This window comes from Athalia rosae, chromosome 6 (genome assembly GCF_917208135.1).
Source record: "Athalia rosae chromosome 6, iyAthRosa1.1, whole genome shotgun sequence".
NCBI classification, from domain to species: domain Eukaryota; kingdom Metazoa; phylum Arthropoda; class Insecta; order Hymenoptera; family Athaliidae; genus Athalia; species Athalia rosae.
Window position 1 is genome coordinate 8389365 of NC_064031.1, and position 553755 is coordinate 8943119.

Genomic DNA, 553755 nt, shown 5'->3' on the forward strand with positions numbered 1-553755 from the left:
GCAGCTTACGGGCAAACCACCGGATACACGAACCGGAGATGCCACGCTGGAAGACCAGGAAACTGAGGGTTTGGATGAAACCATAATCAGACGAACACCGACGGTCGCGCCACAAACGATCGCGCTCTCTACGCCGTACCCTATAAAGCAGGCAGGGACGAATACTCCTAAGGAGGGAGGAAGCAAAATACCTGTGATCAACGATCGAATAGGGCAACCAAGACGTCTAAAGGAAAGAATAGTCCCTGGCGAAGAACGGACAAAACTTCTAGGAATGAACATAACCGAAGGAATACCACCGGACGTAGAGCCAACCTCACCTTTAAATCTTCCAGGAGCCCGAGACATGAAGTCGGCAAAGATTACCACCACCAGGAAACGACTGACGTATGCGAGAGACAACTACGTGCACTTCACATCTGCAGATTCAGAATTATCTACACCGATAATCAGAATACTGGCAGATCTAGACGCGATAAACCTAGAAACCCAACGCACCGTGAATGCAAAAATTGGCCAAGTACTTATTACCCCGCGCGGAAAATACCGCGTGTTTAGCGTAGTAGTCGAGGAAAGGTATTTCGACAGAATCACGGTCCAAAACGTAAAAGCCGGTCTCGAAAATCTAAGGAAAACCCCAGCCAGGTATAACATCCAAACGTTCAGAATTTCTATTCGGGAGATTTTTCTGATGAGCTCGCGCCAAATACCTGGTCGGATTTGATAGAAGGAGCTTTCGAATATGAAGCCATAAAAATAACGATATGTCGAGGAAAGGTGCAGGTCCCACCCTCAGAGTTAAGATTAGAAATTATAACGGAATTACATAACAGTCTCGTTGTCGGGTACAAGGGCGTAAATAAAACAAACAAGAGAATTCGTGAGAGATTCGACTGGCCCAAAATGCGGGATCAGGTTGCAGATTTCGTGCGGAAATGTAACAGCTGCCAAGAGCAGAAACTTGTTCGAATTAAAACGCGCGAACCGATGCTCATAACGGACACCCCATCCGAACCGTTCGAGAAAATATCACTGGACACCGTTGGTCCCCTCCCGCCCACCCCTAATGGAAACCGGCATATTTTAACAATACAAGATAATCTCACAAAATTTTGCATGGCCTACCGATACCTGACATCAAGGTAGCCGATGCGTTAGTGACCCATCTCATTCAACAGCACGGGTCCCTGCGAGTTATTCTAACCGATTGCGGAACTAGCTTCGTGAACAGACTCTTCAAAGAATTAGCTAACTTGCTAGGAGTTAAACACGTAACGACCTCAAGTTATAGGCCCCAATCCAACGGTGCACTCGAAAGAAGTCACATAGTCCTGATCGAATATATAAAACATTATCTGGATACGGTTGACGATTGGGACAGACTAGTGCCATTCGCCATGTTTTCCTACAATACATCCGTGCATGAGACGACGAATTTAATACCATATGAACTGGCGTTTGGGAGGATTCCTCGAAGTCCTAGCTCTTTTCCCACGGACGATGAGTTAGCCACATACCCCTCATATCTAGAAAACCTTGTGACTCGAATTGCAGACTCGAATCGCATAGGTGCCGAAAATTTAGTGCAGGCGGAGACGCGATCAAAAGAATATTATGATTCGAAAATGAATCCTTTCGAGGGAAAGGAGGGTGACATGGCACGCGTCCTAATAGAGATAAGAAAAGGCGAATTCGGCAAGCGTTATTAGGGCCCATACAAAATCGTTGAGATTCTTGAAAATAATAATGTGATTTTGGAAGGAGAGGATGGTAAGAGATTTGCAAAGCATGCTGATGAACTTGAGCTAGCATTCTAATTCACAACAACGAGAATGTGTTGGACTGCAGGGGGTTCAGAAAAATGATGGTTACCTGTTTGCTGATATTGCTGGCGATGATACGCGTAATAAAGAGGACCAGTGACACCGAGAGATATGCCATAACGCCAATACATGCAAGCCCTGGCTTTCACTATGGAAGGCTGCACAGCATCCGGTTCAAAAGGGCAGAGTAGAGAGTGACGCTTTTCATCGACGCAGGAAAACTACAACGACAGTTTCCAGAAAAGCCGCCCAGATACTTGGAGGCCTATGAGGATTGCAGAAAACAAGCGATGATGGCAGGGGATTGTAAGCGCACGATTCGGAAGGAGTACATCACATCCAAATTGGAAAGGGCCAACGCGCTGAGGAAAAAGCTTCAGAAGATAGTGTCAGATATATCAGCACCAGACATAGATAATTCACCACTTACTATTAAACGACGAAGCGCACCCTTCGGATTCATCGGCTCTGCGAGTGGATACCTATTTGGAAGGCTGACTTCCGAAGATGCTGACGCGATGAATGCAGAGATCGACATGATGCACGAGGATCAGAAGCAGCTGGTTGGTATAATGAAGAACTAGACACATATAGTAGCTGGAAAATTAAGCGCCTTGCATCACACCGTGGACCGACTCCAGGCGGCTGTAGCTCGGAACCAGGAAAAAATAATGAAGTAATCAAAACTGCCCATGGAATGCTCAAGGTGGAAAGTATCCGCAATTACACGCTCGCGGGACTAAACTACGCGGACGCAATGGAGGAATCGCTGGGCCACTACATAGAAATGACAGAGAAATTCATCGACGCAATGATATCGGCGCGTGAGGAAAGAATTCATCTGGCGCTTATCGAGAGAAGACAGCTAGCCCAAATCATACAGGAGATCAAACGGGACGTAGCTGGTTACGAACTACCCGTACCTAGAACACATCATCACGTGGAGCAAATATCAAAGGTAGCCAGCGTAAACATAGGACACCGGGACGGTAGAATACTCGTGATACTGGATCTTCCTCTAGCCGAGAGGACAAGGTACCATCTCTACCAGCTCCACACTTGGCCTATGCCACAACAGATTAACAACAAGGAAATCAATTGAACGATATCAGCAAGAGTGGTTTCACGGTCAGACTTCATGGGATTAAGCAACGACCATCGGAGCTATTTCTTTACGGAATATCACTACCTAGACCGGTGCATAAAAACCTGGTACTGTCACCTGTGCCCAGTCAAGGTACCACTATACGAAGCATCGGTGGACACCACCTGTGAAATATAGCTCTCACTAAACTCAGAAGAAACGGCGTTAAGGAACTGTGACGTCGTGCTGAAGACAACACACGACTCTTACCGGGTGAAGCTGACGTCAATCGGAGGCTGGTTATTCTCACTGACCGTTAAATAGCGGCCGAAAAGGACAACCGCGACGGCAAGCCACCACGGAAGCCTTGCAGCGAGGCAGATCCGCGGGAGGCCAAGGCACGGGAGCGAGCACGGATCCGGTTATTACCTTCACCTCGCCCAGGCGCGGCACGTCAGCCAAACCCGCTTCCCGACCAAGCCCGACACGCCCCGATCCTCAGAGCCAATCCTTATTCCGAAGTTACGAATCCAATTTGCCGACTTCCCTTACCTACATTAGTCTATCGACTAGAGGCTCTTCACCTTGGAGACCTGCTGCGGATATGGGTACGAACCGGCGCGACACCTCCACGTGGCCCTCTCCTGGATTTTCAAAATCCGAGGGGAAGATCCGGGCACCGCCGCAACTGCGGTGCTCTTCGCGTTCCAAACCCTATCTCCCTGCTAGAGGATTCCAGGGAACTCGAAAGCTTATACAGAAAAGAAAACTCTTTTCGGATCTCCCGACGGCGTTTCCAGGTCTTTTTGGGTTACCCTAACGAGCTCTCTTGCGAGGGCCCGACTTGTAAACGGTTCCGCTGCCGGGTTCCGGAAAAGGAACCGGATTCCCTTTCACCCGACGGGTGTGTTTCGATTCGAGCCGCGCGCACGCACGCGAACAGATCCGTTTTTTCTTCTAGGCGACAACGCTTTCGCGAAGGCCCGCAAGGTAGAACAAGAACCGTTTACCCCCCGATCGACAGGGAGCTTACAGCGTGCGTAATGCGTTCAATGGCATAAAAACACACCGTCATTAACATTCGATTTCTCCTAGGGCTTAGGATCGACTAACTCGTGTGCAACGGCTGTTCACACGAAACCCTTTTCCACGTCAGTCCTCCAGGGCCTCGCTGGAGTATTCGCTACTACCACCAAGATCTGCACCGACGGTGGCTCCAGGCAGGCTCACGCCCAGACACTTCTGCGCACACCGCCGCGACCCTTCTACTCGTCAGGGCTTCATGACGGCCGAAGCCGCCTCTCTTGCCACTGACGGCCGAGTATAGGCGCGACGCTTCAGCGCCATCCATTTTCAGGGCTAGTTGCTTCGGCAGATGAGTTGTTACACACTCCTTAGCGGATGCTGACTTCCATAGCCACGTTCCTGCTGTCTTAAGCAACCAACGCCTTTCATGGTATCCCATAAGCGTCGACTTTGGCTCCTCAACTCGGCGTTTGGTTCATCCCACAGCGCCAGTTCTGCTCACCAAAAGTGGCCCACTTGGCACTCTGATCCGAGATCTCGTGGCTTCATAGTTCAAGCAAGCCAGAAATCTCACCCATTCAAAGTTTGAGAATAGGTTGAGGTCGTTTCGGCCCCAAGGCCTCTAATCATTCGCTTTACCGGATGAGACTCGTGTACATTTTGTACGCGAGTGCCAGCTATCCTGAGGGAAACTTTGAAGGGAACCAGTTACTAGATGGTTCGATTAGTCTTTCGCCCCTATACCCAGTTCCGACGATCGATTTGCACGTCAGAATCGCTACGGACCTCCATCAGGGTTTCCCCTGACTTCGTCCTGACCAGGCATATTTCACCATCTTTCGGGTCCCAACGTGTACGCTCTGGGTGCGCCTCTTCTCAAAATGAGAACGAGACGCCCCGGGAGTGCGGGGCCGCATCGTGACGCAACCCATCCTCCCTCGGTCAGCGCTAGGCTGACCTTTACTTTCATTGCGCCTTTAGGTTTGAGTCTCCCAATGACTCGCGCACATGTTAGACTCCTTGGTCCGTGTTTCAAGACGGGTCCTGAAAGTACCTAAAGCAATAGCGTCGCCGACCGGTAACAATATAAAATTTGAATGAGCCGGTCAGAGAACACCGCCGACCAACAGCTGGCCAGGCCCGGTGACAGCGCTAGGTCTGAACCACCGGGAATTGCTGACCGCGCTTGCGGCGGGTCTTGACGCAGTCGAATGCGGCTCTATACCGTGCGAGTACCGCCGGGCAGTCGGACGGCGCACTGGGGGTCTGACACGACGCGAACGACGTGACAGGCTTCCACCCAGGCCTTAGACCGACACCCAACGGGTCACGACGTCCTACTAGGGGAGAAGTGCACGCCGGCGTCACCGGACATGAACACCGCGGACGAGTGCCGTGGACGCGAGGTCCCAGCATCACGAGCCACGGCGAAGCCGGTTTCGCTGACGATGAATCTCCCTGGTACTTGTTCGCTATCGGTCTCGTGGTCGTATTTAGCCTTAGATGGAGTTTACCACCAACTTAGAGCTGCACTCTCAAGCAACCCGACTCTGAGGAGAGATTCTCCCGTCGCGCGTCCCGGTCACTACGGGCCTGGCACCCTCTACGGGTAAGTGGCCCCATTCAAGATAGACTTGGACTCGGATCGACGCCCTGGGATAAGTGAATCCTCCCAAACACTACATTTCCCAGCGGCAGAACGGCGGGATTCAGTGCTGGGCTATTTCCTGTTCGCTCGCCGCTACTAAGGAAATCCTGGTTAGTTTTCTTTCCTCCGCTTATTAATATGCTTAAATTCAACGGGTAGTCTCGCCTGCTCTGAGGTCGTCAAAGAATCGTTCGAACAACACATATAGTGGTGTGTTTTTCAACGGAGACGACTAAGGTGTGATCGAGAGGGGGAGTGCAAAATAAAAAAAAAAAAACCACGGACAATCATCGAAAATCTGACTCCGCGGATATTTTTTTTTTTACAACACCTTCTCTCGTCAACCCGACAAACCACACGCGCGCGCCACACAACCGTCATCAATTCGACGATGAGGCGTTTGGCACGCGGGTCTTTGCTCTTACCGAAATTTTTGCTTACGGCAACCCGTTCATCAAAATAGGCGGCAACGCAGGTATTGCGCGGCTCGGATCGACGTTCCTCTCGACTATTATACTAGCGCTGGGACGCGACGACCGGCCACACGAGCGCGATGCACCAACACGCCGACTTTTGCGCGGTTGACGCGAGTCGTACCGTGTCAGTCTCTCAAAATCGTTTGAGGCGATGCCGCTGGCTCGCGCGCGACTCGCGCGCGGACCACAGCAGTAAACGCCCAATTCTTGCGCACGCGACCCTCGCTCCTCTTGCGAGGTAGAGCCACGTGCAGTGGTTTGTTTTGTAACGACCCTCAGCCAGACGTGGTCCGGGATATGTATCCGTGGACCGCAATGTGCGTTCGAAATGTCAATGTTCATGTGTCCTGCAGTTCACAAGTAGACGCTCAATTAGCTGCGTTCTTCATCGACCCACGAGCCAAGTGATCCACCGTTCAGGGTAATCGTTTTTTCACTTTGCATCGTGTTCTCGGCCGCACCTCGAGTCAAAACGGAGGGCAGAGAAGACACTTTGACAATTGTTCGGTTGTTACGCCGGCTGGTCGTAACGCGAAGAATCTTGCGATCATTTGTGCACCTCGCTTTAAGCGTTTCTCTGTACGATCAGTTCGAATGTGATTCCAATATCAAGCGCGTGACGCGCAAAACCCCTCCGAAAGGCTCGAGCGCGCTTGTACTCTACAACACTTCACGTGCGAGGAGGAAGCCGCGTATAATTCGATCGAGCCATATTTGTTGTGTCTGGGGGGAACCACGGCACGTGGACTTTGGTAATGTTACGCAAAAGAAATGAGATCTCAATTGCATTTCACGGGGCGAAACTACGTCGCCAACCTTCCGCCGCGGAGAACGCGACGTCACCCCGGTAGAGCCAAACTCGAGACGGAGCAGGTTACCCCGTAAAAGTATAGTAACTTTTCTTCATGTGTATCTTTGAAAAGAAACAATTTGAAAAAAAAGCATAAAAAAAACCGTTCGATTAATCGCGCACCACGCCTCGTACAAAGCGGGGAGATCGATCGAACGGTTGATTCAAACGCACACCAAGCGTCCCGTTCAACAGACGCGGGCACTTGGTCGCCTCAGCAACGCGCACAATGTCGCTACCTCACACAAATCTGATCGACGAATGGCATCACGATCCGCATCGCTATCGTCCAGAATGGAAAGAGAGTTTTCGTTCCTGCGCCCCCGTAGGTAGGCGTAGTAGCAATGTTCTTTCATTTTTCTAGGGTTTTTCCCATAGCCATTTTTGCCTTAGTTTGTTTTTGGCTGCTGCACACGATATATTTTACCGTGATACACTAGTTGTAATGTCATTTTTATAATATTTTCTCTCTCTTCCAACGGACATAGCAAGATCGTTCGTCGTCGACGTGTGTGAGTGCGATATGAGCTGTTTCGGCCGTTACGTAGTTCGATTTTCGTGACACGCGTAAAATGTACGCCGCCTCTTGTGCCATGTGTGTGTTTTGACTGGATTATAATTGCGTGAGATTCACGGTGGAATCTACTAAAATAATCATCGATTCGCTGCTTTTTTTCGCAGTAACGAAACGTTAATGATCCTTCCGCAGGTTCACTCACGGAAACCTTGTTACGACTTTTACTTCCTCTAAATGATCGAGTTTGGTCATCTTCCCGGCAACATCGGCAATGCCGAGACATTGCCGCGTACCAGTCCGAAGACCTCACTGAATCATTCAATCGGTAGTAGCGACGGGCGGTGTGTACAAAGGGCAGGGACGTAATCAACGCGAGCTTATGACTCGCGCTTACTGGGAATTCCTCGTTCATGGGGAATAATTGCAAACCCCGATCTCTAGCACGAAGGAGGTTCGAAATACCGTGAGAAGAATTTTTGTAAAAGGTTTTGTTTATAACTTTTGGATGCGACATTTAAATTATTTGAAATTCGAAAGGCAAATGGGAACCGATAATACGGAGATACCCTGTGAATTTTAACCTTTTTTGTACATTAGTTTATGAGATACCCTGAACAGAAAAAATTCAATGAATTGTTTATAACTTTTGTATGCGACATCTTAATTGAATAAAATTCAAAAGACAAGCGGAGACCGATAATATATAGAAATATTCCGTGAATTTCGAACTTTTTTGTACATTAGGTGTTGAGATATCGTGAACAGAAAAAATTCAATAAATTGTTCATAACTTTCAAATGCGACATTCAAAATAATTGAAATTTGGAATGCAAACGGCGACTGATAATACAGCGATACCCTGTGAATTTTAACCTGTTTTGTAGATTAGTTTCTGAGATACCGTGAACAGAAAAATTTTCTAAAAAAATGGTCTGCAAAGAAGAATAAGAAGTTTTGATTTTCATCAATTTTGAACCCTTATAACTCTGAAACTGCTGGACCGATTTCGTTCCGGTTTTCCGTGGATTTTTGTTCCGTGATAACAAATGATTTTAGAACGAACTTTTTCATGGAATTTTCAGTCGTTCGCGAAAAAAAACACCCTCATTCAAAGTATAACGAGTTGGCTCGTGAAAAAATTGCTTGCTAGCGCTCGCCCGCTTACGGTACTTGGCGGCGATTCGCTGCCGCGAGTCTTGAAACATCGCCCAAAAATATTGGCTTGAAAGGGCAGAACTTAATGGAGAATCAAAGAGTGTGGGTCTCAATTTCCAAGCAGTTCTGATTCACACTTTGAAGTGCAGAGACACATCAGTCCGATGCACACATTCTATCACAAATTCAAAGTCCAAACGAAGATTTTACAAGGTGTTGTTTCACTTTTAACTTTTACTAAAAACTAACTTTTCCTACTACTCACAAGTTTACCAACTCGCTAACTTGTGCTGTAGTTTTGTCTCTTCTCGACTTCTTCCTCTTAATCATACGACCGTCGACGAACTCGCTAACCTGTGCTGCAGTTCTTTCGATGATCAAGTGATTTCTACGAGTCATTCATTTTTCAAATTTCATTTTGTTCAAGGACCTAAACTGTAATGAGAAAGAGAGCAGGACGCAAGGTCCAGCTTCGCCGTTTGCAGAATCAACTTCAACAAACCATTACGAATCGCGAAAACGAAATTCCCCAATTTATTTTGGATAGCTGTTTTGATACAAACGATTTACCTTCCACTTCTGACACTCCCGCTATTTCTAATCCTTCTAACTCATCCCCAAACGATGATTCTTACCCTCGACTCATACCTATAAAAGTCAAACCCAAATAACCCAATTATGAATCGATAAATGAATCAGATCCTAGGAGACAAACGAATGAAATAAAATCCATTTTCGAATGGAGAGTCCTGCTTACTCTCCCCCTCAACATCCTGCGCTATTAGTAACCACATCTATTTTCCACCTTCGTATTGGTCTCGAGTCCCAGGAAAAAAGTTTTTGCACTTGGACCCGAAAATCGAGACCACCCCCCTGTTCGCGTGGAATCCTCTCCAAACTAATCCCACGTAACACTCTTTTCCCTTTTTCTTTTTTTCTCCTTTTCTGCCTTCTCTTCATTATTCTTCTTTTTCTCCTTTTCCTTCTACTTCTTCTTCTGCTTCTTCTCCTAATTCTTTATTACCTGTTCATTCTTCTTTTTTTTCCCTTTTTCCTTCTCCGTCTTGTTTCCGTTCTTCTCCTCCTCCTCCGTCTTTTTCACCTACTTCTTTCCGCTTTTTTTTCTACTCCACGTCTTTTTTCTTCTTCCTTCTGTTCTCCCCCTTTCTCCCTTTTCCTTCTCGTTTTTTTTTCCTCCTTTCTTTCCTTTCCCTTCTCCTTTCTTCTCTTCTTCCACTTCGTTATCACTTTTCGTTTTTCCTTCTTCTCCTCCTTCGTTTTCATCTATTGTTCCTTCTCCTCTTCCTCCTCCTTATGCTGTACTCCTTTTTCTTCCTTCCTTTCTCCTACTTTGTCTTCTTCTTTTTTCCTCTCTCCGCCTCCGTTTCCTTTTCCTTCCACTGTTTCTTTTCTTTCTCCTTCTTCTTTTCCCTCTTCTTTTTCTTCTTCTTTTCATGTATTCTCTTCTTTTTCAGCTCCTTCTTTTTCTTGTCCTTCTCCTTTTTTTTTTCTTTTTCCTTTTTCCGTTCCTTTCACTTTTTTTTCTCCTTGCTCTTGTTCTTCCCCTCGTCCTCCTCCTCCCTTTCCCCCTACTTCTTTTCCTTCAGCCTTTTCTCCTTCCGCTCCTTTTCCTTCCCCTTCTTCCTTCACTTCTCCATCTCCTCGTTCTTCTTCTTCTCCTTCTTCTTCTTTTTCTTTCCCTTTTTCTTCCTTTGTGTCTCCTCCTTCTTCCGCCTTTGCTTCTCCTTCTCCCTCTCTTTTTTCTCCCTCTTGTCTTTTTCTTCCTTCTCCTTTTTCTTTGTTTTTCCCACTTTTACATCTCCTTCCTCTCTGCCTTTGTTCTTATCTCTTTCTCGTGCTTTCCCATTTTCATTTTCTCCTTCTCCCTCTCCTCCTGCTTTCTCTGCTTCTGCTTCTTCCATTTCTTCTTCTCCGACTTTGTCTCTTTTTCCTCCGCCTTTTTCTTCGTTCTTTTTCTCTATTTTTTCTTTCTTTCCTTTATTTTGTTCCTACTACTTCTTTATTCCCTTTTTTTTCTCATCCTCCTTTTGCTTCTCATCCCTCTCATTCTCCTTCTTCTTTTTTTTTTTTTTTTTTATTTCCCTATTTCTTGAGATTGCCTTTCTCTTTTTATCTTTCGTTATTCTTCTCCTTTTTCTCCTACTTTCCTCCTTCTTACTTTTCTTTTTCGCCTTCCCTTTCTATCTCTCATTCCGATTTTTGTCGTTCTTTCTTTTTCTTTCTTCTCCTTCTCTTTCCTCTATTCATTCTACTTCTTTTTCTCTTCCTTCTTCTTTTCCTTCTTCCTCTCTACCTTTTTTTGCTCCTCCTTTTTCTCTTTTTTTTCTACTGCTTCTTGTCTTTCTTCTTCTCTCTCTTTTTTCGATTTTTTGTCTTTTTCTTCTTCTACTTGACCTTCTCGTTCTCCCTGTCTGGTTACTTTCACTTTACCATCTTTTTTTTCTCCTCCTTCATCCACTTTTTCTTCTCCTTCTCCCTCTCCTTCTCTGTCTTGTTCTCTTGTTTCTTCTACTTCTCCATTTTCTTTCTCTCCTTCTTCTCCGTCTCCTTGTCGCTTTCCTTCTTCTTCTTTTTTCCCCTTGCCCGCTTCCCCTTCCTCTTTTCACCTTTTCTATCTCTTCTCTCTGCTTCTTCTGTTTTTCCCACGCCATCTCCTTCTTTCTGTCCTCCTCGATTCGCCTCATCTCTTCCTTCTCCTTCCCCTTCTTTTGTTCCTTATACTTCTCCATCTTTCTTTGTTTCTCCTCCTTTTTCTCCTCTTAATTTTTCTTTTTCTTCTCCTTTTCCCACTCCTTCTTCTTCTCCTCGTTCTTTTCCCCCCGCTTCTCCTCTTTCTCTTTCTCTTGCTCTTTTACTCTTCTCGTTTTCCTTTTTCTCTCTCTCTTTTCCTCTTTCTGATTATTTGACTTTTTCTTCCATTTCTTCTCCTTGTCCTCTTCCTTTCCTCTTGCCTTTCTTTTTCACGTCTCCCTCTCATTCTCCTCCGCAAACGGCTTCTTCTTTTCCTTCTCTTTTCCCTTTTTCTTATGCTCCTTCTGCACCTTCTCCTTCTCCTCTTCCGTCTCCTCATCCTTTTTCTCTTTCTTTTTCCGCTTCTTCTTTTTTTTCGTCCATTTTTTTTCCTCTTCCCCCCATTTTCTCTTTCCACCTCATACTTTCTCTTCCTCTCCTTCTACTCCTCCGTCTCTTTTTTTTTCTTCTCCCCTCACCTCTTTCTTCCATTTTCCCTGCTTGTGCTTCTTCCACTCCTCTATCTTCTCCTTTCTGTCCTCCTTTTTCCCCTTTTCCTTGTTTCTCTATTTCGTTTTTCCCTTTTTCTTGCTGTCTCCTTCACCTTCTTCTTCTCCATCTCCGCCTTCTCCTTTTTTTCTTCTTTTTCTCCTCCTTCTCCACCTCCTCCGCCCCCCTCTTTTTTCCCTTTCTCTTCTTCTTCTTTTCCCTCACCTTCTCCTCCTTCTTCTTTTTCTGTTTTTTTCTCCACTGTTTCCCTCTCTGTCTTTGTCTTCATCTCCATTACCTCTTTTATCTTTTTCTGTCGTCTCGTTCTTCTTCTCCTCATCTCCTATCTCCGTCTTCTTCTTTACCGCCCTCTCATTCTTCTTCATTCTTTTTTTTTTCTCATATTCTTGCTCTTTTTTCTGCTTCTTTTTCTTCTTCTTCTTCTTTTTTTTCTCCCTCTCTTCTCCGTCCCCTTTTTTTCCTCCTTTGTCACGTCCAGACCTCGATCCAAACGTCTCGCCCAACCATTCTAACAAATTCCCAATACACATCAATTATTACCATCAATTCTACTGGATGCAACCCGATATCCTTTTTTCTGCCTTACTATTTCAGTTGCCATCAGTCATTGCTCGACCTTGCATCAGCATAACATGCAAATGCAATGACTTCCCGATTTTCACCCTATCAGCTACACGTGCACTCCCACTCCACCTATCCCCTCCTTCAAAAAACCGAGTTTACCTTATTCCTAATCTTTATATCTAAATTATTCCTGAACTCAGAACCAAATAGTACGGTTTTCCAGGACATAGTTCCTTAGTCAAACACCAAAATTCTGGATCGGTCACTCTACAAATATTTATTAAACACAACTGTAAGCCTCACCGAGCCTGGTTAATAATAATCATTACTTTTTGAGACTTAACCACGTATGATTACGCCTATAAGCCTCCCTGAGCTTGGCGAATATATATATTTCGCATCATAATCATCCACAAACTCGCAATCACCTTCATCACTTCGAATCCTTTCCTGCAGTTGCATTTAGTTGCATAAAACGAGAAGGAACCTAAATAATAACGCCGGTAAACCTTTTACCCACGTGACATTGATGGCAGCGTTTACCGACGTAACACCTTCCTTCTTTCATTCACCTCTCTCCTTTTTTTTTATTTCACTTTTTCATCTCTATCTTTTTCTTCTTTTTTTCTCTCTTCCTCCTTTTTCTCTTCTTTTTCCTACTTTCTCTTTTTTCCCTTCACCTTCTTCTTTTCATTCTCCTCCTCCATGACCGTCGCCGTCTCTGTGCACACGTGTAGATAACCGAACAATTAATGACTTCGATATCTGTGGCTTGGTTAATCTCTTGTACTTTTCCGTAAAAAACCTGAGGGGTCTTGACCTTCAGGGGAGAGTCTTCTACTTTGAGAAAACAAGCCATCTGGTGGCAGAATAGTGAATTAAAAACCGCTCACCACTCGAGCTGCAGGAAACTATCATCTCATGAGCAGCAGCTCGAACCTAGGCCAGGTCAAAGCAGTCAGCATTTTTTGCAGCGTCAGAGGTACTTCGTCGATGAGTCTCAGTTTGAGGATTCGGTCTCCGTATTAATACTCAAAAATGACCGGCTGCCTCTCCACAGGTACCCCTGTTCTGACTGAGTACCTGATCATAAGAAATCGCTTTGCACCTCAACTATCATCATACCAACATACGTCTGAAATTTGAGAAGATGTCATCCAAATATTCTACTACTCATACTGATTAGGGGACAATGAAATCAATTCATTCCCAACCTATATCCCAATAAGTTCCCTTCTGAATATAAAACATTATTATTCCACGAATTATACTATTGGGATATACCAACTGATATAAACCCGAAAATCAATTTTCAGATCAAACGAATAATACACGACTCACGGAATTGACGGTCGAACTGTATGATAGTCATTTCAGTTCATTACACATCAATACCCTTGATGATGATGCTTAAATCAACAATATCAATGTAGGCCTTTCGCGATTGAACAGATGAATGAATTATCAACACGTCAGAATATGGATCACAGCATATCTCGACCACTTATTCAAATACCTTTTCCACACCAACGAATGCTATTATACAGAGAGGACAACGTGAAATTGCACACCCGATTTGCACATGCGCGATCGTCGGCATTTGTTTCACAGAATGTCCAACAACACTCCGATTTCAAATTTAGCTGTCAAATACAAGGACCTGACCTGAACTTTTCGAGAAGTATATTTCTGTGTACATTCAATTAATCTCTCATCCGATTGATCAATTTTATTCCATGTTATGCCACCTTACTTATCTGTATCTGGTTTTGTGCCGCATTATTCACCTGACACAACATACCTCAGTCACATTTAAATACCGTGATCTCAGCTGTATTGGCGATCGACAATTTGACAGCTCAAGTTAAAATCTAAGGAAGTTGGTACACAAACCGTGACCATGAGTAGAGCATGTAAACATTGCGCGATTTGATTTGGGTTCGCGTAAAATATCCCCTGTCGAATTTACAGCAGCGCCACAGCAGAGGTCGGGGGATCTGGCGCCGCTCGACTCACATCGACCGGCCACGATCTGTTATGATCTACGGCGTGTTAACCTCACGAAACTGATACAGCTATTCAACGATGATTCAACGATGAACGAGACGCGTGAGCAGTCTGAAGCAGTTAGCAGTTAGAAGTTAGCATGCAATTATCCTCAATACATCTCGTTTATTGTCCGTTTCTTACAACACTCATTTCGAATGCATCAGTGGCAAATGTTTACTCTGTCATTAACGGAGATCATCCTATCCTATCTAATTCACCATATCATTTTCCTGACAAAAATAACAACATCGGTCGTGTCTTCTACGATATTATGGACAGATAGATTCTAATATTTTCGGTAAACACGCCGTGGATCATAACAGATCGTGGCCGGTCGATGCGATCCCTCCACCTGTTCTGTGGCGCTGCTGTAAATTCGACTAGGGATATTTTGCAAGAACCTAAATCAAATCGCGAAAGGTTTACATGCTCCACTTATGTTCACGGTTTGTGTACAACACGCTAGCAGCTGATAAATTCGACTGTCGTTTTGATTCGCGCTTGCGCACAAGAATTGAGTGCGCCATTACACGTTGTCCTCTCTGTATCATAGACATGTCACTTGCAACCGGAATTATGTATCTCGAGTCTAACAATAATATGTATGCTTGATCTACCCAACTCATCGCACAATATCGATTGAGCATTTCCCAGAGTGATTAATACTCGTCGGATCATTGGTAACAAGCGAATAATATGTATTCCAGTCAACATGTACCATTTTTACGATTTTCTGTTCACCTTTTCCGAAAATTATCATCCAGCTGTCATTCGATTCGGAATGACACCTAGAAACTTTTTGATAAATTTCAAGTGTAAATTATTAGGGTACAGCTTTGGCTGAAAGCTCATTTACGAAGAATGATGAAGACTGGAAGTGTTGTAGTCGTATGTTGAATGGTTTATAACTTATTTGAAGAAAAATGATGGGAGACTCGAGAGAAATACAGACTTGGACGTAAGAAAACATTCAAAATGTCATAAAGAATGTGCAAAAATTTCTCGGATCAGCTAACAATGCATGGCTGGTTTTGTTCAATTTCATCATATTCAGAAAAAAATATAACACGGAATTATATTTGTTTATAACACATTGTTTATCAGATAAACAATTGAAAAATGAACCGACAAACTTTTTCACCTTTTTTATCGAAGTACGTTGAAAACCATGATTTTTAAAACCGAAACGGTTCCGCAATATTGATATTTGACGTGAAAAAACATTGTTAATCAACAAATGCGATTTTCAGGAATAAATAATTTTTTTCAAGGAATGATTTTCTACTCATGAATCATTTCTTTTATTGATGATTCGATGGAACGAAAAAAATTTCAAATATCATCTTGACAATACATTTGTTCATAACAATTTTTTGAACAACGATAGTGAAAAATTAGAAGTGAGAAATTAGATTTGGGTGATAACAATACGGAGCAGTCGTAATATCTCACAAAAAAATTCGTTATTTGTTTTATCTCTAATAAGGATTTTTTCATGCTGTAACGTGCGACTTTAGGCGCGTCAACAATTATAAAGGGTTCGCCCCTTGCTGGAAAGGTTTGAAGTGATAAAAGTTCGACGATTGGTGTTCTCGTGATTACTCATCTTATCAATACGTGAGGAGCCCTTTTTGATAAAGAAGATTGTTGTTGCTCAGCCGGTTGATAGTGGAGAGTCTGAGTTTTGAAGCAATAGCGAGAAGAAGGAAGGCTCAGAATTAGGTGGGGTTTTTAGCTGAGTTTGCATGCCGTTGCAGCTAGCAACAGTCTGCGGAGTGATGCGGTGAAGAAATAGGAGAAGAGGATGTAGAGGGTCGGGTTGATCGTGGTAGAGTTCAATTGTAAGAGGAGAAAAAGAAGAAGAAGAAAAAGAAGGAAAGGAGGCGTAAGACGTAACTCCCCCCCCCCCCCCCCCCGTTAGAGGGAACATAGGTTTTGGAACAAAGGATATGTTCCTGATACAAAGGTGTAGTTAGGGTGTAGGTATTGATATACATGAATGCGTTTTTACAAAATTCTTAGTGCTAATTAGTTGATATCGATACAAATGGTAAATGTCAAATTCTGAATGTGTATACGATATTTAATACTGGATATACTGTGCTCTTAGGTTGTATGATAGGTGGACCAAGTAAGCATGGGATAATTCTTTATTAGGTCCAAAAGTACATTTGTTTAACTAATGTATGTAAACATGTTATTCTATTACTCATAAACTAATCTTCAAACTTGTAAATATGGAAGAAAAAGAATTCGATCTTAATCGATATTTCAGCAACTATATATGTAATCATAGTTGATGTTCACATAGATGAAGGACAATACATCCATGATATTCATGAGCTCATGACTATCTCAATCTCTAAGGCGATACCATTGATTTTTACATGAATGTATTCAATAATCTGCCGTGATTTCCCAGAGTTCTAGAGGGTGTTTTCTGACTCTAGTTAAGGTTGGTGATTGGTATTCAGTCCGTATATGAGCTAATTTTAGTTTATTTAAGTGTACCTATCGAATTCGCTGGTGCTGGATGTGTCTTCATTCTTTGTAGTCGCAGTGCTATTGGTATCGTACGGAGACATTGTGTCTTGCATAGGTTCTGGTAACTTGATTCTTGCGCGCATACGCTCCGAAGTCGTTTTCAAGTCAGTAGTACTATTCCGATTGCCCGCTTTGGTGTTGGTAGATGAAAATTTTTTTTGTTTCTGTGAGACGTAAGGACGCTTGAATTCTTGAATTGGTGTGTTGGAATCGTCATCTGATGACGTGAGGACGGCTGAGGGATTATCTGACATCGCCTATGGAGGGGGTACGGTAGGTGTGCGGCTGTGGGTTTTCGTATCTGGTTTCTCCTGTCTCAATTCAGGAGTATGCTAGCAAATTGTAATTCTGATGTCTGTATCTTCAAATATATAGTGGATCATACGGTTAACCATGTTCCAATCAAGTTTGTCCAGTCCGCAGCCTAACTTTGGTATTGATAATGATTTTACCCCGTCTTTGATTAATGCCATTTTTAATTTGGATGAGGTGTTATACATAACCTCGTTTGTTGGTTTATCAGAATGCCAGTTTTTAGTTATTAGGTTATATATTGCACGTCGAACGTATTGGACTTTGATAATATCCGTTACTTCGTGGTTCATTGACCGTAATCTTTTTCGTTGTATAAGTCTGCGTTTTACCATTTGGTCTGCAACACCTTGTGATGCCTTGCAATCGGCTGAAATGCATTGGGCTATATTATCTTTTTGTTTCAATAAGTTCGCATGTATTTCTTTGATGTATTTACTCTCAGTTAGTGGAAGGAAATCTCAATCTATGAGGAATTGAGTGTACGGGAGTGTGGATCCTGGATTCTCATTTCGAGATGTGCCTGCTTGAGGTCCGCGGCTTGAGGTGGACAATTTTCTGTATGTAATTTTTCGCGTGTACATCGAAATTGATGAGGTATTGTCAGAATAATCTTTGGTGTGCTCGTTGTTCCTGTTTATTGGTTTCATTCGTTCGGTTGCGAGCGGTTTTTATGAATTATTCGAGGGTTTTATACAGGGTGGCTAGTTTGAGTGAAACATCTCAATATCTAGAAAACTTTGCGGGATACGGAAAAATATTTTTCACAAAAATTGTAGGGTTTAAAAGGGGGAAAGACCTAGTGTTTCTTTCAAAATCTTCCAAAATGACCTTGTTAAGGTCAAATCAAGATCAACATGGTTTTTTCAATCTTAATGCTATATTTTTGTTCCGCGAATCAGATAGTGTGGAAAATTTCGCGTAAAACATACATGAAACTCTTTTCTATTGGATCAAAACCTGCGGAGATAATGGCGGATTAAGGTGGAAATGTCAGCGCGTCTACGACTATCGCTTTGGTGCATGCCAAGGTCGGCGGATTTAACTGCACCAGTTTCTTTCTGTGGGGATACCTGGAAGGTATACTTGATGCAATGAAGCCTACAACCGGAGAAAACCTAAGAGAAAGAATTGTTATTGCGTGTGCCGAAATCGCACACGAAGTATTGAGGAAAACCATTGATTCCTTCAAACGCAGATTGCAATCTTGCATTGAATCAGGTGAAGGCATCTTCGAAGACTAGTTGATTAAGCACAAGCGTCACGACAAAAACATAAAGCCGTTGGGAAGTTCATCGGGAACCGAGAGTTGATCAAATTCAAATTTCATACCAAGTCTGAAAAAATGAGCAACTATCATACCTATCAGGCTAATTATTATCGGATAATAAAGAAACTTTTCGTTGCCATAATTATGATTACTCTTGTTGTTGTTGTCGTTCTTATAGAACAGCAAAATTTCAACACCAATCAAAGGAGAGGAAAGTCCATGCACCAAAGCGATAGTCGTGGATGCGCTGACTTTTCCACCTTAATCAGCCATTATCTCCGCAGGTTTTGATCCAATAAGAAAAAAGTTTCATGTATGTTTTACGCGAAATTTGCCACCCTATCTGAATCGCGAAACGAAAATATAGCATTAAGATTGAAAAAACCATGTTGACCTTGATTTGACCTTGACAAGGTCGTTTTGGAAAATTTAGAAAAACCTTTAGTCCTTTCTCCCTTTGAACCCTACAACTTTTGCGCAAAATACTTTTTCGTATCCCGCAAAGTTTTCTAGATATTGAGGTGTTTTACTCAAAACCAGCCACCCTGTATATCGTTTTCGTTTAAGGGGTGCTGTTTTAACTGGAAACATTTTTGAGTCGGAGTCGTTTGCAGTGTCGGCAATATCTCGTGGACTCACATTTTTCTCTCGCGGTTTCGGATTATTCAATGATTCCGTATCTCGGAAGCGCTTATAATATCTGGTGGTTGTTAGAGCCGAAACCGTTTCAGACTCGTCCGTTCAGTCCGAAGAGTGTAGTAACTTTGTCAATTTCTTTTTCGGAACTAGGCTATTTGACGATTCTGTGTTTCGAGAGCGTTTTGAAGGTTTGGTTATTGTCGGAAATGCATTTCGCGGGTTTGAATTGCTTGAGAGTTGTGTCGTATGAGGTTTCGGAAAGCGCTTGATTGTTTCATAGTATTTATCGACGTTAGGATGTTTCGCGGGTATTTCGATATTTGAATTATCTGATGCGAAAGATTCTAAGCTTATTACATTTGATGGCAAAGAGTTGGCGGACTTGTTTTCTACTCTTGGCTGTTTAAATGGTACTGGATTTGTAGAGTCGTCAGAGTTCTGTCGAGGATGAAGCGGATATTGTAGTGATATTTTTCGTTGCTTATTTCTTTCATCTGCCACAATGCTTGTTTCTGACCGGAGACGTTTACCGTTCATAGGAAAAATTTAGGTGGAGTCTTGCGAAAGATTTCAAGAGAGTGCATCTGCATCCAAGTTTGCCGTGCCCTTTTTGTATACTATATTGTAAGTGTATTCATCAAGTGTCACGCGCCAGCGCAATAACCGGGAGGTGGGGTCTTCAACGTTATTCAGCCAGACAAATGGTCTATGATCGGTAACTAAGGGAAATGCCGTCCGTACAAGTACGGCCTAAAATGTGTCACTGCAAAAATAATTGCAAGAAGTTCCTTGTCTGTTGTTGAGTAATTGATCTCTGCGGGTTGTAACGCGCTGGATGCGGAAGCTATTGGTGAATCTCCTCCGATTTTCCCTTGACTAAGTACAGCGCCTATTGCATAGTTTGAAGCATCAGTTGTTAATACGAAATGCTTATCAAAGTTTGGGTTTATAATATGGGTCCGGTGCATAATGAATCACGTAGTTTTTCAAAGGCTCGTTGATGCTCTGAGGTCCAGAGGAATGGGATATTCTTTTTTAGAAGGTTGGTAATGGGTCTTGCTATTTCGGACATATCAGGGATGAATCTACGGTAGTAGCCGATCAGGCCTAAAAATTGCTTGATTTGTTTGGGGTTCTTAGGAGTTGGGTAATGTTTTACTGCCACTATCTTATCTGGATTGGATTCGACACCGTCTTCTGTTATTATGTGCCCTAAATACGCGACTTCTTCTCGCAAAAACTCGCACTCGTCGGGTTGTAGAGTAAGTTCAGCTTTTTCTAGTCGGCTCATCAATTTTTTGAATTTGATTCCATGTTCCTCTATTGATCTGGCATAAATAACGATATCGTCTGAATAAACAAACATTTCATTTCCTTGTAATCCTAGAAGGACTTGGTCCATTAGTCTTGAGAAGGTCAGGGGCGCGTTTTTTAGCCCAAATAGCATTCGGTTATATTCATAATGACCATGGGGTGAAGAGAAGGTGGTTTTTGCACTGTTAGTAGGGTGCATGGAGATTTGGTGAAAACCCGATGCCAGATCGAATGTAGAGAAGTACTTTGCCGAACCTAACTGGTCTAAAATGTCGACGATGTTTGGAAGTGGGTACGCATCGCCGATTGTTTTCTCGTTGAGCTTACAAAAATCTATTACTATTTGCCATTCCTTTTCGCCACTTGCGTCGGCTTTTTCAGAGACTACTGTTATAATCCCACCTATTCTATCTGCTTATTATTTCTTTATCTTATGTCGCCACAGAGTGATATTGAATATGGCTGATTGTACAGGATGTTCAGTCTTCAGGTTTGATTCGCCGAAGTATTTACCGGCTAAAATTCACAGTAAATTCAGTTGCCATATTGGTTTTATCACTTCGGAACAGCCACTTTCAACTCACTCTCAATTCTCTCTTCGAACCAGCAACTTCACTTTGATTTCATCGGTTCACAAATAAAGTATAACCATTCTTAGATCTTGAATTTTAAATCCTTTACCAGTCAACGGATCCCAACCCAACGGAAGTTAGTGCTCCCTCATAAGGGGATCACAACAAAATTGGTGGCAGCGTCGGGATAGACTGGAGATCGAAAGACTGGTGAATTAAGTGAAAAAGGTGAAATAGCGAAAAGTGTTTGAAGTAAAAACGAGGCCGTTGTAGAAATCAACGTCATCAAAACCCGCAAGAATCAGTGAATTGGATTTCACCGTTGTAGATATCAACGTTAACAAAACCCGTAAAACCTATAGTGTCTTAAAATTCACCGAGGTGGAAGATTGAAAGAGTGAAAAATTGAAAGATTGGAAGATTGATAGGTTGAAGAAGTGTGAAATTTCGAACGAACCTACTGTTACGTCCAGATCCTGTACTCTACAACGCTTTCCTATCTCCCTCGCAACCTGACCGCTAGTCCCTCCGACTCCTATTACTACTTTGTTCCCACGTAAAACTGCAGCGTAAGGTGCACTTGCCCCTACCCCGGGACGTCCATCCTCCAAGAGTCTCACCCTGATGCGGGGACTCTCGACTCCTCTGCCAGACTGGCAAGAGCGGAGGTCGATTCAATCGTTCTTTTCCGAACCCATTCAAGCCCAACGGAAATTAGTGCTTCCTCAAAAGGGGATCACAACAGTACCTACACGAGTGTGTTATAAGGCGAAGATGAGTGCTCAATTTTATCTTGCTCTATGAGTTTGGTTATTTGTTTATCGATTTCAGCTTTGTGTTGTTTGGCGTAACGGTACTGTTTCGTGTTTATGGGTATGTTGTCAGTTGTGGTATGGTGTGTTGAACGAGCCTCGTCGAGCCTAGCTTATCGCCCGGCGAAGAAAACAGATGATTATATTCGGAAGTAAGATCAATTACAGACTGCCTTCCTTCCTCATTCAGGCGATCCATTCTGAGATTTTGCTTGAGGATGTCGAAACGCTTTGCATCATAGTTAAATGCGAATCAGAGTATATGGGGTTTGTCAGTGTGCATGCGAACGCGATTTTGTGTCGGTGAGTTGCTTGTGTTGCGTTCGTGTAGCTCTTCTAAAGTTACCGTAGGCCTCCTTATATCAACAGCTATTCTGCTCGAGTTCATCGCATCAGCGTACGCAAAACCTTGCCTACTTAATAAGATTGCATATCAGGGCCCTAGTCTAATGTGTGAATGATTTCTGTTTTTAGTGATGATTTTGCCACTTTCAACGGTATCACAATCGCGGATCGTGGGGGAATCGATATAGTTTCTTCGTTTAAAATTTTGAGTGTCTTATTGTTGTCTAATGTTAACTTGTGCATCGGGAACGAGATTGCGGTGTTAGGGTCCCGTAAAAATTTCATGCTCAGTATACCCGCTTTTCTGATTGAAAAGGAGTCATTCACTAAATGGAACTCATATGTTGATTTACCGACTTGGATATCCAAAGTTCCCAACCTGTGTATGGTTTCGGGTGTTATACCTGTTATTGTCACCGTATCTGGTCGCATATATGCGTGAGGATTCACCATACCGAGCTTGATGACGTTTATGTCGGCTCCTGTATCGAGTAAGAGTGTATTGGTATCGTTCTTGAGCTGCGATGCTGCTATCTGAACCTTTGAAGTATATATTGAGGATGTTGTTAAAATGCGATGAGTATTGATATTGCAGTGATATTGACATGCAAATATCAATGGTATGGCCTAATTTCTTACAATAGTTACAGTGAAGTCTGTTTTCAGCCTCGGGTCCACGATTATTTTTAGGGTAGCTCCTATTTCTATTGTCAGTTATGGTATCATGATTGGTATGCCTAGCTAGTATTTGACTCGTCAAGGTGTCCTTACGAAATGGCCTCAAAATCTTCCTTTCGTTTAAGAATTTCTCGACTTTGATCGTTAGATCTATTGCATCGCGTAAGGTTCGCGGTTCCTCAGTGGATACTCTTATTCGAATTTTATCCCTTCGACCTCTTATAAATGACCGGCCAGCTAAATCTTTTATAAATCTGTTGGTCATTGTTTTTTGTTCCGAATTGGTCAGATTGTCGGTAGTTTCCGATGCCATGTCGACAAGTTTTTCTATTCTCAAACCGTATTCTAAAACACTTTCATCCCGGTTCTGCACTGCTCGCGTAATTTGGGCTTGTATGTCCGGTAAAAGCTCTTTGGGCTTGTACGCACGTCTCAAGTCCCCTAATATGCTTTCCAATGTGTGAGAATGACTTTGTTGAACATATTTCTCTGCGATACCTTCGATTTCTACTGATACAAGGTTTATGAAAAGTGTCAATTCGGGTGGGTGAATGATATCTGTTATGTTCTCTATTTTTTGAATGAATGAGTTTACTGGTATATTGGTGCTGTTGAAAGTTAGTATTAAATTTATTGCTGCTTGCAGTGGCAGATACGGATGGGGTTGACTATCGTGGCAATTTCTTCTTCACCTTGGATTTTGTCGGTTCTAATTTTGAGTTTGTACAATATGATATCTCAAGACTTACTGTGCGGTGAAAGTTACAATTATCGCTGACATGAGCTGGATTCCTTTGAGTAGATCCGTTGAAGTTCTAGCCGGGTTGATTCGGTAGTTTGTGTAGGGAAGTAGAAGTGTCTCGGCTGGCAAATAAGGGCCTCGTAGCAGCAGGAAAGCTGATCGTTGGACTCAGCTGAGTCTTTGTGGGGCAAGGTGCCTTTGAGGATCGTGGATGTATCTTCTGTATTGGGTATTTTCTTGGCGTTTGTCCCAAGGAAAGCAGATTTGATTGTCGATTGGTGAAAATTCTTACCCAAGAATTTATCGGGTTTCGTGGATTGGTTGCTCGATACTTCGTCAATTAGTTGTAGACTTGTTGTAGGACTATTTTGTAGATTTGTTGCCGAATGATTTCGTAGATTTTTTTTGTTGTTGATGATTTTCGTCACACTTATTCGTCACTTCAACTTTGCACGACAATTTCACTAACGGAGATTCCATTTCCACGAAACTAGCTGTTTGTATGTACGAGGTGCTATCTATGACGGTTGGCAAGTATTGCGACCGGTAAAAGTTTATGCAGAGTTATTTTTTCACAATTAACCTTTCAAACTCACTATGAAATAACACTCCCTAGCAAGAGTACCGCTGCCACCAGATGTCACGTGCGACTTTAGGCGCGTCAACAATTATGAAGGGTTCGCCCCTTGCTGGAAAGGTTTGAAGTGATAAAAGTTCGACGATTGGTGTTCTCGTGATTACTTATTTCATTAATACGTAAGAAGCCCTTTTTGATGGAGAGGATTGTTGTTGCTCAGCCGGTTGGTAGTGGAGAGTCTAAGTTCTTGAAGAAAAAGCGAGAAGAAGGAAGGCTCGGAATTAGGTGGGGTTCTTAGCTGAGTTTGCATGCCGTTGCAGCTAGCAACAGTCTGCAGAGTGATGCGGTGGAGAAATAGGAGAAGAGGATGTAGAAGGTCGGGTTCATCGTGAGATAGTTCAATTGTAAGAGAAGAAAAAAATGAAGAAGAAGAAGAAGAAGAGGAGGCATTAGACGTAACATACTTATCACAAAAAGAGGTACCTTCACTCCTCTCGAGTATAGTTGTACACAAAAGTTTTTTTTTAATTCAGTAGTCAAGAATCCACCCTATACATATTTGGTGACATTCAACATTTTCAGATTCTCAAATCAATACCTGATAATATTTTGATCGATACTCTGTATAAGTATGAACATGATAAATCGAGCAACTGATAATCGCTTAGTTACACTTCTCTCCTTTTTCCATGATATAGTTGATGAAAATTGTCCACAAGCAACGAAGATTAGTTTCTTGATTATGTCTTCTGAACTGTTTACATTTAGCAGTTTTCTAATAACTTACGACAAACGAGATGAATTTACCTGTAATAATATATATTATTCAATAATTGATAAATTGTCGAGAAATAAAGGCAAGCATAACATTAAATTTATTTTCTTATCAAATTATTGTTGAAAACATAGTATAATAATTTGGCTTGAAAATACTAAATATAACTGAGGTAACAAAAAAAAATTAGTCACAAACATAAAAATCACAAACCTTTTGTATATAAACTTCAATATACTTTTGTCAGCTATTGAGAAAGGTAGAGCAATTTTGAGTATAAAGTCAAATTAATCACAGACAAATAATAACTATCACATTCGCTCAACTTCTTAAATCTAGCCTATTTTACACATCGCTTGGATGTATTTGAGAAAAATCTTCTGATCCTGACTAAAGTAGAGATGTTTGATATCGTTTAGGCCAGTGTAATGCTCTGATGTGAATTACAAAAGCCTATCTTCTTCAGAAAATTGTACAACATGCATGTGATCATAGAGTGTGAACATCTGATTACGCCTAAAGTTGTTGATACTATTCTCAAAAAACTCTATTGATAAATCTGTTATTTTCTAAGCTTCTAGTAAAATCATATACTGCCCCACAAATATGTTTACGATGTGATCATTACCAACTATTAATATGAGTAATTTCAACACAACTGCAGTTAATTGCTCTATAGTCAAATTTTGAAACCCTAATTTTTTTTCTATTCACTTTATATTGTTTTTATTTATCAATTGGTTTTTTGCAACAGTTTGAATGTAGATTTAACCAAAAAAAAAAAATAAATATAAATAAAATTTAAACCGAAAGTTCTACAATGAGCTGCAAGGTAAGAGTCCGTACTATAGGGGGATTTTGTTGGTATATACTCGTGTGAACGATGGCTCGTCAAGTGTGATTCCTATGAACCGGCTCTAATTTTATGACGTTGTTAAGCGCAGACGTGGATCTCTAGCTACGTCTGCGGGACTCTCTTCTTTACTGGGCCCCTCCGAGCGGTAAGAGGAAACCAGCACTGGGGATTCGTTGCTTGAATAAAATGCTAATGCAGTGATTATAACCGTGGGTAGGAACCCGTGTATTAGGGATGACTATTTATTGATACGGGGGAAACCCCAAACTAGGATAATTTACACGAATTCTATACTAGATTACTATGTCTATACGTAAGACTAATACCGGATATGATTGAGGGAGATTGACTATCAGGAATACAAAATAACGTGGGGAAAAGGTAAGAATGGAAGGAAAAATAGAAAAAAACTGATTAATTATGAGCCAGGGGACTATGACCGTAGGAAGGAGGACCGTGACTTAAGAGCCTACCCCCAGGAGTTGCCAAACTGCGAAGAGTCCGCCGTTGCCCCGTTCCGTTTCGGGAGATGGTGCCGGTGTGCCACAAAACCGGGGCTAGGTCAGTTTAAACCGTTGATTTGCCTGGTGTGGTTCCTTCCCTTCTCCTCCAGCCCGTTGGGGTGTCGATGCAGACGTCGTCAGTGGGATCTCTTCCTGGGTAGTAAGGCGCACTGCCGTCTTTCCCTTCTCGGTGTGTAGCCGCGATGGTGCACTTGTCCCCTTGAAGATTTTTTGACTGGTTACCGAGGGTTCCGTTGTTCTTAACGAAACCTCGGTTTGCTGTTGATGTGGGGGTCGATTGCCCAATTTTGATGGATTTTTGCAACCCGCTGATGTTGTATTTTCCGCCTGGCTCGCAGTGGCCGCGCGAGGAATGCGCTGACTCTGACTTTGCCCTCATTGGGACCGCCGACTGCGGGCGTCAGCGGTCCGCGGAAGGTCCGATCATAACAACGTCATCATAGTCTTATGGTGGCTATTCAAATGGTAATTTGTAATTTCAATCAATTACACATAAATAAAAGCTATTGCTGAATGAAATTGACTAATGTCAAAAGAACTAATCGGGAGCAATTTATTGAGTTGATAAAATATAGAAAAAAAAAAAAATTTGCTGAAATATAGGTAAAACTATTTTTGTAATTTTTATTGCAAATAATGAATTAAATAATTATCTAATCACTGGAGTGATGACGGATTTTAAAAGAGCATATGAGGAGCAATTTTTTCATATTTGGTTTGAAAAATTTCATTGAATTTCCACGTTAACTTAATTGCGGTCACTACTCGGCACTGTCTCCGATTTCACTTGTCGCTGTTTTTGTTCACTTGTGAAGCGACGAACGCACACTCGCAAGGGTTTCCACCGGCGCTGTCTCTGTCCCTTTTCTTTTTCCGGCGTTCGCGCGCATAATGTCCATTTTTTTACAATAGAAACACTCGACAACCGTACTTCTACTTTCGTCTCACTGTTATTGTTTTGATTCGCGGCAAACTTTTTCTTTTTGTTCCCGCCAAGACTAACAGCAGCTAACGCTTGAGTGACGTCATCGTCATCTTCTTTCTTTCTTTAATAATCGTTCTAATAGATAATCAAGGGTTTGTCTTTCTTCGGGTACACTGTCCTATGCTGTCTAGAAAGCGTTATACTTTGCCAGTAGGCTGCCAAGATCCTTCGCCGTAAGGGCCGTGTCCGAAATCGCTTCTCCCAGATCCTTCAGTTGAGACGCCATGTTTTGTACCCGGGAAACGTGTTGTAAAACTGGTTTGTTTGATTCCATGCGATGTCCGTGGAACTTTTGTAGTAAGAGTATCTTGTTCGACACTGATTTCTGCTCGTGAATTCTCAGCAATTTGTCCCATATTTGCTTTGCTGTGGTGCAGTTGGGCGGGCAGTTGAGCTGGGAATCCTCTATCGACGAGGAAACTATGGAAATCGCTGTCGCGTTGTCTTTCACCCACTTTTTTCCATCGGCTGAAGCTGCGTCTGCCAGCATCACTCGCACGCCCGTTACGACGTCTTGAATCGCGTTCGCGATAAGTATCGAGGTCATTCGAAATTTGCACGCTTGAAAATTCGAGCCATTGAATTTATTGATGTTCTTTATCAGAGTTGATTCCGCCGTTTTCGTTCGATTATTTTCCGTACGCGTTTACCAGTACACTACAATAGAGACCACGTATCGACTACAAAGAAAGAAAAATCAGAATAACCGTTTTCTCTCTATCGTTCTCTGACTTTGATGATCTAGTGTTACGCAGGCTGCTTGCCTGGGGCCCATAACCTGTTGAGATTAACGAAAGAAAGATGACGATGAGGTTGAGAGAAAGATAACTTTTCAAGAATCTAAGTACGCGTTATTAGGTTTCTTGCGCAACAGTCACGGACCAACTAACAGATGAATTACTGGAACACAAGTAGTGCGCTCCAGCGCCTCAACACTAAGTTTTTGTTCTGTTGAGCAGTGAGCTTATCGACGCACGATAACTTTACATCTCAACAGATAAAAACGATAAAAGTCGTAAAATCCACGAAATTGATGAAAACGATCAAAATGGCGGAAGTGACGAGAATCATGGAATTGACCGAAATGACGGAAACATCGAGCATGATGTTAAAGATAGATATCGTGGAATCAACGCAATTGGCGGAAACGATGGAAATGTCGAAATTGATAGAAATCGTGAAATCGACGGCAACAACGATAACAAAAAAGATGATCAAAACGATGAAGATAGTGGGATTGATGAAAGTCGCAATAACGATGGAAACGGTGGAGACGATAAAAATTATGAAAACGATGGCAATCGTCAAATCGATGAGAATCGCACAATCGAAAAAATGACGAAAACGATAGAATTCACGAAATTGCTGAGAAAGGAGGGAGTTACTCGATTGGTGAAAACGATGAAAATGACGGAATTAATGGAAATCGTAGAATTTACGAAGATGCCGAAACCTATGGAAATGATGTACACGATGCAAAACGTGGAACTGACGATAATGGTGTAAGTGACAAGATTGGTAAGTACGATAAAAATGGCAAAATTGATAGGAGTCGGAAAAATTGACAAAAATGACAAAAACTTGAAATCGTAGAATTGACAAAATCAATAAAAATGGATGAAAATCGTAAAATTGACGGAAATGACAAAAACGATGAAAATAATGAAAACGATGGGAATGATGAAAAAGGATGAAAATTGCAAAACTAACAAAAATTACAGAAATTACGGAAATCGCGGAATTTGTCAAAATGGCAGAAAGGCCAAAATTGGTGAAATTGATAAAAATTGTGGAACCGACACAAATGATCCAAATGATGAAAATCGTAAAATTGAAAGAATAGGTAAAAACTATTGAAATGATGGAAGCGATGAAAATTGCGAAAGGAACGAAAACAGTAAAAACGATAAAGATGATGATTCCGGTGAAAATCGTGGAATTGACGAGATAAGTGAGAACAATGGAAATTGCAAAACTGACAGAAATAGCAGAGGTGACGGAAATAGTCAAAATAATTGAGATGCCAAAGTTGGTAGAAATCGTGGAATTGACGGAAATGGTGAGAGTGATAAACATGGCAAAATTGATGAAAATCGTGAAATCGACTGAAACAGTAGAGAATATGTGAATGGTAAATTCAATAAAAATTGAACGATTGAAAAAAATGAAAGTAACGATAGAATTCGCGAAACTGACGGAAAAAATTAAAACGATGGAAATTGTTCAATCAACGAAATCGGTAGAAACAATGAAAATAGCGGAATTGATAAGAATCGTAGAATTGACGAAAGAGACGAAAACCGCGGTAGTCGTAAAGACACCCGAAATAGAAAAAACGATGAAAATCGTGAAATCGTCAGAAATGACAGACGCGATGGAAATGGTAGAATGATGGAGAAGGTGAAATTGATGAAAATTGTGTCATTCAAGCGAATGACGGAAACGATCAGAATGGCAATATCAATGAAAATCGTCAAGTTGACGGAAATGACGAGTGCGATAGAAATGATGAAAACGATGAAAATAGCGTCATTGATGAAAATTGAAGAAAATGACAACAACGATGAAAATTTCTGGACGATGAAAATTAAGAAAACGATGGCACTAACGAGAACAATGAGTACCGCACAATTGAAGTAAATGAAAAAAAAGGATGGAGAACGCAAAACTGACGAGGATGGCGGATGTGACGAAATAAGTGAAACCGATGAGAATGGCGGATTCGATGAAAATCGTGAAATCGACAAAAAATACAGAATCTATAAAAATTATGATGACGTTAGAAATCGAAGAATCCGCAAGATCAATAAAAACAATAGAAATCGCAAACCTTTCGAAAACAGCAGTGGTGACGAGATTGGTGAAAATGATAAAGATGATGATCCTGATGAAAATCGTGGAATTGACGAGATTGGTGAAAACAATGAAAATCGCAAAATTTACAGGAATAGCAGAGGTGACGGGAATAGTAAAAACAATTGGGATGCAAAAATTGATAGAAATCGTGGAATTGACGAAAACGGTAATGGTCATCAAATTTCTCCGGCCAAACTTTTGTCGATCAACATGATTTGCTATTGACTTTCAAATACGTTCGCTTACAGTAGTTTTATCCGGTCCATACTTTAACGATATATATCTGTTCGTTCATTTTGTCTTTTAGAGAGTCGCAATGCTGATGCCAATGGGGCCATGGAGGTGGTGGACATGGATTCGCCACCTCAAAACGCCGTAGCGGTGGTCGATTAGCGTCCACCACCTCCGGAAAATGCGGCGGCCGCGCCCGACCCCCAAAATATCGTACGTATATTTTATGAAGTGTGCACATATATCGTAAGAATCTCAGGAAAGTGAACAACATAGGGAACTCATGAGCGCGAGAGAGAGCTTATGGAAGTTCCGTGAGTGCGAGACAGACAGACTGCCTGCCCCTCCGTTGCCTTCGAGTCCCCACTCCGCCAAATTGTAAACAGACCATCGCTAGAGCTGTGATCTAAGTAAGCGCGTTCGGGTTGAGAGTGTTTTTCTCTCACAATTGATAAAACAAAAACCATTAGCATCAATATGATTGACTTTGTTCCTTTGAATATTAAAAAATTTTCAAAAAAGTTCCCAATTCAAAATGAAGGTTTTCTCATGAAGATATAATTTTTTTTTTGTTAATGTAAATGTATTTAAATCTTTAATGATTCTAATTACAATTATTAATACTTATTATTCTTGATATCACAGACTTTTTTTTACTGATTTTCTTTAAACAGGCTATCACAGCTCTAGCGATAGTCTGTTTACAATTTGGCGGAGTGGGGACTCAAAGGCAACGGAGGGGCAGGCAGTCTGTCTGTCTCGCACTCACGGATCTTCCATAAGCTCTCTCTCGCGCTCATGAGTTCCCTATGTTGTTCACTTTCCTGAGATTCTTACGGTATACGTATATGTTTACTGTGTATACCGAGACCAATCTATGACACGATATGTTTCAAAATAATCTAAAAAATTATTTCGTTTTTTATAATAGTAAGAGATAATCGAGCCTCCGGCGATTGCTCGCGGAGCAAGACGTTTCGGCTCGGGGGCAGCGCGGCGGCCGATATCGTCGGGGTGTCCGAGGCCGGCCGTGTAGACGCCGGGGCTCGGGCATCCAGGTCTATTTTGATTATAAATAAAAAAAGACAAAAACCGATATCAAATTTTGAGCGTCTTGTCATTTTCGTCCGTAGTTTGGGTTAAACCTTGAAAAATCCGTACGTACATTTTCAAAATTAATCTCTTTCTCGATTATTATGTTCTTTAACTTACCGAATATTGTTGATTTTACTTCCGTTGTGATCCCTTGGGATAGAAAAATTTTGATATCAACGTAAAAAATTTATTTCATAAGGTTTGTAGAGGTTCAAATTTATTTCTCAATATTTTTTTTTTATTCAATGTTGATAATTGTTCCGAAAAAGAGTGAAACTTCTAGAACAGAAATCAATATTTATTCTCTTCCAATAACGGTTGCAATTATCAAGAACATAGAAGAGTCTGATATTATTCGGAATCGATTGGATACTCAAGAAGCACACATCGTGTTATTATTGAACTTCCATTTTTTCGGTCAGGAATGCATGGGTTGCACTTGAAAATTCGTTTTTGTATTTCTTTACCACCAGGAAAAGATACTGCGACTGATTCATATCTTCAGTTAGCACGTTGATATAACTTCGAATTAATTGTACAGCTCAATCTGCCACATCATGGACCACATTTATATTTCCAACAATTTCCAATCCTTCTGAATAATCAAAAGTTATTTAACGTTGAACTTGTGCTCATGGTCAATTTTATAACATTCTCAATTTCGTTTTCATTTCCATTTTCCCTAACTGTAAAATCGTCGCATAAAAAAAGAACATCGCACCTGTTACGTCGGTAAACGCTGCCACCAATGTTACATAGGTAGAAGGTTTACCGGCGTTATTATTAAGGTTCGTTCTCGTTTCATGCAACTAAATGCAACTGCAGAAAAGGATTCGAAGTGATTGAGGTGATTGAGAGTTTGTAGATGATTATGATGCAAAATATATTTATTTGCCAAGCTCGGGGTGGCTTACAGACGTAATCAGACGTGTTTGAGTCTCGAAGAGTAATGATTATCATTGATCAGGCTCGCTGAGGCTTACAGGTGTGTTTGATAAATATTTGTAAAGTGACCGATCCGGGATTTCGGTGTTTGACTGAGGAGATATGTCCTGGAAAACCGTACTATTTGGTTCTAAGTTTAGAAGTAATTTTGATATAAAGATTAGGAATAAGGTAAACTCGGTTTTTTGAAGGAGGGGATAGGTGGAGTGGGAGTGCACGTGTAGCTGATAGGGTGAAAATTGGGAAGTCATTGCACTTGCATGTCATGCTGATGCGAGGTCGAGCAATGACCGATGGCAATTGCAATAGTCAGTTGGGAAGAAAAATATCGGGTTGCATCCGGTAGAATTGGTGGTAATACTTGATATGTATTGGGAATTGGTAAGAATGGTTGGACAAAACGTTTGAACCGAGGTCCGGACGTAACACCCCCCCCCCCCCTTCCCCCTCCCCCTCGTTAGAAAAAGCATACCGTCGTGAAGCAGTGGTATGGTTCTGTAGGCGAAGTGTAAAAAAATTCAATGAAGGAGTGTCTGATTACGCCTATCCGTAATAATTGTTTACTTCGGAGAGAAAATACAATTTTTCTTAATGATAGCTTATCTTGTAGTTCATAATTATTCGTATGGCGTAATGCTATCTGACGGTAAATACAATCTTCTTGATATTAGTGTATAGTTTGATATAATTTTTGGAAATGCTTTATTCACTTTCATAGGCTTCCTAAATATCTGTGTAGTTGCAAGAAGTTCTGTAGTTACTTATGTTATCTCACGTACTTTTATCTGATGCATAATCATCTTTCCACTCGAATAATGATGATTTTTATTACAAATGTGTTGACAATGTTTGATATTCCTATGCTATGTGAGTTTCCTATGGGCCTAACTTACAGGTGTTTATACAGCTATATTTTTGTTTTCGGCTACGCGCTATTTCCCAATTGATTGCCAGATTATTGCTCAGGGTAATACAATGAATCCGTGGATCCGCGTACGTACGGTGGTGTGTATCCTGTGTTCATGCTACTTAGAGATTTTTGTGAGGCGAGTCTGAGTTCGTATGTGCGTGTTTTAATTTATCTAAGTGAACGATTTTTGTCTTGCAAGGGGTCAGGTATATTTCCTCATCTATTTCGTTAATTACTCTCTCAATGACATATGGACCTTTATAATGATCGTCGAGTTTCATGCGTCCCTTGTTTAACAAAAATACGCGTTGACCTAATTTGAAATGCTGTGTTACGTCCCGGCATACCAAAAATTTAACTGCTGTAAAAACCATTGTTATTATATCATTATAATGGCTTGCTTCATTTCAATTACTGCTTTATTCGATTATTATATTTTGATTTCGCTTACGCCTCCTTGGAATCGTCAAGTCGCGCAGAATTAAAGGCGATTCTGCATAAAAATAATATGCGACGGAAGGAATAGCTGACAGAAATCCTAAACCCTGCAGCTGCACTGTAGAGTTAGTATATAGTAGATCACGTAGACAAACGACATGATATTTGTATAAGAAAACGGCTACCGGAGTGAAGGGGAACAGGATGATGCACCGCTTGCACCTCTCCTTTTGTTTTCCGAATATGGGAGCCCTGAACCAAAAATCATTACCATTCGCTGTTTTCAAGTGACGAGGTGCGCCTGTGTTTTGGTCTGATCGGAGTAACGTCCAAAGTTGGAGTCCGGAAATCTGCGAAGTGACGGCCCAAAGTGATTTCTGATCGTTAAAAGTTTAAAAATATCAACGTAGTGCCGCTCAGAGGACACAAAATCAATCGTTATCAATTTTCCGTTTTCTTTCCGTTTTTTATTTTTTTCTCCTTCTAATTCCGAACATTGAGAGTTAGTGAGAGCAAGTGGGGCGGTCTCCCGTCAGCCGAATTCAGTAAGGGTTGCAGTGACGCCGTTCATCAGCTCGCCTTTCTACGAACGGTATCGTTACAACAGAATTGGTTACTTTTTCTCTCTCCTGACGTATGTGTTGTCGCCACCGTTTTTCCAAATTTCTTACTCCAGCTCAAGGTTGCTTATAGATTAGTCGCAAAAGAGAGATAATTGGTTCTTGAGTCAAAATATTTGGTTCCTCATTTCTTCGTCGCATATTAAGTTAGTGCCTACTGAGATTTAGTAATCGGAATTAGCTGTAATAATCAGTGTAATCATTAAATAACATCGGGGTATTAGTCAAACGATACGATTCTTTAGTTTATTTATCCTAACCCCGAACATTCCCGATTGAAAGTAGCAGACGCCTCCATAAGAAGATATCGTGCGGTCCTGTACAGGACCAATCTTTGCCTGCGCTAGTGAAACGTTTAATATATTCTGTCGAAACTATATGGGTGCGTTCCAGTGATCCGTTGGATTGCGGGCGGTAAGGGGTCGTGCGAATTTGTTTACCTTCAAATAGTCGGCAGATTTGTTTCATTACCGTGCTCATGAAATTACGTCCCTGATCCGTCAATATCGTTTCTGGTGTCCCGTATCGCGTGAGTTATTCTTTCGTGAAGGCCGATCCTATCGACTGCGTAGTTGCATCTCTCAGCGGGATCGCGTCAAGGAATTTCGTGAGGTTGCATTGAATCGTTAATAAATACTAATTATTTGCTTTAGTGATAGGGAGTGGTCCTACGATGTTTCAAGCTACTTTTTTGAAAGCGATGGCTGGTGAGTCAGTAGTGATCATGGGTAGTCTTGTTTTTACTCTGAATAATTTTTTTCTTCGGCAGCTGTCGCAGGTTTCGATATACTCCCGGATCGGTGCTTTTATGTGTGGCCAAAAATAATTTTGTCTAATGCGGTTATAGGTTTTTGGAACGTCCTGATGCCCGCCAAGAAGAGAATCGTGATATTCTATGATGATATTCGGTCGTAAGCTTTTTTTCGGTATTGTTGTTGGGTTTAGACATATCTTGATTTGCGTGTTGGTTGTGCCAAAAACGTAATACATCATCCTCATGATTGTTATTCGTCTAGAATCGTCTAGTCTCATTCCTGTGACAGGGATGGCCAAAGATTTCATTCTGAGTTTTCGTAATAGGGCCGATAAGTTAACCAAAGCATGAAATACGTCGTATAATCTGTTTGCATCAGATTCTCGTGATTTTACTTCTATGGTGAAGATGTGTTTCAATTTTGCGCGTGTTGTGAATATTTCGAGCTTGCGTGGTCTTTGGTTCGCGAATTTTTCCTTGTTTATGTAGCCTTTGTTCATCAATCGCTGATCTAGTTTTTCCGTCCAGTTGCTATTTGCCGCTATAAAGTGCGCGTAAATATCCTCCAGCATCAATAGTCCGTCATTGGATACCGCTAAGTTTTCAGGTGGAATAATGGTCCCTATTGTTCGCATGAAGTTTTTGTAACTGCGTTTGTTATCACTATTCGCTTCATATTGCTCCAGTGGATCAGGTAGGTCATGGACGTGTGTACTACCCATGCTCATTTCGTCGGCCTCGACGTCATCGTCACCTGTCATCTGCACGTCTGCTGAAAGTGGTGGGGGTACCGGAGGAGTCGAAGGAGAAGTCCGAAGTGGTGAACGGCGAGGTAGACGACGGGGTGGTGGAGTTTTAGGTTTCAAAAAAATTGCTCAACGACTCTTGGTTGATTTGAATGTGGGTCTTGTTGCGTTTGCTATAGCCGCGTTTGGTGTAGGAAGGCCTTCCGATTCTATGTACTGAATTGATTGCTCATTGTTTCCGAAATTGCAAACCTTGATTCTCAAATCCAAATCCTTGAAGATGTACGAGATCATCTGTTTACCTCTGTACCACTGTAATTTGTCAAACCCGCATCCTAGTTTTGGTATTGATAAGGTCTTGATCCTGTCCTTGAGTATGTCTTTTTTCAGGGTAGTGAGTGCGTCGTATGAAGATTTATATGTCGATTTTTCGAAATGCCTTGATTTTGTGACTAGATTGTAGATTGTGCATCGCGGATATGTTGTTGATATCACGTCGGTAATCTCTGGGTGTACCGATTGTAGCATTTTCCTGCGTATAAGTCCTTTTTTCACCATTTGATCCGCGATGCCTTCGGATGCTTCACAGTCAGCTGAGATGCAGTGTGCTATGTTGTTTTTTTGTTTCGATAAATCTGCCTTTATCTCCGTCATAGGTTTCAGAATAGTTAATGGTAGAATTTGTTTCGGCCTTCTGAATTGTTCTCAATGCATATGCTATGAAAAGGTCCTCGCCTATCTTGCCCCAACTCAGTACCACGCCTATCGCGTAATTCGATGCGTCCGTTGTTATGACGAAAGGTTTTTTGAAGTCTGGGTACTGCAAAATCGGTTCGGCACAGATGGTGTCGCGCAACAGTTCGAATGCTGATTGATGCTCGGATGTCCAAAGAAATGCTGTGTTCTTCTTTAGTAGGTCTTTAATTGGCTCGGCGATTTTGGCGAAATCAAGAATAAATTTGCGGTAGTATCCGATCAATCCCAGAAATTGTTTGATCTGTTTTGGGTTCTTTGGTGGTGGATATCCTCTTACGGCTGCCGTTTTATCCGGATTCGGTTTTACTCCGTCGCGTGTAATCATGTGTCCCAAGTATGCTTCTTCTGTTCGTGAGAATTCGCATTTGTCCGGTTGCAACGTTAAACCTGCGTCAGCTAATCTCGTCATAAGTTTTCTGAATTCAACGCGTGTTCTTCCAGTGACCTTGCGTGAATTACTATGTCATCCAAATATACGAAAACCTCGTTACCTCGAAGTACCGAAAGTACTTGGTCTATTAGACGTTCGAATGTTGACGGTGCGTTTTCAAGACTGAATGGCATTCTTTTATATTCATAGTGCCCGTGAGGAGTTGAAAAAGCTGTTTTTGGCGCGTGGTCTGGATGCATTGGGATTTGATGAAAACCGGAGGCTGGATCGGATGTCGAAAAATATTTTGCTGAGCCTAGCTGGTCTAAGATATCAGTAATATTCGGCAAGGGGTATGCGTCGCCTACTGTTTTGTCATTAAGCTTTCTGAAATCTATTCCCAAACGCCACTTTCTATTTCCACTAGCTTCTGCCTCTTTAGAAACAATTCACACAGGAGAATTGAACGGAGACGTTGAGTGTCTGATGACGTCTTTTTCTAGCAATTCCGTAACTTGTTTATTTATTTCATCCTTTTGTGAGTCGGGATGTCTGTATTGTCTGGCGTGTATAGGAATTTCGTCCGTTGTGGGAATTGTGTGACTGACCAGATGGGTGTGGCCTAATTGATGACTAGGTAAGGAAAATGAGTGATTGTATCCGATTGCGAGGTCTGTGATTGATTGTTTTTCCTCGTCATTAAGGTGGACCAACCTCAAATTTTCCGTTAAAACTTTTAAACGATTGAAATCATGTGTTACGTCCCACGGGACTCCTAAATTCAAAATTTTTAATATCCCCTAGGTTTTAACTAAACAAAGGTCCCAGAGATGACCATTTGAACCTGAGATCTTGCAGATGTGGAATCTGGAGAGTCGGTCGTAAAACCCTAGAATAGTCTAAACAAATCCCTGGTCCGCACGCACATTTTCAGGCCAAGACCCTTTTCTTCATATTGTAAACCACTCCGAGTTCGAAATATTCCATTAGCTTCATATATTGCTTCAATTATTAAGAACCAATTTTTAACATTTACTAATGAACAATTTTAAACCGTCTCCGCGTTAATAAAACATTATCAGACACTCATTACCCTTGTTAAATTGAAAGAATTCAGTCAAATTTCAATCTTATAATATAAAATCCGTAAAAAACATGATAGAAGGTTCGTTCAAAACACAAATAAATGATTCAAATTTACTAAGAATTTTCCATTCCGGAGTTGGTAAAAATCCAGTTTGTTCATTAAATAATAGTAAACTTTCAAAAACCGAACAATTTCCCGAGGATAGTAATAAAACTCAAGTGTTTGTACCCCAGAAAACTACCCCAGCATAACCAGGCCCAAGTGGGAGAAAAACTCAACCAATGGGATATTTTACACATTTTGAACAAAATAGATAAACACACACGATTGGAAGAACCCCCAAAAGAAAATTCCAACCAATTGTAGAAATTTACAAAACACCGCCCTCAAAATCTTGGTATAAAAACTGGAACTCAACTAAAAAATCCCAGTTCAGTTATAGTCACACAGTTCCAGTCTCAGTACCAGTCTCAGTTCCAGTCTCACAATCAGTAATACAGTTGCAGTCACAGACTAAAAAGTATCAGACAAAACTCACTCACTTAACTCATCCACCAAAAACTTAACTTCAGTCCAGTTTTCTAAAAGTTGAATCGGAAGTCCACCAGTGCAGTTCGCACCATCTTCTCCAATTCCAAACCAATTCGAGCAAGGTGTTATTCTCATACATTCTCCACTCTTTCCAAAATTCTTACTTCCCCAATTCATTCCACTCCCGATTCTAACTTGAGTTTTTTCCTTTTGATCAACTGTTAGTTAGTATTTTTAGATTATAAATTTTGTATTTTATATTTTATTCTGGAAATATAACCACGTATTCATTCAAAATTCACCCTTGTTTCCAATAACTAATTCTTCAATTTTACCAATTTCAAATTTATTCAAAAGGAAAAGTCTGTGTCAAAACGGACTCGCTTTAACCGGCTGATGTTCGTTTTCCTCTAGATTTTCCTTATGAATCAGGCGGCTATTGAGAAACTCGCTTAACCCGGCTGTAGTTATCTCAAGAACCAAGTGATTCTTACGAGTAAATTCGATTTTTATATAAAATTCCATGAGAAGGAAAGCTGGACGCAGGGTCCAGTTACGTCGCCTTCAGAACCAACTTACACAATCTATTGCAGTTCCCCAAAACGAAATTCCTCAGTTTATTTTGGATAGTTATTTTAATACGGAAAACTTACCTTCAACCTCTGATACCCCCGAAATCCCCAACCCTTCTACCTCTGCATCAGCCAATAATTCTTATCCCCGACAAATTCCAGTAGAGTTTGAACCTAATTTTCCCGATTATAAGCAAGTCAATAAATCAGATCCGAGGAGACAAGCATATAAAACCAAATCCCTCTTCGAGTAAAACATCATCCTCAAATTTCCCGTGTTATTATTAACCACCGCTATTTCCAACTTTGCACTGGTCTCGAGTCCCAGGTGAAAAGTGCTAGCACTTGGACCCAAAAAATCGAGACACACACTCTCCTGTTCACGTAAGATCCATCCCAAACAAAACTAAACCGGTCGGACGTAACACATGATTTGAGTGTATGTTAAGTTCTCGTTGTCCCCTCGGTTTTTGCCTCATTGTTGCGAGAGGTCCGTGTGAGTTGTTGGTTGGTGGCTGTAGTGTCATATCAGCTTCAGGTCTGTGTATGATGGTGTCAACTTCTTCTAGAGTAACCGTTGGCTGTTTTACTTCTACCGGTGTTTCGTTCGAATTTATGGCGCATGCATATGTAAAGCCTCTATTATTGCTGACTAATGCTTTTCTTCAATAGATATTTTTTCCTAACTTGATTTCGTCGATGGCCCCTGATTTAACTCATGAATTGGCTACCTTTAAGCGAATGATCTGCGGGTCACGCGGTGGTATGGTTATCGTTCATTATTTTCAGAGGTTCGCAGTCGTCCGTAATTATGCAATCGTTCTCAAAAGATATTGTCGCATTCTGTTGTTCCGAAAATTCAATGCCAATGATTCCTTCTTCTCTTATTGGAAATGAGTTCTCGACTATGTGCAATTCGTGGGGCTTGTTACCGATTTGAACTTTCAGCGATCCGATGGTTCGCATTCGTCCCTGTGTTATGCCCGTCAGCGTAGTTATATCTTTAGCTGTGCATAGCGCGTCCAAGCTAAGTGCGTGAAGTTTGATAATGTTGACGTTAGCACCTGTGTCTACCAAGAGCGGTGTCTCAGGATTGAAGAATTCTGGAGCGCGTATATGTACACTAGGAGGGTGATTCTGCTGATTCGTCAAAACTTGTGTGAGGTCGCGCGTGTGCGTGTGATTCAAATGAAGCGGTATAGTGCCGGTATGACGAGTATGTAGGATATTATTTTCGAAACAAATCGTTGCATTTTCTGTTTGGAAAAAATCTGCACTAAGGATCCCGTCTCCCTTGACTGCAAATGAATCATGCACCAAATGAAATTCGTGTCGCGTGTTAGCGAATTCAAGGTCAATGCTGCACATTGTTTTTAATTGTGTACCCGTTATCCCAGAGAAATATCGTTTGTCGGTTGGCGTACAAAGTGTGCGTCGATCTATGCACCCAATTTTCATCGAATTTAGGTCAGCACCTGTATCTGTTATGAGGGTAGTGTATCTTTGGACTGTTTGCGGTGATTGTATTATTATGTGAGGAGCTGTCGAATCTAGCGATTCTTTTACTTGTAATACGTTGCTGCTATTGGCGTGGGACGCTGGTCCTGATCTTGGAATATCGACGCGTCCACTCGATCGTCCCGGTTCTCGTTTGAATGACTGCTTTTCGAGTCGTTGCTAAAGTTTGCTTCGCGTTGTTAATTGTAATCATCGCGAGGATCATCGCGTTCATAAGGATCCCTCTGTGTGAAATTAACGCGGTGCTGGGCATGTGGACGGTTTTGTTCGCCTGGTACATTTCTGCTTTGATTGTTTTCTCTTTGATAGTTGAACTGTCTGTCGTACCAATCATTTGCTTCTTGTTAATTGAACTGTCTGCCGTTGTACCGATTATTTGCTTCTTGATAATCCCGTGTTGCTCTGGCGTGACCTGGTGGTTTGGGTGCCCTGTAGTTATTATTCCCGCATCCTTGATAATGATTTCGCAGATTTTGGTAGTTCTGGTGGTTTTCGCGCGTCCGCGTTCGACATTCCTAAAATGCGTGTCCTTCGCGTTTGTAATACGTGCAGGTGATCATTGTTTTTTGCGGTCTCGCTTGATAATTACCGTAAGTTTGACTCGTACGCGTGTAATATTCTCGTCTATTTCTTTCTGCGTCTCGTTGCTTCGTCCTGCATTCCCTAATTGAGTGACCTGGGTGTCCGCAGTATGCGCACCGAACTGTGTTTTCGCGTCTATTACTAATGTCTCTCCAGCTGTTTTCTGTGGATTTTCTGAGGGTGTGGAATCTGGTTCTGTTGGCTACCACTCTTTGTATTGCTATGGCTTCATTCATTGCGTCTGCGAATGTAGTTCGTTTTTCCGCGGTGATTCTACTTTCTAAAGAACGCGTAGCCGAAAGTCCAACCTGGTCTAATACATACCTAACAGCTTCGTTTGGGATAGTAGCTTCAGCTACCTCCTCAGCTTTCCTGACGAATCCAGTTACCCTATCACAATACGCAATGACTATTCCACTTCGTTCCGTCACGCATAGGCCAATGTCCTTTTGAATTTCGTCCATGGTTCGTTTGGATCTATATGCGCGCTTAAGGTCTCTAAGTGTATCGGCGAGGGCTACCGACTCTGGCTTCATGCGCCTAACTGCTCTGCCCTCTAATTTGAGTCGCACTAACAACGCGAATTGAGAGTGATCTCGCGGATTTATTGAATTTGATTTACTCGGGTTACGAGTTTCCGGTACGACATATTTTTTTCATCGAATGTCGGAAGAACGGCTGATGCGTGTTTGATCGACATGGAAGAGAAACTATTATCTTCCTGATGGTTCATTTCGATTTGCTAAGTTCAGATCTATTTCATAGCTGTAGAACACTTATTGTTGGATGGATGATTCGAACGACTTACAGGAGTGCAGCTACAATGATAAGGATGCGAGAGATTTGTATTTTCTGAGATGTGTAGATGTGCTGCGTAGTGTTGCGATGACCTTGTCCCAGCTGTTGGATCAGCTGGGCTCTATGATGTGTTGTCAGCGTTTTCTCCGGTGTCCGGGTGCTGACGGAATTGTAGGTTCTCTCTGTTACTGGTAACTGCTTCACAAAGCTATTACTGTTGCTGTTTTTCGGTTATTGTCCAGTAGTTATCGATATATTTTTTACTTTTTTGATGCTTGGTAGTAAAATTACTGACTGATCGAAGAATAACGTGGGAGGCTATAAAATGGACACAGCACTGTTTGAAAATTTCAGGAGTCGGTGAAGATTATTAAGTTTTTTGGTCACTATTATCACGGTGAGCTCTTATGTTCTCACGTCGCGATTTTTAGTCACCGAATGTCCGTAAAATCAGATACTACTCGTCCGTTGTTGCTGATTTTGAGATTTTTCGTCGTTTTGTCGCGGATTGCTTTTATACGTCGCTCTGTGGCGGCTTGAAGAAATTGTCATCGCGTTTTTTGCGGATTGCTTCAATAGGTCGCTCTGTGGCGAAATGAGGAAATTTTCGTCGCATTTTCCTCGAATATGATTTGATACGTCGCGCTGTGGCAGATTGAAGAAATTTTCTTGACATTTTTCGCGGATATGATTCAATACGTCGCTCTGTAATGGATCAAAGAAATTTTCATCGCGTTTTTCTTTCGCGGATTGTATCGATGCGTTGCTCTGTGGCGGATTAGTTTGGCTTTCACTCATGATGAAATTATATGTTTATTTAACTTCGATGTTTCGCGCAGAAATGAGAAGTTCACCGCTGCCACCAATTTGTTACGAAATTGGTGTGTTTAGAAGATGTTGGTTGATTTGACCAATCAGCTCCGATATTCCCCACAGAAACGAGAAGTACACCGCTGCTACGTCGGTGAACGCTGCCACCAATGTTACGTAGGTAAAAGGTTCACCAGCGTTATGATTCAGGTTCGTTCTCGTTTTATGCATTTAAATGCAACTGCAAGAAAGGATTCGAAGTGATTAAGGTGATTGAGAGTTTGTAGATGATCATCATGCGAAGTATATTCATCTGCCGAGCTCGGGGAGGCTTACAGGCGTAATCAGACGTGTTTGAGTCTCGAAGAGTAATGAGTTTTATTGACCAGGCTCGGTGAGGCTTACAGGTGTGTCCGATAAATATTTGTAGAGTGACCGATCCAGGATTTCGGTGTGTGACTAAGGAACTATGTCTTGGAAAACCGTACTGTTTGGTTCTCAGTTTGGAAGTGATTTTGATATAAAGATTAGGAATAAGGTCAATTTGGTTCATTGAAAGAGGGGGTAGGTGGAGTGGGAGTGCACGTGTAGCTGACAGGGTGCAAATCGGGAAGTCATCGCACTTGCATGTCATGCTGATGCAAGGTCTAGCAACGACCGATGGCAATTGAAATAGTCAGGCAGAAAAAAGGATATCGGGTTGCATCCGGTAGAATTGTTGGTATTCATTGATATGTATTGGGAATTAGTAAGAATAGTTGGGCGAGACGTTTGGACCGAGGTCCGGACGTAACAGTTGTGTTACGTCCAGACCCTGTACTCTACAACGCTTTCCTATCTCCCTCGCAACCTGACCGCTAGTCCCTCCGACTCCTATTACTACTTTGTTCCCACGTAAAACTGCAGCGTAGGGTGCACTTGCCCCTACCCCGGGACGTCCTTTCCTCCAAGAGTCTCACCCTGATGCGGGGACTCTCGACTCCTCTTCCAGACCGGCAAGATCGGACGTCACAATTCAATCGTTCTTTTCCGAACCCATTCAAGCTCATTCTATCAAGTATTCAATAAAAGTACTTTCAGTTTTCAAAATCATCCATTTCATTTTTCCTAACCTTCACCACACTATTTAAGTGCCACAAGCACCGCGAACGGGAGGAACCTTTTCGACGTCTCTACTGTTGGGACGTAACATTTGGTGGCAGCGGTGGATCCCGTTTTAAAAGTGTGTGAATAAGCGAAGAGTTCAAATAAGTGGATCAGTGACAGTGATTACGATAAGCATCAAGAATTCTATCCTCTTGCTACAACGCCGAGAGACGAAACATCTAAAATCCCATCCGCTTGCTACAACGCCAAGAGACGAATCATCTAAAATCTCATCCTCTTGCTACAACGCCAAGAGACGAATCATCTAAAATCTCATCCTCTTGCTACAACGCCAAGAGACGAATCATCTCAAATGTCATCCTCTTGCTACAACGCCAAGAGACGAATCATCTAAAATTTCATCCTCTTGCTACAACGCCAAGAGACGAATCATCAAAATCTCATCCTCTTGCTACAACGCTGTTATAATCCCACCTATTCTATTTGCTTATTATTTCTTTATCTTATGTCGCCACAGAGTGATATTGAATATGGCTGATTGCGGCAGGATGTTTAGTCTTCAGGTTTGATTCGCCGAAGTATTTACCGGCTAAAATTCACAGTAAATTCAGTTGCCATATTGGTTTGATCACCTCGGAACAGCCACTTTCAACTCACTCTCAATTCTCTCTTCGAACCAGCAACTTCACTTTAATTTCATCGGTTCACAAATAAAGTATAACCACTCTTAGATCTTGAATTCAAATCCTTTACCAGTCAACGGATCCCAATCCAACGGAAGGTAGTGCTCCCTCAAAAAAGGATCACAACAAAATTGGTGGCAGCGGTGGAATAGACTGGAGATCGAAAGACTGGTGAATTAAGTGAAAAAGGTGAGATAGCGAAAAGTGTTCGAAGTGAAAACGAGTCCGTTGTAAAAATCAACGTCATCAAAACCCGCAAGAATCAGTGAATTGAATTTCACCGTTGTAGAAATCAACGTCATCAAAACCCGTAAGAATCAGTGAATTGAATTTCACCGTGGTAGAAATCAACGTCATCAAAACCCGCAAGAATCGGTGAATTGAATTTCACCGTTGTAGAAATCAACGTCATCAAAACCCGCAAGAATCGGTGAATTGAATTTCACCGTTGTAGATATCAACGTTAACAAAACCCGTAAAACCTAAAGTGTCTTAAAATTCACCGAGGTGGAAGATTGAAAGAGTGAAAAATTGAAAGATTGGAAGATTGATAGGTTGAAGAAGTGTAAAATTTCGAACGAACCTACTCAAATAAAAAAAAAAAAAAAAAAAAGACCCCACAGTTGTGCATTATCCACGAAATCATTTGTGTCACAACTTTTGCAATAACCGTGCCCCAAGCACAGAAGATACGTGCCCTACATGAAGAGGCGCTGAAGAAACCTCAAGATCGTCAAGACATAAGCGCAAGGGGAAAATTTCGGTGACAGATCCCCGACATTTCGCCGACGGATACCATACGGATGTGCTGAAGTCAACTGGACGAACACGACGGAACAATTGCATTATGTTTATGGTCATTTCACTCGTACTGTAAGTCTCGTTAAATAATTTAAATCAACAAACGTTATTCAATTAACTTTGGATCAGTAGCTTCAACTAGAATTTTAGAAAATGGCACCCATCGCGAAAGATCTTGCTAAACTTCTTCCAACGTTTAATGGATTGCAAGGCGTCCCCATTCGTGAATTCATTGATAAATGTGACCGCGCCTTTAAACGATGTCCAGACTCCGAGAAGGAGGAGCTCTATGAGCACGTATACAGCAAGATCACTGGTAGTGCGTATAGGAGAATTCAGGGTAGAGTTATAGAGGACTATCAAGACCTCAAAAATGAATTATTGACAATATACGAGGAAAAGGGTACAAATAGGCGATGGGAACTAGAGCTAAGCATTTGCAGGCAACGTGCTGGAGAATCAATCGATTCTTTTTACCAGAGAATCGAACGTTTATGCATAAAAATTATAGAATCAGGCCCTGCTAAAACTAAGTCAGATAAAGAATTCTACCATAATCTGATCACTACAAAAGCTAAAGATTGTTTTATAGCCGGTTTGAATGAAAAAATGCGCGATATGTTAAGGATAAGGAACCCCAAAGATTTGATAAAAGCATACCAAATAGCTTCAGACGAAGAAAGACTGAAGATAACTGAAGATCGAATAAGCCAATTTTCCAAATCAGTTACTTTGGATAGAAGTAAAATTACTTGTCAACACTGTGATAAGACAGGACATTAAATGAAAAATTGTTTCAAATTAGGAAAAAACCAAAAACCAGAGGCTATTAATGCATGTACAAATGACGAATGCGATGAATATGAAGAACCATTCGAACCTGATTCCCAAGAAATAAATTACTGCTCTCAAAATTGTTCAGAACTAATAAACGAGTGCTGCATTACAGAAGAAATTACTTGCGATGAATGTCATCGAGTTTATCCAGTAGACAGTAACAGATTAGCATGTTTCTTTTGCAAAAAGCCAGGACACGTGCAAGCTAATTGCTTCAAAAGAAGAGCCATGCTAGCCTCTAAGCCTACTCCAAATAATGCCAATCAACAACCAAATTTTGTAAATCGGACAGCGTTAGTGAGCGGAACGAGGTCCATGGTAGGAGAAACCCGCTCAACCCAAACAATTATTAGAAATGATAGAGCATAAGATCAGCCTTTTAGGATCACCTAACAATGTAATTCTTTCCGTACCCGAGTTGAACCAATCTCAAAATTTGTTTATGGTAGACACTGGAGCTGACCCAAATTCATCTCGCAACAATCTGATATAAATCTTGATGAAAAAATTAAACTAAAGGGATTAGCTAGTGATTCACAAGCGTTCACAATCGGAACCATCGAACTTACTTTTAATTGCGGAGAGGAAATAAGACCAATTAAATTTCATGTTGTAGATGATACGTTAGGCTTTGCTCAAGATGGCCTCATTGGAAATTACCTCCTAACAAAATTCAATAACGCTGCAATAAATTACAAACATCGAGGTACAGAAAAATCAGAATTACTTTTGGGCAGTCGTAGGTACAAATTGATTCAGCAGAGGAAGTTATTGATTCTCGCCAGAACCGAAATTTTAGCTGACATCCCCGTTGTCAGTGAAATGTCAATGTCCGATGGCAGATTAGGAAAAACAGAAATAAGACCGGGAATCTTTATTGGTGAAAGCTTCGTGAAAATTCTACCGAATATGACGGCAATTACGAGTCTAATCAATTTTACTGAAAAGGACTGTATTGTTGAAATCGATCCTCAACGAGCCTTTGAAATATGCGATAATACTGCGAGTGGCACGCAAACGATTAATGTCATTAATGAAAATCATTCGGCTAATAGAATAGACAAGTTGAAAAATGCCTTAAGATTAGATCATCTCAACCCGGAAGAGAAAGAAAGTATATTGGAATGTTGTACCAAATTTAATGACCTTTTCTACTTATTGTTAGAAGGAGATATCTTACCAGGAACCAACGCGTGTTCTCACAAAATAAAACTTACGGACGAAACGCCTGTCCATATTAGACAATACAGATATCCGGAAATTCATAAAACGGAAGTAGACAGACAAATGACAGATCTTTTGGAAAAGGGGATAATTAGGGATTCCGAATCACCTTGGAATTCGCCTATTTGGATAGTACCTAAAAAGTTGGATGCATCGGGAAAAAGGAAATGGAGAATAGTGGTGGATTACCGTAAATTAAACGAAAAGACGATCGGTGACTCCTATCCTCTTCCGAACATAGTTGACATTCTCGATCAGCTGGGCAACTCAAAATATTTTACCGTACTTGATATGGCCAGTGGCTTTCATCAGATACCAATGGATCCTTCTGACACTAGGGAAACCGCTCTTTCAACTTCTAGCGGACACTTTGAATATATCCGCATGCCCTTCGGATTAAAAAATGCGCCTTCCACTTTCCAAAGGTTAACTAATACCGTTCTGTCAGGCTTACAAGGATTGAAATGTTTAGTATATTTGGATGACATTATAATCTATGCAAACTCACTCCAAAACCATAATGAAGAATTTTAAGCTATATTACGAAAATTAAGAAAATATAATTTACGACTACAGCCGGATAAGTGTGAATTCCTTCGGAAGGAAGTAACTTATTTAGGACATCTCATATCTGAGGACGGGATAAAACCTGACCCAAATAAAATCAAGGCGGTTAAAGAATTCCCTACGCCAAAAACTCCAACCAACATAAAATCTTTCCCTGGATTAGTAGGTTACTACCGACGGTTTATCAATAATTTCTCATTAATTGCGAAACCAATGACAGAATTATTACGAAAGGATAAACCATTCGAGTGGACATCTCTGCAACAGAAATCGTTTGAGGAATTTAAAAATGCATTGGTATCTGATTCTATCCTGATATACCCAGATTATGCACAGACTTTCAATCTAACTACAGACGCCAGCAGCACAGCAATGCAATCTTATCGCAAGGCGCACCAGGCGACGATAGACCCATAGCGTACGCGTCACGAACCTTGAACACAGCTGAAACAAACTACTCGACGATCGAGCGCGAACTTCTTGCAATAGTATGGGCCGTACAGCACTTCAGACCCTACCTTTTCGGTAGAAAATTCAAAATATTCACAGACCATAGACCTCTGACTTGGCTTTTCAACGCCAAAAATCCAAATAGTAAATTGGTTCGATGGCAAATTAAACTCTCGGAATACGAGTTCGAAATTCATTATAAACCAGGAAAGAAGAACCAAAATGCAGATGCATTGAGTAGAAACCCAATAGAACCACACGCAGACATAAGCCAGGTTTACGTGACAAATTCAGAACATTCCTTTCCAAGGTACCCAGACTATTTGAACATTGTAAAAACAACGATAATACAAAATCCAAACATCGTAGAGGTTCATGATGACCTTTTTAATCGAAATGACAATTATGCACACACTGTCTCTACGGACTTCGAAATGAATAAAGGGATAGCTCTAGAATTCAAAACTAGATACGGTCATGTCGAGCAACTCAAGGACCAATCCGATCTTTATTCGACCGCGAAACTACAACTGTCAGACCGTAATATATATTACCTAATGACCAAGCAAAATTATTGGGATAAGCCAACCTATGAGGATATTTACATTAGTTTGATAACTTTCAGGAAAATGTTAGAATTAGATTCCATTAAATCCGTTTCTATGCCAAGAATAGCTTGCGGACTTGATCGTCTAGCTTGGCATAAGATTCGTACTATGCTGCGATACGTATTTCAAGGATCTGGTATTAAAATTTCAATTTGTACAAACCTTGAAACAAATCTGACACCACATCAAACTCAAGATATTATCAAAGAATACCACAACAGTCCTTCACGCTCAAACCTTAAAACAAATCTGACACCACATCAAACTCAAGATATTATCAAAGAATACCACAACAGTCCTTCAGGTGGACACCAAGGTGTAAGCCGAACTATAAATCGAATCAAAGAAAGGTATCATTGGGATACGATGAAACATGACGTGAAGAACTACGTGCGAAATTGTATAACCTGTCAAAAATCTAAAACCGATCGACGAAAGACCAAAATGCCCATGAAAATTACGACAAGCAGTAGTAAGCCATTTGAGAAGGTTTTCTTAGACATAGTGGGACCACTTCCTACTACTAAATCCGGACATAGTTACATACTCACTTTACAGGATGACCTCACTAAATTCTCGCAAGCCTATCCTTTAAGAGCGGCTACAGCTGAACACACAGCCGAGGCTTTTATTCGAAATTTCATTTCCAATTACGGAGTTCCACAATCTATTCTGACTGACCAAGGTACTAACTTCATGAGCGAGCTTTTCACTCAAGTTACGAAAATACTGAAAATCAAAAAATTAAACTGTACCGCATACCATCCGCAGACTAACGGTGCTCTTGAACGGAGTCATGGTACCCTCAAGGACTATTTAAGATGTATGTCAGCCATCGATAATTGGAACGAATCTCTACCCATGTATATTCTCGCTTACAACACAACCCCGCATACAATAACCAAAATCTCACCTTATGAACTCATATATGGACAGATAGCTAGAATTCCTTGCAGAGTAGCGCACGACCCAGAGGAAGAAACATATAAAGATTACGCTCGACGACTTTCTGAAAAATTAAGCGATAGCCAGAAAATCGCGAAAGAAAACATCATCAGTTCTAAAGAGAAATCAAAATTAAATTATGATCAGGTAATAAGACCCCAAACCTTCAAACCAAGGGATCTAGTTTTGGCAGCCAACGAGACCGCAGGACCATTAGATCCGAAATTTCATGGACCTTATCTAATTACCAAACAGATTAATGAATTAAATTTTGAGTTAAAGATTGAAGGCAAATTAAAAATTTTACATGCAAACAAACTGAAATTATATCACGAGACTGTTGTCTGACTGCTTTCAGGCTTCTCGGAACCGTCCAGGGAAATTATAAAGACATACCATACGAAAATTCAGCTGGACTTTACTATGAAGAGGTTGGAACAGTTAAGTTATATTCAACTGAGTGGCGAATAGTAACTTCTCTTGATTGAACTTGAGTCATTTTTTCGACCAATTAGACAGAATAGCGATACTCTCGGAAAAGGTTAAAGCAGCGTGCAGGACGGATGGTAGTAGAATGATAACATGCAGAAAGTATTCAGACTCATTAGATCATGTAGTGATAGGACTCAAAGAAAAACAAACTGGTTTGCAAGATTTTCTTGGCTTTTACGACGCATCCGAACCTAAGAGCAATAGAAATAAGAGAGGGTGGTTCGACGGAATAGGACATGTTTTCAAAGAAATTTTTGGTTTGGTTGATAACGAAGACGGGGAAAGGTTTGATGCGGAAATTGAAAAGCTAACCAAAGGAGAAAGAGAAACCCTCGAATTGGTTAAAGAACAAGCAACAATAGTATCAAGCACGATCCAAAATTTCAATGACACGGTCCAACATCTTAATAAGAACGAGGCGATGATTAACAAAAATCTGAAGGATATTGGTAGAGATATAAATATAATATTCAACAATACCCATACCACACACGTAACTCAGCTGATAGACGAAAATTTTATGGTGCTTAATGTAATGATAGAGACGTTCTTGATCGATCTCAGCAATATTATGGACGCAATTCTCTTCAGCCAACAAAGCATCGTACACCCAGTCATTATGAGACCTGGTCAACTCGTAATTGAACTACGATCTATAATCAATAATATACCCACCGATCTACATTTTGCTTTAACACCGAACCTCCAAAACATCCACGATTTAATGAAGGGAATCTCTGTAGAGAGCTCAAAAACCGAATCAAAATTAGTTTTCATTATTCGGATCCCCCTGATCCATGATAAGGAATACAAAATGTATCAGGTCAACCCGTTGCCAACCAAACACGAAAGCAATAAATTCTTGTTTATCAAACCAAAAATAAAAAAATTTGGTATTACAGCTACCAGACAAAATTATGTCATTTTAGATGATTCAATGACGATGTGTAAACTGATCAAGAACGACTATTGGATCTGCAGACAAACGCAACCAGTATTCCTAACTCACACTAGCAGTAGCTGCGAAGTCTCATTGTTCCTCAATGCAAGTCCAATTTCAGAAACATGCGATATCAGACTGGCAGAATTAACAAATCCATTATGGATTCAAATTCAGAAACAAAACAAATGGTTATACGTCCTACCGAAACCCGAATTACTTACAGTAAGTTGTTCCGTGAACGACCACATACAAGACAGTAGAATGCAGAGGACAGGAATTTTAGAATTAGATGCGAATTGCAAAGGCTATACAAACTCAGCAATGTTAATACCAAACAGAATCTACAATAAGACTGTCAATAGAATATTTATGCCAACAGTGAACATAAGGTCAGACGACTGTTGTGAAGATCTATCAGAGGTTTTGAATATCGCTCAGCTCAATTTCGACGATTCCAATTTTGTAAAGGAATTCAATTTAGAAGACCTGACTATTGCTAGTCATAAGTTAAAAGTGATAAAAGAATCTGCCGATGAAATCCTAAAACAACAAGATAAAGAAACGACTTCCCGCAGAGTCAGTTACTTAGCTTATTTTGTAACTTCAATCATCAATATTTATATTATATACAAATTATTGAGTTGGTGCAAAACGTACCAAAATCCAACTCTGGGTAACTCAACTGGACTCGGAGGAATGATTCAAAATGTTATTGTAAACTGCTGTAAACCTCAAGGAAATCGTGCTCCAGTAGCCGTCGTCATGCCGGAAACAACGGATGACGAGGAGAAACCTGTTACCGAATCACTTAGATTGAGATGTCGTGATGGCCGAGATCTTAGAGCGTAACCATTTTTATAAACGAAAATTATATCTAATATCTTTGTATACACTGTTATATGTATATATCACTCAATATGGCCGGTGAGGAAATTATTGTAATCCTCATCTGGAGTAACCATAATAATATTAACCGATGAATATGTTCGCTTCGCTATTATATTCATTCTAAAGGGGAAGGTGTTATAATCCCACCTATTCTATTTGCTTATTATTTCTTTATCTTATGTCGCCACAGAGTGATATTGAATATGGCTGATTGCGGCAGGATGTTTAGTCTTCAGGTTTGATTCGCCGAAGTATTTACCGGCTAAAATTCACAGTAAATTCAGTTGCCATATTGGTTTGATCACCTCGGAACAGCCACTTTCAACTCACTCTCAATTCTCTCTTCGAACCAGCAACTTCACTTTAATTTCATCGGTTCACAAATAAAGTATAACCATTCTTAGATCTTGAATTCAAATCCTTTACCAGTCAACGGATCCCAATCCAACGGAAGGTAGTGCTCCCTCAAAAAAGGATCACAACAACACCAAGAGACGAATCATCTAAAATCTCATCCTCTTGCTACAACGCCAAGAGACGAATCATCAAAATCTCATCCTCTTGCTACAACGCCAAGAGACGAATCATCTAAAATCTCATCCTCTTGCTACAACGCCAAGAGACTAACCTGCAGAACAAGGAACAGCAACCGAATACCGGCGTTGAACCCCGAGGAAATAAAAACCACTCCCCTGCGTACAACACGAATAGAGAAATCTACAGATCCACTCATCCCAGGACGAACTCCTCTGACAACAATAGCCGCTCCATGGAACTCACCTATATTAGTATCCTAGCATTCGCAATATTGTAAGTCACTCATTTCACTATTTACTCGCACAAGTTACCGTAAGCTCAACTAAGATGGCGACCCCACCCGGCGCGGGCATAACGTATCTACCAGTCAAAACTGCCGTAGACATCATTCCAAACTTCGATGGCAGAGATATAATGATCAGGAACTTTATAGACAGCGTTGAGAACGCGAAACGACTGATAAGCCCTCCAGACTTATCACTCTTTGTAGCGATAGTGCGATTTAAAGTCAAATACCTGCCCAAGAACTTCAGTTCCAGATTAAGAGAAATTTTTGAGGGCCTGAAACGCGCCTACCAGCCGAAAATTCGATTACCCGAGCTGCAAACCTCTATAGCCAATGCATGGCAGGGGCGACGCGAAAACGCGCTAGATTACGGAACCCGTGTAGAAGAACTAGTATCCTTAGCTATCGAAGTAATAAAGGATACTCACACAGCTGTTGAGGCCAAGGTATTGATAGCAAACATTAGGGACAATGCTTTAAATTCGTACATTAAAGGCCCCAGAGGCCAAACAGAAATGAGAGTGTTAAACACGAATCCCAGCACGCTAACTGACGCCATTGATACAGCAATCAGGGCAGAAAAGTTAATAGCAGATAGGAATTTACGAGATGACCGCACTGACGACTTGACACACCACACAGTCGATCGCGTGCCGAGATACAACTCCGATGTAACCCCATACAATTCGCAAATTAAGTGCGACTATTGCCATAAAATAGGTCACACAAGTAAAATTTGTAGAACAAAAGAACGCAATAACAAATTCTGCTCGTTTTGCAAGCGACAAGGCCATAAATACAAGGAATGCCGTACACGTACATACCATCTTAGGCAAAATCCAGTGCAATGCTCGTACTGCCTCAGGGCAGGCCACACCATAGGAGATTACCGAACGAAGCTGCGTGATGCAAAAAATACGTACACTCCCCCCGCAAATTATGCGCTGGTCGGTCAACCAACCCAACACACCTCGCGACAACCCTACCAAGAAAACCGTCCCAAGCCTCCAACAAAAACCAATAACTCAGCTCGCACTTTTCCCAACCGCGACCGCGTATACCACGTGGTGAATGACTCGCCGTATGACGATCAATCAGACGACGAGCAATCAAGCAAGGGCCCTAGACAACAATACCATGACCACCTTACCGCTAATTTAAACGAGGAGCGGGATGGCCACACGGATGCGTAGGTATCCCTAAACACAGAAAGACGTCCCTTCCGAGTAAGCGAACCCAACGAACGCGAAAGGCATTCAAAACTAAAAAACCGCCACGGATCAGCATCAAATCGCCACAACTATTAAATAAAAGCGTGACTCTCATGATAGACACGGGCGCGTGCCTCAATCTTCTCAAAATCGGCAACATTCCGCACACCACGCATTACGACATAACACATAGACGGCAGATTCTCGGTATAACAGACGAACACGAAGAAACACTTGGCAGCTTCGAGCTCGAATTCTCGAACACAAAACATCGTTTCCACTTGGTCAATAACTCTTTCCCAATAAATGAAGATGGAATACTAGGCATAGATTTCTTGCGCGCGGAAGCTGCCTCAATCTGTTTAAAAAACAATCAATTGATAGGCCGCAACGCGAGTATCATTCCGTTTCTATACACCCAACCGTCTAACTGCCGAGATTACATCTTTAGTATGACACAAATGCACACACCCAAAGTATGCATACAGGCGCCCGAGCTCGTCGAACACGACACCGCACTGTTAGTCGACACCGGAGCTACAATAAACATAATAAAGAATAGCGCAGTGAACCCGCAAACACTCTACACACCGTCAGACACGTCGCGAATATCAGGTATAACGGGCGGATACATCCAAACCATAGGGACTATCGACTTAACGATCGACAACAAATCGCACGAATTCCACCTAGTCGAGAATTCGTTCCCTATCGAACAAGACGGAATTCTGGGTATGGACTTCCTTCAGGACGTTCAGGCAACAATATCCTTCAAAACGAATGCTTTACACACGAGCGCCGACAAACCGCTCAAATTCATTAATGAGGAATTACTAACTATCCCTCCGAGAACTGCACAAGTAGTCTCCCTGAATGTTAACAACCCAAATGTAAAAACGGGCGTAATAGATACCCTCGATCTCGGACCTCAAATCTACCTAGGCAAAGCACGAATAAAAACGGCCGTGCGTACGCTTACATAATAAACTGCAACGATTCAACGGTCAAGGTTGAATGTCCGTCAGTAACCCTAGAAGAAGTAGAGATACACGGAAACGCAACGTCGGATCCGATACGACAGGACGCGTCGTCGAAACGACAACAGTCGGGTCAGCATATACTAGCCATCTACTCGGAACGCAATAATACAAACGCCGATACCACCTCATGCACAACTTTGAACTTCGAATCCAACCGCCTTGATATCTTGAAACAAAACTTAAGGTTAGACCACCTCAATGACGAGGAGAAGCAATCAATCATCGACCTCACGACCGAGTATAACCATCTGTTCTTTCTCCCTGGTGATAAACTAGGCTCGACAAACCTCGTGCAGCATACTATCCCAACGAACGATGACATACCTATACACACAAAACAATATCGCTATCCTAAGCAACACAAAGAAGAAATCAACACACAAATAACAAAACTCATGGACCAAGGTATAATCAGACACTCGTCATCACCCTACAACTCACTTGTATGGGTAGTTCCTAAGAAAGCTGACGCGAGCGGCGCTAAGAAATGGCGAATAGTCATAGACTTCCGCAAACTGAACGAAAAAACGGTGGGAGATGCGTACCCGCTCCCGAACATCATAGACATCCTGGACCAGTTGGGATCAGCGAAATATTTCTCGACGTTCGACTTGGCTTCGGGTTTTCACCAGATACCCATGCACCCTAACGACAGCCTAAAAACCGCATTCTCTACTCCACACGGACACTACCAATACAACCGCATGCCGTTCGGCCTCAAAAACGCCCCATCAACCTTTCAGCGCCTCATGGACCAAATTCTTGCGGGATTACAGGGTAATGAAATCTTCGTCTACTTAGACGACATCGTGATTTATGCTAGGTCGATAGAGGAACACACGATTAAATTTAAAAAACTCATGAACAGACTGAGCAAGGCAGGCCTCACCCTACAACCCAACATTTTTGCGGACAGAAGTGGCATACCTAGGCCACATAATTACACAGGACGGTGTGCGACCCAACCCGGACAAGATAACAGCCGTGAAAAATTACCCTACACCAAAAAACCCTAAACAAATAAAACAGTTCTTGGGTCTGATAGGGTATTACCGGAGGTTCATCCCCGACATGTCAAAAATTGCGAAACCAATCAATAACCTTCTGAAAAAAAATACTCCATTCGTATGGACATCGGAGCACCAACGAGCGTTTGAATCGCTACGCGACATACTGTGCACTGAACCAATACTGCAGTATCCCGATTCCAGCAAACCCTTCGTATTAACGACCGATGCCTCGAACTACGCGATAGGCGCGGTCTTGAGCCAAGGCAAGATCGAAGAGGACCTACCAATAGCGTATACATCAAGAGCGTTGCAACAAGCAGAAGTGAACTACTCGACCACGGACAAGGAACTTCTCGCAATTATTTTCGCGGTCAAGCATTTTAGACCGTATCTATACGGACGACAATTCACCCTAGTGACCGACCATAGGCCACTTATCTGGCTGAATAATGTTAAAGACCCCACCTCGCGGCTGCTGCGCTGGCGCTTGACGCTAGATGAATATTCTTATGACATCGTATACAAGAAAGGAACGACAAACTTGAATGCTGATGCACTTTCTCGGAATCTTCCACTCCAGGGCCCTACCCAGATCTTTCCCATCGACTCCAAGCGCCCGAGATCCGAAACTGAATCTTCACCCCCTAACACACACAAACAAAGTAAAAACACCCACCAATTCCCGACAAGACGCCGGGATACGACCGACGAACCTACTGATGTAAACCCTCCAAAACGGCCAAAATTTGAATCCACTAGCGACATCTCGCGCGTATCAAATCGCCCTAACCCCCCAACTAGCATACATCAACCACTGTCGGTCAAGCGCCCATACAGCACCGACTCCTCAGGAAACCCAAGACCACGCAAGAAACCGGAGCTACCACCGTACTACGATACGGACACAACATACACGTCGGAGCACGAAGTGGAAGAAATCAGGGTAAACACAAAACGACCTAGACCCTCAACATCATCGTCCGATGCAGCACTCGGTAAAAGACATAGAGTGTTAAAACCCGAACTGGATGCCGCGTCAACAGCTGACCAACCCGGAAGCTCTTATGGCACACGCCCCGGGCAGACGCCCCCGTACAAAGAATTCCTCGCAGATCTCGACTTTCTACCATTGACTCACAGCAAATTCATCAAGGAGATACCGGCTAACCTAATCGACAGACCAGATCATATAGCTCATTGCATCTCAGCAGATTGCAAAACGTCGCGTGGCATAGCACTACAACTAGCAGATCGGAAAATGATCGACAGATCGGAATTAAAAAGCCACAGACCAGGGATCGCAGACGTCATCGTAACGCCTCACAATAACCGTAACATATACAACCTAGTCACAAAAAGATTCTGCTCTGAACGACCCACTGGGGAAACCTTCTATAATACCCTTGTTAATTTGAAAAATCAACTCCATAGAGACCGCATAACGACTCTATCCATACCCCGACTAGGCTGTGGACTAGACAGACTGAATTGGAATATAGTAAGAAGAATGATACACTACGTATTCAAAGACTCGAATATTACGATCGCGATTCGCAACCCTGAAAATCCACCAATTGACACCTCAGTATCTGACAGCGTTACACGACCACGCACTCCGCTCACCCTGCAGCGCATACCCCCTTCAACAACTACAGCCAGCCCAAAGTTTAAAATGCCCGAATCTCGACCACCTCGCCGTCCGAGACCGACTTCAGCCGCCTCGCCTCGACCTCCCGTTATCTCACCCCCCACTAGTCCACCTGCGATCCGCTCAACTTACACGACGTCGAGTGACGAAGGCTCATCCGATATGGACTCAGCTGTTACAGATAGCGACAGCGATAGCGATGACTACCCTGCAACACCAATCATCCGATCGAGGGCACCACGCTCTGGAAACCCGGCGCACCTTCCCCGCGGAAGTCCCAGAAAATCTCCATTGCAAGATAATAACGATAACCAAGCATGCGAATTCGAAGACTTTATGAATACCATAGATGACATAACATCCGTACCTAATGTCACCGAAACTAACGACGGGTTATTGATGATAAACGACAATTACGCACACTTTATATCGGCCGATTGCACGTGGATTAACACTCTGGAGAAACAATTAGTGGAGGAGAACCTCGTAAGTAAAGATATTGTCGAGAACCATAGTTATTCCAAGTTCCAAATACTAACAACAATATCAAAACACAAATACGTATACACCCTGGTAGTAAAATCCCTCGCTCGTGACAAAGGAAACCTAGATGACTTATTCCGTGCATTGGTAAACCTAAAACAGACCTTGCACAAACATAACACCCTATCTGTCGCACTCCCCATCGCAGGCACAACTATTGACGAATTTAGACCAACAGTGGTAAAGAAAATGATCCATTACATTTTCCATAACTCACCCATCCGGATCACTTACATACTACTATCATACCCGAGGAAGGAATCCGTAAAGACATCATTAGGGAGAATCACGAATCCCTGGTGGGTGGACATCAAGGGATTACGAAGGTTTACAGACGCACGTGAGAAAAATATTTTTGGCCTCACATGAAAGAACAAATCCGAAACTTCGTCAAGAGTTGCGAAAGTTGCCAACGAAAAAAACTAATCAGAATCAAGACAAAACTACCAATGGTCATTACAGACACGCCGACGGACATATTTCACAAAGTCGCTATGGACATAATAGGGCCTCTGCCCATAACAAAAAGTGATAATCGTTACCTCCTGACAATCCAGTGCAATCTGACGAAATTTATAGACGCCATCCCAATCGTAGACGCAACAGCCCAATCCATCGGGACAGCCTTCGCCACGGAATTCATCACGCGCTACGGCGCACCATACACGATACTCACGGATCAAGGACAAAATTTTATGAGCAAAACGATGCGGCAAATCTGCAGGCTATTCAACATTAAACAAATTCGAACAACCCCTTACCGACCGCAATCGAATGGATCTTTGGAACGTGCCCACATAATGCTAACCGAATATATCAAGCATTACACCAACGCTGCTAAAGATTGGGACAAATATATACGATTCGCCGTATTCGCCTATAACACAGCGGTTCACGAAGCCTCAAATTTCACCCCACACCGGCTTACCTTCGGCAAAGAAGCACGACTACCATCAGATAAAACCCCAGCCTATGCGCTAACTAATACATACGATACTCTAGTCTTGGACTTACTAACAAACTTACAAGATATCCGTAGATGTGCGGTACAAAACTTGAAAAACGCAAAACACAGATCCAAAACACTCTACGACAGAACGACCAATAGCCAATCTTTCGAAGCAGGACAAGAGGTGTTTCTCCTCAATGAAACCCGCGACAAGTTTGAAGACCACTATAAAGGCCCATACGTTATCAAACAAATAATAAATAACATCAATGCCGAAATATACCTCACACCAACTAAAACAAAAATCGTCCACCTTAACAAACTGAAGCATGCCATAAAACGGGATAAGACAGTCGCTACGGACGAATAATCAATCTTTCGAAACTCACAACAACTCAAACACACAAACCTTACACAGCCGCCAGCTCGCCTTACTACCCCCAATACCTCGGCAATCTTCGAAACTAGAGACCACCTCTCGAATAAAACAATACTATTGAGTTGAGCCGCGATGCGAGTTGAGCAGCAGATATTGTTATTGCGTGGTCAACAAGAAAAAACCTGTAACCATACGTTAGAAATAAAAATAGAATAGTACACTATACAAGCTTAAGAAAACTACTTTTATACACATATTCACCATAGAATGGAAAAATACGACCTAATGTATGGATATGTACTAGATTTGAGACAGCACAAGAACATTAAGAATATAAACCTAGCACATAAGGACACACCACCAGAACACACACACATATACAGCATATGTAATCAGACCCAATAAAGCTTATTGAAAAAGGGTTCACCCAATACACAAAAACACCCACACAAACACGATGCACGATGTTCTGTAAACTAGCTACTAAGTATCAATATGTAAAAACCAATTGTCAAACACCTTTAACCTTATCGACATATCCTCCGTATCCGCACGATATGCCTTCTCTAACAGGGGGGGTGTTACGTCCAGACCCTGTACTCTACAACGCTTTCCTATCTCCCTCGCAACCTGACCGCTAGTCCCTCCGACTCCTATTACTACTTTGTTCCCACGTAAAACTGCAGCGTAAGGTGCACTTGCCCCTACCCCGGGACGTCCTTTCCTCTAAGAGTCTCACCCTGATGCGGGGACTCTCGACTCCTCTTCCAGACCGGCAAGATCGGACGTCACAATTCAATCGTTTTTTTCCGAACCCATTCAAGCTCATTCTATCAAGTATTCAATAAAAGTACTTTAAGTTGTTAAAAATCATCTATTTCATTTTTCCTAACCTTCACCACACTCTTTAAGTGCCACAAGCACCGCGAACGGGAGGAACCTTTTCGACGTCTCTACTGTTGGTACGTAACAGTTGTTTCCAGAAAAATTTTTTTTTTTTTTTCTTTGATGGCGTCGGAATGTTGAAAGTACATTTCAGAATCGGAATTTCTACTTTTATTAGAGATGTTACGGTTTGCCTTAATGCATTCGTAATTTTTCCATTTAAATAACACAGGAAATTTTTTTTTCTCCCATTTTTGAATTTCAATTACTTTGGAATGGCTTGTTTCTACAACATTCTAGTCCGATGTTTCATAGAAAATTTCGCGCTCTACAAAAAACGTTACGCGGTCGAAATTTCAAAGATATGTGCGATTATATGTAACATCAATCAAAAATTCCAAATGTTTTCTAATAAAATTGCGAAAAAAATCCTAATTCTTATTCATTTCGTTCTTCGTTATAAAGATTTGAATGTTCAATGAAATCTATCGGTATTTGATAGAAAATGAAATAAAATTGATATGAAAAAGACCCAAAAATCATTTGTTAGATATTTTTAACTTTGATATTTATGTATTTGTGCTTCTTGTGAATTACGTATGGAGTTAATAAGCAAAAAAAAAGTTTCAAATCTCAGATTGACAGAATTCAATCGATTTTACAAGTATCGCTTTAGCGATAATCGGGTTGATTTTTCCAACCTACCGCTTTTCGCTATTTAGTACAATTCTCAAACTCTGCCTCTACAACCGTAACAGAGGTACGTGACAGAACGCCCGATTAGGACACAAAGCCTACGTGAAACCTACCGAACTCAGCGTTTGATATTTTTAACTTTCATATTTATGTATTCGTGCTTTTTGTAAATAACGTATGGAGTAAAGAAGCAAAAAAAAGTTAAAAATTTTAGATTAAAAGCATCCAATTGATTTCACCAAATATCAATAGGTTTTTTTTGAACATTCAAATGTTGATAACAAAAAGCAATATCAATATAAGGTATGATTTTTTTTCGCAATTTTATTGGAAAATATTTGAAATTTTTGAATGATGTTACTTTTGAACAGTGGAACGTGAAATTTCCTATGAAACCTTTCACTGGGATATTGCGGAAACAAGCCATTCCGAAGTATTTGAAATTCAAGAATGAACAAAAAAATTTTTCCCGTGTTATTTCAATGGAAAAATTACAAATGGATCGAAACAAACCTCAACATCAACATTTTGGGCTCTAATAGGGGTGAAAATTCTTGTTTCCAAATGTACTTTCAACTTTTTGACACTATCAAGAAATAAAAAAAAAATTTTTTTTTTTCAAACATCCCAATATATATATATATGCACGTATGAGATGCGTTTGCTTCCCTTATTTCAACGATAATGGAAACGGTTATTGTATTTAGAAGTTATAAATAATTTATCCAATTTTTTCTGTTCACCCTAACCTACCCTACCCATTCAACCAAACGAAGAATCGTGAGATTTTTAGCCAACCAGCCTAAGAATTGCCAAAAGGCCGACCAATCAACAAGAAAGCTGTAGTGTTTTGATTTTCGAATTTTCTGAACAACCACACGCATGATTATTATATTCATCTTGTTTCGGAAGTCCTATCGATCACTCAATAGACAGGTTTGCAAATCCTTTCCAATTGTGACGGTAAATCTGCGTCAATGGATTAGTGCGTGAATTAATGCTTTGACCCTCAAGTGTTCGTTTAATCCATGAAAATATCAGAAAATCTATTGTGTGGGAGAAACAAAAAGCGTCCTCAATACCAAGCGTGTCCAAGAACAAGAGCGATAGTGAGTTGTATTGTAATTAAACGCACTAGTGATATGAATATGAGATGTGTGACATTGAGACTTTACGCGGGGGGGGAGGGGGGATCGTGCGGGGTGAAGGAGGTGAGGGATAATGATTTTATGTTCTGTTGCCGAAATTCATTATTCGTTCTTAAGCTGTAAAACAGAGAAGATGGGGAAAGTCACCAAGAACAACGGTGAGTGAATTTCTTATTCGAACTTCCTGATCAGGTTTTCTTATCGGGATGTTTATTTCTATCAAATCTCAAAAGCCCACATTGATTTTGAGTGAATACCAATCATTATTCTTGTACACTGTGACGTTTTTTTTGTGCCAAAGTGTATCGAAATTGATGTTTTCCGGAAAATCAGTTTTTTTATTTCGACTGCCGAAATCGAATCCTGATGGTCTCACCCCTCAAATTGGTTCGAAATAATATAGAAATGGTGCCCAATTTTTTTAGATTTGTTCCCCCATAATTACGCACCCCTCAAACTCCCTCCACTTTTTCTCATAAGAAAAAGTATTGGTTTTTTGTGGTTTTTAAACGTTCCTTCACCGTTGGTCCAATTGCCAGTTGAAAAATCTGCAACTTGCAATAACTGTTTGCAGTCATGATACGATACCTTCTGGCCGGTTTTTTTTTTTAATTTTCCAGAAAAAATTATGGGCTCGATTGAGTTTCAATTTTTGGTGGTTTTCGCAACAAACAGAGGGTGATTGAAGCCCATGACAAAATGTTCTCGTAAGTGTCTCTTCTATGTCAACCTCAATTTTTACCGAAAAAATCGGAAATTCATGTCTTCTTGGGAAACGTATACATTGAGTACGATTTTTGACCATTTTTTGGAATTTTTATTGCAATGAAAAAATAGTTACAATGAAGATATTGTTTAGAATTGAGGTTTACACAGAGCATATATATACGAAGAAAATATGTATCAAGTTCGAAAACTATCTTATTGTTTCAAATCGTTTCCGTTTTCAATCGTATTTCGCAAAGAACGCAGATCTTCGTGAAGGACACGTAGAGGATTCAGATGGACAACCTATCTACTTATTTGTATGACTATTTTATATTTCTCATCGGCAAAAACTATGTTCTGACCGGGACAATATTCGAAAAGAATCAAGATGCTGGACGGACAAACTTGAGACTTCAACGCATGAATAGTTATCGGAGCTTGAAAATATACTTCATCGACAAGTACGTCGAATCTTTAGTTCTTACGATATACTTAATTCATACGACCAATACCGACTAGCCGAACTGCATAGTCATGATAATGTACGGAGTAGATAGATAACAGCAGTCATCGGAGTGGAACCGATGTGGGAAAGCATACTTTTTCCACAAGCGAACCAAACCATGGCTTATTACAATCATTGTTTGTTAAGAAATTTGCAGAAAATATATTCGGTTAGTATTTGAGAGAATCAGACGGACAAACCATCTATCTACATATGTTAGTATCCAACTTTGCTTGTGGGCATGAACTACATAACTATGACCACACTCGGAAAAAATCGAGATGCCGAACTGACGCGCTTGACACTTTATTGCATAAATAGTAATTGAAAATGTAGAACATACTTCATTGGAAAGTACGTCAAATCATGATGGGTCGCTATTACCTTCCACTCAACTGATCGGACCATTATACTCTCGAAAGAAGCAACGTCTACTCGCGAGAACATCCCTACTGAAATTCCATCCCACTTGAGACGCCCCTAGATTGAGGTGTTACAAAGCAGTCACTCGAAAAGACTTGCTCGCTGTCAAGTATTGAGGTCGTAATAAGTATTTTTTTCAGTGGTGAGTTACCATGAATCAGTTTTAGCGTAGAAATACACTCATGATAATTGTTTTATCAACAAAATCAATGTAATTACTGTGATTAAGTGACTTCCGTTTCTGGTGTGGCAAGGAAAAGTTGTGTGAGAGCGTGAAGTAAGAAAGAAAGTGGATGAAGTGCGGTGAGATTGAGAGGCAAGGGCGAGAGGGTATAGTGAATAGAGCCAGGAGGTGGGTAACGGGGAAGAAAGGAAAAGTGAAGAGAAGTAGAAAGAAGGGAAAGGAAAAACGAGTGGAGGAAAACGGCGAGGTTGGCGGTTAGGGGAGCGAGAAGGAAAAGGGCGGTGATAATAGAGGTGTATAGAGAGGGCAGAGGCGCCCAGGTGGCAGGGCTGGAAAGAGGTTACCGGTATCTATAGAGGAAAGTTGCGGAAGGTAAGGTAGGGAGCGGGAGAAAAACAAAGGCGATGAGCGACGTGAGGAAAACAGGTGTGGAGGCGGCGCACGGGAAGGGGAATGAGGGGAAAAGGAGGGGAAGGCCAAGTAAGGTAGTGCAGCTGGGCAGAGAGAGAAGTAACAGCATGGGCCCGGTGATAGAGATGTAGAAAAGGAAAAGAGAGGAGCAAGCGAGGGAGGGTGAGGGGGTAGGGGAAGATTTGGAAGTGAAGGAACGCGTATTTGCCAAAAGCAAGAAGCTGGCGAGGTCGCCGCAAGAGAAAAGTAGTGGGGATGAGCAATGGAAAAAAAAAGTGAGGGAATGGGCGAGGAAGGGCGTCGAGGATGAGATGAGGAAGGTTAAAAGAAAGGAAGAGTCAATGCAAAGGGAAATGAGAGAAATAAAAGAAGAAATGGACAGGAGAGAGAGAAGATGGGGGGAAGAGAGGAGGGAATTGAAAAAAGAATAAGAGAAATAGGAGAACAGATTGGAGTGATAGGAAAGAGCGAAGGAGGAAAGGAAGAAATAGTTAAGTTAGCCGAGAGACTGGAAAAAGTGGAAAAAGGGGAGGCGGGAGAAGGTGCGGCGAGAGAAGAAGGCAGAAAGAAGGGCGAGGGGCCGGAGAGGGAAGTAGCAGAAAGATTGAAAGGGATGGCAAAGATAATAGATAGAAAAGAAAGGAAGGAAAGAAGGGTAAACATCATACTGAAGGGAAGCAGGGTAGAAAAAGGCGAAGGCAAGGAGAAGGTATAGGAGGTGATGAGGTTGATCGGGGCGGAAGTGGGAATAAAGGAAGTAAGGGAAATGGGAGTGCGGCAGGGGGGCAGAAGGGCAGAGGAGGCATGGTGTTAGCCAGACTGGGAAGCTGGGAGCAGAAAAGGAAGGTGATGGAAAAGAAGAGAGCACTGTGGGGTAGGCAGAAACGGATAGAGGATGATCTGCCCTGGGCGGAGAGGAAAATGCGGTGGGGATTGAGAGAGATAGCAGATGGAAAGGGGAAAAGGAGAGAGGGTATGGATGAGGAAGGAGTGGAGAGAGGAGCAGGAGGGGGGAGACAGAGGGGGAAGTGAGGCAGGGGGAAAGATCGGGAAACGGACAGGGGTGGCAGGTAATAAGCGGTGGGGGAGAGGGAGGGGAAGGGGATGGGGAAGAGAGTAGGTAGAGAAGAGAAGGTGAAAAAAGTAAGGGAAAAGGAGGAAACAGAGGGAAAAGAAGATGGAAAGAGGAGAGGCATAAACGTAGCGTTCTGGAATGTAGCTGGGCTAGCAGGAAAGGATGAGGAGTTTTGGAAGGGAATAGAGGAGTGGGATATTATAGTCATGAACGAAACATGGGTGGAGGAAAAGGGATGAAAAAGAATTGAGGAAAAGCTGGCAAAAGGATACATCTCGAGAGCGCAGCATGCAAAAAGGGAGAATAGGAAAGGAAGAGCGATAGGAGAAATGATATCGGGGGTGAGGACAGAGCTAGAGGGTAGAAGGGAGGAGCGAGGGTGGGATGAGGAAAAAGAAGAGGGGGAAGGGATAGTACAGAGAAGGATCGAGGTAGGAACGGAAAAATGGACAGTAGTCGGGGTGTATGTGTACAAAGACAGGGAGGAAAAGATGAAGCGGCTGAGAGAAATAGTGGAGAAGAAGGGGATGGAGGAAAAGATGATGAAGGGGGGGATTTCAATGCTAGAACAGGGGTCCGGGAAGGAGGACACGAAGGGATACAGAGTGGAATAAGGGGGGAAGGGGAGAAGAGAAAGTCAAAAGATGAAAGGGTGAATAAAGAAGGCAGGGAGTTGCTGGAGTTCATAGAAGATATGGGTTGGTCGATATAGAATGGGGAAACAAAAGGGGATGAAGAGGGCGAGCTTACGTACACGGAGGGCGAGGAGAATCGGTAATAGATTATGTGATAGGGAATAGCGAGGCGAAGGAAAGGGTCGAAAGCCTAATGGTGGGGTATAGAATTGACTCAGACCATCGCCCGTTGGTGTTGAAGGTAAGAGGATCATGGGAAAAGAAAAGGCCGAGGAGGAAAAGAGGAGAGGGGAGAGGGGTCTGGACCGCAGAGGGGAGGGAGAGGTTCCGAGAACAGATGAGATGGACAGAGAGGGACAGAGGAGAGGTAGGAAAGGAAATAAAGTGGGTAACAGAGGAAATAAAAAGAGTAATTAGGGAAAACGAGGGAGGTGAGCGGAAAGGGGAAAAGAGAAAAAGAGGATTGTGGGACGAGGAATGCGCGGAGAAAATGAAGAAAGTAAGAAAGGATCTGAGGTAATGCAGAAAAGGGAAAGGGGAGGGGGACGAGTAAAGAAGGAAAAGAGGAATACAATAAGATGTGTGAAAGGAAAAAGGAAGAGGAGAATGAAAAATTCATAAAAGCGGCGGCAGAAGCAAGAACGGAAGGAGAGGTCTGTGGAGGTGGTGAACAGGGAAAGAAAGAAGAGGTGAAAAATATGGGAATGGATAAGAATAGAGGAATAGAGAAAGCATTTTATGAGGGTTTTAGGGGGAGCGGAGGAGAGAGTGGTAGGGATATGGCCAGAAAGAGCGGAGAGGGGCAGGGAGGAAGAGGAAGAAGACGAAATGAGCAGGGAGGAAATAAGAAATGCGATTAGAAAAATGAACGATAGAAAGGCGCCAGGATGGGATCGAATGACAAGTGAGGTGTGGAGATACGGAGGGAGGGAGATAGAGGAATGGGTATGGGAGATATATAATAGAGTATGGAGGGAGGAACACTGGCTGGAAGAATGGAAAGAAGGGTTAGTGGTGCCGATACTGAAGAGAGGACAGAGGGACAGGGTGGAAGAGTATAGGGGAATCACTATGATGACAACACTCTATAAAATATACGCGACGGTGTTGGCGGAAAGACTATGGGGAAATGGAAAGGGGGGAAATGGTGCCGCAAAATCAGACAGGATTAAGGAGAGGGATGGGCACGGTAGACAACATATATGTGTTGAACTATCTGATAAACAGACACATCGGGAGGTAGCAGCATTTATAGACCTGAAGGCGGCATTCGACTCGGTGAATAGGGAGGTACTGTGGGAAACGATGAGGGAAAGAGGAGTTAGTAAAGGGTTGAGGGAAAGGATAGAGGAGGTATATAAAGAGACAAAAAGCAGGGTGAAGATAGGGGAGGAGGTAGGAGAAGAGTTTTGGACGGAGCGAGAGGTAAAGCAGGGGTGCCCGCCCGTACCTGTTTAACCTGCTGACGGCAGATATGGAGGAGAAAATACGAAAGATATGGGACGGGGGGGGGGGGGGGGGGGGGTGAAGCTGGGAGAGAACAGGGTATACACATTGACGTATGCAGATGATGTGGTGCTAGAAAACGAGATGGGAATGAGGAAGATGCTGTTAAGAATGGAGGGCTATCCGGAGGAAAAGAGACTGGAATTGAATGTGGGAAAGACGAAGGTGATGAGATTCAGGGCGAGGGGTGGAAGAAAGCAAAAGGGAATTTGGAGATGGAAGGAAGAGAAGCTAGAGGAGGTGAAAGTTTGTTATCCGGGATATGTGGTAGCTAGGGGGGGAGGACAGGAAGCTCATGTTAAGGAAAAGGTAAGGAAAGCGAGTGTGGTAATGAGGCAGGTGTGGTGAGTAGAAAAACGAAGATTTAGAAGGGATTGGAGAAGAAGAATATGGTTGTTTGACGGATTGGTGTGGACAGTGGAAGAATATGCAGGGGAGATATGAGGGTGGAGGGAATGGAAGAGAGTAGAGGCAATGCTGGAGAGATATTTGAGATGGGTGCTACGGGTAGATTGGAGGATACCAGAGTATATGGTAAGGGAAGAGCTACAGAGAGAAAAGCTGAGAACAAGGGCGGGGAAAAGAGCGTGGAGCTATGAGAAGAGGCTAGAGGAAGGCAGAGGGATTGGGCTAGCATGGATATGCTGAAAGGAGGTAAGGGAAAGAGAAAGAGGGGAAGAAAGGCGAACAAAATAAGAAGAGAGGAGAAGAGAATTCATGAGAGAAAGGGGGCTGGACGCAGAGGAAGTGACGAGGAGGAGAGACGGAGTGTGAGGAGATAGCAAAGGAAGATAGGGATAGGTAAGAAGTGGAAAGATGGGCGAAGATAAGGGAGTGAAGATACAATAAGTGGTATGCAGGGATAAAACGGGCAGGAGTGCCAGATTATCTATGCAAGGGATGGGGGGAAAGTAGGTGGAGGAGAATGGCAAGGTTCAGATTAAGAAGCGAAATGAGAGAGGCAAGATATTGAGAGGAAGAGGGAAAGAAAAAGTGTAGGATATGTGAGGTAGGGGTAGAATCATGGGAACATGTATGGAAAGAGTAAAGAGAGGCGGTGGAAGGAAGAAGCAGATGGATAGAGGAAATAGGAGTGGTGTTGGGGGGGATGGAAAGGAAGAGAGGTGGCCGAGAGAGAGAGCGAAAGGATGAGGGAAACGGAAGTCGGAACAGGACAGGCATGAAGAAAAAGGATGAATGGGAAAGAATGAGAGGAAGGAAGGATGGGAGAAGTGATGTGAGTGAAAGAGGAGAGTGAAAGAAAGAGAGTGCAAGAGGAGGACAAGGGGTAGGATGAGGAAGAGAGAAAAGAAAAAAAAAAAGGGTATAGGGGAAAGGATCGAATAAGAGTAGGTTAAGGACAGTAGGTACAGATAAGTATAGGATAAGGCCACGAATAAGTGCGAGCGGAGAGGATAAGATCAAGAGGGAGGAGAGAGAAGAGAAAGATGAAAAAAAAAGAAAAAGGCAAAAACAAAAGGGTATAAGGGGAAAGGATAGAACAAGAGTACGTTAAGAGCAGTGGGTACAGATAAGATGGGATAGGGCTAGTAATAAGTATTGGTAGAATTATGAGTAGGATAAGTTGAGAATGTAAGAATTGGAACTCCTTGTAACCCCGAGGGGAACAATAAATATACATTGACATTGACATGCTGTAATCAAGTTTTTCATAAATCACGTACCTCGCGTATCAGATAAATGATAATCATGTATTCACATGTCTCAAATGACATTAAAACTCGTTGTTATTAAATATTATAGCTGATAATTGCCTATACAGGGAACGGAGACTTTAATTGGCACTTGCAGTTCATTGCAATCACAAGAGTAATGAGGATCACAAGAATGCAGAAAGTCTATCAACGATAAATAACGATATACTTCAGTCGCCAGACCAAGAACAGAAGGTCAACCTGTGAAAAATTAGAGGGTGTGTTACGCCCGAACCTCGGTCCAAACGTCTTGCCCAACCATTCTTACCAATTCCCAATACATATCAAGTATTACCACCAATTCTACCAGATGCAACCCGATATCTTTCTTTCTGCCTTCCTATTTCAACTGTCATCGGTCATTGCTCGACCTTGCATCAGCATGACATGCAAGTGCAATGACTTCCCGATTTTCACCTTATCAGCTACACGTGCACTCCCATTCCACCTACCCCCTCTTTCAAAAACCCGAGTTTACCTTATTCCTAATCTTTATATCGAAATCACTTCAAAACTTAGAATTAGAACCGAACAGTACGGTTTCCCAGAACATAGTTCCTTAGTCACACACCGAAATCCTGGATCGGTCACTCTAGAAATATTCATCGAACACACCTGTAAGCCTCACCGAGCCTGGTCAATAATAATTATTACTTTTTGAGACCTTAACACGTCTAATTACGCCTGTAAGCCTTCCCGAGCTTGGCAAATAAATATACTTCGCATCATAATCATCTACAAACTCTCAATCACCTTAATCACTTCGAATCTTTTCCTGCAGTTGCATTGAGTTGCATGAAACGAGAACGAACCTAAATAATAACGCTGGTGAACCCTTTACCTACGTAACATTGGTGGCAGCGTTTACCGACGTAACACACCCTTATATATTGTAACGGGATTTTTCTAATTAAGTCAGAATCTTCTAATCCGTTACCCTACGGCGTCCCCGCGGTCCTTCTCCGACGAACGGATTGTTGGGCGCCAGACGCGAATGCGTCGTTTCTAAGGAATTCTCACTCACGAAAAAAAACTCAAGATATCGATTGAACTTTCTTTCAATCGTGACAAACAAAATCAACTAAATCGCAGATAACCGAATAACTCAGAGATAGGAGAACCGAGGGACGACGGACACAAACTCGGCTAGCTCAGTTGAACCGAGGAAATGGTAGAGGGGCTGGGCTGTAGGGTGCTAAATTTCAAGGTTCTTATGCGGGCGAAAATGACTAACTCCAAATACAAGAAAACTCCTTCGATGAGATTCCTCCCGTGTATTCCAAAAGCGGTAGATAAATTTTACAGCGGGAGCGACAACAATTAGAGATCAAGCAGTACAATTATTAGCAAACATTACAGTCATGAATAGCGGTAAGCGGTAACAAATTTTGCGATAACTAAAGCGGTAATGCAACGCAACCGGTATTCTCAGCAGAGGGCTGAGATGCGTAACGGACGGCGATATTCGTCGCCAAATTTACAGCGGTACTCAAAGATATTGCGGAATTTACAGCGGTAATCGAATATAGTGCAAAATCTACAGCGGTAATCAAAGATATTGCGGTAACCTAGAGATATTGTAATTCTAACTTATTTTAATGCAACTGCGTTCAGCCAAAACGGTTTTAACCCCTGGGTGTTCAAACGTGACACTTTCTAGGATATGCTATTCTACCATGCACAGCGGTACAGTTAATGAATTCGTTTAAGAATCAGTGCATCATTCGATACGAAACTACTGTGACATGCGGTAAGGGTCTGATCAATTCAGCGAAACGGTACAAAAATAGCAAAGATAAGCAAAGATATTCACATGATATTAGCGAAAATAGATCAGAAACAAAGAAATTATCATAAAATCACGAAGTCGCTCCTCAGAATCGAAGATAAATGAACCAAATCACGGGCCGTTAATAGATCACAAAGATAGAATGTAAGCGATAGCGGTAATTGAGCGGTAACAGAGCGGTAACAGAAAACAATGTCCGATGGTAATTGTAGCTGAACACAGAAGAAGGAATCGATCTTGATCTTGATCCTCGTAGCCGGTGGTTCTTCTCTTCCTTGTCCTCCGGTATGGTGGGGAAGAACAATTAGGCAATACCATTGGTCATCTATCACACGTGATTTTGGCGATAAGATTCGGGGCGACTCGTCAGTCGTCGGGAACTTAGGTGTTGGCGGAGAGTAGCGAGACGTAAGCAGTATGTTGCTCTCTCTCTTCCTCTCACGTAGCAAATGTGAAACTCAGTATGGTAATTGTAAGATTTGCAGGCGAGAACTTGCTGCGTATGTCATGCGTTGCTACCCTTGGATGCTACCCTTGGATGCTTTTGCAACGTAGCAATCCGGAGCTGAACATCCGTGAGGTTCGCCATAGCGGTAGATATCAGCGGCATAAAACATAGCAGGAAGTCATGGTGCAGTGCTGAGAGAATCACGGGTGCGGTAGAGATGCCTTCATGGTGCGGTAGAGATGTCTTCGGGATGCGATAAAGATGTCTTCGTTCAGTCGTAGTTACCGAGTTATGCAAACATAAATTACAAAGCGCGTTAAAACTACGTTAACCTGCCTAATGAGTGTCACTTTGATTTCTCCCAGGGTTTTGTCGGTATATCGGGCGTTCTTTCTGCCATAATTTCGTTATCTGCTTCAGTTTGATGGCTACTGGGACGTTGACTCTCAAATGCAACGTCACTATATATACACACACACGCGCATGGACATGCATCTGTAGGTTCAAAATACCGTGAATAAAATTCTTGTAAAAAGTATTGTTTATAACTTTCGAATGTGACATTCAAATTAATTAAAATTGAAAAGGCAAACGGAGATCGATGTTAAGAAGATGCCCTGTGAATTTTGACCTTCTTTGTACATTAGTTTGTGAGATACCGTGAACAAAACAAATTTTTGAAGAAATCATCTGCGAAAAAGAAGAAGAGGATCAAGGTTTTCATCAACTTTGAGACCGTATAACTCCAGAACCGCTGAACCGATTTTGTTCAAGTTTTTTGTGGATTCATGAAACGTGATGACGAATACTTTTTTTCAAAGTTTCACGCAAAATTTCCAGCTCCTCGCAAAAAAAAAAACACCCCTGTTCCAAGTATAACGAGTTGGCTCGTGAAAAGATTGCTAGCTGGCGATCGCCTGCCTAAGGCACTTGACAGCGATTCGCTGCGGCGAATCTTGATTCATGAATTCGTGTTTCTGGGGTTAGAATACATCGAAATAGCATATGGAACAATATTTATTTTTCGGTCAAGATTTGAGAACAATCTAAGGGAGGACCCAAGGAAAATTTCCAATTTTAAAGCAAAAATTTTTATATTTTTGAATCGATCGATTGACGCATTTATCGAGTATTTCAACCTCAGAAACAGGAATTTATTGAGCCAATTGTACTACGAATTTCTTTCACCAAGATATCCTTGATGTTTCACGTTTGGGATCGATCGATTGGCGATAACTCGATCAATTTTATGAATAGACTGATTGTGAATTCGTGTTTTTGAAGTCAGAATACTTGAGGATTGTATATAAAATGAAATATTATTGTTCGGCCGAAAATCAAGAGAAATCTGAAGGGGGGACCCTAGTGTAACGTGCGACTTTTGGCGCGTCAACAATTATGAAGGGTTCGCCCCTTGCCGAAAAGGTTTGAAGTGATAAAGGTTCGAAGATTGGTGTTCTCGTGATTACTCATTTTATCAATACGTAAGAAGCCCATTTTGATAAAGAGGATTGTTGTTGCTCGTCCGGTTGGTAGTGGAGAATCTGAGTTTTGAAGGAATAGCGAGAAGAAGGAAGGTTCGGAATTAGGTAGGGTTGTAAGCTGAGTTTGCAAGCGTTACAGCTAGCAACAGTCTACAGAGTGATGCGGTGAAGAAATAGGAAGAAAGGATGTAGAGGGTCGGGTTGATCGTGGGATAGTTTAATTAGAAGAGAAAAAAGAGAAGAAAAAGAAGAAGAAGAAGAAGAAGAGGAGGCATCAGACGTAACACTAGGATAATATTCGATTCATGAGCAAAAATTTATTCTCTTTAAATCACTCGCATGACTTTCTTCTCACGTATTTGGGCCTAAGGAAACACGAATTCACAAGTCAAAATAGTACACCTATAGAATTGATCGAGTATTCACCAATTTATCGACCCCAAAAATGAAAAATCAAGGATATCTTGAAGGGAAAAATTCGTAGCCGAATTTCCTTGAAAAATTAGTATCCGGAAGTCCAATTACGTAGGTGAAGTGTTATACGATTGATTTCGGGAGATCAAAATTTTTTTCCTAAATCGAAAATTCCCCTTGGGTCTCCTCTCGAATTGGTTCCGATTCTAGGCCGAGAAGAAAAATTACATTTTGAATGCTATTTTCTTTTGATCCGACTTTAGGAACATGAACTCACAGGGCAAATCAGTACACCTCTAAGATTGATCGAGTATTCGCCAATTCATCGATCTCAAAAGTGAAAAATCGAGAATATCTCGGTAGAAAAAATTCGAAGCTCAATTTTATTAACAATTTCAAGTCGCAATTCTCTGTGATCTCACCATTTTCGTCAATTTCACGATTTTCGTCGAATTTGCGGTTTCCATCATCCTTATCATTCTCGTCAATTTGACGAGTTGTATAAATTTTACTATTTTCGTTGATTTCGAAATCTTTATCGTTTTCGTCAATTTCGTCAATCTCGGGGTTTTCATTAATTTTGCCGGTCTTGTCGATTTCGAAATCTTGATTAAGGTGACGATCTCCGTTAATTTCACCATTCCCGTCAATTTCGCCGTGGAATTGCAAATAAGACGAATACGATGAAAGACGAAGAATTGACAAAAATCGTAGAATCAATAGTGACAAAAAAAGCGATGAAACTCGTGAAATTGACGGAAATGATGAAAACAATAGGAATTGCGAATTTAACAAGAATGCTGAAATCCATACAACTCGTGAAATCGACGGAAATTGAAAGATTGATGGGAACCGAAAAATCGACGAAAATCGTGAAATTGACGAAAATGACAAAAACGATAAAGATCGCAAAATTAACGATGTAGTAAAATTCATACAACCCGTGGAATCGACGGACATTTGAAGATGAATAGGAGCCACAGAATTAATGAGAATCGTGAAATCAAGAAAAATGTTGGGATTGACGGAGATAGCAAGATCGATGTGAATCAAAGAATTGACAAAAATCGTAGAATCAATCGTAACGATAAAAACGATAGAACTCGTGAAATTGACGAAAAAGATGGAAACAATGAGAATCGCGAAATCAACAAGAACAATAAAATTCATACAACTTGTGAAATCGACAGGAATTGAAAGATTGAAAAAAATCATAAAATCGACGGAAATAGTCAAATTGACGAGAATGACAAAGAACGTGATATTCATACAACTCGTAGAATCGTCAAAAATCACTAGGATGATGAAGACCACGAAATTGACGAAAATCGTGGAATTGACGAAAATGACAAAAACGATGAAAATCGCAAAGTGAACGAAAATAGTGAAATTCATACAACTCGTAGAATCGATGGTGATTTGGAGATTGATCAAAACCGCCGGATTGACAAAAATAGTGGAATTGACGGAAATGGTAGAATAGACGAAGATGACAAGAACGATGAGATTCGGAAAATCGATACGAGTTGAAGATTTTACAAGAGCGATGAAAACGATAGAAATCGCAAGAAAAAACGAAAATGGTCAAATCGACGAGAATGACCGAAATAATGAAAACCGCGAAATTGACGAAAATCGTGAAATTGATTTGAATCGGGATCCCGACGGGAGTGGGAAAATTAATGAAAATCGTCAACCCTATCAAGATTCCGGAATTGACAAAAATAGTAAGATCAATGAGAACTTGAAGATTGACGAAAATGACGAAAACGATGAGAATTGCGAAAACGATAGAAATCGCGAAATTAACGGAAATGGTGGAATTCATACAACTCGTGAAATCGACAGGAATTACAAGAATGATGTGAACCGCAGAATTGACGAAAATCATGAAATCGACGAAAATGACGAAGACGATGAAAATTGCGAAATTGACGGAAAAAGTGATATTCATACAACTCGTAGAATCGACGGAAATTCAAAGATTGATTAGAACCGCCGAATTAACGGGAATAGTGCAATTGACGAGAATAGTAGGAAAGACGAAGTTGACAAGAACGATGAAATTCAAAAAATCGATGAGAGTCATAGATTCGACAAATACGATAAGAACGATGGAACTCGTGGAATTGACAAAAATTACAAAAATGATGAAAATCGCATAATTGACGGAAAGCGTGGAATTGATCAGAATCATGAAATCGACGGAAATAATGCAATATCGGAGATCGTCAACTCAATCAAGATTCGAGTATCGACCAATGGCAGAATTGATGAAATCTTCGAGATCGACGAAAATGACGAAAACGATAGGAATCACAGAAATAACGGGAATGGTCAAATTGACGAAAATGACCGAAACAATAAAAACCGCAAAATTGATGGAAATCGCGGAATTGATTCGCATCGTGATTCCGAAGAAAATGAAAAAATTAATGAAGATCGTCAACCTAATCAAGATTCCGAAATAGACAAAAATGGCAAGATCAATGAGAACTTCGAGATCGACAAAAATGACGAAAACGATAAAAATTGCGAAATTGACGAGAATAGTAAAATCGATGAAATTCGTGATTTCGACGGAAATACTAAAGTAGACGATGAGAACGAAAACTATGAGAATCGCTAGATTGACGGAAATAGTGAAATTGACGAAAATGGTGAAATTTACAAACATCGTGAACCTGTTCAGGAACGTGAATTGTGAATGACAAGAACGATGAGAGTCGCAGGTTCGACGAGAATAGTGAAATTGATCAATATCGTGTAATCAACAAGAATTCTGAACTTGAGCAAAATCGTGGAATGAACGAAAATAGTAAAATTGACGAAAACTTTGATATCGACGAAAATGTCGGAAACGATGGGAATCGCAGACATGAAAAAACAATGTAGAAAATGAGAATCACGAAAATAATGGAAATCGTCAGATTGACGGAAATGTCCGGAACGATGGAAATCGCGAGATTGACGAGGATGGTGGAATTGACAGACTTGACGAAAGCGATCAAAATTGGAGAATTGACATGAATCGTAGAATGAACTAAAACTTCCGAAATGATGAAAATCGCAGAATCGACAAAAATCATGGAATCGACGAAAACGACGAAAACGATGACGATCGCAAAATCGACGAATATGGTGAAATTGATGAAACGGGCTGGATTGTGGGAAATCAATGGGAAAATAGGATTCGCGAAATCGAGAAAAATCGTCGAATCAACGAAAATTGTAAGGTTGACAAAAAGTACGGGATCAACGCTAATCTTGAAATTGACAAAAAAAGTAAGATTGATGAAAATCGCTATATTCACGGAAAGGATACAGCAGAGGAAAAGGACAAAAACGATGAAAATCGCAAGATTGACGGGAAAAGTGAAATTGACGGCAATGCTGGAAATGATAAAAATCGCGCAACTGACGAGACTAGTGAAATTAACCAAAATCACAAAAATGATAAAAATCGCAAAATTAACGAAAAAAAAGAACTTGATGAAACTTGTGAATTTGACGTGGATGACAAGCATAATGAAAATCTCGAAATTGACGAAAATCGTGGAATTGATCATAATTAGAAAAATTGAAAAATTATTGGAAATGGAGAAATTCATACAATTGTTACGTCGGTAAACGCTGCCACCAATGTTACGTAGGTAGAAGGTTCACCGGCGTTATTATTTAGGTTCATTCTCGTTTTATGCAACTGAATGCAACTGCAGGAAAAGATTCGAAGTGATTAAGGTAATTGAGAGTTTGTAGATGATTATGATGCTAAGTATATTCATTTGCCAAGCTCGGGGAGGCTTACAGGCGTAATAAGACGTGTTCAAGTCTCGAAGAGTAATGATTATCATTGATCAGGCTCGCTGAGGCTTACAGGTGTGTTTGATAAATATTTGTAAAGTGACCGATCCGGGATTTCGGTGTTTGACTGAGGAGATATGTCCTGGAAAACCGTACTATTTGGTTCTAAGTTTAGAAGTAATTTTGATATAAAGATTAGGAATAAGGTAAACTCGGTTTTTTGAAGGAGGGGATAGGTGGAGTGGGAGTGCACGTGTAGCTGATAGGGTGAAAATTGGGAAGTCATTGCACTTGCATGTCATGCTGATGCGAGGTCGAGCAATGACCGATGGCAATTGCAATAGTCAGTTGGGAAGAAAAATATCGGGTTGCATCCGGTAGAATTGGTGGTAATACTTGATATGTATTGGGAATTGGTAAGAATGGTTGGACAAAACGTTTGAACCGAGGTCCGGACGTAACACCCCCCCCCCTTCCCCCTCCCCCTCGTTAGAAAAAGCATACCGTCGTGAAGCAGTGGTATGGTTCTGTAGGCGAAGTGTAAAAAAATTCAATGAAGGAGTGTCTGATTACGCCTATCCGTAATAATTGTTTACTTCGGAGAGAAAATACAATTTTTCTTAATGATAGCTTATCTTGTAGTTCATAATTATTCGTATGGCGTAATGCTATCTGACGGTAAATACAATCTTCTCAATATTAGTGTATTGTTTTATATAATTTTCGATAATGCTTTATTTACTTTCACAGGCTTCCTAAATATCTGTGTAGTCGCAAGAAGTTCTGTCGTCACTTGTGTTATCTCACGAGCTTTGATCTGGAGCTGACTCATCTTTTTACTCAAATAATGGTGATTGTTCTTACGAATATGTTGACAATGTTTGATTTTTCTATGCTATGTTAATTTTCTATGGGCCTAACTAACAGGTGTTTAAACAGCTAAACTTTTTGTTTTCGGCTACGCTCTATTTTCCAATTGATTGCCAGATTATTGATTAGGACAATGGAATGAGTCCGAGGTTTCGCGTACGTACGGTGGTGTGTATCCTGCGTTCATGCTACCTAGAGATTTTCGTAAGGCGAGTCTGAGTTTGTATGTGCGTGTTTTGATTTATCCAAGTGAACGATTTTTGTCTTGCGCGAGGTCAGGTATATTTCCGCATTTATTTTGTAATTTACCCTTTTAATGACGAATAGACCTTTATAATGATCGTCAAGTTTCGTGCGTCCCTCGTTTAACAAAAATACGCGTTGACCGACTTCGAAATGCTGTATGTTGAGATTTTATCGTGTATTGTTTTAGATTTGAGTTTCACATTTTTCAGATTTTGTTCGGCGTGTTTGCATGCGTCCGAGATGTTGTTCATCAGGTCGAGAACGAATGTGTCGTACGTTAGGGTAGTAGCTGAGGGTGGTGTCAGATTTGTCGGGAGTTGTGCTTCTTTTCCATAGATTAAACGGTGAGGTGTGTATCTGGTGCCCTCGTGGCTAGCGGTGTTGTAACTAAATATCACGAATCTGATATATTCGTCCCAATCTTTGCCTGCGCTAGTGAAACGTTTAATATATTCTGTCGAAACTATATGGGTGCGTTCCAGTGATCCGTTGGATTGCGGGCGGTAAGGGGTCGTGCGAATTTGTTTACCTTTAAATAGTCGGCAGATTTGTTTCATTACCGTGCTCATGAAATTTCGTCCCTGATCCGTCAATATCGTTTCTGGTGTCCCGTATCGCGTGAGTTATTCTTTCGTGAAGGCCGATCCTATCGACTGCGTAGTTGCATCTCTCAGCGGGATCGAGTCAAGGAATTTCGTGAGGTTGCATTGAATCGTTAATAAATACTAATTATTTGCTTTAGTGATAGGGAGTGGTCCTACGATGTCTCAAGCTATTTTCTCGAAAGCGATGGCTGGTGAGTCTGTAATGATCGTGGGTAGTCTTGTTTTTACCCTGAATCATTTTTTTCTTCGGCAGCTGTCGCAGGTTTCGATATACTTCCGGATGGGTGCTTTTATGTGTGGCCAAAAATAATTTTGTCTAATGCGGTTATAGGTTTTTGGAACGTCCTGATGCCCGCCAAGAAGAGAATCGTGATATTCTATGATGATATTCGGTCGTAAGCTTTTTTTCGGTATTGTTGTTGGGTTTAGACATATCTTGATTTGCGTGTTGGTTGTGCCAAAAACGTAATACATCATCCTCATGATTGTTGTTCGTCTAGAATCGTCTAGTCTCATTCCTGTGACAGGGATGGTCAAAGATTTCATTCTGAGTTTTCGTAATAGAGCCGATAAGTTAACCAAAGCATGAAATACGTCGTATAATCTGTTTGCATCAGATTCCCGTGATTTTACTTCTATGGTGAAGATGTGTTTCGATTTTTGCTTCGAAATAACTATTTAGAGTTTTTTTGGACTTTGGTTTGCAAAGCTTTTCCTGTTTACGTAGCCCTCATCTGTCAGCTGTCTTTCGAGGTTGGTTGCCCATGTACAATCTGCCGCTACAAAGTGCGCGTAGTTATCGTTCAGCATTAATAGCCCGTCATTGGAAACTGCTATATTTTCGGGTGGACTGATTGACTCTATTGTGTGGATCAAGTTTCCATAATTATTTTCGTTATCATTGTTCGCTTTGTGTTGCACTGGTGGATCGGGTAGGTCATGGTCTTGTGTACTACCTATGCTCATTTCGTTGGCCGAGAGATATCAGTTGTCATCTGATCGTTTGGGGAGCATGTTGGAGGTTTCGGAGGCGTCGTAAAAGGAGTTCGATGAGGTGGACGACGAGGTGGACAAAAAGGTGGTGGGGTTCTAGGCTTCAAAAAGATCGGTCTATGGCTCTCTGTCGATACGAGTGTGTATTTTGCTGATTTTGCCGTAGCCGCATTTGCTAGAGAGGAGATGACCGATGCTGTATCTTGTTCTGATTGTTCATCGTGTACGGGATTTTCGACTTTACAAACCGTGATTTCCAAGTCTTTGTCTTTGAAGATGTACAAAATTATCTGCCTGACTCTGTACCATTGTAATCCGTCTAATCCGAATCCTAGCTTTGGTATTGATAAGGTTTTCACCTTGTCCTTCGGTATGACCTTCTTCAGGGTGGTAAGTGTATCGTACAGCGACTGGTATGTTGGTTGTTCGTGATGCTTCGCCTTTGTTATCAGGTTATAAATTATACGTCACCGATACGTGGTTGATATTATGTCAGTAATCTCGGGGTGTACCGATTACATTACATTACATGTACATTTTTCTGCGTATCAGTTCCCTCTTCATCATTTGGTCCGCCATTTCAGCAGATGCTTTGCAGACAGCTGAGATGCAGTGTGCCGAGTTATCTCTTTGGTTTAGCAAGTCCGCATTTATTTCCCTTATGAGTCTTGAGTTTGCCAGTATTAGTGTGTCCGCGTCGCGTAAGAATTGTGTGTAAGAAGGTGTGTAACCGGGTGCGCTCGTGGAGCTACCTGCTACGTCACTGTCCGGTGTCGCGTTGCAATCAGATGGGTCCGTGTTTCTGGCTCCAGGTGTAGGTGTGTATTCCACACGTATGTTTCCGGAACGATGTGTGCTCGCGCTGTCGTCACTAGATTCTCGTTGTTTCAAAGTTTTGTGTATGTATTTTTGTTGCGCGGGTCTTTCTCGAGATGTTGAAGTGTTTCCATCCGTGTCTCTCGTGTGATTTTGAGGTTTTATTCGCCGCGTCATCGGTTGATGGTTCTGCATTGGCGCTTGTATCTTTCGCTTGGTTATTGTTGTATCTGTCGTGCATGTATCGGAATCTATCGTTAGGTGGTCGTTTCTGTTTCGTCTTCTACGCGGTGCTGGATTGCTGAAGGTTTCTGTTGGTCGCCCTCGTTTGTTCATTTGTGGTATTATAGAAATATTCGTATAGTCATCTGGGGACAGCTACTGGTTGTATTATAGCTATGGTCCGTCAACTGAGGTTCTTCTATCAGTCGTTCAGGGTCTAGTAGGGAACTTATGCGCTTCTTTTACACGTTTCGGTGATTCTGATTCCGATGTTTCCGTTTCCGGTCTCGGTCTCTTGGCCCTAATGGGAAGAATTTGGATCGGATTAGGTGGTGGGTTTTTCGAGAGCGAGTCGGCGTTAGAGTTAGCCTTGCCCTTTTTATACACGATGTGGTACGAACATTCGTCTACCGTGAGCCTCCAACGTAAGATTTGAGATGTTGGGTCTTTTACGCTATTGATCCAAATAAGTGGCTTATGATCCGTCAATCTCGCGATCGTCATCGTTTTCGTCCTCTTCCTCTACTTTATTATTCCCGTCAATATAACGATTTTCATTAATCTTACTTTTTTCGTGAATTTTGAGATTAGCGTTGATCCCGTATTTCTTGTCAATCTTACAATTTTCGTTGATTTTACAATTTTCGTCGATTTCGCAATTCCTATCCTTTCAGTGATTTTCCAGAATCTAGCCAGTCATATCAATTTCACCATTTCCGTTGATTTTGCGATTGTCATCGTTTTCGTCATTTTCGTCGATTTCATGATTTTTGTCGATTCAGCGATTTTCATCATTTCGAAAGTTTTTGTTCATTCCAGGATTCATGTCAATTTTTCAATTGTGATCGTTCTCGTCAACTTTGTCAATTTCGCGATTTCCGTTGATTTTGCGATTGTCATCGTTTTCGTCATTTTCGTCGATTTCATGATTTTTGTCGATTCAGCGATTTTCATCATTTCGAAAATTTTTGATCATCCCAGGATTCATGTCAATTCTTCAATTGTGATCGTTCTCGTCAACTTTGTCAATTCCACCATTCTCGTCAATTTCGCGATTTCCATCGTTTCGGTCATTTCCGTCATTCCCATCATCTCCGTCAATTTTATCATTACTGTCAATTCGACGATTTCCATCATTTTCGCAATTTTCATCTTTTGCATTGTTCCTTCATGTCTGCGATTTCCATCGTTTCCGACATTTCCGTCGATATCGAAGTTTTCGTCAATTTCACCATTTTCGTTCATTTCACGATTCTAATCAAGTTCGGAATTCTTGTAGATTACACGATATTGATCCATTCCACCATTTCTGTCGAACCTGCGACTCTTATCGTTTTTGTCATTCTCGTCAATTCACGATTCTGTTCAGGTTTACGATGTTTGTGAATCCCACTATTTCCGTCAATTTCACTATTTCCGTCGATCTCGCGATTCTTATTGTTCTTGTTTTTTCCGTCTACTTTCTCATTTTCGTCAATATAAAGAATTCATTCAAACTCACCATTTTCGTTAATTTTGCAATTTTTATCTTTTTCTTCATTTTCGTCGATTTCGCGGTTTTTATTGTTTCGGTCATTTTCGTCGATTTGACCATTTTCGTTATTTTTACGATTTCCATCGTTCTTATCGTTTTTGTCAAATCTACGACTCTCGTCGATTCTCCAAACCTCATCGTTTTCGTCATCTCCGTCGATTCTACCATTTTCGTCAATTCCACAACTTTCGTCAATTTTGCGGTCTTCATCATCCTTGTAATTTTGTTCGATTACACGAGTTGTCTCACGTCCGGATCTCGGTCCAAACGTCTTGCCCAACCATTCTCACCAATTCCCAATACTTATCAATTATTACCACCAATTCTACCGGATTCAACCCGATATCCTTTTTCTTGCCTGACTATTGCAATTGCCATCGGTCGTTGCTAGACCTTGCATCAGCATGACATGCAAGTGCGATGACTTCCCGATTTGCACCCTGTCAGCTACACGTGCACTCCCACTCCACCTACCCCCTCTTTCAATGAACCAAGTTGACCTTATTCCTAATCTTTATATCAAAATCACTTCCAAACTGAGAAACAAACAGTACGGTTTTCCAAAACATAGTTCCTTAGTCACACACCGAAATCCTGGATCGGTCACTTTACAAATATTTATCAAACACACCTGTAAGCCTCAGCGAGCCTGATCAATGATAATCATTACTCTTCGAGACTTGAACACGTCTTATTACGCCTGTAAGCCTCCCCGAGCTTGGCAAATGAATATACTTAGCATCATAATCATCTACAAACTCTCAATTACCTTAATCACTTCGAATCTTTTCCTGCAGTTGCATTCAGTTGCATAAAACGAGAATGAACCTAAATAATAACGCCGGTGAACCTTCTACCTACGTAACATTGGTGGCAGCGTTTACCGACGTAACAATTCGTGGCATCAGTGAACTTCTCGTATCTGTGAGGATCATCGAACCTAATTAATTGAACACGCCAATTTCATAACAAATTCATGGCAGCGGTGTACTTCTCGTTTCTGTAGGAAACATCAAACCTAATTAATTAAATTGACCGACATTTTTTGAACCACACCAATTTTGTAACAAATTCGTGGCAGCGGTGTACTTCTCGTTTCTGCGAGAAACATCGAAGTTAAATAAACATATAATTTTATCAAAAGTAAAAATCAAATTCATCCGCCACAGAGCGACGTTTCAAATCATATCTGCGAGAAACGTGACGAAAATATCTTCAATCCGCCACAGAGCGACGTATCCAAGCAATCTGTGACGAAGCGACGGAAAATCTCAAAATTAGCAACAACGGACAGGTAGTATCTGATTTTACGGACATTCGGTGACTACAAATCGCGACGTAAAAACATGAGAGCTCACCGTGATAATAGCTACCAAAAAACTCAGTAATCTTCACCGACTCCTGAAATTTTCGAACAGTGCTGTGTTCATCTCATAGCCTCCTACGTTATTCTTTGATGAGTAAGTAATTTCATGACTCAGCATTGAAAAAGAGATAAATATATCGATCACTACTGGACAATAACCGAAAATCAGCAGCAGAAATAGCTTCGTGCAGCAGTTACCAGTAGCAGAGAGAACCTACAATTCCGTCAGCACCTGGACACCCGAGAAAACGCTGACAACACATCATAGAGCCCAACTGATCCGACAACTGGGGTGGGTCATCGCAACACTACGGAGCACATTTACACATTTCAGAAAATGCAAATCCCTTGCATTTTTATCATTGTAGCTGCACTCCTGTAAGTCGTTCGAATCATCCATCTAAAAATAAGCGTTCTATAGCTATAAAATAGATCTGAAGTGAGCAAACCAAAATAAACCAACAGAAAGATAATAGTTTCTCTTTCATGTTGATCCAACACGCATCAGCCAAACTTCCGACATTCAACGGAAAAAATATGTCGTACTGGGAATTCGTGACCCGAGTGAATAAAATTCAGAATTTAATAAATTCACGAGATTACTCTCAATTCGCGTTGTTAGTGCAACTCAAATTAGAGGGCAGAGCAGCTAGGCGCATGAAGCCAGAGTCCGTAACCCTCGCCGATACACTCAAAGACCTTAAGCGCGCATATAGATCCAAACGAATCTTGGACGAAATTCAGGCGGACATTCGCCGATGCGTGATGGTACGAAACGAAACAGTCATTGGGTATTGTGATAGGGTAACTGAATTCGTCAGGGAAGCTGAGGAGATAGCTGAAGCTTGTATCCTAAACGAAGCTGTTAGGTTGGTATTTGACCAAGTTAGACTATCGGCTATGCGTTCTTTTATCAAAGGATTACCAGACGATATAGAAAGTAGAGTCGCCGCGGAAAAACCAAATACACTCGCAAAAGCAATGGATAAAGCCATAGCAATACAAAGAGTGGTAGCCAACAGGACAAAATTCCATACTCTCAGAATATCCACAGAGAACCGCGAAATTGACGGAAATAGTGGAATTGATCAGAATAGTAAAATCGACGGAAATAGTGAAAATAACAGAGATCGTCAACTCAATCAAGATTCCAAAATTGAGGAAAATGGCAAATTCGGATTAAACTTCGAGATCGACGAAAATGACGGAAACGATAAAATCTGCAAAATTATTGAAAATAGTGGAATTCATAAAACTTTCGAAATCGACAGAAATCAAGATATCGATGGGAACCGGCAAATTAACAAATTTCGACAAATTGACGAAGATGGTGGGATTGACGAAAATGACGAGGACGATTAAAATCGAAGGATTGACAAAGGTCGTGGAATTAATAGTAACGATGAGAACGATAGAACTCGTAAAATTGACGGAAATAATGGAAACAATAATAATCGCAAATCCAACGGAAATAGTCAAATTCATACAACTTGTAAAATCGACGAAAATTCGAAGATTAATGAATACCGCGAAATTACCGAAAATAGTGAAATTGACGGAAATGTCCCAAAAGATGAGAAACGCGAAATTGACGAAAATTGTGGAACGACTTCTTTCTGCCCCTCCTGAACCCCCTGACCCCCTCTGCCCCCTCCTTCACTCCGCTTCCTCCTCGCTAACTCATCTCTGACCCCCTTCTGCCCCCCCGCAGTCTCATCACTGACCCTTTTCCGCCCCGCCTGATCCTCTTCACCCCCCCTGACTGTCTTTCGCCCCCCCCTGACCCCTTTTTGCCACCCCAACCCCTCCCTGTTCCCTCCTGCTGATCTTTGCCCACCCTTCACCACCCCCTGGCCCCTTCTGCCCCCCTGACCCTCTTTCGCCCCTCCTTCGCCCCTGTGCCATCCCTCCTATCCCCGCCACACCCCCTCAACCCCTCCTGCGCCTCACTGCTCGCCCCCCTGACCTCCTCTGCTCTCTACCCAACCCCCCTCTGCTTTCCCCTGCTGTTCCTCCTGACCCCCTCTACTACCTGCCCAAATCCATCCTGCCTTCCCTAGACCCTGTTTCGCCCCTCACCTGCCCCCCCCCCCCCTCAACCCCCGTCGGACCACCCCCGGACGACCTTCTGCCTTCCCTGACCCCTTCCTAGCCCCTTTCTGCTTCTCCCTGCCGCCCCCTGCCTCATCTCTTGCCCCTTCCTGCCCCCCCTGGCCCCTTTAGACCTTTTTTTGTACCCCCTGACCCCCCTTTGCCCCCCCTGCGCCACCACGCAACCCCGCAACCAACCCCCCGACACCCCTGACCGCCTCTAAACCCACCTGACTTTCTTCCGACGCCCCCTGCCGCATCCTGATCGCCGCTGTTTCCCCCCTGCCCCCCCCCCTGCCCCTTTACCCCCCATCTGACCCCCTCTGACCACCTTCGACCTTTTCCCGACTCCCATGACTCATCCCTGACCCCCTTCTGCCACCCTTTGAAACTTTGCACTGCCCCTGACCCCCGATGACTTCCTTTCGAACCCCCCGACGCCTCTTTGCCACTCTGACGCTCTCTGTCCCTTCAAAATCATTACTGGCCCATTTCTGCCCCCATGACCCTCCTTGCACTCCACTCACCCCCCCTGACCGCTACTAAACTTCTCCTGACCCTTCCTGACCCACCTACGCCCCTCTGACCCCGTCTGCACGCCCTCACTCATCCCAGCCCCCTTCCTGCCCCCTCCCTGACCCTTTCAGCTCCCTCTGAACCCACCCGACCCCTCCGCCCCCCTAATTGCCCTCCTTCGTCCCCCCTTGACCTCCTTCCAACCCCCCTGATCGCCCTTCACCCCGCTGACCCCCTTCACCCCCCCTGACTCATCTCTGACCCTCTCCCGCCCCCCGTGACCCTCTTTGCCCCACGTGACCCCTATTGTCCCCCCTGTTTCATCCCTGACCCCTTCCTACCCCTTTCTGCCCCCTTCCAAACCTTCCTGCCCCTCTTTAACCCATCTTGACCCACGCTGACTTTCTACTAAACCCCCCTGGACCCTCTTCAGCCCTTTGACCGAGTTTTGCCCCCCTCCGCCCCACTTCACCCCTCTTGACCTTCCCTGACCCCTCTGACTCCCTTCCGACCCCTCCTGCCCCCCATGACCCTCCTTGCCCCCCCCTGACCCCCCCTGTACTCCTCCCGACCCCCCCTGAGCCGCCTTCGCCCTTCAGATCAGGGGTCAGGAGGGGGTCAGGGGTGGTCAGAGGTTTTCAGGGGGGGTCAGGAATGGTCAGGGGCGGTTAAGAAAGTCAGAAGGGGTGAAGGAGGGCAGAGAGGGGTCAGAAGGGTGCAGGGGAGCGAAGAGGGTCTGGTGGGGGCAGAGAGGGGTCAGAAGGGTGCAGGGGAGCGAAGAGGGTCTGGTGGGGGCAGAAAGGGGTGATGAGGGGGGCAGGAGGTCGGAGAGGGTCTGGGGCGGTTAGGGAGGAGCAAAGGGGGACAGTAGAAAGCAGTGGGGGGCAAGGTGGTATCAGAGGGGTCAAATAAGGTCGAGAGGGGTCAGGGGAGGCAGAGAGGGTTCGGGGGGGTCAGATGGGGTCAGGGGGGGCTGAGGGGGCAGGGGAAGGGCAGGAGGTGGTCGGAGGGGGCAAAGGGGTTTAGAACGGCGAGGGGGAGGTCGGGGGGAGTCGAGAGGAGGTTAGGGGGGGTCAAAGGGGGTCAAAGAGGGCAGAGGGGGGCAGGGGGGAACAGGGGGGGCCAGGGATGAGCAGAAACGGAACAGGGGCGGCGAAGGGGGGCAGTGGAAGCAGAGGGGGTCAGGGGGGTTCGGGAGGGGCAAAGGAGGGGGGGTGGGGGGGCCGGAGGGGCCGGAGGGGCTGGAGGGGTATAGGGAAGAGCGGGAATAGAACGGGGGGGGGGGGCAGGAGGGGCGATGGGGGACAGAAATAAGTCGGAAAGGGTCAAGGGGGGGCACAAAGGAGTCAGGGATGAGTCCTGGGGGGGCGGAGAGGGTCAGAAGGGCGAAGAAGGGTCAGGGGGGTCGGGAGGAAATTAGGGGAAATCAGGTAGGGTCAAGAAGGGCAAAAAAAATCAGGGGGCAGCAGAAAGGGGTCTTGAGGGGTCAGGGAGGGCAAGGACGGTCAGGGCGGCCAAGTGGGGCGGGGGGGGGGGGGGGGCAGAAGGGGCGGAGATAGGCAGGGGGGGTCAAAGGGAGTCAGAGATTAATTAAGGAGAACAGGCGCGTTCAGGGGGGGCAAAGAGGGTCGAAGCGGCAAAGGGGGGACAGAGGGGGGGTTGGAGGTTTTGGGGGGAGAATGCATGAAGGGGTCAGGTGGGGCGTAGAGATTCTGGGGGGGTCAGGAAGGGGTCAGGGATGAGTCAGGGGTAACAGGGGCGGTCGGAGAGGGGCAGAGGGAGGGAGGAGGGGGTCAGAAGGGGTTAGCCATGGTCAGGGAGGGGCTGAGAGAGGCAGGGGCGGGGAGGGGGGGGCCAGGTGGGGTTCTAGGGGGTCAGGAGGAAGTCATGAGGGGCAAAAGAGGGTCATGGGTGGCAGGAAGGGGTCATGAGGGGTCAGAAGAGGGTCAGAAGGGGGTAGGGGGGGTCATAGGGCGGTCAGAGGTGGTAAGGAGGGGTCAGAGGGGGTCAGAAGGGGCGATGGGGGCCAGGAGGGGTCAGGGGTGGTGGAAAAGGAGTCAGGGATTGTTCGGGCCTGGCAGGGGGGTCAAGGAGGGGACAGAGGTTTTTAGGGCCGGTCAGAGGTAGTCAGGGAGAGGGCGAAAGGTAGTCAGGGGGAGGGCAGGGCGGGGCGGGAGGGGTCAGGGGGAGTCAGGAGGGGTCATGGCGGGCGGGAGGGGGTCAGGGGGGGTCTGGAGGGGATCAGGGGTGGTCAGGGCCGGTCAAATCACACTATTGACATCGTTCTTGTCTTTTTCGTCAATTTCATTATTTCCATAGATTTTACGATTTTGTTCAAGTCCACGATTTTTGTCAACTTTAAGGTTTTTGTCAATTGCAATATTTTGGTCGATTTGACGATTTGATCACGTCTACGATTTTTGTCAACCTCAAGGTTCTTGTAAATTCCACTTATTTTGTCGATTTAACGATTCTGATCAAGTTCGCGATTCCCGTCAATCTCACCACTTCCGTCAATATTACGATTCTTGTTGATTTCGTAATCTTCGTCAATTTAGCGTTTCCATCATTTTCATAATTTCTGTTGATTTCACGAGTTACATTAATTTCACCATCACATGCGGCTCCGCAATATTCATTGTTTTACTATTCCAAGATTCCCGTCGATTTCAAGGTTTCCGTCGTATTCACCTTTGTGTCGTGTTTACGATTCTGATAAACTTCACGATTCCCATCAATTCTACTGTTTTCGTCGATTCTACCATTTTGATCGAGTCCACGATTTTTGTCAATCATACAGTTCTCATCAATGTGACAATTCTCATCATTATTGTCATTTTTACTGATCACGCTATTCTTATCGTATTCGTCTTTCCGCCAATTTAACAAGTTCCGTCGATTTGACGATTCTGATTAATTTCACGATTCGCGTCAATCATACAGTTCTTATCAATTCGACGATTTTCATCATGCTTTCTATTCTCTCCAACGACACCATTTTCATCGTTTCTGTCATTCTCGTCAATTTTATCATTTGCATAGATTTTACGATTCTGTTTGAGTCGTCAATCTTACAGTTTTCGTTAATTGCACTATTTAGGTCGATTTTACGACTTTGATTGCGTCCACGATCTTTGTTTATGTCACCATCTCTTTCATTTCGCGACTTTCGTTAATTTCGCGATTCCCATAATTTTTGTGATTTTTGTCAATTTGACGAGTTTCATCAATTCCACTACTCTGGAAAATTGAGCGATTTCCAAAGCTCATGTCATTTTTATTGTTTCTGCAATTCCCATCGTTTCCATGATTCTCGTCTTCCTTATTATTTCCTCTGTTTTTGTCATCGTCTGTCATTGAATGATTTTCACTCCTCATGATGTTCGTTACTTCAACGATTCTCGTATATCATGAAATTTCTATTCATGTGACGATTCTTATCGTTCTTGTTATCTTCTCCAATCAAACCAGTTTCATCATTTCCGTCATTCTCGTCGATTCCACTATTTTCGGAAATCATTCGAACTCCATAGCTCTTGTCATTTTGATTCTCTGCACGGATTCCATAGTTTTTATCATTTTCGTCTTTTCTGATATTTTCTCTGTATTTATCCCTCTTGTCGATTGAATGATTTTCATTTCTTATTATGTTTGTCAATTTCACGATTAACGTCAATTCTATGAATTTTATCAATTTGACGATCTTCATAATTCTTGTCGTCTCCTCCGATCACTTTTTTTCCATCGGTTCCGTCATTTCCGTTTATTTCACTTTTCCCATTACACATAACTCGTAGGACCAAAAAAATTCCAAAGTCCAAAAAATTCGCGCATCACTCGTTGAATCGGAGAATTTCCAAAGTCCGAAGGGGTCGCGAATCACTCGTTAGTTCAAAAAATTTTCGAAGTCTGGAAGGATCGCGCTTCACTCGTTGAATCGGAAAACTTCTAAAATTACGGAAAAATCGCATGTCACTTGTTGAGTCGCGAGATCTTCAGAGTCCGGAAAAGTGACGCATCACTCGTTGGACCAAAAAATTTTCGAAGTCCCGGAGGATCAAGCAACACTCGTTAGGATCGGAAAATTTCCAAAATGACGGAAAGTTCACGCATCACTCGTTGAGTCGCAAGATCTCCAGAGTCCGGAGAAGTCGCGCATCTTTCGTTGAATCAAAAAATTTTCAAATTGACGAAACAAATCGAGCATCACTTGTTGGATCGGAGAATTTTTGAAGTCCGAGAGGGTCGCACATCTTGCGTTAAATGAGAAAATTTTCGGAGTCCGGAAAGATCGCGCATCACTCGTTGAATCGGAAAATTCTCAGAGTCCGAGGAAGTCGCGCAACACTCGTTAGATCAAATAATTGACAAAGTCCGGAAAAGTCGCGCATCACTCGTTGGATCGAAAAATTTTCGAATTTCGGAAGAGTCGCGCATCACTCGTTGAATCGGAAAATTTCCAAAGTCCGAAAGGGTAGCGCATCACTCGTTAAAACGAAAAATTTCCAAAATTACGGAAAAATCACGCATCACTTGCTGAGTCGCAAGATGTTCAGAGTCTGAAAAAGTCGCGCATCACTTGTGGGATCAAAGAATTTCCAATATTACGAAAAATTCGCGCGTCACTCGTTGAGTCGCAAAATCTTCAGAGTTCGAAGAAGTCGCGCATCACTCGTATCAAAAAATCTTCAAAATTACAAGAGAATCGCGAATCACTCTTCGGACTAAATATTCTTCAAGACCGAAAGGGTCGCGCATCACTCGTCGGATCGAGAACATTTCAAAATTAGAAGAAAATCGCGCATCACTCGTTGGATCAAAGAATTTACGGGGTTCAAGGAAGTCGCGCATCACTCGTTGGATCGCAGAATTTCCAAAGTCCTGAAGGGTTGCAAATTGATCTTCGGATCAAGAAATTTTTGAATTTCGAAAGAGTTGCGCATCCCTCGTTGGATCGCAGAATTTCCAGAATCCTAAAGGGTTGCGGATTACTCGTTGGATCAAAAAATATCTCAAGTCTAAAAGGGTCGCGCATCACTCGTTGGATTGGGAAATTACCAAAATCACAAGAGAATCGCGCATCAATCAATGAATCAAGAAATTTTCGAATTTCGAAAGAGTCTCGCATCACTCGTTAGATGGCGGAATTTCCAGAGTCCGAAAGGGTCGCGCAAAACTCGTAGAATCGAAAAATTCTCCTAATCTGAAAGGGTCGCGCGTCACTCGTTAGATCAAAAAAGTGTTAAAGTCCGAGGGGGTCGTGCATCATTTGTTGAATCAAAGAAATTTCGAAGTCCGGAAGAGTTACGCATCACTCGTTGACTCGAAAAAATTTCAAAATCACAAGAGAATCGCGCATCAATCAATGAATCAAGAAATTTTCGAATTTCGAAAGAGTCTCGCATCACTCGTTAGATGGCGGAATTTCCAGAGTCCGAAAGGGTCGCGCATAACTCGTAGAATCGAAAAATTCTCCTAATCTGAAAGGGTCGCGCGTCACTCGTTAGATCAAAAAAGTGTTAAAGTCCGAGAGGGTCGCGCATAACTCTTCGGAATGAGAATTTTCCAAAATTACGAGAAAATCGCGCATTACTCGTCGAATCAAAAAGTTTTTGAAGTCCATAAGGATCGTGCATTACACGATGGATCGAAAGATTTTCAAAATCTCGGGAAATCGCGCATCACTCGTTGGTTCGAAGAATTTTCGAAGTCCGCGAGAGTCGCTCATCTTGCGTTGGATCGAAATATTTTCGGAGTCGAAAAAGTCGCGCATCACTCGTGGGATCGAAAGATTCTCCGAATCCGAAAGGTTCGCGCATCACTCGTGGATTCGAAAAATTTCCAAATTCCGGGAGAGTCGCGCATTGCTCATTGGATTGAGAACTTTTCAAAGTTTAAAACAGTCGCGCATCACTCGTTGGTTCGGAAAACTTCGAAATCCGAAGGAGTCACGGATCACTTGTTGGATCAAAGAATTTTCGATATTACGGAGGAATCGCGCATCACTCGTTGGGTCACAAAATCTTCAGAGTCTGAAAGAGTCGCGAATCACTCTTTGGATCGAAAAATTCTTCAAGTCCTAGGGGGTCGTACATCATTTGTTGAATCAAAGAAATTTCGAATTTCGAGATCGTCGCTTATCACTCGTTGAATCGAAAAAATTTCGAAATTACAAGAAAATCGCGCATCAATCAATAAATTGAGAAATTTTTGGATTGCGGAAGAGTCTCGCATTACTTGTTAGATGGCAGAATTTCCAAAGTCCGAAAGGGTCGCGTATAACTCGTGGAATCGAAAAATTCTCCGAGTCCGAAAGGGTTGCCCGTCACTCGTTGGATCGAAAAAGTTTCAAAGTCCGAAAGGGTCGCGCATTACTCTTTGGATCAAGAATTTTTCCGAGATTACAAGAAGATCGCGCATCACTCGATGGATCGAAGAATTTTCGGAATTACGGAAAAATCGCGCATCACCCGTTGAGTCGCGAGATGTTCAGAGTCTAAGAAAGTCGCGCATCACTCGTCGGATCAAAAAATTTTCGAAATACGGAAAGGTCGCGCATCGCTCTTCAGATCGAAAAATTCTCACGGTCCGAGAGGGTCACGCATTACTTGATGGATCGAAAAATTTCCAAAGTCCGAAAGGGTCGCGCCACTCGTTGGATCGGATAATTTTCAAAATTACAGAGAAATCTCGCGTCACCCGTCGAGTCGCAAGATCTTCAGAGTCCGAAAAAGTCGCGTATCACTCGTTGGATCAGAAAACTTCGGATTCCGAAAAAGTCGTGCATCACTTGTGGGATCAGAGAAATTCCAATATTACGAAAGAATCGCGCATCACTCGTTGCGTCGAAAAATTTTCAAAATTACGAAAAAATCACGCATCACTCTTCGGACTAAAATATTCTTCAAGACCAAAAGGGTCGCGCATCACTCGTCGGATCGAGAAAATTTCAAAATTAGAAGAAAATCGCGCATCACTCGTTGAGTCGCAAGATGTTCAGAGTCTAAAGAAGTCACGCATCACTCGTCGAATCAGAAAATTGTCGGAATACGGAAGATTCGCGCATCACTCGTTGAATCGACAAATTTCCAAAGTCCAAGAGAGTCTTCATCACTCGTTAGATCAAAAAATTTCAGAAGTCCGGCAGGATCGCGCATCACGCGTTGGATCAAAAAACCTTCAAAATTACGGGAAAATCGCGCATCACTCTTCGGACTAAAATATTCTTCAAGACCAAAAGGGTCGCGCATCACTCGTCGGATCGAGAAAATTTCAAAATTAGAAGAAAATCGCGCATCACTCGTTGAGTCGCAAGATGTTCAGAGTCTAAAGAAGTCACGCATCACTCGTCGAATCAGAAAATTGTCGGAATACGGAAGATTCGCGCATCACTCGTTGAATCGACAAATTTCCAAAGTCCAAGAGAGTCTTCATCACTCGTTAGATCAAAAAATTTCAGAAGTCCGGCAGGATCGCGCATCACGCGTTGGATCAAAAAACCTTCAAAATTACGGGAAAATCGCGCATCACTCTTCGGACTAAAATATTCTTCAAGACCAAAAGGGTCGCGCATCACTCGTCGAATCGAGAAAATTTCAAAATTAGAAGAAAATCGCGCATCACTCGTTGAGTCGCAAGATGTTCAGAGTCTAAAGAAGTCACGCATCACTCGTCGAATCAGAAAATTGTCGGAATACGGAAGATTCGCGCATCACTCGTTGAATCGACAAATTTCCAAAGTCCAAGAGAGTCTTCATCACTCGTTAGATCAAAAAATTTCAGAAGTCCGGCAGGATCGCGCATCACGCGTTGGATCAAAAAACCTTCAAAATTACGGGAAAATCGCGCATCACTCTTCGGACTAAAATATTCTTCAAGACCAAAAGGGTCGCGCATCACTCGTCGAATCGAGAAAATTTCAAAATTAGAAGAAAATCGCGCATCACTTGTGGGATCAAAGAATTTCCAATATTACGAAAAAATCGCGCATCACTCGTTGGGTCGCAACATCTTCAGAGTCTGAAAGAGTCGCGAATCAGTCTTCGGATTGGAAAATTCTTCAAGACCGAGAGGGTCGCGCATCACTCGTCGGATCAAAAAAATCTCAGAATAAGAAGAAAGTCGAGCATCGCTCGTCGGATCAAAAAATGTTCGTATTTCTGAAGAGTCGTGCATCACTCGTTGGATCGAAAAATGTCCAAAGTCCGAGAGGGTCGTGCAACACTCGTGGGATCGGAAAATTCTCAAATTTACGAAAAAATTGCGCATCACCCGTCGATTGGAGAATGCTCGAAGTCCGGGAGGGTCGCGCATCACTCGTCGGATCAGAGAATTTTCGAAGTCTGAGAGGATCGCACATCACTTAGTAGATCGGAAAACCTTCAAAGTCCAAAAGAGTCGCGCTTCGATCGTTAGATCGAGAAATTCTCAAGTTTCGGGAGAGTTGCACATCACGCGTTGAATGGCAGAATTCCCGTAGTCCGAGAGGGTTGCGCATGACTCGTTGGATCGGAAAGTTCCAAAAGTCTGAAAGGGTCACGCATCACTTGTTGATCTGAGAATTCTCGAGGTCCGGAAAGTTTGCGCATCAGTCGTTGAGTTGCATGATCTTTAGAGTCCGAAAGAGTCGCGTATCACTCGTTAGATCGGAAAACTTCAAAATCCGGAAAAGTCAAGGATCACTCGTTGGATTGAAAAATTTTCAAAATGACGAAAATACTGCTTATCACTTGTTCGGTCGAAAGATCTGCAGAGTCCAAAGAAATCACGCATCACTTGTGGGATTGAAAAATTTTCGATGCCCGGAGGTCCGGCGCATCACTTGTTGGATCAGAGAATTTTTAATATTACGGGAAATTCTCGCATCACTCGTTGGGTCGCAAGATCTTTAGATACCGAAGAAGTCGCGCATCACTCGTAGATTCGAAAAACCTCCGAAGTCCGAGAGGGTCGCGCATCTCTCTTCAGATCGACGAATTTGGAAAATCACGGAAAAATTGCGCATCACTCGTCGGTTGAAAGAATTTCCAAAGTCCGAAAGGGTCGCGCATCTCGCGTTGTATCAGGGAATTTCCGAAGTTCGAAAGGATCGCGCATCACTTGTTGGGTCGCAAGATCTTCAGAGTCCGAAAGGGTCGCGCATCAATCGTTGGATCAAAAAATTTTCATATTCCGAAGGAGTCGCGCATCACTTTTCGAATCGAAGGATGTCCAAAGTCCTGAAGGGTCACGCATTTCTCGTGAAATTAGAAAATTCTCGAAGTCTGAAAGAGTCGCGCATCACTTGTTGAATCGGAAAATTTTTGAAGTCCCGAAGGATCACGCATCATTTGTTAGATCGAGAAATCTTTTAAATGACGGAAAAATGGCGCATCACTCGTTGGTTCGCAAGATCTTCAGAGTCCAGAAAGGTCGCGCATCACGCGTGGAATCGAGAAATTCTTCAAGTCCGCAAGGGTCGCAAATAACTCGTGGAATCGATAAATTCTTCAAGTCCGAGAGGGTCGCGGATCACGTGTTAGATTGAGAAATTTTCAAAATGACGAGAAAATCGCGCATCACTTGTTGGATCGAAGAAACTTCCAAATTACGGAAGAATGGCGCATCACTCGTTGGGTCGCAAGATCTTCAGAGTCCGAAAGGGTCGCGCATTACTCGTGAAATCGAGAAATTCTTCAAGTCCGAAAGCGTCGCGCGTCACTCGTTGGTTAGAAAATTCACAAGGTCCGAAAGATTTGCGCATCACTCGTAGGATCAAAAGATTTTTCAAGTCCGGAAGGATCGCGCATAACTCGTGGAATCAAGAAATTCTCCAGGTCCGAAAGGGTCGCGTGTCACTCGTTAGATCGAAAAATTTTCAAAATCCAAAAGGGTTGCGCATCTCGCGTTGGATCGAAAAGTTTTCGGGGTCCGAAGAAGTCGCGCATGTTTCGTTGGATCGGAAGATTTTCGAAGTCTGAAAGGGTCGCGCATTGCTTGTTGGATCGAGAAATTTTCGAATCTCGAAAAAGTCGCGCATCACTCGTTGGATCGCGGAATTTCTAAAGTCCCACAGAGTTGCACATGACTCGTTGGATCGAAGAATTCTTCAAATCTGAGAGGGTCGCGCATCACTTGTCGGTTGGAAAATTCTCAAGGTCCGGAAGATTCGCGCATCACTCGTAAGATCAGAAAATATCGAAAGTCCGAGAGAGTCGCGCATCACTTGTTGGATCAAAAAATTTTAGAAATGACGGAAAAATCGCGCATTTCTCGTTGGTCCGAAGAATTTCCAAAGTCCGAGAGGGTTGCGCATGACTCGTTGGATGTAGAAATTTTTGAAGTCTGAGAGGGTCACGTGTCGCTTGTTTGTAGGAGAATTCTCAAGGTCCGAAAGATTCGCGCCTCACTCGTAGGATCAAAAGATTTTCCAAGTCCGAAAGGGTCGCGCAAGACTCGTTGGATCAAAAAATTTTCAATGTCTGAGAGAGTCGCGCATCTTTCGTTGGTTCGGAGAATTTTTAAAATTACGAAGTAATCGCGGATCACTTGTTGGATCAAAGAATTTTAAAAATTACGGAAAAATCGTGCCTCACTCGTTGGGTCACAAGATCTTCAAAGTCCAAGAAGTTGCGCATCACTTGTGGAATCAAAGAATTTTCGAAGTCCGGAAGGATCGCGCATCACTTGTTAGATCGAAAATTTTCAGAATTCACAGAAAACCTGCGCATCGCTCGTTGGATCGAAAAAATTTCAAAATTACAAGGAAATCTCGCATCACTCGTTGGATCGAAGAATTTTCGGGGTCCGAAAAAGTCGTGCATCACCCGTTTGATCGGAGTATTTTCAAATTCCGAAAGAGTCGCGCATCTCGCGTTGGATTGAAAAATTTGCAAAAACCGAAAGGATTGTGCATTACTTGTTGGATCGCAAAATCTTCATGATCCTGAAAGGTCACGCAATACTCGTGGAATTGAAAAATTCTCGAAGTTCGAGAGGGTCGCGCATCTCGCGTTGGATCGGAAAATTTTCCAAGCCCGAAAGGATTGCGCATCACTTGTTGGATCGCAAAATCTTCAGAGTCCTAAAGGGTCACGGATAACTCGTGAAATGAAAAAATTTTTGAAGTTCGAGAGGGTCGCGCATCTCGCGTTGGATCGGAAAATTTTCCAAGCCCGAAAGGATTGCGCATCACTTGTTGGATCGCAAAATCTTCAGAGTCCTAAAGGGTCACGGATAACTCGTGAAATGAAAAAATTTTTGAAGTTCGAGAGGGTCGCGCATCTCCCGTTGGATCGAAAAATTTTCAAATTCCAAAAGGGTCGCGCATTGCTCGTTAGATCAAGAAATTTTCGAATTTCGAAAGAGTCGCGCATCACTCGTTGGATCGCAGAATTTCCAAAGTCCCAGAGGGTCGCGCATCACTTGTTAGTTAGAGAATTCCTAAGGTCCGAGAGATTCGCGCATCACTCGTAGGATCAAAAGATCTTCCAAGTCCGAGAGGGTCGCGCATCACTCGTTGGATCGAAGATTTTCGCAAGCTTCTTATGATCAACCACTAGCGATGGCCACGTCCAAATTCACTTCACCAATGGGCAACGCCAGTAGGATATTTAGAACATTTGCCAGGACACTGAAGAAATCTGGAAAAAAAAATCATCTCCTATCGACTACGTACGGGCTCAACAGCTCCTTCACGGATAAACTGAAATTTATACGACTTCTGAGATCGACGGGAATTCAAAAATCAAAGAAAACCGCAAAATAACCGAAAATAGTGAAATGGTAGGATTGACGCAGATTACGAAAACGATAAAAATTAATAAATCACCAAAAATCGTAGAATTAATATCAACGACAAAGACGATGAAACTCGTGGAATTGACATAAATCACAAGAATAAAGGGAATCACGAAATCGACGATGATCGTGGAATTGATCAGAATCGTGGAATCGACGAAACTAGTGAAATTATCGGAGATCGTCAACTCAATCAAGATTCTAAATTTACAAAAATGGCAAAATTGATGGAACTTTTGAAATCGACGAAAATAACGAAAATGATGAAAATTTCGAAATTCACGAAGACAGTGAAATTCATACAACACGTGGAATCGACGAAAATTCAAAGATTGATGGAATCCGCAAAATCAAAGGAAATGGCAGCATTGACGATAATGTTGAAATTGCGAAATTAACGGAAAAAGTAGGATTCATGCGACTAATGAAATCGCAAGAAATTTGGAGAATGATGGTCACCGCGAAATTGACGGAAATCGTAAAATTAACGAAAATCACAGAAACGATGAAAATCGCTGAGTAAACGAAAAAAGTGAAATCCATACGACTCGTGGAATCGACGGTGATCCAAAGATTGTTGGAATTCGCAAAATCAACGAAAATAGTGATATTGACGAACATGACTTAGTTCGCAAAATTAACGGGAAGAGTGGAATTCATGCAACTCGTCAAATCGAAAGAAATTGAAAGGATGATAGAACCCGCAAAATTTTCGGAAATCGTGAAATCAACGGATATGGCAAATACGATAAAAATCGCGAATTTACAGAAAAAAGTAAAATACATGAAACTCGTGATATCGACGGAAATTCGAAGATTGATGGAATCCGCAGAATGAACGAAAAAAGTGGAATTGACGAAAATAGTAGGATTGACGCAGATGACGAGAACGATAAAAATTCTAAAATTGACAAAAATCGTCGAATTAATAATAATGTTACGATCGGACCTTCCGTGGACCGCTGACGTCCGCAGTCGGCGGTCCCAATGAGGGCAAAGTCAGAGTCAGCGCATTCCTTGCGCGGCCACCGCGAGCCAGGCGGAAAATACAACATCAGCGGGTTGCAAAAATCCATCAAAATTGGGCAACCGACCCCCCACATCAACAGCAAACCGAGGTTCCGTTAAGAACAACGGAACCCTCGGTAGTTAATCGAAAAATCTTCAAGGGGACAAGTGCACCATCGCGGCTACACACCGAGGAGGGAACGACGGCAGTGCGCCGTACTACCCAGGAAGAGATCCTACTGACGACGTCTGCACCGACACCCCAACGGGCTGGAGGAGAAAGAAAGGAACCACACCAGACACAATCAACGGTTTAAACTGACCTAGCCCCGGTTTTTGTGACACACTGGCACCATCTCCCGAAACGGAACGGGGCAACGGCAGACTCTTCGCAGTTTGGCAACTCCTGGGGGTAGGCTCTTAAAGTCACGGTCCTTCCTCCTACGGTCATAGTCCCCTGGCTCATAATTAATCAGATTTTTTTTATTTTTCCTTCCATTCTTACCTTTTCCCCACGTTATTTTGTATTCCTGATAGTTAATCTCCCTCAATTATATCTGGTATTAGTCTTACGTATAAACATAGCAATTTAGTATAGAATTCGTGTAAATTATCTTAGTTTGGGGTTTTCCCCGTATCAATAAATAGTCATCCCTAATACACGGGTTCCTACCCACGGTTATAATCACTGCATTAGCATTTTATTCAAGCAACGAATCCCCAGTGCTGGTTTCCTCTTACCGCTCGGAGGGGCCCAGTAAAGAAGAGAGTCCCGCAGACGTAGCTAGAGATCCACGTCTGCGCTTAACAATAACGATAAAAACGATGAAACTCGTGAAATTGACCAAAATCACGAAAATGATGAAAACCACAAAATCGACGATAATCGTGGAATTGATTAAAGTCCTGAAATTGACGAAAATAGTCGAATCATCGAAGATCGTCAACTAATTCAAGATTCTGAAACTGACTAAAATGGCAAAATTGATGGAAACTTCGAGATCGACGAAAATGACGAAAACGATGGAAATTTTGAAATCCACGCAAATAGTGAGATTCATACAACTCGTAGAATCGACAAGAATTGAAAGATTGATGGAATCCGTAAAATCAACGAAAATAGTGAAATTGACGGTGATGATTGAATTCACGGGAATGGCGAGAACAATGAGTTCCGGAAAATTGACTGGAGTCAAAGATTCGAAAAAAACAATGAGAACGATGAAAATCGCAGAGATAGCGCAAATGGTCAAATTGACGATAATGATCGAAACGATAAAAACCGCGAAATTCACGAAAATCGTGGAATTAATCAAAGTCGTGAAATCGACGTAGATAGAAAATTGAACGGAGATCTTTGACTCAATCAAGATTTTGAATTCTACAAAAATGGAAAAATTGATGCAAACTTTGATTTCGATGAAAATGACAATAACGATGGAAATTTCAAAATTCACGAGAATAGTAGAATTCATACAATTCGTTGTATCGACAAGAATCAAAAGATCGATGGGAATCGCAAAATCAACGGAAATAGTAGATTCGACGAGAATAGTAGGGTAAACGCAGATGACGAGAACGATGAGATTCGAGAAATCAAGTGGAGTCGAAGATTTGACAAAAACGTTGAAAACGATGAAAATCGCAAAAATGACGGAAATGGTCAAATTGACAAGAATCACAAAAATGATGAAAATCGCAAGATCGACGATAATCGTGGAGGTTCATGAAATCGACAGAAATGGTAAAATAAACGAAGATCGTCAATCTAATCAAGATTCCAAAATCGACAAGAATGATAAATTGATGAAAATTTCGAGATCGACGAAAATGACAAAAACAATAAAGATTCCGAAATAAACAGAAATAGTACAATTCATACGACTCGTGGAATTGATAAAAATTGGAAGATCGATAAAAATTGCAGAATCGAGAAGAATGGTGACATCAACGAAAATGACAAAAACGATTCAAATTGCAAATTTATGGAAAATAGTGAAATTCATGGAACTCGTGAAATCAACGGAATTTCAAAGATTGATGAAATCCGCAGAATCAACGCAAAAAGTGAAAACACGAAAATGATAGGATTAACGGGGATTACGGAAACGATGAGATTCGAAAAATTGACTCAAGTCAAAGATTTGACAAAAAACGATGAAACGATGGAAATTGCGAAAATAACGAGTATAGTCAAATTGACAAAAATCAGAAAAATGATGGGAATCCAGAAATCGACGATAATCGTAGAAGTGATCAGAGTCGAGAAATCGACGAAGATAGGAAAATGAACGGAGATCGTCAACTGAATCAAGATTTCGGATTCGACAAAAATGGTTAGATATATGAGAACTTCGAGATCGACAAAAATTACGAAAACAATGAAGATTCCGGAATGAACAAAAATAGGGAAATTCATAAAACTTGTGAAATCGACGAGAATTAAAAGATCGATGAAAATCGCAGAATTGAGAGATATGGTTTAATCAACGGAAATGACGAAAACGATGATGATCGCGAAATAAACGGAAAAAGTGGATTTCATGCAACTCCTGAAATCGACGGAAATTCAAAGATTAGGGAAATCCGAAAAATCAAAAAAAATTGTGAATTTGACGGGAATAATAGGATTGACGAAGGTGACGGAAACGATGAGATTCGAAAAATTGACTTGAGTCGGAGATTTGACAATACGATAAAACGATGGAAATCGCAAGAATAACGAAAATGGTCAAATTGACAAAAATCACAAAAATGATGAAAATCCAGAAATCGACGATTATCGTAGAATGGATCAGAGTCGGGAAATCGACGGAAATAGTGGAATTAACGAAGATCGTCGGGAAGATCAAGATTTTGAAATCGACAAAAGTGGCAAGATTGATCAAAACTTTGAGATCGACGGAAATAACGAAAACAATAAAGATTCTGAAATTAACGAGAATAGTGAAATTCATACATCTCGTGGAATCGACGAAAATTGGAAAATTGACGAGAATCGTAGAATTGAAAGAAATGGTCTAATCAACGAGAATGACGAAACCGATGAAAACCATGGAAATCGCAGAGATAACAAAAATGGTCAAATCGACGAAAATGACCGAAACGATGAAAACTGCGGAATCCACGAGAATCGTAGGATTGATCAGAGTCGTGAAATCGACGAAGATAGTGAAATGAACAGAGATCGTCAACTGAATCAAGATTTCGGATCTGACAAAAATAGCGAAATTGATGAAAACTTTGAGATCGACGGAAATGACGAAGACGATAAAGATTCCGGAATTAACAATAAAAGTGAATTCCATACATCTCGTGAAATCGACGAGAATTGAAGGATCGATGGAAATCGCAGAATCGAGGAAAATGGGTCAATTAATGGAAATGACGAGAACGATTGAAATTGCGAAGTCAACGGAAAAAGTGAAATTCATGAATCACGTGAAATTGACGGAATTTCAAAGATCGATTGAATCTGCAAAATTAACGAAAATAGTGAAATTGACGAAAATGGTAGGATTGACGCAGATGACGAGAACGGTGAAAATTGAAGAATCAACAAAAATCGTTGAATTAATAGTAGATAGGGTCGGGTATGTGGCCTCACAATAAACCTTTTCGCTTCCCCCCTATGGCGCCAGCCCCTTGCCTAGGGGATTTTCGGGCCTTCACCCCCACCCCTCCGCCGGGGTCTCTACGGGCATCTTTTCCTCTGGCGGATCTTTCGCGGGCGATTACCCTCTTTTTCCTGTTTAGGACCTCCTTGTGGGACTGGTGACGTCACGCTGGCTCCTTTGGGGCCATGGAATGGCGATACTCACCCCGTCCTTTTGTTGACAATGGGTGGGTGTTTGCGTTGATTATTTGGGTAATGAGTTGCGTACCTGCTCGAGCAGGTGACTGAGTCCGTTGCAAAGTATATCGGTATGTGGTAAGAAGGAGGAGGAGGAGGAAGCGAACGAGTAGTAAAACTCCGGGTCGACACGTGTTTTCAAAAAACTTACGATTGATATTTTATTCTACCTCGTGGGTTTTGTAAGAAATGAGTACAATAATTTTTGGTGACTATACCAAGAGTTCCATACGAAAGTGGCCACTCCATACGCCTGACTAGCGACAACTCATCTTGCGTTTACCAACACACGAATTTTTCACGTGCGTGAACCTCCGTCGGTATCAGCAGTTAGGAGCGTGCGAAAAATCTGAAAATTGGGATCTTGCCAGGGCCCCTGAAGCAGCTGCTGGCGCCTCGCGGAGCATTTGCTTTCGCTTTTGAATCCAGCAAACAAATAGTCCAAGCGTTGCAAAGGTTGCATTCACATTCGCAGGAAAGATTGAGTCCAAATTATTAACAACATTTCCGAGCCACTGGAATTATTCGGATGCGGAAATTTATGTGACGTTAATCAAAAATTCGTAGTTTATAATTCGGTACAGTGTAAAACGTAATTTGGCAGACAGAATCCTCGAAGCGCACCATGAAGAGCACAATCAATAAAATCAGAGTAGGTAAGTGTGAAAAATTATTCTACTACAATTTGCGTAGAGATGAATTTGCATGAGGATGATACGGATTCTCTGAGGTATTATTTAACTGAGTTGACTTCCATCCGCTTAAAAGCATGACACAAAAGCGGAGTATTTCAATCAGGACAAATCAAAAGCATTTGTGACCAAGGTACAAAACATTCACTTTATTACGTGATGATCAATTTTATTAGGTCATTAAAATCAACAAGTCTGTTATTTTCAATAAACTACCAGCATTGGTAAGGAAAAATTTATAACACTGCAACTTTGTGGAATTTCAAGACTCGTACAAATGATGAATCGATATTGAAAAACATCGGTTATTATAAAAAACCACACATAACACTGAAGACCTGATTTCAATATCTGAAACAAAATAATACATCGATACAAAATCAAAAATGTATGGAAGGAATCGTCGATGTAACCACTGTTACTTCCCTCACATCGCATTCGTAAAGAAGAAGATTACAGCAATGTTCCGCCAACTACCAGTGATTGTGATGACTCTTTTCAAAACTCAGCAACGGTACCGACAAGAAGTCACCTGGAAGATGACCAAATCCCAACCAAAAAAGATATTCGTGGGACAAACCTGCAGCAATCACGAAAAAATTATTATTGACAAAATTGTGTCTTTTGATGCGATAACTGTGAAAAAAATATTTTCAAGAACATTAAATAAATGGTATTCATACCTCTGCCAAATAATTTGTTGTTCAAAAATAAAGATGTCTCCCTGAAGATTAGATGACAGCTTCTGGAACCAGAGAACAAGCTTATACAAGTATGAAAAAAGATGTTTTAAATATGCAAAACGCAAATTACTTCGTGATTCAGTTTTTGAGAAGGATGTTGGTCGATGGTAAGCGGTTGAGTTCTTTCAAGCGGCAGTGACGTTCAAGCCTTGGAGCAATTGGAATCGCTCCTGAGATATCTTGAAATTAACAATAAAATAGTTGGAGCAGCAAATCTAGAAAAAAAATACATCATAATTACACTCAAGTTCATGAAGAATATCAGTTTAGGTATTTTGAGCATTACCTCGATTTCCGAACTACTTTGAGGTTTAAGATGCAGAGTTCACGACAGCAGCAGTCATCTGATTTCCAGACCCGAAGGTGCTCCATTAGAATGAAAAGTGATTCAATACTCTACTCCGAGCAGCTGTAACTTTTTGGTATACAACTTGGAGGAAATTACTTATAAAGTCTCTGAAAGATTGCAATTGAGGTTTGCAGAACTTTATATTTTTTTATACTTTGCAAAATCTTGACAAGATCTTTGAATCCCGATTTCAAAAATTTTCGTCGAGTTTCACTTTACATGTGTGGTGTAACATTTTCGAAGTCTCCTTGCTTGCAGGAGTTGAGGTGTACAAAGCGGCAAATCCCATGCTTCGAAGACGCAGAGTGCCTTTTTGAAATTTTGCAGATAAAAGCGGTCGACTTCCTTTACATATCAGTCATTTCGAAGATTTTCAGTCACAGAGAATCTTTACACAGTTTTTGAAAAAGTAGCGGTGAATTTCTCTCAAGTTTTTGGAATTTCAAACTCCATTTCAATTTTCAAGTGTGATGTAACACTTTCAAAGTCCCCTTGCCATTAGAAATTGACGTTTACACAGCAGCAGTTCCATTCCTTCGAATACACGAGAAGCGTTTGGAACATTTGTAAAAGAAAGGCAGTCTAGTACCTTCCGATATCCATTGATTCGGACGTTCTCAGTTGATAAGTATCTGTCTACAAGAGTTGCGGTTGCACTCTTCCAAGTTTCAGTTAGTTTGCATTTCTTCTTCCAAAGAAAATATTCTGAAGATTGGCGACTAATGTTTTCGAAGCTGCAGTTATCATTCTTCGAAGACAAAGGGTATCTTTCCAGTGTTCTAGAAAAAGAAGCAGTTTCAGTTTTTGTACTTCCAGTTCATCAAGTATTCACGATATCATTGTCCCTCAAGCGGAGTGGCCCAACACCCCATTCGTCACGTTTTGAATTAGCCTACCGACCACCTAGCAAATGTTCAAAATGACCGCCTTCTGCTGCCGAGCAATAGCCAGCTCTATCGTAAAAGGCATTCGTCATATTTCTGACTATTGCCGGCTCCATTCCATGTAAAATGTCGACCAGCTTTCGCTGGGCCGACGGAACATCTCTCAAAGCTTCTCCTGCAGTATAAAAACGGTGGCGCATCCAACCCCACAACGCAAAGTCCAATGGACTTAGATCTGGAGATCTCGGAGGCCATGATATCGGTCCCTGCCTGCCGATCCAGCGTCCCGGAAACTGGGCATCTAAATACTGCCTCACGGCCAAGGTATTATGAGCCGGTGCCCCATCTTGCTGGTACCAGATCGCAGGACCCTTACGATGGAACACAAAGATTGTTGGATTCAGTTTATGTTATTAAGATTCAATGATTCATGATGTTACATAACGAAAATCATTGTCAATGAATGGTAGACTAGTTCATTGTGGTAAGACCAGTGATAGTAAAAATTTTTGCTATCACTGTTATACTTATACTCACATCTTGCTCGATAGCCCTAACTGCTGGGACGATCTGGTCTACCAACAACGCCAAATATCTCTCGCCGTTTAGATTGCCATTAATGAAGAATGGTCCTATGAGCTGGTCGCCTACCATGCCAACCCAGACATTGACCTTCAAGGGGTACTGAGTTCCGGGTCTCTGTCCTACCGAACGCGCAATATGTAAATAAAATCTAATTGGTTTTACCTCCCCTCTTTCTATCACGTGCGAATTTCCACGAATCAACTGTATCAAGGTGATTGTTATGAACAGATTGTGAGTCAAAGATTTCTTACAGACGATTGTCAAGTATTTATTGCGATTTTGAGGAGCTTTTGGCGATTTTTTGAGCTTGCGAGGTAGTGCTTAGAACTTTGAGATAGAAGGGGTGATTGTTCGTGAGAATTGAAGGGTTTATTTGATAATTGTAGAACTAAAGTTGAGGTGTAAGGACTTTTGCAGACGGGACACTTATGTGCAGTCGAATGTTTTTGGGGATTTAGGACACTTGAAGTGCGATTAAGTTATTTTATAAAGATTATCATTTATCCTAGATTTTATAGGAACACTTCCGAGTGCAGTTAAGGTTGGGTTGGATTCAACTTTCTTAGGGGTGTGTGTGTGTGTGCTTGGAGAGTGCAGTGGTTTTTTAAGTTTCATTTAGAATAAGTAATAAACTTTGCGTGATGCCGAATATTGTGTACACGGTCGCGGAGAGGATAGGGTGGATAGTGGCCTGGATAACTGGCGTGAGCTACAGACGCATCCGCGATAATTTCGCCGCAGAGCACGCTGATCGGCCGATTCCGTCGAAGAGCACCATCCAAAAAACGGTGGATAAATTCGTGACAACCGGCGTTATAGACCCGTCTTTAAGGACGTTGGAGTTTCCCCGAAAACGCTTGAGCGAGGACACCGTACTCCACATTTGCCTGGCGGTAGAGGAGGGCATGAATACGTCCTGTAGGCAGATTGCCCAAGAACTAGGGTTGGCGAAGACCACCGTATGAAGGGTTCTCAAGGCCCAAAACTTTAAAGCATACAAATTACAGGAGCATCAGGAACTCCTCGAACGCGATAATTTCCAGCGCATGGAATTTTGCGAAACCATGATTGAGGTCATCAATGCCGACATTCGCTCCAGGACCGCATCTGTTATACCGATGAGTGTACTGGTCCAGTTGGCAGGGGCACCAAATCGCCAAAATACCAGATTTTGGGCAAGGGAGAATCCCCATGTGATGATAGAGACCCGGAACTCAGTACCCCTTGAAGGTCAATGTCTGGGTTGGCATGGTAGGCGACCAGCTCATAGGACCATTCTTCATTAATGGCAATCTAAACGGCGAGAGATATTTGGCGTTGTTGGTAGACCAGATCGTCCCAGCAGTTAGGGCTATCGAGCAAGATGTGAGTATAAGTATAACAGTGATAGCAAAAATTTTTACTATCACTGGTCTTACCACAATGAACTAGTCTACCATTCATTGACAATGATTTTCGTTATGTAACATCATGAATCATTGAATCTTAATAACATAAACTGAATCCAACAATCTTTGTGTTCCATCGTAAGGGTCCTGCGATCTGGTACCAGCAAGATGGGGCACCGGCTCATAATACCTTGGCCGTGAGGCAGTATTTAGATGCCCAGTTTCCGGGACGCTGGATCGGCAGGCAGGGACCGATATCATGGCCTCCGAGATCTCCAGATCTAAGTCCATTGGACTTTGCGTTGTGGGGTTGGATGCGCCACCGTTTTTATACTGCAGGAGAAGCTTTGAGAGATGTTCCGTCGGCCCAGCGAAAGCTGGTCGACATTTTACATGGAATGGAGCCGGCAATAGTCAGAAATATGACGAATGCCTTTTACGATAGAGCTGGCTATTGCTCGGCAGCAGAAGGCGGTCATTTTGAACATTTGCTAGGTGGTCGGTAGGCTAATTCAAAACGTGACGAATGGGGTGTTGGGCCACTCCGCTTGAGGGACAATGATATCGTGAATACTTGATGAACTGGAAGTACAAAAACTGAAACTGCTTCTTTTTCTAGAACACTGGAAAGATACCCTTTGTCTTCGAAGAATGATAACTGCAGCTTCGAAAACATTAGTCGCCAATCTTCAGAATATTTTCTTTGGAAGAAGAAATGCAAACTAACTGAAACTTGGAAGAGTGCAACCGCAACTCTTGTAGACAGATACTTATCAACTGAGAACGTCCGAATCAATGGATATCGGAAGGTACTAGACTGCCTTTCTTTTACAAATGTTCCAAACGCTTCTCGTGTATTCGAAGGAATGGAACTGCTGCTGTGTAAACGTCAATTTCTAATGGCAAGGGGACTTTGAAAGTGTTACATCACACTTGAAAATTGAAATGGAGTTTGAAATTCCAAAAACTTGAGAGAAATTCACCGCTACTTTTTCAAAAACTGTGTAAAGATTCTCTGTGACTGAAAATCTTCGAAATGACTGATATGTAAAGGAAGTCGACCGCTTTTATCTGCAAAATTTCAAAAAGGCACTCTGCGTCTTCGAAGCATGGGATTTGCCGCTTTGTACACCTCAACTCCTGCAAGCAAGGAGACTTCGAAAATGTTACACCACACATGTAAAGTGAAACTCGACGAAAATTTTTGAAATCGGGATTCAAAGATCTTGTCAAGATTTTGCAAAGTATAAAAAAATATAAAGTTCTGCAAACCTCAATTGCAATCTTTCAGAGACTTTATAAGTAATTTCCTCCAAGTTGTATACCAAAAAGTTACAGCTGCTCGGAGTAGAGTATTGAATCACTTTTCATTCTAATGGAGCACCTTCGGGTCTGGAAATCAGATGACTGCTGCTGTCGTGAACTCTGCATCTTAAACCTCAAAGTAGTTCGGAAATCGAGGTAATGCTCAAAATACCTAAACTGATATTCTTCATGAACTTGAGTGTAATTATGATGTATTTTTTTTCTAGATTTGCTGCTCCAACTATTTTATTGTTAATTTCAAGATATCTCAGGAGCGATTCCAATTGCTCCAAGGCTTGAACGTCACTGCCGCTTGAAAGAACTCAACCGCTTACCATCGACCAACATCCTTCTCAAAAACTGAATCACGAAGTAATTTGCGTTTTGCATATTTAAAACATCTTTTTTCATACTTGTATAAGCTTGTTCTCTGGTTCCAGAAGCTGTCATCTAATCTTCAGGGAGACATCTTTATTTTTGAACAACAAATTATTTGGCAGAGGTATGAATACCATTTATTTAATGTTCTTGAAAATATTTTTTTCACAGTTATCGCATCAAAAGACACAATTTTGTCAATAATAATTTTTTCGTGATTGCTGCAGGTTTGTCCCACGAATATCTTTTTTGGTTGGGATTTGGTCATCTTCCAGGTGACTTCTTGTCGGTACCGTTGCTGAGTTTTGAAAAGAGTCATCACAATCACTGGTAGTTGGCGGAACATTGCTGTAATCTTCTTCTTTACGAATGCGATGTGAGGGAAGTAACAGTGGTTACATCGACGATTCCTTCCATACATTTTTGATTTTGTATCGATGTATTATTTTGTTTCAGATATTGAAATCAGGTCTTCAGTGTTATGTGTGGTTTTTTATAATAACCGATGTTTTTCAATATCGATTCATCATTTGTACGAGTCTTGAAATTCCACAAAGTTGCAGTGTTATAAATTTTTCCTTACCAATGCTGGTAGTTTATTGAAAATAACAGACTTGTTGATTTTAATGACCTAATAAAATTGATCATCACGTAATAAAGTGAATGTTTTGTACCTTGGTCACAAATGCTTTTGATTTGTCCTGATTGAAATACTCCGCTTTTGTGTCATGCTTTTAAGCGGATGGAAGTCAACTCAGTTAAATAATACCTCAGAGAATCCGTATCATCCTCATGCAAATTCATCTCTACGCAAATTGTAGTAGAATAATTTTTCACACTTACCTACTCTGATTTTATTGATTGTGCTCTTCATGGTGCGCTTCGAGGATTCTGTCTGCCAAATTACGTTTTACACTGTACCGAATTATAAACTACGAATTTTTGATTAACGTCACATAAATTTCCGCATCCGAATAATTCCAGTGGCTCGGAAATGTTGTTAATAATTTGGACTCAATCTTTCCTGCGAATGTGAATGCAACCTTTGCAACGCTTGGACTATTTGTTTGCTGGATTCAAAAGCGAAAGCAAATGCTCCGCGAGGCGCCAGCAGCTGCTTCAGGGGCCCTGGCAAGATCCCAATTTTCAGATTTTTCGCACGCTCCTAACTGCTGATACCGACGGAGGTTCACGCACGTGAAAAATTCGTGTGTTGGTAAACGCAAGATGAGTTGTCGCTAGTCAGGCGTATGGAGTGGCCACTTTCGTATGGAACTCTTGGTATGTAAAGCTTATGTTCTATCGGTAAATGTAATGTTCAATTTTTTTAATGGCATTGTAAGAAAATAAGTACACTAGTTTTGGTGATTATAAATCTAAAGTTCACGTTCTCATGGTAAATGAGAAAAAGTTGAGAATTTTTACAACATGAGGAGACTAGAAACTATCGTCTGTCGTTCTTTCACAGTTTTTGGCCCAGCAGCACTGAATGCAATGTGGTGTTCGCACTCGAGATTTATTGTTACAGTGATCGGTGGAGGTCAGCCCTTCATAAAATTCAGCCACGATGCGGTCGTTGTTTTCGTAGTCATTATTGAATATATCCACAAACTGCCCAAGAGTAAAACCAATAACCATAATATGCACAAACATAACACAGTATTGTCCACATACGTCCGAAGAAAGACTTTGAAGTTGTTTGACGTTCCAGTGGAATCTTCTGCAGTTACGTTGCAGTGTTCGTCTGCGATGTGGTATGAGCGGTGGCATTCTGAAACTGTCGAAGTAGAGCCCATGACCGGTGGGATTGACGTCGAACGCCACCCAGTGGCTACCCCCTTTTGTGTGATCATCGGTGTTTGCGACGATTATTGTTGGGGCTGTCCAAACAAGAGGGATTCGATCCGTGGCAAAAACCCCGCGAGTTCCGCTTTGAAGCGCCGGCAGTGCATCCAGAATTTGAATGGTGTTCATCTTCGGTATCGGAGACGATCATACTACCGAATTTGTCTACTACCGTGGCGTACGTAGGTTCCTCGTCGACTGATACAAGAGCACTGCTGATACAAGAGCACTGCTGGGTGCTCTGTCGTCCACCGGGGATTCGGGTAAATTTGATGCGTGAGACTGATGCTCAGATACCATTGGCAAGGGAGAGTCTCTGGTGGAAGACCGTGATGTCTTATTATTTTGCGGGTACGCTTTGTGACAGTCTCCGGTGATACGCCTCGAATTCATCCAATTCTTCAATCTGATGACGTTGTTTAGAGCACACGCGTAGAATTCCTCTTCTTCAGCACCGTGAAAGAAGCAATATTCTTTGCTCCGATCTAATCTAGCGAACACGGGGCAGTCGACGTCTTCCAAGTTCATGATTTTCCGCGAAGTGATGTCCTGTAGATATTTGGCTTCTTTCCGACCGCGTGTGATGATACGATGGGCATGGCGTGCGATTTCTCGTAAATCGGTAGCAAGTTGATGCAGCGTTATGTCTCCTTCGAACCAATCGACCCCGTGATGATAACAAGTCACGTAATTGTTGACGGCACACTCCTTCCCCGATAGATCGGTAAACGGGTATGGCGGTTGTACGAGCCAGTGAGCAAAGTACGGATTCTCGAGTGCTACTAATGCCACTTCTTCCGGCAAGAAACGTCCGTAAACATCCCTGAAGCCTTGGATATCTACGATAAAATCCATCGCTGGTGAAGATGTTGTCGAGACGGTGAGAAGCACTTGACTGTTTCTCTCGAATACGAGAATACCCTTTTTAAAGTCGTTGAGCTGTACCTCCCACTGTGCTCTTGTTCGGGCGTGGTCTCAACACGTGTTGCTCCGTCTGTTTTTTTGTCAGCGTTCGGGCTAACCGCCGAAATATGTGACAACCTGACGCGATGCATCACTTTCAATAATATTGTCGAATTCCGCGTACACGATACAGTTGATAGTTTCTTTGAGTGCATCGTCGAAGCGTAATTCAATCCTGAGTGTTCCGTGTTTGATGGACCAGTGAGACGAACAGTTGGCCGCAAGATCAGGCGTTAGGTCAAATGCTGTGAGACAATTTCCCATTTCATAGTGTAGTCGTCCGATACCGCAGCCCTCGTTGAGAAAATGTACTTCGGTCCCAGAGAATAAAGTGTGATACGTGTCGACGTATACGCCGTTCTTTCCAAAACTCGGTTGCAAAGCTTTCGAGGGTATTTGAATTCCGTCGACGTACAACGATAGATAATTCAGCATGGAATGTTGAAAGTTGAAGGGATTCCGTTGTCTGTCACCGTTGAAAGCCTTGTTGCTGACGAGCCCCAAAATGACGCGTTTCGGTAGTTGTCCGAGTATGACGTTGTCCAGCGTCTCAGCCTGCACGCCGACATGAATGGTGAAGGCTTTAACTTCAACTCGGGTAACTGCATATTTTGCCGTACCCTTGGCTAGAGTTCTTGCATGAGCCAGCAATATACCTGGGCTGATTTTCACCCGGCGCACGAGTAAAGATGCTTCTAGAATATGTAGAGTATGCAGCGCTTCAGTTTCCATAAGGCAGAAGCTATCTCTCGAGCGTACGAGGCGTATTCGTAGTTCTACACCGTTCAGTAAAAACTTTTCCTGATTAAAGACGTCGCAGTGGAGATGTCCGATCAAATCTACGATGCATCCGTTTCGCATGATTCTGCTGCGTCTGATGAAACCGTTCATTGAGGGCACGTCGTTTCCATGCGGTTCGCAAATATCTGTTTCGCCGTTCTTGTTATCGTACCACAGTCCAGCCGTAAGATGCGATTGTTTAGCGTTCGGTGCGTAATTCAGCAGCGTCTCTATGTAGGCGCGGTAGGTGTAAGAGTTGTCGACTGGTGATACCGGTTTTGGATTGAAAAATATAGCCACTTGATTGAACATTGAGTGAAGCAAGTTATTTATAGGGGTCACCCATGGTGTGGTAGAAGCGTCCTTGCTCGCCGATGCGGTTGTTTCCTCTTTTGTACGGCGTAATCGTACGCGTAAGCTCAGCATAGTGTGGGCAAGGTCGATGTACTGCAACTTTCCGGGACGTTCCCTAAGCGGAGCTTGTGGGACACGGCCGGTAGTGGTGGGTTTTTTGCACTACTTATTTAACTTATGGCTCCTTCTTGTGTAATCAACGTCTCGTGGGCTGGGATGTGGGCAGGATACGGACTCGGATCCGATACTGGACCAGAGCCGCGTCGGGGGAACCAGACCCGGGTCAACTCACAGTTGGACCAAGGCTGTCTGTGGAGATGTGGGCAGATTGGGCCGAATGGCTGCCGAACTCGGATGGAAACGATGCTCCACCAGAGTCGTATAGCCCCTCCAGAGCAGGGAGCACTTATGCACTCCGTGCCTGTCTATTCAGACTCGGGTGGGGAACGGTGAGCACAAGATCAGATACGGATTGCAATTATAGCTCAACCAGTACTACCTGTTGTACGCCTCGCCCCACCAAAGCTGGCTCTAAGGACTGAACTTTGTTACAGGGTGAAAAGAAAACCAAAAACAGCGGCCAAATAGAATGATCAAACAAAGAAAAATCAAAACAATTATTATTTAAAGAAAAAAACAAGAAGTCTGATGACACTGGTTTTTACAAAAGTGTTCTCTTTGGCAAATTTGTACCGATTGTACGGCGGAAACTAAACGAAAATTATTAATTAAATTCTTAATCTGCCCTGAGCTAACTTATTTAACTATCTTTACTATTTAAGCGGCCTTTGCCAATACTTTAAGATGTGTGGGTGATAACCCCGAATTGATATCGCGGTGCTAACAAACAAAAGGTTGTTGGCGCGATGCCGTAATGAAATAAGGTTATCTGAGAGATTGGTTCGCTAGCTAATTTGAACGGTGAAGTTGCGCCGGTGTCGACTCGCAGCTGACCGCTGGTAGAGCAACCTCGTTCCCGGTTGGTGGCTGCCTTTTATACCCTAGATTTCGCCATCTTGAGCTGCGCCTTGCGCTGTGCGCATCTTCCGTTTGGCGCCCAGCCGCCCGCCGCCCTCTGATGGCCTTTTTCTTGGCGGGACCGGAACCCTGATTGTCCCCATGTTATCCGGATCACGTGGGTCTTCATGTGATGCGTTACAGTACTCGTCACCGTGCCCCGGTACAGCGAATTCGATCGGAGAGTCATCGGTTAGAGACGAAACCGGCTTTTAGTGTATCCATTGTCCGCTTTCGATCGAGGTTTGTGTCAGAGGTACAGAGAATAAATCCAATTCGGATTTCGTGCACTTACTCGAGCGCGCGTGTAGAAAAGACATCGTACGGATATAGTGCGACAAATTACGCCGGTCCAAATATGTCCCTCATGGTTCGTTTTTGGAGTGTTTCTTTCGCCCTCTATTCTTACTTGACGCGGTACGGGACGTCTTTTTCTTCTTCTTCTTGCTCTTCTTAATATTCGAATTCCACTTCCGCCTGGTAACCTTTTGCGCTGCGACGAGACGATTAACGCGGGCGACCATCGACTGTCTCCTTGGACCTGTGAGCGCCCCTTATACGATCGCGCGTGGTAACTGCGTGATGTAGCAGCAGGAACGATTGTCCGAGAAAAAGGGGACTGAGCTATTGCTCGGAAGTGTGATGTAAAAGTGGTCCTTTGCCATCGCACTGGCGTGTCTTGCGAGGTTCCGCGTCAACGTACGCAGAACGAATCACTGCGACACCGTTGATCCAGATCTTTTTTTTTCCTTCAATTTTGGAGGGCTTCGCCATCGGGACCTCTTCCCTCGATACGCTGAAGCTCAGGTTCGTAGAAAGTACCGTCAATTTCTTCGCTGGAGAGATCCTCTAATACATAGACAATCGGTGCGCGAGCGAGTACTCGGCGAATTTTGAACAATTCTTCGCTCCAGTTTGCCTCGTACCCTTTCTGGAGAGTTCCTTTGGTTTTGCTGATTCGCACGATATCGTTTTCGCGAAATTGGGGTCTGCCGATACAACGTGCTGGATACCGCTTCTGTATGTAAGCCCGCGCTTTTGCAGCGTTCTCTAGCGTCACCTCGGCAGGGGACATACCGATACTCGAGTGACGTGTCTCGTTGTACGCTTGAATGATGAGTGGTAAAACGTCTACGTAGCGCTGACTATTTTTATGCGTAAAATAACGCCGAAGTCGCTCCTTGAGTGTGCGATTGAAGCGTTCGACGATAGCTGCTTCAATATCGTGATTGCGGGTAGTGCGATATCGTATGCCGTTGTCCGAAAGAAGCTTTTGAAATGTTCGTCCGACAAACTCCTTACCCTTGTCGGTCTGCAGTAAAACAGGTCTACGTGGGGTTGTGGTTAGCACGTGTTGATATCCTTCTGCCACGGAATTGTCTGTTTTACACTTCACGGCTACGACCCAGGCGTATTTGCTCAAAACGTCGATGACCACCAGTAAATAGCGATGTCCGTTATTTTTTCTTCTTATCGAGCTCAAATCGGCCAGATCAGCCTCCCGCACGTCGTCGATGTTGGGAACGCGTATCTTGCTCTTTCAAAGTTTCTTCGCACGGATTTGTGCAAAGTATACGTATCCTGTGCAGCCAGCCATTTCTTCACCATCGCTTGAGTCTTTTCGCCGCGAGCCGCCCGTTCCAGATTTCGTGCACCCGCGTAGCCCGCAGGGTGTGCTGGGTCGTAATAGATCTCTTCGAACATTTGCATCACTTCGAAAAGCGCAGTCTTTTCCAATTTCGTAGTCCCGAATAGAGGGATCCCGGAGACACGTTGGTCTCTTTCGAACGATCACGCGTTACTGGAACTTGAGGCTGCGGACTAGCCGTCTCATCGGTTTTATCGCTGGTGGTGGTGACGGGTCTTTTCCTTTTTAGAACGAGGCTTCTTCGCCTCTCGTCAAACCATCGAATAGTTTTCCAAAATTCATCATTTCCAACACACTCTCGCGGGACATTAATCGCGTGGAGAAACCGTGCAAACTGTATGCTTTCTGCGGGATCGAATGTCTTTCCCGAGCGCATCGTGTGATTGATCAGATCGACAATATTTGTACCAGGAATGATTACTCCGTCGATTGAAACAACATCGGACACAACCCATCCAAAACGCGCAAATGTTTCGTCGCTTATCGTCAGCAATCGCATCAAAAGTCCCGCTTTCGCAGCATACCTGTTTGGAACAGTGTCTACTATCTTCTGATACTCGGTCTCGGTATTTCGTTGGGTAATCGGCTCGCCGTGTTGCTTTCTCCGTTATCGCGAATCAGAACTTCCAACGGCTTTTTATCCTCGTCTGCAAAAAATAAATACCGCTGCATCGCTTGCTGGTAGAGTTTTCACGTTTCCGCGTTGTCCTCCGACTTTGAGTTCAAGATAACTCTCATCTCCTGGTCCAGTCTTAAGACAGGATTGTCGGCGGCGTCATTCGTCGTCGGCGGTGTAACTTCCGCAGTCGTATTCTCGCTGACGCGACGTCAAAATCTCTCAATCGTATCCGCTGGTATTAAAACCATCTCCTTTGTATGCTCCATTCTCTCTCTGCGATTTTTCTTTTTTACTTTGAAAAGAGACTAGAAGCCAAAGTCCCTAATATCGGTGCGAGTAAGAGAGTCAGAAATCCGTTTCCTCGTTGAATTAAATTTTTTTCTCACTCTTCCAATTACCTTGCTTTTTGGCCAGTTGACGAAGCGTTTGCTTGTGTTGAACGAGACGAGTTTTCTGGGCGCGCGACAGTTTCAAGTTTTTAAGCAAGACATTGAGAGCGTACTCGCAAATATCTCTCACCAACGTTTTGTCAGCGGTACGGAGCAAAGCCAATTTTTGAGTAGGATTTAGTTTTTGCAGAGCGACGGTGTTTGTCTTGCCAAAGCTGGCACTGCTTCCCCGACGACTTCCTTGCGGCATCACAGCTGAATGACTGGGACTTTACCCGTTCCGTTCGAGTTTATATCCTTTTTCGGAACGTATACGTAGTGTTTCTCGTCCATGAGAAATATTTTCGTCCGAAAGCGACAGTTTTCAGGGGTCGTTTGTTTCAAGTCGAGTAGCAGATATCCGTGCGGAATGGCCGTAGCATCGTGATAGGCCTCTTGAAGAAACCGCGGGTTCTCTGGACAGACCCGACGCGCGAGATGTTGTGTCTGACCACGGTCCCGAGGATTTTTTAAAAATACTATATAGTTCGCGTTTAACGTAATGTTGCGTTGACCGTGTCCTTGGTGAAATAGGTTTTGCGTGATGTAGAAGACGCTGAGGTTTTTGTGGTGGCAAACCTTGGTGAATCAATCGACGACTACGTTGTTGGACGCTTCGCGCATCAGATCGTCGATGATCAGCAGTTTAGGACTCTTGTCGCCGTCGTAGTCAGTGTGTTGCGGTAAACCCTCACGATATTCTATACCACTGGTGGATTCGTACAACGGTTGCCATTCGTCGTAGTACCAGATGACGCGAGTGAATTTCGCATCGCACATCCGTTCACAGTGTTTTAAGAAAGTCTTCACGAAATTGGACTTTCCACAGCCCGATGGACCTGCAACGATGGCAGAGAACGGATGCTTCCAACGTGTATCCTGAGTCATCGTCTAGCGTCGCTTCGCTGTAGAAAGGATACAAGTGAATCAAATTTCTGCAAACATAGTCCTATGGACTGTATTAGCTCGTATTGCGCGCGGTGGCGGCGGCGGCGGCGGCGTGCTGGCCATGAGCTCACTCCAGCACGCGCGGTACGCGGAGTGTGCTGGCCATGAGCTCGTACCAGCACACGTCTACGGATGAGCTCATCTCCGCGGAGCGCGTACGTCACAAGCTCGTACGTACGCGCGTACCCTGATACGCTGAGCCAAAACCGACACTCCGCTACAGCGTGACTACAGACTAATTGCGATCCCCGTATCGAGTTATGTGTACGTACGTACATTGTCAGTGTTTATTAAACTCTGTCTCACCTTCGACGGAGTCTTGATGCAACTGAGATTGCATGTCCGTGTATTTCTTCTTCTTCTTCTTCTCTTCCTTCTCGGTCGTGCGTGCGTGACCTCGATTGTCTTCGGTGAATCTGATTCTGATCGTGTCGCACCCCGGCCGCTGTACTTATATGACGAAAGCTGAATGAAGCTGACGACAGGGAGGGTAGGAACGAAGTCTTGGATCGTTGACGTGATGTACCTAAATTTTATTCGTGAAGAGAACGGTGGAGCGAGAGCGAGCCTTACGAAGCATGCGGTCCTCATTCCACGTGCCTGAGGACGACTTGATTACCCCCCGTTTCCGTCTTTGTACCCGTACGGTAACGTATCGAATGAATTCGGGCGGCGGAATCTCTTGACGAAGACGGGTTTGCAGGTTTTCGTCTCCGTTCGCGTGACAACATCGTGCAATGCGGTCCGACGAATAGCGCGGTATTCCAGACGCACGGGATCCGCTGATTCCACCACCGTTCTCCTAATTGCCGAGAAGTTGATGCGTTTTTTGCTATCGTGATTCAGCGTGATGCCTTTGATTTTACAAATTTCCGCGTCGCTGCCGTCGGGGCGCCGTACCATAAACGCGTAGAATTTCGCACCCCCCCGAATCAAACGCGTGAATGAAGGAGCCCTTACCGTATGCCTCCAATTCGTCCGTGAGATCACCGAGGAAATTTCCCGTTGGCGGTTTGTACTCGTTCGGATCGAGCATGTTTCGACGGTAAATTACGGAATCCGTATCGTAATAGAGTATACGTCTATCGAGTAGTTCGAGATACTCGTACAATCTTAAGCGAGCCTGGGCAGTCGTATACGCGGCGATAACGACGTTGGATAGAGGCGACGGTTCAACGCTTTGTGCGGCGTGTGACCAGTTAACGTAGAGTACGGTATCGTTCACTATCAATATGCCCGATACCACGACTTCGGGGTTGGTGATTAATTCCAATAGTTGCTGGCGCGTATTCACTATCTCCGTTTTCGTCATATTTTCCCGCTGTCCGAACTTCCCCAAAACGAATTCAGGCATAACTTAGACACGGAACGCAGACCGGGATTCTTTGAAATCTTGGAACGGTCTAGCCGAATCCCCTCTACTCTCTCGTACTCGTCGAGATAATCGTTGCGCGATGCCTCGTCCTTGCAATCGGCAGGCCAGCCACTGGCCTCCTGCTTGATTTTAAGGAACGTGTCTATATACTGCGCGAAATGACCACCTTGCCGAGTAGAAGAATCAAAAGAGAATGTTCGTTCCTACAGAATTGACGGGAGAATGTTCGTTTCTACAGAAAAATTTTTGTTTTTACAATATGGCAACTGTCTAAAAAAAAATTAATTTTCTTAGCACTTTTTTGAGGCTTCTAATTTTGAAAAAAATAGTAAATATTGAAATTCGGGGATGAGGATAGTTCACGAAATAGAGAAGTCTATAAAGAAGACTTACACCAAATTTAAAGTTGAAATCGCGAACGCCGCGCGCCAGCGAGAATCAATTGTGTGCGTGCATATCATTTACAGGGACCCGTATGCGTGTAAGTAACCGACTGCAGCGCACCAAGTAGTGGGGAGGGAAAGCTCGGGCCGTCCGTGAGCCTTTGCATGTGGTAATCTCATGTACGCGAGACCGCTCTGCGTGTGCGTAAAATTGGGCAATTTTTGTCAGCGCCATCTACTAGTGGAGAGGCAAAGCTCTTGTATATAAGGAAAAGTACATAAGCATACCCCCACCACGTCTTCCGCACCTCTATTCCTATCTACATCGTTCTATCTACACTCAACGGTCCAAGATACCTAGTAGCGCGCCTTGGTGGCTGGATACGAAACCGTTCTTCCCCTGCCGTCTCAGGTTGGTCAAGCCACTCGCCCTAGCTTCACCTCTATACTCATATCTACACTCAACGAACTGGGTTTCTCAATATCTTGAAACATTGAATGCTTGAAAGAACGCACGCAGGACTTAAACATTATAAAACCTACCTACACTGGCACTTTAATACCAGCCAACTTCAAGATAGTGCCTTTAACATTAGGTGTAGACTAGGCACCAGCGGATTGATCATGACACTAGCAACGAATTCAGACCTACATAGTGGCCACGCACTTTGGGCTGACTCGGAACAGTTCGGTCACCAGGAACAACTCAACTTCGTATGTACTAAGTATACGAAGTATACAAAGTACTCAATGCTGCTACCTTGGTCAACGAATTCAGATTCGTTGCCTTGGTCTGCTTGCTGCTTCAAATTTTGACAGCTCTGAATTCGTTGCTGCTTTCGATCGGCGATGCAATGACTGCAACGATTACTTTTTATTTACAGTACCGAAAGAAGTAATTTTGACGAACAATACGAATTGTTTCTTCTTCTGGGACATAAGCGAAGCTTCATACGATTTATCTCTTTTTCCAGGATATTAGGCATAACACAAAAAAATATGATTTGATCACATGTGAAACTGAAATTTTTTTGTAGTTTATGCCAAGAGTTTCGATGAATGAAACGAAAGCGATGCAAAACACAAGGGCCGACAAATGTAAATAAAGATTTCGGGCATGTGTTGACCGGTTGTCCACAAGTTCCCGCGAGATATTTACGCACGACGCCGAGAGCAGTGATTTTGAGGAACAATATGAGTCGTTCTCTCTTGTGGAATATCAACAACACTATGAAAAATAGAAAGCACAATCGCAAGAGAAAGTATGGGAAATTTCACGGTAAGTTGTTTGATGCACTATTCTACTCAACATGTAACTTGAACAAAATTCTTTGTGGATTATTGATATGTCGCATACGAGGATCAGAAACTGAGATAAATCCAAGGAGACCGGTGCAAATAATACGAGCTGACAACTGAAAATGAAGATTCCAGGTATGTGTTATGGGATTTGATTTACAACTTCATGAAAACACTTCAACAACAGGGAGTCGATCGAATAATGAAACATAGGCAATGGATGGAACATAATTATAATTCATATTTAGATGTAATATTCGTATAATTTTTTGTACCAAATTTATATGTATACATATGTAGATTCAGGATAAATCTTAGTCTATAGAATTCCATTATTGATAGAACCCGAAGAAACATACATGTAAAAAATGAAGTTCGGAACTGTTCAATCTGATTTGAGATGCAATTCATTTGAAGCAAAAACACAGCATGAATTACAACATTTGATAAGACAGAATTTGTTGGAAACAGAGAAAAACGAAAATAGATACTGATTTATCAATGTGGGAAATACTCGATAATCTGCAAATAAAATCTTTAGCATTTTTCAAAAACTAAATATTCATCATTTAATCCTAATGATTACCGTTATACAGTTTATACCGTGCGCACCAAACGATTTGGTCCGCCATTTGGTGCTTGACGCATATACGCGTGTAGAGCGGTGTATACATGGCCATAGGTTGTGACCAGTGGTTGTGACATATGTGTGAGTTTTTTTATATTCGTCAAGTACTACGTATGTACATACGTACGTAGTCGTTGACTGAAGCTGACATACTTATCAAAAGTCCTGGAAAAATCAATACTAAGTTTCGAAAAAAAAAACTAGTATCACAAAAATTGATACGTGATATCAAAAATGGGGAAAAATAAACAGGCACAACGAACAAAGAATAATGCAAGGGTGAGTCCTGTTGAAAGTTTGAATTGACATCTTGTTATCAATTTTATACTTGTAACCTCAATTCATATCTCAATTCATGGACTTGCTATTATTACTGTTACCGCATAATTAGACAACTGTTCATTAAAAATGGTTCTACTAGCTAGCAAAGAGATTGAATACTCAGGTTATTTCTGAATTCGTTAATAGATTTAATATTACATCAATAAATATAATGGCTCACACAAACCCTGCACCAAGCTCATGATGTTTATACTTGAGTACAGCAATTGTTTTTATTCTCTCAGCCATCAAGCAGTGGTAGAAGTGCTGAGCTGCTAAGCGCTTCCAAACCACATTTTGTTAGTCTTTTGGCAGTAAAGGATAGCGGATATGATCCCATTTTACCAGGACTAACTATAAGTACGCTGGATGAAATTGATGTCAGTAAATTAGATTCAAACTTTCAACTGCTATTGAAGAAAATGAATAAAAAAGATGCAACTACTAAATTGAAGGTACAATTTTCTTGCTGGTGCTAGTTTTCCATGTCTTGATTGATGAATAGTAAAACGTCACATTAACGCAGGCATTGCAAGAATTTACCGTTCTGTGTAACAACTCAACACCACTGACTGTTCGGTCCGTTCTGCCATTTTGGCCACGTATATATTGCGTTCTGGCAATTGATGTTAACCACAGAGTAAGAGAAGCTACTCACATTGCTCATTTAGCTGTTGTTAAACCTGTGGGTAGAAATATTGCACCATACCTAAAACAGCTAGCTGGACCATGGTTCACCTCTCAATATGATACATATGCACCTGCAGCATCTGCTGCTAGTAACGCGTTTCAGGTATTGAATTCCATCACATTTCTTGAATCTGAAATTTGAAACATGCGAGCTTGTTGGAGAGTGAGATTGTTTTTTATTTTCCAGGAAATATTCCCCCCTAAAAAATCAACTGATGCGATAGTCCACTGTCAGGAAGAGATATTAAATTATATTCACGATAATATTACGATTCAAACTCCACAGACCCTTGGAAATAAAAAGTGTGTAAATTTATCGCATTGGCAAGATTTTACGAAAAATTTTTCAATTCGAAGATGAGTGATTAATCATCCAATCATCTAATGTAATTTTTAGAACAGGAACACCAGAGGAAATGGAAATCAGATATCAGCGATTACTGATATCAAGTTTGCAAGGTTACTCGTTATACTTAAAATCAATTCCAGTTCACCAGCTAGAAAAAGTTGCAAACATCCACGCAAACATCTTATCAAGTAACAAATTCTGGAAATTGGCAAAGCATGAAGTTCCACTAATCAGAGCTGGATTCTTCAGTGTGCTCGCAGCAATGATCCAATACACTGATGAGCTGTATAAAAATGAAAAAAAAAAGTTGATCACCGCTATTATGAACAATCTCGATGAAACAGATCCTGGCGTGTCACCCGTCGTATGGGAAGCTGTATTGTTTGTGATACATAAAATTAAGGTGAGCTACTATTTGATGTTTTACACACAATGCTTTTCCTTGTGTTTTCCCATTGAGAATTTGATTTTTTTTAGAATTGGCATAACGTAGTTAGCATTGAAAAGCTCATATTGCCCAAGTTGTGGCGTGTTCTAAGAGATGGGGGACATGGTAGCGCTAGCTCTATCTATCCTAATTTATTACCATTGATTAGTCATTTTCAACTACAAAATGTGGACAGAATACATTTGTATACAAACTTCTTTGATAATCTCCGAAAAGGGTGAATAATAATGCTAAGTATGAAATAAACTATAACTTGAAAATGATTCACTAATGCAATAAATTGAAACCTAATTTCACAGCTTTAAAGTCAAAAGTGTTCAGCTTAGTCACTTGGAGACGTTAGCCGTGGTGACGGCATTCACAGAGTGTTTACGTTATGTGATACACCAGAACAGTAACAATCAAATTTTGTGTGAGACTTTATTCCAACAACAGGTAAACGAATATTTTCAACACCTATTATTAGTCGTCTATAAAGTAACATATCACAGCTTCAGTCTGACTTGCTTTGTCATATTTTAGTTGGTGCCAGCATTGGAGTGGTGCCTTACGAAAAATTCACTGATAAAACAATTACTTTCAAATCAAATAACACAGCTCGTTTGTTATTGGAGTAAAAATCGTGAGGTTGCTGATTACAAATCATATTCTTATTTGGTTCAACAATTTTGGGCTGAACTCGAGGCCAAATTATTAGATTCACTAGAATCAACAAATCTAAATTTCGATGCGGCTTGTATTTCTGAAACACACGATTCATTAATTGACTTATTGCTGGGTTTGCGAAATACCTCGCTAGTAAGCCGTAAACACTTGAGGGTAAAGTTTTTCGATCCAAACGAGAAAGTAGAGAAAGATGAAGTCGTGCCTCAAGTCGCAAATGATGATGCATTGTATCACATGGAGTTAGCTCAACTGATAAATAAAATAGCTTCGGTTTGTTTTGCTAGCATTGAAGAAGATTCGTCTGGAATATTTGTCCAAACCTTTTACAAATTAGTTTTTAATTTCGGAAGCAAAGATCTTCTGGATGCCGTAGTTCAATCGGACAATACAGGTACCAGTCTGTTCAGCATCTATGACAAACATTTGAAGCAATGGTTGATCGAAAAACCCAAACACATTGGAATTATAATGAAGCTGTTATTTAGTATAATCAAATATTTCGACGAATCAGAAAAAAATGCGGTCCTTGCTTCAATCGCTCAGGTATATTATCTGTGTTACCTTACTAAAGATCAATGCAGAATTTTTAAAATAAATTATCTGAATGTACTCATGTAAATAAATATTACAGATCGACAATGAAATTGTGCTTAGGTATGGAATTGAGTATGCTTTGTCAAAACGGAATAGAGGCGATCCAGTAGTGATAGAGTGGATTTCACAAACTAAAGTCTCCACCTCGTTAGTTGAAATTGCTAAACAGATAGCAACTAGTGATTCAACAACTAACTTTAACACTAATAAGAATGTTCTAATGCTTTGTTTTGAATGCCAAGATAATGGTGGTAAGATTGATAAAGCTTTGATACATTCCTACTTATATTCAATGAAATGTTTAGAAAACTAAAAAGATACGAACTTCTATTATTCATATTCAGATTTAATTGTCGGTGAACGCACATTCGAGTGTATTGTATCAATTCTTTGCAATGGAGTGACCGAACAAAGTAACAAAAATTCAAATGCCCTTGCGGAATTGCTGTCTGATCTATGTATGGTAACTTGGAGTCATAAACAACCGGGACTAGGGGCTATTAAAATAGTAGAGGCTCTGTTTCAACTCAGCTGTAGAGATGACTTGGATGGCAGTGATTTCCATGTAGGAAATACTGTACAAAATACTTGGAAACTCGCAGTTGTGGAATTCATTAATAAACTTTCTTCATCTAAGCTACTTGGTTTGACTAAGAAGTGTGCTAATATTCTTTGGGAAAAAATCTTCAAATCGTAAGTCAATGAATATTTTGAAAAAATTGTTGACCCAAAGTTAAGGTATTTAGATTTTTTAGGTGTCATGTATATTGTATTTTTTACAGAAAAGATATACTGTTCACCGAAAAACTTGTGGAAGTTGCCGCAACATTTATAACAGCAATGATGAAAGATGGTAACCAGAATGCTCTCATGGGAGATGTTGTTATGTCTTTTACGAGTGGAGCAGAAATAACAACGTGGTTGTCGAGCCCAACAACTGTTGTTTTATATGGAGAAGTAGTATCGGGTAATTTGTTAGTGATGGAAACCTCTTTTGAGACTCAAATTGGTCGAGACTTTATTAAGGTCGATTTGGAACGAAAGTATCCTATTGACGATATAGAAAACTGCGTTAAATGGGCTTTTTTCAATATAATATTGTTGAAAAAAATGTTTACAACAAATCGCGCGAGCGAAGATATTGACGAGGCTGGTTCAAACCAAATAGAAAGTATGGATACTTCAAAAAATACTGCCTTGCCTACTATCAAAGATACTCTGGCAAATATATTACACGTCATTGCTGTAGGATATTTATATAGTCGGCATTACGCATCTGTAAGCATATATTTGTATATCCAACGTCAAGGTTGCATTTAAAGGTGCATTCACCTTTAAACTGAATTACCGAAATCCATTTGTTTTTGTACTCCACAGACGAAACATTATAATTCCATCAGTACCCTGCTTGCTAATCTGCGTGAAGAATTCAAGCATACGTATACATTGCTTGAACCCGATGTACGTGAAAGCATTCTCAGACTCATCTTTGAAAAGTTAGTTAAGATGTATCGAATTGTAAACAGAAAAGCTAATGACAAATTTATAATCGATGGATAACTCATTCATTTTTCAGTTCTCGTACCAATATTGGAATTTGGCCTTATGTATTACACCTCTATTGTACAGAACTCGCACCGTGTACTAGCCTGGCTACTTATTTCAAGAGAAATTTCAGCACCTTAAGTTCTGAGTCCAGTGGTACCGATGAACAGGCCGCTTACCTTCATGCTGTTCAAGTATACCCTTCTACATTTTCAATATCACTTATTTGCCATTTTCATGTAACTTTGATAATCCTTTCAGGTACTACCTGATTATGTTAATATGGCAGATGTTCCGTTAGAACTGTATGACTATATCAATGTACTTGTAATAGAACGCAGTTTATTGCGCGATGGATCAGATGAAGGCATTGTTCAATCTTTCATTGCAACCCTGGACAAAATGATAAAACTTTATCAAGAAGACAGTGGTTTCTTATTGTTTGGGTGGTTGGTACCAGATTAGATCATGATCTCAAAAACTAATTTTGCTAAAAAATTTTCAGTCAAATTTACTACATTTTCATGTTGTTTTAGTGATGTATCTCGGGTATCCTGGCAAGAGTTGAGAATAGCCTTGGAAGTTATAAGGTTCCTGAGAAAAACTGCAGCAACAATACCATTGAAGCTTAATAATGTGCATTGGGATTTTATACTCATATCACTAGCTTCTTGGCAACTTTCAGTGAACAAATCTAGACAGGACTGTGATAATTTGCAGGTAAGTCTCAGAATGGCTCATTATTAAAAACTGATACAGCTTCTTGCAAGAATTACTTCCCTTTTTTTGAATACTTTCAGGTAACAGCTTTCATTGTTGCTGTTAATCAATTGTTTCGAGTGATACAAGCACTTCTGTATAAGCATGAAGAAGAGCCTATAAAAGCATTGCCTCTGACAATGTTGGACGAGTGGAAAAACATTTTTGCAGACGATGTGCATATCGTCGTCATTGAGACTTGGATGTATTGTTCCGGTAAACAGAATTTGTCTGATATTAAAGCCATTTTTTATATACCTTTGGGTTTCAACAGTTTCCCCCGATTCACAGATTTGTACAATCAACACGACATATCATCAACAAAAATCATTTTGCTGGACAATTTGGGCGAAGCTCTAAAATTAGTTGATAATGAAATCTTCTTCAAACAGCAAAGTAGCGCCACACTTGCACCAATCAACTCTGGACAAGTAATTGAGCTATCATGTAAATGGCTCCAATCACCTGTTCCAAGTCTTCAACTGTCTGCTTATCAAGCTTTGAAAAAAGTTATTCCAGAGCTTGTGTCACAAGACAAAACTCTTATAGAATCAGAAAATTTCAACCCTAACTCATTAAATATAAAAAAATTTGAGCACATCCTTGCGGCTACACAGAGTATAGTCAATGCTATGCTACTGGATTTCAAGTGAGTTTTGATTCAGGTTTGTTGAAGGAATTATGTTTCAAATACTAAGTTGCAAAAATTCTTCTGATTTGATAGATTGTGCGAAACTGTGAACTGCACGATTCAACCATACACTGACTCTTATATTTATACCCTTGGTTATCTATTTACATGGGCCATTCTTCTGGATATGTGTTCTCATGCTCATGCCGAATTACGCTACCAATATTCTGAATCACTCAAGTAAGTTTAGGGTGTAATTGCAATTACTAATTACTAATATTCAGAATCGTTACTGATAACTACGCAAATTATTTCAGGGACGATTTCTTTCCCTGTTTGTTGAATAATCTTTTTCGGTTGATGCCTGTCGAAGTTTTTCATGATAATAAAAATAAGGCTGCCAGGCTGATTGAAATATTTTCTACTTCTCCGTTGTTTAGCTTCGCAGGTAACTCATTATAAAATATTCAGTTGTATTAAAATATTTACAAATCAGTTTGTTTGATATGTAGAGTCTTATCTCGATCATTTTCAGAGAGTTGGACCGAATGGAGACTGGATCATCTAGTTTGCTGGTTATATGCTGATAGTTTACGACAGCTTCCTGTTCTGGTCAGACAGTGGTGGGGAGCTGCAGACAGTAGAGTTAGTGCCGTGGTAGATAGAATCACAACTCTGTATGTCAGCCCTATGCTTTGCCAGGAAGAACTTCAATGCAATAAGCTGACCAACATTGAAAATATGCAGGTACCAGAATAGGCATTGTCACCAGATATTGGATTTATTTGGGAACTTCCCAACTCTAATTGATAATTAGGGTACCTCCAAACATATTAATCATTTTTATAACTATTCATGCATAGGTCAAAATACACCCAACAGCAAGAGAAGTTATAGCACTTTACCAAGTGGAAGATGCAAAGTTGGAACTCAGTATAGTTTTACCTGTTAATCACCCATTAGGACCAGTGACTGTGGAGCCTGGACAGCATGCAGGTGGTGGGGCTCAGTGGAGAAACTGTCACATGCAGCTTTCAATTTTTTTAACACATCAGGTTTGACCATGTATCTATTCTCAATGGTTTCACCATCGTAATATCCATCCATCATAAACTATGCTGTTGCCGAACGATTCAACAGATGTCAAATTTAATTACGAATATTCTCTAGAATGGATCTGTGTGGGATGGTTTGACTCTCTGGAAAAACAACTTGGACAAAAGGTTTTCTGGTGTGGAAGAGTGTTACATCTGTTTCAGTATCGTTCACGCCACTTCAAACCAGATACCAAAGCTTTCGTGCCACACTTGTCGCAAGAAATTCCACACACCGTGTTTGGTAAGATATTATTCAATCAAATTTGTTTAGTTGAAAAAAAATAGTTCTATACTAAATCTAGTGTCGTAAATTGCAATAATTGATAAACATTTTTCTATTACAGTACAAATGGTTCAATACAAGTCAGAAATCAACATGTCCAATTTGCCGAAACATATTCTAAATTTAATAGTATATAGAGATGAAATGTTGATGTAGGTATAATGAGTGTGTGTATGTAAACCGAGTTATTATCTCATTGTAAAGTAGTTAATACATGGGATTATCACTATGTTGATTAAATTAGTTCAAAACCATTGTTAATCAGCGAAATGCACAAAATTTGGATAACTCCATTAGTTGAACAGTGAAACAACATCAGAACAATAAGATTTTCAACAATAGGGTACCAAGATAAAATGTACGTACTATATGTAATTATGTATATGCGTTGAAGGAAGAATATTACCCATTTGTATAAATGTAAATATAATGTTTTAATTTATACATAATAAGAGCGGTAGTGTTCAAGAAATGGTGAATATATACTTTTTTGGTGTATGATACATAGGCATAGATATATTGAATAATCCAAAAAACTAGAGACCCTTTAGCCAAAACTATAACTTTTAATTGCGACATGGTTTTAATCGAATTATTAGGAAAATATCCGAATTCTCCGGTTATAAATAGGGTATCAATCACCGACAAACGATTCCGCGTCAATTTGTGCAAAAAAGGGTTAGAAATTTTACTATCGGGGGGCTAACGGTAAAAAATCCCTAGCCAATTTAATTTCGTTGATTATGATTAAACTAATTACCGTCAAACGTTTTAATTAGACCATCATTGACCAACAAACGTTTGCAACTTTTATTGAATAACTTCGTCATAAGTAAGGGCCAAGTATAGGGAGCTGCTGTGTAGACCTGTTGTTCCATGGAGCGACCTCTGGGATCGCGATTCACGTGTCTAGGGTAGGGATCCTTTAGTGAGTTTAGGGTTCAGAAGGAGGTAGAAACCGAGATTTTAGAGACTGCAATACGGGGCATTTCTTGAGTGTTCTGCAGGACTAGCGATTTGTGTCAAAGCTTCAGATCGCCATTTAACAAATCAGTGTCGAGTATACGGTACGTATGTACGTACATACGTACGTATGTATGTACGTACTACATACGTATGCATGCATACAGAAGTGAATTTATTTGGCGATATGATCGAAATAAGTACAATGACCTGAATTGTCAGCCTAGCGTAGCCGTACTTCGATTTAATTCGAGCTTATCGCGCTTTAATGTGGACGGTGGTGATAACCTACCTTTTTTTGAAGTGAAAGTAAACCGGTTCTCCAACGTTAAGCAGAAACTTTTGAGTGAAAGGACGGCTTCTTTAGGGCTTCCGATGGTATCGCATTATTATCTTAGCTTATTGTTGGTGGTGAAAGTGGAAGTGAATGATGAATTTAACCAAGTGATGCCAGATAAAATAAAATGTCAAATTCTCTAAGATAATACGAGAGACACGAGATTCACTAGTCACCATCTATAGTGATTTTGTAAAATGCAGATTAGAAAGATTCTAATATTAAATATATTGATCTTTGAACGTTACAAAATATGGTACCTTGTTCCATTCGCCGTTTAATCTCAAATCACTCTGACGATTTTGAAAAAACGTGAAATTTAATATACGATGAGTCTCCGCTCTAGCGTTTGAACTTTTTACAGAATTTCTGTCCTAATTTTCTCATAGAATGAGTATTTGTAAACATTAAATTAATTAAACGAATAGTCCAATTTATAATTTACGGTCAAGGGACACCTGTAGAAATAGAAACAACATAGAACTCTAAAAAATGAATACCGCCGTACAGGAATGGAATAATGCCTGTAGACTTTGTTCTGAAGTAAAAGCAGAGATGCTATCAATATTTGGAGGCGAAGGTACCCAAAGAAAAGTCACCCTCAAAATGAGGGCATGCTTCCCAGTTATGGTGTACAAAACTGACCCACTGCCTAAACAAATATGCCAATTCTGTGCTGCTAGACTGGACGATGCTTATGAGTTCAGAGAACGTTGTCTAAGTGTCTATAAAAATATGCATCTACAACTTATTGGTTTGAAAGAATCTGAAACTGTTCAAATATTTTTGGATGCAATGAAGAATTCTCCAGATCCTTGTCAGGTGTGTGCCTACAATATTGTCTATTGCTCATGTACTGTAAGCTTTTGGCTGTTGATATTCTTTTCCAATCATCATGTGTGATAATTCTTTTTACACCCTAGGCACAGCTTTGTAAAGAAAAAGCAAGAGCTCCACCTCCACTGGTACCCTTATCGGCTTCATTATCAGCTGAAAAATTGCCCGGTCTAACATCTGTGGCCAAAAAACAAGAACCAAATGTTAGTTATGGGTCTTTGATTGAACTTCCATGCGAAGTACAGATTAAAGAAGAGCCAATGGATTTAGCTGATGTAGGTGGGTCCCATTTAGATTCAAAGAATATAATACCGGACGAACATTTAGACCCTATACGATGTGAGGGTACGGAAATCTCCCAAAAAACGGATAAAAAGTCAACAGGAAGAGTTAAAACAGAAAGGAGAAATCTATTTACCAATGAATCCAGACTTTCAAATACCACAAAATCTGGTAATGGAAGTACCAGTATTTTGGAACAAGTTCTAACTGGAAACTTGACTGTAAATGATCGAGAGAACAAACCAAAATTTAAACTAAGTTCTAAATGGTGGTGCGCCCCATGCAACCGATATTATAGGTAAATTTAGTTTCAAAACCAAAGAAATTGAGCTACTGATTTCGTTAGAAGTAAGCGTGATGTAAGTTAATTCAAACTTATTAGTACTTTTTTCTTGGCTGCTTGATGGGTTTTTCATTTCTAGAACAAAGGCGAGCTTACGCAAACACATACGACTCTTCTGTCCATGTAAATATAAGTGTAAAAAATGTTCAGAAGTATTTCAATCGGTCGAGGAGCTTGCAAGACATGAAGGATCTCATCATTTAAAAGTAATGTTAAATTTTCACGAATCTGTCAACAAATGTGATCAGTGTGATCGAGAATTTGTGAGCTGGGAAATACTCGGACATCACAAACAGAAAGATCACCAGCCAATCCCTGTGACTGAAGCTCAAACTGAGACTAACACATGGCATTCATCCTGTAATCGGTAAGATAATTTACTATTATGTGTACTCACGGAGGGTGACTTCAATTTGTACAACTTATTTTGTTTCGAAGTTCTCTTCATTTTTGGGCACAAAATATAAAAAAAATATGAAACAATTTTCAGGACTTTTCCAACTCTTGAATCGTTCCAAAGTCATCGGCAGCCACATCAACCAGATATGATGCCACCACTGCCTGCAACTTCTGCCCAATTCGAAACACTGTTTGACAAGAATCCTTTCATGGATAACATTAAATCCTTGACATGTCCTACCTGTGGAAAGGTAAAGAACTTGATTTTTTTTGTAGTAGTTTAAAGCTGGCAAAGAAAATTTTCCTCTGAATAAAGAATCGTTGACTTTCGATTATCTTATTGGATTTTTAGGTGTGTACACAACAGAGTGCATTATCAAATCATATGCGAACTCACGAACCGAAAAAACATAAATGTGAAATCTGTGGACGCTCGTTTGGGTTGTTCATTCGTTTAGCAGCACATAGGCTCAGCGAACATAATCAGCAACCCATAATGTCGCCTATTATGGCCAGTGTTGAACAAGAAGAAGCATTGAATGCTGAAAGAGAGGCTCGGGAAGCCAGAGAAGTTGGTGAAACAGCTGGTGGCTTAGAAAACTACTCGAAGGTACTTTATTTCATGTTAATCACATATCTTAAATCCGATAGTCAAAGTCTGGAGAAGTTTTAACAATTATATTTTGGGTCTTGTACTCTTTAGGAGTCTGATGATGAAGGATTATATATGGATGACTTAGCTCATGCGAGTATGATGTCCGGTAAACACTCAAATGTTGGTAGATCAAAAAACGTGGCACGTTGTGGAATTTGCTTGCAGTGGTTCAATGATCATACTACTATGCTGACCCATTTGCAAACTCACTCTGAAAGCTATGTCTCTAAGAACTTTAGCTGCCGCATCTGCAAGAAAATGTTTAAAGAAAAATGGCAATTTCAACGTCACGAGGTTAGTAGTTCTTCATGTGTTCTCAAAATATATTCCCTTAACATAGAGTTATACATTGAATTGCAGTTTTTATCATACAATGTGATTTTCTTCTTAGGCTTCCCATAAACGTGCGAATAAAATAACTTTGTACACGTGTTCAACCTGTAAAAAAACCTTCAAAGATAAAGCACTGCACAAGGCACATGAAGTAACGCACGTTGTGGATAAAACGTATCACTGCCCAAGGTGTAACAAAATATTTTTCAAAGAAGTCTCCCTCGTGACGCATCAGTGTGTTTCGGGTAAACCAACATTTGGAAAACGCGGTTCAAATTCCAAGACTGCCTCCAAGGGTACTCTTAACTTCGGCGCTTTCAAGAAGTACAAGTGTTCCAAGTGTAATGCAACCTTCAACAATTCTCAATCTAGAAATTCTCACATGAGGGTACATACGCAAGCACACGCAATGGTACATATGTTTGCCATTGAAGAAACTCGATATAATATCATGAAATAATATTCCTATTCTTTGGATGCATTAGCTCCAGATGCGGAAGAAGGAATTGAAAAGAGAGCTAGAAATGAATAAAGCAGTGCCAAATTTGAAATCAGAAGAAGAGTCACCAGGTACATCACTACCGGCAGTCATGGAACCTCTTGTAGAAGTCAATGTCGAAGATTCTCCAGTGTTACCTGCCATGAAGCGGACTCTGATAACAACTGGCGGCGGGTGAGCATCAATATCTAATACCGATTCATCAAATACCTAATCATTGCTTGCCCGATATCTTTATTAGTTACCGCTGTGGTGTTTGCCAATCCCCGTTCGTTCTGCGAGAACTGGCGGTAGCACATCTGAGATCGGCTCACCCAGCGGCGACGTTTCATTGTCAACATTGCAAAAAACAGTTTTCAACACGTTACACATTAGCACGTCACGTCGAGACGGTCCATCCAAACGAATCGGAAAAGTAATCGCTGTAGTGTGATATGTAGATATGTATTACATATTTATGAACATATTTACTGGATTAGTGGGTAAATATACATATTTATTAAAGTGAGATATTAAGAGTTGCGCAAAATAAATCAACGTACCTAAATATAATTTTCTATTGCATTAAAAATGATGACTTCACAGAGTCTGCAATAATACGTTGCCAAGCGGTTGGGAGCCACTCTTCTTTATACATTGAATCTTCTTTCACATCAGATGATAAATAAATGTTGAAAAGAAATATATGATTAGTGCAAAAAAATACACGAGTATTTTACTTGCCCCCAATTTACTAAACGCATCAGCAATGCGCGCGCCGTTAATTTCATTTGTCGTTCAAATTCCCATCCTCTGGTTCAAATTTTGTTCCCGTAATTTTCATTCAATTTCATATCATTACATTCCGCACGCAAGTTGAAAGTTTTTGTGTGTGAGATCCAAAGAAAAAAAAATAAAAGTTTCTTTTGACCCACCCTAATATACCTAACGTCATCTTTTAACATGATTTTTTGAAAAATAATTATGGGACTAGAGATTGAAAATTTTCGTTGAATCCCATAATTGCGATTCAAAGTTTTGTACTTTTTTTTTAAACAGACGATATGGGATTGAGGAACAAACGAATCCTTATTTCAACGCGATGGTTGGAAGCAAGAAATTATGTTATATTTTGCAATTCCACAAAATGGAATTAGAAATTGAGGAACTATTTTTCAATGCGGGACTTGAAAATAGAACCGTTCATTTCACTTCTCAATTGATGAATACCGAATTGAAAATTGAAATCGATGTTTTAGAATTACAAGATGGAATAAAAAAAATTTACCTAGTGCTAATTCGATTACTTTCTGTATGCGCTTTTCGCAACCCCGCAAGCTACATAATTGCCAGTTTCTCGATTGACGCGTAAGATCAAAATCGGAACACCGCGCGCCAGCGAGAATCAATTGTGTGCGTGCATATCATTTACGAGGACCCGTATCGTTGAGTGTAGATAGGAATTAACTTATTGTAGCAGTTTATAAATTCGTTTTGTAGTTATCAAGCACAAGATTACATTAGAAAATCAAGCGGAGAAGCTGCTAGTTTTATATTAATCATGGCAAAGCCTTTCTAAATAATGCAATTAGTACGTACATAGGTATACCATAATAATCGTTGTAGTTCATCTCTTGTACCAATTTGGTTGTAATAAAATTATACCGCAATAAAATATCTAAGTTACAATTGCGTAAACGAAAAGACTAGCATAGATGACAAAAATATTTGGCTTGAAATAACACAGTTTCAGCACTGATAAAGCTTATACTCGAAAGTTTTCTCTGCAATTCAGATGATTCAGTTACGTATATCATTGGCATTAGACCTTGGAATAAGAATCTGAAGTTTGTTGAGACTGCACACTCTGGTACAATATCGCCACAAAACCTAATCTTCATAATTTGTCAATATTGCAATAACTTTGATTAAATTCACTCTATTATTCGTACAATTTTAGAGCAATGCACCAAGTCAACAAGTGATCAGTAAGCTTCTCTGCTTCAAAATTTCCCTATAATTATAAAAATTTATGTTCATTTCTATCTAAACGAAGATGTTTAGGTAATAATGAATATAATAGTAACATTTAACAATTAGATATAATCAGAAATAATAAATAAAAAAAGAAATAAAAATAGCTATTCAAAATTCGGTCCCATAAATAGAAAGTAACACAAAAGATTCTTTGTATGTATTGATCTACGAATGTTCACACCGATTGTGCGTATGGTAAATTCTTATAAAAAAAAAACTAGTTCTACTTTGTAGGTCAATCAATGTAAATTGAAGCTCTAGAACAAACAAATGGACACCTCTGTTTATGATATATTACATTTCGGTATCTATCAAACATATACGCATGTATACTATTGTGGTCGTTTGTAACAACTATAATTTATTTTACATTGGTTCGTAATTGTTGGGTAAATTTAATAGGAGGTATGCTATTAATTACGTTGTAAAATTTAAAAAATTCGTATGCCAGACATGCAAGCCACCTATGTTAGTAGACAAAATTTCATATGTATAATGTCTGTTTCATCTCAGTGTGTCGAAAGTCTTTCAACGCAATGGAATTCGAAGCACACTAACTCTAGTTTAACGTTTGAATCAGTTTGAAACATTTCACACATCTCAGAATAAATTTTTACCGAGCAGAATTGATTAATTTATCGATGTGGATATATTCTGAACACATAGACGTGTACCTTGACTGCAGGGTTTGACATTGAAGAATATAATGAAGATATAATATGAGTTTGTGTTTTTACAGTCAGAAATATCAGCGTCCCAAGGTGTGCCGTTAAATTTAATTTACAATAAGTTAAAACATTCTAATAAACATCTATAGTATCGACTATTTTAACAATGACTTGGCTGTAGGCTGATTTATACCAACCCATATTTATACTAGATATCGTTCTATTTCTTCTATGTAATCATATGTTGAGTAATATTCAAACAAGTAAAATCTTCCCTCAGTGTGTTTCTCTGGGGGAAATATTGGTTGTATCTTTAATCAAGCCAACCAAAGAAGTTAGGTTGTGTAAGATGTTCAGCCTGACCCCAGAATAGCGTTGGCTTAAGAAGACCTTTTGATATCGATTTCGGTATACTTAGAATTCAATCAACTAGCTTCTTTGCATACCATCTAATCTCGAAATGGTCAAAGATATAATTCCAGTGAATTATTATTTTTGGATAGTCGCACGTCACTATGATACCAATCCTAAATTGGTAAGATATTGGCCAGTTCATTAAAATCTACTGGTAGAATCATGTATATAGTTTTAAAACTGAACAATACTGTACATTGTACAATATTGCCAATTGCGTCTGGCCTCCGCCATAGGGTTCAAAGTGGTCACACTGGGATGCACAAGATAATTTAAACTATGCAAATATTGTAAAATTTGAATCCAAAACCCTTTTTCTACTTATTGTTCTGAAATATCATTTCTTCCATATTATGCAACACTATAACACTGGTGGAAAAGAATATGTTGGTATTAGATGGTATAATAATCACTATATCGGAAAGACTTACTATGAATGAAAGTTTGGAAGGAAAAATACCCAAAGCTTTGTCGAGGCTCAGAAAAGTAGCAATTTTCTAACCATTAACAACTTTTTAAACATTGGTTGGTGGATCCATGGCACAAATCACAGCTTTGACTACGCTTGCTGCTGCTAATGAGGCATACGGTTGCCATTCTTTAGCCCGAGTTCCATCTTTATAATCAGAAACACCCCGAACAACAGCAAAGCTTTCGCGACAATTGCCAAGGACACTCTCTACAACTGCATCCATTTCTGCATCAAATGCAAGCACTCCAAACTTCGAAGCAAACTTCTGTCGGAGTTGATCATCGCGAGCAATTTGACGACCCGACGCTACCGGAGCAAGATGTATTCGTGGGTAGCCATCCAATCTATGGATTAATTTTATTTGTTTTAGGATTATTTTTATTAGTTGCAAATAAATATGAATTTTTGGTTTGAAGAGTTGAACTTTCAACAGTTGGAAAAATAAAAATTTAGCTCACCGCTTATTTGTTGTTCCTTGTGGAGCAACTGGATGGGCTACCTCAATAACATCTCTATCACCAATGGCCATGTATAGTTTATCTGATTCTGGCGCCGGTTGTTTGAAAGCATGTTCGGACTGGGTGCTCAAAGCGTCTATACCTGACTTCAGATATGTGTCCCATGGAGGGGTTGTCCCACTTTCGGCCTGTGTATTTTTTGAAAACATTAGACATTCAAATTTCATTGATAAATTGCAATATGCATTTATATCTTCATGAAATTTAAATCAGTGCACGAATTATTACTTACTTGCGATTTCAAATTTGCTGCAATATCCTGTAGCCCTAAATTTTGTGGGCAATATTCTTTAGTTTCAAACAAGTAACTTCCATTCTCATGGAGTTTTGCACTTTCACAGTAGACGTAGACATATTTTTTGTTAAGTGGAGTTGAATGGGAAACGACTACATCGCCCAATCTAACATGCCTGTTATAATCAGTATAATGGGGAACACCTCCACCAACCCCAACTAGGAAAACAAAGTCCACTTTTTGGAATGTTCCTATGAATAAAACAACGAAATATGGTAAACAAGTGCATGAATTCAAATACAGAATCAAAATCTGAAATTCTGTGCATTGAATACCCACCAAGTAATCTGGTAGTAGTGTTCCCAGCTGCAGTCATAGCCTCTCTGGTGTGGCCCACAGTAGGCAACTTTGTGCATACAATTCTATGAGCACCCATATTGCCTAAGGTATAGACATTCGATTCTCCTGTAATCAACAAGACATGACAGTTATATTTTCGGTAGAAAAGGTTTGCTTTAAAGTTCATACATTTCATGTATACTACAAGAGTGCAAAGTGCTGCTATTGTGAAAATATAATAACAGGAACATCAGTGATGGATAAGTGTACAAAAGTATGCAGTAAAAATATGGATATTGCAATAATTTGAACTCTATTCACTGTCAACCACTCTTATATATCAAACTAAACCAATAGAGGCTAAAATAAATTTCTGTATTTCCGAATGCAAGACCTCTTTTCACAGATTGTCCATCATCATTATTTATGTTATGTCAATTAGTTCACTGACTTTCTAGGTGATATTCATGTCAATCATATATGTATATTTGTAATGACAAAACTCCATCACCACCGCATTGATATAAGTATAACTACGCGTAGATCTAATGACATCGATAGTATCGCGAAAAATATTGAAAAGAACAACCAAAAAATAATCAGAAGTCATGTATCACACATCTTCATATATTAATGTCCCAAATTCTAGTGGTGCACTCTCATTACGTTTATTGGAACAGATTTCCAGAATCGGTTATCACAAATAAAGATCGTTTTTGGATCGGGTTTCTCAAAACGTTCAAAGCAACGACACAACATAAAATAGAGACGAGTGATATTAGTTTGCGGTGATACCCAAAACCCCGAAAGTCCAATTTAACCAAACTCAACGAATACAATACACTGATAAGCATATTGGTATAATTTTAGATTAATTATGAGGGTTGCTGAAATGAATATCACACTTTTTGTTAAATAAAATCTAGTGGGAAGTTTAGGATAAGGCAAATAAGACATTCGTCTCAGACGATCACACATAGCACCGATGTTGATGTTTTGTGAAAAGAAATGACACGCAAAATAAGAATTCATTCTATGTAGCATTAGATCTATTATGTTACAAACTACGTTACCAAACCGACACGTGACTCTTCGTAATCCATCAGAGGTGTTTGGTGAACTCCCTGTACCTAAAGTATCATGCACATTTGTAAGGTTTAGCTCATAATTTTTAGCTCACTATCTGATCCGCAACAGGCTCAGGGGGGTTGTATCAATGATAAAACATTTTTAAGTAACTTTCTCAAATCAAATGCATCTAGTTAAAAATATATTTCACAGTATATTTTTATCCCAGATTACGAAATAGAAAATAAATACATGATGCAAGAGATAAAAAATATCGACTCACCAACTGTTGTGTAACGAACGTAAGTTTCTTTATTTTCAATTAATGCGTCAACTGCCAGTTTCTCACAGTACTGAGCAGTGATGATCGCTATTGTTGGCTGTTTAGATGTGGTCATTGTGGGCATTTGCTTGACGACCTGTAAATGTGAAATGAAAAATTCAATCAATTATATGACTCGAAGTGATCCCTAGAATCATATTACTAATTTTTTCACTACCTTCATGGTTTCATAAAAGCTTCACCTGAATTTGGGTATCTTGATGCACAATTCTAGTAAATGCTCCATGATCCATAGCTTTGACAAGTCCTTTAGTTTGTAGTTCTTGCAAAATTACTTCAACTGCCGCCTTTTCCCAACCATATTCTCTGTAAGATTGATTGAAATGGCCAAAAATATATCATATGGATTCAATACTGCACAAAGTTAAATCCAGTTCGATTGTACTGGTCATATTCGACTTATTTAAACAACTTACTGAGCCATGTCACTAATAGTAACTGGATTTGGATAGGCTGATTCGATGAGTTCCAACACCTTGACCAAAGTAAGTTCTACTACTTGACCAGTAGCTGTGTCATCTGCAGATACTGTTGAAGTAATAAAAATTGCATCAAATGAATCACTTGAAGCTAAAATGACTATGATGATATAAATTCACTATAAATTCAACAAGCGAGTTTGATAAGTGAAACGATAATGTTTATTACTATCATATCAGCATTTTGTTGCTGCATGTACATTCAGTGCCAGTGAACTTACTACTGCATCATCTATTTTATGTGATAACTAATTATCTCCTATTCCGAAAATTCAATTCTCTTGAATTAATTAGCAATACGAAATGATTATCTTGGTCTGGTAGCACCGTTCGTACACTGATAGAGGTAAGAATGCATATTATAACTTTCGTGTACACTATTATTCCTGGAAAACCACGTGCCTGCTTTATATTATAAATCTGGAAACGTCCAACTGTGTTAGTAACGAATAACAACAGGAAATAGCCCGAATTCTGTTCTTAGAATTCCATGGATATCTGTACAGCGTACTGACGCCCCAAAGCTTGTGTGATTTCTGGTGTGATTAATGGAGTGTGCCAAATGGCAAGTGGAACTATTCATTGCACTGTAAGTGATCTGTACAAATTAGGCTCAAATTTTCTCCAGGATATAGGATTTGGACAAAGTATCAAATTAGCCCAAATTCAAGTACAGTAATATTCGGTTTAAAAGAAAATTGTGAGCCTTCTATTCATCTTCAGAAGAGGTATCGTGAAATCCATATCTAATGAAGAGATGAACATACGTGCTGATCAACCCATACAGTACGAGATTATTATTGACTATTTTAATATTGCCATCCAATTTAAAAATCGTTGTCATATTTTGTGAATTACCAAAGGAACGGTACACATGTTAAATGTACGCCTACGTTATTGATTATCGAATGAAACAATGTTATGCAAATCACAAAGAAAGAATTTGTTAAATCAATATCGTTATGATCAGCAGTCTCAATGATCAATCTAGTCAGATTAAGACGAATTACGTTATGTCTAAATTTACTGGCCAATTTGGAAATGGAAAAAGAGATCTAGAATCATTTCATGGATGAGAATTGGAGAATCGATCACTGTTACAAATCATAATGGTTTGGCCTAAATATCCAGTTACTGACAATGAGTAAAAAACTTTTGTATGTTACGTGAACCTGCAGATTACAATTACTGAGCTATTAAAATAATATGAAAATAGTCAGCCTGTGAATGCAAAAAAAAAACTGTAAATACAGAACACAATAAACATAAGCCGCTTTATGGTATCTACCCGAACCTGATCGACGAATGCTTTTCTTAGACCAAGGTAGTGTCAATAAAAAATGGCCAAGTCGAGCTGCGAATACAATATAAAACAGTATTATCGAGGACAGCTATGGTACTTTTGAAAAAAAATGATTATACTCCTCATGATGATAGCAGATTATAAAACGTAAAATACAAGGAATAGACTCCAATATGTGCAGTAGTATTTTTGAGTATGTATGATTTCGAATATGGGTGCTTCATTGGATGCAGATCTATACCTCAACCACTGACATATCCTTTAACACTATGGGGTACCAACCGAAGCTATCTCTATAGAGGTATATTTCGTTAACAGCTTTGCTCGAACTATTATTGCTCAGAAAATTCGGACAAAATGATTGAACCATAATGTATGTCAACTAAAAGATGTACTTACACGGTCTTGTTGGCAGGTCAATAGGTTCTTGTAATTGGCGTAGTTCAACCTCAAGCTTCTTGATAGTGGTATATTTGTGCTGCATTAACTTGATTATTTTCATTATAAAACCCACGTAATCTGTAAAATATGTTTGTTAATGATGGCATTTTTATAGAATTGTATCTTTTTTTACAGACATAATGTTTTGATGATTTTAGAGTGCGAAAAAAGTAAACTATCAAAATTCCCTTTGATTGTCAATTTCATATACATATGTGAATGTACTAGTAATTACATGTTTTGAAAGTTATGTCCGCTGCTCAAACATGAGACTAGAAGCTATTTTAAACTTGCGACATAAATAAATCAATTATTGTACGAATTCCATAAGTAACCTGCTCAATAACTGGCAAAAATTTATGAAAGTAGTTTTTTTTTTTGCTCAGATGTACAAGAGACATTTGCCAGTAGAATTTGTCAATGAAATTGCTATTTAACTTAGCAAAATTTTATAGCAATTTGTTATCTATTGTCAATATGAACTAGCCTATTTATTTTTAACCCATGTTTATCTTGCTTATTATACCTCTCGGAAACTCTTGTGGACTGACTAATTCCCGAAAGAACTCTTGAGCAATGCTTGGTTCATCTGCATTAGATAGTGATTCTGCAAACCAAAACTGCAATGTTCTTGATTCTTGAGTGTGTTTTCCTGTCTGCGCACTTACAAGGAAGACTCTGAATTCCAGACATAATTGTGCGGGATCAGATACTCCGCTTGCCACTAAAAATAACATGGAACATTGTCATAAAAAAATCAATCACTGACATTGTTACTGATGATGTGGATTTATAGACAACATTTAAGCTTCTTTCAACAGCAATTATATCTCCAATCTGGGTACCCATTTAAATAACTATTGCTATGTTAACAGAAAGCTAATCTTTCAGCTATGAAATTTTCGTGTTCAATATAATTATAATTGTATTCACCGACCAGCATTAGCTTGCTTGTTAATGACTATTCCTTTATGATCTCCCCCTGCAATGTGAACGTTGCTCCCATTTTTTTCTTGTTGTGGTGGATCAATTGCTTTTCTTTCAATAATCAAAGTTGTTGATTCGGTTGTTTTGCACTTGGGTGTCATCACAATGTGTTCTGTTGAAAAATAAAAAATTCAGTGAAACTAACTATAATAGTGTAATGTCTGAAAAATATATCATAATCGTTCGAATAGTTTTAGGAGATAAAACTATTTTAGTGTGACATCACTTATCTTTACTGTAGAACGACTCTGTTAATGATCATTTGTTATCAGAATCATTTTATTTTAAAAATAACCTCAGAACGATACTAGTTATGGATGAAAGAATCACGTTATATTGGATCAACAAAATGAATAACATTGGGTGTTATAAACATTAACCAGTTTAATAGTTATAACACGACGAAATGTTATATTTCATAAGCAATGAATCCTCATAGGGAATAGGTAAAATTGAAATAGAATCTAATTTCGTTCTGGCACTTACCAGTCTTTATGTCCTCCATATTAATTTTTGGTAATTAAATTTATTGGTAATCACTTTTTAGCAATTGTAACAATTCTTTGTACAAATTTTAAAACAGTTCATTCATGAGTTTACAGCACGTTTACAGTCGACAAACCAACAAACGTCAGTAGCAAACTGTGTCAAATGACGAATTTGCGGTGAAGCGGCACACTGCTGGAACTGACAGCCGAATGAATCATGGAGTGAATGGCGGGCTCTAGTTTTAACAATAAGATGTATGTATATTGGCGTGTGTATACAAATCTTGCATATGTATGGGGTTCTCCTAGCTTAAATGGTCTTACATCCCTATTCTGTGGAATCTGTGGTATGGAGTCTGCTGAAAGCTGTACTCCGCTTTCACCCCACCAATGTTTTTCCCTAATCTGGAGTATAGCTTTATTTCCTAAATAACTGTAAAGATCATTATAGTCCGCTTTTGAGTTGTAAGTATAATTTTATTGATCAGATCCAGCGAAACGAAAGAGGTCAGCTTCGGGTGCCTATTCTACTGAATTCGTCGCACCCCGCCCATCTTAAATGTCATTTAAAATTGAGTGGTGACGTCAGGGTAGTGCGCACCAGTCACCACGTGCTTGTACGTCACCGTTTGTGAGCGCAGCGAAAACTCGTTGGTTCATATTAAAAACTGGTTGCGATGATACGCAAGTGAGGTCGTATGCAAGATGATGGAAGAAATAACAAATAAGGGATGTCTTGAGGTGATAAATAACAATTTCGCAATGTGTTATATATTATTAATCATGTAATATAATTCTTAACAAAAATAAATGTAGCGTTTACACAAAATTCTCATGCTCTTGAAACCTAAAGTAGCCCATATTTTCGCGAATTAATTTTATATTGCATAAAACAGTGGTAAGAAGGAACACAATACACAGATAAAAAATACATGGTCAACTCTTCTAATTACACAACGCTGTTCAAATAATTTGCATTTTGAAATCATCTACATAGCTAGATTATTCTTCTTTTTTTCTCCTTTATCTACAATTAATTCAAGACCTATTCTTCATGTTATTCATCAATAATCGAAACGAAAGATTGTAAAACTTCTCTCCAATCCAGGAGATTCACTGCTTTGCAGTTTATTAAATTGGAGCGTTTATTTATTTCAAGTAGTGGGACGATTACTTAACCACTATTAATCTCTGCATCCAATTTTCACCACGGTTTTTGGGGCGGATTTGAGCCCCCATATCTTGGAAGAGTTGCGTAACCACCGTATGGAGCCTGGGGTGGCTGATATGGATTATATCCACCTGAATTAAGTAAGTTAAGTAGTCTTGATTCAATACAATAGTTAATATAAGACGGGATTAAGGGCCATAATTCCATGGTGCAGGGTCTTACCTTGTGCAGGATAAGGCATTGTTGTATAATTGTACAATCCATTGTAACCCGCTGGCATTGGGGGTGGTGCATAGGTCGGATAAGGGGCTGCTGCATTTGCTCCATATGGAATGGGCATTCCGCCATACTGCATTGTTGGATATGGTAATTGTGATCCACCTTGAGCATTGGACTGTGCTTGTGGCTGGGATCCTGGGGATTTGGTTCAGTTAACGTTATTCATATTTTAAATGGCATGATTTATGATTGAGTAACGGTTTTACCTCCATGATGCGATGGAATCGCTGGTGTTGATACTGGACCAGTGTGGCTCAAATTAGTGGTCAAATCTTTCATGAGTTCTTCCTTTTCAGTTTTACGAGCAAAACAGAAGTCTGATATTTTGTTTTGGAAAACTACTAACAGCTGCAGAAAAATGAATTATAAATTATTCAATGTGTCTATCAATATGATATTAATTACCTGTTACAAGAAGGTATAAGAGCATATTTAATCAGACTGTTGAGACCAACCTGTGTAAGATCATTGTAAAACTTAGCTCCTTCTCTCAAATTGTTTTCAAGCTCCTTGAATGCATCGTATGCAGATGCCAGTTGACATAACATTGCCTCACGTGAGCTTCCAGCTCCAGTGTGTTCGTTTATAAACGCAGCATGATGTGACTATATGGATATATAACAATGTACATCAATCATTGAAACTAACAAGTATGTGATACCATACCTAGGATTGCTACTCATGTTACCTGAATATGAGATACGAGGGATTCTTGATGAGCAATACTATCTCGAACTTGTTTCTGAAGTGGGCCATAAAGTTGACCAATGTTTTCCACAGACATATTCGGTTCATCAATTGCGCCGTCTTCAGACAATGCTGATAAAAATGTAGCCTTCATATCAGTGGTGACTGACTTCAACTCGCTTTCAATCACATCACGCTCAGCTTTCAATGTCTCCACCTTAGAACAAAATCTTGGTTAGCCATACGAACTTGATTATCTATAATAATAAACATGCTTACATCTTCCATGAGTTTTCTGAGTTGACTGACAGCGCCACTTTCTTGAAGTGCAGAACCAGCAGGGACAGTATTTGATAATTCACTTGCATCTCTGCTAAGGGTTTCCATTCCGGGACGAAATGATTCAAATCTTTGACGAACGACCTACCAAAGGTGAAACTATGAGCCACCTAGAATCATGTGACTAAACATAAATAAGAAATCAATACTATACCTTATCAGCAGCAACAGCGTTGTTAATAATGTCTCTGTATTTTTGAGCATTGACACTAAATTGTTCTGTCAGCCTGGCGCTCGGTATTCTGGTCCATCGCTCTTTAAACTGCTCTCTCAACTGATCATCCGAATCTTTCTCTTCTTTGAGCATTCTTTCAGACTAGAAACCACCAATCATTTACACTTTATAATTAGAAAAGTTACTTTGTTTAGGGTTACTTTTTTACTTTGTCAAGTTTGAAAATACCTCATCCAGAATATCTTTATTTCTTTGTAACAGATCTGGAAGTTCATTCATTGTAGCTTCAAGAGCTTGAATACCACCAGCATTTCTAACGTATGCTGCTTTATCCAATAAAGATTGAGGTATTTCTGTACCACTAGTGTCTTCTATAGCAGCTGGCAAATTTAAGCTAGCCAGAACACTGAAAATTAGTTATAGCGGTAAGCACATGTCATTGCATCAGTACTTAATCTACGCCATATAGATCCCTATACCTGTTTAGCATCTGAGTCGATTCTCGCAGCTTGGAAATCTCTGCATTGACAAGCTCTGTTCGGCGCATTTCATAAGATGACAAGGCATGGTGCACGCTTATAGGTAACAACTCTTCAAATGAATCTAATGAGATGTAAAAAAAAAATAATGACCATCAAAATGAGTATTCAGTTAGATGCATAATAATAACTCTCAAACCATGAAAATTAGAGCTGAGAGGTTCAGAAAGTGGCAGCAATTTTGCTATGCTCGCTTTTCCAATGGGATCAAGTGACTTGACGTCTGGGATTCGCTCATGATAAATAAAGTCATTGTCCTTTCTTGCCTCAGTTAAATTTCTCTGTGCTTTGTTAGCATAGTCTTGAAACAAGTTTGATCTGTTGGATCGTTGTTGAGCTGCTTTGAACAACTCAACCGCATGCTGTTGAGAAACAAATTGGTCATTGTTCACTATGCTCTGCAAATGTGTAACAAAGTTTAGAATAATTGACTCACATCCAATCTCGCGATTTCTTCCCCTACAGTTTTGTTTGCCTTGCATACCAAGCTTTGATAAAATTCGGACATTGCTCTGTATCCAGCTTGTTTTCCTGCAACCTAAAAGTACAAATAATATCTAAGTTTAAATAGAATAATGAGATGCAATGTTTCCCAATCGAAATGTTGGCTCTATGAACTTACCAAAGGCACCCATTCTTTGTCCCAGAAAGCCCGAAAGATTTCTTTTTGAAACAATTTTAACGCATCAGCATATAAGTCTTCTGCTTGTGCAGCAAGTTTAGCTACAATGCCATCCTTCATGGAGTCATGAATAGCTTTATGGACAAATATTTCTTGAGCCTGCGCTATCATTAAAGAAGACAACGCGCCAAGAGTATCGGGGCTTATATCAGGAGTTGGTTCCTGCTGGATTGCTAACATTACATTTCCTTTCAAAAAGTTAAATATACCAGCTGATTGCTGAGGAAACAAATAATGACAAAAATCATTAATCGATTGTCCAGATGCTTGGAGTTATACAAAATCTTTGTATGAAATAATGGATCTAGACCTGAAAAAGTTTAGCAGCCAACTTCAGGCCCTCATCACTTTCAAGTGATTGAGTAGCTGCTACTGAACTCTGTAGTGCTGCGATGTTGAACAGTACACAAACCTTTTCATACGACAACGTACTAATTGCTGAATAAAAATATTTGAAATTACACAAAGTGCTCCATTATTTGGAGGATACCAGAAAATCATTGTTTATTTCAGTAAGTTTTGAATTGGAAAGAAACATAAGCTTCACTTGAAACATTTCCTTACTCAAACTCAGCTTTCCCCCAAATATCGTTCGGTCAAACGCGTCCTTCCATTTAAATGGTATCTGAACTTCATGTGCTGGAATTTTTCCTTCCAAGGCAACGAGTTGATCATAATAGCTATAATTACAAAATTATGCAACTAAAGTTTGTGAACCACAAACTAGTTCTGAAAATCGATTAAAGTTAAGTTCTCAGACCGAAGTAAAATGACAAGATTTCAAAGTATTTCATGAGGCGTTTTATAGATTTTGGGCAAAGAATACATCTATTCTCACTTTTACATTTTAGAGCTCAGTTTCAAGTCAGTTTATCTGAAATTATCACTAAAGAAAAAAGTTGCCAAGCCTCTATTTAACAACTCTAACGAATCTTTGGCATAGTCGGCGCTAGGGCATATTGTTAATTCTCGTAATATTTCTGCAGGTTATTGATATTTTTTTTTTAGAGATAATGCTACATGATTATGCATGTATAATTGCAAACTTGTACGTACTAATGAGTAGGTATAAAAATACGTGGGAAAATTCGATAGATCAATCTCTATTGAATTACTCATACAAGAATTACTTTTTTACAAAACATTTTGCGTAGCACTCTACGATCTTTACCATGGATTACAATCTATAAAATGGAATTATCGAAAGCTTTGATAAATAAGAGGTGTATTTGTGAATGTATGTGGCAAAAATTTTGGCCAATAGTGTAAGAGGTTATCAAGTGAAAAAAAAATTATAAAATTATAAAAAATGATAATTCAAGTATGAGTCATACCTGTAAATAACCTCCAGAGAGCTCTCGTACTTCTCAAAGGCACGCCATAACGCGTTGTTTCGTAGTTTACTAAATTCATTTATGGCTTCGGTATAATCCTTCTGATTATTAGCCGAATTATACGTCGATCTAATAACATTTGTCAACGGTTTAATAACGTCAACGTCTGATGGCTTTTTTAGGGGCACGGCTATCAAGTCTGCCATTTTGACGTTTACTGATTGTGAGCGCGGCCACTCCGGCGGAAAATGACAACTGATGACAATTGACCGTACGTCGTACGTACCTTGTTGGGAAACGCAGCTCCGTATCAAAAAAACTTTGTTACCCGCTCCAAAAAATATTCAATAAAGGAAATAAGTATGACAGATCTCAGCGAATTCCAATTTCGCGAAAATGAGAAATAGATTAAATAAAACATTCTTTTCCATCATTGTATCTAAACTTGGAATATATATTTGGATTTCGGAGGAAATCTAGGCGCCTGGTTACAAATAGCCGATACTGATACAATTAATTGCTCATTTTCCCGCAGAAGTCTCACTCACCTCGCAAAATATTTACGACATCATCAAGTAAAAGTTTCTCGACGACAGCAGAGACGACAGTTTGCGTTAATTTCTGGGGATTGAGATTTAATGTTATTGAGTCTTATTACTGTTTTACTAAATCCAGGTCAGATATCCGACAATATTAATGCTATAGTAAAAAAACGAATTTTAAATTAAGATGACCCAATTTGCACATAAAATTACGAGACTTTAACCACTTATCACATTTTTGTGTAATAGTACGTTTTATAAGTATGTATGTAAAAAAGCAAGAAGCAACAATCTGTGTACAAGATATTTTCTAGTGTATGTGCAGTCTATTTTTAAATACGTCTCAACGTTATGAAAATGTTTGATATTGATCATCGGATAACCTCGTATCTTTTTACAGATTAATTTTCTCATCCACACAATGACGTTAATCGACGGTGTTGGTGACGAAGTGACTGATTTCTTTATAATAGTCAGCGTTCTATTAGTTGGATGGTTAGCATGGTGTTCTACTAGTATTGCAGATCAACCACTTATACGCACAGTTTTAATATTGCAACATCGCACACGTACTCGTATAGCCGAACTAAGAGCAGGTAGTCAGACTACAAATGCAAATACTATAAATCGGATAGAGCACTTAGAAAGGACACCTGAAGTGATAGAGCCGATTGAACATGGCAATGACACAGTAGATCCACAATGTCCAACGCCTACTCCTGTCACAGGTATGACAATTAGTGTTTCATTTTCGTTTTACTGTAATTGTTATGAATGATGAATGGATCGATTTTTATTTATGAGCTTTATTCTAATCTCCATTATTCTCAGCCTCAATTGAAGATCAGACCGAATCAAATGCGATTACTCCAGCTGCAACCTCATCGGAAGAAGCACTTATTGAGGCCATGGATACATTCAATAACGATGACTCTGGATTACGTCAAAGAATAGTGAAAATTGAGTCAGCCAATGGATCTACTGATATTACAGATTCTACAGACACGATCACCACTGAGCAGGTCGCAACTGAGCATATAGCGGCTACTGCAGAAGCTGTTGATGACGCTAACCAAATAACTATTAAACTGAAGTTTATCAATGATGACCAGAAAGTAGTGAAAGGAAGTCCTGAGGAATTACTTGGCGACTTTAAGAGGTAAACCAAGGTCTATGTATAGCGCGTATGGACGAAATAAATCCCCAGTTATTTAATAACAACTTTTCCTTACCTTTAGGAGACACTTTCAGGTAGAACTTGCTTCCCAGAAATTAGTTCGCCTGGTATTTAATGGTCAGGTACTTCAGCCTGATACTAGAACATTGGAGCGGTGCGGTTTGTACCATAATTGTGTGGTTCATTGTTTGGTTCACCAGCAGCGGCCTAATCCCACTCCATCTGCTCAATCAGGCACATCGGATAATGCCTCACCTCTGTACTTCAATCCTCAATCATTCCAGGATTTGCCAACGAGTGCGGGTCTCAATACCACAAGACATGAGTGGGATCTCAGTCGCCTGTTGGTCAGCATCTTGATCCTTATTCTAGGACTTGCTTGGTATTCGCGGTATCATTATGCTCAATTGTTTACGGCAACAACTACCCTTGCGCTGTATGCACTAACTGCTATTTTTACCATCTCTCTCTTCGGACACTTTTTTCCTGATCAAGACAGCATTAGAAACATTGAGTAGATCTATCTGATTTAAATACTCGATGGTTGTAACCGAGACAATATTATCAGTGCAGTCACTCTGAGATTAAGTAGACTGATTGATATCTTGATCCTTCTATTTTAGAGGAAATAGAATATTATTTCGATATTCAGACAGCACGTTTGAAAGTATCACATGATAGTTCATTTACGGGTCATCAAGTAACAACTCACGATATAAAGTTGGTTTAAATTCCGAAGAATTACCTATATTACTTAAGAAGAGTCTAAAATGAGATAGCAGCTCCTGCCACTTTCAGGATAACGAAAAAGAAAGATAATATTTAAGAATCCTTATGTAAATTTTTGTATGACATCACGTTTGAACGTTTTCTGTTGTAAAGTCTAATTAAAGATTATGTTCTCATTACATGAGTAGATAAATATTATTCACTATGAATAAACACCTATTTATTGATTGTTACGCAACTTCAGCTTTGCGTAAATTATTTTTCACTTAGATAATCCAAGGATTATTGTTCTTACATTGAGATAGCTGGTCTATATTTCAGTTAAAATCTTATAGAGAATTCGTCCAGCGATATGTAATATATTCTACCCATAATCTACTTATGCCAAACTTGGTATATTTTCTACATCTTTTATGCATTAAGTTGTTTTTTTGAAAATAGAAACAATAAATCGGACTTAATGAAAGTGAAAGTTTTATTGAATATATAAATACTGCTTATGACAATTGACATGGGCAATCACAAAATGAGTTTTCTGATTGACGACTGACTTTATTACATTCTGTGGTGAATTCTGGGAACTATCAAATATTGCGCACATTGCATAATCCTAATGGTCATATTCATCCACCAACAAATAAGACTCCAACTAGTTTGATTCATGATCACAAAATGTAAAAATCTTCGATCTCAGTATCAGCAGACACACAGATTCATACTTCTCTTACTTGTAATGTTGTTCCATTGTAAAGTAAATTATGTTTACCGGTATATATGTGGCCAAATACTGTAAATAGTACAGTTTCCAATGATTCCCCAGAATCCGACCTGAAGTTCGCAACAGGATTTTCAAGTAGCAAAACACCTTTTTGGGATTTGAATTCAATATTTGAAAAACGACAGACTGGATATTCATAATTTATGTCAATTGATGGGGGAGAAGTACCGGCTGGAACAATCAATATTGTTTGTTTATGGAGCAGCAAGATGTTCGTTGATTTTGTAATCAGGTTTCCATCAGCGTATAAATCATAGCGGCATCCGAAAATACCGAATATATTTTGAATTTCTGAATCTAGTTGGTTGTAGGAAATAGTAGCACCTGCAGCAGGATTTTGTAACAGAATAGTGGCTAAGTGATTAGTTGCGCCAAATCTTGGACTAAAATTAACAAGCTTCACATTGACATATTTGCAAAATGGTTCAATTTTAGAATCATTCAGACTCAAATTCTCAGCAGATTCAGTCAATGATTTAACTTTTGCCAGAATGAGCTTCAGATTCACGCCTTTTACTTTTTGTTCCTCCTCAATAATGATTTCCTCATCATGAGTCATTTCAGAAATATTTTTCTGTGGTGTTTTAGTAACCCCTTCAATGAATGACTTATAAGTAACTGCAACAGTAGCTAAGTTACTGGCCAGGTCTTTTATCTCATAATACACAACAGCATCGTCAGATGGTACAAGCTGTGCTTTTTTCCGCAGTTTTTGGACACGGTTAATTATCTCTCTTGCAACACCTTCATGATGCATGGTTTCATCTGGGGTAATATCCAAAAGAATAAGAATATCTCCTTCGCTGTGAGCTTCATATTGTTCCGATAGCTTTTCAGCAGCTGGGCCAATAAAATTAAACATCAGTCGAAGATCTTCTGGGCCTAACTCATGACCCTGAACTTCAATTTTTTTTGAGATAACAAATTTCTGTAGCTTTTCATCTGAAAGTTGCTTTATAGCATAAGTGATGGATTTGAACTCTCCCTTCAATCTGGCACCAAGTGTTTTATGATCTGGTTCAGCCCTTAAAGTAACACCATATTTTTCCTTGTCGGTAGTTATAGTTAAGTTTCTAACATTTAATTCTTCAAGAATATAATTTTTCAATGAATTAATTTCATTCAGTACTTCCAGGTCTCGATGTATGACTATAATTCCTGGCAATGGGTACTTCACAGGAATGGTTTTCCTATCACGAGCAACTCTGCCAAGGTCAATCACAGTTTGCATACGAGAAACAGCTCTTTCAATCTTCTCATTGATCAGATCAGCAGTTGGGTCAGGAATCATTTGGTAATGGACACTGTCCATATTTCCCTTGGATACTACTATCAATTTGGAGAGACGTTGGAACATAAATTCGGTCAAAAATGGAGTAAACGGTGCATTGATTCTCACCATAGTATAAACAATAGAGAATAATGTGTTGAGCGCATGTTTACAATCAGTTACGCCACCATCACCTTTGATGCGCTTCCTGTTCATTCTTACATACCAGTTGGTGAGATTATCTATAAATTTTATTAAGCGAGGTACAACTGTGTAAAGTCTGTAAGCCTGCATTTCTTCCTTGACAAACTGTAGCAAAGATTGAGTAAAAGAGATGATCCATCTATCCATTATGTTGTCCGATAAATCAAAAATTGTTTTAGCTTCATGATAGGTGAATGGAATTTTTTCCTCACGTTCAAATCTCTCGATATTTTGCATCAGGAATCTGAATGCGTTATACCACGGTAGCAATACGTCCTTTATAATATCTCGAACTCCTTCTTCTTTGAATCGAAGATTCTCTGCTCTAACTACTGGTGAGTTAATCAAATATAGTCTCAAAGCATCAGCTCCAAATTTATTGAGTACTTTGTTTGGGTCTGGATAGTTTTGTTTCCGTTTCGACATTTTTTGCCCATCAGCAGCAAGGACTAGACCATTAGCAACTAGATTTTTAAATGGAGGTTTGCCAAACAGGGCAGTAGAAATGACCAACAATGTATAGAACCAGCCACGAGTTTGATCAATACCTTCGGCAATAAAATCAGCTGGAAAACCTTCTTCAAAAACTTTGACTCTTTCAAACGGATAATGCATCTGAGCATAAGGCATCGATCCGGACTCAAACCAGCAGTCAAATACTTCGGTTACTCTTTTCAATGGTGGCTGTCCAGGGCGCTTAGATGGAATTATCAGATGATCAATACTTTCGCGGTGAATATCTTCAATTTTAGCGCCAGTCAATTGCTCCAATTCTTCAATACTCCCAACACAAACTATCTCTTGTTTATCCTCAGACACCCAAAGTGGTATTGGGTTTCCCCAGTAACGATTCCGGCTGATTGCCCAATCTCTAGCATCTCGAAGCCAATTACCAAATCGTTTATCCTTAACGTAATCAGGTACCCAATATGTCTCAGAGCTGGCAGCGATCAATTTATCTTTGAATCGTTCTACTCGGATAAACCAAGATGGAACAGCTTTGTATATCAACGGAGTATCTGATCGCCAGCAATAAGGGTAACTATGTTTGCTGGTTCCACTATGAATGAGTTTTCCCTGTGTCTGCAAATACTTGATGATACTTTTATCTGCAGTTTTAACATGCTGCCCTATAAAATCACTAACAGGTTCTGTGAATATCCCACAGTTATCAACAGGGCAAATGATGGATTGATCACGAGTTATTACCCCAGCAGCCAAACAGCAGCGATAATCATCCTCTCCAAAGTAAGGTGCCTGGTGAACGATCCCAGTACCAGACTCTGCAGTCACATATGTATCGTTTAAAACCTTAAAGGCTCCTTTTTCTCCAAGACCAGCAAAATAGACAAAGGGTGGTTCATATCTTTTCCCTTTAAGATCGGTACCTTTTCTCTTACCTATCAAAGTATATTGGTCTTGAGTTTTATAAATAAGAGTCAAACTTGACTCTAGAATTAAGAAGACTTTATTAGATGACAAGTCTTTCACCATAGCATATTCAAAGTTTGGGTTGCAACAAAGTGCCATATTGCTTGGAAGTGTCCAGGGAGTTGTTGTCCATGCCAGTATAGAGACTCCTGGTTCGTCAAGCAGTGGGAAAGCCACTACAATTGACGGATCAACAACATCTTTATAGTTTTGACCAGACTCGAAGTTGGACAACGGGGTATTACATCCTGTGGAGAAAGGCATCACCTTTACACCCTGATAGACAAGCCCTTTATTGAATAATTCTTTGAAGATCCACCATATCGATTCCATGTACCATGGATACAGAGTTTTGTAATCATTCTTGAAATCAATCCACCGTCCAATTCTTCCAACAATTTTTTCCCATTCCGAAGCATATCTCATTACTATATTCCTACATTCCTGGTTGTAATTGGCTATGCCCATTTTTGCAACATCATCGGGACCCTTGATTCCAAAGGCTTTATCCACTTCAAATTCTATAGGTAGTCCATGCGTGTCCCAACCAAACCTACGCTCTACATGAAATCCTCTTTGATGAGCATATCGAGTCACTATGTCTTTTATAGTACCAGCCAGAATATGACCATAGTGTGGTAACCCTGTGGCAAAAGGTGGACCATCGTAGAATGAATACCTTGGTTTTCCTTTCGATTGCATCAAGCAAGTGTGAAATACATCCAATTTCTTCCATAGTTCAAGGATAGTCTCTTCTTCTTTTGAGAAGTTGATTGAGTCTGGTAGTTTTTCTGTCATTTTTTCATCAACAAAAGGCGTCTCTCACAAACGATATATCAAATACGATCGTTCCGAGTGATGCAACGTGTTATAGAGCACTGCAACATATTAAAAAAAACCTTGAAGATCTTATTTCTGGACTAGGTTGCTTTTGATGTCTATTTTCACGTAGTTTTCCTGATATCAATTGAAATATTATCACCTGATTCACCGTTGAAATTTGGACCGGCTGTTACGCGATGCAACGTGTTCTTGTTCCAGGTTGGAACAGGATGTCTGCTACTTCATTGCGTTGCGTTGACCCATTGCATGTCTTTCCCCAGTCTCTGCACTAGGCACTAGGCTAATTCGCGACACCGACGACAAATAGTGTAACTAGTTTGGTAGTAGTGTAACGTAATGTGCAAGCAGACACCGAGAGGACAATTTAGACACTAAGATTACCAACTAATGATAACATAGAGCTTTAGTGTATAGTGATACCATTATTAATTGATAGAATTTGGATATAAGCTAACAGGTATAAGGTGGAGATGCAGAATTGACTTCAGCCAATATATACAAAGATTTTCTCACGGGGAAAAACACTTAAAATAGCTTCAACTAAAATAGAATAAACAAATACTGAAACCTTCCCATGCTTCGATACTTGAGTTCGAATACAGAGAACCGCGGAGAACCAAACCACCTCCACACTCATATCGTTTCCATATTGATACGGGGCATCTGTTTTTCACTGACGACCGCCCCCACTAACGACTCCACGTTGGGCCCGCGACCCGATCACCCCCATATAGTTTCACTTGATTGGCTGATCATTCCTTCCCACTACCCTTTTTCAGTACCAACAGTAACCAATCAGCTAGATTCACAGGCCCCGCTAGATCGTCTTAACTCCACCCCGTTTAGCAGGACCCCAAAAACCCAAAAGGTTAGGAGTTCACTCTCTATCTTGACCCTCAGAATCTGCACCTTCACCTCCTGATAAAGAAGTTCTTGTGAGCATTTTTAATAAATTCATTACCATCGCTAATTCTCAGTCTACGTTCAAACAAACCCGAACATCGACTTCGTGCGCTTAAGCCGAATATTCCAATATTCCCGGGCGAATAGAAACTCGAGAACCGTCCGCGAGAGTGAGGACGTTACAGTAGCATCGTTGAGTGTAGATATGAGTATAGAGGTGAAGCTAGCGCGAGTGGCTTGACCAACCTGAGACGGCAGGGGAAGAACGGTTTCGTATCCAGCCACCAAGGCGCGCTACTAGGTATCTTGGACCGTTGAGTGTAGATAGAACGATGTAGATAGGAATAGAGGTGCGGAAGACGTGGTGGGGGTATGCTTATGTACTTTTCCTTATATACAAGAGCTTTGCCTCTCCACTAGTAGATGGCGCTGACAAAAATTGCCCAATTTTACGCACACGCAGAGCGGTCTCGCGTACATGAGATTACCACATGCAAAGGCTCACGGACGGCCCGAGCTTTCCCTCCCCACTACTTGGTGCGCTGCAGTCGGTCACTCACCGCATACGGGTCCCTGTAAATGATATGCACGCACACAATCGATTCTCGCTGGCGCGCGGCGTTCCGATTTTGATCTTACGCGTCAATCGAGAACTGGCAATTGTGTAGCTTGCGGGGTTGCGAAAAGCGCATACAGAAAGTAATTGAATTAGCACTAGGTGAATTTTTTTTATTTCCCAATTGTTACTGTCAAAATAAGAACTAAGTAATACAATATTATTTGCATCCTTAATTATATCATTCGAATAAAAAAGTAATTTTCAATTTTTTAACTCGCGACGCAGTCGTTCAACAACAGTGTTTCTGCAGCTTTGTTTACGCTGTCGACTCTGAACACCGATGTCAGTGCTGATAACCGTACGTTCGCTCTTGGCAGCTTTATCAAGCACATAAACGATTTGTTTGATACGGTAAATAGTCGTACTCTCAGTGATCCCAATCCGCTGTGTAGGCCACTGGGTTCACAAAATATTCAGGTAGAGAATAAAATGCGCGAACTCCTCGATTGGATAGGTATGTACGTGGACCATGGCTGATGACACTGTTAAAGAACCGCCGACATTCACAAATTTGAAATTCAGTCTAGTTTCGATTCTACAACTATGGGGTGACTTGGTCGAAGAAAATATCGCTTACTTACTGACGGCGCGACTCAACCAAGATCCGGTGGAGAATGTGTTCTCAATCATCCGGCAACGCGTTTCGTATAGGAGTAATCCAACGAGCACCCAATTCCGGCAGAATCTACAACATGTTGTGAGCAATCGTCTGCTGATTCCACCTAAAACAGCAAACTGTGAGCCGGATAATGACACTATCATTGTCGATAATTTGACCGACGATAATGGTAATGCCGTAGGTACTTCGTCGGATACAGTAATTATTCCTTGCAAAGGTGAAACGGCCACGTGCACGGCAGAGATATCACCTGAAAATATTATCAATAAAAATGTGCTCAGCGACGATAGTAATGAGGAAATGGTGGAGGAAATAACATCAGTCTCTAGCGCAACGTTAGAGGCTAATGCCATTTATTATTTCGCCGGCTATTCTGCACGACAGTGTATTAAAAAATTTAATTGCGACGAGTACTCAAAAGTACTGCTCTCGGATACGCGCCAGGCAACGCACCAACATCAAATGCTGACGTGTTATAAGCCATACCCTACCTTTAGTGATGACGAGCCTTTGTCCATGGGTAATCTCACCAACGTTTCTGAGACTTACCGAGAGATATGCACCATGCAATTAAATATTGATGCAATCGAGTACCCGTTCGTGCAAACGGAATATGGGGTCATAGACAAGGTGCAGGGATTAATCGTTGAACGAATGAACCAGACACGGGCTTGTTGGTTCGACCATCCCTGTTGAGAGCACAGGCTTTTTGCTCTTCGTAAACTTCTCGTATCCAGGTTAACACGAGGGTTAAAGTGGTTTTCGGTTGACGAGAAAGAACGGGCAAAGCGGTCGAAGAATCTAGTCCGTCAAGGACCGAATTCTCGAAAAGAGAGCGCCGCTGTAAAGAAATTCAGATTTCAGTGAGCGATAGTGCCATTCATTGTTGCGATATTAAATAATTCGAAAACCTACCTGATATAATAGCCTCTAGTCATCTTATCGCGCCTTAGGTGTTTCTTACCTTGTATTGTATATATGTATATTATAGCCCATATCGGTCAGTATTTTAAGTTTATTATTTTCTAGATTTATATAGTCCTAGCATCTCGCAATGTGCAATATAATTATACCTACATGATTACAATGCTCGTAACCTCTGCATCTAGTATGCTTTACATGAGCCATTGACTTACATGCAGTTAAAATACATGCAGTTGTTTATTTAATGATTTGACACGTTGAAGAAATATACGACGCACATTGCTATACCGATCTAAGGTGACCCGCATATGACTCTGTTACCTGAAAATGAAAAAAATGAACAAATGAAACTATACCCTAGTATATCTTACATTCATTCCACATAAGTCACTATAAAAAGAGAATAATAAGAACAATTATACTAATGGTGGAAACAATAACGACAGCAACAATGACAAAAACAATAATAATAGTAACAACAACGACGATACTTCTAACAATACCAAATACAGTGCGAATAGCACTCACTTGTGAATGCAATGCTATTGTCATTGCTAGTTCTCATATGTATACCTACCACCTGCGTTGTTCGGTTCATGAGCTGTCGTATTGCCATTAATATTTCGCTCGAAATAAAAACAACTGATACCTGAAAACGAGTGCAATCGTAATTAAATTCACTATACTATAACTCAATAACAATTAATTCACGAAATTCGTACCTACCTGACACTTCACAGTATAGCAGCACTCGCGAAACGCGCTAATAATGAACTTGTGATTCATTTCTTTTCCTCGGTTAACTCGACAAATCGGTTGCATTTCGAATGCGTGTCGCGGCAAATTTCCCATTCGAGGCAATTAATTCAATTCATTCCAAACATTCCATTCTACGTTTTTGTTATTGGAATCGATTATATCTACTTCCCCAAACCATTCGACGGCGCCAGTATAAGGTATGCATACAGATACAGATATAGATATCAGGGTATTCCCCTGTTAGATTCCGGCAGAAAAATTACAGCAATTCGAAGTTGAATACGATTTCATGATGGCCAATAGTATTTCGACTATATCAACTAACACAATTCGCTATTTCTCCCAGGCATATGAATCTAAAAGAGTTCCCAATTCCATACAACTGACGTCATACGACGTCCTAATGTCAATATACGATTTTTTTAGGTACACCTTTGTGGGTATAGTGCGTTTATGCGATCTCATGAGTTGGGGCAATCACGGAAAAGCTGATTACAGGATGAAAATATGAACCCAAAAACATAATATAAACGAGTATTAACATGTTTTACGTTTCTATTGAAATTTTGCAAAGCATCGATATCGCTCTCAAGTAAGAGTTTTTTGTATTATAACCCATGACTGAATGTAGCAAAGTATTAGTTTGAATTTCCAGTGCGCGGGGCCGAGGCCGAACGGATTCGAAGCGCTTCCGAAGTACGTAGAGTCCCTCGACTCGGACCGTGCGCTCGGTTCACACTTACAGTCCCACACAGGTCGAACTCACCCACACTGCCAAAGCTACTCGTGCGTGTGGGATCCGCGTATCCAAGCCTCCAAGATACCTAAGTAGCGCGCCTTAGTGGCTGGATACGAAACCGTTCTTCCCCTGCCGTCTCAGGTTGGTCAAGCCACTCGCCCTAACTTCACCTCTATACCCATATCTACACTCAACGCCTCTATCAAGCTAGAACCGCCACATCGCAAAATCAAATTTTACTATAGTACATAATTAAGGGCTAATTGGAGGCTAATTAAATGCTTTATTGTCGAATTAGGTGCTCGATCTTATTTTGGAAAAATGTGTGGCGGTGCCAGCTTGAGATGCCACGCCTAAAAACTGGGAAGAAAAAATTATTTCGAAAAACTGCTTACGCAAGAATTAAGGGCTAATTAGAGGCTCTCAAACGCCGTATCGTGCGAATTAAATACACCACCCCCTGGCTGGAAAAAACCGCCCCCGGCGAAGGAAACCGTTCCTACTTCCGAACAAGACACGTTACGGGGTTCCGCTTTGCCTCTAAATTCATCTCGAATTAGAGGCTCTCGAACGCCGTACCGTACGAATTGGGTGCTCCACCCTCTGACTCGAAAAAATCACTCCCGGCGCCGAAAACCGTTGCCACTTCCGAACAAGAGTCTTAGGAAATTGGTGAACTGGGGACCTGTAACAGAAATTCTAGCCCTATTAGGTACGTATCTGAGTTATAAAGCTGCCGAATTTTATTCTTAATCTGACTGAGAAACGGCTTTCCGTTTTTTGTTGAGAAAAATTGTAAAAAAATGCTAGCAATTCTAATGCAAACCCTATACTTTTTGGATTACGCCGCATTTTCTAATACTTGTCTTTTTTGCCAAAAATGCAACAACGGTGCGGAAAAAAATCGCATTGTAAAAACGAAAATAAAGCTTTTGAGATCCTCTGTTAGTTTTTCATAGAAAAAACTAACGCAAAAATTTTCCACGGATCATAGGTCCAATTTTCGAAGAGCGAAAAATGGCCGACAAATAGCCACATTGGAAAATTCGTACAGGGTCCAAAACAATCGTGAAAATTTTTCAAGTGCGAAAAATGAAGCTGAAGTTGTCTTCTTCAAAACACAGCTTGCAAAATCCGAATGTCTTTTTTTTTTTACTGAAGTAGCTTAACTTTTAGTGTAACTAGAAATCTCGACAAGTGTATCCAAACGTCTCCGCGTCAATAAAACATCATCACACACTCGTTACACTTGTAAAATTGCAAGAATTTAGTCAAATTTCAATCTTATAATACAAGATCCGTAAAAAACATGATAGAACCTCCGTTCAAAAACACAAATCAATGATTCGAATTCAATGAGAATTTTCCATTTCGGAGTTGGTAAAAATCCAGTTTGTTCATTAAATAATAGTAAACTTTCAAAAACCGAACAATTCCTCGAAGACAGTCATAAAACTCAAGTGTTTGTACCCCAGAAAACTACCCCAGCACAACCAGACCCAAGTGGGAGAAAAACCCAACCAATGAGATATTTTAAAAATTTTGGAAAAAATAGATAAACACATACGATTGGAAGAATCCCCCAAAGGAAATTCTAACCAATTGTAGAGATTTACAAAACACCGCCCTCAAAATCTTACTATAAAAACCGCAACTCAACGGAAAACACTCACTCTCAGTTAGACTCTCAGTCTCTCAGTTAGTCAGTCATAGTTATGTAGTTGAGTAGAAGTAGTCTAAATCTTAGTTTAGGTTTAGTTTTAAGCTTCAGTTTTTAGTCTCAATCTTCACTCTTCTAGTCTTACCTACGTTCAAAAATCACGATCAGTGCTTAGTCTCGGCCATCAACTTAAAACTTAACTTCAGTGCAGTTTTCTCTAATATTGAATCGGAAGTTCATCAGTGCAGTCCGCACCATCTATTCTAAATCCAACTCAATTTGAGCAAAGTGTTATTTTCATACATACTCGTCTCATTCCAAATTCTTATTTTCCCAATTCACAACACTCCCGATTCTAACTTGAGTTTTTTGATCATCAGTTAGTTAGTATTCTTATATTTATAAATCTTGTATTTTATATTTTATTTTGGAAATATAACCACTTATTCATTCAAAACTCACCCTTATTTCTATTAACTAATTCTTCAAATTTTGCGAATTTCAAAACTCTTGAAAGGAAAAGGTCTGTGAAAGCAAACTCGCTCACCATAGCTGTAGTTATCTCAAAGATCAAGTAATTCGTACGAGTTAGTCATTTTCCGTAAAATTAAAATTTTGTAAAATAACTATATTGCAAAATCCCTCTTCGACTGGAAAAAAAAGGTCACCCTCAAATTTCCCGTGTTATTGTTAAACCACATCTGTTTCCAACTTTGCACTGGTCTCGAGTCCCAGGTGAAAAGTGCTCGCACTTGGACCCAAAAAATCGAGACAAACTCCTGTTTGCGAACGATCCCTTCCAACCAACCGATCGGACGTAACACATGAATATTCGTGATTTGTTTACTATTTCACATTTTAGATTTGAATATGCCTTGAGAAATACTTGAAACTTAATAATTTCTTATTCTACCTGAAAGCACAAGGTGATTAGCCTCGGTCTTGTTCATTGACGTGGTATTTTTATCATGGTAATTTATTTGTGTAATAAATATCATCAAAATAATAAATGGCTGAACGACATGACAACTGTTTTATTCTCTGATTTTGAGAAACATCGGGTCGCACGAGTTAGGCATACTACTCAGGAGAAAATGTCCACGGTGAATACGAATCTGCAGTCTAATGAGTTCCATTACCTGGATCGAAATTTACAAGAACGTGACACTAACAAATAGAAGCACTGTTTCTGCTATAAAATTCATTTTTTGGGGAAACTAGACGTGTTGTAGACTTCTGAACTTCAGATTGAATATGAGCGTGCGTATTTCTCGAAAGTCCGTCTGATGTAATCCCAAATTCGAGTAACGAATGAAATAATTCAGCGCAGATTTAACAATAGAAGATCTTGATAAAGTTGATGATTTTTCATTTCGACTCAACTTTGAATCTTCATGTGTCGAGTTCTGCAGAACTTTTTCGGAATCAGCGGCTGTTCACTCTGATGAGGGTAATGGCTTCGGATTTGTGTAGCACACAGGTATGACCCTATTATTCGTAAAAAATTTTGATACCTCTCGGAACTGTGCATCTTGTTCGGTCAACTTGTAACCACGGTTTTCGGCGCCGGGAGTGATTTTTTCGAGTCAGAGGGTGGAGCACCCAATTCGTACGGTACGGCGTTCGAGAGCCTCTGATTCGAGATGAATTTAGAGGCAAAGCAGAACCCCGTAACGTGTCTTGTTCGGAAGTAGGAACGGTTTCCTTCGCCGGGGGCGGTTTTTCCCAGCCAGGGGGTGGTGTATTTAATTCGCACGATACGGCGTTTGAGAGCCTCTAATTAGCCCTTAATTCTTGCGTAAGCAGTTTTTCGAAATAATTTTTTCTTCCCAGTTTTTAGGCGTGGCGGTTGCAGCTTGATCTCAAGCTGGCACCGCCACACATTTTTCCAAAATAAGATCGAGCAACTAATTCGACAATAAAGCATTTAATTAGCCTCCAATTAGCCCTTAATTATGTACTATAGTAAAATTTGATTTTGCGATGTGGCGGTTCTAGCTTGATAGAGGTATGATCCACGGCGTGTTAACCTCACAAAACTGACACAGCCATTTAACGATGATTAAATATGATTTAACGATAAACGAGACGCGTTGACAGTCTGAAGCAGTAACAAGTTACCATGCAATTATCCCTAATGCGTCTCGTTTATTGACCTTTTCTTACAACACTCATTTCGAATGCATCAATGGCAAGTGTTTACTCTGTCATCGACGGAGATAATCCTATCCTATTGAATTCACCGTATCATTTCTCTGACAAAAATGACGACATCAGTCGTGTTTTCTACGATATAATCGACAGATAATTCTAATATTTTCGGTAAATAGCTGTGTCAGTTTTGTGAAGTTAACGCGCCGTGAATCATGATAGATCGTGGCCGGTCGATGCGAGTCGAGGGGCGCCGGATCCCCCCACCTCTGCTGTGGCGCTGCTGTAAATTCCACTAGGGATATTTTGCCAACCTAAATCAAATCGCGTAGTGTTTACACATGGACGTATAAAATATAGGGACGGAGCACAAAGTCCCATCTTAGGTAAGGGGGTGAACTTACAAGTTACTTACTTACTTGTTAGTAGATCGGGAGAGGAAAAGTATCCCCACTCAAAGGGTGGACGGCTCCGGATTGGCGGAGCACTGCGCATGAGCGCAGTACGCCACGAATTAAATCAAATGTAGTGCATTACTACATCGTTTGTAGTGCGAAAGACTTGTCTCATAAAATAAAACCTGCCACTTCAAGCTTTTTCCGAAATATAATTAACAACTAATATCACGCATCAAAACTAAACTTTCGCATGTAAATATTGAATATAATTATACACATAAACATTAATCATGTGTAATAACAGTACAGTTGCTGTGAAAAAAACATTTAAACACATAATTCAAAGTCAAATTTATTTATTGGGGGGAAAATTCCATATGTACGTACAATTAATATATAGCACAGTCACACAGTTGGTGTCACAGTCGATATTTGAAAGGTCTCCTGAAATGAAGAATGCACAATTTAAGTTATTGTCGAAAAATCATTAGACGAAAATCACATTCAGCTATGCAGGTGACAAAACAAAATCATGCGAAAATTCGTAAACTACTCGTACAAGTGCATAGAAATGATGGTAGCATCTATATGTGTATTATACAAAGGTAAGGAAAAAGGAATAATAGAATGGTGAAGAACAGGTAAGAAGGAACTATAAAATCAGAAAGATGGAATGATCTTTTATCTAACAAGGTATAGATAGGAAAACCTAAAGAGTTATTGAATTACTTTGAATTGCATTGTTCGATCATTGATTCCAATACTTCATACATTTATGAAAGCAAAGAATATAAACACTACAATCATTTACTTGCATTTACCATCACGTTTGGAATAAATAAAAAAATTATGTTAGGCCACTCTCAGAGATATTTGTGACAATTTTACTCACAAATGGAACCGCACTTTCTCGCAGCCTCACTACGCATAAACTGTTGTCGAAATCTTTTTCAAAAAAATGATCTGAACAGACTCGATGGTCATCTGTTACTTCGTATTGGTTTAAGTGTAGTGCTGTAGCCCATTGCTGCCTTCTTTGTTTATCTTTTGGAAAACTGTTACACAATGATGCTATTGATTAGACTAACGATGTAGTAATCTACATCGTTATTAGACTATTGCAAACGCATATTACGAAACGTCGAGTATTTCCTAACCTCAAATTTATGTCACTATATAGATATTTTACGCATCCATAATCACTAATAACTTACCGATGATAAGCCACTTTTTTTACTAAATCTCCGTGCATTTTTACAATTTTTCAGAATACATTTTCCGTGTAAACCCATTTTCTACGTATTTAACAAGTATGCCAGCATGGATACTACACAGAACTGATATTTGATTTAGCACAACAAAACTCGCCAACGAATCATCAAGCGTCCACCGGAGTAGTGGAAGGCTCATGCGCAGTTCACGTCACCCCCCTTACTTACGCGTTGCCAGATGAGAGGGTTTGTGCTCCGTCCCTATATTTTATACGTCCATGTATTTACATGCTTCACTTATAGTCCAGTCGAATTGAGCAGAAAATGGCGGCTATATTAATTTGAAAAAACATAGGCTGGCCGATTTTTTAAAATTTTCTTTAGACCAGTCAGAAGCTTCTCTAGAACGTCTAACAATTTTTTCGAACGAGTTTGGCCGCAAAAGATTCTTGAAAATTGAAAGACCCATATTTTGCGATATAACTTTTTTTCGTCGAACTTTTCGGAAAGAGTTTTCGTGAAAAATTGGTCGTCGCGAAGAGATCTAGATGAGTCCAATTTTGAAATTTTATAAAAACTAGTGGCTCCGCCCCTGCGCGCGTTAAAAACTATGAATCGCACGACCTGGACATCAAAAACTATAAAGCGCACGGCCTGGACATTGGAAACTATGGAGCGCACGACCTAGACATCGTAAACTATGGATGGCACGACCTGGAAATCGAGAACTATCGAGCGCACGACCTAAACATCCAGAACCATGGAGCGCATGACCTGGACATTGTGAACTATCGAACGCACGACCTAAACATCCAGAACCATGAAGCGCACAACCTGGACATCAAAAATTATCGAGCGCGCGACCTGGACATCGAAAACTATGGATCGCACGACCTAGACATCGTGAACTATAGATCACACAACCCGGACATCGAAAAATATTGAGCGCACGACCTGGAAATCAAAAACTAGGCAACGCACGACCTGAAAATCAAGGACTATGGATCGCACGACCTAGACATCGTAAACTATGAATTGCACGTTCTGGACATCGAAAACTACGGATCGCACGACCCGGACATCGAAAACTATCAGGCGCACGACCTGAACATCTCGAAGCATTAAGCGCACGACCTGAATGTCGAAAACCATGGATTGCACCACCTGGACATCGTATACTATCAAACGTACGACCTGGCCATCGAAAACTATCGAACGCTCGACCTATACATCAAAAACTATGAAGCGCACGACCCGGACATCGTAAACTATGAATTGCACGTCCTGGACATTGAAAACTATCAAGCGCACGACCTGGACATTGGACACTATGACGCGCAACACCCGGACATTGCGATCCATGGATCGCAAGACCCGGACATCGAAAACTATCAGGCGCACGACCTGAACATTAAGAACGATCAAACGCACTTTCTGGACATTGAGAACTCTGGATCGAACGACCCGGACATTGGAAACTATGAATTGCACGACCTAGACATCGTGAACTATGAACTGCACGTCCTGGACATCGAAAACCATGAGAGAAACGACCTGGACATCGTTAACTATAAAGCACACGACCTAGACAATGTATACTATTAAACGTACGACCTGGACATCGTGAACTATTGGGCGCACGACCTGGACATCGTGATTCATTAAGCGCACGACTCGGACATTGGAAACCATGGAGCGCACTACCTGGACATCGAAAACCATGGAGCGCACGACGTGGACATCGTGAACTATCAAGCTCACGACCCGGACATCGGAAACTATGGATCGCACGACCTGGACATCGAGAACTATGAATCGCAGGACCTGGACATCGTGATTCATTAAGCGCACGACTCGGACATTGGAAACCATGGAGCGCACTACCTGGACATCGAAAACCATGGAGCGCACGACGTGGACATCGTGAACTATCAAGCGCACGACCTAGACAATGTATACTATTAAACGTACGACCTGGACATAGTGAACTATTGGGCGCACGACTTGGACATCGAAAACTATCGAGCGCACGACCCGGACATCGAAAACTATCGAGCGCACGATCTGGACATCGAAAACTATGAATCGCAGGACCTGGACATCGTCAACTATCAAGCTCACGACCCGTACATCGAAAACTATGGATCGCACGACCTGGACATCGAAAACTATCGAGCGCACGACCCGGACATCGAAAACTATCGAGCGCACGATCTGGACATCGAAATGCGGTAGGGGTTGCGATAGGGAGGTCGGTAGGGCGGGGGCGCCCTGTGGTACGTTTTGCGATACGGTGTGCGATATTGGCGGCAAAAATTGTTTGTAACTCGGTCTTTGTTGTGGTACGAACGGAGGTCGAGTCGGATCTTGTCCTGTCCTCGGCGAATCGTGCTCAGGAGGTGGAACCTGACTACGGACGTCCTGCGTTTCACCTGCGGGGATCGCACTAGGGCTCTCAACCGATATGGACGGCGAAGCCGTTAACGTGGCGGATCCGGGACGCTCGGTATGGCGGGAATGTGGTACCTGAATGGAACTTTTATCCAGCTCTACTGGTTCTGACGAAGAACCGTCCTCGAGCCTATCCTTTGCCGAAATGGAGGCACGTGCTTGTCGAAACGACTGGATTACTTTTTCGCGGAGTTCAGGGATAGTTCCTTCGTTCGATAAAAAACGTTGGCGGACGACGGATCGTAACGCAAGTTCGGACAGTAAATAAACCCACTCGTAGTCTTTATGTGGCATAAGCCGTAAATAAACCGTTGGTTAGTACCGGTTCGGACTAGAAATTGGCGGCGTTAATCCTCAATCGCGACAATATCAAAAGAAACGGCGGGTTTCGCGGCGTAACAACAACACCGAGCGATCGATCAACGGACTGGAGAATTAACAAGGGATGCGGGATTAGCAACAGTTCTTCACTCAAGCCAAGCTCTTCATGCGGTAATCCTAAATATTTCTATTTTGGGTTTTTTTTGGGTTCGAACGAACTCCAGCGACAAAACGGTTGGGCAAATTTTTAATTTTACAGTGTGATAGCCAAAATCTCGAAAATGCGAGCTCGTACCTGAACAGCCAAAATTTTATAACGGTTACCCGACAAGACAACTGAGGTTTATGGCGGTAAATTAACGGAGAAGTTAAGCGGGAAAGTTAGCGGAATAGAACCTGCGGATTTTGATATTCAGCACTCTCGTGGCTCCACGTTGGGCGCCATTTTGCAACGGAATATTTTTATATTAGTCGGAATCTTCTAATCCGTTCCCCGACGGCGTCCCCGTGGTCCTCCTCCGACGAACGGATTGTTGGGCGCCAGACGCAAATGCGTCGTTTCTAAGTAATCCTCACTTACTCAAGAGACTCAAGATATCAATTGAACTTTCTTTTCAATCGTGACAAACAAAATCAAACTAAATCACAGATAATCGAATAACTTGGATATAGGAGAACCGAGGGACGACGAACACAAACTCGGCTAGCTCAATTGAACCGAGGAAATGGTAGAGGGGCTGGGCTGTAAGGTGCTAAATTTGCAAGGTTCTGTAACGATTCCTTTACTTTTGAATATCGCTATGAATTAAGATTACACGTTGATCAATATTTGTTGGCAGGTATTATTATCTTTAATTTAGTTATAAGTTGTCTGGGCGCTCATTATGTATAATAGTTATATAATTTCTTGGGTCCTCTTGCCGTACATATATGTTTTGCATGTAAAATAATGAGACGCCACTACATCACAAAAGGAACAAATAACAGGTATGGTAAGAATAGATAGCACGCGACACAGTGTATATGAATAAATAGAACGAATAAAGGTGTATAAAATAAAATCAGGGACCGTCGACTATTTATACATGACGTGACTAATAAAAGAAAGGCGAGCGGGATATAGAGACAATAATGCAGTGATATCCGGTAATGAGCTCAATCTCCCTGGCACATTACATTAATTAAATATATATATATATATACGTATCTCTATGAACTTATCTTATCATCGCTCACGTCTACTCGTCACGACGCGTCGCCCAGGGAGAAGAGGACTAATTTTTTAGGATACGTCGAGTCGACAATTATCGGCATTACCCGACAATTGTCGATTCTTCACGCCTTATCCCCGCTCTAGCATGACAGGTGCCTACAGTTCGTATGCGGTGAAAATGATTAACTCCAGACAACAGAAAACTCCTTCAATGAAATTTCTCCCGTGTATTACAATGTCTAGCGGTAATTTACAGCGGGATGTTAGTGACAATCATTAGCAAGGCATTGCAGTCATGAATAGCGGTAAGCGGTAACAGATTTTAGGCGATAATTACAGCGGTAATGCAACGATAGGCGGTATGCTCAGCAGAGGGCTGAGATGCGTAACTGACGGCGATATTCGCCGCGGAATTTACAGCGGTAATCAGATATATTGCGGAAGGCCTAAAGATATCGTAATTCTAACTTATTCTAACGCAACTGCGTTCAGCCAAACGGTATTAACCCCTGGGAGTTCAATCGTGACACTTCCTAAGATATTGGATTTTACCATGCACAGCGATACAGTGTTACGTCCCACGGGTACTTCTAAAATTCAAAATTTCCAATACCCCCTAGATTATAAGCAAACTAAGTTTCTCAGGATGACCATCCGAACCTGGGATCTTGCAGATGTGTCGGTCGTAAAACCCCGGCATAATCTAAACAGATCCCTAATCCACACAGACATTTGCAGCTCAAGACCCTTTTTCTTCATATTGTAAACCACTCCGAATTCGAAATATTCCGTAGTTCCATATATAAATTTCAATCTTATAATACAAAATCCGTAGAAATCATGATAGAACCTCCGTTCAAAAACGCGAATCAATGATTCGAATTTGATAGGAATTTTCCATTTCGGAGTTGGTAAAAATCCAGTTTGTTCATTAAATAATAGTAACCTTTGAAAAAACGAATAATTTCTCGAAGATAGTCATAGAACTCAAGTGTTTGTACCCCATAAAACTACCCCAAGACAAACAGACTCAAGTGGGAGAAAAACCCAACCAATGGGATATTTTAAAAATTTTGGAAAAAATAGATAACCACACACGATTGGAAGAACCCCCAAAAGAAAATTCTAACCAATCGTAGGGATTTACAAAACACCGCCCCCGAAATCTCACTATAAAAACCGCGTCTCTCACAAGTCAGTAGCAGAAGCACTAGTCAGTAGTCATAGCAATAGGCAGTAGTCGTAGTAATAGTCAATAGTCGTAGTAATAGTCAGTAGTAATAGTTAAGTAGTCATAGTCATAGTTACATAGTTAGTCTAAATCTTAGTTCAGTGTGTAGTTCAGCACAGTTCGAAAAAATCCAGGAAGTTCAGTTCAGTTCGAGAAAAGTTCAAGAAAAAGTTCAGTCCAAGTTCAGTCAAGTCCAGTCAGTCCCAGACGAGTTCCAAAAATTCACTCTCAAACAAGAAACTCATTGTCAGTTCGTCAATCCAACTCAGTTCAAGCAAGGTCTTGTTATTTTCATACATACTCGTCTCATTCCAAATTCTTATTTTCCCAATTCACAACACTCCCGATTCTAACTTGAGTTTTCTGATCATCAGTTAGCTAGTATTCTTATATTTATAAATCTTGTATTTTTTATTTTATTTTTGAAATATAATCATTTATTCATTCAAACTTCGCCCTTATTTCAATTAACTAATTCTTCAAATTTTGCGAATTTCAAAACTCTTGAAAGGAAAAGGTCTGTGAAAGCAAACTCGCTCACCATAGCTGTAGTTGTGTTCCTCATTGACTTTTTTTCTTTGAATTATACGACCGTTGAGAAACTCGCTCACCATAGCTGTAGTTATCTCAAAGATCAAGTAATTCGTACGAGTTAGTTATTTCGTAAATCTATAAAACGAGTATATTAGTAATCTCTAATGAGGAGAAGAGCAGGACGCAGGGTCCAGCTTCGTCGCCTCCAAAAACAACTCCAACAATCGGTTTCCATTCCGGAAAGCGAAATCCCACAGTTTATTTTAGACCATTACGTTAATTCAGAAAACTTGTTTTCTTCACCTCATACCCCTGCAATTCCCAACTCTTCTAATTCCTCATCTCCCTCCAACTCTTACCCCCAACCCATACCGATAGAATTCAACCCTAAATATCCTAACTATAAAACAATCGATAAAACTGACCCAAAAAGGTCAGCATACAAAATTAAAGCATTCTTCGAATAAGAAAATCCTTCGCGAATCCAACTCCCCCTAACTTCACCATTATTATTATTAACCACCCCTATTTCCAACCTTCGTACTGGTCTCGAGTCCCAGGTGAAAAGTGCTCGCACTTGGACCCAAAAAATCGAGACAAACTCCTGTTGCGAACGATCCCTTCCAACCAACCACGGTCGGACGTAACACAGTTAATAAATTCGTCTAAAAATCAGGGCATCATTCAATATGAGAACTACTATAACATGCGGTAAGGTTCTGAACAAATCAGCGGAAAGGTACAAAGATAAGCAAAGATATTCAAATAGTATTAACGGAAATAAATCAGAAATAGAGATATTGTCAGAGAATCACGAAGTCGCTCTTTGGAATCTAACAATAAGGGAAAAATGAACCAAATCACGTGGCCCGTAGGCGGCACGCTACACAATAAAATATTCCTCCGGGAGACTTCGGATTTCGTAGCACCAGAGTAATAGACCTTACCTTAAAGAAAAAAATGGTACAAGAGAAAAACAGATAGATCACAGATAGGTAAATTAAGTGATAGCGGTAACTCGGCGGTAAAGGAAAAACGTCCGACGTTAATGGTAGCTGAACACAGAAGAAGGAATCGATTTTGATCTTGATCCTCGCAGACGGTGGCGTTGAGTCTCAACGGTAAGATTCGGGGCGACTCGTCAGTCGTCGGGAACTTAGGTGTTGGCGGAGAGTAGCGAGACGTAAGCAGTATGTTGCTCTCTCTCTTCCTCTCACGTAGCAAATGTGAAACTCATAATTGTAAGATTTGCAGGCGAGAACTTGCTGCGTTTGTCATGCGGTGTAAGTGCGTTATTTGGGCTTCTCCCTGGTGCGGTAGCCTCTCGACCAGAAACCAACAATCAGCTGTAGCACGGGGAGGCCTGAGAATGTTGCGCTCATCCTGATCCTCCTCCAGACGTCGTGGGGTGCTATACTCACCCATTGACACGACGGTTACTTCCCTTTGGGCTGCCATACCATCATAGGCCTTTCTGAGGGCCAATATGACGTCGGAACCGGAGACGAGAACACTAGGTGGTGTAGCTGATTTTTACCTCGAGAAAACTTCATTTCTCCCTTCGGGATTCGACCACAGCGGGACCCTGTTGCCGTAGCGAGTGGCCCTATTTCCCACGCTGCTTCGGGAATCAGTCAGCTTGCGATATAGTGAGAACCAGTGGTAGTGGGTCGTATGCGAATCCTTTCACTCCATCTAATTTTGATCCACAAATAATCAACAGCCCTCTCATATATGGGATGCTACCCTCGGATGCCTGTGCAACGTAGCAATCCGGAGCTGCACATCCGCGAGGTTCGCCATAGCGGTAGATATCAGTGCCATAAAACATAGCAGGGAGTCATGGTGCAGTACTGAGAGAATCACGGGTGCGGTAGAGATGTCTTCGAGATGCGGTACAGATGTCTTCGGGATGCGGTGAAGATGTCTTCGTTCAGTCGTAGTTACCGAGTTATGCAAACATAAATTACAAAGCGTATTAAAACTACGCTTTGTAATAAACATAGGCTGGCCGATTTTTTCAAATTTTCTTCGGACCAGTCGAGAGCTACTCTAAAACGTCTAACATTTTTTTCGAACGGGTTTGGCCGCAAAAGATTCTTGAAAATTAAAAAACCCATATTTCGCGATATAACTTTTTTTCTGTAAACTTTTCGGAGAAAGTTTTCGTAAAAAAGTTGTTCGTCGTGAAGAGATCGAAATTATGAGCCCAATTTTGAAATTTTATAAAAATTAGTTTACTTGTAAATTGCAAGCAAACACGGAAAATTTTTTTTTGGATTTTTTCGAATAACTCGATCAATAATTAACTTGTGGTATTGTAATTGATGGAGCAGTAATTTCAATCCTTTCCCCAGAGAATATTTGAAGATTCGCTCACCCAGGTTTCATAGTTGAGCAACAATACGCGACGAGGCAAAATCCGCGGATTGCCCATACTTTCTTACGAACGATCGTCACATGGTGCCAAACAATCATGAAGGTAGTGTTCTATGAGTTCTTTCTAGATACAAAAAAAAAAAAAATTTTCCATCCATAAAAACTGACTTTTCCTGCGATTTTAAAATTTTTGCTCCCAAACAAATAAAGATATCTCTGATAATTGAATCCAAATTCGAATAGATCTTAAAAGATTCTCATTGTTCTTTCTTCATTGAGTATTTCAGCCAAAAAAAACCTGAATTTGTCAATTAGAACCGGAGATAACAGTACCTTAGATTTTGGGTGATATTTATTGCTGTGATTAATATTAAGAAACTAAAAAAATATCAAAATGCGTCAAATACTCCACAGAATAACCATGAATTTTTTCAACATCTTCAGGGTAGTTTAAAATAATGAAAAAAATTATTGAACAGCGTTGAACGCTTCGAGCCGTGTCCGATCGGTTGAAATGCATGGTGGGGGGTGCCGACGCGCGTGGTGGAAGGGCCGAGCGACGCGAGCTGACCGATACACTTAACAAATAACCATCTTCGTTAATAATTGTCGTGGATAAGTATTTTTTTTCAAACCTACTTGTTTTTTTTTTTCAACTTTTCGAAAATCCACTTGTATCTTCGATCCGACCTATATTGAGCCTTTTCCAAAAAAATTCATATTGTTACTCCGGGCGGATAACCGGAGTAGGAATAAATGGGTTAGGGGAATAGATTTAAGAGAAGTCTGTTTTATTCAGAAAAAGGTGCGTGCGCTCTCTTTGCTAGTTCTGAACAGACTGTTATTTACAATAATAACAGCCAACTAGGCAAAGTCAGATTGACAGACGTCAAAGACATCTAACGAAGAGTCTGGAGGTAGCGCCAAGAGGAGGCGGCTGACTGCCCGCGGTCAAACATCATGACGTTGGTCACGACGCGACGTCATGACAGCGCGACAGCAGCCCTACTCGACTGGCACTAACCTACCTATCGGACCATGCGATGCGTATACGCTGAGATCCCGTGAAGAGATTTTTCCCAGCGTAACAATATGTATTACTTCGAAATATTGCTATAAAGTATCCGAGAATCATATTCAATGTTTCTATAAAAATGAAAACAAATATTGTCCCCGTTCAATAAGTCTCCTAGCAGAATACAGAGGAGGATCACGAAAATCGATTCGTGGATATTTTATTGTTTGGAAAATATTTTTTACAATTCTTTAATAGTGAGCATTATCACATGGCCTCGAGGGATGATGTAGTTCAGGGACCGGCAGAGTCTCGCGCCAAGTACATGCGATAATGCGTCTGACGCCCAACAATATTTTCGTTCCGTTTTTCCGTTTCGCCCAGATCGCGCCGAAGGAACGTCTAGGTTTCCTGGGTAAACCCCGCCCGGGGTAAAAAGCCTAGCGTCGCAGTATACATATGTATGTATGTATACGGAAGCCCGGTAGGGACATCTGACTGATTCTGTGTCGGCATTGCTACGTTGACTGCAGATTGCTAATCATCAGTCAACGATTGCTAGATGCATCAGCGCCGGTATACACCATCGGCGTAACGATACCAACGAATTCAGACCTGTAGGTCTGAATTCGTTGACGATACGATGCCGACATACACTGGCGCTGAATTCAAATGACAAATCGAAGGAGAACATCCCCCAACTCACAAGGGGAGGCTGAGAGAACTCGTCGTCACCGATTTCGACCAAATTCACAGTATATGTTGGGCTGGACTAGAACTTAAAGTGAGCCAAGTAAAAAGACGAGATGGCCAAGCGTTTTGCAGATATTATTGTTTAAACATTTTACGAGTAGTAGACAAGCTTTTTGAGTTGATGTGTAAAACAAATAGTGGTCAGTGCAGCGGCAGTGAGAAAGGTTCTACTTTCTGCCGTCTGGCAGGTAGTGTCAGCGCACCGAGATTGCGATCACATAGCGAATCCTATTCGTTAACCCCCAGAAAGACAGCGTTTTGATTGGACACCGATCACCACGCTGGCTGCGTGAGGGATATACAGAACTAGTGGAAGTGAAATGTCATCTGTCGTCTGTTGGCAAGGCTATCATGGCGGCCGCAACGTGCCAGTGATAGATTTGCGATCGCTGGAACGTAGGACGTATCGTTGTACGGCACATGGCCCCGTGACAGACCTTTCAGTTTCGCAAATGAACCTAAATAAGCGCAGCTCGTTTATCCACCTTATCGATAATTAAAACGTCGGAAGTTCACTCGTCAGATGGTCGACTACTTGTAAGGTTACGAGGTGACAGCTCGTAAGTAAACGGTAATCGTCACCGGCAGTGAACGCGTAATAAAGTTTCCAATGCATCGCAATGCAGACGTATTGAATTTAATAAGCAGGGCGTTCAAGGTCGTCGTATCTGCAAAGCAATTATGTAGGTAACAAACATCATGGATGCAAGACGATCACAAACTTTGCATTTCTGAAGTACCCACTGTATCGAATCAGAACTAACATCTTCCCCCAATTCCCAAGCACACCGATATCGAAAAATACAGCAGCTCACATTCCGGTGTTACAAATCGAGGGTTCCTAATCCCACAGGCAAAAACCAACGTCGAATGATCCAACACCACCACCTGGATATTACAAAAGGACGCTTTCCCTCCTGGCACGTCACAAACTTGAGTGTTATTCCCTTAATCCTACTCGGTTCTGAATGCTGTAACAGAATCAGAGGCAGAAAGACTCGCCAACACGTAAGTCTTTCGCCGATGCTTCTCGTTGTTACACATCGCAGTCCACAAAACCCAACATATTTCCCCTGGAGTTCATCGTAAGTCAACCATAATTCATGCTTCTATGACGTACCTGCTGTACTGTATCAACACGATTAACACCTTCCTTCCAACCCCAAGCATACCAAAGGATCCTACTTCCATAGGTGTACCGACACCCACAAATTCATCGGCACTACCTATGCAAATCCGTGAAAGAAGTTACCTCTCCAGAAACGTAACGAACGCAAAGCTCCTCTTCAATCACACCCGCTCAACAAAGATCCAAGGACCCGAAATGGCGGAAGACTATGCAAAACAAAGAAAGTCTACATTCAACAAGGTCCGACGCAAGGTAAAATCCCGACCATGCACTAGGGAGTTCTCGGTAAGCCAACTACGACCTTTGTCTTTCATTAGTGCTTACTGCATCAAATCATCACAACTACCATGTGACCATTTCCTATCAGCACATCAATGTCAAAGAATCCAACAAAGGTTCATGAGTCAGTCGTATTATTAACACTTTTCCTTATAGTTCATATCATAACCTCCACCTTCCTTTTTCCCGATAGCGTACAGAAGTAGAACGATTCGTCAGAACCTGATCCATTGCAACAAACCAAGAGCCTTTTCCCAAAGACCAATTCCGAGCGAACTGATGCTGAAAAATCCGAAGCTTACTTTCACCTCACCTGAAAGAAACCAATTGCTCTCCTGGCACATCACCCACGAAAAACACCTTTCTCAGCGCGATTCTACCTGGTAACGAGAACGGTAGCGAATCAAAAGGTGAACGAACCTTCTAAACGTAGATCTATTTTGGATAAATCTTGCGAAATCGAGTCCAGGCCATCGGACCAACGATTTCTTGTAATTCAAGTACGATATTCATTATCACTCTCAAAACTTGCCGTACGAATCCGTAATGCCTAACACCATCCTCTCTCTTCCTAGCATACCGATAACGATGGAAAAATTGGTTCCCGTCCCGATACCAGCAAGTCAAAAGTTCCTGTACCCTCAAACAAAGGGCCGCCGTAAAATTCAGAGTCTACCTCACGCTACCCGGAAAAAGACGGTCTTTTTCCTGGCCCTTCACACAACACGAGCTCTGCCGTAAACGTATGCGCTGATCAAAGCTGTTGCTGAACGAAATGGTTAAAGATCCATTGAATTAACGATACATCAACGATGGCTAGACGCTGTCTTGTAGTCACCTAGGGAACCTATTTTATCGACTCGCAAGCATTTTCCTCAGATGCCGACGCACTGGAACGAATGAGCATGCATGCCGATGCCTCACGCAACAACCGGCGCATCGATTAACGTTGTGACGAAGAGTATCGAAAGAAAAGTGTCAAATTCGTGCGGAAGCGTTTGTTTACGTAATTCATGTTACCGGCAATAACAAACAACATCGACCACTAGCCAATGTCGACGATCACCGTGCGCGTCTCGTGAAAGTGGCCGCGATCTACGCTTGCGTCAAAATATTCGAATTTCGCAGTCCGCGAGCGAGCACGAGCCTTGCTGGAGATAACGTAGTCACCGGCGTAGGCGTCTTGTTGTGGGATGTCACCCGCGAGAGCTGATTCGGCAGTAGATCAGCCCTCATAGGTGACATCTCACAACATTATGCCTACGCCGGTGGCTACGCTGACTCCAGCAATAACAAGGCTCGGGCTCGCTCAGAGACTGAGAAATTCGAATATTTCGACGCATACTCTGATCGCGGCCACTTTCACGTGAAACGCACGGTATAAGCATGTCATGTGAGCCAAAGTGTATAAGACTTATACTCTTTGATGTGAGCGAAGTACTGCGTCCCAAAGTAATTGCTGTACATGATAAGCATTAGAATGATTGATCTATTTAACGTAGCAGTGATTGCAATGAATGGTAATAAATGGGTATTCGAAACAAAAGACACCATCAATGTTACTTTCAGTTCTGGCGTTACATTGTAATTGCTGTATTGTAGTCATCTGAAGGTCAAGGACGGTTGGCGCGGTATCCAAATGTCAAAGGAAAATCGAAACGTGTTTCCATATAGCGACGGGGCGAAATAACGTACCGTTGACAGGCCAACTTCAATGTTATAATAATTGGCAATCAGAAATCGAAATCGTCGTTCGAATAAATGTCAGACTAATCAAATAAACGCATCGAAACAAAATACAAGGGCAAATAATGCTTTATATCCTCCCCGAACACCGTCCATAATCAAAAATCAGGCTTAAGACTGACTATCGTTGTTTACAAAACAAAGATCTTCAGTCAATAACCGAATATAATTCGGGGGTAAGTTCAGTAGGCGGATATAAATAAAACGAGCATCGTCCGGCAATGTCGACATTTTTGACGAGGAGGATCATATGTCAGACGTTCATCTTATTCTTGCAGCGCCAAATGTGAAAATCGAACATTGTCCATAAGGGTCTTGGATACCTCGGAGGCAACTCCGAAACGATGATGTATACATACGAATTCGGAATGGATTCATAATACGCGGTTGGAGCGCGCTGTGCAGCGGAAAATTGTAACACTAGTGTACCGTATGTGGGCCTGTCTAAAGACAATATGGCCGTCCGAAAAGCGTAGAGTTGTCGGATATTTGCTAGTTTCAAGTATTCGAGCGTATTTTAGACTTTTTCAAAAAAGTGAGAGGTGCATTCTCTTTTATTAATTGCTAGGATGGTGCGCTGGGTAGTCAAAGCGGTGAGCAAGTGACTAAACTAGTGTATAATTGGTGCAAATAGAGATGACGGGTCCCCATGCTGGGAAATCATCACGACGCACCTCGCATTTTATAAAATTCAATTTCATAGTTTTTTGACTGTAAAACCTGGTTTTTCCAACCAGCGCACCTTCCTACCGACGAATAAAGGGATATGCACCTCTCGCTTTTCCGAATAAGTCGAAAATACGCCTAAATAGTTGAAACTACGAAATCTCGCATAAAAAATGATACATATATGTATGTTGGTATCCAAGACCCTAAATGAAAATCAATTCAATGAATCAAAAAACAATGAAGATTGAAAAAATAAATTACATTAAAAAAAAAAATAAAAAAAAAACTCGGAGTACGTAGTTCTTGGCGGGATAATGTTATATTTTCCTGCGAGAATTCTGAATTTTTTCTCCGAAATAGCCGCCCAAGTCCTACTACCTCCAATTTTTTTTTCTATTTTTTTTTTAATTTGATTTATTTTTTCAATCTTTATTGCTTTTTGATTCATTGAATTGATTTTCATCAATTGCTTTCCAATTTCGTAATCTTTCAAATAATTATTAGGGTTGTTTTATTTTTATTCCAATCTTCTCGAGAATTTCTATTCGTGTAGCAAAGTTCCATGTACTTGGCACAGTAATTAATTTGGATTCTTTTTTTCCTATTATTCATGAATTCTTCTAATTAATCATTAGATATATTTTGATAGTAGTTACGGTTGAACATTTGATGTACTTGGCGAACTTTTTTGCACCGTAGGTGCCTTTTGTGGGATTGTCTATAAGGTCGAATTTAAAGATCGGATCTACAGATCGCTCGTGCGGCAGGTCGACAATTTCTCAGAGGTCGATGAAGTGTCTGTTTTACCACAAAACGGACATGGCGCCCTAGGCTGGCACTTTTATTTTGCAACTTACAACTTTATAACTCTGACTTTTCGCAACTTGTCCGATCGCATGGTAATAGTACGATGTGGCAATCAAAAATAATAAGAATGACGATCATTATGCTTAAAGTTGTGACGTGGATCTGTGAACGTCTTTCACCAGTTGAACGGCGTAACTTGCAGTACCTGGTGCGGTACATACTCCATAAGCACCATGTCCATAATTATGGATGACCTGCAACAAAATTCAAATATTTTAAGTAGAATAATAAGATATTTGGAATCTCTAGAATATTTCATACTGACCCTCGTCTTTCCAATAATTTCTGGTTCCACACGCACAGTCTCCCTATGCGGTCTGAGACCTGCTAGATGTTTTATGGTCTTGGCTTTCGCGAGCGAAGGTACCAAACCGTTACACCTTTCTCGTAGCGCCGTTGCTTCGTATGGGCAAATATTCAGCTTGTCAGATTCAAAAGTTCTCACGCCACCAAGGGTGCAAGTTCCATTAAATCCTGGTATAATGTACGTATCTGATTCACCAAAAAATGCTGTTTTTATCCATGGAGCCTTTACCTATTAATTTAAGAACGTAATGAGATGTGTGAAATGATTGGATAAAAATCAATCATTTGCGTATTCTATATTTCGCGAGAATGAAACAAACCTTGGCTATTACTCCTCGAATTGGTACTAAACGTCTGTCGTTGCACAAATAGCGAGCTCCTAATCCTGAGCAGTTCATTATCACATCAAAATCGGATGCTATTTCTGCGAAACTATTTATTCGTTTCCGGAGGAGTTTAACATCATTTTCTTGCAACCTGATGAAACATATGAGATTATTATTTCTAAATTAGCTACTGTTTGTAAGGATTGACTTGAGTGAACACTCACTTGGATCTGCCCCATGGCAAAAACAACGTAGGATCAGTGAGCAGTGTGGTAAAATACGTTCCATGATTCCATTCGTTTCCTACTAAATCCAATTCAGCTTTTTGTACTTTTCTGTACACAGGGACCAAGCTTGGGAACCAACGATTCTGTTCGGAACAACAATCACATTACGAGTGGTGTTCATGCTAACATTACGTAGAACGTGGCTGTTAACCCGAGTTATATATGAATTTTAGGATAATTCGCACCTCGGCTAAGCGTGGATCACTTTTGGCAAAATAGTAACCAGATATTTCTGCGACACCAGCAATGCCCGCTTCAGAGCTTTTCCGTATATCGTCGTAATATTCGTAAGCGTCCTTCACCCATTTTCTAAAAATTGAAATCATGGAAAGAAGACTAGTAGACTTCGGAATCGATTCGGATTTACGTGTGCAATCTAATAATTACCTGGTCAACTCTTCGGTCGGTCCAGAGAATGAATTTCCAATTCGAAATAAGCCAGCAGCTACATGGCTAGTGGTATCGTCGAAGCTATCGGCGAAGATTGTGATATTGGAATTTCGTAATTCTTCGCGTAATTTAAGAGATGTGGTTAATCCAACAATACCTCCTCCAATTACCGCGATCCTCATGTTTGATTTATCGCCGTTACTTTTGTTATGAGACAATTCACGGATTAATACGTGCTCGAATAATGTGTGAATATTTTTGACGGTCGCAACGATGCAACGCACAAGAGAACGCACGGATAAAATGCTGCAGCTTTAGCAGAAACGGTGCTAATCATATGATGACGCAATCTTGATGAACTCCGAACAACATCGTTCGGCCATGTGCGGCATTATCTGTAGTTTTACGAATGCTTCGATGTGATCGCGACAAATACACCGTTTACTGTACTACGCCTCTGTAGATTTTCCAACACGCGTGCACATTAATCACGGGTTGAATGCTCTGAAAACATTATATTGCTCTGCGGAATAAATGAATTCAAATGCGCAACACTATCAGTAACAATTGTTCAACAGTCTCTTTTTTTTTTTTTTATTTTTTTTTTTTAATATTTAATACTAAGGTATATGGTATTATACAAATCAACCTTGACGAAGATATAAAAGTAAATGTGTGTTTTCTGGTATTTTGGAGCCAAACCGACCTGCCATTCTACGTCACGCGATCTGGAATGACATCTCGGCGAATGGAAAAGATCGGGAACTAGTAACGTGATGACGCTGTGCACTGAAACTGATGGACCAGCCAGTTCCTCCGTTGTTCACTGATGTCGTATATTTTACTTTCACCTTATTCGTAGTTCCGTGAAACGGTGCTGGTAGGTCCTATGGGTATAAAGAAAAAAAAAAAAAAAATTAATCGAAGATCGTGTCTTAAGGGATTAAAGGATTTATATCTATAATCTTAACACGAACCCCTCCACAGTAGACGGTTGAAGATAAGGTGTCTCCGTTCGGTTGTACGTCAGATATCTCCAAATTGTCCGTTTCGCAGGTTTCTCTTACACCAAGATCAAAGAATTTAAATTCTAGTAGAACGAGGTAATTCTTCGGTACGCTAATGTCCCAAATGCATTCACTGGTGTTACGATATGGTCCCGGATACAGCGGAGATGCAAATCGGCCTTCATAATTGTAAAGTTTTCCCCCACAACCTTGTCCTGTTAAAAAAAAAACAAAAAAACCAAAAAAAAAATGTACTCATAAATGCAAAGATTTGCATACTTTATTATTTCACCCTCACCTTTATCAGTTGTCGTGTAGGTTATATCGTAGGTATCAAATGAGCCCGCATTAAGCGAGTACGAGTGCAAGCTCAGCCTATTTCCGGTACTAAACACAGGATCTGGTATGTTCATTCCGCACAACATTGCTATAGTACTTGCACTGAAATCTCCATCACGAATCTAGAAGTAAATTTGGAAAACATCAGAGAAATACTTTTAACTTTATATTCTGATTTAAACAGTAGACGCAAAGAAAATATACCTGCAGAGCGCGTTCGGTACAATCGTGTATATCATACATCGTAAATTCGTTGAAGTAAAGTGAAATCGTGTAGTTTTCTGGGGCAGTTATTGTAAACCAACAATCTCTTGAACTGTCATGTACAATTCGTCCTTGGGCACCAGTGAAATTACGAGTACAAGTGCTTACACTGTACTCTAATTTAAATCCAGAATGACTTCCTTTTGGATTTGAAGCGGATGTAAACGCCAATTCAACCTCGTCCCCGCCACTGTGAGAAAACAAAATAAAAATTGACATGTTTTTGAAATCGTCGATGCTGAATTCGAGGTACGAAATTACCTGTGGTAATCATGAGGAAGAGCAGATCCACAAAAATAAAAACTACCGAGTGGCATCCGAGAATTCTGCAACATAATTTAGTATGAACACGGGTGGTATTCGTGTAATTGCGATGGTAACGATCATTGGAATATCGAATTATGCCTACCCTCCACGTGTGTCTAGGGCGATCACGCGTCCCGCTGAATATCAACTCTTCTCCAAAGCCTTCGCTGACATAACGTCGATTCTGTACATAAAATTCTCATTTTAATCAACAGGCCGTACCAGCGGCGCATCATTGAGTAAGTGGACAAGGTTTTACTGCTAGAAAAGATTCATGTATAATAGTTGTGACTGAATTTTGCTCACGGTTTTATCTGTAAAGTGCAGCTTGTCTCTCTCGCAATGTTCAGAATCGTCCAAGTCGAATTGCAAGAAGTGAATGGTTATTCGTCTCCAGTGTACTGAGTCGGGATACGTAAGTTTCCAACGACATCTGATTCCAGCATCATACCTATTAGGAAATCCTGGAGAAGTTAATACTTTGGTCTCATTAGCGACGATTAGAGTCGATTCGCCACAAAGCGCTGGAATAAAAATGCATAAGACGAAAGCAGATATGAGTACAAATTGAATAAGTAACCGTGCTGAATTTATATTGTATTTTTTCTCACATGGTACAGCTTGAAGTGTTCCTGATATTCCATTGCCATTCGTGTCGCCATCGGTTACCAATCTGATCCACATGCTATTCGAAGATGTCGATATCGGAGAAGGGCTCACATTTCCACAGTATGTGGCTATCAGCTCCGAGAATGGTCCTTCGCCGTCTCGGACCTATGAAAAATAATAATTATCACAATAATAACTGCATGGTATTTTAAACATCCAAAATCCATCGTCATTATTCCCACCTCTAAATAATCTCCAGAACATGGTTGATTCGCACGCCCCCGAGAGGAGGAATTCTTCAAATCCATACTACTTATAAATAATTTAACGGTATTACTGCCCGGCGCTCGTACAAGCCAGTGGCAATCTTCCGAATCTTCGTACATCGAACCTTTTTGAGTTCTAAATTGTTGTGAATGAGAATCGAGTCGAATTTCACCTCCGCAACCTGCTGCTTGGCCATTTGTGAACAATACCTTAAATTATGAACCGATTAATCGATATGGAGACACGTATCTAGTACCAGTACAGTCTTCATTTTGCTGAATTACCTTGGCTTTGAATCCTCCAAAGTTGAAACTTCGATCAGTAATGAAATTTATGGTCATTGTGCCGTTTTCAGATTTCACAACTGGCAGGGATCCGTTCAAACTTCCACATAATAAGGCGAGTCGATTTTCTTGCTGGATGACTGTACCAGAATATACAGCCACGAAATCGAAGAAACATCTAAAAACATTTCGGTGATAATTCCTTGGCTTTTTAATTAAATCTTTTTGCACCCAAGTTGACGATCAATGTTACTTACTGGGTACTGTATTCCAGATGGAAACTTTCAAATCTCAAAACGGCAGCTTTACCTGCGGGTGGTTTGACAATCCATGTACAATTAATTCTAGCATAGTAATTACCATTTTCATCGATTGAAGGTGAACTTATATCAGTAGGCCGGGTTACGATATCACCGCATTCTGTGAAATTTTAATACTAATTATTGTATCAAAATAATGGGAATAATTCTTAAAACTATTCCATCAACTCACCATCAAGATAGTATTTCAATTGGAATCCTTTACGTTCGATATAAGAGTCAGTTTTGAAATGGAGTTCCAATCGCGATCCAACATTTTGAGTGGGTGGACGATCAGTTCCACACCAACTACGACTGGTATCTCTACCGTACTCAGGAGTTATAATTGTAACATTGTCAAATCGACATCCACTTCGACCTGTTGAGAATGATCATGTAAATTATTTCTCATTGATAAATTTCGTCAGTTGTTCAATATTATATGACTGTACTACTAATTAGCTGACCTCCTTCTAGGGAAAACTCTGTGAACTGCACGATGATATTTTTATTTTCCGCTACAAAAGTATAGTTGCAGTTCATCTTTGCTGGATAACCCAATGGCCATCCAGGTGATGTGAGATATCTTACGCTCTTCGTTACTGGTATGATTCCGCCGCAATTCGTATTCCATTTAGCCCGGAAACCATCGCCTTGAATGGCATTGTTCGATCGGAATTGAACCCTCATTCGATTCGAAGTTGAGTTGAATACTTGTGGTGTATTTCTACCGCATACTGTAGCGATCTCTAGCCATACAGCAGAATCTGGATCACTGTGATCTTCTAGCTGCCAGTCGAATACCTGATAAAAAACATTTGTTCAAAATATGGCCTCTAAAAAAATATATTCCATTAGCGCGATGCACAAATGCATTTCAAATGCGTACCCGGACGAAATCGTTACCGCAATTTGAACTGGTTTCAAGATTGAAACGATCTACAAATACCAATCCAATGCGATAACCATTTTCTACTGCAATAATCCAGTCACACTCTGCGTTATTTGGATACTGACTCGGGAACCTGCGTAATAACGAATAATTCAAGGTTGTCAAATTTACTACGAGTGGAAAATGAGATATAAAAAATTATTCACTAATTCATCATAATGATCATACCCAGGACTGGTTATTACTCCAACGCTCTGCTGTAAGAATCCACCACAACCACCCTGAAGTGTTTCAACTTGGAATTCAAAGTCATTGTGGGAGTCTTCACCATGGTATTCGATCCACAACTCGTTCGATTGAGATTTTATGTTTAGAGGCAGAATTGATCCGCAAATTTTGTCAAACTGTGGCGACAACGCGCCACCGTTTCTGTGGACAGAATGGGTTAATCGATCAGAAAAAGGCTCAGTTTTTATGTTTTCCTTCCTTTGTTGGTAGAAATTTGAACCCCCAACTCGAGTAATACTTTACCTGACGAGTATGTAATTAGTAGCACATGTTCCCAAGTTGAGTTTCTTGAAAGACAGCGTTATGACCTCTCCATTATCCGGGAATTTAGCGTGCCAAGCACAGTCTATCGGATAAGTTGAACCCCTAGGTACAGTAACTGTGTGGGAAGGACCATGCAGTATTCCACCACACCCGTACCAGCGGTAAGATATAGTATAATTCACCGGATCCGGAGACCCTTTCACAGCCTGTTGGTGAATCCAGTGAGTCAGGTATATCTATGCAGGTACTAATTTTTCAATTAAAAATTTTACACTTTTACTCACCATAATGGTGTTGACCTGCGAGGGAGATCGAATAACAATAGGTTTGGTTCTATTTCCGCAATAATTTACTACCGGTTTATCATCGCTGTCTGAAATAAAATTTTAATATCAGAGATTTGTTTCATACATTTTTTTCTAATAATCAATGAAACTTTTTGAAATAATATTCTTAACTTACCAGTTATTATTAGCGAATTAGAACTGTAACGACAACGATTAGATCCGCCAGAATCTTCAAGTCGGCTAACAAATCCAGTCAAAGTAACCGCGAGCGTTTTATCGCTTGTGTTTAGTGTTGGAGAATAAACTTTCCATTCGCAATAGAAATCAGTCATATTGAAAACGGTATTCTGATTTGTCAAAAGAGTACCTTCGTTATCCCTCACCGTTGCGCCGCACACTGTGGAGATTCTCAAAAAGTACGTCGATCTAAATTATCCGAAAATAATTATTGGCAGTATATTAGAATCAGTGAACCTACGTGAAGGAGAAATTGCAGAATAACGAGCTTTGAAACCCCTCCGTGTTCCAGTACTCGACCAATACCAAACAAGCATTTTGTTACTGGTGCTGATAATCTGCCTGTCCGTATCATGTGCTGTAATATCTTTGTTGTGAGCTATGTAATTGAAGTCATGATAGAACTGAAATTGATGAAAGATTTATCGGTCACGTAAATGTCATTTATGGAGTGATTATATGATTAAATTAAATTATTCGTTCGAATACCAATAGTCGTGGCCCGAATGGCTGCGGAAGTGCTACGTCCGTCGCCCCTATGTCAAGATCGACGATATCAATTTGTACACGATGTCCTTCGGGTACAGAGATCCTCCATTGACAATACCTGCGATAATGGGTGATAAAGTAATGGGGAATTTTAATCATCCGTTGACCGGTTTTTCAGGAATATTCATTGGGAATGATAAAAACTACCTGTTGCGCCCATTAATATTGGGATATCCGGGCGAACTAAATTCACCTGCCGAACCGATTAGACTACCACCGCATACTGGATAGAATTAGATATATTAATACCAATTCATTATTAACAATGTAAAATAAATACACGCCAATTGGCACGAAATTATAAGCCCAATTTACCATCTGGAGAAGTTGTGAAGTTCAGACTGAATCCTCTGTAATGAGATACAGATCTGGTATCGCTGATGAATTTAACTTCAACTATATTCCCCGCCGATTGAATCAATTCTGGTTTTGTTGTTCCGCAGAACACTCCTAGTGGTTTAATTGATGCGTCTACGAGCATAAAACATACGCCAAATTCAAAATTCGCACTCTGTACTTTCGTTTAAATTGTCGTTAGACTCAAGAAGATTGCTAACCCGCAGAATATTTTCTACGTCAAATAAAGGATGATGAAAATCTTTGCATCAAACCAAAGAAATAATCTTCCATGCAAATTCCAGCTATTATAGTAGCAAAAATAAAGAGGAGAGAAAAAATGCCCATAGCACACACAGGTAGGAGCTCTGGTGAATTAAACGAGAGATATGATCTGCCAAGATACGTTTGATATACAACTGGATAGGTGCAATAACTATAAACTTATCAGATGCAACGCGTATAAATGAATTTTCATTTTAATGTTATTCGATATTCTGCGGGAATTATATGTACCGCGTTAAATTTTTTACAATAACGCTGTCGAGGTGATTTGGAAAGAATATTGTAGATGTGGCACAGGAATCATATCAGAATGATTCAAATTTTGAAAATCTATATTCTCTGTGAAATTCATAAATTTCCATAAAAATTTTAAGCAATACTTAACTTTAAAAATAAAAAGCAAACCATTGCTGTATGTACACGTTTAGCCGAAACATTATTATTACAATATATTTAAATTAAGAAACAAATAGAATCGGACGTCACATATTTTGATATCAGAATACTGATCTACGATAAAGTTCAATATTAGCTCGGCTTTACAGCGAGACTTGGTTATCGTGGTTGTGACACATACGACTCTCTTACATTGAAGTAACTACATAGTCAGATTATGTCAACACCTCGTTGTGATGACGAAAAAAAGAACAGCTCTACGTTTACCCAAAGTCTTCAAGTTCCATCCCATCGCCAGTATAAATGGGAAACACTTAGTACACAACATCGCAGTTTACTTCTACTTTTCAATTCGTCAACTTTCGGTTATCTTCTAATAATTAATGAACAGAGTTAACGATCTCAAGTTTACCAAACATTCCTGTACTTACAAACCATCATAAAATAAAATCCTGAAAATGAGGTGAGTATTTTATACGGTTTTCGCAATATAAGCACGCAAACCTAATCTTCCGTCATATTCGACGTATTTTCGGATCGAGTATTCAAGTAATTGTTTAAAAAATCTGCAGAACGAACGAGTGTGCGTTTATGGAAGTTTTTGGCTTTTCAGACTTCGATTGAGTATTGCAGTACTGGTGATTTTAGCATGCTTTCTACTGGAAGCTTCGGCAACGACATCGAATCGAAATACAGAGGCAATAAAGGAGAACTCGCGGTCAACGAATTCAAAAGATGTCCGTTATTCGAAGTAAGTGATATTTTTAACTTCTTTGATTTTATTAGAGCTCATTGAAACTGGTATCGCTTGACTGTGCAGCGAATATTGCTGAATATAACCGTGGTTTTTTGTTTTTATATAGGAATAAGCCCGTTGATTACAGAAAAAAAGAGAGTGGCAAAGAACAAGAGCTGGAAAAAAAAAAGAAGCAACGTCGCGACGCCCATGGAAACCAGAAAATCAAATCAAACGAAGTTTTCAAAAATAATAAATATGAGCGCGGTGGAAAATCGTCCTACGAAGAACAGAACCGGATGAAATCGCATAAGCACAACAAACTCGACAGAGGCGTAGAAAATTTTAAGAATGGCAAAAGTAACGTCAAAAGCAATACGGAAAAAAGTAACAAGAGCAAGAGAACTCTTGAATTGGAACAACCTGAGGACCTGGACATTCACGGAAAAGAAGGCGCGTCGGACAACGTAGACTCCAGGTATACGTCGAAGAAGATGTCTGACAATACTCTTCGTAAGAAATCTGAATCTAAAGGTGCAGACTGCGCGACGGCCGAAGGTGATGATGTGAATAATATTGAACTTGAATCTAATAGCCATCCGTCTGAAGCGAGAAAAATTAAAAGCCCCAAGAAAAACCAGGTCAAATTAGACAAGCGGGAAGATTCAGAGTTGACGAAGACTCATAAGCGAAGTGGTAAAAGTGATTCAATGTGTAAAGAAAATGTGGTATCGCGTGACAGCGAATCAGAGAAAAAAATTCAAATAATCGAGAAATCAGACTTGGATAATTTGTCGGAAAATGGTAATCATTTGGAGGGCGAAATTTTGATGAAGAGAAAGAAGTGTAAAACCGAAAAATTGAAACATAATAAAAAATCCTCTAAAAAATCATCCACAACTGGATCGAAAAAGAAATGTCGGAAATATGATGAATCTGCGCAAGTTTTACACGAGGAAGAAAACTCAGCTGAAAAGTTGGAAGACCATGAATCGGGTAGTTGCGATATGAAAACTCAAAGTGTGCCTAAACGAAATAAAGTTCACGCTGAGGAATTGGAATATTTTGCAGATGATATCGTAAAAAGCACCATTGTGAACTCCGACGAACGAGATGTTGAAAAAAATTCTTTCGAAAATTCAACGAATGAACAGGAAATAGATTCAGAAAATCTTCACGAAGCGGATGGGGATATCAACGATGAAGAAAATTGTTCGCAAGAAAATTGGCTCAAGTAAAAATTTACCGGAAAGAAATTATCCCGCGGTATATGCAGACAGACCATTCAAACGATGAGCAAAAATTTTTTAAACTTATTTAAATAATGTAACATAAATCTGGATAGATATTATGTACATGTATGTATAAATATGTATGTATGTTCGTGTGATATAATAATGTTAATGAAGAAAGACAAACAGTTTCAAACTTTAATCCACGACGTTATCATAAATATTACTGGATTTAATAGTAAAATTACTTACCGGATGATCCGTTCAACCGTAATTCTTCGGCAATTTCCACATGATCCGAACCTTCACAACGTACATAATTCACCAAGTGGATGTCTCTGAACTGCAGTTTTATTGTGTGACCAGGAGGACCAACGATACGCCATATGCAGGTGATATTTGGGGGGAAATGATTAGGATAATTGGGCGATTCTATAACGCCTTGTCTACCCCTTATCAAGCCACCGCATTGTTCTGTTATAAAATTAAAAAGATTACGACATAATTTGCCCCCAAAAATCTGCGGTGTCCTAGTGGATTCTTTGAAAAACTCACCACCAATGGTGACTGTAGCATTGAAACCATTTTTGGGATCAGGAATGTCGGTGTAGAAGTGGAGGTACATCACATTTCCAGTAGTAAACATACTACTGGGTGCCTGACTTCCACAGTATCGTCCAAGTAGCCTTGAAATGTCAGTTCCACCATCTCTGATCTCTAGATATTCTCTAGTGCAGCTGCGAACGAAAGTTTGGAATAACTTTAGCCTTTTATATAAATTATCAGACTTCGTAAGAAAGAACTTTGACCATTTTAACTCACCCATGGCTGGGCGCAAGGTCAAATCTGTCAGGGAAATGTATCGATATCATTTCTCCAGCGGGTGCCATAACAGTCCAGAAACATTCTGAATGTGGCGATGGAATATTAGGGTAATTAGGAGTGGTTATTTGCCACATCTTGGTTTGCGGTCCTAACAAAATTTCCCCTCCACAGTTCATTCCTATCTCCCTGAAAAGGATTCATTGAAAATTAATCAGTCAGTTTTGATTCAGCAATGTTCTAGAAGATGTGATTCAATTACCTGTATTGTAATTTGAACTGAGTTAGTACTCTCATGCCGATTACTTTTACGTAGAGCTGATTTCCAGTCGTTAGCAACTCCTCATTGGGTACTGCGGTACCACAATATTTGCCAATACCAAGAATAGGAGATGAAGGTGATGGGCCATTTTTCAACTGTCAGTATGTAATAGTAACAAAATAAATATTCAGAACGAATATATCACCCCATTATGAAAAATAATAATTGCAAAATCGAAATCTTACCATGAGGTAATTGATCCCGCAAATTGAATCAGAATTGTGGATATTCAAACTGACGATTCTAACTCCTATGGTCCTTCCCGGTCTGACGGTGACATTCCACTGACACTGTAACGACCACTGAGGCAAATGACCAGTGGTTGATGTTTCATTTGCTTCTATAACTCCATTTGGACCCTGTAGCTGACCACCGCAAGCTTAAAGGAAAAAATATTTTACTATAGAACGTAATATTTATAGTGATTTGAAACATTCGTAACGGGTCAAGTATGGAGTTCCTCGAAAGGGAGACACTTTTGAAACACACCTTTACGAATTGTGGCGTTGAATCCAGTTCCATTAAGATATACGTCGCTGTGAAATACAACTTTCATAAGGTTTGTTGCTTCGACCGGTGTCCGAGTAGCATTGGTATAGCAATAGTTATCTCCCACTTGACTCCATGAGCGTGATGCTGACATGGGATTTCCGGCAAACACTTGAACATAATCGGCGAGGCATTGTTCGGTCGTTTCCAAATCTAATGTATTGAATCTGAGGACAAGATGAGTTCCTGGAATCGATTCCAGAGTCCAACTACAATCAAGGTTTGTGTCGTAGCCTTGAGGCCATCCAGGTGAACTGATTGTGTAGTTGGTGTCTCCACGGTTGACTAGAGAGATGATTTCATGGCACGATGCTAAATTTAAATAAAAAATGAAATAAAGAGAGCAATTTATATTTCACCATACATACATAATGTGATTGGAATATGCTCACTTCGAGTACTGTCGCCATCGTCAGATTCGCCAATTTCTGTTCTAGGTACTTGTAACCAGTTTAAAAGGAACCAGCTGCCTTGTCTCATTGAATGCGTAGAGAACTTGAGGTAAACTACATTACTCGACGATCGCACTGGCTTCGGCAGAGTCGTACCACATGCCGAAATCAGTTCACGAGCTTCGCTATCGTATCCATCGTAGATCTTAAAGTTGTTAAACGGTGTAATAATTCGTTGAATATTTGGAGAAATTATTAAAATTTTCAGAATATTCATTGGTTGCTCACAGTGAGATAAAGGTAGCACTCGTCCGCGTATCGATCGATGTGAAAATCTTCGAAAGTTATCAATATCGAGGATTTGAAGTCAACGGTGATGTGCCACTGAAATTCTCCTTGGATCATGTACGGATGCGGATACAATGGAGAAGCAATCTGTCCACTGGGTCCTGATAAATCACTTCCATGAACGATGTTGTACTCAGCAGCGAATCCTTTCCCCGTCCCATCTGCAGTGCTTCTGAACTTTATCCATAAGCTTTTTGGTGAATTTATCGCATTAACATCCGTTCCACAAAACGTTCCGATCAATTTTCCAATTCCGCTTTCTTCTCTAACTTCAACGTAATCTAAATCGCAATTTTGGCTTTGGATAACATCAAACTCCGTGAAACTCAAGCTTATTGGATTTCCTGGAGATGTGCGCAGGGACCAGATGCACTCTATATTCCTTGGATAGCTATTCGGATAACCTGGTGTCGAGATCGTACCATGTTCTGAGCTGTAATTCCCTCCGCATGCTGAAATAACATATGTTTTTCTATATTTACTGATTACCATTCGTCATCTCCGCATAATTACTCCTATGATTTCGCCCTTACTCACCTGAATTCAGCACAGAGTAGGTAGCGGAGAAAACCGAGTGATACAACGCTCCATAAATGGATGATGCATGTATTGTTAATGCATTTCCTTGACTCACAATTGACGAGGGAACTTTTGTACCGCACCACGTTCCTAGTGCAGGTCCATCTGTCCCTTCACCTTCGAAAACCTGTATGGAGTTATCCTCACAGTCATCGTGTCCGTAGTTCATCCCCATTACTTGTATGTGAGTAAAAGTCAGGGTGACGTGGTCCTCTGCAATTAAATGAGAAGTTGATATTCTTGAACCTGAAACTCACAGTCAGACTACAAATACCTGGGTGTTCGGCTATGATGGTCCAGGTGCAATTGGTTATTTCTGTATACAGACCGACCGACGAGTCCATTGAAATTACTCCTTGGTCATTAGAAACGATGCGTGCTCCACATGCAAGGGCATAAGTCGCTTTGAAACCCTTTGCCTGAACGTAAGGGTCTGTTCGCATCACGACTAGAAGTTCATTGGTCGTGGAAATATACGATGGAGGAAGCGCATTGCGACAATGAGATCCCAGTACAGGCGCGTCTCGAGTTGAGCCATCATAAATCTATAAAGCGATAAAATATAGTTGCACATCGAACATTGGTTCGATCATTTTTAGATATGATCGCTTACTCTAACGTAGTCATCGCTGCAATTTCTGCTTGCTTCAATGTCGAAGTCGATGAAGGTGAGATTGACGATATGATTCACGGGCACTTGAATATACCACTCGCAATTTTGGTTCGCGGGATAATTTGAAGGGTAGTTTGCTGAATGTATGATACCGGTCGCTGTCGTGAATTTCCCGCCACATTGAATGGGCACACTTCTGTATGAAGCATTGAATCCTGAGGCTTCATAAGAATGATCGGAAGAGAATTTGATGAATAGCTTATTGCTCGAACTCGTTAAGACAACTGGACGATCAGTGTGACACGTGTCTAATAATTTTGGTGCGGAATCATCTGCGCCACCGTAAATTTCCAGTTTATCGAAAACACAATTCTGTATTTTTTCCAAGTTCACATCCACCAATGTAAGTTCTATACTGCAAGCGTAGTCAACCGCAATGCTCCATTCGCATTCAATATTCTGAGGATATGGTTGAGGGTATCCAGGGGACATGATTATCCCTTCTGGTTTATTCAAGAAACCACCGCAACCTGTAAGTGTACAAATAACACCACTTCGTAGTTAATAATCTCCAATCTTGTTTCACAAGCAATATTGACCATTACCAACATTACATACAGAGGTATCTCCTTACCATTGACAACCCATTCAAGCCGAAAGCCATTGTGAGCAAGATAACTGTCGGAATAAAATTGTAAAAAGACCTGCCGTTGGGTCGATACCACTTTGGGTGGCAAGGCTGTGGAGTCGCAGTATTTGCCAATCTCTCGAGTGGGTTGATCATCGTCACCCTCTTTCACCTCCAAATAATCGTACGGGCAGGATTCTTCGCTTCCTGCTTCCAAGTCGAAGTGAGAGAAGGTGAGATTAATCTTGTTACCCATCGGTGCCTCGATAGTCCAGCTGCAGTTTTCTCTGTGTGGATAATCGTTGGGGAAATTCGGTGATTCGATAACTCCTCGGTGAGCGTGAAGTTTGTTATGGCATACTGAAATAATTGGGAATAAATGACTACTCGAAATGATAAAGACTCGATGGTATTACGTGGTGAACTTACAAGTGATGTAATTTATATGGAAACCTCGCCCAGAACCACTGTAATCACTGCGGAAACGAACAGACGCAACGTTTGTAGTGGTCTGGACGTAAAGGGGGTGGTTCGTGCCACAATATCTTCCCAATTTTTTGCCTCGTCTGTTAGGTCCTTCGTATATTTCGATAAAATCGAATGAACATTGATCGTGCTGCTCAAGGTCTAAGTCGACTATTATCAGCTGTATGATACTGCCAGCTGACACGCCGATCTGCCAGTTACATTCAGCATTGCGAATGTAGGGCTGAGGGTAACCGGGAGAAGAAATAGACCCACTGGTAGTATTCAAAGTCCCACCGCATCCTGGCGATGCACAGAAAAATGAATTAAATTTTTCAGGTTTTCATATGATTGTAATTTAGATATGCCATTGAATTTTTTGATAGAACGAACCAATGGTGGTAGAATCCCATTCTATATTAAAACCCTCGCCGCCTCTCGATACGTCTGAGGAAAACTTCAGGTACATTTGATTTCCAAAGCTCGTAATTTGCATTGGAATGTTAGAGCCGCAGTATTTTCCCAATAAAGGAGACGTTGCGGTGCCTCCGTTCCTGATAAGATACGAAAGTTGCACAGTTTACGAATTAGTATTAATAAGGTAGAATTCCTCACCTTATTTCAAGGTAGTCAAATGAGCAGCTGGATTGCGATTCCAAGTCAAACTTCACGACGTTTAGGACTATCTGGTGTCTATTGGCAGCTTCGATGATCCATTCGCACTGTCTACTTTCCGGATAACGCTCTGGGTAATTAGGTGTTTTGATGGATCCAGTAAGCGCGAAAAAGTGTCCTCCGCAAACTTTAGAGGCATCAATAAATACGTAGGAAGCCATGAACCCGTCCCTTGTTACTGATCCATCGGTATGAAAGTGAATCGACATTATTCGAGATTGCGTCGTCAATATAGGTGGTTTTGTCGTCCCGCAATACCTGCCATAAACATACAATTGAAGAAATGTCTCGAGGAATTTCTACAAGGTTGAATATGAATTTTTTGCCAGTGTCTCACGTTCCCATATCCTGCCGTGAGTCCCTCGTTATATTTTCATAAATTTGAACGTAGTCATTGCGACAAGCAGGGTGGTATTCTAGGTCAAACGTTAGCCAGGTCAATTGTATAACGTATCCAGGGGGTGCCTGAACTGTCCAATGGCAGTCCTCTTCATTGTCGTATCCAGAACCAGTGGTTGGATTCTGGATGACGCCGGATGGCGTTTTAAAGAGACCTCCACACCCTATTCGGATTGATAAATACATAGTTTGAAAATATAGAAGCTGCAACTTTCATAAAATTGAAGGGGGGGAAAAAAAGTAAAATTCACACTCACTTCGGTCAGAAGTTGTGTAAACGGCTTTGAATCCACGCTGGTGGTTGCTACGATCAGTCGTGAATTTGAGGTACATGTAATTGTGGGTCGACATAAGTGGAAATTCAGGAATAGATGAATTCGATCCACAATATGTGCCGATAGTTGTTGAATTCTCGTTATCACCATCGTGGACTTCTAAGTAGTCGAACACGCAATCGGGGTAACCCAGACCTTCGATGTCCATGTCCTGAATCTCCAACGATATGGCCTTTCCCGGTGGTTGTATTATTTCGTAAACACATGTCCTCGACGCAGGATATGGTTGTGGATAATAGGGTGATTGTATAACGCCAGTTTCTTCGGTGAACTGTCCACCACACCATACCTCATAAGTGAATTGGAAACCTTTCTCATTAAAACTCCAGTCAGACCTGAAACGTATGAGTAAAACATTCGATTCTGATAAAATGCTTGAAGGAAGTGTATCGCCGCAGTATCTTCCGACCAATGGAGCTTCCCTGTTATGGCCACTGTATATCTGCGAATAAAAAATCAAGTTATGGTCCAGCAAATCGGAAAGATTTTGATTTAAATTTGAGAAATGGTAACCTCCACATAGTCGAATCTGCAACCATGAGAACTTTCAAGCTCAAAGCTGATCCAAGTTATTTTCACTCTCTCTCCCGTTGGAATTTGTATCTTCCATTCACAGTCTAGATTTGAATCGTAAGGTAATGGGAAATTCGGTGTTTGTAGAGTCCCGGAAGATGCGGTATAAACTCCTCCGCAACCAGGTATTCCTAGACAGAACATTTGTTCACAAGATCCATATAATTCATGCAATATTGGTAGGTATATACATTCCAATAATGTTGTCAGTTTCCTCTTACCTTCAATACTTGAAAAAGTAATCTGGAATCCCGCGTCCTGCCCAGCACTGTCTGAATGGAAGTGTAGCCAAGCCTCAGAACCGGATGTGACCAGCGGTGGTGGATGGGTATGATTACAGTACAGTCCCAATCTGTTACTGGAGGCACTTCTACCATCTTTTATCTTGAATACGGAATTATGAGCGAGATTAGAAGCTCGTTCACAAACAAAAACAAGGGCAGCGAATTACCTCGAGATAGTCCATATCACACGTCGGGTGTTCCTCCAGCATCATAGTGAAGAAATGGAATTGAATCCTTTTTCCTGATGTGACGCTGACAAACCAGCTGCAGTCCCTGTCAGCCGGATATTTTCCCGGTGATCCGGGTGAGCTAATGGAACCGTGATCAGCATTTATCTCCCCACCGCACACGGGTGGGATTGAGTTCCACTCCAAGGTGAATCCATCCTTTGCAATACTGCCGTCTGAGTGAAACCATAAATAAACAGCTTCCTGAGAAGATATTATATTTCCACCATTCGGCAAACTGTTTCCACAGTATCTTCCAATTATATGTTCACCGGCTGTCGGACCGTCGTGGATCTGGTTTTATTTAGGGGGCAGAAGAACAAAAAGAAGAAAATCAAGTTCAGAGCATTAAAACTAAGATATTTTTTATGTTTCGCGATATTTACCTGTACAAAGTCGAACTGGCAATCGGTAGAGTGTTCCAAATTGAAGACGGTGAATGTTATATTCAGCACCATGGACGAATTCGTTATCCAAACCCAGGCACAGCTCAATCTGTGTTGATAAGTCCTGCTGACAGTTGGGAACTGTAAAGTACCTTGCAAATCTCTGAAAGTTTGTCCACACGATTCTCTCGGTGTCTCACACCGTGGTCCGCTAAAACTATTGGTGCAGCGACAGGCAGCTCCTCTATTTCTTACCATGCATGTTCCACCATTTCTGCATGGGTTTGGATCGCAAGGATTTGATTCGACGTCGCAATTCTTGCCTATGAAAATATTAGCAAGTCAGCCGATATGATGGAATATAAAATGAAAGCAATGCCATTATCGAAGTGGAGAGTGAATTTTTAATGACTCACCGGTGAACCGAGCATAGCACATGCACCTGTAGTCGCTTGGTCCATTTGGAACACAACTTCCATGAACACAAGGATTGCTGGAACACGACGTGTGAACGCCGATGTCAGTACCAGCTACCTGGCAGCCGTTTGGTCCCATTCCAGTACCTTGGTAGCCAGGTAGGCATCGACACTGTACGATATAATCACCCATACCTGGGCTGTCTATACATGTAGCCATAGGATGACATCCGCCATTGTTAATTCTGCACGATCCAACATACGTGCAAGTAACACCGTCACCTTGGTACCCCGGAGGACAAGAGCCGCAGATTCTAGATCCCTAATAAAAGTCCATGAAAACTTAGAGAAAATTGTATAATGCCTCGGTTCCTTATCCTACAAATTGAAACACGATTATGTTCACCATAGTATTGATGCAGGGAACTGATGGGGATGTACTGCATCCCCCGTTGTTAATCGTACATTCGTCAAGATCGGTACAATAATATCCGTTTCCTGTATAACCTTGAGGACAGCCCCCGCAGTAGAAAGTCCCAGGTACGTTTATGCAGGGTACCAATGGGTTAACTGAGCACGGAGGACGCTTGCCTGTGCACTCATCAACGTCTTTGGTACAGGCGGAAGTAACACTGTCAATCTCCCAACCCTGAAGAACGAATCAATTGATAAATCGATAAATTAGATTAATTCGAATTGCGAATGACAATTTCCGAGTCTTTACTTGGTCACAGATACAGGCGTATCCCAACGGAGTACCAGGTTTGTTGATGCAAACACCATGGCCGCAAATCTCGTTAGAATTTTCGTTATTGCAATCCATCGATCGTTTCGTACAGTGAATACCAAACCATCCACTTGCACAGGCACAGCTAAATATATTGCATCGAATCGGGAAAACGTTAGTATAGAATTTGTATACGAGTTGTTGGATTTTCTCTTTTCAACTTACGAGTAGCTTCCAGGTGTATTTCGACAGGTAGCTCCATTCTGGCATCCGAGATCGGTTCCATCGAATCTGTGGCATTCGTTGACGTCCGCTTCACACTGGGGCCCCTGAAATTTTTGTCGAAAAAGTGATGTAATTTCAACGCAATACATACTGAATCTACAGATGACGAGATTAGGAACTGAAAATGCTCACCTCCCAGCCTTCCATACACAAGCATTTATATCCATCAATTTTATCTTCACACGTACCACCATTTCGGCACGGGTTGCTCACGCATTCGTCAGTTTCCAATTTTCGGCGGAAACTCGCTGTTGCAAGTTCGAGCTGCCGAACCTAAGAAAGGAAGATTACGTTATTTAAACTTATGGATTATCCATATTTCTTCAAATTCCAGAAATGCGTTTAATCTCCCCACTTACCCGGGCAGTAAGTCGTTGGATTCGTGTTCGCGCGATATTGTCAGTTCCGGACTGTAATGCCAACAGGGATTCGTTAGCGGTACCATAAATATGTATATTGAATATATGTATACTAGGGTAGGTAAAAAAAAACTGCTATTTTTTTTTTTTTAATCTCAGACACAAAAACTTGTTGCTAGGCACCTTTAGAAAGGACACACCCAGTATGGGCTCATAATATTAATGGGAACATCCTCCTCATCATCGATTTCTATTTTCAATTCAGTTTGATATCCAAAAAGTCATGTTTTATCACCAATAGCTTGTTAAGCCCGTACTATGGTCAATATCTGTAGGAAATTTAACGCTCTGCAAAAATGGTCTCTTATACTTTTTCGAATTTTCGAAATTTTTTTTTTTTTCTCATATGTACTGCATATTGTAATTCAAATGGGAATATCTTTGAAATGGTTCGATTAATCGAAAAAGTATAAGGGACCAGTTTTGTAGAGCGTTAAATTTCCTACAAGAATCAATGCAGTTCATTCGATAATAATTATTACTCAGTCAGTAACAAAATTCAGAAAGAAAAAGTGATTTTTCTTTAAATTCTTCAATTTTTGACCTTGAATATCTTTGAAATGGTAAGATTTATCGAAAAAGTATAACAGACCATTTTTGTAGAGCATTCAATTTCCTACAGATATTGACCATAGTAGGGGCTTAACAAGCTATTGGTGATAAAACATGACTTTTTGGATATCAAACTGAATTGAAAATAGAAATCGATGATGAGGAGGATGTTCCCATTAATATTATGAGCCCATACTGGGTGTGTCCTTTCTAAAGGTGCCCAGCAACAAGTTTTTGTGTCTGAGATTCAAAAAAAAAAAATAGAAGTTTTTTTTGACCCACCCTAATGTATACGCTTCTGGGCGAAAACAGATGATGACCCAATCAAGACAATAAAAACATCGACAATGAAACTCTTACATTGAAGAAAGGTCTTGGAGAAGTCCTGCTCGTACTCGGTCTGTACATGGTTCGGTTCATATCAAGCCCCATTTCAAGGGCGTGAACCTTACTCTGCAGACCGTAAGGACCTTCGATGGCTTCCGTTAGCCGTGACAAAACGTTTTCCAATTCCGTAAGGATACCTAACTTCCACTGTTCCACCAAAATCGAAGCATTTTGCGCCTGCAATTGGGACGAAATTTTCGTGTCATTCCATGTTTAAAGTACAACTGAATGCTCCTTGACAACTAGGCATAACCGCCGTATAAGATTGAAAACTTTTGGTTTAGAATGAAATAATTTGTCTTACCGCTGACGCGACGTGAAGCAGATTTATTCCATTTACGTTAACGTAGCTAGCGCCTGTTGTCTTCAGAGTAATATTTTTGTCTTTAGCACTGGTAACAAAGAGGTTCCCATCGCGTACCTCGAGCACTGGCCTGTAAAATTTTAACAACTAGAGTAGCGCGTTTTCGTACACCATTTTTATTTCTTTCTATAATCCTAGTAGAGCACATGCTGGCGAAGTTAGTCTGCATGTAATTCATCTCACCTTTCATCCATCCATGCTATAGAAAATCCCGCAAAAATAGGGACAAGGGCGATGGCCGTCAGCCATCCTGACCGCTGTAGGATCATTCTGGCGGATTGGGGGTAATAAAGTTTACTTAAAATGACGTAATTTCAATTCGTTGAATTCTTAACATTCCCGAATAAGAGTTGGATCTCCTATTAGTTCGACTGTTTCCAACAAACTGAGTCCGGAGAGGCGTCAGAATTCGGTTATCATCGGATATAGTATGGGGGCGTTTTCAATAACACCCAATATTGAGTTACAGCTGGAAATTTACAGATTTATCTCCGATTAATACGTAGGGTTTTGAGGTACTCTGTATTGTGGAGTATGATTAAAATATCAGAGATATTTCACAAGGTCAAATATATCATTCAGGCAGGCGTTTCGAATTTTTGGACTCTCATTCATTTTATCGTTAGTCAAAAGCAACATTTGCAAAACCAAGGGTCATTTTTTGAGTAAGTTATTGAGGGTAAATTTTATTCCCGATAATATAATACGTGTGTACACACGATATGATTATTACATGAATAATTTCTTGAACAATGCTCTGCAGATTATATATGTATATTTATATATAAATACTTGAGGGAATACTTCTTATCATTTTTATCATTTTATTCAATTTTCGAATATCTCTCTACATTTATTTACACTATTGTAATTTAGATCGTATTATTTAAAAATTTGCTGTAAGGATTGAAACGTACGTGTTTCATTTTGAACACAATTACCAAGATTGTCCCGGCATTATTGATGATCATAACATTAATAATAATAATGACAGTAATAATAATTCACTGCAAGTGAGAATACAATTGTTTTACATTCATTGATTACACTGAAGATATGTAAGACCCTCGTGATATAAATTACGACGTACCTCAAAAAACATCATTTTGTGTAAACTACGTATAAGATTGGTTTGATTTTCTTTGGGTCTTTTCTCGAAACCTCCGTAACTATTAGGTACTACTTTACATAATCCCTGTAGATCAACTTTAAAATGTAAACGATCTGTGATTTTAATTGATATGCTTGAACACCGAGCAAAATTTTCATAAACTCTGTCGACAGAATCGTTATTATAAGTATATGGTACGGACTGTTCAGAAATTACTTTCTCCTGAAATCGAATAATATACCAACAGTTTATTCGTGTTGTTTATGAGAAGAATGAAAAAAATTTCCATATAAGTTTTTGCAGAATTTTCTGGATCAGAAGTACATGAATCTGCAGTTCCGAATGATTGTATCGAAAAAATATGGCGAAGTTAAAAATTTATAGAATCCACGATAGTTAATTAGACCGATCGTCTCGTTACTGCTAATAATTGCGTATTCGTCGATAATTATTCGATTCAATTCATCACGGTAAATATTTTCAGCTGTTCGTCCGGAATGGCGAAGCTCATAACGCATATTATTAATGCGGTTATATCCGCTGCAATGGCAATTAATAATGCGGCAAACTTTATTCTGAATCAATGCACACGAAGGTGCCAAAATTACGACATAACTAACAAATTATCAATCACGTAAGCTCGATGGAATACCTAATTATATATGTACGCATTATTTATCAATAACTAGCATTGCACACGCGCGTTTAGCGCGCGCGGCATTTCGTGTGTTCATCGTGTTAATTTTTTACACGTAGTTTTCTCTCAATCTCATATCATTACACTTCACACACAATTTTTTTTGCTGTCAGTCTACATTATTTGCATTAAAATTCACGTGGTCATCAGCAACATTCAATTTATCATCATCAATACAAGATCTGTTATAGATATCCATATTCATCCATATCTTTTTTACGGATATGGTATTCATGCTGCCACTGTGAACGAATTTTTTTAATATCTGCTTCTTCATTCAAGTTTCTCAAAATTTTTCGACGGCCCATTTTTTGTAGAAAATGAAGATTTTTACTGGCAGCTTTTCCACCGGACCGAACCGCTGGAAATCTAGGGCAGATCAGCCGATATAATCTGGCAGCAATAACAGCTGTTAATAGATTAAAAATCTATTACAAATCTCAATTGTGAATTGATTAAATAGATTGGGTGAACGCCTTTGTATGGGCTTTCAAAGCTCAAACAACCTCAAATATTAGTCATAAAAACAAGTCATTGTTTTCGTCTTAGTCTTTAAAATCATCATCATTGTCTTTGTTAAATCATCATTATTATCCCAGTACTCTTTCAAATTCAAAATCAATCGAGAAAAATGGTGTGGTCACACACCAAATTTGGGGCAGGTTTGCTAAGCTCAGATGTGGTGACACAACGAACTTATTTTGTTCTTGTGGCTTCAATGTTCGCACCTTGGAAGAAGAAAAATGGAACAGGTTCAATTCGCACACTTAAATAAGGAGTTTCAACTATAGTGTAGAAAATAACAATTTTACTTACCACAAGATATAATAAAATGGACTCTTCGGTGGCAATGTACGTATTAATTTGGAATGTGTAACTCTTTAGTTCGTATGGACGTATGAATTACAATTAAATTGAAGCTTTCAAACTAGTAGAGTCAGGGAAGGTATTGTGGTAATTCGGGTAACGGCGGAAGCTAAGGTATTCGAAGAGAGAAACAAGAAGAAATGCAGCCAAATTTAGTAAAAACTTTTTCATTTGTGGGAGGCAAATTAAACTCACCATAAATTGTCAAGCTTCGGATGGATAACAATTGCAGATCTGTCGTGTAAAGTATGGCGTATTTTGCACACTATAATCTTTTATTATGTAAAATATGTGAAATAATATTCTTCATATTCTTTTTATGATTTCTGTAAGCTGTCAAAGACATAAACAATTAAGCGATAAGAAAAACAGAGGTTTATCGCAGTATTCAAGTTTCTCACAGCCAACCAGCAAAAGAATCAAATGTCAGCAATGTAGAGCGGCACGATTCACTTATTTCGCAATGAGTCGACACCTGTCCTTGCGTTCCACAAGTTGGGATTCATTTCTATTCAATTTTCCGATAAATAATGATAAAAAATGCGGGCTGGCTTTTACAGTAGAAGATAGAGCTATTTTTATGTTGAGAAACACATTAGGTTAAAGCTATTTATTAATTATAAAAATATTTGACACTAATTTTAATTATAAAACGTTTGTGATAGTAGTTCACGATATTATCGTGATTCAGCCAAGACTAAAAATATTATTATTTTTGAAAAGTAGTGCACTCTCGAATTTCCCTCCGAAGCTTGACAACTTATGGTGAGTTTAATTTGCCTCCCAGAAATGAAAAAGTTTTTACTAAATTTGGCTGCATTTCTTCTTGTTACTCTCTTCGAATACCTCAGCTTCCGCCGTTACCCGAATTACCACAATACCTTCCCTGACTCTACCAGTTTGAAAGACACATTCCAAATTAATACGTTAATGTCATTCATCGTATCAATTTGTAGTGACCTTGGCTTCCAGTTTGTACTTAACGCATTACTTGATATTCCATCTGCATTGAACTCAATCTTACATAGCTGAAAATTTGAGTTACATTTTGCATTCGATTACGAATTTTCATAAATAAAACATACGGTTGACCTACTGCATCAGGCTCAGTTTGAAAATGATGGTTTTCGTCATTTTCAGCTTCCATGTTCACAAGGCTCACCGTGGAAATGATATTTTTTTTACATTTTCAGCTTCCATGTTCTCAAATTGATCATTCATATACTCAAAATGTAATTTTTATTATTCAACACGCCGACGCGTGTGTCATTTTGTAAATCAAATGTGAATCGATAATCTTGGTTATCGTAACATCATATTCATATTTATTCGCTTCGTTATAAACAACTTTCAAGTTTTAACGCAGCCAATCAGCAAACGAATAAAAACTCAGCTGCGTTCAGCGGCACAATTCACTCATTTCGCAAAGTCAAATCGGTCCACACGCAAAATGTAACGGCACCAATCGGTACTCGCTCGTTTCGCGGCGCGAATTCAAAAACACGAGGCTCATCTCGTTTCATCTCGAACTGCGAGTTTCGATTGGTCATCAACTTTTTAAAATAGGATTGTAGAAATGCACGCGTTTGGTGTCTGCCGAGAAAACGTAAGTACGTACCTATATGTATGTACGTACATACATACATATGGGCCATTCCACGTGAACCGGATCAGTCACCTCTCAGATATTTTTTTAATTTGGCATGTCGATTGTCCATGGAGAGTTAGAATTTTATGCCAGAGGATTTTTGAATTAGTGCAAATTTCGAGTTATTATTAACAATCGAAAAATTCAGCAGCGGTTTCTTCAAAAAATCTTAACTTCGTCAAAAATGATGTGAGATTCAATTTTTTTTTTAGCATTCACGCGGATAAGGCCATAGATTTGAAAAAAAAATAAATAAATGGTGCCAGAAGAGTTTATTTATCATTTGTTTATTCAACAATTAATTTTTAGATGATTTTTAAAACACTAACGGATAGCACCGAAAAATTAAAAAAAAAAAGGCTGACTTATACTTTGAACTATATTACAGCCTGTGAATTGATTTCAGAGATGCGTTCGGTTTCGATTTCGAGTAAAAAATCATCAAAGTTGGCGGCGCGCGTAAATTCTAGCTCGTCGGCGCCTATGCGCGTAATGACGCGCGTCGAGCGACAGCGGATACCGTCTACTCTCCATGGTCGCTACCCGGTGGACGCTCCACGGCGACATTCACGAGTCATTTTCGCGATGATTGACACCGTTAAAAAATCTGAAAAAAATACCGTAGCTTCCTCATGACTCTCCAAAGCGATAGAGTCAAGTTCTAAAAATGTGTTATTTCTCGTTTTCGAGATATTAGGACATATTATTGTGTCTTAATATGTCCTAATATCTCGAAAACGAGAAATAACACATTTTTAGAACTTGACTCTATCGCTTTGGAGAGTCATGAGGAAGCTACGGTATTTTTTTCAGATTTTTTAACGGTGTCAATCATCGCGAAAATGACTCGTGAATGTCGCCGTGGAGCGTCCACCGGGTAGCGACCATGGAGAGTAGACGGTATCCGCTGTCGCTCGACGCGCGTCATTACGCGCATAGGCGTCGACGAGCTAGAATTTACGCGCGCCGCCAACTTTGATGATTTTTTACTCGAAATCGAAACCGAACGCATCTCTGAAATCAATTCACAGGCTGTAATATAGTTCAAAGTATAAGTCAGCCTTTTTTTTTTTAATTTTTCGGTGCTATCCGTTAGTGTTTTAAAAATCATCTAAAAATTAATTGTTGAATAAACAAATGATAAATAAACTCTTCTGGCACCATTTATTTATTTTTTTTTCAAATCTATGGCCTTATCCGCGTGAATGCTAAAAAAAAAATTGAATCTCACATCATTTTTGACGAAGTTAAGATTTTTTGAAGAAACCGCTGCTGAATTTTTCGATTGTTAATAATAACTCGAAATTTGCACTAATTCAAAAATCCTCTGGCATAAAATTCTAACTCTCCATGGACAATCGACATGCCAAATTAAAAAAATATCTGAGAGGTGACTGATCCGGTTCACGTGGAATGGCCCATATACACGGACAACGTGAAATTGCGCACCCAGATTTTGTGCGCAAGCGTGAATCAAAACGACAGTCGAATTTATCATCTGCTAGCGTGTTGTACCAACAGCCTCAGATTTCAGCTGTAGCTGTCAAATTGTCGATCACCAATACAGCTGAGATCGCCGTATTTAAATATGACTGAGGTTAGGTTAGGTTAGGTGAATGATGCGACACAAAACCAGACACAGATAAGTAGGGTGGCATAGCATCAAATAAAATTGATCAATTGAATGAGAGATTAATTAAATGTCGACAGAAATACACTCATCGAAAAGTTCAGGTTAGGTCCTTGTATTTGACAGCTAAATCTGAAAGCGGAGTGTTGTTGGACATTCTGCGAAACAAATGCCGACGATCGCGCATGTGCAAATGGGGTGCGCAATTTCACGTTGTCCGCTCTGTATATATCTATATGGATATAGAATAACAATCAATTGTGATAGTCATACTTTACGTCATATCGTATCTCTATAATATGCTATTTTATACTGTTTTTTTTTTTTTTTTTTTTCTAATTTGTTAAAAATGATCGTTATTATCCTATAAATTTTTTAAATATTCTTTCATCATTATAACTTCAAAATACTGCATATAGGTATACCTTATACCAATTAAAATTGTTATATTAATTCAAATAATTTATTTGTTTTCAATTCTATCAATCAATTCCGCGTTACAATAAATATACCTATATATTATACGTATATTACATTTGTATCTATTTTCGCACATATAGCCCTCCCACTTATCGTTACCATGGTGATTATTATCATTATTATTACTCGTTATACATGATACAACTTAATTAGATGATCCGTTACAATCATACACATGGTCTGTCCTTGTAACAATAATCGCTCTGATTTTTTGTCAGTAATCCCTCAGAGTGTTAATTGCTTTTTCAATTTTGCTTATCGTTTTCTTCTCGAGCTTCTAAAAATTTCAACCTTAATTCAAACACCTAATTTTGATATGTATAACTCGTTAATTCTTGTATTTGCAAAACGAAAAGACAACCAAAAAACCAACAAAATAATTTAACAAATTAATTAATAATTTAAAAAAAGCCACTCCGTCGAAAATGTCAAGTTTACCTTTGATACGACCTCGATATTTTCTCCGGTATATCCCGTTGAATTCCGCTATACCCGGTAAAATCTACGAGCATTAAGCTATGCCACAGACGATGATACCGATCGTAACTACTAAGTGTCATCAAACGATTCTCCGTTCGTCCGTATACGTTATTGGCTGCAGTATTTGGTATATCCGTAGTGGAATGTTCTCACCGTGTCGTTTGGCCGCTTTGCAGTGCCTGTATATTATAAATTATATACGAATCGTCGATATTGACCGTTGTATAATGCACGTGTATAATATCTACCAGTAAGTTCGATGCTTCGCATCTTATATTTTTTGTTTGTTTGATTTTTTCCTTATTTGATTTCATCCTTGCTTCGTTCATATTTGTAGGTGTATAAATAAGCTGGTTGGGAACGACTTTGGATTCAGGAAACTTGTAACCTATTTATTTTCAAATATATATTTTACCGTGAATGACCGAATGTCGACTTTCACCGGTGAATGTCAACAGGTACCAAATACGTCGGTGAAAGATCGAATATTTCATCACATTGTTGTACATTCGGACCCTCTCCGGTGTGTGTCGACAATCACAGATATGCTCTGCATGGTGAATGTCAACATTTACCGGTGTAAGTCAGAAATAAGGGTACTACATATTTAGCTAATATTTCGGACACATACTAACATAAGCGACTATGCGAAAGTCAACATTCTTCAGATTTCGATGTTTCACAGTAACATATATATAATTATATTCCCTAATGAACATATTCTTAACCTTGACGAGGCTATGACGATAAAAATAGTTTTTACTTTTATAGATATTCCTCTTCTCTTCCCGCCTTTCGTATTTTTTTCAATTACATGGATTTAGAACCCCGCTAATTTATGTCTAAATAAAATGGCTGTCAATGCGGTGGTGGTGGTCCCGATGACGGACATTGGCAATTTCGCATTTGCCGCGTTGCAGAGATCCGTAGTACAGGCACAATACCAGGCAAGAACATCGTGTGTACCGCTTCTTTGCACACAATCACCGTCGTCTCTAGAATCCGTTAAGAAACCGCAGCCTCGAACCACACGCGTTTTTCCGTAAACTAGATGGCGAGAGAGAAAGAACAAATAAATGGCGAACAAAATTAAAAACGAAATAATAGCATCAACGGCGGACGGATGATTGGGAATGAAGGATAAAAATTAAAAAATATATATATATATATTCAGAATATTTCAAAATGGAGACAGTTTTGTTCTATTCTATTTTTTTCTTGCAGCGTGAGATGAATGTCCGAAAATTAAAAGCGTCGTCGATACATATTACATTATTGCGCGAGCAATGAGAAGGGTGGAGGTAATAAAGTAAATGCGATCTGTGACACTCTGTCTTGCAGATGGTATACCATGTTGGAAATCGGGATTGACGACCCGGTTACTTCTTGGCGATCGCTGTGGCAACGGATACATAAAACTGCATTGCAGGTTACTACGTACGTACCTACGTACCTGACTTGCTGCAGTTTTGTAAAACTATAAGGTAAGAGCTGCTGCCCGATCCAGTTTGTTTGCCAATTTTATCAATAGCTATAACTGTCGATTGTAGACGGACTAGAAACTCCCTAGGATACTTGTCCAGTCGAATTAGGTTTAATATTAATGTGGAAGAACATAGGCTGGCTGATTTTTTCAAATTTTCTTCGGACCAGTCGAGAGCTACTCTAAAACGTCTAACATTTTTTTCGAACGGGTTTGGCCGCAAAAGATTCTTGAAAATTAAAAAACCCATATTTCGCGATATAACTTTTTTTCTGTAAACTTTTCGGAGAAAGTTTTCGTAAAAAAGTTGTTCGTCGTGAAGAGATCGAAATTATGAGCCCAATTTTGAAATTTTATAAAAATTAGTTTACTTGTAAATTGCAAGCAAACACGGAAAATTTTTTTTTGGATTTTTTCGAATAACTCGATCAATAATTAACTTGTGGTATTGTAATTGATGGAGCAGTAATTTCAATCCTTTCCCCAGAGAATATTTGAAGATTCGCTCACCCAGGTTTCATAGTTGAGCAACAATACGCGACGAGGCAAAATCCGCGGATTGCCCATACTTTCTTACGAACGATCGTCACATGGTGCCAAACAATCATGAAGGTAGTGTTCTATGAGTTCTTTCTAGATACAAAAAAAAAAAAAATTTTCCATCCATAAAAACTGACTTTTCCTGCGATTTTAAAATTTTTGCTCCCAAACAAATAAAGATATCTCTGATAATTGAATCCAAATTCGAATAGATCTTAAAAGATTCTCATTGTTCTTTCTTCATTGAGTATTTCAGCCAAAAAAAACCTGAATTTGTCAATTAGAACCGGAGATAACAGTACCTTAGATTTTGGGTGATATTTATTGCTGTGATTAATATTAAGAAACTAAAAAAATATCAAAATGCGTCAAATACTCCACAGAATAACCATGAATTTTTTCAACATCTTCAGGGTAGTTTAAAATAATGAAAAAAATTATTGAACAGCGTTGAACGCTTCGAGCCGTGTCCGATCGGTTGAAATGCATGGTGGGGGGTGCCGACGCGCGTGGTGGAAGGGCCGAGCGACGCGAGCTGACCGATACACTTAACAAATAACCATCTTCGTTAATAATTGTCGTGGATAAGTATTTTTTTTCAAACCTACTTGTTTTTTTTTTTCAACTTTTCGAAAATCCACTTGTATCTTCGATCCGACCTATATTGAGCCTTTTCCAAAAAAATTCATATGTCTTAATTCGAAATATTGCTATAAATTATCTGAAAATCAGATTCAATGTTTCTATAAAAATGAAAACAAATATTGTCCCCGTTCAATAAGTCTCCTAGCAGATTACAGAGGAGGATTACGGAAAAAACTGCCGCATATTAGGTCTTAAATGTAAATACAAATTAGGACTTATTTGTCCTAATAAATAAGTCCTAATTTACGGGCATTTCAACCGATCGGACACGGCTCGAAGCGTTCAACGCTGTTCAATAATTTTTTTCATTATTTTAAACTACCCTGAAGAGGTTGAAAAAATTCATGGTTATTCTGTGGAGTATTTGACGCATTTTGATATTTTTTTAGTTTCTTAATATTAATCACAGCAATAAATATCACCCAAAATCTAAGGTACTGTTATCTCCGGTTCTAATTGACAAATTCAGGTTTTTTTTGGCTGAGATACTCAATGAAGAAAGAACAATGAGAATCTTTTAAGATCTATTCGAATTTGGATTAAATTATCAGAGATATCTTTATTTGTTTGGGAGCAAAAATTTTAAAATCGCAGGAAAAGTCAGTTTTTATGGATGGAAAATTTTTTTAATTTTTTTTGTATCTAGAAAGAACTCATAGAACACTACCTTCATGATTGTTTGGCACCATGTGACGATCGTTCGTAAGAAAGTATGGGCAATCCGCGGATTTTGCCTCGTCGCGTATTGTTGCTCAACTATGAAACCTGGGTGAGCGAATCTTCAAATATTCTCTGGGGAAAGGATTGAAATTACTGCTCCATCAATTACAATACCACAAGTTAATTATTGATCGAGTTATTCGAAAAAATCCAAAAAAAAATTTTCCGTGTTTGCTTGCAATTTACAAGTAAACTAATTTTTATAAAATTTCAAAATTGGGCTCATAATTTCGATCTCTTCACGACGAACAACTTTTTTACGAAAACTTTCTCCGAAAAGTTTACAGAAAAAAAGTTATATCGCGAAATATGGGTTTTTTAATTTTCAAGAATCTTTTGCGGCCAAACCCGTTCGAAAAAAATGTTAGACGTTTTAGAGTAGCTCTCGACTGGTCCGAAGAAAATTTGAAAAAATCGGCCAGCCTATGTTCTTCCACATTTATATAGACGACATTTTCTGCTTAATTCGACTGGACTATACAGAGTAGGTATTTGTTCCACTGCGACAGTAGACCAAGGAATCTAAGAATACCGTTTAAGGATGTCGAAACGGAAAAAAATGCATTACTTTTTTGCAAAGTTTTTCTGCACAGAGTTGGCTCGGCATTTCCAAGGTGTTCGGGTCTTGGTTGAAAACTGCAGTTGACGGTCCCCAAGGTGTACGAATCGAAGGGGTCACCGCACCGGGGGTCGTATTCGCTGTTACATTGATAACAGATTATGGCATCTCCTGAAAGGCGAACACAAGAAATCAAAACGCTGTGAATCCTCAAGAATCAAGAAAATGCATGAAAATGACCTTTCTTTATCGAATAAAAAATGACGAGGTAATTTTGATATTTCCGTATTGTAGAAAAATTTTTAATCAAATTCACGTTGGTCGCATGAACTTTTTGGTGACTCATGCGATAAAAATAAGATGTCCGTTGGACGGACTAAATAAATTTGAAATTATGTATAAAGTACACATATATTGTGGTCAATTCAAAGTATATGCACATCAGGTATGGTACACGTAGTAGGTTACAGAGCTATCCAATCTGTGTGTGACAGTTACACATATACCTACATCACATACATACAAAGTCAACTATACTGACCTATTCAAATCACTTGTATGCGCGTGAATAATACAAGTGTGTTGTCATACTTCAAAGGTGAACTAATGCGGTTGTCGTATCAAACGAACATGTTATCTGTACACAATTTTTTTACATTTTCACGAAGATGTTACGTTCCAATAGGGAAGACGTCGAAAAGGTTCCTCCCGTTCACGATGCTTTGTGGCACTTGAAGAGTGTGGTGAAGGTTAGGAAAAATGAAATGAGTGATTTTTAACAAACTTAAAGTACTTTTATTGAATAATTGATAGAATGAGTTTGAATGGGTTTGGAAAAGAACGATTGAACCATGACGTCCGATCTTGCCGGTTTGGAAGAGGAGTGGAGAGTGTCCGCATCAGGGTGAGACTTTGGGAGGATGGACGTCCAGGGCAGGGGGCAAGTGCACCTTGCGCTGCAGTTTTACGTGGGAACAAAGTAGTAATAGGAGTCGGAGGGACTAACGGTCAGGTTTCGAGGGAGATAGGAAAGCGTTGTAGAGTACAGGGTCTGAACGTAACAAAGATTAGAACTCAAATTATTATGAATAATAAGATATAGATATATGCATTACAATCAAACACAAATTTGTAACCTGATCGAAGGTTATTATATCCGATTAAACAACAATCTTTATTTTTGTTTTTATATAAGAATAAAGATTCGTAATATGCGGTTCAGATGATTTATATTTATACTCGACAAATGTAGATTGAGTTATAAGAGAAGAATAATATCAAGAACAATTTAATTAAAACGAATGAAATTGAATAAAAATGTCTGAAAACCGCAGCGCTCTATAAGTATAGATAATGTAGCCACAATTATACGTTGTCGGCATAAGTTGACATTTTCTCGACATTTGAGCGCAGGTACAAGATCGCAACTCGATTCTCTCGGTGCACTTTTTATACGAAAAGAGAGGAGAGGGGAGAAGAATAGCCGTGCACTACATAGGCAATATGCAGAAGTGGATCTAGCCGAGAGCGGTATAAAGCGGTAATGATTCTATGATAAGCTCAAATTGTACGATGCATTTGCTAGGGCAATCGTGAGACGCAAAATGAAACATCAAGTTCGAGTTCTCAGATTTCGTTACGTGGCCTTGACTCTGCAGCAAACAAGTTTCGCTGACTGTGCTGATTATTTTATTTTTTTCTTTTTCAAGATGTTTTTATTTCGCAAAAAAAGATTTATCGCCATTAGCAGGTGACTACAACAGCTATGGATATACGCACACCTAATTTGGCGTGAGGATAGATTAATAATTTATAGGTCGAGAAAGGGAAATGAAAAGAAAAAATAATTTCATAGATGTATTCGAACGACTGTTTATAGTAAGTTAACATGTTCCAGTTGCAATTTCATCGATCTTTTCTACATTAGATTCCGATTTCTTTTACATCGACTCGCTCACCCAATCGGGTAATAGAAAGAAAACGCTCCAGGGAGATCGAAACTCGGCTAGGACATACGAATAGATTTCTTTAACCGACAAACTTTCGTTGAGCTGGAGTACGTCGAATCGCGATGGATCATATCTGGGCCACTATATGTCCACAAAAAGATAATAAAACAACTGGGTGCATGTAGACATTTTTAAAATAAAATTCGATGACCTTCGTCAAAATTCTTGACACAAATCAGCGGTTTTTTCTTCTTTCTTCTTCACATGATATTATGCCAGATTCGCATTGCAGATTCCAACGCATGATATGCAACGCGTGCGAGTAAAACGTTGCGAACCACAAGTTGATGATAGATTCTGTGCACAAACTTGATCGTGCAGACAGGACATCACACCATCATACGCTGTATTGCACGATTGGAATGTCAATGCTTGATAAAAAATTCGTATACAGTATAAAATTTAGCGAGAATATATACATATATTTATCAAACGATCATATATCCGCGCGTACGAAATAACACGAGGAGCACTCGTAGAATTTGAAATTCGTTATAAGACCGTACGTGATTTTTATTTCGCCGATCAAATATTATGCGACCGGCATAATAAATAAAACGGTAATTTGCATATCACAATTTCATGATATAGGTATACATATATATAAATTTCCATCAGCTAGAGATCAACGATTTCTCGTAGACTATTGCGGTACCGTACAACGTGAGATGAAAAAGTTTTTCTCAGATCGTACTCGATTGAAAAGAAAATACAAAAAAAAACAGCTATTAAACCGTACAAAAGTGATAAGCTTATGAAGTATCGGTGTGTGAGTAGTCAAGGAGTACAGCCAAGCCGTAAACGAGAGCCTGCAGAAAAGTGGGTCGCTCGATATCCCTGACAGAGGGAGACCATGGAGCAGGAAGCTACCGAGAAGTATAAACTCTGGACCGAAACCCAAAATTTAGATAACACGCCCGAAAGCACATTTGTAAGCAGGACGCGTTACCTCTCTACCAACGAAGTTCCTTTCCGGTTAAACGACTCTTCTATGTAGTTCTATGGGATTTCAGAGACACTTTTTCTCTGCTCTCGACCTAGGCAGTGATCTTCAGACTCCGGAGTTGATATAATTATTATGAATTTACTTTACTTGCAAAGTAGATCAAGGATATTCGCGTGGATATTTATATACGTCAATTAGTTTTTCATGCACGGTTAAGCGGATATCGGCTCCTCGCAGAGAGCACCTAGCTCAGACTATCGCCTTGCTATCGCCGTATGGTTCATCTCTGTTCTCTTTTGATGAGCAGTGGGACATCAAAAGGAGTTTCATCTTGTAACACACCTTTTCTGAACGCAATCCTACATATGATCCACGTAGACAAATACCGTCTTCCCTGTAGGTACCCGTAACAATCGCCAAAAATCGCGTGGACATCGTGGGCATGTAGACGTAGCTCTCGATAGAAACTTCATTAGTATACGTTGTACATACATATACGTTGTACGTTGTATATATTCGCTACGCGTAAAAACCTGTGAAAACTCTCTAACGCCGCAGGGTAGGGATATGCTCGATCGAAGAATTATAGGTACGAAATTACAAGTTTTAGGGTCAAACAAATAACACTGTGAAATAATCGATGTTTCTACGCACTATCGAAATAAAATAACGATAATGATACGGGTATAATCAACGATAACGAGGTTCATTTACATTTTCTATGTACAAATGTATACGCAAAAATGGGCGATTGTATGCCCAACAATTTCGAAGTGTGCATTAACTACCGATGCACACCGTTATATTCACACGGTGGAGTAATTTCAATTACTATATTCGCTTCGCGGTTAGAATTTGAAGTTTCATTAATTCTTTAGTGTTTATGCAGATTAAATTAGTCCGTCCTGAAGCAAGGAACACGCGTTTCCTCGGGCAGCTGACTGCTGCTTTTTGCTTGGCTCAAGTTCACCGAGCGTTCATGGCTTCAAGAAGGTTAAAACATTAAGCCGTGTAAAAGCTGTTGGAAGCTATAAACACCCAATTATAAACCTGCAGGTCTGAATTTGATCTGGAAATCATTAGGGGACATGGATATATATTGTTACGCTGGGGGAAATCTCTTCACGGGATCTCAGCGTATACGCATCGCATGGTCCGATAGGTAGGTTAGTGCCAGTCGAGTAGGGCTGCTGTCGCGCTGTCATGACGTCGCGTCGTGACCAACGTCATGATGTTTGACCGCGGGCAGTCGGCCGCCTCCTCTTGACGCTACCTCCAGACTCTTCGTCAGATGTCTTTGACGTCTGTCAATCTGACGTTGCCTAGTTGGCTGTTATTATTGTAAATAACAGTCTGTTCAAAACTAGCAAAGAGAGCGCACGCACCTTCTCTGAATAAAACAGACTTCTTGCAAATCTATTCCCCTGACCCATTTATTCCTACTCCGGTTATCCGCCCGGAGTAACAATATGTATAAATATATACATATGTATACACCTGGGCAAGTAACTCACTCGGGGTTACGTATACCGGTCGAAATGAAACCTTAAAAGTACTCGTGAGACTTTGTACGACTTCACGAGAGCTGCTTAGAGATATCTGTTTGCGAGCTCTCCGGCTCGTCTCTAATCCCTCGCCCTCTTTTTTCCGTCGTTCGCGTGTGTACGTATGCCTGTATCATTTCCCCTCGCATTTGCGTTGGTATTCTCACACCCCGCTGTGTCATTTTTACCCTCGTTACTGTGACCCTCACATGTCTAACCTGCATAGTGCAGCACTTTCAGGATACTCTTATGCAAACACGTTTCTCAATACAAACGTGTACGAAGAGAAACTGAGCAATTATCACAATTCAGGGATTTTGAAAACCGCCTTCAGTCATACAGCGAATTCGATTTAAAAATTTATGCTAATCTCAAATCACGATTAAGTTGAAGAGAAACGGTGGATTTCTATTATGTTTCTCACAGATGCCAACGCTATACTTGTATAAAGGTGCGAATCTGAATAGGCAATTGATCGCAATCTTTACGGACTCTAATTATCATAGGGTTAACTCGACGATCTCTTCGCGCGCACAGATGTAATGGATAGAAAAGAAAATCTTTCGAATCTGCGCTTTCGTAATTACCATTGCCTTCAAATATTACTTGCAAAATATGTAACTGATTCATTGATCTGTCATCGGAAAAACTAAACCCACGTAAATAATTGCGGAATGTTTACTTCTTTCTGATATATGTATTTAATGGACTTACCAATATGAAAAACGGTGAGTAAGACAAGGGCGAGTATCGCGGAGTGCGAAATAATTGGATTGCAAATTTTTGCCATAGTCTTAAAATCACCGGACCATGTGCTTTGACGAGATTACGTGAGATGCGGTTCGTTCCACGAAAGAACGATGTAACTTCTTACGTATTATTTACTCGTTTTTCGATACCCCGAAGAGCTCCTCTGGATCCGCGTGCAGCGGTTCACTGCAAACTGTTGTACGGGAGCAAGTTTACACTGATCATTGATTTATCTACGGAGAATCTCATTCGTAATAGCGGTTGTATCTTACGGATCTTACGATATTAACTCGGTATTAGCGCTTCGATTTTTTCCCAGCTGTATCAATTTTCTTGCGTGTATATTTCTATGCACAATTCTAGAATGTATTATATTCGAACTTTATATTATTCTACGGCGGTACTTTATTTGTTATTCTACGGCCGATACCGCCCCGTGTACTATATTCGAGTTCGCGGACGCTTCTGACGAGTTTCGGACCCTCTGAGCCATCAGCCGGGAGCCTGACGCCCTGACCTATGAACCCTGTTGCGGTCCTTCGCGCTCGCGCTCCACGTTCTGCCATACGGATCACTTATCGTTCGACAGCGACGACGCGAGTCGACCTAAAAAAGGGTCCAAGACCATACACCGGTATACCTATAATCATCTCCTACAGGTTGACCACCGAAGACAGTCTCGGCACCTTTCTTTACAAGTTTTCTATTAGCTTTTTGAAAACCTCCAAGATTCTTTGATTCATTTTCCAGAGAAAACTATACTATAAATAAACGATTGACAAAATAGAATTGTTGAGCCGATTTGTAGATTTTTCGGGTAGTTGGGAACAGAACGTTCAATTATTGTTCGTAAGATACAACATGAGCCCCTGCAAGGTATAAGATAGCGTATGAACTGGAGTGGGATACAGACATACCGTGTTTTTAATGGTCCTAAAGATGCAAGAACTTTCTCTTTGAGAGAGTACAGATCTATACAGAATTATACCTATAATTCTCTCGAGTTTGAACTTCACTATCTAAAGTATGCCTACTTGGAGAAGTTAATAAGAATTTAACAGACACATATGCTTGGTAATATGCGGATTGAAAACTGAAATAAATCAATATATAATAAGAAGGTAAAAAGTAGGAAAGCATTGCCCTGCGGTTATCAGTCTGATACTTCCATGTTTAACTAATTGGCTACCATGGCTTCGATATCGTCCAAAGAAAAGAAGACCGAGTAATCTACATCGATTACTTATTGCTCAATAATGGGTTAAAGTTCGTAGTTCATATTTACCAATCTACGTGATATTCGAAAGTAAAATTTATTGCGAAGTAATAAATGTAGATCTAAACAATATTTGCATTATCGAAGGCCGATTGCGGGTCGCCGAAAAATGCATCAATTTTGGCGAACGCGCTACCACTAACTACCCAAAACTAAAGTCGCAAATGCAATAATGGAAATTTTTCTTTATTCGAACTTTTTAAACTGCACATGCGCATGCAACTAGCAGACGAAACCCAGGTCACGTGGAGCTAGCACATGACGTACGTACTCTTGTGTTCAATCGATCGCTCGAAAGTCAACTTCTGTCAGACCTGCTTAGTTAAACCTAACCTCCTAGACTTCTGGTGGATAGAAACAAAATAATAGTATCAAATATCTCCGAATTGCAGTGTTTGTGACGAGTGAATAAAAGTAATAGAGATATGAATTTACCACGGGTACTTATCGCAAGCACTGTCAGCGGTAAAGCTGACGACATAGCTAAAGGTATTTTTTATAATCCTTCGCAAATGTGACACGCACGTAATAACCGATATACAAATGTTTACACCAGTAGATTCACAAATTTAGTAATTCGATTATTGCTTCATCTATTTCCCATAGAAATTGGATGCAAAGACTTGCTGTCAAAGGATGATGTTATCAAATACTACGTCTGGGACATCGAAAACAAATATTACAAAGCACAGGTTCTTTTGTGTACGACAGATAACCCACTAATTAAAATTGATTGCGAAGGAGTAGAGGGGTTGGTGATTTATTTTGATGGACGACTGGTGAGTTTTATTCAATGTCAATTTTTACCAGTGTTCCAAACTCGTATTTCTCATTCTTCCTGATAGGACCGCAGAACAAACTCACTCGACGAATGGGTACCATTAATCAGTTCTCTCTCCGAAGCAGAGGTACAAATACTTGCATGGGATTCTGCAGTTCCAAGTGCAAATGTTGAAGATCGTAAGTTCTACAGAATTAGACCAATAGTTCTGTGATGTACAATGACTACGTAAACTAACGGCGTTTTTCTAGCTGATCAAAAACCCTTTGAACATCATGTCTATGAGAAACTTTCTTGTTGTTTTAGTTCAGGACTGGTGCACACAGTACAAATTCGAGCTCGTTGATTTGAGTCATACAGATTCAACGGAGAATCCGGATGACTCAGATGAAGAAAATGAGAAACATGGTATAAACAGAATTGTAGAAGCACTTCACGCCCACACATGGCCAAACATGGATCTGAAAGGTTTGCAGTCTTTAATAATTTCTACATGCTTATTTATAGTCTGTGATGTGTGCATGATGAATAATATCTCTCCATAAATTACCGAATTGATCAAGAAGTAGGGGTGTGATATTTCCTTATCTTTTTGCACTCGCATTACAATTACGAGTTATTACTGTCGCAGGTGACACCACGATGCCAGAAAATGTTTGTACAGATATCACAGACGTGGATGAACAACTGCAAGGGGTACATTTGAATCCAATTCACAACGTGTCACAGAGTTTACAGTTAGAGCACATGTTAGGTAAGTAAAATTGCATTCGAACTCTATATCTGACAATGAGCTGTAAAATAATGTTAATTTATGACATAATTGCAGAGGGTATAATGGGAGGTGAAAATGCAGATTTTGGAGAACTTTTTGGGCAACTGTTGGCGATGAAAGAACATGCAGCTTCTCTTCCCGCGAACCAAAGACGAGCCGCTGCCGAGCAATTGGTTACGGCATTCTGGAAAGCTATGGGTGGAGATTCAGAAGAGATCGACGGGGTAGAGCAGTGAGCAGTTTTTTATTTCGCAAACATGAGCGTAAACGTATACGTGTATGTGTAATATCATAGATATATTGAAATTTTTAATTTGTCGAAAAAGGCTCACTCAAAGGTTGAATTAAAAATAAGAATGAATTTCTGGATAGAAGAGTGAGAAGAAGCTTAGTTTGAAAAAGAAATTTCTTTCTACGATCATTATTAACAAAGATATTCATTTGTTGGGTGAAGAGTCGAGCGACGCGTTAGGCGACCCCCACTACGTAATCTGGGTCCCCCACCATGCGACTCGTTCGACTTGGGTCGTTGCGGCGTATCTTGAGGCGATCGACGCTGTCTTTTTTATTTTCATGATTTTAAATTAACCTGATGATGTACAAATTCATGCTTATTCCTTGGAGTATTCGACGAATTTTTTTATTTATCGCAATTCTTAATACCAATTACAGCAATGACTACCGCCCAAAATCCGAAACACTGTCATCTCCAGTTCTAATTCACATACCGAGATTTTTTTTTTTCTTTAAAATACTCAGTGAAAAAAGAACAATAAGAATCTGTTAAGATCTATTCGAATTTGGATCCGATTATCAGAGATATCTCTATTTGTTTAGAAGCAAAAATTTTTAAATGGCAGAAAGACTCAGTTTTTATGAATGGAAATTTTTTTTTTTTTTCTAACCAGTAACCACTCATGGAAAACTACCTCCACGATTTTTTGGTACCATGTGACCATCGTGCGTAAGAAAGTGTAGGCAATCTACGGATTTCGCCTCGTCGCGTATTGTTACTCAACTATGAAACATAGGTGAGCGAATCTTAGACTATTATCTGGGGAGAAGTTTGAAGTTACTGCTCCATCAGCCCCCATACCACAAGTCATCAAGTTGTTCTCGTTATTCCTGTTTTTTTTTCCTCAATTTTTGCTCCACCCGAAAATCTTTCCAACATGACATAATCACAATTTCGTAAAATGTTTCGTATTGCTGATGCAATATTGTTTGCGGTTCGGAAGGAAGACTTATATTTTTTTTCACTCAGAAATTCTCATTCCACTATAAACGTCTCTTCTCAAACTGTATCTTTGTCTTAGATTTTTTTGCATCGATTAGACTCGAGTAGAAATACTCTCAAGTATCGAGCCTTTGACAAATACTTTGCACTAGACGATGAATTCATAATTTACGTAACATGTTATCAAGTTCACAAAGAAACGAACAACGAACAAACTCCCACTCTTACGCCCCAACAAGAATAAAATATATTTTTAGTTTTTTTTTAACGGTAATTTGTTCCAGCGAAAATGCAATACTACACTGTCCTAAATCCGTATTATCACAAACTATACTGAAATTATTTTCAACCGAACGTAAATAATTCTCCTTCATACAGAAAATATTGTATTTCAGATTTTCGTTCTCGAATGCGAACAAACTATCTTAATATCAATTTGCATTAAAATCATTCTAGCGACGACAGACGCTCATCGAGTGCACCCTAATTGCGATAGTCCGAGCGGTTACAGTTGTTGCGCGTCATCGTCTATAAGGAAGAATTTAAAGATCGGATCTACAGATCGCTCGTGCGGCGGGCCGACAATTTTTTCAGAGGTCGATGAAGGGTCTGTTTTACCATCAAAACGCAGATGGCGACCTGGGCTGTAACTTTTATTTTGCAACTTACAATTAGTTAGCCCCTTATAATTCTGACTTTTCGCAACTTGTCCGATCTAGTTCAATATATCTATGGTAATCTGTTAAATAGAATAAATAAACGATAAATTAATAAGTACAGTGAAATTTCATGGCCGTTTGAAATCAAAACGTTTCCTAGACCCACCTTTAATTAGGCATTATACTGGTGGTCCAAGATGATCCTATACCACGACCTTGGACTTGAACTTTTATTAGTACAAACGAGAACACCTGTGCGACGTAAAAAGCAAAAAATGAAAACTAACGTATCATAACCCAAAAAAAGAATTATGCGATTCAGACGACTCCATGAATTCACGTTCGCAGGTATACACATACTATATGTATGTATATTTTATGTACTCTTTCGTCGGTGAGAAGAAAAGAGATTATAAGAGTTCATTTGAATACTCGTTTTGTCTTCAATATTACGTGTTGAACCCGTCAAAACTCGTGTGGACGTAGCTGTACCTTGGTGTCTCTTGCTTTCTTCTTTTACATCACTTTTAGAATTTTCATTAGGATTAATCTCCGGTCGCTATTCACTGAAACACAATTTGTTCTTTAGCTTTATGTGTCTTTTTAAAGACGATAATAGGATCCTGTATATTTCTTTGTGCAGATCATCGACTACAATTACATACATTCGTTGTCGAAAACTTGACCTTCGAATACTGAGCGGACTGCGTCACACAGAATTTTTCGGTGTTACTTTCGCCTATGAAGATTAAGAAAATAGTTTCTCTTCTGTATATAACACCGAGGACATAAGCATCATTTCATAGCAATCGATTACATGTTACTTTTCCACAATCTTCCTAAACCAGTTATCTATCCTTTGTTGGTTTTAAAATTCCACGCATATGAGTCCTGCGCTGGAGTTTCACTAACGTGTATTTAAAATCATCGATGCAGATTATTTATATGTATATAGGGGAGGGGGGGGGGGGGGGCAAAATGGGGTAGGGGTGGCAAAATGGGGTACCCCAAAAATTTGGTAAAAATTTTGATATTTTCAAATTTGATAGTATTGAAAACAAGAGATTATTTTTCATTGTTAACAGCATTTTATTTGATAATGAAACAAAAAATTTTTTTTGCTACGGCAACTTGAAATTTGATTATTTTCCTTTAATTAAAAGTGAAAACGAGAAAAATCAGCATATTTAAGTCCTTGAAAATATAACGGTTTCTTAAGTACCCCATTTTGCCCCCCCCTCCCCTATATATATCGCTGCTAATAAAACAAGAGGTATTCACGCGCCTCTTGAATGTCGATTCGTTTGTTTAGCTTGAAAATTCTTTAAAAGAAACCTTGCAAGGGAATTCGAAAGGAATATCATCGTGTCGTAAAATAATACGGGGATAGATGCGCGAATATTACTCCCAGCCCAGTAAAATCTCTCGCCGAACGAGCGGAGGTGGTCGAGAATTGTCGACAGATTGCAGTTGAGTCGAAGATGGTTTCCACAAATGAATCATCTTCCCCTCTAATCTGCGCCGATCTCACATTCAATCTCTTCTACGTTAGCGTCTCTTCCCCAGTTGGGAATGGAGAAGAGGTTGCCACGACGCGACATTAAGATCAAGATTTAGGAAGAAATCTCGGCTGTCAAGTACTTTCGCGTCTTTTTGACGACAGCTATTAATCATACCACTTGAGTTTCTTTTCCACCAATTCGTACACGTCTTCTCGTGGCCAAGACTCAAGCTTCCTAGGGCCGCAGGTGCCCGCAGGAGGAACCACCAGGTGAATACAAATGTATACATTTTTATCAAAGAATCTTACCATTTCTAGGAACTGTTTTAAATTATTATAATCTCCAAATCATTCGCCAAAATTAAGAGATTCATGCAATAATACAAAGTACATACGTTATAAAAATCTAATAGCCGATGAGTACATAAATATAATATGTAAGAAGCCACGGTTTTCGAACTCACAATCTACCGACACGCATTGTGGAGTCGCATAGTTGATTCCTCCGGCGTTTATTTGTTATCTAATCTTTTTCTTGTGCTGCTATATAGGCCCGTTTTAGCGGGTGTTTTACAATTGAGTAACATGCAGAGACATTACATTGCAGCACATTATATTGTAATGGAGGTGTACACGTATATATATACTTGCATTATGAAGTTCTTTGTCAGTTGCGACGAAAATGCAAGTCTTTCAGGGTAGTGAAAAAGAATGCTATACTGCTTGATCAGCTTTCACTGTACATTTATCATTATCGTAAATTGCGTAATGTATATTAACGCAAAAACTGTTGATATGAAATAGTATAATATACTATTTATTGTTAGTAAAACGAATTTTCAATCAACTCGATCAAATAACTAAATTAATTTGATCCAATTTCGTTTTCTATTTTTCACCGTGACAGTATGAGCAAACATAGGGAGCACTGGAATCCTCTATTGCCTGAGAGGCTAATTCGCGTATCTCTAATGAATACTAACTCCTTCCAAGTAGGGTCTACTCAAGCTCCAAAAACTTTCGATGAAACGATCTTCAATTTTTTCTTTCACTTATTGTTAGTTTGTTTCCTCTCGCTATTCGATGTGGTAGTTGCTCGAGGTACCGTAAGAATCAACCGACCAAGTCAACAGTTAGCTATACTATACCCGAATGCAACCACTCAAAAAATGGCTTCGAACACAGACGCAATACCGGCAAAAACACCAACGAAGCGCAAAAATGGGGGAAGGAGATAGAACCAATCTCGGCAAGCCCTACCAGAGTGTGCCTATGGTATTTAAATTTTCCTTACATTAGCTCACAAGACAATCCCTATGCAGAAGATTCCTCGCTGCAAATTAGTTTACCATATTTTTATTTCTCGTCTGACAGGAAGTAGAATGTTATTTTTCAACCATTTCATCCCTCCATTCATGAACACGGCATGCCGACAGTTTCGCTGCAACGCGCAACGTTGGGAGTATAAAATGGAAAGAAGTACCGGGGTCTTTTTTTTCCGATGATTGGCCTTATTTCTTCGGCACTGCTAGAAGTTCTCAGAGGGCTTTCGGAGCCCCCGGAGGGGTCTTCGAAGACGTTCGATGGCGCGTCGCGCGGATAAACGGCCCGCAGCGGGGCTGACGAGAATTGGAATCGAGATCGCGGTCTCGCGTGGTACCAACTCGGAGAGGGATCCGGGGGCCCGTATACATATTGTAGAGTATAGGTTGTACGTTGAAGTGCCGAGTGCCGGGGGGAATCGAGGCAAGAAGCCGGCCCGTGGAACGGACACCTTTCTCCGGTTGCCAGGACTCCAGTCCCCGCCGAGACACCAGCTCGAAAATAACAACTATCTAGTGCCTTTCGTTTAATCCCGCGTTGAGTATCGCAGAAACAGAAATTTTAATTGTATAAGACTAAAAAAATAATCAATACGAATTTTTAGTTATTTATTAATAATTTTTTTCTTCACATACATTGTACATGTACTCAACGATATGAAGTACAACCGAAACTCTAAATTATGAAGAAATAATTGAAAACGAACAGGAAGAAGACAGGAAATAAAAAAACTTAACACGCGGCTTTACTTGGGGTTAATTGTTGCTTGAAAGAAACAAAATTTCTTCACGTCGATCCCGTTTTTCTTTCTAATAACTACCCCGCGAAACTACGCGGACGCGTTGACTATCATGTAGGTGAGTGTCGATGCGATATATAATAATCACCGACTATTTGGATACCAGCTGCAGCGGAAGACCTGGACCATAATTCTTACAACTAAAAAGTGTTACACGATCAAAAGTTCTTCTGATTAGATAAAAGTGTGAAATTTATTAAACGATCTGTAAAAACGGGTATCAGATTCACAGTCAATCGAATAATAATCTCCACCGCACATAAAGGGCGGGTGTATATACAAAATAAAAGTAAGGCTGCAGCTCTAGACGAACCGCATGAAAATGGGAGAGGAGATGCGGCGGTCGAGGTTCACCAAACTTCTTCCGTTACTCTGCATCTTTGCAATATGTGTCGCCGGGGCAAGCGCCCTTCAAGGTAAGTCACGCAGCCACACCGAACAACCTCGGTTCTCGCAACATTCTACATCCGCGTTTCTATTATTAAGTGGGTATAATACACATTACCTAATACCAGACATATCTACATGCACACTGGGAGAAACTAGCAGATTTTTCATATCGTGCGTACAGCTCGTGTCCGGGCACAAAATTACCGCAACACTGACACAATATTGACCCCGGGGCATTAGCTGCAAAGAGTTATAAATCGACTCGTATAACACGGCCGCAATAAGAGAGAATTCCAAAAACGCGTTCCACCCTAATTTACCGAAAAAAACGAACAATCAATTACATAACCTGCGAATAAAGGTCACTCAGTTTTCAGAATCGTTCCGAAAAAGATAATTATAAAACAATAACGTTTACGTAATAATTAGTACACCGAAATTTTTCATAAGAACTCCACGTATGGGTCGATCGTCGATAATTTTTTTTATCAAACGGTCCAGCGACGTAGTAGGCGGTGTATGGTCGCGATTTATCCAAGCGTATCGCGGGTACACCCTATGGCTGTTGACCTTGTGCAGAGGAACCATGTCCGCGAAGTAGTGGGTATATTATCAATTACGATACACGTTCAGATTATGTCTGTTACAGACGGCCTTATAAGCATTCACTCACCGCCATTTTATACATCACACTGTACACTATATCGGTATACATATACATATACTCTTGCAAATGTGCGAGTAAATATCATAACCTGAGGAAAGAAACGAACAAAGACATGGATTAGGTGAACCGTACTTTTATGTATTATACACGCATATTTACCCGTATACGTATATATACGCTCGGTTCTCGCGGTTCGGAATAATAAACTTTTGCTGCAGCACCGGGTCGAGCTCAGGAAGCTGCGGTGTATTATATGCATGTATATTACGCATATACCGAGTGAAAGATAAAACCGCTGTACAAGATGTATGTTTGTATACATATATATATTATTCATCCATTGCAACTCGCACAGAAAATTTTTGTAGCAGTCGCCATGTATACATATAATTATATTATTATACTATATGTATAAAAGTTACGGTCGTATATAAATCATGTACATAATTGTTTCAATTTCTCGGAGCGATCGCGCTGACTTAAGGAATAAAATTATGTATATGTATATAAAAACCGCAAGAATGATAGAAATTCCTTTCTCTATACATATCTATACTCTAACGAACGCATACATTTTAAATTTGATTAGTTTCAAATTTGACGATATCTACGCATGATATATTCCTCCATACTTTTCGCCATCTACGCATTAAATTCTACATTGATTTATCAACTTTTTCTCAACATCAATTTCATGTATCTGTCAGCGCTCTGTATAATACAATACACTGCGCCGTACGCGTGGGCGACGAGCGACGAGCGACACGGCGCTGGTCGTGCTTATGCGGGCATCGAAGTCTCCGGCTACAACACGTACGGAGCGCGTTCCATTACAGCTGTATCCCGTGCAGCTCTGCTTTCGAATCAGCGGCTAATTTGAAATGTCAGTCTTTATTCTATTATCTGTTCGGAATTTATCTGAAGTCACATACATTTTCATTTGTAGAAATACGTATACGTGTAGGTATACCCGTGAATTATAAATGATCAATTTGTGCGAATGTGCGAATGACGCGCCGGTGGTCATATGTGTCCCTATATTACATATCGCGTGTTCTCGGGGCTTCCCCGGGCGACGCGGTGGCGATTCGACGGGTAGGTTTATATTACCTATACTTGTATACTGCAGAGAACTTTCTCCGTTGATTTCTCCGTATAGTGCGGCGTATTCCTCTCGGCATGATTGGTTCCCCAACGAGTGATTATAAATTATAATCGCTCAACAAATATACTGCATACCAAGATCATTATTATTACCGCTATACCTTAAATGTAATACAATTTCTAAGTACTGCCGCGGCAGGTGTCATATATACGTTGGCATATACAACATATAATATATAGTTATCAGATTTCGAACAGATCGGGCGAAAAAAAAAAATTTTTACAACTAATACGGGAAGCGGGGATGATAGACGTTGCCACTGGTCTACGCTCATTGTCAGCCGCAGCTGCACACAGAAGCGGAGTTCTCACTGATCGACAGCCACTGATATTACTGATATCTGTACGTAATTGAAAGTTGAAGGTTCGTTGGCATAACGCCTCCGAGGTGTTCGATAAGTGAAACTGTGCACCGCGCGGTGTTAAATACCACCTATTTATGTTATCGTTAAGCTATCACCGAATAATTCGTGCACACGCACGCGTTCCCTGTGACAAACTTGAATATACGCCCGCTATAGCGACCGACAGCGATACATGTACTGCTATAAAATACATCAAATATTCCGTGTTGTACGTCGCGCGATAAAATAATCTAATTGTAAGGTGATGATAATTCGGGCCATGCCACGTGAACCGGATCAGTCACCTCTCAGATATTCTTTTAATTTGGCATGTCGATTGTCCATGGGGAGTTAGAATTTTGTGCAATTTTGTGCGATTTTGTGCGATTTTTGAATCAGTGCAAATTTCGATCTATTATTAACAATCGAAACATTGAGCAGCGGTTTCTTCAAAAAATCATAACTTCGTCAAAAATGATGTGAGATTCAATTTTTTTTTTTAGCATTTACACGAATAAGGCCACAGATTTAGGAAAAAAAAGATGGTTCCAGAAAAGTTTATTCACCATTTGTTTAGTTAACAATTAATTTTTCAATGTTTTTTAAAACGCTGACGGATAACACCGAAAATTAAAAAAAAAATGCTGACATATACTTTGAAGTATACTACAGCATGTGGATTAATTTCAGAGATGCGTTCGGCTTCGTTTTCGAGGAAAAATTCGAGCTCGTCACCGCCTAGGCGCGTAATGGCGCGCCTTAAACAATAGAGATATTATTGTATCTAAATGTGTCCTAATATCTCGAAAATATCTGTAAAATATATTTTACATATGTATACGTACCTGCGTACCTGCGGTATCTTCGAAAATGATTGAAAAGCAGAATTGAGCCGTAAGTACCGCTGCAGTATTGAGGTTGGTGATGAGCAGCTCATTGCGTAAGGACGTGGTGCGACGCGGATGGCTCGAAGAACGGGGTCAGTGAGTCGCGCACCTCAAGATTTCAGAATTCGAACCACGCTTCCAGATCCGTTACGCGTCTTCCCACGTTCGGTCGTCCAGGTGCCCCAGGGCACGTCGATGCAGAGGTTCGCTCGCATCGTCGGCGTGATGAGGATTATTATTATTATGCATATGCGTGCGTACAAAAATCTCTAAGAAACACACATCGTGATAGGTTGGAAGAAGGTCCTCCAAATCCGACAAGGATAAATTCCAAAACTGAATTTCCGTGTTCGCATCCGCGCAATCTTCGAAACCTGTGTCTGTACACGATTCGATTTTATCCGAACTAATTATCCATGAACTCGTGATTTATGTAGGATAATACACATGCGCATTTAAGTGAACGTTCTTTTGCGTTCAAAAGTATTCGATGCATCAGCCAGGGAAAGGATATGGATTATATTTTGAACGGAGAAAATGCGGCTGCGGCATGAGATCACTACTCTTCTATAGCATAGCTATGTGTCTCATATCTAGGTATATGTGTACACATGTGCCTGTGTATTTATAAGTGCGCTGCAGCAGGATCTTCATTTTCTCCCCATAGATATATATATTCAAGACAGACGTGTACAGACTGGCGTGTGTATGTGGGTACGATACATCCTACTTATTACCGACATATTTCTTAAATTTCAAGAAGATGCTCGTCACACGCACGTTGAATTTATACAGGTATTCTTGTAAATGTACCGCGTACGAGTGCCCATCTCCTTAGTTCCCTGCAAGCTGGAGCAGAAAAGTATGCATTGAACCCATAACCATGCCCTGAGCGATAGACTACAGGTGTTTAGAAGTTTTTTACGCGTAGATGTGTACGTTAAGATATACATATATGTAAACACATTTTACAGATACCAATGCGACGGCGGTAGCGGTGATACGGGAGTAGGAAAAAGCATCCACCTCGGTTCCATGCGCAGCGGAATGTTGTCGGAGAAGTAATATTAGCTATACATACGTATGTTATACAATGTACGTGTATGAAGTATGTATGCAAGTGTGCATCAGAGCTGATGTGTTATACTCACAATATACGCGGTTGCACTCGTTGCGAGGTCAAACCGACTCGGGTCGAGGTCACCGGGATCGGGAGTGGCGGTTGATGGTCATTTAATGTGTCCTCAAACAGTACTTGATGATGACGTTTCGAGTGGACTTCAATTCCCGGTTTCTCTCCTCGCTTGATTCTGTCCGCTTTTTACAGGAAAAAAATGTAATTCATCCTTGCGCATACCACCTTCCGACGGGCGTACATAAATAATTATGATCGATTACGATCTTCAGGATGTTTGTAATCAGGAAAAAGGAACCGAAAGTTTACCTTGACGTAATTGATGACTCCTTCGTCACCTCCGCGTATAGTATATCTGTGGTTCGTATAGAACTATTGAAAATAAGTATATGAGATTTTGATGTAGAATCAACAGGCCAAAAATATACACACAATCACGAGTATGCGCATACATACATACATAGATAGGTATACGTTCTACGTGAAAATGTAAAAACAGCAAGACGTCGCAAATGAAGGATTTACAAAAATCGTCGCTAGGAATCTTAATTCTTGGCCCATTCGATCATCATGTATATATTTATAAAGATGAATATACATGATGCTTATTCATGTATATCTAATAGCAACAGCGTGCCGAGAATGAAGTCACGTTATAACGGAACTCGAAGGACGCAATTAAATTATCTCCAAAGGTGTATACATTTATGCACCTGCCCAGTAGCACCGCACGACGATAATAAACGTAAGACGCGTTTACCGATACTCGCGTTGCACCACATTATCGTATACCTCTTCACATACGCTACATGTACGTACGTAGGCATACAATGACGTCGCCGCGGACGTTGAAACGATCGAATTAATTTCATCTCGTTGTAAAATAACAAAGGGTCGATATTTTCGTTGTCATTCCATTTGTTCTTCTAATTGCTTTGAATTTCTTACTTTCCAACTGACGATTTCGGTAACAATCGGTTGGCATTCGTGGCGATAGTGCATCTTGCGCAATCCGGGGAGCATCGTTAACTGTAATTCGATCGTGCCTCTTGAGCGCACCTAATTACCGGTCATCGCGAATGAACGAATGGACGATCAACGCACGGACGAGGACGCGAACGGTACGGTTCGATATCGAACGAATGCCTATAGGAGCTACACGCCGGCCAAGAGTAGGCCACGAGTAGGCTATAGTATCCGCGTATCTCGTCGTGATGTTACCTTGAAGAAGCGGACGCACGAGGTGTACAGTTACCCCGACCTCCCCGACGACGATCGCCGCGATCGACTCGGAACTGCAACGAGCGCGTCTTTGTATGTACTTACGTATATTCGATCATACGCTGCACCGATGCACGTTTAGCGATCACCCGCTACATCTACGTACGTCGGGATTGTAATTCTTGCTGTGGCCATCCAATTCAATACATATTTGGATGACCACTTCGGTGGGTTGCCCAAAATTTTCGTTCCGACAATAGCCGCGCGTAACTTCGATTGTTTCTAATGACAGTGTTGAATGGGGTGTGTAACGTAAATCGCGATCGTAGCCCCGTGTAATACAAATTTTTTTATTTCTTCATACAGACGAAATTGTAAAATGCGTATATTTACATAAGGATAGCTGTAGATTTGTAAAAGTTCTGTTATACCCACCACGTCATATTGTATATTGGCTGATTTCATACCTACGCGTTCCAAACGACCGCAACTATTATTGCAGTATAGGTTGCGTATGGTATACGTTTTATCGAAACATGCAGATCCTGCTGTATAATATAAGAGTTTTACTAAAAACGCGTATCCTTTGATAGATAAGAAAACTCACGATAATTGGTACTTTTATAAAATTACGAAATAATTCTAGAAAAAAACAGAAACTTGTACCGATAATGACATCTCATATGTATAATATATTCCCATGCATGATACATGATTCATCAATTGTATGTACATATGTGAACCTATAATTATTACACTACAGCGAATAATCAATTGATTAATTAAACAATGGTTTTTTTGTTATTCCTGCGTATGATGATGAAACAGGCCGTCTATACGCTGCCTATGGGTGTATAGAAAATTCTTCCCATCCAATAATAAAATATTCAAAATTTATTAGTACCAGCGGTGTAGATATTTCGAATTATATATGGCTTCGTGCAAGTTATAACACACCTATGTAGGTAGCGGTGAATAATCGAGACAGCGAAATTGTCACATCACCTATACCGGATCTGGTAAAAGTCCGCACTATAGGCCTTGCAATTATTGGTCAATTTTCGAACACGTCATGCGTGCAATAAAAAAAAATAAACAACAAAAAAAACAGCAAATAAATATCTATCACTCATACTGACTTAGCTCGCGCCTGGTTGAAAATTCAATGGAATTACTGAAAAAAAGTGACCCGATTTAAATTCACTCCCGTAAAAAATAATTAAAAACGTATTTAGCGGTTTTCGCGTTCTATTGACGCCTCGGGTTAATATAATGTCAATTTTTTTTTTCTCTCTCTAATAATAATACAAGCGATAGATAATTCGCAAAGTTGATTGATTGAGTAATGTTAGTTGATTGATTTTTATCTCATTTTTCTTTCTCATAATGCTGGATAGTTGACATCGCGTAGGTATATGATGAAACTAAAGTAGCGTTTCTCCACGCACGTTCGGCGGATGGATCGCGGTTCGTAATGCGGTTTAAATGCGCGTGAGAGGATCAGTTCGTGCGGTTTTATATTTTCTTTGAGTGAGTGATTCTTCTTCTTCTTCTTCTTCTTCTTCTTCTTCTTCTTCTTCTTCTTCTTCTTCTTCTTCTTCTTCTTCTTCTTCTTCTTCTTCTTCTTCTTCTTCTTCTTCTTCTTCTTCTTCTTCTTCTTCTTCTTCTTCTTCTTCTTCTTCTTCTTCTTCTTCTTCTTCTTCTTCTTCTTCTTCTTCTTCTTCTTCTTCTTCTTCTTCTTCTTCTTCTTCTTCTTCTTCTTCTTCTCCTTCTTCTTCTTCTTCTTCTTCTTCTTCTTCTTCTTCTTCTTCTTCTTCTTCTTCTTCTTCTCCCTCTTCTTCTTCTTCTTCTTCTTCTTCTTCTTCTTCTTCTTCTTCTTCTTCTTCTTCTTCTTCTTCTTCTTCTTCTTCTTCTCCCTCTTCTTCTTCTTCTTCTTCTTCTTCTTCTTCTTCTTCTTCTTCTTCTTCTTCTTCTTCCTCTGTAGAATACGCTAGCAGTATGGTATACCGCCAGAGTGAAGTACTCGGTCGATTTTCACGTACACGTGACTCTTCGTTTCCCTCTATACGTATACAAACATCAACACGTGTAAAACCGATGTTACGGTAAATTACCGTGACACGTAACGCGGGTAATCAGAGCTTTCCACTAATTATCTCCATCGAGTAATAATCATCTTATATTGTATTGCACAGAGAGATTCACGTCGCAGGCGCAGGACGAGCGCGGTAGTTAGGTATAGTATGTGTGTGCACACATGTAGGATCATGCAGTGGGAACACTCGTATTACAATCGTCACCAGGTTTAGTTTTGTAACAGGTTATTGCCAGCAATGGTATTAACTGTATTATACGTAGTATCTCTAAAACAACGTGTACGTCAACGTCGTTTTACCGTAAAGAAAGAAAGTGAAGTTCGCTCGGAAGTTCGCGCGCCGCGCAATGACTTTTGGTAGCACCATATTGTATACCTACGTTCAATGTGATATAATTGTGCAATTCAACGATGTACGTACTTTATTTTACTGCACGTTATGAGAAATTGATTGATCAGTTGTTTTGTTTTCTATTCATGGAAGCGTACCCAGCTATTCAAAGTGGTATGCGTATAATCTTTGCCGAACTATTCGCAGAACGGTCGAATCATTGCGCCTTTGTTTAGATTGTATAAAAGCCGCGTCACGTGTCAAATACGAACTAATTAACTCTACCCGCGAATCGATTCGGTCTTTGACGCGAGTAAAATGAAGTCTCTCTTGATTTTAATGAGTCTTATTTGTACCGCGACGTCCACTATATTACGTGCAGTAACATGTCGACCAAATCCGTGGGCGCGCTTCCATCGATTGATGCAAAATACAAGAGAGTATAATGTAATTTTCATAGCGAACAGTTATGTATAGTATACATATGCATATTACCTGCACGCATCGAAATGAGGATGGCCTGGGCGTATACCAGCGCAATTCCATTAATGTAATGCGCATATTGTATTATCGTGTATACATGTGTACGGTATGCAGAATATTGTATAAGATGACGGTGCTCGCGGTACGATGGGTGCGTGGCGTCTTATGGATAAAAGCAACGCGAGTGAAACGCCCCCGCCACCGGGCGAACGTCCGAGAAGAAGATGATGATGATGATAAAATCGCGTTCAACGTCCCGAGGTATCGCATGCACGTTCTTCGAACCGCGTAAGCGAAGTCAAACGTTTCGCATCGCTTCGCCGCTTCTTTCACTTCTACCCAAGCAAAATACATGCAGGTATAATATACCGAACCGTATACATAGAGGTATCGTATGTAATAAAAGTAAACACCTTGTTCGTAGCAGTTACATGCACGTATATGGGTACGTTGTGTGCAAATATAATCACGTACGAACCGGTGCAATTGCAGTTAGTCGTTGCAAGTGCAGTTCCAGAGGCTAAGAAAAAATCACGATGCGCCCTCGATTTCGCTTCAAGTTTATTCATGTGCTACTCGAATACGTGTGCGGTTTTTACTCTCTCTGATTTTCGTCTATATCCTGGCCTCTTTATGTGCATCGACTGCACTCGCTGTGCACTCCTATACGTAGACTGCAGTGTTTCCCCGACAGCTAGAAAACTAATTCGAGTCAAATGCGGATTGAACATGACCACGTCAAAGCTCGAAAAGTTACTCGTTGGAATGGGGGCGCTCTACGGTAAGCTGGCGAATCGATGAAAGAGAGCTTACCGAACTATAGCAGTACAGGTGACGGAGAAATGGCTCCGAGTTGAACGCGGCGAGAAATTCAAATTCTCATCGCTTTCCACAGTTTTTAAATTCATTTCTTTTTGATGTTACCTACCCGCGGTACAGATTCAAAGTGCGATGACGACGACGATTATGACGGAGTTGTAATAGCTTCGATCGCGGGTATTATAACAGATATACAGGTATAGTGGATCGGGAGAAATGACCGTCCGGTTCGATTCTCCTTGCGGCCGGAGAATCGTAATTCTGCGGTCAATCTTTGCGTCATGATATAAATTTTGCAGACGGATCCTAGTACCTCGTTGATTACTCTCGGTTTCGATCTAACAATCACTGTACGCTCAGTTCGATGTAATTATACCGCGGTCAATCACCGTGACAACAATTTTAATCAGAGTAACGCTGATTTTATTTTATTCTCATTAAAAATTCTGATTCCGATTAAATATCATTACGGTGCGGTGCTTGTCAAATCCTGCAATCGCGATTTTGCTACAGCTGGGCGTTGCATGAGAATAATAATTACTATTTGATTTCAGTCGGTATACCGAAACCGCGTAGGAATTCACTACTCTCCAAGTTTTTGCTGCATGTGTCGTCTGCGTGATTCACGGAGATATGTCGATGACATAATTCAAGTGGACTCTTTCTTGGATGCGAGTGAATTTCAATAATTTATTCATCTCTTTTTCAAGTGGTAATAAATCGGTAGTAAATTTTAATTGTTGCCACCAAAGTATAAACAAAAAAAGGAACCAAGATATTTATGCATCGATAATTACCAATATCCGCACATGTCATTATTGTATAATCTTCGTTATTGTGAAATTCACGAAAATCTCATTGTTATATGTTAGCGAAAAGTCGAAGGTCGCCCGATAATACTCGACTGTCGGGTGGGGGGGGGGTCAAGGAAGGTGCTCAAACACATCAAGAGAAATAAGATTTGATAATTTTTACAAACAATTTTGCGCGCTGATTGCATGTGGTATAGTTTGAAGAATGCACATCCAGACGATAATTATATGATATGATGGGATTTAAAAATGAGATATAAAATTACAGCACTGTTTTGTACAACGTCTTCTGTACTTATACGGAATCATTTAGCACTAAAACACCTAATTATACGCAAGAGCTGACGGAATAACCATTACTCAATTCGCGCAATTTTTTCTTTCATCATTCAGATTAATCCGCACTAATTGAAGTCTTAATTGTATCTAATTCGATAAGACGTAGGTACGTACATGAGAATCGCAACCGGGCGTATAACAGTAACTGTGCAAATATTCGGACTGCGGATATTATAGGAAGCTTGGAAACGACCTTGACTTTTTAATGAATTTATACCTTAATCGGTAGAAAGTGAATTCGACTCTATCTCATCTTCCCCGTGACAGTATTTTTCGTGTCGCTCCAAATCCGGCGGTAAAAATTCGAGAACCGCCGCGGAACTCGCCATATTGTAAGTATGGTGAAAAAAAATGGGTATTCGCAGCCGAAACAATTCCGGGGCGGTGGCCCTCGGCGTTTTCTTGGGTTGGTCACTTACGGGGATACCGCGGGCATTCGCATTCCGTCGGATCTATAGAAGTAAGAGGAAGGCCGTCGGTATATTTTCACCTTTCGAGCATAGCTTTCTAACGCGTTCCCTTCGCGGATGCTGTTAGCCATGAGTGAAATCCTGATCGAGTACATACGTGTATGGAAACAGGTATAACTCGCGTACGTATATACATCGTATTTGCGTAGATACTTCTAATTTACTACCCACGCGAGTACGCGCGGTAATGATATACGCGCACACACACACACACGTATTTTAGCCCTACGCACGTACGTACCCGGCACCGTTTCGTCCTCTCCTCTAATACTGCGACCCACTGGCACGAATTCCCCATTACCGATGAGCGTGCAGGTGCGCCTCGAGTCGCACACCGAACAGCGATTGCCGATCGAGGACCACGCCGTGCCAAGTTTTTGCCAATGACGCAAAAGCTCGCGTGTGTATTCGTACCGCGTATACGGCGTACAGATACGCGGTAATTGAGAAATACGCCAATGCGCGGTATGAGAATAAAGAGAAAAACCCGTTAGGCGAGCCTCGGGCTGATTTTCGATCGTCGTACCTGCAGCGCTCGAAGATGGGCACGCTCGCGGTTGACGCGGAAATATAAATTACGCGGATATGACGAGTGGCGAACCGGTGCGCGACGACGATCCATCGTGATATCGATGGATGTATAAATCAAACGAAGTAATGCTCTCGATTTTCGTCATGAGCATAATGTGAAATTACCGCACCTGATATCCCGAATGCACTTGATCGTAACTGGTAACATCCTTGCGAAGGGGAAGTGGCGACGTTACATTCGAGAGAGTGTTGGACCGGAGGGACTTTCGAAGTGAACTGGTTCAACAACATCGTTTCCATAGGGATTTGCTCCCATTGCGTTTAATTAGCGGTCGGTTGCCTCGCCCCCGTCACTCGCGGCTCTGAGAAGAAGGTGACTTATAGTCGCGAGTACACATCTATACCCTCGTATGAATATGCGTGTACACGGACAGCTGCTGTATTCTCGATCGAATCGATCGACGACCGAGGCATAAAATAAACGCTCAAAGTCGCCGGGGTGACCGACAACGGGTCCGGTACACCTATAATGCGGTGACCGGGGCCCCTGCTTGCGACCAGGTGCAAGTAGGCCGAGTCGAAAGAACAAACGACCTCTCGTTCTTGATTTTCACTTGTTGTCGGTGAAACGTATTTCTCCCCTAATAATCCAATGAAATTCATCGTCCGTATGAACGTACGCGCGAGAGTTACATGTATACACATCTGGGATCTGGAACGATCTCGCACAGAGTTATCGTACGCCCAGCTGATCGTCCCATCTCATCCGATCGACTAAATTTCGGTCGGTTGCCACTCGCGTACTTACCCGGTTCGACGCGTTTGAAAAATTCTGAGGAGATCAGATTGCCCCTTATTATACATTTCGATCGAAACCACAAATCCCCAAGATATTATTGTCCGGGAAAGTAGGTCTCGCGGCTCAACAGCTCGTGCCACCGACAGCCTTGGCTCGACGAGAGCAGCCCGCGGGGCTCTTTTTACATCCACACAATTTACATTCGCGTACATGTGTACATAAATACCTGTTGAGTATAGGTACACTGCACAAATACAACTCCAGTCGTACTTTTATCGATAGGCCTACGCGTAGACCTCACAATCGGTATGGCTATAGGTTGCGTCCTACCTGTCGAAACAATTGCAGATATATCGTGGAATCTTCCCGACTGAGTGATCGTCAAAAGGAAGGAAGGATCCGCATCGTTTCCCGCATTCTGAGTGTATTTCGAAGCCCCGACTCGTACGGTTCGGCTATAATGCCGGCGTATCCTCTTCGTCTCTTTCTTCTGATCGGAACGTACAAGTATATATGTACGTACGTACGTACGTACATCGCGGTACGTAGTTAAACGCCTCACTCTAGGTTAGAAAGTGAGAACTCTCGGGAGAGTTCATTTGGGTCATGTAGACGCGGTATGAAATGCCACAGCGAAGCGATTCTCCGTCTACCTATATATTTATCTCATACCGTACATAAGAGGCTACCGTCAGATGTACGCACATATATTTATTCACTATTTGTACATACGTATAGCTTAATACCTGTCTCCTCATTTCCATGACCATGCAGATGGTCGAAGCGATGTTTCTTTTTCGATTAGCATCCTCGTGTTTCTTTTTTCGCGTACTTTCATGTCGTTTCGAAAATAATATACTTGTATCCGCGTGCCCGTCGACATCCCGTCGTCACGATCGCGCGGTTGTTACGTATTATTTTTGAATATCTAAATGCGTCGCATAGAATAATAACGAGAAATGAAAACATGATTTACGATCGGATACGATTCGGCGCATTTTAATTTCTGCACAGGATTCTTTTCCCCGGTATTTAGGGCGGTGCGTTATCGTCGAACTCGAATCTGGTCGAACTCCTAATTCGGCGTTCAAATGTCATCAGCCGTACGTATTACCGTAGACGGTGGGTATAATTACGGGTGCTAGTTGCTGCAGAATTTTACAGAATTTACCGCGATTTTCAACACGGGATTCCATGCGGTAGTTTTCCAGATGATGCAACGCACCCCTCGCGGTCAGCCGGACAATTTAACGCCGGGAGGCAAAGTGAAAATAACAGTTCCATAAGTAGCTGTGGCTACCGTGTCATTCGATACCTTAAAGGTATCTCGTAAAATTCTTCGAGAATTTCGAGCGCTTGTGCCGGACGAAAAGTGGAAAATTACCAAAATCGGTTGGCACCACAGGAAAAAAAAAGAAGAAAGATGTAGCGAATGAAAAAAATGGAAGTCTCGAGGCTTACAGCGCGCGATACTGCGATGACGATAGCGTGATCGGTGTCGCACGCGTTGCGTCGGCGAAGAAGATAATAATAAATTCATCAGAGTACATGAATATTAACAGACACACGTGACGATTCTCATACCCACGACTAGGAAGAGAAACCGTCTAACGCGTTGCACTTCCCTTGCGTAACGATACAATTTTCACTTTTACCTCTTCCCTCGGCTTCGCGCGGAGATTATAAGCTTATTATAGTGTTTGAATACGTGTATAGGATGCTGTGTGTGGTACGAGCGACGTCTTAACGCGCGATATGCGACGGTCGTAAATCATCGGGGAATTCGGGATAAATTCCTAAATTAAAATTACGTATCGCCTCCGATCCGCAGCGAGGCCCCGAAAACGCGACCTCGTATATCGATATACCGTCGTAATCGTCGCGTAAACGTTCCATGGCTACCGCGATTTTTTATTCAAAATATACATATTACACATATAATTTCCGGGAAAAAGTTGTACCCCGACGAAACCTCTTATTTATCCTTCATTGACAGTCTTAATGTGAGTTCTGTAACGATTCTCAATATAATGCGACGGGTAGTCCGCGTCTTACCCCGAGCATACCCCCGTCCCCGTTACCGGTTCCCACGAACTGGCACTTTCTCTTGCGAAACGCCGCCATGCACCAAGATAACTCTGCCGAGAGAGGACGTCAGGTTATAAGGTATCGCACTTGGCGCACACCGTTTGCACGTATACAGTTACAACGTTAGCTCGCAAGGTGAATATACTTGCGAATAACGAGTATCGACTCGTGAATGTCGTTTAGTTTTCAAAATGGACCCGGGGATGCTGCTGCCAACTTGTACGAGAAAACGTCCCATCGCCAGCATTGAAGTTTACCGAAGGATTGATTAACCGGCTCGACATTTACGCGACGAATAAACCGACACCCGTGCGATATAGCGAGATTTTTAATCGCGAGATCCGCTCCAAGCTGTTCAACCGGATTAGCCTAATTCTGGTCTCATAATTAGGGTCGGAATCGTTCGACCGCGGTCAGCCGATCGATATCTCCATCGGATGTATTCCCGGGCTCCGCGGTCTCCTTGGCGGTATAATCCGTCCTTCTTCCTGTCTACTTCTCCAAGGTATTTCAATTGAAAATTTAGGTTTTTCAACTCCTGCTTTCGGTCCAGCGGGCTTGGGACTCCGCGATCCGGTTCGACGGACGGAAGTAACGCCGAGGGGAATATCAGCCTCTCACTTTCGCAACTTCTTACGCGCGATAGGCATGCAGCGGCAACGTTTACACAGTCAGGGTAACAGGCGTACAGACCAACGTAGAAACGCATTCTGCTCCTTCGATCTGTGCCGACGCATCGAACGGGTATTACAAAGAGGAGTGCCGAGGAACGCACAATGACCGGGAATATTACAAGGCCTGCGTTCCGCTGCTGCGAAAAACTTGCGTGTATCCCTTTTCCATTCTACTACGAGTTTCTGGTCGTAGTGCGGGAACATAACGAGTATTACGGACGCAAATAATACGCGTCCGGGATCGGCGAGGGGTGTGTAAAATTCAGCAGGATCTTACGCAGGTGAAAAATCAAAGAAAGAGAAAGAATAAAAGAAGGCGCACCTGCCGACGGTGTAGCGTTATCGTTGCCGGTCCAGCGTGCAGGGAAAGGTGATGCGATCTCATTATCCACGCGTATATCTATAGCCGAGTTCAAGTTTACCGGGAAAGCTCGCCTTACGGAACGGCTATGATTTTGATGGGACTGGTAGATGAAATGCATAAAAAATAATTAAAAGAAACATTCTACGGGATCTGCGTGCCCGGCGTGATTAGCCCGATATTTTATTTACCGAGTACCGTGTGCACGTGACGCAAAATTCATTTATTATAAGAGGATATTAGGCGCGGGACACGCGATTTTCGAAATGTATTATTATAAAAAGTAATAAGGAAGAGAGAAGACACATTATATTGTTTGTGCGAATGTATTAAACTTTCACAAATGCGAATGAAAATTATAACATTATATGTATACTCGAGAGTGTACGAGATCAACGAACTTTTGGCATCGACATCGGTTCGCATCGTTATGCGTGAGAAACCAAGGCCCTCGATGGTTTTCGTTTCTTTTCTTTTTATTATGAATACCTAATCGGCCGTTCGAATTTTTTCGAAATTATGAAACCCGCGTCATTAGATGCGGCGTCTGGTTCCACGTTAAAGGTTATGGATATTAGATAGGTATGATACTTTCTTCGGAAAAAAACTAATTTTCAATCCGTTACCACACTTGCGAGCGGTAAGAATTTCTATATGCACGGCAGATCGCATCAGACGTTGAATCATAGATGATTTGACAGAGCGACCTGTACATTTGAATTTTTAAATATTCAAATACTTGGAATTCATAATTAGATATACAGTACAGTTTCGGATACAGAAATCACGTATTTTGAATACATTTTAATTCCTCACAGCTCCTCGCGTATCCCCGCCGTATACTTTTATCGGTGTAACTGGGAGTTACGTACGGTTGTAGTTATATACCGTTACGAAACGTCAACCGTTTCAAACCGAACCCACAGAAACTACATATAGGTATAAGCGGCGCCCTCACCACCTCGCACTACTCCGGTATCATTTTATCTCGATGCGGATCTTCCTGACCAGGAAAGATCACCGCAGATCTTACAAACTGCAGCACGCGGTACAGGTATTGTACGGCAGAGAAACCGGCTGCCGCAGTTTCTTCCCCAACAAAATGAAGAGACGTTGAAAAATATGACGGAATGAAAATAACGCACGCGTACATCTGTGGGGATGACGCGGAGAGCGGGGGATCGTCGAGTTTATGAATCAACGTAGAAAACTAGTCGACGACGTGAAACGCCCGAGGGAACTCTCGAGCGCCCGACCCGGGTCACTGTGTCTGCCCCGGGTACGACCAGTTCGGTTGACCGTTCGCGGTCAAACGGTCGGAAATGTTGTAGCCGGTGCAAAGCACACGTGTGGTGGCTCGGAGAGACGACTGTACGGCGAACGAATCGTAAGAACGCGCATATGTATGGAAGACACAGAACAGACACAGTTTACAGGTGCGAATGGGTGCCAGTCATAAGGTAAAAGAGCTGCTACGTATCATCGCATGTAGGTAACGTGTGGAGCAACCAGCGCGGATTCTCGCGAGCTAAGGAGTCGGTCAGATAACTGTACGCGAGCCTTGTTATATCGTCGTATACACACTTAGTTTAGTCAGTCACTGCGGCTTCTGGGGCTCCGGGGCTCCGGGGCTTCGGGCCTACGGTTACATCTAACGCCCAATACGCTATTATCATCGTGACAAGTACGGCGTTACAGCTATACTTATACGCTTGTTTAGTAGCGCACACATTTGCGCATCGAATACTCCGAGAGACAACAGGTTTATGCTCCTCGATAGCCAGCTGTGCCTGAGAAATGTCAACGCGAGTTCTGCTAGACGAAAAAAGGTCTACCAGGAATCGGTAAATCGATAGTAAGAAATCATCCCATTCTACATTCTTTAACGACAGAAATAATTCGTCGTTGGCACAAAACGATCGATAATTTGGATAAAAAAATATCGATCATTGATTGATCATTGTATGAAATATTGTGCAATTATTCATATATTAATATCGGTATACCAGGATCGTCTGAACTACCCATTGAAACGGCTGCATAGCGTAAATTTTTTGTTGAATTTCGACGGTGAAGTTTTTTTTCTTGGAATTCGAATCTTGTTCGAAAATCGCACATCTGTCCAGCTTTGCGACGTCACGAATGATTAAACTAACGATCCCAACTGTCCTCGAGGATTTTCAATTATACCAAATCGGTTGCGGCGGATACGATTAATGGCAACTATATGTCGACGCGAGATATAGCATTTCCTGTGGATTGATGACTAGAGTTACATTGATAATTGTTAGCAAAATATTTATATATTTTCTATGACCATACGTATCTTTCTGATTGATATTTGACGGCGATATTATATTCGTGTACATTTCAGGTGAAGAGACTTCGAAGGCTGGGAAGGCGGATATTGCGAGAGTACAGCGAGACTTGGACGGTAAGTGTGGAGGCAATTTTTCAACCAGTTTTAATTATTAACTTGTGCAGTGCACGTTAACTACTTTATTATAATTGAGTGGTATACATTTGTTACACGACACCATAAAATCACACGGAGTGATGCGTGTACAACTCTCATAACGAGTCGCGGTTGAGTCATTTATTATTTTGTAGACGCTCGCATTATCTAGTTAATTACCGATCGTGGGTTCCAAATTATTACACAAGGTTTACGGCTCCGGTTCAATTACTGAGATTCTATTAGATCCGGTATTTTTTTTTTCTTTTTTTTCTTTTTTTTGTTTTAGAAAAAAAAACAACATATACTTGCACCTGTAAAAATAGGATTTTCAAACACAAGAAATGTTCAAATTTTTTCTTCTGGCCTTCTTTTTAACGTTGGTGTTACTCTACGCGGTTCCGGTTCTCCCAAATTGTACATAAAATGAATTTTCAAACTTTACTCTTGACTTTACTATCTGTATCCTAAATACTGTGTACTTATAATAATATTAATAAGAGGGAACTCGATTAAATTTGGATATTGTTATACTTACATAAGGTTCACCTTTGCTACGTACGTACGCGTACCTACGACCTATACGGTACATGTGAAATATATATATTGAATATATAATATACACAGGGTAACACGTGGTTCTCCTCTGACGCTGCATGGAGGAGGAGAGGTAGGAGGCTCGTCTACATACTAATTTGTAAGATTATCTATCTCTTTTCTGTTTCTGTTTCTGCTCCCGCCTGCTCCCCTGCCTTCATCTTTGATCTTCTGAACAACTGGGCGCCGTCGGTCTTCACCGTCCGTCTCTCCGTCCGTCTGTCCGTCTGTCCGTCTCTCCGCCTCTCCGACTGTCCGACTCTCCGAATTACGCACCGCACCGAATTTTGAAAAAAAAAAAAAAAACAAACACGTCGATATCTACCCGACTGACCATCACTTGTGAATCACGATGAATCTCACGACGACGCCGACAAAACGGACAAACGAACAAACGACACGTGGGACTCGAATTCGCTGCCTCTGATATGAAAATGCGTAAACAACAATCATCATTATTCTCTTTCATTTTTATTTTCATCTACGTTATTCCCATTTTCAAAACATCGTACGGACGCACGGGGACATATACGTACGTCTTGGCACTTGGATTCTGGATGTGGCACAATTTATTGTACATGAATAATGTTACCTAATGAAAATATATAAATAATGAAACACGCTCAACCGCTAACACTTGTGACCTTAAATCAACCGATTGTCGTCGATTATCGAATCATTCTGAATTTAAAAAAAATGAATAAAAATGCGACCCCGACCCGCGCCTGTATCGAAACAAATATGCTAATCCGGCGGTGTAGGAGTTGCCACAGTCGTTCTCGTCCCGACTCGTCCCGGAAGAGGCGCACCCCCTTTAGGCTTGCTGACGAAAACTGCACGTACTTTCGTCGTAGATGGCGCAAGTACAGAGTACGCGACTCAAGTTCTCGGGACCACTTTGGCGAACGGAAGAGTATATGCCAAAATTTTCTCGACTTCGAGTCGCATCTTCTACGACAGGGAATCCGACTCTCCAGACCCGTCGAGTCTCGATCCCTACATTGTCTACCCGTCCAGATTGCCTCAGAGCGATTGGCAATTCGGAATCGCTTTGGACAACGCGGTTGCAAATACGGCCGAATCGGGTAGCAAATTCCCGACGACTTTCACTCGTGCGAACGACGTTTCTCAGATTCTTTCCCCCGCCCTTGACGAATTCCTTGAACGGGAGAACGACGTTTTTGCAAAGAGCGAAACGAACCCTATTGGCTCCCCGAAGTTCAGACCCGCAAAAGTCAGGTCTCCCGATAACCTACCAACCTACACCGTCAAACAGGATGCAATCTACTCCCAAGAGACGAGCTTTACCAAGGAAACGTCTGGGCCGAAGAGTTTCACACCTCGAGTACCGAAAGCCTTTGGTAATCAGTCTCGACTCGATGCCAGAAAAGTTCCGGATACAAAACCACTACCTCTGGTAAAACCACTGTCGCAAAAACCCCTCGATACGGTGACTTACCACGGTTTTGCTGATTTCACCACCACCGTTGGTGACACCGTCATCGTATTCTCGCCGAGCACCGCACCCGCGCCCGTCGGAAGACCAGCTACGACCATCAAAGGCGATGCGACTCTGAGACCCGACGACGGCACTGCTAAAGAGATTCAGGCGACCAGCGTCGTCGTTGGTCGTTGGAAAACGAACTCACCGACTCAGAGTGACGATGTTCAGACGAGAGATCCGCTTCTGGAAGCCGTCAATGGTGGGGCTCATAATTCGCAACTTCAACCGAGCGACGTTAACACTGCTGAGCCTCAAGAAACCACGAGTACCCCTCTACTGCCGCAGTCTACGGGCCTTTTGTCGTCCATAGTGTCAACGACCGCAGTTGACGGCACAACTACCCTTTACAAAAGTCTTGTGTACGGTACTTATGTAGGTACCGATTACGCCCAGGTCACGCACACCGCCTCCGATGTCTACTTTTTCCCCGACGAAACTTCTGTAACCTATGATACCGACGAAGCCGACGAAGCTGACGACGGAACTGTGGAATACACAGAGCCTGAAGGTGCACCTACCACGGAACAGATGACTCCGGAAATGAACGAGCTCACTACGCCTTTCAGAGATACCACGGTGAATCCGCCCACCACCTTGAAACAGGTACCGGTCACTCCGCCGAAAAAAGATGAAACTACGGCGCCGACCGAAGCAACTCCTCCAGTTACTGCGGGAACGGAAGACGAAATACCCAATGACATTGTAATAGGGGATCCTCAAGGGCGTAGCATCAAGGGGTCCTCGGGAAAGAACGCTTTTTCGGTTGATGAAAAAGATCGGGAGATTCCTCCCCCGGAGGTAACCCCTTCTCAAACTGCTTGGTTAATTCCTTCCACCGTCTATAAGACCTTTACTTATTTAACGACGTTTTACATCCCGGACAAAAATGACGAAACAACAACGTCCGTGAAATCGCGGGAGGTCATTTCCTCGGAGGTCTCGTACATGACGCAACTGTTCGCTCCAACCACGACTCAGACAGATTCTGAGACAGTGACCTCGGAAATGCCCAGCACGCTAAAGTCAGAGGAACGTGAGACGACGACGACGACCACCGAAATGACTACAACAACTACCACAAGTACCAGTCCGCGTACAACGCCGAAGGTAGAAACGACTTCTGAAGCTGTCGGTGGCCCAGCCGAGGAAGAACAGACCACAAAACAAGATGAAGAGATTGAACTGATATTCAAAACTCTTTACACGACGTACACTTACCTAACAACCTTCTTCCAAGCAACAACAACGAGCGTCTCAAGCCGCATGGTAGTTTCGACTAACGTTGTCACACAAACTGTCGGTCCATATTACGACGTGTCCGCCGACGTGGCTGGACTCTTCGACAGGGCCGAGTCAGTTTTGATCGCGCCAACAAAAACAACGGATAGTATTCTACCCTCAATGACCACGCCTTCGGTGAGTGATTCTGCGGAAGAAGAATCCGAAGAGGATGAAGATCGGTCGACGACCACCGAAGGATGGAAGGAAGTTAGTACAACCGAAGCTGATGAAGAAACCGAAAGTACAATCGACACTAGTCTCGACCCAACACCACCCGCGATTGTCACTCCGCAGGTTTATTCGGATGTAGTAAAAACGTATTACACGACATACACGTATTTCACGACCATATTCGACGAAGACGAAACCGAAATCGAAACTAGAACTGAAGTCTTCACAAACGTGGTTACCGGCACAGTTCAACCTACCGCTGTGGTCCCACCGATACAGAAATCAGATGTGCCAACGACACCGGAAACACCGACAACGAGAGAACAGCCTCAGCCTGTGTCAAGCGGGAAACCTGCTGTACCCCCAGAAATTCTGGCCTACCTAGAAGCTATCAGGAAACAAAAGACCCAACAAGAGGCTCTGGAGTTGGCAAAAAAAGTTCAGGAAAAGGCGAGCGCTGGTGAAACTTTGACGCCTGAAAGCCGAAACGAGACAACTGAACGAACTTCTACAACTCTACAGGATGAAGATTCTGATGCAGTCACTGTAGAATCCCAGATGACACCGAAATTGCCCGAATCTCTAGGAGATGGTGAGGTTCTTGAAACGATGGTTACAGACGTCGTTTCGTCTTCGAGTTCAGGTGGCGGGACCGTAGTCGACGCCGGAGACCGGAAAGTTAACGCGTTTCCCGAGGATCAGGAGCTCTCGGAATCAAATAACCACGAAGTAGAACCAGTTGCAACCCTACTACTGCAGACCAGCTACACTACTTTTACATTTTTCACGACAATGTACAAAGGCGATGCGTCCAACGTTGTCAGCCGCCTTCAAACTGTCACAAACGTAGTGACGGAGACCATCAGACCTTCCGCCATGGACTCTCTTCCAATCCTACCGACCAGCACTGCTCCGGTTACATACTTCACCACATTTACGTACTGGACGACTTTCTTCAAAGGAGGAGGTACACTTACGACGAGTCGCGAAGAGACTGTCAGTAATGTAGCAACTCCAGGTATCGATCCGTCGCCCACAACAGCTGTGGCACCGCTACCCAGTGTCGCCATGACGATCGATGCCCAGAGGAGCGAAGGAAACGTTTTGGACAACGAAGTGACTTCTCCAATTTCTCTCGTAACTCCGGAATTGTCTTCTACTACCGAAGAAACGGGGACAACTATCGGCGATCAATCAACAGATGCAACCATAAATGGAAATCAAATCGAAAAGGATGAAGATTTACCGATTGCACCCGAACCCACGACCTTTTACACAACGTTTACGTACTTTACAACGTCGTATGTTGGAAACTCCACTGTGTTGAACAGCCGGTTGGAAACGATTACAAGTGTGGCTAAGCCTCCCGATCGAGCAACTGGCCGAGCAATCGGCGGCGCTGCTGTGATCCCCACTGTCCAGGCACTAGATACCCGCGAAAAACCGAGTCCTTCTCGAGCCACTGGATTAATCTCAACGATTCGTACTAGCCAAGTAAATGACGGAACAACGACACACTTTTCAACAGACGTTCGTGGTACTTTTATCGACGGATTATACGCCCAGATAATTGAGAGTTCGACAAGAGTAGAAAAACCTGAGGAATCAACATCTTCCACACGAGCTACGCCCGTTTTGCCGACGGGTGTCTTATCGTTGAATCATGGAAGTATCGTCGACGCGGACGAAGTCACCACGGAGTACTTTACCACCAGACAAATTGGAACCATAGTCGATGGTCTTTACGCCAAAGTAATTGAAAGTACTTCCAGTACCAAGGTCAATGAGGAAAGAAAAGCCACACTAACACCTACGCAAACCGGAACCCACAGAACCGGCCCTGTCCGACTCATTGAAGGATATGTCGAGGCGAATGACACGACCATCTTCTACAGATCAAAGGTGATTGGCACGATCATTGATGGAAGGTATGCTCAGATTATTGAAAGTACTTCAAGTTGGTTGAGTGCAACGCCCGCAGCAACGCTTCCAGGTGCATTAGCGTCAAGTATCGCACCAAGTGCTACAGATGGGTTTGCGATTTCAAGTTCGGCTTCCCCAGCACAAGTACATCCGTCACCTGCGGTAGTGCAATCCTCTATGTCCGATGATCTGACGTCGACTGAAGATTCGACCGAAGGTCCCGACGACCAAGGTGAACGAGGAGACGAAGACAGTGAGGAAGATGGTGAAGAGGATGGCGACAAGCCAAAATCGAAGAAAAAGTCACGACTCACATTCTCTTCTAGGAAAAGAACGTTCACTCCCGTGATCCGACCTTTCGCATCTAGGAACAGACCCACTTTCAACCCGAAACGAAAGGGAGCCCAAGGAGCTACGACGATCACTAGGACCGACATAACGCCCACGATAACAGCTACTCTTGCCGGAAAGGGAAACAGGTTTGCTTCTTCAAGGAGCAGGCTTAGCTCACCAACAGGGCCCTATTCGAGCACACTGGGACAACCTCTCCCGTCTTCGGGTTCCAGAAGATTTTCAGGAAGACGACCTTCCTCCACATCGGCGATCAATCCCTCTTCTGGTTCAGGATACGCGGGTAGCACCAGGGGTAGAGGATCCTCAAGAATCTCTCCGAGCTCAGTATTTCCGGGAGGGCGAGGACGCAACGGACCGTCTTCCGTTGGACCGGGAAAAGGAGCACCAGCCAGACCTGGCAGTAGATCTTCTAGCTCCATCTATGGCGGAGCACCATCAGGGTCGTCTAGATTCAGACCCGGTATAAGAGCCTCGTCAACGTTGCTACGAGGGCAGCAGCCAAGTGCCAGGAATGAAGATCAAGAAGACAACATTAACGATTACACCGCGACCACTCTGGTGACAGAGGAGACTCCGTACACGGAAGACGATCGGTACTACGGAGAAGACGGTGAGACCGGAGAAACGGGAACTGTCCCGTTCCAGACTACTACTGAATCCTCCAGGAGAACAACGAACCCACTGCTCAGATTTCGAAGACCATTAGTTCTAGGAAACTCGCAGCAAACAACGAGAGCCGCTACAACGACATTACGACCACTGACGACCATTCCTAGGCGTTCAGGGAATTTGCCCAGAACTACAACTCCTGCCACAACTAGATCCACGTTTACCGGTGTTCGAACTAGTAATAGACCGAATGTCCCGATCTCTGTAAGGCCACGTCAAGGGCAGACAAACAGTCTTTTTCCACCCAGAGGACTCTTCAATAGGAGACCAGAGCCGACAGAGCCAACGGAAACGACGGAACAGACGGAAACTCCGCCACCGGAAGACGAAGGAGACGATAGCCGTGAAGATGAAGAGAATTTCGAGGACGATGAGCCAATCGACGAAATTGTGGACAATGATTACGAAGGGTCGGAGCCAGAAGAGAGTGCCACTACTAACCGTCGATTTGGAAAGACCGTATCTGCGGTTACTCCGAGTATTGTTCGTATCAGACCATTCGCCGGACGTGTCGGTAGGGTGAGACGTCAGGCAAGTCAGCTCAGGTCCCTGACGACAAACCGATTTCGAAGGCCAACAACTACCTCACCGCCTAAAGCGGAGGATAAGTCATCGGAGGATAAGACCGGCGTTGAAGAAATTCAAAAGGCGAAGTCTACAACAAGTCCTAGATACGGGAGTAACAGAGGAAGATTACATTCCACATCGAGACCCAATATAAACTCACACAACAATAATAAAGCTTCCACCGAATCGACCGATCCACCTACGTATGGAAAACCAAGAACGAGGAATAAGGCGCGTCCTTCCGGATCGAGGAGCTCTACTTCGTCACCCCGAATAAAACCATCCCCTGCGAACAATAATGGAAGACAATTCACACTTAGAGAAAAAGATTCTGGATTTTCTAGGTCCGGATACAAACGACCGAACTCAGGTTCATCTCGTAGCAGATCATCTGGTAAAACGGAAGTCGCCTCTAGACCGAGACCTCCTAGGATTCATAACGGAGGATCGTCTCGATCTTCTTACAACGACGCCTCCGTGAACTCGAGACGTCCGTCGAGCGATAGCAGGACGAGATCTGGCTCGAGGTCTTCGTCAAATCATAGAAACGGTGGTTCTCGCCGAACATCATCCCAACGAGGTAGAGGAGGGAACTCCCGGGAAGACACCAGGGAGAATTTCCCTCAACCGGAATTCGATGGAACCATAACGGTGACTCATTACATTCCGACGGAGTCTACCATTCCTGTAGTGAACAACGGCGTCACGGAAAGGAAGAATATCATTACCGCACATCCGAGCACCGAAGTTCTCGGCCCTGATCGTTACAAGACTGTGACCGGAGGGGACGGACGACCGCTGGTTGTGATCGTAGGTGAGGTGACGGGAACAAATGCTCAAGGTCAGACCGAGGTAACGAGGTTCCTACTTCACGAGTCAACAACCTCCTCGATCACTCGGGGGCTGACATCGATCGGTGGACGTCGTACGACATTTTCTCATCTGATTCCTTCGACGGTATATTCGGTTGAGAACGTCGTTTCAACGCAGACTCCAAGCATTTCACCGGCAAATGCACCCCTCGCCAATATCTTATTGTCCCAACTTCTCTTGGGACAACTTGGAAACCTAGGTGGTCTTCAACAACAGCAGCAGCTACAACAACCGGTGACACCCACCACCCGATATGACACCAGAACTACTTCTTACGTTACCACTGTTACCAAACACCAGAGTACCGTGATTCCACTTACCTTTCGCGGAAAAGAGATTCTAACGACACTCGTTGATTCTACGGTGGACGTTATTACCGCTACAGAATTTATCACCGATACCGTCGTCGTTACACCGACTGCCACGATTCCAACACCCGATATCAATTCTCTTCTCCTGCTGCTTCAGCAACCACAACAGCAACCTCAATTGCCACAAGGAAACCTTTTCGATCCTCTCTTTTCACTCGCACCAGCTCCCGCACAAAGCAATACCTTACCCGGGGAAGTAGAACGAAGACATCAGCCCGCTGATTCGGACTACAAACCGTCTAGAGATTCCGATAGTTACGAGGACAGCTCATCCCATGTGAGTAACGAGAAGGAAGACCGATACGAAGATGGAGAACGCCGGCATAGGCCCAGAGGCCGTAAAAATGGCAAAGTAAACCCAAAGAAAAAGGAGGAACCAGTAGAAGAATCTTCGGTAGTTACGCTCTATGTATCCGGTCGACGACCTGGTGAATTCAGCACCGTATTGAGCACCGTTCGCGTCGGTGAAGATGCGACGACAGCTTCCAGGAGGAAAAGAAATACCGACATACCGTCCCCTGCATTGAAACTCGAACCTTCGAGGGCACCAGCTCTTCACGCTGCACCTGAGACCGTTGAAGATATCCTGGCGATTGCGGGAAGCGAAGAACAAATTGGCGCACATTCGCCAACGCAAAGTCTTGAAAGCGTTGTGGGTGACGTCGGCCGACACATCTCAGCGACTATGATCCACGCCTAATTATAAGCTCGTTACTCTCCCAACCCTTAATTATTTAAGCCGATTATCAGCGTAAGTTCCCGAACCTCAGAATCCCGCCCCTGATATTTCCCTTTCATCGTCCCTGATATTATCCAAACGATCACGGCGTTTCCCTTCAATATCCTCATCGTATCTGCGGCTCCGAATGTGTCAAGTGATAAGGCCGGGACAACTCGAATTTTGATAAGAGGGAAAAAAATAATGAAATCGCGATCGTGATAAGTCGACGATCCGCGTTTACCTGGCTGCCAAATTGCGAAATATTTTGTGAAGATATATAAACGATTCCGAATACGTCCCTTGGTCCCGCAACCCATCGTCTCAGGCTACCCTCATATCTCTCTTTAGATCCCATTTCATCTTTCGCTCCGTCATTATCCCTTGCAATACTAACAGCCGCCGTATGAGCGCCCAGAAGGCACGTAGCTCCTCCGACACGAAACTCCTCTGACAACATAAAAACTACATGTACCAAATAACAACAACTTCAACAACAACAACAACAACAACAACAACAACAACAACAACAACAACAACAACAAAAAACCAAAACTGTAATTATAAGGATATAAAAATAATAACTCTACTAAAACCGTATATACCTCTATACAAAGATTGGAAAGGTGCGAAATAGTAACCTTTAACCTTGCGGAATGATCGCACCAGGAACGCTTTGGTACTGCGCACTGCTTGACACGAATGCTCCTATATTATTTGAAGAAATGGACAGGCGAACAGAAATACGACTTTCAGATCAAACCCAAGAATCCTGGAAGCCATTCTTTGACACGACGTTCCCCAAGACTACGGCTAGCGAAATTATCGGCGACGACCAAGACGATAGTCGGGAGAAGGGGGAAAAATTCCCTGGGCTCAATATCGAAAACGAGAACGAAGAGGCGAATATCTTTCTCTTGAACCGACCCCGAAAAAGATTGCGAGTTCGAGTTCCGGTAAATCGGGGCGACGGAAACCACAAATTAACCGTGGTTAGACGCAAGCCACTTAACGGACCTTTTTCCGAAGCCCAACAGGCGCTACCGGCACCCCGTAGATTTATAGTTACTCGAGTAAGAACACCTGCGATAGCCAAAACGATCGAATATGAGGGGCGAAATGATGAAACGAGCGAAAGTAGTTTCGAAAGCTCGACGGCCCCTCGACGCAGGGTGACTGTTACACGTCGGAGGAAAATTCAGCCCACATCTACCGACGATGCACCAATCAAGGCAAGGGTTACTCGTAAAAAGCTCGTTAACGTACGACCGATTCTACCGGTAACACCAACCCCGACACTAACACCGACACTGGCGATTATCACCGCTGGATTTTATGGAACCTCGGAAGACGACGAAGACGAAAGTGAGGAAGAATCGGATGACGATCCAGACCTGCAGGATTATAGTCCTGACAGTTCGGAGGGCGATTATTTTACCGCAACCGTGACACCCGGTTTACAAGGAACCACGCTCGATTCGATCGAAAATAAATCCAATGAAACCTCCATCGACGAGGAGTTTTTGCTTACTTCGAGCACAACTGCCAGCTCTGCAGTTATTCTGACGGATCATTTTTTCCTACCGTCAGAAGAGGAAGATTATTACGACGACGAAGAATACGACGAAGACTCCAAGGGCGAAGGGATTTCTTCAACGACGGAAGCTACCGTTCCTCCGTTAACTACGAAATCAGTAACTCCGGAAAGTCCCAAAGATCTGAACCCCGAGAGAAACATGTCTGGTGAAGAAAAACCCTTTGTCACCTTGGAAAGCCCTCAGCCGATAGAAATTCCAATTATTACACCAAACGTCGAGTCTTCGACACCCGCGAATTCGCTGGAATCAAATTCAGATGAATCTAATTTTAGTAGCACCGCTGAAGATGCTACCACCGAACCCTCGAAGGATATATCAAACGTATCTGTAACTAGTCTTCTCGCGACGCGACTATTTCCATCGGCTTCACCCCCGGTCCAAGAGGACGCAGGGGTCGACTCTTCTACCGAATCTCTGTCATCACATTCGACTCCCCTTTCTCTCCATCCAACCCCAATTCGAACGGATCCGACTCCATCTCAGTCTTCGACTCCGGCTTCGGTTTCCGAATATATGACGAGCGTTTATTATTCCGAGACAATAGTGACCTCGACGAGATTGCGCACGTATACGTACGTGGTTACAAAGTTGAACAGACTCGAGACGGAAGTAACTTCGTCAACTGCGGTACGACCCAAAGTGACGACCCTGACACTGACCGTACCTGTCACTGCGACCCTTCCACTCGCCGTTGTAGCGACAGAATCAACAAGTTCGTTGTTGACGACACCATCACCTTCTCCGAGAATATCACCGGCGACGGAGCCAGCATCGAAGTCTCCAAACGACCCCTCGTCACCCACGTATAACCCCGAAGTGATTGTCGACGGTGAGTATCGTTTTTTTTTTTTTTTTTTTTTTTTTTTTTGTTTTGGTTTCGTTTCTTACCATAATTCGCTTAGGTATGTCAAGAGAACGCTAGGAACTAACACGGAGGACGATCCATGGCTTCGTGCGGGACGTTTATAAATCTTTGTACCGAGCCTTCCCGAGATAAAAATATTCGGTCGTCGATCACGTACTGCGTACAAATGATCCGCTGAGTTTTTTTTTTTTTTTTCGAAAAGTAAGGGCTCATGTGCGCGCGTATGGACTTGCGTTGTTTTTGGAATGAGCCGAATGATCAGATATACAGGGGAAAAAAATCTTTGTACAATATTAATTTCACTTTCTTATCCGTGTTCAATGGTACGTATGTATGTATCCCCTTACATGGTACGTATATGTATACCATTTGTTCCTGTAATATACATGCTCGTATACATATCTACATTCGTGTTACGAATACTAATATATCTTACGCACCATTAAAATAATTTCTGAAATTTGTTCGATAACTCCGTTCGGTTGCATCTCCAACTACGCGGATGATTCTCAATTGGCTTTTGGTATTCTAATCAACAATAATTGAAGAAAAGGGACTTTTTCCATCCAGCTGTAATTTATTCTACGCCTTTAATCCACCTACTCGCGTGTCTCCAACCACGCGCTGTGTAAATACATACAATATTACGCCTAATTGTAAGTCAAACGGAGAATTAATAATCTATTGTAAATACCTATGCGCTGTTTCAAAATCCTCGACTCGCGTCGATTCTACCATTGAAACCTTTGTTCTGTCCCGTCCATTCTTAATTGTCATAGCCTATTTTATGAAGAGGAATGAAAACTGGCGAAATATAAAAACACAATTTTACCGGGGACAGATGATAATGCGACTGAAGATCCGGAAGACGATGAACAGGGTAGACGTTTTAATCTAGCGACGCGAAAAATGTCCAACGGGGTAGAGGTGATCGTCGCCGGACCGACGCAGCTCCACGTGCCGAGGTGGGAATCGGCGAGTCCCCCCGCGACGCTGACGTTATCCGACGCTGTCATGATGTTAATGCCGCGAGACAAGCCTCAGGAATTTGTGACGAAGACATGCGCAACGACTTTCACCTACTTGACGACCTTCACCGACCAGGACGGCTCGGCTAGGGTCTCAACTCAACATGAGGTGAGTACATAGCTCATCGGTGACAACGAGCAATTCGTAATAATCGCCAAATCCCACGCCACAATTACAGGTCGTCTACAACACCGCAACAGAGGAAAGACATATCACCGATCCCGCCATCCCGGGGGTCGGTTTCACCCTTGAAGCTTCACCGACACTCGGCACCAAGGTCTTCGAAACTACATACGCTTATCTCGACCTTCCCGTCGAGAGCCGCGCTACGACTGTCATCAAAAACACCGTCACGGCACCACAAAAATATCTGGACCTCGTCCTCGAACCATCCGAAGCACCTCCGCCGGAAACCAATACTTACCTAAGCACAAGAACTCTGGAAAGAACGATCACCGAGAATGGCAAGGCGACGGTTCATTCGATGAACGATGTCGTCACTCGGGTGTGTAAAATAGAATAACGATTCCCGTGATTGAACGTCGAAAAAATCTTCATAGTTACGTTATTTCACTTTTTAGCTAGTTGTTACCGGGTCTGCGGGATCCCCACGCTCAACAACGAGTAGCGACGGAGCTGGAACGGAATCTACTCCGACGAAAAAAGGGTCGTCAATGTCAGAGGATCTGGAACCTGAGATCGTCAAGACGTACTACGTAACGTATAGTTACTACAGTACGTTTTTGGAACAAGGCAGCACGGTGATCAAGACGAACGTCGCCACGTCTTCTGACGTTGTGACAGAGAAAGGCCCCGTGAGAAAAACCACCGGTATAAGTGAAACGACGTCGGAGGTTGAGAGCCCCGCAACTTCCGAAACCTCCGTGACCCCCGTGATCCTCGAAACTCCTACGATTCCCGCGAATACAGAACCGATCCAGATATTTGCCACTAAAACGTATCTGACGACTTTCACTTACTTCACTACTTTGCTGCAGGTATATTATCCGAGATTCGTTCGGATAAGTTGATCGGTGGAAAACCTGAGGTAATTTTTTATTTTCATTTCTTTGGACTTCAGGCTGGCGAAGACGGCGAAACTTCGACGACGGTTTCATCCCGATCCCGGATCGTAGAAAATGTGGTAACGGAATCCATTACGCCTAGTCTTTTGAACGCGGGGTACATGAACGTCCTTTTGACTACATCCCAGTCTCAGAAATCTGCAATACCGGCAGATAAGCCTACCGAAGCGAATCAGGTCAACAATGTGGTAACAGGCTCAACGATCATCTTCTTCGACGAGGAAGACCGAATCGATCCAACTTCTACTTCTACGACATCAGTTTTCCCTGCAACGGAAACTGTTGACAAATCGTCAGTCTCACCTGGACCCGAAACTCGTCCAACGACTCCGCCAACGACCGCAGAGGATACAAAGGTTGTTATGAAATTCCTATCCTAAAAAGTTGATGACCAATTGAAACTTTGAATACGAGATGAAAACTCGGAATCCGGGATGAACGTAGTGTTTCTAAATTCGTACGGCGAGTTGAGCGCGTACCGATTCGTTAGTGCCGTTGCATTTTGCTTGCGATAAGTCAAATTTACCAAATGCTAACGAGTTATGGATTTTCAATTAAATCGAGAGTTGCCAAACCAGAAAAACTCCAAGCCTATAGCCTTAGATTGTTTTCATAATTCGTGTCGCAATTCGACATTTTTTTTAGGGTTTTCGACGGTTTTTTTAGGATATTCTCAGATATTTTAATTTCGGGAATCCAAATCTGAAAGCCAACTTGATTCATCTATAAAATTGATCAAGTTATCGTCAATTTATCGCGCTGAAATGTGAAAAATCAAGGATATCTCGATAGGATTTATCGCCAACTTAATTTCATTGACGGCTATCTCATGCTTTAGTGATTCTTTTTTTAAAAATTGAAAAAAAAAAAATTCAAACACGGTGGTTTATCAGAATAATGGAATTGAAATTTCCAAAACACGTTTACGTGGTCATGTCTTTTTTTTCTAACACAATGGATAAAACGAAATGCGATGCGCGAGAAGCGCGAGCATGCAACGCTAGTTACTTACGAATTTCAAACGATGCCGATTACTGAGCGGGTGTGAAAAATGTAAACCTTTTGTTCCGTCAAAGCAGGATCCTGAGACGAGTACGGATGCTCCCGCTGACAACAACGGCTCTTTCGGCTCTCTCGGTCCCTTCGGTTCTTTCGGAATCAACGGTCTTTCCGCTTTGGGTCCGGTGATCACAGCAATGGCCGGTCTCCTTCAAGGAAAAACATCCGCAACCCGTCGAAATGATACCGCCGAAGACGCTCAGGATCACCAAGACACGACTACCCAAAGATCTCCGATCTACATACCAGTCTCGGAATTCGCAGACGGTGATATCGAGACCGCCGAGAGCCAGAATATCGGTAAATGGAGATTCGTCTAGTCCCTAAAATCGAAAAATTGATCAAACCCCTGTGTACATGTATAATCTTTCCTTCAGGCAATCGTTTGGCAAACTTGAATCGCAACTATATCCCAGAAACGCGTCACAAATCTTCGGCTAGTCTAGCAAATGGTATTCCGATCTCTCCTGGAGAAGTTATAACCGCAAATAGCGATGTCATAATCGGGAAACCCGGGAGGATCGGTGGGCCTAGACCACCACATACTTATAACCGAGAGGATGAACATATGGGCATCAGACCACCGCCGCCTCCGTCACAAGCACTTCTCCAACCGGTTCGTCCCCATGTCCATAGGGCAACTCCTGACCACCATGAAACTCAGGTGCAAATCCTTCCAGCGCGGCAGGTTTTTGAAGAACATTTACAAGTGCCAATTAAGTATGGGAGTTCTAGTGAACCTCAACAGAATCAAGCGATACAAAAACATCCGCAGAGGCTTATTTTGAGGACGGATCCGGGACACGATGTCATGGTGAACGATCCGCTCCTCAAACCACCAGCTTCTCCTGGATTATCGAAAGAACGAGGAAAACCGCATTCCAATACCGATCGTAATCCGGTACCAGACCCCAATGAGCCCGTTTGGAGTCCAGAGAAATATAGAAGACCCTGGAGCCCCAAGGATCCGCTGAAACCAGTCGAGTCTCAGGACATTCGCACATCGTCCAGCGGCAGTCAATGGATAAGGAACGACTCGGAAGAGGCAGCATCGACACCTCTGAAGGTAAGAGACATCTGGAAAGAAATACGAATGGCGATTTCTGATTGAAAATATGTATCGTGATCTCAGGTACACGGTTCCTTGGGCAGACCGGATTCCTGGCCACAGAACCACGATCACAAATCTTCAGAGAAGATTGAAAAATACGAGAGACCGCCATGGGCTGAAAAAGATACCCTGGCACCTGGGAATACCATCCATGTTGATGGCTCCTTGACGCAGCCAAAAGCACCGGAACCAACTAGTATAATTCGTCAGGTGGTGCCTCACGTCATCGACAGGGACACAGGACAACCTCTACTCGTCAATATTCAGCCCAGTCAAGTCGCCAACGTTGTAATACCCCAGGGTGGTAACCAGGCTCTTATTTTCGGAGACACCAACGAACCCCATATCACTGGCCAATATTTCGACGACCCTTCACCCTACCCTGAACCGGAAGTCGCGCCGGGCTTTGCCGGCGTTCAAAAGGTGCGCTTTCGAAAATCCGTCGATTCGCTTTTTATAATTTTTTCTTTTTAAGAATGCAACTGAGATTTTCTATTTACCCAACAGATCGAACATTCCCCGCAATATTTCGGCCCGGACAATCCATCCGAATATATGGTGCCTCCGCCTACACCACAAATCAATTTTAAACCGTTACCACAACCTCCCGGTACTCGTTCCCCGGGGCATTACGATCGTCCTGGACACCTCCACTCGGAAATCTCGCAACGGCCGGGGCCATCAATGGTGAAAGACTACGGGCAGCGGAGACCAGGAGCCCCACCATCGTCACCTCCGAGAAGAACCGAGGTCGAGACACCGCCGCATCGTTACATTCTGCTCGGCAAACCTTCGGGAGATTCAAGGCCGGCGAATGAGATCCGGGGTGACGGTGTGTCCTGGAAATTGAAAACCGACCGAAAACCCGTCGTTCCGCAACCTACGGCACAGTCGCGACCCCAAGGACATTTCGGAGCGACGCAAATCAGACCGACTGCGAAGCCTCACAACCGCGATGTCTATTTGGGAAGACCAGGAGTTTATCCGATCAGGAAACCACAGTACCCATCCATGCAACCGCCTACTCCGCCAACTTCTTATAGACCACATACCAAAAAGCCAGACACGAATCTTGTGCCACCGAATTGGACTCCGCCTAAAACAACATTTAACAGGGAACAGACGCAGGGCGGACAGGAAACTGCGAATGATGTTAGCATCACTGTTTTGGGTAGCGTTTCTTCAAACAACGAAGAAACGATCACGTCTCAAATTCTACATCCGCCGCCGGTAAGGGTAATTGTTTTCAATGTAATCTATAGGGTATCAATTTAGGGATAGAAAATCGCTTACTGTATCTTTTTTTTTTTTTTCAATTTGTCTTTGATTCAGTTCCAGGTGAATATTATTCCCGCTGACACGTCAAACGATAATCACCTGGAGAAGATTGATCCAGGCACCTCAGGATCTACCGAGTCGCTCCCTGTGCAACAAAGTACGGGAGAAAATTTGCCAACGGGTGCTGTCGAGTACCACGATCCTTCGACGGATCCCAAAAAAAATCCCGAAGATCAGGCGTATTATCCACACCTCCTAACGGTAAAACCAGAAGTACAGAGCTTCGGGCAGATTTTACCCAATGCAGAAGATGACCGCGTCCCTGAGATCTGGAAGGTCAATACCCAAACCGAACGTTCAACACTGAACAACGATTCGGAGATTGGCGAGTCCCAGCCTGTGGGAGTTCAGACACATCCGCCAATGAGAGGAGACATGACCCCTGAACCAGACACGGACGACGATAAATCTGAGGAGTTCGATTTTCCTGGAAATTTTGTTACGCCTGGGACGAAAGACAGTTTCGGTGGGGTTGGGTCCGTGACAACTGTTGTCGGAAAACCTCTTGAAGTTGAACAAGGTATCGGGTACGGGCAACAGCAACGGCAACCGGGCCAAGACAACTTTCCGCCTAGTAAAGGATCGCCTTTTACCCACCACGAGAGAGAACCGGCGATAGTTCAGGGTGTTCCTTTCCGCCAGGATCCACATGAGGTCAAGAGACCTTACGAAGGCCCCATGATCGTCAAAGGTAAACCATTCGGGGTCTACGTAGATGGTCATGTGAATGTTGTCAGGCCATACGGTGTTTACGATCAGCGAGAAACGCGACGGCCTACCGTCAATCACGACGTAGTCCAGGGTGTTCCATTCGGACATCATGGAAACGAAAAAGTGAAACCACAGGCAACCGTCCACGAGGTTCCGCCCCCACCACCGCAGCGCAATGAAAACGGTAAGCCCTCGACCTTGAATCCGGTGGATCGCGGTGACGCGATGGATCTGAAGCCACCACCGGTCACGGTCGTTTTTCAACAACAGCATCAAGGTCAGGGATCATTCGGGACCAACATGAGAGTACCTACCATTGAAAATAACCGACCCGAACCGACGTATACGAGACAGGAAATTCCGACCATGCCGCAACCTCCATCCCCTGAACTTTCGCCGCCAGCAAAACCCTCGACTAACAAAGATTTCGATGTCGTGACCGGAAACAGATCACAACCTAGTCTAATCACGGGCTCTGGAAATTATTACGAAGACGAAAATGGTTCCGAATTGAATTTGGCAGAGTCAAATTATCAAATACCTCACCTGGTTGTTTCCAGTGGTCAATCTAGACCGGAAGAAACGGTCGGATCTTTCCCTCAGCGTCGTCCGACGTTCTCTCAAGATGTCGTCACGGGACCCAGACCCACGTCTGTCGGTCATTCCCAGCAACCGAACGATCGCGATGACCTTGAGTTTTCCATGCCAGTAGAAAACACCGGAGATGATAACGGGGATAGCGATACGCAGACCGAACGACCCCCGAGCATGTTTTCAGGGACCACTAGAAAAACACCAACGCAATCGACCGAGTTGTCGACGAATCTTGCCGCACCTAAACCAGCTGGTGAAATCCAAAAACATCGAGAAGTTCCGACCAATGTTCGTGATCCCCTTGCGACCAAGGAGCCTACTCCAACGTCTCAATCTAGGCAGAGACCGAGGGTTCCGTACCGCGATATGATGCCACCGCCTTTAAGACCCGCTGTTGGTTTTCATGGGAACAAGGCAAGCGGAAACGAACACTCTGGTCAGAACGAGGGTCTCGAACCACCGCCACTGCCTACGGATGTCGTGGGCATGTCACCACCACCACCGAAATATAATCCACCGGAGGAGACTACCACCGTTGCCACGAGACCTTTCCTCGTCGAGCTTCTGTCCCAGGTAAATACGGAGCCTCTTTTTCTTTCGTTTAATTTACGTTACTCACTTACGTTTGCGTCGAATGAATTTATCTTTGATTACAGGACATGGTCCCCCCAGCTCCATTCGCGGCAAATAAGTCGCATCCGATGCAAGATGTGGTGACCGTACAACCAGCTGTTACGGTATCCGGTTCCGTTCGAAAAGCGACCGCATTAGCAAAGCCTCACGTACCTTTTGCTCAAGACGTGGACGACGCGATTCCTGTTGTCCACGGAACCGTCGACCTGCCCGTTATTATCGAAATGCACGGACCTCGGCCTCTCCAACCCCCCAGCTTGGCACCGGAAACCAAAAAGTCCGAAATCGTCAGTATTTACACCGGTAGACCCTTCGAGTCGAAACCGATTTCCAAGTACGTTACTTCGATAACTAAGAACGAAAGATTTGATATAATCGATATTGACATTATCTTGTTATTCTCGTTGCTGTAGACCATCCGTCCAGCCAACGATTATCACTGCAACTAGCTTGCCTTCGTCGTCGACGGTCGTACGACCCCTTCATACGGATGCTATAGAACCGAGTCGGACTTCCACCTACAGTGCGATCGTTCGCCCAACCAGATTGACTTCTCTCGTGGCTGAGGTTATCAACGAAGATTTACCGGCGACCACCAAACGTCCCGTGCGTCCAGGATGGCCTAGGCGACCGAATAGACCTGTTTTCCTGCAGCCAAGCGAAGACATTGATACTCCATCGTCGACCGTAAAACCGACACAGTCTTTATCGAGCGTTGTCAGCTCCGTTGAAACAGTTGCAATGACAGCGAAATCTTCGTCCAAGACATACGAGGCACCACCTGCTAGAACAACAACGCGAGTAACGGAACCTGAAGTCCGAGTGACGGCCGCTCAAACTGTCAAGGAATCGTCGCACAGTGAAGCAACAACGCAGGTGAGTTATTTCGAATATCAGTGTGATCGGCACTTTTATTTCTCCTTCGATGAATTACCGAGTCTCGCTAATTTCAAAAACTTGACGAATAGTTACCACCGAACGAAACCGACCATGAAACGGTCCTGTACGTCGTGACAACCAGACTCCCATCGGTGTCCTCGTCTACGACGAGGACTCTTTTATTGACCAGGACTCGCACGCTTACGTCAACGACGGTAGAAACGGTGACCGAAACGTTGCTGCAACCCGCAAGTCCCACGACTATTTTATCTTCCTCTACGGTGATAAGACCGATAATTCGCATTTCGGAAACACCGGGCGAAAACGAATCGATATTCGTCGTCATGAGTGATCAGAATCCCCCTGAACCAGGCGCAGAAGAGGTATATGATTTCGAGTAATCGTCGCTCGAATTATTTCGACGGAAACTACAACGTAAAACTTAACGAACGTCTCGCACAGGTCGAGGCTGAGTACGGGGACGAAGATGCGGAGGCGACCAGGGACGAACAGGATACGGGGGGTAACGAGATCCACCGCGTTTTAGCGGGAGGAATCCTCGGAGCGCCGGTATTCCCTCGGGAACCATTCGCAGGTCGGTGCGTTCCAGAATGTAGATCCTCCAAAGCTGAAGTATGCTCGGACGTCGACGGTGACAGCAAATGCGTTTGTAGACCAGGATTCGCCCGTATGTTCCCCGACCGACCGTGCAAACGTGAGTGATCATTTTTTTAATCCTAACCCATTCGACTGATTCGAAAAAATTATCGTCATCGATCTCCACTGAACGAGACTTGTTATCCAGCAATTTACACCTACACCTTACGCGTTGGACTGGATCGCGTTGGCCGAGATCCGGTTTCTGCGTACGCCTCAAGTTTGAATAACAAGTCATCGAACGAATACCGTAAATTAGCCGAGCCGACGAAAGAAGCTTTGGATCGTACGATGATGCAGAGTGATTTGAGGGACCTTTACAGAGGTCTGGACGTCGCTCGGTTTACGCTCGATCCGGCAGCAGGCGTGGAATTCCACGCTCAATTCAGCGAAAATGCCAACGAGACCCGCTTGAAAGAAGTCGTTCGAAAGTACCTCGTTGGGAATAACTACAGTCTCGGTGGAACCGAAGTTTACGCATCCAGAGACCTCGAAACGGTGAGTCCTGGACAAGGTGTTCGACAAGTATTTCGAGGACCCCAGTACCACCTACAACATTTGTATTTTTCTCCAAGGTCGACGCTATGGACTTCGACGAGTGCGCTACGGAAGAGGGTGGCCCCCATCACGATTGTTCACCTCACGCGGCATGTTTCAATCTTCGAGGATCGTACCAATGCTCGTGCCAAGAAGGATGGGCCGATCTTTCGGACAACTTGCCGGCCTATCCCGGAAGAGTCTGCTCTCAGGCGCCACTGGGTTGTGCAGCTTGCAACAATAAAGGGCTGTGCGTTGTGAATACCAATGGTCAAGAGGTCTGCGAGTGTTTCCCATGGCACAGCGGACAACGTTGTCAAGTGAATCTGAAAGGTGAGGGTCCTCCAAGCTTCAGATTGAATAATAGCGTGAGCGAATCCGGATGTCGAGATTTTGAATCCGAAAAATCTCCATTTTTAGTTCTCCTAATCGCCCTCGTTACTACCGGCATCGTTTTACTGGGTCTTTTGGGGGCCTGCGTGGGACTCGCATGCCTTGGAAGACCAGGTCGAAGGTCGGGTCACCGTTTCAGCGATCGTCGGGCTATAATTCCTGGCGGAGCTGGTGGTGGAGATACCAGCAGCGAGGGTAGTGCCGCAGATTTGGCGACGATTCCCCATCACGTTCCTCACGTTCTGCCGGCGCCGCCTCAAACCGTTGCTCCGGCTCCCCCGAGCAAACGACCCAAACGCAGCGTTGCAAGCTTCGCTCCGTCGATCCCTGGGATCCCCGCCCATTCGAGAGGTGCTCCTCCGGTAAACCGACCGCGTGATAGCGTGAGATCGAAAGGAGGTGCGGTAAATACCGACGAACAGAGGGACAGATCATTGACGGTGATGATACCTCGTGCAAAGTATCGGTCAGCGCCTCAGTCCCCACAATCACCGTCTAGTTTCAAACCCCCCGTTGGTAATCTGGCAGCGGACGAAAGAAAGTTATTGAATTATTTAGAAGGCGGACCAAGACCGGAAACTAGGAAACCTAGCTTGGTAGGAGTTAAAAGAGATTCCGTATGCAAGGAGATAATCCTTGATCAGCAACAGGGAACTCGAGCTTCACCTGCAGGCGGACATCTGCCCGTGGGCGCTCTAGTCAGCGCTGGATTCCAGGTGAGTCGGATAACGGAAAGGTGTATAAAAACGAGAAAAGGAAAACAATCATTCAAACTGATCTCAAGTTCTCGAAAACTAACTAAATTTATTTGTCGACAGGTTTCCGCAACAGTAACTCGTCCAGCGGATGCGGAATCTACTTTGGCCCGTTCCTGTGGTGAAACTACGGTAGAAACATCGACGAAAATTCTTCGCAACAGCGACATACTTAGAGGTGACCTTTGTTCGACTCTTGCCCGGTCTTGCGGTGAGACAACGATTCAAGCACCGACGAAATTGTCAAGGGTTGACCTTGGCGAGGCGGGTTCAACCTTAGCCAGATCATGCGGTGAAACGACCATTCAGCCGCCAACGAAAATGACCGAAGATCATAGGAGCAGCAGAGAACCTCGGGATAACGCGAGCGATGGGCATACGATGGCAGAACGTGACGTAGGCGGTACCCTCAGAATGCCAGCTCAAAGGCCGCCGTTCTACGATCCTGATAGGGTGAGAGAAATTGTTAAATATACGAATTTGGTTTGATATTTTCAACCAACTTATTTTTAGAAACCAGAAAAAAATTTTTTCATTGATTATTTTTTTTCTTTTCTTTCCCTCAGGCCAGCGACAGGGAGTCGAATTTCGATTCTCTGTGATCCAGCGACGGAGCTGAAAAAGCTCGTCTGAAGGATCGAGGAATGAAATTGAAAGGTCGCCAAGATCCAGTCGACGACCCTGACGTCGATAAAAACTAAGTACTAAATTCGTTGCTGCCAAATAATTCCCCCAATCCTCCCTCTCCCTTACCTCGCTCCCGACTCCCGTTTGTTCCATATCGCCCTACATCACATTCCCTCCATCGCCCAATACTTACCTAGATATACCTACTTACGTACATATATTTATGGGTATCTAGCAATAAGTATATAGGTAGATCCAGATGCGACTATTTATTTTATATATACCTATATTACGTGTAAGAATATCTTTTTATACAATTTTTTTTTTCTTCTCGAGACGCTATACCTCTTTATTATATACATATGTATATTATCAGAAAACCCCCCCGACAAGTGAATGCGACTATGAATACATATAGAAAAAAGTATATCAACGTCAACACTTCTCTTTCTGTACAAAAAAAAAACACGCACGTAGACGTGCGGTGTACACCATTTCTGCTAACCCGTACCTAATACCCGTACCTATGACTATATTAAAGCCGCGTTTAAGTTTGTGCCAAAATAGAACCAATGAAAACTGAATGGAAAACATTTATACATTCGGTTCTGCATGTCGAACATATGTATAAAAAGAGAACGAAACTCAATCGATATACACCTAATCGAACGTCGGAATATACCCATAATCGCCACTTGTATGTGGTTCTGAACGTACGGGACGAAGAGAATGAAGGAAAACTAAAAAAATCATCTAAAAATTACCAACGAATATCTGATGGGGGCGAGCTCAAATATTGAATATATACATATAGAAATATATACGTACCTATAACTCAGTCTGTATGTTATGCACAGCGTAAATAATCTTGGAAGATAAACGGCAGAGTACGATGGCGGATCTGATATTATACGTATGTATGTCGAATACTTGGAAATATTATTTTCGCCAACGTACCGCGTCGTATAGTTATTGCTGTTATTGTTGTTGTTGTTGCTGTTTCCGTTGTTTTAGTAGTCTATTATAATAAGATTATACATATACACAAGAAAAGAAAATCATTGTATAATAATAATAATAATAATAATAATAATAATAATAATAATACAATTATTACCGTTCTAACGTCTCCACTGTACACGACGAATGAATAGTTCATGTGACTCAAGTTCGTCACGTCGCGGCGTCGCCCGGCTCCGTCGTATCTGGGCGGGATGTACCGAATATCGAAGCTTGCCATAGACAACGCACTTGTATGTGATTACCATTGATAATTTGAAGGAAGTCGGGCCACGTTGCGACGACAAAAACACAAAAAGAAACTCACAAGCGTTTAAAAGAGAGAGCTAACTCTGCACAGCCAGTGCGATGATACACAACGAGAGAGGCTACGTATGAAATCGAATAATAGAAACATCGCGTTACACATAGTATAGTTTGCTTAACGAGTGTATAATATTAAATCTAAGGATCGAGGAATTTATCAGCTTCTACGTACAATGCGGGACTCGAATTAATCATTTAATTCTGTTGTACATATATATTATATGATATGCCTCTTCGCGAAGCGCTTTTACTTTACTGATATAATCGAATATTATTATATCACACTTATATTGCAATACGTGAATCATACGTTTATTATTATTACCATTGTTATTATCATTACAATTACTAGTATTATTGTGTGAGTTTGACTTTTTTGTTTATTTTGTTTTATTTTTTTTTTTTGTTTCCAAACAACAAATAGTTATACTCATATATCATGCATATATGCACTCACATATATATATATATATAAGTATATATACATATATCTATATATGTGAACTTGTATAATTGTGTGTATAGTATAGCAAAAAAAGACGTCTGTATACTTGTGAAATTTTAATACAAACTAACACTTAAAAATAACTCAAATGATGTCTGAAGATTCGTTCTTTTTTTTTTCAATTCCAAAATTCAATTTTCAAAAGTCTACATTGAAAGGGGAGAAAATTAATTTTTTTTCAAGAATTTCTCTCTAGTTTTGGTTAGGTTTTACATGGTTTTATGTAAAAGGTCCCGTGCGTGCAGGCGTATCTTAATACCAAGGCTGAAACGAGGATAGAAATTTTCAAGAAGTAGAAACGTTGCCGTGGCAGGACGCATGAAGACAACGACGACGACGACGACGACGACGACGACGACGACGACGACGACGACGACGACGACAACTTGATTGTTACGTGAACAAAAAACAGAGACGTGCCGGCAGTACGCGGGACCAGATTCGATGCGTTGTACTAAAAACTTAGACCAAAGATGAAAAGGTGCAGCGGGTATAATATGTGCGCGCATGATGGTATAATGGGTCCTGTCGGATTCATATATAAACTATGTATATTCGGCTACACCGAAGAAATGTTAAAAATATAGGCGACGTAAGACATAAATATTCAAAAATACATGTGTCCGACCCATGTGCGATGGGGTATACACATGGTAAATACCTAAACGAACGGTTGAATTCAAAGGATAAGAAAAGGATCGCCGAGAGGATCGGAAAGGCTCACTTGGTGTCCAAAGTCGAATGGGATCTGTGAAAGAATTAGCAGGTATGCAAGCGGTATACATACATATACGTGTCTGACGGAGTAGCAGGTAGTATACATACCTGCATGTATGTATGTATATGCATGTATGTATACCTACTCGTGTGGATATTCGGTAATATTGCTAACTAGCGATACGCATGCAAGAATCATCGCACACACGAAGAGCGGTCGCAGGTAGAGGGATATTGGAATTGCACGTATACACGTATAGAATAATAGGGGAACCAGCTGCCGGTTGAATATGTCGAAGAGTAAAGTGAGTCGTCAAGTGCAGCGACGACGGTTGGGGCAAGAAGTCACAATTTCATCCTCCTCTGGTCGTTCCCGTTCTCGCGGAGGTGCAGGTACCGCGCGACCCCCGTCTTCCTCCGCGTTCTCCGCCGCAGGTCCGGCCGCCCCGCCCGTCGGATGGCCGACAGGTGGCAGAAGGTGGATCGCGCGGACCTTCTACTTTCCTCCTCTCTTCTCTCCTCATCCTATTTCTCTCCCCTCACTCCCCCCCCCCCCCCCCCGACGATTCTTACCCACGAGGTAACCTCGCTCGCTCTCGCGTAGTCGCGGCAGGCCACGCCCGCGTCGCAACGATTCCCCCGACGGAGGGGAGAACCTTGCGCAGAGTGGCCGTGCGGCCCTTGAGTCGCGCGGTATCGCAACGCCGAGGGGCCCGTTGGACCGAATCGGGACGCACCTGAACGGTCAGCGTCTTTGGGTCCGGTTACAAGGATCGGTCCCTCGTCCGGCCCCGAGCCTACGCGATTCCTTCCCACCCCCGGTTCGACCCCCCGCAGATTCCAACGTTTCGAAAATTCGTCCGTTTGAAATACGGCAGACCTAATTTACGTCTGGAAATCTTCAGCCCGAATACGGTCGAGTGTCGGGTGTGGGACTTTTTTCCCTCCGGACCAGCGCATATGATCGACGAGAAGAGAACCACTGATGGTGAGAATGATTCGCGGAAGGACCCCGAAGAAACTCGGTATTAGGGTTCGCCGCTCGTCCTCGTTCGGTTTCTCTTTTTTTCCCTCCTCTTCACGTATACTGCAGTTCGCCTCCAACTATACAAGCACATCTTCACATCCGTGATTTCCTCGCTTCCAACCGTTCGATCGCGCCTCTATGATTCACGTGCGGTTATCGGACACACGGCGATGTTCCGATGTATCGTTCACTATCTCATGTCGCAACCTATTGAATTGATACCTTGATTCGAAGACCGTTATAGATCTATGGTTATAGTATCCCGGATTCAGAAGCTGCGCGATCGAACCCCATGCTGCATCGCTGGGAATGGGGAGTGTCAGGAGGGAACTCTTCAACAAGGTGTCATTATGCTCCGACGTCACAGACTATATTCAAAATGAAAGGCGTATCTAACATTCATTGAAAGGGCAGGTGTAAAATGGCACGTCGAATGATTTAAGCTCGCTCGTTAAATGTTGAAAGGAAAATTTGGCGCGCTGCGGCAGCGTCGAGGGGAAAAGCTGTGGAAAAAGTGGAGGAAGAAAAAATACCGCGCGGTAATTAGGTTCGAGGAAGAAATGCCCATTCGGTCACCGCGAACGAAGCCCATTTTCAACGGTCGCCCGACAGGTGAGCCACGCTGCGGGGTCGATCCGCGTGGGGTCTCGACCGTGTCAGGCACCTACGGGACTAAATTTTTCTCATCTTCCCGACGGGTCCTCGTTCGCCCTCGCATGCATAAATCGAATCGCAGCGACGAAGGATCGGGATTTTACATCCAGGGGGCGTAGCCAAGCCGGTAGGTGCCGGCACGGTGGGTGACACCTGCGGCGCAGGAAAGCGACGAACGATTTATTCCCTCGTCGTCGTAACTGGATAATTTGACGCCGCTCGGCTCCGAGTGGATCTACAGAGGCTAGGAATCCGTCGCCCTTGCTAGCTGCAGTTAGTATACACACACGTATACAGGCCGTCACCTACACCTAGAAATAAACTACACAGCGCAGGCGGCCTTTTTGCCGTTCGGGACTCGGAGCTCCAGCTCTGGCTCGTTATGGCGCGCTTTCTATGGTTCGCTTTTCTAACCAGTATGAGAAGAATTCAGTTCTGACCCTTGGGGCCTAATGAAGACGTCCTGGCTCTACGGGGCCGTTTTTGAATCCCCTTTTTACAAAGGGCCAAAGTCGACCATTATGCCCGACTCTGGACCCGAATCGCGCCGTCAAAGCCTCGTACACTGCGCACAGTTTCTGAAAAGGGAAATCTCGGAAGCGAGATAATGCCGCACCGTCGGTCGTTCCTCGGGAGTCCTTCGCTTCCTTTCGCTATTGGTTTCCACGTCGAAGGCTCTACGACACAAGGTACGGAGATCGGCTGTAAAGAGTCCAAGCGTCACTTGCTTTTTGATCTCGCGGTCCCGTGAACGAGAGAAAAAAACGAAAGAAATACGCGTCCTGAAATTGCAACTTGAAAAATATAAAGGAACATCGTTCGCGACGGTGCGCGCCGGAGTGTGGGGGACGAACGCCACCGCGAAACATCAATAGCGCAATATCTATATTACCTACTTCGAACTACCCGAGCGTTTGATCCCCGAGCATTTCGTCGCGCGTGATCAGGTGCAGCGCGAATGACCCGAGTCCCCGGGGTCGTGGGAGGATAATATACCATAGAAGAGAGCCGGGTTTACGAGCTTCCTGGATTCGCCACGGTGGCTTCCCGAGGTAGCTATACAGATCCTCATAATTAGCGCCAGGCAGAATGATGGTCCCTTTGTGCGTCAGTTCTATGAGCTGCTGCTGGAGGCGCGGGAACAACCTGATTACCAACGACGTCAGCTCGTCCGCGTGCTAGAAAGATGAATAATGGTCACTTCGGTTTCCTCCTGCTTCAACGGCAGCATCACCGGCAGCGGCAAAGAAACCCCCCTCGGGGTCTCGCGCTTGCCGAAGAACCGCTGCATCCAAGTATACATATAGACGCCATAATTTGTGAGAGATATTTCAACTCCGGCTTTTTGTCCTTCTCCTAACTCCTCATTCGTCATTTATTTATCCTCTCTTATTCGTACCGCGCGAAAAAATTGAAAGAAAACTCTTCGAGGTGCGCCGTATGTATGCATCGTACACAGGGACGACGTCCCGCTAACTCCCAATAACCAAAGTTCCTTCTCCCCGGTCCCACCGTGCGACGATCCGATTCTACGATCGGCTTCGCCGTTGCAACGTATTGTATACAGCAATTAGGCCTGGGAACATCTTCATCCCGCGCGCGGCACGGCGGCGTCCTCCCCAGTCACGATTACGGTAGAGGATATACGCGGCGCGCCCCGTACCACCGAAGATCCAAACGAAGGAGGAGCGGTTTTTAAGGTAACGTCCACAACGTCGATCCGCCGCGCATATCGTACTTGAAATTTGTACGTATAATACGGAGAAGAGAAGAATAGGGCCAAAAAACTGCCGACCAATCTCCGTGAAAAATTCAATCGATGCATCGTCGGTGGGGGGGGGGGGGGGGGGGGGGGGTATTCGCAGTTTCTTTATTACCTGAGCGCGGGCGATCGGTGACTGGGCTTTTTTCAACGTTAAATTAATTTTCTCGTCCCGCAGTTGTTTCAGCTGCTCGCCTCTTTTCATATATTCCGGTAGTTTTCTACGTTCGCAACGTCGGAGATAAATGTCCGATCGCCGCTAGACTTTGGGTTTTTTGTACGTACGTACCTGTGACGTAGGCGGTGTAGCTTCGGCCAAAGTCGAGGCTGGTAACGCGGTATATACCGTAGTATCACCCGACTCATCGTTACCCGCGGGTAGAAATAGAAATGGAAACTGGGCGCGACCTGGGATCGGGAATCGGGGATCCTAAGGAGGATACATAAATAAAGGACAGGTGGATTACGGGCAACCGCCACAATTCTCCAGCCGAATATCCAGGCAGACATCTCTCCTTCGGCAACTCGACCGGTTTCACGCGACGCAGCGTGACCCCCGCCCTACGCCGCCTCGTAGCATTACGAAGTTTAGTACGCACGTATTATTACGGCTACCTGTTACGCCTGCAGTACGTCTCAATCCCGAATCATATATCCGGAATACGTATGAAATTCATCCTTTCTCGGTACGGTCGTCGTGCGTAGCGTTTTCCGCAGCTCTTCGTCCGTATAGATTCATTTGACCGATATAAAGAGAAAGACGAAAGAAATTTCATTTCGGAGGATTACAACAGGATTCAAAGATATAAATCCTTAGGAATGAATACAGCGCGCAGACGAAGGTCAAGTGAAAAATCTTTGGGAATTCTTGTACACATTTTCTCTCTCACCTTCTTTTCACCCTAGTTGCGAAGTTTGTATACCTAAGATCGTTGCGACTGCGGTCGGGTGTGTGCGTATACACATACGGTAGGTACGTACTATGTATAGAGGAGGTTTCGGGGATCATAGCGAGGTATCAGCTCCTCTTCGGAAATCCCAGGAAACCGGGAACAAATTATCTCGTCAAACGGCTGCGGTGTGCGTCGGCGAACGCGGCCGATGGTTAGGTTTCGCAGGAGGAGGGCGTAGCTGTTTCTAGCTCGGGTCCAATCCAGTTCTCTTCGTGGTCTATAACTAACTATAACCCGGGGCCTAGCGCCCCGCGTGTCGGCGCAGGCGGCTCTTTTCTTACCTGTGGAAAACGACGACGAGGAGACGAACGAAGGAGTCGTCGACGCGGTCGCCGCGGTATCGCTGCTGCCCTGGGTCCATGGGAAGCGTGTGGAGGTGTACGAAATACCCGTACACCTTACGTACACGCACACGGATTCACGCGCACGCACCCAAAGGGAGAAAATGAGGAGGCGGTTAATGAGCGCAAACCGCAGGGGGCTCGAAAGGGCGCTGCGCTCGCCCGACGAGAGAGAGAGAGAGAGAGAGAGAGAGAGAGAGAGAGAGAGAGAGAGAAGAAGAAGAAAAGAAAGCGGAATAAAGAGAAGAGGAAGATAAAGACCGGGACTCCGGCACATTCTGGGAAGGCTGAACGAATAACGCCCGGCTCTATATTCGGATTACGACTTTTTGGGACGCAAACGCCACGGGCATCACCCGATCCCGTAGGAAACCAGCACCCGAGGGAATTTTTCCTCGTTTGTCACTCCGCAGGGCGGAACTCTCATTTTACGTTTAACCCCGTCTCAAAGAAGTTCCCGCTCTCGCAACCCCCTTACTCCACATTCGTACCTATATGGATACACGTACGCAGCTTACATGTATATGTACATATAACTTACATATGTATACTCAGATCTTGGGTATTTATATTTACACATACTTGTAGCTGTTTGTGCTTTTCGTTCACGCGTCTTGTGTAAACTATCTCGACTGGGACACATGGGATATACGAACATACAACCCCGTTTGCAGTACCGGTTAAGCGGTCGCGGCGCGTACCTGCAGCACACCTATATGCGTACATATATACGTATAAGTCATAAGATGTTTTTGTTTACACGAAATTACATGGGATGCAGACACATTATGTACGCGTACGTATATCTATATATCTACATAAAACTAATACAGATGCATCGTACCCACCATGAACCTGCGGCAGCGAGCAGCCACGGTGTAACCGCTTTTTGCTCCACCTTGGTATATAAGATCGCGGCGAAGAGAAACGCGGCGAAAGGGCGGCGTGCAACCGACGGGCCGGATTGGCGGTGGGCCCCCCCCCCTCCCCCCCCCCCTCTGTACTCCCCCATAAATCCCCCTGTTCCCTCTTTTCACCTCCTCGAACCTCTTCGCCACCGCCCCCGGCTCGAGAAAGATACAGAGGTGTGTAAGTAACCACATGTACACACCTTCGACGACCGCGTGCTGCGGCACGAAGCGAGGAAGAAGAAGAAGATGAAGAAATGAACGAGATGAAAACCAAAAAAATAGAAGAAGAAAAACAGGGGCACGGGGGTGGGGGGGGGGGGGGGGGCGGAGGTGCCCGAGTCAACCAGCCGTCCGCGGATTCGATTGAATCATTACGATGCGGTAGGTGGTTGCGTGGGTAACGGCGAGGGGGGATCTCGCCCCTCGGTTGGCTCCGGCGAGAGCGAGCGGCTTAATGACTCTATTCCGCACGGTCGTCCCTCGGTTCCCCGTTCACGAATCACGCGGTGATCCGAACCGAGTCCTAAAAAATCACCCGATGCACAAGCGTTAAAATCCGGCGGTGTTGGGACAACCGCGCGACCCCGACGACGGTGGGCGTAGCTGACGAAATACCTCGCGAAAAGGACCCGGGCGAAACTCGACACTGCAAGGAAAAACAAAAGCCGACGCTCCGAACGCGCCGTCTCTGATCACCGGAAGTTGTTCAAAAGGAAAACTCAACGCCGCTCATCTTTCAGTGGTGATTTCATTAGTTTGGAAATTACATCGCTCTCAATGGCGGTAGAAACGTCGTCCGACGATCGCGCGACTTTCTTTTGTTCGGACAAGCGATCGAGTAATACGAGGTACAAAGGGGTGATACGGGGTAAGTACGTACGTTCTAGCCGAGTATCTCGATACGAATGAAAGACAAACGCTCTTATATACGCGGGGCACTCCCGTGTACACCACCTCGCGCAATATCTCCGTCTCTACATCCTCCCCCGTTCCCTCTTTTCGGTCCCTCCCGCTTCCGAAGAAGAGGGAACCACCTCGAACATCCCACCAGGTACCGTGTCGCGAAGATGAGGTGTAAGTCGGTCCTTGTCGCGCAAGAAGTTGCGTACGGAGGGGAGGAAACGCCTGGTCTGTTCCAGCAGCGCGAGGCTGGTGCTAGTTGAGTTGTCGAGCTGACACGCGCTTTCAGCCGTCTCTTCTCTCTTCCTCTTCTTCTTCTCCTCCTCCTCCTCCTTCTCCGCGTGCTCGTTTTCTCTCTTTTCCATCGTTCTCCACCACTCTCCGGATATTCTATCCCTCTTCGTTTGGCTCGCGTAGTTCAATCCCGGAGATCCCCTCTCCCTCTCCCTCGCACTTATTTTGAGTTTTGTCTCCTCGACTCTCTCGCGCACAGGCGGAGAGAACACAACCGAGAATGCCTGGCCGCCCCTCTCTCCGTTGAGGACTCAGTACCGCCATACCCGTCAAAGCGTAAGGAGCGCGATATCACCCGGATACGTTTCCCGTTAACAACTTCGCCGAAAGTATTGCTGTTTCCCTTTCACACTCGACAGATTCACAATAATTTCGACCACGCTGTACGAAGCCGTTCCGATACCTCGTCTACGATCGACAAGTGCAAGCGCGAAAATGACGCGGGCTGTTCGTAAAAGGAAAACCAAACAACTCGCCGTGGTGTCGAATTGAGAAAAGATGATGATAATCATTCGTCGAAACTAATCTCAGCGAGTGCGGAGGTATGAGGAAACTGGCGGACGGTGCGCTTATTCGTCATTTCTCGTATAACCGGTCATCTACGATTCGTCTCTCGTCAGTGGATAATAAATAAAGTGCAACGAATTGATCTGGTTTTGTTTCGTCTCGTGGATGCAGTCGCTCAACTACATCATCTTCTTTTTTTCAAGTTTTTTCAAATTCTATCCGGGGGTGAGAATGTAACCGCATCGTGTGTCGGCTCGTTGCAACGCGTATGCGCGCGTACAGTTTTCGGCGGCGAATCGTAACTGAAGGGTGAGAAAACAAGAGAGAGAAGTGAGGGTAAATTCCCGTCTACGTGTATCGTGGTCAGGATTAGTTCTCGTCGAGACGCCGTCGCCGGCGAGAGGAAGCGAGATGCCGGTGGTGCCTTCGACGAAAAGACAGGAAACACCGTAGACTCCGAGGGTCGTCACGAGGCCGATAACGAAGAGTCGGAACCGCGCCGGCCGGCATTCGAAATCCGCGATTCAAATCCGCGGACAAGAAACCGCCGAGGCGGCGATGCGGACTTTGGCGACGATGACGGATCGTCCACATCTGCGGGAAGAGGTGAGGAACTACGAAGAGGCTTGAACCTCCCGCATCCCCAGTCGCAACAATTCGGATTACCCCGAGACAATTGTTGTTGGCGAATTCGACGAGTCCTAAACCGCGACGAATCGTTGCCGGAAGTTGAGACTGCGTTTGTCGACCGCATCGGCCACGGAACCAACTTCGCGAACCCCGACGAACCGCGGAGGGTTTCGCGATATTTAGAAAATAGCTGCAAAATGCCGGAGAAGGAAGTTGCGTACCACCAAGAGACCTTCTCGCTGTTACCTCCGCCGCCACCGCCGCCCCATCATCATCATCACCACTCGGCTTTTCACGCCGCGTTTCATCCCCATGGACATCCACCGCCACCGTTTCATCCGCATCACGGACCGTCGGCTCACCACCCGGCCGCGGTTGCGGCGGCGGCTGCCGCCTGGGAACATCACGCCGCCGCAGCGGCGGCAGCGGCGGCGGCGGCGTTTCACGCACCGCCTCCTCATCATCCGTAAGTCGAATCACCGTATCTGTTCTATTTGTTATCCTTTCGGATATCCTCGCGTAATATCGAGTCCGCGAAATCCGAACTAGCCGAACTCGTTACATGGAAGAGCCAAAACACCATCATATAATTTATCGCGGTAGCGTATCTCCTCGCCTCGCAATAGTCGGAAGGGGTAACCGGATACTCACGCGGTATCAATTCTTTGACGGCTTTGCCCCGCGGCGTACGGTGTATACGACAACAGACTAAACACCAGGCTCCCGTCATCTCCGGCGAAGTAGTTGATATCTGCGGATGAATATACATATACGTACACAACGAGTGGGAACGGCGTCGGGTTGCGCGTGAAGAACTATCGCTGCAGTTGTAACGCGACTTACTTCGCGATTACGGTACGAGGCAAACTGAACTCCACCGAACTGCGCTGCGGAGTCGAATCGCGGCCGCCTTGCGCTCCGACTATTGCCCTCGCGGCGTTGAACGATATTCCACGCATCCCTCGACCGCACTCCCGGATACACACGTGTGTCGTATTATTATGTGTTGCGAAAAAGTCGGAAACGATCGGGATTTATTTTTGGAAATTTTATTGCCCGTCGGACGCTGCAACGGCGGACTGTGAGCCGCCCCTGCTACTGTACCGCTGCACGCGCCTTCGATTCTCACGTTTTGCGTTCGCCTCGCGGTCCAAATGTCGTTGAGATTCATTTCTCTGCGAGACGACTCGCGGGTTATTTTTATCGCGACTATCCCTCACAGATTGGTAATATCTTCGGCGCGTCGACGTTGCGGCATACATACATTCATCTCGTATACCCAGTGTTTGTCGCATCTCGTCAGTTTCTCTCATCTGTTTAAGTGCGCACGGTTGACCGTTTATTGTATCTCATGTCTTCTCGACTCGCGTGACATTCGATGCCGTCCCTCCGTATATCGTTCCATCATACTCGGTAAATTGTTCAAGTTACTACGGCTACGACTAGGCTGGTGGATTTCTACTTATCCATAATTCAACTTCCGTCACCGTATCTAAAAGCTCAAAGAATATACGAACATCGGATAACTCCTCGCTTTATTACCGCACCGGTTTGATCGACCCTCGTGCTCTTCTTTAGCTTTACCGTACGCGCACCTCACTAATTACGATCGAAACGGTATAATTCCCATAGAGTGTCCACGGGGATTATCGCATTACTTCGTCAGCTTACACGTGCAGTTCGTACGTCGTCATTCGTCACACCCATCGACGATTCCCTTCGGTCGATCCAGACGCGCGTTCCTCGTTCATCCTACGCAGCGGTCACACCTATACTACGGCGAATCGCCGATAGCTTTGCAAGATGAAATTGTACAGTCGACTCGCGTCCGTACGTGTAATCCTGCGGGGAGAGGATGAAGCGAAATGTGGTCGCATTTCGAGAGAAGGAGAGTCGTACACCTATACGGTGCGGATTTGAATACGTCGACGTTTACCACGTGGCGGACACATTGCCGGGCGAAAGCGAACGCTAAACGCTAACTGCAGCGGCGTCGGCCGTCGTGTATTTATACGCACAGTGTCCCTGAATTTCCAGAGGTCTGTTTGCAGCGCGCGGTTAGAGTGACACCCACCCGTAACGGAGTCGAACGCAGCCGCAGCGGCAGCGGTAGGGTTCCTATTTCCGTCCCCTGGATCGGCATCCCCGTCGCGTCGACGACGGCTCGTCGTGTACGGCGTCGTTCATTGTCTCCGAAGTTCAGACGTAGACGTACGTACCTATGAGCCCACCTTACCCTCTTGACGAAAAGAAATTTCCACCGATCCAGTTCTCGATCTCCGAAGTAATGAAAACCGGCTTCCCGTCCCTATATAATCTCCGCATGAGACTTTTGCCACAGGGTGCGGTGCAACCCCCGTGAAATAAAGAACGGAGCGAATAAAGAAACGAGGGGGAAAAACTAATTGTTTGTTTTGCTTGAAGCTTTATGGGATTTTATGTACGCGTGCGATGGAACCCCGCGGTATACACATATCCCATGCGTTCAATGTTGACGTTTACGCTTCGCCTGCACTCTTCAGCCTCCCCTATGTATTTTACACAGTCCGAAGAGACATATCGCCTGTATAATAGTCCTATACGTTTTATGCGGAAGTCGCGTGTCGCGATGGATAGCAAAAAATCGGTAAAGAATGGAAAACAAAAAGAAAGAAAGAAAGAAAGAAAGAAAGAAAAAAAGAACCGCGAAAATCGAACCTCAGTACAGATTGAACTCGTAATTGGTTGAACAAGTTCACGCTTCTAATCTACACGTTATTGTACGTCAGGTGTAATAATACACAGTCGTGAATTATATCAATCCGCGTACCCGCGAAGGGACGTCGGTTTATAATACGTATAAACGCGAGACAAAGACATCGCGCGTCGTCGTGTCACGAAGCTAAGAATTGTGTCTTCATCTTAAACTTACGACGACGTGGCGGCGGTACCTTCAAAGTCACGATTCATTTTAACAGGCGCGTAGGTGTTCTCGGATTTCTCGGACCTCGGAACACGCGGTAATTGTTCCTTCCCCCCCCCCCCTCCCCCTCCCCCCACAAGGCACTTAAAACCACTAACAAAGTCACCCAAACACATTACACGGATGCGAACGTACACCGCAAACTTCCAAACTCCGCTGATATACCTACGTTTAGTGAGAAAAGAAGAAACGCCAAAAAAATATCGTATCGATCGACTAAATTTCAAAATTCACTTTCAATACAGTTCCTCAGAAAAAAAAGACTCCTCTCACTTCAAAAAATTACTATAAAATAAATTTGAAAAGAACTCAAATTTTCAGTCATTTGTTAAGTGAGAAAAAATGTTGAACACAGACCGTTGAAACGGTGTCGTAAGAACGAGCGATACGATACCCCAGTGCGTACTGGATGAGCGAACCAGTCGATGTAAACGTAGTGTCGGCACAACGATATGCCATACGGAAGAGTGTAATACTAGATACGATGCATCCATCAGGGAATGGATACGTAGATGAAATCTGGCTCGGAACACTGGCAGGCAAAGAGCTATAACCGACGATTGATTATCGTTCTCCATAGTTCCATCTCAAATACCTGTTACGTACTCCATTTATTCGCACGCGGTTGATGGATCTCCGATATATAATCCGTACGTACGAGTTGCGACCGGACAACAAGTTACCATGCGTGACAAAAAAATAATTCAGGATCACTACAAGTGTATTTTGCCACCCGCTTACATTCGAAGCGTGATTGCGGTATTCCGTGCACCTGGCATCACCCGCATGAAATTCAGTGATCCGTTGTTTAGGTTTGGGTAAATTCGCTCCGTCGTTCGGAGAAACTTTTTGACCACACGTCATAATTCGAAATAAAGATTTGAAGGAGAGAAAAAGATTTCGTTAGAAGAATGTAAATATACCGCGTTAAAAAATTGTCGACCCCACGACAGCGGTTCAGTAATCCCGAATTTAGAGGCTGCTAAGCGTCCGATGGGTTGAATATAATGGCGAAAACAAATTTTACAGCAGGTAGATGTGTCCGACCACTTTCCCCGCTGTACGCATACCTATATGTATACGCGTAGAGGGCTGGAAAGTCAGAGCAGCAACGGCGGTAGCAGCAGGAATGGCAGGTTGAGGGACGAAGTGCGTATACACATAAAATACACGGGCATACATCGCGTATGAAAAAGAAAAAGAGGTTGTACAAGAAGAACAGGGTGTCCAAACGGACAATAGAGTAGCTAGCTGGTGGTCTAAGAATGCGGATTGCGTGGGTGCTGATGAATCAACGTAATCGGTCTCAATAGAATTTCGCCTCGCGAAGATGTTGCTTTAGGTTTAAGATCACAATTCTAACCGCTCGGTATCACACACATACGTAAATCTCAAGTGCGGCCCGAGAATTCCCCTCACTTTTTTCGCCCAACTTTTTCATTCTCCCTTCATCGAGGGAGTGCCAAAAGAAACAAAAAACTGTAAGACCGTTCGAGATGGATTGGAGAAATTACAAGATTTAGACAGAAGCGAACGAATGTCAACCCCTTCGCTCCGATATTCGAGCGAATCAGAGACTCGCACGGTATGCTCCGTATGGGTGTGTGTGTGTGTGTGTGTGTGTGTGTGTGAGCCGCAATTACGTACGCGGAGCCCCGGGACTAGAGACGGGAAATCGGGTGCGAGACAAACACTATTTTAAAAGGGTGTAACGACGATGACGCGTGCCCCCGTGTACCCTTGGCAAACACTCGAACGACCCTAAGATCGCGTATCCGCGGAGACTTGTTTGGGACCGAAAAGCAACGGCGGCAGTTCGTACGGCGTATGCGTGGACCGCGCGAGAGAGCCCCCGGCTAGACGCCTCGGGCTTCGGGACAGAGCAACGGAGCGGCGTAAACCGAAGAGATTGAGTTACCAAGATAATCGAATGCACGCCCGTAAACAGGGCCGCATCGCGAGAAATTATGGAAGAAATTTTGTCGGGCCCGTTCGTTATCTCTTCGCATGTGCGGCGTAGGGATTCCGATGAATCCTCGAACGTATTCGCGCGTCACGCGTGTTAGACGAACATTAGATACAGCTTTGCAAAGAATTTGCCATTTTTCTTATTTGCCTCGAAAATACACGAATCTCCAAGCAAGTAACGGAGGGGGGTCGAATGCGTCCACGGGTCTTATTATATGGGGCCGACATCCGAAAATTATTAAGCTATATCGTTACTCGTTTTGCAGCTCTGGTTCTCTCCGAATTTCCAATTCTTCAGTTTCGTTGTACCTTTGGGAAAAAAAAGGGAAAAACAAACAGCAAATTGTGTACCGAAAGAACGAAAGCTACATATCTGCGGGGTGATTTTATCAGGAATCTCCATATGTCAGTCTTTTGTTGAAAGTATAAGTAAAGTTTACGTTGTTTTTTTTTCCTCTCTACGTACAGGTATATTATGAATAATATACGCGCGAGCTCACGCATTGTGTCTGACACCCGCATATAATTCTTATCCAGGCGGGTTCCGTCCTCCCGCTGCTCGTATTCCATAGGAGACCTCGCATTGCCGCGCCAGCCCGCGCGCTTTTAAACCCCGATGTTATCCGAACGACTGTTACTTTCCTCCCCGCCTCCGAAAGTGCAGTTTCGTGTACATATGCGCACCCCGCCGTTGCGGGGATTTACTCGGATTCGGATATGGTCTGATTTTGGATTTTCATTTTGTCGAATCTGACATTAACTGAAAATTATATTTTCAAAAGCAAAGCAATCTTCGAGGTGAAGTTTGGAGCGGTAAGTTATTGCACCGACACCCATTTGAATGTTGGAATCGAATGAAGATTGTAAATCAAATTGTCAGGATCCCTGAAGACGTCGACAAACTTTCGTCAAGTTTGAAAAATATTTTGAAAATTTAAAAAAACCCGCCGGATGGAGAATGCAAAAGAGAACAGTGATATCAAGATGCGCAAACGTTCAATGTCGAAAGATACCATACGCCAAACATAAAATGCAAATTGCATTCTCTCAATAGCTGGCGAAGTGTAATGATACGAAATTGAAAAAAAAAAAAACATTGCGGGCGAAAAACATAAACTCATACCAATAAAATCGAATGCGCGCGCGTGTTATCACTCCAAATTCTCTTTACACACATGGACGTCTGCGCATAACGAACAAAAAAAAATCACGGTATTTGCTGCGAGAGATCGAATCTTCGACCGCTACTGCGGATGCGCTGTTGCACGTCGATGAAGAAGAAAAAGGAACGGGGGAAAGGAGAAGAAAATTCCACAAATTCGTTCCCAACATTTTTACAGCTCAGCAAACATTAGGCATCCCGTTTCGCCCCGGTCTGTTCGATCGGCGTGTATATAATGTGGTATATTTATATATCGGTGTGTCTTTTTTCAAAAATCGAGTAGACCTCTCCGAAGCGTTCGCTTTTATAGCCGTCATTATAGCTGTTTTGTCTTTCAAACTCAGGGCACCACCATCGCGGATCTTGACCTTATAAACGCGTATAGTGTGACCCGGGTTATCTGGTCGGTTGCCCCCCGACTTTCGCCACTCGTATCTCACCGCGTATCCGAATGAGAGCCGCTTCTACAGTTTATGAGTTACCTAATGTACGAAACGGTGTTTAGTTTACGAGCTCGCTGCCGCACGTACGCGAATAATTATCAAAAATTTATTCGGCGCCAAATCTATCCATCTATCGCCGATGCGATTTCCCCCCCACGCATACTCACATCGTATACGCGCGCGAAACGCTGAAGCCAACGACGATTATAATACGCGATGTGCGCGGAGGCACGTGAATCCGAGTGTAGCCAGAGGGCTTATTTAAAGCAGTGTACGTCGCGTATGTAAAGGGCCTTGATTTGCAAATGCTTCGCTAATTGCGGCGACCGCGGGTGTCAGAGAGACGAACGCGACGCGACGGCGACGCGATACGAACTTCTCCTCTCTGTTTCGCTATAAAGCTGCACACGTTGATACCGCGAACTCGTACGTACGCACGTACGCCAGAACTTGGACTCGATACGCGTGTGTACGAGAAAGAACGGAATTGAATGGAGACCACTGTTGGTAGATGAGTTCATTGATATCGCTTCTAAACGAATAAATTAAAATAACTCCGCGGAGCGTCCGTTGCCAGCGATATCTCTCGTGCAGCATCATAATACGTCCCGCGAGAGCCGCCGCTCACGTACGCGTATAGGTATACCTACTACATACCATTTTATACGTAGTATGTAACCCATACGCTTGACACAACGGTGTTATGTATATTATCGATGTGCGTGTGTGACGCGTGTGCGTACGTCGTACACATGGGAGACTATTGTGGTGCAGCAGTAGAGTACATATAGATTCGTGTCGGATGTGTGGATAAAAATAGACCTAGACGTAGACTATGTTTATCGGCAAGTGCTAAGAGATTGGAAAAGCCATTCCGCGTCGCAGGTGCCATTCAAAGGTACACGTTATGAATAAAAAAAGATTGAAAAATAAAAGGAAAAAACCACTTATCACACTTTGCAGTTCGCACGTGATTCACGTCCTTGTCGCAATGTATTTTTTTTTTTTACCTCTCTCTCTCTCCGTCTCTCCTTCACTTTATATTCATTTATTACACCGAGTCTGCTGCAGACTACCGAGGAGATACGCGCGTACGTTACAAGGTATATACGATCGTCGTGTTCAATGTATATCAAACGTTTCGACCAAACATTTTATTTTTCATTTTTTCATCCAACTCAATCCGAGGCGAACGATCGTCGCCTCTCGCGCATGGAACGTATATTACAACTCGGCAATGAAAATTTCCTTGGTTACGTATTGGAAAAGTTCAAATTTCTTGTCACGTATTCCTCGAACTACGCAGTCAGCTCTTACATTACGTACAAATACAACAGACGATATCCACTCCGGATACGAAGAAGTCAGGCGCGCTAACCGTGGATCAGCCTGAGATGGGGTTTTCATAATTAATGTTATTCAGCCACATACCTGCGTTTATGCATAAATGACTGCCTACCTATTAATTGGGGGTAAATTGTCCATACGTATACGTCATAGCGCACCGTTCTCTTTGGCGCCCGCCTTTCAAGTCGTGGTAAAATGGGAGGAGGGGGGGGGGGGGGGGGGGGGGGGGGGACTTCGGAAGCCACTGAATGGCAGTCGCGTTGACGGGGCGCACGCGGGTGCAGCGGTAGCGTATAAAGACGAGGAAAACGACGTCGCTGCGACTACAGCTGCCAGTCGACGTAGAATCACCCCGTCCGCCCACTCCGTTGCATAAAACATACAACGGCTGGCATAATTTGACCGAACGAACGAGGCTCGTAGAAATACATGTACACGTATACGTATATGTCTTTTTTATACACGGACATATTAGATCCGAGTCGGTACATATGTATAAATTTAGGTATATAAGTGTACTGTACGTGTGCGTGTACGGTGGATGGGCGAAGGGTGTGGATTCCTTGAACGTGTGGTACGGGATAACGCGTCGGTTACAGCATCTTTCCAAGGTGCGTGTATACGTATACCTACGTGTGGTGTACGTACGAGTATACGGGCGCGTGTATACGGGGTTATATAGCGCTCTCCCGGTGAAGAGTGCCGTCAGAGGCGTTCCTTTTTCCATCCGTCTGTCCGTTCGTTCGTATAATAAAGACGCGTCCCATCTCCGTTTAACCCACATAGACGCGAAGCGATTTCGTAGTACGCCATCTTTGTCCCCTTCCCTCCGCGGCCGCCTCCCCGGCGCGAGCATCTGAGGTATTTTTGAACCGGTCCACGACGGGAGGCTGCAGGGCCGCATCTTTATTCCGCTGCAGCAGATGCAGTTCCATCTCTGTAACTCCGCTGCACACGTACGCACGTTATCTCTTGTTCGAGGGGCTTACCCCCGCGCCGTCGACCAAACTTCAACCGCCGTGCGTTTATGAAATATACTGTACACGTATTATGCTTATTAGGGAGCCACTTTGATTCCAACCCGCGGTGGACCTAGAAAAAACGAATATAATTAGGAACCGAGATGCAACGAGAGAGAAAAAAACATTTAAGAATCATAGGCGATCATGGGAGCAGCACGGGTGTTCGATAATTCATCCAAAGCCGAATGGTTATACCCTAAGGTTGGTCTTGGTCATTTTTCTTCCTCCACCTCCCACCTCCCACCTCCCCTAATTTTTCCATCTTTTCTTCTCATCGTCCGCGTAATCATCGCCTCGGCTCACGGTAATTAAACCCCCTCCCCCCCGCCACCGCTCCCTCGCCGCCCCTCGCCGCTGGCGCACGAATCGTTGAGTTTTCTTTTTTTTTTTCAATTACACTCGTCAATTTGTGTTTTAGGTTAGGTATGTCGCTTGTGTTCGTACGTCTCCGTACGTTCGATGGCTCCCGAGTTTGAGAGTCACTGGGTATAATTATGACATCTAATTAGGTTTTTAGCGGTTGGCGGCCGGTCGGGAGGCCTCCGCATTCAAGGTCTCTTTTCTACGGACCGCGAACCGCGAGTCGCAAGCCTCAGGAGATTCCGGGCGAGTCCTTCTTTGTTTTGTCCCACGTCCTCCTCGTACGGCGTTCTCTCCTACCTCGGCTGCACCCCCTTCGTACTTTACCAGCTCTCTACCGCTTCACTCGGGGATTTCATACACCTATATACAAATACACGAGGTGAGTTTTTTACCGATCTCGCGAGCTTATATGTACCGCCGATTCTGCAGTAGCGGCGATATAATCGCGTACAAGTCTCTAAATAAATGCTATATATTTGTACGTAAAAAACGTGAAATCGCACGTGCGGAAGAACCGCAATCTCATTTTGTGCGATGTTGTATACGTAGTATACGTACAACCTATACCTCTATGTATACGCAATAGATACATAGACGTTTGGAAAATGAAATTATCCGCGCATCTCGAATGGCGGACGATGATTTTGTGAATGTGTATATCATTTTTCATCGCTTTTCAAGACGTTTTTTTATAACGGCATGGATCATCATCGCGGGGTCGAGGAGGTCACACGCCTCTTCAACGCTGTAACATCTCATGGTATTATAGCCGCCGAAGCAATCTATATAGATATATATACGAGAAATTGTAAGTGACGATTGACGAGTTACATACGTATAGCTATGCCTATCGCTCAATCACCGCCGCGCTTTTCTCGATTCTTACCGGCACATGCCGTTACCGATGTCCTCGACGTATCGTGATTCGAGGGTCGAATATACTAGAGAGACACAACCTACGAAAAACAATTTCGAAATGCGATAAAAACGAGAAACTCGCGTGCGAAGAAATATCCACGTTGTTAAAATTGGGGGCGGGTCGAAAATTCGATCGGTGGTGAATCGTTTCAATTTTTCGGGGGTTACGCTCATCCGGTTCTACTTCTCGTCGAATTCATCTGTATATGTATAGCCTCATCCGCCGAAGAAATTGTGTATTACAAGTTGCGTTTTTTGGCGTGGGCGGCCCGCATGTTTTATACGCACACTCGCTCGCTAATGACGTTTTGGCTCGCGGTTCGCTTCTTCCACCGTATAGATGCACGCTGTACGTGTACGATATGTATAGTTATATACTATATCCCTTGTTCCTGCGGTTAACGCTGCAGCCGGTGTGGATTTCCAAACGAATAACGCTCCGATTATATCATCCCGCACATCGAGGTATAATATAATCACTTAATTAGCCACCCCGCATGTACTCCGTTATACCGAGTACGCACACGTACGCTATACATATATGCATACCTTACGGCTTATTCACTCGAAACGGCAAATCGAGATGCGATCACACGGTACATTAAACCTGATCAAAAAAGTACTCGAATTTATGATCCTTCGAGCAGCATAATTACCACAAAAAAGTTTTTTTTTTTTTTTTTTTTTTTTTTTTTTTTTTTTTTTTTTTTTTTTTCTTACAAAAGAAAAAGAGATGACAATAATTTCAGGTCAGGTGTTTGAACTTTTTAAGAGCTGATTTTTCCATATCTCCGACGGAAGCTTTCAAAGAGCTCCAAGTTGAGTTAATTTTTGAGAGCTCGATTATTCGCACCGCAGATTACTGAGATGACGAATAAACTATACGTAACGTGTACGTGCTTGTGCAGGATCGAATGCACGCGTACACGCGATATCGGCGGTGTATGCGGAGCTAGTTACTCACCTGCCTACCTTGCATACCTATACGTACACCTTGTATACAGGTATATACGGCAATGCATACCTATCTCGAATAATATAGCGAGAAAACGTCACGACGGTCCACGTGTTTTGCAAGAATGGCACAGATGAGGGGAGCCTTTGAACTTGGTGCCGTTTCACCGCCGGTTCCTATAACTATAAGTCATTGTACGAATGTATTAATATTGTTTGTTTGCCGTTCGTTATTACGTGCCTATTGTTGTCGAGGTAACCTCCGTCACCCTTACCCCATTATTCTGACTGACTTCAATCGTCGTGCTGCAGTTACGCGTTACTGCACGCTACACACCTGTATGCTCGATCCTCGTCCAAGTGAAACGGTCGCTTTCCTCATTGGATATTATCGTCGTTGGATCGTTACCCTTATTATTATGATTCTTTTTCTGATTTTTCATCGAGAAGATCATCGCAACGGAGATTATCCATTTTTTCGTTCGTTGGAGGAGAGAGGGAGTCGTGATCGAGATTTCTCAAAGAAACGTCGATGATTCGTGCGAGGGACCGGGAACCGGTCGCCCAAAGTCAACCAACTAACAGAGACATTATGAATCTGAATGCTCGGCCCTGCAATTACGTAGCCCGGGATGTAGAGATGCGGTCTTGGCAGGGGTCCTCGCGCCCTGCAGCTCTGAGGAGGAATGAATCCTCGCTGGGTTGGCTTTTAATAATATTCGTCGAGGAGACGCGGATGATCGTTTTTAAAAATCTCGGCTCATTGTCAGCGGCAACACCGGTACCGGCAAAAGTATCGGCTGCTACTATCCGTACGACGCTACGAGTATTCGTATGCGTATACTCGAAGGAAAATTGAAGAGAAAGAAAAAAAAAAGAAGGAAAACAGAAAAAATAGAAAAAAACCACGCACGTTCGAGTATGTAGTGGTAGGTATGGTAGTTCGCCTACACGAAGAGAAATGCTGCTGCTGCTGCTGCAGAGGTTGCCCCGCGGGCACCTGCTCGAATTGAAAACCTCCACGAACGAGACGACGATTGGGATCTGTAACTCGAGACGCGATAGAGCCATAGATCGTTTCTCGACGCCGAGGCGCGCTGCAGCCGTGCAACCGCCACGGAATCCTTCCTAGCCCAGGGACGCATCGTATAATTTTTGCGCCCACTCAAGTGTGTTCCCACGTTACATTTTACAACGAATGAAAAACGGTTATGGGGAACGGAACGTGGGCGTAACCAGGCCTACACCCCTAACGGATTAATCCAGCTTACGCCGTGTTATTCAATAGCACGAAAGTAAATTTTATAAAATAATCCGAGCGAATCTCGACGAAGCTTGCACTTCTTTTCCTCGTGTCGAGCGAATTTTATTGACCAAGGAAGTTAATGGACGGCCATTTATCGTCGAGAATAAAGAGAAAAATTTAACCCTTTGCGTTGTAACCCGACCGAAGATAATGTACTTGTACTCGTACCGTGCAGGCGATGACTTCATTTACTCCCACGCGATGAGTTTCAGTCAATTCCGCAAACGCGTATCATTAGACCGCGAAGATCGTGTAGCCTGAGAGTGCGGGAACAATGAGACGAAATATACCGCTGCTGGTCGAGGAAGATGGGAAGGGAGGAAGATCGGTACTACGTTACAAGTGTAATGACACCAGCTAAGTGTACAACGTATAAGAAGAGATTTCCAAGATTTCGTAATCTAAGAAATTAACCGGACGAAGTTGAATGAGTACCGGTGGCTCCGTGTTATACGTATACGGTAAACTTACATCGCCGGTTCCAGGATTTTTATTCACTCGTTTGAATTTATTTATCTATCTATTTATTTTTCGAGTTTGAACTTCGGGAAATAGAATGATTGAGTGGCTAATTTTTCATGCAAACAGCGGTTATTCATTTATATTTAATCATTCGGTCATTTATTTTCATTTTTCATTTTTTTTATTTTTTTTTTTCTCTTTCTCTTTTCACTCGAACTTACCAAGTTCCTTCTCGGGTGTCGGCGAGCAAGCCAATGCAGTGTCCATGAAATTAACACTGTATGTCCGAGGTGTGACCGGCTGCCGGGTACAATGAGGGATAACAAGTGTGATGCATAAAGTTTACACTTGTAAGCATACGCCTACCCGAAGATGTACCTACAAATTAATATCACAATTGATTTCAACTGAAATAAGATTTACTCGGAAAATTGTCGACTCTTCTAGAAAAAAAACAAACATCTTGACAAACTTTCACCACCTCAGAGGGTCACCAGACATTTTTTTTCTCTCTTTCCTTTTTTTTTTTTTTTTTTCCTCCGATCCTCATCGTACGATAGTTCTCGGATAAGAAACAAAGTCGAGATAACGAGAAAACTCGAAGAATACACGTCATTACGTGGCGTCGTCATTAATAAAGTCGATCCGCATCGTAGTATTTTAAATATACCCGGTAACCTTTTTACTTTCTTTATTTCCTGCGGTGATGGACATTACGTTTCAAGGTTCGTATTATGTACCACTATATAACATAATACTCGGCCGACCGTTTCTCAATAGTGAGATAAAATGTTTCAAAAATAAAAGGATGAGAAGGAGAAGACAGAGAATAAAAAAAAAAAAAAAAAAAAAAAAAACGAGAAGAATAAAGGGTATAACAAAAATATACATACCGCATCGATGAATACAGGCTTTCCCCATACCCTCCCCCCTGCCCTGCCAATCGGTTCCTCGGCCCCACTAAATCTCGGGAGAGGCTTCGACGTCGAAATAATAAACATGTCGGCATGTCTCCCTTGGTCCCTCGCGAGTTGTACGCCGCGTCTGGTCCCAGATCCCCACCTCTTTCTCATGACTTTTTCCCCCTCCCCTTCTCTTCTTCTTCTTCTTCTTCTTCTCCTTCTTCTCCTTCTTCTTCGTCTTCTTTCTTTGGTTTTTTTTGTTTTTTTTTGTTTTTTTTTTTTTTGCTCCTCCGCAGGAACCCTGTACGAACGAACGTATTTGGTACCTCGGAACGTATGGATACGTGTACATGTATATCGATGTAACCATACATTGCACGTGAGGTAGATTGGAATAAGAGAGTGACGGAGAACGAGTGGAAGCGACGCTCTTGGATGGTTATACGTGGTCGCGATAACAGCAGCAGAGCGCTTTGTTCGTACCTCAGTTATTTCGTTGGTCGGTTCATTCGTCGTGAGTTTCCTCACGCGTTGTACGCCGTACGTAAAAGTATGTAGCGCAGGTAAGAAATGGAAAAGTAAGAGGAAAAGGATCGGTCGAAAGGAGAGAGGAGAGTCGTACCTCGGCGGCGCGGCGGGGCCGAGGAAAGATCTTACGCCTACGTGCGCACGGAGGAGAGAGGGTGGCTCTTCAGAGGTTGTCGGGTATCCGACTATCCGAGTTAAGAGAGCGAAGAAGCCCAAACGAGGCTTGCGCTGCTCGCTGCTGCTGCGGAGGAGAGTAGTCCGACTGCGGGGCCCCGACGGGGTGGAACGGGGAAAGGTGGAGATAGTACAAAAACAGGCAGGCGGGCAACCTGGCCCGAGAAACGAGCGACGGACCGCTGTAAAGCCGTCAGACGTTGCCAGGGACGCACCGAGATATCCGAACGGTCCCCGCAGGTGGTACCCGGTGCGCGCGGGGGACAACCACCGACGGGCCGAAATATCGTCGGTACGTAGGTAGCGTTCTAGCCGAGAAAGGAGAGTACGATCGGGAAGTCCAGAAACCGCTTTTTCTTTATCTAAAACGAAAATCCTTACTCTCCGTGGATCGGCTCTCTCCGTATTTTTGCGCGCCCTCGGCTCCGAGTAACCGCCGGAGCGAAGAAGGCCCAGGGTCCGAGTCGACCATTGGAGCACGTGGGGGACGCGGGGGGTTGGGTAGGGAGTAGCGAGGGGGCTAAGGAACTCCGGTCACGCGCAACCGTTGTAATCACGTCAGCGGCGGACCCTGGGCGCTTGATTGGCCCGTCCATCTGGCTTTTCTCTCTCTCTCTCTCTCTCTCTCTCTCTCTCTCTCTCTCTCTCTCTCTCTCTCTCTCTCTCTCCCTCGATCCGCGGTACCCGAGTCTCCCTGCGGCAGCGCGGTCCGAGCGGTCCCCTCGTCGGTCCTTCTCGATCCTTCTTGGGAGCCGTCGCGCACAAATGAGGTTGTCGCGTCAGCGCGTGCGTCCAAGTGAGTCCCTTCGGTACTCGGAGTCCGGGGCGAAGAGCCGGGAACCCGGTGCCCGCGTAGTTGTCCCGCTCTTTTTTGCTCCACGTTTTTCCATTTTTTACTTCAACCCACCCTACCTCCCTCCCTGCCCCCCGCACGTTGATATATAGGTATCGCCGCCTTCCTTTTTCTCAACTTGGACTTTCGCTGCTTCCTCGCGTCTTTATACACACACGATTCTGCACGTTGTTATTATTACCGTATATATACCAGCTACTCGTGTACATCGTAACCCGCTCGCAGAAGCGATTCTCGATTCCCCCCGGCCCGATCCCCCCTTCGTCGCCGCGCGTACACCAAAACTGGGGATCCCATTGTTCTCCAAAACTAAGCCGCGAGCATATCCTTGTATTGTTCGTACGCATCGTTTCGCCTACTATTCGCGCGGACCGCTGTACGTATATATGGGAAACGTTACGCCGCAGTCGTGCCGATACGCATCTCGAATGGTTAGACTCTGGACATTTTACTCCGAATAATCGGGGGTGATTGCTGGCTCGATCTCGTTCGATCCTCGGAGGGTCGACTATTCACCGTGACCGCCCGGCCCTATTCCGTACCGGGACTTTGAGGTTCGGGTTCGGGTTCGGGTTAGGTGAGACCGGGGCGACGCGACGGGGGTAAGAAACCGGTAGTAAAGTTATTCAGCCCCGAGTGCCCGCCCGAGCGATCTCCACGGATAAGCGAGGCAGAGGTGTAACTTACCGGGCCTTATGGGTCTCGCGCGCGGTCTTGTGCACCGCGCGCCACACCGAGTCGAGAGACCCGAGCATTGCTCGGTCACCACCGGTTTATGTATACCGCACGTTTCCATACACATCCCGACGTACCCCCACGATTTCGTGTGGGTCTACAATACGGCTACACATGCGGGTTCCCGCCGGAGCGACGTGAAAACGAACGGTGTGCGGACCTCTATAAATATTGTATACGTACACGCGTGACCAACACAGCGCTCGCAAACCCCCACATGTAACGAGAAGGTCGAAAATATGCCGCCACATGCCCGGCGCGCAGTTCCACGAACACAAAATAGAGACAATGGACTCCCGCGGGCTCGGGGTTAAAGAGCGGTTCGCCGCGTCTCGTGGTGTTCCGGATCGATCTCCGTTCCCCTCTTTCAACTCTCGTACGCGTACGCCCTTACGATCCGATCCCTCGCGGTGATCTCTTATATTTTAGTTCGCTTTTCGCTTTACTTTCCGCTCCGCTCCGTTCCGATTCATCCCATTCCGAACCTGCGCGGTCCTCCGGCACCGGCACCGGCACCGGCAGCACCACCACCACGACCAAAGGATGAAAATTGACCATCTGCCGATATAACGACTTAATTCTCTCCCGGCGAACCGCTCTCGCCCGGAGCGCATCCCTCTCTCGGATTCCTGGAACTCGTCCGGGCCCTCCCCCCTCCCCCCCCCCTCCCTCCCCTCCCCCCCTCATCTTCCTCTCAGTCCCAGCTCCTCCCCCGCGATACATACGTCACGTGTGGATCCGAGACCTACACACTCGATTCCTCATCCTCCGATACCGTCCACTCCGCCCTTCGTGGTCGTCGGTTCACCGTGTATACCGACACGCGTATCTATACGGTATACGCCGGGTCCACTTCGCCAAGTTTTTCGATGTAATTGACTCGCCGTCGACAAGTGGTGGGGAGCGACGACAAAGTGAGAGTTAGGTTGGGACCGGAGCGGACTAGACAAACTGGAAGATCGACTCCCGGTGTGTATGCATGTACTACAAACCTTGCGGAAGTGACGATCGGACGCGAGACGAAGAAGGAGATAGAGCGTTCTTCCGTCCGCGATGACTCAATTATTCATCCCAGTGTAGCGCACCCTCAGCTCTGGAGTAGTAGCGATCGACGGGGACTCCCGCGCGCTCCTGCGACTCGTCGGATCGTACGGCTTTTTTTTTTTTTTTCTCTCAATGTCCCGTCAACGATATTTGCGAGTTACGGAGAAATACGCGCTCGCATTGTTACGCCCCGCGCGGCGCGGCACCTCGCGATATTCTTTCACCGCGAAGGTAACCAGTTTTCCCAGCTCGTTTGTGGTTTATTAGTTTTTGCCGGTTGTCTGCGGCATGCCGTCCACGGGTAACAGTGAAAGACAGGTGGTCCTCGAACCTGCGTCAAGGTTGATCCTCGCTACTCGTTTCCTTCGCGTTCTTCTTCTCTTCGTCTCTTCATTCTACTCTTGGTCGTACTTATTCTCTTGCTCCTGCGGGTCCTTCGGCAGCGACATGAGACGGCGCTCGCGCTCAGTCATCGATTGAGACGTTCCCAGGTTAACACGCTGGACCAGCTCTCGGCAAAACCTGGATACGTCATCTCGATGCCGATACCGTCCGAAACTTGGATCTTTTCGATCTTGAAATAATTCGTCGATTTGTAAGGTTGTCCCTCGGGAGGTGGGCGCGTCGGTTGTTTTTTCTTCGCGACCTTTTGTTTCGGAACTCTTTCATTCTCATCTTCTCATCTCCTCATCTCCTCATCTCCTCTCTTCTTTTTCTTTCTTCTCTTTTTCGTTTTTCCCCTCAGCTAAATATCGCGGCAGTGCCTACGAAACAGCGAATCCCGCCAAGACCCTCCCCGACGCAGAAAAGCAAGACCTCCTCCAAGGTGGTCCCCTACAATTGCAGTATACGAACCTAATAACTCAATTACCCCGACCTTCTTTTCCCCCCTGAATCCCTCGCGTTCGAAGCGCCCGTCCCCCCTCCCTCTTCCATCCCGAGCACATTCAATCCCCTTGTACCCTGACCCCTCCCTCTTCCGTCCACCTTCTCTTCTCCCTCTTTATCCCTCTTTCTCCCGCGATCTTTCTCCTCCACTCTCTGCGCAGCACGATAATTTTCTAGATCAGATTATACGACTGTCCCGGCACCTATTACGCAGGTACTCGGACGGACACGACGGAATCGAAGAAGAAGAAGAAGAGATTATGCAATTTTCATCCGAAGCAGAGCTGCTGGTAAACGAACGACGATATAACCCGCTTGACATTCGTGGCCCGCGTTGCGCCTGCGACGCGTCGATTCGCGTCGGTTTCCCCGCCATCGGAATCGAGGCGGTAGGTATAACTATATGCCAAAAACTCGTCGTTCGTCGATTCCGTCACGGCGGCCGAGCCCGAGCCATTCCGTAGCCGCATCTCTTCTTCGTCGCGCTCGATCGCGGTGACGGCTCTATCGCGTCGGACCCCTCGCGGTCGCTCAGCGCGCCAATCGTCCCGTCCCCCTCCGCACCCAGGAGTAAGACATCCGGGGAGCCGAGGCACCTGCGGCGGCGGCAGCAGCGGCGGCAGCAGGACGGCCGTACCACCGAGTCCGGGAGGGGCGTCTAAACGGGAACCGGGGAATCGGATAACCGGAGAAAAGCGTAACAGCGTGTACCTGCAGATACGGAGTATGAGGTTAGCGCTGCGGCGTCGTCGAGTAGTGGGAGTCCCATCCCGTCCCGAGCGGTCCTCGGCGTCCTCGCCTCCGTAACGGCGTAGCCTCCGCGTATCCGTTGCCGTAGCCCGAGGACGGCTTCGAGTGTGTATCCACCGGTCGTCGTCGGGGCTGCTGTAGGGGCCCCGGACCGACTGGGTGGTCCTACCGCTTCAGTTGTGTTTCGACGCGCCTCGAGCCAACACTGCAAACGCGTACACGTCCCGCGTAGTGCGTTTCTTCAGGTATTACAGTTTATTTCTCGCAAGCTAACAATATCCGTTAAAGAGCAATGTTCCGATCCGAGTACCGAGGAGCGAGGAGCGAGGAGCGAGGGGAGAAAGAGAGAGGAGAACGAACGAAACAAACATACCGTTTAATCGCTTCAGATACCGCAGCGAAGGGGGTTCACGCGTCGTCGACTACCCTTGAATGGAGGAGTCGTCCGCGGTCCCGCGATGACCTCCCGGAGGATCGTGCACCAGGGAAGAAGAAGGGGGAGGAGGTCGTACGTTGTCCGAGTAACGCGCGGTTCCCACCAGACGGGGGAGGGGGAGGGTTAGAGGAGTCCCGGAGAGCAGTCGCAGGACCGATCCGCGGGGGGGGGGGGGGGGGAGGAGGAATACCGAGGTAATGTGAGTCAAGGAGGGAAAAAGGGGCCACTCGGTCGATCGTCGTCGAGGTGTAATCAAATGCGGCAGTTTCGTTCGGAGCCGAACGCCCGGCGTATGCGCTCGTATAGCCCCACGATGCACGCGCTGTATGTATACGGACGCGCCTTTGATAAAGTGGTTAGTGTTAAAGCGTGGATTGCTCGCTGCCGCAATCATACCTGATTGCCCGGACGTGAGTCGTGAGAGAGCGAGCGAGTCATCCCAATCAGCTACGAAGGGGAACGATGGTAAAGCTCCGCCGATGTTTATACCTATACGATCCTCCGACTTGACCGCCGTTGCCCGTGCCGCGGGATCCTGAAACTCCTCGTTCGAGACCGCACGCAAACTATGCATACCCCATTCGATGATAATCGGCGGGCTTATTCATACCGATCGCCTATATTTTTATCCATCCACTCGATGTATCGCGGGAGGTACGCACGCACGCACGCACGAACGTACGACGAAACGAACGGTGAGTCCGGCGGAAGAATAAATAAATTAGAGGAAATTCTTTCTGTAGATTCGACCTGGCATAGGCACCCTTACCGGGATCTCTGACTCTTTCAAGAGTTCCGTAGGGTACCGTATACGGCAGCTCAGGTAGAGGAACGGCTAACGGGCGGACGGAGGAATGATTATTCCGCTCCTTTCCATTCAGCGTTTTTCCTAGTCCGAGGACGCTGAGGAGGTGAGGAGGAGGAGGGGGTGCCCAATTCCTGTCCCTTATTCCTTTCGGATCCTCAATTCCCATGCGGTTAGGTCGGGCGGTAGCGGTGCTGCCCCAAGGAGATATACCGGGACGTGACCGACCGAACGACCGACTAGGCGGGTCGTCGGTTTTTTGAATTCACGAGGCGGACGAGGCGCGGTGAAAAATATCTCTATTATTGTTATGGAGATCCGTTCGTTCGGGCGGCGGCTCCTCGTCGTCGTTTGGAAGTGAGAATCCAAATGGAGGCTAGCCATCACCCGTACGACCCGTACGTACGTACCTTTACCTGAGCCCCACTGGACCCCGGCAATGCTCTCATCTCACGGATTTTCGGTCGAGAAAAACATTTGGAAAAAATATATATTCTCGATCCTTTTGCGCCTCAACCCGTCGTGTCCGTGTACCCCTTTCAAATTATACATAGACATTTATTGAGAGAAGAAAGAAAACGAAGAAGAGTTCGGTAATTCTCGAATAACTCGACCATAAAAATTCTACTCGGTATTACCGCGCGCTAGATCGTAATCAAAACCCGATGTTTTTTTTTTTTTTTTTTTCTCTCTTTTTTTTTTCTCTCTTTTTTAGTATACCCTTTGCCGCATATACCGAGCACCGGATAATACGGTTCACAATATGTATATATATAGCGGGGTATATAAATAATTAAGAGTGTGAAGTGAACCAGCAATAAAAACGACGAGAAGAACATTTTTCGAAGTAAATTCCACCGACGTTTTAAACTTGGTCCATTCAATTCGGATCGTGTAATATCTTACTTCTCGCACGGTAAATCCCCCCTTCCGATATACTTTACAGACAAAGATTACTCGATTTTGTGCTCAATTAAAAACGTATCAATCGACATATCGATTCATTCGAATCCCACGATCCACGCCTACTCGTCCCTGAAATATCTCGAAATCCATACGCTCGAATGCCCCGCACGACCGTCAATTGTCCGAATTCAAAGTCCGGACGGCTCTGGTCGGGCGATTGTTTTTGCCAATTACGCTACACCGACGGGGGTGGTGAAAATTTTCTTCGCGTTTCACTCGAGTCGCAAGGAATAGAGCGCTACGTCGCGATCGTCCGCGAATTTTGAATGGCCCTGTACAGCGTCGGGATTGAATCGGCAGGCGGGGGAATTCCACCAACGCATTCTGGTCGAGTTCAGCATTCATAGACTACTTATGCAAACTTATATCGTTGTAACCAACCACGCATGCCTCGGTACAACTAGAGTGCAGATTTTACGGTGTTGTTATCCGGTAGGCACGCTTCGCGATCCGAGGTCGCATTTCTCTACTATATGCACCCAATGAAACGGTGTAAATCTCACGCTCTCACCTCGCCGCGCATATCGCGGTGCGGCGCGGCGCGCCGTTCCTGCATGCAAATATATTTCCATACGCATTATTGATACAAGTTATGTGATCCGAGAGCGCGCGATGCATATGGTAGAGATGCACCGCTAACGCCGCATCCGAATTTATTGTACAAAATAGGTTATAATGTAGCGGTTATAATCGTTATCGAAGGAAGATCTGCGCGGGTATTCCGTGCGGCAAGAATGTTTTAATCGACCGTATTTGCTTATCGATAATTGTTTCTTGTCAAAGATTATCATTTCATTGGATTTCGTTTCGATAAAATGAGATTCTTTATAGCGAATGAAGGTGCAGGACGTATATATTTACCCACACTGTCGCGACAAGGATGTTTGCGCGTCACGGGTATATAGAGAAATCGAAGCCCGATGGGACGTGGGGAGTCGAGGTAAAAGGACTAATTTAACAGGTTGCGCGTATACGTATATACGTATAACTACATTCGGATGGGCAAAGGATCGCCGCAGGAATGTTAGCCGCGTCGGGTTTCGTCGCGTTCTTATTTAAACGCTACGCGGTGACACGGGGGCAGTCGGCGCACGGACTGCGGGCAATCGGACGGACGTAACGTGGAAGAGAACCAGTTCTCTCGTTTCATTGCGTTCGTTGTCCGATAATGACGCATAGGGTGAGGCGAAGGGGAGGTTGAAAAAGAGAGACCTCGGCGGGAGAAGGAGGAGGAGGGGGACGTGCCTCCCGAGCGGACCGTTCGCAGGATCGCGTTTTGACGCCCGAATGCCCGACGCCTCGGTTCCATACCGGGATCGGTCGAGAGTCTTAACCGCGGCTTTACGCAGAACCGGGCTGTTTGCTCTCCGCTGGATTTTACGGGGCGGACGTTCGAACAATTACTGGTTGTTAAACCACCGTCAGCCGCGCGGTCGACATGCTGCTGCCGGTGGAGCTCCGCCGTACGATGTACGAACAACCGAGCGAAGAAAAGACACACGTAGTGCGTATGGGCGAGATAACCTCTCCGATGATCGTTACCCCGCAGTGCGCTCTCGATCCCCGGCTATTCCGATTTATTCCGTCGCCGATTGCGCCGCGATTATCACGTGCGCTTCGTACGCCCGAAAATGATGCCAAAGTAGCGAAAAACAGGGTGACAAGCGCAGAAAGTTGAAATCTTTTCCGTTCGACGCTCGTGTAAAACGATTTTACAGCTATACGTGCGTATAAAAGTAGGCGGTCGAGCGGGCCCACATAAGACCATATACGGGGGCTAATTGAGAGTCGAGAGATCGAAGAGGTTGATACGGTTCGTATGAAATATGATTAAGAAATTACCGGGCTGGATCTCTTAATTTCCTCGAGACAGCTCGAATTCTTCGCCCCCTCGACCGACCCCCTCCCCCCTCACCCCTCGCCGCTCGGGCGCAACCTTACGAGAGCTCCGGGTTCGTTTGCCGGTACGATATCTCCTTCGAATTTCTATCTCGAGAAAGAAACTTCTCGGACTAAACTGTAACGGCTGTGGCTTCGTGGCGTGGCCGCGCGGTATAACAGCGCGTGCACGCAGCTCGTACACCATCGCGTATAATCGGAGCCTCTCCACCGACAACCGGCAATTATCTTTACTAAACTAGGATCCCCGTGATTACACGGTACGCACACATATCCCCGTTCACCCGGTGCGCGGGGCGCCCGTGGCCCCGGGGCCCCGGGGAAGACCTTATATTCTGCAGCGAAGCATACAAGCGCGCCTATATCCGTGTAACAAAAGTCAAAGTGAATCGCGGGTGAAAAGTTTTCTCGTTAGAAAATTGACGCACCTGAATTGAGAGAAAAGAGAACGCGAAGCCTACGCCTCGCAAAGAGCGCTGGACGGATGAAAAATAATCAGAATCCGTTCGAGGTGGTAGAAAATTTCACCCCTCTGACTCCCGCCGCGGTGCGATCGGGATGAAATTTCTTTTCTCTGTTCTCTTCGGACCGAGGTCAGAATATTTTTCACACCCGTGGCTCTTGCGATCTTTCTTTCTGGTTTTTTTTTTTTTCTCGTGACCGATCCAACGATTTTTACGGCGAGATGCGAAATCGAATGATCCGTAAAGCTCAAAATATTGGCACGTCGAGCGAAACGCTTACGCGTACCTACACACGATCTACGTACCAATAATAATATCGTAAAACAAGCCGGTTGTTTCGCACCGCGAGTCGTCTCGATTGTTTGCCAAACAAACGATCGGTGTTGACCGCTCGAGCGAGCACTTTGTGCCCTCGGGCGTGTGCCTATACCTATACAGCGAGGAATAGCGGCAGCGGTAGCCGCATTGTGCGAGCCGTTCCAAATTGGACAAACATAATTATTACGAGGCCCCTGCACCGCGGTGGCAGTGCGGATTAAAAGATCGCGTCGAAAGACGTCAACCACGCATCGTTGGCTCCATTAGCAAAAGGGTTGTGAAACGTCCGGCGCACCGGTTAACCGCAGAGAAAACATTGAACAATGTAAACGAACGCGACGAAGGGTTGTTCGAAAACTAAAATTAAGAGAAATACTTCGGGGCGTGGAGGCCCTTTTACGGGGACAAAAGGGGCGGGGTTGCGGAATCGGTGGATTGATCGAACCAAAGCCTAGCTCGGATCGTTTGACTGGGACAAAATAATTCGAACGTTAATCGTCCGTGACGCGACTTAGTGTTCTTCGCATTATCGACCGCTCGCTGGTGCTGCCTACCGTATTTTCGGATGAATTTCTTTTTCAACGCGGCACTACGGGGTCGCTTTCAAAATATTAACCGGCTGCTGTCCGCAGGATGTGCAGCGGGCTTTTTTTCACCGTGGTTACGCACACGGCCGATGCCGATGAGGCCGCGGCCAACGCATTATAACGTCGACGTTAACGTCGATTCCTATTTTTCTTTCCTCCTAACGAGCCGCGAAGAATATTTCTAGCGACCGTGAACGCGGTCTGAGGATGGAATATATTTCGAGATACTCGCGTGACACAGTTACGACCGCGGCCATATAACGCGCGCCGTTCGTACGTGCAGCCAAGATCCGAAAGTGGAAGTCGGGGCGAACGTTATACAGGCGACAAAATCGCGTCCGTCATATAAATGTCACCGGATGTCGTCGTCGACGACGATCATCGTCGTGTACGTATAACCGCGACGGAATTACCCCGGTCGGATCGGGAGAGAAAACTATACCCACCACTCCTTGTCTCCTAATATTTATAACTCCGCTCCTAGTTTCTCGGACCTTCGCTCCTCAACCCTTCGGAGCCCCTATCCACTCCCCTATAATTCTCTGGATATCCCCAAGAACATTCCACCGCTGCTGTGGTACGCGAACAATACACGGGACGAACCTTTCTACAAAGGGTGTCTCGAGGAAAATCATTGGTTTTTTTAGATCGGAAACAAGGTGAACGCGACGTCGTCCCTTCGTCGAATCTTTCCTACCCCGAGTGTTTATCCGCGAACGTTTTTTAAACCTTTTCTTTTTTTTTGCGCCCATCCCATGTCGATAACGTTGGAAGGATAAAAATAGTTAATTTTAGGGTCGCGTCTAAACTGATGTTGCTGTAATTTCGAGCGAACACCCTGTAGATATGAGCGTCTGGAGCGGGTCTTACAAAGCAGCGGGCTCCCGAATGTTTCTCAATTAAGGCGTTCAATCGGCCCCGCGGTCTCGCTGTGGGGAATTCTTCTGGGAACCGAACGAACGAACGAACGAACGAACGAACGAACGAAGGAACGAACGAAGGAACGACGACTCCAGCCGCGGAGTGCGGAGCGAGCAGCAGCTTAAAGCCTCGATTGTATAGTCGAGGTGGTGTAAGAGACGCTGCAGAGAGAAGAAGAGAGTAGGATAGATAATAAAAAATGAAAGAAAAGAAATAAGAAAGAAAAAAAGGGAAGAAAAGCGGAGAGCGAGAGGGCGGAGAAGAATATAAGAGAAGAAGAGAAGAGAGGCAAGAGTCGGCTGTCGGCTTGTGAGTCGATGATAATTGAGCGAACGTGACTGGTAATCACCGAGAGCTAGTACCGCGTTTTATCCCGCACATACGCTAAACTATACACCGGTGTATCGAGGGCCCTAAAATATCGCTCGGTTTCCCGCTCGTATTTCAAAAATCATCACGCATGCCGGTTCGCATAATAAAAACGCCTGCAGAGCAGCGCCGCACGTCGAAGTCGGGAGTTGAAATATTCGAGGATCGGAATACCCGCGCGGAGGACTACGGAGATGAGAAGCATGCGACGCGGCAAAAGGGAATCGCGGAGCGGGAGGTCGAACGACTCAATCCCTTCGTCGCCCTGGTTTACCGGCGGTCAGAGCGAATCGTTACGCGAATATAAAGGACGGAAATCCGTCGTCCTTCGACCCTGCCGTACTCCGGCCCGCAGATTATATTGGAATAACGAGAGAATAGGGGGAAGCGAACGGGAGCTTCGACGATACGCGAAGTTATACCTCCGCTCTCGCCGGATCCTGAAGAAAGCGGGTTTCTCAGCCCCCGCAATTAGCACCGCTAACAAGGCCACACGCGCTTTCCGGGATACCAGAAGCAACTCGACGCGTCCCTCTTCGCTCCTACGCCGCACCGCCCAAACTCCCACCGACTCGTTATTCGGTAGATACAACAGTTGAGATTACATTTGTTTACTCGATTCATAGATACATAGGTGCGGAGTACGCGCGTATACGTGGCCTATAAGACCAGAACTCACCTGTGTGCGTATCACGTACATATACATAAGTATACGTATACCTTTCCATCCACCGAGGGGTACACGGGGGTCGGGTATATGCACCTAACAGCAAGCGATAATTATCACGGGCGCGTCTTGCCGAGTTGGGATCTTAATTGAGGCGTGGGGAAGTAAGAAGAGGAGAGAAAGAATAAAGGAGAACGAAGAACGAAGAGCGAAGAACGAAGAACGAAGGAGAGGAGCGTCCTTGTTTTGTCGTCGGGGACTCGGTCGATCTCCCGAGGTCCCGAGGCATGCGCCTCCTCCCCCCGCAGTTTCAGCTCCGGCGTCGAGCTCTATATCCGAGCGAGGAAAGGGGGAGGGAGTGGGTTGGATGAGGAAGAGCGACGCGAAATGAAGAGAGTCGAAACGGGAGAGGAGAGATGCATGGGGAAAAGGGTGAGCCCGAGAGAGAGAGGGAGGGCCGAGCTAACCGGTCCTCCTACACTCCTACGCGTCATCCCGCTCGCTCGGCACGGTGCGCCCGTCGGGACAGCGGGGTGTAGAAGTCCGAGGGACCCGACCGGCAACCCGGCCAGGGACAACGCAACGCACCGGGGCACCGAGGAGGAGGATCGCTGCCAGCGTGGTGGTAGTAGCGTACGTACCTCGGGAATTATTTATGGTGCCTGATAGAGACGCCGCTCCGGCCACGTTCGCGTTGTCTACGAGCCACGGACCCACGCACCGCATACCAGCCCCGACGCGACGAGTCCCTTGCGCCGCACCGATACGGGTGTCCACCTCGTACACGGGTACCTATACCCATCGTGCGCACCACCTGCGGCACCCGCTATCCGCGGGACTGTCCCAATCGTAACCGAAAACCAACTCGAATCTGTCATCCACCTATACCCACGTCGAATCCAAAAAACCTACCGAAATTCATCGCTATTCGCATCACCCGATTTCCGTACCGATCGAGCAAACCCGTGCACGCACGCGCGACGCTGTTTACTTATCGGTGTTTATTTTCAATTTTCGTTTGTTTTTTTTTTCTCTCGTAGAGGCCGATATCCGTACGGGTGTACGATTCCAGAGTCGGGTCTCGTGTGCGCGGTTTCGCGCGTGTGTACGCGAGGTTGCACTTCTCGGTGGATCGTTAAGCCGCGTGCAGCCACGGCGTTGGTAAGATCCGAACGGTGGACGCCCGTAGCGTGGGTGTCTTCGAGCCGGGACCGGCGTTGTAGATGTTGAAGCGGGGGGTATAGAGGGATGGGGAAAAGGCAGGGCCGCATTCCCTTATTTATTGCCCGGAATATTAAGTTACCTTATACTTCGGGGCAGCGTGCAGCACTGCGGCGCGGGTCGCGCTAACCCCGACCGTGTTATTTCAGGCAGTGGGAGAAAGAGATGCAGAAGAGGAAAGAGGGAGAAAAAACAAAACAAAAAAAACAATATCCAATGAAAAGAAAAATAAGAAGGAGGGGAAGACACACTCGGTATAAAAAGAGAGCTCGATGCGGGGTGAAGATACACTACGAGCATTCGATACGATACGGGTACGAAGGGTATACCGTTACCGTGCATTCGCAAGCTACCCCGAAGAACAAACGTACCCCGAAGATAACTTCGCTGCGTGTTTGTTTTTTTTTCTTTTTATTTTTTTTGTTTTTGTTTTTCCGTTCAACTGTTCGTAAAATTGGGAAATTGAGAGAACGTTACACGTTTCGTACGATCGAAGAGAGGGAATTCCGAGAGCGATGATTGATATTGGAATTCGAGGGGACGCGGTTTGTGATCGTGCAGCAGCAGTCGGCCGTTGCGGTCGGGGAGGGTGAGAGAAACACTCGGTTTTATATCGGAGTTTAACCTACGGTCTTCGCGAAGAGCTAGTCGCGGGTATACACCGTACTGGGAGACCGCGTCGAGGTGGAGCAACAAGAAGAAGAAGAAGAAGAAGAAGAAGACGAAGAAGAAGACGAAGAAACGAGCGAGGGAGCGAGCGACCGACCGACCGACCGAGTGTGAACTTACAAGCGGTTACCTATATAAAACGCGAGATCGTTCCGAGGTATAGGTATATAGTTCGCTGCTGGTCACGAGCTCCGGAGACACATCGAGCTCAGGTACCTAACTCCGGAGCTGTAACTCGCTCTTTCTCTTGTCTCTCTTATTTTCTCCTCCGGAGAGAATCTCGCTTTGCTCTACACTGCAGCCCCGCGACAAAGGAACTCGAAGAGACCCCCTTTTACACCCGGCCGTGTGCTACGGCTATACGTACGTACAACGGCAAAGTCTGCTCGTCGACGAATAGGGCGAGGGATAAGGCGGGGGTGGGGATGCCGGAGGACGCGGGGTGGACCAGTTTTCTCGGACCCTCGTACGGTCGCCTCCTCGGTAGTCCTTTTTTATTACACGTGCCGAGAGTCCGAGACCTTCGACGCCAGATCACGCGTTCCGATTAACCATTCGCGGTAATCTCTGTATACCGGAAGGCCGCTCGAACCGAGCCGAGTCGCAGGCTTCGCGGGGACGCGATATTTAGCGCTCCCCCCCCCCCCCCCCCCCACCCGGAGGATCTTCGATACCCACCAACCCACCTACCACCTACCTCGTCCATCTGTACGTTTCTATTTCCAAGAAGTACGCGATTCTCCCATTTTTCTCCCTGTACATTCTCCTCGCCGATCTTCGTCTTTCACAGGATCGGTGGTAGCGAGACATTTTTAATCGAAGCCTTCCGGAATGAGAATTCGCTCTATCAGGACTACATAGACATGGCGGTCTTTCGAAAAAAGTCGAACGTCGAACGCGATCGATTTAAAGAAGAGTTCGTTGAGATCACAGCGATCAGGTCTATTCGGCGCGGAACGCACCACGTCAATTTACAGGAATAACGAGCAGAGATGTTGGAGGAAAATAGGTCCGACTGGACGGTTGGACGTAGCAAAAATCGGGGTTACGTCGAATCAAATATAGGAAATATAGCCTCGGCAGATCGAGGGCAAGGATAAAACGAGAAAGAGGAAAAAAACGTGCGAGCCGAAGTTGGCGAAGAATCGGCGGTGGGGATCTCACGAGATGGAGTGGCAACCGCAAACCCAATGAAGACATTAAAATGGACGAGGATGGATGCGAAATTGGTTGCAAGATTACTCGGGGCGGTGTTACTTCGACGCCGTCGGCGAAAGACGGTTCGGCTATACGCAGGGGTCGCAACGAATTTACGAGAGCAAATAAACATTGTGATTATCCTCCGAACACCCAGGGCGTCGTACACGGGGAGAACCCGCGAACCGTAGGCTCCGTTGATACCTCGTCTCTCATTTTCTCCTCTCGACTATCCGGCGAGGATTCGCGCGACTCCCTTCCGCTCTCCTCTCTCCGTCGTGCGAGGCGACGTCGTCCTCCCCTCGTCTTCCTCATCTACGCCTCGCGACCAGATAATCCAGCGATTCGTATGCCGATCGACTTTGACTCGGCTCGTTCGTTCCCCGACGCGATATCGCGGAATTATACTTTACCCGCGAACGAACGCGCCGCACAAATTACATTCCGCTCCGAGCCTTGAATAAACGATTTTGCGTTATATCTGTCACTCGCATCGGCTTCTCCAACGGAGGTGTTAATTTCCTCCTTTGGATTCTTCCGGCGGATGTACCGAACCGCCGCGTTTCATTCCGGATTTCGTGTCGTTCGGAAAAAGCAGACGAACTTTTGCCGCGTGTACGATCGAGGTGGCTCCGATCGCTCGCTGCCGCTGCCGCTGCGGCTGACAGGTATGCGCGTTTAATACCTAGGCCGGGTTTTAAGGAGGCGCGCCTTGAATCTGCATCAGCGGGTTGCATGCTAATAGGGTCCGGTGACCGATCGGGCGTGCAAATGACTCCATTACCTACCCTGTGCATAATACGACGCGGCGCAACTTCACGGCGCTTCTTTTTCCATATAGCATACGCACCGCGTATGTACTATTACCTCTACGTATCGACGTATCACCTCTCCGATGAAGTTATTATACCTGTACGTACACGTATACATACATACACAACGAACGTATTTTATAACTAATGCGTATACGCGCGCACACCTCTCCGTGTATTTATGAGTTAGTTATAAGGTTAAATGCGAGCAGCCATATTATGCCTCGTGTACGCTGGAACGCGCGTCGCTTTACGTGTTTAGCTCTTGATCACCTCGTCCCGAAGTCGGCTGCAGGTGCAGGAAATTAGAGAATGAAAGGAATTATAAAGAGTATTTAAATTAGTTATGCGGAGATGCATACGACGAGGATAGTTTCTGGCGGAAACGCGTGCGGTGTTGCAGCGGCGGTCTGGTAAGTGTGAAGCACGAGTCGTGCACGCGGTACAGCCGTCGCGTATTTTGAATAGGTAGACATGTACGTACGTATGTATACCTAGTTTTCGTGTCCTAGCTTATTTCTAAATATATAACACACGTTATACGAGTCAACTATTGACCCGGTCGCACACGGTACATTCATGTATAGGTATACACGTATGGACTCTTCTCTCCACTCGGCGACTCTCCTCATTCTTTTCGCTGTTTCGCTGCCGCAGTTACGAGCGATTCTCGGCAGTCTCATTGTCAGCCAAAGTCTCGAAAGATCTCCCTGTGCAGCGGGTTGATTTTTAGTATTTTCATTTTTATTTCCAAATCTTCGTTTTTTCGAGGAAACTGGAGTTCGGATCAGCGCGGAGCCTCGGGCCGGTCGGCAACGTGTCCGCCATATGGTTTCCCTCGGTCCTCCATAGTTCCCAGTTTCTCGATCCTCCTCGTATTATACTAGAGCGGCGCAGTTTCGCCGCATAGGCTGGCGGTATGTACGTTACGTTTCGTGGTCGTCGTCGTCGTCGTCGTCGTCGTCGTAGTTGCAGCGGGCAATAAATATCACAACCTGAAACCGACGTCGACGAAGCGTTAGCGGGTCGTCGTCGAGTTTAGTCCGCAAAACTCTTCGATCATGTTCTTCCTCTCCTTTGTTATTGTAGCTGCATCGTATCCTCGCTCGTAACGCATCGTCTCTTCGGCGTCGGCGTTGGCGTCGACTCGGTCTGTAATGACGACTAGAAGTTGGAAAGAAAAAAAAGAAAAAATAGAGAAACGAGGGGGATGAGTTCCGATTCTACTCTTCCACTCTTACAGAGTAAAACTATAAACTGGCGCATCGGCGGTGTATTAGTCGTCCGCGTCGGCCTCCGGGCATTGGGATCTCGACGCGATCGGGGGATGGTTGCTTCCGGTGTGAGTTAACGACACGGTGCTTTTATCTCTCGCGCGTCCGTCCGTCGGTCTTTCCCTTAGTTTTTTTTCTTTTTCCTTTTTTCTTTTTACTTCGCGAGCTACTTATATGTATATTTAGTATACCGATCTATTTCTCATTCCGTTTTATCTCTTTCTCTCTTGTTCCCGTTGACGAATAACGCCACCGAACTGCAGGCACTGTACACCACGCGTATACATATACTTATTATAAAACGCAGAGGTTTAAGGGAGAACGTATTTACACGCGTCATGTGCAGACGCCATGCACCGCGTCTGTCGAAATAGAATCGGAACGTCTTATATGAAGAAAAAAAAGAAAACCGTGGGGCTTGACGATGTTCTAGTTGTAATTATACGACCCCGTACGGCGTTCTCCATTTAACGCGCACCGGATCTCCCCTCCGAATTTCATTCGTTTTTGTTTTCCATTTGTTTTTTGTTTCAATTATTTTCTCGCCGCGGCCGCGGCAATTAAGAAGCGCTCGTTGAGTAGTAAATAGTGATTCGGGAATTGCTGCCGCGTGCGGGTTGGCGGTACAGCGCTCATTATGGAGTGCGCTGTACTAGCGATGCAGTAGAGCGGGGAATCAGGATCGGAAGTTTGTTCGCGTGCTGGTAAGAGGAGGCGTTTAGTAGCTATTAACACTCGAAGTGGTATTAGTTAGCGGCGGTGGTAGTTACGCCACGCAGGCGGACAAGATATACGTACGTCTCGTCGTGTGTCGAGTAGCAGAAACTGAGATTTGTGGACTCTGGGCAAAGACAAACACGACGCCCGAGTTATCTTTACTTGGCAAACTTGCGCCGAGAGACCGACTAATATTTATACAAGGACGCGCGGGTTAAACATACACTAGTCAAATCAAACGATATAATCCGAATTCAAACATCGCTTCCCCCTCGCCGTGTCTTCGCCTCGCTTTACTTCTTCCGTTTTCCGGTTTTCTTTTGTTTTTTCTTTCCCATCCACCGAACGTTATAACCACGTCGCATCGCACGCAGCCCCCGTTTTATCATCCCTCCCCTCCTCGTTATAACAAAACTTGTATACATACAACGTGTTTGTATGCAAACGTTATAACAGCTACTAAAATTACACGTCGTCCTGGCGCCTCTTTAAATATACATTCAACGTTATGTAGTTTCCGTCTCGTTGGTAAAAATAAATATTTAATACATCCAAGTATATGCGATTGATATTATGTCGCGAAGAAATTGACTCTATAAGACTCCGCGTGAGTTGAAACAAAAAAAGAAAAAAAAAAACAAAACAAAAACAAAAACCAAATTCTATCAATCTTCTCTTTACTTTTGCCATCTCTTGCGGAATAATTCTCGCTGTGGGATCGATCGTAAGCAACGTCAACCGGGTCGAGGAGACAGAAATACCGTTGGAATATAACGTCACGCATTGTCAGCGCATAGTGTACAGAAATCATGTATAGTAATAATTTTCCGTACGACATAATGAAGAAGTCGGAAGCTACGCGATCACCGGTATTTCGCAGCCTCTGGTCGCTTGTGCGGCAGCATCTCTTATATGCCATATGCTGGATGTGATGCGGTAGATTGCGCGGTGCTGAAACGGGAAGAGCCGAGTACTTACGTCGCGTTCTTGTTTCATGTCGTGTTCCGACGCACGAGCTCTACAGTGCATAATGGGTACCGCTTCAACTGGCTTCAGCTAACTGACAGAACAAAAAGAAGCGGTAGAACGAAGGAACGAGCAGGGGAGCAAAACGAAGCATCGGGAGAACGCGTGTAAGCGAACTATGCGTATAGTATACACGTACATGTATGTATAACGAAATGATGAAGAAAGAAATGACTTCGAGACGGCACAGAGACACGCGCCATTTGCCCGAGCGCGAACCGTGACGCCCAGACATCGCTCAAACGTCAAAGTACACCCGCTATATCTCGCCCTCCGATTCCGCCACCGAGCCTCTACCTATATTTTACCGCTGCTCGTTCGCATCGCTTCCTTCGCCTCTAAACGACACCCTGTCGCGGACGAATTTAGTCCCGTTTTATCGCTCGCCGCCGCGACGCGCAACGCCGCGGAGCCGTCGGTTAAACGCCGTATACTCGCCGTATATTTCTCTGAATAAACACCCGTGCGATAAACGAATAACTATACGTTACGCATTATCTTTTTGCAGATTAACGAGTGGTGGTGCTACGACGATCGGGGGAACCGGAAGCCCGGGTGGTAACAACGGAGCAGGGAGTTCCAACGGTGGAAACGCTGGTCCCGGCGAACAGGGCGACGGAGGCGAAGGTGAAAGCGGAGGGGCTGGTGGCGCGGGTGGAGGTACTGGGACCGGAAGTGCGCCGGGAAACGCTAGTTCCGGTACCGACTTTCTACGCAGAAGCCACCCCCTCTCGGAGCACACGTTGCACCCCGCGTATCGGCTAAACTACATGGACCACCTCTATCACCAGCTTCAGGCCTCCACGCACAGCCCCAACGCCTCGTTACATGGTAAGAGTTTGTTTAACTTCCGAGTGTGGAATTTTAATAATCCGCGCGATGCCCGCCGCGCTCTCGGAGCTTCTTATTTTTCATATTTTCACCGCGTCTCTTATTCGCCCGTGAGCGAGCGTACGAAGCACGCTGCCGGAGTGGATGTTTTTGTCCGCGCGTATGATACGAGAGGCTGGATGTGTACAATGTTGAGATTTCTCGGCTCTTGGATGCGTCTGCTTCACGTTGGCACGGTGCTCCAGACGCCTGAATTTTCGGAACACATATCTCGGCCCCCTGGGTCTCACGTGCGGAGAGGGGCCCAGTGGGACCTGGACCAGACAAAGTCCACTCCGGGAGAAGCCGCGTCCGTATCGAGTTACATCGCTGCAACATCGGCAGCGGCAGCGGCAGCGGCAGCCCGTCTCTCGAGATTCACAAGTGGCTCTCACGTAGCTCCAGGACTCGTACGCAACGCGTACGCGCCGCGTGTACCGCATAGGTGCGGGATGGATATACATAGAAGCTGCGGATATGAGGAGTGCGTTGAACGGTTCTGTTATTACATCGCGCGGTCGTGAATACGTCGGGATCACTCGATCGACACCCGCATATCCGCAGGAAGTGTATCGCGCGCTTCAGGTTGAGGTATTACTCTCGAGGCGTCCTTTCGCCTACTCGGCGGCATCGGCCGTGCGATTAAATAATCCCGAGAGAGGAGCGCGAACGTTGAAATACGGCGCGGAGGAATCACCTTTAATTTTGTTTACATTTCATTTCAGGGCTGGGTGGTTTAGGACCGGAGTACCTCCTGCACGCTGCCGGCCCCGCGAGCACCCTCGCCTCGTCAGAGTTCCCCTTCTCCATCGACGGTAAGTCCCGCCGGATTTCGACCAATTAACAATTAAGAACCGGCCGGACCCCTGGGGGTTTTTCGGGGGGGGGGGGGAGGGAGGATACGGGGGGGGTCCGCGGGTAACCCGACACCGAACCTCGATTCTCTTTTCTACTCGTCGAACGACGGAGACGACGAGCCGCTAGGCCCTGCAACCGACGAAACCGAGTCGACGACCGCGACCCGAAGCAGTTTACTCGTTCAGTCGAGGAACCGAAGAATCATTTGCCGCTCGCGTATCACGAATCGACCGATTCCCGTATAATTATACAGCTTGTATACCTTACACCCCGTGGTACGTGGGTGTATACCGTATACGCCTACCTCGTTTACGTACGTGTGTGTATACCGTATACGGCGTACGTGCATAGAGAAAAAGAGAAAATAAACGAAGGCTGTACGGGGTGGAGGACAAGGGAACGAAAAGCTCCTCGTTAGTAGAATCGGCAGGCTCGTTAACGCTTCGGCACGGCGCCGGACCACGCGGTAGCACCCGCGTCGATCGAAACTACAGATTGCACCAATTTACATGTCTCAATCCCGCGAGAGCCCCCTGCAATATCCCAACCCTGAGTAACGCGTCGCAGCGACGACTCTTGTAGGAAAGCTCTTGGAGAGCACAGCGGCTATACCTGTACCCGTGGCCGCGGTAAGACCCGTCGGGGCAACGGGTCACCGGGGGTTGTTCCCTGCAACGGCAGCCCCTGCGGATTCGAGCACTCATTAAGAATCATTACTCGGCCGATATATCGCCCGATAACCCTATCCCCGATACTCCGAGACTCCGAGACTCGCTTCTTCCTTCGCGCTCGGCCCCGAATTCCACCGGGTCTCGAACCCGGCCCCCTTCGGCACCGAAACCCCGAGTTCCGACTCCGGCTTTCGATCCTCGCGAACAAGGAGCTTGAGAAAAAGTGAAGAGAAAAATAGAAAAAGAGAAGAAAAGAAGAAAAAAAAAAAACACAGCTCGTCCGCCGGTTCGCGTAACTTTATACACCGGCGGGCAACCGACTGGAAACCCTGCGGGTGTCGGATATCGTCTTGCCGACCTCAACGAGAGACAACTAAGTGTCGAAACCACCGAGTTTGCCGCCTACGGTAATCGGCGAAAGTGGTTTGGTTTGCGTTTATACGCCGCAACCGCCACCGGTGCCGTAGCGGCTACTTATATGCTCGTTATTATATTAGGGGCTGCGGTTTATGGATGGGCAGGCGTACTTTATAAGGGAAACCATTCTCATCTGTACCCGTACTCACCTAATATCTGTACCCGATTATAAGGATACATGTGTAAACATTCTCTAACATTTTGTAATTCACAGCTTCGTCGAGACTAGGAAGCCCCAGGGCATCCGCTTCCGCATCTGCATCGGCGATAAGGGCGAGTAGAAAACGCGCCCTCAGTAGCTCACCGTACTCCGACAGATTTGATATCGACAGTATGATACGATTCAGTCCGAACAGTCTAGCTTCCATCGTGAACGGATCCAGAAGTAGCAGCGCGAGTGGGAGTTACGGGCATTTGTCAGCCGGTGAGAATTTCAACATTATTACTATCCTCGTTATTTCTTCTCCTTAATGTTAATGATTTTTCATAAAATAATTCCCCTTCGATACAATGCGATCGTGAAAAAGCAGCGGTATTAATGGAAAGAAGCAATCAAACGCACCTCCGGGACCATACGCGCCGCGAGCGCGAGAGAGTTGCGGTCGGGATAGTTTTTTAATAGTCGTCTCACGTGCGTCGAGCATAAGATAACCATATTAGTCGCGGCTAATCTAGTCGTAACAATTAGCGCCGCCGCCTTCGAAGTGCACCGTACGCGTCCCTCCGAACAGTATTCCACATCGTGAGTATTATACCCGTGGGTACGATCATATAATAAGTACGACGTACGTCGTTTTCCCCCCCCCCCCTGCCCCGTGGTGCGCGTATCCGCGTCCGCGTTCGGTCGTTCGTCGTGAATGAAGAAGCACAGAATAATAAAATAACAAATATATGTACGTACGTACGTACGTACCGCGAGTAGGTACAGGTAGTAGACGGACGGTGAACGCGGAGCGATTGAGCAGCTCGTTCTTCGTCGCGTCCCTCCAGCTGATTGAAATGCTGCGTTAGCTACGTGCCGGAAGCACGCGGCGTCGCGGCACGACCAGAATCCCAAGCCGCCGACCGATTACCAATCGCTGTTATCCGCAACCGACGGAGTCAATTTACACCGGAGTCCTCGCGAGCCAGCTCAAGGACACCGTTTTCTCCGCATAACTTCGATCCCTGAGCTAATCGCGCCCGCTCAACATCGCGTACGATGTGTATAATTGTTTGATTCTTTTCTCTTTTTCCGTTCCTCCAGCGATGAGTCCCGCTCTCGGGATGCACCCCGGGATGGCTCCGCACCTGCAGCAGCTACAGGCTCACCTTTTGCGAAGTGCTGCCGCCGCTGCAGCGCTTCTACCCCACGGACACCATCCGTCCTCCCATTTACAACCCCCGCCTCATCCCTCGCATCCCGCTCACCATCCGGCGCATCATCATCATCCCCATTCTCACGCCCACTCCCATGCGGCCCTCGGTCCTCCCCATGCGCAACTCTTTTCCGTACCACCCCACAGCGCAGGAATGGTCGCCGCGGTTGGTACCCATGGAAGCCTGCCACCCCTCAAGACTGAGGTGAGTTGATGGAAAGAGAAAATAGATTAAAAAACAAACAAAAAAAAACAAACAAACAAACAAACATCGATTCAGATTATTTCTGCGTCAATTTTTCATTCGTGTTTTTCCTCTTCTTCGTGACGATCGGGCAGAACAATTTGTAACGATGTGTATGCCTGGGGGTCCGTCATCGATTCAGAGTGGTTTGAATCAAAGGGTACGGGCATAAAGTTCGGAGATGGGGAGTATTCGATCCTCGGGTTACAGCCAATCTCGAACGTGTCACTTTGTCCCATTTCTGGAACGATTTTTTATTAAATTTTCTTCTCGGCCGCCACTAAAATTAGATTTACAATTGCGACCGTTTCAACATCGTCTCTTACCTGTTTTTTTGCTCACTCACTACCTCCTGCATCTCTTTTTTCTTCTTCTTTTTTTTCTCTTCTTTGCTCTTTACAACTCTGATACATTTTTTTCCATTTATTTCCATTATTATTATTCCCCAACCATACAGAGCACGTCCAGAGTGTCGATAATAAATCCCTTGAAAGGACTACGAGGGTTTACGCGATGTTTTACAGACACCCCATACAACAAAGCACCCACACGAGATTCTCGGCATAGTCATGCAGGAGAAGTGCGACGTTTTTTCTTTCTTTTTTTCTTTTCTTCTCTTTTTCTACCTACCTACCTACCTACCTACGTACCTTCCTACGTACAGTATGTATGCCTACTACCCAGAGCTCCGCGTACGAGCCGAGCATGCAGTCCATGAGAGTAACGTCTATATCAAGAAAGAGTGAGGAGGAGAGTACGAGCAGCTCCCTGGTACTCCGAAGTATAAGAAGTGCGGGGTAGAGCGGAGGACGTTGTTGACCGGTTTACGACGGCTCCACCGACGGATTGAATCGTTGCGCCCTTCAACCGCGATACGCGATAATTGCAGAAACACGCATACACGCCTGTGAAAGGCTTCTGTATACGCGAGTATAGTATTAAACACCCGCTACACCTGACCGCGTTGTACCTACAGCTTGTGTGTACCTGATGCCCTTGTTTCTCATTATTTCCATACCGATTTTATTCACCCCCTATAACCCTCGTTACGCAGCGTACAACGGAAACGCCGTGCAGAAGAACATCTGCGGAGGGATCCGGACGTTCGATAGCCGCAGAAGCGGATACCTCGTCGCGGAGAGGTTCGACGAAAGTTAAAAGAGAACCGGTAACCACTACCGCGAGTACAACAGCTATGACTACGACGACTACCGCCCCTCCCACCCATCCACAGGGCTTGAGTCCCAGCGAAGATCTTAGGGATGAACCGGGGGATTTTATTGAAACTAATTGCCATTGGAGAGGATGCGGCCTCGAGTTTCCCACGCAGGTATGAGAGAAGAATGAAAATTTTTAAATAAAAAAATTGCAACGTCACTGATCGTTGTGACGTTAAAAAAGTTGCCGGATTTCGGTTTTGACGATTCTTTATTTCTAGGATGATCTTGTCAAGCATATAAACAACGATCACATCCATGCCAATAAGAAGAGTTTCGTTTGTGGATGGGAAGACTGCTCGCGGGAAGAAAAACCGTTCAAGGCACAGTACATGCTAGTTGTACATATGAGGCGGCACACAGGTGAAAAACCCCACAAGTGCACCGTGAGTAACATTTTACTGAAAATCTCACTATAATCTCATGAATTTTTCGTCAGTTCTTTTACTTTATTCACATGTTTTCCGCCTTATGTCATCTATTGTAAATGAAAAGCACACACACCACTGCCATTGTACCAAGAATTGTTTTCTCATCAATTTCAACGCCATGTATTGATTGGCGTGATACGCGCACGAGTCGAATTGCAAATTAAATTTAAGAGCGAAGCTTGAGATTGCGATGTACACACATTTTGAAATCGATGTAACACTATCCATGTGTACGCCAATAAACTGCGGTGTACCAGAAGAATGACAGCGATTGAGTAGTGATGTTTTTTTTATAGTTCGAGGGCTGCTTCAAGGCGTACTCCAGACTAGAAAATCTCAAAACACATCTCAGATCTCATACCGGCGAAAAGCCCTATACCTGTGAATACCCAGGGTGCAGTAAGGCCTTTAGCAACGCCAGTGATCGGGCCAAGCACCAGAACCGAACGCATTCGAACGAGGTAATTAAAATTCAAGCTTATTCTCATTTTTTGTAATTTATTCGCGGCACAAAGCCTTTTCCCTTTCACTTTGCTCCATTCCACGGACTAACAAAAATCGTTCACTTTATGCCTCCCCCTGCGGTCGATATGGAAATTTTGTCACGTAAGTATATAGCGGAATAACAGATTCTCAGAACTGATAAGTGACCGATTTTATTATCTTTCTCGCAGAAACCGTACGTATGCAAAGCCCAGGGTTGTACGAAACGATACACAGATCCTTCATCCCTCCGAAAACACGTTAAAACTGTTCACGGAGCAGAATTTTACGCTAACAAGAAACACAAGGGTGGCGATGGGGGCGGAAGTGATGAGGCGGGTGCCGGAGGACACAGTCCAAGTCGCAGTGAAGATCGTCATCCAAAGACACCGAGTCTCTCGAGTCCTAGCATAAAATCTGAGAGCGAAGCGAACAGTCCGCCTGGAATGATGCAGCAGGGAAGTCCGCTTGTCGGGGGTTGCACCGATGATCTAGGAATGGGTTGCGGTAGCGGTGACGTGGTCACAGCCATTGGCGTCGACGAACCCTGGAACGAGGAGCCCGATGACCTCGACATTGCGGATCTTCCAGTTGCTCTTCGTGCCATGGTAAGTAGAAAAAGTTTGATCCAATAAAGACCGAAAAAATAAAAAACAACGACACTTGATGATGATGAAAAAAAAAAAAAAATTCAGGTCGGCGGAATGGAATCCCAACAAGCTCCCCCACCCTCGAGGAGTCGCATAAAAGGTCGCCTCAGTGCGAAAGCCATGCCACCGGTTTCCGTCGGTGTCACTGGTATGAGACTAGGCAGAGGAGCCGGAGGAATTGGAAATGGCGGAGGGATTGGAGGTGGTTGCATTGGCGGCGTAGGAGGTGGTGGCGTGGGAAGTGGAGGAATAGGAAGCAGTCTTGGAGGCGGTGGAGGCGGTGGCGGGGCCCCTGGGCCTCAGGGTAACATTGGGGAACTGAACAGGCGAATAACAGACCTGAAAATGGAAAGCGGTGCGCGGCAAACTACACTAACTGATCTTCAGTTGAGGCTGCAGCCCCTAAGTGAACCTCGTCGCGATAGCAATAGTACCGTAAGCACATATTACGGTAGTATGCGATCCGCCGATTTTGGAAGCCGAAGAAGCAGCCAAGCCAGTGGACTTAGTGCTGTAAGACTTGGACTTGGTCTAGGACTCGGAATCGGGTCGAACGGCCCTGGAACTGGAGGTGTAAATGCAGGAGGAGGTAGCGGCGGTGGAGGGGGAGGCGGAGGCAGCTTTTACGATCCCATCAGCCCAGGAAATTCAAGAAGAAGTAGTCAACTTAGTACCACCTCTGGGAGACTAAATGCCCCACCTCATCTTCAGGCGCAGTACTCTACTAGCAATCTCGTCGTTCAAACACAAAATATGTCTCTTCAGGTAGCGCATAATGAGAATATCATGGAAACATTTTACATTTAAAGATAAATGAAATTCTACATATATGTGAATCTTTCCATTTTAGGGTCCTCAAGGAATGCAAGGTGATTGGATGCCTAGTGGTCACTGTCCCCAGCCAGCTGGTGACCGCAGGATGTCAGAACCTACTCGCACACATCAGGGTCATCGGACTTCTCCCCTCATGCCACCCCGACCGAGATCAGCACAGCTTCCAGAACTACATCCGAATCAGGAGGTGATTTTAGACGAAGTTGGTGAAGGGGAAATGGTTGAAAATAAGCTTGTAATCCCAGATGAAATGATGCAGTATCTCAATCAGGTAAGGCAACGTTTTTTCCTGCTTTCATTGCCACCCTAACATTCTAGAGACTGTGTCGATTATTGAAATGTGATAAACATTGCAGGTACAAGCCGGTGGGAATCAAGTCAGCTACAGAGGCAGCCCTATGCCAATCTGCCAGTCACCTATCTGTACGAACCCCTCGCATTATCAGCGTCAACAAATGCCCTGTACGTACACAAACCAGCCGCATCCACAGAACTGCTATAACCAGTCCAACGGCAGGATTTCAAACTGTCCCAACTATCAGAACGTCTCCCCTTCTTCTTATCTCCATCAACAGTGCATGAGTTCCCGGGGGAGTCAAGCATCTGTTGGGGGGTATTGTCCGCCTCTGCAGCAAAACCAATCCCAGCCTCCTGCAGGCTATGGATCACAGTCTCACTGTGGATCTCAGATTGCAAGTCCGGCCGGTGGTCAAGTAATGTCACCCGGCTCTCACTATGCTCCAAGTCACGCTAGCGATCAGCCTATGACCTCTCCCGCAGCTGGAGCTCTTGCTCCTCAACACGTGCCGCAAAATGTGCAGCAAAATTCTGCGCAAATGACGAGGCACTGTCTTCAAAGCCATCTAGCATCGCGTCAGTTTTACGGAGGTGGAGCGGGATATGGGTGTCGGAATGCAAATTGTGCTCAGGCTCATCGGCCTGACGAAAATTGTGGTGCTCATACCCAAGCACAGAATCCAACTCCACAGAGTCATAGTGCACAACATTGTGCAGCACAGCCTCGAGGCGGACTAACATCGAACTGTCCCCAGCTATCACCTGCTTCGCATCAATCTACTGGGACAACAACGAACAACAATAACCATTCCAACGTTCGGTGTGGCCAAATTTCACACCAAAATCAAACTGGTCATCGACAAAATATTCAGCAGAATACCAACGAGCCCCATCACCACCATCACCATCAACATCTTTCGAATATACCTATCACTGGACGTTCACAGGGCAATCAATGCCCGCAAATTTCTCAGCCGCAATGTCCTCAGTCTGATGCACCAGGTCAAAAGGGGCACGGAGGTGGAATGAATCCACCAAATCAAGGAGCTAACCAGAATACCAATATTTGTGGTCAAATTGCCAGTGGTGGATGCGTTCAGCAAGGAGTTCAAGGTCAGACGAATATCCCTTGCGGTCCACAGTCATGTTCAATGCATCACGGATGCCAGCCACAAGCATCGCCAAATCAGTTCTCTTGCGGTTGCCAGTGGGGTTATGCAACGGAACCATGTTTCCATAGCCACGACGCTAACATGCCAGAAATTCAATGCAGAGATATTAGCCAGTCCCAGCAGGGTTCCCCGATTAAACCACCACAAGGTATGAGACAGGACTCTTACCGTAGAACACTCGAATATGTTGAACAATGTAGAAATTGGTCAGGAAGCGCACAAGCTCATGTACATGAAACCGGAGTTTCTAGCTCCACGCATCCCTTATCGCTTCCTCAACCCCTGCCGGCAAGCGCCAATATGATCGTGAACGACATGACTACCTCCCTTAGCTCACTGCTCGAAGAAAACAGATATCTTCAGATGATTCAGTAGTAGATTAAGACTTTTTTCCGATTAAAACTTTTTAATCGAGAAATTCAAGTGAAAATTCATCGATTGGCTCTTTCTTGCACGTTATACGTACGTACGTACTTTCGATGATCCTATGTCAATAACCGTAAGTTTTCAGATCTGAAATACCCTTACACTAATAATGTTGTGTGCGAAATGGCAAATACAGAGTTCTGCTCATGAGGACGCGTCAAGATTATTGAGATTAATAACGCGTTTTTGAACAATGTAATGTAATAATTTGTGGATGATTTTATTAGCCAGATATTTAGTCAGATTGTATAAGTTCGTAGCGTAAGATACGACTACTTTCTTTTTTATTTTCAAAATAAAATACATAGTACGGCCTAGCGTTTCATGATTTTGCTATAAATCAGCGGAGAGTGTACAGTGTACGCTGTGATACAAAATACTAATTTTAAAGAGATATTTGTAAGGATAAATGTGTATTGATTGATAGTTTGATTTAAGTAATAAGCTGAATTTCACACGAGGCCAATACTAGACTAATGAATATGTAGATAGAAACATTGTGTATGTAGAGCTCAAGATTTTCGTTCCCATGAAAATCGTATACATATTTTATTATATAATATTCTATGTAGTGCACTGTGTGAAAAAAATATCACAGTCACGTTTATATATTTATAAATATTACAAACTATACGTCCGGTAATACAATCCGGGCTGTCTTTATTTTATAATTATCTATTGTAAGATTGAAGAAGCAATGTCAGAAACGTTCCGAACTAGTAAATAAGAAATTTAAAATGGAAAAATACTTAAATCACTTACTATATGTACTCTTTTTTTTTAATTTTCAAATGTAACTTACAATAGCTGTTTTTTTCCGTTATTTACAAATTATTTTTTATGAATTTTATTGATAATATGACTATCCGACGAATGAGACCCCCTTGTGAATACTATACATATCTTTACAAGTAATAAATATAATCAGCTCCTCGGATCCACGAGGAACAATAAAAAAAAAACATTGAATCTTGTATATCCCATCCAGACGATTATTGATTATTTGGTTCAATATGAGCAATGCACTTAATCTTGCTAAAATATGTTATGTTTAAGGCTGTCCCAGCGACCCCCACCACCGCTTATTTTTCCATAGTTGTGTGGCGTCCGTGTGAACGCAATCGCATATTTCAAATCACTCCTCGATAAAACAACAGATCACCCTGAAACTGCTTGGGACAACTCATTGAAGTGTGGTGAAGGGGGCTCTGGTCAGGTACAAACGAACAAATTTAGTTTGAATTAGTAATTGATTTATTTTTACGAGGCTGCGGATCAGCTGTCACTTATACCAATTTGAAGCACACGGACGCGAACCACAATTACACGAAAATTCGAATGACTCGTACGGGCCGCTGCAGCATCGAAACGCATGCGCGCGGAGCAATGCGAAGCCTAGTGGGTAAAAGCTCTATGATCACATGGCATACTCAAAACTCGCGGCAGCGAGTCGCCACATTCGTACTACCCTCCCGAAAACATCTCCACACGACCACACTGAGTTAGGATACTAAGAATGTATCCGATGTTTTTAGCATGAAATAGAATTGGCGAAGTCGATCCAGCGAGATTCGAGGTGTGGATCGACCATTTGTTTCTTGGTTCGCTACGCTGTGAACAGTGTAGCTGTCAACAATTACAAAGTTTATTTAATTTGTTCGAGCTTCGTAATTCAGTTTTTCACGTTACCACTGTTGTGCTGAGCCGTATTCAAGCGTCGCCATAATGAATAGACAACAGGTGAAAAACCATCGGCCGATTACGAAGAAGCGTCGTCTCAGCTACCGCCGACTTTCGCAAACGAAAGCTGCTCGCAACAGGTACAGATTTGATGTAATTTCCGGTACAGTAGCACTTCGTAATTCTCGAATGTTACATTATCCAGTTTTCACACAAGAATCGTAATTCACTTATTGCCATACCAGGCATACCGCAATGCCGGATTTTTCACTAACTCACACAAAAATAGAGCCCTATCAGTTCGCGATATAGTAATTACGGGCAAAAGATCCGACCTATAGAACCTGGTTGCTCATGTCTGAATTGAGGGTTACATGGCTTCGCTCAACCAAACGCAGATCATTACGTCTGATATTATTTTCATAAATTTCCGACGTAAGACTTCCAACTGGTTGATAAAATCGGTCCTTATAGCCTAATCGAAGTCAATTCGGGAAAAATGCCGGCGGAAAAAGTCGGATTAAAACCAAATCTGGCCTGATAAAATCCGAGCTAGAAATATCACAAACTTCAGCGTCTTGAGCGTTTGGCGTTCCTAAATCAGAATTCGTGGAATAAATTTGATAATTTTCTTAGAATGGCCCTAGGACTATATACATATATAAGCACAGTGAATCGGCACCAGGAAACCTAATGATACTTGGAGGATACGTAGGTACTAACAAAGTACTATCAATAAGAAATTGAAAGTTTCAGATCAGTAGCTCAATTGTTTTGCGCGAAAACAAACATATGTAAAAAACAGAACAAAAAAAGTTTTTTCGGGATTGACTAGACCGATTGATCTGAAAATCTTATATGCTTTAGGGGCTACTGAAAGCTATTGAAAATGAGGAGCTACATGGCTTTATGAAATTCTTGCGAACAAAATTGTTTGTATCTAAATTTTTTTCTTACCATGATACAATTTTGGCACAATTATGAAAGTATGTTGGTTTCCGAGCTATATGCTATCATGAAACATGTATTTTTTCAAACTTTGAACAAATGTATGCCGTAGTGGAAATAAACAAAACCCATTTTCTTCAACGCATTCTTAGATAATTCGTAACTATTTAAAATAATATTTTTTGTATAAAACAACGAAAATTTTTTCCTCACAGAAGGAAATTGAAACAGTTAAAAAGAAGCATTCAAATATACAAATATATTAATTATTCTAAGAATCTTTTTTCTATTAAAATGGTCGATTAGAAACTTTTCGTAAACTTACCCGCTTTAAAGTTTGCACACACTTGCCAAAATTTCTAGCCATACTCAAAGTTAGATAGTTCAGTAAAAACGAAAAGTAATCGGACTTTACGAACGGCATTCGGAAAGGGACAGACTCAGCTTCCTCTTCGTTTTTTTGAAAATATTCATGATTTTTTCTGGACCTGGTAATGGACCCGGACGATAATTGAAAATATTCAAGAAATTTTTCCGTCATGACCTTCTTCGAAAAATTAAAAACCCAATTATAAATAATAAAGCAGAAAAGTTTATCTAACTAATATTTTGTCCCCAGTCTCATCATTTGCGACTTGAGTCACTCGTGCTCATCATCGTTCCGACTCGAGAGGTAATAAATTTTTTTTTTCTTCACGAAAATTCTGAAAAAATTTGAACCCTTGTAGTGTAAACTCGTGCAACATTTTGCTCCCTTGGCATTTTCTTCGAGTTAACTTTACCGGGATCCCTCTGACGGAACAACTTGACCCATGTGAAGTTAGCCCCCCCAAACGTCAGAAATTTTTTTGAATAAATCACACGGATTGCCCATGATTGCCCTATCTTTTTTTCTGTTTGCCTCGTTTTATTCAAAGTTATCGCGCATTGAAATTTGAGAGGGGGGGGGGGGGGGGGGGGGGGGCTGCCTACGTGAAGTTCGACCCCCCACCCAAGAGTATCGGATTTTGCGGAGTTTCCAGAGTTATTTGTTACACATAAAAAATCAATTCGATTTCGGCATCGTATACCATTTTGAAGATTTCGGAAAAATTCCCGAGAAATCGTTATGCGAATTCAGAATTTTTCAGACCATTTGAATCATGGGTGGAATTTTCTACGATTTTTGCAGAGTTGCGAGATTTGTATCCAATTTTTCTACCAACGATTTGGGTTATGTTTTCAGGGGGTCATATCAAGATCTATAGCTGATGTTACTCACTCACTCATCTCACTCTGAAACTGAGTCAATTTGTTTGTCGTGAACCTGACTTTTGTAGTGCGAATCTGACTGGGTTTTACCGGTTTTTCTGGAGTTCTTGTTCGAAATTTCAGACAAAAAAAATCCATTTTCCGCAAGGTTCGCCATTTGCGAAAATGATGAGTAAATTGTTCAACGTGTTGTTGCTGATACGAATATTCTGAGATCTCACCGATCATGTGTGAAATTTCATGAAATGAGGGAGTCAAACGATTCCCTCTGAGCTACTGGCGGCAAAAGTAGTTCCAATTTCCAACAGTCATGACTCCGATGGCGCCACATTGTGGAGGACCAAAACGGTTGTCAGGTTCTGATCAGGCTGTCAGGTGGTCCACTTGCGGATGCTCGAATGACTTCATAGCAATATATAGCCAAAAACAGCTGCGCTTATGTGTGTGTATATACGAACACATCGCACAAAATGTTTACGTTTTGGGTGCAGGCGGATCACCTCGCTGTCATTTCACAATTATCTCGATTGAGCAAGAATATAAATTAGGCAGAATCATTTATAAAAATAAACATAAAAAACTAGAACCGTCGTGGGAAATAATTTGAATATTCGTAAAAAAAATAGATCTGCAGTTATGGGCAGTTATGCGAGCAGGATTGCATCCGTATCAAATATTGCAGTGAATTCCGTTTATCGAACTCGCAAGCGAAAATGTATAGAAGAAGACGATTTGGATCCAGAATCAGAATTCATCGACAGGACCTTACAAACACCAAAAAAGTATGAAAATAATTGAATAAACAACTTGGTTCAAGTATAGTTGTCAATGGCAATCCCTAATCCCTAATTGCAATGGATGTAGAATAACCACAGATCATGAACCATTTATACACACTTCAAACATGGTGAAACCTGCCCATCATATCTCATCAGAATTCCCATATCAACTCTCTCGCTCACATTGATGTATTATTTTCCATTTTAGAAGAAAATTGTTGACAACAGCACAGTATATTTACAAAACCCTATTCCAAGAAGAAAAAGGTAGTGACGTCACTGTCCTGATGTTGGGAAAAGCTTGGAGGCTGCACAAAGTCTATATAACTCAGGTGATCACTCTGAATATCTCAAATGGCTGTGGTTCTAAAACTACTGGAATTACGTACAATTTTTATAACTTTTTGTTTTTTATCCGACCATCAGAGCCCCTACTTTTCAAGTATGTTCTCTGGGTGTTGGCGAGAAGCTAATGAAAAAGTAGTCAGCGTAGAGATAACAGATCCAAATATCACCTTGGACTGTGAGTATGGCTTGAATAAATTTTGTGAATATTCACTGACTACAAAACTATGCAAAATCACAATATGCTAAGCGAATAGATCAATTCTTTCCATCTCTTTCATTTAAAACACAATTTGTTCCAGCTCTGGGAACTGTGCTAGGTTCTCTGTATCTTGACGAACTTAGTTTGGAGCCAAAGGATGTAATATCAATACTTGCAACAGCTACATTATTCCAGTTACAAAGTTTGATTGACCAATGTACAGAAATTATGGTAGAAACAACAAACATCAAAACTGTAGTAGCTTATCACAATGCCGCTGCGTCATATGGGGTCCCTGTTGTAAAGAAGGCTGCTAAACGGTGGCTCGAAGTCAATTTACTTGGATATGGGTGGCTTCATCCCGAAATTCTGAATGAAATCACACCAGATTTAATGGTTGAATTAATCACTAGTCCGGATCTTGTCGTCATGCAAACAGAATTTTGCATTTACATGATGCTTAGGATATGGTGAGTTAGGGTTAATCGATATTTTTGAATTTTTTAACATCAGCAGAAGGTCGAAAAAACTGTATAATTCATTATCCTGCAGGTTGTTCATTCATCTGCAGAAGAAGCAAGAAATTATGCAAATAGAAGAATTTTTCATGAACCACACGTGGACAGAGCCATTCCTTACCACGGAGGAGGGCAAAGAATACGCTGCACCGTTCAAGTCGTTGAGGATGAAATACTTACTTCTTCATCATCAAGACATCAAAATTTTGTATGGTGATAATCTAATCCCCCCTGACTGGCTACACGATGCTTACAAAGAACAGTGGCATCACCTTCTGCAAATTGACGCAGGCAAAGACTGTGGGTGAGTGTAAAATCAAATGCAATTCTATGGCTGACCCGCCAGCTAGACCAGACTTTTGAGTACTTCACCCGAGGAGAAAAATCGACCAGTTCTTCACTCGTAAACATTTTTGTTCATGAAAGTTTGCCCATAGGTAATAGTTTACAAGCAAGTTGCATCTCTCTTCAATTCTGATGTTATTATTTGTTAAAGCAGACCTATTAATTCACCGACTCCATTTTAACGGAATTCTTACCACAAGAAGTCATCAAGTCGATCGCGTTTCAAACGGATATACTGAAAATGGAGTTGGTGAGTATAATGTATGGTTGACATCTTGTCAAGAGCTGATTTGCAACTCTGTCTAAATCGACTAAAAGTATTTGATGTGAAAGAGTGCGCTGCTAGTCTTTATACTATATCGCCATACATATGTATTAATAGAGAATGGGAATAGTTTCGAAATTGCTCGCTCATGTAGAAGTATTGACCAAAGGGTTTTCCAATAACGCATCTGGGGAAATGAATTGATTTAGGAAAATAATCCCCTTAGATATCTGGACAACATTTTCACCATTTGTTCCTTGTTTTCAACCGAATCCGATATCCCTAGGTATTTATTTTGCATCATCTGTGAAGTAGTGGAGCCACTAGTGCATACAAAAAAAAACATTTCTTCTTGCAGTCCGAGGCAGATGAGTGAAGAGGAATTTGCCCGAGGATGCTTCAGATGTGGTAGGTGTGTAGAAAAGGGTGGGGAGCACATCTGGCGTTGGACGGCATTCCATTTTGGACTAGATATTGTTACCTCTTTGGATACAACGACTTTAAGAATTAAACTAAATCATAGAACAGACACGGAACACATACAATCTAATCACGCGAAGCATAATATCATCGTAAAGTGAGCACATGGTTTATATAGCACTAGATAACTCTCAGCGATGCTGTGAAAAAGTTTCTCATTATACTTTTTTCAGAGTGAGCTTAATTTCCTTAGATGAACAGCGACAGGTGAAACACATTCAGAATACTGGAATGCTCAGATTATCCTTGCACAAAAACGAAGAGGTTCGTCCTATCTTTTGTACTTAATACTTACCCATGACATCATCTCATGAATGACTGGTATAATTACTTGACTGTTGTGTGTGTGTTTTTTTTTTTTTTCAGAAACAAGTAATGGCGCTTGACAAACAGTTGACCTATCCCCTGTATATATCAGTTAACATGCAAGTTGTTACACCTTTTGCAACGACAGAGGAACCGAAGCCGCAGCAGCCTGCACCGATAGTCATGGTGCTTTCCGACACACTATAAGATTCGTTTTTATTTCCCTGTACCTTCATCTGATCAGGATCGCGGAGCAAGTTTCAATAATCGATTCATACTATGACGTTGGGTCAAGCCTTAATGGGGCTTGTTACTTATTACTGGTGTGCTTAAATTACGTGATATCGAGCTAAATGAAGCAATGAATTCAAACGCTCAAATACTCAATCTGATTTTTTTCACGTTTCAAATTTTAAAAGTTAGACTACTTTTTTTTTTTTTTTCTTAATTGTTTTTTCATTCCATTTTCGCTCCATTCATTTTTACGCTTGCAAACTGCCCATAAGTGATCTTTGAATATCGGTTCGGGGTGGGTAACAGAAACTAAATTGCCAAGATCTAGAAACTCACAATACAAATAAACGCTAATGCTTTTATAACAATAGGTCTGCCTATTTTCTGGAGCCGCCAGCTATTCATTCACAACTCATTCTATTAAACTGTTTACGCTAAAGACACGTATTATGATTAAAACCTTTGGCCCATGTTGTAATTACGTGCGTGTTACTTACGTGAACTCCTAGTTAAAAATGAGCGATTTACATCGGAATCGTAAATCTTTCACCCTGTCAGTAATAAGTTTCTTATTATTTAGGTCGTTGGTTTTAATGCATAAATGGAAGTTGATAGCCTATGTCAAAAGTGACAAATTAAGACCATGTTGAGAAGCATTTATCCACGTCAGATTCTCACTTTCTAGTACTATGAATGTACGTCAGTACGTTACGCGTAATTTTCACATATACATACATAATATATATTGTATGTGGTGCCTTTGCATAAAAAAAAAGAAAATAAACCTGGTATTATATTATTACTTTTATAAATATAGAGAATATCTAGTATCATATAAACACTTGTAAAAATATACTATACCTAAATTCGAATCGTTGCGATAAAATGTTAAAATAACAAGATACTTATATTTGAAAAACTTTTTTCGCATATCTGTATGTCATGTGTACATTAATACAGATACTCAACTGCGTGTATGATAATAAAGTATTTATATTGTAATATAATAATAATTACAGGAACCGTACTAATTAATTTTATCTTTCCCTTTTCGTTAACCGATTAGAAAAAAAAGTTTCCGTTAACTACAGTATCCCAGAGATATGTAACGCCATTCTCTCTCGCGGCGTTATTAGTCATGGTTTATTTTATTCAATCCTATTCCTCCGAGATCGCCAAACGCCTCTACGGAATTCCTCGAGTCACGTTTATTGTGATTGCGATTCGTCATTTTTCAACCAAATCGCGATTTCGAAGTTATCAACGCCCACAAGAGTCTCCAAGTTATTTCGCATCAAATGCTAGCCCCCCATTTCTCGCGGAGCTTTCGACGTACGAGATCTTAGGACGCTAGGACGCAACGTAAGAAGCAATCGCCCCAGTGAATCGCCAACTTGTGGCGGATCTCAATTCTGGCAACTGTGAGCATACGTTGTATACATATGTATAAGTACGTACTTACATACATACGTTGTAACGTCACAGCTGCGAAAAAAAGTTTTATTCATGAATACGCCGAAACTTTGAACGAGAGTTCCAAAAATATGAATCGTTCAATTTTCAATTTTAAATGATCGCGTAGGCCGCGGTATTGACAACCGAATTTTGCTGTTCTTTTCATAATTGTTTCTTTCCATCATTTCGTGTAATAAGCTAAACCGGACCTACCCCTATTCTCCGATGTCGTACGTTCAGCTGCAGGCATACGTGGACTAAAAACGGTCTTTGAAGTGGCGCCGATAAACCAAAGATATCGGATGTCCGCAGCAGCTACTGTTTCCGGCGCGGTTAAAAGAACGATCTTTGAACCGAAGCCCGAGTACAGGGTACAAAAATGACGCAGTGCTGCGGCACTTGGAACACGGATTGCTGCCCCCAGCACCATCCAATAACCGTAACTTTCGAAAATCTCAGAACAAAGTATTCGATAAATGAGGACATCTGTATTGACTACACCCTGCACGGACACGTAAGTAAAAAGTCTCACGTTCCCCTAAATATCAACCCCTCAGTTTTTTGAACCAGAAATAAGGATTGCAGGTGGCTCAGGCTTCTACGCGTGATTGGATCGGAATTTTTCCGCGAGGGTGGATGAACCTCCAACATTATTTGACTTTTGAATACGCTCTCGTAGCACCGCGAGCGGTCTCCTTACCTAAGAGGACGATTCTCTTCCCGCGCGTCTTCCATCAGGAGGTATTATTATTGTGTCTTTGTAAGCCCGATCATTTTAGCTTCTCATTCCGATGACTTTTCCTAGGCAACTTTGAACACCGATTATCAATTAGTCTACATTAGTAAGGAAATTCAGGTACTAGCAGTGAGCTCATACTTCCGGTTCTTTCGAGAAGAGGATGTCAACGAAGCGAAACACGCGCTTCATGTGCCCGAGTACGCGATAAGCAATTCCATTCTAGACAAACGAGAGGTGACGAATTTTAATTACAAGAGACAACGTTACAGACTGATTTCTAGATGTTATATTCTTTTATATTCACCCCGTACCTAGACCTACGCTGACCAACCAGACGCCTACGGATGGGCGCCTCCCCCCAAAATAGTACTGTCAGATCAAAGTCTCCTGTCTGTACGACCTTCAAAGTCAATCCCCAGCAACCCTCGTTTCCCTCGTACTTGTAAGAGCTGTGGAAGGCCGCGGGAGAAGATTTCAGGAAATGGAATAGGTCGTGTAAGTTTTCCTGTAGTCTATCCCGCTTCCCAGGACAATTTGCAAAGCTATATTTCCTGCCCCACCAGACGCGGTTTCTAGCAACTCACAATGCCTCTTTAGCAGAAAGGGTAGCCAGACTCGAAAGAGATTTGGCCCTCGCAGAGGGTACTAAATGTAGTATAGCCGCAAAACTCCGAGCCTACGAGAGCTTTGTTGGAGAAATGCTAAAATCGTTGGCAACGAAACGAACGGTAAAAATTACAGACGCATCGGGAAAAGAGGTAATCATTACTGCAGGTACAAAGATGAAACCATTTCGAATTTCCCTTCCAAATTAATACCGTGAGATTTTTCATTGAGCAGATTTTAATCCAGCGTTTGGCTAAGGCTGAAGATGAACAACAGCCAGTTGTCAGTACTTTGGAAACGGCTAATCATCCCGAAGAAGAAAACCATCGGCCAGCGATAGAACAAAACCGCAAGGATTCACAATGTCCCACAAATGTGAGAATATATAAGGATTTTGGAGAAATTGGTGGTATACATTTTTTCTTAAATAAGGATCGAGCTTCATTTGGGGATTACGTGTCGGAGGAGAAGCTTCTTCCGACAAAAAACGAACAGGAGGTGCCGGGGACGGAGAGTGGTGTAGTGGATGGATTCGTGTCTGAAAAAACGCAGATTGTTGCGGATGTCGAAACGCAGACTCACCATATCTGGAATACCACCAGGAGTAGCTTCGAAGATCATGCAGCACTGAAAACGGATAATGACGAAGACTTTCATAAAGACACTGTCCTTGAACCTCTGGAAGTGGCAGAGAAGTTGGGAGAGGAACTGCAGAATGAAATAGAAACAGAAAACAAGATTACGACTCTCGCGATCAACGATGAGACAAAGACACCTCAGTCCAAACCATCCGCAATTGTCATACAGGGCAGCAACGTCAAGTTCGCTATAATCAGGTACGTGTTTCCAGCTCGAAAATACTAAAATCTAATTAATAAAACTGCTACCATAGATATATTGAACTGCTATTATTGTCCAGGTACTAGATCTATGGTACTAGAGATGAATCCACGGCAACGTTCGAAAATCTTTGACTTCAAGAGTGAAAATCTCCAGTCACAATCTCCTCTTGTACCAGGATAATGTCAGCGAACTGTACATCTACTGACCCTCTCCTAAATGTTATATTTTACAATACCACCCAATAAAGTCTTCAACCGACAATTATTTTTCCTTGACAAAGTAGCGGTTTTGTTTGGTCCTCGTTAATGGTAAGACTTGTCCAGAAGTCAAGGAGGGAGAATTCTCAATTCGTTCAAGCGAAGTCATTCGCTGCTATCATTAAAGATTTCTGGTGACCTCGACGCGTGTGAAACGTTTGATCCCCATTAACAAACGCCGGCTCAGAAATCCTATTTCAAGAACAAAATTTTAGACCATGTTGTGATGTACGTGCACAACACCGTATGAATCGAACAATAAAAATTACACGTATGTGCGAAAATCGTGATACTGATTTCCACAGTCAAGGCAAAAATAAATAATGTCCTAGGGAGGGTGCGCACTTCAAAGGAATCTCATTGACCTTTAGGACCTGAGTGAAGGAAGTAAAAAAACATTATTGAAGCATATACGTCGACAGGCTCCTGTTCCACCACGCCTCAACGAAGCACCATAGATATATGAAGCACGGCTAAAAATATCACGGAAGCTGCTACTGCGGCTGCTGTTGCGCCAACAATAAGCCACAGCCTGCGTCGCGTTTGGCCGAAACGCGTTTTGTCGGATGCTAGAAAGGCGCGGAAATTCTACGAACGGGTAATATTAATCCGGCCGAAAATCCCCTGTGGGTTCGAAAAAGTAAGGTGTTGAGATATCAAGTGCAGGCGCCTCCAGGAGCCGCCGGCGCCTGCTTCAAAGATTAATGATACAGAAATGTGCAGCTCTCTGTAAAAAACAAAAAAACGAACAAAATAAAACAAGAAAGAGATCGTTAATTATCTAGTGGAGAACACTACCGGTATATTTGATTCCTGTCTTTTTCCAAATTGTATTTAGAGAGCGACAGAATTTTATTCACCAGTATTTATGCAATTTCCGCGTCGATGATCAATTGCAGGAAACGTATGAAATGTGAGGGAATTCTGAGCAAGAAGGTCATTCGCGGCTCCGCAGAAACGTTCGATAGTCTTTGGCAGAGGAATAGGATTATATAGTTCGTGTTCACAAGAAAAACCGACCCCTCGCTGGCCCAAAAGTGATATTTTTAGTAGTGGTTTATAATCGAAGCAGGCTTGGCCTAAAGCCAGCAAGTGTCCCCGTGGGCCACAGTGCCGCAGAACTCGAACGGATACCGTCACTTCGACAACTTTACCGTGAGTAAACCTCTACAGCTATTCCTTATCTCTCCGTGTACATGCATGTATCCTCTGCAAAATTTCACACCACGCACCAAGGAACAGCGGTATTGCGGCGGCAAAATATGCAAAAGAGGCGCGCATGAGGTTCAAATTGAATAGAAATTTCTACCTAGATTTTTTATGCGGGTCGTATGTCTGTTTATTTTTCATAATAGATTTTTGGTATAATACGTTTTTTCCGTATGCATATAGGTATACATGTAGATAACGATTCGATTTTTCACGGTTGCAAGATTTACGGAGCGGTTGTAGAACAAATTGGGATTTCAAGTTGTTGCTGGTGATGTTGTTGCCATTTCGGCTAAACAGTTTATTTTGGGCAATGCGACGTTGATTTTACGCACCGAGCCAACTCTTTGTTCAAAAGCAATACGTATATGAACAAAGCACAAGTACGTTTTCTTGGTCAGCAGACGTGGAAGAATTTCAAAATTCTTTTCTCCGACTATCTTCTACTAGACGGGAAAAATTTCTTGTAAAGTTTATTCACGTGTGTACAGTGACATTGGGATGAAATTTTTGTGTTTGAAAATAACACGTGTCGATCTTGCACGAGTTCTTTGGTCCCGGGATATCGAACGGGAACGGGTTCACCGCGCTCTATGATGCAGTATAATCATCTTGGAACGTGATTATCGCCATTTGTTTTTATATATACGTAAGGCTAATTTTATCCGGTTGTTTTGAATCGAACGTAGACTCGTATTTATAGATGTTCTAGTGTTTTCTCTCGTCGCACACTCCTCCCGCTGCAGTTTCCTTTGGTGCTCTTCTTGTCCTCTCGCCCCTTCATCTACGGCATTATCAAGATCAGATACAGAGGCGACGATATTCGTACGTCATTTGTTCACAATTTACCTCTCCCGAATTCGAGTGTTGTTAAATTCTCATAGAAGCGATATTCCTTTGTTTGAAATACTGTCTACGCAATACATGCAAGATTGAACCTGCTTCACAAGCTCGTTTTTTGTTTATTATACATTTACTTCACATAATCGAATGACCGTCGCAGATCTATTCGCAATCCGCACAAGTCCATACGAGTCACAGAAAGTTGAATCCAACTAGATGAACTACGACGACAACGATAAAAAATAACGAAGAAATTTATAAAAATAAAATATGGGCTCTGGAGGCAGCGTACCGCTATCGAATAGGCAATCGAACCAACGAGATTCGGGCGCGATTCGCCGAGGGGATGAAATTCAAGACAACGTTTTGACTCAGGGGCTGCAAACCGAAGGCCCCATCGACTCGCAGGTCAGTAACATTATCTCAGCATTGAAAATCCTTGTCCTAAAACACAAAATTCAATCCCTTTACATCCCCTCTAGGGTCCGAGTCCTTACGCGACACTCCGAAGAGATGATTGGTGGCAGCATAGACCGTCGGCACCCAGTTTGCCCGGTTCTTCCAGCATTCGTGGATCTTTCGGTCAGTTCGAGGCGAATGCCCCTCATCACGAAACTCTGGTTAGTATTTTATGGATAAATCATTCGGCGTAAGAAATACGTCGGCATCCGAAACGGAGCGTCAACGTTACTTTGGCATTAGTCCAAAGGTGTTTCGTATTTCGCATATATACATACCCTCGTATTCTTCGCTATTCGGGTTCGCGTTTACTTTTGAGTTTGATTGAGCTTCGTGGAAGACTGGTAGCTTTGTGAAGTAGAGACTGAATCACGATCACGCGTTCTTATGCGGCCGCTTGCCAAACGCGCTTGATGATCTACTCTTCGTACTCTTCTGATGCGGAGCCGCAGTGATCATCGATCAGTTAGCATACAACCACTGAATCTGCGACATCATCGTCGTTGTGACTTCAGATATTCGACCGCGAGTTTGATGGGATTTTTTCTTCGGTGTGACGTAAATAGCAACTGAAAATCGCGGTGTAATTATCGAAATACTTTTTTTTCGCTCCATTTCCAATCAATATTTTTGCCGTCACGTAAATCCTCAAATTACTGATTCCTATAACTCGAAAATTTTAACTCGTGGAAAATTCTGCACTTGAGATTATTTAAGGATCACACTTGTTTTTCAATACAGCTAGCCTACGCATCGCAAATGACGGGGTGGCAATCGGGTGGTGATTCAAATCTCGGATCAGCGAGAAGCGAGGTTTCAGAACTTTCTAGAACGGTTTCTTGCCTCGCAGCAGCTAACCAACAGCTTGCTGCAGCCCACGGGGCGGCCTTGGCGCATCTTGAGGCCCTTTACCTTGACCTTAAATCCGCGAGACTTTCAGGGGATAATTCCGTTAAGGACGATGAAAAGGAAATTGTCCTAAGAAGAGAGACCCACCGAGGAGATGATGAAAATCAGGAAAAAGTTCGAAATCAATTATACGTTGCCAGGTTGGAGTCCTTGCTGGCAACAAGGACTCCCAATCCACGGGAACAACACCCTCGAAGAATGTCGCGGTGGTCAAATGACTCGAATCTACAAGAGCGATTATCTTCGGCATTAGAAAACGACGTGGATCAAGAACAAGAGCTTAGATTATTTGGATTGCAGAACGAAGCTGAAAACCGGGGGAAAAATGAGGAAAACAACATTACAGGTGGGGAAAATATAAATCAGCTCAATGATGCCCTCGCCAGGATAGAAGAACTAGAAAATAGACTTGTTAGTTGCGAAAGACTGAAAAACGTGACCGATGAAACTGCCGAACAATACTCGAACATCCATCAATATTTGATGCACGAAAAAGGAGTTCAGTGTAACTACATTCGAGACAGCGAAATAAGTGAAGAAACTCTTTTATTGAACGAAACCCTGAGAAGTGAGATCGAAATTCAGAAACAGACGATCCAAAGGTTGAAGGAAGAGCGCCAGGTACGATACATCATTTGGTTGATTTTCCCCTTTTACTCATATTGTTCAAAACGATGATGTAATTGTTAAACTTATGAGGTTTACCAAATTTCAGATATCGAACGTCAGAGGCGAGAGAGCGGAATCGGAGTTACGTGATTGCAAAGAGGAGGTGGCCAGATTAGCCGCAGAGTTAGAAATATCGAACACGAAGAAAGACGAGGTAGTTAGTCAGGCGAATGCTTTCCGAGCAGAGAGGGATGACGCCCTTATCCGAATATTAGGTTTAGAATTGGATCTGCAGAGATCTGTGGCTGATAAAGAGCTCATTAAAAACATGGAAAGTCAGAAGTCTACAAAACTCAGAGCGCAGCTTGCCGAAGAAATAGGCGATAAAAAGAAGCAGATCAAAGCACTCGAAGACGCTCTTGAAGAAATACAGCGACTTAAACTTGCTGTAAAAACGGAAAAAAGGGACAGCACAAGTACCGAGGACGATGTGGAGATTCGAAGAGGTAATACGAGTACTTTTTATTCAGATGCGATAAATTTGCTAAATTTAAATAAACCCTCGAAAGGCAATTGAAATATTGAAAATAAATTTTAATTCGTAGAGACCGATAATGATGAGGCCACGACGTCATTGGAAAACGTTTTCGAATCGACAGAAGAAATGCCCGAAGACATAGCTGGCAGTCGTGCTATAAATATGGAAGAATTCAAGAAGGAATTAACACTGAAAAGGGAGGCTAGACAGCGAGCAATCGCCGCCGTGTCTTCCGAAATGGATCGTTTACGCCGAGAATTAACTGCCGAAAAAGAAGCGCACTCAGAAACCTCACGAATGTTGCATAGTCTCAAATCCGACCACCCTGAAGAGACCAGTGAAACATCAACAAATGAGAATCCCGCCCAGAGTTCAATACGCGACGAAGTAGCGAGACTGAAAAATGAACTGCATGAGGAAAAAGAGGCGCACCAAGAAACAGTGAGAAGAATCACCGCTCAGCAAATATCAGACACATTAAGGGTATGTAAGAATAGAATTTTTTTCTAATCTTAGAAATCGGAAATAATTGTTGTGGTGAAATTTTGTTAATAGGTATCCGACGAGATAAAGAATTTTGTCCGATCTGAGGCGGAGAAATTGGAAGACCTTCGCTACCACCTTGAACGTGACACCGATAAACACGAGAAGAAGATTTCTGAAATTAAAGATGCGGTCGGAACAGCTCGCTTGATGTTAGTAACTCGAGAGAAACAGGTGAACAAATTGAAGGATCAATTGGCACATATTTCGGCCAGACTAGACGGATGGAATTGCAGTTTGGTATTCGATGACACAAGGGCAGAATTTGACCATCAATTAGAAAATCTTAGGAACCTCAAGACCCTGTACGAAGTGAGATTAAAAGTTTTAATAGAACTTAAAGAGCAAGCTTGTAAGGAACTCGTGGAAACAAAGGAGAAGCTCGAAATTTCGCAGAAAAAACTTAAGACACTCGAAGAAGACTTGGAGAAGGCGGACGAAAAGGTAACGTTAATTTTTAGCGAAATTCTTTATTCATAATCGGATACTAATGGTGTTGAATTTTTATGTGAACGTTAGGTCGATATCCAAGACACCGAAATTTCGAATTTGGAATCACAGCTTGGCCTGACAAAAGCAGACTGCAGAGATCTAGAAAACCAAATGTCAGTGATAAATAGCCTCTTTACGCAGATGCTGCTAAGCGCCTCCTCAGCCGATATGGACTTGGACAGATTGACTCGATTACTGCAGGTGTGTATACATACATACCTATGTACAAATGCGGAGTAAAGATGTTCCGACTTTAAGAAGTGCGCGTTGAATTTTGTTGTTACCAAATTTCCAGGAGAATCACGACTTGATAAGCGACATGGCTCGAGAGGAGGGCACTGAAGCAGCAGCTTTGCCAAAACTGCTATTAGATTTGGTTGAACAAGTGGAGGGGCGAAGTCCGACGAAGCCGAAGACATCCGGAAGTGAGGGTGAAAAGAACGAAGAGGATATTCAGGAGGAAAACATCGCGCACAATTTACCGAAGGCACGTATCCCTTAATTGAATAGAATATACGAAGCAACGCCTTGTGAAAATTCAGTCCTTACTTTTTTTCTCTCATATTTAACTTTGAAACTTGCTGCAGGTGTGGCGCGTGTTGTTAGAATTATTAAGCTGTCACGCAGTAGAGGTTCCATCGGCTTCTGCGGCGGCTTCATCAGCTCCTGACAGCTGCTACAAATCTGTTGACACGCCAACCGGACCGCAGCTGGTGATATCCGTAAGTAAAACCTATATCAGGTTGAAGGAATTAATCCTGGAGAAAAAACAACTGGAAAAAGAAATGACCAGAATGAAACAACTGAACACACACCTTGAGAGTAAACTGGGTGAACAGGTGTGTATCAAATTTATAATTAACTTGGTCAAAAAGGTACAGATTTGATCTAGTTTTAAATCATTTAACATTTCTATCCTTTTTTCTCCTTCAGGAAAAAAGATTGTCGACGGTTTCATCGGAGTTGAGCAAAACTTGGAATATCGTTGGACGTATGCAGGCTCAGCATCAGCAACTTCATACGCACGAGAAAATATTGAGGTACGAACTTCAGCAGAAAAGAAAAATGCTCCAGGAGCTTAAACAGGAGCTTGAATACTGTAGGGAAAAATGGGAATCAGCGAGGCAAAAAAACACGAATACCGAACTGGAATGGAAAAGTTTACGTCGCGAATTCGCAGCGCGAAAAGCGCTAGCTGTTAGAGACTCGTTGAACAACAGGTACGTAATATTTTTAATTCATTATGTACATACATCGGTCGAAAATAATTATATATTATAGTCTAATTGTAAGTCCTCAACTTTTCATTCATCAGTGGCGAGAGCGGCTTCAGTGACGAACGTGGCGACGAATCCGACGAGGAGGATGAAGGAAGGGCCGAGAGAATCCGAATCAGCCCCCGCAGAAGGACGAGAAAGGAAAGCCCTAGGGTACCGACCCCGGATACAGAATCCGAACAACCAACAGACACCGAAATGTCGGAGTCTAAGACCTGCTCTTCAGATACCCTGGAACAGCGGACTCCTACGCCGGAAACTGAGACAGAAGCTGATCCTGAAACTATCGAAGTCGATTCCCCGCCCAGCAAACCAAGACCTGCGACTCCTGAGCCCGACGTGAGTTATAGCCTAGGCTGTGAAAAGAGTTTTATTGTACAGATATTTATACGTATTCTAATCAGTTTGCTTACGACAATATTAAATTTCTGACAGTGCACACCTGAGGTGGAGATATTGGACCCATTAGACAGGGCTTTAACTAACGTAATCCAAAGTTTAATAAAAATCGACACAGTATCCAGTCCGAGCTCTGCGTCTACGTCAAGAGAGAGTATAGCTTTTCCGCAATCTTCCAATTGTCTTCTTGATTCTACTGCATGCAAATCGACCGGAAGTGAAAGATCCAAGACAAGAAGTCCCAGCTGCAGGAGAAACATTCGAGAGTGGAGTCCAAACAGCGAACCGTGGAGTTCAAGTAAACCGGATCTAAAACGGACTACCCTGTCTGCGCAAAAACCGAGCAAACCCTACGGCCTCAAATTCGGAGGCAGTGAAAGATCGTCCTTTGATTTCGAAGACTGTGAGGCTGCGACAACCGCTTCGAACGTTTGCAGTCCCTCAACATCTACAGTTAAAAGTGGAGATACCGCTGAGCCCGGTAGAAAAGGGTCTGAAAATTTAGCGGAAATTGAATCCACCGCGATTTCCACGGTGTCGGTTTTCTCCATCGGACCTTACCCAGCGTCCAAATCACCCTCACCAGTGAAAAGTGTGCAGTTTCGAGATCCCCTCATACTAGGCCCTAGATCCAGCTTGGAGCCTTCGACATCCGGTCAAAGTTCTTGTGCCACAATCCAAACTTTTGATATAGAAGTAAAGACCAAAACAGAAAAAGAAGACGAAGTCTTCCCAGGAAGTTCTGATGATGTTTTGAGAATATCGGATAATATATCAGCCAGACTAAATGAGACGTCTGATCTTGGAAGGAATCCAAATGAGCAATCTGTGATATCGTCTGAACCGACAATCGAAACTTCCTCACTTGCGACTTGCTCGTCATACGAATCGATAAATAATGTCGAAACACCAGACGAGTTGAAAGAGAAAGATTTATCATCCAAATCTGCACCCTCTACGATTGATCCACTATTAGACGGACCATCAACTTCTACCTCCAAGTGTTCGGCACCCTCTTCCTCGGTCCCCAAGACTTCCCGTACTCCTGAGGAAGTGTTAGCTGCTAGAGCTGCTAGATTGAAACGATTAGAGGAGCAGGCGGATTGGTTGATGAAAAAAATGAACGCTACAAGTCAAAGAGGATCCGCTCTAAGCACTAGACTTGAAGAACTGCACGAAGCATATGGAGAGCCACCTGCACCACCACCTCTACCTGACGTATTACCGAGCGTGAGATTGCAGACAGATCGTTTGGAAAATGAACAAACACAAGTGAGAAATTATTTTGGATTTCATACCCATTTCTTTTGTATTTCTTCATTAATAATTGTTCTCATAAAATGTTTATCGCTTATTTTAGACCAGAACAGATGCACCCAGTTCACCGTCGGAGATTTGGGAATCATCTAATTCGACGAATGAAGCCCATACGGACGCTAACGAATCCCCACCTAACAACGCGCCCTGATACGCGGAAAGATATTCAGAAAGATATGTGTACCCATGATGGAGTGGGAAGACGACGTCAAGTCTTTCCCTCGATTTGTAAGGCCCCTGTCCTTGTGGTTGTAGACGAAGTAACTTATCCCAAAGAGTTCCAAGCTTGAGAGAATTTCAGATAAGGATTTTCGATTATCCAGTTGTTATCTGAAGAACTATAATTGTATCAATATATGTATGTACGATAAAAGAATATCATTGCCCCAACGGATCGTTACGTGATATCCGTGGAATATACATAGTTGAACAAATGAAAGATCATCGTAGAGAGAAAAAACAATACATATGTCCTTCTTGTGAAAAAAAATTCACATGCGATTACGTAAATAGAATGAAAGACTTATTTTATACCTGATTAAATTGTATTCGTAACGTGATTTACCTACACACAGCCGATAAAAACGATAAGATGTTCTAATTATTGCTTATAAATGTTGACGTAATAAAAACAAGATCTCAAATTAATCATTGTCGTTGAATGATTTGATGGGTGATTTTTATATTATCTTTTGCCATTACACTTCACTTTGATTCCGAGAGGTCTTGTGAATAGTGATAAGGAAACGTAAGCTTACGTGCAGTTTCTGGATCACCAAAATGTTTGTAAAAAACCCTTGGATTTTTCCGTCCATCTTTCTGTTCTTCATGATAGAATTGAATAATGCGGAAATTACTGGTACGATATTACAGTGTGTTATGCAGTGATTGATTTCGACTACTTTTGATCGACAATCTTATATTTTGCAGTTAAGGTATCCAACAGTGAATCGTTTCGTCTTCAGATATTTCCAAATACTTTGAAAAACCCAACGAACTGTACCTTAACTGATCCTCGAAAATCAGTCACGATTATCCCCATGAATTTTGAATCTGGCAATCCAGAGGTAAAATCCTCAGAAATTTATCAATATATTTAGCATGATTTCAGCCTATTCTAGAAATTGAAACGACATTCAATTTCTGCAGGTCATAAGTGACAAGGTTGTACCTCTGGGAAATGATGAATGCGGAGTGAGAATCTTTCATGCGGAAAAGGCCGATACCGGAAGATGGATCCTCACTCTTTCAAGCGAAACGGAAACCACGACTCAAAATTTTATAGTTACAGTTATCAATCAGGATCCACCAATAAACAGATCATCCTCCGCAGTGATCGGAGCCGGGTACGTGGTATGTATTTTTTCATTATGTGTTACCGGTCGTCTGAAAAATAGATAATATTTTTAGCCCATATTGTGCGGTCCCGCATCAATGCTGTACTGCGAATTGAAAGACCCTCTCGGAAACGTCGTTCCATCAGGCCAAAAAGACCGATGTCAAGCTTCAATAAATGGAGTAAAAGCTACAGATTTTGGTGTCTGGACATGCAAAGTAGCAGTTGCTGGTAGCACAACAGAAATATTCGCAACACATACGCTGAACGTCGATGGTACGTCACGTAAATTTTGAACAGATGGAAAAATCGTGATGAGATAAGAATTAATTGAAACTTTATTCGATTCCCTCCGATTTTAGATCCTAGTGAAGAAGTTGTGATATCTGCAGAAAAGACAACATTCGGTGACTCGATATCTTGGCAGGTCTTGAGAATAATACCTCATGCATCCTGGTGCAGAGCCATTGCACCAAACGGTGAATCGATTCTGGTTGTCGTTGATTTTATGTCATTCATAATAAATATTATAAAATTCCTCATGAAATTTCCGTAATCATAACAAAACACGTGACAATCAGGTTTCAGCCGGACTGGAAACTGAGAAATATACAACCATTGGCACCGATTTGAGCAAACGCAGATGTGGTCTACGTATCAAGGGGGAGTTGCCCGAGGAATACGTGGGCACGTGGAGATTAGAAATTCAACTGAATTCCGGAAGAACTATAGGCGGGTTTATCAGAATGCCCGAGGGAAGGATACCGACCCTAGAAGGTGAGGAAAGAACCCTGGTAAATTGAAACTATTTCACTGCTGCTATTTTTTTCAACAGATGAAACTCCCGGGCAAGACATGCAAAGAACAATAGAATTAAAAGTGGCTCCGGGACACTCGTTCGCGATATCATGTCAGACGCAGTATCCAGCGGGTTATTGTTGGATCAGAGGACCTAATGGTCAGCAAATAATTTCTATGGACGACTTGACAGTGGGAAGATGCTCTTATAATGTTGCGCAAGCAGTTGCAGCCGAACACGACGGAATTTGGACTTGTAACATGGCTCACGTTAACGGAGGTCGAGAACAGCACTTTGTCACCGAAGTTAACGTTCTAAGTACGCACATGAGGCCTAGTAATGAAGATTCCGATTAAACGTTCAATATATCTATGATTAAACTAAAAAACTCTAATTTGCAGAACAATTGTATCAGGCTGTAGAACCTGAAGTGAAGGTCTCTCGGGGAAGCAAAGCAGTAATCGCATGCCGTGCGCTCTTAGATTATCCGTTGAGATATTGCAGATTTATTAGACCGGATAACATGGGGCTAGGAGTGACCCCTGGAATGAAACCAGACGGACGATATTCATACGAGGGCCCTGGTTTAGATACTGGATATTGTGGACTGGCTATAAGCGAAGTTGAGGTTCGTATTATGGGGATGATGATGAGCATGTCATTTAATTGTAAAAGCATATGACAAGTGAGCAGAGAAAAACTCTTAGTACAATATTTTAGGAAGTGGACTACGGGGACTGGACTTGCGTTTCAACATCGCATTTCCGTACCTGGCAAACGGAGAACTCGGATGTTATACATTTGGTAGAAGGTCCAAATTATGCAAGCGCCGCCATTATTGGGATGTCAATAGCCGCAGCTGTGGTATCGGCTATTGTGGCTGTCGTATTGTTTATAAAATGGAAACGCAGAGAGGTACGGACTTGGAGAGAGCCGATCGTCCGTATGCCTACAGAATCTGAATGCAGCTATTCTTGATTCGTAATTACCAAATTAAAGATGAATAATTAATTTTTCACTTGACAACCAGACTGTCCATTTAGTCAGCTATTCGTAGGCATAAGTAAAATACAACCTATAAATATGCATTGATTTCCAAATCTAACTACCTAATTGTAAAACTGGAATAACCAGCTTACGCAAATCAAAAGGCTTAAAGAAAACCGAAATTCTTAGATTTCCGGTATCAGTCTTTTTAGGAGCAGTCGCATCACCGGTCTCTCTACATTGAGTGTAAACCAGTTGATACAAATGTTTTTTCAAAATTGTGGACGCGAAAATGATCACGCATACTAAATATTAGCTTGAGATGCGTAAAGTGTGTCCATGACGCATGGAACGGGGAGATTATGTTCTCCGATTTGCATTGAACGTTAAATCCCATGGCGATCATGATCAATGATACCATAGAAACACGTGGGCAATGTCTATGTTCCCGTTACGTCATAGGCGATCCATTTGGGGAAATGTAAACGCGCGGTAAGGTGGATTCATCGTTAGCAAGCTTACAATTAGTGATTTAAGCGATGATGGGCACGATTGCGAAGTGATAGTCGTTTTGGAATTCATTAAATCGCAGCATGTATCGTAGAGATACCGTCGTGGGCCCTTGGTGGGCCCCAGGGTGACGCGCCACTTTCCCGAACCATCATTTTCTCGAACCGTTCAAATTCCCGAATCGCCATTTTCCCGAACTATCATGTAGAAGTAATTTTAGCGAAGTGTCATCGTTGAGTGTAGATAAGAACGTTGAGTGTGTGTCATTCTCCCGAATCGCTATATTCCCGACATATCAATTTTCCGAAACTCTATACTTAGACCCTGCCGCACCATATGACTGTGTTTTACGATCGGAACCTATCGTTGGATCGGACTACCCGGGGCCGTTGACATTGGCAGTCAGCGTCAGCGCATCCTTGCCTATGCAAGCTACCAAATTGCAAAGTCAATGGGCTGCACAAGAAGATCATTCGGAATTGGTAATTCAACCCTACCACTAGGTAACCGAGGTTTCCCAGAGGACAACGCAACCACCCGTGCCTCGACACGGCTGACGGAAGCTAAGGCAACCTCCACACGTCAGCACCTGACATGGGCCCGACAGTTTTTCATTGCAGACTTAGCTCACAATCAATACTTGAAGGTGTAAAAACAGACGTAGTAAGGTGACAACTTTTCTCCGTCTTACGAAATGTGATCGGTCGGTCTAGCTCAGGTCACGTGATTATTCAGTGGCGTGATACAAATGTCGAGTCCAGGCACAGAGCTTTTGAACATAGATTTCAGGTACTCGTAAAAATAATCACAATATATTCACGAATGAGAATAAATAAATTGGGCCTTCAAATAAACTTATAGAGCAAGAGCCCGTGAACCCCAGACCTTCGTTATTTTATAAAAGCTGACAGTGTGTCAGTAAATGCTCCCAATACAGGTAAGAACGATGGACCATTATGAAGTTTGGGTTGCCCTGGCTTTGGCAGGTAAACGGTACTAAAGGTGTGTAAAATACCGATTTAACTTCATCAAATAATGAAGTGCGATTTTTTGGTATTATCTTCAGAATATGATAAAAAATCACATTATTCATTGCCAGTCACTTAACATCTTGGCAACCCCTTACCAAACACCCTTAATGTTCATGAAATTATAATTTTACTTACGTTATAGTTTAAGAGCTGATTTTTATATATAATACTTGAGTGATAAGTAAATTATATTTCGTCATTAGCCAGACATAGTTTTTCGTAAGATTAATGCCGCTTTTTGTAAAATATTTTCAGATTTCAAGTTGTCAAATACTGTTTCGTCAATCGTCTTCATATACTTGGGTGCTATTATTTTTTTATTCCGGATTGTAAAGAATTTAATATTTTTGGAAAACTTCTTATCAATTTTTTCTTTTAGGTGGTGTACAGTAAAAGTAGCATCCATTTCAATGGAATGGAATGAGGCTGGCGTCCCATGGTACGGAAAATATTCCGTCTCCACGAAGCCGGAACTAGTTACTTTTCAAGAGCCAATCAGAGGCGTTCCGGATCCACTGATAAACGGGATCTATTTTTCTACTATACCCATGATACGGAATTGACACACACGGAACGATCGCCAGCGAATTGCGATCGTTCTTTTTAGCGCTGAATTCGAAATGCGTTACTGTGACTGGCTGTCAGCGCTTCCGGGCTTGTGCATTCCGTGACATGGGACACCCGATGGCTGCAAAGACGGATTCGTGTCACCCACACAAGCATATGTATTATTTACATTGAATTCGTTGGTTTACATCTTGTTTACATGCTTACTTGTCGCGCTTAACCTCTCTTCAAGAATTTAAATATTGTCAACAAGAAATGGATGCTGAAACCGTTTTGTTATCTATCGCAGCTGTGTGGATCAAATGGCAGACAGCACAGCCGAGACAGAGAGATATTTTGCGCCGCAAGTTGTTACAATTTATGAGCATTTACGATGTTTTGAAATCAGAAAACGATCGCGATAGACGTAGATTTTGGGTTCGGCCGATATTTAGTGCAGAGATGCGATTTCTGCAGGGTGCAAGTGACAACTTGATAAGAGGTTAGAACTCTTTCGACGCAAGCAGCAAAGTTCTCTGTAAAAGTCGCAATTTCTTCGATGAGTCTGATTTCTTACAAAAGTTGTCATAGTAATATTGTAAAATAATAGTTCTCGATCAGATTTGTGACTCCCAGCTTTTCAATTTCAGTAAGGATTGATGATACTTATTCAGTTGGTCAATTAAATTTTAGGCTTAATCAAATTTATTTCATCCTATGTCACCCTAATTATCTAAGTTTGATTTCGTGTCGCATTATTCAGCTGTCACAACATAACCTAGTCATGTTTAAATACCGAGACCTCAGCTATATCCGAAATGGTCAATCTAACAGCTCGAGCTGGGTTCTGAGGGATTGATAGCTGACAAAATCAACTGTTTTTCCAATTCGCGCTTACGTACAAAATCTGGGTGCGCAATTTCACGTGATCCTCACGTATACTGCCTCGCGCTCGCTCCTACAGCTACCTTACATGCTTGTCTGGCAAGAGGTTGGAAGTATCAAAAATGTCTGGCTAATTAGGAAACATAATCTACTTATTACTCAAGTATTATATATAAAAATCAGCTTTTATACTATAACGTAAGTGAAATTATAATTTCATGAACATTAAGGGTGTCTGGCAAGGGGTTGCCAAGATGTTAAGTGACTGGCAATGAATAATGTGATTTTTTATCATATTCTGAAGATAATACCAAAAAATCGCACTTCATTATTCGATGAAGTTAAATCGGTATTTTACACACCTTTAGTACCGTTTACCTGCCAAAGCCAGGGCAACCCAAACTTCATAATGGTCCATCGTTCTTACCTGTATTGGGAGCATTTACTGACACACTGTCAGCTTTTATAAAATAACGAAGGTCTGGGTTTCACGGGCTCTTAGACTGGTAGGTGATATATTTATTATTCAATCGTGAGTAGTATCATAGATATATCGTGACAGCAAAGGATATATTAAATTATGAAATATGTGTGAAATAAATCTGAACTATGCCATTCATGATTAATACAAACTGACTTTGTTACTCATTGAAAAAACCTACATTCTGTGGAAGATAATTGGAATTATAATTCGACCCTGAAAATTAGAGACTGAAATATAATTTTTGCAATACTCGGTCTCCAAGGATAACATTCATGTATCTGAACTATTTCCACATATTTCTTCTTCCGGGGTCTCCTTCCTTTTCTTCAATGAAATTCCGGACTACACGTGACTCTGAAGACATATGAAACGAGTGAGAGAGAGCGGTACTAGACAAAGCAGGCCAACGCAGCGGTTGGTAGTGGTGGACTCAACTACGGGATTTACCTGCAATGGATGGCTACTCGAATCCTAAAATATAGATGGGAAAAATTCACAATCTTCCAAAAAGTAATCCTACAATACTATGAAGATGGATACGGAGGATGATACAAAATTAGCAAAATATTCGTGTAGTACATATTCAAACTGGAGATTTGATAGGGCTTTGTTTGAAATGAGGATGAAGAGGAATCGAAGGTATTTGAGAAACTTAGAAATACAAGACTTTACCTCAAATTTTGCGCTACATGAGAGCACTGCAATGATAACGCTCTGTAGAACAAACTGGAAACGATCCCGCTCTAATTTATCTGGTTCTGCGGGTTTCCGTGGACTGCTCATCTTCTTGGAATTGCTCTCCGATAATCCCAAATAACCCTAAGTTATCTTTCCACAATGCGCAGCTATTACGGGAGCGTCTGCAGCATTTGAAGACAATTGTGGCTGCGTTAACTGAAAATAGAAAAGTAGAGCAATGATTTGACAAGTACGTAATGAAAATACCCTCAGCAATTCGTTGGAGGTTACAGCGCACACCTGTCATCAGTCTGCTTATTTTGGATATGTTCTTTACAACAGATAAGTGCTAATTTACCGTTAAATCAGTTGTGAGCACAGTTAGGAGATGACTCCAAGAACTTACCACCTAGGGGTGCTAAGGTGTCCTGTCACTACTGCTGTGTCTCTCTGTTTTGGAAAGTTCTTGACGATCCTCCCTAGCCGAGCTAGCTTTGAAATGAAAAACTGTCAGGCCCATGTTAGGTGCGGCGTGTGGAGGTTGCCTTAGCTTCCATCAACCCGTGGGTAGTGCCTCGACAGTTGCATCGTCTTTTGGGAAACCTTTGTTACCTGGTGGTAGAATTGAATTGCCAATTCCGAATGATTTTGTGCAGCCCATTGACATTGCAATTTGGTAACTTGCATAGGCAAGGAGTGTACTAACGCTGACATGCTCTCGTTGGGGCCGCTGACTGCGAATGTCAACGGCCCCAGGTAGTCCGATTGTAAAACACAGACATATGGCGAGTCAAGGTTGAGGTATAGAGTTTCGTGTATTTGATGTTTCGGGAAATTGATATGTTGAGAGTATAGCGATTCGGGAATTTGACGGTCAGGAGAATGCATATGACAATTCGGTAAAATGACAGTTCGGGAAGATGGCGATTCGGGAATTTCAACGGTTCGGAAAAATGACGGTTCGGGAAAACGCTAGCGCCCCACTGTGTAGTATATTTGTTGAAGACTTTTGCTAAATGGTTATCGCGTTGATCTTAGCATTCTCTAACTGTCAATTATTGTTTTATTTCGATGATTGAGTGAAAAAATGGCTTTTATTTGGATACTGCAAACTATTCATTGTCGATATCCGTTCTAACAGAAACAAAAATCAATATGGTTTTATAAAGAAGCCTGCCGTGTTATCTCAAATTTTGTGAAGAGTAAGTACGCGTATTTGTTTATGTTTATATGAGAATATTACGCACGCGATCTTATCGCTGCTTGCCTTAACCAGGCCTAAACTGAGTCAGGATTCTAATTTCATAACCTGCAAATCTGTCTTCAACCCTCGGAAATTGATACGAAAAAAATTGCACAATGCTTAACCAAAAATGCATTCTTCCAACCTACATATCGAAGGTTATTACAATTGATCGAGGTGATTTTGAGTGTTTTGCAATATGCAATAATCACAATCCATGTACTTTTGAAATTAAAGACACACAACAGCTAAAGTAACAATTGCGAAACACTACGCTCTTTTGAATTAAATGAGCAACAAGTATTGAACAAGTGCTCAACGATTCGTTTTCATCCTGACTTGTGTAATACTTATGATGGTACAAGAGCGATACGTTGGTATTTCTTTGAACACATAAATAGTAGAATAACTATTCAGAACTGGAAGCATGAGTGAGAGATGGACGGCAGTATGGATCAGAACGTAACAGGGCTAAACTCGGCAAATCAGGTGGTTGGACCCGGCAGGAGGGAGCCTGACCAATGGTTCGATAGTAGACGCATTGATATGACACAGCATCAGCAGATGCAACCCTCATATTACAAGTTTCAAAATGAAATGGGTAAGGGACTAGCTTACAGTGGCATTCAATATTGCTGTTATGCTAGACTATGATGCATATTTGATAAGTTCCAGGTAATTTCCCAGAAATGCCAACGGCGGCACAGTGGTGGCGAGTTGATACAGGTATGTCGGTGACCCCACAACTATCGCGACAAGATGAGGGACCTAGTGGCGGTTATCAGCTGATAGGTATGCATTTATACGTTATCATAGGTAATCTTCCCCTTCAGTACTCAGCTTCAAAATTTGTGATGATTATTATTGAAAGAATTAGGAAGGGGATGCATTTATTTATCAGCTTTGGAACACTTGACACCAACTGTCACACCTACTTAACTACGGTTATTTCTAGTCTTGTTCTGATTTTTTTCTGGTTCTAGGACACCCAATGGACCCTTTACCTTCCACTGAACTTCAATTGCCAGAAGTAACAACAAAAAAACCATCAAAACCAAGAGTACCTAAAAAGACGAGACCAATTAAAGAAACAAAAGAGATCATTAAGCGCACAAAACATCCAGAAAAATGGAAAGTAAATGTAAAGAAAAACGCCAGATTAAGGGGTGAAGAGTACGTTGGTGTTGGAGGTATGGCAACACTTGGCGATTAACATAAAGTCATCTGTTACAGTCATTTAGTGAATATGTAATCTAAAACCAAGATTATTATTACAGGTAAAATAGTACCGGCAAAAATAATGGGTCCACCATGTGACTGTCGGATGCGATGTAGCGACAAAATCGATGAGGAAGCACGAGAACAGCTGCACAATGTATTTTGGAAAACTTGCACGTGGGAACAGAGAAAGCAATACATTGCCTTGTCAGTCAAAGAGTCTCCGAAACAACGCTCCAGGTGTCGGGGGAATGTGAAATCCGAGCATCGTAGACAAGTAACGTTTACCTACTCACTACTGATCAAGAGCGAGTTCATAACAGTTTGTAAACCGATGTTCCTGAGCACCTTTTCAGTATCTGAAAAATTTGTGAGACATGCAATGGATAAAAAGCGAACATCTCCCGGCGGAATCATTGGCCCAGATCAGAGGGGTAGACATACACCGAAAACGAAAAAAAGTGAAGAAGTGAAAGAACGTGTCCGGGACCACATCAATTCTTTTCCAGCCGAAAAAATTAATCCTAAAGACCGCAGCAGCAGAAGATATTTAGATTCCAGTTTAAGTATTGCAGCAATGCACAAGCTTTACGTCCAAAAATGTAAGGAAGATGGCATCCCGGATAGTGACACAGTTAAAGAGAGTTACTACCGCGAAATGTTTAAATCAGAATTTAATTTAGGTTTCAAAATGGCTGTTGATAAGGAGAAGGAGGTAAAAAAACCAACCGTATCAAGTTTGAGTGATAATAAACATAAACTATGAAACAATACGTTCTCAGTGTTGTGAATTTTTGCAAATCTGATGCCATTATTGAATAAGATAAAATTGTTCACAAAGGTAATATTTTCAAAATAGCTTTTTAATTATTTCTACTCACGGAAAAATCGTTTGTTGTGATTTCATACCGCAAGGTGGTAACGAGATGATTCATACGTCGGAGCATGAATGTAATTTTGCTGATTCATATGCATTTCCAAAGCTATACTCATGTGATGTGTCGTGTCTAGATTTTTGATCAAGTCGTACTAACAATCGGCATAATTGTGTGGCTAATATTCAGTGTATCAATGTTTAGCAGACTATTCATCATGCTCTGAATGCCATTTGAGCACATCTCAACATCCAACACGAATCTAAAATGCAAGTCTAATTAAATCATGTATCATAGATTATCACGAATAAATGAAATATGTATAAAGGTAATGTAAAAATCATCATCTGAAGAGTTTTATTATTACTGCAGTTATTCTATGAAATAAACTCTCAAAATCACTTTTAATGAACGTTGATAAGAGCCCACTCGGAAACATGATTAGCTATTATAATTGTCATCAAATTTTACGATAAAAGGCGCTGGTTATAAGCTTTTTTGATTGCTTAATTTCTCATTCCATGTAACTATTAATTTTCACTTCTTAATCGTTTCCACTAAAAGTAGCAGCAAATTTCGTTATATCTTATCCGCAGTAGTGGACAATTTCGAGCAAGTATTTACACGGTTACAAAGTAAGATTTTTTAAATGCTGTCCTACAATTATCATACGATCAACGAATGTAATCATACCCACTTGTACTTATTATTTAAAATTAATCATTTGCATTTATATTGATGTTATTCAGCAGTGCGGGTGAATTTCTTCGTCAGAGTGTAATGAGTATTGCTTGGGGAAATTGATTCTAATTCCGTATCATGTCTTTACCTTATCGGTATTTGAAAGCAGAAACCGAGCCAGGTTTTTTAGGTCACAATTGATTTTCAATGAATATATAATGTCAGGCAAATGGGAAATTATGTATCTGCATGTTACTGGGCATACGCAAGGCATTAATAATTAAATCTCAGAAAACGGCGTGATCAGCGGTTCGAAACATTGTTAATTAAGTACAATTAATTTTTATTTGTTACAAAGTTATTACTATTAAGTTATTGAATATAAGTAAAATGAAAAATAAATTATATACAAAATCCTAATATCCCGACTTTAATTTTGTACCTTAGCGTCTGTGGCATGCCAATTGAATTAAGTAAATGAAGTTCACAGCAGTGCTTGAGATGTTTATTGGTACTAAGTAATGCAAACAAACAAAAAGGTTGACCGACGAAATATAAAAGAATCAATCTACTTTTATACAGGCTATCATGTTTGTATGAAGGTATTTGAAGTGAATGATGACTATTGTGTTGTGGGTAGAAATTTTATATTTCATAGTTGTACGTCTGTAACAACAAATACTTATACCATGACTGTATTTAATTGAAATTTTTATTCACAATATCACTCAGCTAAGCAAAAGAACTAGGCATGCCATTTGGCAGAGATGTCAGATTTCGAAATTTTCTTACAATTTTTGAATATCGTTACGTATTTTAAAACGATATCATTTTTCTGGCCACGTAAATATTAATTCAGCTGTGGATTTCTAATCCAATAGGCCATTTGTGAGGTGCAGAACTTCGTTCGAGCTATCATTTACTTTTCTGAAAAGTTTACCCTTTGACATAACGAATTCCGAAAATTAATTCCTCTTTATATCTGTCCGTAACAATAATAATTATTCAGCGAACATTCAATACTTGATCTGCATTAAAAAATCTCATTGACAAATTCATCTGGTTGAATTCGGGCTACACAGTTTATCTAGGATAATAAAATTTACAATAACACTAAATAAATAAGTATTTATATGCATTGCAGCATTACTATTTTCTCACTTTGTGATGTAATAAATAAAACGAAATTTATAATCTTGAAGGAATGGTGTGCGTTTGTGATCACAGGTACCATGTGTATTTGCACATCGATGAAACCCTTTTTCTCTAACAATCAGTTTAACCATGTAAATAGTGTTCAATATATCTGCAGTAAAACTCTTCGTTTTTAAGACGAGGTGCTGTTCGACGGAGTTATAACGTTTTTTAGTCCTTTGAAAGTCAAGTAATCACATTTCATTTAATTATTGTAATGAGATATAGCATCGGTTCAGCTGTGGAAGCTTATTATAGTCGAATTAGACAATTTGCACTTTCATGATGCATAATAGACGCCCTCAAAATTTTCGGTTTCCATAATAGTTAAAGACAGATTTTACAATATTCGGAAGTCATAGCTAATTAGGCAGTTTATTCAACGTCGTTTTTTTAATGAATCGTATCGTGGCATTCTAAAAAAAAAACCTGTATCCTACACACCGCCGCTTATCACGCTAAATTCTTTTCAAATGAAATTGTAACATTAGATTTGTTTGGTTTTTTGATTAACGATTACGAAAATGATTTCTCAATTTACACCACTATGAGACACCACGTAATTCACGCTTTCCATTACTTCATTCAACAACATAAGGAACTGTGTAGTTCTCAATTTTTCAAAATGCCATTTCTAGTCTTTACTATGACCTTAAATTTACCAGTTAATGAGCACATCTTCACCTATGGTGTAAGATATAAAAACAAAAGTCAAATTAAGAATAATCTATGGAAGCATGGAGCTTGGTATCAAATTGACATTATCCTAGAGAACGAGAGAAAGAACTTGTAAGATATACGCAGATACACACACACGGAGCTAGGGTAACTTATATTTTTATTTGATCCAACCAAACGAAACTGTTTGTTGGATAAATTTATTGTATAATATATACAAGTATACGCCAATAGCCTTGTTGATAAGAACTAAAATTATTGTTCTCCAATAATTGAAAATCAATAATTTATCCTTCGGTGCAAAAAGGCCTCGTGATAAATAAAATCTACATGTATGTATCGATTATTTCAAAATAACTTATTTATTACGATTTTTGTAGTTTCTCTTACAATATTCGTATCCGAAGTATCCTCTGAAGATGTTTATCGTGACAATGATCGCAAATCTAATCAGAATTATCTGAATGTGAGAAGCAAAATTTCTGAAAATCAAAAGGCTATTGCTGCGTTCAAGCTTTTTGCCTGTCATTTTCAGATATTCCATGGTCTGAAATCGAGCATTTACTTATATTTCGACCGAGCACACTGTTCATTCAATCAATTACAATAAACAATGACTTGGAATCAGGTCTTTCCTCGACAAATTCATGAATTCATTGTTTTAAAGTTACCTTAATCTATCTTCACTGTCGAGTAGATCTTGCGTACAAAGGCATTTGTACCTATGTACCCTACGGTGCCGCACATGATACCCAACGCCAAACTGAAGAGAGCCATGTAACCAAAGTAAAATGCTGTTTGGAATAGCCCATACATTCTGCAAAATAAGAAGCAATATATCAGATTGTAACGATGCTTTGTGTTCACTGTAAGTCTGTATACTTATTCCAATATCATGCTTATGATGAAAGTGCGCTTTACTGAACTTACTTGGTTTTGAAGAAGAAATAATAGAATGAATAAAAATAGACGTATCCAGCAGTAGAGCCAGCTGCTAAGAAGCTTGTCCATTGCCTGAAATCCGATAAAAATAAGGCATACGATTGCTTGGTATTGAGCTTGAAAATGATCATTGACTACCAATTAATTTTAGAGTAGAGCTTTCAAACATAAATGATGAGATCTACATATATTTACCATCGGTAGTCTTCGGCATTCAGTAGGAAATATGTGCAGACGATGGTTACACACACAGTAACAATCATCAGTATAACAAATACCAGTAACATGAAACCATAAACGTAATAGATTTTATACGCCCAAAATGATGTGAAGATGAAATACCTGAAACAAACAAAAACAAATTGAGGAACTGGATAAAACGAGTCCAGCATACTATGAGCCCATATAACAACTCTATGTTTAAAATAACGTTGAATTGAGCGATGCTTACATTTCAATGAATATAGAACCGAATGGCAAGATGCCACCTAATGTAATGATAACCAGTGGCTCCATGAACCACTTTTTTTCTGGGATAGGCCTTGGCACTGCATTTACTCTGCATGGAGCATCCGGTGTACCAGCGAGGTTGCGGCCCAATATAGTTCCTACCAGTGTTAATGGCAGGATGACGAATATGCAAATGCACGTCACTGCCACCTAAAATATTGCCAGATTGAAATCGTTTGAATAAATTTTGACAATAATTAGTTTGCAATTTTCTATTCTAAACCAAAATGAAGTCAAGTACCATCGATCCAAATGGTATGGCACGGCTGGCATGATAATACATGGCGATAAAATTGATGAAAAAAGCGGTTCCACAGACTAATACAGGTAGCAAGAATGCGCTCAGAATCATTTGCTTTATCCAAATTCTGCCACCCATCCGAGCATACAGACCACCGCCAGCATAGCCATTAATTGGTGACGTTGCCGCGTAAACAAATATTGCTGTGGATAACATGGACCCACGTTCGGTGTACAGTTCACCAAGGATAGCAAATATTATTACACTGAGAACCACTACGGTCACCTGAAAAAGAGAGTTAGAAGACATAAGATTAGTATCTTACACTAATTTAGTTTTTCTAAGAGGTGATACTACTATACAATCTTAATTTGTTTCATGATATCTTGCTAAAAATCTAATCACAATTAGCCTTGGTGATTGGTAAACTTACCTGATATCCGGCTCCAATAAGGGCTGAAAAAATCATGGGATGACCCGCAGGTCTGAATACATCTCCATGTACTTGCTTCCACCCATATTCATCACCCAAATCTCTTTCCATGTCATCCATTTCTTCATCCCGGCTATATCTAGCATAATCCTTTCTTAAGGTACGCATTAAAATCATCGAGACCAAACCAACTAGGAAAATAACCATCATAAAGCTATTAAAAATGCTGAACCAATGTATCTGAAAACCAATAATTGGAAAACGTTAGTTTTTTACTGCTACAGCTGCATGTACAAAAAATGATTGCAAGATTGTTAAAGTTGTGTGATTTTGCAAACTAGCTCACCCTGTGTTGGAAGAAGTTGGGATCTAGGTATTTGTCGAATCTATCTTCAAATTTGACTTTACTTTGCTTCCAGTTAACTTCATAGCTGAGAGGGATACGGCCACCCTGTGTTAATTTCACTTTGTTTTCACTAGTCAAATTGACGTCAACAATTTGCTTTCCGTTATATCCAATGTCCAATTTTTTGTGCGCCCAAATATAATAGGAAACCACACCATTGTTCTCTTCAGCTTCGCCAACAACCCCTGTCAAGTTACAAATTTCATGCGACTGTCATTGATCAATTTTATGTATGATCTATGATGATAGGAGAAATCTATCAGAGATAAGATAACAAACACAATTGTATGTGAGATGGCAAAACCATCGACTTGTTCTGTTCACAGTGTTCATAACAGAGCAAAAAATAACAATAAAAAAATGATACAGAAACTCTTGCAGAAACTCATCTTTTGCAATCATAATGAAGTAGAAAAATCAGAATCTCACCCCATATTGGTAGATCATCGATGTACATTTGGTACCAATACTGATTCTTCACGGCGTAAATAAACGCCTTCAGATTTTTTTCAGTCAGTGAAATTTCACAGTATTCAGTTTTTGAACTGTCCGCTGGAAACACATTTTAGTAAATTACTCATGGTTTAGAGAAAAATGCAGTGGACCATTCTGCAGATAAAATATGATAATACTGTATTTTCCTACAACTTTTAGATTATAGCAGCTTTTTTGTAAAGTATGACAGGTATATTCAAGTACCGACATAGTGTATCCAACGATTTGTAAGATCCACTGCAACTGGACAAAAAAACTTGAGGGTGCAGAAGACTACTAGCATAGAGGCGTTTTCCATCAAAAAGAAGATGAATCAAAAATAAATACCTTTGAATTCGATATCCAACCCGCTAAATTCAAGCTCGATGCCTTGAAGTGCCTCCGATAATGTCTCATGATAATGACTAATCACCTCTTTTGTCCCAGCACAAAATGGAAGTGAAAGATACGAGTATGTTTCTTGTCTATTGTGATATGGACCCACCGTACTCATCCATAACACTACCTCATCGTTGTCTTCATACTAAATCATAAAATAGAGGGCACATGAACAATGGAATGGAAATCGAAATTTTTAGTAAGCATATACAGATCATATCTAAAGCACCCTAGAGTAAGCTCGTATTTTTTTTGTAAGATGAAAGGATCATAACTCATAATAGGATAATAAAACATAAAAGACGATTAAAACAAATTTTTGAAAGAATGGTAAGTTCTTGAGTGGAGTGTTCTAACAACATATGATATCGTACATGGTTCTATCCAAATTTTAGTCAGCTACATGCTGACGCTAAGTCAGGGGCACTTAGAAAGTATGAGAGTGAATAATTGATAAAACTCGAATAATAGAGCAAAGATTTGTATAAAGAATATCCTGGTTTTGTACCAGAATCATATGTTCTTTTTTTCACAATATGTGGGCTTTTCCATAATGCAACGTGTTGAACTGACTTTGTAGAAAAAGGGGTGAGAGGCTGGGCAAGGCTCATGCCGAATGTCTTAAAGTAAAAAGTGGATTGTGCAACGAGTTTCTAAGTGTCTACTACTACTGAATAGATAAGATTTCCCGCTATAGTCATTTGACTATTATCTAAGTAGGGTGCAATGTAGAAAAAGCTTCAGGTAAGAATATTAAGAACGGGTTTTTGACATTTCGAAAAAGATGTCACCGGCCCTATACTTACGATGTGATTGTGTTCATCCCCGCATACAAGGGTCAGAGCTAGCAAACCCAGAACTAATCTCGTCCATGCCATTTTTCACGCGATGTAATAAGAAAATGAACCCTTCAAACATTAAAATGTAAATCAATTAAGCGAAATTTAAAGGGGAAAATGCCCCATTCATGACCGAAATTTCATCGACGGTCAACAGGACTGGACAGAACCACGTAAAACAGACACGACTTCAAGGAATTTTGTTTATTGCCACGTCAGATGGCTCTTCTGTCGGTGACAGCCATTCTTCAGCCATGTCAGCCATTCTGCCAATGCTGTGAACTTATATTTCTAGAGTTCAACTAGTTCGGATTTTCCGGTTCCGTTTTTGAAAATATAGCGGGACAGTAATTTTTTAAAGTTTCGTGAATTTGGGATAAGAACGGATAAGATATTGGAACTGCTAAGAGTTTTGAAAATATCGGATAAAAATTAGCTCTGTTTATTAAAGTGTTTAATACCATGGGAAATATAGGATTGTTTTAAATATGTAGATAATAAATGATTGACTCCACTTCGGAAATAACAAAAAAGTTTTCACAGATAATTCAAAGAAATGATCTAAAACATACTTATTAACAAGTTTGAGTTCATAGACAATCAATGTTAAAGACGAGATCTTTCAGACACAAGAATGGGGCATCGTGCTCTAGAACAATTCATGTCTAAGAGTCAAAGTTTTATCATTGAGTAAGTATACTTCGTTAAGTACTCAATGGTTGTATGAATCAATGGGTGACTTCATCTCCAACAAACCTGAATGATTATTTCATTTCGTGAAGTTTGAATATAGACTGTTCAGTCATACCTATTAGTACAAATTCTATTTCTGTAATAAGATCTAATTTTTAGGGCCATAGTATCAACGATGGGAACCACCTGAAATGACGCGTTTCCAAACCACCTTAAATGAGGCGTTGACTGAAGACAATCATCAGTCAACAAATGAAGAAGCGTCCTCGGCTCGTTTCGATTTTTTTCCCAAGTGGAACGATCGCCAGAAGTACAGTTTGTAGAATACGTAATGTATTATACACTATATTCTATATACTGTGCCAAGAGCCCTATGCAAACCACTAGCAGCTCAGTATCCCAGTTCGGCAAAGTAGAATCTGGAACAAACAAATGGAGACAAATATAATATAACAGACACTTTATATCATAATAAAGAGATAGTAATACATAGTAGTCTTAGATTCAGACATGGGATTTACATTATGAATTACACAGATAGATGAACATTGCATGAATAAAAATCTTATGGATATATGGACAATTAAAACTTGCACAAGACAATTACACACAGTCACATAAAAAACATGGACATGAAACATCACATGAAGGACATGAAACATGAAACAGAATAGACAAATAGATAATCATTATTTTCAATCATCTTATGACTCAACATCATTATCGAATAATAATAAATAAAATAAAACAGTAAAAAATATGAGGTGCAACGGTTCAATCTCTGAACAGAGAAAAAGCATTTGTCAATTAATTAATAAAACACCAGACCTGGAACATACAGACAAGTGATAAACATTTAATTGTTATGATGAGAGAAATTTCACATCAAATTTCACGCCTTTTAAAAATGGTCCAAAAGGACGTAAAAAATAAATTATTTTAACACATAACATGCGATTCCTCGTCCTCGCGCTATTTACCCGCACGGCCAACGTCAGAGTTGGAATATTTATGCTAATGGAAATCAATGAAATGCAATTTTTAATCGCATCCTCCTATTCCAATTAACATTGGGGAGTGGATAGAGGAAAGGTTTACAAATTTGTGGCGTGGTGGTCGGCGATCCTCTTCGACGCGAAGTCTTCGAGCTCAACGTCCACCTCACTTCCATGCACCACCGCTGGTACGGAGAGCAAGGCGGACGCATTTTAACGTCTATCAAGCTAGCACCGCCACAAAAGAAATATTAAGTTTACTATATGTAATAATTAGGTGCTAATTAAATACTAAATTGGCGAATTTGTCGCTTTGCTCGTCATTTTCGAATTTTTCCGATTTTTTTCTACCGTTTGTGGGACTGGTGACGCTGGCAGGGGTCGAATCCACACTGGGGATGCCGGATTCGAATTAGCACTCAATTATTGCATATAGTGAACTCAATATTTCTTTTGTGGCGGTGCTAGCTTGATAGACGTCGCATTTTGCCCATTCCAAGTGACCGCAAATATTACAGGAAAGCAAAAAACTCAATCTAATTTGAATTGTTTGATTGGAAAGGAAAAGTATCTGTCAGATCTCAGCAGACAGATGAGAGATCTAAAAGACCACATGCAGAGGATTATTAGAAAAATATCAGGTAAACTATTGCACAAAATTAGCTGACGAAATTTGATGATCTTTACTCAATTGATCACTTGGAATTGCCGTGGAAAGAAAAATTATACACTTCCGATTTATTGCCTACCCATTTTGTTCAGCCCACCCTGCAATGGTTAAACCTATGACTCGCACACTCGCACTCGCTGCACACTTTTGCGTACAAGGTTGGTGGATGATGATTTGATTAGAATAGTTCATAATTTAAAAACTATTCGTTAACTGACTAACTAATAGATTGACTGACTGAATGATTTGGCAAAAGAATTCTATATCTGTGACTCTACAAAGCGCAGGTGCGCTATGCTCAACGGCAACCAAACCTACGATTACCTGAGTTAATAAAATGATTTTAAAATCTAAAACTACCGCCACGCCACGCGAAATCAGAAAGGAATTATATTATAACTAGTTATAAAATACAACGACCCCGATGCCAGCGTTCACCATCGTGTGAGCTGGCAAAGAAAACGAGGAAATCCAACTGCTGGGACTTACTCATCGCTGAACCACCACCAGAACAGGACCCGAGCTGGTTCCCATGCTCGGGGGTCTTCGATTTTACCCGGAAGTCTCTGCCTTCCTGGTGGCTAAAGCTGTGTAGTAGGTTGAAACGTTGTAGGTTGAATGTAGTTTGAGGCGATGCTCCCACAAAGAACGATGCTATAAAAATATCGAGGAAAAAAACCACAAATAATGAGAATCGAAAATTTGTGAATTCATCAAACCAATATTAAGGAGTTGTGGAAATTTTCCTCACCAAAATTTTGCACTCTATGTAGATGGTCAATTATCAGCTATGGTTGAGTGGTTTTTACATGCAGTAAAAACGATTGTCTGTAATAAGGAATTTTTTTAATTTTACAAAGAATTTCAAAATTTGTAAAAAATGAGATAAAAAATATTAAAATTTCAAACTCACCAATCGATCCTGACTCTGGCGAATATTATAGAGATCCTTTTGGAATAGCTATAGGATTCATTCGGAAAATTTCAATCGCAGATGTGTTTCACTTTTACATGTGTTGACTTTCACCCTGCAAGACCTTTTTAATCTAATACAGAAGGTCAAGAACTTATATTATAATTCTTTTCGTATGCGCAAGCAACACGAATCAAGGAATTTAGAAAGAATTAGCCGAGAAACGATTAAACTTCAACTCACAATTTTTTTTTCCGAAGTCGAGTGAACAGGGATCCGCTTCAAAAAGCTTCGAGATCTTTTTCAGCTGTGCTACAGGCTCTACGTTCTGTAATGCATAACAAAATATATATAAATATCTCGGTTCTGAATCAAATTGAAACTAGAATCAAAATCGCATGTACCGCGATCATATATCTAATCTAACCGAGCGAAAAATAATACTTTCAACTCTATTAGATCTTCTGATGCGTAGTAAACTTCGAATAATCTCAAACTATTGCACCGCAGACGCCAACAAATACGAAAACCAACGGTTAGAAACAAAAGAATGTCAGCCCCAAATCTAAATAATAACGCGATGCGGTAGACTTTGTTGTAAAGCAGTTTGAACGGGTGAACGAATCGTATCAAGTTGAAGCGAAGGCATTTGGACTCCAGCGGCACGAAATTTCGTTGCGGAGAAATTGAGAAAAAATTAATAAAATCAAAACTGACCAATTTGCGTGGCAACAAAAGCGGAGATCCGGTATGAATGCTCCCAGATCTATGTGCGCAGCGATTATGCACTTCAAATCGTCTACGGAGATGCTCAAGTCGCTGCAAGAATTCAAAAATTCAAATCTTTCAACTTGTTGCGTTCCGTATCGCCTCTATTAATATGTTTTAATGACCCAGTCATACTCTCAGATGAGTCAAGATTGTTCAAATCATCGTGTCGCTGATCGCCATTTGCTTCAGGATCCGATATTACAACGTCTGATTTCAATTAGCAAAGAATTTAGCGGAGACGAAGCAGATAGTTTGAAGATCCATGTTAAAACGGCGTCGCCGGGAAAAATGGGCCAGATTTATACCATCTCCCCTACTCCTCAAAGCGGACCAATCAGGGACCGCGTAGCAGCGCGCTGTACCTCGCGATTTCCACCACCTGAGATGAGATTCTTCGACGATGATCGCAAGATTTAGAATCGGTTAATATTAGGTAGAGATAAATTTACAGCGAGTTACACGGAGCAATTGCACCATTTGAAAATCCACGGAGAAATGGCTTCGCGGCGCTAGCGATCGGTATTTATGTGGTATTTATATCAGCTTCCCTACTCCTTAAAGCGGGCCAATCAGGAGCCACATAGCGGCGCGCTGTACCTCGCGACTTCCGTTGATCCTTCCGAATTTACAGCGAGACACGGAGACCTAGACGATTCAAAGTTCGACGTAGAAATGGAGTCGTGGCGCAGCCGCGCGGTAATTTTATCAGCTCTCCCACTCCTCAAAGCGCGCCAATCAGGAGCCGCGTAGAGGCGCGCTCTACCTCGCGGCTTCCTCTGACTTGATACGACGTATCACCGTTTTAAATCACTTTTGAATGTATTTAATTTAACGGCTTTCCCATCGGACTTCCGTCGAGAGCGCGCTTGTGACACTAAAGTAACAGGTGAACAAGCGATTACGCATATTCAAATTTTATTCATGATTAAACTTTGAATCAATTCGAGTAATACAATGGATAGTTAATATATAATGTCGAATTTCTTCGGAGTTTGCAACAACTTTAAATTTGTAATGTTTTAAATTATCAGGGTATTCTTTGAAGTGAGAATCGCGCAAAAATATCAAATTACTCTCACGTATTTGGGAACGAAAAGCGAGCCTATTCTCAGTCTTGGTTAATGGTCGGTTTTAGGACGTTTTGCAACCCATGATTTGATTTGTGACACATTGAGAACATTGGCTTTGAGCTGCTTCAAATTATCGTATTTATCGATGATGTCTACATTTGTCATATAAATGATGTAATCAAGCTGCGCAATGAACAAAAGATCAGCCCAGGACAAAGTGCCACCGACAAACCAGCCTCCGTTAGTCTTGACCTGAGCGTCCAAACGTTTCAAAAAATATGGGATAGTTTCCTTGAACAACGGCTCGTACTTGGTTTGCTTCACTGCTATATTGCCTTCGTAAAACCAGGATGCAATTTCTGAAATAGTTTACGTGGCTTTAAGTTATTATCAATGTCATTTTGATGATTGATCAGATGTGTATGGGCGATTCCACGTGAGTAGTATGGGCAAGGTATAGCGGGTCATAACAAATGACGTCACTGGCGCCGCCAGACGGTCCCCCCTGCCCCCTCAGGCCCCGGTGGTTATTGTCGCGCGTGCTTCCCCCTCCCCTCGGTCGGACGGATTGTCTGAAGCCAAGATGGCGGCCCTTTCCGAAACCCAAGATGGCGCGCGTTTTTCGAAATCAAGATGGCGGCCTCTTCCAAAACACAAGATGGCGCCTGTTTTTCGAATTCAAGATGGCGGCCCTTTCCGGAACCCAAGACGGCGCGCGTTTTTCGAAATCTGATTTGGTTACTAGTTTTGAAATTCTCAATACAAGATGGCGCCGATGTTCGAATTGCATCACGGCTACTCAGCTACCGGCATCCTGGCGGTGACGTACCTATTTGAAAAACTTTTTCGCATCTTACCGACTATAGCCGAAGATCTCCGAGGCCCGCACCGCGGCCACGTGCTGCCAACACAACGTTGCTCTGAAATATGAGTATTCACGGGTGCACGAAAGTGTAAACTCTGCAAATATTTTCAAAACATAACGACTAGAGATTTTTATTCTTAGAACTAAGGTAATACAAAGCGTTCTTGACTGTAGATAATACAAAATAGACCATTTTTTCTTAGCTTAAACTACGAGGCTCATCTTTTTCTAACACATTTTTGAATATATTGCATACAGGGTGCGCAGGAGTTGTTGAGATTTTTATATCTTCTGATGAGACATTTGCAAAACGAGTCGGCGATCAGATCATTGTTCATGTAATCTTCCGAAAATAACGATAAAAACTGATCGAGAGTGTAACCATCGTGCATATAATACAAAAACATAACACAAAACTGACCACACACGTCTGAAAAGGCGCTCTGAAGCTGGTGCGCGTTTCGCCGGTATCGAGGACAGTTTTTCTGTAGGCGGCGAGAATGGTGTTTGACGAGAGGCGGAAGTCCGTAGCTGTCGAAGTACACCCCGTGTCCTGAAGCGTCGGTGTAGAAGGCGACCCAGTGGGTACCTGGCTGCGTGTGGTCATTGGTATTGGCAACGATCGCAGCCGGGTGGGCCCACCGTAGAGGAATCTCATCAGCGGGGTAAACACCCAGAGTTCTAGTCGCTATCGGTTGTATCAGCGCCAGTATCTCTCGGCTGTTCATCGGTGATATCCAATCGGTTCAATCTCTGTACGATACGGGCCTCTTGACCGGCTCGTTTCCAGAGCACAAACTGCTTCAGTTGATCCGCACGGTTCAGAGCGCACGCCAATTTTTCGTGACGTTTGTGACAAGCGTGAAACGTGCAATACACATTTGACGGCGGCAACTTCCTGAATGCCGGGGCCTCGTCATCGTCCTCGAGGTTTATAGGTTCTCGCCGACGCCGCCGTCAAATGTGTATTGCACGTTTCACGCTTGTCACAAACGTCACGAAAAATTGGCGTGCGCTCTGAACCGTGCGGATCAACTGAAGCAGTTTGTGCTCTGGAAACGAGCCGGTCAAGAGGCCCGTATCGTACAGAGATTGAACCGATTGGATATCACCGATGAACAGCCGAGAGATACTGGCGCTGATACAACCGATAGCGACTAGAACTCTGGGTGTTTACCCCGCTGATGAGATTCCTCTACGGTGGGCCCACCCGGCCGCGATCGTTGCCAATACCGATGACCACACGCAGCCAGGTACCCACTGGGTCGCCTTCTACACCGACGCTTCAGGACACGGGGTGTACTTCGACAGCTACGGACTTCCGCCTCTCGTCAAACACCATTCTCGCCGCCTACAGAAAAACTGTCCTCGATACCGGCGAAACGCGCACCAGCTTCAGAGCGCCTTTTCAGACGTGTGTGGTCAGTTTTGTGTTATGTTTTTGTATTATATGCACGATGGTTACACTCTCGATCAGTTTTTATCGTTATTTTCGGAAGATTACATGAACAATGATCTGATCGCCGACTCGTTTTGCAAATGTCTCATCAGAAGATATAAAAATCTCAACAACTCCTGCGCACCCTGTATGCAATATATTCAAAAATGTGTTAGAAAAAGATGAGCCTCGTAGTTTAAGCTAAGAAAAAATGGTCTATTTTGTATTATCTACAGTCAAGAACGCTTTGTATTACCTTAGTTCTAAGAATAAAAATCTCTAGTCGTTATGTTTTGAAAATATTTGCAGAGTTTACACTTTCGTGCACCCGTGAATACTCATATTTCAGAGCAACGTTGTGTTGGCAGCACGTGGCCGCGGTGCGGGCCTCGGAGATCTTCGGCTATAGTCGGTAAGATGCGAAAAAGTTTTTCAAATAGGTACGTCACCGCCAGGATGCCGGTAGCTGAGTAGCCGTGATGCAATTCGAACATCGGCGCCATCTTGTATTGAGAATTTCAAAACTAGTAACCAAATCAGATTTCGAAAAACGCGCGCCGTCTTGGGTTCCGGAAAGGGCCGCCATCTTGAATTCGAAAAACAGGCGCCATCTTGTGTTTTGGAAGAGGCCGCCATCTTGATTTCGAAAAACGCGCGCCATCTTGGGTTTCGGAACGGGCCGCCATCTTGGCTTCAGACAATCCGTCCGACCGAGGGGAGGGGGAAGCACGCGCGACAATGACCGCCGGGGCCTGAGGGGGCAGGGGGACCGTCTGGCGGCGCCAGTGACGTCATTTGTTATGACCCGCTATACCTTGCCCATACTACTCACGTGAACCGGATCAGTCACCTCTCAGATTTTTTTTTAATTTGGCACGTCGATTGTCCATAGGGAGTTAGATTTTTGTGCCGAAGGATTTTTGAATTAGTGCAAATTTCGATTTATTATGAACAATTGAGAAATTGAAAGGCGGTTTCTTCGAAAAATCATAACTTCGTCAAAAATGACGTTGGATTAAATTTTTTTTTTAGAATTTACGCGGATGATGCCATAGATTTGGAAAAATAAATGAATGGTACCGAAAAACTTTATTTATCATTTGTTTATCTGACAATGAATTTTTAAATGATTTTTAAAACACTGACGGATAGCACCGAAAAATTCAAAAAAAATGCTGACATATACTTTGAACTGTACTACAGCCTGTGAATCAATTGCAGAGATGCGTTCGGTTTCGTTTTCGAGTAAAAAATCATCAAAGTTGGCGGCGCGCGTAAATTCGAGCTCGTCTAACAAGCCTATGCGCGTAATGACGCGCGTCGAGCGACAGAGAATACCCTGTCTACTCTCTATGGTGGCTACTTGGTGGACACTCCGCGGCGGCATTCACGAGTCATTTTCGCGATGATCGACACCGTTAAAAAATCTGAAAAAAATCCATAGCCTCCCCATAACACGGCAAAGCAATAGAGTAAGTTCCAGAGATGTGTTATTTCTCGTTTTCGAGATATTAGGACATATTCAGACACAATAATATCTGAACAACGAGAAATAACACATCTCTGGAACTTACTCTATCGCTTTGCCGTGTTATGGGGAGGCTATGGATTTTTTTCAGATTTTCTAACGGTGTCGATCATCGCGAAAATGACTCGTGAATGCCGCCGCGGAGTGTCCACCAAGTAGCCACCATAGAGAGTAGACAGGGTATTCTCTGTCGCTCGACGCGCGTCATTACGCGCATAGGCTTGTTAGACGAGCTCGAATTTACGCGCGCCGCCAACTTTGATGATTTTTTACTCGAAAACGAAGCCGAACGCATCTCTGAAATTGATTCACAGGCTGTAGTACAGTTCAAAGTATATGTCAGCATTTTTTTTGAATTTTTCGGTGCTATCCGTCAGTGTTTTAAAAATCATTTAAAAATTCATTGTCAGATAAACAAATGATAAATAAAGTTTTTCGGTACCATTCATTTATTTTTCCAAATCTATGGCATCATCCGCGTAAATTCTAAAAAAAAAATTTAATCCAACGTCATTTTTGACGAAGTTATGATTTTTCGAAGAAACCGCCTTTCAATTTCTCAATTGTTCATAATAAATCGAAATTTGCACTAATTCAAAAATCCTTCGGCACAAAAATCTAACTCCCTATGGACAATCGACGTGCCAAATTAAAAAAATATCTGAGAGGTGACTGATCCCGTTCACGTGGAATTGCCCGTATATGTATATCTTACTTGTGCGTAAGTCATCAATGGTAGCAACGGTGGCGTCAATTTCTAGAGCTTCCCAATCATCCTTGCCAGCAAGTCCAAACTGTTTAGCCAGGTAGCGACTGATGGCTTGTGATTGATTAATTTTTTTCCCATCAACTTCAAGGACGGGCATTTGCCCAAACGGCATTGCTGAGATAATACGAACCCACAAGTGATTAACATTGTAATCATGGTGATGCATGTCTAAGTAAAGAGTATTCTGAGGTATCGCCCTTAGCAGGCAATACCATAAATATTTGATTTGGGGGTATATCTCACTTATCAGATCAGATCAGATTAGCCATAATATAGACTGAACCATACTCATGTACTCACAGGGTTTTAGTTTTGGCCAGTCTTCTCGATTAACGCGCACATCTTCAAATTCAACACTTCCGTAGCTGAGAAGGAATCGAATCGGCTCTGCCAATCCTTTGATTGGAAAGTAAGTGAGCTTATAGGAAGCCATATCAGTCAATGAAATATAAAAGCAAGTTAAAATAAGCTATAAATGCAAGTCAGGTTGCCAATAATGCACCTTTTTAGAATACAAGCTCTTTCCAGAACTTAATTCAATTCAATCTCTAGAGAGGAATGTAGTTGGTGAGGGTGTCAGGTAGCGTTATGTACGGTCTTTCGAAAAAGAAGAAAATTGTTTGAATTGAGATAAGAAAAATAAGACGAGATAACGATGTTGTTCATTTACACTAATGTTCACAACGTATTAATTTATTAATGGTAGATGTGATAAGTAGAAGTATCTCTTCTCATTTCTCTTATCATTTTTCTCCAGCTAACGCAAAAATGTTCTCTAGTGTCAATAAAAATTAACAAAAGGGTTCGGATATAAAATAAAAAAAGGTGAAATTAAACAAAATTAAATTTATTTCTAATATATTGGAGTAGAAAAAAACCTATACGGATAATTAAATATGTACAAAATATACAAAATATAGAGAACGATATTCTGATCCTTCGGTATGAAGCTTGAATGCACGTATTTCTGTTATGATTAAATACACTTTATTCAATTTTCTTTCAGTTATTTCTAGGAGATGCCGAGTGGCACCACTATCAGTGCTACACCTTTTAATGGGGTAAAATAGGACAGTTTGGATTTCAATTTTATTACATACTATAACGTAGTGTATTGGACATTAGAGATGGAATACTTCGATTTTCTTATTATCAATAAGATATCACCATTTCGTGATTTCCAACATTTATACAACGCGTAATTCATTAAACATGAGCACTAAGTTCTTCACAAAACTATTTTTCACCGTTCCAATTTAGCCATCAATGTTTCTTATTCAAAATTCACATCAGATATTCTCAGACTGCATTCAACTTATTTGAGCAATCTTACAAAATTCTATGATTCCGTGTATTGAACTTGTAAAAACCAAAATATTTCATAAATAACATTTACTCATGCGAAAAAACTTGTACTTTATCTCACAGTAATTAGAGGACGGAAAACTAATGAAAAGAGATCATACGTTGGAAATCACCTTAGATGGATTAGGAGTAAAACGCAAGTTAGAATTTCACTCAGATCCAGCCAATACTCAGTGCTAGAAATGCATATCCAAATTTTTTAATTAGCATAATTATTATCGTTACATGAACTGATCTATGAGTAGAATGTTCACGAAGATGTTGATATTCTTGCCGCTGCACATGATATTTTTTTCCAATATCTCGCACTTTTTCTATGGCAAGCCATGCTGCTTAGCTATTATATATTACAAAATATTTACGCCGACGTATCGCTTTTTGATCATGATTGGTTCTAGTCACTTTGTAAAATATGTCTACCGAATTAAATATCTTATTTGTATTTATAAAATAACTTCGGAGTAAAAATTTTGCAAATATCATTGCATTTGCAAAAGCTAAGAAGTTGGATAATCATATTCTAATGTTAGAGCCGTAACTAAAGCCTATATTGTAGGTTCGTACAAAACTTTCACTTCTCGTACTCGTATCTCCCTAAAACCGAATACGACGCATCCAGATTTTTACAATCGCTTAATACCAGTAAGTACAGTAATTAGCTAGCTTCTCCCAATCAGAATGTATCCTATTAATCTCAAGTAAATAAAATCCAGTTAGCTAATTTGCAGGGTCATTAGGAATTGTAAGTTTAGACAAAACTTACCACGGTGATGAGCGCAATTATAAATATGTATATTAAGATTCTCTAGTGTGAGTTGAATGACACTTGACGCTGACATGATATATAGAAAAAAATTTGGGAGAAGCTAAATTGAAGCACCAGAAACAATGTGCAAAGACAACGACGTCTCGTTGTTAATGATACTGGAATATATTACTAGCGCAGGACAGTGTGATGATGAAAAGTCGTTCAAGCTTTAATAAATTACGAGTACTAGAAATGAGAATGATTATGCCTCAAACAATTAAGAATACTATTGTGTTTGCTCTGTCAAATTATAATTACATGTACACTTCTTTGGGAATAAAATAGAATTCAGATTTTATCAAAATTGAAAGACTAACAGACATCAGAAATTCACAACTTGAACGGCTTTAGATCTCGTTACTTCAACGTCCTACGAGTATATTTTTTTATTCCACAAGTTCAATATATTGAGTATCTGTTATCAACGACGGTAAAAACAATATGTCGTGGATGTAGATATTGTTAAGGCTTGTCGATAACATAATCACGTACGTACCTATATCTCAACGGATTATAGATTTACCGTTCTAAAAAAATTCGCCGATTCTCTACAGCATTCAATTCTTGGTGATTGATATGCCCACATTAAATACTTCCCAAGTGTTTTTTTCGGAAATCTTACACGTTAAACCTTAGTAAAAGGGGTTATTATGCCTAATTAATCATTGATGAGATCACAAAAATTGAATATTCGAATCAAAAGACAAATGAATTATCGTTTGATACCAGAATATGACTGACAGGATTAACGAAGAGTCATGAATCACTTGACAGTTTCTAATTCGGATTCCCGCGTTGACAAGAATATAATAAAGACATTTTTAACTTTAAGAAAATGATTTTATCAATAATAAATTTTTTTTCAACGTAACATACAAATATGTACAATTTAAATATTAATGTATCGAATTTAAGTACCATTTAGTTGTCTGCAGTAATCGGAATTCAACATGTTGTAAAATTGACTCTATAATCTGAGATATTGTGTTAGTTTTTGCAGCCTAGTTATTTGATGAATAAATTGTCATCATTTCCAAGGGAATGAATCTCAATTTTCTAGCTGTCTATAGCGAGGTATAAAATTGACATTAAATAAATAGAACTTGCGTGAACAAATGAGCTTAATGGTCTTTCATTTAAAAAAAAACGTGTAGGAATGAATTTCATAAAACGATGAGTGAAAACGAAATAGAATGAAATACCTAAAAACGACATCATTAAGGATTGTGCGATCGTCCTGTTGCAGAAACAGCTCGTGCTGCCCGTGGAATGAGTGTTTGGGTTGTAAGTCTTCTGGGCATTGGGATAGATGATTTTGTTGTAGATGTTACAGGTTTTATCTGTGCTTCTTTCGTAGTAGTGTTCAGATCAGTTGACCTGTTCTGTCCCAAGTCTTTAGATTTTTGTATTTTCTTGATAGGCGAACTTTCTGCTACTGATTTTCCTAAGCAATCGTTATGTGCTTGATCCTGCCGAGTCCTGAGTAAGCATGGTGAATGATCGTTGGGTTTACGTAGAGTCCTGAACGCATTTAGCATTGCAGATGATGGAGGGTTTGGCTGGTTCCATAAGTCACTCCAACTGAAAAAAGCAATAAATTTTCATATTTCAAGCTGCCTGGCATCATTGCTGTCATGTCAGCACTATGAATGACACAGTCTTATCGCCAAATTTGTAGACTTTTATCGAGTACATGAATACCACAAACGAGAAACTCACCCCACACGGCTAACCATTGCAGCATGAAACACGGTCAATTGTGAATTCGTTATCATTTATAATGTCAATGCAACATCTACCTAAGCAATTTCGTTATTATTTAGTCACTCTACTTTCATTCCATGCTGGGATAAAAAATATGTTGAGATAGTAAATGCGTACCGAACATAAGCATTGTTTCACTTTCAGATGAATTTTTTTCGAGATAGAAGAATAGTAATAATTTTTATAGCACCAATGAGATGTGATAGGCATATTTAATAATCTCGTATATGTTTAGTAGACAAACTCATGTGAATCAATATAGTATATCATAACCAGTATTTTAATTTGTCTTATCTATCTTTTGTCAGGCTTACTTTACAATAAGATATTAAAGAGGAAGCAATAATACCAGCACCATTAATATAAATATAATAGAGGCAAGAATATTTGGAATATTATTATCTATACGTAATGTTTTACACAGCTTTTATCATCATTAAGGACACTTTTAGCAAAAATAATCTATCATAGAAAAATCTTTATTGGAATCAATATTATATTCTGATATTCATATGCAGAAAGGGAGGACCAGCGTTATTGGCATTGATTTTTTGAGATGTTAAAATTTCTATAGAGGACCCAAGGAGTATTTAGAGGTCTCAAATTTGGTCTAGAAATTCAGCAACTGGTATCAGTGATGGTAATAGAACAGCATGCGTACGACACTGATGCTGCCTAGTGCTATATCAAGGGACAAACGACTCGAAAGTAAAGTATATGTATGTAAATAAGGATGTAGAATACGCAGAGAAGGAGGCAACCGAAGATTAGATCACACAGACTGACGCACTCTACCTTCCCAATCCTGAAGCTGTTCGTATCATATCACCGGAGGCGAAGGATGACCAGAGCAGCAACAACAACAAGTTATTTACACGTCACGTTGGCAGGGTAATAAATGGAACAAATGTGTGTAAATAATGAGTGATTTCATAAATTTATACAAGCTCATTTCATGATTCACTCAATTTTTCGTTCAATATCTAAATAAAATGAGATCGTATAACTTTAATTCAAAGTTTAGTGTGAGAGAAAAATTATGAATAAGGGTGAAGACTGTGACTGCTGTGAAATTAATCTGCAGGATTTGATTTTTTTAATATTCGGATCAATGAGATACGGTATCCTTCGAATGCTACTCAACACACACTGTAGTATATATGGTGTGTATGGTGTAAATAATTATAGGTTCAATATATCTATGATTATAGGTAATTTTACAAACGGGTGAGACATTGAAAAATTGTTAACTCTGTGATTGAAAGACCATAACGAAAATATTACGATAATCACCTAACGAGGGGCCCCACGTTGCCATCCTGTGGAAGTGACTGGAGTAACGAAGGACCTGCTGAGACCGGTCGCACCTGAAATTCGGAAAGTGTTAGAATTAAAACGAGTTCTACAATGGTGGCAAAAATAATTCAACGTGAATTCAGATTTTTGGATTCACGTTTTTCGAGACTCACCTTATCAGTCTGTGTAGCTGCATTGCACGTTTCTTTGACGATATCATTACTATTGCAAGATGATGATGTACTGCATTGTGAATCGATACCATTAATACCTTGATACTTTGTCATTTGAACCTGAATAACGAAATAGCAATATGTATCATGAATCCCAATATCTATAGATTGAATAAATTGCGTTATTTAAAAAGTTAATTTATCATCAATTACCTGTAGCAGATGTACCGTTCTATCCTTATCTTCCAATTGTCCTTGCAAAAAGACAACTTGTCTCCGCAGATCAGCCAACTCATCTGCAACGCTATTCCCACCACTGCCTGGTGATGTACTCGCATCACTCGTTACGCCTTCGTTCAGGTTATAGAAGAGACCATTCTGGTATTAACAGATAAAAAGAATTGACATTAAATTGAGTCAATTATTTGAAGAAGATCCCTCGGAGGGTTCACAGCTCGAGGAAAATTTTCATATACACTAGATATTAATTGTAGAAATAAATTACGAACCTTCATAGAATTATCGAATGGGTTGAGAGTTTCTGCCTGTAAGTAGATAAGTTGAAAATCCTATTAGTTATGAATTCTATTTTATCTCGGGGATTTCTTTTTTGTTATACTACTAATAGTGTTAGATAGCACAAACAAATACCGTTAGTTAATCATAATTAGGATAAATGAAAGAATAAAATATAACGTACCCTCGTCAAACTGTTCTCTCCTGACTTGAAATGTAAAACCAAGGATGACCAAAAAAATAATGCAAAAAACAGAAAACAGCGTGTTAATTATACACAAAAACGAAAAATGTAATCAAGCATTTCAAAGAAGATGCGAAATGATCGCCTCTTTTTCTTCTGATTCTTTTTCCTCGAGTTTCTCAAGCGACATAAGCTGCGGGTAGCAGATAAATGAGCATGATACACTGATTACTTTCTACAGTATGTTATATGCAAATAACTATTAAAAAAATAGGAAAAAAAACGTGAGAGAAGTTAACTGCGGAAAATCGACCAAAGTAAACATTAAAAATTTGATGAAATATTCGGAGACACACACACATTCAATGATTAACCATTAATCGATAAGATTGTTATAATTATCTTAATCTCTAGATCATTATCGTTGGTATTCTTACCTCCTGAAGGACCCGTTTCAGTTTCAGAAGCATTGTCTTTATCGAGACTATGTCCTGAAACATGTATTGATACGTGCCGCGTTCCAGTCTTAAGCTTCCCTCATCTCCAGAATCTAAACTGGGAGATTGGATCTGCAAGAGGTCACGTCAATACATGGGGGTGTTGATCAAAGGTCGTATAATTACGGAATTGAAAACCGATCTTGATGTTCCACATTAACTCACGTTTCTCGGAGGCCTCAGAGGGCTGGAAACTTGGCGAGTTCTGACGCTGTCCAAAGAACGTGGTGAGTCCGTTCCAGACCTGCTACGCAATAATCTAGACGTCCTGCCGCTGCCGATTCTGTAAGAAGAATGAATTGAAAAATAAATTAGAATAAATAATTTTTTAAATCGGATTGAAAGAAAAAATGATGAACGAGGCGGGGGCCAATGTTCGATTGATACTTGGCGATTCAATTGTAATTAATACCATGGTGTGTCTGCAATTTATATAAAATTAAATGATAACGCTACCTTCCGCGTTCGCACATAGCACGAATCGCTACAGAATTAGCGATGTTGGGGGTGAAATTATTAATTGGAATCGACGGTTGTCTCGGAGGTGGCGAACCCCCCGTTGGCGTTGTACTTTCGGACGATAAACCCGAGTCTTCGCCGTCATTTGCGATAGAAATTGAATTTTCATTCGATCTATTGGTAGTAGCTATACTTCTGGACGATGAGGTAGTTGTAATAGTCGTTCGTTTCCTGGCCCCACGGCTTGCAGACTCGGTAGACGAAGCCATATCAAGTGGTTATTAATTCACCAATCAAAAATCTCTGCAGCCACTTTCCGATTTCAAATCACATTCTAATCGTTTCGCCAAAAATTCAAAGCTTCAGCTATACGTGAGGTGGAGAAATGTCTGGTACAGTTGCGTTGAATTTATAAAAAAGCGAAAAGAAAAAGAAAGTTGATCTGATTTTTTTCTTGTTGTGTCTAAAGTCACATTTACAAGTTTAAGTCATGCTGTAATTATAATAACAGATACACTCTGACCCGGATATTATATCTGTAGTAAACATCGATATACCCGAGCAACGCCCACTATCGCATATATTTAATAAATGCTAATTATTTAAACACAAACAAATTACGTTGAGAAAGTAACTCGTAACGTGACGATCTACCAATAAGCAAGTTTGATAGATCGAAGATTTTCAACGTGCATTTCATCCCCCAAAAAAATTAAATTTACGAAATAGGCACCGAAGATAATGTGACGATGATTGTTGAAATTATTTACAGCGATGTCTATTTTGTTTAAAATCCGTCATTCCGAACATCGTGGCAACACCTGTTTGATGTACGTCATGCCATCACTAAGCATTCTCTATAGAAATACATTCACTTTTTTTCGAATTAGGTGCAGATAGAAAATGATGTATAAATTTATGACATCGGTCAGCTGTACGTCGAGGAAAACATTTTGATTTTTGAAGCGATTGGAAAGGAAAAGGATAATTTTTTTTTTCTAAGACACGTGTGTATCGAATGAGGTTTTCACGGTTCGTAAAGTGGAAACGTCGGTCACCGCGGACGCTCTCGAAGAAGATGTCGTCTGCAGTGACGCGAGACTCCAGCGGAGTTCTGTTCTGCGGGTACGAAATATCATGTGTAAACTCGAGCAGCTACTGTGCTAGGGAATGTCTACAGATACCCATACAACCGAGAGAGAATATCTGCGCAAGCGTTCGTAGGAAGTAACCGCTCGATAACGGCTAGTCGCGCGGCTCCAAAGCGAGCAGAAAAAAAAAAAAGAAAAAAGCTCGCGGAGGGATTCCTTATACTTTCAAGGATAAATGATCCTTCAAGAAAGGCATAGAAAACCCGCAACTACATAACAATGCGAAACTTTCGATTTAAACTTCGAAAGAACATTCCGTCTAATTAACGTCATCCTCACTGTCGTGATATTTATTTTTCAATCATCCGGGCATCCGAGGCAGAGGTAATTATTTTCGATGGAAACAGGCAACTATGATACGGAAAATTTGTGCACAGGTGTAACAATGAAAGGTGAATTTCCGCGGCGATGAATAAAATAATGACGAAATAAAATCCCGCGAGTAGACTCATGGGAAGCGAACGTTTCTCTTGCCCGTATATTATATTCTGTCTAAAGAGCGATTGTTTTCTTTCACGTAATTAAAGTGGGAGCGCATTATACTATATCTATATTATAAGAGCTCATTTGCATACAAGCACATGTTGTAATTACGGCGAGAATCGAATCAGCTTTTTGACTTTAAATACGCATAAACGGTAGACACACAAGTCGTGTGGCCGAGTAGAACCTTCAGAGTTTGACCAACGACTATACCGTTAATTCTTTTCATTATTTTTCTTTCTCAGCTCTTTTCTGCTTTCGTCTTATTATATTATATAAAACGTCTTCAACGAAATTTAATTATAACGTCGCTCCGCGTCAAGCATGCATTTTAATATTGATTTTTCATTAAAAGGGCTGAGTGTCCGCGACTCACTAAAACTATAATGATATAAATGTTGCGTCAGTTGTATAGGTTACACTTGGCAAGAATCATTAACACATCCGGCCAAAGACGAACTTCCTCGTTGAAATACGTCCAAAGTTTTTAGCTCATCGTACCATCCTTATATTTAGAACATCAAAATATTTATCAACGTATAATAAAATTTGACCGACTAATTGTCGAGATCACGATGCCGTAGACTGATTGGGCCACGTGATTTATTATGCGAACGATTTTCCGAAGCCTCATCCGGTGTTCTTTAGCATCGGTTTATTGTAAAGCCAAGATAAAGCTACTAAGCTTAAGTTTGTTTTTTCTCTGTTTTGATCAAAACCTACAATTGTGTTAACAAATTGGTTTATAAAACGAGCTACTCGACGTGAGATTTCGCGTAGAGATGTTTACAACGGTTGCCAAAAAATTCAAGGGTCGTCTCGAGTCCTCAGGATTGAGTTGGACGAGTGTAGGTCCCGGTATTTCCTGCGATTCCGATTTCTACATGAAATCGTACGTAGTTTTTATACAGATGGTTCGGAAAGGGAGGGGTTTACCAGATATACAGAGTCGTCTGTTCTCTTTCCACTGAACTGGCGAACGAAGTAGAAATGGCAAAAGCTAGCCAGACGGTTTTCTCCCTCCACGTTTTATGCCCGTGGGGTATAAATTCCACCATCTAGTTGCTCGGCTATACGTGTGCCACCTTTGGCTCGCTTATACTGCACTGCAGTTTCCAGTTTCCAGTTGCCAGTTGCCAAAAAACCCCCGTCTAGCTACCCCGTCAACTCAACCCCCGAAAAGCACAGCCGCACGTAACGTTATGGTTCAATGTAGTATCCGTTATACGCAGACTTTTTGTTCGTTCGATGAAAGGCACCGTAGTTGAAAATATGCGAATATATCTGTTATCCTAATTATACCGAATCGCGTGATCCTCTACAGATTCGTTTTACTTTAATATCGATATTAGGCATCCAGCGAAATTTGTCAAATCACACAACGCGTTTATCGTTGTACCGTAAATTTATTGAGTAAATAGAAGGATCTGCTGTACAGTGCGATGAATTTGAAGAGCAAATGTCCGCGATCGATCGATACTGCACGTCTACATTAATTTCAGCAAATAAACAGCCCTGCGTTTCTGCAGAGAACAAATATGCGAGAGATAGAAAAAAGAACAAATCGGATGAAGCTGTACTGCTGCAGATTTTCATAAATCATTGCGCTGCAAATTATATCCGCAAACTTCACATGCGTGAGATTTAAAACGAGTGTGCGTAATGAATTAGTTTCTTAGGCAAATCAAACATAAAACATAACGTGTAAATAACCGACAGGCGTGTCACGAATCGCGTGCGGTTCATTATCGCGGTACAATTATCGAGTCCTGAATATATTCTGTATAGTTTTGATGTAAAATCCAACCAAAATGTAAATCAAACCACTATACACTCGTAAATTATGTTTTTTGCACAATTAATAATGCTCCAAGACGTTGACCTTATTGATATGGATTTTATTGTCCGAGAACAAATTAAAGATTTATTGTTTCATGTGATTCACACTATACGTACCTATCGACGCAATTAAACGGGTGAGTCGAGTCAATAATTGTCAGAACATAAAACTCCTACGTGATAAAAGCGATCAAGGTCGGACTGTCTGATTAAACGAAGGTACGCGCGACTTGATTTCTTTTTTGTCTTTAAATTGAAATATCTTAATTTTGAAGGATTTTTCTAAACTCACGAGCGACGTGAGGTTTATTGCTAATGGCACCCTACTTATATTGTGTGCGTGAACGTTGTAACACGGAGTACAAATAGTGCGTTTAGAAAGAATATATAATTATTCTAAAAATGAAAAACCGCAAGATTCTGTTACGCGGGTGCAGGTATCATTTTCATCTGCAAGTACCTATTACAGCTGTTGCCAGCCGAGAACTGACCGCGAGATCGTCTTCAGAAAAATTAACCTCTGCGAGACTGAATCTCGATGTATCTACAATTTTCCAGTTATTATCATTGCAAATAGACAGATAAATATAATGCCAACATTTGTTGTCCAAGTAGTTTTTTGTTTTTTCAATTGGATAATCCGTGAGAAATATGTCCAATGATTACCCGAGTGATACAATTTACATCCGTTCGTTCTCGAGCGCGTGGGTAGGACGAAAATAACTTTGAATACACGGCAGAGAGACTAAGAACGCGAAAGATTGAATTTCAACTTGCGTAAGGATAGAAGCAAATAATACAGGTACGTGGTGCAGGTTGAGCTTAAAATTCTACGCGTCTTTTTTGTGACACCAGGTACATGTAAAATCGTAAAAAAAAGCATTGCGGCTTAGAACTATCGCACTATTTCACCAACTAGTAACGCTCTGAATACCGCGATAAAACGACGAAACAATGGGCTACAATCGAAGTAACGTTGCTATACTGTTTCTTTCGATTGACTCATAGATCATGACGGATTTGATATCGTTATCGCCGCGCTTGTTCAATATGAAACTTTTTCCCTTTTTTTCGCATCGAAGTTTCATCAAAATGTTTAATCTAATGGACAGACATCACTCTGGAAAAGCGTGATAAAAAATAATCGCGATAAATTACTCAAACCTGATAAAATTTCCTACGATCATTACAGATTTCTGAGGGACATAAATTTCATGACATATTTTTGCGGATACTTAATTTCGACTTTTTTTTTTCTAAATTAATTTACAGTCTATTTTATAGTAGTTTTACGTAAAAGTGAATCTCGTTTACCTTGATCCACATGAGGCTGTGGGTGAGCAAAACAAAAATTACTCACGATTTTCTATTGCTATTAAAATCGTAGAGAGACGACTGCGATTCTAACTTAACCGCGAATCATAGACGAAGATTAGATAATCGCGCGTAGGAGTTTCGAAGATAATTTATAATGGTATATAGTAGCTACATTTATAAGGGGATCATTTTACATGAATCAAGTGTATATAGGTGTGTCAATGCCAGAATGAAATATGTGAACTGAAAGAAAGAAAAAAAAATAGTTATTATGCCCGCAGGGAAGAAAATGTCGGACACGCTCTCTGACCCTACGTCATGAAACTGTTGACGACAATTACATGTGTAGGATATATACCATCCGACCGCGGGAAAGCGAGAATGTCACTTAATACATATTTATAAATGTATTATAAAACGTTTCGTGATTTATCAGGCCACGCTTTTGGCAGATTCAAACATCAGATCTTCAGCGAATCGCAGAGATTCACTAGCCCGGAACGGGTTCGACGATCTTTAAAATCAGATCAGATCGACTCGTTTTGAATCCAGTACTTGAGACACTTTCAGAATCCTTTCGTATCAACCGTAGCACGATTTGGAGAGAAAAATTTCTGAATTGTATAACACAAAGAAGACAACAAAAAATCCTTACACGCGAAGGGGCTTCCGAAATTCGGTTCGCAGGAGCGACAATTACTAACGTTATTTTAAAAATCGCACGAGGTCGTCGTATCAAGTACAGCTACACACGTCAGCTGTACAGTTATTTCTGCTCCGAAATTCCATTCGTCATTATACACCTTACATTATACATTACACTAAAAAACCGTGACATAATAACATCCCGCAGCTGCTGCACGCAAAGTTGAATTGCAAATTGATCATGCAATTATATTGTGCCGTCCAACTTTCCAACCTTTTTACTACATATTAATAGCATTTCATTTTTCTTGCCGTTCTACTGCACTATATACACGCCATCGCGAAATTCTATACGGTCTTTCAAAGGATTCAAATAATGATTGATCGATACGTAATCACGACCACGGATGTATTGCAATTTTCATGTCATACTTCATCTCTCTATATAAAAAAAAAAAAAAATTATCATGGGAAACAATTATGCCATGGAAATCATACACATAGCTACGGATGTAAATTTAATGATATAATAATAATAATAATGATAACCAAACTATATATTATAATATGTATAAATAATCACAATAGAGTTAGTTAGTTAGTTAGTTAGTTAGTCATATAAATATTATTTGGCGTAATTATAGTGATAATCGTAACAGCCAATAATAAAGCTGATTTTATTAAAACTAATAATTAATCATGCTTTACTTGAATTGCTGAGGTTTTATCTATAATATACCTATTCATGTATTGTACAATTACAACATTCAAGCAAATAAATATTAAACAAACATATATATAAATCTGGTGACACGATACCTATGTATAGTTTATGCAAAAGATTATCGAATATTTATATACGTATAACGATAGATCAGCTGTAGAATGATACAATAATAATGTAAGTAGAACATGCGAAATGCAAGAATATATAAAAAGAAGAAGAATGTATAATTTTAGTATAACGTTTAGCTACGGTAATACAGATAATGAAAAAAGGAAGCCGTGTCCGAAATTATAATCGCAAGCATGGTAATATTAGATTACAAGTCATTAGAGACTTTAACCTGAATATGAATAAGTGCAGCGCAAATAAGGAAAGCGAAACGAAGAAAAAAAAGATATTCAACAAATTTTCACTTCGCTTAGAGCCTGCAAGAAAAAATAAATAAATTAATACACACCCCGCGACTGCAAGGGAAAATTATTCGAATCTGGCGTTCGTAATTTCATAAATTTTCGCACGTGGATAATTCTAATTTGACGGACACGGCGACCAGATTTTTTTATCGGTTCATCGATATTTCATCTGCACTTAAAATCTGAACAAAAATGAATAAGACTTGATCTTTGTCTATTTTTCTTTTTTCATTTGTCGTGATTATACAATTAAACTCCGCAACACAAATTAATTAACGAAATAATATATACATAAATATTTCTTTCGTACGGTGGGGGATGCAGGTATATTATTGTTATTATTATAATTATTATCGTTATCATCATTATTATCAAATTGCAATGGCTATTTACCCGTTGGACGTTGTCGAGTTTGTCGGATTGGCACTTGGCCCGCTACTCGTCGAAGCTGGCTCCTTCATTTCGATTTTCTTTAATATTAATTTATTTTTTTAGATATATTATTATAATTATCATTTATTGATACTTTGGGGTTTTATGTGTATTATTTCCTTCTTATGTCGTCAATGTTCTTTCGATATAAATTATTAAATTCTTTACCCTCCACATCTATCAGTTCGTTCACGTTCTTATTTTTTCTACGTCTTTATTGCGAACAATTACGATACCTTGATTACATGATGTTTTTTTATAGTCCCTTTAAATGATGCACATCTTTAACATATGTTATTATAATTATCAATTTATTAATATGTATATATTTTTTATAAGTCTGCGTTACTTTTACCACAGATACACACTTCCTTCCATATATTTACGTGTCACATTTTTTATCCGACACATACACCATATGCGTTACCGCATTAAAATATATCTAAGAAATTTATTACTCGTTAAGGAATGTTAGAATTATTTATTACAAAAAATTTAGTTCATTTCGAGAATTTTTTTGTTTGTTTTTTAATCACAATCACCGTTGGCGATCATTTCGTTTTATTTTTTTAATTTTTTTTTACGTAACTTCAATAGTTGGTTCGATATGGGAATAATGTTATTCATTAATTGATATAGATTGTGGATCGATATTCAAAAAATCTATATTTCCCATCTACTAGCTGCATATTATCATCACCATATTAATACTCATATGGGTAATTTCTGGCTACCTATGTTAAATATTCATCAATTTATTATAGTATATATATGCAGGTATATCTATCTATGTGTATATATTTGTTTTTTTGTATATCTTGTATTTTATACAAGCTACTTGTTTAAATAGTTCGAAAATTATGCCAATAAGCACTTGAATGTATTATGTAATATATGTATAGGTATTATATTTTTGATCTGCTACTAATTAAATATACGCACACAAAATACATGATATTCATTTATGTGTATATAGGTATACGATCGATATATTTGGACATTCATTTCACCTATGTATAAATTATTATCAATTCGACATACAATTCCACACCCAAAATATATATTTTTTCCCCCAATTAATCTTTGGTTACGCGTTTCCTATTATTTCTCTTCATTCTGATTTATAATCGATGGAATTACATCGATTCTGAGATGTATGTTATTATTAACTGCAACAATTAGGTACTGACTATTCATTATATTCAAGGTTTGAATTTTTTTTTATTAATTTGAGTCGAGTAGTTTTTCTTTTCTATTTTTAATTTTATTTTGAAGGCTATTAATTATCAGAAGAATATAGATTATTAGGAATGAATCATTTGGATATTGTTATACGTATAATAAGATTCGCGAGGATATTTTTCAATTTTTTTTTTTAAATATTGTTATTACTTATACGTCATATATGTATAGTTAATTAATCTTGTAAACCACGATCACCCCTGTGACTGGTTGATTTTACTATATATATTTTATTTGTATATATGTCAATAAATATGGATATATGGGTGTCGAAGACGCCTTGGAAGTTTACGCTATAGTATGTATATTGGTGATTACAATAATTTAGTATTTAGGTACAAGGTTTTTAACTTTTATCTATAGTCCTCATTTTTACTGATTAGTAATTTTTTTCTTTCTTTCTTTTCCTTAATCTATATAATGAGTTATTTCCCACCGTTAACCAGACCCATCAAAAACCTGATCTAGCATTCTTTTATCTCTTTCTCAACCAGATAACGTTATTACTAGTCTCTCGCTCTCCCTCACTTGGTATATCATTTATCAATATACGAAATTGGAAAAATATTCTTCACAACCCCCTGTCAATTTTTTGGTTTTGTTTTTTGGTTTTTATATTCTACATGTATAATATATTATATAAATCATAGTTTTAGGGTGATTATTCTTTATCTCTCACTATTATTATCTTTTTTGTTTTTCGAATTTTGTTGCTGCACTCTAGATAGTTTGTACGATATCATTCAATCAATTATATCCTCATCCTATATGTATATTGAAGGAATTAAGGAACGTTGTTCGTTATGTAAGGGTTAATATAAAGAAGCAGTACATTGAAGAAAGAAGGAAACGAAAAGAGAGGCGTGAAAATTATAACTGTAAAATAACAGCTATTATGCGTATGATTTTTTTCTCTGTTCTTTAGTTATTATTATTATTTTTTTCTTTGCGTTAGAGATGAATTATAGCGATGGTGTGAATCGTACGGTCAAGGTGAGGTAGGCTAAGCTCTTAAAGATTGGTTAGTTTTTTTCTGCTTGATTTTTGTTTTTTTTTTTTGCTTTTGGTTTGTTAGTTGGCAAAGTAGCACCGGGGTATTATCTCCATTTGCTAGTTAGGATAAGTCAGCTGGTAGTAGTCCCCACCCGTAGCGTCCTCAGCGATTTGCATTTGCTTCACTCGCTTTATAAGCTCGCTAGAACACAAAACACTCCCACTGAATGATCCGCTCACTCGTAACACCATCCAGAGCTTATTTTTCTAAATTATAACATATGCCAAGTAGAAGTAGAAGTATAATTAGGAGTAGAGCAGATTTTCAAAAGTATATCTATAAAAACATGGATAAGGTGTGTAGCTAGTACCTATTGTCGGTAATTGATGTCATGTGTTAAATACCTAAAGTATGCTAGATTTCAGGTGAGGTTTTTATTTGTTCGTTTTTTTTGTTTTTTTTTTAATGTGAAAAATGGATGTGAATTGGCGTGTTAGACGGAACTTTATCAATATCATATCACGTTCCTGATTCTTTTAACAGACACATTATGCGTGTACACCTCAATCACATTTAATCACAATCAAATATATTATATTACCATATAGGATGTATACGATTAATAGCTATTCAAATACTGCGCACGAACATCGACATAATGAAGTGCCAAAAACAAAAATAAGATCAACTGGTTGTCAATTTCCAAGATTACCCGAGGACGATAATTAGAAATGGTCATATCAATCGAATGATTGGTTGATAAAATTAGTCAGCTAATAATTTCCTGGAAATAAATTATCGAATTTTCCTGTACCTATTATTCGACAATCTCTATCGACGAAAAATAATGAATAGGTATAAAATAGATTTGCCATTAACTGCGAGCTTTCTTTCTCACAATCAATGGTTATCTGGGATGTAATTATAATATAATTGTAATTTTCATACGTCATTCGTTTAACATTATTTATACGCTTGATCGGAGGTATAATGTTCTAATCCCAATACATATCACTATACCTCGTCGGAAGCGTAATAGAATTTTTCAAAATTTCATTAGGATTTAAAAATTTTTTTTTTTAAATGACATTTTTTTCTAAATCTTTCAATTTAAATTGGGTATTCATAGAGATAACTTTGATCGAACTTTTCACGTTAGAATCGATACTTAAACAGTATACAATATAAAATAGTACACGCGTTGAAGAGACGGGTATCCGCACACTATGACTGTCGGTAGCCAACTGTAGACTGTAGACTGTTACTGGCCGCACGTAGCAAGTGTTCCCTGTCGCGAGCTTTAATGCGCGGTTGAAACTTTCGTCACTATTTATAAAACTCGATCGACTACTGTGTCATTTTTTCAATTAATTAAATAGCTAAATTTTCTAAAATGCGTATTCAAAAAGACCAATTAATATCCGTAGCTCGTACGGATCCGTTAGCGGTCGGATGAGATAGAAAAAAGGGAGCCGATTGTCTTCAGGCGCATAACTATTTTTAGGGTCCTAACAACGGCTTAATCGCGACGCAAACGATGCGATAGAGACGAAGAGAGGGTCGCCTGCTCGGTGACTAAGCGTACCATGTGCTCGTTCGCTCGATCGTAATATGCGAGGAAATGTTAAATTCACTATCTACGAGTGTGTAAGTTTTACACAGATGTATCAAGCCAACAAGAAATTTTATATTTCGTTCCAGGATCAATCGAGTCTCCTTAGTTTTTAACCTGTGCGCCGTCGTCGTCGGCAGGAAGCAACGCGATACCCTGCAAAGACCCCATAGGGGAAGCGCAGTAAAAATTTTGGGGATCCGGAATCAAGGGCCGACGAGGGGTGCGGAGAGGAGCCATAAACCCAGGAGGGCGAGCAGCTGCACGAATCGCGATTCTATTCGCATTGCAAAGAAGCTCTTGCATTGGGGGTGAAAAAAGAACAAAAATATGATTTTTTGGTATACGTACTTAGTTAGAAAAAAAAATTTTTTTTCATTTGATTTTTCGTGAGAATTGTGAATTTGCTGTATTGTAATTTTACATGTCCTTTTCCGGGTGCATCGTGAAATAATGAGTCACTATACACACGGTGGTACGAGTGTTTGGCTATTTACTTTGTCAGTTACTTCGCGCAAGGCTAGCTGGAGGCTCGGAATTTTCGCAGTATAATTCAGTTGTTGCTGAAACGGTTTCTGTAGATGCTAATCTATTCGGTATCCCGGAGTGGACCAGATGCTAAACGAAGTCGAAACAATCAAATGCAGACCCCGATTTTTATCCACGCGACCAAAAATTAAGCGAGTCAAAACTGATTTCACGGTATATTGTACTAGTTGAGGATATACTCGAAAGGTTTAGGTTTATCTAGGTTTTAGCGACAAAAATAGTTGGTCGATTTATCGAGCGACAAAAGTAGCGGCCACTTCCCACGCGAGACGTACCACAAAATATTTATACATTCAAGGCTTTCATGTTCCACTTTGCAGGTATTTTACTGTATTTGATACTAAATCGGATCAGAATGAAAATATGATCGGTTCTACTACGTCTCTAAAAATAAATAGAGCTAATTAATTAGGGTTTAAGAAAGTAGAGCTGATAGCGTAGCCACCGCCACCTGTTTTACCGAGCAATTAATGATGAAAAAGCAGGTAATTAACGGGAGAAGCATTTTTTACGCTCAACGAAATTACATTTCGCTATCGCGTGTTAGTTTCTTGAACACGTCGAATATCAGCATGAGTCAAATGTAGACACGTTTATCTTCAATTTGTGACAATCCCTCGGTACCCACTTCTGCCGCTGCCGTCGATATCGACGGGATACACAAATTGTCGACGTCATTACCCTCTTCAACAATTACCGAATTATGGGGGCAGCGGGGGTGGGAGGGGCAACGTATCCCAGGGCTGCGGTGCATCGTTGAAACCTGCGTACGCTTTTATACCATCGTTGTTAAACGGAAAGACACTGATTGTGAAATTCTTCAACGTCATTTCCAAAGCGTTGTGTTCCTGTGTGAATGGGGGGCAAAGAATGGCTGTGACTCCCTTGCAGTCTGAACTCGATATAATATGGCGGACGACTAGTAAATACTACGGGGTGATTCACGCGGGGTTCAATAACGGACGATCCATACCGCGACGATTCCGTTCTCTCTTTATTCTGTACAGTATGCGTAGGAACGGTTGCGTGATAGTCCAAAGGGTCGTTTCACCCTGGATTTCCTAAATATTTCACGATTTTGATAAGAAAAAACATGTGAAATATATTCCATCGCAAGCACAAAGATGAGAGATTTAAAAAATTCAATCAAGCAATCAAAATTGACTTTCAGCGACGCTCTCTTCTTTCGTCAGAAAAATTTGGCGATGTGTAAATATACCTCGTGCAGGTGATAGCTAATCGTAACTAGAAAACTTTTAAGGGAAGCGTACATTTAAATACATCCGATAAGCTTCTACGCTGCAACGCTGACAACATACATTTACATATATGAATGATTGTGTGGATGAGATGAGTCCAACATTTTCCGACACTAAACACTTTGATCATAGGACTATGGTGCGGACAAAGAATTATCTGAGAACCTGAAAAGATTTCGTCGCTTCTCTTTCCGCACCTTAGCCCCAGTTTATGATAATGGAGCGCATGCACACGTGTAAAAATTGATCGAAGCAGCACACCGTACATAAAACTTCCAGCCAAGGTCCAGAAGCAGCCCATTTCAGGATGAAGAAATCCTTTCTTTTTCACCTCGATATAATGACAACGATGATATCTAATTGCAATTAAATCACTAATAACCCAAAGACCCCTTACCTTGAAGTCATTTCCACGAATATGAAAATTGGTGAGACAACTTACGTTTATATAATAATGTAATACTCTACTACTTTCATCGACAGTTTGAACGCTCTTGGAAAAACTTATCGAAGTTTTATCGGGTTCAAAAAAAAAAGGATCCATCAGTGTTCTCTGAATCTACTTGAAAATCCAAAGGCGTCTGTCGGTGGAAGCAGAAACGTGAGTTTGCGATACGATGAAAAAATATACACACCCGGATTCGGTGGTAGCGTTGTGGTTGTTGTTGTTGTTGGCATTAAGATTATTGTTGTTGGAATTTGCGTTGGACTGTTGGATGGGATGATGGGCGCCCAACAGACAGCTCCATTCTCGCATAACTTCCTCACCTTGAGCCTCTAATTCAGACAAAATTGTCGCGTCGTCCAGTTCGTGGAGCGCTGGATTGGAATCCAACCTATGAGCAACAGCAACGGAAACGGAAAAAGATCGTTAGAATTAATAGTAACGTTTTGGAATCTCGTGATCCGATGGTCAAATTTTGCCTTACCGATGAGTCGCCTCTTCGTAGGAACTTGCATCGCTTCGCTCATAGTCCAACATGAGATCATCGGAGGCGATGGATTCGCAAGGAGATAAGGTATCGACGCTACCGGCTCGACTGAGTCTACGTCCGTGCATAGGACTGTTCTCCACACTTTTTCCGTGCAATCTTGTACCTGAAAATGACGGATGAAAAAATAATTAGCGTCGTCCTCCACATCGATTCGATGGCAATGAAAGAAAAAGGAAAAAGGAAAAAGGAAAAATCAACTCACTTGTTTTCGGATGAGACTCGACAAGAGTGTAGCTATTCTCATTGACTTGGGTGGGCACCCCTGGCTGCTCGTGACCAACCCGGAGAGAATCGTCAAAGGTAAGCCCGGGCTGATCGGCTATTTCATCGTCGAAGAATTCCCGCCCCTCGGAGAGACTTAGCGAGTTGGAGGCGTTAGTCGGCGTGCCGGGGCTGTCGTCGTCGATGGTATTGCCAGATTTTTCCATAGGGTTTTCCTTCCTTGAATTTTTACCATCGGATTGAGTGATGCTGGCGGTGGGACTGTCGAAGAGGCTATCCACCGGCGAAGTCTCGTCGTCGATAAGAGTCGTGGATGTAGCAGCGGCCGCGGCGAAGGCCGGATCCTCGATGGTCAGGAGGACCGATCGCAGGGTGTTCTTTGGCAAAGTTCCGTTCTTCGCAGCTGCCGAGACCGTCTTCAGGTTAGAATTATAGTTGGCCCTACATTCGTCGCTCGAACTGAAGGAATACTCGTCGGCCATCGCCTCCCCGTGTCCGTACTCGGGGTCATCGCTGCTGGGCGGGCTATAATCCGACTTCACCGACGGCACCTTCTCGTATCGGGATCTATCCTTGTAGACTTTTTCTTCGCCGAGTCCCTCGTCGTAGCCCTCTGACGACGTCACGGATATCGAATCGTTGTATCTGTTGTCCTTATTGATGACCCTCTGGTACTGCGACGTCCTCTCCCTCACCAAACCCGTATTCAGATTAACGTTGGCGAACGACTTGGGGAGTGTTATAACCGATATTTCCGTAACGGTGCTGTCGTCGTGAATGTCGCGTACGTCGAAACTCTTCCCATTGACGACCATCCTCAGATTTCTCGGTCTCCCGTGGCCCCGCCTGTCTATCGTCGGGCTGTTATCCAGGTAATCGATGTTCCTCACGCTCTCGTCCGCCAAGCAACCGAACTGGCTACCGACCCCCGAATCTTCCGTACCCGACCCCTCCTTCGAACTGGACGTACATTTTGACACGGTTGATATTTTCCTGCTTTGATTCGCCGCTGTTTTAGCGGTCTTCGAATTAGAATCGTTCATCCTGACGGCGTATTGCGGCTGAGGCAGATGACTCGTGTGCAACGTGTACTTGCTGATCGGTTCCGGTATGTAGGAAGACGCCCTGCTATGCCCCATTTCCACGGTGAGAGGGTTGTTGTTGTTGTAAGGTGGATTCACGGGCGAAGGTCGAAGTTTTGATCCAGAATTTGTCGACGCCGTGGTGTAGACGCGTCTGTTAGCTTGTATCTTGCTCGTCTGATTCGAATTATCGTTTGTTTTCTCCGCATTATGGGCGTTGTAATGCGCCCCGCTGTGACTTGTGCAAATGTCGGCGACCTTATCCGTGTACCTCGAAGGTTGAGGTTGTCTGAACCCGAATCTATTCGTTCTGAGAGCCACCCCGGCAGCCTCTTTTTTCGGGGGTGCCAATCTGGGCGTTGATCTGCCCGACGAATTATGCCCGCGATGATGATCTTCCTCTCGTCTCCGGTCTTGTTCGTGACCCGCTGATTTTGAACGGGGGTGAGAAGACGCCCCCGACATCTCGGTTGAAAACGAACCGTTTATCGGCATAGGAATGCCGGACGCTGGCCTGCGTCGAAACCCAAACGACATGGCGGTCCCCCTTGTGTATGGCGTGCCCCGCTTCGACGAACTTCGGTTGTCTCCCTGAAATTCAATTCATCATTTACATCGAATCGCGTCAACTAACTTCTAACTGTATTTGCAGAGATCGTACACGTCACGCGTTACGGGGTGCGCGTACACATGTGTATCGATGCACCTTCGACCTCTCGTTTATCTCGACCCCGCAGCTCATACACGCCAAGGGTTAAAGAAAATACGCATCGTAGCTGTTTGGCGAACCGACGGAAAATCGATAAAACAAAAAAAAAAAAAAAAAAAAAAAAAAAACCACACACATACGCGTATATGGGTATGCCTATAGGCATGAATAACCAGAGCACCGTATAGGTAAACACGCGATATAAAATAATCAGGAGACCTACAGCTGTGATTTTGCGTTTTGGAGCGGAGTTTGTTTTTGCAGTGTCAGAAAAAATTAATAACCAACGCACCGATCGGTATCAATTCCTAACAACGAGTATCGCGATCGATTCACCCAATTTAATCAGCAGTGCAGCATTTTTATCTCCATGGTCGTCGGATCATATCTCCGAAAGTAATGCCCGTACATAAGGTACCCGCGATAACGTTGAATATCAATTTGAAAATCTTTAGTGACGCCCGTATTTTCACCAGATCGAAAAATTTCATGTGGGTGAAATAAATTTCTCGTTATTCCGAAGTCGGCTCTGCGCGATAAAAACGCCGTGTATGCAAAGCCATTCGTGTCGGTAATTTTTTAGCAGTAATCTTGAATCGATTCAGTTCGAACGATAGGAACGAACGAGATCGTATAGTTCCAAGAGCCGCTTTGATCATACGCGACTTAGTTATACGCCGAAATAGCTCCCTCTTATCGTTCGAATCTCCATCCTTAATTGACTAGATTAACTGCTCACTTCACGTCGATAACACCGTCATGACTCAATACATCACCGATCAATCAATGGAACAAGTATATATATATATTTACGTTAGTTCATCTGCGATGTTAAAAAATGCACGTTTGTTAGTTTCGGATCCGCAGGTAGTTCGAGGATTACTGAATCTGATTTTTCAACGATGAAACTTACACGGGACCGATTAAAAAACGATTTGTACGAAACAGTGTATAGACCTGACCTTGTCAACGGAAGGGAGACGAGAGATGGAAACCTAATCACGAAGCAGAACGAGACAAGGACACGTTTCGCTCTCTGCGGCGACGCAAGATAATTATCAAAAAGTTGACGTCACCTACTAGACAATAAAATAACGATGTTGAACCACCGACACATGTTACCGTGCAAGAATATTCGTTCATTATTCTCCCATCAAATTAATCGCCCTACGTTTCGCACGAGTGAATAAATCGGTCCGATTTGCTTGCATCCGATTTGATCAGGGAAAATATACATGGAAACTAAAATAACAAAACAATTGTATGGAAACGATAAAATGCCGACTATGACGACGATATGCATATATACGATGTACATGTATGTATATCGAAACGTGCTAACGATCCGTATAGTTTAGCTATATATGAGTTCGCATGTCGTGTATCAATTTATGCTGCGGTGTATGGGTTGTACACGAGATACATAAGTCTCTGTAGCAGGTTGAAAATAAGAGCGTCGAGTATTTCGGGATAGAGTAAGTCTCTAAAAGAAAAGCAACGATGTTCGTTCGCTCTCTTTGCTAGGCTTCTGCATAAGGTATATACGTATATATATATATATATGTATATGCGTATATATATTTCCACAGTTCGTTGTGCAGCTGCATCAGGATCGTGGTATATTATATCCCTGACTCTAAAGTGTCACCGTGTACTTTTCTTCCAAGAAGTTATCCGGTCTCGTTTCAGCTGCAGTTTCTTTTTCCGTTTGTGGGTTGTACGTGTACCAAAGAGTGCGGTGCGGATCTTACCGAGCAGTTACTCTGCTGCATTTCTTCTTTTTCAGACTCCTGATCGTCCTGGGTGTAAAAGAAGGCGCGGTGACGGTAATCCATGATTCCAATTCGCAGATATAAAGCTGTATGATGTATACTATATCCTTCTCCTCAGGTGTAATCGATCGGTACAAGTGCCAGCGGAGAGTCGCAAAAAATGATCAGGATTTATCTTTGATGTATTGAAACTGCAGGTGATATCCGTTTCGTACGTTCGCCCATGTCGCGTTTCGTACGTTAATATTGTAAATTTCTTCTGATTCTGTTCGAATTTTCTTTTCCAACTTTTAAAAAAGCACCACTTTATTTTTAAACCGACATCACTCACTGACTTCTATTTTCTGCGGTATGGGGACCATTTTTTTTTATTTTTATTTTTTTTTTTTGGTGGTTCCCGATTATTTCGAGCTTATTCCTCTCCAAATACCCTGTACCGATCGCTGCGCTGATCCGTACCAATATCTGCTCTCTTAGAATTTCTATTTGGCGATTTTAGAAATGAAGGTATTTTTTTGTTTCTTCTCCTTCTTCACCTTCTTCTGTGGATGTTCAGGCGTGTGCTGATCATTAAACAGCACAACGCACCGCGACTCGATTATCAGAGGTGTCTCTTCACATCGCTGCGGTAAGTTATCTCCTGTTTCGTTCCGCAGGTGTGACGACGACGTGTATCAATTTTTTCCTTTCCTCCGTTCGGTCTCTTTGGGACACAGCTGCGAGTCCTCCGTATCGTAATGCGTGCCTAAGACCCTCTGCCTACGATGCCCAGCTCTACCACCAAGTACTGCGTGAAACGTCGAGGGGACAGAGCGCGGGCGCCCGCGAAAGAGATTGATCGGAAGTTCTGCGCCGGCGTCGCGACGCTCCTCTCAACGGCAATCACCGGATAGAGCGAGCCGACGAGGAGCTCGGGGGCGGAGGAAAATGCGGGGAAGGGAACCTCCGATGATATAATAAGCCGGAGGGCGAGAGTCACGTGTGTCGGCGGACTGACACTTTCATGCCGATCGGCAATCAGGCTCACGTTTGGAAAATCGGAGAGAAAAAAAAAAAAAAAAAAACAACCATCAAGCACCGACGCCCCTGATAGGAGAATAAATCAATTTTCGTCGAGAGACTCTGTGAAAAGTCTTTCTTCGAATACTGCCGCAACCATCGTCGTCGAGTAATGAATTTTTCGATTACTCTTCTCTCTGGTGCACCTGAAAGCGCAACCCACATCGCGCTAGTGTTTAGCGGTAGAGCTTCTCGCTTACGTAACTTTTGGCTTACTTCCAGTTTCCTCGGACCGATTGTAAGCAAAGTTGCAAGAAAATCAATTGTTTCGGTAAACAGGTATAACCAGAAGCAGCAGCCCGAGAGAAGATTGATGAATTCTAGGGTTTCTACTAAAAACGAAGGTCCGTACTGTACCCTAGGTTCTTGGGTATTGATCGCATGACCTTGACAAATGTCACAGGGGTTTTGCTGCAGCACCCTCTCGTGCGACGTTTACCATAATCGCTCGGATTCACCCTTGCATGGTCGAAGTCCCGAGTTTCTCCTCTTTTTTCCGCCCTTGAATGAGATGCACCTCCGCGCCAGGCGCTACGCGGTCATTCTTCGAGAACTGCGACCACCACTTCGGTGTTCCGTTGCGACGACTCGTACATGGAGACTCGTGACCTGCGGCCGCACAACAGATATCGGAATGTATTATGAAACTGTTCGCCACGCTTGAATTCTACCCACGCAGAAACTTCGGGTGCGTCATCGTCCACATGCACCGCCATCATGTGCGGTGATTTTTTTAAACACCCCTCAACAATGTGACACACATCCTCCGCCTCCGCTTCTCGCTGTACCAGAACACCGACCGATAATTGTGCGATCGAGCGAGTCTAGAAGCAGATTTTATTAATAGCGCCCCATTTTTTACCAGGCCATTTATCCGAGTGGATTTTTTTTACAGATAAAAGGATAGCGGCTGATCTTGACAGTTGAGATAACGTCCCGTAGATCCCGTAGGATCCCTCGTAAAACCTGTGTATGATTTTTTATATTCCTCGATAAGTTTTTTCATTCTCTTTTCCAAGGATAGCTTCGAGCGAAGTTGATTCGCGAACAGCGAATCCGGTCTAGCTGCACGCGATCTTTCTCTCGGTTCCTTAGTTTTTACCGTTCATTAAAGGCCAATATACATGCAGATGAGGTTTCTTTTTTCTTTCGTTCCTTGGCGTCTGTATAGGGTCCCAGTTAGGCCTCAGCCATCGATGATCACGGCTAGCGAACCTATAACGTAATTACTCCAGCCGAACGAACTTCCGAATAATTTGACGTAGAAAGTACGTTATGGTTAGTGGAGTTCAGCTATGGGGGTGATCGTTGAACGGAAATTGTCGATAATTCGTTCTATCGAATAATTGATTAATCTGGATAATGTTGATCGGTGATAATTGTTCAGACGTTATTAAATACCCCGTGGAGTGGCCATGGCGCGGGTGCGGACCAGACGGTAATTATCGTCATCCGAGTAAATTGGCGGTGAATAAGATTACTAGGATCAAAAAAGGAGAGAAAAATATAAAAATTTTGCAAATTTCGTCCTCTGAATACTCAAAATTTGAATCAGACCTGGGAGGCCCGGTCCAAGCTCCCCGAAGATTTATGGATCAAGGTGAAATTCATAGGGATATATGCCGCCCGTATAAAATAAGAACGGCTAAAATTCTTCGCTTTGCCGATGCACTTTTGGAACTGAAACTAAAACCAAAACAGCATCGGCACAAGATCACTCGAGATAAAACAAAAAGACAATAAGGGTGTGGTGCATTCGCCCCATTAGTCTCTGACTAAAGCAATTAAATATAGTTGGCCATGACTGTGGCGATGGGTACGTCTATAATAAAAGCGAGTTCGTCGGTCTGGTGAATATCCAGATAATTTTCATCCCCTCCACCGTGTATATCGGAATGAAAAAATTACCGCGTCAGGCAGTCGTTGCCTCCCAATTGAAAATGAAGCAGCAGACGGCGAGCGTGAGCCATTTTGATTTCGCGTTTCCGTCACCCCCGTATAAATTCCATCGATTCGTTCAATTTACGTCCAATCTAAGCGCTCTAAAATTTGCCCGTTTCTCGGCATGGGTCGGTCTCGGCAGAGTCTGTGCGTTATTGACCGACCCGAATGTTGCAAGGTGGTAAAATTTTCTTCGGAAGACAGAAAAAACAAGGGTTGAACGCAACTCGAGCGCGCTTCAAATGTACGATGTAAATGCATTGCATTCTTTAAGAAATCTCACCTCATTTCGATGAGGCATATAAATCGATATAACCGATAATATAATCTCATAAAGTGAATTCCTATGTACCTATTACACGTCTAAGGTTTCGTTGGAGCTCTAAAAGGCTCAATGATACAGCTGAGGGGAATTTAAAGCAGTTTTTCAGTCATCGAAATTACGTCGAAATTTTCGCAGGACGTTTGAATAGCCGCTCAAGGTGTCTACTCGTCATCCTCTACATAGAATGAAAAAAAATAAATAAATAAATAAAGGAAAATAAATGTCGACCGAATGAAAAAATGAAAAACATTTTTCACCCGTATTCACTGCCGATTGTGAGTGTGGAATTTATATGTACCGTTGAAGATACGGTAGAAAGTTATAAATTTTCGTACCTTAGTTTATTCGTTCTCTTAGAGAGTACGCTACTTGTATTTTGCAGGATAATAATAAGTAAAAGGAAAGAACATTCTCTCCGCATCCAAAGCGCTTCTTCACGCGCTATGATAGAATTTTATACATTTAAGTTTCAGCCGGCTCGCGCATCCGAGTGAGTTAATTAATCGTAATTATATGGTTGACGGAATAGCGGAGGAAGGAAAAAAAAATAATAATAATTCAACTCTCAACATTACGTACTTTGCACGTAACTTGCACATCGGTATACCAACATTCCCGTATCGCCGTTCACTTTGCGGCGAAACCTGTGCAATTTTTCATCTTCGAATTCATTGATAAAATAATCATATCTAATCATATCTAATTAAACATTTTTATCTACCCGCTGTTCGTCGCCTACACAGTGCGGAGGATCGGTTAACGAGGGTTTGAATATTCAAGGTCACGACGCCGGCAAAATTTTCGAATTTGCTTTGCGGGGGTCTTTTCTTATTTTACACGCGTCCCGCGGGGCGAAGAAAAACACACGCGACCGTATCCAGTAGGTAATGAAGCTTCGGGGGATGAGTCAGAGTGCGTCGCGACGCCGGATCAATAAGGCTGAGGCGTTCGAAAGGGGCGTCTATCTTTTTTTCTTACATCATATTCCCGTTTTGTTTCTCTCCTACGAAATGTTCTCGATCCCCAATTTCCTTTCGTCATTTCGTTTGTAGTTAGTGGAAAAAAAAAACAAAAAAAACCCCAAGAAATATGAGAAGTTTCACGCGCCCGTTTCGTTAATGTGAATTGAAACGGCATGCTTCGTTAATGTCACGCTGTATATTGAATTGAAACACTAGTTATAAACTGGATAAAATGTAAGAACGAACGAACAATAAATCCATATCGATCTAACGAACGGCTCTCGAAGATTAGAAGTAACAGTTTCGCAGGGATTGAGATCGGGACCTGCGGCCTGCAACGTGCGATCGGTATAGAAAGTTGAAAAGTCAAATTTATATAGCCATTCATAAACCGAACATTGCACGAATTAACAATAAGTTTCGCAATATTTCGTGCATGAAATAAATAGCATAACGGATCGTTCGGAACTGAAAATGGAAGGGGGAAAATGGATAGCAATGTCGTGGCGAAAATTAGAAAAATTAAAAAAAAAAAGTAAAATAAAACACATTTCTCGTACACATTCGACCCTATACACGAATGAAAGTACCTGCAGACTAGAGAATAATATATATGCGCTCCTAAGGGCCGTTGAACTTTACCAACTAAGGTATAGGTATAGGGTATGTAGGTATGAGTGCACACGACTATATAACGTAAAGTTGGCTGCAGAGAGCCGTCAGAGTGAGGCAGGCGCCAGCCAGGAATCGAGTTGGTACATCGCTACGTATATCCACATGGTGTACGTACGTACATAGATATTATCATCTGAACCTAGGTACGTACGTACACACGTATGTACCTACCTCTATGCATTCTTCCATTCGTATAGATAGGTTTCCGGAGACCTCGGGATTTTACGACCAACTACTAGGTGGATGGATGTGTGCGAGATGCACTGCAGGTATAACGGTCAAGCAGTCGTCAAAAACCCCATGTGTATTATACCTATGGGCAGCGATCGATGTGGCAGATAAGGATTGTATTTTTCTTCCTCACATCGCAGAGCCGAGGGAAATAGTCGGTGGCAACGGTAGATTATTTCATTCACCTACGATCGCGAATGGATAAAATCCTCAACAATGAGTATTACGCACACGCGTACGATAATTATTTGCAAAAGAATCGAGTTTTTTCAGTTGCAAATCCGCATAGCTACGCGATCGGTAGGTATAACGTACACGTGTGATTCGTAAAAACAACGCGCCTGAGGAGGGCATGGGAAAGCTATTGTGCGCGATGGAATATATCCTGTACAATTTTATTAATTAGCGAAGAAGAAACGGAACGAACGAAGGAAAGAATATCGCGGGCGCGGCGTAGAACGAGGCTGTATAGCGCAGGCAGCCGCAGGATCAGCAGCGGGTGGAAAATCGAGCGATACGTATCTTCGCGTAAGACAATGGTAACTAATATAACTATAGTTTCCTGAAGATGCCTTCGAATCGCCGGTGTAAAACACGCGGTACAGATACGTGTACCGAAAGAAAAAACGAACCAACAATAAGCAACATCAGCGGCTCGCGAACTATAATAAGAATGAGGTAATGAATCGCTCTGAGAAAGTTTGGAGAGAGCATAAAAGAGCCTGGAGGAACGAATGTACTTTACGATGTACGAATATAACATACATATCCGTGGAGGAGGATCGGAATGGTGAGTATCGTTCGCTTCTCATTTATTGCGGGTACAATTTTTCATTCGTTCCTATTTCTTTTTTTATTCTATTTTCGAATTACACGAGCTACGCGAAGCAATGACGAGTAATTAATTCGGTTGTATTTTGTCGCGTGTGAAAACAATTCACGCCCGATTTATAATTCTCTCAGTCGAAATCAGGCGTTTGACAACAAAAAGAAACTAACAACGAATGTCAACGATCGTGGTAAATCGGTTATATCCAATCCGATTACGGTTGTCAATCGGTTTTCAACTATTATGACAAATAAATGGTGGTTGTAAATCTTTGAATTGTGTAACGGTACGTAACATAAGGAAAAAAAAAAATCTCCCGCACGTTACAAGTCAGATTTCTAAATAAAATAATCAATCGATATAGGAAGTTGGTAGGAATTTGTATACCTAGACCAAAACTGCATCGGTACGTTGCAGGTGTTATTTTGAGATCTCGGATTCTTTTAGATTTTTTTAACCGAAAATAAAAATTCATGGTATGACCCTATCGAACAGCGGTCATTATGTATATCGTATACCGTGATAAGACTTCACTTCACGCTCCACTCTCCGAAAGTATATCAAGTTTCTATCCAGTCTTTATAATTGATTCGTGATTTATACGATTACCGATGACGATGATAATAGTACACGAATTATTGTTGCTATGAATAATAAAAAAAATTCACTCCACCATTATCCTCCAACGATATATCATAAGAATCGGTATTCGGGTTCGAAAGCAGGTCACTCGCAAAGAGAGGCTTCAACAACCAAACGTTGCAGCTGTATCTGCCGATTCACAATCAGACAGAACCTGTATACACTATATTATAGGTATGTTATATGCATGCAACAAATCTATATACGTATATGTAATCTATAGCCGAATTATACGTGTAGGTGCAATGGCAGTCGCTTCCGCTACGAGTGCAAGAATGAAATTATATTCTCAAGAAAAAAATATCTGCGGTAGATTTTTGAAGTTCAATTAGAAAATTCTTAATTTGCAGAAACTCGTTAAAACGTTAATTCCACGTAACGATCCGTGAGGAAAAAAATAAGGAAATACAGAGGTACCTTGGATGAGAGCGACTTAATTGATGATCAAAAAAAACTTTCATTGCCAAATGAACGATAATTCACAATGATATCTTCCTCATGTTAATAATTCTGCAATTACGGGCGCCAAATATAGAGAAGAAATTAACACCGTAACGTGATATCATTTGTCTATATGCGAATAAAAACCCACGTGATTTACTACAGGCCGAATTTAACACTGTATAACGTAATAATTAGCTCGTTAACCAGAACCAATTAATCTCATTAAAAAGTGAGAAGCTAGATGAAAAAAAAGAAGAGACAGAAATCAACCGGCTCCGTACGGAAAAACGTAAAATCGGTGTCATTACAATTTTTGCACATCGTATGAAATGAGAAAAAGTCATTTTTTCGCCAATATTCTTTGTCAGGATGACCCTAACTAGCGCCTAATTATTTCGGGCGATGTGTGTTAGAAAATGAATATACATCGTACGGGATAAATTTCTCCGTGGATATGGAAAATTTATGTGAAAATAATTGATTCGAATAATTGTGGTTATACGCCGGTGGTAATATGGCCGTGGAGGATATAGTATACGTATATGTATATAAATCGCGATTTCTTACATATATTTACTAGAAAGTTACATATATCGGCGGTATTTACCCATCGTGATGATTTATTTATCATCACACATGGATAGACAAATGCGAGGGTATCAAAGGTACGGACGGCAGAAAATCTAGACCGGTTATTAGGAGTTGATTGAGCTCGGAATGCAGGTGTTTCAGATCGAGAATCTTAATGTTGAATGAATTACACGCACGTATTGGATATCCAATACCTACCAGTCGAGCTGCTGCAGCTACTATTCGCATTAGCTAATGAGCTCGAAAGGCGTCAGCTCTACATATAACGGGTTAGTTAATAACGATCATTAATCGCATGTGTGTACCATAAGATTGCCTTTATTGGGGGCTCGCGCGTATCGCAAATTCACGTATGGATATGATACACGAACGCGTCCAAAGAATTCAACTGTTCTTTCTTCTTCTTCTCTCTCTTTTTTCTCTTTTAACATCACAATCGATTAATATTCTGAATATCATTCCGTTACGCAACCAAAAAATTCTACATCCTTATGACGGGTTGAAAAGAATTATGATATAAATTTCCGATGCGGTAATTGAATAGAATATTTAAAATACTTATTACGCGAATAAATAATCAACCATCTAGTTTGATTCAATAGTGGAATAAAATTTTTCAATAATAATTTGAACAACAAGAGAAAGAGAAAATAAAGTCAGATGGTTGGTCAGATTCTTTACAGTAAAATAATTGCGACGTGTGAAGTGAAAAATTGAAGAAGAGTTTGCTAGTTATACGTTAAAAATTGTCGAGATCGCAATAATTGAAATGTTTAAAGCAGAACACATATGGTACATAGAATGCATGTATGTACATTAGATGTATTTATTAGTCAGAGCGTGTCGACGAAGAGCTGAAAATCGAGAGTAAAAGAATTGTGTGGACACTGCAGTTCTGGAGCGTATAAAATACCAACTGGTTACACGTAGTTGTGGTCGTGATATAAGAATATATAATATATACATATATGGGGACATTTCATATCATACGGGCCACTTTTTCCAAAATATTTTTTGAACTTGATGAAACTTTTTCGACGTTTCGGGAGGTCTCAGAAACCATGCTCAGGCCACTAATTAACTTGAAAAATAATAATTCTCATCAAAGTATACTTGATTTTTTACATTTTGGATCGATAAATTGGCGATAACTCGGTCAATTTTATATATAGATCAATTTGGCTTTCAGATTCGAATTCCTAAGATCAAAATACGTAAGAATCTCATAGAAATCCTATTAAAAAAAAATTATCCATTTTTGGGCTAAAATTGAAGTATTTTTAAAATCGATCTCAGATCACTTTTCTTACGTATTTTGACCTCAGAAACTCGAATCCGTCGATTAAATTGAGCTACGAATTTTTCCCATCGAGATATCCTTGATTTTTCAGTTTTTGGATCGATAAATTGGCGATAACATGCTCAATTTTGAGGATAGAGCAATTTGGCTTTGATATTCGAATTCCTGAGGTCAAAATACGTAAGAATATCATAGAAATCCTGTTAAAAAAAATTTCGACTTTTGGGGCCGAAAATCAAGTATTTTTAAAAGTGATTGCAGGACACTTTTCTTACGTATTTTGACCCCAGGAACACGAAGCCGTTAACCAAATCGAACTACGAATTTTTTACGTCAAGATATCCCTGATTTTACACGTTTCAAAGCGATAAATTTGCGATAACACGATCAATTTTACAGATAGATTAATTTGGCCTTCAGATTCGAATTTCTGAGATTGAACTACACGAGCATACCATAGAAAACTGGATAAAAAAAATTCAGTAGAAAATATTACAGACGTAACTAAGAATCTGCATTCGCGATTCACGTCCGTCTTTGTGGCACGACGTTTTCCGCAGCTTATGTATGTATATTACCGCGTTCCGGTTGCGAGCGTATAATTGCCATAGCTGGTGGTTACTTTTACCCGTACAGTACACGTCAAGTACCCGCTGCAGCTGATACTGATTATTACAATCTTCTGTCTATTCCGTTTTATGCCTATGAGGTCAAATATAATGACCATAGATCAAATTCAAAAAAACCAATGAAAATTACGTCAACTCTCTTTGAAAAAAAAACAAAATATCCCTCAACAATAATAACAATAACAGTAAAATAACAGTCACAATGGTGAAAATAAGAAGGAGGCAACGCTGCTGAAGACAAGCATGCATGCACCGAGGGGGCAAAGGCCTCGTTCATTCATTATACGGAAGCACGCGTTGTGCTTGCAAGAGGATTTCATTTCATCGCGCCCTAATTAACATAAGCCACCTGTAAGGCCGTGTACGAACCTATAATTATAATTCGCGCATTATGTCGACAAGGTTCTCGTATACCTGCACAGGTACATCCGTCCGGTGGTTATCGTAATTGCACCGAATAATTGAAATGTTCGGCAATCCCCTTTCTCTATTTTTTCTTTCGAGTCCGGCGCGCGTTGGGACGGATATGAAAACAGAGTAATTGCAAATTATGACGGTACCTTATTCTTATTGGGCTTGTCCATGATGCGATACGAGGGTGAACCGTTGCTGGAGGCTGCGATGACGGTGCCCGCCTTACGAGACACGCATTGCCCCATATAGATCTGCCAACTTCACTCGAACGTAGCCTGACAATGAGAGCAGGAAAAAATATTAATTTCCAATCTCAAGAGTCGTCAAAGTTAGCCAAACGTGATCACCTTTCACGTAATTCAATACACTATTTCCCATCACTTGTTAGTATACCTATATGTATATATCCAACTATATATATATATATATATATATATATATATACATATATGTGTCTGCAAATTAAAATTAGGTAAAGCATTCTAATAATGGTTAAAATATCGCAATATCGTGTGGAATTATTCCTTAGTTTTTACTTTTTTCTTTCCTTATCTGCGACATCCGCAGGATAAAATGAAACATGCGGTTATTATATTTTATCGTTATCCACGTTTGGATCGTATAACTTATCGCGAACAAGTTCGTTGAGTCGTCGAATAAATAGACAAATTAAATCGACTTCCGATCGGAGTGAATTTTTTTTTTTCGTCAGCTGTGTTAATAAGCCGACGCGTGGGCTACTGCGCGTGAAATTAACCTGTTTGAACATACATACATATAGTTCTAATGATTTGCCTATACAGTCATATACGTGCAACGAAATAAGACCTCAGTTCTTAAATATTCATGTATCTCGTGCACGCACCATCTCCATAGCCCGACTGATATTAACAATAAGTTAGAATTCCGATTAACGCAAAAGCGTGAGAAAAAAGAAATTATAATTGTCAGTGAAAGTGCATTTGTCCTCTGTAAGTTTTACACGAGTTCGCAGCGAGTAATTGAAATTTGTAAATTTATTGCAGAAATAATCCCGACGTTTTTTCCTCTCCTTCTCCTCTCTTTATGCAGAATATATTTTTCTATGATCGGGGATAGGCCGATGACCGGCACTTTGAATGAAAACGGTTAAACCTGAATACGAGAGGAGCGCATCGAAGAGATCAACGTACTCTTTGCTCACCTATATTAAAAATACACAGTCGGGGGTACCTACATGGCGCTAAAACGAGAGCGACCGTAGCCCATTTAGCGTATGGTATACGGAGTCGCGGACCTTTTACTATAATGATCTATGTACCTGTACACGTTACGTACGTACGTACGTGGGTTTACCCGTACGTTAGGCTCCGGTCTACAGTTATGTCCATTTACCATACAGCCATCGGACGATCGTACGTCTACTGCTGTAATTTTTTACCTAAATAGGCAGAGGTACATACCTGTAAATAGCTATGTGTCTCGGTACAAAAGTGAATAATAAAAGCGGACAAACGGTTGGCTAACAATCGACCGTATACCGGGTATTACAGAGCTGCTGCAGTTATAAAGGATATTATAGAAAACGGTTTTAGAATATACTGGTCAAGGTTTGAAACGTGGTTGACTACAGGCACGCTCATATTAAAATCTATACCTCCATCTGCGGGCGTATACAGATATATATACGATCGTATGAGCCGTTTCTCAATGACCGTAACATTCGACTTTGAAAGACTGGAATCGATACGACATCCCTGCTTACGTCGGAAAATATTCGAAATTACGCCAATCCGTGATGGAATTATTTTAGGATGACTCGGGATGGATTCTGGACCGCAACTTCTGTTCAACGATAAAATTCTAACGTCGAGTGACCGTTACAGTTGATTCGGACAATCGTTTTAAATACCTACCTGCTGCAATACATGCGCTGCTGAATAACTACGATTATTCTCTTTGTACGGAGGTTAACAATATGGGCGCGTGCAGCGATACAAATTTATGTTCATTGTTAATCGAAAACGGGAGAAGAAAACGAGAAAATAAAAAAGGGAAAGGACAAAAAAGAGGAAAGGTCTGTCCGTTTGATCGGCGGGTGGGATATTTAACGAACGAGGCGTCTCTATTATACGTTCACGCACGCTGAGCATTTACACAAAAATTATCATCGTGGAATATCGCACACGCATTGTATTTATACAATTATACCGGTCATTAAATATACGTATATTTTTATTCGACGGTTTATTTTATCTCCTATCTACCTGCAGACGTTTCATCCCGCAGGTATTACGACTTTGACACGACGAACATCCGCAGTTATAGAACTGGCTCGAACTTCTGACCTTTAAACCTTATAACGTTCTCTATAATAATGCGAACTTTACGGTTCACACCAAAGATTATTTTACATAGCGGTATAGCACGCCGATGATCGATCGAAGGGAATTTTTATTTCATCAAAAATTCACGTAACTATAATACCGTTAAGTTACATGCGAGAGAAACATACCTGATACAGTATAACATACTTTCATTATTACTATAGTTATTGTTGTTATTAATTCACCGGATGAATAGAACTATGTACAATAGTCGAACAGGTATAACGACTTTATACTATATACAAAGCTCCCGAGGCGATGTTGAATGAAAAAATAAAAATTTATACATTCCCCACTGATTTTAATCGACTCGCATCAGCTGTGTTTTATATCGAAGCGCTTCACGCGCCAATTTATCATAGGGAAGTACGCGGTATAATATCAGATAATTCTTTTACCATCGTATAAACTAGGGTGTGATCTGCATGCAGACAAATAGATCTGAAGGTAGTCTTATTTCCTTTTTTTTGAATTTCTTTTTTGTGGGAAATAATTTACTCTGGCATTCGTTCGATGCTTTATACGTATACGATCCTATACGTGGGTAAGTCGAGGAACAAGATGACGGGACGAGGTATGCATAGTAAATGATAAGGTAAGAGTAAAATCCCATCGTGACGGTTACCTGCAACTTGAACTACAGCAGTAATGGGGTCTATACATATATGTATATCATCGTAGCATTGTACAGTCAACGTATACATGTATATATATATTTTATTCTGTTTTCTTCTGCTGAAAAATTGTGGAATGCAGTAAATTATACGACCAAACTCCGATACACGAGGCAGATCGGATCGTATAACGGAAAATTTGAATAACATTTGCTCGTGAGATTCCTAATATAGTTTAGTGTTCAGCACTGGATTAACAATTTGGTAAAATTATAACCACACAATTACTGTATGATCTGTAGGATAAATACGTGTATGAGGTATTCCACGACCGCTCCAAAGATCAATTATACAGCGTACGGTTTTACCTGACGGAATTTAAAAAATCATCTGCAATTCTGCACGCGATGACATAGGTAGGTACCCGTAACGGTAATGGTAATTTATGTAAAGGGCTCACGCGGAAGGACGACGAATATAATTTTGCATTTAACGCTCTCAGCGATCTCTCCGTACGTATGTATACGTATGAATATTTGTCTATAATTTATTGTGAGCCCGGCTATATTGATGACGGTGCAGCTTAACACGTGTAAAAGTCTTGACACTCGTTCACGCGCTCATTAAACCTAAATGAGTGTAACGAGGGAGATTACATCTTCTACTTTTTTATCGTTACTTTTTCTGACCTGAAGAGAGTCGCGGCACTGACAATCAGAACAGACTTCTCACAACTAATGATATAATGGTACGAGAAAATTGGATTCAAATTGCGTGAATCACAAATTTGTGGCGCTAAATTACATTGCGCGTGAATCGACTACGTGTGTAAAATCGATACGGGTCTGCCACCCAACTGCGATTAGTCATTATTATCTATTTAAATACAATAAGACGCCATATATGGACATGTGTCTCTATTTACCAACGAGTTTGTGCGTTTCATACGGATCGATATAAAACCCCATAATTTCGTTCGACGATGATATTTGACTAGCCTATATCCACGTCGACGTGGATATGTTTTTTTTTTTTTTTGTTTTACTTTCTGAGCATAATAAATTCAGTTTTTTCTTTCCAGTATATCTTACCGGAGGAAAAGATTCATCGAACTCATACTCCCATTGATGGGTATAACACGATATGACTTTGTACTTTCTACCAACATGCACACAGAATTTCATTTGATTTCTCACGTCCTGGTTTTATACGGGCAACACGAGGCACCGATCTCTTTTGGAGTTTCCGGCCTCAACAACATTTCATCCGATACATCGACGTGTCTATAAAATAAGTCATCGCACATGGTTGCTTAGATTATAATCAATAATGCCCATAACCGATATAGAAAGTGAAAGAAAATTACAACAGAAATATCCGTGGTGGAGACTACAAAGATTTTAACTTTTTCTTATCGTGTACATTAAAATTAAGGGTTATTTGGTACATGTGAAGATAAAATTATTGAGTTCTCAGAATATTATTTCCAAAGTTTTGTCCGATTAGATTACATGAGAAATCTAAACGTACGGCCCATATTCTCCCATAGCATCGCGCATGCACCACCCCCACAAGTGAGAAAGCTTCTTTACGCGATAAAAATTATCCTCTTATCTCCCATTCAGCCTTTTCAAAACGTTTTACTCACAAAAATAAAAATCCTCCCTGCGACCCAGATGTTTCCGGATGTTTTCTTAAATACACTGAAAAAATAAATTTAGCAGTTTGTTTTTTTTTTTTTTTTAATCTTCCAGGTGATTGTTTTCCCTTTTCGTATTACAGGATAAAAACATTACCCGCCACCCATAGATAATTAATCGATAACTGATGAGATAGATAATCGGCTTACGAACGACGCAAGTGTAATCTGAGATTATATCGTAGACTTGATTATTCATCCGCCTTGCATTGTCTCTAAAAGTTATGCAATTTTTGTTTAGGATACGATATTCAAATCGTATTTCGGAATGAATATTTGAATCAGGCCCACTTTGTACGACCAAAAGCCACGGTGAAAGATATTCATATTCTTGAATCGAACGTAGGACATGGAGACATAAAAACGTACGAAACACGTTTGACCTCCGGAGTAAGAGTAATATAAGCAATAATGAGAGTTGGCTGGAATGTCCAGCATCATTTGACCTCAGGCGAAATCGTAGATATTACAAGTTCGCAGTAGTCTTTATTCGATAAATTTTTCTGTCTACTTTCAGGTGTATGCTGTATCGTTTCTGACCCGTAATTACGTTTACTAATTTCAATCAGCCGCTTATTTCGTTGACCTCGCGTTAATTGGATCAGAATATCAGATGTTACAATTTGCAGGGGTGAAAATGAAACGTATGTGATAAAATGGAATAAGATATAGTATTGGTTGTGCCAAATAATAGCGGAATCCCAAAAATTTATCTGATTTGATCTACTCATGTGCGCAAGAGTGCACATATTTCTCATTCAGGGACATCGCAAGTTCTCCGGTGACCTAATGCTCGTTCAAGAATTTTCAAGATTACCACTTACTGCTCGATAACATTGATTTTTCGTTTTTTTTTGTTTTGTCTTTTCTTTTGTCTTCACAATCCCTTGCGAGCTCAAAACTGTAGCCTGAATTTAAGAATGCTTGAGGAATCACTAGGACAGCTCATCCGCCTTGAAATTATGAGGATAAGTTGAGTAGCGATGAGAGATAATGAAATATAAGTAATAACAATTTCATGGAAGGTAAAAATGTAAATATAAGATATTGAGTATGCAAGACGTACAACGTACGTGAATGTACGTGTAAGATAAATAATGTACGGATACGTATGTGTTATTTCACTCACCTTTTCTTACGGAGCTAAATTTCTTGTCAAAATCAATAGAATCCGCGGTATACATTATAAAACTTAACTATGACACCTAAACACAACGGCGTACACAACAGGAGCACATGTCACTACGTTTTTACTTTATTAATACCACTGTTTACGTACGAGATTTAATGAAAATTAACAACAATATTCCGTACACTAAACCACACCTGCGCTACGGGACGCTCTTCTGACTACTCATACCACCACCTGCCAGTCATTCGAATATTCAATAGCACGGAACATGCGTCGTGACGTCGGACGAACCTCTACGAGATTCTGCGACCACACGGCAAGCCGGTCGTCGCGACACTATACCAGCGCTAATACGGTAAGCCTCCAAATTAAATTCGGCATTCAAACAAGCGGCGCCAGACCTGCAATTTTTTAGGTTTATTGCTAACAAGAAACATCGTTTCTTATTACTGGATGCATTTGTATACATATGTGTCTGTTTTTAGTTTCTTTCTCTTTTAATGAGCTTTTGAACATAAATAATTGAAATTTTACAAACATTTTACCTCGCTAAAATATTACAAACCAGCTTACTTATGATTAGGGTATTAGAAAGGTCTTGATAAATGAGTCTGTGTTGGTCCGGCAGGCGATAATTATTCGAATTGATGAAGGATAATTGAAATTCTGATTAGACCAACACGATGAAATGGTTACAAGGCGCAAACTTTGGCCCTCTTTTTCACCTGAAGGCAGGGCAACCGAATACATATCGTTATACATTTTTTATTTGTCTATCTAGCTTTTTCACTATGAAGGAACTAAAACACCAAAGTGGTATGAGAAGAGGTATAAAACTTCGGTGATATTCAATGGATGATTAAACGGATTTTCCTATTGAAGTCTGCTCCAAACGTCACTACTTCATATTTACTATTTTTCATATTCACTATTTCTTCCCTGCCGCAATTAGTTATTCCTACTAATTTTGGAGTGGGTTAAATCTGTATGGATAGTTGAAGGGTAAAATCAATATGGTGTCTTAAAATTTTTACGCCTTTGATTCGATCAACTTGAAAGTAATATACTTACGGTAATTAATGAATTAAGAGTGAAGTGAACTTGGCTAACAGGTGTTCGAGACCAGATGAATAGTAAGATTGCAATAGATGTAGATTAGGGTAGTCCTTATTTTGGGTATGTTTGAATTTTTTTTGACGATAGTCCTAAATCGGTTCAAAATATATAAAAAAAAAAAATGCTTGCCAAATTGCAACCCTTGATTTTTTGTTAGCTTTATCGGTTCAATAGATATTCGAGGTCAAAGTTGAATGTACGGGCTTTATCAATTTGGCACACATATTGTAAAAATTCATAAGAGACCTTTTTTGTAGAACGTTAAATTTCCTATAAAAACCATAGTCCAGAATTTTAAGTATATATGTTAACGACTTACAAAATTGCAAAGAACGAGATGACATTTTCAGTCGTTATTTACATTTGAAACTTCGACTGCCGTGGGGCACGGGTTAGTATAAAAATTAGAGGCTGCATTTTGACAAGCATTTTTTTTATATATTTGAAAAAAATTCAAACATGCCCAAAATAAGGACCAGCCTAATGTAGATACTAGTCGATCACTGGATAACCAGTGCATTGAGTCAGTCTCACAACGGCACGAACATAGCTGAATAGTTTACTTGGAACTCACCTCTTAATGATTAACTAATTATCAAAGGTTTTATAGTTTCATTGGTAGACCTCGTTATCGCATTGCTTTTGAAAAGCTTGCTTACCATTTGAAACTATTTTCAGCGATACAAATTTGTCAATCGAATGACGTTATGGCATTCTGACCCTAGACCTAATAAATAATAATCTCTTGGAAATAATTATTTCTTCTCTTTATCAGCATCAGATGGCTCCTTCTTGATGCTGACTTTATTGTCACTCCAACGACTGTCTGACTTAGATTTGTGCTCAATCTGTGCACCGTTTACTTCAGCCACCCCTTTTTCATCCTGAATTTCAACTATTTCCACCCTTTTCGATTCCGGTATTGCTTTGGCCGCTATGTGATATACACTCTTCAAAGAAGTTAGGTACGTGTGCGTTTCAGCCTGTAAGATGAAGAGATGTAAAGATATTGTACAAATGAATTGGAGAATGTGCAAAGATGGCACACTCACCGAGACCTTCTTGAGCTTATCATCGGTATTTCTTAATTTATCCTTATACGATTTCAGATCCTCTGAAAGGTCTTTGATCGTGCTGCTTTGCTTGGATGCCTTATCGCCAAGAGAGCCCAGCTCGTGCTGCAGCTCCATCATTCGTGCTTCGGTATCAAGTCGAGCCTTTTCAGATCGTTTAAGTTGACTTACCAACTTTTCAACATCCAACAATGAGCCTTTGTACAATACAAAACCTTCGGGGACTGATTCGCCTTCCCCCTCTCCGTTCTCGCTATCCTCTCTTCGAGCTCTTTTGGAAGCTGGACCACTCCCGACAAACACAGGGAGTAATTTTTTATTGCCTGGAAAGTAACAATATGTTGATGCAAAAGGTGAATTTATCTCAGAATTTATTGGTTCAAAATTTTGTAAAACTATATTTACCCAGCGCGAGTGACCGCAATACTTCTTCTTCGTTATCTACCTTGTTACCGCCATCCACTTTCTCTAAATCTTTATCATCTCTTTTGTCATCCTTTGCTTCCTCCTCTTTGGATTTATCGGTCAATTTACGGTAGTGTAAAGAATCTCGAATCACAACTTTTTGCACTAGCTTGCGCGCTTGAGCTCTGGACAGATTTAATCCAAGAGTATAAATCAATTCTTCGATGTCTTTATCAAAGATGTATCCACAATGTGTTTGATCAAAATATACAAATGCTAAAAGCAAATATGGATCATGTGTGTATAACTTGGCCTTTCTCTTCTTTTCATCCTTGTCCTTGTCTTTTTTGCCATCCTTTGTAGAATCATCATCCTGAAATAATTTGTCACATTCACGAATCTCAATTATATTGTCAGAGAGAACATCAATGAAACAAAAGTTGGAGATATCGTAAAATTTAGATACCTCAGATTCTTCATCATCTTCTTCTTCATCCTCCTCCATCTTATCCTTATCTTTCTCCGCTTTATCATCCGTTCTGCTTTTGGCTTCTTTATCGTCCTTTTTATCCTTGCTTCCTTCGCGCTTTTTGTCATCCTTTCTATCATCCTTCTTGTCATCTTTTCTGGACTTCTTGTCATCTTCCTTCTTTCGGTCCTTATCCTCTTTTTTCTCTTCTTTTTTCTCTTTTTTTTTATCGTCCTCTTTATCCTTCAGCTTTTCTGGAAGACTACATAGAGATCGATAAATCCGGAAACCGAAGTCTCTCATAAGCATCTCGTTGAACAATTCGGCAAATAGAGATACTTCAAAGGAATGTTCCTAGGTAAAAAATTAAAATAATTATGGAAGAATTAAACATGCAATATTCTTAAAGGTATATTAACCAGTTTACCACACACCTTTGTATCTTCAGGTCTGTAATCTAATAAAACACTGAGCGACATGACGGTACAATCGAATTTTCCACTTTTAGCTGTGCGGGAAGGGTGAACAATAATGTGAGATGCTTCAGGAAGGGAGTACCGCTTTTCGAGCAGAATGCGCTCCCTTTCCAACAGCTTTTTTTTATCTTCATCATGCTGCAAGTAATTCATATGAACAGTGATTATGAATGTGAAATAGAGTTCCGTCTAAGTAGTTATACATGACATTGCTCGCACCTCTTTGTTGTCTTTAGATTTTTTGTCGTCTTTGGATTCCTCTTTGGGTGGCGGTGAATCATCTTTTTCATTTTCATCCACTTCCTCTTGTCTACCTTCCTCTTTAGCTTGCTCAGATTTCAGAGCCTTGGTCAACCGTGCCAATAATTGTGACTTCAAGCCCTTGAAACTCAAATTCCGAGCTGCTAATTCTTGTCGTAGATCATTGACCTGTGAGTCATGAAAATGATGTGACTTACTCTTATGCAAAAGGTAGAACTAGAGCTTTTATGGAGATATTTTTTGTACATGAGAGGTGGTAATACTTACGTTCATCGTTTTTGGATCTAGCTCGGTGTAGTGAGTAGGGTCCTTTTTTTCAGTGATAGAGTCATCCTGAAAAGAAAAGTGGAGGTCAACTCAAGGTTGAGAGAAGAATTGTAAAAATCTACAAACATAAGCAGCTCCTATAACCAATCAAAACCAATCTCTCAGCATTCTTTCAACATTCATGCACATTGTTACGACATATAGTTAACGTTGACCTTCACGAATGACTCGAGTAACTGCTAGACTCTCTTAGTGTCCTGGCTCTGGTGTCGGTGTGGTTGGTTGGTTGGTTGGTTACGGACAAGTAATATCAACAGAATGCAGTAGTATATAAAAAATGACAATGAAATCAATTGTTTTGACGATTTTTAAGAGATAATGTAGGATTCAGGAAGGGAAATGACTCAGCAGCGCTCTTCTCCGAGCTAGGCTTGCTCGTGGACAGTCGCTTATGCAATGAAACTGCCAGAGGCTAACAGGGCATCTGATGTACTCTACCCATCGATCTACGGTAGCCATAGATCCAATGACCGTGAGATATTACGATGAACGTATAACAAATTAATTCTTTAAGCCATCTGTCAACTGGGTTATTCAAATTTTTACAATATGAATAAAATAAAATCTTTTAAAAACATGGAGTATTGGAGTTCTTATGATCTGAGAAATTGGAAAAAAAAACATTAAAAAAAACAATACATAACACTGATTAAGTCACAATCAGTGTGTAAGCTCGGGTGACATGAATTTCAGTGATTGTTGTACGAGTGATCTATGAATTATGGTCATTGCGGAACAAGCTCAACCTGAACCACCGGATGGCAGCTACGCGATCGACAGGCAGGTAGTACCTACTGAAAAGTCAGTTTAGTAATGGGAACAGCTGCACGATTATATAGTAATATAATAAAAAGGTAAAAAGTATAATATGGGATGGTGTGGGCAATGCCTTTTGATCAGCAGCGGCAGCCTCGTCAGCATCAATGGCAGGATCGGCATCATCTGGGTTAGAGGCAGCTCGCAGCAGCTTTCGCTCCAGTTGTTTCTTATAGCTGAGATGTAGCCCATCCCACTCCAGCCTGGTTGGTACACAGCTCCAAACATCTGGGAGAAATAGTATGACGGTTTCAACACGAGACGGCACGATTCGTCCCGACTTGTGGGTTGTCTCCGCTCGTCTGTAGTAGAGCTCCAGGAAGCGGTACCTGTGCCGCAAGGAAAAACAATACCCAAACGTCAACTCAGGTTAATGCCGGTCAGCCTTGAATTAAATGCTAAAACTTTTGACCGCTGCATTTGCTAGGTCACGCGCTCCACACAAAGCTACGTATGGCATAACATGTTGAGCATTACAAACGAAAAGGTACAATCAAAAAAACGCAGGTAAAAATACAGAGCTGTAAAGTTAGTCCGTCCATGTTTGCAAGTTCCACTTTGCAAACGCTTTGTTTGGTACAGAAATACGTACCTCTGTCGAACTTGTGAAAACCAACTTTTTTTTGCTATAGCAACGACAACGATCTGATACATCCCATCGAAGTGAGAATTTTGAATTCTCCCCAAAACATTTCGACGAACAGATGAGTGAGATAATCTGGCAGTCATTGTACGCTGCCGATGACACTGAGAAAGTGATTTATCTCCTTGTCGTAGAATATATATATTAATTGGACATGTTAACGGCCGTCGATTGAAATCACTATTGGAATTCCTTGTCGAAGAATAAATAATAGATGATAAGTGAAGCAGATTTCCATGGATAATACGAGCTCTGCCTCGGACGGCAACTCAATTTCTGAAAATTACTTACCACACTATTCTTAACGAAGAACATGATAATGACACAAAACTTAATTTCAGAAAAGCTAAGAGTACCAGAACTTGAACCAACCAAGAATTGATAACGTTGACTACAATTATAGTTAGTAGCTTCTACAAGAGCCTTTGCATAACAATGTTAGCTACTTGTAAGCTTTGAATATCAATCATTTTCATCATACGACATAAATGTAAATTTGCAGAAATGAATTAGTCAAGCAGTTTAGGAGTCATACCATTGAGTGCAATTGGAGAGATCTATGCCAGTCAATGCCTTGCACGTCCTAATGGCAGTCCTAATGAGAACAGAAGGATCTTTTTCCGGATTGAGTCCATCTAGAGAGGGACTCCATGGGCCGCCAATCGCCATTGTTTCATTTTTTCCTCGTAGACCGACCAGAAAATTAATCAGTCGAGTCGGATGTACATAGTCACGATCAGGATCTCTATCTTCTGTGACGCCACAACATCTTTTATAGATCTCTTCCATTGCGGGCATAGACATTAACATCACCTGTTTATTAGAGAAGCTCGATAAATATCTAGGTATTCAACATCTTGATTTTAGAAAAAGTATCAATCCCATTCCAAACTTACACTTGAACTAACGGGATTTAGTAAAGATCAACTAACTTTTTTTAATTGTATGCAATGATATCATAAGCCCAAATTTGAATAAGCAATTTATTTTGTCATTCACCTTTGCAGAAAAGAGGTAGTCAGCATCCGGAGGCTCAAGCACGGTTGTGTTTTCAGCGTAAGGCTCTATGTCTTTGTGCATTACGTGAAAAGAACATGGTTTGTTGAGTGTGAATGGCATGTGCGGTGGGAAGGCATCTACCCATCTGAAGTTTGTCGAGAAGAAGTCACTAGGAATGTACATATTTTGATATCGTCTACGAATTTCCAGGACATCAGCTTCAGGCCTGAAATTTTTAAACAGTAAAAATAATAATTACCAACTTGTGTGGCATACAACATGGATATTTTGTCCATTTTAAATTTTTATCCATTAGAGACTCACAGGTCTAAAGCTATTTTTGGTATTTGCACCATGTATCGTGGTACAACCCTAGTACGCCTACGAGGTCTGGGGGATTTGCTTCTTCGTGTCCTGGATGGACTTCTCTCTTCTTTTTTCTCACGCTCTCTAATTCGATCTTCTCGTCTCCGTTTTCTTTCAACATCTTCATCGTCATTCCTACGATCTCGCGGTGATCTTTCTCTCACTCTTCCACTCTTGTTGCGATTATTACTGTTATTACTACCAGCATTTCCTGCAAACCTAAACAATGAAATGCATGTTATAGAAATGAAAACTATTGTTATTTATTATCGTTTTGAAAATTGAGTCTGAACCTGTTGCCTGAACTTTCGTTGGGGGGAGGAACAGCATTGTAATTCCCTGATGTTCTGTTTGATTGGGGTCTAGACGCTTGGTTCTGGACCTGAGGCGGGTTTACGTTGTTGGTACTTGATCCCATTGGCAGTACTTGGATTCGAGTAGCATTCCATTTGAACGGCATAGACGGATTATAGGAAGCTTCTACTAGGACTCTATCACCAACTATTGGGTTTGACCCTTTGACGCAGGCACTGAATTAAAATAGTAAAGAAGGTAAACAAACAAATTTCTTTTTCAAACTACTCAAATCTATCAATCTTCAAACCTACCTTGTTTGGAAAAAGACATCTTCATCGACAAACCCAAAATTGTCATGGACTTTCGTGACAGTGCCTGTAAATACTCGTTGCTTGGTAGTCGTGGCAGATACATTTTGCTGGACTTGTTGAGCAACATTTGCCACAGATTGTTGAAACGCATTGGTATTTAAAGCTCTTGGTGTAGGATATGATACAGTAGCTACTTGTGGATACAGCTGACCCGCTATTCCGCTGGGCAGATTTGAGCCGAGGCTTGCCATTGATGCCATTGTTATATTAGGCTGTGATTTTGAAACACAAAAAATTTAAGTAAAATTTCGATGACTATGATTAGAATGCTAATGACGCCGTTATTCAGCACAGTTAATTCTGCAGTTAATTTTACAAACCTGCTGCAAGCCAAGGCTTTGCTGATAGACTTGTTGTGTTTGTTGTTGATACTGAACCATTGGTTGTCCTCCAATACCTCCCATAGCTTGGCCCAGCATTTGTTGCTGGATATTTTGGATGCCTTGACCTGTGGTATTGAAATTATAAATATCTTACTTTGAATTGAACAGCTTGGAGTGTGCAAATGGGTTATTTGAAGTGTTAACATGTTACAGTGTCATTCTATGCGTTAAATTCATCTCAGTACTGAATCTGCTGCAACTCATCAGAGATATGTGACAATCCTGCACAACTCTGTTTGATATATGTCAACAGGTGCATGAGGAGATAAAATGCATCATTATATCATACATCAGGTCAATATTAACAGTTAGTTTGGGTGGAAAATGAATATATTGTTACAAATGAAAGTCATTCTCAACGAAGATCTTGAAAATATAGAGGATGACAAGTTTTGGCTACCCCATATTCATTACCTGCATTTCGAACCCAAGGTGGATTTTTTCCAGCTCCAAATGGTGAAAGATTACTCATTGCTGATAACTAATTCTTTGTTCATGTGATTTGTGGTAAATATTGTCAAATTAAACAGAATGTGTTCAGGGCGTCCTTCAATTAGACGCCATATTTCTTGTTACTATGGAAGAGTCAGTATGTTAACACTAGGTGTAATTTTAACACGATTTTGGGTCAAGCAAAATTAAAGCATACATAAAAAATTTATAATCAAGCTTGAATAATTCATCTTGAGTAGTTGGGACCAGCAAATTCATGAATATCATGGCTACATCAAAGACAGTTTTGACTCATGAAGTATGAGTATCACATCTGTAATGAATGTAGTCAAGCGACCATTCAAAAACTATGGTTTAATATTATCTCGAATAAAATTGTCCAATTTATGCTGAAGAATAAATCAGTTTCAATGATTTTGAATCTATAAGGCGTAGTGGTACACTATATACTAAGATAATGTTAGCATAGTTTTGACATCAGTGGCGAGGTAAATTTTGGAGCGAAACGGAAACAAACTCCAAATTTTGGAATTTCGATACATTAGGATTCTGGCATTCTCGGGATTAAAATGTACGTTAATAACCAATCTGATGACGAACTATTACCAAGGCTCATTCTTCAGTAGATGAAATCACTTGACACTTGACCATTGATGGGTTTGCTCAAAATCCCATGAAATTGGCGTTAGATTTATCAGAGGAATAGTTTAATTGTTGCGGGGCAAATGCGGCTTGACGACGCTCTCTGAAAATGAATTTATTTCTCTTTTAAGACGAGTCTTGTGATTGGTCGAGTGCGAGTTGCATGGTGCCTTACTCAATAATCGGCTCATATTTGATCTAAGAGAACCACTTTTCTTACGTAATAACAGGCTGTAAAATAGCTGCAGCGAGTATAGAGCGTCAGGGACTTGTCGAGGAGCGAGTAATTGTTATATTTACATTGTTCATAATTAATTTCCGGCTTTGTTAAAATGGCGTTAGCATCGATCTGCCGGGTAGGACGACTGTCAATTGATTCGACCTTCAGCCGCTTGGGAGTTGCCGTTTGCAGTAGTCCGTCGTTCTCTTCGTCTCTGAGAAACTTTGCTTCTAAAGCTACCAAAATGGGATTGCCACGAGTTTATTTTGATATGACCGCCGACAATAAGAAAGTTGGCCGCATCGTTATGGAGGTAATTCAAATTACTCTTAATTACATAATAAATTTCTAGCCAAATTTTCATCCCGCCATTAACATCGCCGTTTCAAAACCGTGGTCACCATCTTGGATAGTCTTTGTACCGACCGACAAGAATTCATCGTCTTACATCAATTTTAGACACCAGATCGTAGAAAGTTCGCTGTGTTTTTCAGATGCAGATACTACTCTCAATTTGAAATTTTATTAACCATTGAAAATTATTTTGTACTTATCGCGTTAACAATCGCTCCAATAACTAGCTGCCATGTCCGGCCATGCCGACCTTCGGCGTTTCTAGGATGATACGCCAAAATTTTCCACGCGGTCGGATGAGATTTGCACTTTGGCATCTTTGAGAACTCGTTTGCTGTGATATGTGTACCGGTTACTCTTATTGATATTTAGGTGTTTTTAAAAGTCATGAAGGCTAATCACTGTTTGAAAAATATATAAGTTTAATTAATGCTGACCTATCACTATTACGATGATGTCATCAATTTTACACCTATGCATAAGAAATTGGGCCTTATATGACTCATAATTGTTGGAATCTTTTTCCATGCCAGATCTGTACAATATCAACCTCATTTCTTGTTATGATATCAGAATGTAAACTTGGAAAAAAACGCTCAAACATTTTGCATCACCAATTATCAATCCAATTCCGTACCTATTTCTCTTTGTTCTTGGTTCTCAAACAATTTTCCCTTGAATTCTTCCAGCTAAGGAGTGATGTTGTACCTAAAACGGTTGAAAACTTCCGAGCACTATGCACGGGAGAGAAGGGATATGGCTACAAGGGTAGCAGCTTCCATAGAGTGATCCCCAACTTCATGTGCCAGGGTGGCGATTTCACCAATCACAATGGTACCGGTGGAAAGTCCATTTACGGAACCAAATTTGAGGACGAGAACTTCATTCTGAAGCATCTCGAGCCTGGTACCCTTTCCATGGCTAATGCCGGTGCTAACACCAATGGCAGTCAATTTTTCATCACCACCGCTAAGACAAGCTGGCTTGACAACAAACACGTTGTCTTTGGCAAAGTCGTCGAGGGAATTGATGTTGTTAAGAAGGTAAACTATTGCTGTTTTGCTCTGGGTTGTAGATATTTGCAAAAATGTAGACAGACTTAATCTACCTATGCAGATTTCAATCTGATGGCACTAAATCTATTGAAGCCAGAAAATTTATTAAACAAGAAACTCGAGTGTCTGGTCTATTTATAACAGTATATGTAGAGGCTTGTTAATACGAAGTTACGACGGGAACGTTAACGGTATTTCAATTAATTTATTTCTGTTCTCAGCTGGAAGGTCTGGGTTCGCAGAGTGGCAAGACCTCTGCAAAAATCATTATCACCGATTGCGGAGAGCTGTAGATCTTCAACTGGAATACTCAAATGACTGTTTGCATTTTAGTTCACCAGTTGCATATGAAACTATCATCATCCTTATCTACAATACTGAATACTAGGCAGACGTATAAACGAGACTGAATTTAAGATCATGGGTGAAAGGTGGCTGCCTATTATACGACCTCAACAATGTTGAGTTCGAGACTCACAATCAGAAGATGAAACTGGCACCAGTGAGATTACGAAGAAAGTAGCCGTCTTATTCAACCTCCATTATGTCGCATTTATTATAGTAAAGTTGAAGTGTCGAATGTCCAATAAATAACTGTCTTTCCCTGATAAAAGCGCACACTAGGAAGTCTTGAAACTGTCATTCATATTTCGAGTTCACTTTAGCACACCTTGATTAAATACGTATTTCAATTTCAAAATTGTTCAGGTGGTTCTTAACGTGATCCTGTTTTACGTCTGCCTCTTATGCTGATACTGTCACTTTACTTCAAAACTTGATTGTACTTTTTACACTTGATTTATTGGGTCCAATATAGATGCACTCTTCATGAGCTTGTTAGGGTTTTTTGATTAGATATCTACTTACCTCAACATGACGTTGATACGATCGAATTCAGTTACAGCGACAGTAATGCTTACTTCGCTGCAGTTAAATATCAAGTGTAAGTAATAAGTGGTGTTCAAAGATAGCGCAGGTTGAATTGCGCTTGAATAAATACCCAATATTGGAGAGTGTTATTGAATTGATCCAACGATTCCAGTATCTATAAAGTAAAAATTGTTTTCAGAAAATGCAAAACTGAGGTTGTTTCTTCATTACCTAGGCTATCCTCTTCATTGTCTTCCCAATAGTCATTCTTTATAATTATCGAATAGAATGAACACCCTAATGTCCAAGATTGCTCTTACGACTAATTTTTCTAATCAATGTTCTTAGCTATTAATCAACCGAAACTTTTCGTCGCAATTGTAATTCCAGTAATAAACGTTTATCGAAAATTCAAAAGAGAGGTATTCCGTAGCAGAATTACAGGATATCTACAATTTATCCTGATTACTTTTTCCCGTTCGCGTTCAGGCATAACGAAATTTAATTCTATTGCTAAATACCCCCCACTGTAGTCACGCTTTTAAATGCTCTAAATCCGTCGTACCTCATCACCGAATCTTTGTCTAAATTGTTATTCAATTAACAATTAAATACTCGCTGCTCAAATTAGTTGAAATAGCACATGTAGACATGAATAAACTGCATATTGTATTACAGTATACCATTGTGGCGGTGTATATTATTCCTTGAATGTCCTTCGATTTGAACTTTCGGTTTTTCTGCGAAGTTAACCGCCGTATAACTATAAGGTTTGAGTACAGAAATCGTAAATCAACTCAACAGATTTTTTCCATCTGATAACCAGAGAAAACAACTACATCTACGTACCATTATTATCATACAGGTAGGTTTGATTGCCTTTCCTCCATCACGAATCGTGCACGAGACTCCACGTTGTCTCATCACGTCACGCTACTCGAAAGACCTTCTGAGTAAAGACAAGTTCTAACGCTGAAAGATTTATTTGGCTTTTAAGGTAACATTAGTTATTCCATTATTATTAGTGTTACTTTTATTATTATTGTTATCACTATTAGGTATTATAATTATTTTTATCAATTTTTTCTTTTTTATTTGTGATTTTCACTTTTCTTTAACGTTATAATGTGTAGTGCGACTACCGATACGAGAAAGTGAGCTTTTATGATTTTTATTATAACTTTCATTATTTTTATGATTATTTTTTTCTTGCTTCACATGTATGGATATGCAATAAACCGTATAGTGTTATTTGATAAATAGCCTGACACAAGTATGTAGTTATCCATAGTCACGTTACGCAGGTAAATGTGGGTATTTAGTTTCATTTAGAACTAGTTTCTACTTATTGTTAGTAGGACTATTATCGTATAATACAATCATTTCGCTGATTATATATTTATAAATTTACAGTCTGAGACTAGTTTTTATCCTTGAAAATCTCTTTAATACCCCATTGTCTTAATGCAACGTATTTCATTCAAGACGATATTCTTTCATTGCTCAACATTCTTATCAAGGCTATGTCTCTACTCAAATTCTTTTTATTGCTAAAGCTCTTTGTAAATTAGGTAAGTATAACAATATTGACGCAAAGTTCTACAGTTTAATTTTTTAGTCGGTCAACAGTTTACATAATTTAATTATTCTTTGATAGAAATATAGACCGACGCAGTACTCGTCTGACTCACAATCTTCCAAATACTTTGCTCCAGTTTTGGGAGGAAAAAAAACCGTTTTTTTTTCTTATGTACACTTTAATGAACAATATTCATTCGTGAGTAATTATTGAAGTTTATTATTACGATGAGTTTTGTGGTATTAAGCTTAATTTTCCAATTAAATATAACGATGTAATAATGTATGATAATTATTATCGATAGCATCATCTCATCAAGAGTTTTGATTAAAATATATTTGATCATCAGGTTCAATCGCTAATTCTTATAGATAATACCTGGTATACAATATTTATCTATAGATGTGTTTGGCTTTCGTGCAAGTATCGCCCGTGAAGAATTAAAAATCGACCAGTCTCGTAAATATATTTACGCTTGTTATAATAAATTATCAGATATAATACAATTTATTGTAGATGCTTGTACAGTGAAGAAAAGAAAACCAAGTAAGGGAGCCCACGCTGTGATTTCTTTTTACTTCATTTGTCGATATAATCAGTCGATGGTTGAATTACGAATCGAATTATCACGAATTTATCGATAGTTCAATTTTCAGTGTCTGATATACTGTTACCAAGTCTGCAGAAATTTTTTGAACTCTCGGAGAGATTTTTATACTATATCGCAAACTTCATTCATGGCCACACTGAGATCGGAAAAAGCCTAAAATTCAATTTTAGAAAACTTTATTGTCTTTCATGAGATATACCTTTATTTTATTATTTTTCTTTTATCTGTAATGATGGTTATACCCAATTAATCTTTCTACCATTATACATATTATATGCATCATATTAACATCTCGCAATAAATCCTGTTTTATCGATTATATCAACAGTAAAAGTTTGAGACTCTCGCGAACTAGATTATCATAATTACAATTATTATTTAACTGATCTATATGATTATATAAATTTATAATGACATAATCATATCTTTGGTTCTCGTCAATGTATCAGGTCGTATTACGTGTTTGTTATATTACTCAATATTGGGGCGGTATGATCAGTTGATTTACAAGTCTATGCACAAATATTTGTCAAATTGTTGAAAAAAAAATCAATCAATTTTATTTTGTAATTGGCCATTTAATTTTCAATAATATAACAATCATATTAGTAATATTAGGTGAAGTGATATATAATCAATCGATTATTCGATTAATTAATTACTTGCGACGAGGAACATCTAGGCATATACATTCAATAATAATAATGTCAATTATCTATGTACATTCTTGTATGATGGTAGGACTATTAATCGTATTATGATTACGCGTTATAATTGATATAATAATAATAATAATAATAATCATAATTACAACAATAATAACATTATTTAATTTTTATAATCTTATCGCTATACATTAATTATACAATAACTAATTAACATCTTATAGGTACACGTATTTTAAAACTGGAAATTAAGACACATTAATAGTCAATATATAGGTACCGATGATTGATTGATTAATTACACTCGTCCAGAGGAGGTACATAAAAGTTACATATATAATATATGACTCGTAATTTTGTAATCGATTGTCCATGTAATGTCTATTTGTATATATGTATATGAAAGTACACATATATGTAACATTTACCATAAATAGATAGTTTCGGAATGGTCCTTGAATATATTTTTGCGATTTATTAATTTACTCAATTAATTATTTCCGTTTATATACGTATGTATATATTCAAAATGTATATTTTATATCAAATTATAAATATCCAACGATGACGATAGATTTGTGTATAGCAGCTGCACGCGTTTTATATCCATAATGTATCTTAAAATAATTCTTTATGCTTTTCATATCACGCGCGAAATATTGCAGTACATACATCAATATCGATCTCCGATAATCGAACGCTCCTCTTTATGGGGGCGGGGGAGGGGAATAAAGTTTGATTTATAGATTTACATGCGTTGTGCCTCCTGTCTTTTTCTCTTTTTTTCCTTTTTTATTATCCCTATCTTATCGCTCCAGAATCCATGTTCAAATTTTTTTTTTTTTTATATCCCATGTGTATAATATATTCATATCAAGTATTATAACGTACATTTTCTACGTAAAATTATTGGTTATTTAAGTCACATGAGTTTACGTCAATATTACAGTAACAGATTTTTTTTTTTTCTCTTCCTTTTCAAACATTTGAAATATTTAGTTAGATTTGTAGGACTTTATATTATAATGTGTATTTACATAACTTATTATATCACACAGGTAATCTCATAGAATATTTTCACCTTCGGCCTGCAAAGGTTGATTTAAATTTTGGGTAACATGTAATACAGGTGTATCCCTATTATTATACTTATCATACAGTATTTTGAATTTCAACACGCAATGATTCGTCATGTTGTCATCATCGCCGTAATTCTAACGATTATGTTATGCACCAATTTTCCGTGATCAATAACGTTGTTGGAAAATGTAGCGTAAAGTGAAAACCGTCAAATGTTAACGCTGCGCTTTCGTTCTGGTCGAGGCTGACCACACGATGTTATTTCTACTGCAGTTCGGTTCATTTTAACAACGCACAAATGGCTCTGCCATTAAAACATTCCACTGCGGTTTAAGCAACGTACACGAACGGTGTAAAAAAATTTGCTTTTTTAGTTCTTTATTCATCTGGCTGATATTAAAAAAAAAAAAAAAACAAATTTTGCAAAATTGTGTTTTTTTAATATGTACTCTGAAATTGACGATCAACCTCGCTATCAACGCGATTGAAACTTATCGTATTTCGCCATTATCGACGTTCCCAATGTGTGTCAACGAGAAAATTATACCCGCAGCAGACGTTACCTCGTAAATTACAATATCCGATATTACTGAAGTTCACGGGCCCGTAATTACAAACAGACTATACGATAGTTTGATCATTGAGAGATAGGGTTTGATGCTACGATAGCTGATTTTCGGATGTTTTTCTCTTATTCACCGATATCGAATTTGCACGGTGGGAAATTTGTGAGATTAAGAGTAAAAAAACGGTTAGAAAAAACAAATTTTCAGCTGTAATGGAGTTACAAGATAAATCTTTACATCCTCAAATCGGTATTGTAGTATACACAGTTAATTCCACCACAAAGTCGCGTGTATTATGTACTTACTTATCCCGGATTATATCCACCTTTCGTTGGCTAACAGATTATTATATTATCCTCGTGAAATTTACGGTCGGTTTGGTATACGGAATTTTCCTTCTTTACTCTGATTTTCTCATCCCATTTCGCGAATTATATCCGATAGAGTCTGCGAGAATTGATGATCCTATCTGCAGACAATTCGTTCCGAGTAATTTACTTTTAGATTTTAGATTCAACTCGTCTTTACGATTTTGTCAGCCTCAGAATGATTGATTTTTTTATGCCGTTCGCTATCCGTACCGTCCCTCTTCTCTTATCGTAATTTCTATGCTTCTTTCTCCCGAACTTTTGCTTCACTTACGTCGTCCTTTACCGCCGAGACGGAAACAAAGAAGACACTCTAGAAAAAGATCGGCTCACTCAGTGACGATTATTCGAGAATTTCATCCCCTTATTTTACGAATAAATCTTTAAGGGTGGAACAGATCGAAGATTCGCAGCTTTCCGTCTGCTCTTCTTCTTTGTTTGTCCCTGAAAACCAGGTGGCAACTTTGCTAGGACTCGCCCTTGGTTTGGTGGACGATGCTCCGGCTGGTTTCGAACTACTTGCAGGGGTTTCGGTTTCGCTGCCTCGTTGAGACGTTAAAAAATCTTCGATTACGCTCCCCAAAACTTGGGCGTCAACTTGTGTGCCGCTTTTGTCGTCCCACACGACTTTGTGTCTCGTTCCGGGATTCGCTGGTCCGGCCGAGGGTTCTTTCGCGAGCGGTGCTTTTGACTTATTTTGTAACTGATCGGAAATTTTGTTCAAAGTCGATTTCTCGTCTTTGAACGTGAGCGAAGACATAGGTGCGGCGTCCTCGCTCTTTTGTTTTTTTGACATCGGTTGGTGACGTTTTATGAACCAGCTGTTGGGAGCGTTGGAATTTTTCGGCGAGGTGGCTCCAGGATTTTTGTTATCAGTGCCATGGAGTATAGACACGTCGAAACTGTTTGATCGAAAACCTTTCAAACGATTTCGTCTTTGCTCGATCGTCTTAGCCGACGTACTCGCTTCGGGAAATACTTTTTCCGCACCCCCGGCCGAAGCGCTACCAGCTTTTGAGGTCGAAGGCCCGTCCTCTACTCCGCAACGATTTATTTCGCTCGCGGACGACGTTAACGAACTTAAAATTGAAATTAAATCGGTATTGGAACAGACAATACCTGCTGCCGCTGTCATTCCGGACGACGACGAAGCCGCGGGTAATTTTGGCATCTCGGAAGCACGTCTTCTGATCGAACCGCTCGGGGGTGGAAAACCTCCACCGATTAGGGAAAAATCGGAGTATCTTCGCTGCTGTTGGGTGTATCTCTGGGGTGAAGTGCTACCCTCGAGAGGTTGAACCTCGCAAACTCGTTCTCTGGAAGGGGTTTTCCACATCGTCAGACGGACCTGATTGGAGGATTTTTTAATATAAAAATAATAATAAAAATAAATAAATAAATAAACGACATCTAACAGCGAGGTTTCAGAGGGTAAGGTTCTCTTTTTTATTTACTTTTTTCGGTTTCTTATCAGCGATGTCGTCCATGATGTCCAGTTGAAGATTGTGCGTGCTTCCGCTGTTGCTGGGGGGAACCCCCATGCTGGACGTTGAATCCCGTCGGCTGGGAAGAATTCTTGTGGCGCCCATGGGAAATGCCGCGATGGACTCGCGTCGGTCTCGTCCGAAAAGTGAGGGAGTTACTTTGGATATTGTAACCACGGAGTGCCGGCGTCCCCCAGGTTGCGGTGCCGGAGCTTGCGATAACGTGGCGAGAAAGGCCGCCTCTCGGGGCGTCGGTCCGGAACCCTCTCCACGTTCGCTGAGACGTCGAACCTGAAGAAAAAAGACGTTATAACGAAGACCGAGGGTCATTCGATAAGACGAATTACTTCTCTCTTTTTTTTCTTCTCCAACCATTCTTATTGTATCTCGATTCTTTTGAATGGGGAGGTTTTCCATTATTCCGATCAAAGATCACCCTAGCATTAAAAGAAAATAGACGGACAATGTCATTGTAAAGAGAAATAACCGATGGCGCGGCTGATCATCGATTCGCCAAGGATCCCTCTTTGATTTCTGGATTGGAAAATTCTATTTTTCCCCGTTACACTTCCACCCCCACCCCCACCCCCATCCGCCAAACAAGCCCGTAAGCGTGTAACGTGTAGATGACACGGTAATAGACTTCTTAAAACCCACCTGAGACGCCGTGATGCCCGAGGTGCATTGGGGCGTAGGCAAAGAATGTTTTCGCGTCTCTCGCCAAGGAGATAGAAGATAGGGATTGACGGAAGGAGAATCGGGGTCTACGCAACGAGGGGGAGATTCGTTTCTGCGACGTTCAGCCTCTTCTTCGCCCAGGAGGCTCTCCTCGACTACGATTAGAGGTTCACCAGGTCCGCTTCCGCTCCCCATGCCGGAGGCGAATGATTGTCGTCTCATGATGATTCTCGAATTCCTTCAACAGATGGGGAAAAAATCACGATTAAATAAAGATATGTAAAACAAGAATTTCCCGATAAATTACTGACGTAAACGGAAGCTCAAAGAGCCCCCGCAGCTAGATTGAATACATCGGATTCCTCTATACTCCACTTGGGAATTAATTACGTATAAATTAATCAGTTTTACAACAAAGAGACTTTACAAATAAAATAAATCGTCGCCCTCTGGTGAATCCGATTTTTATTTACGTTAACTGCAGTCGAAATATCTGGAATCAACGACCTCGCATAAATTTGAGGACTATAGCTGCCTTAGACTTTCTCTGCAAAAAGCTAGAGGACGAAACATGCGACAGCTGCGCTCGTCTCTGGTTTTCGATTACGTTAAACTCAAGGTGCTTAGCGAACGAAATTTTTTCATCTCATTTTATTCGGTATAAAACATTGCTCCTCGACCCTCGGCATCTGGCAGAGACACTTTAACTCTCCGGACTGGAAAGATGGGGGGAGCAAAAGTTCCTTGTAGTTTCTAGAAAATCGGCAGATTTCTTTTTTCTGCTCTATTCTCAGGAATCGGACAGACCAGGTATCCGAGAACTGAATAAAATATCGACCCTCACGATTATCGGTGGACGCGATCGATGAAATTTCTCCCCCGATTTTCATCGACTGAATATAAATCAACGCGAAAAGTATCGACGTAGCGAGGAATACGCGGAGGGTGAAGAACGGATGGATGATAATAAGATCCGGAATACAAAGCGTTTTATTAACCATATTTCGCGATCGAAATTACAACGAGAACCACCGGCTAGCCTCTGCGGGTTATGATCAATAATTTAAATTCCTCTTTTCTCTCGGCAGGCTAATGCAGTTGCGACGAAACGCGGGACGCCCAACGAGTCTAGCTCTCTTATACATATACTTCCTTGAGATATTTTCTGATTAAACTTCAGCGAATATAGATGAGGACTACCCACCCCTGTCGCCATTTCCTTCCGTCTATTGCTGTGCTAGGATCTCAACTGCAATTTCTCTTCTAAAAATAGTAGCTGATACCGAACGATAATATTTTAGCGATAAGATATTACGCTACGTTGCGGCCCGCACTTCAAACTTGGCACTTGAACTTGGTTTACTGGAGGCGTTCTTATCGGGATAACAAAACCTTCCCTCCATCCCTCTACCTTCGCCATGTTATGTATTTGTTCAGAAGTTACAAGGGTGCAAGTTATACAAGAGGGAGAACGTACCACCGATGAAACCGAGAAAAAGTATCTATTTGTAACGGCGTGGAAACCAAAGAAAATATTTCATGGCTGGTCAACATAATTGAGATTGTTAGCGAAGTGAATTAACCCAGGGCAGTATTAACATCGAGGGTAGAAGGAAACAGAAGAAACGGAGAAAAAAAACTGGGGAGTCCGTATGAAGTAAAAAAAACAAAACAAGTAAAATATAATTGCGAACTGACCAGATTCGTAATTATTGAATGTTTTTTTTCTCTTCATTTTTCTCATCTCGCGAGACTTACTCTTATTTTTACCCCGAGTGTAGCGAACGAGATAAAACGACTTCGGCGCGATGTCGAGAAGAGTATAGCTTCATCGATTTTCCACTTATTATAAATTATTGTTATTGCAATTGGAGTAGCTTTACTCGCAGATATCGATGAAAAATGTGTGTATCGCGAGTTAACATCTCTCAACGAAATTCGTCCCGTGTATTACCCACGTCTTGTTTTTCTACTGTATTATGTTAAGCCGTCTTTGTCGGTTGTGCAGATGAAATTTTCTCACATTTACCCGCGCTGGATCTAATAACATGAATATATTCAATCTCCGTTTTTGAGAGACGCGTAGAGCGGTGACCTTCGTTAGCGAAAGAATTCGCAGCGAATTTTTAGTCTTCGTGATTCATACCGATTCCGTGGATATTTCAGATTTCCGTTAGATATCCGGCGCCCCGCGAAAATTTTAGAATTTCGCAATCATCCGGCTTGAAATGAAATTAGCCAATAAACTCGTGGCGGTATAGACTCATCGGGGTATTCAAACTTCCTTCCGAGCTTGCCTAGCTTTCAAGTGAACGAGAAAACAAAAACTTTAACTTTGTCAAAGTTTGAAGATTCTCGGCATTATACTCCATTCACTTTCTCCTAAAAATATAACGGCTTAGCTCGGAACGTTCTTCGCGACTAGTATCGAGTTGTACACGACATCACTCATTGCTGATAAATTCGGAGCGGTGCGTTTTCTGAAAACTAAAGACTTGAAAAAGTGTATGAGAATATTAATTTTGCAGTGAATCCGACGATCGAACTCCACTGAGAATAATTTTCGCCCGGTGGTGCATCGAAAACACTTTTTATATCACTTCGGATCACGCTTTTTCATTTATTACGTGCATGCGGAGTTTATACGCTTCGACGCGTATCGATTAACATTCGTGGGAATTCGTGGGACGCCATAATTTGAAACTGTGAGACGCGTATCGAGTGCGGAAAATGAAGAAAAGAAAAACACAAAATAACAAATGCATTTTTCGCAAATTTAATTCCTGGGAAAAATCATTTTTCAAACAACGTCAAAGCGGAATAACGGGTAAAAAAATGTAACTCGAATCGCAGTCATCCGACTCGTGCAATGTGGAGATAAACAACGAATTGAATAAAAATCAATGTCCACGGAGCATTTCCATTTGGTAATCGCTCGATTGATACGTAGGCATACCGTTCAATTGCGTTTGCATCAATAATATTGATTTCTTGAACGATAAATTTTATATCGCCACCGGTGGGGGGACAGGTAGATAATATTGGTCAATTCCTGACTTCCAATATCAAGGAATTCGTGACGCACGCTGCAGAGTTCAATGATTTTCCTTGATCGTGTTACACACATCTAATTTCCCGAAGGTCTCGGATCTTACGATTTTCATTGTTAACGTCGAAGCGGTGCGAGTTCGTAGGATTTATGAAGATGAGTTCCAATCCCTCATTAACGTCACCCTTACAGTATAACGAAACAAAACTGATTAATTTTAAAACAATCTTCACGTACGACGTGTTACGTGGGTACACATCGATAAACCTAATTTGTTACAGCCTAATTGGCGCTCGTCGCACGTCATAAATTATCGACGATAATTCGAATTCCGATCCGACGTATATCGGTAGTCGTGAATTCTCTGAAGAAATCGAACGAATGTATTTCAATCGGCGTAATTATCATCGTTTGTTTTCCTTTCTCTCGCAGACATCGTGTGTTCGCGTGTTTCGTAATCATCGAATACGCATCCATCTGGATTGGAAGAGGAGAAAAAAATTAATAAATAATGTATCCCTTGTACTTTTATCTTAAACAGTCACGGGAAATAACGCCGTCTGCAGTTGCGGAATTCCTGGTAATCGATAAGGAAATAAGAAAGAGATGAAGCGCGGTGTTAAAAAATTTTCCATATAAATATCTGTACACCGCATAGCCATGGCATCAGTTCAAGTTTATCTCCCGACCGAGAGAATTTAAGCGAGACTCATAGAAACAAAGATACTTATTCAATTCCGATCGGCTGCACAATGAAGTTACTCGTCGCTCTCGTGGCCGCTTTTACCGTTTGCGCTTTCCACGCTTCCGCAGCGGTTATCCCGGAACACGTTTACGACGGTTCCATCCAAGGAACGTACGACCAAGAGAGTGAGTATCGATCTCCGTGGATTTCCAGCTCTCGAGAAAACGGAAATAAGGAAAAACTAGCGAGTAATGACCGTTTTCAATCGACACGACCGTGTCTCTGACTTCTTGCCTGATTTTACAGTAAAACTTGAGGACGTCGATACGAACGAAGGGCTGTTCGTCGAAAATGGGAATTCACCCGCCAGACATCGTCGTTTTACTTGCGACGTTTTGTCCGTTGCCACGAAATGGATAACGATAAATCACGCCGCATGCGCCGCGAGATGCATTGCCCAAAAACACAAGGGAGGCTCTTGCAAGGGTGGAGTTTGCCATTGCCGCGGTTAAACGCAAATTACACAAATCCCTCCGACGCCAAAGAATCGCAGCATAATCCAGCTTAATTCCTGCTGTTGTTTCACTTGTAATAGTTTTAGGACAATGCGCCATCGCAATGCAGATACGACATAAGCAATCTATTTAAAAGCATGTTCAACATTTGATCTCGATAGAAAGAAAAAAAACAAAAACAAAAAATATATCTATATATTTTCTTTAATTACATTATTTTATATTTTCACTCTGCTTCCCTTGGACTGCCATTTCCGTATTATACACACAGCACCGCATGAATTCAATGAATATTTAAATTCCATCCTTTAAAAGGATCCGCTATACGTGTCGCGGCATACTGAATTTTTATCGAAACCACCAATACCGATACGTAGCGTATAACGAAGGGTGTTAAATTATGGGAGGATAAGCGACGCTGTCCACCGTCGTCATCCTTATAAAACTAAAGAAATTTAAACAAACTGTAAGGTCGACGGGAAATTCAACTTACCACCGACAAGAGTTCGCCGAGAAAGTTTCTTTTTTACTTCACTCCAAGTTCTCTGTTTTCACTTACAAGTTTTATTGGATATCGATCGACGCCGCGAAATCGGATTCGTATAAGTAGTTGGACGATTAGCAATTTAACATGCTGAAAATAACGAAGAGAAGAGAAAAGTTCCGGCCATTCCTCTGGATCGTACAGAGGATCGCAATTCCGTCGTCAGCGCTTCAGGTGCACCAGATTCGTGCTTTTGCACTCGAGCTAATTACACGTTTTAAACGTCTGAGTGCTTTCACATGAAGATGAACCTTCGGAGTGGCTTATCACGTGCATGCAGCACGACGCCGATGCGCAACCACAAGCAAATTCTCCTCCTGCCGCAGCTGTAACAAATTACGGGGACACTACTTTGATGCATTGACACCGCCGTTCCGTTTCATCGAGACCATATTCGAGACGATCAATAACGATATAGCCATAGAATGTGTGCGTCGAGCCTCCAGTTTCTAACGGAGATGATCGGCTACTGTCGGCGATTAGCACTTCGTTATTGCGGAGTAATTTGAAAATGCAGTTCGTCCGAATCGAACGCAAACATTTTACGCAACGACGTCTGTAGAACTTCTGAGGAACCACGACTGCGGAGTTTCATAAATACCGGAGACGTTTTCATCCATTTCTTTACACCCGTTTGTTCGAGCATCTTTTTATATTTTTTCCGTATTTTTCATTTTTCTCTGCTTACCGAGAAACTCCTCGTCATTCGTTCTAGTAGAATTTTTGCGCGATTATCTCGAAATGAAAGGGGGGGATGAAAAAAAAAAATAAAAAATAAAATCGCGAGCGGCAGGCTCGCAAGTTGATTACGAGTGGGTCTGTTAGGAATACCTCGTCTACGACACCGTGTACTTTTCAGAGATAATATCGACGTAGTAGAGCAATTCCATTGATTATTGGAGATTTTCGCGTCGACGTTTCCGCCTTAGCTTTCGCTACGAAGCTTTCATTGTCAGCTCTGCACGGGCAACGGTTCTTTGTGAATTATCTGTAGCCTTGCTACGAAAAGCTCGTGCGACCATTGAGTTTTAGTTTCAACTGTCTCATCTTCGCAGCTTATGGGTAAGCTTCGCTTCCATCGGAACTCCGTCAAATATCGAAGTCTCAGGCACCCACTTTCCGCATTAAAGAGCCGCCGCCTACTGCGTAAAATCGAACGATGTTAAATCCGAATTAATACGTGCGAGAAATAACCAACGATGCATAAATAACGCTACTCGGAACAATCGGTAAGTGTAGATGGGGCCTCCATTCTACGGAAGTAATTACACATAAATTTCGCCGACGCCTCTGAAATCTGATGAATAATAATCGCCGTTATTACAAATCGATGTAATATATTACCACGCCCTGTAACGAACGTGCAAATCGTATCCGAGCCGAGGTCGTGATGGAATTTAACGTTATGTTAATGTTACGTAATTAGGGGTAAGATTGGATTTTAGAGAAACCAGTTTCTCGGTACCTCGAGCTTAACTACGATACGGTTCAAGATGCACCTGAAACTCGAGGGGGTCTTAGACGGTTATACGGCCACGGGGAGAAATGATGTATTACGCCATAAGAGGATCACGGCGTCAAATTTTCATTATTAATATTTTACACCGTAACCAGTCGTTGAACCTGGACGTTGCGAGTTATTACAATACCACGTATTCCGTAACAAGGATTGCCCTCTACGCACCCCCAGATTTTACTCACATCGGTACATTAATTGCGGATAAAAATCTTCTTCTTTTTGCATGGTTCCTCTCGTTCATGGCACGGGTTGAACTTTTTCGTTTTTTTCCTTTCGCCGAGAAATTATGGTTTCCAATTATTTTTCACGGAATCTCTAATCGCGTTACGTTACGAGTACAACGGTTGGAAAAGAAAGAAAAATGCGATTGTAATTTTTCCCAATTATTTTCGCGCGCAGTCGGAGGTTCTTATTACGGCTTTCCGTTATCGGACGAATATCGGTGTACCGATAAAGGGCGTTTTCCTCCTACTGCATCGTCAGCGATACCGGATTAACTCTTATTTCCGGTGATGTGGCCACGGGCCGGATGCCCCGATGCGAAGAAGCGCTCGAGCGGCTGTGAGATTATAATCATATTCCTACCGACGGAAGATACACCGTCTCCCGGTATTATTTCCAACTCCCTGCAGGGAATCCGCGGTCTCCCAACAATCAGGAATAAATTTAAAACCCCGAACGATGTAGTACCTAAACCCGAAAAAAAAGATAAGGGAAAGAAAGGAGCGAAAAATAAAACAGCGAGTCGCCAAAAAATGGGTCTTTCGGGAGAATTTACGGAATAAAGAAGTCTCCTTCGGAAGGTATAATAATCTGGATATATTTACACTGAGAATGAGAAAGCTGCTGGTGTATTCGGCGGAAAATGAGAGCAGATCGAATGAAAAAATAAGTGAAACGAATCGCTTTCCGCATGGGTATATACACCCGTGTACCTGTACCCCGACAGAGGTTTGATTTATCTCTGCTTTTTTTTTACTATCACGAGTGAATCGTCGGGATGCTGAGTAAAATGGGGTACAAGCATGGTATGGAATAAGTGTCGGCATACTCGTAGGGGAAAATGGTGTACGATTATTGCACCCGGGTATCAGCAGTACGTGGATACGTGGTATGCATATACATATACGTATCATATCGATCGTTTGCATCTGTTTCTCTAGTTTCCCAGGATACGTTATACGGAAATGTTGACGGAGAGCGGTTAAAGTATTGAAGTAGGTTTTTGCGCGCTCACCTGTACCTACACCGCTCGCGGTTATACCTATACCGTATGACGTACCGTGTACACGTAGTTAGGACGTGGAGTAATTTTCGAAATTGTTCATGACCTGAAAAGAAGAAGAATTACGAAGGAATAAAAAATCTAGTACAACGGTTCGAACACTCGCGTTATTTGTCTGTACCTTGCCGGTATAATTATGAATATATTTACGAGAAATGCGACGCGAGAAAACGGAGAATGGGACGAGGAGGGAGAGAAAGAAAAAGGAAGTCTACCCGTCTCCTCGTTCTTTTGATAAAATGTAATTATGCCTCCTCATTGTTGGCCTGGAAAAAGTAATTGAGATCAATTAGGTGCCTTCCGAGGACCGCCGACGCCGACGTCGCCGTTGTGATCCTCTTGTTTTCTACGGCTTTCGTAGACGAGCTCTTTTCCTCTGTAAACGAATTCCAGTCCATGATCCTCCACGGTTGAGTCTACTCAGCTTGGGCCGCGTTTCATTCTACGTACCTTAACCCGATTTCGTTTCAAAGTCCGGACCTCTTTACCAACTTCCTCAACTCCCATTATGGTTATGTCGTATTTGCTACGGCATTGCGGGATCCTCCTGTAATTCCGGTGGGTTCTTTTCGATCGGCTGTACGAATCAGTTTCGATAGGTACTCGCGTCGACCTTTCTTTGCTCTTTCCAGCGGTGCGCAAAGTTTGACGAAGTAAATTTCCGCGGAGGCTTCTACGCCGCGATGGACGTTCGGACCGCGCGTCCGTTGGAAAATCCGAATCCTTGCGATAAGACTCGACCGCGGATCACGCGGAGCCTGAGATCTCACGCGAGGATATAAATATGGGAACACCGTCGGTCGCGCTGTCACTCGTAATACATTTTTGAAAGTGATCGCGACTGATAACGGTGTTGAAACTTACGTCTGTTAAAACGGATACGTCATGAGGGTGATTTTCGCAGTCGCCATTGTCCTGGCGATCGTCGCTTACGCGTCCGCGGGGCCGTTCGAATCCGAACGTGTTTTCGAAGCTCTCGTCAGAGGAGGAGAGCAAAAAAGTGGTGAGTTGAGAATCGGACGAATCGGACCGAACCGCGACAATCACGGCGGTGAAAATTTCATCATCTCCCTCTTCTCTTTCAGTTAATCTCCGAGATATCGACACGGACTCGGGATTATCCGTCGACGATAAACTGACCTTGACAAGACGTCGACGCGACGTTTTTGATTATTCCTGTAACCACAACAGGTGCAACCTAAGCTGTCAGCATTACAGACACGACGGAGGAGTTTGCGTGAACGAGATGTGCACTTGCGTCGGAATCAGGAGCGATTAGCGTCGATTTGACGATAGCGACGTTTTCTGATTTTCTGTTTTCACGTTGACTGCAATAAAGAAAAATAATCGTTTCCGCAAGAGTTTGTAATCTCGACGAATCCCGTACCTGCGAACAAATCAAATGGAACCGCGCTGGGACACGGCTTCCCAGCCGTCATTTCCGCGATAATTTTCGCGGGGGTAGAAATTTGGTAGCAACGCAGTTCGCGGCCCCGATTCTCGTACGTGCTCCGGGCCAATTGAACGTAATAATTTTGGACTAGTCAGGCAACAGTTGACGTCGACTAATTACGAATATATTGCCTTCGGGTTATAGTCAACGAACCAACCTTATCGATCCTTAGGCCTCGTACCCTCTTCTCCCTATAGCTGGCGAAGGTACAGCAGCGTAACGATATCCAGGCTTCGTATATACCACCGGGCAGATGATGTCATCGGAAGGGTGTAGCGGAAGGATTTGCATAGGTGTACGTAACGCCTCGACACCGGTAGAGACGTATGTACGTACGTACGTACGTACGTGTACACGCGCGATGTACACCTATTCGTATTTAATGCCAACGTGATCTTGGGATGCGGATCTATATAATACGGAGATACATAGGCATTATGTATGGTACACATCCCTGTATGGAGAGGGTATGATACGCACGTGTGCGGACGATAAGCCACTTCCGATATAGATATATAGTCGCGAGTGTTGGCCAGAGGAAGGTCGGTTATATACCCGACTAAGCCAATGTGACGCTCAAATGCTCGTCATCGTCAGATGGCATATAATTAACCGAGACAAACCACACCACGTGGTAATTTCTTTCACAGGCGAATTGATGCGCGATTATTGTTCGCCCCCCGTTTCCGAAAGGACGCAACCAAGTGCGTTCGTATATACGTATGTATAATATGAGTACGATTCGTTGATGAAAGACACTTCTCATTTTTTCTTGAAAATTCGGATGACGTGTGTGGATTACGAATTCGCAGGTCGCTGTGATATTCGGTTTGGAATATGGCGAACATTCGCCGGGTTTTCTGGGATTATACTATTAATAAATGTTGAAACTGTTTCTGTAACTGCGCAGTATGCGAGGCAGAGATTGAATTAATTTGTCTCCATTCAAAACCTTATTCAGGAGTGCAGTATGCTACCAATGTGTACTTTTCAGAGTTGAGGGGTCGGATTATAGAATATGGTAGTTCATTTTCTGAGAGAATCGTCGTATAATACGTGGCATCTGGAATAACCTGACGATGTCGGGGCGACTGCGATTTTGTTGAAATTATTCTAATCTGTAAGCCAAATTGATCTATCTACAAAATTGTTCGAGTTATCGTCAATTTTTTACTTTCCAGAATAGAAAAATTGAGATATCTCGACGAGAAACAAAAATTCGTGGCTCAATTCGACCGACGGATTCGTGTTTCTGGGGTCGAACTAGGTTAGAAAAATACTTCATTTTCGCCCCAAAAATCAACAATTTTTTTTATACGGGTTCATAGGCTATTCTTGTGAATTTTGAACTCAGTAACTCGAATCCGTCGATTAAATTGATCCATCTATGAAATTGATCGAATTATCGCGAATTTATCGCTCCAAAATGTGAAGAATAGAAATACGTGGTACACGTTCGAAAGGTAACGAACAACCCCTCATTACGACTCCCACAGACTTATGTCTTTTTTATCGATTTTCTAGTGAGGGTTGAAAAGGTAATGCGAAACTAATTCAAGGACGCGATGCGCTTCCAAGTCAATAAAAATTGGGAAATGTATTTCTAAGATAGGTTGCTGATCGAAATTTGCAACCAATTTATTTGGCTTATTTGAGTTCGGATTCCGTTCGATTCTCGAGCAACGGTTTCTCATCTCGATTCAGTCGTTTCCATCTCCTTCGTGATCTGTAACCCGCCATCTGTAATATTTCTCGCGACTTTGTCAGTGTAGGTACCTACTTCTATACTTCGGTAAAACGAATCACATCAAGATTTATGCAGAAATAGGATTATCCGCCGCGCTGACGTAAATCTGCTGTTATATTCCACAGAATCAAACTTCGATGCATAAAATTTGATAGAAATTAAAATTGTAAATTCTTTGACGCGATTGGCAGCGGTGCAGTCGTTGGAAAGTTTTACGTGCGATCCAAGTTCTACCACCCTCGTGCTTATACGGTAGAATGAGGTGATTTTTTTCACGACCAATTATTGCGCCATTTTTCAGGATAACTATAATCAGGCATCGCTCGCGGTACAATTTTAGAGGGAGGAAAATTCTTTTCCCCTTTCCATTCTCCTCAATTTACCCTTGTCCTTTAAAACGACGGAATTTTCGGTCACATTCCACGCCTCTCGATGGGATTTTCAATCAGGCAATGAATCCGTTGGAAATTTTCCTTGGTCCTTTTAATCAACAACAATTATAAAGTTATACGAGAGTTTGATTACTCAATTTTGAAACAATAGCGTTAAAGTTTGTCGAATGTTTGTCCCCATCATTTCGAAGAAGCGAGCGTGCACGACGGAGCCTGATTCTGTTTTTCCCTTTCCACCCCGTGAATGGTCATTCAAACTACCGTACAACGACTGGCACGCTGCTACATCTGTACCTATGGAGAATGAAGATGACCCCGCGCCACGAGTGTCAATTTCACGGAATTTCATGGAAACTTCGCTAATTGGCATAAATCTGAAAAGTATATTTAATTTCCGAGGGTTCCGAGGGAATACCGCATCCCGATATCAGGAAATCCTCCAGCCTCTCCACACCGCAAATATTTGGTTGCTCGAACGTGTTTGTTTTATTTCAAAGTAGGTAATAACGCGTGTATAATTATAGACAAGCACGCAATGAGTCCGATTAATACCGACGATTATCTATTACGGTAGTATTGAAATAATAAATGAGAAAACACGAAGGCTAGTTTCGCGGTAGAAATATTGCAATTGCGACGAGTGATCGAACGTGGCATTCAGCCGAACTCGAACGCGAAGTACGAAGTATTGATGAAAAAAAGTTTCTCCAAACTTATTTAATTAATTGTACAACATTCGAGGGTATAAGACGGAAGTTTGTTGTACGTAGGAGTGGCCGTCGCACTTACAATTAGTCGGGGGTAGTAACAACACGAGGCTTACGTGGACACAGCAGTCGGGGTATACATATACTTATGTAACTGCGTATCTACAACTGAGTTCAATTAAGCTCTGTAGGGGTTTGTTTCTGCTGTATATAGTTTCAGGCTTCAGTCCCGTCAGTTGTTGCCCTAGATAACCGCGGCGTTTTGGTCTACCAATGAAAACACGGTAACTTCGTTCGCCCCGCAACCGCAATTACGTTAACCGTTATGAATACGAAATTGAAAACGAAGAAATTCCATTCCGCAAATGGACCCGCACGCCAATTTATGGTTTTTTTATTCGACCGCGGCTGTCCGTCCGGTCTTCCTTTCTCTCGTCGCGAGGCATTTCTTTCGTTCGTACGGAAAAGACGAAAATATCGGCGAAAACTAACCTCAAATTGGAAGTGAAAAAATTCGTTATTTCAACGGCGAGAAAATCTCCCAATGGAAGGATTAAGACAGCAATATCCGAAATCTAAAAATATCAGAATTTATGACGAGCATTGTGCAGCAAGTTCCCTAAGTCAATAAAATCGTTCCCATACCGGATATTGCAGAAGTCGGTCCAAAATAGCTCGACTTACACTCCCGGCCTATTTGCCTCTCGATCTTGTCCCATAAGAATTTGCCCATCGGCAATGCATATCGCGCGAATTGAAATCGCGTGAATTTCTAATCACAGTTGATCAGAATATTGAAAAGGAAGCAAATCGTACTCGATGAAGTACGCGTTGTTCACACATTCGATGTGTTGTTCGCTGCAGAATCCAATCGCAGTCGCCTTTTTTTTCATCCGTCTCTGGTCCAGCGTGTTTCAAAGTTGAATTCTCCACCGATATTGTGTATAGAATGAAAAATGGGGAAAGGCGGGTGGGCGAAAGGGGTCGTCATTTCGCGCCAGCTTTACCCATATGTCACCCCCTAACGCGACAAAATTGAAATATCATTTCGGTTGTCAGTTCCGAGGAAAAGTTCAAACAACTCAATTTATACCGCGACCATACGATACGCGGGTAGCGCAACGCGTCGCTAATCGTGCGCGATTTTCGGGGGAGCTTTTTTCCCCTTTATTCCGCTCGTTGTTAAAATCAATCCGCGCCCAGCGGAAATGGAACATTTTTATTTTTCTCTCGTCGGTGCAGGCTGGGGAAAGTCTGCGTTGATTCGATAAGATAACGGTTACGAGAGGCGGAGAATAAATAAATCAATGAAGAAACAAAAAAGAGTAAGAGGAAAAGTCGCCGCGGTGTAGCGCGTGGGGAAATGTCACGAATTTGAAAAGGGCGCTGATCTCGCTGCTGCTGCTGCTGCTGCCGCTACGACATCTTCATCAATTTTTATACATCCCTCGGTTCGAAGGATTGACGGAAAAGTTTCTTCTCGGATATTTTATGTTTTACTCTGGATTATTCCCGCGAGTCGTATTTTGTCGCGTCTCCGCGGTGCAGCCAGGCTTTGATGATATTTGTCGGGAAACGTGAGTCGAGTCACGAAATGTGAAGAAAAAATTTGTCAACGATATCTGGTAGTCGGTAAGAGGAGGCGGAATGTGATTTCGTCAATCTCCGGAATGACTGTAATCACAGTTCACTACGACGTTGTACCGACTTTGTCGTTCGTTACAATCTGAACCTGCACGTTCGGATTGGCGAAATAAAAGAATGCGCATTGCCCTCGGCGCCCTGATTCAATTCCTACCCTCGTTAAGTGAGGCAACCCTTTTTCAGGAAATTGGGTATCCGCCTGAGACCCGAGGTTATAGGAATGCAGTAAGCGTACCTATCGGTCTTTCATTTTCACGTACTTTGTTTGATTTTATTTTTCGAATCAAAGCGGGGTAAACCAGTCGGTGTATTCTGCATGATGGATCGCGGTGCGAGCTGGGTTTGCTTTTACTTTTTCTCTTTATTTCCACTGCACATTCCCAGCGGTATTTGATCAGCGGATAGGTAGCGAAGTGTATTGGAATTTCTCTTATTATCTTTTGCCCCATTGCTCGAATTTTTTCGCGAAAAACGCTAGGATAACGTGTTAGGAAAATCGCCCGGGGCGCGATCCTCATGATTTCTGTTGAACTCCGAATTAAAAAAAAACTCCAAAGTTCAAGGACGTCTTTTTAGTAGCTGCAACGACGCCAACTACGCGCTTGCAGCAAAGAAGTACCTCCTAACGGAGCTTTTACAGCATCTCTCCTAATATCACGGATCACTGCGTCGCAACGAGACTCGGTGACGTCAGGCTTTACGCAACGCCTTCGTACGTGTAGGTATAAAATAGGAACTGGGCGATCGTTAGAGTTTCGAACTACGGAAATTATATTTCCCCCTAGTCGATAAATGCAACGGGGATGAATATTTAGGAACACCAAGTTGAGGTGAAAATTTTTTTTTGCCAATTCGGAATGAAATTTTTTGATCCCGCCTGCGTCGGGGCGATCTTTTTTTTTCGTCGACTTCTCTCTTCTCACCAGACTTTTTTCGCGAGCGAGAGGGACTGTGTCCACGGTTTTTATCGAAGCTCTCGCAAATTTGCGAGGCTTTAAAATACGCGGGCTAAGGATTAGCGGGAGCGTTTTGGGACGAAAACGTTTCGGATAGTCCTCTGGGCAAATTGGGATTTTGGATTGAGCGAGGATCGCAGAGTTTGGACGAACTCTTCGTCCCCGTGTATACGGTAGGAAAATCGCTCGAACAAGTCCGCTGGGTTCTCAATTTTTTCTATCGATACTCCTGATTTGATTCCACGAATCGTTCGAAACGAAATTCCGTTACTTGAAAAATTTATCTCGGTTAATTGGTTCGTTGTTGTTATACAATCGCGGCTGACGTAACGGAGAATTTTTATTACGCGTACATAACGTCGCGCTTGAAAAAGAAAACTGAATTATTATTCTTATTTTCATTTTATTGCTTTATTATGGCGTTGAAAGTTTTTGAATTGCCAAGGAAACGGAGAGAGAAGGATATGAAAAAAAATTGGTAAATAAGCGCGATGGCTTTGGAGCGCTTTGACGGCAATTTTTGTAATATTTGGTAGGCGAGTTTACAATTTTCTGTAAACGAAGTCTTACGCTTGAACAGCGATAGCCTCAAAGAAAAGAGAGGAAAAGAAAAAAGGATAACGAACTGAGAAAAAAGTATAGGAAAATGAACGTATACGAGATCTTTAGTCTGGTACAAGAGTTTGAAGGAAATAAGGGCGAACTTTAACAATGAACACGAAGAGCTGGGACGCGACTTTTTAAAATACTGGAGAAACGAGGTTGACGTTTATAATAACGATGACCGAGCCCCAGGTGTGCTAAAAAGTTACGCCATCAACGAGCGAGATTCAGGAAGAGGATTCTTTCCGTCGCAACGTCGAAATATTAGGTGGGTAAGAACGTGTGCGAGAAATTTTTTCGACCTTCGCACAGGACGGCGGCCATCTTGGCTTTCACGAGTCTCCGTATCAAATATGCGGTTTATGGAATAAATTGCAACTTATGGCAGGAAATTTCTTGTACTACGATTAAAATATTAACGCAGGCGCGGCTGGGGCGGGAAAATAATCGCGTTGAGAATAAATTGAGTCTCGTTGTTAAATATTTGCGAGGTGTGGCTTTAACGTTACACGGAATACACGATGAACTTCTGCAGCTGGATGACCGTCACGAATTTCCACACGCCCTTGGAACCACGAGTCTCTATTTCAGGCGTCCTCGTCGTCGGGTAGTTACGACGATTACTTGGCCATATCTTGTTATCCGGCTAGCCGCAAGGGACCGGAGGGGTTCTACTTCTATTTCGCGAAACGAAGGAAACTTTCTAATTGAAATACCTAGGTGAAAGCTTGTTTGTCCGAGCTCACGCTTCGCGAAACATTAAATTTCAACCCGGAAGATATTTTCGGATCTATAAATAATTATAAAAGTCGTCCCGACGGAGGGTCGAGGGGATACGCTCGAAGACAGAACTGCGGGGTTCGCTCCCAATTTTCGGCAGATCAAAAACAGAAGGAAAAAAAAAAAACACGATAATAACTCGCGATCCATATCACACGGGCGTAGGGTCGGGGGTGGCTTACCTTTTGTTTGCGGAAGACGATTCGATCGGATCTCCTTCGAAAATGCCAATCTGCAAAAATATGTTCCACATAAATAAGGATTTTTGAGTAAAAATTCGTCGAGATTATTTTTTACTTTGTTCAATGAATCGTTCTCTTAAATAAGTATCGAGCCGAGCGAGCGTTACGAGTCTCGGCAGTCGCTTTGAAGATTTTCTCTTTCGACGATGACGCTTTATATCAGCTTTTATAAATTTGCTACTCGATCTCGTATCATTTTTCTCCGAACAATTACTCCCGAACCTTCGTCCTAATTTTATCAACTTTTTTATCCTCGCATCGGGCCTCCGCGTACCTTCCAATAATTCATCGATTCGATATAACAAAAGATGAATTCCCGGCTCTTCCTTCGTTCGCTAAGAAATTTCAGAAACGGACTCCGAAGATTGCCACCCATTCGCGCAATCATCCAGACTCCGTGTAGAAACAAGAAATAGTTAGGACATTCCGATCCTCATAGCACCGGAGCTATCTAGCGCCAGACAGACTGCGACGTAACTCCAACTTCCTCCCCCTTTTCTCTTCTTTTTCCATTTCCCTTCTACTCCCCTCATTCAACCCTTCGAAGAGACCCACCCGGGTTAGAAAATTCTCGACGTTCGTGCGGTTAGCCTAGTTCGTATGTATTTTTGTCGCACACGCGTTTGTTACCAGAGTAAAATGACGCACAAATGCGATACGTGTAGATTGTAGCGTGAAATCGGAACAATAAATGCTTGACATTTCGGTCGATATTCCATTATTGTTCGATATAATATATGAGTATATGAGACGACACGTACCTATTATACGGTTCCGCGTTGCGTCGCCATGCGAGTGTGCACGTATGTGATAAAAGCTTCGCCTCTACTCGTAATATTTGCATCAAATCAGATGTGTGTAATACGCGACGACCTGATTTGAAAATTGTTAGAGCGGACGTATTTTCGAATAGTGAAAAAATCAACGTTTCACTTTTTGCTTACGAACAGATAAAGCACACGCGAAAAGATGGGCGACTTCATTTTTTCCGACGTCGTTACCAGCCACTGCAAACAATGGCGGCATTGTGCAAGTCTGCTTCGTATTTGGTAAACGAGCGAGCTCTGTACGTCCGCAACGTTTCGATACGTAGGTATACGCGAATTCGCAGCTCGCAGTTTTACTAAATCCGTATGCACTGAGTTATGAATAATAAAACTCGAAGCGATAGCGAAGCTCAATTCCTGACGGATCCGAAGGTATACGCGGAGCCATTTTTACTCCACGATTTTCCCCCGTATACGGATGGGTGGGCAGGTATTGCTTTCGGAAATCCGATCGCCTCCGGGGTTTATGGACGTGTTTTTATTGACATATCGCCTTTTATTTTATTTTCAGAAGTTCGTAGTCAACAGTTGTGAAATTTATTCGGTAACTTCGACGTTCCATTACCACCTTGGCAAATATACGAAGAACGATCTTGGACAAACAGTTATTTTACCGAGGAAAATGACTGATCTCTAATGCACTGGTTATACGTCCGATGTACATATAGATAGAATACAGCTTCGCTCGAACAATGTTGAACTGGGTTTTAAGGATTTGAAAGACCGAAGACTTTTCGGCGACCCCCTTCCTCCCCCGTCGCGGGATCGTGGAAACATTTTCTTTACGTGGGCGTCACGATGGCGTATTATTATGCCTGCAGAAGGATCGTTCGTGAATTCGAGGAGAAAAGTTCGGTTCAATTCTGGCGTTAAAAACTCGACTATCGTAATATCGTATACCTGCAAGGCGTATTGTGTGCTTCTCCGAAAGTTTTGAGATCCCAATACCCGGACCAGCTGAGCAGAAAAAAAAAAAAAGGGGGGGGAAAATAAAATAAATAATTAAAAATACGCATCATGGAACATACCGCTCTAGAGAAGAAATCCTCAATTTCGGAATCTGAAACGAAGGTGAAATTTAACGATGTTAATTCTCCCGAATTAACCGACGCTTGATTGCTTCGCCGGTGACGTTTGATCTCGAGAAAGCACTAACCGTAAAAAAAAAAACGAACCACCCGCTTCTTACACCTAATTGTAATCAATTACGAGGACCTGCCGAGAATGAGGAGAAATATTTTTAAGATCCCACGTCCCGAATCCCGGATATGGGATCCTGCGACTCCGGAGTAGGATCTACATTGATTCGAACTGAATGGTATTAACTCGTTTGTTTTATATATTATTCGACTTACTTCCGGTTCACGCGAACTTTGAGCGGTGAAAATTATCGGGTGAACGGTGAATTTCATTAAACGGGGGATAAAGTAGCACGCCCGGTAACTTTCGTCCAATATTTTACGTTATGTATTGTACGTACACTCGATTTTATTGCCCTGCGCTGTATATGGGATACGTACGTTGCTTTATCGTGGAAATAAGCGCAAACAGTCGCGCGCGACCTTTGGCTTTTCCCACGTCACGTAAAAGTAGAAAAGAAAAAACTGAAATAGAAAAAGCACATCTTGGATTATAAATAAATACAAATAGCGCGAAGCGGAAAGTTTGCTCGGACAACGTATCGTCGCGTCGTTCCAGAGTACATTTCGCGACGCCATAGCGTAATTTTGAATAAAGCAAAAAGTCTGGCCTCAGCAGACGTCAAATGAATCGACTAATTTTCTCGATTAATTTTGAGCGAAAATATTCGTCGGGCGGAATCTCGAAGACCGTCGAAACTTGTTCGGTTCAATAATTCCCTAGAATTTTTATTTTTATTCCAACTTTTATTTTACACTCGCATTTCTTTAGGGCATCGAAGCTTGATTTCGAGCAATAAAACACAGAATATAGTTTATCCGAAGCCGGGCTCGCATCGCTCGGATTCCTTACTCCGGGATTTATTCCAACACGTTTAATTCTCGCGAATTCCTCGCATTTCTCTACAGGTACACCATAATGCGATGATGAGGAAAAAATCAGCTCGAACACGACGTTCTCTGGCTGAACTTCGTTGAAAAAAAAAAAGGAGGGTGCTGATTACCGTCTCCCCAAGATCAAATGAATGATATTCCATCAGCGATACGAACGGTCGTGATAATCGCTGTGAAAGAGTGAACAATTTTAATGGATTTCCTTGTACGCGAAAAAAAAATCGTGACAAACTTTACCGCGATGAGGATTGCTCGTATCGTCAGATTTCATCATTTTCATTTATAAAAATTCATGCGGAAATTGTTTTCCCCAATCAGACCATTTTTCTTTTGCTTTTTCATTATAAATGGAGTCTTTCTTTTTTAATTTCCGATACTCCGTCACCCCAACATCTCTTTCCTATAATTGTTTCATTTTTCCGTGCTTTGATGCCGTCGCAAAAAAAAACAAACAAAAAGACTTTCACTTTCGTGTTCACGAGCGCCTTATATTAGCCGTAAAAATTCAACGGGAATAAATCGAAATCGGGAGAAATTCGTGACAAAGTTTTAACCACAAATTACGAGGATAGCGAGAAGTTTAGACCGGGGAACCAAGGGGTTGTTACTTTATTCGGATCATCGTTTCATCCGTGATGATATAATCCTAATTGATTCAAAAAGTAAGTCGCGAAAGTCCCACCTCTGAATTCAATCGGACAATAATTTCCAATCCGGCGCACAAATTTCAGCAAAACTATTCCCATTTGTTATACTATCAATGTATTCTACTTTTCGGGGAGAAACGAGCCGCGGCTTTTCGGAAGCATTTTATTCGGGTCCGTTCGAATATTCGCAGTCGTTATAAAAGGCGATTCAATTATTTTTAACGGAGACGGCAACGCCGCGCGGGGTGAAACGTAACTGTGACGGTTCGCGACCATTAACCGGGGAGAAAATTTCATCCGGTTTAATTCGGAGGACGTTTACTCCGAATTTGAGTTTTGGTTGTAACGGGTTCTGTTTTACTCCGTTGGTTTTCCGTTGACCCTTATTACGGTCGTACGTTTGTCGCTCAGAGCTCAGGGGGTGGCTCTGTGAAGTCAGCGGAGAAACAACAAAGTTTTTCCGTTAATTGGATACCGACAATCGTAACCATGAAATGTAATCTTTCACTCAAAGGCTGGCTCCTAGAGTTCCTTGTTTCGTCCTTTGTATTTCTCGAGCTCGCTTAACCCGCGGGGTTTCCACAATTTCCGAGTGACGATATGACGTTATGACACACCGAAGCGAATTACCGAAGTTTATTACAAAAGAAGAAATAAATCTTCAATGAATTGTTGATGCGGAGGGAGACGCATGCGACATACGTGCACCGAGGACGAGCGACTATTTCTCCCGATTCGCAAATCTGGTCGTTTTTGTTCTTTCATTTTTTTCAAACCATACTTTTCATTCATTTTCAGAGTTGATTTCGCAGCTGCCCCGCCCGCCGCGTTATACGCAGGTATACACTTTGACGGAAGCAAATTCAATCGAGTCTGATTACTCAAGCGTTGTATAAGTTTGTTATACTTTCGTTGCGATTTTATACGCAGCTAATTATACGGAAAGGGGTTGTATATATTGCCTGGCTCGACGATTCCCCTTAATCTTTATCTCCCTCGACGTGCTTTTATTGCAGGTTAATAGCTGTTCAGATTGTTATCTTACGAATTAATACCCATGTACACAAATCTCGAGGTATATACATATAACGGATGCAGTTTGAACAATAAGCTACCGATCTCATCGCTCCAACATCCCCTTCATAAACGAGAGGCTAATAATTATCATTACCAAGACTTTGTCAGATTACGAAATTTTAAACGATATAAGCTACCCACCGTTTTCGCTCGCATTCTCATCTCACGTATTTCAAGAACAGGGAGAAAGTTTTCCATCCCTGCATAAATTTTTTATCTCATACTTTCCGTTCCTCATACTTCGCGATTACGCGGAGGGCGCGGGAGGGAGGTATATAGGGATGATCCGTATACATACATAAAAAAAAAAAATAACAAAAATCCGAAAAAAGTTGCCACCGAGCCTAATAATGGAAGTTGGAGCAAAGGGTAAGAAAGTGTGAACGAAGTTAGCGAAAGTAAGAAAAGTAGGTCTTCCCATAAAGAGGACCGAAAGCTCTTTCAATGACATGGCAGACTTTCAATTTTCTCCCCCCCCCCCCCCCCTTTCACTTCCCTTCACTAATACAGCCTCGCTCCGGCCCGAAAGCAAAAGCGGGGCTCGGCTGATCGTGGATACCGAACTGATCCTGCACTTCCACACTTTCTTGGCCCTTGATAATATATCCTACGGTCATACGTGACCTGGAGACGAAGGACAATCGAAACGATACGAGAACAGCTAGGCGGGGTACGCGACGACGAAGCCGAGATGCGAATGGAATGAAATTAGAAAATAGTGCGCGCTCGCGAGACGTACGGATGCGAAATTCCTCGTTGATATTGTTTTTTTTTTTTTTTTTTTTTTTGTTTTGTCAGTCTCTGCGATATTTTCGAATGACATAAAGCGAGAATGGAAAGCTCTTTCATATCTGGATTCTCCACAAAGTGTTGAAAAATATTCCGGAGCTTTTCGCCCGCCCGAGTTCTGCACGTATAGCTGTCTGCAGCTATATTTCTCTCAGGGGTCGCCTTTTAGTCTACGCGTCGTCGACGTCGACGTCGGCGGTCGTTCTGCCCTGTACTACATACCTATTTAGACCGATACACACGTAGGTATTTTTACACACACACACATCCACGTCGCATATACAGAAATGAATGTCTCGCGCTACGTTAAGACTATGCCGTGTGTAAAGTGCATCTACGGTGATATAGATATATACCGAGTATAACTGGCGGGGGGGGGGGGGGGGGGAAGAGTGACTTACTTACATCGTCGGTTACAAAGACGTCGGGGTGTCGCCGACGAGGGTAAAAATATTCTACTCGCGTCACCTGACCATTTCACGAGGACAGCAACGCCGTCGACATATTACCGTGAAATATTTTATTCCCTAATTTTTTTTCCCCCCTTTGCTTATTTTTCCTTCCCATCTCCTCGTCGTCGCTTCACCCCGAAGCTGAATTCACGGCTAACATCGCCGAGAAAAAGAACAAAAAAACTGAGACAACGTGTTCTAATTCTTTGGATAAACGCTGGAAAAAATTGAAGGACGGTCCGATCGGGACACTTGAATTTGGTCTAATTCCATAGCTATAGCGGTCGAATCGTAACGCGGAATTAATCAAATTGGGCCGAATATGGGAGCGCTAGTTTGTATTTGCGGTCTAAAATGGCCGTACGGGGAATCACAGTTTGCTTAATCGGCGCGGAATTGTATTCCAGACAAGGGATTGAGCGGGTGTATACGTACACGTGGGTGTACGGGTGGGTGTAAATACACCCGTGTTCGAGGTGTGTGTGTGTGTGTGTGCGCGGTACATAGCCGTGATCGAAAGGAAACCCTGAGTCTACAAGCAACAGGCCAAAGTAGACCGAACAAAACCAGATCTAGTGGAAATCTGGCTTCGACATTTTCATTCTCCATCCTATTTCCATCACTCCACTTTATTCCAGGGTCTCTATTCACCGAGAACAAACTCGATTCTAACGTCGCTTTATGATTTTACAACGAAAAGTCAATCTTGAACAGGTAGAACGTGCATCTCTGGCAAAATAATAGCCGCTCTCCAGGCTAATGTTAACATCGTCTCGCGCTCGTTGTCGCCGTCGTAGAGCTTTGCATGACGCGTTAGGTATAATACGGGACGTAAAGCTCGCGACTTATATTATGTAATGCGTAAAGCCCGAGTAAACCTTTGAAAATCGATCAATTTTTCCTGCACCTTACACCGTTTATACGGCGGCATTCTCGTTTGTAGATTAACGCGCGAAGATTGAATTAGTTCTTACGAATTTCCCTCGCACGAATACCAGAGTAGTGTACAAGTTCGCGTATACAGCTGAAAGACTTTATAGGTTAGCCGGAGTTTATTTCAAGCTACTAAAGTTGATCCCTTTAAGATTCTCTGTAGTTCTGCCGCTGATTTTCTTTCCGCGTTCGTTGCGCGTGTCGCGAACAACTTCTCACAAGTAGGATGTTTCGCGTAGTTGGCTGGCATCTGCACGTAAACGTAATATTTACCCCAACTTGTTTGAATTTTTATTTCACTCCCAGCTTTTTGATCATCCGGGTGAACGCGTGTTACGTATCGTCGAATCGAACGTACGCCGCGTATCGGAAAATGAAGCTCGTCCCAATATCTGGTGTTTGCATACGCGCAGGAAATAGTAAACTCTAAGCTATAAAAAGCTTGCGAGAAAGGGGTAGGTGGACCTGCTGAACCTTGACCCTTCTTCACAAAAGCTATATTATGTAAACCCGTATAACCCTCCGTAAATAGAACATGTGTTTAGAGGAGAGAATTTGTTCTTTCTCTTCTAAATTTTTTAAGTAGAAATGAATAAATCACCACGTTTCGTTCGGCGGTGGTTGCTCCTGATTCTTTAATTACGCAGCGAGTGAAGCAGTTGGAACAATTATTCGTTCGCTCAATCCATAGGTAGTTGCTTTTTCGAAAGATTTTTTTTCTTTTTTTTTTGAGTTTTCTCTTACATCCGAAAGGCGTGCTGTATCTAATTACCCAGGTAGTTGATGTGGGTGCGAGTACGATTTCGTATGACAAAGGATTATTCCGTCGGGATAACGAATATTCCTATTCAAGAATTTCTCCGTTTTACTGTTTAGTCGTCTTCCTGCAGTTTCACATTACGAGAATCCGACATTTTATATTAAATTTTCAATTTTATTCCATCAAATTACTTTTTTTCTCACAACATAAAGAGGATGTGTATAATAAGAGTGAGCGCGGGGGTAGGAAAATCAGTATTTTTCCTTTGACAATTTTATACGTTCATTTTTCAAACGTTTAAAATTGAAATTTTAAATCTGCAGTACGGTGAAAATATTCGCGACCGCGCGAAGCCCGCGAATATTACTGCGAACAAATAATACCGATTGAAACTATGTACTACGATTCAAGCAACTACGCTAGATTTCGATGTTACTCTCCGCGGTGTAAACTACTCTCCTCGGTTACGCGCTGTGTATAATGGAATTTGAAAAATTTTCGAGTCGTTGCGAAGTTACGTAATTATGTGATAAACAAATCGGACTACCTGATCTTCGCCATACGGTTTTCTGAGAAAATAGTTCTTCCCTTGGAATAATTTACGACCGAGCTGTAAACTAGAAAAAAAATTTTCTAGACCCACCAACGGTTATGATTTACAGTTATGTTCTACCGGTGAACTTAAAATTCTTCTACGGAAGAAAAAAAAAAAATAAATGCGATACTTATTTTTTAAATGAACAAACTTTGGCACTCACCTAGTTATATATGGAGGATTTATGACGGTCGCAGGAATTATTATCTGATCCTGAAGGGGGTTACATTTCTCACGAAGATTTAGAAAAGAAGATCTTTTGAATCGAATTTGATTATTTTAATCCTTTCTCGAACTGACAATGAATAATTTATGGTGATTATTCAAGCTCTTTACGTCGTGGAACTTGATAGTTGCGATATTTTATCCAATACTGCTGCAGTAGCTGGTTATTTTCCTACGGAAGTCGCGTAATTTACAAAGTCTTTCTATTTATATGTGCAATACAAAGATCTCCGAACGTGATTTGTTACTCTCGAGGTACAATTTACACCTGTTTCGCACTGTGATTTAATTTTCGATCTTCAAGCTGGAATGTATGCACAGAAAATAACAAATCAGAAAGAAATGTTGAGAAAAAATAAAAACTCCTTGTTTCGAGAGCCTAATATATTATCACGGGGGAGGGGGGGGGGGGGGGAATTTCACCTCAACTTTCAGCCTTGAGCGAGATAATTTTATTAAATCCCCTCATAAGTATATACCTACTTCACGGCGTACAATCTCTTCGGAAATCGATTCGACGTAGATGCCACACGTAAAGATAAGTACGCAATTTGATATTCGAAAAGAGAAAAAATTAAAATTAAAATAAATTTCACACCCGGGATAATCGCACCATCGTTCGGGGTTCGAATTTATCACCCCTGAACTCGATTCGTACGATGATAATTTTTAGCTGCGATTTTTAGAGTGTGAAAAATTGAAAATCTAATAAATTCGAACGCCACGAAGTGACGCAGATAGCTATTGGCCAGAATGGATCCTGATTAAATATCAAATCCAGAAAGATATCCAATATTTTTACGATCGAAAGTTGCTCGCGCGTTATCAGTTAAATTAACCATATGTGACGAGCGGGAAGCAATCAAAAGTGGAAACAAGCTCGGTAAGCTAAAAAATGAAATTCCATTAATTTGCAGTACGCAAAAAAAGATAATCGCGCATACGGATGATACGAAATGATCATGATTCGCGCGAAAATGGTTATGAGCGGTAACTCGTGAAAAGTTTACGATTAAATCCACATGTTCGTTCGTTTTTTATTTCCGTTTATCGCTTCCGAAGCTGTATAATGTTCGCGGCGTATATTTTAGTCCCGAATTAATGCAGGTGCCATGTAGTACGCCCGTGTGAAGATATTTGATTTTCGCGATAGCCGGTGTTAAATCGATCGAATTATTTTCATCAGGTTTATTCCTATCTTTAATCGAGGAAAAAACTTATCTAAAATAGTTCCATTATAATTGAAGAAACGGAGGGGAAAAATGATGAAATAAATTATGACACGCCGTGCAATACCTACGAGTATAATATACAGCGAAAGGGAATTCCTTGCGGACTAGCTCAGTCAACGTTGTCAAATCTTACCAAATTATTTCTATAAGGGTGGAGTCTGGGGACCGAAATGTTTATACTGAGGAAATGAAACAAATAATTAGACGGTCCACGGAATAAGTTGGAACAAAAATGAAGAAAGGTGGAGCGAGAAGCACGAAGAGATGGAGGCAAGATTGACAAGAATTGCAGTCAGAAATCAGGCGAATAAAAAAAAAAAATTGAAAAAAACCTCCGAAAATATTCTTGATCGATTTGAAAAAGATGAATTGTATTTCTCGATCAAAATCCAAGCTGGCTATAGAAATCGTAAGAAATCATAACGCAACTTTCGTACTTGCGAAGACTTCGAAAAAATTCGTAACTCCAAAAAGTAGAAACGTGGGTAAACAAATTTACATGTCTATTTTAAAAGCAGAAAAAATATTTCGTTCGTTGGAAATAAAAGCTTTTTGATACCGAGTAAACATCAATGATATAGAACAAAAAAGGCATGCACAATTGTTATCTATATTTATATATATATATTATACATGTATACATGCATACGATATGTGAATACATAACAGTGATGTCGGAACTTTATTTAGCGTTGATGATTTTGATAGTTTACTTGAATAATTTTTTATTCTTTCGTCAAAATTCACTGCTGATCCTTCGGCGAGCAAGTTGAACTTCAATTCGATGATAAGAAAAGAAGAAGAAACAAAAAACAGGTAGGTAATAAAACGAAAATTGATCTTTTTTAGAGTATTGTTTACGTATGTTATATTTTGCTTTTTGTAATATTTTCTAGTGATTTAAAACGAGGAGAAGTGTACAGTATTTTCCTCTCGTCTGGTGAGTGTTTTAAATATTTTTCCGTTCTTCTGCAAGTCGAAGAAAATAACGTCGGGGTTCCCGCATGTATACAGCGACGGTGGTCGAGACGGTACTGCGAGCTTGCGGGCGTCCCGGCGCCCCCTTTGCCGCCATTGACCCAACCCCCGTACTCACCGCTACGCACCGCGTATACTTCTGTCTGTTCGCCCGTACGTCAGCCCTGCATCCCTCCCGCGTTTTGAGTTCTTACCGTTCGCGACCCTTATTCTATCGAGGGGATGAGCAAAAACCCCTCCCCCCCCCCCCCCCCCCCCCAAGAGTCACACAGGGATTCTATTCGCTGTATAGGTGTATGCTTGGCTGTGTCACACAGGTAGGATACGACCCACCTACCTACACGGGCATATATACCAAGGTTCACGTGTTGCTTCGCAGGGATTCCTATACGACTTTAAAAATCTCTTTCAAAGATAAATTCAACCGCGAAAGAGATCCTCTTGCTGCTGCTGCTGCTGCCGCTGCTCCTGGTACACGTTCGAAGTTTTTCTTTAGAATTATTTCAGTGTACATAGTTTCGTATTTTTCTCCGATGTAATGACGTGTACGTATACACCTGAGCGTATACCCACTTTTACCTTCTTTTTTCTTCTTAAGATTTTTATTTTCATTCAAAAAAATTTTCCATCGCATTCGCAAATTGGGAATTGAAATCAATTTGAAAACTGGTACGACCTGATTTCGGACGAGTAGTAATTTTTGCGAACGGCGGCCACTTCGCCAGATGGTCGTACAGGCGAGTTGACTAAACTTGTTAGAAGGGTCCCACAGGACCTTCCTATATATATAATTCGTTCCAGACTCCAGATTCCAGAGGAAAACACTGTGTATGATCTCTTCCAGATTTTTTTTTTCAGTTTTCGAGCCGACGTATTACCGCATTTTGAGGTAGGGTAAGGCTAACATATTCAAAAAGTGGAAAAAAGAATTCTACGATTGAGTGAAAAATTCATAACTTCGGAGTGCAAACGTTGACAGTTCTCTCAGATCGTGATACGACGACGCGAGACTTTTTTAGATTCGGGTCGATAGATTTATTTAAATTTACCTTTCTTTTTCGCCTGTCCAAATTCAAAGATCCTTCCCACAGTCTGAGTATATGAATAAAATTTGATTTTCGTTTCCCGATATGTTTGCCTTGGTTTCGAAAGTTTCCTTTTTCCCTCTGCATGTGTCTTCGGTTTTTTGTTTTCTCGCTTCTTTCTCTCTGCAGTGGAGAAAAATTTCTCCTCGACGTTGTACCGAACGCTGTAATTTTCCACACTTTCTACGTTCTTGGCAATTTTTTTTCTTTTTCCTTTTCCTTTTTGTTTTTTTTTTGTTTTTTTTGAAACGAAACTGCGTAGACAGTTGCAAAAGTCTGAAACGAGTCTACAATTATTCGCTGTGGTTCGCATCGATTTACAATTAGTCACAGACGAATGCTCGATTCAAGTCGTATATAGAGATACGACTTTCCTTGGCGTATGTTTCCTCTCGATAAATATTCCAAAATAGCCGCGGAAATATCAATCAGATTAAATAGATAGTAAAAAACTGTGAGTTTCAGAAACTTGCTGTTCTGTTTTCTCACCAAAAATTATCGATACGGTGAAAAGGTGCAGATTGGGAATGTGAAGCCGCAGCTTTCAGAGGTTCGTGTTAAATTTTCTCACGTTTCCAGATCTCGAAGAATTTTCACCTTTTCCTTCGGACGGCCGAGACAGGTACACCCATTCGGACAATGCGATGAACCAATTCAGAAATAAATTCGAGGCCAACAAAATTGCGGATATTGAAGTAATAAAAACCGAAAAAAAAAATTATACGTGTTTCCGTAATCCGACTGATAATTTGTTTGGGAGCGTAAAACGTGAATTAATCGGGACGTTGAATATTAAATACTCGTACAAACACGACATGGTACTCTTGCCGTACAGAATTTTGCGAATTTTTTCTTTTTTTTTTTCATCAGAAATTCGTTGGATTGAATTACTCGCGAATTTACCCGCTGACAATGCAGAGCTGTTATTAACGATTACAAACTCCGCCTCATGTTAATTGAAACGTTAATTAAGTTGGTGATATTTTTTTAACTCAATTTTTTTTCAAATTATGTTTCGGTTTTTAAGTCAATTATTCCTCCATTGTTCGAACACACGATCTCCTCCGGAACTTTTGCCTCGCGAATAGCTTCGTAGCGGGTTTCATATTTTCATGAACAGGTAACGCGATACGTTTCGAAATTAGATGGCGTTCGTTGATACGCGATTTAATTATCGCGCCCGCAGATGCGCTACAACGGGCGTTAAAAAAATTTGCAAACGTAGAGAAAGAAATGACAAACGCATTCACAAGTCGAAAATTATGATGAGTTATACAAGGTAGAAGTTAACTGAGAGAATTGCTGTCTGCGTCGGTAAAATCGATTCTTCCCTCGGCTATTCACCCCTGAATACGAGTAACCTGCAGGTGCAGAACTGTGAACGTCATGACGGTAGCCAAGATACCGTGGCAATGAACCTATAGCCATAAGGGTGGCGTCGCGGCGTCGTCGTCGCGGTTACAGATATACGCCCTCAAAAGTATTCGGGATTTTAAGTGTAACTTAACGCCCGGCAAAATCGATCGGTTATGGAAAATGTTGTACGTATACCAAAGACCGGGAATGAGAATACTCTGCTCGGGTTTTCAGCGAGTGAAATTTTTTTTCCTCGAGAAAATTAAGGGAATTATCAAACGGGAATCTTCGCGGAATTTTCTTTCGCAGGTGGAAAATTTTCCGTAATTCAAATCTTTTGCCCACGAAAGTCTGGCGTTACGTTCTACGTCGTTCGATGCTCGGGTAGAGATGTGTAACTTGTGTTCCATGTGTGCCGGAGTTTGAATACTGGTTGGTAATATTGAAACTGATGTCGACGGAGAATCTGAGAGAGCGAATGCAGACGGCACATAACATTATACGTACATCCATAGCGAATCGATGGAGATAACGAATGTCCTTGAGGAGAATAAGACGCGAGGTGGTACGGGAACATCGTCTTAACTTGAGTACCTACTACCAACTTTGCTGCGCACTGTCACTTCTACATAGTGTATATTAACTTAATAATTTTGAACAGCGCACGTGTACCTGGAGGGGGATTGTAAGGAAACAGGGGATTTCAACCGCAGACTCCTATACCGGTTTTAGATTTCCAGGATTACCATAATCTCTCCGATAATCATCACCCCGTCGTCGATCTTCCGTTTCAATCGATTCCAACGATAAGAAGTTACACCGACCGTGAGTTCGCAGGAAATTTCCGTTTCGATACTCGAATCTTTGATCGGTCGATGGTCAGCCTGCGCTGTGAGACTATCGATAAAACTGTCAAATATCGTGGCACGTTTTACGTATAGCGACTGAATTTCGAAGATCCGCATTCCTCCTCTTTTTATCCTTGATTTTTCGAATCCGAAGGGAGTTGATTGCCACTGCCGAGGTTATAGGTACGCAGAATCCTTATTCAACGCAGGTGTAAATACGCGAGTCAGATATCTTCTATGCGTGAAACGGGTGTGGCGTTTCAAGACCGAGTTTGATATTAATTGAACAGGAAATATTCATCGAAGATAGGAGCATCCGGGCGTGAAATCCTGAGGACAGCGGCACCTGCAGCTCCCAGCGCGGGGTATAAAATTATTCCACGAACGTTTACCACTCGCACAGCCGATGAAAGACTTTTTCGCTCCACAAGCCAAAGATAAAAGGGAAAAGCGTGAGTGTAGCCGTTTTTGTTTTTTCGATTTTTGAACCGAAGATTAAATATTTTTCAAACCGTTCGTCATCGGGTGCGTCTCCGTTCGTCTTCAAAGCCCCGAAGATTTTTTTCTTCTCAACGAAAATTGAGGCAACTGCTAGCTGATTTTGGAGGTGGGCTGTTTGAGTTGGCGGATTCGGATGGCCAAACGACGAAAACGCGGGCTAATGAAATTTTCATTTTATACCGGGACCCGGAAAAGCGGAATGATCACGAATAAAAATCTCTTTGAAATGAGAGAAACCACCGGCGCGCTTCGTTATACCCACGTTTTGCATCAAAGAAACCCATTTACTTCAACAATTAACTTCTTACTGCGCGAAGGTATTCAATGCACATGCCTCTCGGTACCGACCCAAATAACAAAACACTCGAAGAAAGACATTCCCGACTCTCACGACTTCCTTTTCATCTTCCATTTCCAGATGGGAGCATCCTTTTCTTCTATCATTAGCTCGACGAAATTCGTCCTCAGAAAATTAAGTGATATTGTTCGCCGTTGATATTGTACATTTGGCTTTGGAATTTTTTTCATCAAAAAACCTACGCCCGTTGTAACTATAATAAGAAATGTCACGGCGATTCTGGTAATTATTGGCAGTGCGAATAAATGAAAATGCAAATTCACAACCTTTTCGAACTGACTGACACATCGATGTAATGAAAGCGGTGTAGATAAGCTTTGGTGTATTTCTGCCGTCTGGTAGGCGCCGAGGATTCAATGCCGTGAACTCCCCGAGTAAAATTCATATCTGAATTTTGTTCAATCCGAATCTACGAGGTTCTTATTAAACATTGGAGGAAAAAGAAGAAGAATCTAATACACTACGTCAGTTTCCTAATTACCCGATAGTTAATCAGCAAAGTTTTCAGTTTCAGATTTTTCTGATCCTCGCGGGACGCAGCTGCGCAATTCCATTTTATACAGTGGAGATATACAGTTCACGGTACATTTAAAGCAGCTCCATTAGGATTTAATAGCGTTAATTATCAGGTTAAGGAATCGATTTTACTGACGCTGATTCAAACTAATAGCGTAATCAGATAACCACTATCGTTACCCATTATACATAATTATCTCGTTCAATTTATCGCGGAGATGATTAGATTTTTTGCTTTTCTTCTTTTCATTTCTTTCCCTCGGTTGAATGGGATTTTTATTTCAACCGTTTGATGTTAATTTTTCGACAGTGAAATATTATTTCTTTCGTAAGGTAATCGCTTGACGCAATTCGGGGTATTGAATTTACTCGAAATAATAATGAAGAAAGATCGCGAGCTATCCGGGGAGTCTGCCGACCCGGAGCACGAAGGGTTTTGGTCAAAATGGTTGCAATGCAAAGGTATTCGTTATATTCCGCGTACGTATACCGGGCGGGGTGAAATTTTCCTGTTAAATCGAGCATCGTTGTTCGCGTCCCTTTGATCGTTCCCAGTCCGAAGTTCCGACAACCTTTAGAATTTGCAAAAGCGCGCGGCGGCGCGGCTACCCTGCAGACTTTTAATATCGAATCAACGATTATTTTCTGTTTTTGTTTCGAAGTGAAAATTCAATTTTCCGGAATATTTCGCAGCTGATTCAACGGCAGAACGTTATTCCATGGGATATCGATCCTTCGCCGCTGACCAGGATAATTCAGCAAAAGTACTCACCGTCGGATTATACGCAGCTCGGGATATTTGCAGACGGTTTTACATTCTCCGTTTATCCCGGCGGCATAGACTGCGGCCTTCCAGGTCGACGAACACCGACCCTCTCCCTAACCCTTTCAGTCCCTTTCCGTGATGTGATTAATTAACGTTCAATTAGCCGAACTGCAGTCGCAGGGTCAAACTCGAAAAAAAAACAAAAAAACAAACAAAAAAAAAAAAATTAAAGGACGTGACGCGAGTGATGAAAAATTAGTATGCGCGATACGTGCGTTTCGCGTACTTGAAATCACTTCACGTACTTCTATTCGGTTCGATAAAATGGCTGGCAAATTTTTCCATCGATTAACTCGAGCTCCATCGTTCGCCGGATTAGAGGGGGATTTCCTGCGGGAGAAAATTCTTGTCAATCATAATCGCGGCTGGCTTTTTGGCGATTCGTTCGATGCAATATAATCGGCGACGCGCTGCAGAATACGGTCCTTCAAAAGAGTCCGCCGTCCATCCCGATAATTGGGCCAACACATGTTACTCTCCTTCCCAGCTGCGCGTCCGGACCCTCCTGCAAAAGTTACAGTAGCTGCCAATTATTTTTACCCCTAAGCACATGGATCGTAATATTCGTCTATTTTCGTATAGGGTAGGCGCTACTTTTTCTCATTCGCTGATTTTTGGAGCGTAAAATAATGAGCCAGGAATTTTATAAACTCCCTTTTCAAGCGTTTTTTCAACTCTTCCTTTTTTTCGTTTGTCGGTCGACGGGGTGAATTTGGGACCCTAACGAATTGTTTTTACCTCGTTATCTGCACGGTCAGTATTTGTCATTGGCACCGAACACGTGCCGGTAATAGAGAGTGAGCGAATAAATGCGAGAGACGGTGGCTGAAAAAGGCGCGTAACTGACCTCATAGAGGGATCAATAATCCGACGCATGAACGTTATCGAGGGAAAGCTCGGTTCGCGGGATAATGCGGGAAATAAAATATACATTTCTTGAGTCAAAGCCGCGGTTGGAAAGGGGAGGGTTTTAGTTTACCGGTATTCGGGAGTTGTCTGGATTGTAAAGTGCCTCAATTTTCCGCCATCGATTTCGGCCGGAGTGAAGGAGGAAGATAAAGGACCGTTGACGAGGACCACGCGCAAGGAAAATTATTTCTATATTTCGTACGGGGTGAAATCGACGCAGGCGCCGGAAAACCCAATATGGCGGAGGACCCGGAGCTTGGAGATGAGATAATTGTGCGATTTGATTTTTAAAAAACTGCTACCTCAGCGCTGTCGAACTAAAAATGAATTGAACGACTATCGCTTCTATTCGAAAAATTGTTCCGCATGAAGGGGGGGAAAAACTAACGTTGAAACATGGACTGTGAAAATTATATGGCCATGTTCATCCCTCTGTTCGCTACCTTCCTCGCGATATCTGACGGTGAGTGCGAATTTCATGTAATCGTAGTCGAGAATAACCCTTTCTTTCATACCACTCGAAATCATCGCAGCAGAAAAACTTCTCCATTTTCGTCATGAATTTTGTAAATAATTACCGCAGACTCCCATTTACCGTGCGCTGTATTGCGTGAGATGAAAATAAAAATACAATTACCCGCAAGACAGGTTGATTTTGATCTTGCAGCCCAATTATCGACGAAGGAATTACATCGGACTCATGCGGCATCCGAGAGAGCGAACGATCTCTGGTGTTACCAATGCGACACGATGGAAGATGGCGAAAAGTGTGGTGATTTGCCTGGAAATCACAGTTCTCTGATGAGGAAATGTAAAGATGACAAACGCATCTGCATGGTAATTCGAAATGGAATGAGCGTATAAATTTTCAAATTATTAAAATTCGAAATTACGTCGTCGGTCCTAATTTTTTTCTTTGTTATTTCTTCACAGGTAAAGAGATTTTCCTACACAACGAGTACGGAAAATTCAACGTCAGTTCCGATGATGTGGTCGTTGGAAAGGAAATGCACAAACAAATGCGAAGCTGGATGCATAATTATCGGAGAACGTACGAAGTTGTACGCGTGCACAGCTTGCTGCGAGAAGAACCTTTGCAACACCGGGAAGGGGAGGGCAACCGATCTGACGCAAAATAATTTAGGATTCTTTCTCGCACTTATACTTCAAGCGGTATTAACCGCCATAATGTATCCATCGTGACGACTTGAATAATAAAAAGCGATTTACATATCTGATATTCTTAGGTAATTTTTTTTGTTAAAAATTTTTCGCCGCAGTATCGAGAGTCGACTCCCTGGAAATCCACCCGAGCCGGTATGCGGCTTTGTCAATTCGAGCGGCAAGTAGCCACTCGAGGCAAGTCTTCGACAATTCTCGCATGCGACAATTGCGTGAAAATTCGAGAATATCACTTTATAAAAATCGATCGGAAATCGCAGCGAGTCGCATACGACTTGACTGTCGAGCGATTCGAAAATTGCTCCCCTGAGAATAAAATCTCCTCTACGTGCTAAATCGTTTGTGGAAACGTCGCGAATAAACGAGTTGAAAAATATTATACGCGCATTGTCGGAAGCTAATGGATTGGTTTTGTATAGAACTTGGGTGTCGACAGTTAATAGACGAAAAATAACACAAAAGAGCACTAACCGGGGTGAAACGTGAAAGATATTATTTAAGTACACGGCGGTATTTCTTAATTCGCGGAACGCCGCGTCACCTTTCTGATTGATTATTGAATAAAGCTACCCGTTATTTTTAACGATTCATCCGAATGCGGTTACTTTGTCGGAATCCCTCGCAGCTAGAGGAAAAAAAAAGAATTATCGTCAAGTTTGCATAATGATTAGTGGTCGTAAACTGCGGGTCGTAAATCAGGCTTCTATTCCCTCTAGCTACATATACTCGTAAACGGAGTAACTCCAGTCTGCCTGTGTCATCCCGTCGGACAGCATAAGTACGATTATAATTCTGCCACAAGCGAAGGTTGAAAATGCAACTTTGGCTGTTGGCCTGCATCGCTGTTTTCATCGAAACATCGGCAACGAAAATTGACATCGGAGCGAACGAAGGCGCCATAAATAATGAACTGGTCTCGTGTCTGTTTTTCGCCATGGAAACGATTTGTCCCGTGTGCAAAAAAACGGTGAACCTCGTCATCCCGCCGAATTCATCTCCCGGGGTCGACTCGCTCGCCAAGAGTCTTAACAATTTCAGTTGGATCCATGGAGTAACGATCGACGTCGAGGACGGTCCGTACGTCAAAAATAATTCGCCCAATGTTACGAAGTTGAGAATATATCTGATCAGCGCCAAAGCAGACCTGATCTGGCTTGCCCATAATTTCTCACCGGCGAAACATCGAGTGCATCAAGTTTTTTTACTCAACTACGACGTAGGCCCACATCTCGAGGAAGATCTCCAAGATGTACTTCCGCCCGATTGGTACGGCTGCGAGGTGTGGAGCATCATCTTCGTGGCTTCGTACGAAGACGAGTTCCCCATGTACGGCAAGGCACCCCTAGCTTTTTCACCCTGCACGAGTACGAGCTTGACAAGATTCAGACTGTGCGATTCGAAAACTGAGGGAGGGCACGTTTTGCGACTCATAAAGAACATGTACCGACATAAAAATTCTAGCATAACGGTGATCGTGGTACCGTCATTGAAACCGTACACCATTCAGCAAACCGATAATCCAGGAGGAGTCATTGGAAATTTCATGGACGTTGTCAAAGAGTTGTACAATATAACGATCAGATACGAATGGCCGCCGATCGAAGACGTGGCAACGGGAAGACTCGTCATAGAAGACGGTCGTAAGATTATTTTTGACTTGCGGCCCGTACCGTGGCATCATTCGGATCTGAGTGCATCGAGCTTCTTGACCATGGACGAGGCTCGGTGGATACTGGTATCTGCCGAAAACGAACTAGAAAGCCATTGGATGGGACTCGGCGGCGAAAATCTCCACTGGCATCTGGTATCCTTCGTGATCATTTCCACCGTGACGGCGTTCGCTGTGGCAGATCCTGATAAAATTAAACTCGTCGTCCGTCTATTTGGAATGTTTCTTGGGATAGCCGTCGCGTGGTTTCCAAAGAAGGCCCTGGGTCGTTTTTTGGTGCTTCTTTGGTGTTTAACTTCTTACGTCACCATTCAAACATTTCTCGCTGGGTTGACGAGCAATTTGTTACGTTCTACCACTTTCCATCCCATTTCCGACATGTCCAGAGTTGCAGAGAATGAAATCGACGTCTACTGTTTACCAAGTGTGCAACAACACTACTGCCGTTTCAACGATACAGGTTCCGTCTACTTGTGCGACAATTGCCTGATGCGAGACTACAATTTTGTGCGAAGATTCAATAACGCTGTGGAGAAGAAGGGTACGTTTTGGCGCCCGTTCGTTTACACTTCATCGCTAGCGGTTCTGAAGGCTAATCCATCGAGTAATTATTTTCACTCTTTGAATGACAACGTTGGATTGTGGCCCAGCGTGGTGCACACGCATCGTTACGCGGTTGATCATACTCAAGTACTGATCAACCACAACTTCCGGAGACTGTCCGAAACTGGTATTATACAATTTTGGACGTATCAGCTGGAGTCGAAACCTAATAAAGGTGGCTCGAACTTTTACAAAAGGAGCATCGGAAACGCACAATGGAAAATGGTCTATTTTATTCTATACTTCGGACATACCCTCAGTTGTGTAGTTTTTCTCATCGAAATTCTCGTGCACAAGTATTGGAAAAATAATTTGAACCCACGGCGTCTGACGGTATTTCGAAACAGCTCCCAGTCGTCGCGAAATTAATTATTGAGTATTTTCGAATTGCAGAAGCGAATTTCACAGTTTGCGAGTAGTCTTCAGTCCTTTTTACCGGTCCACGTATCTCTGAGAATGGATCTCGTGATCGAGTGACGCACTACCATAGATATGTTGAACATATATTTATGGCACTACACCGAATATCAATTCTATTCGCACACTTAGAGCCAGTTGGCGAAAGTCGGAGTGATGAAACGCAATATTTTTTTAGTGAGTGAGAATTCAATTCAATTATCCAATTATATTAAATTCGAGTATATCTTATACTTACTAATATATAAAGTTGAAAAGTTTGTTTGTTTGTTTGAACGCGCTAATTTCAGGAACTACTAGTTCGAATTGAAAAATTCATTTTCTGTTAGATAGTCTCTTTATCGAGGAAGGCTACAGACTAAACGTATGTATATGTATAACATCATGTTATGACCAATAGGAGCGGAGCATCGATAAAAAATGTTGCAAAAAGGGGATAATGTATTATAAACTGAGCCACGGCAACGCGTGGCCGGATCAGTTATTAGTTATATTTTCACGAGAAACCCGACGCGAAAACAACGAGGTGGTTTCGGCGGGGTTGATTTTATCGTCGCCGAGCGCTTGTGTTACCTGTGAATTATACTATCTCTACTTGAGCGTAACAGCGACCGCTCGAATCTTCAGTTTTTCTTAAATAAGATGTTCGCTGTTCGACGCGATGACCCGTCGCGTCATCGGTTTTTTCTGCTTTCAATAAAGTTCAATTTCACTTGTCGACGAGTTACAATGTGTCACTTGGATCGATATTCTTTTTCCCTGCCCATTCCGTTTCCAATCAAATTACCATAAGATCACCGCGCGTTATGTAATGCGAGCACGAATTAACGACGACGTACCAGCACGTGGACCTTTGAGTGTACACTTTGAAATTGGCACGCTTGAAGTCGGTCACATCGACGCGGAGAGTCCGGCGGAATAGAAAAAACTGGATAACTCAATTTCGTTGGAGATAGTCCGAACGATCCAATTCCGTTCGTGAGCCGAGCGAATGCAAATTCCAATTTAATAACCGGCGAGCAGCGTTTTCGGATCTGACGTTACGCCGTTTTAATCCGCTTTGATCGTCATCGATGTTTAATTTCATTGCGCTTCGTCACAAACGAAGACTGTTTGCTCTGTGGCGGAGCTTGCAGTCCTCTCATAAAGCGTCCATTATTAGAAACTCTCGCATCTATGTGGGTAGGTAGGTATGTGTTTTACGTAGTACTACATCCTCCGCTACGTTCGTAAGTATAACGACTATGAAAGTATTCCAAGTATATTTGTAGACCTCCATGTGGCTGCCAGTTGTACCGCGAACGTCACCGAAGACGCGAGTGCAGCTTCGTCCGATCGAGTATTCATTCAAATCGGAGTTCTGATCATCCGGTTGCGTTATTTTTGACAAAACACGACGAACTAAATTCACCTCCTACGCCCTCGGACTATCCTCTGCTCCGGTGAAATTTTTTATTCGACAATGGGGGGACTACATTTCTGTCATTTCATGCTGATCTGGTGGTCGATTGATTTACACGTGAAAGCTGACGATCTCCGAGACTTCCTCACTACCTTCGACGCCGTGAAATCCTACAAAATGGTATACCCAAAAATTGGAATATCCTTCCACGGTAGACGCGAAAAGAGGTCGACCACGTCTGAGGTAATTCCTCTGCGAATCACTATCGAAGATTGGACTCTGGAGACGTCGTTAAACGAACACCTGATTATTGCTCCCGGATTTGCGGTGCGGCGGATATTCTTATCCCCGGGGAAGCGACACCGACGGGATACAGACGAAGAAAATCCCACGGGATCCTGCGAGTTTCGAAATGGATTTGTCCGCGGCCAGTCGGAGTCCTTAGCCGCGATAACCGTGTGCGGTGGTTCCTCGATTTACGGTTTCATACGTGTGACCGAGGGGACGTTCTTTATCCAACCTCTGACCGAGGGACGTCATATTATTTACCAGTCCGAGAGAAACTTGACGGGAAAGTCGGAGGAGAATCGTTCGTACAGTTTTGATAGCGTCGTGCGAGAGTCTGAGGACTCCTCGATAAAAACTCAAAGAGATTTAGGGAGGGCAGGAGATCGCTTCGAGCAATTTTTCGACTACGTTGAAAAAGACAATTTGAATATATCCAGTACAAATGACATTTCAGCGACCGCCGCAGGGCTGCCTATAGATGCGGTCTGGGCTGGACCAGAATCCCGGCATAAGGGGAATGATAACTTTCCCCGAAATTTCCAGTCGAGGGTTTCGAATTGGCAGCGCTATTCCTCAGGCACCCGTGAACGAGTCAAACGAAATTTGATGGTCTGCGATACTCGGGAGTTCTATAATCTGACGGGGGACACGATTGATGTAGAACCGAATCCGAGCGACGCTCTAGATAAAGAGGAGATAGAAGCCGAGGATGCCGAGCTTCCTGCTGAAGAAGATTTCGAGCATATTGGATATTTCTTTGATCGGGCCTGGGAACGGAATAAGTTGCCCCGTAAGCTGAATGATTCGGTTAAAATATTTTCCGCACGTTTCACGCTAAATTATCCTTGAGGTAGTTCTCAATTTTTTCACATCGGTTCAGTAGATAAAAAAAAAAAAAAAAAACAACCGTTTTTCTTTTCCAAACGACTCGCAGGAAGGAGGCCAGCTGCAAAAGAACCTCAACCCCGATGGTTGGAAATAGGAATTGCTGCCGATTATTCGGTGGTGGAATTTCACGGATCAAGAGTTCAGCAATACATTTTGGCTCTGTTCAACATCGTACGTTCCGATGTCCAAATAATTTTCCCCGATTTCTTTCTCGCGCGCAAAATTTATCCCCCGAATAAAGATAATTTTAAGTAATTTTATCCGGGCGTTAATCAAATTTCGCACACAGGTCAGCGCTATTTACAAAGATCCATCGCTGGGGTCGAATCTGAGGCTGGTGATAGTTCGCATGATTTTGTATGCGGATAAAAACGACGGAATGGTGAGTTTTTTTTGTCCATCAGCTCCATCGCCCGTTCAAGTTTTTCGGATCTTTACGGCAGAGGTTATTCAAATTTTTTACCAGGTCCGTCGAGGCAACGCCAGAAAATCTCTGGAGAACGTCAATCGATGGAACAATAAATTTCTATCGTCCTCGAACGAAACTCACGACATAGCAGTTTGGCTAACGCGACTCGATTTGGGAGGTCCTTCGGGATACGCGCCGGTTTCCGGCGTTTGCGATCCATCGAGATCGTGCGCCTTGAATCGAGATGAAGGTTTGACAAGCGCGTTCATAATCGCTCACGAGCTTGCACACGTGTATGTATATTAGAATTACACCGTCGCACCGATTAGCCGGTATGATAATCATTCCGCTTAGTTATTATTATCCCTAAAACAAAGTGTAACAGTTCGTGTTCTTGTTTTATCTCGAACACGGCAATGTAACGACTTTCGTTACGCGAATAATCTACCGATGATACCAAAGTTTTCGCCGGTAATTGCTCGAGTCTGAGGCACCCCTCTAATTAGATGCTAATTAATTTTGGGTAGGCTGGGATTAACGCACGACGGAGATGATACCGTAGGAAATTCATGCGGCGATGAAGCTTCCATGGGAAGTGTCATGGCGCCAATGGTTGCCGCTACATTTCATAGATTTCACTGGTCCAGTTGTTCGAAGAGGGAATTCCACCAAAGATCCAAGTGAGAATCGTACCGAACGCGAAACGGAGAAACGACAATACCTAATTTGAATACAAATTTTTTCAGGCAATGGAAATGTCTTTTGAATCAGCCCGATAACCAGAACGTTACCCATCTGAAATCCACCGTTCAAGCGACCTTCACCATGGACGAACAGTGCAGGATGGAGTTTGGGGATGGGTAGGTGAATCGATCGTTAACCGAATTACCGATGAATCGCTACGACAATGACCAAGAGTCATTAGTCACCTTCATTTTCCAGGTACAGCCTCTGCAGGAGTTTCGAACTGCCCGAACGTTGTTCCCATCTTTGGTGCGGCCACGAAAATTCCTCACAAATTTGCAAAACGAAAAAAGGACCTCCGCTCGAGGGAACCGAATGCGGCGAGGACAAGGTGAGGACGTATCTCTGAGTGAACCAAAAAAATAATCAGATCCTTAACAATTAACTTCATCGTGCCAACCAACAGTGGTGCATCAATGGGTATTGCGAGCTGGTTGACCGTCGGAAATTCGGCCTTGGTCCGGTCATCCACAACGTCAGAGACGGAGGTTGGAGCGATTGGAGTATCTGGAGCAATTGTTCGAGGCCATGCGGAGTCGGGGTTCAGTTCCGGTCTAGGAAATGTAACGATCCAACGTGAGTGGAGTCAATCGTGCCGCATAAACTGGAATCAAAACTCTGGAATAAATAAATCCACAGGCCTGCGTACGGTGGTGCGAATTGTAACGGTGAAAACGAGGAGTTTAAAATCTGTCGAGTTTCCGAGTGTCCCGAACAAACAGACCTGAGAGCTCAGCAGTGCGCTCGGCTGGTGACTCTGATGGGATTTCCGGCATCGTCTTCGTGGTACAATTCGAGTTGGCTGCCCCACGAACCTGAGGAGGCGAATTCAAAGTGCCAATTGACCTGCCGAAGTCGCCAAACCGGGGAAATATTCCGAAGTGGAGAAAATCTGATCGATGGGACACCGTGCTCTTACGGGAGTTCCGACGTTTGCGTTCAAGTAGGTAGATCGGGAGGCCTACTGGGTAAAACGGGGGTTCAAAGGACATGATATCGACGTTTTTCCCGCAGGGAAAGTGCGAGAAAATTGGATGTGACAACGTGATAGGTTCGCAAAAAATTACCGACAACTGTGGCGAATGCGGAGGTGAAAACGTGAACTGCAAAAACATCACCAGCAGATATCAAAAAAAATTGCGGCGAGGTTTGGCAGATTTTAATTGGTTAACGGTAATCAAATCGAACGAGACAACGATCCACTTTACTTTGAAATATTTGCAGGTATGACTCGACTCGCCGTGATTCCTCGATCCGCGCATCACGTAAAGATAGAACTGACTCTCGATCACTTCCCCGATGCCCATCGGAATGATACTGTGATAACGATTCGTGACAGACGTCGCAGGCGTAACGATATCGGAAAATTTGACAGTTGGGGTAGAGCAGAACCCGTGATCGTCGAGGGTGCCGCTTTTCGGTCACGGAAATTCGGGGACACTTATACTTTGAGGTCACGGGGCGTTCTGTTTTCAGAAATCGTTGTGTCTGTGCGTAACATCAATCATACCTGAGAATTTCTATCGGCGTTGAAATTTAAAACCCCATTTGTTCATATTTAGTTGGGAGTTCCCGATGAAGCGGTTCGTCGAGGTGTTACTATTTCGGTATTTTTCCAATACACGATTCATAGGAACGACTCGAACAGCACCACCAGGTATTCTTGGATACGCGGTGGTTGGGGGCCATGTTCGGCAAGTTGTGGCGGTGGAAGTAGACAAAAAACCATCGCTTGTAGAGACAATTTAAGCGGTGATATTGTGCCAAAAAGAAACTGTCCTTTGGCTTCAAAACCTCTTCAGGAAACTGAGGTCTGCAATTTGCTCAGGTGAATTGCAACTGGAATTTACTCTGGAATGCCGATCGTTACGTGACAAATTGAACTAAATTCGCGAATCGCAAATTACGGTGATCATGTGGAAGTTTTAATGATTTTTCAAAATTCTAGCTGCCAGTTCAAATGGATTCGCGGTCAGTGGGAAGAGTGCACAGCGACCTGCGGTTCCACGGGATTTCAACACAGAGAAATTTACTGCGTTCATGTATCTGTGAACGTGACCGTAGTCTCGGTCGAGAATGCCGCAATTATTTACAGAGATATGTTACCTCCGGATCGATGTGGACAACCTCCCCATACCGAACAGGAGTGCAACAGAATACCATGTCAAGGTCGATGGCTGTTCACCGATTGGTCACCGGTACGTAGGAAGACAAGAAAGGAAAGTATTACACGTGTCGTTGAGATGAATGCGCGTAATGGAGCTTTTACTTTTCAGTGTTCGCAGAGTTGCGGTCGCGGTATCCAGACTCGTTTGGCTCATTGTGGTCCAGGGGAATCGACGGATTCGTTTTTCACTTGCGGTAAAGTTGCTCCTTACGAATTCAGGACTTGTAAAACGTTTCAGGATCAGGACACGGTTTGTTCGGAATCCTGTAAAGTCGACAGGAGTAAATACTGTTCGTTCACGTTATTTCAACGATACTGCGAAGTGCCGAGTTTCAGGAAGAGATGTTGTTTGAGTTGCGCAAATATTTAGGCGACTTACTGTCGTATCGCGTAGATGCCAAAGTCGGAGTCAAAGGTAAGGGGAAACGTCGACTCGGAATAGTCATTGTCATTTCTACAAATTTGTCCTCATGTTTGCTACAGTTTCTGAAACAATTTTAATCCGTGTGAAATTCCGATTAATATCGTTTTTTAAACACAATGTAATAATTATAAATTTTCGCAGTATAATCATTAGAGTACTCGCATGCACGGCCTGTACATTAAATTGGTCTACCGTAGTAATAGACTAGGATTTTATTCATATATCAAGTGTACAATGCATATTATAGTGACGTCATTAGCGCTAATTGTATTACAAGGTAATCATAAATTTAATATTAAAGAATCCAACATGCGATAACGCGGCTATATTATTTAACGGAGCAACAGAGGTAAAGGTAGTAAATTTTGTCAATCGAAAACATTAGGCGAAAAAAGAAAAAAAAAACTAGATGTACGCAAAAGGATCGACGACGATTGCAATCATAATTTAACAAGATTATCTTTTTCTGGTAGAACAGCGGGTCCGTTCGAATCCACACGTGTTTTAGGCTGTTTACATATGCGAATGAGATGTAACTGATATATAATTATCGCCAGATATGTTAGTGTGTAATGTACACAGCTTTTGGGTCAGTACGATTAATTAGTAACCGGCCAGAAGCTTGTCCAAAGATTTGTACAAGATTCCCCACTCTTTTCCTGCACAATTAATTATCTACGTTAGCGCTTCTTCGATCATTTCTTATACTCGTATGTGTACTATAATATAATTATATTAATGAATTTATAGTTTTTATCATTAGTATTGTCTGATTTTGAACCGCGTATTTCTTTACATCACATGGACAACTGGTGTGCATGTGATATGTTATGTATAAATGATAATGATGCTAATTAGTTTTCAATATTATCCTTTTCATCCTTCTAATTTCTATTAGGCAAATTTCTATGTACCTATTATCGTTAGGATGGTGATTATCATATTACACTGTAATTTTTAGTTTACATTTAATGTCATGTGATTTGTTTCTGTCTTGTAATTACACTGTGTACTTTGAGTATCCGATTATCATTGATAATAAGATCGATGAAATGTTGAATGATATTTTGGGTACGGCGTTTTTTTTTTTTCAAATCTGTTTGGTACGTCAAATTTTTATCCGCATCGTTACCTCCACATGCTACGCATAAAATGTAATAGGTGATAATTATTCTACGTGTATATATATAATATATATTTATACATAATGTTATATATAGGTTCTCAAGTCATACTATAACTCTAAATATAAATAATCTTTACAAAAATATGAATTTGGGAAGGCAAATTTTCAATCATAATCGTGTATAATATGTAGTATAAATTTACGTTCGTACCAAAGATCTATGTCCGAATAATTTAGGCTCAATTAAGTATAAACTTTTTTGTTTCAATTATTTTGATCAAAATCATTCTTAACACAGTTTAGCCTTAATATTTTTCGGTTTGAAAAACGGCTGTTACAATTTGAGTGACTCAAATGACATTTAATCGTAAAAAAACTTTTCGGACATGAAAAATTTAATAATTATGATTATCATTTTTTTCATTGACGTCGAATCATCATGACGTAGGCACGTTCATATTATTTATCAAACGCGCAGTTGAACTTTGTGATTCCGATGATCGTTAGTCGTGATCTTACTTTATTTTCTTGTACAGCAAATAGCAAATATTTTATCTTCGTATAACTTACGTCAACATTTTACGATTAATATACATTAATTCAACTCTAGTAGAATTAAATAAACTATCGTCGATGATGAATTATTTTTTCTATTGATACAGCGAGTCTTCGAAAGCTCCTATTTATTTGTGACGCGTAAAACTGAATCAAAACTATCATCGAAGATTTACGATTTTCTAAGAGCTTAATTTATACTTCATTGGTTTACCGATTGATCTAGCAACTTGTGATCGAAATATTGGTGGGAACACGCAAGGTTTGACAATTGCAGGTGTAAAATTTTAACTATAACAATGATTTTGTTGCAATAATTATTATTTTTTCGTCTTCTTCTGTTTGTAGTTTCATTTAACTTATCGTATATTTCGTTTTTCCGCTATAGGCATATGATCATATATATTTGTGAAAACAGAAAATCTATCAACGATGAATTAACACTGTAGATCGTAATTTCACAGTCATATAGAAATTTTATTTTATAAGTATTTCGTATTAATAAATTACTATATTGTTATTATACACTACTTACACATTTAATGTTACCTTACATATTTAGTTATACATATTTTATGTATTTGTTATACTTATTTTACCGTCTACTTTATTTTTGGTAGATGCAACTTCATTTTCTTCTTTCCTTCATGACGTTTTAGTAGTACAATGATTCGAATATTTATATATATTATTCTATATTTATGTATATTACGCGATAATCGAGTATTCGTATGTGCAATTCGCCGTTATGCTTATAACGCTAACGAGCTTTATGTATAATCTATGTACGATTGATGTCGTGATTTCAAATTCATGCGGTTAGGTAAATTAGGGGAAGACTAAATTAACAAGATTTCTGATCTCGAGCACACGCGATTCTATATGAAAACAAGACGAAAATAAAGAAATAATAATCGAAATGATTGTAATATGTATTCGGCGTTGAAATTAATTAGACGTACTGTGTTGTTACATTATCATAATTATTAGTTACTTTTTTCCAGCGGTTTAATCCGCCATTTTTTCATTTTTGTAATTTTTTTTTTCTCATCGTCGGTACCTCCCGTTCTCACAATCGCTCAACGTAATTGCCGGGAAATGTTCCAAAGCATCCCGTTCTTTGACTCGATCCTACGAACCATCCGTCGTCACATTTTTCCATCACGTAGACCGAGTCGCCTTCCCTTAATTCTAATTCGTCGTCATTTTGCGGCCTGTAGTTGTACAGGGCTCGGTATCTGTAGGAAAAAAACAACAATTTCTCACATCCGATCGATAATTGAACGGTCGATGAACTTCTTAGCGAATAAATTATTATTACCGAAGGGGTTCAGAGTGGGTATCGATATGAAGAGTTTCATTCACCGGAGCCACGTGTAATTTGGTTCCACCCATGCGAGGCTGTAATTAAAATTACGATGTTACGATTATTCTTCGAATGACGCAACGGACGTTGCTCTCCGAAAAAAAAACCACGGAATGGAACGTCTGAAAATTTTTACCAGTGAATTGTAATGGGCCTGAGCTGCGTTGGTGTTCGTCGGAATAGACGGCGTGTAATGATGGGGACCCATGCTAAGTTTTCCACCAGCTGAGCCGTTTGATAATAGACTGTGCGCCGCTGGGGCTGCGACCGGCTTATTCTGGGCTGGGGTTTCTGTCGACGAGGACAAAATTTCAAGCATTCGAAAGTCACCCGTAGTTACCTTCCTGTCAGTTAAAAATTACAATCTCCGAACCGTCAACGATCTCACCGTCCGAAATACGACGTCTTCGAGTAATGGTGAGTGCCGATAAATTTCAATTACTGTTTCTATTTTACAATCTTGATTCGAACGATGTGATCTGGTATCCGACATAAACTGCCATTCGAAATTTACGACGTATGGAGCGTCGGGTTTTCGTTCGTAATAATTACGGAGATAGCGACGGAAGTGATTATCGTCGGTAAACGAATTATTACTCACCCGATCTGATGACTCCTGGCTCAACGAGTACCTCGACGTAAGAAATCGGGAAGATTCCCTTCCTGTTCCCGATTCTACCCTCGTACCAATTTTGATCGACCCTTCGCGTCAGGACGACGAGATCCCCTGTGAAAAAATAGCGAAATTTTCACCAATATTCTCATCGATATTGTGCAAGTCTCCTTTTTTTTTTCATCGCCAAAAATATTACCTTTGACTAGCGACAATTCGTGGGTAGTCTGTGCGACGAAATTAAACTTCGCTCTGGCCTGTCCTTCGTACGGTTTTTTGGGCGTTGTTGTTCTGATCCCATCGTACGGAAGGATCTGCAATTTTTGATCATCGTTCGATTATACGTGAAATGGAAATGATATACGTGTGTATATTTTTTTTGAAACCCACCTCGACGTAGTTGAATGGAAACAGACCGATCATGGCGTTGTGCTCGCCCTCGTACCAATTCTTGTCTACCTGACGTCGTACGAAGATAATATCACCTCTTCGGAAAGTAAGTTCGCGCGACGATTGCCCAACGAAATTATAAAGCGCTTTCGCGACCAGACGAGGCTCGGGCGTTTGCTCCTGCGAGCGACTTCTGTGGCTAAGATCATCGACGAAATCGTCGTATCGATTCAACGGGATCGGCGATTTTTGGGAGGGCCTGTCAAAACGTGAAAAATTAATCTCTTGATTGGGTTATAATTATCTGAACAACGAATAAAAATTACTTCGATCAATTTTTGTTGGTGTTCCAAAACATGGAATAAATACATAATTCTATAGTAAAACTGACTATCGCTATTGTACGTCCTGAGCATTTGTCTGCGTTCAATTTACGCGACCACATGAGCTCAGCACCCATAACTAGGTGGGACACAGCGCCGAGCTGATGTTGGAAGTAGGTCTGACTCTAGGGTCACAGACACCGTGGTAGGTATGTAAATAATTTTCACACGATTTTATGTAATTGCACCATTTGTACAAGCGTAAAACGAGACCAAGTTTCGTTGGATTTTTGAAACATTTGCGACAAAAGATTGACGCGTTAAATTTCCGATAATTGATCCGAAAGAAGTTGCGACGATAAAATTTGCAGCTGTGAAAATCCTAATTTCGCATTTCTAATTCTACATGAAAATAATATCAGATCGCTCGCGTTACAGAACGATCGCGAGAGGACAGGTGAATTGAATAGTGAAATCGGTGGGCGTTGATTAAATATAATTTACAGCCGGCGCAATATTGATCATCAATGACATTTAACAAATTATGACATTTAGCGACCTACACAGACGGTTGCGTTTTACTAAATTTTTCATGGTGTCCGGTCACGCGGAGGATCGATGAAATTTCGTTCCCGAAAATGTTCTATGCTACTGTTTTCGAATTCACTCACGTGAAATTATCGGTGTGACGACGAGAGTCGATGTCGTGTAACTCCTGCAAATATTTGCGCCGTCTTTCCTCCTGATAAACTCGTCGCATGTTTTCGGCGCTCCTTCGCGCCAATTCCGCTTCCGTAAGGACTTCTTTGGCCTCTGTGCGAACTGGTGAACGGTAATGAATGGTCACCTCACCCTCCACATATCGTCTGGGCGACTCTGTTAGGATTAGGAGAAATCGAAAAACAAATCGAAGCATTAATCGGTCATGCGTCTTTGTTGCTTCGTTAATTGTGTGAGTAATAAATCACAGGAAACTTGTATTATTCGATTAACAAATTTCGTAGGCCCAGCCGATAATCAGCGTTAACATTTCACGAACCGCGAGACAAATGAAAATAAATGGATGGATACGAATAGAATTATACATATAATATACATATATATGTAGGAAACCGGAAATGTAATTGAGTTGATTTACATATTACAGCAATGGGGAGCAGGTTTGCGGCGTAAAACTTTTACGTCATATATAGAATTGTTGTTGTTCACAAACCTTCAGAATTAACGCAAACATGGGACATTCCACGTCGAACGGGCTTTCCACTTTTTCCAAAATATTTTTGGAAAAGTTATTAACGCCGAAAGTCAACATTCCCGAAAGCTATGATTCACGGTGAAAATTGCGAATTTCGACATAAGGAATACGAATACGTCGATTGAATTAAGTTGGGAATGAATTTCATCGAGTTATCTTCGATTATTCATATTTTGGAACGATAAATTGGCGATAACTCGATCAATTTTACCCTTTGGTTTTTTTTTTCGAAAATGAAGTATTTTCAAAACTGATTACACGACACTTTTCTTACTTATTTTGACCCCAGAAACACGAATCCATTAACTAAATTGAGCTACGAATTTTTCCCATCTAAATGTCTTTGAATTTTCACATTTCAGAGCGATAAATTTGCGATAACACGATCAATTTTATAGATGGATCGATTTGGCTTTCAGATTCGAATTCTTGAGATCGGAATACATAAGAATACCATAGGAAACCCAATTGAAAAACATGTTGATTTTTCACCCCAAGATCGACCCTTCAAGACGTCGAAAAAGTTCGAAAAGTATTTTAGAAAAAGTGGCTCGTTTGACGTAGAATGCCACACATATTGAACATCACCCGATGGATACGATAATTTTTCACAATTGAAGGATCTGAATCAACGTTCGATATGATTTGTACGCGACGCTTCATTTTTTCACCAACGCGAATGATTTCCGGTCCAAATAATCGACTAATAATTATTTGATTTTTCGCCCGGCTCTGTCGCGATATTAATTTATACCCCGTGGCAAACTTTCGCTCGATTTTTTCAACCGAGTTCAACTGGAAAAAAGAGAAACATCCCTGCGCAAATAAATTTACGTACAGGTATAGCCGCGTAATTAGTGATAGAAATGAAAATTAAGCGACTAATTAAGTCCTAATAATACGCAAGAGTGCAGTTGCGTAACTTTTAGTTTCGAAGTAAACGAGTTTACGTATCCACCCGCTATCTCATACCCGATCACACAACTCGACTGCGAAAGTGCAATCGAACAGATTTACTTCCGGTTTCTCGAAAACGTTCCGCTACGCACATATTCCCAAGGGGATATTCGATTATAGGTACCCGTCGAATTTAATACCTTTAGAATTCTATTACCAATTTTTTCCGTTACTTTATTTTCTCATAGTTTTCGTATCGGTACAGGAACTTGGAGAAAATCAAACAAAGTGTGCCAACTTTTACATTCCACGAGCTGCATCGTACATGTCTGAGGCATCATCGACGAGATTCACATACGGGTTTCCTTCCGTTGATTCAATCACTTAACGTTCCAGATGGAAGGGAAAAAGAGACGCAGTTCTCTCGCGGTGCGTGAAACGGGAATAATCATTCGATAAGTTATTAAATTCAATTTCCTATTTTTCTTTTTCATCGCGTCGAACGGAATCGATGGAAATTACATGAGATTTATTTGTTTGAAAAGAAAAAAAAGGAATATCCGACCGGCGGTAACGTACTACGATATGTAGCGTATCTTTACCACAAATGCAAAGCAAAGCTAGCGATTAATGAGATTTGTCCTACTTTTCTTGCAGCGGCTGGCACTTATTCGATTCATTCGAAGCATACTCTAGGGCTTCGCTGGATAGCTGCAGTTTTTTTTTTTTTATTTTTTTTTTCCAATTTTTTTCCATCTTTTTCTATCTTCTATTTTTTACAAGATCCCTGTTATTCGTTTACCCGACGAACTGACTTTGCATTAATTCTCGCACATCTACGATCCGCGCACGTCGGTCGGTGTAAATCTTACACGTACACCGAACAATCTCGACGTGGAAAACACACTTTATTTTAATCATCTCATCGGAGGCGTGTTCAAGTATTTATCCGCGCGCAATGCGGAGGTGCAGGAAAATCTAAATAAACATATTCATGAGTCATACGGTGAGAGGAGTACACCGATCAGTTGTGTAACGAACTAAAGAGAATATTACTTTCGCATAAAATTATTGTAATACACATGGCACGCGAACAAGAATATTATAGTTCTACGTACGAATCTTACCACGCCACGTGATATATGGTTTAATGAATGTCGCGCTTCAATTGTTGGCTATATTGGGGTTAATGATTCGCGGAGTAGAGATTAGATGTCAATTCCAACGATAGTTGATCCGTATATTCTTTTTCAAATCACTTTCAATTCGGATTCCAGATCTGGTCGCATCCCGACGACGATAATTAGGGGCAATTCGATCTATTTCTATTATACATACCTAGACCGTCTAATTGATAGTCGGCATAAAATTAATTGCTCAGGTAGGAAATTTTCTCGGTGAAATTATGAGAAACAACTACAGCGGTTCAACGGGGAGTTCGATCGAATCGTGTGGGATTATAGGACGGTAAAATAACTATCGACGAGGTGACATTGACGTACCGAGAGTTCGACGAGATTTAACGAAACTTCTTCACGTTCGAATGATCTGCAAACAATACAAACTGACAAATGGAGAAGACACGTAGCTGCGGAGTAAAGATACGACTGATACGACGATGGATACGACATGTCGGCGGGCAAATCCTCATTCGAATTAAACTTCGACGCATGCGTGGATCGTCGAAACGAAGGGAAGTGAGGGAAACCAACCGAACGAGGCCGTTGTTCTAGTTTCATGGATGATGACGTACTTGTGCGAAACACGAGATCATTTACGCCCCTGTAGTTATGGCATTATACGTATGTATATTAATTATCGATGCGCCGTTTCCGCGTTCTTCTTCGCCGGTGATTTTTACAAGGCGTACGACTGGATCGAATCGATTCGATGTTCCTCCTTCAGTTCAGATTCGAAATGATTTTACGCGCGAGGCGATACACGAGAACGCCCGAGTATATCCGCGTGTAAGGTTATTAATTTGAGCCTGAGATTTCGTAGCGGATGACCGTGAGCCAGGAAGCGCTTTCTTAAGACCTCGAATATGGCGCAGCGTCGTAATAAAATATCTTCTTTCGCAATTATCTTCGGAGGCGTCGGTTTCTTCGGTATTAGCTCGAGTAAAGAGTCGTACAACTCGATGGGAATAACGGGCCTCTTCGCAGCGATAAAAGCGGAAGAAATTCATCGGAGGTTTTCATCTGGTTCCGAAACTTTGGGTAATCGATTTTTCGTTGGCCCATCTTCGTTACGTTTTCGATACCCGAAATCGGTTCGAAATGTGACAAAGTTTGACGAGCACCTGCACTCGAACCTCTCAATGAAACGGAATAATTGAACGGAGTTGGTTGGAAAAGGAAGAATTTTAATTACAGTCGATCGATCGTTGGCGAATCAGTCGATGCAGTTGTCAACCCGAACCTTTCTCCTCACCGTAACAATCAACGAAAGCGTGAGATTCGCGATCGAAAGTAGACGGCAAATAAATAATAATTTTCCAACCGACGATTCCACGATTATACCAACTCAAGTTTCACCGGCTACAATTGCTCGTTGAAAAATTTTAATTAGGTGACCGTAAAACAAGCGCAAGGTATACTACAACAATGGAAATAATTTAGCGAGAGTTCTATTATTTAGGTATACTGACTGTATGGGATCGGAGCGTAAACGGATGGAAACACATTTCCGGTAGAGGGAATAAGGCTCCCAGCGGACTTCCGGTGATCCCGAAGCGTTGATTTTTTCGTCAAAATCCGTTCAGTGTTCGGTACATCTACGACGGAATTACACTCTTTTTCAACACCACCGTCGCACCAAACGACCACTGAACTTCTGTACTTGTTCGTTTCTTCACTCACCTCTCTTTCCCTCGCGTTAACCACATCGTTATTTCTATTTATATTGTTATTATTATCGTTGATATTATTTTTACCGGAAGTGCTCCGAACGGGTACAACGGGGCGGGAAAGATCACGCGACAACTCCAATAAATTCGTAGCCGTTTTGAGGGCGGCTTCTGGGCGGGGCGGTGAATTGGAATTTTTCTTGACATTCAGATCCCTAATACCCGAAGGACCGTCGAGAACCGTCAGTTTACATTTAAGAAGTTCAGCACCCACGTGAAGGGGCGAATTTTCCACGGTATAATCCCTCAGGACTCTTCGATCCTGACGTACTACTTCCTGTCGCAGAGCTTCTCCAACCCTGGAGAGATCGAGGGGCGGAGGGACTTTTCCTCGTCTGTCACCGAGCTTAGACTTTTTCGAGAGATCGATTCGAGTGGCGTGAATTTCCTCAGGCTCCCGAAGGCGGCTCACCGTTGAACGTTGAATTTCGGCGTGGTGAAATTTCGGGGAATATTTCTCTTCGTTTTTGACTGGGGTCGGCTCATTGTCGCTCGGACAAAGGACGGACTTCGACCCGCGGCGATCATCCCTCCGAAGATTCAAGTCGATCGTTGAACCGTTAACCGCTAATCGGGAAATCACCCCTTTTTGGGCGATCATTACCGAAATATTGGAGTTTGCCAAGTCGGGCATTGATTTGTAGAAGTTTTTAGAAATCTGATGGGGCGGTTCTTTGGTGGGCAGAGAAATCAGCGGCGATGATTTTCGGTTGTTGATGTGCGCTTCGAATCTGTCGAGCATCCTCAGCCCCTCGGACTCGTTTTCGTAATTCGTCCGGTCCCGGAGGAGTTCGGTATTTTCGAGGGTTCTTTCCTTAGAATTTGGACGCTCCAAGGAACCCGCAAGGCGCGTGGCCGAAATCGATGGAGGGACGGAAGCGGTCGACGAAATATCGGAAATTAGCAATTGATGACCGGATATCGACGAAGGTGGTTCAGATTCAGGAAGGGGCGGAGGATCGGGACTCCCGACACCTTCGAGATCCCGTGTCCTCGGATCGCATTTCGACGGATCGCCGTCGTCTGCTAGATTTTTGGTCCGTTCGGGTACACCGTAGTAGCACTGCCCTTCGTTCTTATCCCGGATCAAGAGCGTCGCCGGTTCCCTGAATCGCGGAGCATCGTTCGCCACCGACGAGTATTCGAAGTTTTTGTCGACCTCCTGGAGGGCGTTCACTTCCGGAATCCTCACGCCATTTTCCGACGCTAATTCCGACGCCCTGCTGTTCTGACTCGCGCGACTAGAACTTTGAATCGCGCTTATTTCAGAATTATTGCTCTGACTCGTCAGGGTCTCGACACTCCCGTAACCACTTCCGATTTCTTGCAGCGTCTGCCCACCCCTGTTAGCGCTCCCCGTCAAATCCGATTTCAATTCCGGATATGCCTTCGCCGTATTATTGGCGGGTACGTCGGCGAAAAATTGCCTCCTCAAATCGCGATTTCGGCGAAAGATTTCGTGCAGTTTTTCCCGACTACCTCGGTAGGCCGTTTCCTCCGCGTCGACGTAGGGTCTTTCCTTGGCGATCAAATGTCTGCGGAGCAGACTCCCTTCGTTATCGTCTCTTTCGTTAGCGCGGTGTGAATTTTCGTTGTAAATATTTCTGCGATCGATCGTCTCCCGGCGATCGACGATCGGTCGATTATCGTCCGCCCGCGAACCGTCCGCCCCGTTGTAGTCGTAGCATTCGTAATTATTGTTTTTGAAATAATTCCTCTCCGCCGAATATTCACACTCGGGTTTCCAACTCCAACTGTCGACGCTACCGTCGACGGACTCCGAGCAGATGGGTAAAAAATAATTATCGGCGATTGATTTATTCTCGAAGGAGGAACCGGTTCCGTAATCGTCGTTGTTCGCGTCCACGTAAATCAAAGAATCACGCTCGGGCTCCGGCATCGAACGCCTATGAAGCATGTGCTTCCTCAAATCGGATGTCACGTGGTGCCGCATCTTGGCGCGTTCAAGATCATCGATATCCGAGGCCAGACTGGTCCACTGTTGACTGCGCTCGAGGTCCGTCACTCGCGAGGCGACGTAGTTACGGCTTCTCCGCACCTCCGCCGGCGGGGGACAGTTTCGCTCCATTGAAGTCGAGCGTCGGAAGGAGCACCGGCTGTTCTTACCGCACTTTCGGACGATGTTTGCCCCCGTGTATTACGTCCGCCGCCAGCACCGCGCGCCCGTTATATCGATAGAGCTTCGCTTCCGCCCTCGAGTCGAACTAATCCGAATTATGCGTGACTGCCATTGTTTTGCCCGATGGTTGCGCGTAAGTCTTCCTCGAGGTTCGGACCCTCGGGGTCCCGGACTGCTGATGTTCGTAAAAATGAAAGACGCGGTTATTATTTTGGACGATTTTCTCGTCGCTCCTCGACGCCGATGTCGAGAAAAACGCGTAGCCCAGGCGGGGAACTCTCCGAGGAGAGATGCCTCGGCTTCGGTGACCCGACGCGCACTGGGAACTCGATGAGAGTACGAAACAATAGCCGCCACTTGCTCCGAGTTCTCGCAGGAACTTCTACCCGTGAAGAAGACGTCACGCCGCCTGATTCTCCAAAGATCGCTTATCGTTGTAGGTTACCCGTTCGTTCATTTTTTTTTTCTCTTCAATATCACGAGAGATAACGAGATCGAGACACGATTTCTGCATTAAGAAATAACACTTTATCGTCACTTATTTTCTATTTACCATCGACGGTAGGCCGGGCGACTCGATCGATCGATTTTTTATCGGTTTCGGAAATTCCCGCCGGAATTGCGAGTCGTCGGCGATATTCGTAATCCAAATAAAGTCACACCTGTATAATCTGAGATAGCGATATTAATACGTCGGTCTACGCCGCGACGTCAACTCGCTCGTCTCCGACCGTATTATTATACTGTGGGTTTATCGTCGACCGGTAGTCGCAAATTGAGACAATTAAGATCTTCAATCTTTTGAGTCAGTAAATGTAATCCAAGTTACGTAACTCTTGAATTTTACGATATACGCGAAGATTCGAGTTGCGCAACGTCTGTCATACGCGATATCAATTTCCGTACACGCGATATGTATATTTATGGTAAAATATGGAGGAGATCAACAAAGGTCAAGATTCGAACCGACCGGGACCCCGCGACACCCAATTAGAATAAATAATTAATTCGCAGCTACACAGAAATTTATTTTTGTCAACATGTGTCACGATCGTAATCACTGGCGCAGATAAAGCGGTATACGGATACCCTTGCGATGTGAATAAAATTCTCCTATGATTAATCAAAAAATTGCGGTGGAAACGGCGATATCGCTCAACATAATCCAATTCTAGCCTCCCAGACTCTCGTATGTTCGATATTCAGAGTTGTTGGTCGAACGTCAACAACTTGTGCGTAATATTTATTTAAAGCATTAAATGACACCGGCGTATCTCTTCTGCCGCTACGTTGCTCGGATATTCAAACTGCGGCGGTAAAATAAAATTGTAACGAAAACTAAAGACCGAAGAATCAGAATAATTGTCTCCGATCGTATCGAAAGAAGGGAGAACTTTTTTTGAAACTTCAAAATCTTGAAGAAGTTTGAACGGCGGCGTGACGTCTCTTCGATCGACTGCCGAAATTTTGTTCACCGATAACGTAAAATCCGATTTAATCACCAGCACCGCACCCGCACTTGTTGTCGTCGTTTATCGATTTTTAATTACACGGCGTAAGAAGCGTTTAAATATCCCGTCGATCCGTCGTTGACGCGCGAAGAGCATCGTCGGATAACTAACTGTCCACGGTTTCAAGTGGCACCCAGCCAATATGCGCCGAGGTAGACTCCGAGTTATCGGAGAATATAGATTAGATAAAGTTATTCGTCCATTAAACAGAACCGCCAAGTTCTTATATTGTTCCACGACAGAAGCGAGGGCTCCGATCGCTCGAGCGAAAGTATGAAACCCGAATAATCGGACCAAAACTTACGTTGTTCTTTAACTAGAAAAATTCAGATCAAGGTCGGCGAGTGATGGTCAGTCGGCGGTACGCTATCGCTATTCGTCTATTTGATTACTGTACACCATCCTCCTACCACGTAGTCTATGAACCGTATTCCGTTTTCTCCTCGCCGCTCTTTTTGGCAATCGTAAATCCGCGCACGGTGCGTTCACCGTTTATTTTATCAAGGCTGTGTTACACCGCTGCTCGCGCGTTGTTGTGCCGCCGCCGATAGCGTCACGAATTTCATTGTAATATTTTGAGCGAACCGTTCGCGCAATAATAAATATACGAACGAACGGTGGTACTTCGCACTACGTCATTCGATCGTAGCGCGAATCGCGCGCAGGGGGACATTTTCGTTGAGTTGTGTGAGCGCGCGGTAAAATCTTTCATGGGGTATCACCGCGCGCGTATAGACTTCTCGGAAACATAGGGAGACGAACGATTTACGATGGGGTTGCTTATCTCGCGGGTCAAAGGTCGCCGGGAGAGGGATTAGAGAGGCCAGCGGATGTCTCATTTTCAATTGTGAAATCGTACAGGGTGTTTTTCTACGCCAAAAAGGGAAGGGAATTCCCTCAATAATATTACGAAAGTACCTCGTGGAAAAAATCATGAAATACTTCTGTGGAATAGCAGGGAAAAAAATCAGGTGAGTCGCTGGGGTAATCCGTCTTTATGGGGTCTCGGCAGAATGTAATCGGTGTAAAATGATAGCGTCAACCGCGGGAATGCGGACTACGATTTACATGGAATTATCGAAGGAACGTGACTTATAGTTGGTCGCTGCTTAACCTCAATAAATTTTCTATCTATACAGTTTATGCGGCATGTTAGGTTGCCAGGGGCGGACCATTTTCTTAATAATTTCATTTTCTCTCGTCTCAACGACGAGGAGATCCGGCTGGGCGAACGAAAGTTGCATTCCGCGTAATCATCATATATTTGTTACGGGTAATCAATTGAAAAAATTTCAATCTGTGGGATATTCAATCAATTAAAGTATAACGAAGATCGGATGATATCGAAATGTTGAATGAGACAAATTAAAAAGTGAATATGAACTGAAAGAATTACGTCACATAAAATAATGGAAAAAGCTTTTTCGTCGGTAATCGAAGATGGGAGGAATGATCGATCGGAAGAATTGAAACATGCAGCTGCGGTATGCGTACAAAATAATCAGTCACATTTCCATACGACACTGAATGCAACACGTACCTCAGATGCAATTCCACAACACATAACACAAGACCAGATAAAATACAGGTATTACGTAATCGTTATCGATAAGCTCCGGCACAGAAACACTTGGATAATAAGAAAACACATACAAACATTCGAAGGCTCAAATGAACACGAATTATTTTACTGTAGATGCGGAAGAAGTGATAAAGCAGTTACAATTATTAATATTAGCTTATAGATTTACCTTGGCGATCGCCTTTGTAGTGTGGAGCTTTTGGCGGCGGCGGGGGTGCGGTGTCGTACTCTATATTTCGGCAAAAGAAAATGAAAGAAAGAAAAAAATAATAACGATAATAAATCGCCGCGTTGATCTATCCGTAGGGATGGATAATTTTCCAATTGTAAGTATCTCCGAACGTGAACGATATCGAACATGTAAGGCGGTACAGACGAAAATAAAATATTCTCTAAATCACATGTTAATTTGCACAAGCTTCGCTCTGTTTGTCTACCTAAGCCGCGTGCCTCTTTTAATCTATCGATATTGGTGCTGTGTTCGCATGGTTCAGATGCCAAGGAGGAGTAGATTCTATGGAGAAAGAGAGAAACATCATCCTTCGGCAATGGATCTTTGAAAACGCGTTTACTTTCGTCGGATTCTTCCTTGGCGCGGAATCCCATGCGTCGTAGGCGAAAGACTAAAATAAGCTAGGTACGGACAATGAGCGGACCAAATAGAGACCTTCGAAGGTGACAGTTGGTCGCGCCGTGTACGTCGGAATGGGTGGCCACCAGGGGGTCGATTCCCTGTGGATGACCTTTGGCGGCGTCGGCTGGTACCTATACCTCGGCCTGTGTTGGCTGGGGTCAAAATGTTGATTCGCAAAGGGATCCGGGCGAGCCAAATCCGAGCTGAACTTGGCACCGGGTTGCTTGAGAATAGAAGGTGGCCTTCTGGGTCTGATGGGCGAAGAGGAGGTAGCGCGAGGCCTTCCGAAATTTCTCGTCTCCGGATTAGCGTCGCGAGATACTTGCCTCGAGGGTGACGACGGTGCGGACAACGATGGCTTTTCTAACTCTGGAGAGGACAAAGAACGCGCGTTGTCGCGACGGCTAGGAAACCTGTGCGCTACCCACTGACCCGCCAAATAGGGTGCAATATCACGAAGTTCGTGAACGTTTGGTGCCGAAGTGAACATCTCACCTAATATCGATACATTACGATCCCTCTCGAATTTTTTTCGGATCCTGCCGACCGCCCGTTTCGTCTGCAGTTCGTTCGCTTCTTGTCTCCTGGACGCGGTCGTTTGGGGGGGTGGTCTTTGTTCCTTCAGTTCGGCCATTTTACTGATAACGTGGATGTGCGGCATACCGAGGTCCTCCATCCGTAAGGGGACTCGCGGTATCGGCGGGGAAGTCCCTCGTCTCCGGGCCCGCCCGGGCACCGCTTCGTACTTTCGACGCAACCAGTTCACATCGGCCATTTCTTGTCCCTTGACGACGACCTTTTCAATTTCTTTTTTCAACAAGTTTCGAGTGAGTTCGGGGTCGCTTCTGAACCTCTTCGGCGTCGGGACCACTTTTATCCTAGCCCCGGGTAGCTCCTCGAGGCTTTCGTATTTGGCGCGCAATCGCTTCACCGCTCCGCTTCTCACCAGTTTGAGATAAGCGCGCCAATATTTCTCCGGGTCCGGAGATTCGCTCCTCTTCCACAGGCTGTCTATACTGGAGGTATTCGAGGTCTGGCGAAACGGACTGGCGCTCCTTGGACGTTCGCGATTTTCGTCAGGTAAAAACGAACGGCAGGGTCGCGCATGCGGAGCCTCCGGCGAGGCGGTAGGGCTTCTTCTGGGGGACGTGGAGCGAGGTCGCGACCCGTAACTCGACGATGTCGCGAATCTCGCGGACTCCGATTCGCCGAAGAGTTCTTTCAAGTCGGCAAAACTTTGGGAGAACGTCGACCTCGTCTCCGACCTTTCGAGGCCTTCCGGGGCGGAAGCAGCGAGGCTGGCGTTACCGATTGACTTCGCCTCCCCAGCGTCGGCGTCAAATTTCTCGTAAAATTCCACCTTCCTCGACACATCTTCGGCGCTCCCTTGCCTGATCACCGTTTTCACCGATGCGTCCGAACTTCCGGTCGTGCTGTCCACCTCGCTCGTCGATGCCGGACGCGACGGTTTCCCCGTTTCGTCGGACACCGCCGTAGCCGTTTCGGGTTGTCTCTTGGACCACTGTTCCATCACGTTTTCAACTCTACGTTTGCTTTGCGGAGACTCGTCGCCGGGGGTCAAGACCAGCAAGAAGTCGCTCTTGTCCTTCGATTTTCCAGCGCCTTCCTCAGACATTTCCAAGGAATAGCAGGTCCGAGGAGAAGCGCTCGAGAAGCTGGGGCTGGCGCTCTGAAAGCTCGACTTCGATTGTCCGGAAGCAGCGGCGATCGCACCTCGGGTTTCACGAGGAGAAATCGGCGTATGCGACACTTTTCTCTGAGTCATTTTGTCCAATACTTCTTTGCTCAACGTCAGCGACAACCTCTTCTTCTCGAGCTCGGACATTGGGGGAATCCCAGACGATCGGTCGGATTGCGATCGCTCCACACTTCTTCCCCGACTGATCGATCCGCTTCTTTTCAAGGGTGATTTCCGATTCTCCTCCTCCAATCGACTGTCCGCCTTCTCCGTCATTTTACAGATATCGGGTGTCACCATAGAATGGCAGCGGACGTGAAGCGTTTTATTATCCTCTTGGAAACTTTCCCCAAATTCTTCCTGAGGAGGCACCACAATTTCATAATCAGATTTCGACGTGGCTTTGGGTTTCTCGAGCTCCGGTTTTCCATTATCCGCGCTATAGATTTCGTTCAACTGATTCTTCAAAGCATTCACTTGTTCTATCGACAGACTACTCCACAGTTTCCGACTAACCCCGAGAGCCTTCGGCAATTCCGGTTTCACGGATCTTTCCAAATTTTCAGAACAGGTAGCCCTTTTGTCGAGAGTGTGAGCAACGCTGACGACGGAACTGCCCCTCCAGAGCGGCTTGTAGACGTCCTTGCGGGCCGCCATGTCGCGACGGCGCGACGATTCCAGTTCACTTTCCTGGCTCTCAAGTTTCTTGAACTGTTCCCTTATATTTTCAACGGATTTCTCCTTACACCTGAGACCCGAATCCCCCTTCCATCTGAACTGGTCAACCTCCTTAGGTCTGAACAGAAAGTCTTTCTCTTTCTGTACGTTCCTCAATTTACCATAAAGCACTTCAAGTTCTCGTTCGGCCCGCTCTTTGGACCGCACTTCCTTCCAGCGATCGTAATCGATGATTTCCTCGTTCCTCAATCGCGGTCTGAGGTCACCGGACGAAGTGGTCCTCTCCAACTCCCCCATGCGCTCCAGACTGGCGTAAAAATCGTGCAGATCTCTGTACCTCCTCGATTTTCGTTTGCAGTGTAACATCTCTAGAACGTACTGTTGGTACTCGTCTCTGTCGATCTGCGACAAATTCAACGAGCTCGTGCTTTTGCACAGTGACGAGGTGGACCCCATCGACATCTTTTTTCTCTGGTCGACTTCTTCGGCGCTTCTAGCTCGTGCCTTTCTTATTATGGTCATACCTGGTGTGTCGTGATGTCGGAGACTCTGTATTCTCCGACAGGCCGGCGATCTGATCGGCGAGGGCGAAGCTGGACGCGGCGGAGCTTCTTCGCGGTCGTTCCTCTCCTCGTTTTCGGGTAGAACCTTCAACGGGGGTTCGCTCAGACTCCTCTCCTTGTGGCAATCTCTGGTCAGGTCGGGGCTGCGACCGCGGAACGAAGAAACCGATCCGAATTCCATCGCGCAATCGTCTATACTTAGCAAGCTATCGAACTTGCTGATTTTTTGGAAGACCGAACGGCCGGGCCAGCTCACCCCGTATGGACTCGAACATCGCGAGGAAACGCTCTCGCGCTCCCAGTTCTTGAATTTGGAGTTGGAGACCGGCTTTTTGGAAGTCAGATAAATATTCAGGGATCTGAGGGACGGTTCGGATTTGAAATTCTCGATATTTTCGCTTTGGAATATCCTCGCGCGTTCCAGAACCGAAGACGTTCTGAGAACACTGGTCTGCGAGGGCGTCGGCGACGAGATATTGCGGAGGAATAAATTTTGGAAAAATGTGTCGGACTTCATGGTTTCTTGATGCTTCTTTATCTGGTCGACGGTTAATCTCTGCACGTTCGCTTCACGGGGATCCAATTTCTTCAGTTCCTTAGCTATCTCGCTTCCGGCTGCCTTTCCCAACGCTTTTTTAGACCTTTTTTTCTCACCGTCGTTCCGTTTGCCATTCGATGATTTTTTCCCCTTCGAGGACTCGCCGCTCCTCTCTTTGCGCGACTTTCTCTTCTCCTCTTTTCTCTCCTTGCTCTCAGGGTTCACGCAAATCGTTTCCGGCTTCTTCACAGGCGATTTTACAATAGTTTGCGGCTTGTCTCGGGAGCGTTTCCGTTTATTACAATCGCTAGTTGCGCCGTCGGTGTCGAACGACGAGCCCGACTGTAGAGATTCCTTGCATTCGACGGACTCCGGGGTCTCACGCTGTTTCGCAATCTTCTGCCTGGGACTCTCCTCTGGTTCTGTGAACGTAGTTTTCCTCGTAACAATCGGCGAATTTCCCGATGTCGATTTAACGCTCTGATTTCTACTCGACGTGGAAGATTCGGTCGTCTTTCTCAGTAGTTCACGTCCCTTGGACGATATCGCGACGGTGACTTTCAGCGATTTATCTTCCGGCGGATTTTGTCTAGCGTTGCGCGCCGATGAATACAAAGTGGTCGAACTCTTCACCACCGTACCGGAAGGCAGAAGTTTCGTTTGCACGTCCTTTTCGCGTTGACGTTGTACAGCCCTCCTCACCTCCTGTGGGGATGACAAGTCCGGCGATCTGCTCAATCTTTTACACGCCTCGTCCTGCTCCTTTTTCGTTCGTCTTGGCTTCGCTTGATCCTTCCTCGTTACGCCGTCGACTATTTTGGGGCGACTGCCGTGCTGGCAGCTCCTCTCCGGAGAGTACAATCTGTCCACGGTGGAGTCCCTGGAGCTGCAAGTGGACATCGGACTTTTCGAGGGCACGCGTTTGATCGGCGGCTTATCCTCCATCGGTCGTTTCGCTCCCGATGTCTTCGGCTCAGTGTCTCTGGACTGCCTCGACACGGGGCTGGGAGATGACGCGGTCTTCGATTTTTGGCCGGAGAAGTTCGCGGTTATCGTGGACGATAATTTCGTCCGATTCGTTACGGGGCTCGTCGACAAGTTTCGCGAGATCCTCACTCTCTGTGCCTCTTCTTTTTCTCTGCGATGTTTCTCAAGATTGCAGGACAATCTCTCTCGGAGGAAACGGATATTAGAAACGTTGTCCGCGCTGAAACATTGCTCGTGCCTCGGATTCGAGGATTGCGGATTCTCCGCGATTTGCATCTCCGAATATAACCTGAGGGTCGTGTTATTTCGGGAAGATTTTCGCCTCGGGGGAGACGGAGGTCTGCCGGAGGGGGACGTGACTCTCGAAGGTGGTCTCCCCGGAGGTGGCGAAGAAATTCTCGAGGGTGTCGAGTGAGACCGTCCTGCGAGATGAATCGCGTGGGATGACCTGGCTGGCGAAATCACCAGGGACGGTGCTGACCTTTTGTACTGAGAGAAGATCATGGAAGGTAGAGGAGGCGGCGCGGGGACCGTCGGGCGCGATTTTTTTAAAGAATCCTTAGAGCTTGAGGAGGGAGTCTTCTTGTGAACACGTATTCGCGTCAGCGTAGGAGATATTGGGAAGTATTCGATCACCGAGTCGTCGTCTGTGGACAGATTTTGTTTACATCGGATCATTAGACGTGTTCCAATATCCGCAATCCCGAACCCTTTCACCAAGGATAAGCTGGTGGCGCGTGTGTTTTTTTTTTGTTTTTTTATTTTTTTTATTTTAGGTATTTTTGCTATTGCAGCGTGTGAGTTGTGTGGAGGATCGTTTATGCTTCTTCGTCCGGTGCAGCTTTTATTGATAGCGGTATGTAAAAAAAGTATAGAAAAATCTTTCGACCGCATTCCAATATCGACAGATTTCAGGCGGTTGTGCGTTGCTTGCGAAATATCATTTCACGATATAAGTTGGGTGCATGAGATAAAAAATTCTAAAACTATACGTAATATACTTGTACACAATTTTTATTCGAGGTAAAAAATTCATGCTGAATAGCTCAAACCATGCTGGAGAGGTAAACGGAGTGGGAATTATGGTACAGGGAAGACAACAATATGAAATTATCAATGATGCTCTAATCTAGCTGTCAGTTGAATGAATTTGATTAAATAATTTTGATCAAAATTAAATCGAGAATCGAAATAAGCGTTCCTTTATTTACATTTATTAAAATAATTCATTAGTTGATTACGTACGGAGAATCGATATAGTTGAAAAAATCAAGATGCAATATTAATTTGTTTTTCATGCCCCGATTAAAGATTGAAGAGTGAACTGTGAGAGTGAAATATGGTGAGCGAGGTGACAAATCGAATAAGATAAAAGTAAACCAAAAGTAACTGAAAAAAATTGAAAAATCGCAATTACATTTGAATAAAACCACTCGGACTTACCCTTCGGACGTTCTGGGGCTGGTTTACGAAGGCCGTGTAGAGGGACGTCACCTCCACGTTGGACAGTTTTGTAAGCTAGTCTTTGTTCCAAGGGACTCAGAGGGCTGGCGTCTTCGCGTCGACGGAAGACCAGAGTAGAGTCACTCTCGTAGCCAGATTCTTTCAGGGCACTGAAACGTTTGATGAAATTGATTCGTTAATCCCGCGATATCGATAAATCATTCGCGTAAAATACGACGAGATAATTTGTGAATAAATTTTCAACTCACTGGGACATGTAGGGTTTCGCAGTATGGGTACTGTGCTGTTCGAACGGCTGTAAATGAGACGATGTTCGGTTACTCAAAATTCTCGATAAGATTTCAAAAGAATATTTAACGACAGTCCGAATCATGCTGCGTGCACTTCATTTAATTCCCAAAACAGAGAGCAGATCCGGAGACAGTTTTCGCGCCCACTGATTCGATAGTTGTAAATATGATAAAATCATGCCCAAAACCATCCCCTTCGTCAACTTTGCTTTACACATTTATCCAAGTACATTGGTACACGTGTACGTTATACAGACTAGATGGAAGAAAAAAAATGACAGGTCATGATAATTAATGCGATTTGTACAATTATTAGTAATTAATACACACACACATACATGCTGAATATAGGGGCAAACATTTAACACGTGTATACCGATCGTAAACGTCGACACACGTGAAACATTTATGGTAATGGATGATAAAGAGAAATGGAAAAAAAAAAAAAAAAGGTTTCGAACATTGATAAATGCATGAAACATCTACCGGCGTGATGAAGACACCGGGCGAAGCCAACGCGGAATAATTATTTTCCACCGATTGATCGGAAATAAAGAGGAATAAGACTGCGCTGGCTTCGTCCGGTTATGCGGGTACACGATCGTGCGATGGAGAAGACAGACATCGAATGATGCGTGAAATGATCCGTCGATGGAAATGGAAGAAGAAAATTTAGGTACAGAGATCGTGCCGAGAGACCGGTCTAACCCGTAGAGGTGCTGAAGTCTTAGCAGAAGGTAGTTGTGGTGGTGGTTGAATGTTATGATTGGTGCCAGAGGTGGTAGAGCGACAAGGTGACAGGCATTGTTGCAGGCGGTGGTGATTGTTAATGCTCGTCAATTGTTGACGTTGCGGTAAAAAGACGCGGTCTGATTTATCCATTGTACGATTAAGCCGGGTAGGACGTTTCGCACGGGCGGCTACCATGGCGGCAGCGGCAGGAACGGGGGCGATTTGTTGCAAAGATTGCTGGTCAATCTCTCCGGTGCATCTGTCCGGCATAACGAAGCTTCGAGATTTTCCTTCCGGCATGCTAATCGGCTTTCTGAAGATGTTCGCTGCGGGATCTTCTCGCGGTTTGGCGTCGTTGGCTGCGCCTTTGTCGGCTCCTCGGTTCGCCGTTGAGTATTGTTCGAATTCGTTCAAATCCGAGTAAGATTTCGGACTCGGCGATGCGATTTTATTCAACGATCTCTGGGGGCGCAGAGAATGAAATTTAGCGCGATTCAAATCTAGGACCGATCTGCACCTCGATTTCGATAGAGCGACGCCGGATTTTTCGTTCAATAGCAATTGATCCGCTTCGGTGGTACGCTGCTGGTGTTGACGACTAGTTTGGTGTATCGCCTCTCGCGATCTAGTTTTAACGACGCCGATTTCCCTCATTTTAATTTCCGGCACGTTATTACCGTGATATAATGTAGGCTGACTGTCCGCTCGCGTGAAAGATACCTGCCGTTTATTTTTAATCGAGTCGTCGGGACTCCGGCGTCTCGACGACGACGACTTCGACGAGGTAACATTGTCGGGGTACTGCAATTTCGAACCTGAAGAACTTGTTGATAATTCTCTTACACTTTTAACGTCGACGTTAATATCCGAAGATCGTTTCGGGCATATCCCCTGCATGTAGGAAAGACTTAGACCGGGTTGACCGCGAGAAGATTCCGACAGACGACGATGATCTCGGCTCGTTATCTCGCTCAATGCGCGCTCTCGAGGGCTCACGTTTTCGTCCAACCACTTCGTCGACGAACAGCGGCGAACGACGATGCGGCGGTAGAAGGCACGGGTGAAAAGAAGGCCGACATCCCCAGCGTCGCGACGCCAGCCGCGCAAACATTATAAACACCACACACGAACGTCAAACATTGATGGAAATATACACATTTACAATTACATTACATAATGGCTCGTACGAAATGCATTTATAATTAGTTATGAAGACTAAAAAAACAAAATAAATTATTTCCGACATCAGGAATTTTGTTTTCTTCTTATTTTCTTAGTCGCAATACACACGATAACTGTGATCACGGCAACGAGTTATACGAATATTCAATTTCAACTGAGGTATGTAAATTAGGTGTAAGTATTTGAAGCCAAATGTAAATTAGGTGTAAAGATTATTAGTCGATTGATTATTGAATGTACGACAATTTTCAATTCAAGTGTACAGCGTTGGCATTTGAAAATTGTCGCGGTCGTTTGTTGGATTAAAAGGATCTTCGATTATTGCGTTTTTTTTTTCTGATCCGCTAGAACTGTCGACAAAGCGGCAATTTCCAATGTCAACGATTTACACACCCTTCACCGCGTACAATTTTCATTATTGCGTCTAACCAACGCGATGAAAAAAAATTAAAAAAAATTAGCAGTGCGTGAAAACCAAATATGCCCGAGAGTTACAGCTGCATAAAAAACCCAGAAAAAATATCGGTGACCATTCCCCTCTCTATATACTAATGAGCAGAGAACCTGGCGTGATAATTTGTAAATTGGGATTTTCTTTTTTTTTTTTCCAAAAACACGTTTATTCGGGTCTCTGCCAAAGTATCTGTCGAGTTCTTGTCCCCGAGGTAAGAAATTTTTTGATAATGTACAAGAAGAAATAAGATTAAATGATAGAATTGCGAAGAGAATTATATTTGAGAGACAAGCTTAAACTACCACTAATATAAAAATCTCGTACCCCGTCAAATATGTCCATGACCTCGTCCCACCACTAGAAAAATAGAATAAAAAATTGCGTTATAATACTAGGCGTGTTTCAATACTATCTTGTTATATTGCTCTCGTATCATAGGTACGTAACATACGCATAGGCTGTATATATATATATCTGTGGGTAATGTAATTGGAGAACAACAAAAGGACAGGATCTACTTGTTGGTAAAATAAAAGCTATTTCACTCAGTTTCCGGTTGAATGCGTTCAAATGGATCAATGGTTCGAACTTGTTCGAATATTCCATAATAATTGTCCTCCGAACAATCGTTCATAAACACTATCGCGAAGTGGAGTTTCCGGTCGTTAGGTAAAAAGCTTTTTCTCTCGTAGATTTTCCATTGACTTCGTTATCGAACCATTTGCCACATTTTTAACGTTACAACGTAACGTTTTGCGAATCAGATATAGAAAAAAAGTCATAGTAATGAAGAAAAAAAATTCAGCGACAGGATATTCACTACAAGCTGCACTACCAAAGCTTATTATATTCAGTAATCAAAGAAAAGTGAATGAACGCAATGAGGTACGCATTATTTTCATAAACCAATCCATTGAATAATTAATCAATCAATGAATTGTTTTTTTTTTTTTTTTGTTTTGCAAGACGATCACGTAAGTTGGAAAGAAAAAATCAATAATTCGTGTGTGAATATTAGGTACATATACATATAGGTACAACAACTGCATCTTGGACGAGGCAAATACAATCTTCGTTGTAATTATAAAACTGTAAACGTGACAAAGAAATATATAGAAATTCAACGAAATTATTCGTTAACATAAAAACACATTTACAGATACAGGGTGAGTGTGTTTTATACTTTTACGGCGTCTTAATTACCTTACGTCTTGTCCAAGTTACGTACGTTGGCTGGAAGCAAAGCCAGTTCAATTCAAACTATCGAAACGCCATGTTGATTTTTTTATTATCATTTTCTTATCGTCCCTCGACTCTAGCAAAGCTCCACTCAAACGGACTGGGTTCTTGTTATCAACTATTAGGGTACATTCATGGTCGATAGAAAAAAATTTACGCCACAAGATGCGGATTATTGATTACATTAATGGTACACGTATAATTACGCCAATATCTTCTTGCGTGTTAAACTTCAAGGCTATTACTGTAACTATGATACAATAATTGGTAGAACGATGCAAATGCAGGAGCAACGGATGCCGTTATTCGCCTGGATCGTTCCGGTGATTAAAAATGAAGCGATTTTTTGTGGTTTTTTATTCTTGCATTTTATATACCTGGATAATGATTTTAAGATGCGTGAACGTGGCGCGTAAGAATCGTGAGGGGTTATGCATGAACCGCGAAGGAATGTACAATGGACTCGTAAAGCTCTATAGAAATTTTTAATGGCGCTAAGAATTGAATGGAAAATACTATGAAATATGCTATACATTTTATGCACACTTAATCGAAGTATAACACTCCGTTGAAATCGGTGTGAATTTTAATCGTGGTTTATTTAATATCATACGTCGTAAAAAACTCGTTAGCAACTAATTTTTCATTTGTTTTCAATTAGAAAGTTATCAGTGAAGAATCAGTAACTTTCTTTTTTTTTCTAACATGAAGTGGGGACTGAAGAGCGCGTGGAAATGATTCACTATAATTCGTCGCGATAACGCGGGTCTATATACAGGGTTTGAAAAGTGATGAAAAGCTTGAAAGAACCGGAAGTACTTTTGCATACCTCTTTAGTTTCTTTGTCAGCTATCGACGATCGCCCTGGTTCGTAATCTTCTATGCGACCTGGTTGATTCCGATAAATTTCAGTTGTGGGCTTAACAGATGATCCGTTTCTACAAGTCAGAGGACAGATGAAATAAAAAGTAAAAAATGGGGATTCAGGAGACGTGCGACTTCAAAAAAAAAAATCAAGACAATTCCACGATACGTACTTTCTCGGGATAGTCGAAGTCGAAAAATCATTTTCCTTGTTCCTCTGTCTACGACGACTGTCGAGGGTTGCACTTTTTTCAACGTTACCACGTGGTTCCGGTTCGCTGAGATAACCACTGGCACTTCCGTAGCCGTATCTGGTCCCTGAAAATAATTTTTTTTCAAGTATTTAGACAAAGTTGTCATCAAAGATAATCAATGCACAAAGTAACGAAAGTGTTCGCAATATTAGGCACATAATATCAATTTTTTTATTTTCTTCATCAAGTATGTGAAAAATAAAAACATATGAGCTATGTTACAATGACATCAAAGGAACTGCAAGTTAGTCAAAAAAGGTGCAGGTTAAGACGGTTCAAACTGAGACCGTAAAATCTTTTTCAGATCTTGAACTTTTTTTTGCCACCGTTTTCGCTTGAATTTGTTTTTCAATTGTCTTCTCGAAAGTACAATTGCATTGACGGTAAGGGTTGAGTGTTCAAGTGAAAAAAAAGCGAGCCTAAAACAAACTGAAGTAAAATAATTGACAGCATGTTAGATAACAATCTTTATTACGTTGGATTAAGGCATTAGTTAGGTGTTAAAGTTGCAGGAAAAAAATTCCTGTAAATATAAATTTACATAATACACACAGGCTTTATTTACAGATGATCAAACGCTAGAACACATTCTTATGTTACGCACGTACAAATAGATGAATAAATATTCGAAAAAAATATCGAATTTGAATAAAAGAGAGAAAAATAAAATGAAACATAAAATATACGTTTAGTTTTGTGTTAACAATTATTAACTCAGCGTGCTTCACAATCTCAAGAGTTGTCGGTCCACTATTTGGAAATAATCACCTCTTCGTGGTTTGTACCGAATCGTAATGTAGTCGTCTGTAAATAGAAATTTCAACTCGCGTTATTCCAAACATCAGCGGATACTAAATGAGATAATTCATTTCTCACCCTTCCACTATTTTTTCTGTTCTATACATCGATTACTGTGAAATTAAAACTAACCGTCATGTTCGGCGCGATGTAATGAGTCGTACATTTTTTTGTACCATTTGGCTTGATTGTTCTCCTTGACTTCCTGAAAATTACGAAATTCACATTTCATTCCCGAACCCATAATTAACCAGCTCTCCGGTAACAGGTCATTAGATCGGGATAAATTCGGGATGAAATCGACTGTGCAATATATGCCGAAATGTTATCTTTGCGTACCTGTCCTTCCGAATTTCGAATCGATTTCGATCAAGGGCAACAGTAGCAGTATTTTGGGAGAACATTTTTTCAATTTTCCTGTCGGTAACAAAGACTTACCGATCTCAAGACCAGAGGAATTCCCTCTTTGGTTATCGGACCAATTCCCTCGAACTTTCTTGGGCCGAGGTCCGCCATTTTCTTCGGCCGAATATTTTCTGATTCCGGTTCACTTTCGTATTCTTTTTTAACGGTGTATACTGGCGGAGAAATGAAATTCTTTGAATATTATTTCAACTATAATACACGTCTACGTATGATCAAAATATTTATAAAAAATATATAATATGGGAGGGTAATCACTTACGATAAATCGACAATTTTTCCTTGGACAGAAACCTTTTTTTTTCTCAAGATTCACCGTTGAAGCAAAAAAAAAAAGCTCCAGTTATATCAGAGAAAATAAGTACGCGTGTTCCAAAAAATCTGGATTATATGACGGTGCTTATCTTAAGACGATAGAATTTCGTTGACGACGATTTTCAAAAAAATTTGAAACCGTGCGATGAAAAGTCAGCTGATTGCGGGAATGACACGGGTATTCCTTGTACGCGAAAGTTCGTCGAACTTATTTATTGACTTACTTATTTCTCCCGGACTGATTATCGGTTTCTCGTCGTTTTTACTCTGCGCTGCGCCATGATTAACCTCTTCCAAATAAGCAGCCCCCTTGGGTAATTGTCCCTCTGGAACGTTAATGATATAGGCGGTTCAGTGTTATCGATTGCCAGACCCAAGGGCTGCCTCAAGAATCGCTTATTTCCAGACTTGATCTGTACGGAATAAAAATTTCAGCCTCTAATTCTCACCTCTGGCCTTTTGGAGTAGCGTGATCGTCGGATTTTGAGCTCTGGGTAGTCGAGGGGGGCTGGCCAACGTGTTCAACCCTTGACTCGGCGCTGAATGAGAATTAACGATGCGAGTTGTTATCGTTTGCGAAAGAATCTGACTCGCTTCCTTCTTGTACTCCTCACCCTCCCAAGGCGGAGGAGCCTCTTCCGTCGAAGACTGCGAGGACCGTGCAAGAAAATTTATTAAAAATAAAAACTTTCTTTTGTCAGCGAAAAAAAGTTTGCCGCAAACTTTATTCCAACGAAATTTATGCACGGAGTTTTCAAAAAAAACTATTTTTCCCTCTTGGTCCTTTTTTCTTTTCTTTTCTAACCGGAACGCTTGAAAAATGTTTCGCGCTGATGAGTTTGAAAAGATTTAAAATTTTCTTGGTTCTCTTCCCTCTCACCTGAGCTTGAACCTTGTTCTTCCTACTCAGAACAGGACTCTCAAAGGGAACTGGACGAAACTCTTTGCGTTCAACAACGGGGCTGGTGGTTGCGCTGGTTGGGGTCCAGACGGGAGGTATTCCAGCATCCTTCTCAGAGGCGTCGCCCTCCTTGCCACGATCCGGACTCGGCTGTTTCGGTGCTGGAGGCGGTTCGCTTCCTGGCGACCAGACTCCTGTTAGCAAACGAATATGCGCTTTTTTCAATCAGTTCGAACGACGAAACGGCGGATACAAATCGTTCCACAATTGGACGGGTGTCAAGATGGGTCGAGGAACTCTTTCCCCTTTTTTTTTTCGTTTTTTGAAGGAAATTTTTGCGACAGAAAAAGTAGATAAGCGGGTCTGAGAGATGGGAGGGAAAAAATACGTCAGTCTCCTCTCGCTTCCGGTTACGAATTAGGTACATCGGTGTAATAAATTTATCAGCGAGCTTTCCTGGCACACGTCTCGTCTGCACTGATTCACGTGTTTTTTCATCCGCCAAACCAGAGCTGTGGAGATATATGTGTTAATAATAAAATTATGCAATGTATTTCAGTAACACTTTCGGTCTGGTTCATTACGTGAACGCGTGTATTCAAAAATACCTCGTCCCTGGAAAACAGCTACTCCTAGAATATGTTTCTAGTATTCAAATTACACGTTCATAAATTAAACTCGACGAACGCGTAAGGGATGATCACCGTCCGGTCGTTGCTACCTAGGCAAACGGGATATTGAGTTTTCAATATTCAGATCTATAATCAAGGTTAATAATCAATGATCAGAGGACCAAGATTCACGATGTACGCGACTCAAGGATGGAAAGAATTTTTACTATTGAACACGTGGTGCGTAAATCGAGACTCTAGATTTGAATAAAGGAAACGTATTTTTCATCCGTCGGAGGTGTTTGAAATTAAGCATATTTTTCGTTTGTTAACTTTATGTATAGAAATATATAATACACCCCCTGTATTTTATACACTCTTGTGGTAATTTATGCCAGAAAGTTTCGAACAGCAGCTGTCTATCGGCGTGAAAAGAGGAGACACTTCAGACAGTTGCCGAAAGTTTTAAAGAAAATTTTCTCTCCGCACCTATTCTTCGCTTTATTTCCGATACCAAAGTTGGAATTACTTTCGACGACTTATAATTAACAAACTGCGAATATACGGTTCCGGGTATTATTTATTCATTTTGTTTTCTTCGGCTAAAAATTTCCGGAATCCGCTGCAGACAATCAACATGTCCAAATCGTCAACGAGGGTGGGTTAGGTTAGGTTGATTCTCGTATTCTTGTGTTAATTAACAATTACCAACGACAGGGGACGTCACAAATTTTCTGTTGGACGTGAGACAAAAATTGTTCAACGACAACATCGACACACTTTCAAAAATCGCAGGATTTTACCTGGTTTCGTTGCGGTCGCTTTGAAAGTAGGAGCGAACATGTTGTTTTCTGTAACCACCAAATATCAGCATTTAAAATTTCGTGTTCATTAATTCCGCACGCACTCAGTAATTTGGACCACTACGATTTATTTTTAGACTAAAATCCGAGAATCGTTTTTTTTTCGTTTTTCTCTTCACTATCCGTACGATACGCGAATACGTTTCTACTATTTAAAGATTTCCAAGGTAACGGCATAGGAACTCCCGACACTCCACATGCAGCCGCCAAAAAAAAAAAATCTGGCGTTTATTCAGCGATCGTCTTTCCCAACAAAATTTAAAGGAAGAGAAAAAAAGAAACGGAACAAATTGGAAGTCGCAAAATTTCAAATCAATAAATGTCTTCGACGGAAACCACTCCGCCGCATTGATGACGCTGGTAAACTTTTGGGAACACTTAGTAGACTTGTCGTCAAACTGTTCACAACAATTTCAAAACTTCTTCGGGATCTCCTTAACTATCGTCAAAAGGGCCATGGGCTTCCGACGACCCCTCCTTTACTCGAAGGCCCTTTCGAATGCAGCTCGCGGTACCAAAGAGCGAACTACCGAAGATAAACCACGCGGCATTGGACGGGAATTGAGAAAAAGTTATTACCGACATTAAAGTTTTGTCTCGCAACGTTCGACTCGTGTATTTTTCAGCGTTGAAATATCGGAGCAAATTTAAGTTTGGAGTGTTTTCCCGGGTGGCTTTGGTCCGTAGACTCGAGTAAACCGAACCGCGAGCTCACGTCTTTGAGAGGAAGGAGGAGCTGAAGGAGAAAAAAAAAATTGATGAAAGAGGAAGTGAAAAGGTTAAGAAAGTCGGAAAGCAAAGCGCCCAGTGTAACGTAGTTCTTTCCGTTCATTAATATAGAACCGGGCTTGATGAGGGCCGCGTCAGACGGGAGAACGCTGGGCTTTCTTAGTCATCAGATTTGGCCGGCGTTAGATTTTCAGAGCCTAGAATATATACGAAAACGAACAGGTGCAGCGGTTGGAAGTTTCATGGAAACGCGATCTCCCATTCTATTATACTTTCGCGTGGGTTTACGAGTAGTCACCATCTGCGATTGTCTCCCATAATAGAAATTTTCCAATCCATCGACGTCGTTGAATCGATCGATCTATCCTCTCGTTTTTTCGCGACAATATCGCGGATAGAAGAAAATTGATGGAGGTAGAAAAAAGATTTAATAGCGAAACGTCTCGAATAAATTTGCCGATGGATTTTTTTTCACTTCTAGTAAAATCGTTGTAAATTTAGTTTCGAATTACGTTAGCTCACTCACTTTTTTCCAACATTGTTACACGAGCGTGTTTAAATTCGAGAAAAATTCTGGACAGAGATTTGAAAAAGTTTCGAAGCGCGTAGCGTCGCTTTTGCAAGCTCAAAACATATCGCGAGGCCCCGTTCGTCGTCCGGACGGCCGATGGAAGAGAACTGGGCGTCGCGACGCTCAACACGTTCTTAGCCTCACCGATTTCTACGTCCGGAGCCAAAAGCAACCACCTCGCACGGGGGAGTTAATATCCGACTTCCGGTCCTACGCCAAGATTTCGATGCTCCGATCATCGCCGTGCTTTCAAAATTTATCAACGGCCGAGGACTGCGGTCTTGTTTCAGGGCTCGTAAATATAACTTTGTCGGTGTGGATTTCTTTTTTTTTTCTCTTCAAAAAGCTCGAAAGCTCGAGCTCTTTTTCGTGCGAAATGATTTACTCGAATTCCCGTGGTTACTCCGGATCATGCGCTTTCGCTTTGAAACTAAATTTTAAGTGTATGTCAACGTGATACGCGGTTTGCCGCATGGCGTTATCTCGACCGAGCTACAATTAATTATTATGCAACGCAGCGTTAGGGTCTCGTGTTTATGGCTGGAGCACGTCAGGTTCGCTGTGCACAAGCTCCGCCGACGTAAATATATGTGTGGATTACACTAAATATACGTCTTGCGGCGTACAGCTGGACGAAAATAACACATTTCATAGTTTGCGGTACCAGCTCTACAGATTTTGGCGTAATCTTTTTTTTTCATCTCCCTTCAAGTTCACCAATCAATTTCACGCATCGATCATAAATTTCAGATTCCGCACACGACTTACCTCCCCTGGTTCGGCACCAGATGCGAAATTAGCGACGATTCAAATATTTACAACAATATTACGCGAAGTAAAAAATTCTAACGGGGTTGCGATAATTTCGTAATTGAAACCTGCGCAATTATATGTATGCACGGGGGATAATAATACACCGCTTTTTACACGATGATTTTAGATCGATAAGCTAATTCAACGTTCTCACGTTACACGAGAGTTGATATATTTTGTAAACAAGCCATAGCAAAGTCTAAGCAATGCGTTCAACTTCTAGAAGAACGTTTTATTTGGCTTGTAATTCAATTCGCTCTGTAAATTATTTTACATTTCACTCGATTTGCTTTTCTCTCAAACACATGATAATTTTTTTTTTGTTTGTTTTTTTTTTTCTTCTTCATCTTACCGTCCGTAACTGCGATCGAACGCAGACGATCAATCGAAGTCAATGGATTAATTACAAGACGAACAATCAAAACGCACCTTCACCAAGCAGGAATCCGTTCCCAAATTTCAAAGCCTTATCAATCTCGTGCAGCAGGTCAGTCGCATTTTCTTTCCCTTGAGCTGCAATAGCACACAGCCACTTATGTTGAAAAAAAAAAGAAACAGCGTGCGCTTATGCAAAAAATTAATGAATCATGCAATGCCCGATGGTTACGTGCTAACCGAAACGGCTATAATTACCATGAGAATTTTGCATTCGGTACAGAGTTCGAAATACAAACGTGAAATAATGTGAAAAAACATTTTACGTAAGATCTTATTTATAAAATCGATTTGATTGTATGACACAATTTTTCTCTCTCATTATTTCACATTCTTTGGAAAGAGGGTTACTCGCAGGAGTCAGCGTCGTGTCGTATACGGTTAATTATTGTTAATTGGTACAGGGTGAAAAAAGAAAGATCTTCGATCGCTATAGATTACGCTCGTGCAGCTGTGAAAATGCGTCGATTATTCAGACGGTTCGCCCGATGGAGAAACCGAATGTGCGAAGACGACTACGAGAGTAGAAAAAAATAGAAAAAGTCGTCATTCTGTAAGTGATACCGACGCGGTGCATAGCTCTTCACTTCGGATTCGGTTACTTATTTATATTTTTTCCTTCGACGACTGTATTTACGATGAAAATTTTTACCCCGCGCGTAGGTATAGATATCATCGTTACCGTTGCCGCGCGATACCGACGCCCCGCGTCGTGCTCGGTGTTGCAACGCTCAGAAATAGCCGAATGGAAGACGGCGACGTCGACGACGCAGAAAAACGTAGCCGCACAACGTTGCGGTGGAGAAGTCTACCGTGACGTCGGTTTCTTGGCCTATTTTTTCCACCTCTGAATTTAAATATAACCGAAACTCTGCTTATGAATCAGCATTGGACCACCGGCAATTTTCACGTTTCGAGTCGAGAGAGAGAAAAAAAAAAAAAAATTCATCCGTACGTACAAACGTTATCGAAAGTGAAGTAAAAAATAAAGGAACGAACCTTCGGGACTCTCGATTCGAAGCGGCTATACCTGCGCAACCTCGATAATTTTCCATCGGGATTGAAAACTCTAGTTTATTTAATCGGAGTCGCATCGCGTCGGCGGCACTATGAACGCATCTACTCGATGCGCACAGCTAATCGCGTAGAATGAGAAGTAGACGAACGGGGCGAATAATCGAGTCCAGATAGATATAATACAGATGGAATTCCTAACCGCGGAGACTGCAGTTTATCTTTCGATGCAATTTCATATCGTGGTGCAAAGTGCATTTTGCGATGCTCCGTTAGCGATTGTATCGATCACGTTTATAAATATCGTCGATGTACCGCGAGTGGCCTGTAGAGTTGAAGAATTCTCTCGACTTGCGAATGCGAACACCTGGGAAATGACGATGAGGTGTGATCCGAGATTTAACGACGAGTACGAGGATGACGTTGGATCAATCGACAACGTCGAGCGACAAAAATCAGATCCCCCCGAATCAGAAAGACCCCCGAAGAAGTGAAAAATAAAAAACAAAACTCAAACTGAGAAAACAACCACAATTGAAATGAAAGAAAAAAAACAAAAAAACTTTTTCATGCCAAAAATTGTGTGATCAACAGAAGTCACGGTATTTTTTGTAATCAACGTAACGATCACCGCCAAAGCTCATACGCACTGTTTTTCCTTCTGTATAAAAAGTAATTGTTAGCCGGTGTTAATAATCAATTATTACGAAGGATATATCAGCGGAGCATCTACGTTTCAACGCACTATGTAGGTGCAGCAGTATTTTACTTGATTATTTCAATTTTTATTACGATAATCAACACGGTAACACTGAACGAACTGTGAGCACAGAGAAAACGTCAAATCCTCACACGTGACACGGCGCACTCACCGTCGTCGTCCTGCGAGGCGAGCCTCAAGAACTCCTGTAGATGTTTCGGCAAGGTCCTGACATCGATCACCTGGTCGCCGTCGATTACGTATTTCGGTTCATCGCTCTTGACCTTGTCGCCGGATTGACCTTCGACCTCGGACTCGCTCTCGTCGAGCTTTATGCCGAACTTGTCGAGCCTATTTTTCGCACGTGCGATGAACTCCTTCTCTATACTTCCTCCCCTGAGTTTACCGATTTTTTCGTTCTCTCGCCTGCCGACGTCCTTGTGAGAACTTATTTTTATAACTTTGTGCTGCTTGCGGTCCTCTCGTTCCTGAACTTTATTAACATACTCGTTGTACATCTGTTCGCGAAACTTTTCGCCGCTGGTCGCCACCGCCGATATCGTAGATTTGGGCCTGTCCGTCCTAAAAGGATTCAATCTCGGCTGCACCCTCTCTATCAGGTCCCCTCTCTTCGATATCACGTATCTTTCCTCTCTACTTTCGGAGCTCTTCGATTCTTCAGTTCTACAACCGTTTTCTTTCGATACACGTTTGGACTCCTCGTGACAACCGTCTTTCTTCACGTACTCCGATCTGTCTTTGGTGATATTTTTGGACTCCTCGTGCCAAACATCTCTGTGCTTGTACCCGTTCTCGTCGTTTTGACGGTCCTTGGAGGACCAGGCGTCGCGTGAAGTTTCAGGCGTCGATTTCAAGTCCCTAAAGTTGACGGAGGGCCCGCCTATGATGCTGTGGGGTCTCGGTTTCAATTTGTCCACGTGGTTGACGACTTCCTCGTACGCCTTCTGCTCCTCTTCCTCGGCGATGATGACGTTCTTCAGCTGATCCTCGAGCTGTTCGATGTAGCTCAATTGCTTGTCAAAATATTCCTGCGGCAAGGAGAACCTCCTCCTATCGTCCATCTGCTGTTTCATATCGGATTGAAGCTGTTTGAGATTCTCCATGATTTCCACAGCCGTGCATTGCTTCATCCTGTCGCCCTCCTGATGACGCCTTCTTTGCAGATGATTTCGCGGCGGTTCTTTGTCAAAGATACTCGTCGTGTCGATGCACGATCTGTCGACGTTCACGGATCTCTTCATTTTCGGCGGTACCTCTGGCCTGTCGTTTATCAACGCCGAATTAACGTTCACGTGCTTTCCGGCATCGTTCTTCTTCGGGATCGGCGTCCTCCTTTCGAATTCAACGCCCGTCCCCGATTTATCGATTATAGCACTGTTGCACGATATGGGATTTTTGCTGAAGGGCGTTGCGGATCTGGAAACGGGCGCGATGGGGTGGTCGCCCGAACAGTCTATGAGCGCGCTGTTCACGTAGTGAACTTGTTCGACGTTTTTCGTACCGTTGGCCGACGATTCGGAGATTTTCCGGGTAGCCACTCTGCTTATTTTCTCGGCACGTTGTTCCACGCTGATTTCCACGTCGGTCGCACCGTTCGAAACATTCACCGAACCAGATATCTCTGGGTGCGCGGCGCGGCAGCCGCCCCACGCCTCGTTGTTTACTGGTCGAGTGTTACCAGTGGCGGCGAACTTATCAGTGGTTTCATATTTGCGCCTGTTGGATTCCTCTATTAATAAATCACCACTCATCTTCGGGGCGTTATTCGTATCATCGACCGAGTTGCGTCTCGCCAAGTTTAACCAATCGGACAGTCGAGTGGCCCTCAAACGCTCCTGATTTTCTTCCAACGAGGGAACGCGCGTTATGGTGGCGCAATTTTTCCCGTTAACACCGTTCGCGTTACGCGAAGACCCGGTGCACTTCGAACCGCAATAATAGTCGTGTATCGCGTCCTTACTCCGCGGTACGATACCCTCTATCTTGGACGACGTACCCGAACCACCGACGTGCGAGGCTACTGAGTTTTCTTTTATAATTTCCAAGAGACGATTGCTAGGCATCGGAATGTGCCAATCCCCACTCCAGCGTGACGACCGACCGTCGTTTCTAGCATCATCTTCCACACCCACAGATCGCAAGAGGGAGCCAAGATTTTCATCCTCTTTGCGCACCTCCATTCGGTACGTTTCTAGGATTTTTTCATCGCGTTTCTCCGACTCGTGGTAGCCGCGACGTTCGATGAACTTTTTGTGGAGATCGAGCAGGTTGTCGGCGCTGATGGTCGGGCTTTTCTTGGTCTGCTGCGACGGCGAGAGGCAGACGAAGACTTGCGGGTCTTCTCTGGTCTGGACGCCCATCCAAGTCCGAGGTCTTCGCTCGCTCATCTCCTCGGAGCTTGGTCCTTCGGTGTCGGCTGTTTTCGGATCAGAACTGCCGTCGTTCGATTTCGGACCCTTGGAATTTCTCGTTTGCCCTTCGGGGATCAGATTGACGGACTCTTGAATCGTCTGGAGGTTCTTGAATATGTTGAACTTCGGGAGGGTTATCTCGTTGATGATCTGCTCGCCGTACGGTAGAGAAAGTATTTTTTTGATGCACAAATCTTTGAGCAAGTCGGGCTTAGCGTCGACCAAATTGTCGAATCCCTCCGATTCGTCAAAAGTGGGGTAGTAGAAGTCCTCCACCGGAGAGTAGGGTATAGGCTGGGGGGAATCTTGGTCCTCCTTTCCGTCGGTCTTTTGATCCCCGTTTTCGTTGAGGAGTTTCAGTTTACGTTTGGGCTGCGGGGAATCCGTGGTCGTTTTCTCGTCCTCGTGAATGACGGAGTTTATGTCGGTCAACGACGAACTTTCGGGGTTGTACTTGGCCGTGCTCAAAGATGCCGCACTGCTGGACGAATCTTGGTCTATCAATTCCGCCGGACTCAGGGCGTTCGTAGAGCACAACGCCTCCTCCAACTTGTGCTTCTCGCTATTATTCTCACGCTGATCCAACGTGTTTTCACTTTGGTTATTTTTAACGGGGCAAAGTCGCGCGGCATCCGCCGTAAACGCGTCAATTTCGGTCGTTATCCGTTCCCTTTTTTCCCTCGCTTCAATGACAGCCGCTTCCTGGGCGGTCGTACTAGACGTCGCGCTACGTTCACTTCTGGATGAAAATTCCTTCAGAAACTCTTCATCGAGACTAGGACGGGACTCGCTGACGTTACTCTCCGTACGGGCCACGGCGCCGTCGGGTACTTCGAACAATGTGTGGGTAGAATTTGGCAATTCTCTCGGATTTTCGTCACCTCGGTCATGCGCCGTTTCAGGGGTGGCGTCATTCCTCGACCCGCCAATATTTTCGGAAACGAAATCCGAAGCATTACGCAACTCTGTACTGTCACTTTCGCTCGACGCACGTGAACTGGGTTCCATCAGTTCGTCGATTATGTCTCTGATATTCTTCGGCAGAACACCGAGGTCGAAGCCCGACAAAAAGCCCTGGACGTCCTGGTACGTCGTGTTTCGTTGCGTCAAAATTGTCAACAATGTTTTAATGAAGTCGACCGTGTTCTCTTCCGTCTTAACGTTAGACTGGCATATTCTAACGGTGTGCAGGTTACGCCCCACATCGCTTCTCGAAGAACCGTCCGGCGGGTGTTTGCAAGTGCTTCTGGTGAGATTTACGTTTTCGTAGATCGAGTCCGCGATGCATCCGCTTTCGCGGAAGAAGCTCTCTTCCTCCCGGACCGCGGGGGGAGGCCGTTCCGGGATGAGAATCATCTCGTCTTCTTCGGCGAAGTGCACACTTTTCCTGCGGATCGGTGGTACCGGTGGTATTTTCTGTCCGGTCGAATTCACGCCGTGCGGAAGAGGTGGCACCTCTGGAAGAACGTTGAGATAGTCTATTTCCGGTGGTGTCGGTGGTCGCTGAGGTTCAACGTCGTTGTTGAAACTCGACGAACGTTTCGGTGGATCCGGGGGATGCCTGCTTTCGGAATCCCGCGCATTGACGTGGTTGGACGCCAAGTTTCGACGTTGTACGTCCTCGAGAACCGGTAGCTCCTTGACGGAGGTCGTGACTTTGACGACGTCGGAATTCGAGGGGTTTTGGTTTTTGAACTCGATACTTTCGTAGACGTTTTCTTCCCGAGGTGTGATTTCGTTTTCGTTGGTAGTCGGCGAGTCCGAGCTTTCTTTCAGGAAGACCAAATCGGGCCCTTCGATTCTGACGCTGATGTGACTTTTCCTGAATTCCTCGAGCTCTTCGTGATCCGCGTTCTCCCGCAACTTTCGCTCCTCCCTTCGGTACTTGCTTATCTCTTCGTTGATGAAGTCCCGTATATGTTGCTCGTCATCCTCCGATAATTTTTCACCTTCCTCTTGAATTATACCGAGGAATCGGTTCGCTGCTTGGGTCTGCGAAAAATACGACTCCAAAATGGCGCGTTTCTTTGCTTTCTTAGCCGCCTTGCTTTCCGCTTTGGTTCGTTCGTCCTCAGCCTTCTGACAATCGTCTCTCGCTTCTTCGGGAGATGCAGGGAGTTTCAGACCTTCGATGAAACAACGCAGCTTTTCTTCAACTTCTTTCGACATCGGTGGCTCTGGTTTCAGTAGCTCCTGCTCTTCAGCCGTCAGAAGCGATTCTTCGTCGGATCTTACCGTTTTCTCCTCATCCTTGACCTTCTCTCTTTTCCTCCTCAAATCTTCGTAATATTTCTCTAAAGTCGCGTCCTCTTCAACGACCTCGGATTGCGTCAGGGTGGTATTTTCTTCGTCGAGATCAACGATTTCGCCGACGGGTTCCTTTTCGACGTCGGATTCCACCTCGACGACGATAACCTTGCTGTTGTCCGGTTCGACGTCGCTGTCGCTGACCTCGTGGATGTCGAGGCTGTTGTTTTTCTTCAACAACGCCAAGGCGACAGCCGAGGCAACGGTTTTCGAAAGAGGTTCGACGGGTTCGTCGACGGTCACAAAGGGTTCGACGGCCTTGGTGCTCCCGGTCTCCAAAATTCCCACACCGGGTATGTGATCGACTTTAGCTTCGCAGGGAAGATTGCGGATGGTGGTTATCTCGCAGATTCTGATCTCCGTGTCCAACGCCTTCTTCTCTATTCTGCAACGATTCTTCGGTTTCCTTTTCGAGAAATTTATGCTCTCGTAAACAACGTCGTCCTTTTCCGAGTCCAAATTCTCGGAGGTGGCGTCCTCCTCGTTTCCGTTTAGCCTCGTCGGCGCGACGACACTTTCGTCGTTTTCATTTTCAGAGTTGAGAACGGCGTCTTGACCTTCGCCAACGTGGGCGCCGTTACAGTTTTCGTTTATTTCGTTGGGCGGAGCGACCTCTGAGGAGGTCTCGTCGCTCGCGGGACACTTGTCCGTCGTCGCAGCTTGAAAACGTTTCCGTTGACGATTTCGTCGGTTTTTCCTAGCACGCGCGTTATGCGGCATCGTCGAAAATGCGTCTTCAGCGTCGGTCGCGTAGTCCAGAGCTTCGTAATCCTCTGCGCCTAGGAATACGCGGGACGAATACCGACCGAGGATGATAATTTTCCGGGAGTAAGTGAGTCAACGTTAGACAGTTCATCGTCAGAATTTCACACAATCGAAAAATAAAAATTAAAAGAAAATTTCTCGCGTGTTCATTTCTTATCCTCATGTATTTCCCAGGGTATACGTTCGTTCCTAATTCTACAAATATTCAACGACAGAGCGTCCACGTCGACTGCAGCGTCGAGATACGCGATGACAATGTTCACAATCTTTCGACGGGATCAGGATGAAAAATGAGCACGAAGTACACATTGCAAAATCACAAGCCACAAACCTTACGATCACTTCATTAAAATCATGCCTTGGGCCACTCCGGTACATCGATTGCACCCTTTTTCTGTCCCCTGTCGAGGTAGAACGCGAGCGAGAAACATGATTCGAATCCGGTACACTCACGGAGAAAAAAAGAATGTATGAGTGACGAAGAGCTATGGACACAAAACGTCCGATGGCAAAGTGCGACTCGCTATTTCGAACTACCCGGACGACGAAAACGAGCGACTCACTGTCAGGTATTAGGTCTTCGCTAACGCGAATTGGCCTTCGTTTGATAAGAAGAGATAAGAAGAGCGTGCAACGGAAGGCGGTAGGCATCTGACACGAATCGTGAAGATAGCAATGCTCTAACCGTGGTCAGTAAATAAACGTAAACGTGGACTTCGTCGCGAGTCGACGTCACCCGCGAGTGGAATAGATCGCGATAGTTTAGATAAATATTTTACAAACTCTGAATAAATCACGTGACCGAAGAGGTACAGTATAATCACGTGATTGAAACGAGACACGGGTACGCGCCAACATTTCAGCGATCGCGTGTTATCTCCCGACTATAATTTAATTGTTTAAATGTGTTCTGTGTATCGAGTGAAAAATAAGCGCCAAGTTTCCAGCGTGCGTTTGTGTAGCATGGTGAAAAATTTTCACTTTAATTATTATATTGTCATGCACTGTATAGCGATTCATGCACCGGACCAACGTTTTAAAAGTGCATACTTTGATTCTCTTAATAAAAGTAGAGTGATATTAGTAAGTGCGTTAGAAAAATTCAGTACGAAAGAATGTTAATAAAACCGTTCGTAGACGGAGTAAAGAACAAACGAATGGATGAATGCAACTCACTTTTCACTTCCCCGTTGCTTTGATCCGTCGATGTTTTCAGACCACCGTTTTGACCGACGTAACTTCTATCATTTCTCGTATCATCTGTAACAATCACAATTGTCGTGGTTAGAGACGAATCCAAATCGATCGATGAACAAGCCGTCCGCACAAAAACCGAAGTAAGAAACAAAAAAACCGATCAGGTCAATGAATTTTTCTCCTTTCAAAAGATGACGAGCTCACCTAACGATTCGTCCGATACACGTGATCCGGAAAATCACTAATCACCAATAAATGTCAACGACGAAACACGTTACACTGGAGTTTTTCAAAAATGAAACGAAAAATCGGTGAAAACTCAATTCTCGATCGACTCGCCCGTTTTATTTTATTCAACGAGCCAGAAGAAAAAAAAAAGAAGGATTTTTTTTGTCGTTTCTCCCGCTGGAATGTTACACGTTTGATGTCGGTGCAACGAGTACAGAGTGTAGGAAACTTCGCGAACCGAGGACAGCTTTCCGCTGTGATTTTAGTCTCATCCCATCCGCCCACCTCATGGACGGCGACGCTTCCGAGCCCCACTTCCTTCCGTGTCTGTATTCAATTTCCCACTCTTCATCCCCTTTATTTCCCCTCTTCTACACCCCCGCGGCCCATCATCGCCGGCCTACCAACACCCGTCTAGTTACGGCAGCGTGCGTGATTACATCGAACAATACTTCGGTCGGATCTATAGCTACGTTCGTTTATCCTATAATATATCTAGGCGAGCATTACCTCGCGATAAATTCGTGGGAGAGCGCAACCGAATCAACCGAGTGGGTGCTAAATTTTTTTCATCGTCTCTACAATTTTCGTAAGCGAACTTCACTTCGTTGATTAGCGCAAAATTTTAGAGTATCTCTCGATGGTACGTCGACGCTGTAATTAGTTGGACAAAAATCGTCCCCGAACATACTTTTCCTCTTGGTCGAATTTCAAAATTCGTAGATGTCAGAAATCCTTGTGAAAATATCGAAAGAAACGACGACGAACGGCCGTTTGATTCAAAACTGCACGAGTCTTGAAATCTTATTCTACCCGAGCCCGCGTTAAAAAAAAAAAAAAAAAAAAAAAAAGAGAAATCTGTGTATGGGAACAAGGAACCGAGTGACACTTTAATTATTCCCAAGCACTCGAGACACCTAAGACTATAGGTACATCCCTGTGTAGTAAAAGTAAGAGGGTGGGCAATGTCAAACGTAGAAACAACAAAAGAATTTTTTCCTCCGTCACGAAAATAAAAATGACAAACGTACGAGAAAAAGAAAAAAAATTTTTAAGTTTAAAACAAAATAGTAATGGATCAAAATATAATGTCCGAATAATTGGGTCACAGGGATGGTGGAGATCCCTTTATTACGTCATCGTGAGAGAATGATAATAATTCTAAATAACATCAACAAACGAGTCGGGCGTCGTGAAAACTCGGAGGGAAGAAGGGTTATGGGGAGCGAATGCAGGGAAGCGGGAGATATTCAAAACAAAAAAAAAAAAAAGGGGGGGGGGAAAAAGAGAGAAAAAAACGGGGCCCGGTTTTTAAAAGCGACCATGCGGAAGATGGATGACGACTTGCGGAAGCGAGGGCTTGGCGGCCCCGGGCCGTGACGACGCACCCATATAAGTCCTATGGGGCCCTATAATGGTATATAAACTGTTATCGATACTCGTACCACTCGTACGTATAAACGTTTCATTTAAAGTAGTTGTCCTTTGCGCGACATTTGTTGAAACGCTTTCAACGTCGGAAACCATATTATGAATTGCGTGAATGAAACGAACTATCAATATCCCAATGGGATATCCAGATAAAATACACCATAGAGTAAATTTAATTCTCTACTTCCAAATGGAACGGATGATTTTGCAGCGGTCCAGGCTGCTCGGTTTTTTCGTTTCTTTCTCTCCGTCGTTACAGTTACGTCAGACGTCGAAAGGTGACTCACGTTTTGAGTCGTATCCGATTGTAATTTATTTATAACGTCGCTATCGATCACGTCATTCAACTCTGCAGCAGCTATTATTGCCATTTTTTTTTTCTTTTTTTTTTTCAACGACGGTAATTTTCGGATCGTTACGCGTATCTCGGATTTACGAATCGTATATGTGATATGGTGGATTGAAATACGACTTGAGACGATCTTCTTCGTTTTCCTTAATTTATCGTAATTGGCGATGACGACGGTTGGTTTTCGATCCGCCGAGGGATGAAAGGGGCGCGCGGGGTGATCTCTGGATCCTTGGAATTTACACGCATACTATTCCGGAGATGTAGGTCGAGAGAGGATAATATGAGAAAATTCCTGGGAGCTACCGGATTCTGAAAACGCGTAGGAAGTAGGCGGTTGTATCACACCGAATAAGGTATACGCGGTTTTGTTACGTACGCTCGAAAAAGGTAAAAAAATAAAGTGGACGAAAATTTTACTATCTGCACCGCGGCGAATCGCTGCCGCAAGCAACTTCGTCGATGAAGGAATAATTTCCTGTTTAGTTGCTCGACATCATCGATTGTACGTGAGTATGGTATATAGAGGTAACTACGAACTACAACAGGGAGATAGTTATTTCCGGGAAGTATTGTTCGACGGAGAATACTTTATAAATGCGCGCATCTCCGTGGGCTGAACGCTTTGATGAGCTTGACCGGTTGTCGGATCAGGATCGACTTTATAATTCATCTACGAACACGTTGTCTACTTCGAAATTATATTCGATCCGAATATCTGCGTCGGAACTGCTATATAATCAGATATTCGTTTTGGTATAGAATTACCAAATTAGAGAGGATCTCGTTACGTTTCGCGTGGGCATGTTGCCCAGGACCTTCTTACAACCTTTTTTTGATACTTTAAGAGGCATTACCTAATATCGTTATGACATCCGGTGAATTGAAAATTTCGTCTGTAAAATCAAAGTTCGTTTCCGTGAATATGTTTTCAATACTCATCGATGTTTTCAAAGCCAAAATCTTATTGAGATCTTCAGCTTCCCGTTGAACTATCTTCAAATTCTTCACGACAGCTTCCTCTTCCGCACTTTCGTCGGTCTTCGGAGCTTCCTCTTCCACTTTGAATCTCACGGTTTTTGGAATTTCTTTTTTCGCGTTCGTATGCTCGTTCGATTTATTGCACTGGTTATTTTTTTTCAGTATGGGTTCCCTGTTAAACAGACGGATCATGGCCTGTTCGATCTTCATGTGTTCTTGGATTATTTCGTCCAACGGTTCGACGCAAAATTTATTGTAAATATCGTGGGGTGGTTTGCCGAATCCGTCTTGAACGTTGGAAATTCCTACGGTGTTCATTTTTCGGAAATCCAGAGTGCTCAATTTATTTTCAAATTTCAAATCGTCGCCGCCGTTCGGGATGGGATACTTTTCCTCGCTCGAAACGTCGCCCGCTTTCAATCTCTCGAAATCCAATTCGTCCAATTTATTTTGCAAACTATCGAGCCGATCGGTCACATCTTTGAAACAGGCCGGCGGATCGATGAAAAATTTCAAAGCCTCCAAGTGGCTGTAATATTCCTCTTCCAAGTTCGCATTCTTTCCAATTCTGCTCGATTCTTCTCTCCGCTTGTCCAGCAATTTGATTCTCTCGATGTGTTCCGGCGACAGAGGTTCCAAATAAAATTTATTCGACCCGTCGCTGAATCTTTTCCAAGTTTTTCCTCCGCCGCGGGTCGATCCGTCGTTCGTGGATCTTTCGGACGGTCCATTATTTTTCTTTAAAATCGTATCGTCGGACTTTTTTCTGTCCTTGACCAGGTCTCTCTTCTTTATTTTGTGTCGCGTTTCAACCTTGACCTTAGGTTTCGACTTGCGAAACTTCCACGGAGAAGCGAAGACGCGAAAGACTCGCGGCAAAGATTTTCTCGGAGCGAAAGAAGTTTTTTGCCCGGAATTCGCGGAGGGACGTTTGGTTATTATCAACGGATTAGCCGGCTCATTTGCGTTAAATCGTCTCGACGATCTCGTCTCGTCAACTCCCGACAAACACTTGGAACAGGCTAGTAACTTCATAATTGCATTTGGAAAAATTTAGCTCTCCAAAGTAAAGGGAGGAAAAAATCTTTTCCAAACTTTTCGTCGAAGTTCAGTGTTCAAAATTTTCAATCAGTTTCATTGCGCCGAAATTTTGGAAAAAAATGTCGTCAGTTGGACACGGTTTAACAATTTTTCTACGGACAATGAGTTTATTAAAACACTGTTAACTTTTGCCGGTAATTTAATTGAATTAAAAACAGTTGCGATGTAACGTCAAGGAGCTAATCCATCCATAGTTTACGCGGGTTTATTAAAACACTATTAACTTTTGCCGGTAATTTAATTGAATTAAAAACGGTTGCAATATAACGTCAAGGAGCTCAGCCGTCCATAGTTTATTGAATTACATTCAAATTATATTACGAAACGTAATTAATCGAATAACTTCATGAAAAATATCGATCGCGTGGAATACTTCGAGTAAAATTTTACGTCGTTCATTATGTAATTGGAAATGATTTGTCAGAATAATCTGCACAGATCGTAATTGACACAATTAATGAATTTGATGTTATCCAACACGCGCGTGTATAGTACAACGACACTAATTATACATAAAGTCTGCATATACATATGTACGATGTGTACATATCCACGAGACACACGTGCGCGTGAAAACCGTCACGTGACAAATTTGCAGGTCCTTCGACGAGGCTCGATGAAAAAAATCGCGGGTTTTCACAACCCCTCGAAATTTTTCGAAAGCAAAAAAAAAAAAGCTCTCGGTCAAAAATCGAAGGGTGTTTTATTCGGTTGGAAAACTGTTTGGGTCGAAACTTGACAAGAACACAGAAAGATCGCGGGTCGTCTTTTATAAAATAATGAAAGACAATCGCTTTGGCCGGTAGTCAAGGAACGTCTAAAGCGAAGGGTGCGGCGCCCGAGTGCGCTGGGTAAACCACAGGTCCGTAACATCGGGTAATTTCGTTCTTTGGATCGCTTGAAGATCGTCAGAGAGAAGGAAACGTGTAAGTAGCCGGTATCGAGCGAAGGAAAGAGTTCGAAACGCTGCGGAGCGAAGATTGCTCGGTGATTGGTGAGCCGGTGATTCGCTTTGGAGGTATTAGTTCTGCTATGTAATTTGGTAATTTCGGGCGTGGGTTGTCGTCGCCGCTGACTACTTTGCGTTACGTTACCTTATTAGGGGGAGGCCGACATTTTTCTCTCCCCCGTTTTTATCCCCCCGTTCGAGGAGACAACGTGAAAAGGATTCCGCGGCGAACGCGCGGCGTCGGAATGTGCAACGTTATATTTCCGCAAACGTCATTTCGACCGGCGTTTCGCGGTGGCACTCGACACCGATGAAAACTGTTGGGAGTTTTGATCGAAAGCACTCGCGCACGAGTTACAAGCGGAAACGTTAACGGGCGACCGTGCAAATCCATAAATCATACGCCGCGTTCGTTTTAAGCGACGATCAACATCAACCGCGTTTATTAATCGAAGTGTCGAGTTTCGACGGACGCTATTGAACGCGAAAAATCTTTGATCCAATTAACAACTCATTCGAATGGCGAATATCACCCCGACTATCCGCGACACCGCAAACATCTCGTCGCGGAAGCAGCAGCTGAATATCGGTTTTCTATTATCAGTTAGAGTTCTGTCGGGGAGTTATATTATTATTAGAAGAGCCGCTCGCTTCTAATCGCCTAATGGATATCCCTCGCTCCACTGCGACCAGATCCGGCAACCGTTCTCCACGAATTCTCATAACTTCACTGTAACATTTCATCCGATTCACTCACCGGATCCGTTGATCTTCTGTTCGGACGTCTGCTGGACCAGGCGAGTGTTCGAGCTGATGGTTTTCGTGGTGATTTCTGAAAATTTAAAACACCGTCAGAGCCGTGCGTGTGAGAAATTTGCCATTCGATTCGATTCCACCCGTGGTAACTCACTTTTCAGAGTTTCCGTTGACGTGTTTTCCTGCAGACTGCTTTTGTATATCCGTCTCTTGGGCGAGCCAATTTGTCCTTCCCTGGGGAAGAAAAAGAAAAATCAATAATCGCTTCGGAAAATTTTTATCCGCTAGGACGGGAGGAGGGATCGGGACGATGATCGAAAAATGTGACTCTCACGAATCTGTGGTGCGCTGAGTCGATGACTTTACAAAATTGACAGCGGCGTGCGTGTATTTTCAAATGACACACGCGCACAGACGCGCGGTCTCCGACAACCAAATCGACACAATTGAAATCACAAGTGTATAAAAACCGGCGCTCCCCTCTGACGTCACGTGACCTCACTGCCTGTCGGCGTGTTTCCGGCTTCAATCAGTCTATCCGTGCACGCCATTGTGCGACACTTTTATACGCGATTCCGTCCCCCCCTCGAAAATCCCCCGCTTTCACGTTCGATTTGTGTGCACGTGTTTTTTCCTTTATTTTCCGAATTTTTGTTTTCGAAAATTTTCACTCGTAACTTTACATCCGTGGACGATCTCTGCTTTTCAATTTCCTCGTTTCTCCCCCCTGTTCGGGTCTTTGCATCGAATCGTTGAAATCCGGCGTTTCATTAATTCTGAACTCGCAGGTTCTTGTAGACGCGGAAAATCGTCGCGAGCGAATCATCGTTTTAATCGAAAACCATAGCCAACCACCTCGCCAGATATGCGAACAGTATCTACGGAGTATAAATCACAGAGGAATGAATGACAAGGAAATTCGGTAGTGCTGGAGATCAGGTATGAGAGCGATTAATCGTGCGCGATTGGCGGCGGATTTCAAACGCGAAATAATTAATCATCATTATCAGAATCGTCGTCGTCGTGGTCGTGGTCGTTTATTCGAGTAGTTTCTACGCCAGAAGCGATGCGATCCGCGGAGCGATTACCTTCGATCAGATATATTATATAAAATTTCGTGAATCATCGAACAGGGGAGTAAAATTTTATAACATCGTGCTTTAGCGCACGTACAATGCCCATTATTGAAAATCTGTTGATACGCGCGAACGCATTTGCCGATGCTAATTACCCGAGCTGGCGCTAATCCGCGAATCATTAGCGATCGTGTGATGTTCGAACATCTCTAAAACTCCCCAATCGTGGAACTCTGTTGCGATTTAATGAAACTAGACTAATTGATTCCTCGGCACCGGTAGCTGCGTTTTGTTCTTTCATCCCCCATATCGCCGCCGCGTCTTTGTCACTCGGTATTTCATGTTTTATTCCATGGATCCGTCACGTGAACCAGTCGTAGGTGAAAAATGGTATGTATCTATGGATTGCGCAGGGATGGGTATCATGTTGTACATCGTGCTACAATATGCTGCAGGCGAGGATTACTATCAGGTGCAGTTTAATGGAAAAGGATATTACCGGGAGAGAGATAGGCCTTTGTCACGAGTATCAGACATTATTGGCACGCGAGATACTCTTTCGCTTGGGGAAAAACTGAAATTTTTGCCTCATTTTGGTCAAAGTCCATAAAATTTAGGGCATAGCCCTTAGAATTTTGTTGATTTTGGTGCCAAAAATGAAGAACTTTTGAAATCGATCGAAGGACGCTTTTTTCATGTATTCTGACCTCAGGAACACGAATTCGCGAGTTAAATTGATGTATCCATAAAAATTATTGAGTTACGGCAATTTTTCACTTTTTTTAGCATATAAATTGAGATATCTCGAAGGAAAAAATTCGTAGCTCCATTTGGCCAACGGATTCAAAATTCTGAGATCAAAATACAAAGGAATACTATAGGAATCCTAATAAAAAAAAAATATCGATTTTTGACCCCGAAATCAAGAAAAATTTAAGGGGTGCCCGTCTTATTTGTTAAAAAAAAAACCCATCGCAATAAATAATGATGATAAAGCTGGTTCTCAGCGCGAATCGAAACTCGCGGAATACGAGAGGAAATTCTTTATCACTTGCGCTACAGCAGAATTTCTATTTAACACATAATCTATATCTATACACGTGCGTCATCAAATTTTGCTCATGGGATTATCGAATTTCACGCAGCGGAGATCTGTAACTCATGTAAATACGTACGACGGGGGCGTTTCTCTCGCCTACTTATAATATCCAAAGTGGGTACACATAATAAGCTTATCGTCACAGTGACTCTTACAATTAATTATAATTCCGATAGGAGACTTTTTTCATCCATCGAAAAATAATTCCAAAAATTCAAGGGTTAAATTTGGGAGAAAACCATTGTTACGTTTTTCAAATCACTCGCAACGATCACGAATAACGTATATACTCACTGGTTCAATCCGAGGGTCAGTTGTTCACCAGCACCCCGAAGGAGATCGTGAGATTCGCTGTTTGTGAGATTTCGTGTTAATTTTCCGTTGATACTGCTTATCAAGTCACCTTCTCTGACGCCCTGCTGCGCCGCTTTGCTGCCCGGATTTACCTGAAATCGGATGAATTTTTTTTCTTCAACTCTCCAATAAATTATGCGAGATAGGCGCTAACGATAGACTCCATCGAAACGTAGCCGTTCGAGGAGAAAGGCGAAGAGAAAGAATATATTCAACACTAGGAAATAACTCTGCACCCCCAGTTATCGCATTGCGCGGGGTCGATATCATACACATAACGCGTAATATTACATTAAATTACAGGTGTCATTAACGCGCATTTTATATGCATATATTTATAACTCGTACCGAGTGCCGATGCAGCTGGGTAAAATTGTATAAGCGTATAAAAAAAAGAATCTATACACATGTGAGAGACACGCGATGTTTGTTAGGTGTATTATACATATATATATATACGTCGGTACGAATATATCATGTAATGGCACGCGTTACGATAAGAAAAAAAAAAAGAATATGGAAAAAAAGAAAATGAAAAAAGAGATTCCGAAGAAAAAGCGCGGAGTTTTCGCATCCCTCTGAATCATCTCTTATCGAGAATGACGAGGGGAGAATGTATGTACGTATAATATGGATGTATAATGCGGTTCGTTATCGAGGTGATTCCTGATCGATGGTTCGAGCATCTGACGTAGGTTCCTACAACGGAAAATATACGTAACATTATGATGCTTATTTCCGTACGACGGGCTATCCCTTGCGTCATTTTTGTCTATAGTGGTAGGACTCGATTGTTGCGTGTCTATATCCGACGCGTGCCCAACGCAGGGGGAGGAGGCGATTTCGCGCCTGAATCACTCGCCACCAGATACGCAGGAAAGTCGGTTGAGCTGCTCGAAAGTTTATACTAAAATCTATAATTAGAACGCAGCATTTAGTTCGAATACCGAGATTAACACCGAGCCGTTTCTGCTGCAGCATCGAAATATATGTGGTAAAACCACTGCAACAAATTTACAGCCTGGTATGATTACGCTGTAGGTAAGATAAACTCCTAGAGTCGAAAACCAGACCGAGAAAAAAAAATAAATAAAAGAATTTGTCAGTCACCTGACGTGTTTCTACGTTTTTGGGAATTTTTGTCTACTTGTAAAAACGTTAAATTTGGTCCACCGATAGAAGAAAAAAAAAAAAAAAATCATCAAATCTCGTCATCGAAATTTTTCTGCTTTTTTTTTTTCATCAAACTTCTCACCGATGCGTTACGACGTCTTCCGCCCGGTGAACAAAATTTCAACATCTCGTCTTATTTCGTTCTTGAATCCTTTTTTTTCTATTGTATCACCACTTTGCAATGACAAATTAAAATAGAATTAAAATTCGGAAGTGTAAATTTCTCAAATACTTCACACTGCACTGCGACATTCACATTTCTTCACTCCACCCGTATTATTATCATCATCATTATTATTACATGTTCCGCGACTCTAAAGGGGATGAAATTTTTCCCGACTTATCATTCTTCAATTCCAACAGCTTCGGTGAAAATAATAATATATATACTTATCGATCTGCCGGGCCCGAATGCCGGCGGCGATCTCACTGAAATGAAGATTCGGACGAACAAACTTCGACCTAGTTTTGCGCAAGTAAGATTAAAATGCACGTATTTATCTCATCCACTCGATTCGGCGTTACAAGTTTAATTCAGGGGTCAGAATGGCATCTGATCATCGTTTTTTTTTTTTTTTTTTTCTCGTCCCACTATCTTTTTCACAGACTTTTATCACCGTGTTGACGAATCGGTTGAAAAAAATTAACGAATCGTCATAAATGATCTCGTAGCTGCGCCGAACGTTGATGACATTTTTTCGTATCTCTTTTTGTCACTCCCCGACGCGGTACACATATTTTAATAACGCCGCGGAATCACTCGTTCGAAATTTTCGCGGGGTAATTAAACGCGGTCGTGAAATAAAGTGACGGAAAAAGTTACAATATTTCCGGGACCAACCGAATTGAATCTCATTGTCGGACGATAAAAAGACTAAAAAGAAAAAAAATACAGTCAATAACCGTCGAACGTGGTCGTTGATCGGTACGACCGGATTCGATCCACGAGAAAGTTTTTTTTGTCGGTATTTTTCAAAAGTTACGGTCGATCGAAGATTTAAATTTGATAAAATAGGTTCGAGATCGCGGCAGGGACGCCATCTGAATCTGGGGAGATTTTTTTCAGTTATCAGCCGAAAGATATTTATCGCGAGTTTTGGGATAAACGGAGGCGACCCGCTGCTAAGTAGGTGAACGCGAGAACTGACGACCGAGGGAATTCCCTGGCCGCAGAGATGGCGCAAGGCCTGGGGGTGCATCTCCCATCTCTAGGGAATGACTCAACACGCAAGTCTTTCTAGGTGACCGACCACCCTCCGTCCAGGGTATCCCCTTTATCTATCTCGTGATATTTCAACTCGACTTCCCGCCCCTTCCGGTGGATTTACAAACCGGAAGTGATTTCGCGGATTACCGTCCTTCACTCGCGGCCTCGATCTATTTCGCTTCGACTCCTTCGGCTAGAGACGTCTTCTTCGAAAACTCACGATTCCGCAACATTTTCGAGCACGGATTTTGTTCGGCGAGTGATTTTCGGGTGGGAAAAAAGTTCTCGACGAATTTTATCTTCGACGAAACCTCACGGGACTGTGCGTCACACGGGGGTTTTCAGAACCCGTGAATCCCCACGCGGAAGCCTTAATTTTATAACCTCAAGAGGTTCTCGCGCTCAACCGGAAAAATATTTATAATATTCGCGTTGAGAATTATTATATACCCGTACAGGACACAATAAGCCGATGGGGTGAGAAATTTTACGATTTCCGTTCGCGCGCCTTTTTTCTTTTCTTCAAAGTCTTCCTTTCCCTTCTCTTCCTTTCTTACTTTTTTTTTTTTTATTTCACTCAAATTTATACCTCCTTTCGAAAAATAGCAGGATTACGCGAGAATCTACGTGACCTTGTGTCTGATAGAGTTTTCCGAAACCCCCCCCCAAACAAAAACAAAAAAAAAAAAAAAAAAAACGGAAGAACAAGTAACGATGAAACGAAGAAGAACACCCGCACTTTTTTATCGTCACATTTTAATGAAGAATCGTCGTCATTTTGTGGGATGCTGGATCACTCTAGACAGTTTGACTTTTAGAGTAACGAAAGCGAAGCGCGTACAGTTTTCGGTGTATTAAATGGTCGTCCATATTTTCGATGGGGTTTAATCGGTAACGGTGTTCCTTGTTTCAATCAGCTCTGAGTGTGTTTTTGTCATTTCTGCCGTTGTTTTTTTTTTTTTCTATTCCAGCCACGGGTGTATTCCGTCGACCAGACAGAACGGCGTCTAGTTTCGGTCTACCCGGAGTCTCTTGTCTCCTTGGTTTTAGCGATGCGATCAATGCGCGAGTTCCTTCAAGACTGACCCTGAGTCAGTCCCCACCCTGAATCTACCTGGGCGCGGTACAATCATTAAATAACAATCAGCGTTACGAACCGCAAGACCGTCCGTCCACCCCGGACCTTGAAGGGCCTCAGATGTTATGATTATCGTTTCATTTTTACTCTCAGAGTTTCACATTTTTCAAAAAATTCTCCCCCCCAGCCGTTATTACACGCGTACGGTCACCGTTAACGGAACGACCGCAGGTAGATAAAGTGCATTCCTAGGACAAAAAAATATGTCCACCAGCTGAGGTCGCAACGCGGCGGAGTGGCGGGGAAAGATTCCAATTTTTTTAACAGCTCCGGATCGCTCCGGATATTTACGAAATGTTGGGCCAAGTTTTCATCACTCGAATGTCGAGGCGAAGATCGAAGAGATATCCGTTTCAGCCAAATCCGATAATTTCGAAAATTCTTACAGATTGAGAGAAAAACCTGAATCGGATTTTACGTTAGATTCTCGTTTATCTGCTAGGATTTCTCAGCACCGTGATACTATGGATTTCGTTTCTTTTGATAAAAAAAAAAAGAACGCGTAGCGCACACAAGAAGTGCGGGACGACGACTGCGTGTGGGTAAAAAGTTCTGGCAGTATAGGCAAGTTCATCTCGGGCGTCGTCTCATTGCATTTCAAGAGACGTACAAACGAAGAGCTCATCTATATACCTAAGAGTACGTATATACCTGCTGCCTTGTTTCCCTTGAGAATTACCAACGTCAAAACTAGCGATGGCTAAGAGTCGCTCCCAAAACAAACGAATCGTGGATAATTAAGAAATCTCGAAACCCCGTAGACGCGCAGCTGAGAAGGCACTGAATTTCCAGCCAAGGGAAAAGAAACGAAAATAATCATCGAGTGAATATTCTAACCGCGAGATAATATATTCCCCACATATGGCCGACTGTACGTTGACAACCCCATAAAAATTATGTTTAAATTCCACGCGCGTCCTTCCGTTAGCCGCGAGCTTTTTTTTTTTTGTCTCCTCCGCACACTCTTTTTGTCTCGGAATTCTTTCTGTGAGGAACAAACTTCCTGGCGAGGAGATAATATGGAAGAAGAAAAAAGAATTCTGAGGTTATCGGAAGAAGGAAAATTGCCTACCCAAGAGGTCCTTCCGATTAAATGAATGAATTATCTTCGCTCGCTCTGAGCGATATCGAGGAAGAAAACCGAATCCGTACAACGTTTGCTATTCCTGTGACCGGAAATTGCAACAAAGTCGGAACACTTGACTCCTGATTCGGTCCCAAGTTTTGCATCGACGTACGAACGAATGGGATACGAAGGAGTGGCAGGATCTGGTGTGTGAACTGTAAAACGCCACTTGGAAAAGCGAGGATGAAAGGGAGCAGAAGCCTGGAACAAATCGATCCGAAGTTCTATACGTTATAGGTGGTGAGATCGTGGGTTTCAGGAGCGAAATAATACACCGGCCGAATACCTTGAAACGGCCGAGGGTGTGCTGCGAATCACAAAGCTCACTTTACCGATATATCAAAAAAACTTCGCAGCCTCCGATACCTACCGGGCAGTCGCTCGAGATCGATCGATTTTATAGACCTTCGCGAATAACGCTGCAGCGGACCACGTTGAAATATACTTCCGACAAATCTCCGCGGGAGATATGACCGATAAATTTCTCCCGTATTGACTGAAAAAATTATCGGCGCGTCAACGACGTGTGCGAAAAATTCGATCGGCCGATCAAGTTTCGTATGATTATTACACGTGCGGTCCGATAACTACGGTTCTTTGATCATCGAAAATTTCCAGTTTCAGCGCAAATTGAAACGGATTTTCCGGTTTCATTAAACGCCGAGCGTGCTTCGAATTACGGAACATATTTCTTGGCGATGTATATCAAATAACTTTGACATTATACCCACACGATCGCGTGAGATTATTGAAAAATGGTCAAACTACATACTACTGTACACATAATAATGGCGATAAGATTTTCTCTCTTTTTCTCTTTTTTTTTCTAAAACTCCGCGAATTATTTTGCAGGGAAATTTTTGTCGATGCAACGGGCGCAGTTGCATGTCTGACGTGCAAGACTCGCGATTTTTCCTCTCTTTATTTTCCAACGGAGGATCTAATCGATCGCTATTAAATTCATAATCATAGAACGTCGCGAACCCGCTACCGCGAGGGAATGAGAAACTTGAGATTTAAAAAATAATTATGAAATAATTCGTGCACCCGTTTCTCAATTTCCTTTTACTTCATTTCTCTTAATATCTGGAGCTTGATAAGCTGCTTCCCAGAACGGCGAGAGGAAACCCGAAGCAATTAGAATGTAGAGTCGTTCATATTTCATGGCAAAATATGACTCTACGTAGGATATTTGCGCGGATAGACAACGTTGTGTACTTTGCGTTCGCCGTTCGTTCGCTATAAATGCACCTGACAGGTTTCTCCTTCACTTGTCAACGACGAGAACAACGACGACGTCGACACTGACGGACAAGTGTAAGGAGCACGGGAGTACCTGTGTTCGTAGCGAGGGAACTACTTATGGGTCATTGTTCCGCCGAGAGACTTCGAAATTGTTGTACGCAAACTCTCTTACCGAAATTAGTAAAAAAAATATCCCTCCCTCTGGATATGTCCGGATAAAAAATTCATCCACTCTTCGAACAATCGACGCGCAGGGGTGTCCCAAAAATAGTCGTCGCGTTTTTTCTTTATTCAATAAGGTTTCGCTCGCCTTTCGGAAATTTGAAAGATAGACTCACAGCGCGTTTATACTTACGGACGTTAAAATGCGACGGGGGAAAAAAATGTGCGACGGGAGAGATTGAAATCCGGAAAAACTGGGTAAACGTCTGATTTGAACCGTATATAACACGCGTTACACGTAAACGTTGAAGGAAAATACGGTGTCTAAAAATTCCACGTCACATCCCACCGGGAGGAACGCCAGTTGCGCCGTCATATTTTATTCGCACAAGGTGCAGATTTGACAGTCGTGACGTTTTATGTGCAGCAATCGCGAGAACCGTATATTTCCTCAGGTGAGAATTGCGTGTTCCGTGAAATCGCGGAAATTTGAATATATCGTTTACGAAACGAGAAGGAATTCGAATCACATTCCGTAACGATGTACACGCTTCGGAAAGAATACTTCGCATTTTATAAAAGATTTCAATCCTACAGGCTGCAGAGAAAAAATCGCACGAACGTCCATTTTTCTCTATAAAAACAAAAAAAACAAAATAAAAAAAAACAAAAAAAAAAAAAACAAACCCCGTATAATCGTTTCACCGTTTACATCGTCCGTTATTTATGTAGGTAAAATACATCGCGGTGCGTCGATTATTTTGACCCACTTTATACACTCGCGACTATGGATCCACTTTGGCCTCGTATAGCTAACAACTTATAATGGGGCAAAATCGCTCTATCAATTAAGTTTGCACGCATAAGCCGCGGCCGACCCCGCTCACGCGTGTACTACGGTATTAGCCGAAGACCGGACGTATCAAAGCTTTGAGAAAACTGAAAGGAAAAAAAAACGAAGACGGAAGAAGCAGGGTAAAAATAAAAGTCAGTCCGATCCAGCAGACGGCATTCATTCCGCTCATCGAGAAGCTAACGAGACGCAGTTGTGTCCAGATCGGTCGTTGCCGCATGAAAATTGTATGGCGAGGCGAAAAAAAAAAAAACAAAAGAAAAAAATTAAGAACTATTCATTTTTCCGCCCGATGAACAAAAGATTACCGCTGCACGCGTGTAAAAAAATAATAGCTGGCCGTATGGGGAAGAAAAACGGATTTGGAGTGCAGCTGATCTTATCGGTTGAGCTATTTTTTGTCGGCTAGTTGTTCGTTCCGCTAACAATAAGTAAAAAACGGACGTTAAACTTGCGCTCGAAGAAACTGCAGCGGCAGCTGGTTATTTCTACGCATTCATTCATATCGCGTACCTACACGGCGTGCATTGTACGAACGTAAACGCGTAAAATTGGAGGAAAAACTGAACGAGCGTAAAACCGAACCCCGGTACGCAACGCGGTAGCCGATAATTCTTCACTCTTCCACGTCGCTGAGTTTTCTTCGGCTTCTCGAGTTAAATAAAATTGCGATACGAAGCGATCCGTTCACTTCACATGTACCTCATTATGTTTGTTTTTATTTTTTTTTTGTTTTTTTTTTCTCAAGCCGTTCACGCGCGACTTCCGATCGCAATTTTCCAAAGACGAGGGCCGAACGGCGTAAGAAATGAAAAGGGCAATCCATCCCACCGGTTTCTGGGTCGTCCGAGGATATGTAGGGCGTCGACTAATTAATTCGGCGATCTTCGTGGCAATTGAAGTTCGTCCCTCGGTAGTTGCGACGCACGATACCCGCGTTGGCGTTGGCGTTCGCCCGTAATATAATGCATAATGCAGCGGGCGTCGACCGCCTCCGACTTTCCATCCCTTCGGACGAGAGACAGGGGGACGAGGCGCATCGACGCCCGGCGTCCCGACGCTACACCTTTTCTTCGCATTAATGCGCTACATAGCCGCACGTATCAAACGACGCCTGTTACAACCGACGACGTGTTCCTCCGTCCCTAACGCCCGTTGGGACGACGGATCGTGCGAGAACTCGACAACTCGACAACTATACGTATAATGGATGTTTGGTTTTATTATTGTCATCGTTATTTATCGTAATTATCGTTATTATTTTTCGCCGACGACGGAAGGGGATACGTATCGAGGATGAGTACGGGGCGCTCGTTCGCTCTGAGATACTCGAGAGCTCTTCTCACGGGACGGACGAGTAGAATTTTAGAGTCGGTTATTCCGTTTCGACAATAGTCCCTAACAAAAGGGATGTAGCAATGAGATAAATCAAGCGGACCAAAGAGCTAATCATCGGTTGACGACGGTTACTTTGGTCCGAGTTAGAGCCACGGCTAACTATAATAAAGCCTCTCGAACGTCTGGCGGAACAATAGCGCTCGAAATTCTAAGCGATCTGTAGGGCGTCTCGCGCACGAAACTACGGGCGATAGATTAAATAAATTAAACAATAGAATAGTTTAAACTGCGGGGCTATCGGGACACGGGCGTATCGGGAAGCCACCAATTTTGGGGTGGAAGGAAATTTTCCACACCTAGGGGATCGACGACGATATCGATACGCGTCGGTAAATCCACGTGACAATTAACTCTTAAATATATTACAGATTATACGTAAGTTAATTTCTAATAAATCGAACACACCGCACTAAATTCTCGCTTTTTTTATATCGATTGACAAACGACACGCTGCGAAGTCTCAAAGCGAACTAAACTTTTCAACGAGAATTTTTAATCGGTTGACACCAGACGCATATCCATACGCCCCTCGATTTATCTGGTGCGAATATAACACCGTTCCTAAATACGAGAAATTTAATTTAATTTTTCTTTTTTTTTTTTTCTTCACACACCGATCGCTGATGTCATCGGCAAAAATTCACGGCTCGTTTATGAAATCCCTGGGGATCCCAGCAGTTTTTATTTTCTCCCTTTATCTAATTGTTCATAGCTCGTTTATCGAACGCTCGGAATCATCCGCAGTGTGGGAAGTGTGTTTGAATTTTCGCGTCCAGAACTAACGGCAGATAATGCAGAATATTCGATTTCTTTAACGCGGAAAAAGGTGCCATCCACCGTGTAATTTTAAATATCAAGCGAACGACTTATCGATAAAAATTCCGAACGATTCCCTCGCGTACACCTGGATTACACGGTGTTTGCTTTCTTTTAATAACGAGGAAAGTGTATCGCGGGCACGTGTCTTATCGGCGATTTCTAAGCTATGAAGTTTTTTCATCGAGCGATAATTTTTCTTCTCTTTCTTTTTTCGCGCTAATTTTTTTTCATTAAATTACAAGATCATCACCAGCGGCGGCGACGCGAGCGCGGGGCTGTTCCCCCGTGAGATAAAGGTCATTAGCGCGGACGTGCTCCTCCGTCTTCAAAAATTTATTACGTCTATTTCGTGCGCGTTATACCTACGGGAAATCGTAGATAATAATTCGTTTCTGCAACATCTGACAATCGAATAAAAAGAATCGAGTCGTAGCGGGCCAAGGTGAACTTTTAAAGCGAAACTTGATCGAAAAACTTGTGCCGCGGTACAGATACGAGAAGCGGTACCTCCGGCTACGCCGCGGGCTATTAAGGTCACGTCTACTACAGCTGGGGGTCAGAGGTGCGCCGATTGATTGTCCATAGCATAGCCCTGCACCTATAGGTATTTTTATATAACATCTATATACAGACATATATACCTGTTAACACCCATTTACTTTCACGCTCCGTAACGCGGCTCGGAATCCGCGGTGGAATTATTCCGAAGCAAAGAGTGAAACTAATGTCAAATTGATGATGTGGTCAAAGAGAATCGGCGATATCGTATTCTAATTCGCATCAAACTACGGAGAACGCGTTGAAGGTAAGTTGTGTTCGGTGCGGCAAAATAGAAGATGAGCTAAGGCGCGCGGTCGGTAGGTATTTAAAAATAAACCGGTTACACTTCTCGGCTTATGTATCTCGAATAATATTCGCTGTGGAGTATAATTTCCTTTGAGAAACTAGTTTCCACTTATTTCTAGATTTTAATTAAAATTTAAATAAAACGCGGTCGTTATACGTACACAGGTATGCGGAGGGTATTATTTTGTCGAGCGTACAGTATGACGTGCCAGCGACGCACCTACACACGCTTTTATACATCACGCGTGCGACGTGAATGAAAATTATGAATTGAAATAGCTCGGCGGAATCGCGGTGCCGCGCGTTTCGTGTTGGTCAGAAAATTTCGAGAGCTGGAATCGCGCGTGTCTCCTACGGTGGTGGAGATTTTGTTGTATATTTTTTAAGTGGTACGTACTTCATGAACGGTTGAGATACGGCGACTTTAGCGGGAACATTATTGACGTTCGGTACGGCAAGCGAATCGATTTTTTCGGTCCGTCTGCACTCGCGCGGATTTTCTGTTTTTCAAACGTCGCAATTGATGTTTAAATATCGTCGTTTTTATCCGCTCGGCGGACCAGCCGGTTTTCGGTGTTTTATTTATATGCACGCCGCGATCGTTCCGTCTCCTCGGACACGGCAACTGTTAACTCATAAGTTTCGACGCGCGAAGAAGAAAAAAATTTCACGAAATAAAATACATTCGATCGAAGAGTATCCGATATAAAATCTAGATCACAATCGGGTGTAGCACCACGGGAGTCGGCGATATTGAACATGAAGAAAATTCCAAACCAGACTTACCAACGATTCGAAAATAATATCGATTCGCAAGGTGTGTGAAAACGTTCTTGCACAGTGATCACCTCTATGGTCTGAGAGAAAAAAATAAAAAAAAAAAAAAGAAATCGTATTCTTCGATTTCTCTGTCAAATTTTTTTTTTACAATTTACACTCACAGGTGATTATTCATCGCGCGCACTCTTTTCGATATTTATATCTCTTCTCAACGGATAATTATTTTATCTGAAATACAATTCTCGTCTACTTTCTTTGATTTGTTTTTTTTTTTTGTTTTTGTTTTGTTTTTTTCTTTAAATTTCTTTTTCGGTCCACTCTACATCAAAACGGTGTACATAATTTGGAGAGGCACTGGCGACCTGGCGTTGAGACCGGCCACTGTGCCGCCGCATCAACCGGACCCAAGTCCACGCGATCGCCGCCAGTCTGCCTAGGACAATATTAGACACATATGCGTCCGTCTCCACGTCCGTTGGCACCCGAATCTCGCGTATATGAGCCGGGAGGAACGCGTGTCTAAATTACTTAATTAATTGCACGACGGCTAAGCCAAATACGTCGGATACAGACGTCTTTGTCAAAGAATTAAATAAAGAGAAATGGAAAATGAAAAGATAAAAACGGTTTCAATTTTCCGTTGAGTTTTTCTCAGGACGAGAGATGGAGGCGATGGAAAAATAATTGGGATCCGCCGTGCACTATGGAGTTGGCGAATATTTAGCATGCCTGTCTGTACACAGATTTACAGATCATCAGCGACATTGGAATTATAGGTCAAGAATTACTTATTATTTCCTTGGCCATGGCGTAGCGTCACGGCGCTTAGTTGGCATTATCATCAACATTTTTGCATTAGCATAAAACACACCTGAATACAGCGTCGTATAATTAATTCAGTGAGCGGTGATGAACGTTATTTTTCCGCACGCCGAAATGTGAGCGGTTACCGTAGCGATTTCAATGCCTAAATACGACGCTCTGAGAATACGGAAAATAACGATTAGAATCGAAATAAGAAATAACGGTTACCCACCGCGTACGTAATGGACTCTCATTGTCCTACATTCCAATGCGTATATGTATAATATACATTTCTTATCGAACAGCAAAAGTAAAGGGGGGAAAAAACCAGAACCGACGAGGGACAAAAAAAACGGACGACGCTGTTAGTTTTGAGTCCCTCCGCCCTCGATGTTTTTTTTTATTTTTTTATTTCTCATTCATTCATAATTCATAAGATCTAATCGTATCGGTAGCGAGAATCACGAGGTAATCGACGTAATGTTTCGCCGTAACAGTGACCAACTAATAAATTCCCACAGATATGAAATACGTATAATCGCTCGATGACGCATTCGCTATAAAATTCCTTTCTCCGTTGAGCAAGCCGTTCGCACCCGTCCCCGTTCAATTTGATCTATAATTACGGCGAACTATGTCATCGGGTGTATACCGACGTCATTGGATCGATGACCGGTATCTCAATGTCCCCGCGATCGGTATAACCCCATTGCCCGTTAATCTTATCATCTCCCTAATTAGGTACATCGACCGGACGTGTCTGGTAGTAACAGATGTGGTTGTTAGTGGTAACCGCGTTTCGCGGCATGTGGTTGAAAAAAAAAAAATTCTCTTCCCCTAAAAATCAATGTAGTTTCGAAAAGTAGGGCTAAAAAATTTGTGTCGCCGATTTAAGGTTCGGATTTTCGGACACGCATCAGGTGTACGTAATTAGGCAAAGGATTAGCTGCTCATACCGCGGGGTAATTACGAACGGAGGTAATTATTGTCGTGCAGCCATTAATTAATCGCGATTACTCGGTAGTAATTCCATCGATTGGCTAATCTTATCGATTAATCAATCAAACCGATTCGGGAAATTTAATTCCGAGGATTACAAAGTTCCGTTGATTTCGAATTCCGGGTTGGACTCGTTCTTATTACATCCTGAGCGAAGTGCGTTCGCTAAAACCGGAAGTGAGGCTCTAGGTGAACATCGCGGTAGTGCAAACATCCATTTTACCATAGCAAATAACGTCGGAAGTGCGATTAGCTTGTACATACAAACCTTGTTGCGATAAGTACTGGGCAAGCATGCCCACTGCGCATAACTCATCTGTACCATCGTTTCGGACTGCGAAATCCTATCCGAAATCCAATTCCGATGTAGGACTGTACAAACGACGCGGTGCAAACTGGTATCCGCGGACTTGACGGATTTTTATTTTCGACAAATTTCACTGGTCGTCACAGACGATTCACTTACAGGAAGTTCCCCGCGGACGAACGAAACTCGAAACACTTTTATTCCTCGACTTCGATTAGTACCGATTTGCTTCACGTCGAAGACATTAAACGGTGTTGATCGATTCCATAACAAACTGTTCGCAGTCACTACCGACCGTATATTCTACGATTCTCACCAGTTTATCGCTTGAGTACCGAAAGCCGACTGTCAGACGTAAACGTCAGGCGCTACCTCAGAGCGTAGCTCGACTCTTTGATTTCAAAGTCCTCCCTCAAGTTCGCTACCTTCACTGTCTACTACCGCACACACACTCGCGGACTAGTTCACTCTCACAATCCGGGACCGGACTGGGGACTTATCAAAGTTCACGGAGAATTTATACCGCGCATATTTGCCTAGCCGGTTTCAAACGTGATAAGAATTCCGCGTCGATATTATACCGATCGATCGGCTTCAGTATTGTACATCTCGCCGTACCAGACTTTCTACTTACGGGCTTAGACTTATCTAGTTTTTTTTACTTTTTCTCTCCCTACGATTCGAAAAACCCTGCAACGCTTCTAGCTTCGCCGCCGCAACTGCAGCACCGAGAAATGACTGCAGCGAACGACAAGGCGGCTCCGCTAAGTGGTTGTGTACGAAAGAATGCCATAGGGTACGCGTACGACACGGGGAGGTCAGGGGCGGCTACGAATTGTGGGGGTCGCGTGAAACGAGTGAAAAATTTTGTCCGTTCGCTAGGCGGCGGCCTTGATCGATGACCGTGAGATAGGCCGACCGTTATCGATCGCGATTGCCGGACGTCGATCGAAACGAGATAAGGAAAAGAGAAAAAACAAAAACAAGAAAAAAAAACGAAAATTACGCCGATTAATGTAATCGCTACTACGGACGGCTGTCGGGCCCCCGCTACTCGTCTCGTTGCGACGATAAAACGCCGTGCGAATAGCCTACCGGTTGATTTCGCGGCGACGTCGACAAACGCTGGATCCGATGGATTTCGCGGATCGGATTCTAGGAGGGGCCCCCCGGGTCCGGGGCACGAAGGGACGACGATCGGTCTATGTCAGTCGAGTATTTCAGCTCGCGAGTACGCATCGGTTTCGAAGCACACGCTGTGCGGCGTTGGTCGTACGCAGACTTAACGCTCGTACGACGCCCGATGAAGGAGGGAACGCGGCGAAGGAAAGGGCTCGGGAATGCTGCGGGGTACGGAACGTGACTCCACTGACACGGTGACGATCGAGTCACCGTGTGTGTTCGGTGTTTCGGTTACAAGACGATAACGACACGTACCGCTTCGATTTCTCGCCTCTACCTCGAAGAAATGCCCAGATATTATTCGATCGAGTCGCGACCAGCGATCGGAGTGCGAAGTCGCGACGAAAAAAATAATACGATTCGAGTCAGATCGCCGAGCGATTTCCTGTAATCGGAATCCGACGATCGCCTATCGCGTTGCAGCGCGCTTTGTTTTCTCAGGTATTATCGTTACGACGCACGTCCACCTTCGGGGCTTTCGAACGTCAGCGCAGCCAGCGAATTTGAACCATCGAATGCGACGTAACGATACGCAACTGCGTCGCAGTAAACTCGATGGGTTCTACGGTTACGCGTGCCGTACGGAGTGCGTAATACCCGAGAAGGTTCCGCCAAAACCGCTGAGGTAAAAAAACTTTAGCTTCACAAGCATAATTAACGATAGGTCGAAATTTGGATCCGAAAGATCGACGTTCGAGATCTGATTGGTGGGATGAATTTTTTTTTTCGGGGTGCGGCTTGGAGAGAAGTGGTTGAAACGTCAGCGATTCGGTGTTAAAGTCGAGCCTGGCAAGGGTTTAAATTTCGAAAATTTCTCCTCTCTTTCCCCAAAGACACGTGAACGGGTACATTACAATCCTACGCACGCTTGCAGCTGCCTTAAAGTTGGAGCTTTGCCAGTAGCCTGCAAAATGCCTATTTCTATGCAACCGGCGACACGGTTCTGTAAAGTTAAACACAGCTAAGCCGGCGTTTGAAGGGGGCGCGGCGAGGTGAGGGAGGACACGAATTCGGACGCGATCAACGACCAACTCCGTGATGATGAAAGTTTTGGTAATAACTTCCGCGATCTTCCGTGTCTTTTGACCAAGACCAGTACGACGTGTTTCCGGTTCACCGCACCCTTTGATCCGTCGACTAGTCGGGGTGGCAGCTATTTCCTAACTGCGACCGACCTCATTACGATTGCAAATATTGGCGGTGTAGACATTTGCGGATCGTTAACTGCAGTCAGATAACGCGGCTGGTCCGAGAAGGGGGAGCAGTTTTCTTCGTCGTTGGGCAGCGTTTCGTTTCATTTAATATCGAATCCCAGCACGCGTGTGACGGACGCGATTCCCCGCCGCATTCGAAAGAGAAAATTCCAGAAATTCCTCAGGAAGGATATAAACGAACCAGACGTGCACAGCCGCACACCTTCGATCCGGGGGTTTATTTTTAACTCCGGATCCCGAAGGCGAGGACCACCGCGGACATTATATTGCCCGATCCCCGAATGCCCCGTGGGCCCCTCGGTTTTCTCCCTTATCCTCCCTTTCATTGGAAGAAAATCAGAGAGGAGAAGGAGAAAAAAAAAAACCTCCACGAACGACGATTGATGATCCGGAGGCGAGTGTGTGTGCAGTGCAACGAGGTATTTGAAAAATAATCCAGATTTTTTTTTCGACTCTCGAGCAACGCCCCCCGCGTAAATCTCCATGTACATTTTCATTCCCGCCATGAAATTTGAACGAAAAAAAAAACCAAAAAAAAAAAAAATCGAAATAAAAAACGAAAGGATGGTTTCGAAGGAGGTGAGGCCTCGTTAACGGGTGGTAATTTTGCGCGTGAAGTAAGCTCCTTTGGTTTCCAACTCGTGTGATTTTCAGTGAAATCATATATGGATATTCCGGAGGACGAGTTAAATCGGTATATCGTTCGCGAGATCGGCGGAGACGGAGAAAGGGTAATGCAAAGATCTGCTCCGAATCGCGTACGAAATGACCTTAGCCACTTGTGAATTTGTAATTTCAATTTCTCCGACTGCTCTATGGAAACACACTCGGAATTCCCGGGTACGTGTATCCGTAACCCAAGAATGCATCTACTCGGCTCGGAATACCCATCGGTAGTTCGTTTCTCACAGGGACCACGGGCAACAGCGGTATCGCATTGCATATTGGATTTGCCCCGATCATATCGTACGAGGAAATGGCTTTGCGTTTGCACAGTAAAAGCGGATAATTCACTCGACCGTGTCTGTTTCAAAGTAAGTATTTCGATTCCGCACTTTGGAGGGATTCCTACGTTCGCGCAACGAAAGCGCAAAACTTGTTGTAACGGGCTCTTGCGTTGCCAATTTTCGCTGCCTGGCATTCTATGAAAATATGCTTCACCGTCCAATCGATACGACTTCTCGACTTCGCGACTTCTCGACATCGAATCGTTTTCATTTCTTTCTTCGCGATTCCGCTCGTTTTTTCGACGACATAAAAGAGCGATGAGTTTCCATGGAGACCGCGTCTCGCGATTCGACGTGGGTGGCAAAACGGACGCTGTGTGCTCGGATCGGAGTCTCGAACGATGCGCGAAAAGATTCGGCGGTTATTTTTTATCTGGACATTAAAATGGCGAGGAGAATAACTCGGAGGGATGTTAAACGGCCGTCGAAAATCAGGAAACTAAAACTCCCTTATCTGATAATATCGGCCATTCGAAACTTGAGGAACACGAAGGGATCGCCGCCGACTAAAATCGTCAGCTACGTGGCGAGGACTTCGCATATTTCAAGAGCCACCGCCAAACGACAAGTAGGAATTCTACAATCTTATCGGCAATTTATGCAAATCGAAGTACCTCGGCAGCCTTTGATTTTTTTCTCCCTTTTTTTCTTCTCGTCCGTCAGGTGGACCTGGCCTTGAGACGCGCGGTGAATGACGGTCTGCTGAGACGACGTCACGGTCACTATTGTTTGGATCCCGTCGCGGCCTTCTTCAAATCCAATTCCGGAAAATCATCGAAATCTCCGCGGGGCAAAAGAGCGCCCGGTGGTTCGGCAAAGTCGAACGCGCCGAAGAAAATCAAAAAGAATCCGAGGAGGATCGTACCGTTCGCCAGGGTCGTACGAAAACCACTTTTGTCCGTACGAACGAGAAACAAATATCCTCGGAGGAGACCGTCGCCTCATCAACTCTCGGATATGTACTGTAATCCGAGCTACAAAGACTCGACCGACTCCTCCGTGGCTTCTAGTTTATCGAGAAAAAGTTCCGAGCTCCAACCGACTTGTGACAACGCCACTAAGGAGCCGAACGATGGCTCGTCCATCTCCAGTCTTCCACCGTCTAGCGGGCTCTGAATTTCCCCGGACTCGAGCCCCTTTCTTTCGATTCTAAAATTCATTTGTATTTTCCATTCATTTTATTTTGCGGCGAATTTTGGAAAAACTTGTAGACCGTCCTCGTCCCTGGTAATAAATTCGAAAAAATAATGATTTTGGGAACCGAGTGTCGCGGACCACGTCATTCGGGGGTCCGATCGTCGCGTAAATCGAACGAAACTAATCGTTCGCGGAGGCCAGGAATCGATCACCGAAATGATGCGGGTACAACTACACGCTGCAGCATGCTAGACGACAAGTTCAACAAGGGGACCAGAATTTGGTAGAGAGCTGCCGTGCTTTGACCTCGTCGTTTCACGTGTGGCCTGCAAGGAGGGTTAATATTCGGGGGCGTTTGAATGTAGGAAATTTTCGACTGCTACAAAGCACGAGGCATCATATTCGTGGGACGCCACTTACGAAATAGTTAAAGGACTTACTCGGGAATCGCGCGTCGCGGGAGAGCCGAACGTCGCGTCGCGTAGTGTGCCGTAGCTGTCAAGTGTCGACCAATTAGTAACTCAATTAACGCCGTTGGTTCTGACCGGCTCGCCCGTATCCGTCGGATCCTCGTCTTATTGTTGGTTCGTAGAACGTGACTGACTTCTTCGCCTAGTCGTTTTTTTTTTTTTATTACTTTCCGTTCGACGCGCGCTCGCTCGCTCGTTCCCGTTCGAGATAATGTAAGCCACACAATTAGCGCTATTGATGCAACTTCGCTTTTGATTTTCACACGATAGATATATCGGTGCATAAATAGATCGCTACATTCCGGTATAGGATCTGGAACAATGGAGCCGTTTATCCATGGGATTTAGACTGAAAATTTATCCGACCAATCCCGAGCTTAACTGCATTCGGTTACGTGCAGGCGAACTCCGATAACGGCGAAGCCTTCCCTTCGTTATTATTTTAACGTCGATCACGACTGAATAAATTCATCCTTACGGAAATGATCGCGAGTTTTTTCCAGCGTTCCACGCACGTACCCGTCGAATTTTCGTTCCAATTTCATGACCGGCTACTCTCCTTTTCTAGGGAACATCATCGCGAGAGATTTATTTTTTTTTCCCCCCTCATTTTAATCCGAACGCGGAAAATGGAATTCACCTTACGTGTAAAGTCGATGTTTTACATCGATCGATCAACGCGAGGGAAGGAGGAGGCAGCGGGCAGATGTTTTATTGAAAGATCACACTGGTCGACTGCTGGTATAACGCGATGCTTTATGACCTGGGCGTGTCTTTACGGGTCGGGTTAGACCGAATACATCGTAATTGATTACCGCGGGGTCCAGACACTTGTGATGGTTTCGCCCACTCGTCGCTCCTTTTTTTCTTTTTTTTTTTTCTTTCTTTCTCTCTCTTCGTACCCTTATTACGATACACCAACAGTTCCTTATCGTCATCGACGTATGGGTGTACCGAAAAAGAGAAAACAAAAAAAAAAACGAAAAAAAAAAAGCGGATAACCGAAGGTATCTGTCCTTTCTCAACCTGAAACTTCACCCGCTGCAGCATCAATCCGACGTGGTAGCATAACAAAAAATGAATGATAATAACAGTATATCAATTTCTACGAATTGTAAGCTTTGGAAATTTCTCAGGAGAATATTCGAATGCTGGTAACGGAAATACCGAATTCTCTTTCAGCATCTGCTCGCGCGAAAACGGTGGACAGTTATTGGCTCGGAAGCTCGCCAGAGCTTTTTTTTTTTTCATCAATTTTTTCAACGCACGTATAGCTAGTCGATGACATTGACTTTTTGCCGGCCAAGGTAAGTGCGAACAATAAGGTCGTGTCAAGGTTCTTGATATCGTAACTCGCGATACATAGGTGTAATAACGTGCAGAGGTAGGTAACCATTGTTATGCAACGGAATACGGCGGCGCTGTTCCAACAATTAACACTGTACCGCAGTGCACAGCTTTTGTTTCGTGCTAAAATTTTATACACCCATACGCGAATGGATGTACGTAGAGTATCCGCGTACATGCATCGGTGACACTCGCATACGAACGGAAAGCGTACACCTGCACCGGAAAACTCTACATGTGGGTTACGTGATTCGTCGATAAATCTGCATCGCTGTAAAACACGCATCAGTTTCGAACTTGTTTGCTACTGTTTTTTTTTTGTTTTTCATTGAATTAACGCGGATCGTACGAATCGCAGAATTTTGTCATACGTTACGCGAAGGTGATAATCAGGCCGCGCGCGAATGTTTTATTTATCGTACGACGGTTGTCTAGAGTGCAAATAGTGGCGGGCAACCGGCAACGACGATCACCTCGCCGATGTGATTCTATTTCAGTTGCTCCAAGGAGTGGAAACGTCATCGACAGACTTAACGCCGGCGTTTATATTACACAGCAGACATAGCGCTGTACGCCTAGAAAATATACCGTGGCGAAGAGTTACATTCTAAAATAGCTGCGTCGTAGGATACGTCCGTACGGGTACCGCACCCGGTGCTTCGATCGGAGAATTATCAAAAATCGAAATAATGGAGTGGTACGAATAAAGTTGTCGCTCCCTTTATATCGGGCGGCCAATTTTCGCTCGAGGCTCGTTGACCTCTTCGCAATGCCTAACGGTTCTGCTTAATAACGAGGGGCACATAATTCATCGCGTAATTTACGGGAAAAAGCTAAAATATATAAGATAGCTACTATTGGCTGTGTACCGCACGCACCTGCGTCAAGTAAAATTAATGGCGTCCATTCGGGCCACGCGATACACATGAGCTTTTTACTGCAAGTGTCAAAGTTACTGCCCCATAGGCCGTTCGTGAAACATGAGAAAAAAAGAAACTCATTTTCAGATAATTGCGGTTTGAGTTAACACGGAACGAGCGAAAGAAAAAAAGGCGAAACAGGTATCAGCGGAAAAAAGTGGTACAACCGTCGTTCTTAACGCTTACAAAATATTCATCCGTTCGAACAAAATCTGCTTCCGATTCGCGTATTATTACGGAATTTCTCGCCACGAATAACGTTGGTTATTGCGCAACGACTTTTCGTCTAGCTTTTTTGGGGCGGAGGGGGCCGATAAATGAAATGAGAAGAAAAAACTCTTCGTCGACGGGCGATAATTTGCGAGGAATTTTCGACGCATTGAAAAAAAGGGAGAAAAAAAAAAAAAAAAAGTCAGTCGCCAATTCGGAGCGTTCATGAATCGCAAATGAGCGAGTCTGCGGCGTCGGAGTAAATCGTGTGCGACGCACGCGGTGCACCGCCGCGTTTACGATGGTAGAGGGTGAAATTTACGAAAGCGTAAAACAAACGCGGCGGGTTGGCCCGAATCGAAATATAATATCGGTCCCCGAACCTTCGGCGAATCGGCGAACGATCGATTCGAAGTTCGAAAATTTTCAAACACATCCGATCGCGCTGCGACGCTAGCTGCCCGAAATACTTACACTGTACACTGTAACTATCTGCCGAGGCTCCGAGCGTTTTGGGGATAAAAATTTATAAAATAAATACAGCGTGTCGAAAGAACGAATGAAATCTTCGTTAATTTTATATGGAGAGTTGCGCAACCGATAGTCGTGGGCAGGCGTAATGCGACGGTCTATTAAAATCTCGTATATAATGTAATTCATACGTTCGTACAATAGACGTTACGAACGACGACCGCGATGAACGTCGCGATAATTTAGTGACGAGGCGGAAGTATGAAAAATCGGAAAGATGTCCGCTGAAATAATATCGCGTGTATCGCCGATGCGTTTATTCCCCTATACTCTATCGCGGATCGAATTATCAACACGATTTATGACCAGATCCTGGTTTTACTGCGGTGAAGAAAAAAAAAAAAGATGAAGTGAAAAAAGGAGGAGTGCGAGAGCAGAAGAATCCTCGTCGTTTGGTTTAAAATTAATCGAATTTACCGCTAACTTTATCGACGCTCGACTAGATACGGAGCGGCGATATCACGGTGTACAAGATTCCGCGTTCGCATTGTGTGCGGCGAGATCCTGCAGAGAATAAAATTCCTCGGTCTATATCGATGACGTACACATCCTTGGCGTACGACATAGCGCACCGTATAGGTGCGGTACGTGTGTGTGTGTGTGTGTGTGTGGGCATATTGAAGAAACGATGCGCTGCAGCAGCAGGACCGGAGAGACTGTGGTACGACTTAGTTATTATTGCGATGCGGCAACGGCGACTATAACTCTACCGTTAGGGAAAATCACTCGGCCCAGAAACCGAATGAGAATACATGCGAATATAATTGAAGCGAATCGAAAGCGGCGACCGGGGTCAATCGCTCCCCGGTAATTTCCTACTCCGACGAATAAACTTTGATTTCGCGAAAAAAAAAAATGTTTCAGCAGCGTAAAGAAAAGGGAGCCGGCCGGCATTGCGATCGGTTTTTCTAGCCGCGGAATTTCAGAACGCCGCGGATCGCGATACGTCAGTGGCATAGTTGAGGTGTATCCCGCGAATGCAGATATGCGGACTCGAGCGCGCTCGGAGTTCCATTCCAGGAATCGATGCGTGCAGATCTACTCGCATCGGGGACGAGGATATCGCGCATTTACGTTTTTCCCCGTTCTCTCCTTCGAAGCAAAGATCAGGGAAACGTAAAGGCGATCCGGAATCTCATCGATTCGCGTACAGGTACTAGTTTCGCGAATATGGGCGGGTAAAGCGAATTCCCCGCGGAAGAATGAGGCGCCGTCGTTCCTCGGCATGGCACTGGGTATTTGCGTTGTTGCAACCGCGGCATAACAGCTCGGTGCAAACTTGACCTTGTTACAGCTGTGCACGAGTGAGGCGAGCCTAGCGTATGTTTGCACACGTGAGCGGTATGCGTTTACCTGACGGGGAAACCAGGTGGTGTTCCTCCGGCACGTTTGTAGCGTTTTTTTTTCAACGTACGTTTTCGTATTTCCGGACGACGCGACGTCGGAGAGCGCGGCGTGACGAGTTACACGAGTTACTAATTTAACGGAAGATATATACGTATATCGGCTGGACGTGAAATAATAACCGGCGAGAATTGAACGGGCATAAGTCAATTGCATAATTGTTCGAACCGATCGACCTACCTCCTCACCCGCGAACGCTTCGTGCGAGTGTAATCGGCGCTATTGGATCATAACGAAACGATTGACCTAATAAGCAATTATTAAAGTCGCTCGCGATCGGTCCGATCGGTTGCGTCTATCTACGTACGTAATAAACTGGATTCTGACCACACCTCGATTAAACTTCGCTCCGACCGTCGGTACTTTTCAATCGGCGAATACCTCGACGAAAGGGTACCATATTCACGGTGCGTGAAAACAACGCGTGTCGCGGTCAAGTGCCCTTGAGAGTGCACGCGGTGCATCTTGAGACGGTAGGTAGTCGTTGATCGGGGGGAGGGCCTAATCGAGCGTAATGTACCAATTAGAGACACCGCTCGAATTATCTGGCCCGAAGATTGAAGGGAGGTCAAGCGATGGATCGTGTTTTTTTTTTTTTGTTTTTCATCTTCTCTTTCCGATTCACACGGTTCGATTGTCGTCCGATCCGAACATTTCGTGCACCGAGTGTATCTCCTATTTCTCAATGTCAAATGTTCTCGCCGGGAGAATCGGTGTGTCTTCGGTTTTGTTCGACGCTTGGTAACCGGCCAACGTAATTCTCATTTATAACGCGGGTAAATTGCCAATTTCTTCGCTTATGGAGACGCAACGAATCGCGGATGCGAGAATCCCGATTCCTACGATTCGGCATGAAAAACGTAGGCTGAAATTTCCCGGAGAGCCGACCGTTGCCCTTTACCGAGTCGTAGGTGGATTATTTTTCGAACGTTTCTCGTTCCAGTTCTCACGAGTCAACCTTGATTTCAAAATGGCGTCAATGTCGACCGGCCACTCGCGCGTAGGTACGTACGACACTCTATCCGTCTACAGCGTGTCTCGAAATGAAAAGATACACGGAAATTCTCCGCACTTCTAACTCCGGGCGGGATCGCGCGGGTGTCGGAATCTGTGCTGTAAAATTTTTATCAAAAATGATCTCTGATTTTTTCGTTCGACGTTCGTATCGAATGACAATGCGACGGCATATATAAGACGAACGAGGGAAATTTGCATATCACCGCGTGATTATAAAGTCACTCTACATTATACACCGAACACGCCAGGCGAACTCGAGAGGACGCGCTGAGCCTTTGAAAGTTGATACGACACGGTCGTGTAGTCGTACTCTTAAGTTGTGCCCGATTACGCGACTCCACGTTACCGCGGCGTTGGAAACTGGAGGTAGAATGTCGCTGGTATACGATCGTTTCTGTCGTACCACCACCGGTTGTTCAACGCGAACGCAAAGCTGCACCAGGAGTTTCGAAGTTGGGCGTACATCGTCGCGTAGCGTCTACCACCCCCCTTTGAAATTTTCGAGGGTTTCGATCGTTTCCAGCGATACCGGATCCGACTTACCGAGCTTCCGAAGTTTCGCATGTCTCGACGATGAGAGCGAGTGCTAAAAATCGGCGATTCAGTCAGCGCCACAATACACCGCTGTGTAATACGTGAGATCGCGGTGAGATTTGAATGTAGGTACGCGCACACAGGGTTGTGTAATAATGGGCATAGCTGTTCATGACGATCCGCGAGATATTTCTTAATTAAACGCGCGCGAAATATTCAACTCGTAAACTCGATAGGTGGAAGTAGGTAGAACGTTGATTGTACGGGTCAGACCGCCACGCGATTAGTAATTATTTCGTTTCTCATCGCGCCGATAAAATCGTACACTCGACTTGACGGTGACTTTTCATCCCGTGTCATAAAATGAGACGATCGTACGTGTTCGCGCTACGACCGATCTACGTGTATTTGTTCAAAAAAACATATCGAGCGTCTACTCCGACGGAACATGCTCAATTTTGAATGTCACCGGGTCGTAGCGTATCGCTTTCTAAATTACCGCTGCGCACCGAACTCGTCTGTTAATAGCGATAAAAATTTCGCGCGCCTCCGAAGCGGCTCGAAATCTTTACGCTTAATTTTTGAAATTTTCTCTGTGAAATTTTTGGAAACGCGACTGAATTCCGTTCATCAAAAAGCCGTTCGTTCGGCGTGCCTATAGAACATCGCCGCGTACGCGATACTCTCGGCGCAGAATCTGTATAGATGTATCGGAATAATCTACCTAAGTAACAGGCATGTACGAATACATATATGTATATACGCGCGCGGATACAACACACGTACAACGTATAAGAATTTCGACGCCCGAGGCAGAAATCGATCTGCCGACCACGTGTGGCGGGTACTCCCCCACGTTACACTACCTTGCGAACCCATCCATACGCGGGGTGCTTAAATTCAACGTATCGGTAATGCTCGTTACCAACACATGTGGATTGTAAATTTAACGCGATAGACCAGCTATAACGACGCACAGGTATATAAATATCCTCGCCTATCGTAATACTTGCATAATTCCACCTGCCGCGTAACAGAATTACACCTACGTGAAACTCGATTTTTTTTCCCCCGCAATTTTCGCACCGTACCAACAGCTTATCGGATTCCCATGCGAGTGCAGAGTCGGAAAAAATTTACGCCGTTGCATCGCCGCCGCCGAACGCGGGAGGATACCGTGTTTTTGCGAGGAACGAAAATTTGGAAACTTCGTCGCGTTTGTAAATGAGAGAAAAAAGAAAAGAAAAGAACCTCCGTGCGAATCAATCGGGCGTCGTAGCCGCGCGTTCGCGTTGAAGAAGAAGGTGAATCGTAGATGAGAAAAAAACGAGGACGGCTGAACGTCTTTTGTATTTTATTAGCCCGGATACTTTTGGACTACACTGTCGTCTGGGATATACCGGAGATGCCGAGAGCGAAATAATAGCCGAAGTGAAGATAAATTGAGAGAGAATAATGTACTCGCGTTATACGCGTTGGCGTCAAGTTCGGTACTTTAACCGGCAACGAAAATTCAGTTAACTTTATCTATACCGACAATAAGTTGGGGCTCGGGGTTGAAAGTCGGGCTTTTATCGCGGCGATTAATCGATCGGAGTTTTCACCTCGCTATAGGCGTACGTACGTACGTGCTCGCTGTCGGTGAAATCGCTTCGAATTCGATACGATCGGAGAGTGACGGATACCCGCGTACTTCGAGTTGCGATTTGACAACCTCGATTGACGGAGGATCGCCGGAATTTCGCTTGGCGAATAAATTTTATCTCTCTCAAGAGATGACGATTTCTGACGCGTACGTCGGCCGCAGACGCGACAGTGACGTTATTGGGGCGTTACACAGAATCGACGGAGGGTAAATGTGTCTCAAGAATTCGTTACGTGGGTTGTAACAATAATTGGCTTCGAACGATTTCGGATAGGGGTTGGTAAATAAGTGCGACATTGCACGACAATCCGATGTCGGGATGGTTATCTAATTCCCTGAGGGAAATAAGTGGCTGTTACGCCTCGAGTCAGCCGCAGCAAGAGATTTCCCGATTATTTTATTTCGTTTCACTTCGCTCCTTTCATTTTTCCGACCATCAATTTCGGTTTTGTTTTAAATCTCCTACGGGTCGGATGTGGGACGCTTTTCGTAATTTCGAGGAGAAAATATTTTGAATGCCTTTTGAGGCGCCTGAAAATTTATTCACGCGTTAAATTGCCCCGGTAAACGAATATTTTGTGCATCGCGTGTAATTCACGTTTCACGTATACGTCATTATTTTTATATTTTCTATTTTCACACGAATATTCTGGCGCCATTTATTCGTTATCATAACGCTAATTAAGAATTTCGATTAAACCAAATGAGAGGGAACGTAACAAAAAGGAAGAATCTAGCCAACGGAAATTATCAACACGACCTAGTGATAATTATGGTGTACGCTTTTGTTAGTTTTCAAACTTTTTTTTCTCATTATTTTTATTTTTTTTTTTTTCCTTTTCACGAACGCTGTGCCGAACACGATGTTGAACTTGAGGCACCACGTACGATATGTGTATCGCACCCATACAGGCAACGGTATATTCGATTCAATGATATGAATTTAAATGCTTAAAACAGGTGAATGATGTCACCGAATACATTACGTTATAGGTACGTACAGTGGACGCGTGGGTCAATAAAAATGAGAATGATAGACGATGCGATGGAAAAAACTTGGAAAAAAGAGATAGATACGTTCGGTCCATCTCTCGATTTTCGTCCGATGATCGCGCGTTATAATATAAAGCGTATCGAAAGCCTCATAAATATAATCCTTCGGTGTTTTTACTTTATTCGTAACAACCTCCTGGTTTACGATTTCCAGAATTAAAAATATACCGAACGGTATTATAAATATCTTCTGAGAAAATAGACGAAAAACGGAAATTCAGGAATTCATATTTTCGAACGAAAAAACAAAAAAAAAAAAAAACTACCCGCTGGTGAAATGAAAATAATTTTCACAGGAATTGAAATTTGGCGATGGATGTCGTGAAAAATATCGAGGAAACGATCCAGGATTACGAAACCGAAGGGAAGTTGCAGTTTAGTGCGGTGAATTGTTCTCGGCAAATTACACGTAACTGGCCACCGGCATGGAGCAAAGGGGGCTGGCGGTAGCCAATTGCAATTGGGGCTCGCAACAACGACGTACGCTTTAAAAGTTTTAAACCTCAAACGTAACAACACATACGTACGCTGGATACAAAGTACACCTCTAAAGCGTTCCGCAAATATCATATACGTTTTACGGCTGCGAAATACCTTTGACCCAAATATATCATTTTTACGAGCGCGTAGTAGTCAGATTGCTGAACACACCCGAATCTCTCCGGCGTCCGTAAAGCATCCCCGGTCCCCCTGCATGGGAAATTCAACAATAGACGCGCCGAAAAAACGAAGGGAAAAACGAGAGAGAAATTTCGAAGAAAAGTGTCAGCGTAGCGTCCGAAAAAAAAGTTCGAAGCGAACGTCGCCGACGACCCCTGATTCGAATCGACTTTACGAGGGTGAAAATTTGCGCGCGAAAATTCCCCCGAACTTGAATGAACAAAAAAATGACGGTCCGAACGAACAACGCGGAGGCGGTGCGGATCGATTTTCCGGGTGCGAATACTTACTCTGGATATCCTGAGGGGTTGGTGTAGGTCATGACCGCCGTGCATGCGGAATCCCCAGGGAGATCCACCGACGAGTTTTACTTCCCGCGCGGTCATTTTTCGCGTGGTCGCGTCCTTCGGAGGAGAGTGAATTTGTTGGCGCGATAAAAGAAGGAAAAAAAAAAAAAATTGACGAAAAAACGCCGACGAGAGAGGAGAAAAAAAAAGAATATCACCCCTCGAGGAAAATTAAAAGGTCGGCCCGCCGCGCCGGTCAAAACACGCCGATGTTCCCTGCGGTTTCTTGCGGGCTTACGAACGATCTTCTCACAACCACCGAACTCCGCAGCGGTTCGCTCCGCACTAACACTAACTTGGCCCCTTCCGCCGCAACGCCCTCGACACCGCGCCAACGCCAATCAGCTGATCCACCACACCGCGAGCGCAGCCTCGATATCACTCGTGCCATATGTATTATATACGATACGCGTATACCGCACGTTCGGTTAATAGTACTCGATGCTTTTACCTTCGTCACACGAGCTACGTATAGCTGGTATTTCTTTCTCTACGTGTTGACGTTCACATCTCAGAAGGCGATATAACGTCACCGTTATCTGCGTACCTACGAATATACACACAGGTGCGTTTCCATCGTACCGTAGCGATTGACGTTTTTCTCTTTACCGCGCTCGATGTTATTCGTACGATTAATTATTCCAAGCTTTCACTCACGTTCGAGTGCGTGTACAATAGGTATGGATTCCGACCTTACGTGAACCCTCTTATCGGACGTCAGATTAAATTATAAACACGCGTCGATTGAGCGTACAAATTTATTTGAAAAACATCGATAACGCGACCGCCGAGAGACAAAAAAGGCCGGAGTGACCGTCCAGATAATGATTATCTGAGCAACGATTATTACGCTCATTTTTCGGTGGATCTTTAAAAGAGCGGAGAGTGGATTGTACGCGTAATGCGCGCCAATGTCGAGTTCGGCGGGGCCCAGCCCGGTCGGATTAGCCGCGCTTATTAGTTCATCTCTGAAATAAATTTAACTTGTCATCGAGTCCGTTACGCAAAAGCTCGCTGTCATAATATAACTGAAAGACCGCGTGGTGCGCGGATCGCTGCCGAGCCGGACAGCTGATCCGTTGCGGGGGACATTCAGTCGGTCGGTCAGTGGGGAAAAGTCGAACTCGACGCCCCGTTAAACGTTCTAAATATGTGGAAGTGAACTCGATGCGTCACGGATTCCTCGCATCGCCCTTTCTTCGTCCTCCGCGAGAGACCGACTGTCTTCCGCATCGGATCCCGGGCGCTTCGCTTTTTTTTTTCGTTTCCTTTCTCGTTTTTATTCTCCTGTCCGTCAATATGGACGGACGGAAGCGTTCGAAGAAAAAACAAAAATTACTCTCCGAGCTTTATTTTCTCTTCGAAGTTTTGATATTTACTCGATTTACAGTTGGACGGGCTTCAAAAATTGGCAACGGAAATCGAACAGACGACGACATTAAATCAGCGACATTACGCACGGACCGAGTATTAATTCATAGCTATCTGTTTTCCTTTCAGTTTTTTTTTTTTTTTGTTTTTTCATGATGATCTTCGGATGACTCGTCTGCGTAAGAAAAGGACAGCTTGTATACCCGCGCTTGCGGAAACTAATTTTTTGGTCGAAGGATCGGAGTCCTTCGATTTCGCATGCTCGGTGAACGGCTATCGTGAATTTAATTCTACAACTTCTGTATTCACAGTGTAATTGAAATTGAAACGTATCAATTTCCGAAGGTTGTGATACGCGCGTTGCGTAATAATTTATCTGCTAATAAAATATGTCTTACAGCTTCGGAGCGAATACGAGTAGCCACGATGACGGAACCATTTCCTTTTTTTTTTTTCCTACATCCGCTGGTTACGCGAATCACCAAAGTATGTGGCAAGAAAAAAGGATGAAATAAATGAATATAAGAAATCACCACCGAAAAGGAAGAAATATTTGTGTATCTGGTTAATATTTGTGTATGCCTAGATAATAAATAATTATACCCTTTCGCAGAGTGTGCAGAAAGCAGTTGCGTAATTTGTTGGAATGACTGTCTGAATATCGGGTGTTAATTAGCGCTTCGCTGTATACGTAGAATAGATCTAAATCTGTAGTAGAATTCGAAGAACGTTGATAATTTCTGTTCGTTGGTCGGACGTGATAACGGAGTAGATTATGCACATATTATAATATCGTTCCTCACCTGTTATCAATGGTTGACCATTTTCACCGCAGATGGGGTCATAGAGCGGTCCGTTCAGATGCAACAACCCTTGATTAACGCGATATTTTCAAATTACCGAAGATCGATCGTCCGGGGAGCGATGAAAATTCCGAACCCGCACCCATGGCACCCCCGGTCGACGCGCTCGGGGTCCTCGAAATTGAAAATTTTCATTTATAATTTTCCCCGTTAATATTTTCGCCGAACCAGACAGTTTCCACCATTTTTCGCGCATGCGGAAATCATCGCGTCGAAAATAGTGAGATCTGATGCGATTTTCCGCAACCGCGGAGACGCGCAACCCCCCCCGGTCACTTCGCCTTATCCGATGCCGAGACTTCAACGTTATCTTCCGTTTCTCACGACATCCACGCTTACCGAGCGAAGGCACACGACTCTTCCCGACCGCTGTTTAGCTCCAAAATCGATTTCATCCCCTGCGGATGATACACGAGCCGTATTTACCGCTGACGGATTATTACCAGCCACGGTTACGAGCCGAAAATTTATTCCATCATTCGGTGGTAAGAAATACCGACGAAAAACGGATGGCGATGGTTTTCATTCATTTGACATAGATTTTGTTATTTTTTTTTTTTAATTAATTTTTATTCCAAAAATATTCAAAGTACAAATTACATATGTAAAATAGCGTGTTGATTCAAGCATTGTGATTATATGTCATTATCCTACATATTCCAAACTCTTAGACGTCTAATTGTTCAATTATTTTTTTCGTTTTATCATTTTTTTTCTTTTCTCTTCTAACGTCTAGTCTTAATTCTAACATTCATTATGGAAATTCTAACAGAACGTATTGTAATCTAAGGCACTGTGGTGAAACCAAGTAATAATTGTTAATATCATACAAATCATATAGTAAAAATGGTAAGATTAACACATCTAACTATCAAGATGGTATTAGGCGATGCCAAAACTTGAGACTCGACACGAGATCCTACCGTGCATTGATGCGCTTTTACAGAACTCAAAAAATTGTATCAAACAATAATAACGAGAACAATGTCAATGATACAGATTTTTGAGCTTTCGACAAAATGATAATAGTAATAATAATAATAACATAAATAACAATAACGATAACTGCATCTGTGTATCGTAGTTTGTTGTCGGTGTGTTGAGATTCATTTTCATTCGACTGCAATGTCTATGACAACGCGCGTGATGATATTTGTAGAAGAATTCAATGGCGGTGTAATCGATTTGAGAAATTATTGCGTTTCGTATGTGATGGCGATTTGAAACAAGCTACGTTGAACAGTTGCAGAATTTCGATGGTAACGTGTGTTTTATAACAGTTTCAGAGGTAACATCGGTAATTGAGCAACTTAACAATAAACAGTCGTTGCTATAAATTGAAACAAGATTAAAAATAGGTAATAAATGATAAATTACGCTCGATCAATTATCGTGACAATTTTTTCCTACAGATCGTCTTAGGTGCGCTTGAGAACGGTAATTTTTTCATTGCGCGTAAACATTCGAGTCATTGATTTGCCTGGTATGAGACACATTGATCTGGATTTTTCATTACTTTGCTTTTTTTCCTGATTTTTTGTTTTTGGGTCAACGAGTAACTTCAACTTCGATGTATGCACGAAATAAGAGGTAATTAGTCAAAATCATGGGCGACATATGGTGCAAAATTTTCAAATCATGTTCAGGCGAAATGAGAAGATTGGAAATTTTTCGAAAAATTTGAAGAATCATTTTTGAATACTATTTTGAGAGATACCATCGGGCCGAAAAGTGAAGTTTTGGAGAACGTTGAATCCCTCAGCAATTTTAAATCGTTGAAAACTCTGAGCCACATGTTTTTGTTTTATCTCAAATTTCCATGTACTGAACACGCATGCATAAAGTTAACGTGAAAACTTAACATTATTCGAAAAGTTGAGCCTATTTATTACAATTATAACGGTGCAGATATAAATGAATAGCCAAACATAATTTGTTCTTTTGAAAACATTGAAAACTTAAAAAGAAAAACTTAATGACGTAACATGGAACAATTACTGTAACCAGTTTTTGTTTTTGTTTTTTTGTTTTTTGTGTGTTTTTTATTTTGTTTAGAACGAATAACTTCAACTTTCGGTCAACTTGTTTTTCTGTAACCTTCGTAAAAATTTGATTGGATGTTAAATTTTCAACTAAATAGTATACGTGCGTAATGATTCAACGATAGTGTGCAGCATATAACGTTAACTGTGCATAAATTTTGAAACCATATAAAAGATTGAAAATTGAAATTAAAAAATAATCCAACGGGACAGTTTCAAGGAGCTAACGAACCTGCCAATTTTTTTTTTCAACCGAATTTAAAACTTTGCGGGATGATCGATGGTAACAAATAAAAAAATCTTTGAAACGTAACCGGATACCTGTATATAAGCGTAATCAAAATGAATTTATGGGCGTTTGAAATTTTGTTAGTTTTCTTCTTTTTTTTTTTTTTTAAATTCAACTGCGTGGAGCGATTAGTTTTATCGATGATAAAATTTTATACGATTCACTATTCGCTTTGTGTGTGATTCATATGAAGTGCAGTGATGTGAATGAGAAGAGCAATTGGGGGAAAAAACTGATGGATTAATCAGAAACAGATTATTAACGAGAACAATGATGTGAAAACTTAATAACAACGTCGATATTAGAAATTTGTTAAAAACCAAACAAGTAAATCTAGGGATGACGGTAAAACGGAAAAATCAACGTCAATTCAATAACAGCAACAAAAGTTCAACAAAAACTTAACAAGGCAGAAAATGTGGCACAAGATCTGCATGAGCTAATAATGATTGTTGAAACTTAATGGAAAAAAAAAAATTGTCAACGGAACGATAAATTTTTTTTGAAATGATTTAATCATCAAAAGTCTAAAAAGAAAAGGAATTTCATTCCCTGTGGAAAATAATAAACGAGGTGCTTCATGTTTCAACAACAACAACAACAACAACGACAACATATTGTTGAAAACACCGAACATGAAAACGTAATGAAAACAAATTAACAACAAACTGTTAACAAGAGCAACGATAATGAAAACTTAATAAAAACGGTTCGACGATAATTTTGAAAAAGTGAAACAAGTAACGATCGATCAAGATTGAGCTCAAGTTTCGAGGTTGATTCAATTTTGAATTCAGAGAGAAAAATGAAATCAGAACATGGGAAACTTATTCGTATAATAAAAACCTAAGAATTTATGACATCGGAAAAACCGAAAGAAAGAAAAAATACAATAACGTTCCACCTAATGTACTTTCCATAATTGAATGAAACTATGCTAGTCCTAAGTTCTAAGTTACTATCGCTACTGAATTTTTTTTTGAATTTGTTTTTAGCTTTTTATTCGATCTCGTTTATTCCGATAGTTTTAATCTCCTATATTTAAACTGTAGCACGCATTGAACTAGTGTACTTTTTACCCGTAAATTGATAAATCCTAAATTTAATTACTCTTAAATAAAAGATGCTTGAAAATCTCATTAGATTGGAAAACTGACGATTTAATTTTCGAAAATTGTAATAATTCGAACGATAACGAAACTGAAATGATTTCGGTCCTATTTTTGGACCCAACCTTAAATTGAACTGAAAAAACCCTAAATCTACTATAAGTAAGAGAAAAAACACACGAAATTTAAAGTAAACAAGTGAACACGCGAGTGAAACTTTATCCTAACGTTAACCTAATCTAATCGAATCTACCGAATGGTATCGTAATTAAAAAAGTAAGTAAAACCGTGCCCTCCCTTTTCACTCAACGCAGGCAGGGAGGAATCTTTGGTTTTATCTATCTTCTTTCGTAGATCATATATCCACTAATTTTTCACCGGGGTACTCATCCTCTTATTGTCATTGCGTCAGTGCAAAAAGACAGAATAAAATTTCGGGTAAAAAAACTATAACGAGGAATACGTGGGGACCGTAACGCAAGCTCATTGTCCGAAGTCTGCGATTTCGGTAGAGGGGAAAAAAAAAAATTTCTGCAAAATGTTCGATCCGTAGATTCCCACTGCCAGCAGTGAAAAATGAATTCTCTTGATTTTCCGATCTCAAAAAATAATTTCCACCGATTGATTTTTTCGAAAATTCTAGATCTATTTCCATCGGACAACGAGACCTGGTGTTAGGTCCTCGGTAAGATAACGAAAATAATAATGAAAAAAAATGTGAAAAAACAAGCTATCTTACATGTGCAAAGTAAGAGAAAAAAAAAAATTAAAAAAACATATCTGCTAACGTAAATGAAAATAATAAATGGAACAAAAACGAAAATAAATTAATAAAATATCGTCAACTGAAACGTGTGTGTTAAAAAAATAATAATAATGGTAACTTTTTGAATCGGATATTTGTTGGATCGTT

General features: G+C 42.2%; 34 protein-coding genes, 4 long non-coding RNA genes and 1 other non-coding gene across 97 annotated transcripts; 22 read left to right on the forward strand and 17 right to left on the reverse strand.

Moving 5' to 3' along the window:
* Positions 1-6326: 6326 nt before the first annotated feature.
* LOC125501613 lies at positions 6327-6481 on the reverse strand. Its single transcript, XR_007279192.1, has one exon. It is a non-coding gene; the product is annotated as a 5.8S ribosomal RNA (ribosomal RNA).
* A 106598-nt stretch (positions 6482-113079) lies between these two features.
* On the reverse strand, positions 113080-114231 carry LOC125501461 (uncharacterized protein F54H12.2-like). Its single transcript, XM_048657468.1, has one exon. The coding sequence runs from the start codon at positions 114229-114231 to the stop codon at positions 113080-113082; it is 1152 nt and encodes a 383-aa protein (XP_048513425.1).
* Positions 114232-115840: 1609 nt separating this feature from the next.
* LOC105693672 (E3 ubiquitin-protein ligase listerin) lies at positions 115841-130390 on the forward strand. 6 transcript variants are annotated; one of them, XM_048657219.1, is made up of 24 exons: positions 115841-115983; positions 121615-122783; positions 123071-123280; positions 123352-123618; positions 123703-123818; positions 123913-124267; positions 124342-124529; positions 124612-124747; positions 124835-125521; positions 125610-125823; positions 125917-126265; positions 126355-126850; positions 126950-127068; positions 127149-127311; positions 127379-127566; positions 127654-127837; positions 127918-128092; positions 128168-128525; positions 128601-128747; positions 128825-128955; positions 129043-129254; positions 129371-129562; positions 129678-129845; positions 129949-130390. In XM_048657219.1, exons 2-24 carry the CDS (start codon positions 122739-122741, stop codon positions 130006-130008), a joined length of 5160 nt encoding a protein of 1719 aa, XP_048513176.1. In that variant the 5' UTR covers positions 115841-115983; positions 121615-122738; the 3' UTR covers positions 130009-130390. The 6 variants fall into 6 exon arrangements, with proteins under 6 accessions (XP_048513176.1, XP_048513180.1, XP_048513179.1 ...); XM_048657222.1 differs by lacking the exon at positions 115841-115983 and having other exon boundaries at positions 120814-121856; positions 121938-122783; XM_048657221.1 differs by lacking the exon at positions 115841-115983 and having other exon boundaries at positions 120814-121856; positions 121944-122783.
* Positions 130391-130584: 194 nt separating this feature from the next.
* LOC105693678 (zinc finger protein 667-like) lies at positions 130585-135252 on the forward strand. Its single transcript, XM_048657225.1, has 10 exons — positions 130585-132009; positions 132111-132604; positions 132729-133016; positions 133140-133299; positions 133401-133658; positions 133752-133997; positions 134095-134448; positions 134522-134709; positions 134777-135017; positions 135121-135252. Exons 1-9 carry the CDS (start codon positions 131680-131682, stop codon positions 134952-134954), a joined length of 2496 nt encoding a protein of 831 aa, XP_048513182.1. The 5' UTR covers positions 130585-131679; the 3' UTR covers positions 134955-135017; positions 135121-135252.
* Positions 135253-136881: 1629 nt separating this feature from the next.
* LOC105693664 lies at positions 136882-144446 on the reverse strand. 2 transcript variants are annotated; one of them, XM_012413737.3, is made up of 12 exons: positions 144305-144446; positions 143769-143930; positions 143358-143555; positions 142790-142909; positions 141025-141136; positions 140791-140914; positions 140549-140684; positions 140271-140327; positions 139198-139323; positions 138856-139109; positions 138564-138751; positions 136882-138449 (listed from the first exon to the last, which is right to left on the reverse strand). In XM_012413737.3, exons 1-12 carry the CDS (start codon positions 144321-144323, stop codon positions 138149-138151), a joined length of 1797 nt encoding a protein of 598 aa, XP_012269160.2. In that variant the 5' UTR covers positions 144324-144446; the 3' UTR covers positions 136882-138148. The 2 variants fall into 2 exon arrangements, with proteins under 2 accessions (XP_012269160.2, XP_012269161.2); XM_012413738.3 differs by lacking the exon at positions 140271-140327.
* LOC125501422 lies at positions 143937-145135 on the forward strand. The gene is made up of 3 exons (XR_007278996.1): positions 143937-144334; positions 144421-144561; positions 144795-145135. It is a non-coding gene; the product is annotated as an uncharacterized LOC125501422 (long non-coding RNA).
* LOC105693663 (programmed cell death 6-interacting protein) lies at positions 145072-149780 on the reverse strand. The gene is made up of 15 exons (XM_012413736.3): positions 149513-149780; positions 148743-148858; positions 148489-148616; positions 148119-148397; positions 147933-148034; positions 147636-147858; positions 147437-147560; positions 147186-147363; positions 146937-147098; positions 146723-146866; positions 146445-146660; positions 146212-146361; positions 145963-146104; positions 145700-145891; positions 145072-145608 (listed from the first exon to the last, which is right to left on the reverse strand). Exons 1-15 carry the CDS (start codon positions 149716-149718, stop codon positions 145511-145513), a joined length of 2460 nt encoding a protein of 819 aa, XP_012269159.2. The 5' UTR covers positions 149719-149780; the 3' UTR covers positions 145072-145510.
* Positions 149781-150047: 267 nt separating this feature from the next.
* Positions 150048-152139, forward strand: LOC105693666 (transmembrane and ubiquitin-like domain-containing protein 1). 2 transcript variants are annotated; one of them, XM_012413741.3, is made up of 4 exons: positions 150048-150187; positions 150455-150782; positions 150886-151213; positions 151293-152139. In XM_012413741.3, exons 2-4 carry the CDS (start codon positions 150476-150478, stop codon positions 151747-151749), a joined length of 1092 nt encoding a protein of 363 aa, XP_012269164.2. In that variant the 5' UTR covers positions 150048-150187; positions 150455-150475; the 3' UTR covers positions 151750-152139. The 2 variants fall into 2 exon arrangements, with proteins under 2 accessions (XP_012269164.2, XP_012269165.2); XM_012413742.3 differs by lacking the exon at positions 150048-150187 and adding an exon at positions 150194-150369.
* A 278-nt stretch (positions 152140-152417) lies between these two features.
* Positions 152418-156775, reverse strand: LOC105693662 (isoleucine--tRNA ligase, cytoplasmic). 2 transcript variants are annotated; one of them, XM_012413735.3, is made up of 2 exons: positions 156626-156775; positions 152418-156521 (listed from the first exon to the last, which is right to left on the reverse strand). In XM_012413735.3, the coding sequence occupies exon 2, from the start codon at positions 156439-156441 to the stop codon at positions 152674-152676; it is 3768 nt and encodes a 1255-aa protein (XP_012269158.2). In that variant the 5' UTR covers positions 156442-156521; positions 156626-156775; the 3' UTR covers positions 152418-152673. The 2 variants fall into 2 exon arrangements, with proteins under 2 accessions (XP_012269158.2, XP_020712445.2); XM_020856786.2 differs by lacking the exon at positions 156626-156775 and having other exon boundaries at positions 152418-156203; positions 156323-156463.
* An 8822-nt stretch (positions 156776-165597) lies between these two features.
* LOC125501295 (THAP domain-containing protein 2-like) lies at positions 165598-167084 on the reverse strand. Of its 2 annotated transcripts, XM_048656446.1 has the most exons (3): positions 166473-167081; positions 166151-166313; positions 165598-165702 (listed from the first exon to the last, which is right to left on the reverse strand). In XM_048656446.1, the coding sequence occupies exons 1-3, from the start codon at positions 166508-166510 to the stop codon at positions 165664-165666; spliced, it is 240 nt and encodes a 79-aa protein (XP_048512403.1). In that variant the 5' UTR covers positions 166511-167081; the 3' UTR covers positions 165598-165663. The 2 variants fall into 2 exon arrangements, with proteins under 2 accessions (XP_048512403.1, XP_048512402.1); XM_048656445.1 differs by having other exon boundaries at positions 165598-166313; positions 166473-167084.
* On the forward strand, positions 166708-167594 carry LOC112694965 (uncharacterized protein PF3D7_1120600-like). Its single transcript, XM_048657469.1, has 3 exons — positions 166708-166715; positions 167051-167372; positions 167442-167594. The coding sequence occupies exons 1-3, from the start codon at positions 166708-166710 to the stop codon at positions 167592-167594; spliced, it is 483 nt and encodes a 160-aa protein (XP_048513426.1).
* Positions 167595-174237: 6643 nt separating this feature from the next.
* Positions 174238-179571, forward strand: LOC125501294. Of its 2 annotated transcripts, none has more exons than XM_048656444.1 (2): positions 174238-177747; positions 178350-179571. In XM_048656444.1, exons 1-2 carry the CDS (start codon positions 177478-177480, stop codon positions 178434-178436), a joined length of 357 nt encoding a protein of 118 aa, XP_048512401.1. In that variant the 5' UTR covers positions 174238-177477; the 3' UTR covers positions 178437-179571. The 2 variants fall into 2 exon arrangements, with proteins under 2 accessions (XP_048512401.1, XP_048512400.1); XM_048656443.1 differs by having other exon boundaries at positions 174240-177780.
* Positions 179572-181005: 1434 nt separating this feature from the next.
* Positions 181006-182798, reverse strand: LOC105693660 (D-aspartate oxidase). 2 transcript variants are annotated; one of them, XM_048657652.1, is made up of 6 exons: positions 182363-182798; positions 182161-182284; positions 181913-182058; positions 181683-181839; positions 181322-181591; positions 181006-181250 (listed from the first exon to the last, which is right to left on the reverse strand). In XM_048657652.1, exons 1-6 carry the CDS (start codon positions 182545-182547, stop codon positions 181140-181142), a joined length of 993 nt encoding a protein of 330 aa, XP_048513609.1. In that variant the 5' UTR covers positions 182548-182798; the 3' UTR covers positions 181006-181139. The 2 variants fall into 2 exon arrangements, with proteins under 2 accessions (XP_048513609.1, XP_048513607.1); XM_048657650.1 differs by having other exon boundaries at positions 182161-182311.
* Positions 182799-182943: 145 nt separating this feature from the next.
* LOC105693659 (cubilin-like) lies at positions 182944-202386 on the reverse strand. The gene is made up of 52 exons (XM_012413725.2): positions 202173-202386; positions 201930-202059; positions 201599-201802; positions 200627-200677; positions 200400-200540; positions 200208-200311; positions 199980-200127; positions 199662-199904; positions 199256-199577; positions 198840-199162; positions 198394-198747; positions 198164-198326; positions 197883-198073; positions 197292-197811; positions 196973-197198; positions 196576-196893; positions 196354-196514; positions 195925-196263; positions 195502-195855; positions 194868-195397; positions 194529-194799; positions 194213-194467; positions 193616-194127; positions 193328-193532; positions 192876-193247; positions 192572-192765; positions 192327-192481; positions 192065-192253; positions 191798-191979; positions 191495-191716; positions 188573-188728; positions 188405-188480; positions 188198-188315; positions 187950-188112; positions 187647-187868; positions 187469-187557; positions 187164-187390; positions 186861-187061; positions 186630-186765; positions 186208-186544; positions 185934-186119; positions 185699-185861; positions 185442-185619; positions 185133-185366; positions 184893-185055; positions 184588-184805; positions 184385-184465; positions 184237-184301; positions 183916-184165; positions 183671-183833; positions 183343-183587; positions 182944-183252 (listed from the first exon to the last, which is right to left on the reverse strand). The coding sequence occupies exons 1-52, from the start codon at positions 202256-202258 to the stop codon at positions 183085-183087; spliced, it is 11304 nt and encodes a 3767-aa protein (XP_012269148.2). The 5' UTR covers positions 202259-202386; the 3' UTR covers positions 182944-183084.
* On the forward strand, positions 188833-191444 carry LOC125501496 (protein starmaker-like). Its single transcript, XM_048657649.1, has 3 exons — positions 188833-189737; positions 189888-190025; positions 190138-191444. Exons 1-3 carry the CDS (start codon positions 189733-189735, stop codon positions 191246-191248), a joined length of 1254 nt encoding a protein of 417 aa, XP_048513606.1. The 5' UTR covers positions 188833-189732; the 3' UTR covers positions 191249-191444.
* Positions 202387-208391: 6005 nt separating the features above from the next.
* LOC105693673 lies at positions 208392-218605 on the reverse strand. Of its 3 annotated transcripts, none has more exons than XM_012413754.3 (4): positions 218380-218605; positions 218063-218291; positions 212859-213020; positions 208392-209949 (listed from the first exon to the last, which is right to left on the reverse strand). In XM_012413754.3, exons 2-4 carry the CDS (start codon positions 218136-218138, stop codon positions 209723-209725), a joined length of 465 nt encoding a protein of 154 aa, XP_012269177.1. In that variant the 5' UTR covers positions 218139-218291; positions 218380-218605; the 3' UTR covers positions 208392-209722. The 3 variants fall into 3 exon arrangements, with proteins under 3 accessions (XP_012269177.1, XP_012269178.1, XP_048513266.1); XM_012413755.3 differs by having other exon boundaries at positions 218371-218605; XM_048657309.1 differs by having other exon boundaries at positions 218063-218605.
* A 1043-nt stretch (positions 218606-219648) lies between these two features.
* On the forward strand, positions 219649-223743 carry LOC105693652 (alpha- and gamma-adaptin-binding protein p34-like). Of its 4 annotated transcripts, XR_007279006.1 has the most exons (8): positions 219649-219863; positions 219981-220153; positions 220220-220334; positions 220462-220623; positions 220787-220909; positions 220985-221162; positions 221839-221961; positions 222624-223257. XR_007279006.1 is itself a non-coding variant. In XM_048657308.1 (7 exons), exons 1-7 carry the CDS (start codon positions 219800-219802, stop codon positions 223576-223578), a joined length of 924 nt encoding a protein of 307 aa, XP_048513265.1. In that variant the 5' UTR covers positions 219649-219799; the 3' UTR covers positions 223579-223743. The 4 variants fall into 4 exon arrangements, 3 of the variants coding, with proteins under 3 accessions (XP_048513265.1, XP_020712409.2, XP_020712410.2); XM_048657308.1 differs by lacking the exons at positions 221839-221961; positions 222624-223257 and adding an exon at positions 223470-223743; XM_020856750.2 differs by having other exon boundaries at positions 221839-223257.
* A 2366-nt stretch (positions 223744-226109) lies between these two features.
* Positions 226110-268523, forward strand: LOC105693639. 6 transcript variants are annotated; one of them, XM_048657303.1, is made up of 21 exons: positions 226111-226865; positions 244434-244493; positions 254299-255969; positions 256847-257142; positions 257213-257539; positions 257616-258032; positions 258116-258475; positions 259196-259478; positions 259556-260244; positions 260311-260712; positions 260797-261525; positions 261622-263505; positions 263589-263899; positions 263979-264441; positions 264534-264827; positions 264907-265159; positions 265250-265599; positions 265677-265971; positions 266059-266747; positions 266850-267239; positions 267353-268523. In XM_048657303.1, exons 1-21 carry the CDS (start codon positions 226766-226768, stop codon positions 267386-267388), a joined length of 10299 nt encoding a protein of 3432 aa, XP_048513260.1. In that variant the 5' UTR covers positions 226111-226765; the 3' UTR covers positions 267389-268523. The 6 variants fall into 6 exon arrangements, with proteins under 6 accessions (XP_048513262.1, XP_048513260.1, XP_025602022.2 ...); XM_025746237.2 differs by having other exon boundaries at positions 260797-261519; XM_048657304.1 differs by having other exon boundaries at positions 259199-259478.
* Positions 268524-276848: 8325 nt separating this feature from the next.
* Positions 276849-321309, forward strand: LOC105693638 (transcriptional activator cubitus interruptus). 2 transcript variants are annotated; one of them, XM_048656646.1, is made up of 13 exons: positions 286974-287045; positions 287354-287586; positions 311578-311900; positions 312665-312754; positions 314100-314309; positions 315132-315448; positions 316542-316817; positions 316926-317090; positions 317432-317596; positions 317810-318226; positions 318314-319033; positions 319119-319373; positions 319459-321309. In XM_048656646.1, exons 1-13 carry the CDS (start codon positions 286989-286991, stop codon positions 320944-320946), a joined length of 4716 nt encoding a protein of 1571 aa, XP_048512603.1. In that variant the 5' UTR covers positions 286974-286988; the 3' UTR covers positions 320947-321309. The 2 variants fall into 2 exon arrangements, with proteins under 2 accessions (XP_048512605.1, XP_048512603.1); XM_048656648.1 differs by lacking the exons at positions 286974-287045; positions 287354-287586 and adding an exon at positions 276849-278406.
* LOC125501333 lies at positions 286068-294665 on the reverse strand. The gene is made up of 3 exons (XR_007278864.1): positions 291741-294665; positions 291069-291225; positions 286068-286914 (listed from the first exon to the last, which is right to left on the reverse strand). It is a non-coding gene; the product is annotated as an uncharacterized LOC125501333 (long non-coding RNA).
* Positions 321310-322685: 1376 nt separating the features above from the next.
* LOC105693650 (protein germ cell-less) lies at positions 322686-329363 on the forward strand. 2 transcript variants are annotated; one of them, XM_048656663.1, is made up of 8 exons: positions 322686-322817; positions 325864-325987; positions 326082-326178; positions 326303-326672; positions 326755-327024; positions 327689-327907; positions 327984-328074; positions 328177-329363. In XM_048656663.1, exons 1-8 carry the CDS (start codon positions 322723-322725, stop codon positions 328321-328323), a joined length of 1413 nt encoding a protein of 470 aa, XP_048512620.1. In that variant the 5' UTR covers positions 322686-322722; the 3' UTR covers positions 328324-329363. The 2 variants fall into 2 exon arrangements, with proteins under 2 accessions (XP_048512620.1, XP_012269129.2); XM_012413706.3 differs by lacking the exon at positions 322686-322817 and adding an exon at positions 325306-325658.
* Positions 329364-329484: 121 nt separating this feature from the next.
* Positions 329485-332272, forward strand: LOC125501331. Of its 3 annotated transcripts, XM_048656665.1 has the most exons (8): positions 329485-330319; positions 330391-330546; positions 330611-330778; positions 330860-331039; positions 331108-331302; positions 331385-331525; positions 331583-331986; positions 332070-332272. In XM_048656665.1, exons 1-8 carry the CDS (start codon positions 330185-330187, stop codon positions 332074-332076), a joined length of 1386 nt encoding a protein of 461 aa, XP_048512622.1. In that variant the 5' UTR covers positions 329485-330184; the 3' UTR covers positions 332077-332272. The 3 variants fall into 3 exon arrangements, with proteins under 3 accessions (XP_048512622.1, XP_048512621.1, XP_048512623.1); XM_048656664.1 differs by having other exon boundaries at positions 331385-331986; XM_048656666.1 differs by having other exon boundaries at positions 330213-330319; positions 330383-330546; positions 331385-331986.
* A 981-nt stretch (positions 332273-333253) lies between these two features.
* On the forward strand, positions 333254-341493 carry LOC105693667 (protein FAM184A). Of its 2 annotated transcripts, XM_012413743.3 has the most exons (14): positions 333254-333405; positions 334463-334710; positions 334785-334922; positions 335503-336291; positions 336386-336785; positions 336885-337300; positions 337373-337804; positions 337880-338053; positions 338148-338339; positions 338440-338691; positions 338786-339072; positions 339168-339468; positions 339565-340800; positions 340889-341493. In XM_012413743.3, exons 2-14 carry the CDS (start codon positions 334573-334575, stop codon positions 340994-340996), a joined length of 4863 nt encoding a protein of 1620 aa, XP_012269166.2. In that variant the 5' UTR covers positions 333254-333405; positions 334463-334572; the 3' UTR covers positions 340997-341493. The 2 variants fall into 2 exon arrangements, with proteins under 2 accessions (XP_012269166.2, XP_012269169.2); XM_012413746.3 differs by lacking the exons at positions 333254-333405; positions 334463-334710; positions 334785-334922 and adding an exon at positions 335186-335344.
* Positions 341494-341562: 69 nt separating this feature from the next.
* Positions 341563-344072, forward strand: LOC105693637. Its single transcript, XM_020856783.2, has 9 exons — positions 341563-341704; positions 341776-341912; positions 341995-342198; positions 342256-342457; positions 342544-342674; positions 342763-342958; positions 343017-343298; positions 343382-343608; positions 343701-344072. The coding sequence occupies exons 1-9, from the start codon at positions 341626-341628 to the stop codon at positions 343956-343958; spliced, it is 1716 nt and encodes a 571-aa protein (XP_020712442.2). The 5' UTR covers positions 341563-341625; the 3' UTR covers positions 343959-344072.
* A 421-nt stretch (positions 344073-344493) lies between these two features.
* Positions 344494-347571, forward strand: LOC125501332. The gene is made up of 2 exons (XR_007278863.1): positions 344494-345266; positions 345339-347571. It is a non-coding gene; the product is annotated as an uncharacterized LOC125501332 (long non-coding RNA).
* On the reverse strand, positions 347438-348870 carry LOC105693670. Of its 3 annotated transcripts, XR_007278862.1 has the most exons (4): positions 348508-348870; positions 348096-348317; positions 347871-347894; positions 347438-347777 (listed from the first exon to the last, which is right to left on the reverse strand). It is a non-coding gene; the product is annotated as an uncharacterized LOC105693670 (long non-coding RNA). The 3 variants fall into 3 exon arrangements; XR_001103478.3 differs by lacking the exon at positions 347871-347894 and having other exon boundaries at positions 347438-347870; XR_007278861.1 differs by having other exon boundaries at positions 347438-347894.
* A 293-nt stretch (positions 348871-349163) lies between these two features.
* On the forward strand, positions 349164-352538 carry LOC105693669. 2 transcript variants are annotated; one of them, XM_012413748.3, is made up of 5 exons: positions 349164-349303; positions 349762-349945; positions 350014-350136; positions 350328-350534; positions 350622-352538. In XM_012413748.3, the coding sequence occupies exons 2-5, from the start codon at positions 349783-349785 to the stop codon at positions 351326-351328; spliced, it is 1200 nt and encodes a 399-aa protein (XP_012269171.1). In that variant the 5' UTR covers positions 349164-349303; positions 349762-349782; the 3' UTR covers positions 351329-352538. The 2 variants fall into 2 exon arrangements, with proteins under 2 accessions (XP_012269171.1, XP_012269172.1); XM_012413749.3 differs by having other exon boundaries at positions 350020-350136.
* Positions 352539-354329: 1791 nt separating this feature from the next.
* On the reverse strand, positions 354330-358438 carry LOC105693668 (transmembrane 9 superfamily member 3). Its single transcript, XM_048656654.1, has 11 exons — positions 358202-358438; positions 357345-357540; positions 356952-357074; positions 356463-356707; positions 356117-356356; positions 355684-355968; positions 355384-355592; positions 355128-355274; positions 354921-355004; positions 354662-354807; positions 354330-354537 (listed from the first exon to the last, which is right to left on the reverse strand). The coding sequence occupies exons 1-10, from the start codon at positions 358271-358273 to the stop codon at positions 354663-354665; spliced, it is 1746 nt and encodes a 581-aa protein (XP_048512611.1). The 5' UTR covers positions 358274-358438; the 3' UTR covers positions 354330-354537; position 354662.
* Positions 358439-363174: 4736 nt separating this feature from the next.
* Positions 363175-368544, reverse strand: LOC105693651 (glutathione S-transferase-like). Its single transcript, XM_012413707.3, has 3 exons — positions 368247-368544; positions 367893-368060; positions 363175-363705 (listed from the first exon to the last, which is right to left on the reverse strand). Exons 1-3 carry the CDS (start codon positions 368377-368379, stop codon positions 363395-363397), a joined length of 612 nt encoding a protein of 203 aa, XP_012269130.2. The 5' UTR covers positions 368380-368544; the 3' UTR covers positions 363175-363394.
* Positions 368545-368777: 233 nt separating this feature from the next.
* On the reverse strand, positions 368778-408522 carry LOC105693661 (putative uncharacterized protein DDB_G0277255). 7 transcript variants are annotated; one of them, XM_048656652.1, is made up of 16 exons: positions 408302-408522; positions 407122-407176; positions 402640-402768; positions 388869-390561; positions 388601-388769; positions 388307-388507; positions 374715-374832; positions 374490-374621; positions 374053-374076; positions 373862-373897; positions 373566-373730; positions 373353-373472; positions 373177-373250; positions 372679-372694; positions 371839-371847; positions 371505-371700 (listed from the first exon to the last, which is right to left on the reverse strand). In XM_048656652.1, exons 3-16 carry the CDS (start codon positions 402736-402738, stop codon positions 371692-371694), a joined length of 2865 nt encoding a protein of 954 aa, XP_048512609.1. In that variant the 5' UTR covers positions 402739-402768; positions 407122-407176; positions 408302-408522; the 3' UTR covers positions 371505-371691. The 7 variants fall into 7 exon arrangements, with proteins under 7 accessions (XP_020712431.1, XP_020712430.1, XP_048512608.1 ...); XM_020856772.2 differs by lacking the exon at positions 372679-372694 and having other exon boundaries at positions 368778-371700; XM_048656653.1 differs by lacking the exon at positions 371839-371847.
* Positions 408523-408778: 256 nt separating this feature from the next.
* On the reverse strand, positions 408779-417517 carry LOC105693671 (cell division cycle and apoptosis regulator protein 1-like). Of its 2 annotated transcripts, none has more exons than XM_020856770.2 (15): positions 417366-417517; positions 416244-416371; positions 415864-416135; positions 415549-415785; positions 415214-415474; positions 414890-415115; positions 414426-414703; positions 413321-413576; positions 412372-412437; positions 412063-412272; positions 411802-411981; positions 411365-411721; positions 410899-411271; positions 410473-410816; positions 408779-410403 (listed from the first exon to the last, which is right to left on the reverse strand). In XM_020856770.2, the coding sequence occupies exons 1-15, from the start codon at positions 417373-417375 to the stop codon at positions 410176-410178; spliced, it is 3426 nt and encodes a 1141-aa protein (XP_020712429.2). In that variant the 5' UTR covers positions 417376-417517; the 3' UTR covers positions 408779-410175. The 2 variants fall into 2 exon arrangements, with proteins under 2 accessions (XP_020712429.2, XP_048512606.1); XM_048656649.1 differs by lacking the exon at positions 417366-417517 and adding an exon at positions 416721-416943.
* An 87-nt stretch (positions 417518-417604) lies between these two features.
* Positions 417605-420110, forward strand: LOC105693674 (peptidyl-prolyl cis-trans isomerase). Its single transcript, XM_012413756.3, has 3 exons — positions 417605-417934; positions 418665-419018; positions 419252-420110. Exons 1-3 carry the CDS (start codon positions 417734-417736, stop codon positions 419321-419323), a joined length of 627 nt encoding a protein of 208 aa, XP_012269179.2. The 5' UTR covers positions 417605-417733; the 3' UTR covers positions 419324-420110.
* Positions 420111-422663: 2553 nt separating this feature from the next.
* Positions 422664-460765, reverse strand: LOC105693649. Of its 10 annotated transcripts, XM_048656659.1 has the most exons (8): positions 445234-445510; positions 444907-444938; positions 444779-444835; positions 443813-444693; positions 442992-443041; positions 426910-427168; positions 426223-426543; positions 422664-426116 (listed from the first exon to the last, which is right to left on the reverse strand). In XM_048656659.1, the coding sequence occupies exons 6-8, from the start codon at positions 427150-427152 to the stop codon at positions 425133-425135; spliced, it is 1548 nt and encodes a 515-aa protein (XP_048512616.1). In that variant the 5' UTR covers positions 427153-427168; positions 442992-443041; positions 443813-444693; positions 444779-444835; positions 444907-444938; positions 445234-445510; the 3' UTR covers positions 422664-425132. The 10 variants fall into 10 exon arrangements, with proteins under 10 accessions (XP_048512616.1, XP_048512614.1, XP_048512615.1 ...); XM_048656657.1 differs by lacking the exons at positions 443813-444693; positions 444779-444835; positions 444907-444938; positions 445234-445510 and adding exons at positions 436138-436389; positions 451328-451693; positions 453335-453810; XM_048656658.1 differs by lacking the exon at positions 445234-445510 and having other exon boundaries at positions 444907-445185.
* On the forward strand, positions 430640-431387 carry LOC105693676 (defensin-2-like). Its single transcript, XM_012413757.4, has 2 exons — positions 430640-430849; positions 430971-431387. Exons 1-2 carry the CDS (start codon positions 430732-430734, stop codon positions 431174-431176), a joined length of 324 nt encoding a protein of 107 aa, XP_012269180.1. The 5' UTR covers positions 430640-430731; the 3' UTR covers positions 431177-431387.
* LOC105693677 lies at positions 435327-435879 on the forward strand. Its single transcript, XM_012413758.3, has 2 exons — positions 435327-435530; positions 435613-435879. Exons 1-2 carry the CDS (start codon positions 435413-435415, stop codon positions 435804-435806), a joined length of 312 nt encoding a protein of 103 aa, XP_012269181.2. The 5' UTR covers positions 435327-435412; the 3' UTR covers positions 435807-435879.
* On the forward strand, positions 459956-461236 carry LOC105693656. Of its 2 annotated transcripts, none has more exons than XM_048656668.1 (3): positions 459956-460461; positions 460666-460858; positions 460932-461057. In XM_048656668.1, exons 1-3 carry the CDS (start codon positions 460395-460397, stop codon positions 460933-460935), a joined length of 264 nt encoding a protein of 87 aa, XP_048512625.1. In that variant the 5' UTR covers positions 459956-460394; the 3' UTR covers positions 460936-461057. The 2 variants fall into 2 exon arrangements, with proteins under 2 accessions (XP_048512625.1, XP_012269135.1); XM_012413712.3 differs by having other exon boundaries at positions 459958-460461; positions 460666-460835; positions 460932-461236.
* A 3934-nt stretch (positions 461237-465170) lies between these two features.
* LOC105693658 (A disintegrin and metalloproteinase with thrombospondin motifs 3-like) lies at positions 465171-470575 on the forward strand. 2 transcript variants are annotated; one of them, XM_012413724.3, is made up of 14 exons: positions 465171-466349; positions 466494-466618; positions 466737-466829; positions 466914-467149; positions 467384-467536; positions 467603-467716; positions 467799-467931; positions 468007-468176; positions 468240-468543; positions 468615-468747; positions 468825-469090; positions 469163-469428; positions 469549-469798; positions 469877-470575. In XM_012413724.3, the coding sequence occupies exons 1-14, from the start codon at positions 465332-465334 to the stop codon at positions 470135-470137; spliced, it is 3522 nt and encodes a 1173-aa protein (XP_012269147.3). In that variant the 5' UTR covers positions 465171-465331; the 3' UTR covers positions 470138-470575. The 2 variants fall into 2 exon arrangements, with proteins under 2 accessions (XP_012269147.3, XP_048513062.1); XM_048657105.1 differs by having other exon boundaries at positions 466207-466409.
* LOC105693657 lies at positions 470389-547465 on the reverse strand. 12 transcript variants are annotated; one of them, XM_048657094.1, is made up of 28 exons: positions 547327-547465; positions 547112-547225; positions 519574-519725; positions 517259-517338; positions 517106-517180; positions 511289-511372; positions 504781-510126; positions 500287-500334; positions 498852-499066; positions 498421-498619; positions 498196-498297; positions 497672-497811; positions 497366-497438; positions 497204-497239; positions 496355-496499; positions 496147-496255; positions 494403-494435; positions 493286-493453; positions 491669-491715; positions 491400-491569; positions 485027-485086; positions 475236-475440; positions 474242-474500; positions 474051-474165; positions 473840-473965; positions 473375-473529; positions 473194-473273; positions 470389-473110 (listed from the first exon to the last, which is right to left on the reverse strand). In XM_048657094.1, exons 2-28 carry the CDS (start codon positions 547205-547207, stop codon positions 472942-472944), a joined length of 8487 nt encoding a protein of 2828 aa, XP_048513051.1. In that variant the 5' UTR covers positions 547208-547225; positions 547327-547465; the 3' UTR covers positions 470389-472941. The 12 variants fall into 12 exon arrangements, with proteins under 12 accessions (XP_048513051.1, XP_048513055.1, XP_048513050.1 ...); XM_048657098.1 differs by having other exon boundaries at positions 475236-475386; positions 547112-547465; XM_048657093.1 differs by having other exon boundaries at positions 547112-547465.
* On the forward strand, positions 536201-537115 carry LOC125501401. The gene is made up of 2 exons (XM_048657106.1): positions 536201-536461; positions 536557-537115. Exons 1-2 carry the CDS (start codon positions 536279-536281, stop codon positions 537007-537009), a joined length of 636 nt encoding a protein of 211 aa, XP_048513063.1. The 5' UTR covers positions 536201-536278; the 3' UTR covers positions 537010-537115.
* Positions 547466-553755: the final 6290 nt, after the last annotated feature.

Excerpts from the sequence above, each read along its gene's own strand:
- LOC125501461 (XM_048657468.1), bottom strand. The coding sequence starts at position 114,231 with ATGCTGAGCTTACGCGTACGATTACGCCGTACAAAAGAGGAAACAACC.
- LOC105693676 (XM_012413757.4), top strand. The coding sequence starts at position 430,732 with ATGAAGTTACTCGTCGCTCTCGTGGCCGCTTTTACCGTTTGCGCTTTC. Across the intron at positions 430,850-430,970 it reads AGGAACGTACGACCAAGAGA|TAAAACTTGAGGACGTCGAT; the intron begins GTGAGTATCGAT and ends CTGATTTTACAG.
- LOC105693652 (XM_048657308.1), top strand. The coding sequence starts at position 219,800 with ATGAATTTACCACGGGTACTTATCGCAAGCACTGTCAGCGGTAAAGCT. Across the intron at positions 219,864-219,980 it reads AGCTGACGACATAGCTAAAG|AAATTGGATGCAAAGACTTG; the intron begins GTATTTTTTATA and ends TATTTCCCATAG. Across the intron at positions 220,335-220,461 it reads AAGTGCAAATGTTGAAGATC|TTCAGGACTGGTGCACACAG; the intron begins GTAAGTTCTACA and ends TTGTTGTTTTAG.
- LOC105693667 (XM_012413743.3), top strand. The coding sequence starts at position 334,573 with ATGGGCTCTGGAGGCAGCGTACCGCTATCGAATAGGCAATCGAACCAA. Across the intron at positions 334,711-334,784 it reads AAGGCCCCATCGACTCGCAG|GGTCCGAGTCCTTACGCGAC; the intron begins GTCAGTAACATT and ends CATCCCCTCTAG. Across the intron at positions 337,805-337,879 it reads TGGAGAAGGCGGACGAAAAG|GTCGATATCCAAGACACCGA; the intron begins GTAACGTTAATT and ends TGTGAACGTTAG.
- LOC105693674 (XM_012413756.3), top strand. The coding sequence starts at position 417,734 with ATGGCGTTAGCATCGATCTGCCGGGTAGGACGACTGTCAATTGATTCG. Across the intron at positions 417,935-418,664 it reads TTGGCCGCATCGTTATGGAG|CTAAGGAGTGATGTTGTACC; the intron begins GTAATTCAAATT and ends GAATTCTTCCAG. Across the intron at positions 419,019-419,251 it reads GAATTGATGTTGTTAAGAAG|CTGGAAGGTCTGGGTTCGCA; the intron begins GTAAACTATTGC and ends TTCTGTTCTCAG.
- LOC105693669 (XM_012413748.3), top strand. The coding sequence starts at position 349,783 with ATGGACGGCAGTATGGATCAGAACGTAACAGGGCTAAACTCGGCAAAT. Across the intron at positions 350,137-350,327 it reads TGGCGGTTATCAGCTGATAG|GACACCCAATGGACCCTTTA; the intron begins GTATGCATTTAT and ends TTCTGGTTCTAG. Across the intron at positions 350,535-350,621 it reads AGAGTACGTTGGTGTTGGAG|GTAAAATAGTACCGGCAAAA; the intron begins GTATGGCAACAC and ends TTATTATTACAG.
- LOC105693657 (XM_048657094.1), bottom strand. The coding sequence starts at position 547,207 with ATGACCGCGCGGGAAGTAAAACTCGTCGGTGGATCTCCCTGGGGATTC. Across the intron at positions 498,298-498,420 it reads GCTACTCCAAAAGGCCAGAG|AGGGACAATTACCCAAGGGG; the intron begins GTGAGAATTAGA and ends TTAACGTTCCAG. Across the intron at positions 475,441-485,026 it reads CTACAAAGGCGATCGCCAAG|AGTCGCCCAGACGATATGTG; the intron begins GTAAATCTATAA and ends TAATCCTAACAG.
- LOC105693638 (XM_048656646.1), top strand. The coding sequence starts at position 286,989 with ATGGGAGCAGCACGGGTGTTCGATAATTCATCCAAAGCCGAATGGTTA. Across the intron at positions 287,587-311,577 it reads CCTATATACAAATACACGAG|ATTAACGAGTGGTGGTGCTA; the intron begins GTGAGTTTTTTA and ends ATCTTTTTGCAG. Across the intron at positions 319,034-319,118 it reads CACAAAATATGTCTCTTCAG|GGTCCTCAAGGAATGCAAGG; the intron begins GTAGCGCATAAT and ends TTTCCATTTTAG.
- LOC105693666 (XM_012413741.3), top strand. The coding sequence starts at position 150,476 with ATGACGTTAATCGACGGTGTTGGTGACGAAGTGACTGATTTCTTTATA. Across the intron at positions 150,783-150,885 it reads AACGCCTACTCCTGTCACAG|CCTCAATTGAAGATCAGACC; the intron begins GTATGACAATTA and ends CATTATTCTCAG. Across the intron at positions 151,214-151,292 it reads TTACTTGGCGACTTTAAGAG|GAGACACTTTCAGGTAGAAC; the intron begins GTAAACCAAGGT and ends CCTTACCTTTAG.
- LOC125501295 (XM_048656445.1), bottom strand. The coding sequence starts at position 166,510 with ATGCACGGAGATTTAGTAAAAAAAGTGGCTTATCATCG. Across the intron at positions 166,314-166,472 it reads AAAAAAGTGGCTTATCATCG|TTTTCCAAAAGATAAACAAA; the intron begins GTAAGTTATTAG and ends ATTGTGTAACAG.
- LOC112694965 (XM_048657469.1), top strand. Across the intron at positions 167,373-167,441 it reads GATCGCACGACCTAGACATC|GCAACGCACGACCTGAAAAT; the intron begins GTGAACTATAGA and ends ATCAAAAACTAG.
- LOC105693672 (XM_048657219.1), top strand. The coding sequence starts at position 122,739 with ATGGGGAAAAATAAACAGGCACAACGAACAAAGAATAATGCAAGG. Across the intron at positions 124,748-124,834 it reads AGACTTTATTCCAACAACAG|TTGGTGCCAGCATTGGAGTG; the intron begins GTAAACGAATAT and ends GTCATATTTTAG. Across the intron at positions 128,956-129,042 it reads TCCGTTGTTTAGCTTCGCAG|AGAGTTGGACCGAATGGAGA; the intron begins GTAACTCATTAT and ends GATCATTTTCAG.
- LOC105693661 (XM_020856771.2), bottom strand. The coding sequence starts at position 402,738 with ATGGGGCAATGCGTGTCTCGTAAGGCGGGCACCGTCATCGCAGCCTCC. Across the intron at positions 390,562-402,639 it reads ACAAGCCCAATAAGAATAAG|GGAGACAACCGAAGTTCGTC; the intron begins GTACCGTCATAA and ends ATTGAATTTCAG. Across the intron at positions 374,622-374,714 it reads CTCTGAGGCCTCCGAGAAAC|ATCCAATCTCCCAGTTTAGA; the intron begins GTGAGTTAATGT and ends GACCTCTTGCAG.
- LOC105693668 (XM_048656654.1), bottom strand. The coding sequence starts at position 358,273 with ATGGCATGGACGAGATTAGTTCTGGGTTTGCTAGCTCTGACCCTTGTA. Across the intron at positions 356,708-356,951 it reads CGATGATCTACCAATATGGG|GGGTTGTTGGCGAAGCTGAA; the intron begins GTGAGATTCTGA and ends GTAACTTGACAG. Across the intron at positions 354,808-354,920 it reads TATTTCTTCTTCAAAACCAA|AATGTATGGGCTATTCCAAA; the intron begins GTAAGTTCAGTA and ends CTTATTTTGCAG.
- LOC105693677 (XM_012413758.3), top strand. The coding sequence starts at position 435,413 with ATGAGGGTGATTTTCGCAGTCGCCATTGTCCTGGCGATCGTCGCTTAC. Across the intron at positions 435,531-435,612 it reads AGGAGGAGAGCAAAAAAGTG|TTAATCTCCGAGATATCGAC; the intron begins GTGAGTTGAGAA and ends CTTCTCTTTCAG.
- LOC125501331 (XM_048656664.1), top strand. The coding sequence starts at position 330,185 with ATGACGCAGTGCTGCGGCACTTGGAACACGGATTGCTGCCCCCAGCAC. Across the intron at positions 330,547-330,610 it reads CGCGCGTCTTCCATCAGGAG|GCAACTTTGAACACCGATTA; the intron begins GTATTATTATTG and ends GACTTTTCCTAG. Across the intron at positions 331,303-331,384 it reads CAGACGCATCGGGAAAAGAG|ATTTTAATCCAGCGTTTGGC; the intron begins GTAATCATTACT and ends TTCATTGAGCAG.
- LOC105693660 (XM_048657650.1), bottom strand. The coding sequence starts at position 182,547 with ATGAGGATCGCGGTAATTGGAGGAGGTATTGTTGGATTAACCACATCT. Across the intron at positions 182,312-182,362 it reads CCGACCGAAGAGTTGACCAG|TCTTCTTTCCATGATTTCAA; the intron begins GTAATTATTAGA and ends GAAGTCTACTAG. Across the intron at positions 182,059-182,160 it reads GTGATCCACGCTTAGCCGAG|AATCGTTGGTTCCCAAGCTT; the intron begins GTGCGAATTATC and ends TGTTCCGAACAG.
- LOC105693637 (XM_020856783.2), top strand. The coding sequence starts at position 341,626 with ATGTTTGTAAAAAACCCTTGGATTTTTCCGTCCATCTTTCTGTTCTTC. Across the intron at positions 341,913-341,994 it reads TTGAATCTGGCAATCCAGAG|GTCATAAGTGACAAGGTTGT; the intron begins GTAAAATCCTCA and ends CAATTTCTGCAG. Across the intron at positions 342,959-343,016 it reads AAGGATACCGACCCTAGAAG|ATGAAACTCCCGGGCAAGAC; the intron begins GTGAGGAAAGAA and ends TTTTTTCAACAG.
- LOC105693662 (XM_012413735.3), bottom strand. The coding sequence starts at position 156,441 with ATGACAGAAAAACTACCAGACTCAATCAACTTCTCAAAAGAAGAAGAG.
- LOC105693656 (XM_012413712.3), top strand. The coding sequence starts at position 460,395 with ATGGACTGTGAAAATTATATGGCCATGTTCATCCCTCTGTTCGCTACC. Across the intron at positions 460,462-460,665 it reads CTTCCTCGCGATATCTGACG|CCCAATTATCGACGAAGGAA; the intron begins GTGAGTGCGAAT and ends TTGATCTTGCAG. Across the intron at positions 460,836-460,931 it reads ATGACAAACGCATCTGCATG|GTAAAGAGATTTTCCTACAC; the intron begins GTAATTCGAAAT and ends ATTTCTTCACAG.
- LOC105693664 (XM_012413737.3), bottom strand. Across the intron at positions 140,685-140,790 it reads ATCAAGATACCCAAATTCAG|GTCGTCAAGCAAATGCCCAC; the intron begins GTGAAGCTTTTA and ends TCACATTTACAG. Across the intron at positions 140,328-140,548 it reads CGTTCGTTACACAACAGTTG|GTACAGGGAGTTCACCAAAC; the intron begins GTGAGTCGATAT and ends ATGATACTTTAG.
- LOC125501294 (XM_048656443.1), top strand. The coding sequence starts at position 177,478 with ATGACGTACCTGCTGTACTGTATCAACACGATTAACACCTTCCTTCCA. Across the intron at positions 177,781-178,349 it reads CATGCACTAGGGAGTTCTCG|CATACCGATAACGATGGAAA; the intron begins GTAAGCCAACTA and ends CTCTCTTCCTAG.
- LOC125501496 (XM_048657649.1), top strand. Across the intron at positions 190,026-190,137 it reads AAAGATGTCCGTTATTCGAA|GAATAAGCCCGTTGATTACA; the intron begins GTAAGTGATATT and ends GTTTTTATATAG.
- LOC105693678 (XM_048657225.1), top strand. The coding sequence starts at position 131,680 with ATGAATACCGCCGTACAGGAATGGAATAATGCCTGTAGACTTTGTTCT. Across the intron at positions 132,605-132,728 it reads CCATGCAACCGATATTATAG|AACAAAGGCGAGCTTACGCA; the intron begins GTAAATTTAGTT and ends TTTCATTTCTAG. Across the intron at positions 134,449-134,521 it reads ATACGCAAGCACACGCAATG|CTCCAGATGCGGAAGAAGGA; the intron begins GTACATATGTTT and ends TGGATGCATTAG.
- LOC125501401 (XM_048657106.1), top strand. The coding sequence starts at position 536,279 with ATGGCGAGGAGAATAACTCGGAGGGATGTTAAACGGCCGTCGAAAATC. Across the intron at positions 536,462-536,556 it reads GAGCCACCGCCAAACGACAA|GTGGACCTGGCCTTGAGACG; the intron begins GTAGGAATTCTA and ends CTCGTCCGTCAG.
- LOC105693639 (XM_048657303.1), top strand. The coding sequence starts at position 226,766 with ATGAAAATGGGAGAGGAGATGCGGCGGTCGAGGTTCACCAAACTTCTT. Across the intron at positions 260,245-260,310 it reads CAGCATCGACACCTCTGAAG|GTACACGGTTCCTTGGGCAG; the intron begins GTAAGAGACATC and ends TCGTGATCTCAG. Across the intron at positions 266,748-266,849 it reads TAGTCAGCGCTGGATTCCAG|GTTTCCGCAACAGTAACTCG; the intron begins GTGAGTCGGATA and ends ATTTGTCGACAG.
- LOC105693663 (XM_012413736.3), bottom strand. The coding sequence starts at position 149,718 with ATGGCAGACTTGATAGCCGTGCCCCTAAAAAAGCCATCAGACGTTGAC. Across the intron at positions 146,661-146,722 it reads TCAGAAAACTCATGGAAGAT|GTGGAGACATTGAAAGCTGA; the intron begins GTAAGCATGTTT and ends TTTTGTTCTAAG. Across the intron at positions 145,609-145,699 it reads AATGCCTTATCCTGCACAAG|GTGGATATAATCCATATCAG; the intron begins GTAAGACCCTGC and ends TACTTAATTCAG.
- LOC105693673 (XM_012413754.3), bottom strand. The coding sequence starts at position 218,138 with ATGGCAAAAATTTGCAATCCAATTATTTCGCACTCCGCGATACTCGCC. Across the intron at positions 213,021-218,062 it reads ACTCACCGTTTTTCATATTG|GAGATGCCATAATCTGTTAT; the intron begins GTAAGTCCATTA and ends TTCGCCTTTCAG. Across the intron at positions 209,950-212,858 it reads CAGAAAAACTTTGCAAAAAA|TTTACGGAAAAACGCGTGTG; the intron begins GTAATGCATTTT and ends CTCGCCATCTAG.
- LOC105693671 (XM_048656649.1), bottom strand. The coding sequence starts at position 416,778 with ATGAGTAATCTTTCACCATTTGGAGCTGGAAAAAATCCACCTTGGGTT. Across the intron at positions 415,475-415,548 it reads AACGAAAGTTCAGGCAACAG|GTTTGCAGGAAATGCTGGTA; the intron begins GTTCAGACTCAA and ends TTCATTGTTTAG. Across the intron at positions 410,817-410,898 it reads ATTGCGGTCACTCGCGCTGG|GCAATAAAAAATTACTCCCT; the intron begins GTAAATATAGTT and ends GTTACTTTCCAG.
- LOC105693658 (XM_012413724.3), top strand. The coding sequence starts at position 465,332 with ATGGGGGGACTACATTTCTGTCATTTCATGCTGATCTGGTGGTCGATT. Across the intron at positions 468,177-468,239 it reads AGGAAATGTAACGATCCAAC|GCCTGCGTACGGTGGTGCGA; the intron begins GTGAGTGGAGTC and ends ATAAATCCACAG. Across the intron at positions 469,091-469,162 it reads TTTCAGAAATCGTTGTGTCT|TTGGGAGTTCCCGATGAAGC; the intron begins GTGCGTAACATC and ends GTTCATATTTAG.
- LOC105693650 (XM_012413706.3), top strand. The coding sequence starts at position 325,513 with ATGGGCAGTTATGCGAGCAGGATTGCATCCGTATCAAATATTGCAGTG. Across the intron at positions 325,659-325,863 it reads ACCTTACAAACACCAAAAAA|AAGAAAATTGTTGACAACAG; the intron begins GTATGAAAATAA and ends TTTCCATTTTAG. Across the intron at positions 328,075-328,176 it reads CCTTGCACAAAAACGAAGAG|AAACAAGTAATGGCGCTTGA; the intron begins GTTCGTCCTATC and ends TTTTTTTTTCAG.
- LOC105693651 (XM_012413707.3), bottom strand. The coding sequence starts at position 368,379 with ATGGCTTCCTATAAGCTCACTTACTTTCCAATCAAAGGATTGGCAGAG. Across the intron at positions 368,061-368,246 it reads CTGGCCAAAACTAAAACCCT|CAATGCCGTTTGGGCAAATG; the intron begins GTGAGTACATGA and ends GTATTATCTCAG. Across the intron at positions 363,706-367,892 it reads CATTGATGACTTACGCACAA|AAATTGCATCCTGGTTTTAC; the intron begins GTAAGATATACA and ends AAACTATTTCAG.
- LOC105693649 (XM_048656660.1), bottom strand. The coding sequence starts at position 427,152 with ATGAGACGACAATCATTCGCCTCCGGCATGGGGAGCGGAAGCGGACCT. Across the intron at positions 426,544-426,909 it reads CGGGCATCACGGCGTCTCAG|GTTCGACGTCTCAGCGAACG; the intron begins GTGGGTTTTAAG and ends TTTTTTCTTCAG. Across the intron at positions 426,117-426,222 it reads CTGATAAGAAACCGAAAAAA|GTCCGTCTGACGATGTGGAA; the intron begins GTAAATAAAAAA and ends TCCTCCAATCAG.
- LOC105693659 (XM_012413725.2), bottom strand. The coding sequence starts at position 202,258 with ATGATCCTACAGCGGTCAGGATGGCTGACGGCCATCGCCCTTGTCCCT. Across the intron at positions 201,803-201,929 it reads TGCTTCACGTCGCGTCAGCG|GCGCAAAATGCTTCGATTTT; the intron begins GTAAGACAAATT and ends TCCCAATTGCAG. Across the intron at positions 187,062-187,163 it reads ACTAATTACATACTCGTCAG|AAACGGTGGCGCGTTGTCGC; the intron begins GTAAAGTATTAC and ends TTCTGTCCACAG.